This window comes from Scyliorhinus canicula, chromosome 5, assembly GCF_902713615.1.
Source record: "Scyliorhinus canicula chromosome 5, sScyCan1.1, whole genome shotgun sequence".
Lineage (NCBI taxonomy): Eukaryota > Metazoa > Chordata > Chondrichthyes > Carcharhiniformes > Scyliorhinidae > Scyliorhinus > Scyliorhinus canicula.
Genome location: NC_052150.1, coordinates 157,714,495 through 158,275,137, shown reverse-complemented (window position 1 = coordinate 158,275,137; position 560,643 = coordinate 157,714,495). Strand labels below are relative to the sequence as shown.

The 560,643-nt window shown below is 48.5% G+C and overlaps 2 protein-coding genes and 1 long non-coding RNA gene across 8 annotated transcripts; 1 reads left to right on the top strand and 2 right to left on the bottom strand.

Annotated features, from left to right (window-relative positions):
* Positions 1-63,577: 63,577 nt before the first annotated feature.
* dync1li1 (dynein, cytoplasmic 1, light intermediate chain 1) lies at positions 63,578-145,204 on the bottom strand. Of its 4 annotated transcripts, none has more exons than XM_038797887.1 (14): positions 144,794-145,204; positions 144,608-144,681; positions 127,273-127,389; positions 125,967-126,197; positions 112,702-112,868; positions 110,773-110,866; positions 109,039-109,174; positions 107,534-107,645; positions 106,928-106,987; positions 105,507-105,551; positions 103,854-103,974; positions 97,325-97,435; positions 86,291-86,317; positions 63,578-64,843 (listed from the first exon to the last, which is right to left on the bottom strand). In XM_038797887.1, the coding sequence occupies exons 1-13, from the start codon at positions 144,928-144,930 to the stop codon at positions 86,292-86,294; spliced, it is 1,431 nt and encodes a 476-aa protein (XP_038653815.1). In that variant the 5' UTR covers positions 144,931-145,204; the 3' UTR covers positions 63,578-64,843; position 86,291. The 4 variants fall into 4 exon arrangements, with proteins under 4 accessions (XP_038653815.1, XP_038653816.1, XP_038653814.1 ...); XM_038797888.1 differs by having other exon boundaries at positions 97,328-97,435; XM_038797886.1 differs by lacking the exon at positions 86,291-86,317 and having other exon boundaries at positions 97,328-97,435; positions 144,794-145,202.
* LOC119966358 lies at positions 144,206-151,656 on the top strand. The gene is made up of 2 exons (XR_005460737.1): positions 144,206-144,798; positions 151,131-151,656. It is a non-coding gene; the product is annotated as an uncharacterized LOC119966358 (long non-coding RNA).
* A 119,273-nt stretch (positions 151,657-270,929) lies between these two features.
* LOC119966356 (V-type proton ATPase 116 kDa subunit a1-like) lies at positions 270,930-498,981 on the bottom strand. 3 transcript variants are annotated; one of them, XM_038797882.1, is made up of 22 exons: positions 498,876-498,981; positions 498,354-498,549; positions 497,932-498,010; positions 497,691-497,788; positions 489,669-489,797; positions 483,196-483,305; positions 474,130-474,256; positions 472,696-472,778; positions 472,498-472,591; positions 433,490-433,702; positions 390,660-390,810; positions 356,091-356,230; positions 355,565-355,725; positions 341,351-341,444; positions 327,536-327,654; positions 311,040-311,256; positions 304,277-304,384; positions 300,908-301,009; positions 300,397-300,514; positions 287,206-287,377; positions 285,482-285,549; positions 270,930-272,197 (listed from the first exon to the last, which is right to left on the bottom strand). In XM_038797882.1, the coding sequence occupies exons 2-22, from the start codon at positions 498,468-498,470 to the stop codon at positions 272,097-272,099; spliced, it is 2,601 nt and encodes an 866-aa protein (XP_038653810.1). In that variant the 5' UTR covers positions 498,471-498,549; positions 498,876-498,981; the 3' UTR covers positions 270,930-272,096. The 3 variants fall into 3 exon arrangements, with proteins under 3 accessions (XP_038653810.1, XP_038653811.1, XP_038653812.1); XM_038797883.1 differs by lacking the exon at positions 285,482-285,549; XM_038797884.1 differs by lacking the exons at positions 474,130-474,256; positions 483,196-483,305.
* Positions 498,982-560,643: the final 61,662 nt, after the last annotated feature.

The following is a 560,643-nucleotide window of genomic DNA, read 5'->3' as shown; positions in this document are numbered from 1 at the left end:
CTTTACCTGCCGAGTTTAGTTTGGAAAGTCATGTGTGATTGGCTTTTGTAAGGATATTCTGTGGATCGAGGGGACTGAAGCTCAGGTTGGGTGTGAAAATCAGTAGACTAGAAGATACTGACCCTGAGAAAAGTCTGCAAGACATTTTGGTGACAGCACTAAAATCTTGCATCCATTACTGGTAAAAGAGGCCAAAGAATAAATCATCCTCAGAGTAAGGCAGATTGTGCGGACATTTTCTGGAAAATAGGGACGCTTATCTTCAGAAACCAATAACCAATCGACCCTTAACTAAAACAGGAAGATAGTGCCTTGGTCAGCCTTGGATAGGGCCCAGAAAGGGTACTTATCCTTAATTTCAGAGTGTACCTGAAAGGGACAACCAGGAACAGAAATGAAAAATCCGAAAAATGGCAATTAGGGTAATTCTCTTGCCCTGGAATACAGTCAAGAGAGATGTAGCAATGAAACAGGAATGGAAGAAATTAAAAGAGCAAAAGAAATCCTGGAAAAGAGAGATGTATCCAGACGGAGATATCTCCTTCTTTGTTAGAGTGCCTAAAGCCCTGCAATATACAGATCCAGTAGGGATCCTTAAAGCACTTTGTAAGTTTGCATTTGAAAAGCAAGCTGAATCACTAATCTTGTTCGGACACAGACAGAAGCATGCAGCTGCTCAAGTGGGCAAAGTGTGTTCCAAACTGATTAAAATCATTGACGAAGAAAACATGAAAGAAATAATACAGATCCCTAGTGAACACAAAAGTAACTCTGAAGTGGCAAACAAATATATAAAACAACTGCAGAAAAATGAAACATTAGAAATGGAAAATGATGAGGAATCAGTCCTAGAATCAGATAGCACAGTAAAAACAGTAGGGTTTCAAACAAATGTGCCAAGTAAAAGTGCAGATGAATGGGAACAGACGAGACTTATAAAAAAATTATACATAGGAGGAAAGCAGATCCACTTAGTGCAAGGAGACTTTACAAATGCCCAAAAGGACGTACAAGTTAATCCTTCCAATAGAAAAGGGAAATTAGGGGCAGGAATTTCAGGGGTATTGGCTCATAGATACAATCCGGAGTTACAGCTAAAAATGGATAAGGAGGTAGTTCTAAGAGGAGAATTTAAAGAAGGGATAGTTAGAGCCACAACTCTGAGCCATGGGACAATGATTATACATGTGGTATCACTAAACAATTCCGGACAGCAGTATCATGGAGGAGACAGAAGTAAATCAAGCGAACATGGAAGGGATCCTGAGACTTAGTGTAGGGAGAGATATAGATATGACAGTATTAGGAGACGGAATATACAAAAATAACTCAAGGGAATCTCTGAGAGCAATAATAAAGACATGTGCATTGACTTCCGGTTGCGGCTATGACCAGCTAAGTCGCACGTTTGGCTGCTCCTGCGAGGAAGGTGTTTTCGGGCCGATTGGAGGGCCCCTAACGGCGCTGGAACGACGATTCCCGGTGGGGGAAGGTTCCCAGAGGAGAACCCTGCGAAATTTATGGTCGTCACCCGAAGTGGGGCAGAAAAAAAAGCGGCAGCAGTGTTGCACGTTTTGCTATGGGCGCTAAACGCGTTTATTGGGGTGTATTAACTTGCCTGTGTTAAAGGCCGTGTGCTTAACACCACTAGGCTCTGTCTTATGTATTTTTCAGCTCAGGAGTCGCCAGTTGCCATATAGACAACTCACATATATTCCAAGGTCAAGTTCAAAGTAATAAAACGATACACCGATTAGTAAGTTCCAAACGATCAATATTTATTATACAATTATAATAAATACGCATGCACACACTAAGGGACTAAGCTATGACTAAACTAAGCAAACAGAATACTTAACTACACAGGAACAGGCAAGGTCAGGGAGCGAGGCCTTCGTCCCGGTCTTGGGCTGCAACCTTCAGAAAGCGTGCTGGTCACTGGGGGTCTAGCGGGCTTGGTTCGCGTAGCGAGCGTCGTATTGGCACTTACGGTTCGGCGGCTGGTGCTCAACGGCTGGAGTCAGGATACGAGTTGGAGATCGTGGTCAAAGCCGGAGCACGAAACAACAGACAGGACCATGTGTGGGGGTCTATATTTATAGGGGTCCCCAATGTCCTTCCCTCTTTCTGGACGGGCTTTACCTTTAGGTATCGATTGGATAGCTTCCAATCGATATCTTTTGAATTCCTCCAATGTAAGGGTCTTTCTCGATGGTGGGGGCGGTTTCTATAGTGGATACTTCTGGTGCCGCTCTGTCTGGACATCCACTTAAAGTATCTTATTCAAACCCAAATGTTGCCATTGTGTGTGCCTAGATCTGGACTGCCTCATTAGTATGTAGAACGTTCTGCCATTATCACCTTTGGTTGGAGATCTTCCACCTGGCCAGAAACTGGTTTTGCTGCTTGCAAAATGCTAATGAGTGTTTGCAGGCTGTTTGCCTTGGCTAAACTGTTTTTTCCCTACAGTCTTAGCGATTCTCCATTTTGTTTGGTTCAGTGTCCATTTTAGGTGGCTACAGTGGCTACATTCTCTCCTTGTGATCCTCACAATCAAAATATTGTGAAGGATCACCTATGTACGTTGCCTTGAGTGCATCTGGGTTGCCTTCTTTGTGTTCCCTGACCTCGGCAAGCTCCTGAGCGTCTACTCTGTCCTTAAACTATGGGAAGAAATTTTTTTTTAACTGACATCTCTACTTGGCGCTATGTCAAAGGGGACATGCATTACCACAAACTGGAACCTCTACCTATCACAATTATCCTTAACTTAACTTAAACATTTCCTTACAGACTAAACCTCATCCATTCATACCACATCACATAACATTTCCTGACTCGGCAGTCGAGTTCAGGACAATATAATACATGGGTATATATTTCATTTTATTACACAGTACTTTATTCATCATGGGGCAAAGGGGATTGATGAAATCGGAAAATAGGAGATCGAACTCCATAGACGGTTGAGGGGCAGGAACGGGAGGCTCTCCTCTTCCACTTCCTCAACCTGAGGGTCTGTACAAGTATGGCAAGGATCGCAATCACTAGCAGTGATTCAATCACGTATGACATGGAGTACCATGTCATAAATTTTGTGCACCAGGTCTGAACCTCACTGATCAGAGCTGAGCACGGGGGAGTTGCTGTAAGGGAAACATTTACGGTGGCGGTTGTGGGGGAAACGTGTCTTGCTTCCACACAAACAAATATAACATTTAAAAGCAATAGGTGAGCTTCCATCATCTTCAACTTGTTCTTCCTTCTTTCTTCCTCCTGTATGGACAATCCTTGCTGTGGTCCCTGTTTCGTCCTTCGAAAGCTATGGGATCAAGCACAGTATCTGTCAATACAGCTTAATATCCGTACTTGTTAGTGTATCTGTCTTTCAATTCCAATTGACCCTTTAAAATGACTGGCCAAGTCACACCCTGTGACTCCCCTCATTTTTTTTTTCAAAAGCGAATTTAATGAGCACAATACACCTAACAACTCTCCTCCTGCGAGCCGTCTCGCAGGCTTTGCTCATTTACCATCCGAATGTTCCTGGATGTAAATAGCATGTGGGATGGCGGCCTAAGGGCTGCCTAACGAAAAATGAAACTAAATTGGAAATGAAAGGTCGAATGGGTTGCGTATGGGCCGCTACGGGTACGATTTGAATGGGATCCCCGGGTAGGGCGTGCTGTGCCATACCCGAGCTTGGCTGACCAAAGTGGGTTCTCAGACAGGGCGGGTCCTCAGTGCCGTGTGTCCACTGCCTGAGTAACCTGGAGTAAACGGGTAAGAATGTGTTTATCATGGATTTGCAGCCTCTATTCGCCGAATAGAGGGGCACCTAAAAACAAGGGGGCAAGATGCTCCTTTTGGGAAATGAGCTGGGCTTCAGACATTTCAGACGATAAGGTGAGCTGCTCACCATAGAAGTTCTCAGACGTATCTGCAGATAAACTATTGTGTGTGTAAGGCGGTCACAAGCCTTACAACTTGAAAAGATCTCCAATCAAACGGGTTTGGGAACTGAAGTTCTCAAAGGTATTTGCGGACAAGCTAACGGGTGTGTGAGGTGGTCACAATCTTTTCAGCTGAAAAGAAGATGTCCATCCTCCAACTGAACCATTTACATTCCTGAAAGACAAACAAACATAAAACGATAAACAAACATACGTGCAGGTTCCATCAGAAAGGACATCGCTTCCCTCAAGCGGTTCCTATTTTACATCATCTGGACACCTCACTTTTCCTCTGTCTCTGTGAACAGGGTCACAAAGGGGTTGCCGTATCGGGATTCAGACACCGTGTCGTCCTGCTCTCCCGGATCCCACACCCTTGTGTGGATCAGGCATGATATCTTTGAATTGTGTGACCGGGGGTCACTTTCATCGTTGCGGACAAGTCGGTACGAATTGTCCCTGTGCCAGAGTGTTGGGTCCAAAGGTGAATAGGTATTGTCGGGGTCGTCGGGGTCGGGTGGTGGGTCTGGGTTTTTAATGTAAGTGACTTCCATGGGGTCACTGTAGTCGGGGTCATAGTCGCTGCTATGTGGGCTGTAGTGTGGTGTGCTGTGGCTGTCCTCAGAGTCAGTGTCTGCATCGCTGTCTCTGCCGCGGCAGCTTGTGGGCGTTTCGGGGCGTGGTCTGACGTGGTCAGTGGGCGGAGTCGTGGGCGAGTCCGATGAAGAACTGGTCTGTGAGGGGGATGGTGGAAACGTGTCTCTAGTGGGTGGGGTGAGGTGTTCTGCTGCGTCTAGCAGGACATGGTGTGCATGGTTGGCCTGTGTTCCATATGCCTTTAACTGGTTGATATGGAACCACGCGGTCTTACCATTAGGATATTTTATCCTATAAACTGAGGGGCTAATTTTATCCGAAATTGTGTATGGTCCGGAATATTTTGGTGCCAAAAAACTGCTGGGGTTGTATACAGATAACATTACCTGTTACCCAACCTGGAATTCTGTGGGGTGTACGGTCTTATTAAAGAATGCTGTGCGTTGTTTACGGCGTTTCCCTAGCTGAACTGCGGCTGCAATCTGTGCAGACCTCACAGTCTCAACCAAGTCTTTAACCGTCTTTTCGTGTGTGAGGGCCGTCACTTCGGGGCTCGTCATGTCCAGTCCTAAAAGGAATTCTGTACCTTTCATAGGGCGTCCGGTCATGAGTGTGTGTGGTGTGTATCCTGTGGAAGTGGAAACTGTATTTCGGATGAACATTAATGCAAATGGGAGCACTGAATCCCATGTGGAGTTGTTCTCTTGATCCATTTTTCTAAGCGTAGATTTTAGGGTCCGATTCATGCGCTCTACAATCCCGCTGGACTGTGGGTGATACGCAATATGGAAATTTTGTTTTATTCCAAATATTGTCAGGACGTTCTTCATGACCCGTCCTGTAAAGTGAGATCCCTGGTCCGAATCAATGCTACGGGGTAAACCCCATCTCGTGAAGATGTGGTGGGTCAGGATCTTTGCAGCTGTCTTAGCTGTATTCGTTCTAGAGGGGAATGCCTCTACCCATTTGGTAAAGGTATCGATGACCACCAGAACGTATTTATAGCCATTCCTACAAGGGGGCAATGGTCCTATAAAGTCGATCTGGAGGTTTGTCCAGGGGCCATTAACTGGTCGAGTATGCCGAAGTTGTGCCTTTTTAGAATACCTCTCCGGGTTATTCTGGACGCAAATAAGGCAATTCTCGATGTAGTGACCTACATCGGTCCTTAGGTTAGGCCACCAACAGAGCTGCCTGAGGTGCCTCGTGGTTGCGTCGGTCCCTTGGTGACCGTGTCCATCATGGAACAAAGCAATCATTTCATTCCTGTCCTGCTGCGGGACCACATAAAGCTGATCCTTTATGATCACACCCTCATGTGTGGTCAGTGCGTGTCTGAATTTATCATACTGTGGCACAAAGTTGCCTTTGAAAATCTCCCTGAAATCCTCATCCTGCTTTTGTGCCTCTACTAAATCTTTTATATCGGTCTGTGAGATTTGGACTGCGCTCACAGGGGCGCTAGCTGGTGCGCTAGCTGGGGGTGTCCATAAGTGTCCTCGCCTGGAACCTGCCTTAGCCAGTGCGTCGGCTTTTACATTCCCAGGGAGGGATGACCTATGGTGGCTTCTTACTTTTATAATGCTGAAGGTCCTGTCCTTCGCTTTCTCTAAAATGTGCTTGAGTAAAGGGGCTGATGGAAGGGGTTTCCCATCTGCGGAGACAAAACCTCGTGTCCTCCACAGGGGCAGAAAATCGGTTAAACTATTGCAGACATATAGACTGTCCGAATATATGTCCGCTGGGCTGGGGAAAGAATCGGGGTGGTCCACTATATACGCTATGGCCGCGAGCTCTGCTGCCTGCGCGCCTAAGTGTCCCGGTAATTTTAAAGCTATCTCTTCGAGAGCGCGCCCCTGCGCGTCCTCTACATAGATGCCGCATCCTGTGATACGCTCACCTTCTGAAACTGTGGATGAACCGTCTACATAAATCCTCAGTGGTCCACACGTGTCTGTGGGTTGGGGGCTTTGTTTTGGGTTCCCTATCTTCCTGGGGGGTGTCTTTGCTATAAAGGGTCCGGTGTTATGTAAGGGGGCTACAATTTCACATTCGTGGGGCTGTCCTGGGTATTGGAGGTTGTCGGCTAAAAATGTGTGTGTGCGGGTCCGTTTTACTGTAATGTCCCGTCCTTGTAAAAGTAGTGTCCACCTAGCTGCCCTAATCTGGCTAACTGAACCGTCCTTCAGTCGACCGTCTAGGAGTAACTGTGTGGGGGTGTGCTCGGTCAAAATGGTGGTGGGGTTGAGTCCGGTAATGTACGAAAAATATTGCACTGCCCAGAAGACAGCAAGGAGGTGCCTCTCGCAGACTGAAAATCCTTGTTCAACTGGGTCTAACAGTCGGGAGGCATAAGCCACTGGTCGTAGCTGCTCGTGCCGTTCCTGAAGTAACACGGCCGAGAGGGTCAGATCTGTGCTTGCTACCTCTATTGCATAGGGGGAGAGTTGGTCTGGGACTTGTAGCGCGGGTGCTGCGCTAAGGGCTTTCTTTAACTCCTCCACAGCCTCTGTATGCTGCGGAAGCCATTCCCAGGGGGCTCCTTTCTTAAGGAGGTCTGAGAGTGGGGCGGCTTTTGTCGCGAATCCGTCGATGTGGTTCCGACAATAACCAACCAGTCCTAAAAACGACCGGAGGGCTGAAACATTCTGGGGAAGGGGCAATTTGACAATCGAATCAATTCTTTTGAATTCGATCTCGCGTTTGCCGTGTGTGATGACTGTTCCCAAATACATCACTTTACTTTCCAAAATCTGGGCCTTTCTTGGGTTAACTTTACATCCAATCTCGGTTAAAAGTTCCAGGAGTTCGGCCAGAAGCGTAATGTGCTCTGCCTTTGTGTCTGTCTGCAGTAGTAGGTCATCTACATACTGTACCAGACATTCGGGGCGGGAAAACTTTTCTAAGCCATTCGCCAGCTGTCGGTGGAAAATGGAGGGGGAATTGTGGAATCCTTGTGGAAGGCATGTCCACGTATACTGTTGTGTTTTAAAAGTGAAGGCAAATTTGTACTGGCACGCCTTTGCCAATGGGATTGACCAGAAGCCATTGCTAATGTCCAAAACCGTGAAATATTTGGAGTTGAGTCCCTGTTTGAACATGGTCTCGGGACTTGTTGCTACCGTGGGGGCTACTGCTGGGGTTACTTTATTGAGTTCCCGATAATCAATGGTCAGACGCCATGATCCGTCGGGCTTTCTCACTGGCCAAATAGGGGCATTATTGGTCGAGGCTACTGTTCTAAGCACACCTTGCTCCAATAAGCTACCTATCACCTTCTCTATTTCTACCTCTGCTTCTAGGGGAAATCTATATTGTTTTTGTGGTCTGGGGTCAGGTCCGGTAACGTGAATTTGTCCAGCCATTCTGCCGCAGTCATGCCGGTGACTGGCAAATGCTGTCCTGTGTTTGTTCAGTACTGCTTTAACTTGTCTGTCCGTGTTTAGTGTAGTCGGGTCAAATGAATATTCTCCTACTGCACTAATCCTGTTAGCGTACTCTCCTACTGTGAGAGTAGCGGGTGCTCTGTCCGATCTTGCCATTCGCCAGACACATTGGTTCACTGGGTCGAACGACAGGCTATGGGCATTCATAAAATCTATCCCTAGGATGTGTTCTGCTGTCCGGGGAAGATTTACTAGAACAACGGGGTGTTTGGTGGAAATGTTCCCTAGCTGGATTGCTACGGGTGCTGTGATATGTCCCTGCTGCGAGTGTCCGGTGAACCCGCTAAGTGTGATGGTGGAGGTGGTCGGCCACGTGTCTGTGTGTGCCGTGGTGGTGGAGTTAATTGTGGTGCGGGAGCCTCCTGTGTCCCAAAGTAACTCTATGGGCTTCCCTCTTAACTTTGCCGTGACTACCGGTCTTCCTGATGGATCCCATAGTGTGTCACAGACCCAAGTGGGGGAGCCCGAACACCGTCAGTCCGTTGCGTCCACATTGGTCTGTCCTGACTGAATCCCTATACTATGGATCGGTTTTGTTTTATTCCGATTCAGAGTGCCTGTCTGCTGGCCTCTCTGCGATCTCTGGGGTCCATTACATTCTTTTGCCCAATGCCCTAACTGGCCACAGTTGTAGCATTCCTGCGACTTCTGTGGAGGGCTGCTCTTTCCTTCATTTACCCATGCGGGTTTTTGGTGCTCTCTCACTGCCTGTATGTCTGCTGCAGCCTGAGCTTCTTCTGGGGATTGAACTCTACTCTTGCCCTGAACTGATTGCTCCCAAGCGCGGGACAATCTTTTCAGGACCCACTTCTCATTATGGGCTTCCTCTGAGGGGTCATAGCTGTTGCAAGCGCTCTGTCCTGCTTCTGTTGCATGAGAAATTATGGTGCGCGTCCATTTAACCATGTTTTCACGGTTCAAATGGGCTCTATTTAAATCGCCAAATACTGCATTAAAATGGATCCACAGCCTTCCGGCGAATGCTGTGGGGTGCTCGGATTTCTTCTGCCGGCACTTATTCAGTCCTTCTACGGGGTCACCTCGATTATACCCTATGGCATCTAAAATGGAGGTGTGCATTTCCTCTAGGGTGCCTCCGGCAATGTTCTGTGGGTCGGGGAGGGCTGCTACAACCGATTGGTCCAAACTCAGAACTGTGAGTTTGACCTGCTCTCTCTCGTCCAGGCCGTACATGGTAGCCTGTTGCTTTACCTTAGCGAAAAACTGGTGGGGGTCTGCGGTGGGGAGAAACGGAGTGATCTTCTCACACGCGTCCCTTAGTTGGGTTACAGTTAAGGGGGTGGTGTAAGTTATATCGGGTGCGCCGTCTATGGTCGCTTTTCTCTGGGTGGTGACTGGATTCATTGGAATGGTAAGGAGCTGATCTGTAGGGGGTTGGGGTGCTTGCCTTTTCTGCTGCGCTGCTGGCGCACATGTTCCCTGAACATAACGCTGCGCTGTCTCACTTAACTCTTTCCAGTCTGGGGCATTCTCCTCATCTAACTGGGTTCCAAAGGTGCTTTGAAACCCATTTTGCACCGAAAGCAGCGATTGCAGCTCTGCAATCTGCTTCCTGCATTTCGCGTGATCTACTGTACTTTGCCTTTGTTCTGTGGTTGCAGCATGGAGTGCTCTCAAAGCTGCTTTAAGGTCAGAGCATTGCCTCTGCAAAGCCTCTACCTGCTTCTCTGATTCTTCTCTTATCAGGACGGCACGTTGCACGTCCTGATAGGCCTTTTCGTACTGGGTCTGGGAACTGCTGAGATGGGCTAGACAAGACTGATGTGCCCTCTTGGCATCATCCACCTCTCTACCTTTCTCTGCCAACTTCCCTCTTAGATCCATGTTTTCCTTTTCGATGTCCCTGACATCCACTTTACTCATTCTATTCCGTTCTTCTAAATCTGCCCGGAGCGTCTGAACGACCTCCTCTGTGCCTCGCAATTGTGCCAAACAGGACACAATCGCCATCGGCTTACGTGCTTTACTCATGTTCTTTTTGTGAATTTGAGAGAGGTTCTCCCACCAAGTATGTCCTATACTTCCGGGACCTGTCTCCTCATTCAAACAAAACTCTTTCCAAAGGGGCCATCCCTTTCCTTGCAGATATTTGCGGAGTTCCAGCTCCCACATGGGACACTGACCTACCCTGCTACTGCTGCTGGTCGCTGCGACCACAAACCGTTCTGGGTTCATGAGGCGTTCCATTGCCTGCATGGCCATTTTCTCTGACTCACTTTTAAATTTAGGAACAGGGGGTGTTGAGGTTATGTCTCACGAAACGGGTAAGGCTTACGCTATGTTCCGTTCACAAAACTACCGAAAGTTTGTCGCAACAAAAATGCTTTCAGGTTTTCCTTACAACCCTGTTAGTACGCATGCACTAAACACACTTCCGAATTACGCTTATTCCTTTGAACACCTTGAATATTTGTGATTTCTTTCCTTTTTCTTTACCAGATTTCCAATTCAAATTTCAGGGTCCTCGACGGAGTGGGGGTACCACTTGTAACCGTGTCCCGTCAGGATGTCGCCACTAAATGTTGCACGTTTTGCTATGGGCGCTAAACGCGTTTATTGGGGTGTATTAACTTGCCTGTGTTAAAGGCCGTGTGCTTAACACCACTAGGCTCTGTCTTATGTATTTTTCAGCTCAGGAGTCGCCAGTTGCCATATAGACAACTCACATATATTCCAAGGTCAAGTTCAAAGTAATAAAACGATACACCGATTAGTAAGTTCCAAACGATCAATATTTATTATACAATTATAATAAATACGCATGCACACACTAAGGGACTAAGCTATGACTAAACTAAGCAAACAGAATACTTAACTACACAGGAACAGGCAAGGTCAGGGAGCGAGGCCTTCGTCCCGGTCTTGGGCTGCAACCTTCAGAAAGCGTGCTGGTCACTGGGGGTCTAGCGGGCTTGGTTCGCGTAGCGAGCGTCGTATTGGCACTTACGGTTCGGCGGCTGGTGCTCAATGGCTGGAGTCAGGATACGAGTTGGGGGTCGTGGTCAAAGCCGGAGCACGAAACAACAGACAGGACCATGTGTGGGGGTCTATATTTATAGGGGTCCCCAATGTCCTTCCCTCTTTCTGGACGGGCTTTACCTTTAGGTATCGATTGGATAGCTTCCAATCGATATCTTTTGAATTCCTCCAATGTAAGGGTCTTTCTCGATGGTGGGGGCGGTTTCTATAGTGGATACTTCTGGTGCCGCTCTGTCTGGACATCCACTTAAAGTATCTTATTCAAACCCAAATGTTGCCATTGTGTGTGCCTAGATCTGGACTGCCTCATTAGTATGTAGAACGTTCTGCCATTATCACCTTTGGTTGGAGATCTTCCACCTGGCCAGAAACTGGTTTTGCTGCTTGCAAAATGCTAATGAGTGTTTGCAGGCTGTTTGCCTTGGCTAAACTGTTTTTTCCCTACAGTCTTAGCGATTCTCCATTTTGTTTGGTTCAGTGTCCATTTTAGGTGGCTACAGTGGCTACAGCAGCTCCCCGAAAAAAGCGGGGGAAGAAACCCAAAATGGCGGCCGGCGGCGCACCCGAGGACTGGAGGAAATGGGCGGAGGAGCAGCAGGCCGTTCTCCTGCGCTTCTTCACGGAGCTGAAAGTGGAGCTGCTGGAGTCGATGAACGCGACGACCACCAGGCTGATGGGAGCCCAGGCGACCCAAGAGGCGTCAATTCGGGAGCTGCAGCAGGAGATGGCTGTGAGGGAGGAGGAGGCCACGGTCCTCGTGGGAAAGGTGGAGGTGCACGAGGCACTCCACCTGAAATGGCAAAACCGACTGGAGGAGATGGATACCCGCATGAGGCGGAAAAACCTGAGGATCCTGGGCCTGGCAGAAGGGCTGGAGGGGTCGGACCTCCCGAGGTATGTGGCAGAAATGCTGGGCTCACTGATGGGGGCAGGGGCCGTCCCTTTGCCCCTGGAACTGGAGGAGGCCTACAGAGTAATGGCCAGGAAGCCAAGAGCAAACGAACCCCCGAGGGCGGTGCTGGTTCGGTTCCAGCGATTCAGTGACCGGGAGAGGGTGCTGAGGTGGGCCAAGAGAGCGAGGAGCAGCAAATGGGAGAACTCGACGGTGAGGATCTACCAGGACTGGAGTGCGGAGGTGGCAAAGCGGCGGGCCCGGTTCAACCGGACGAAGGCGGTGCTGCATGCCAAGAGAATCAGATTCGGGATGCTGCAGCCAGCGCGCTTGTGGGTGACCTATAAGGACCAGCACCACTATTTCGAGTCCCCGGAGGAGGCGTGGACCTTTGTCCAGGAAGAAAAGCTGGACTCGAACTAGAACCAGGGGATACTTGGCGGTCGTTGCCGCTCTGGTACTTTAAGCTGGACACGTGGCTTTCTTTTGGTTGGATTTTCACTTGGCTGTATTTTTGGACCCTTTTTTTTTTCTCTACCAGTTTTTTTCTTTTTTCTGTTATTTATAATGTTATGTTGGGGGGGCGGGGTGGGGGGGGAGTGCCGGGGGTATGTGTTTCTTGTGGGGTTTTTTTTTTATCGGTGTGGGATCGGGGACGGGGGTGGAACTGAAGATGGAGGGGTGGGGAGTGGCAGGGCGAAAGCGCGGGCTTTCCTCTGGTTTCCCGCGCGCGGGGCAGAGGAGGGAGGAGGGTGGGAGGAAGGGGCGTGGTCAGCAATGGCTCCCTTTCCCGCGCTGGAGCGGGGTCAAGGAGGGGTGGTAAGGGGGGGGATGTCCCCCATGCCGGGAGGAGTTGGATTGTGGCAGGGGCAGCCGGGTCAGCGTAAACCAGCTGACTTACGGAAGTACTATGGAGGGTGCATCGCGGCTAGGAAGGGTCCTAGCCTGGGGGGGGAGGGGGGTGGGGGGGGGGGGAGGGGGAGGGGGGAAGGGGGGGCTACCGGGTTGCCGCTGAAAAGGCCAGGGAGGAGAAGTTGAGGACCGGAGGGGTGGGGGAGGGCGCCATCGCCATGGGGAGCGGGTCAGAAGGGGAGGGCTGACTCGGGGCGAGCAGGTGACAGGATATGGCTAGTCGGCAGGGGAGAGGGGCGGGCTGCCCTTCGACCCGGCTGATCACTTGGAATGTGAGGGGGCTGAATGGGCCGGTCAAGAGAACGAGAGTAATCTCGCATTTGAAGGGACTGAAGGCGGATGTAGCAATGCTACAAGAGACCCATTTGAAGGTGGCGGACCAGGTCCGCCTGAGAAGGGGGTGGGTGGGACAGGTGTTCCACTCAGGACTGGACGCAAAGAACCGGGGGGTGGCGATCCTGGTAGGGAAGAGGGTGTCGTTCGTGGCGGCGGAGGTGGTGGCGGATAAAGAGGGTAGATATGTCATGGTGAAGGGTAGGCTACAGGGGGAGAAAGTGGTGATGGTTAATGTGTATGCCCCGAATTGGGACGACGCTGGCTTCATGAGGCGCCTACTGGGCCTCATTCCGGACCTGGAGGCAGGGGGCCTGATCATGGGGGGGGACTTCAACACAGTGCTGGACCCCGTGCTGGACAGATCGAGTTCAAGGACGAGTAGGAGGCCGGCAGCGGCAGAAGTGTTAAAGGGGTTTATGGAGCAGATGGGAGGGGTAGATCCCTGGAGGTTTGGGAGGCCGAGGGCGAGGGAGTATTCCTTTTTCTCCCATGTCCACAGAGTCTATTCTAGAATTGACTTTTTTGTATTGAGCAGGGGACTGATCCCGAAAGTACGGGAAGTGGAGTACTCGGCCATAGCGGTCTCAGACCATGCGCCACACTGGGTAGATTTGGAAATGGGGGAGGCGCGAGACCAGCGTCCGCTGTGGCGCCTGGATGTGGGGTTGCTGGCGGATGAGGAGGTGTGTAAGAGGGTCCGGAAGAGCATTGAAAGATATCTGGCCACTAATGACACGGGGGAGGTGCAGGTGGGGATGGTCTGGGAGGCCCTGAAGGCGGTGATCCGGGAGGAGCTGATCTCCATACGGGCACATAGGGAAAGGAGGGAGAGACAGGAGAGGGAGAGGCTGGTGGGGGAGCTTTTGGACGTGGATAGGAGATATGCGGAGGCACCAGAGAAGGGGCTGTTGGGGGAACGGCGCAGTTTGCAGGCTAAGTTCGACCTGTTGACCACCAGAAAGGCAGAGACACAGTGGAGAAGGGCGCAGGGCGCGATTTATGAGTATGGGGAGAAGGCGAGTAGGATGTTGGCGCATCAGCTCCGCAAGCGGGATGCGGCTAGAGAAATTGGGGGAGTGAGGGAGAGGGGTGGGAACGTAGTGCAGAAGGGGCCAGAAGTAAATGGGGTCTTCAGAGACTTCTATAAGGAGATGTATCGGTCAGAGCCGCCGACGAGGGGAGGGGGGATGGAGGGCTTCTTGAACAAATTGAGGTTCCCCAAGGTCCAAGAGGAGCTGGTAGAGGGGCTGGGGGCGCCGATAGGGTTAGAGGAGCTAGTCAAGGGGATTGGGCATATGCAGACGGGGAAGGCGCCGGGGCCAGACGGGTTCCCGGTGGAATTTTACAAAAAATATGCGGATTTGGTGGGCCCTGTGCTGGTACGAGCCTTCAACGAGGCATGGGAGGGGGGGGGGGCTCTGCCCCCGACAATGTCGCAGGCACTGATCTCTCTGATCTTGAAGCGGGACAAGGACCCCGTGCAGTGTGGGTCATATAGGCCTATCTCGCTCCTGAATGTGGACGCCAAGTTGCTGGCAAAGATCCTGGCTACCAGGATAGAGGATTGTGTGCCAGGGGTGATACACGAGGACCAGATGGGTTTTGTGAAAGGGCGGCAGCTTAATACGAACGTGCGGAGACTGCTAAACGTCATCATGATGCCGGCAGTGGAGGGTGAGGCGGAGATAGTGGTGGCATTGGACGCGGAGAAAGCATTTGATAGGGTGGAGTGGAAGTACCTGTGGGAGACGCTGGAACGGTTTGGATTTGGGGAGGGATTTATTAAATGGGTGAAGCTGCTCTATTCGGCCCCGACGGCAAGTGTAGTGACGAATGGTAGGAGATCGGAGTATTTTGGGCTCCACCGGGGGACCAGACAGGGGTGCCCCTTGTCCCCCCTGCTCTTCGCACTGGCAATTGAACCGTTGGCGATGGCACTGAGGGGCTCAGGGGGGTGGAGAGGGCTGACAAGGGGCGGGGAGGAGCACCGGGTATCGCTATACGCGGACGACCTGCTGCTATACGTGGCAGACCCAGAAGGGGGAATGCCGGAGGTGATGGAACTGCTAGCAGAATTTGGGGACTTTTCGGGGTACAAGCTAAACTTGGGCAAGAGTGAGGTATTTGTGATACACCCAGGGGACCAGGAAGAGGGAATCGGGAGACTCCCGTTTAAGAGAGCAGGAAAGAGTTTTAGATATTTAGGGGTGCAGGTGGCAAGGAACTGGGGGACTCTCCACAAGCTGAACTTCTCCAGGCTGGTGGAACAAATGGAGGAGGAATTTAAAAGGTGGGATATGGTGCCGCTGTCGCTGGCGGGCAGAGTGCAGTCCGTTAAAATGACGGTCCTCCCGAGGTTTTTGTTTTTATTTCAGTGCTTGCCCATCTTCCTCCCTAGGGCCTTCTTCAAAAAGGTGACGAGTAGCATCATGAGCTACGTGTGGACGCACGGCACCCCAAGGGTGAGGAGGGTCTTCTTGGAGCGGAGTAGGGATAGTGGAGGGCTGGCATTACCCAATCTTTCGGGGTATTACTGGGCGGCAAATGTATCGATGGTGCGCAAGTGGATGATGGAAGGGGAGGGGGCAGCTTGGAAACGAATGGAGAGGGCGTCCTGTGGCAACATAAGCCTGGGGGCCCTAGTAACGGCGCCATAGCTGCTCCCTCCCACGAGGTACACCACGAGCCCGGTGGTGGCGGCCACCCTCAAGATCTGGGGGCAGTGGAGGCGACACAGGGGGGAAGTGGGAGGTCTGATGGAGGCACCGTTAAGAGGGAACCATAGATTCATCCCGGGGAACATGGACGGGGGATTTCAGAGCTGGCACAGGGTGGGCATCAGGCAGCTGAAGGATCTGTTTGTAGATGGGAGGTTTGCGAGCCTGAGAGAGCTGGAGGAGAAATTCGGGCTCCCCCCGGGAAACATGTTTAGACATTTGCAGGTGAAGACATTTGCTAGACGCCAGGTGGAAGGGTTTCCCTTGCTCCCCAGTAGGGGGGCGAGTGATAGGGTGCTCTCGGGGGTCTGGGTCGGAGGGGGGAGGATATCGGACATCTACAAAGTAATGCAGGAGGCGGAGGAGGCATCAGTAGAGGAGCTGAAAGCCAAGTGGGAGGGGGAGCTGGGAGAACAGATAGAGGATGGGACATGGGCTGATGCCCTGGAGAGGGTTAATTCTTCCTCCTCGTGTGCGAGGCTTAGCCTCATTCAATTTAAGGTGCTACATAGAGCCCATATGACGGGGACAAGGATGAGTCGGTTCTTTGGGGGTGAGGACAGATGTGTCAGGTGTTCGGGAAGTCCAGCGAACCATGTCCATATGTTTTGGGCATGTCCGGCACTGGAGGAGTTCTGGAAGGGGGTGGCAAGGACGGTGTCGAGGGTGGTGGGATCCAGGGTCAAACCAGGATGGGGGCTTGCGATCTTTGGGGTTGGGGTGGAGCCGGGGGTACAGGAGGCGAGAGAGGCCGGAGTACTGGCCTTTGCGTCCCTAGTTGCTCGAAGAAGGATACTAATACAGTGGAAGGACGCGAGGCCTCCAAGCGTGGAAACTTTAATTAATGACATGGCAAGCTTTATTCAGTTGGAAAGGGTCAAATTCACCCTGAGAGGGTCGGTACAAGGGTTCTTCAGGCGGTGGCAGCCTTTCCTCGACTTTTTGGCTCAGAGATAGGGTACAGAGGTCGCAGCAGCAGCAACCCGGGGGGGAGGGGAGGGGGGGGGGAGGGGGGGTGGCAACAACGGTTGTGGTGGGTTATTTACGGTTGAAATGCGGGCAAATTTGCTCGCAGTTCATGTTTGATGTTGATTGTTGCTTTGTTTGTTTTTGGGGGAGGGGGGAGGGGGGGAGGAACAACGCGCGCGAGTTCAGGCGGGGGGGGATATTTGTTAAGAGGGAATATTTTGTAATATTTTATAGTTAGTTGGGGTAAATATCTTCATGTAAAAAATTCTTTCAATAAAAATTATTTAAAAAAAAAAGACATGTGCATTAACCCCTCCAGTTAGGGCAGGTCAGATAATTAGGATTTGGCGAGAGCAATGGCCACAATTCCTTTTAGACACAGCAGGAACAAGACAGCAATCTGAATTTCAATTCAACCAAATGCCAGCACCCCTGTTAGAGATAGAAAAAACATGTCCCAGTGCTTCAGATAGCCAAGAGAATTCGGACCCCTTTGAAAATTTCCCAAAGGGATACAATTTTCAATACCCAGATCCAAGTCCGTTTCAGGAAGAAAATTGGCCTCGGCAATCTGCCACACATAAAAAAGGAGCTTTTATCGATTATTTCTTTGAAACACAAGAAAGTGAAGAGGAACAAAGCCTAGTTGGGATTATTGCGCCTCCTGCGCTGGGACAGGAAGAATTATCATCCTCATCAGAGAATGAGGAAATATTAAAACCAAGGAGAAGAATAGGGAATAGAAAAAATTCTAAACCATTAGAAATAGGGGATTATAGTGATTACTGGAAACAACAACAACCTTCCACTTATCGACCAATAAATAAGGATTTACCGTATTATATGTATAATCCAGAAGCAAAAATGGTACACCATAGAGATCAGGAAGGATGGGAAAGAGAGGTTACATCTAGGGGACTTAAAATAGGAGAAATATTAGGAGGAAGTCAACAAATTGATTCTACGAAATTACTGGAATTACCAAACGTTACCCCCAAAGCTAAAATTTGGCAAATGAGCAAAGGGTATGACAGTTTCGGAAGAGCCATGAGTAGAGTAAGGAACAGCACAGAAACACAAGGCCAGATAATAGCAGCATTAAGACCACAAGAAAGGATACAGAATCTTCCAAGACCCCGAATAACTGCTCCTACTCCTATGGATAGGGCAAGTTATGCTCCACGAGATAGCCAAGTACCAATTGCAATGTTTTTTTTTATTATATGACAAATTACAAATTATTAGAGAGAAAAAAAAGAAAACACAAAAATTTAACATGAATATTTACAGGTAAGCATCTTCATAACAACAATTGTCGCCGCCCCCTTTAGCCAGCATACATATTTTACATTCCCCAATATGGCCGAGGCACATGTTTATAGGCATTTATTTATAGTTTGGTTTTGGGCCTTGGCTTGCCATCAAACCCCCATAACGAGCCCGTAACCCCCCCCCCCCCCCCCCCCCCCCCCACCCCACCCCCCCCGGCTACCTTCCCCCGATTCCCGTCCATTTTACCCTGATTCTTGGCCACCCAACTATTCTTCCTCTTGTATGTTGGCCACAAACAGGTCCCGGAACAGTTGCATGAATGGCTCCCACGTTCTGTGGAAGCCGTCGTCCGACCCTCGGATGGCGAATTTGATTTTCTCCATTTGGAGAGATTCCGAGAGGTCGGACAGCCAGTCTGCAGCTCTGGGCGGTGCTGCTGACCGCCAGCCAAACAGGATTCTACGGCGGGCGATCAGGGAGGCAAAAGCAAGGGCGTCCGCCCTCCTCCCCAGGAATAGATCTGGCTGGTCTGAGACCCCGAAGACCGCCACTATCGGGCATGGCTCCACCCTCACCCCCACCACTTTGGACATAGCCTCGAAGAAGGCTGTCCAGTACTCCACAAGTCTGGGGCAAGACCAGAACATGTGGGCGTGGTTGGCCGGGCCTCTTTGGCACCGCTCACATCTGTCCTCCACCTCCGGGAAGAACCTACTCATACGGTTTCTCGTTAAGTGGGCTCTATGTACCACTTTTAGTTGCGTCAGGCTGAGCCTTGCGCACGTGGAGGTGGAGTTGACCCTATGCAGTGCTTCGCTCCAGAGTCCCCACCCTATCTCCATCCCCAGGTCGTCCTCCCATTTCCTTCTTGTTGTGTCCAGTACGGTGTCGTCCCTATCTACCAGTCGGTCATACATGTCACTACAGTTCCCTTTCTCTAGGATACTTGCGTCCAGTAGGTCTTCCAGTAGTGTCTGTCGTGGCGGTTGTGGGTACGTGCTTGTCTCCTTTCGTAGGAAGTTTTTGAGCTGCAGGTACCGTAGCTCGTTCCCCCCAGCTAGCTGAAATTTCTCTGTCAGTTCGTCCAGTGTTGCGATCCTGTCGTCCGTGTATAGGTCCCTGACTGATAGTGTCCCTCTGTCCTGCCTCCACCTTTTGAAGGTGGCGTCAGTCAGTGCTGGTTTGAACCTATGGTTGTTGCAGATGGGAGCCTTGCCCGACATTTTGTATAGGCCAAATTGCTGCCGCAGTTGGTTCCAGGATTGGAGGGTGGCTGTCACCACTGGGCTGCTGGAGTGTTTTTTGGGTGCGGATGGGAGTGCTGCCGTGGCGAGGGCCCGGAGGGAGGTTCCCATGCAGGAGGCCTCCTCCGCACGCACCCACTCGGCTTCTGGCTCCTGGATCCATCCCCTTACTCGCTCGGCTGTTGCCGCCCAGTGGTAGAATTGTAGATTCGGGAGGGCTAGCCCCCCCTGGATTTTGGTTTTTGTAGGACCTTCTTTGGGATCCTAGCATTTTTACCCCCCCCATACGAACGCCATGATAAGTTTGTCCAGCGCTTTGAAAAAGGCCTTGGGGATGTAGATCGGAATGGATCTAAACAGGAAGAGGAACCTGGGCAGTACGTTCATTTTGATCGTCTGGACTCTCCCCGCGAGGGAGAGCAGGAGTGTGTTCCATCTTTGCAGGTCCTTTTTAACTTCCTCCGTCAGGCTGGTGAGGTTCCATTTGTGGATCCCTTTCCAGTCATGGGCTATTTGGATCCCCAGGTAGCGGAATTTATGTCGGGCTTGTTTGAACGGCAGCCCCTTTAGTGCTGCCCCCCCCCCCTTGCGGGTGTACTGGGAAGATCTCACTTTTGCTCATGTTGAGTTTGTAGCCCGAGAAGGCTCCAAACTCTCCAATTGCAATGTTTGAAGAATATATAGAACCGGTGGAAGATTTTGTACAACATGGTACCCCCTATTTTGAGGAAGAACCGGTACAACGACAGATACATTTCTCAGAATATAGGAAACGAGATAGAGGTGCCCCTTTAAGAACACCATGCCCCAGAAGTGAGAAAGTAGTTCAGTCATTTACACCAGGTCCAGAGGAAGGACAGGGAGGTATGGTACCGTATAAAATAGTAGCAGCAGTAATGAAGACAGCAGGCCCAAAGAAACATGGGGAGAGTAGAATTGAGTATTCACAGAGGTTAAAACAGTTAGCGAAGAAAATGGGGGCATCAGGAGAATCCACCAAATTGATTGATTTGCATACATTGGGAGAAATAGTTACAGGCGAAGTCTCAGATTTAATAAATGAGTTAGATTTGGGAAATGAGAGAGCTAACTTAATGAAAGAAATGACAGAGGCAGCATATGCAGGGGAACACCTCACAACATATGTCGACCGAATATATGAGGTTAATAAGGAAGAGGGGGCCGATGTAGTCAGATTCCTGAGGGAATTAGGACCCAAGATTCCAGGAGGAAATAGCCTCTCAACAATACTGTTAACGACCTCCAGAAGAGAAATAGGAAGAGAACTGGTGAAATTTTGTTTGGCAGGCAAAGCATTTAAGGATAAACACACAAAAGGGGAACAAAAAAGAGTAGCAGCTGCCCAAAATAATGTTTCAAAACAAAATGCTCAGATTCGACCACCAAACCGACAGATACCTGACAAATCGGAACAAAATCTAGCCCAACCAGCAATGCCACAACATGGGTATAATCTGCGGTCACAAGGGCCACCTCCACCACTAAATCTAGATTACTTACCAAGGGAACAATTCCTAGCCCTCAGTCGGGAGGAAAGAGACAGATTCATTGAGGATAGAAGAAGAAGAGCAGCTGGTCAGGGGAGGATTGAGCAAGGTAGATATCAACCACCAGAATGGTACTCGGGACCCTCGCGAGGGGGATTCCGAGGAAGAGGCAGAGGAGGCCCCGGTATAAATGGAAAGGATTCGGCTTCTCCCCTTAAACAGGCTATCCAAAATCAAACAACAGAAACAGACAAAGGAGAATTAGTAGTAGTATACAAGGGGGAAAGATTTATAGTGGACACAGGGGCTGAGATATCAATGATAAGGGAAGAAGCTGGAAATCTGACAGGAAAAGAATACATAGTAGAAGGAGCATTAGGGAATAAGGATATTAGACCAGAAATTAGATTGGGAGAATTACTTGCAATATCAGGAACTGAGAATCTGATGGCAGGAAAAGATTTAATAAAAATAGATACTGGAAAAATAAGGATATTAAAACCAATTGATAACATGGAGGAAATAAGGAAACAGAAAGAGAAAAGTATTTTAAATGACGAAGCTTGGAAGAAGATGGAAGAAGTATTAATGGGAGCAAACCTAGCAATAGGTAAGAATGACACAGGTTTAATTAGCAAGCGGTTCCAACACACAATTCACGGTGGACAACACAGACCTCAAAAACAGTATCCTTTGACCAGAGGAGCTAAGAGCGAGCTGGAGATAATAATCAAGGAATTGGAGCAGCAGGGGATTATTCAAGGGGTCACATATGCCTCAACAAATAGTCCACTTCAGGTAGTAAGAAAACCAGATGGTACATTTAGGATGGTAACAAATTACAAAGCTTTAAATAAAGTCACAAAGAAGGACAAGAGATATTTAATAAATCCACAAGCTACCTTAGAGCAAGTCGCGGGAAAAACTTACTTAACTAGTATAGATTTGGCGAATGGATTCTGGAGTGTTCAATTAGACCCAGACAGCAGGGAGAAAACAGCATTCACCTTCGGAACTAAGCATTATGTATATTGTAGACTGCCACAGGGAAATTGTTAATTCTCCGAATCACTTTCAGGCAATAATCAGGGAACTGATTAAAGATGATTTGGCTTTAGTATATATCGATGATATATTAATTGGAGATGACGATCAGGACAAACATGTGGAAAGAGTGGCCAGGATAATTAAGACACTTAGTGAAGCAGGCTTTAAAATAGGGCTAAAGAAATGTCAAATTGGGAGAAGCGAAGTCAACTATTTAGGTTATTCAGTATCGAAGGAAGGTAGAGAGGCCAGTATTGAAATGAAGAAGAAGGTAGCTGAAATTACTGCGCCTGTTTCGAAAAAGGGGTTCAAAAAATAATGGGAATATTGGGATATCTAAGGCCAGTAGTGAAGGACTTTAGTCTTTATGCTAAAGCCATTTATGAAACATTGAAAGGGGATTTTATTTGGACCAGCGAGGCCCAGAGAGGGTTAGATCAGTTAAAGACAGCAATTGCGATATCGGGACCATTAGTTGGGAGACAAGAGGATGAATTAAGCATTAAATTAGACATATATAAAAATGGATATGGTATGGTGCTTGCTAATCATAGCAATCAGACACCTATCAAACATCTGACAGGAAACTGGTCGAGAGCTGAACAAAAGTTTTCAAACATCGAGAAATGTCTAGCAGCTATAACAGAGAGAATAGCAGAGATAGAAAACTTGTCGGGTGGTAAGAAAATTTATGTCACAACTGAGTTTTTGGAATTAAAGGAGCTAACCAAGAGACAGATTTGCCAGCAAGGCGCGAATACAGCTCAATGGGAAAGATGGGAAACCATTCTTCTAAACCCTGACTTAATGTTTATTCATAACATTAAAAAAGGACAGAAACTTGATGAACCAGTTAGTAAAACGGAGTTGGTGAATGCTTGGGTATTATATACTGATGGTAGTAAAGTCAAGAAGGACGAAGAACAAGCAAGATGGGCATTCATTTAAAAAAATTCAGGAAAAATAGTAGTGGAGGAACAGGGAATAATCATTGGATCAGCTCAGACAGCTGAGGGAGAGGGAGTATTGCAAGGGTTAAAGGAGTGTCAGCAGAGAAAGCTGCAGGAAGTAACCGTTGTAACCGACAGCTTTTTCGTGCAGCAAGGATTGGAGAAAGATTTGAAGTTTTGGAAACTAAACGGTTGGACGAACGGTAGAAATAAACTACTGGAACAGAAAGAACAGTGGGAAGAGATAGATAAAATTTTAGCCGATATGGAAATCCAGACAATTCATCAAAAAGCACACACAAAAGGAACTGGGGAACTGTGTAAGGGGAATCAGGAAGTGGATGAATTAGCCAGACTTAGGACGATAATCTTGGGGACTCTTGGGAACACAGCAGCCGACCTTCAAATGGTAATTAAGCAAATACATGAAGCCACAGGACATGGGGGTCATGTTGTAGTCGCAAGGGAGTTGAAAAAGTTGGGAATTAAAATAGCCTATTGGAGACAACATTTAACTGCAGTAAGGAGAAAATGTGAGAGATGTATGGCCTGTGGAGGACAGAGAGGGAATAAAACATATGGGAGCATAAAAACTGAGAAACCAATGCAAGAATGGTCATTAGATTATGCAGGACCACTTTTTCCCAGAAGCAGCAAAGGTAATTTGTATTTTTTAGTCAAAGCTGATAGCTGCACGGGAGAAATTGACCTTAGAGCAACCAGCAAAGCAAATGGAGCCACTACCAAAAGAGTATTGGCAGAAATGATGACCTCCAGAGGTAGACCAGAATCGATCCGAATGGACAATGCGCCGCACTTTAGAAATAATACTGTTATTAACTTTTGTGCTGACAGAGGAATAACAATCAATTGGGTCGTGGAATATGCACCTGAGAGTAATGGAATGGCTGAGAGGTCTGTAAGAAAAGTAAAGAATTGGATCATAAAGAATCAGAATAATAAAGGCTGGGATAAAGACATTGAAAGAATAGTATTTGATCTTAATAGTAATCTCGGAACCTCTGTCTCCCAGGGACAAGGGGACCCAAGTGAATCTGGGAATTATCAAGTAGGAGACGAAGTTTGGGTGAAGCTACCAACTAAGACTGCAGGGAAAATCATTCGTGAGGCTGTAAAATGTAAAGACAAGATTGTTCAGATTCTGGGTACACATACAGTTGAATTAGAGAAGCATGGTGTCTGGAGCAAAAGAAATTGTATCACAATCAAAACACATGACCCAGTGAGCATAAGAGGAGTTTGAGATTCTTCGAATCTCACTCAGGGGTGCAATGACAGAAGGAGGCTTAACAGGCCTTAATTGTATGATGTACATCAAGGATATGGAAAATAAACCAGTTCAAAAAGAAATGGTGGCAAAAGAAATCCGCAAGTCCTGGAGAGGGCATTTCTGGGTTAACCAAATGAAAACAGAAGGTACAAATTAAAGAATAGGGCCCTCTCCACCCTTGATCTGTTCATTTGATTTTCAGATGGAAAAAATAAATAACGAACCAGTTCACAAGAAGGAAGAGAACTACACTCCAGAGAGGAATCTTTTAGACAGGATTGGGGGGGAAACTAATGATACAATTGGCTACATATTTGAGGGAATTAAATGACAGAACCCGGAGGAAAACTTTATGGGTTAGAAACAAATCAAAATATCAAATTATAACTGGACAGTGAAACCTCCGGTCAGACATCTCTAACTGGACATTAGCTGATGGGTGATCTGCGGTCTCCATGGAGTATGTACTACGCGGTGGAATTATTAAGGGTCTCGGCAGATAGCAGCGACTGACGAGGAACCCCAATATGATAAATGACAATAGTTTAAGAATTTTTGTAGCTTGATACCACGGCGGGAAAATTGTTACCAATGCAGCAAAACAATATTGCATTGAAGAGCTGTAATCGTTATTAAAAAAAAAAATTTCATGTAAATTGATAGGGACTGTTTTATATATATATGATAAGGGGGGTATGTGTGTTGTTAAAGAACTTGATCCGCATTTCTAAACTGTGTGAATGTTTTAATAGAGGGGTAGTTTAGTGTGTTTTCTTGATTTAACTATATAGTACATTACAAATAATATTGATGTTGTTTATATGCCATATTTAATATGTAATAACTATTGGTCCCAAAGCCAAGAAGGGATGTTTCGATATTGTACCTTATTTCTGGTATTTAAATTGTGATAACAGTTGAAAATATGTAAAGTTGTAGCACACAGTCTATTTGTGTGGTTAGGTAATGAATAATGTGTTAAGATAAGATTTTTTTTACTATGTATATAACAATAGGGAGAATTTGTTTGAAAAAGAGACGGTTCAATGTGGTTTTGCAAATGCTGTAATGGAAAGTATACACTTTAATGTTGTAAGGGAAATGATGACAGATGAAAGGGATTTGAAGGAAATTTGTCAGAAAGATATTCTCTCATGTAAACCAGGGGTTGGCAGACTTACATGATTCACGACAATGTTAGACATTAATGGGGAAGTTAGGAATACAAGCAGGATCAATTGAACCTTTTAAATTAATGAAACAAGGGGATCGGTGGGTGGTACATGATATCACAATTACCCCATTCCAATCAGAAACGGAAAACAATTTGGACGACGGAAAAATGGGACACGTAACAGCCAGTGATGGACAAAAGATCTGTTTGGTTACTGATGAACTGAGTTGTGTGCTGTTTCTAAGGGACATGAGGAAGCTTATACGGTGCTGCTATCCCAAGGAAGTAAAATTCTTTGGAGGTAGTGGAACACACGGAAAGCTATTGTGTTACCTTCCTGAGCAGCTATGGCTATGGTTCACGGTAATTGGACTGGAACGGAAAACAAGACTCTTATCGACACTGGTCTGAGATATGCATACAAATGACAAAGATCGGGGATATAAGTTAGTTAGTACAATTGGATGGGGGGGGGGACAAATAAACCAAATTATAGATATGTTTCAAATGTCAAGACGGGGTGTTCTGGAAAATACAGAAAAGGTGTCATTTGAAACATTGAAGTCTGGCAATATCTGGTCTGAGAGGGTACAGGGAAAGAATAAACATTTTAAATAAGACACTTTCCCTGCCCTTGGCGCCTGTCTGTCTCCCGCCCCAGTGCTCAGGCCCTCTCCCCACCATGCCCCTTTAAGCCCCGTAGCCCACCATGCCCCTTTAAGCCCTGTAGCCCAACCCCTATCGGAGGTCCCGATCTTTCCCGCCAAAAAGTAGCAAGTGCGGGCTCCTCCTTCCCCCCACCCACGAGGCAGCAGCAATCAGGAGAGCAGAACACGAGGGAGCAGCAGCTGGAGAGGTCAGAACGGAGCACAGAGGAAGGAGGACAGAAAACAGAGAACCAGCATCAGGAGAGAAGAGGAGGAGAGAGAGAGAGAGAGAGAGAACTCGGTCATGGGAAAGGCAAGGCAAGCAGCCGAGTGTAAACTGTAATAGATCTAAAGAAGGCTAGGATTTAAAGTTAAAATGCTAAGGTGGGTCTGAAGGTCCCTACAACCAACCAGACAGCATCCAAAATCACTAATCTTTTTACCTTTCTGTAAAGAAAGTGTTTGCAACTTAAAAAAAAAGTATAATAATAAAATAACTTAACCTGAAAAAGTGGTTATTAGCTTACTTCACTTCCTTAATAACGCAGGACCCAGGACATCGATGCTATTAAGGGGTAAGTAGGTAAAATTCTTCGGTGAAGGTATGGGTTATACCGGGGGATAACTTGAAAAGATAGTTTGACCTGAATAGCACCCACTGAAGCCTGCATCGGAGTCAGGGAGTGAGAATCCCTGTTCACCATTTAGAATATTGGCCCTTTTTGGAATAGGGGGAATTCTAAGAAGAGTGGTGAATTTGCAAAAACAATATCCAACAAATTACAAATTATTAGAAAGAAAACACGCAAAAATTAACATGTAAGCATCTTCATAACAACAACTGTGGCCGCCCCCTTTAACCGGCATACATATTTTACATTCCCCAATATGGCCGAGGCACATGTTTATAGGCATTTATTTACAATTTGGTTTTGGGCCTTAGCTTGCCATCAGACTGTCGCTTGCGGCTTTGTCCTTCTTTTTTTTTAGGAATAATTGTTATTCAAGTTTTCAACAACAAATTTTATCACAACAGAGAAAAACAGTAACCCCTCCCCTCCAATACAAAAACAATAAATTAACAAGAAAAAGAAATAAATGTAAAACCATGAGAACAAACCCCCATAACGAACCCATAGCCCTCCCCCACCCCGGCTACCTTCCCCCGATTCCCGTCCATTTTACCCTGATTCTTGGCCACCCGACTATTCTTCCTCTTGTACGTTGGCCACAAACAGGTCCCGGAACAATTGCATGAATGGCTCCCACGTTCTGTGAAAGCCGTCGTCTGACCCTCGGATGGCGAATTTGATTTTCTCCATTTGGAAAGATTCCGAGAGGTCGGACAGCCAGTCTGCAGCTCTGAGCGGTGCTGCTGACCGCCAGCCAAACAGGATTCTACGGCGGGCGATCAGGGAGGCAAAGGCAAGGGTGTCCGCCCTCCTCCCCAGGAATAGATCTGGCTGGTCTGAGACCCCGAAGACCGCCACTATCGGGCATGGCTCCACCCTCACCCCCACCACTTTGGACATAGCCTCGAAGAAGGCTGTCCAGTACTCCACAAGTCTGGGGCAAGACCAGAACATGTGGGCGTGGTTGGCCGGGCCTCTTTGGCATCGTTCACATCTGTCCTCCACCTCCGGGAAGAACCTACTCATACGGTTTCTTGTTAAGTGGGCTCTATGTACCACTTTTAGTTGCGTCAGGCTGAGCCTTGCGCACATGGAGGTGGAGTTGACCGTATGCAGTGCTTCGCTCCAGAGTCCCCAACCTATCTCAATCCCCAGGTCATCCTCCCATTTCTTTCTTGTTGCGTCCAGTACGGTGTCGTCCCTTTCTATCAGTCGGTCATACATGTCGCTACAGTTCCCTTTATCTAGGATACTTGCGTCCAGTAGGTCTTCCAGTAGTGTCTGTCGTGGCGGTTGTGGGTACGTCCTTGTCTCCTTTCGTAAGAAGTTTTTGAGCTGCAGGTACCGTAGCTCGTTCCCCCTGGCTAGCCGAAATTTCTCTGTCAGTTCGTCCAGTGTTGCGATCTTGCCATCCGTGTATAGGTCCCTGACTGTCAGTGTCCCTCCTTCCTGCCTCCACCTTTTGAAGGTGGCGTCAGTCAGTGCTGGTGTGAACCTATGGTTGTTGCAGATGGGAGCCTTGTCCGACATTTTGGTCAGGCCAAATTGCTGCCGCAGTTGGTTCCAGGATTGGAGGGTGACTGTCACCACTGGGCTGCTGGAGTGTTTTTTGGGTGCGGATGGGAGTGCTGCCGTGGCGAGGGCCCGGAGGGAGGTCCCCATGCAGGAGGCCTCCTCCGCACGCACCCACTCGGCTTCTGGATCCTGGATCCATTCCCTTACTCGCTCGGCTGTTGCCTCCCAGTGGTAGAATTGTAGGTTCAGGAGGGCTAGCCCCCCCCTGGATTTTGTTTTTTGTAGGACCTTCTTTGGGATCCTAGCATTTTTACCCCCCCCCATACGAACGCCATGATAAGTTTGTCCAGCGCTTTGAAAAAGGCCTTGGGGATGTAGATCGGAAAGGATCTAAACAGGAAGAGGAACCTGGGCAGTACGTTCATTTTGATCGTCTGGCCTCTCTCCGCGAGGGAGAGTGGGAGTGTGTTCCATCTTTGCAGGTCCTTTTTTTACTTCCTCCGTCAGGCTGGTGAGGTTCCATTTGTGGATCCCTTTCCAGTCATGGGCTATTTGGATCCCCAGGTAGCAGATGGGGGCCGCCATCTTGGCCATCCTCCCCCACGCGGCCGGCCATGTGCGATCCATGGGGGTGGCCATCTTGGACGTCATCTTCCTCGCCGCCCGCCACGCGCGATCAACGGGGGCCATCATCTTGGCCATCACCCGCTACCCAACTTGAACAGTCATCGCGGGGCCACTCCAGCACCGCCGACCATGCCGCCGTCTACCCTCAACTCAGTGCCGTCACCTTGGACCAGTCGCGGCACAAGCACCTCAACAGCTCCATGATGGCTGTCCGGATCAACGGCCACGAGACACCGTGCATCTTCGACTCCGGGAGCACAGAGAGCTTCGTTCACCTGGACCTGGTAAGGCGCTGTTCGCTCCCGGTATTCCCAACGCGGCAAACAATCTCTCTCGCCTCAGGGTCGCACTCAGTCCAAATACAAGGGCGCACCTCAGCGACTCTAACGATACAAGGCGGCAATTACACAAATTTCAAATTGTACGTGCTCCCAGACCTCTGCGCCCCGCTCCTCCTAGGACTGGATTTCCAGTGTAACCTCAGGAGCCTCATACTCAGCTTTGGCGGGCCCCTGCCCCCAGTCACTATATGCAGCCTAGCAACCCTGAAAGTCGACCACCCCCCCTCACTCTTCGCCAACCTCACTGCCAACCGCAAGCCAGTGGCCACTCGTAGCAGGAGGTATAGTCTGAAGGACTTCAGATTTGAAGTCCGGCGCCTGTTGTGTGAAGGAGTCATAGAGGCAAATAACAGCCCCTGGAGAGCTCAGATGGTGGTCGTCAAAACCGGCGAAAAGCTCCCGATTGTGGTTGATTACAGCCAGACCATTAACCGGTTCACGCACCTTGATGCGTACCCCCTCCCCCGGATTGCGGACATGGTAAACCAGATCACACAGTACCGCGTGTTTTCCACGGTGGATCTGAAGTCTGCATGCCATCAGCTCCCAATCCGCCCGGAGGACCGCCACTACACGGTTTTCAAGGCAGACAGCCGCCTCTTCCATTTCCTCCGGGACCCTTTGGCGTCACAAACGGGGTTTCGGTGTTCCAAGAAGCAATGGACCGAATGGTGGACCAGTACGGGCTGCGGGCCACTTTCCTGTACTTGGATAATGTCACCATCTGCGGCCATGATCAGCAGGACAACGACACCAATCTCCACCGATTTCTCCAGACCGCCCAAAAGCTCAACCTCACCTATATTAAGGAGAAATGCGTTGTCCGCACCACCAGGCCTAGGACCCGACCCTGACCGTATGCCCCCTCTTACAACTCCCTCTCCCTCACTGTCCCAAGGCCCTCAAGAGGTGCCTCGGATTTCTTTCGTACTATGCCCAGTGGGTCCCCCAGTATGCGGACAAAGCCCGCCCACTATTTAAGGCCACCTTCTTCCCACTGCTAGCTGAGGCTGGCCAGGCCTTCGACTGCATCAAGGCGGACATCGCTGAGGCCGCCATGAGTGCAATAGACGAGTCTGTCCCATTCCAGGTGGAGAGCGATGCCTCAGAGGTCGCTCTCGCTGCCACTCTGAACCAGGCAGGCAGGCTGATAGCGTTCTTTTCCCGAATCCTCTCCTGTTCCGAAATTCGACACTCCTCAATCGAAAAAGAAGCCCAAGCCATTGTGGAAGCCGCACGGCACTGGAGGCACTGCCTCGCAGGTAGGAGGTTTACCCTGATCACCGACCAAAGATCGGTATGACAATTCGCAGCGGGGCAAGAACAAAAATGACAAGATCTTGAGGTGGAGGATCAAACTCTCCATCTACAATTACGATATCGTATATCGTCCTGGGAAGCTCAACGAGCCCCCAGAAGCCCTGTCCCGCGGCACATGCGCCAGCGCGCAAGACGACCGTCTTCAGGCGATCCACAATGACCTCTGCCATCCGGTGGTCACCCGGCTCGCCCATTACATCAAGGCCCGCAACCTGCCCTTCTCCACTGAGGAGGTTAAAGCCGTCACCAGGAAATGCTCGATCTGTGCGGAGTGTAAACTGCACTTCTATAGACAAGACAAGGCCCACCTGGTAAAGGCATCCCGGCCCTTTGAACGCCTGAGCATCGATTTCAAAGGGCCCCTCCCTTCAACTAATTGCAACATTTATTTCCTCAACGTTATAGATGAATTCTCGCGTTTCCCATTTGCCATCCCATGCCCCGATATGACCTCCCTTACAGTTATTAGAGCCCTGCACAGTGTCTTCACCCTGTTCGGTTTCCCCAACTATGTTCACAGTGACAGGGGTTCGTCCTTCATGAGCGACGAGCTGCGTCAGTACCTGCTCAGTAAGGGCATCGCCTCGAGCAGGACTATCAGCTATAACCCCAGGGGGAACGGGCAGGTGGAGAGGGAGAACGCGATGGTCTGGAAGACCGTCATACTGGCCCTACGGTCCTAGAATCTCCCAACCTCCCACTGGCAGGAGGTCCTCCCCGATGCACTCCATGCTATTGGGTTCCTCCTTTGTACGGCCACGAATCAGACTCCTCATGATCGCCTATTTGCCTTCCCTAGGGGAACTACTACGGGGGTCTCGCTTCCGCCCTGGTTGAGGACACCGGGCCCTGTCCTCCTCCGAAAGCACATTCGGACACATAAGACCAACCCCCTGGTAGAGAGGGTCCAACTCCTGCACTCGAACCCCCACTACGCCTTTGGTGAACACCCCGATGGCCGACAGGACACCATTTCCCTCCGGGACTTGGCACCCGCAGGCTCTACTACCACTACCGCTGATGTACCTCTCACACTACACCCCACCCGACTTCCCAGGCCCTGCGCCCCTGCGCCTATTTGCTTCCTGCGCTCCCTTCCACCCGACACACCAGTTCGCAGGAAAGAAGCTCAGGATGAACCATCCCCGGAGTCCACCCTTGAACTCACACTGAACATCCTTCCACAGCCATCCGAAACGGCTGCAACACCAGTGCTTCGTCGGTCGCAATGCACGATTCGGGCACCGGACTGACTGAACTTGTAGACCCGTCACCCCCACCGGACTTGATTTTTTAACAGGGGGTGAAGTGGTGAATGTGTAACCACTATAATTCACACTGTACATTACTGTGTCCCTGTGGGCTCCATCTGTGAGCCGTTGCGCTGCTCTGCCCACAGGGGGAGATGAGGAGCATGTATCGGGCTCCGCCCTCGGCTCCGCCCCCTTCAGGAAGTATAAGTGCTGCGGTCCTGCGCGTCTGCCTTCAGTTCAGCACAGTCGCAGGCAGGCTCAGTTGTAAGCTGATTAAAGCCACAGTTTACTCCAACTCGTGTCCACGGCTGGAGGGTGGGTGGGTGCCAGGGGGAGGGGGAAATACCTGAAGAGATGGGCCCCTGCGCCTATTTGCTTCCCGCGCTCCCTACCACCTGACACACCGGTTCGCAGGAACGAAGCTCAGGAAGAACCATCCCCGGAGTCCACCTTCGGACGCGCACTGAACATCCTTCCACAGCCATCCGAAACGGAAAATGACTGAGGCTTTTTAATGGTTATGCACACGGGTGTTTAGTGTGTAATACAATGCCCCACTCTCCCGATGGTGCTGCCCCCCGGCACATGCACAGCCGTGTCGCCCTGTTCTGTGTGCTGATGGTGAAACGGGGCCTCATCAAGGGCTGAAACTCGTGGGAGCTGGTGGCCACCATCCCCACTCCATGGGACGGGTCTGGGTTGACACTCGCGCCCCCCCCCCCCTCCCTCCCGGTCGGGGGCCCTGGTTTCACCACGGGGCGGAGGGGCAGCTGATTCAAGCCCCGGCTACCTCTGCATCATCTGGCTCTACTAGTTCTGGCGGTTCCTCATGGTCTTCACCATGGTGTCGTCGCCGTCAGTGATGCTCCTTAGTGACTGGGCAAGCTCCGCAGCACCTCAGCCATTCCCATCTGAGAGCAGAACATGTCCCGCAGAACCTCATCAAGGTCAGCCAGTAATTGGGTAACATCCCCTAACGAGGTGGGCATTCTGTCGAGACCCTCAGCCATGGCTGCCATGGCAATTCCAGCTCCCTGCAACACTTAGAAATCTTTCCTGAGGATCTCCAAAGGTGCTGCCAGACCTGCTGTTTTTTTCAGCAATTTCTGTTTTTATTTCTTCCATCTCTGCCTTCCTCTCTGCGAATCATTCCCCCACATTCAAATTCCCCGACCTCGATTTCCCCTCCTCTAATTTCTCTCTTTCTCACTCTGAATTTTCTTCCTTCCCACCCATGATTTCCCCAACAATGGGTTCCCGTCTTCGCTGCTCACACACAGATGGTCTCTTTGTTCTTGGAAATTGTTTCACAACAGCTGCTTGTGTGAAACCACAGACAAAGATACTCCATTACAGGAACCAAATCTCGAGAAGGTAAGTGCACTGATATTTGTAGAAATTATGTGATCAGATGTCATGTGATCAGGCATCCCATTGTCAGATGTCATGTGATCTCCAGAAATACCTCCAAACAGAATAGGCAAAATACCCTACTGCTGCAGTTGCTCTTTCAGGTGTTACAGAATTCCAGGTGATTTTTTTGTTGACTCAAAGTCATCATCCTGAGTCAGCAGTGGTGCACTGCATTGCAAATAATGGGGAACGAGCAGGGCTGAGAACACATGGTGTGATTGCAAACCACCATAGCAGGCGCGCTCGAGGAGATAAACAGCCCAAGGTAGATGGGTTGGGAAGCCTAATGTGAGCAGACTACATAAGGGAATGACTGGCAGCAGGGAATCTGAGGCACCCTCAATTACGACGCGAGAGCGAGGTCGGTAATCAAAAGGCTTTAATCTACAAAGAACTGAACAGCATCCGAGAGAAGTGTGCTCACCACATGGAGCCTTATCCTATATACCGTTTCCTGGGGGCGTAGCCAGAGGCGGAGTCCCCCAGGGTTCCAAGCCTCTTAAAGGGGCAAGGCATTAAAGGTCAGGTACTGTTTACGGCAGTTATTAATACCGTTCATCACATTCACCCCCTGTTTTAAAAAAAACACATAGTCCGTCGGGGGGTGAAGTGGAGTTATAAGTTCAATCTTTATGGTGGTCTGATTGTCCCTGCTGACTTTCGCTGCTCCGGTGGTGGCGCCGTGGATGCAGTCGGTTCCGATGGTGGTATATCCGGGAGCACGGTTGACTGAGCCTTTGCCCGCCTTGGAGGGGGGGGGTATCAGGGGTGATTAGGGTGATCGGTGCCGGCGCCGGCTGGGGGGCAGGAGGTGCTATGGGGGGGGGCACTGTCGGAGTCAACGGTCGGTGCGGGGCGGGGAGCATCGGTAGAGGGGGGGTGGTCGGTGGGGAAAACGTCGGGGTCGGTGGAAGAGTCGGTGGGGTCGATGGGAGAGCCAGCGGGTGTCAGGTCTCGCAGGGAGACGGTATCCTGCCTGCCATTGGGGTGCTCGACGTAGGCGTATTGAGGGGTTGTGTGCAGCAGGTGGACCCTCTCGACTATTGGATCCGTTTTATGGCTCCTCACGTGTCTCCGGAGTAGGACTGGACCCGGAGTCGTCAGCCAGGGTGGAAGCGAGACCCCAGAGGTGGACTTCCTGGGGAAGACAAACAAACGATTGTGAGGGGTCTCGTTCGTGGCCGTACAGAGGAGCGACCGAATGGAGTGCAGGGCATTGGGTAGGACCTCCTGCCAGCGGGCGATAGGGAGACTCCTTGACCGTAGGGCTAGGAGGACAGCCTTCCAGACTGTCGCGTTCTCCCTCTCCACTTGCCCGTTTCCCCGCGGGTTATAGCTCGTCGTTCTGCTCGAGGCGATGCCCTTGCTGAGCAGGTACCGACGCAGCTCATCGCTCGTGAACGATGTACCCTGGTCGCTGTGGATATAAGCGGGGAAACCAAACAGTGTGGAGATGCCGCGCAGTGCCTTGATCACGGAGGCCGAGGTCATATCGGGGCAGGGGGCAGCAAAAGGGAAGCGGGAGAACTCATCGATGATGGTGAGGAAATAGATGTTGCGGTTGGTGGACGGGAGGGGCCCTTTGAAGTCCACACTTAGTCGCTCAAAGGGCCCAGAGGCCTTTATCAGGTGGGCCTTGTCTGGTCGATAGAATTGCGGTTTGCATTCCGCACTGATCTGGCATGCCTTAGTCATGGCCTTGACCTCCCCTGTGGAGTAGGGTAGGTTGCGGGACTTGATGAAGTGGGCAAGCCGGGTGACCCCCGGTTGGCAGAGGTCATCGTGGATGGATCTCAGGCGGTCCAATTGCGTGTTGGCGCACGTGCCACGGGACAGGGCATCTGGGGACTCGTTGAGCTTCCCCGGGCGATATTTAATATCGTACGTATAGGTGGAGAGCTCTATTCTCCACCTCAGAATTTTGTCATTCTTTATTTTGCCCCGTTGTGCGTTATCGAACATAAAGGCGACCGACCGTTGGTCGGTGACGAGGGTGAACCTCCTACCGGCTAGGTAGTGCCTCCAGTGCCGCACGGCCTCCACTATGTCTTGTGCTTCCTTCTCGACTGCAGTGCCGGATTTCCGAGGCGTTGAGGGTTCGGGAGAAGAACGCTACTGGCCTGCCCGCCTGGTTGAGGGTAGCAGCCAGGGCGACGACTGATGGGTCGCTTTCTACTTGGAAGGGGATGGCTTCATCCACCGCGTGCATGGCGGCCTTGATGATGCCGGCCTTGATACGGCTGAAAGCCGACTGGGCCTCAGCCGTCAGGGGAAAAAACGGGGTCTTAATGAGTGGTCGGGCTTTGTCCGCATATCTGGGGACCCACTGGGCGTAATAGGAGAAAAGCCCCAAGCGCCGTTTGAGTGCCTTGAGGCTACGGGGAAGGGGAAGTTCCTTAAGGGGACGCATGCGGTCGGGGTCTGGGCCTAGGACCCCATTGTCCATGACGTAGCCGAGGATGGCTAGCCGGGTTGTGTGGAACACGCATTTCTCTTTGTTGTACGTGAGGTTGAGGGCCCGGGCAGTCTGGAGGAACCTCCTCAGTTTTGCGTCGTGGTCCTGCTGATCATGGCCGCAGATGGTGACGTTGTCCAAGTACGGGAAGGTGGCCAGTAAGCCGTACTGGTCCACCATTTGATCCATTGCCCTCTGGAAAACGGAGACTCCGTTTGTGACACCAAAAGGGACCCTGAGGAAGTGAAACAGCCGACCGGCTGCTTCGAAAGCCGTGTAGGGGCGGTCCTGCGGGCGGATGGGGAGTTGACGATAGGCCGATTTAAGGTCGACCGTGGACAATATCCGATACTGGCCGATTTGGGTCACCATTTCTGCTATGCGGGGAAGTGGATACGCATCGAGTTGCGTAAAGCGGTTTATGGTCTGGCTATAATCCACGACCATTCGCTGCTTTTCCCCGGAGCGGAGTACCAATACGTGAGCCCTCCAAGGGCTGTTGCTGGCCTCTATGACCCCCTCTTTTAGTAGCCGCTGAACCTCTGACTTGATGAAAGTCATGTCTTGGGTACTGTACCGACGACTCTTGGTGGCGACGGGCTTACAGTCGGGAGTGAGGTTCGCGAAGAGGGAGGGTGGCTCAACTTTGAGTGTCGCCAGGCTGCAGACCGTGAGTGGGGGCAGGGGCCCACCAAACTTCAGTGTCAGGCTCCGGTGGCTGCACTGAAAGTCCAGACCGAGCAGCAGGGGGGCGCAGAGGTGAGGGAGGATGAAGAGTTTAAATCGGGTGTATTCAGCGCCTTGAATTGCAAGGTCAGCGACACAATACCCGTGATTTGTACCAAGTGGGACCCCGAAGAGAGGGCGATAGTTTGGGAGTCGGGGTTGGTGCGCAGGGAGCAGCGCCTTACCGTGTCTGGATGGATAAAGCTCTCCGTGCTCCCGGAGTCGAATAGGCAGGGAGTGTCGTGACTTGAACCCGCATCATCGAGTTCCGCAGGTGCTTTGGCCGCGATTGATCGAGTGTGATCGCTCCTAGTTGCGGGCCGTCAGAGTCGAACTCACAAAATGGCCACCCGGAGTCACAAGATGGTCGCTGCCGCCGGTCAAACGTGTCAGGTTTCGAAGATGGCCGCCGCCAAGATGGCCACTCCCATGACTCGCACGAGGTTGATGACGCGTCGGAAGTGGGCGTGCCCAGCCGCGTTGCGGGGTCTGTGAGACTGGGGGCTTGATTTCTGGGCCTGGTGAGGGTTTTGTTTGTGGCCTTTGGGCCCAGCCAGGCAGACTTTAGAGAAGTGCCCTTTCTTCCTGCAGCCGTTGTAGATCGCGGAGCGGGTCGGGCAACGGTGACGTAGGTGCTGGCCTTGCCCACAGAAATAGCATGGGGAACCCCCGGAGTGAGCGGATCACCGCGCGGCACAGGCCTGTAGCGTGGCCGAGTCTGGAGGGGATCGAGAGGGATTCGCAGAGGGGTCCGCGGAGTACGTACGGAGGTTACGGTGGGCCGTTTCGAGTGAAGAGGCGAGCGTTACCGTGCCCTGGAGATCCTTTGCCCCGTCTTCCAGGAGCCGCTGCCGGATGTACGAGGACCTGATACCGGACACAAGGGCGTCGCGAATATGCAAGTTCCTGTGGTCTTCTGCCATCACTGCTTTGTGGTCGCTGTTCCTCGCGAGCGCATCGAGTCTTTCCACGAACTCGTCCAGCGTTTCCCCGGAACGCTGGCTGCAGGTTGAGAGCAAATGTCTGGCGTGTACCTCGTTAGTAGGTTTTATGAAGCGTTTCTTCAGTATTCCGACTGCCGCTTCATATGTCGTAGCGTTCTCGATCATGGCGGAGAGTCGGTGGCCCACCCGGCCATGTAGTAAACGCAGCTTGCGAGTGTTGTCGACATCAGTCGTTGAGGAGTCCAGATAGTCCTCGAAACACCGGAGCCAATATTTAAACATTTCTGGGGCTTCCGGCGACCTGGCGTCCAGGTTGAGCTTCTCCGGTTTTAGAGCGCTGTCCATCTTGATGTGTCTGTAGATTAAATTGAGGCACCCTCAATTACGACGCGAGAGCAAGGTCGGTAATCAAAAGGCTTTAATCTACAGAGAACTGAACAGCATCCGAGAGAAGTGTGCTCACCACATGGAGCCTTATCCTAGATACCGTTTCCTGGGGGCGTAGCCAGAGGCGGAGTCCCCCAGGGTACCAAGCCTCTTAAAGAGGCAAGGTATTAAAGGTCAGGTACCGTTTACGGCAGTTATTAATACCGTTCATCACAGAATCCCAGCCGGAAATTTTGGCGGACCCAAATTTGTAACAGCCCAGTTCAACCCAGCCCAATTAGGTTCGAGACTGCTTAATTCCTTCCCTGCAATATTGCTGCCTTTGTTTTTCCACTTTCTGCAACTTTGAGACTCAATTTCCAGCATCTTCCTTTTACTGTCCTCTTCAACATAAACAAACACCAATATATTCAAAATCCACCCATCAACATTCCATCACAAACTAGGTCCTGTACCTGTCACGTCTTTTATAATTGTTGCAGAGTGCACACACTTAGCATAATTTGTGCTAGGTCGGTAACATTGTTACTACGGCTGAGCAGCCATTTTATCCCTGCCTCCTTCAATAGACATACTGCTTCATGAATCCTTTCCCTCTAGTCATAGCTCACCTGTCTGTGGAATGTTTACTGAACTGCAATTCAATACTCTTCCCTTTTCTCCTGATAAAAAGTCAAGAGAGTGCCACTAGGAGGTAGGGTAATCATTGTCCTAATTGTAAGTATCTACTGAAATAGGGCTTTTAATCTTGATGGGAATAGGGCTATTAGTCTTTTTTTCAATTTTAAAGTATACAATTATTTTTTCCGATTAAGGGGCAATTTAGCTTGGCGAATCCACCTACTCTGCACATCTTTGGGTTGTGGGGTTGAGACCCACACAGACACGGGAGAATGTGCAAACTCCACACAGACAGTGACCCAGAGCTGGGATCGAACCTGGGACCTCAGTGCCGTGAGGCAGCAGTGCTAACCACTGCACCACCGTGCTGCCCTTTCCTAGCAGATTTACAACTTTATTTTGAATGTGGTCAAATTATTTATTTATTTATTTTAACAAAAATGTATTTTATTACAGTCATGTATCAAAGCAGGTTACAGCAAATAAACACCCCGGGAAGCATACTTTCCAACATTTAACCATACAGTCTGTACAGATTTTCCCCCTTTTTCACCCCCTCCGCCCACCCCCCACCCTCCTGCAATGAACAGCTCCTCAAACATGGTCACAAACATCCCTCACCTTTTTTGCAAACACACCTGCTGAGCCCCTTAACTCATACTTTATCTTCTCGAACCGCAGGAAGTCGGCAGGTAACCCAACCATGCAAATGCTCGCATTCTAAGCATTGTCTTGCATCTTTGACTTTGTCTATATATATGTTTCTGGAACATGCCTCTTCATTCACCTGAGGAAGGAGCAGTGCTCCAAAAGCTAGTGTTTGAAACAAACATGTTGGACTTTAACCTGGTATTGTAAGACTTCTTATTGTGCTCACCCCAGTTCAACGCATCTCCACATCATGGAATCTGAAACGAAAGAGAAAATGCTGGAAAATCTCAGCAGGTCTGGCAGCATCTGTAGGGAGAGAAAAGAGCTAACGTTTCGAGTCCAACGACTCTGTGTCAAAGCTGTCTATCATCTATCATCTAACCATTTGTCTATCGTCTATTCCTCCTTTACTACCAGGTTATATGTATCCTTATAATTGCTATGTAACTTGAGTTTTCCCAGGTCCATTTCTGTGTATTTTGACTGCTGCTCCAGACCTGACCCCCACTACTTTCACTTCATTTTCCCATTACCACTTCCCAGGCTGCTTTCTCTTCTTGTCATGCCTCCTTTCATTTCTCCCCTTTCAAGTAATAATAATAATAATAATCGCTTATTGTCATAGGTAGGCTTCAATGAAGTTACTGTGAAAAGCCCCCTAGTCGCCACATTCCGGCGCCTGTTCGGGGAGGCTGGTATGGGAATTGAACCTGCGCTGCTAGCATTGTTCTGCATTACAAGCCAGCTGTTTAGCCCACTGTGCGAAACCAGCCCCTACTCTGCCCCGCCAAATCCTTGCCCCCAACCTCCCAGTAGTCTTTGACCGTCTCATTCTCCTGCCCTCATCCAAGCTTGACTCCCTCTGGATAAGTCTGTATCTTCTCTGTGTGCCTCCCTCGGCATCCTTAGAAAGCAAGCATTGTTGTCACCTTAAAAGCAGCAAACCCGGAACTTCCGGTGGTGGCCATGGAGTGAGTGGTCGCACATTTGGTGGTCCTATTCGAGGTGGAATTGTTTGGTCCTTTTCACAAAATTCAGGGGGTGTTTGTTGGTGCAAAATGCATGAACGGTGAGAGATAGGAATTCTCCTCTGGTCGGGCCTGCTTGCGGCTTATCGAACGAGGAATGCAGCAATCAAGTGGCAGCAGTCTGGCCGGGAGGACTTTCAAAGTTCGACAGAGGGAGAGATGGCAGAGGGCCCTGGGACGTTCTTGCCTGCCCAGTGGTCTACCAAGCAATTGGTGGAGTTTTTGAACACCAAGTTCCAACAGCAAAGGAAAGAGGCCTCGGAGGACCTGGCCAAGGTGGCCGAGCCGATCAATGCGATTATTGAGAGAGTGGAGCAGAGGCTGGAGGTGCAGAGTCCGGTACTCCACAAGTTGGAGGAGCAGGTGTGGATCGTCAGGAGGCTGGCCTCATTGGAGGCAGAGGTGGTTCTCATGGCGGAGGGCCAGAAGTGGCTGAGGGAGAAGGTGGAGGACCTGGAGAATTGCAGCAGGAGGCAGAATCTCTGGATTGTGGGTCTGCCTGAAGGGATTGAGAGAACGCAGTCAAAGGATGTTCGAGAAGTTGGTGTGGGAGGATTCTTTGACCGTCCTCCCGAAGTGAATCGAGGGCATAAGACATTGAGAAGGAGGTCAAAGGCGGGAGAGCAGCTGAGGCTGATGGCGGTGTGTTGCATCATTTTCTGGACAAAGAGGAGAATCTGTGGTGGGCAAAGGAGATCAGGGACTGTACCTGGGAAGTAAACGTGGTGCATACCTACCAGGACTTGGGTGAGGAGTTGGTGAATCTGCGGGCTGGGTTCAATAGGGTCAAGGCACCTTCTACAAGGAAGGAGGGAAGTTCATTGTGTTCGATCCTGCTCGCCTGTGGGTCACGCACCAGCATCGGGAATTTTATTTTGATACGCCGGAGGAGGTGAGTAAATTTATGAGAGGCCATGGAGAAGACATTGAACTTTGGAGATGCCAGTATGGGGAATGTGGGTGTATGCCGGACGGATTATTGTATTTACCATGTTTGGGTGTGGATTGTGTAAGTGTGTTTAACTGTTCTTCGGGAATTGCGGTTGAGGGGGAGGGGCAGTAAGCAATTGCCTCGAGTGGGGGCCATCATGCCTGTGGTAGGCTAGTTAACGGGAGTTCACTTGGAGGACGATCCGTGGAGGGACTTGGGGGGGGGGGGGTTGCGGTTGGTTTTCCTTTTTCTTTGCTTATGAGGGGTGGGGTGGTACTGGCGTGGGTGGAGTTGGTGTGGCGCAGTTAGTTAAAGGGAGGTGGCAGCAGACATCTTGGGGAGGCCCAGAGAGTGAGCAAGGGCCCCCCCCCTCCCCAACCCGGGTTGATTAGGTCGAGCATTCGGGGTTGAATGGGCCAATTAAGAGGTCTCAAGTTTTTGCTCATTTAAGTTTGAAGGTGGACGTAGTGTTTCTTCAGGAGATGTATTTGAAGGTGGGGGACCAGGCGAGGTTCAGGATGGGCTGGGTGGAGCAGGTATTCTATTCGGGTTTGGATATGAAGACGAGGGGGGTGATAGTGTTGATTAATAAGAGGTGTAATGATATGTAGACAGATATGTAACTAAGGGGTTAATCAGAACACCCAGCTGTGGCATAACCACTAGAGGGCATTACAGGGCCACGATAAAATCACAGCTACACAAGCTCTCACTCTCACTCCCAGCAGAGACTGGAGGACCAACACCAGTGTAGCAGAGATCTCAGTCAAGCCACCACATGTGGTTTAGGTACAGTTTGTACAGCTAGTCAGGTTTACTGTGTTGCTAGAGTTAGATCAGCAGAGTGTCAAACTCATTTATTAGTTTTGCCATTACTAAATAAATACTTTCAACTTACATTGAGGACTGGAGTATTCTTCATCATCGTCTACAGTTAGCAGTGACTTAGGTTACTCAAATAACATAACATAATAAGAGGGTTGCCTTTGAGGTGGGGAATATAGTGACAGACCCTGGGGGTAGATTTGTGATGCTGAGTGGGAAGTTGGAGTGGGTGCCTGTGGTGCTGGTGAATGTGTACACCCCAAATTGGGATGATGTGGAGTTTTTGAGGCAGGCTTTGGCAAAGATCCCGGACCTGGACATGCACCAGCTGATTATGGAGGGTGGTTTTTAATACGGTGCTGAATCCTAGGTTGGACCAGTTGTGTCCTTGATGGTGTCGCCCATGGCAAAGGAGCTGTTGGGGTTTATGGAACGCATGGGAGGAGCAGACCCATGGTGATTTGCGAGGCCAAGGGCAAAGGGATTTTCTTACTTCTCGCACATCCACCAGCCATACTCCCGGATTGACTTCTTTGTCCTGGACAAGGCACTGTTGGAGGGGTGACTGGGTCAGAGTATTTGGCGATTGTGGTGTCTGGCCACACGCCAAATTGGTGGATTTGTAGGTGGCAAAGGGGAGTCCCTAACGGCCGCAGTAGAGGTTGGATATGGGGTTGTTGGCCGATATGGAGATTTGCAAAAAGGTTGGGGTGGCTATCTGAACTATGTGGAGAGAATAAGATGGGGGAAGTTTCTACCTCCACTTTGTGGAAGGCGCTGAAGGTGGTGGTAAGGGGAGAGTTTATTTTGATCCGGGCACACAAGGAGAGGGTGGAGTGGGCTGAGAGTTTGAGGCCATGCTGAGGGTTGACCAGAGGTACTAGGTGGCGCCTGAGGGGGCGCTGTTGAAGGAGAGACAGAAGCACCAGATGCAATTTGGGCTGGTGTCCATGGGAAAGGCAGTGAGGCAGCTGCGCAGAGCCAGGGGGCTGCAGTATATGAACATGGAGAGAAAGCCAACAGGTTGCTTGCACATCAGTTGAGGAGGCAGGCAGCAAAGGAAATTGGGAGGATGACAGATGACAGGGGTACGGTGGTAACGGAGCCGAAGGAGGTGAATGGGGTGTTTGAAATTGTATAGCTAAGAGCCTCCGGTCGGGGATTAGGGTATGAGAGGGTTTTAGGATGGGATGGTGTTTCCGAGGGTGGCGGACCTTGGGCAAGGCGGGGTGCCGGCAAACCATGTCCATATGTTTTGGGCGTGTCTGTGATTGAGGGGGTTTTGGACAGGAGTTGCAGATGTAACGTCAAAGATTTTGGGGGTAACGGTAGCTCTGGGTCTGGAGGTGGCAATATTTGGAGTGGCGGAGGATCCAGGAAAGCAGGTGGAGAGAGACGCCAATATGTTGGCCTATGCCTCGCTGACAGCCCGGAGACGGATTTTGTGGGCTGGCAGGATTTGAGCCGCCAAGTGCAGGGGTATGGGTGAGAAATTTTACAGAGTTCCTGCATTTAGAGAAAATAAAATTCGCCATCAGGGGTGCAGGGGAGGCGTTCGCCTCAAGGTGGAAGCTGTTCATCGACTTCTTTAAGGAGTATTGAGTCACGGGCAGCACAGTGGTGCACTTCTGTCTCATGGCGACGAAGTCCCAGGTTCAATCCTGGCTCTGGGTCACTCTCTGTGTGGATTTTGCACATTCTCCCCGTGTTTGCCTGGGTTTTGCCCCCACAACCCAAAGATGCGCAGGGTAGGTGGATTGGCCACGCTAAATTGTCCTTTAATTGGAAAAAATGAATTGGGTACTCTAAATTTATTTTTAAAAAGGAGTATTGAGTTGTTTTTGTAAATCCACCACTCTGTCTTAGAATTCCCCCTATACCAAAAAAAAGGCCAATATTCTAAATGGTGAACAGGGATTCTCACTCCCTGACTCCGATGCAGGCTTCAGTGGGTGCCATTCAGGTCAAACTATATTTCCAAGTTATTCCCCGGTATAACCCATACCTTCACCGAAGAATTTTACCTACTTACCCCTTAGTAGCATCGATGTCCTGGGTCCTGCATTGCTAAGGAAGTGAAGTAAGCTAATAACCACTTTTTCAGGTTAAATTATTTTATTATTATCATACTTTTTTTTAATAAGTTGTAAACATTTTCTTTACAGAAAGGTAAACATATTAGTGATTTTGGATGCTGTCTGGTTGGTTGGGGACCTTCGGACTCTCTCTCGTAGTTCTCCTCCCCTTCTCTCTTGTTGCTGTTTCTCTGTCTCTCTCTTTTAGTTCTGTCCTCTGTCCACCCCATTGCTGCTGGTTGCTGCTGCTGGTACAATTCCTTAGATTGGGCCAATTTTATTTCAACCTTGCCCTTCATAGCCTGAGCTTTCTTGGGATCAATAACTCTCCCATCAAGTTTGTGCTCCCCATTCAATACCCTGTCTACTCTTTCAGGATCAATTTTAATTATGCAGTCTACAATCTCTCCACCTCCAGAAAAGCAGTCCCTTAAATCTTTCTTACTTGTTTCCCAGCTGAGTCCACCAACAAACATCTTCCTTCTCATCCTCCTCATTCTTGCTGCCGTTTCTTTGAGCCTTCCACCTCCTTGAGGGGAGCGGAGCTCCCCCGGGCCATCAGCTGTTCTTGCTTCGCGTTCTGCTGCTCCCTTCTTCTTCTGCTCTCTTCTGATGGCTGCTGCCTCGCGTGTGGGGGGAGTGGGAGGAGCGAGGGAAGCCCGCGCTTAGTGATTTTTGGCGGGAGAGATCGGGACCTCCGATAGGGAAAGAACTACGGGGCTTAAAGGGGCAGTCCATTACAATAGAACATAGAACAGTACAGCACAGAACAGGCCCTTCGGCCCTCGATGTTGTGCCGAGCAATGATCACCCTACTTAAACCCACGTAACCCATATACCTGTAACCCAACAATCCCCCCATTAACCTTACACTACGGGCAATTTAGCATGGCCAATCCACCTAAACCGCACATCTTTGGACTGTGGGAGGAAACCGGAGCACCCGGAGGAAACCCACGCACACACGGGGAGGACGTGCAGACTCCACACAGACAGTGACCCAGCCGGGAATCGAACCTGGGACCACTGGAGCTGTGAAGCATGGATGCTAACCACCATGCTACCGTGAGGCCAAATATTTCAACAGCACAAAGAAATCTATGCAAACTCTCTTTTTTCTTTTTCCCTTTCTCCTGCTGCAGGTTGTAATAACAATTCTGACAGACTGAAATTGACTGCATTTTTGACAGAAGAGCTGGCCACAGTTTCTGCTCTTTTCAGCTGCCACCAACCTCTTGTGGGATCTTTCCCTGCACTCTCCCAGACCAGATATTGGCAGACCTCTATGTTTCAAATGACACATTCTGTATTTTCCAGAACAGAGTCGTCAGCGGGGTTGGGGAGGGAGAGCTCTTTCTTCTGTTTTGGCTGAGTTAAAAGTTAAAAAAGGGGAGGTAGGGGCTAGGGGGGGGGGGGGCAGTGGATAGAGTTGGGGTGAGATTGTTGGGTGTGCAAGGATGTTTTGGTTGTTTGCTGTTGCCATGCTTGGTTTTTGTGTTTTTCTTCTTTGTTATGTATATTTGAAAATGTCTCCAGTAAAATGTTTTTCAAAAAAGAAGCAGTAACCTCAAATGTCCCATCCGACTCTCGCTGACCTTCCATCCAGTGTGCCTTCTGGGGGAAAAATCGTGTCAATTTCCTCTCAATCCAAACTCACCCCTCTCGGGGCTGACCCTGTCAATGGATCAGCTATCACTACCCGTCTCAGAATCAGGCCCTTGCCATCTGTGAGCTTATTGTAGATGATTGCATCAATAGCATGGAAAACGTTTTTGAATTTAGAGTGCCCAATTCTTTTTTTTCCCAATTAAGGGGCAAATTAGCGTGGCCAATTCACCTACCCTGCACATCTTTGGGTTGTGGGGGTGAAACCCACGCAGACACGGGGAGAATGTGCAAACTCCACACGGACAGTGACCCGGAGCCGGAATCGAACCCGGGTTTTTGGCGCTGTGAGGCAGCAGTGCTAACCACTTCACCACCGTGCTGCCCTGATATCATGTAAACCTGAGTGAGGTGACAACACTTTCCCCCTAACTGACACCTCCCTATCTGGCTATATCTTCCTCACTTGCCCCTCATTGACGATTGCAATGATGGCGTGACTCAAAATCAAATCACACTTTGGTCTGTCCCCTTACTCCATGAATCATTTTCTTCCTTTGAGCATCTCACCTTGCTCCAATCCTCTCATCTAATTTAAACAACAACAATTTATATTTATAGAATACCTTTAAAATCATGTCCCAAAGTGCTTCACAGGACCGTATAAAATAAAATATCACTGGTAGAAAAACAAAGGTACATTCGTGGGACTTATATTTGCATTCGTAAACATTAGAAATAAGATATAGTTTAAAGTGTGTTTAATTTAATATTTCAGTGCCTGGTGGGGTAAAATTGTAGTTAGATTCATGCTGGACAAAGGTGTTTGTGTGGGTGGGGTTGGTTTCATTTCCAACTGTGATTCTATTGTGCTTAGATTGGATTTATTGTCATGTGAACCAAGGTACAGTGAAAAGCATTGTTCTGTGTACAGTCCAGACAGTTAGTTCAATTTATGAAATCAATTTAGGACATACATAAATACACAATGTAAATACATAGGCACAGGCATTGGGTGAAGTATACAGAGTGCAGTACTACTCAGTAGCGAAGATGTGTGAAGAGATCAGTTCAGTCCATAAGAGGGTCATACAGGAGTTGATGATTTTGAGTTCTTTTTGCCCTCAGTCTGGGCTCAGTAAATTCTGAGTCGGATTTGTAGGTATCAATTATAGTTTATTTCAAACAGCTTGCAAGCTAGATTCACTCTGAGAACAGCAGGAGCAACACAGTTCCTGAGATCCTCAGAGCAAGTGAGGACAAAGGGACAAAGCATCTCATTTCATATACATTCATGTAGCATCAAGTTTCACATACACATAAGCAAATAAGGTAATGGTAACGAATGCAAGATTCTCATAGGTCTTTCTCACACATTCCTTGACTTGGCCATGTAACTTGATCTTCATAATTACTGATCCTGATAGGCCCACTATACATTCCTCAGCCTGCCCTGGCGCGGCGGGGGGACCTGTTGGAATACTTGACCCTTGAGAAGGTTAAGTTCGAACTGAGGGGAAGGATGGAGGGGTTCTAAAAGTCATGGGCACTATTTATTATGCAATTCCAAGAACTGGATAACATCGAACATTAGTTGGGGGGAGATGGGTGGGTGGGTTGGGGGGAGGGGGGCTGTGTATATTAAAGATGGCTATGGGTAATCCCTGATTCCTTTTTTTGTCATTTGTTTATGTTAACATGTGGGCTGATGTTTGGGGGTTGGTGGGAGGATGGGATCGTTGTTGTTGTGGGGTTTGATATATTTGTTGTTGATTATTGTTTGTTGTTGGTGAGTGTAAATTCGGGAGAAAAATTGTGAAAAGGAGGAGAATAAAAATATTTTTTAAAAATACATTCCTCAGCCCGGTGGTCCCTTTCACTCAGCATCCTTTGCAGCATCCTTTGCTCAAAGAACCGGTCCTAATGGCTACCCATCCCCCTCCTGGCCATGCTTTGCCCAGCCCCTTTGTTTATTCACTGCAACCTGGATTAATGCCTTTAAATGCACTATCCTAATCTTCTGGTCTCCTATATTAGGTCCACCTCTACACTATCCTAACTAATTATCCCATTTTATACCATGCTCTTTTGTTCAATTCCTCAGAGTCTGGTAACAGCAAGGAAGAAGCTGTTTTTGAACCTGTTAGTGCGTGTTCTCAGACTTTTGTATCTCCTGCCCAATGGAAGAGGTTGGGAGAGAGAATAACCTGGTGGGAGGGATCTTTGATTATGCTGCCCGCTTTCCCAAGGCAGCGAGAGGTGTAGACAGAGTCAATGGATGGGAGTTGGTTTTGCGTGATGGACTGGGCTGTGTTCACGACTCTCTGTAGTTTCTTAAGGTCTTGGGCCGAGCAGTTGTCATACCAGGCTGTGATGCAGCCAGATAGGATGCTTTCTGTGGTGCATCTGCAAAAATTGGTGAGAGTTAATGTGGGCGTGCCGTATTTCCTTAGTTTCCTGAGGAAGTAAAGGCGCTGTTGTGCTTTCATGGTCATAGCGTTGACATGGGTGGACCAGGACAGATTGTTGGTGATGTGCACACCTAGGAATTTGAAGCTGTCAACCATCTCCACGTCGGCACCATTGATGCAGGTAGGGGGGTGTACGGCAGTTCACTTCCTGAAGTCAATGATCGTTAGTTTTGCTGATGTTGAGGGAGAAATTGTTGTTGTTATACCACATCACTGGGTTCGCTATCATCTCCCTCATACTCTGACTCAACGTTGGTCAAATTCTGACCCACTACAGCCACGTCATCAGCAATTTGTAGATGAAGTTGGAGCCAAATTTTGCTACACAGTCATGTGTGTATAGGGAGTATGGTAGAGGGCTAAGTATGCAGCCTTGCCGTGTCCTGGTATTGAGGACTATCGTGGAGGAGGGGTTGTTGTTTATCCTTACTGATTGTGGTCTATGGGTCAGGATGTCGAGGAACTAGTTGCAGAGTGAGGAGCCGAGTCCTAGGTTTTGGAGTTTTGACATGAGTTTGGCTGGGATTGTGGGATTATGGATTATGGGATTATAGAGAGAACTATTGCTTGAAGAGTAAATAAACTAGCAGTGGTTGCTTACTAACAAGGGGCTTGTAGGATAGAGAAGCTTTTAAGTTTTAGTTTAGCTAATTTTATTGCAGTTGGAGATAGATCGTGAGAGAGAAGGCAGCTCTTACAGCTCTGGTCAAAGCAGTTGGTTTTAGAAGGCTAAAGAGGAAACATCTCTCTCAGCCTTGTGAGAAGAAAAAGCTTACTCTGGAGTGATGGTTAAGAAAACAGATGCTGGAAATCTAAAGTCCAATTAGTTAATGAAACTAGAGAAATTAAGAGAGGTTCCCAATAAATCTGGAGTTAACGGAACAGAGGAAACTGGGAACTAGGACAGATTACTGTTCAGTAAAGTCAAAGAGAGTTGAATAGACATTGGATTATGACAGGCCAGAAATATATCTGCAGTAGTGCTAAGGTCGTAAAACATAACTGTGGTTTGCGAGATATTACTTGAAACAATTGTGGAAATCGTTGGATGGATCTCGGAGTTTGTCTAAAAGCCTTTAAGGTAAAGGAAAACTGAAGGGAGAGATGTAAAACCTGAAAGTGAACCTCGATGGAAGCAGCGGAGGGAAAACATAATTTAGAAAAATATTTGAAAGTGTTTATTTTCAAAGCAGAATTTGAAACCACTGTGTTGAAGCGGGAGTTGAGTGAGAGAAAGTGGCTCATGGTATAAGAATCATCTGGGGGGCATTTGAGGAGAAGCCTAAGGCATTCACTTAGGTTCAGGAGGAGTGTGTCTTACAAAAGTCATAATGTGTGCTTAAAAGGGATTTTGTGTGTTAATTAGACCATTGTATTTTGTAATCCGTGTTAATCCTATAACATGTGTGTAATTGTTAAGATAAAGGGGGAAGGAAACGAGTATGGTGTTATAATCCAATTTTTTCATGTTTAATAATTTTTTTCCTTGTTAAACCAAACACGCGGTCTTCTGACTGTTGCTCCATGTTTTGTACAAAAGAAAATAAAAGTTACGGTCTTTTGAGTCAGGGTTCCATTCTGGGATCTTCCCATCCAGTTATGACATCAACTGGGATCGTCACACAACATGCAGCAGGATGAGGAGATATGAGTCCAGATGACCAAAGCTTTGGCCAAGGAGGTATGTTTCAAGAAGTGGTCGTAAAGGAGTAGAGTAGGTTAGCGAGGTGCAGGAAGGAAATTCTGGAGCTTGGGACCGAGGCACCAATGGTGGAGCAACTATAATTGGGAATGCACAAAAGGCCAGGATTAGAAGAGTAAAAATATCTGAGTGTTGTGTGGTGTTATAGGAAATAACAGAAACGGCAAAACCATGGAGAGATTTGAAACCAAGGAAAGGAATTTTAAAATCAGGGTGTTTCTTTACCAGGAGCCAATCTGGGACAATGAGCTTAGGGATGATAGTGGAATGGGACTCTAGCAAGTTAAGATATGAGTAATAATTTTGGATGACCACAGATTTATGAAGAGTAGAATGTGGGATACCAGCTAGGAATGCACTGGAATAGTCAAGTTGAGCGGAAACAAAGGTATGAATGAGGATGTAGGCAGATGAGTTGAGATAAGTGCAAAGTTGAGTCATGTTGCCAAAATTGAAATCAATGGTCTGGTTGAAAGTGTGAACATGAGTGAGAAGCTCATCTTGAGAAGGTGACATCAGGTTGAGAACAGATTGACAATCTCTTTTTAAAAAACTATGTTTATTGAAATTGTTCCATTATAAACAAAATAATATAAAACAATTAAGAGAGTCGTGAACACAGCCCAGTCCATCACACGAGCCTGCCTCCCATCCATTGACTACACCTCCCGCTGCCTTGGGGAAAGCGGGCAGCATAATCAAAGACTCCTCCCACCCGGCTTACTCGCTCTTCCAACTTCTTCCATTGGGCAGGCGATACAGAAGTCTGAGAACACGCACAAACAGAATCAAAAACAGCTTCTTCCCCGCTGTTACAAGACTCCTAAACGACCCTCTTATGAACTGACCTCATTAACACTACACCCCTGTATGCTTCACCCCATGCTGGTGCTTATGTAGTTACATTGTATACCTTGTGTTGCCCTATTATGCATTTTCTTTTATTTTCATGTACTTAATGATCTATTGAGCTGCTCGCAGAAAAGTACTTTTCACTGTACCTCGGTACACGTGACAATAAACAAAATCCGGATCCAAAGACATGGAACTAAGTTCAAAAAGCTGTCTGAACAGCTTCCAGATTCTCAGTGCGGAAACCATTACCGGATTCAAGGAGAGCCTTACCAGAGAGAATGGCAGTGATGTGGTTACTAATGCACCAAGGCTGGAAATCTTACAATCACTCACCTCCATTTGTCCAAATGAGGACACTAATTTATTAACTTTGATAAAAAAGGAATTGGGGAGAAAAGTGGGGAGACATTGAAAAAAAATTAAAATCTTGAGAGCACATTCATCTAATAGTCTGAACCCTGCCTGTCAAGGACAGGGGGAGGTTGTCCCACTTCAGTAAGTCAAATTTGACACTATTAACCAGACCAGTATAATTTAATTTATGAAACGAGACCCAATTGTGGGCTACCCAGATTCCCAGATTAGGAAAGGTAGATCTAGCAAGGTGAAAAAGTAACATCCGCAGATGGACTCCCCTCCCCGGGGGGTTAACCAGAAAGTAGTCGTTCTTACCCAAATTCAACTTAGACCTAGATAAGGAGCCAAAACTTCCAAGTAGCTTCATTATCTCATCCATAGTGGATACTGCGTCCATAATATAAAGAAGCAGGTAATCTGCATACAAGGGCACCCTATGCTCATCCCCTCCCCGATTTATCCCCCTCCCCTTATTGGAAGATCACAGCACCATGGCAAGTTGTTCTATTGCCAAAGTTAAGAGGAACAGAGACATCCCTGCCACCTACCTCTATTCAGCGTTAAGTAGCCAGAATTCAAAGCATTCATTTTAATAATCTTTATTGTCACAAGTAGGCTTACATTAACACTGCAATGAAGTTACTGTGAAAAGCCCCTAGCCGCCACATTCCGGTGTCTGTTTGGGTACGCAGAGGGAGAATTCAGAATGTCCAAATTACCTAACAGCACGTCTTTTGGGACTTGTGGGGGGAAACCGGAGCACCCGGAGGAAACCCACGCAGACACAGGGAGAACGTGCAGACTCCACATAGACAATGACCCAAGCTGGGAATCAAACCTGGGACCCTGGCGCTGTGAAGCAACATGCTAACCAATGTGTTACCATGCCACCCTCATTGGTGTGAACACTAGCAATGGGGACCTATACAGTAAATGCATCCAGGCTATAAACTTTGGCCCAAATCCAAACCTCACAAGAATCTCAAAAAAATATTCCCACTCCATTCTACCAAACTCCTTTTCAGCGTCTCAGGAAACAGTCTCCAGTTTGGGCACTGATGACCCTTGATGAAGCCTGTCTAGTCTTCCAAGATCACCTCTAGGAGGCAGTGCTCCAATTGTAGTGCCAGCACTTTAGCAAATAACTTAGCTTAGCATCCGCATTTAAAAGTTAAATAGGTCGGCACAACACACACTTTGGGTCCTGACTTTCTTAAGGATCAAGGAAATAGAGGCCTGCGCAATTGGAAAAGGTAACGAACCCCGAGGTAAGGAGTTGTTAAACATATCTGAAATTAGAGGTACCAATTGCTCTGCGAATGTCTTATAAAACTCAATGGGGAAAGCCAGGGCCAGGGGGTTTACCTGTCTGAATCAAATCAATGCATTTCATAATTTCCTCTGGGTCCAACAGGGATTCCAACTCTTCATGCCTCTTTCTCTCCACCACTCTGATGGGTAACATATCAAAAAAAATCAGTCATGGCCGAACTCCGCATCAGGGGCTCCGATCTCCCGTTTCAAAAACCGCATTGATCTGAGGCGGGGCGGAAACCAGGATGCCACTTGAGTCATGTACTTGCAAAATCTCCCAGTAAGCAACTTGTCAACTCAACTCGTGAGCTAAGAGGTCACTAGCCTTCTCCCCGTGTTGATAATTTACAGCCCTCGAAATTTGCAGCTGGCCCACTGCCTTATCCATTGACAATAATTCAAATTGAGTCTGCAACTTTTTCCTACTTGCCAACACCGCCGGGGTTGGGGCAAGTGAGTACTGGTGGTCCACCTCAAGAATGGAGTCCACCAGCCTCTGCCGCACCACCGTTGCAGTCTTTTCCATGTGCTCTTCGTAGGACATTATCTCGCCCCTGATAACCACCTTAAGGACTTCCCACAGCAGAGACGGTGAGATAGATTCACTTTTATTAAATTTTATATATGCCCCAATGACGGTGGACATGTGTCCACAAAATCACTTGTCCGCTAATAATGCCATACCCAATCTCCATGGCAGACGCTGGGAGGGACATGACTCTCATGCCAAATCAACAAAATGTGGGCATGGTCTGGGTCAGAGATTTAGGCCTGGAGGGTTCCATCTGGGACTTTAAGTCACCCCCCCCTCTCCCAAAATAAGCTGATGCAAATTCAAATCAGGGATGGAGACCTGCAGCTTATTGATAAATCCCAGTTTGGAGCACAGACATAACCAGGATCACTGAGGTGCGTGCCAAAGATCGACAGACAATAACATGCCTACCACTGGGTCGGCCAAGATCTTAACATCAAAGGGTGGTATGTGGCGCAGTGTATAGCACTGGGACTGTGGCACTGAGGACCCGGGTTCGAATCCCAGCCTTGGGTCACTGTCTGTGTGGAGTTTGCACATTCTTCCCATGTCTGCATGGGTTTCACCCCCACAACCCAAAGATGTGCAGGTTAGGTGGATTGGCCATGCTAAATTGGCCCTTAATTGTAAAAATAAATAAATTGGGTATTCTAAATTTAAAAAAAAAATCTTAGCATCAAATAACTGAGTCCTTTTATTGATTAAAATTCATGCATCCCAGGCCCTACCATCAAAGGCCGGATGAAAAACTTGTCCCGCTCACCCCTTCCACAACCTTGTCTGGTCTCTGACCCGCAAATGAGTCACTTGTAGAGACACCCCGATAACATTTAAACTCCGAAGGTGAGCAAATTCAACCCCAACAAGAAAAGAAAAATGCAAACATGAACAAGGGACCCCAATAATTCCATATGTCAACATGCCCAACCCCATTATCCAAAAAATCCTCAGTCACTCAGCCCATGCTTCTTTCGAAAGGAATCTGCCTACCTCGGCATATCAAATTACTGCTTGTGGTGGTTCAGCGGGATAAGGCTCTGTCAATATGTCCCGTGGGCTTGGTCCAGCTCGGAAGGGGACGTGAGTCTACCCTCCCCCACCATATTCCAAAACATCTCCGCAAAATACTCTGTGGGAGTTGGGCCTTCCATCTCCTCTAGCAGCCCCACGATTCAGGGCCACCTCCATGCCTTCTGTCATAGAATTTACAGTGCAGAAGGAGGCCCTTTGGCCCATCGAGTCTGCACCGGCCCTTGGAAAGAGCACCCCACTTAAGCCTAGCCCATCCCCACAAAACCTTTTTTGGACACTAAGGACAATTTAGCATGGCCAATCCACCTAACCTGCACATCTTTGGACTGTGGGAGGAAACCCACGCAGACACGGGAGAACGTGCAGACTCCGTACAGACAGTGAACCAAGCCAGGAATCAAACCTGGGACCCTGCAGCTGTGAAGCAACTGTGCTAACCGGGTGTCCCCATGTGCCTTTACCATTTCATTGGTCCTCTCCAATGCCAAACAAATGGGAGCCAAGGCCTCTTCCTTCGATTTGTGGAGGTCCTTTGAAACAACCTGCCAGTATTTGTCAAATTCTGCCACCGAGGTGCAGTGAGCATCTTGGGTGTTAGTGCAGTGGCCGGAGTCCCAGAGGCTGCCTCCACAATTTTTTCCACCGACAGATCTGAGAGGCCTCCAACTCAGTCATAGACATAGACGATGAGCTTCTACTTTCTGCCTTTTTCCCCATTGGTTTTCTGGGCGTTTCACCTAGCCAGGTATCTTATCCCATTAAATATGTGAGGTTTTAAACAAAAATACCCTCTAAAACTAAGTGAAAACTGGCTAAAAGTGCAGTATCCTAGCAGGAACCACCTCATGCACATCTTCCCCCTACATAACACCACTGGAAATCCGCAGACTTACAATTTTAGACTGTTAGGGAGAGTGATGAAGTTGGAAGTTAGTTAATGGAATGGAGATCATTAAAAAATAATGGCTTCTGTCTTCTGAATATTTAAGCAGAGGACATTTCTGTTGGTCCAGTACTGATTGTCAGCTAAGCAATCTGATAATTTAGCAACGGTGGAGGGGGTGGGGTCTTCAGAGGTGGTGATGAATGAAAGTGAATTGTCTTCAGCGTACATGTGAAACTAATTTGGATGATATAACCAAAGGACACATGTAATTCAGAAATAGGAGGGGAGCCATAGATAAATCCTTGAGGGAACATCAGAAGTAATGGTGCGGGATTAGGAAGAGAAACCATTGCAAATGATTCTCTGGATACAATTACATCGAAAAGAACCACATGTGAGCAGTTCCACCCAACAAAACAACAGTAGAGAGGCATTGGAGGACGATATTATGGTCAACCATGTTAAAGGTTGCAGACAGGTTGAGAAGGACGAGGTGGGAAAGTTTACCGTTGTCACAGTGACAAAAGTTGTCATTTTGATAAGAGCTATTTCAGAGGTGAGGGAGGTGGGAGTGGGGAGAGGGGTCTGCAGCAGGTAATTTCCATCACCCACCCAAGTACCATAAACATTTTATCCCCAAGACTTTTTCACTGCTTCCTCCATCAAACTGTGGACTGATTTCTCTTCTTCAGTGATTTCAGCTTCCACCTCAATTCATGTTAGGGGCCTCTGTTAGGGGCCTCTGTTAGGGGCCTCACGGTAGCATGGTGGTTAGCATCAATGCTTCACAGCTCCAGTGGTCCCAGGTTCGATTCCCGGCTGGGTCACTGTCTGTGTGGAGTCTGCACGTCCTCCCCGTGTGTGCGTGGGTTTCCTCCGGGTGCTCCGGTTTCCTCCCACAGTCCAAAGATGTGCGGGTTAGGTGGATTGGCCATGCTAAATTGCCCATAGTGTAAGGTTAATGGGGGGATTGTTGGGTTACGGGTATACGGGTTACGTGGGTTTAAGTAGGGTGATCATTGCTCGGCACAACATCGAGGGCCGAAGGGCCTGTTCTGTGCTGTACTGTTCTATGTTCTATGTTCTTTCTCCTAGCTTGCTATCCTCCCTTAATCTCTTCCCCCACCCCATGTAAACTCTCCAGCCCACATCCATTCCCTTGACCTTGGTATTACATGTGGCCTCGCTATGTCCATTTATCACAGAAAAGGCCTGTGTTGTTCCTTGTGTCTTAATAAAGCTCGTAATCTTAAAGTTGAAGTAGATGCTTTATTGTAAGTTCGTTCTCTCTTCAGTGCTTAACTTAAAGTTACATCGATGCTGCTTGTCTATGTCTTGCTACCAGTTCCCGTTCTGTGAAGTGTTCCCTGACTTCCTGTTTGCCTGTATTTATATCTCTCCCGTGCTCCCTATAGTGCTTGCTCAGTTGTATTGCATCTACACAGATATACCATCACCACAAGGCCAGCTCTGATCACTTCTTTGTATCACTCTCCATCCACATCCCCTTCTATTCCTTCTGTGTCTGTCCCTGAAAAACTTGCCCAATTCACTTGCAACTGCACTTCCAAAATCCCAATTTTCTAATCTTTAGCCCTCCATTTACCATAAGATTTCTACAACTATTGATCTGCTCGGTATGGGCAGCAATGTAGCACAGTGGGTAGCACTGTTGCTTCACAGCTCCAGGGTCCCAGGTTCGATTCCCGGCTTGGTTCACTGTCTGTGCAGAGTCTGCATGTTCTCCCAGTGTCTGTGTGGGTTTCCACTGGGTTCTCCGGTTTCCTCCTGCAAGTCCCGAAAGACACTGCGGTTAGGTAATTTGGACATTCTGAATTCTCCCTCTGTGTACCCGAACAGGCACTGGAATGTGGCGACTGGGGGCTTTTCACAGTAACCTCATTGCAGTGTTATTTTTATTATATTTTATTTTATTATTATTTATTTATCTCGAGATTGAAGAAAGGAGAAAAATAAGAAGTGGTTAAGGGATGCCAAAAACAGCTGTGAAGGGAGGAAACGTGGGTTTGCCGCCAAAGAAGAGGACCAGTAAAAGCGCTGACAAGTTAGCGGATGCCGGACTGCGTAGTGGGGCTGCACTACTTACAGTGGAAAGGATGACTGAGGTGATGGCTGTGGAGCTGGAGAAGCAGTTTGTGAGGCACATGGAGGCGTTGAGGAAGGTGATGGCGGTCGCACTGAGATCATTGGTGGAGGAGGCAATTGCCCCGGTGAGGGTGGAAGTGGCAAAAAAATCGGCTGAGGTGGGAACAGGGTGAAAAGATGAAGGAAGTGGAGGAGGCCATGTCGCAGCACAGCAACCAGATCACCTCAGTGGGAGACGAACTACAGAGGGTGGTGGAGGTCAACAGAGGACTCCGAGCAAAGCTCGAGGACTTGGAGAACCGCTCTAGGTGGCAAAATCTGAGAATTGTGGGCTTGCCTGAAGGGGCAGAGGACTCAAGGCCAACTGAGTACTTTGCTAAAAGGCTGGTGGAGTTGATTGGGGGAGGGTGAAGATCCCTCCCGATATGAACTGGACCGAGCTCATTGGTCGTTAAAACCAAAGTAAATGAGCCGCTGAGAGCAGTAATTACCTGCTTCCATAAATACCACATGAAGGAAGTGGTGTTAAGCTGGGTGAAGCAGAAGCGGGAGGTACAGTGGGATGGTGCTAGAGTTCGGATTTACCAGGACTTGACGGTAGAGTTGGCAAAGAGACGAGTGGCGTTCAGCCGAGTGAAGGCAGTACTGTACAACAAGGGACTGCAATTTGGTATGGTATACCCGGCAAAACTGACGGTGACGTACAACGCCAAAGATTTTTATTTTGAAATGGTGGAGGCGGCTGAGGTGTTCATGAAGGCAGAAGACTTGGCACAGAAGTGAGGAGTGGAGCTGGAAGAGGGATCATGGACTGTGATTAGCGAGCTGGAGAACGTATAAATGTTATAACTTTCTTTTCATTGACCTCTATTGTAACTTACTTGACTTCACATTGTTATAGAGTTTAAGCTATTGTTTGGTTTGATTGGCATTTTTGCTCTTTTTGTTGTTGCAACGCTTATATGTTATTTCATTGAACTGCATGGGTTAGATTGTTTTTCTTTTTGTTCTGGGACTGGCTGGGAAGGGACAGTATGCCTTTTGGGGGGCGGGGGAGGAGGTGAACCACCATGCTAGCTAACTAAAGTCGGCTAGTGCAGGCATTGTCAAAGTCAGGGGCGCGACCTGCAGATGGGTTGCGGGCGGGTGTTGGGAGGGTCGCGGAGCCATCCGTCGCGGCGCTCCCGATTGCGCAAATCTGGGCGCAACGCCGTTAAAAATGCCGGCTGCAAGCAGCCTTCAAAATGGCCACGAACATGTAAAACAAATGCGGCTGTGTGCCAGATCATCGGCCAAAACTATGCGCATGAGTGCCGATGATCGGGCACGCATGCGCAGTGTGGCCCCTTTTTATTTTTAAACGGTCACAGCTTTTTGTTTTACAAGTTTGGGAGGGGGGTTATTCATTTATTTTATTTTTTTCATTTATTTTATTTTATTTTTTACAAGCTCGGGGGAAGTTTATTTGATAAAGGTTTACCGGAAAAAAAATGCAGAACTTTGGTCAGATGGAGACTCCATACATTCCGACACTAGAAGGCTTCACCTTCATCCGACAGGTTCCATTGGAGGAGCGTGTACGAGGGCCAAAGGGACCCAAAACCATTTCCTCCATTTTTGTCAACAGCAAACAAGGTAAGAGTAAATGGTAGGTCGCGAAGGTCGGCCGCGTTGGGTCCCCGGAAAAAAGTTTGAAGAACACTGGGCTAATGAACGGACGTGAGGTCAGAGGATGGCTGTGAAAATTGGAGCCTGGTTAGCAGGTTTCGATGGGCTTATGAGGTGAGCAAGTGCGGGGGGGGGGGGGGGGGGGGGGGGGGGGGGGGGGGGTGGGGTGGGGTGGTCAATACTGGGGTGATTGTTTTGAGGGGAAGGGATTCTGGGAGGGGGTTCGATGTTAATAATGGAAAGGGACGGGTCAGGCTCATGGGGCAGGGCCCACTTATATGATGGTGGATCAGAAGGGAGGGGGTTGAGTGACCTCCAGTTAGGATAGTCACGTGGAATATGAGGGGGTTGGGAGGCCCAGTCAAGAGGTCAAGGGTGCTTGCACATCTTAAAAGTTTGAAGGCCGATGTAGCAATGCTGCAGGAGACTCACCTGAGGGTGAAGGACCAAGTGAGACTTAAAAAGAGCTGGGATAGTTTCTTGTTTCATTCTGGATTTGACAGAAGAGCTTGAGGGGTAGTGGTAATGGTTCCAGATGTGACAGGGGAGGAGAGGCTAGTGGCGCTGGTATGTATATGGTCCCAATTGGGACGACGTGGGATTCGTGAAAGTCTGTTGGGCCATTCCTGACTTGGACACACACGAACTGATAGTGGGGGGAGGGGACTGGAAATTGGTGCAGGCGCCAAAGTTGGACAGGTCACGGCCACGCTGGCTGGTCGGGGGCGAAGGCGCTGGATGTGCTAATGGTGGAAATGGGAGAGGTGGACCCTTGGAGGTTTCTGCACCTGAGGGAGCGAAGTACTTGTTTTTCTCAGCAGTCCATAAGGTGTACTCGCGGATTGACATTTTCATGGTGGGTAAGGCGCTGTACCTGGGGTTAAAGGGTCAGAGTACTTGGCAATTGCAGCATCAGATCATGCTCCGCACTGGGTGGATATGGTACTGGAGAAGGGGATGGTACAGAGACCATGGTGGAAGTTAGATGTGGGACTGTTGGGGGACCGAGGGTTCTGTGACAAAATTGCAAAAGTAATCGAGGAATATGTAGGTTTTAACTGTATGGGTGAGGTGTCGAAGGCGGTTGTCTGGGAAGCTTTAAAAGGCGGTGGTGAGGCGATCTCGTTCAAGGCCAGGGTGGACAAAGAGGAGAGATTGGAACGTCAGAGGGTAATAGATGAGATGCTGGAGGTCGACAGGAGGTATGGAGAAGATAGGGACCCAGCGCAGTTGGAAAAGAGGAAGGAACTCCAGGCGAGCTTTGACCGACTATCTACCATGAAGACGGCATGCCAATTGAGGCGAGCAAGGGGGGCAGTTTTACAAGCAAGGAGAGAAGGCGATCCATATGTTGGCGGGTCAGCTCCGTAGGGAGGCTGCGGCAGGTGCTGGACAGGGCAAGGAAGTTGGTGGTAGCTCCAGATCGGATTAACAAGGTCTTTAAGGAATTCTATGAGAGGTTGTACAGGTCAGAGCCACCTGCCGGAGATGCAGGAATTTCTAGATGGGCTGGAGTACCCGAGGTTAGGGGAGAGGGACAGGGCTACATTAGAGGGGGAGATAGTGGAGCAGGAGTTAAAAGATGCGATTGGGAGGATACAGTTGGGGAAGGTGGTAGGGCTGAATGGGTTCCGGTGGAATATTATAAAAAATTCAAGGATAAGCTGGGACAGCTGATGGTGGGGATGTTTGAGGAGGCGATAGGGAAGGAGGTGTTACCACTGACTTTGGGGCAGGCATCGATTTCCCTGTTGCTTAAGAAAGATAAGGATCCGACAGAGTGTGGGGCGTATAGGCCCATTTCACTTTTAAACGTGGCCGCAAAGATATTGGCAAAGGTATTGGCAGGTAGGCTAGAGGAGTGCCTCCCGAAGGTGATAGGTGAAGATCAGATGGGGTTTGTGAGAGAGAGGCAGCTCTTTTCAAACATTAGGAGGGTATTGAACATGGTTATGGTACCAATAGAGGGGAAGGAAACAGAGGTGTTTGTGGCATTGGATGCGTTTCACCAGGTAGAATGGGGGAATCCTTTTCTCTCCACCGTGTGACTAGGCAGGGATGTCCTATGTCCCCTCTGCTGTTTGCACTTGCGATTGAGCCATTGGCTATCACATTAAGAAGTTTGGGGGTATGGACAGGGATAGTGCGGGGGGGGGGGGGGGGGGGGGGGGGGGGAAATAGAGCATAGTGTGACCTTATGTGCCGATGTCCTTATGTGCTGATGACTTATATGTGCAGGAACCAAGTGTGCCAATAGGGGGAATACCGGAGCTGCTTCGGTCTTTCTCAGGGTACAAATTAAATCTAGACAGGAGTGAATATTTTGTTGTGTCTCGGCCAGGGGTGGGGGAGTGGAGGAGCTGCCATTCCACAAAGCAGGGACTCAGATACCTGGGGGTACAGGTTGCTTGGGATTGGGTGGGGGGGGGGGGATCTCCATAGGTACATTTTTAGTTTGGTGGTGTGGGGGAAAGCTGATCTGGCAAGGTGGCACCCTCTCACTGACAGGGCAGGTACAGGCAGTTAAAATGAATGTGCTTCCGCAATTCCGGTTTATTTTTCAATGCCCGCTGATCGAGAGATTGAAGGGATGATTACCTCGTTCATATGGAGGGAAGCTGGCCAGAATTAGAAAGGTACTACTGCAGAGGGGAAGGCAGGCAGGGGGTTTGGTTCTTCTGAACCTGATGTATTATTACTGGGCGGCGAATGTGGAGAGCTTGGTCAGATGAGTTGACTCCCAATGGGTCAGAATGGAGGAGAGTCTAGGTAAGGGGTTGGATTGAAGACGCCAGTGACAGCGCCGCTCCCGACGGCCCTGGGGAGATACTCAAGGAGTCCGGTACAAAGAAAATTACAGCACAGGAACAGGCCCTTCGGCCCTCCCAACCTGCGCCGATCCAGATCCTTTATCTAAACCTGTCTCCTATTTTCCAAGGTCTACTTCCCTCTGTTCCCGCCCGTTCATATACTTGTCCAGATGCATCTTAAATGATGGTATCATGCCCGCCTCTACCACCTCCGCTGGTAAAGCGTTCCAGGCACCCACCACACTCTGCGTAAAAAACTTTCCACACACATCTCCCTTAAACTTCCCCCTCTCACCTTGAAATCGTGGCCCCTTGTAACTGACACCCCCACTCTTGGGAAAAGCTTGTTGCTATCCACCCTGTCCATACCTCTCATAATTTTGTAGACCTCAATCAGGTCCCCCCTCAACCTCCCTCTTTCCAACGAATCCTAACCTATTCAACCTTTCTTCATAGCTAGCACCCTCCGTACCAGGCAACATCATTGAGAATTTGGAGGCAGTTTTGACAGCACTTCGGGTTGCGGGCAGAGTCAATGGAAATGCTGATTCGGGGGAAGCACAGATTTGAGCCAGAGAAGTGGAATGGAAATTGTCAGAGATGGGAGGAAAAAGGAATTAGGGCACTAAAAGATTTGTTTCTTGGGGTTGTTTTGTGGGATTGAAGGAGCTGGGAGTGAAGTATGGGGCTGGAGCAGGGAGAAATATTTAGATACATTCAGGTCCGAGACTTTGCCAGAAAGGAGATACAGAGCTTCCCAGTACAGCCGGCTTCCACATTGCTGGAGGAGGTGCTGACGAGAGGGGGACTGGAAGAGGGTAAAATCGGTGGTTTACAGGGCTATTATAGAGAAGGTGCCACTAGAAGGGATCAAGGCAAAGTGGGAGGATGAATTGGGAGAGGGTATGGAGGAGGGGTTCTGATGTGAGGTGCTCGGAGGGTGAACGCCTCTACCTCATGTGCGAGGTTGGGGTTGATACAGATGAAGGTGGTGTATAGAGCGCACAAGGGCGAGGATGAGTCGGCTCTTTGACAGGGTAGAAGGTGTGTGTGAACGTTGTGGGGGGGCCTGCAGACCTCATTCATGTTTTGATCCTGTCCAAAGCTGGAGGATTACTGGAAGGTGGTGTTTAGGGCAATCTCTAAAGTGGTGCATGTGAAACTGGACCCAGGCCCTTGGGAGGTCACGTTTAGGGTGTCGGATCATCTGGGGTTGGAAACAGGCACGGAGGCCAATGTTGTAGCCTTCGCCTCGCTGATCGCCCGAAGACGAATCCTGTTCAGGTGGAAATCAATCTCTCCACCCTGTACCCTGGCATGGCGGGGGGACCTGCTGGAATTCTTAGCTCTGAGAAAGTTTGAACTGAAGGGAAGGATGGAGAGGTTCTACAATTCCTGGGAGTTATTCATTATGCACTTTCGAGAATTGGATCACATCAAACACTAGCCCAGGGGAGGGGGGGAAAGAGGAGGAGGGAGGGACTGTATGTGTTAATAGTGATTATGGGTGATTCCTGATTCCTTTTTGTCATTTGTTTATGGTAACATATGGGCTGTCTGGGGCTGGTGGGGGGATGGGATCGTTGTTATTGATATGGGGATTGACGTTACATTCGTCACTGATTCTGGTTTATTGTTGGGTGTAAATTTAGGAGAAAATGTGAAAAAGGAGAATAAAAAATATTTTTAAAAAGTGAATGGTTTTGAAAACTGTTTCCAATGGCAGAAGAGAACAACCAAAATAAGGATTTAAGGTGATAAACAAAGAAATCTGAAACAACAATTTTATTTTCCAGATGCATATGTTATTTCGATCTGGAATACATTGCCTGAAAGGATGGTGGAAGCAGATTCAATTGTATAAATACTGGGGAGATATTTTTAAAAGGGCTATGGGAAAAGAGGAAAGTTGGTGATCCAGCAGAGCCATTATATGCCAAATGGTGTCCTTTTGTGAGGTATCATTCAATGTGTCACAGTAGCTATGAGGAGAGATTGGACAGGTTGGGTTTATTTTCCTTTGAACAAAGAAGGCAGAGGGGTGACTTGATTGAGGTGTACAAAATTATGAGGGGAAATGATAGTGGACAGGATAAAATTATTTTCCTTGGTGGAGAATTCTAGAACCGGGGACATAGATTCAAGATAAGTGCCGGAAGGTGTAGAGGGGACACGAGAAAGAATATTTTGACGCAGAGGGTAGTGGGTGCCTGGAATTCACTGCCCGAGTTGGTGGTGGAGGCAGACACACTAAAAAAGTACCTGGACCTGAAGTGCTCCAAGTTACAGGGCTATGGACCAGGTGTAGGAAGGTGGGATTAGAAAGGGCACCTGGGTGAACAAGATGGGACGAGTGGCCTCCTTCTGTGCTGTAACTTTTCTATGATTCTACTCTACTAGAAAACAGCATTAAAATTAGGATGAAGTTTATCTATATGGGGCTTGTTTCCACACACAAGCAGTGCATTCACCAAATACATGATATATTATCAAGGCAAGTAAGTTCACACTTATGTTGCACAGTGGATACACACCGATTTGGATTAGGCAAGCATTTATTTGAAGTAGTGGGTACATAATTCTCAGTTCTTCTGTCTTCAGTATTGGAAACAGTTATTCAATATTTAGCTCTGCTATTTGGGACTTCAACAGTTAAAAATATTTTAATAGGAGAAAATTTCCATCCTTAAACATAAAAAATTATTACATTCTGCATGAAAAAAAACCTGAATTGTCTTTGTTTGGAGGCCAAGTATTCCTTTCCAGAGGTGAAGGCAGCAAGAGAAAGAGGCCCTCGAAAGGATATCTAAAGCCAGTGCATTCTAACAATGCATTCATGAACATTGTTAGTGAACAACAGTTGGATTTACCAGTACATTTTCTGAATAAACTTCAACATGTTTTAGATCTGTTGCAGAGAATAAATACAACTTTATTGAAGGATTGCAATCCTTACATCTTTCTGTAATTAGAAACAGCACAATACAGAAACCAGGCAGGGTTGAGTAAAGTACTATACTAACAACTAGAATAGGATGAGGTGTTCAAGTTGAAGTAATGTACTGTCCTTGTCGAGTGACCTCTGCCCCCTTCAGTTTTTAACATCACAATTTACAAGTAACATGTTACTGTACAAAGTTAGGCATTGTGCCATTTTGTTCAGCATTTTAAAGTCTGTTGTAAGAGTACTTCAGTTCTGCACAGTTTTTAATTTGGCCACCAAGAATTCGTCTTTGAGGCAATTTTTTCAAGATGCAAGTTTTTGAAAGTTTGTCTCCTGGATTCCTGCTATGCCTCTGGCCAGCAATACATGTTTAGATACTTTGTTTCAGGCACCATATTTACCATCAGTATATGACATTCCCCAAATGAACACCTGGGAAATACAGATAACACATCAACAATGGCTGCAAATTAGCATTATTTGAACAAAGATGCAAGTCCCAATAATTAAGCTCATCTCATTATTTTTCCTCTCAGAAAACACATTACCAGAATCACTTTTGCAGCATTGTATTTTCCTCTCAATACAGTTTCCTTACATACATTGAACAACTCATTAAAGACTCAAAACGTAGTAGTCCAGTATACTTCAAAAACAGCCTTTGATCCTCAGTACACATCCTGAAGGAAAAGGGAGAGGCAAAGCCAACAACAGGGTATTGTATTAAGCATCACGTTGGTAGCTTTTCTTCAGGATGCTTTGTCCTCTGCTATGGATGTATGGGTTGGAGACACAGCTTCTGGTTTACGTGCAATTCTGTCCAGTTCTGCGTGTACATCTGTTAAGACTGGTTTATGACCTACAAATGGGGAAGGAGGAAGATGAATGCTTAATTTGAATCAGCAGGTAAATAAATTAGATATCAATCTGTCTGCATTTTAACAGCATATTAGTCATTTCAATTATGATAACCGGGCACCAATTTTTAAGAATGTTTTGACTGATTTATATGTTGTTTATTTAAAACTTGTCAGAGTGAAGATTATATTGGTTAATGACAGAGCTACTAATTGTTTTCAGGTTCACATTTTGGTATTGAAAAAAGCCAGTTATGAAATTTCTTCTCCATTTCAACATTCTCATACAATGCAGCTTAGTTTAAAGAGCACGTTTCCTTGGTAAAAGCATGTAATTTTACTTTGTCTGTTACTTGCTGCCCTCCCTTAATTGCACACTGACATTGCTCCTTTGCACCAATTTTGATCTGCTGCAACAGAGAGTGGGAACTTAAAAAAAAAGTATTATACAGTGAAAACAAAGTGTGCACAGTATGGTGGAAGAAGAGCGAACAACATTACTCAAAACTAGAACCTCGTTTCTGCACCAAAGTAACACGCGGCCTCGTCCACTAAACTTGTGCTTAGGTCCTCGAAGCATGCATCCTCTTCAGAAGACATAGGGCAGGATTCTCCGACCCACCGCGCCAAAAATCGAGGCGGAGAATTACCGCCCGGGGTGGAGAATTGCCCAAAATGGGCTCCCTCGCCACACGCGATTCTCCAGCGACTGGAGAATCGCCAGTCGTACGTGCGTGATCGATGTGGCGCCGGTTGGGGGCCATTGAAAGCGGCCACCGCGGCGATTCTCTTCGCGTGATGGGCCGAGTGCCTGCCGGCGTGGCACACATGGTCCCACCCGGAGGGACCTCGGCATTCCGGGGGGGGGGGGGGGGGGGGGGGGGGGGGCCAATGTCCCTCCGCGTCGGGCCCCTGTAGGGCTCTGCCATGTTGCGTGGGGGGGCGGCACGAAGATGGCCACTGCGCGTATGAGCAGACCCACCGACGTGCGCAGCTGCGCGGGCGTAGCTGCAGGGCCCCACCGGCAGCCGGAGCTGCGGGACGCACACCGGGGCCCTGCTAGCCCCCTTGAAGACGGAGAATCACTCCGGATAGGAAAAGTCCGGAGTGATTCCCGTCCATTTTTCGGCGGGCGTGGGACTTAGTCCCCAGAAATGACCTGGGACGTCGGCGCCGTGAGGCCACAGTGCTAACCCACTGCGTCACCGTGCTGCCCAATAACATATCTCAACAACTTCAGATTTACAAATCGTTGCTCAGAACTTGGGTATTGCTGGAAAAAAAAGACATGCTGTCGAAGCTTTTAGTCTTGCATTGACCAGGACAAATACAAGAATCACAAATTTCAACAGCAGCAACAATTTATACTGCACGAGAAAAAGGAGCTAATTGCTTGGTATGTTGACTCTGACTGGTCGAGGTATTCCCATGCAGAATGCTTCAGGGAACTATTGTCCCCATACTTTTGTTTAATTCAAAAGAAACAAAACGCCTGGACATACAATACACGGAAAATAGAAGCAGGAGGCCATTTGGCACTTCAAGTCTGCTCCACCATTCATTATGATCAAGCTTGATCATCAAGTTCAATACCCCGATCCAACCTTACCCCCCCAAATCCCTTGCTCCCTTTAGCCACAAGAGTCATACCTAACTCCTTGAAATTACACAATGTTTTGGCCTCAACTACTTTTAGTGGTAGTGAATTCCACAGATTCATCACTCTCTGGGTGAAGAAATTTCTCCTCATCTCAGTTCTAAATGGTTTATCCCTTATCCTCAAACTATAACCCCTAATTCAGGACACCCCACCATCAGGAATATTTTCTCTGAATCTACCCTGTTAGAATTTTACAGGTTTCTATGAGATTGCCTTTCACTCTTCTAAACTCTAATGAGTATAATCCTAACTGAGTTAGTTTCTCCTCATAGGACAGTCCCACCATCCTAGGAATCAGTCTGGTAAACCATCGCTACAATCCCTCCATAGCAAGAACATCCTTCCTCAGACAAGGACACCAAAACTGCACACACTCCAAGATGTGGCCTCACCAATGCCCTATACAATTGCAGTAAAACATCCCTATTCCTATACTCAAATCCTCTTGCTATGAAGGCCATCATAACATTTGCCTTCTTTACTGCCTGCTGTACCTGCGCACTTACTTTCAGCAACTGATGCACGAGGACACCAAGGTCTCGACCTCTCTCAATTTACACCGATTCAAATAATCTGCCTTCCTATTTTTGCTACCGAAGCAGATAACCTCACATTTATCCGTATTATACTGCATCTGCCATGCATATGTCCACTCACTCATCCCATCCAGATCCTTCTGAAGCATCTCTGCATCCTCCTCACAGCTCACCCTCCCACCCAACTTTGAATCATCTGAAAATTTGGAGATAATACATTTAATTCCCTTGTCCAAATAACTAATATATAATGTGAACAGTTGGGGTCCTAGCACAGATCCCTGCGATATCCCATTATTCACTGCCTGCCAATCAGAAAAAGATCCATTTATTTCAACTTTTTGCTTCCTGTTTGCTAATCAGCTTTCTATCCATCTCAAAACACCACCCGCAATCCCATGCACTTTAACTTTACATAATAATCTGCTATGTGTGACCTTGTCGAAAGCCTTCTGAAAGTCTAAATCAACCCCATCCACCGGGTCAACTCTACTAGTTACATCTTCAAAGAATTCTTGTAGATTTGTCAAGCATGATTTCCCTTTCGTAAATCCATGCTGACATTATCTAATGACATCACTGCTTTCCAAATGCCATGCTATGAAATCCTTGAAAATGGACTCTAGCAACTTCCCTACTACCGACATTAGGCTCACTGATCTATAGTTCCCTGTTTTCTCTCTACTTCCATTTTTGAATAGCAGGGTTATATTAGCTAGCCTCCAATCTATAGGAACCATTCCCGAGTCCAAAGAATTTTGGAAAATATCACCAATGTTTCCCCTATTTCTCGGGCCACTTCCTTAAGTACACTGGGGTGAAGACGATCAGGCCCTGGGGATTTATCTGCCTTCAATTCCATTAGTTAGCCCCAAATCATTTCTTTACTGATACTAATTTCCTTCAGGTCAACAAAACTTGTGTTATTCAGAACTTCTGGTACATTATTCATGTCTTCCTTTGTGAAGACAGAAACAGAATATGAATTTAGTTCCTCAGCCATTTTTGTTTCCCATTTTCATGAATTCCCCCATTTCTGACTTTGAGAGGCCTACATTTGTTTTAAAAAAAAATCAATCCTTTTCTCTTTACATACCTATAGAAACTTTTACATGTTCCTTTTTCCTGCAGAGTACAGGTGTATTGTGCATACTTAAGAGTGGACCTAAGAATGCCACATTTGGAGCTGAAGTGCCCAGTCTACCTCAAATGACCCTGGAAAGATATGAATCTCAGAGGATTTGAGCAACAAGTGAAGTTAACAGTTTGATGCTGCTACACACACCAGGGATTGGCCATGCTAAATTGCCCGTTGGTGTTCAAAGGTTAGGTGGGGTTATGGGGATAGGGCGGGGGAGTGAGCCTAGTGAGGGTGCTCTTTTGGAGGGTTGGTTAGATTCGATGGGCTGAATGGCCTCCTTCTACAGTGTAGGGATTTGTTCTATTTTCCACTAACAGGATGTTGCAACCAAGCCAGAAGGACGTTCTGCCAATCACACAAATTATTAATTTGATATACGAATTTCAGTTCAGAACGTATCAAACAGCATCTTCAGTCAGCTGTTCGCAATAGGCAGCGTATACTCAACAATTAATGTCCAATGTTAAAGGTGATTAATGCATAGGACAGCATTTGTTGAATAATCCAGAGTGTGAAGAATATGCTAACAGCCAATTAAAGTTGGGCTTGCAATGCCGCTCACTTATACTTGCTACATATATTTCTTGCTTGCTACAGAAGCTACATCTATTCATATGCAGGGACGGACAAAAAGAACATGTCCAGGCATTGCGCCCTTTTTCAATTAACAAAACCGTGGGGGAAACAACAGTTCCCTGATGCATTCTCCATGGCAATGCCTGGACCAGAATGACATACCAACCACTCCACACCCTTTTCTCATGCAGTATAAACTGCCTGTTCCTTTGAAATTTGGCATTCTTGGTCCTGTTCTGATGAGTGCAGGATCAAAAGCATGTCTCTTTTTTTTCAGTAACACACCACTTCAGATTTGATGCTTTAATCAAACATTGACATTTTCCTGCTGCGTCATTTGAAATTCTGGTGGAGGGACTGTCTTACGAGCAAGATTACACAGGTCGGGACTCTGCTCATTGGAATTTAGAAGAATGAGAGATCATCTCATTGAAACATATAGGATTCTTAAGGGGTTTTGACAGGTAAATGCAGAGAGGACATTTCTCCTCATGGGAGAGTCTAGGACTAGAGGGTATAGTCTCAGAATAAAGGGGTACCAATTTAACACTGAGATGAAGAGGAATTTCTTCTCTTAGGGAGCTGTAAGGGCAGTCAATGTGTATATTTAAGGCTGAGATTGCTAGATTCTTGATCAGTAAGGGACTGGTACAGGCTACACAGAAAGGGCAGGAAGATGGACGTGAGGAATATTGGTCAGCCATGATCCTATTGAGTGGCAACAGGCTTGAGGGGTCAAATGGCCTACACCTGTTCCCATCGCTTATGATCTAAAGCAATTTGAGAGTCTCACCAAGTCTGGATTCATTAGATTTTGTTTGGGGCTTACTGAGATTATCTGAACAAACACACTAAATCGATAATAGATTTATCTAAGGAACCTAGTTTATTCCACGTGGTAAACTGAATTACACTTCAGGTTTTGGAAAGTTTAAAGTGGAAGGGCTGTTTAGCACACTGGGCTAAATCGCTGGCTTTGAAAGCAGACCAAGGCAGGCCAGCAGCACGGTTCGATTCCCGTAACAGCCTCCCCGAACAGGCGCCGGAATGTGGCGACTAGGGGCTTTTCACAGTAACTTCATTGAAGCCTACTCGTGACAATAAGCAATTTTCATTTCATTTCATTACCACGTTTATTCACAGGGAAACCAAAGTAGTAAAAAGGTGACATGTTTGCACATTGAAAACGATTTTCTGAAATAAATGAGAATTTGATTAAAAACGGTAGTTGATGACTTATTGCAGGGGTGGGCAAACTTTTCCGTGCAAGGGCCGCATTCAGAAATTCACAATTCACAAAGGGCCGCATAGTATATTAAGTAAAATAATTACTTCACCCGGTTATGATTCTGGGCGCCTCATATAGAACATAGAACAGTACAGCACAGAACAGGCCCTTCGGCCCTCGATGTTGTGCCAAGCAATGATCACCCTACTCAAGTCAACGTATCCACCCTATACCAGTAAGTAACCCAACAGCCCCCCCACCCATTAACCTTTAAAAAAAAATTAAAAAAAAAAAAAAAAAAAATTTTTTTTAAAAAAATTTTTTTTTTTTTTTTTTTAAATGACTTGGTGGGCCGCAGAAATACCTTTGGCGGGCCGCATGCGGCCCGCGGGCCGTAGTTTGCCCACCCCTGACTTATTGGATTCCAATCTTCTGGACAAAACCATTTGGGATTATACTCAAATTTAAACAATGAATAACAGGTATTAGGAGTCTAATCTCAAACTACCGTTTGATTCTGATTTGCACCGAGTGAAAATGTCCAATTTATTGAGAGAGCCCCAATAGTTGAATTTAGGGAGATAAGAGTTAAATTAGGTAATTTGGACATTCTGAATTCTCCCTCTGTGTACCCGAACAGGCGCCGGAATATTGGGACTAGGGGCTTTTCACAGTAACTGCGGTGTTACTGTAAACCCTGTTTGTGACAATAAAAGATTATTACTCACTCCCAGTGAACCAGCGCACACAGCCAGAGTGAGACACCTCGAAGAGTGAGTTTGGGAGCCGGGAATTCGAAGCTGGGTGGGGAGAAGGTGCTTTTTATCCCTCGATTGTTCCACTCAAATTTCCAGTGAGTGGCCTTGCCCTGCTGCAGGTGACAAGGGAGAGAGCTGATTGATGAGTAGCAGGTAAGCCCTTCATATCGGGAGAAAGCCGAACAGGAGAAATCCGGAGTGCAGTCTGAGAAGGTCAAGTGGTTCTCTATAAATCAGGTGACTCGTGCCCATAGCTCTTTCATTCCGAGGCTCACCGGAGTAGATTCTGAGCTACTCACCGGAATAGATTCTGAGCTACATTTTGTAAGGTAAGAGTTTTGTTTTGTATTTTTTTCTTCTCACTTACTACAGAGTAGCAAGCCAGACTCGGTCTCCTCGACCAGCAAGTAACTAACTGGCTGGTGACTGGCAAGTAGTTTTTCCTTTCAATTTTCTCTTGGCATTGTAGTTGTTGTAAGTTAACTTAAGAGTTGAGAATCTGCTCCTCTACATCTCGGACCCACAAAGCAGCATGGACGGAATCATCGCGCTCCTGAAAGAGTTTGGCGCCTTCTCGGGCTACAAACTCACCATGAGAAAAGCGAGATCCTCCCAGTACACCAGCAAGGGGGGGGGGGGGGGGGGGGGGGGCAGCACTAAAGGGGCTGCCGTTCAAACAAGCCCGACATAAATTCCGCTACCTGGGGATCCAAATAGCCCACGACTGGAAAGGGATCCACAAATGGAACCTCACCAGCCTGGCAGAGGAAGTAAAAAAGGACCTGCAAAGATGGAACACACTCCCACTCTCCCTCGCAGGAAGAGTCCAGACGATCAAAGTGAACGTATTGCCCAGGTTCCTCTTCCTGTTTAGATCCATTCCGATCTACATCCCCAAGGCCTTCTTCAAAGCGCTGGACAAACTTATCATGGCGTTCGTATGGGGGGGGGGGGGGTAAAAATGCTAGGATCCCAAAGAAGGTCCTACAGAAAACAAAATCCAGGGGGGGGCTAGCCCTCCCGAATCTACAATTCTACCACTGGGCGGCAACAGCCGAGCGAGTAAGGGGATGGATCCAGGAGCCAGAAGCCGAGTGGGTGCGTGCGGAGGAGGCCTCCTGCATGGGGACCTCCCTCCGGGCCCTCGCCACGGCAGCACTCCCATCCCCACCCAAAAAACACTCCAGCAGCCCAGTGGTGACAGCCACCCTCCAATCCTGGAACCAACTGCGGCAGCAATTTGGCCTGAACAAAATGTCGGACAAGGCTCCCATCTGCAACAACCATAGGTTCAAACCAGCACTGACTGACGCCACCTTCAAAAGGTGGAGGCAGGACGGGGGGACACTGACAGTCAGGGACCTATACACGGACGACAGGATCGCAACACTGGACGAACGGACAGAGAAATTTCGGCTAGCTGGGGGGAACGAGCTACGGTACCTGCAGCTCAAAACTTCCTACGAAAGGAGACAAGGACTTACCCACAACCGCCACGACAGACACTACTGGAAGACCTACTGGACGCAAGTATCCGAGAGAAAGGGAACTGTAGCGATATGTATGACCGACTGGTAGAAAGGGACGACACCGTACTGGACGCAACAAGAAGGAAATGGGAGGACGACTTGGGGATGGAGATAGGGTGGGGACTCTGGAGCAAGGCACTGCATAGGGTCAACTCCACCTCCACGTGCGCAAGGCTCAGCCTGACGCAACTAAAAGTGGTACATAGAGCCCACTTAACGAGAAACCGTATGAGTAGGTTCTTCCCGGAGGTGGAGGACAGATGTGAACGGTGCCAAAGAGGCCCGGCCAACCACGCCCACATGTTCTGGTCTTGCCCCAGACTTGTGGAGTACTGGACAGCTGCCTTCGAGGCTATGTCCAAAGTGGTGGGGGTGAAGGTGGAGCCATGTCCGATAGTGGCGGTCTTCGGGGTTTCAGAACAGCCAGATCTATTCCTGGGGAGGAGGGCGGACGCCCTTGCCTTTGCCTCCCTGATCGCCCGCCGTAGAATCCTGTTTGGCTGGCGGTCAGCAGCACCGCCCAGAGCTGCAGACTGGCTGTCCGACCTCTCGGATTCTCTCCAAATGGAGAAAATCAAATTCGCCATCCGAGTGTCGGACGATGGCTTCCACAGAACGTGGGAGCCATTCATGCAATTGTTCCGGGACCTGTTTGTGGCAAACGTACAAGAGGAAGAATAGTCGGGGGAAGGTAGCCGGCGGGGGGGGGGGGGGGGGGCTACGGGCTCATTACGGGGGTTTGATGGCTAGCTAAGGTCCAAAACTAAACTAAATAAATGCCAATAAACATGTTGGGGAATGCAAAATATGTATGCCGGCGAAAGGGGGGAGGCCACAGTTATTACTACGAAGATGCTCACCTGTAAATATATATGTTAATTTTTGCGTGTTCTTTTTTTTTCTCTCTCTCTAACAATTTGTAATTTTTTCAATATAAAACATGAAAACTGAATAAAAAACATTTATAAAAAAAAAACTTGAAGAGTTGAGACATGGCAGGAGATCCCAGACCTGTGTCATGCTCCTCGTGTACGATGTGAGATTCAGGGACACGTCCACTGTCCCTGGCTCCTTCACATGGAAGAGGTGTGTCCAGCTGCAGCTCCTGTTAGACCGCTTGATGGCTCTGGAGCTGTGGATGGATTCACTTTGGAGCATCCACGATGCTGAAGAAGTCATGGAAAGCACGTTGAGCGAGTTGGTCACACCACTCCAGGAAGGTATGGTGCCTCCCGGGTGCAAGGGTCCTGGATGTCTCAGTGCAGCTGCAGGACATTCTAAAGGGGGGAGGGTGAACAGCCAGCTGCCGTAATGCATATAGGCACCAACGATGTAGGTAAAAAAAATGGGATGATGTCCTTCATGCTGAATTTAGGGAGTCAGGAGATAAACCAAAAAGTAGGCACTCAAAAGGTAGTAAACTCAGGATTGCTACTAGTGCCACGTGCTAATCAGAGTGGGAATGACAAGATGAATGTGTGGCTTGAGAGTTGGTGCAGGAGGGATTCAGATTTTTGGGACATTAGAACCGGTAAGGAGATTACAAATAGGTGCTGGAAAAATAGGGTGGTAAAAGTAGGGGATTTTAACTTACCCAACAGTTACTGGGACAGCCCCATAGTAAGAGAGGTTTGGATGGAGAGGAATTTGTTGAGTATTCAGGAAGAATTCCTCATTCAATATGTGGATGGCCCGACTAGAAAGGGGGCAAAACTTGACCTCCTCTTGGGGAATAAGGAAGGGCAGGTGACGGAAGTGTTCGTGAGGGATCACTTTGGGACCAGTGACCATAATTCCATTAGTTTTAAGATAGCTATGGAGAAAGATAGTTCGGGGTCAAAAGTTAAAATTCTAAATTGGGGCAAGTCCAATTTTGAGGGTATTAGGCGGGAACTTTCAAAAGTTGACTGAGGGGGCCTATTGCAGGCAAGGGGACAGCTGGTAAGTGGGAGTCTTTCAAAAAGGTGTTAACTAAGGTTCAAGGTGAGCACATTCCTCTGAAGAGTGAAGGTAAGGCTAGTAGAAGGAGGAACCCTGGATAACTTGGGATATTAAGGCCATGGTCAAAAGCAAGAAGGAGGCATATGACATGCGTAGGCAGCTGGAATCAAGTGGATCCCTTGAAGAGTATAGGGCTTATCGGAGTAGAGTTAAGAGAGAAATCAGGAGTGCAAAAAGAGGACATGAGATTGTCTTGGCAGATAAGGCAAAGGAAAATCCAAAGAGCTTTTACCGATACATAAAGGGTAAAAGGGTAACTAGGGAGAGGGTAGGGCCTCTTAAGGATAAACAAGGTCATCTATGTGCAGATCCACAAGGGATGGGAGAGGTCCTAAATGAATATTTCTCGTCTGTTGAGAAAGGCTCGAGTGTTAGGGAAATAAAAAGTGATGTCTTGAGGAGTGTACATATTACAGAGAAGGTGGTGCTGGAGGTATTAAAACGTATCAAAATAGATAAATCCCCAGGACCTGAGGAAATGTATTCCAGGACGTTGTGGGCAGCTCAGAAGGAATTTGCCGACCCCCTAGCTGAGATATTTGAATTATCAACAGCTGCAGGTGAGTTGGCTGAAGATTGGCGAGTAGCAAATGTTGAGCCTTTGTTCAAGAAGGGCTGCAGGGAAAAGCCTGGGAACTACTGTAAGCCGTACTTCTGTAATGGACAAGTTGTTAGAAGGTATTCTGAGAGACACAATCTGCAGGCAGAGAGGCAAGGACTGATTAGGGAGTCAGCATGGCTTTTTGAGTGAAAAATCATGTCTCCCAAATTTGATTTGAGTTTTTTGAAGGGGTAATCAAGAAGGTAGATGAGGGCAGTGCAGTTGGCGTTGTCTACATGGAACTTAGCAAGGCCTTTGAAAAGGTACCGTATGATAGGTTGTTGCATAAGGTTAAATGTCATGGGATCCAGGGTAAGGTAGCCAATTGGATAAAAAATTGGCTTGACGACAGAAGACAAAGGTTGGTTGTAGAGGGTTGTTTTTCAAACTGGAGGCCTGTGATCAGAAGTGTGCCTCAGGGATCAGTGCTGGGCCCATTGTTATTTGTTATATATATTAACGATTTGGATGAAAATTTGGGAGGCATGGTTAGTAAGTTTGCAGATGACACCAAGATTGGTGGCATAGTGGACAGTGAAGAAGTTCATCTAGGATTGCAACAGGATCTTGATCAATTGGGCCAGTGGGCCAATGAATGGCAGATGGAGTTTAATTTAAATAAATGTAAGGTGATGCATTTTGGTAGATCGAATTGGGGCAGGACCTACTCAGTTAATGGGAGGGACTTGGGAGAGCTATAGAACAAAGATCTAGGGGTACAGGTTCATAGCTCCTTGCAAGTGGAGTCACAGGTGGACAGGGTAGTGAAGAAGGCAATCAGCATGTTTGGTTTGATTGGTCAGAACATTGAATGCAGGAGTTGGGATGGCTTGCTGAAATTGTACAAGACTTTAGTAAGGCCAAACTTGGAATACTGTGTACAGTTCTGGTCATCCTATTATAGAAAGGATATTATTAAACTAGAAAGAGTGCAGAAAGGATTTACTAGGATGCCACCGGGACTTGATGGCTTGAGTTACAAGGACAAACTGGATAGACTGGGACTTTTTGCCCTGGAGTGTAGGAGGCTTTGGGGTGATTTTATAGAAGTCTATAAAATAATGAGGGGCATAGATAAGGTAGATAGTCAACATCTTTCCCCAAAAGATAGGTGAGTCTAAAACTAGAGGGCATAAGTCTAAGGTGAGAAGGGAGAGATAAAAAAGGGTCCAGAGGGGCAATTCTTTCACTCAGTGGATGAGGAGTGTCTGGAACGAGCTGCCAGAGGCAGTAGTAGAGGTGGGTACAATTTTGTCTTTAAAAAAGCACTTAAACAGTTATATAGGAAAGTAGAGTATAGAGGGATAGGGGCCAAATGCGGGCAATTGGGACTAGCTTAAGTGGTAAAACTGGCGGCATGGACAAGCTGGAGCAAAGGGCCTGTTTTTATTCTGTAAACTTCTATGACTCCAATTACAAATTCTAACTGGGTTGTATGATGGAAAAAGAGATTTATTAGCCCTCAATTGTTGCATCTATTTCTGTAGTTTGAGTTCATTATGTAGTGAGTTATAATTGGAAACGTACTTAAATCTGAAGAACACGCTGAAATTAAAATGTCTGGTCTTGTGAATGGAAACCAAAGTATTTGAGCTTATGAACTCAGCAACCCATACAGTTGAGTTCAGATTTAATTCAAAAAAGGCACAATGTCAGGACTCGTTCTTTGACCGTAAAGGGCTGGTCCCTGCGAATGATTTTGGAAAACTTCTCGGCAGCAAGCATGAATATTTGAAGCAAGAGTAAGGGAGCCACATTGCGTCTCTGACTGATCTTAAGCCATGTTTGCCCAAATAGATGGTGTTGCCACGGGAACCCCTCTATGCTCAGCTCTTGCAAACATCTTCCATGAGAAACCTGTCTTCAATGGAATGACACCAAACCTCTTCCACCTTGCACATTTCCAATACGTTTGCTATATTTAAATCCGCAGCAGTATGTAATAATTTGCATGTCTTATGGGCTCCAACCTGGCTCAGAGTCACCGTTGAAATGGAGCATTCAAATGAACTCCCTTTCCTTGATGTAGTAGTTGAGAAATCTGCCAGGGTTTCTCTACCACTGTCTACCACAAGCCAACCTTCACCGGTAAATACACGTGTTTGGATTCTCAGTTCCACGCGCTATAAGTTTTCCCTGATCAGCAACTTTGTAAATAGGGTCCAAGCCATTTGCTCGCCATGCAGCCTTGATGCTGAAATAGGGCGCATCAAAGACATCCTGTGTCATAATGACTACTCTGGTCAGATCATTGCACGGTACACAGCGCAAAAACACATGAATGGGCATATGGCAGTCAATTTCAGCCTTGAAAAGTCTACCTCACCATGTCATTCCAGGGTAATATATCTCAAAATTTGAGCAACAAGTGAAGCTAGTTGTTTTACGTTGCTACTATACAGTAGAATCACGAGTGGTATTTGCCACCACCAGGATGCTGCTGTCAAGCCAAAAAGACATTCTGCCGAACACAAATGAGCAATGTGGTATATGAATTTCAGAGGCAGTGTGATGCTAGGTATGTAAGCCATTCATCCCAAAGATGGTGGATCGTATCAAACAACATGTCCCTTCTGCTGTTTGTAACTGGTAAAGTAATCTTGTACCCAACCAGCTCGTGCTTGCAAAACTCGAGTGTCATAAATTAGGTGTGATTGGACAACATTGCTAAATAATTCTGTCCTAAGAATTAGCTGACAACCAATTTAAGATGGTCAGTCGAACTCACCGTATGGCACATTTACTGAAAGCTCCCTATATTAACATGAACAGTGCCCAGTTCCTCAAATTCCCCTAAACCTCCTGCCCTTCATCTTGAACTTGTCTACCCTCGTAACTGACCCTTCAACTAAGGGGAACAGCTGCTCCCTATCCACCATGTCCACACCCCCCAATCTAATACACCACGATCAGCTTACCCCTCAGACTTCCCTGCTTCAGTAAAAACAACCCAAGCCTATCCAATCTCTCTTCATTAACTAAATGTTCCATCCCAGGCAACATTGTGGTGAAACACCTCTGCACCCCCTCCAGTGCAATCACATCTTTCTTATAATGTGGCAACCAGAATTGCACACAGGACTCCAGCTGCGGCCTCCCGTAGTTCTATACAACTCCAACATGACACCCTGGTCATAATAAGTTGGCCATAATAAGTAATAAGATAATAAATTGCCGTTCCATTTTTCCAACCAAAATGGATAACCTCATACTTATCCATGTTAAACTCCATCTGCCAAATTTGGTACAGTTCTCTCCAAATTGTGGAAACGTTTTGGTAGAGTCAGGAGGTGAGTTATCAGTTGCAGAATACCCAGTCTCTGACCTGCTCTTGGACAAATAGTGTTTATATGGCTGGTCCAGTTTAGTTACTGGTCAATGGTAACCCCCCAGGATTCTGTTTTTCTTAGTTTTTCCAACTGAAGGGAAATTTAGCGTGGTCAATCCAGCTACCCGGCACATCATTGGGTTGTGGGGGTGAGACACACGCAGACACGGGGAGAATGTGCAAACACCACATGGACAGTGACCCGGGGTCAGTAAATTGCCTGACATTTGTGTAGCATGAATATTATTTGCAATTTTACCAACCCAAGCCCAAACGTTGTTGCACGTGAGCATGAATTTCTTCATTATTTAAAGAGCTGCAAGGGAATTGACTGTGCTATTGGAATATAGCTAATAGAATGGATAATGGGGAACCACTGGACGCAGCGGGAAGTATATGTCTGTGTGACTGCAAAACTGCAAGGAATTGTGTCGGATCGGTTTTCTAACGTGATCCTTTTGTCAGGGCATTTTACTATAGATCTATAGAACAGTACAGCACAGAACAGGCCCTTCGGCCCTCGATGTTGTGCCGAGCAATGATCACCCTACTTAAACCCACGTAACCTGTATACCCGTAACCCAACAATCCCCCCATTAACCTTACACTACGGGCAATTTAGCATGGCCAATCCACCTAACCCGCACATCTTTGGACTGTGGGAGGAAACCCACGCACACACGGGGAGGACGTGCAGACTCCACACAGACAGTGACCCAGCCGGGAATCGAACCTGGGACCCTGGAGCTGTGAAGCATTGATGCTAACCACCATGCTACCGTGAGGCCCCACATACTGATGCAGGACAGGATGTGTCTTCCCCAAAGAGGCCAACAGCCAGTTTTAACAATAAAGCATCAAATAGGCACCATTAAATAGTGCATTTGACCCAGTGCCGTGTCAGCAGGCCGCCAGCTAAATACAAGATGCTTCCTAGTGGCAGCTCTGTGGAGGAAATTACATGAAACAAAGAGGGGACCATGTGCTTGGAAGGCGGCCCAGTGACCCCAATGATTTCCTCCAGCACTTGGCCATCTAATTTTTTCAAAGGCTCTTTTCAGCAACCTGCTTTAGGCCCGAGGTGTCCTGCTTGCTTTAGCAGTTGCCACCATCTATTCCTCCAATCTCCTTCAATACCGCTCCTCTATTGTTCAGTGCTTGGCTCCACTCTTAACGAATTGTAGCCAGAGAGCCACCTGTACCGGTTTCTCTTTCAACTCCCAAACTGTTGTTTTGACAAAGGGTCAGCTTTGACAAAGGGTCATCTGGGCTCGACCCAACATCAAATGTTGGATGTGCAGAAATTTCTTCCAACTAAATATTGAGACGACAGAAACTGTTGTCTTTGGTCCCAGCTACAAACCCTTTTCCCTGGCCACTATTTCCATTCCTGACAATTATCTGAGGCTGAGCTAGGGGGTTCAACACCATGGGTGTTGCATTTAACCAGAGCTGCACTTGACTATCAACACTATAGCTACAAGAATAGGGGAGCTAAAGCTGGGAATTCTGAAAAAAAAGTGTGTCTTACCTTCCTGACGCCACAATTCCTTTCCACCATCTACAGGGCTAAAATCAGAAGTGTGACGTAATACCTTTTACCTGGAGGAGTGCTGCTGCAATACTCTAAAAGTCTAATACTATATAGAACATTGACATCAACATTCTGTGAACGGTGGCAGAAGTATGTATATTGTAATATACTGCAGCAGGCAAATGCTCCGGGATCACTGGTTCAAATCTCACCACGGTAGCTGGTGGAATTTAAAATGAATGAATAAATGGAGAATATAAAGCAAATGACCATGACAGCGATCATCAATTATTTAAAAACCTATAGGTCATTAATGCTCTTTGGCAAGGAAATCTGCCATCCTTTCTGTCAAGATATTTTGACAGAAATCTTTGGATCCTCACTGTCGATGTTGTGGCGATTTCGGAGACATGGGTAGAGCAGGGACAGGAATGGTTGTTGCAGGTTCCAGGATTTAGATGTTTCTGTAAGAACAGAGAAGATGGTAAAAGAAGGGGGGTGGGGGGGGGGGCATTGTTAATCAAGGAAAGTATTACGGCGGTAGAAAGGACGTTTGAGGACTTGTCTACTGAGGTAGTATGGGCCAAGGTTAGGAACAGGAGGGGAGAGGTCACCCTGTTGGGAGTTGTCTATAGACCTCCGAATAGTTCCAGAGATGTAGAGGAAAGGATAGCAAAGATGATTCTCGACAGGAGCGAGTGTAACAGGGTAGTTGTTATGGGGGACTTTAACTTTCCAAATATTGACTAGAAATACTATAGTTAGAGTACTATAGATGGGTCAGTTTTTGTGCAGTGTGTGCAGGAGGGTTTTCTGACACAGTATGTAGACAGGCCAACAAGGGGCGATGCCACATTGGATTTGGTACTGGGTAATGAACCCGGCCAGGTGTTAGATTTAGATGTAGGTGAGCACTTTGGTGATAGTGATCATAATTCAGTTATGTTTACTTTAGCAATGGGCAGGGATAGGTATGTACCACAAGGCAAGAATTATAGCTGGGGAAAAGGCAATTATGATGCTATTCGGCAAGATGTAGGATGTATAGGATGGGGAAGGAAACTGCAGGGGATGGGTACAATCGAAATGTGGAGCTTTTTCAAGGAACAGCTACTGCGTGTCCTTGATAAGTATGTACCTGTCAGGCAGGGAGGAAGTTGTCGAGCAAGGGAACCGTGGATTACTAAGGAAGTTGAAGCACTTGTCAAGAGGAAGGCGGCGGCTTATGTTAGGATGAGACATGAAGGCTCAGTTAGGGCACTTGAGAGTTACAAGTTAGCCAGGAAGGACCTAAAGGGAGAGTTCAGAATAGCGAGGAGAGGACACAAAAAGTCATTGGCGGATAGGATCAAGGAAAACCCTAAGGCTTTCTATAGGTATATCAGGAACAAAATAATGACTAGAGTAAGATTAGGGCCAATCAAGAATAGTAGTGGAAAGTTGTGTGTGGAATCAGAGGAGATTGGGGAAGCGTTAAATGGATATTTTTCATCAAGTGTTTACACTGGAGAAAGACAATGTTGTCGAGGAGAATACTCAGGTACAGTCGACCAGGCTAGATGGGATTAAGGTTCACAAGGAGGAGGTGTTAGCAATTTTGGAAAGTGTAAAAATAGATAAGTCCCCTGGGCCAGATGGGATTTATCCTAGGATTCTCTGGGAAGCCAAGGAGGAGATTGCAGAGCCTTTGTCCTTGATCTTTATGTCATCTTTGTCGACAGGAATAGTGCCGGAAGACTGGAGGATTGAAAATGTTGTCCCCTTGTTCAAGAAGGGGAGTAGAGACAACCTTGGTAATTATAGACCTGTGAGCCTTACTTCGGTTGTGGGTAAAATGTTGGAAAAGGTTATAAGAGATAGGGTTTATAATCATCTTGAAAAGAACAAGTTGATTAGTGATAGTCAACACGGTTTTGTGAAGGGTAGGTCATGCCTCACAAACCTTATTGAATTTTTTGAGACGGTGACCAAACAGGTGGATGAGGGTAAAGCGGTTGATGTGGTGTATATGGATTTCAGTAAGGCATTTGATAAGGTTCCCCACGGTAGACTATTGCAGAAAATACAGAAGTATGGGATTGAAGGTGATTTAGCGGTTTGGATCAGTAATTGGCTAGCTGAAAGAAAACAGAGGGTGGTGGTTGATGGCAAATGTTCATCCTGGAGTTCAGTTACTAGTGGTGTACCGCAAGGATCTGTTTTGGGGCCACTGCTGTTTGTCATTTTTATAAATGACCTGGAAGAGGGTGTAGAAGGATGGGTTAGTAAATTTGCAGATGACACGAAGGTCGGTGGAGTTGTGGATAGTGCTGAAGGATGTTATAGATTACAGAAGGACATAGATAAGCTGCAGAGCTGGGCTGAGAGGTGGCAGATGGAGTTTAATGCGGAAAAGTGTGAGGTGGTTCACTTTGGAAGGAGTAACAGGAATGCAGAGTACTGGGCTAATGGCAAGATTCTTGGTAGTGTAGATGAACAGAGAGATCTCGGCATCCAGGTACATAAATCCCTGAAAGTTGCCACCCAGGTTAATAGTGCTGTTAGGAAGGCATATGGTGTGCTAGCCTTTATCAGTAGGGGGATTGAGTTTCGGAGCCACAAGGTCATGCTGCAGCTGTACATAACTCTGGTGCGGCCGCTCCTGGAGTACTGCGTGCAGTTCTGGTCACCACATTATAGGAAGGATGTGGAAGCTTTGGAAAGGGTTCAGAGGAGATTTACTAGGATGTTGCCTGGTATGGAGGGAAGGTCTTACGAGGAAAGGCTCAGGGACTTGAGGTTGTTTTCATTAGAGAGGAGAAGGCTGAGAGGTGACTTAATAGAGACATATAAGATAGTCAGAGGGTTAGATAGGGTGGACAGTGAGAGTCTTTTTCCTCGGATGGTGATGACCAACACGAGGGGACATAGCTTTAAATTGAGGGGTGGTAGATATAGGACAGATGGGGCAGCAGGGTAGCATGGTGGTTAGCATAAATGCTTCACAGCTCCAGGGTCCCAGGTTCGATTCCCGGCTGGGTCACTGTCTGTGTGGAGTCTGCACGTCCTCCCCCTGTGTGCGTGGGTTTCCTCCGGGTGCTCCGGTTTCCTCCCACAGTCCAAAGATGTGCGGGTTAGGTGGATTGGCCATGCTAAATTGCCCGTAGTGTTCTAAAAAGTACGGTTAAGGGGGGGGTTGTTGGGTTACGGGTATAGGGTGGATACGTGGGTTTGAGTAGGGTGATCATGGCTCGGCACAACATTGAGGGCCGAAGGGCCTGTTCTGTGTTGTACTGTTCTATGTTCTATGTCAGAGGCAGTTTCTTTACTCAGAATAGTAGGGGTGTGGAACGCCCTGCCTGAAACAGTAGTAGACTTGCCAAATTTAAGGGCATTTAAGTGGTCACTGGATAGACATATGGATGAAAATGGAATAGTGTTGGTCAGATAGGCTTCAGATGGTTTCACGGGTCAGCGCAACATCAAGGGCCGAAGGGCCCGTACTGCGCTGTAATGTTCTATGTCTTCAGATGATGTCCCGGAGGACTGGAGAATAGCCAATGTTGTTCCTTTGTTTAAGAAGGGTAATAAGGATGATCCAGGGAACTATAGGCCAGTGAGCCTTATGTCAGTGGTAGGGAAATTACTGGAGAGAATTCTTCGAGACCGGATCTACTCCCATTTGGAAGCAAGTGGACGTATTAGCGAGGCAGCACGGTTTTGTGAAGGGGAGGTTGTATCTCACTAACTTGATAAGAGTTTTTCGAGGAGATCACAAAGATGATTGATGCAGGTTGGACAGTGGATGTTGTCTATATGGATTTCAGTAAGGCCTTTCACAAGGTCCCTCATGGCAGACTGGTACAAAAGGTGAAGTCACACGGGATCAGAGGCGAGCTGGCAAGATGGATACAGAACTGGCTAGGTCATAGAAGGCAGAGATTAGCAATGGAAAGGTGCTTTTCTGATTGGAGGGCTGTGACTAGTGGTGTTCCGCAGGGATCAGTGCTGGGATCTTTGCTGTTCGTAGTATATAGAAATGATTTGGAGGAAAATGTAACTGGTCGGATTAGTAGGTTTGTGGATGACACAAAGATTGGCGGAATTGCAGATAGCGATGAGGACCGTCAGAGGATACAACAGGATTTAGATCGTTTGGAGACTTGGGCGGAGAGATGGCAGATGCAGTTTAATCCGGACAAATGTGTGGCAATGAATTTTAGAAGGTCTAATACAGGTAAGGAATTTACAGTGAATGGTAGAACCATCAAGAGTATTGACAGTCAGAGAGATCTCTGTGTATAGGTCCACAGGTCACTGAAAGTGGCAGCACAGGTGGAGAAGGTAGTCAAGAAGGCATACGGCATGCTTGCCTTCATTGGCTGGGGCACTGAGTATAAAAATTGGCAAGTCATGTTGCAGCTGTATAGAACCTTAGTTAGGCCACACTTGGAGTATAGTGTACAATTCTGGTCGCCACATTACCAGATGGATGGGGAGGCTTTGGAGAGGGCGCAGAAGAGATTTACCAGGATGTTGCCCAGTAATGAGGGCATTAGCTACGAGGAGAGGTTGAATAAACTCGGTTTGTTCTCACTGGAACGATGGAGGTTGAAGGGCAACCTGATAGAAGTCTACAAAATTATGAGGGGCAGAGACAGAGTGGATAGTTATAGGCTTTTTCCCAGGGTAGAGGGGTCAATTACTAGGGGGCATAGGTTAAAGGTGCAAGGTTTAGAGGAGATGTACGAGGCATGTTTTTTTTTTATACACCGAGGGTAGTGGGTGCCTGGAACTCTCTGCCGGAGGTGGTGGTGGAAGCTGGGCCAATAGTGACGTTTAAGGGGCGTCTTGACAAATACATGAATAGGATGAGAATAGAGGGATACGCACCCCGGAAGTGTAGAAGATTTTTGTTTAGATGGCAGCATGGTCGGCGCAGGCTTGGAGGGATGAAGGGCCTGTCCCTGTGCTGTACTTTTCTTTGTTCTTTGTCATCCTGGTATACATATAATGCTGGGGTAGGCTAAACAGAGGGGATTGGATTTCTGATGGATGATCTGCCTCTTAGAATGTGTTGCACAGGGCAAGGTCAGGGACTAGATAGCAAGGTGCACCTGCTTTCACTTTTTGGTGGAATTTTCATAAAAAAGAGGACAGAAAGAGGGGCAGCAGGGTAGCATGGTGGTTAGCATAAATGCTTCACAGTTCCAGGGTCCCAGGTTCGATTGCCGGCTGGGTCACTCTGTGTGGAGTCTACACGTCCTCCCCCTGTGTGCGTGGGTTTCCTCCGGGTGCTCCGGTTTCCTCCCACAGTCCAAAGATGTGCGGGTTAGGTGGATTGGCCATGCTAAATTGCCCGTAGTGTCCTAATAAAAAAAGTAAGGTTAAGGGGGGGTTGTTGGGTTACGGGTATAGGGTGGATACGTGGGTTTGAGTAGGGTGATCATGGCTCGGCACAACATTGAGGGCCGAAGGGCCTGTTCTGTGCTGTACTGTTCTATGTTCTATGTTCTATCTCAATAATCTGGGTCTTATTCCAACTTCTGGCCAGTTGATGTTCATATTACCTTGATGAACAGGAATTTCAGACGCTCGGAAATGTTTTCCCATAGTTAATGTTTATGCTGTAGAATTTTAGATAGAGGTAACTAGGTAACAATGTTGATCACAGTGACTAGGTGAGTTACATAAATTTCACTTTAGTTGTATGATGCTTTTACTTGAATTAAGTATAATTCTGAAATTTATTCTGTTGATTTGGAGGAATACAAATTCTGGATTTTATTGATAAAAAACAGTCTATGATCGTCTAACCCAGGAACATAATTTTTTTTGATCCAGGAACATAATTAATTGACCAGTGGATTTAGGTATTAGTTTTAGCACAGCACTAATGAGCCAATACTGACACTGTGTATACAGTTAAATGCGCAGGGTCCCTATGATATACGTAGACATACTTATTCAACTCAGTGAATAAAAGCAAAATACCCTGGATGTTGGAAATCTGAAATACAAACAGAAAATGCTGGAAAAAGCTTAGCAGCTCTGGCAGCATCTGTGGCGAGAAAAACAGTTAATGTTGAGTCCTTATGACTCTTCTTCAAAAGAATCACTTTCTCTTTCCACAGATGCTGCAAGACCCAAGTTTTTCCAGCATTTTCCTTTTTTATTTTAGTTGAGTATAATTCAATTTTTAAGGAATTTTCCAAAGATTTCAGGTCTAATTCTTTCACTAATCAAATTTTAACATGCATCTTAAATTGGACACCATTTAGCTGCTTTTTAAAAATGTATGCATCAAGATTACCAGAACTCCAATGTAATTGGTTATTCCTACATCTTTCAGCAATGTTGATATGATTGGCAGACACAGACAAGGCCAATCTACTCGAAATTGATTAAAACATATTTCCTTTATGCAGTGGCTCAAAGCAAGCAAGAATTGTAATTAAAACCTGAAGAAATAGAAAGAAACCAGAAAGTATGGGCATGCTCAGCCACAGTGGGGAAAAAAAATTAATGCGTGCAACCTTCACAATTCCAAAGTTCAAAGCTCAAGCAAAAACACTGACCTTAACGAGGTAAACAACCTGCAGCAACTGGCACCACACATAGATCAAGAAGAACGTTAGAACAAATGTTTAGCAGATATACATTGCCAAATTCTAAAGGTGCAAGTTTAACCATTAAACGGAGGTGTTGGTTATACTCCAACACTGAACAATTTAATTCAGTATGGTACAATACGGTGTCTATTTACAACAAATAATATGGCCATGCAATAAATTATGGGCCAACTATTATTCTTAAGAACAGTTTTGCATTCTTTTATGCAGCATATGGAGACACGTTAGTAAAGTGGTTAATGTGAACTAGGGCCGTTGGCTTTTCGAGGTACCTTCTTTGAGACGAGGCTTTAAATAGTTGTCACGCCTGCTTTCCCGAGTGAATGGAAAGTATCCCTTGACACTATCCTAAGAGGAGCAGTGACTATCTCCCTATGTTCTGGGCATTGTTTATCCCTCAACCAATATTACCAAAACAAGTTTTCTGGTCATGCATCACTTATGTTTGTGGAAACCTCACTTTGTGCAAACCAATCGGTCGGCATTTTCTCCCACTTTTTACAACAGGGGCTACACTTCATAAACATTATTCACTGGCTTGTAAAGCATGTTGAGACTTCCCGAGATTGTGAAAGGTGCTATATAAATACAGGTCTTTTCCTTTCACATATTAATAGTTTTTTGTATAAATTTAGAGTACCCAATTCTTTTTTTCCAAAGGAACAATTTAGTGTGGCCAGTCCACCTACCCGGCACATCTTTTTGGGTTGTGGGGGCGAAACCCACGCAAACACGGGGAGAATGTGCAAACTCCACACGGACGGCAACCCAGAGCCGGGATCGAACCTGGGATCTCGGCGCCGTGAGGCAGCAGGGCTAACCCACTGCTCCGCCCATCATATATTAATAGATGACTGTGGAAATGTATGGGCTACTTTGGGGAAGCAATCATGAATTGGCATTCAGAAAACATTTTCTCTACTCGATTTATCCTAAAAGTCATGTCATTAAAATTTGGCAATGGAAACGCAACATTATTTTCTTTATTTCAATCCCGGGTCACTGTCTGTGTGGAGTTTTCACATTCTCGGTGTCTGCGTGGGTCTCAACCCACAACCCCAAATGATGTGCAGGATAGGTGGATTGGCCATACTAAATTGCCCCTTAATTGGGAAAAAAATAATTGGGTACTCTAAATTTTAAAAAAAAGTATTAACTCGGTTATTTTTAACCACGGAAAAAGACTCATCAGTCCACAAGGCTGTTGTCTACACGATAGGCAAATTATGACAGCTAAAATGGTCGAACTGTGTAAATGGAGATCTTAGTTATACTACTATGCTCTCCTGTTTGTTGTAATATCACTACAATTGCAATGTGAACGCAGTACATTCAATTAATCTGTGTTTCGGGCTGTAGAACAGATTTTTCGATCTTTATTCCAAATTCAAATAAAATTGAAGATGAATTATTAGGGATTTCGCACAGCTAGTCTATTTGGTGCACAGAGATCATTTTATTGAGAAATAGCATTCATTTTAACAGTCAATCCTACACTATCATGAAGGCAGAATATCCTGCAAAGGTAATAATAATAAGAATCTTTATTAATGTCATAAGTAGGCTTACATTAACACTGCAATGGGAGACTTCCAGGGTTGACCATGGAGTGAGTGGTCACATAAAGGGCAGCTCCTGCTTAAGGTCACAGAAAAGAGTTCTTTTTACCCAATACGGGGTGGAATTTTGATGAAAAGACGTAGGCGAATGTTGGAGGAGTACTTTCCCCCGGGAGTGGTATGTCTGCTGGTTACCAGACCCAGCAGAAAACAGTGAGAGATTTAGCTGAAAAGTTGGAGCAGACTTATGCTGCAGAAACAGAAACAGCAACAGCCACTTTAGCCATGCAGGCAGGGGAAGAGCTGATGCAAGCTGGAAGGCTTCAACTTGGACTTGATGGCCTTTATTAAAGCTGAATTCCAGCAGCAGAGGAAACAGAGGATCGCACAAAGGCCATCAAAGAGGCTGTGGCACCCCTGAAGAGTTCTTGGGAACAGGTGGAGAAGTGTTTGGAGGTGCAGGGGTCAAAAGATTCGGGAGACTGAAGGAGTGATCTCGGACCACAGCGATCATGTGGTGGCTCTGGAGGCTGAGGTGGGGCTCCTAAACGTCTGTAAAATGTTGAAGGCAAAGATGGAGGAGCAGGAGAATATCTCGAGAAGGCAGGACCTGCGAATAGTGGGCCTGCCTGAAAGAGTGGAAGTTGCGAGTACCACAAGGTTATGTCTCGAAGATGGTGGCAGGGCAGGTGGCAAAAGGGGTGGTGGATATGGCGACTGAAGTAGACCGAGCGCATAGCTCCCTGAGGCAGAAGCCTAGAGCTGGGGAGCCACCGTGGATGGTGATCGTTAGGCTCCACTAATTTGAAGAGAAAGAGAAGATTCTGTGAAGGGCCAGGGAGAAGCAGACATGCGCCTGGGAGGGGAGTAAACTCCGAATTTATCAGGACATTGGAGCCAAGTTGGCAAAGCGACGGGCAAGCTTCAACAAGGCCAAGGCAGTGCTGTACTGGCGGCAAATCAGGTTTGGGGTGTTCTACCCTGTAAAATTACGGGTGACATTTGGAGGCCGGGAGTATGATTTCTAGACCCCAGGTGCGGCCGAAGACTTAATTAAAGAGCATAAACTAGGGGAGAACTGAGCGGACAATGTTTGGGAACTGGGGTGCTGGCATTTTGTAATGGTTGGGAGCATGTTTGAAGTGGAGGTAGGGATTGGGGAATGTTAATCTTTTTTTGGGGGGGGGGGGGGGGGGGGGGGGGGGGGGGGGGGGGTGCTGTTTACTGTTGGGATTGGAGGGGATGGAAAGTTAATGCGGGGATGGATGCTCCAGACACCCTCCTGTTTTCTGGAACTGTTTATGTTTAACATTTGTTTGTTTGCTTCTGGAGAAGGCTGCCCAGAGTTCAGGAGTCTTTGTTTGGGTGGGGGAGGGCAAGGTCAACAGGGAGCCTTCCTCCTAGGAAGGAATGTGGGGGAGGGGTGTCATTGGTAAGTGCATCTGGGCAGGGGCTGCTGCGCTAGCAGGTTATGCTGGTGAACGGGTGAGGTGGTGGGGAAGAAGGCTGAGAGAGGCGGCCAGGGGGGAGGTTGTTGCAAAAATGGCAGGGGGCGAGACATGACATGGTCATGGGCACAGAAATGGGCCATCTGGGATGGGCTAGGTATAGGGTGGAATTAAAGGGGTGGGAGTTAAGTGGGGATGATGACAGATGGTAGTGGGGATTGGAGGCATAAGCCTCCGGTAAGGCTGGTAATGTGAATGACCGGGGACTGAATCAGCCGGTTAAAAGGTCACGGGTGTTCGCGCACCTCAGGAGCTTGAAAGTGGGGGTAGTCTTTCTGCAGAAGACACACCTCCCCGAGACAGATCAGGTTTGGTAAAGGGGTGGGTCGTGCAGGTTTTTCACTCAGGGTTTGATTCGAGATAGAGGGGAGTGGCAATTTTAATGAGCAAAAAAATGGGATTTGAGAGTGCGAAGGAGGGGAGTGGTCCGGGTGGGAGATATGTGATTGTGAGTGGGGTATTGGAAGGGGTACCGGTAGTGTTGGTAAATGTGTATGCCCCAAATTGGGACGATGAAGTTTTATGAGGGTGTTGCTGGCAGCGAACCCGGATTTGGCCATGCACCAATTGATCACAGGAGGAGATTCTAACTGTGTCCTGGAGCCGAGGGTGGATAGGTCGAGCCCCAAGTCGCTGGGTAGGGTACAAATGGCAAGGGAGCTGGGCAGGGGTTTATGGAGAGGATGGGTATGGTGGATCCATGGCGCTTTCAGAACCCAGGGGGAAGGGAGTATTCCTTCTTTCCACACGTCTATAAGGTGTATTCGAGGATTGATTATTTTGTAGTGAGTCAGGAGATTTTGGTTGGGCTGGAAGGGGCAGAGTATGCGGGGAAAGTTCTCTCGGACCACTGGCTGGAGGTTTGGTTTAAAATGGGACGAGAGCAGAAGCTGGGTGGAGGTTTGACTCGGGGTTGTTGGTGAATGGAGGTTTTTGTGATAAGGTTCGGCCGACGATTAAGGAGTAGGATCAGAATGGGGCGGCGTCGGCGGCTATTTTTTGGGAAGCACTGAAGGCAGTGGCCCGGAGTAAATTATTTGGTTTAAGGCTCGTGCAGAAAGGGAAAGGAGGGAGGAACATGACCGTTTTGTGAGCAAGATAGTAGAGGTGGACAGGGAATATTCGAGGGTGCCCACTGTGGAGGGATTGGCAAGGAGGAAAAAGTTGCAAGGGCAGTTTGACAGGCTGACAATAGGGAGGGCGGTAGGCAACTGCGTAGGGCAAGGGGGTGCAATAAGAGTATGGGGAGAAGGTGAGCCGCATGCTGGCGCACCAACTGTGGAGGCAGGCTGCGTCCAGGGAAATAGTGAAGATCCGGACTGGGGCTGGGGATGTGGTGTCAGAGCCAGGGAAGATGAATGAGGCATTTAGGGAGTATTACCAGGGACTTTATGAGGCAGACCCAGGAGGAGAGGGGTAAATGGGGTGGTTTCTGGACAAGCTGGAATTTCTCCAGGTGGAGGAAGCAAAGAGGCAGGCATTGGAGGAGCCCCTGGGGCTGAGGGAGGTGCTGGATAGCATCAGGGGTATGAAGTCGGGGAAGGCCCCTGGGCTGGATGGGTACCCAGCGGAATGTTGTACGGAATTTGCAATGGACCTGGCATCACATCTGTTGGGGGCGTTTAATGAATCAGTGGAGAAGTGGGAGTTGCCAGAGACGATGACGCAGGCAGTAATTACACTAATCCCGAAAAAGGGGAAGGACCTGGTGGAATGTGGGTCGTTTAGGCCCAAAATACTATCACGGATGTGAAAGTATTGGCTAAGTTGTTGGCGGGAAGGATGGAGGAGAGTGTCCCGGGTGTGGTGGCAGAAGATCAAACAGGCTTCGTGAAGGGCAGGCAGCTCGCGAGTAATATAAGACGACTGTTAAATGTGGTGAAGAATCTGTCGGGGACACTGGTACTGGCGGTGGTGGTGTCCCTGGACCCGGAGAAGGCATTTGATCTGGTGGAGTGGCGGTACTTGTTCGAGGTTTTGGGAAAGTTTGGGTTTGGGCCGAGATTTGTGGCATGGGTACGGGGTTACTGTATGTGGCACCAAGGGCGAGGGCGATGCCGAATGATGGGTACGGTTGCTGTATGTGGCACCAAGGGCGAGGATGAGGACAAATGATAGGAGCTCACAAAGCTTTGACTTACACAGGGGTATGAGGCAGGGGTGCCCGCTATCACCACTGCAGTTTGCGCTGGCCATAGAGCCATTGGCAATGGCTCTCAGGGGGTCGGCAGAGGGTACAGAGGGAGCATCGGGTGTCGCTCTATGCCGGTGACCTCTTGCGGTATGTTTCTGATCTGTTGGAGACTATGGGAACGAATATGGGCCTGCTGGGGAGGTTTGGAGGGTTCTCGGGGTACAAGCTGAATGTAGGGAAAAGTGAGGTATTCCCGGTGAATGAGCTGGCACAGTGGGCTAATTTAGGGGGGGATGCCATTTACAGTAGCGAGGAATAGGTTTAGGTATTTGGGGATTCAGGTAGCAAGGGAACGGACGGGGCTCCAAAAGTGGAACTTAAAAGCTGGTGGAGGAGGCTAGGGAGGATCTTAAGAGGTGGGAAAAATGGCACTTAAAATTTATGGGGAGGGTCCAAGTGGTGAAAACGAATATCTGACGAGGTACTTGTTTATATTTCAAGCTCTTCCGATCCTTATACCAAAGGCCCTTTTTTCCAGAAAGTGGAGCTGATCATTTCGGACATTGTTAGGCGGGGAAGGTGCCAAGGGTGGGGACGACCCTGCTCGAGGCAGAGGCAGCGGGGGGGGGGGGGGGGGGGGGGGGGGGGGGGTTGGCGTTGCCAAACTTGCTTCATTATTATTGGACGGCAAATGTGGACAACGTGCGGCAGTGGTGGGAAGGAGAAGGGGTAGAGTGGGTTAGGATGGAGGAGAAATCTTGTAAGGCATCTAGTTTGAGGGCTATGGTGACGGCAACGTTGCCAATGGCTCAGAGTAAGCATTCAGCGAGCCCGGTGGTGCAGTCCACGGTGAAGATATGGAATCAGTTGAGGAGGCATTTTAGGGTGGAAGGGATGTTGGTGTTAACGCCACTGTGCGAGAATCATGGGATTGAGCCGGCGGCGGGGGGGGGGGGGAAATGGATAGTGTATACAGGCGGTAGAGGGAGTGGGGCTGGTCAAGGTGAGGGATCTGTATTTGGAGGAAGGGCTCGCTAGTCTGGAGGAGCTAAGGGAGAGGGTAGAGCTGCCGAGGGGTGAGAGTTCAGGTATCTGCAGGTTAGGAACTTTGCGCAAAAGGTCTGGAGAGGGTTCCCTCGGTTGCCGGTATATACCCTGCTGGATCGACTGCCGTTTCCGGATGTGGAAGGGGAGGGAAGAATTGTGGATATATACGCAAGTGGCTGGGGGAGCAAGGAGGCGAGCGGGTGGTGAAGATCAAGGAGAAATGGGAAGCGGAGTTGGGAGGGGAGATCAATTGGGGAGTATGGAGTGAGACACTGTGAAAGGTAAACAGGACCTTCTCTTGTGCAAGGATGAGCCTGATACAGTTTAAGGTGGTACACAGGGTGCATATGACTTGGGTGAGAATGAGTGGGTTCTTTCAGTGGGTAGCAGATGGGTGCGAGAGGTGTGGGCGGGAGCCAGCGAATCACACGCACATGTTTTGGGGTTGCGAAAAATTGGGAAGATTCTGGACAGGAGTGTTCGCGGTCTTACCCAGGATAGAGGAGGAGGTGGTCAACCTGGACCGTTTGGTGGCAATATTTGGGGTTTCAGAGAAGCCGGAGCTCATGGAGAGGAGGAAGGCCGATGTCATAGCCTTCGCCTCTCTGACTGCACGGCGGCAAATTTTGCTCGAGTGGCGGTCAGCATTGCCACTGGGGGTAGCGGCTTGGTTGGGTGAAATGTATGACTTCCTGTGATTAGAGAAGATAAAGTATGAGTTGAGGAGCTTAGCAGGGGAGTTTGAGAAAAGCTGGGGGATATTTGTGACCGTGTTTGAGGGGCTGTTCGTCGCAGGGGAGTGGGGGATGAAAAAGGGAAAAAAATCTGTACAGATGGTATACTTGATTGTTGGGAAGTATGTTTCCCGAGGTGTTTTATTTACTGTAACCTGCTTTGATACACGTTTGTAATAAAATACATCTAAAAAAAATTAATGCTACAGTCAAGTTACTGTGAAAAGCGCCTAGTCGCCACATTCCAGCGCCTGTTCGGGTCCACGGAGGGAGAATTCAGAATGTCCAATTTACCTAACAGCACGTATTTCGGGACTTGTGGGAGGAAACCGGCATGCCCGGAGGAAACCCATGGAGACACGGGGTGCACACAGACAGTGACCCAAGCCGGGAATCAAACCTAGGACCCTGGCACTGTGAAGCAAGTGCTAACCACTGTGCTACCGTGCCGCCCACGTGTGGAGTGAACTCATAGCATTTCTATTTACTAAATTTGCAAAATTAAAGGAAACAATTTTTGAATTTACCCAACCATGCAAATCTTACCAACAATGTTAGTGCAAAAAGTGGGATATTACTTCCCATAATTTTCTCAAATTGCCCTGAAAGGTTTTGAAGTGTGGCATGGTGGGCATAGCGGTTAGCATTGTTGCCTCACAGCATTGAAGACCCGGGATCGATCCCGGCCCTGGGTCACTGGCTGTGTTGAGTTTGCACATTCTCCCCGTGTCTGTGTGGGTCTCACCCCCACAACCCAAAGATGTGCAGGTTAGGTGGATTGGCCATGCTAAATTGTCCTTTAATTGGGAAAAAAAAAGAATTGGGTACTCAATTTAAAAAAAAAAAGTTTTGAAGATGAACAGTTCCATGGCATGTTTTGATTATGTGTTGTGTGAATAGCCCTGGTATAGCTGCATCAATAACATTGATTCCAGTATTGGTTGCTTGTCAGGCTTCAGGTTTTTGCCTCCCAGAAGATTGCATTACGATATAGTTATGGTGTACAAACGGAATAACTGTGGTTTAGAAGACCTATAGCCATAACCACTGGAAAACTCAAGTTGACTAGTGCACTTGCTCAAGTCAGAAGATTTTGGGTTCAGGTCCAGCTTCAGCTATTTGAGTACAAAATCTAAGATGACACACTGGAGAAGTGCTGAGAGAGTGCTGCAATGACATAAAAAATAAGATGTGAAACTAAAACCTCTTACAGTGACTGATGTAAAATACCCATGGCACCTTTTTGAAGAACAGCAGGGGAACCATCTCTGGTGCCCTAGCCAAAATGTATCGCTCAATCAACATCACCAAAAAAAGTGACCTGGTCTTCATCACCTTCTGTTTGTGGGAGCTTGTTGTTTACAAACTGGCTTGGGTGGGGTTACTGGGTTATGGGGATAGGGTGGAGGTGTTGACCTTGGGTAGGGTACTCTTTCCAAGAGCTTGTGCAGACTCGATGGGCTGAATGGCCTCCTTCTGCACTGTAAATTCTATGCAATCTATGGCTGTTGTGTTTTCTACATTACAACACTGTCTATACTTCTAATGTAATTCAATGATTGTGAAGTACTTTGGGACAAAAGGCACTATTAGAAATCCAAGTCTTTCTTTTATTTCAATGTTCAAAGTAGACATGGTCCAAGCTTCTGTTGAATTTTACTTGGGATAACTTCAATGTAAAAACAAAATCCAATTAAGGAGCAATTTAGCGTGGCCAATCCATCTCCCCTGCATATCTTTGGATTGTGGGGCGAGACCCATGCAGTCACAGGCAGAATGTGCAAACTCTACACGGACAGTGATCTGGGGCAGGGATTGACTCTGGGTCCTTGGCACCAGTGAAGCAGCAGTGCTAACCACTGCACCACCGTGTCGCCCCTAAAGTATGTAAAAAGTTAATGCGCAGTCTTACTACAATAATTTACATCTAGCTTAGAGGAATAGTTTATATCACAACTAATGCTAATAGTGGGGAAAATGATGGAGGAATATAAAAGGTTTCATTTTTCTATCAAAAGTTAAAACCACAATAGCTTCTTGGCCTTTTGGCTAAGATGAGCGCGAGGTCTGGTGTAATGCCTGGATCTCTCTTGTGGGGATTGATTTTTGGAGCAGGCAAGGAGCTGGAATAGGGGTTTGCCCCTGTCTAGACTCTTGAGCTCTGGCTTTGTAACTCTGATAAAGTAATAAAACCACAAGACTTTCTGGCAATGTTTTCTAGTTGGATCTCTCATTCAGGGCATAAAGCATATTTAGTAAATTGGATTCATTATATGCATCATTAAACAGCATGGGTTTTCTGTTTTTAAAAGGAGGACCCATAATCACAATTCTTTAAACTCAACTGTTGATCTTGTTTGAAAACAAAATACTGCATTTTGAATATATTTGATTAACTGTAATTTAAAGTGTTTAAGTTTTCTGTCAGCATTTTCCTACCAATCTGAAAAAAAAATTACCAGTCAAGTTGCTCAACATGTATTTCTGCAGATGTTCTGAAAGAAATTATTCTCAGAAATATCTTATAATGACAAGTACCCTAATGGACAGAAGTTATTTTGTAAAATTGTGAGACATCTGCATTGTCAAGAACTGCAGCAACATCCATTTTCCACTTTGGCCACCCTTAAAAACTTGGATTATCAACTTGCATACCAAAGACAAACGTTTTGTGATGGCTTTCCCGTTCCCAACCCTTTAGAATCTGTACGAAGGACATTTATAATGAGAAAAGTGATTGGGTTCATTATATCAGGAGAGGGGTTTCACAGAGAGACTTTTATGTCAAATCTAAATGTAAATCAAACCCAGGTGCCAAAGTGGAAAATAGCACTCAATGCCTGGCAATAGTCGCTTTGGGTATCTGATACACTTAGGTTTACGACCCTTAAACAGAGGCTGGAGTAGTTGAAAATTTGGAAGGTATGGTCGAAATAACACTCTCAAGGGTTGAAACAGTAGGAAGTTGGGTTGTGGACAATGAGGGTTGCAAGGAACTGATAAGAGATTGCCTCATGGAAGAAGAGACTCAGATGGTATAGTTGAGTGTGAGATCATTAATATGGTTTGGAGAGTTTAATCAGAAGGAGATAAATTTAGGTAGCACAGGAAGTCACTGAATAACTTAGCAGGATTTCTTCATGTTTGAATTTATTTGGTATAGATTAATGATCCAAAGGAAAATCAGTAAATATCTATTGCTGAACATACATACATATTATATATGGGAAATTATTTGGTGTAACTACGTCGGGTGGGGAGGGGGGGGGGGGGGGGGGGCAGGGCCTGCATCCCAGGTGGGATTGTAAGGTTCAAGAGTAGGAGGTTCAGGAGGAAGAGAGCAAGGAGATAATCAGAAAGGACAGCTAAATGTGACATCAAGGCTTGGGGATGCAGGGGACAATGAAATAAGACAAGATTAGTAGTATTGGAAACTTGTTACACCCAGTAAACTTTCTCCCTTTAGCTGCCATGTTGAAATTTGGCCAGCCAAAGTTTAAAATGAAGATCTGAAGCACATAGATTCATTAAAATGCTTAAAGAGCAACCTACCTCCTGGCTCTCTCCCATTGCAATTAAAACTGGAAATGGGAGAGTTCAAGGCAGGTTTTAAACAACTCATCAATCTAAACCAATCTAGTTTTTTTTTAAAGGGGGTTAGAACTCTCCACTCCAATCAGTTATGTCTCAGCTGTGACTGAGCAATGAAGGAAGCTCAAATGGGAGCATACTTTTCAAAATATCTATTTCCTAAACTCGCTAATTCTTTTAATGTGAAGATTCTGCAATATCAACATGTGAAAAAGCTTTTATTGCATTTAACCAATTTACAACTCCTTTTGGATTCCAATCTCTTGACATTTGTTAAAATACTTTAAAATAATGCAATTCATGTCATTTTTAACTATGAGTTAAAAGAGGCTTCAAAATAATTTGGAATTGCAATATGCAAAGCCCAATCGTTAATCTCCCTTTTAAAGAGAAAATCGATTGCTTACCACCTTTCTTTGCAGAGCCTTGTAAGTTACTAGCAGCTCCTCCAGGAGAGCCAGTCTTTTTGCTGAGAAGACTGTTGAAGAAGTTTGCCAAAACACCTTCACTTGCAGCGCCTGAAAGTGCAAAACACAACGGCATAATTTTTTTGAATAGAATAAAATTGCAAAGAGAAAGTTCATTCCAAAAACTGATAACCTAACAATCATAACTTTATATTTATTCAGAGCCAGGGCGGCATGATGGCGTAGTGGTTAGCACTGCTGCATCACAGCGCTGAGGACCCAGGTTGGATCCCGACCCCAGGTCACTGTTTGCACATTCTCCCAGTATCTGCATGGGTATCACCCCCACAATCCAAAAAGATGTGTAGGGTAGGTGAATTGGCCATACTAAATTGCCATTTAATAGGAAAACAAATAATTGGGCACTTAAAATATACATAGTTATTCAGAGTTGCATAAATTAGCCCACTTAAATGTCAAGCTGGACTTCCAGTGGCGGCTATGAGGGAGTAAGTCACGCATTTGGTGGCTCTCGCTCCGGTCAGACTTTAAGACCTTTTCCCCCGACTTTTTTGAACTTTTGAGCGCTGGAGTGAAAAACAATAGCATTCTAGATCTGAATCCATACAGAGTTGTATGGACTTAAGGAGCAGAAGGGAGCGAAAACAGGCGAAGAAGGGGCTGAACAAAGGTGGTGTGGAAGCTCAAGTGGGAGGAAAGATGGCCGATGAACGGACCACGGCAAGGACGGTCCAGACAGCACTGGACAACATGCTGCAGGTCATGAAAGAGAGCTTCAAAGCACTGAAGCGGATAATTTGGAACCGCTCCAGAAAGTGGTGGAGCGACTTGACCAGAGGCTGGATGCTCAGGACAGGAAGGTCCAGGCACTGGAGAAGACAGTGGAAGAGCAGGCGGATTTCCAAACGGTAGCGGACGAGGAAATTAGTAAGTTGAAGGAGCAGCAATCAAGGCTGATGGACAAGCTGGAGGACCTGGAAAATAGGTCTCGCTGGCAGATTCTGAGAATCATTGGGCTCCCGGAGGGGGCCGAGGGAGTGGATGCCACGGCATTGGGGGGGGGGGGGGGGGGGGGGGGGGGGAGGAGAAGAGAAAAAGAGAGAGGGAGAGAGAAAAAGAGAGAGGGAGAGAGACAAAGAGAGAGAGAAAGAGAGAGAGAGAGAGAGAGAGAAAAAGGAGAGAGAGAAAAGAGAGAGAGAAAAGAGAGAGAGAAAAAGAGAGAGAGAGAAAGAGAGAGAGAGAGAAAGAAAGAGAGAGAGAGCGCGCGCGAGACACAACACGATGGTGGCCAGGTACCATAGGATAGTGGACAAAGAGCGGGTTCTACAGTGGGCCAAGAGCACGAAGAGCTGCTCATGGAACAACAGTGTCCTGCGCATCTTCCGAGCCAGGAGGGTGTGTGAGAGAGTGGGGAAATGCATGCAGGACTACCTGCAGGTCAACGGTACAGAAGCAGTCTCAGCAGCAGTGCTCTGGGAGACGCTGAAGGTGGTGGTGAGAGGGGAACTGATCTCAATCCGAGCCCATAGGGACAGAACGGATAGGGCAGAGATGGACAGACTGGCGCAGGAGTTGACACGGACGGATAGGGAATATGTGGACTCCCCGAGGGCAGAGCTACTTAGGGAACGACGGAGACTGCAGGCGGAGCTGGGAGCGCTATCCACTGGGAAGGCTGTAGAGCAACTCAGAAAGGCCAGGGGCGCGGTGTACGAGTGTGGAGAGAAAGCCAGCAGAATGCTTGCACAGCAACTTAGGAAGAGGGAGGCGGCCAGGAGATAGGGACGGTAGTGGACGGGGCAGGGAACCGGGTGGGAGACCCGGCAGGGTATTCAGGGACTTTTACAGTAAGCTGTATACCTCGGAACTCCCCACGGGGCCAGAGGGGATGAGGCGCTTCTTAGATGGGCTGACCTTCCCAAAGGTGGGAAGGGGGATGGTAGAGGGGCTGGGGGCCCCGATTAGAGCTAAAGTAGTAATGGGGGGCCTGAAGGCCATGCAGTCGGGTAAAGTCTCGGGGTCGGACGGGTATCCAGTGGAGTTCTACAAAACGTTTGCGGGTATACTGGGGCCGGTGCTGCTTAGGGTGTTTAACGAGGCGAGGGACAATGGGGTGCTACCCCCGACGATGTTGCAAGCCACCATCTCGCTGATATTAAAACGGGACAAGGATCCGGAGGTTTGTGGGTCCTATAGGCCAATCTCCCTGATTAATGTAGACGCTAAACTGCTGGCCAAGATCCTGGCGTCCAGAATCGAATACTGCGTACCGGATGTGATTGTGGAGGTCCAAACGTGGTTTGTTAAGGGCAGGCAGCTGATAGCCAATCTAAGAAGGCTACTCAATGTGATTATGATGGCCCCGGAGGGCAGAGAGGTGGAGGTAGTGGTGGCAATGGATGCCGAAAAGGTTTTTGACCGGGTGGAGTAGGACTATTTATGGGAGGTGCCGGGACGGTTTGGGTTTGGAGAAGGCTTTGTGGACTGGGTTAAACTGCTGTATCAGGCCCCGGAGGCTAGTGTAAGGACGAACAGGACGACATCGGAGTATTTTAGACGACACCGCGGGACAAGACAGGGATGCCCCCTCTCTCCACTGCTGTTTGCGTTGGCCATAGAACCGCTGGCAATTGCTCTGAGAGCGGCAAGGGGATGGAAGGGAATGGTCAGGCGGGGGATAGAACACAAGGTCTCGCTCTACGCGGATGACCTGCTTTTGTGTGTGTCAGATCCAGCGGCAGGGATGGACGGGATTATGGAAATGCTAGGGGAATTTGGCCGGTTTTCGGGCTACAAGTTGAACATGGCAAAAAGCGAGATGTTTGTGGTGTAGGCGAGGGGTCAGGAGAATAGGCTGAAGGAGCTACCATTTAGGCTGGTTGGGGAAAGTTTTAGGTATCTAGGGATACAAGTGGCACGCGACTGGGGTAAGATGCACAAGTTGAACTTTCCAGACTGGTGGAGCAAATGAGGAGCTAGTTTCGGAGGTGGGATGCACTCCCGCTGTCACTAGCGGGGAGAGTACAGACGGTGAAGATGACGATCCTCCTGAGATTCCTGCTTATTTTTCAGTGTCTCCCTATTTTCATTCCGCGGTCCTTCTTTAAAAGAATCAATAAAATCATCCTGGGATTTGTTTGGGTGGGGAAGTCCCCGCGGGTAAAGAGGGGGATGCTGGAACGGAACCGTAGCGAGGGGGGGGGGGGGGGGGGGGGGGGGCTGGCGTTGCCGAACCTCAGCAACTACTACTGGGCGGCTAACATAGCCATGATAAGGAAATGGATGGTGGGTGTGGGGTCGGGGGGGTGCTTCGTGCAGGGGCACCAGCTTGGCAGCCCTGGTCACGGCTCCCCTGCTGCCCCTGTACTCCACCGGCCCTATAGTGGTGGCGGCTTTGTGGATTTGGGGCCAATGGAGGAAGCATGCGGGGGAAGTGGGAGCATCAGTCTGGTCCCCAATATGTGACAACCACCGATTTGTCCCGGAGAAGATGGATGGCGGGTTTCGGGTGTGGCGGAGGGCTGGGGTGGGAAGGATGGGCGACTTGTTCCTGGAAGGGAGCTTTGCGAACATGAGGGTGCTGGGGGAGAAGTTTGGGCTGGTGAGGGGGAATGACTTTCGGTACTTGCAGGTGCGGGATTTCGTACGTAGACAGGTCCCGTCCTTTCCACACCTTCCATCAAGGGGGATCCAGGACAAGGTAGTTTCCAGGGGTGAGGTAGGAGAGGGGAGAGTCTCGGATATTTATAAGGAGCCTATGGGAGCGGAGGACACAGGGACCAAGGAACTGAAACTCAAGTGGGAGGAGTTTGGTGGGGAGTTGGAGGGAGGCGTATGGGCAGACGCTCTGAGGAGGGTAAATGCAACCACAACATGTGCCAGGCTCGGCCTGATTCAGTTCAAGGTGGTTCACTGGGCCCACATGACGGTGGCCCGGATGAGCAAATTCTTTGGGCTGGAGGGCAAGTGTGCTAGATGTGGGGGAGGACCAGCGAACCATGTCCACATGTTCTGGGCGTGTCCAAAACTCAGGGGATACTGGCAGGGATTTGCGGACGTCATATCCCGGGTACTGAAAACAAGGGTGGCGATGGGTCCAGATGTGGCGATTTTTGGGGTGTCGGAAGACCCGGGAGTCCAGGAGGGGATAGAGGCCGACGTTGTGGCTTTTGCTTCCCTGATAGCCCGGCGACAAATACTGTTGGCCTGGAGGGACTCAAAGCCCCCAAGGACCGAAGTATGGCTGTCGGACATGGCAAACTTTCTCGGCTTGGAAAAAATCAAGTTCGCCTAACGGGGATCACTATCGGGGTTCGGCCGGAGGTGGCAATCGGGGCACAGGGTTTGGATTTTGTTTATTGTCACGTGTACCAAGGTACAGTGAAAAGTATTTTTCTGCGAGCAGCTCAACAGATCATTAAGTACATGAAAAAAGGAAATAAAAGAAAATACATAATAGGGCAACACAAGGTACACAATGTAACTACATAACACCGGCATCAGGATGCACAGGAGTCCATTCAGCCTATCAAGCTTATGCTGGCACTTTCAATGAGAAATCCAGTTACTTGTTCCCAGTCGTCTGCAACTGTTTCTCCTTAAAGTATTTTCCTTCAAGTATTTATCCAATTCCTTTTTTGAAACCCACTATTTAATCTGTATCCACATCCCATTCCAAATCATAATTACTCAAGTTTAAAAGAAAGTTTGCCCACAATAAAAATACACCTTTCACTATATAATCTTGCTGCTTTGGTCCTATTCGAATTATTTTGCTAAATTCGGTCAGCTTGTCTTCCACTTACATTTCATAAATTCTATTTCATTTGCTACTTCCAATTGGCTTACACACACTTGCCTTTCTGCATGTGCTGTACTTTTCCTGTACGTCTCAGACGTTGCTTTAAGAATTAAATAATTTGAATCTCCTTTTCATACAATTTGTGAATTGTAGGAGTGCAGATTAGGGTTGAGAGGGATAAACCCTCAGAAGCTGGGATATGTGAATTAAGAGAAAATATTGCTAGTGGGTAAAAAGTCCTGTTGCATTTTATTTCTATTTGTTCCTGGGATGTGCCATTGCTGGCAAGGCAAGCATTTACTGCTCATCATTAACTGCCCTCAAGTGAGCTATCATCTTGAAGCACCACAGTCCAAGTGGTGTAGGTAGACCCACAGTGCTGTTAGGGAGGAAGTCTTTTGTCCCAGTGACAGTAAAGGAACAGCGATATAATTCCAAGTCAGAATGGCATACGACTTGGAGAGGAACTTGCAGGTGGTGTGTGCTGCCCTTAATCATCTATGTGGTAGAGGTCACTGGTTTGGAAGGACACTTGGCGAGTTGCAAAACATTACGTTGATACTGGTTATTGAACCAAGTGGGGAGGCATTGGGAATTAAGGGGCGATCTGCCAATGCGGAATTTCTGGAAAATCAGGTGGGTGAATTTCCAGTCAAAGTGGTGGAATGCGAACTATTACAAGCCAGAGAATGCAGCATGGAGCTGGGGAGGTTCCAGGTGGCTCACTGTTATTTTCTTAATGCAACAGGACAAAAACGGTAATAGAATATAAATAAACATGTTGTTGCCAATGTTACCCATTTCCAAATAAATGTACTTCAAAAGTACTTAAATGTCCAAGAACTAAGGGATATCCCTATGACATGAAATTCAAAGGGCAGAATTCTCTATTCCTGATGTTAGGTGCTGGCGTCAACAGAGAATCCATGGGTGATTCACAACGGGAAAATCAGCACGAACTCCTCACTGATTCAGGTAAGGGGCTAACATAGGCGGTGCGCTGAACACCCGTGGATCGTGTGGAAAATGGCCTGGGAATCGGCGGTCTCAGGCTGCGCAAGGCTGATAAGCTGCACCGGTCGAGTTGGAAAACATAGCGCCGGCTGTGCTGGAGCCCTAATCTGCCCAGCCCGACCCCACAGCCCACCCCTCCACCAGGCCCTAGCAGAAGCCTCCAGTCAGCGGCACGGATCCCAGACGAGTATGGCGGCGCTGGACAATGTCCACAGCTGGCACACCAGGTTCCCAACCGCTGGGACCACAGATGGCCTGCGCCGTCGGGAACTCAGCCCATTGGGGCGGAGCATCGCAGGTGAGCCGGCTGCGCACGCACGGATGACGCTGATTTGGAAGGGGTGGAGCATCGCGATCCGCTGTCAAACCGCTGCCGGCCCCGAATTCGGTGTCGCAAGCCATTCTCTGCCCAATTGTCAATCCCGATTTTGGCATCGGCCTACGGAGAATTCCGTCCAATAAATATACAAATATAATTAGATTTGTTATTCTTTACATTTGCCCAAACTTAATTTCATCTACCAGTGTTCTGTCTACTTACATAATTTATTAACTCATTTAGACCCCAGAAAAATAACACTTTTGTTGATGATTGGATGGATTTGCAGTATTATATTTAAAAACAAGCAGTTATACATTCCGAATGATGCAAAGGATGGGACATATTAAAAGGGTTTAAAATCGTTCAAGTACCTTTTATATTGGGATCAATCTTTTTATTTCCTGCTTGAATAGGAGTTACATTAACAACATTGGCACTTCCAGATCGGCTTGGTGTTCTTGGCGAACCTCCAGCAACTCTTGTTGAGGAATCCTGAACAAAAATAAGTGAGTAATCAGGATCTACAACGAACTGCAGAAATGAAAAAATGGTGGCTGATGTATTCCTATGAAATTTGACACTATTTCTGGACATGCAGTCTTTTAAAAGTTCCTCCTTTCTTCTGAAGATCTCGATTGTTCGGCAATGTCAAGTTATAAAAGAACTAGTTGCTTTCTGGTGTCTCAAGCTAGCAGCCATTTGCTTTTGGCATAATGAAATGAAATGAAATGAAAATCGCTTTTTGTCACGAGTAGGCTTCAATGAAGTTACTGTGAAAAGCCCCTAGTCGCCACATTCCGGCGCCTGTTTGGGGAGGCTGTTACGGATGTTGATGTGTTATGTTGCTGTTTCTTAACCAAAGGAGGACATTAAAGTTGAGCCCAGTTCAGTCATCAACTAGCATTTATACCCACACATGTTCAGCATTAAGGACCAGTAATAGTGTGTAATTTTCCTCTCCCTAATTCAGGGGCACTATCAGTTACTGTTTTCCTGGCTGACATAAATTACCTCCATAAAGGATAGGGTACAAACCAGGGACTTTATTGATTTGCACAGTTCAATCGTTAACTGAAGTAATTCACAGAATCATAAGCCGATCCCTAGTCATGTTGACTTTTAACAACTGGACAAACCTTGCTTTAATTCAAACCCAACATTTGAACCAGAGTGTTGCCGCCGGCGCTGATTAGCGTGCGATTCGCATTTCCGATGGGGGCGTTATTCAGTGGCGGCGTTATTCAGTGGCGAGTGAGGACATGGAAATAGCCCAACACTTTGCCGGCATGAATTCAGAGCAATTCCCGATCCAGAAGGAGCTGTAACCATTGAAGCTGGAGTTAGGGCTAAAGAGCCTGTCAGCTGGAGCTGTTTACAAGTGCTCCACTTACCACACACCCACTTCAACCACAGAGATGGCTCACAGAAGACCTGCTTCCCGAGTTCGGGAGTTTGAGGTGGACCCACAACTCACCCTCTTCCCCAGGATGGGCTGCAAACTCAAGCCTGTCCTCCTGAAAAGTGCCTTGGAGGTGGTGGCTGAGGCAGTCAGCAGTGCCAGCCTTACCAGGAGATAGCTGGTGGTCCGGAGGGGTGGGGGCCACCAAACCCTTCCATTTATCCGAGCACCTCAACACTAAGAAGCTGTTCCAAACATTACATGAAATTATGCAATTAAAAAACATATTTTCCTGGTCTTTAACAACCAAATTCAGTAATCAAAATTAGAATAGGCCTGATTAGGTTTAGAATTTTGAACGGCATTTTCGGTGAGCGCGCAAAAAAAAAAAACAACAACAAATGTACAACGCTTTGATCTTTACGTCTCATAGGGACCCATCTTCAAAAAAGAACATTTAGCTAACCTCTATTTGGAAAGAGAGCATTGTTCTTAATTATTTTTTTCTATTGCATGCAAGTAAACTGTAATCTAGTGATAATTGGTGGATGTAGGGTGGGAAGAGGAAATATGTTAGTGTTTGATGAGAAACAACAATGCTTCTTATGGAAAGACATATACTTACCAGTGGTCTTCCTGTTGAGAGAGGTGGCTGTTTTGCTAGAAAAGACTGCAAGTAAAACAATATACACAATTATTACAGTAGGAATTCACAAATCATGGGCGGGATGCTCCGTCCCGCCACATTTCTGCCTCACCACGCCGGCGGGGTTCTCCATGACGCAGGCCAGTCAATGGGGTTTCCCATTGTGTGGCAGCCCCACGCCATCATGAAACCCCCAGGCGCCGGCAAAATGGAGCATCCCGCCGGCAGAGAATTCCACCCCATGTTTCTCCAATTGCCAAAACAATGTCAGAAATATTTTTTAAAGGACACTTTCCTTCATTGAAATTTTTTCAAAAAATGGAAGCAGAAAAAATTATATAGCAAAGGAGGAACAACTTAATGAATCATAAAATTTATATTCATTCTGTAATTAAACATCTTGAAAGTTAATTTTACCCATTCCACATACAGATAAGGTAATTTGCTCCACGCAAGCTCCTTCCATTTTACCTCATCTCACCCTTTTATACACATCCTTCAGTTCTTCATTAAAAAAATAATTTATGGGACATGGGCATCACTGGCAATGCCAGCATTTATTGCCCAACCCTACTTAAGAAGGGGGTGATGATCTGCCTTCTTGAATCATTGCAGTCCACGTGGTGAAGATGCTCCCAGGGTGCCGATTTTGACTCAAGACAATGAAGGAATATATACCTCTTGATTTGGCTTAGTCTCCATACTTTGATATTGTACTTTTGGCTATCAATGAAAAGCAGTTATGCAACTTTGAAATAAACAAATTACTGAGCATATTGGTATCCACATCAGCTTTCATGTAGCAAGATTGGATTGAAAGAATAAATCTCCCTCCAAGGTGTCTCAGTAGTACCTCAACCATAAACCCTGAAGAGCAGCCAATGGTACAACAGTATACCACTAAATCTGTACTTCCCAACTGAGGGACACATGTCATGCTCAACCTTTCCAAACAGCAGAGAGGAAACTTTGTAGGCTGAGATGGACTTGAGCATTGACACCATCAACCCTTTAGTTAGTTCCTTTTGCTTAAAAAAAATCTCTGCCTTGATTTTATTTGACCACAGTCATCTTGTGCGCTTAAACAAGGCTGTGTTCATAAGATCATTGTAGAGCGAGACATACTTGGCAACTCATGTTAATCTTTAATCTGTGTATTTGTTAAACTCTCCAGAGTTTATGGTTGAGGCAATACTGAGAGGGAGATTTATTCCTTCAATCCAATCTTGCTAGATGAAACCAGATGTGGACACCAATATGTCGGAAATAGAAAATGTTGTATTTCCAGCACAAAAAAATCATCGCAATGAGTGCGTGAAGTTATTTAAATAAAGGTAAAGAAACTCTAGTAATTGATACATAAATATCTAAAAATATATCGTATAAATGAAATGTTTTACCTGTTGCTTCATAAGAAAGACTTGATCATCTTCTGATAAAATTTCCTTTTCATGTACAAACTGCAAGAAAAACAGATTGCCAAAATTTCTAGCCTACAACAAAATTCATCTCGATATTTAGATTGCAAAACATTCCACTTGGCAGTGGAAAAACAATAATTTAATATCTGAATAATATTTCAATCTTATTATACTTCCCCTCTGTTCAGCTTTTGTATGTAAAGATGGACACGATCATTTGGAAATGCAATAGCCTGTGTAAAAAGCCATCACTTTTATGGATGGACAAAGCATTTGGTAAAGAATTGCTTCAGTGCAATCTTCTGAAAAGTGAAAATGGAGCTTTAAATTACTGAAAATCTGGGATGTAATTGATCATGGAAAATTGTGAACCAGTATCAGTCAGATATGCAATTTAACGTGAATCACAATACTTTTGATGTATTGGCTCAAAATTGTAAGAATGAACTGTAAGGAGTCTTCTACTTCTCCAGGTTATTGGAACTGTTATTATAGCTTAGTCAGATACCAAATGTTAAGTTAGAATCTCAAATGTTGGTCAGCATGATTTGATACAATTAATATTATCTGAGAAAAATAAATCACCTTTCTTACTGGAGGCTTCATAATGCCATCTTCAAATCTGTCATCAGCTTTTAAAGACTGGAAATTTTCATGCAAAATTCCTATTTTTTTTTCATTGTCCCATCCTGCAGGACTATAAGAGAATATATTTGTTTTCAAAAAAAAGCAAAGCATTAAAACACCAAGAATCCAAAATGTTTACAGCACATCTATTAATAAAGACTAACAAACAGCATCAACTGTAAACTGTGCTTGATTTTTTTACTTCTACAAAAATTGGATCAAATCAACTATTTTGACATTAATTGTATAGCCGAAGTAAATCAATGTGGCCCCACAACTTGATAGACAATGATAAACTGAGAAAATAGAATTTGTGATTGCAATAAAAGCTAGTAATGCCAGGAAACCTAATGCTAACCAACAAGATCACAATTGGATGGCATCAAGGTGTAGAGATATTTCAGATTCTCTTGGTTGCCTCAAAGAAAATGTACTGTCTGCGAAGTCTAGACATGGAAAACTAAGCTCTTCTCATAACATTCAAATGGAGCTGTACATACATCAAGTCAAGGACTGGAGGGTGACATGAAACAAACTAGGGAGAGCAATGCAAATATAAAAATATACAATGGGTTTTTTGGTTAAGAAAAGCTCTTGTTCTCTAGTTAGTGGATGTCATGGTAGTACAGTGGGTCACACTGTTGCTTCACAACTCCAGGGTCCCAAGTTCGATTCCTGGCTTGGGTCAGTGTGTGGAGTCAGCACCTGTGTCTGCAGGTGCTCCGGTTTCCTCCCACAAGTCCCGAAAGACATGCTGTTAGGTAAATTGCATATTCTGAATTCTCCCTCTGTGCACCCGAACAGGTGCTGGATTGTGGTGACTAGGGGCTTTACACGCTAACTTCACTGCAGTGTTACTTGTGACAATAAAGATTATTATAGTATTGAGGAGTTACCTCTGCACTCTTGTACTCCTTGATTTGCAAGTCTGCGTAGGTTTCCTGGCATTCAGCATGAATGCACAGTATTCATTGCTGGAGACGCAACTTATTTTACAGCATCTTTTACAAAAGATGCTTAATGACATGCATTTAAATTTTGTTTTTTTTGTGGGCAGCACACTGATGCAGTGGTTAACACTGCTGCCTTACAGTACCGAGGTCCCAGGTTCGATCCCGGCTCTGGGTCACTGTCAGTGTGCAGTTTGAACATTCTCCCAGTGTTTGAGTGGGTTTCAACCCCCACAACCAAAGATGTGCAGGGTAGGTGGATTGGCCGCGCTAAATTGTCCCTTATTGGATCAAATGAATTGGGTACTCTAAACTAAAAATTTTTTTTTTTTTTTTTACCTCATTTAGGGCAGAATTAAACAGGATAGCTCATGTAAATTACCATAAGAGGTTAAATATTTTTTGAAATTTGGGAAGTAAAAATAAGTTTCAGTTCCAAACAAGTTTTCATTTCAACCCACAATTTTTAATAAGAACATCTGCTACAATTTGAACTCAAAACTTTAAACTTACATAAATACTGCATCTTTTTCCACAACTAGTACTGGCGAATGGAAAGGAAACCCATATAATTTATGGACAAGGTATTTATACATTAAATCAATATTTTTATTTTCCTTTATTGAAGTATAAATAAGTGCTGCACCATCTAAAATGTCTGCATTAAGGAAGATGTCATAAGATATCCATAGACCGAGTATGCAACGATGATTTAACAAAGTGATTAGCATATAGCAAAGCCATTTATCATACAAAGTTACACAAATATCTATCAAGTACAATGAACGTTCCTGGTCCAGTGCAACAATGAGATGAGAGCAGGGCCATGTAGAAAGCCTTCCAGTAGTTGGAATCATACCTGACACAAAGGAAGGTAAATCATGGTTCTTGTGCCTTAATTATTGCAGCTGTGTTACTGCAGGAATTCCACAGGGTAGAGCTCAGCCTATGGCTGCTTCCTTCTCCCCATCATCAGCTTGGGCTGATGTTTATAAAAAATAAAAAAATAAAAAAAAAAGTGTTCTGCACCTCCCATAACCCCATAAGTTAGCCAGCCTATTGTCTGTAGTCAGCAGATATGGGCAATAATTAAAGTTAGACTAACAAGTGGTCAGTAACAGTCACTGCAGCAAGTCACCTAGTTTACTTCAACAGCCCTCCCCTTTCCCACAATAGCTACGTACACAAAGTGCAGAATCTTGGAATATCATAAAACTCCAAGTCACGAACCATTGTAACTTGGGTTTTCCTTCATAGACGTCGAGATAGAATCACATAATTCTCCATCTAATCCAACAAAGCATCAACATCACAAGCCAGTGGCCCAACAACAGCATCAATCTCACTTCCCTTCCCTCATTCGTAATTGCTAAAATAGAGTTGCTTCGTTACATTGACAGAATCTTTATAAATGACAAATAGGTTAAAAATGTGAAGCAGCCAAAGTTTTAATTCAGTATTTTTATGTAGAATGATTAAATCAGGGGTGGGCAAACTACGGCCCGCGGGCCGCATGTGGCCCGCCAAAGGTCTTTATGCGGCCCACCAAGTCATTAAAAAAAAACGTCGAGGGCCGAAGGGCCTGTTCTGTGCTGTACTGTTTTCTGTTCTATATGAGGCGCCCAGAATCATAACCGGGTGAAGTAATTATTTTACTTAATATACTATGCGGCCCTTTAAAATTGTGAATTTCTGAATGTGGCCCTTGCACGGAAAAGTTTGCCCACCCCTGGATTAAATGGAGGGCAGCACAGTGGTTAGCACCGTTGTCTCACGACACCGAGGTCCCAAGTTCAACCCCGGCTCTGGAGTTTGCACATTCTCCCCGTGCTTGCGTGGGTTTCACCCCCACAACGCAAAGGTATGCAGGGTAGGTGGATTGGTGATGCTAAATCGCCTTTAACTGGAAAAAATGAATTGAGTACTCTAAATTTATAATTTAAAAAAACTAATGATTAAATAGAGTTTACAGTTCCATCAATTTTAACATGCACTTTCCTTTTATTGTAGATCATCACTTTCTGCATAATTTGTGCGTTTTGCGCTCCGGAAATAATTTCTTTAATCAGCTAAATTTCTTTTTGACTGGGAAGAATTTTTCAAAATTTTTCATGATACACAATTCTTCTGAATGAAATGAGCATCACAATGTCAGAGCTTTTCACAAGCAACACTTGACATATTTGCCGTTGGAAAGTGTGGCTACGTCTGTATCATTTACCGTATCGAGAAGAGTATAAAGGATACACTGTAGGCAGAACCTACGGATGTGTGATTGAATGAAGTCAAAGTGTTCATCTCTGTAGTCATGTTCCTTTTCCAGTAGGCTAATTGCATCACACTGTAGATAACACATACAGAATAATTGTAAGTTACTTAGAAAGAAATAAACCAAGAAAATGTGGTGTGCTCACCCACTCATCTAGCATTTAAAAGTTAAAGTTAAAAATAAAAAACTTACCTAGTTAAAGCCATAGGTATCAGGTGAACTGGCATTGCAAACTTCTAACACTCAATGGAATCTGTTTTGAATGGTTATGGCAAAGAATGGCAAGGACTCCTTTTGGTGCTGTAAACTTTCAGATGGCAACCCACATAAGGGAGCATTGATTGTCAAGTGTACTGATTACCAATAACATAGCATCTTACTCACTGGGCAGTCATTGAGACTCGCCGTAATCAGACATACTGGTTTTATTAGCAATCAACATTTGGTGTGAGGGCAGCACGATAGCGCAGTGGTTAGCACTGCTGCCTCACGACGACGAGGTCCCAGGTTCGATCCTGGCCCTGTCCGTGTGGAGTTTGTACATTCACCCAGTGTCTGCGTGGGTCTCACCCCAATCCAAAATGATGTGCAGGGAAGGTGGGTTGGTCACACTAAATTGTCCCTTAATTGGAAAAAAAAATTATTGGGTACTCTATATTTATTTTAAAAAGTCAACATTTGGCGTATTGAATTCAATGGAATGTTGAACACTTCTTTTCGGGCTCCATAGCACTTTAAAAAGTAGCACAGGTATCATCTAAACTCTATGTTTATTATGCAGGGAAACCATCTGCTAAATTAAAGATTTGTCCAGGAGAGTTTAAATTGAGATATTGCCAAATACATGGGGAAACACACATTAGAATAAATTTTAAGTGAATTTTCATTTTGGGAGGACTAATAGGGCAAGGGAATATACAATGAATGGTAGGACACTAAGAAGTACAGAGGATCAGAGGGACATTGGTGGGGCATGTCCATAGATCCCCAAAGACAGCAGGACAGGTAGATACGGTAGTTAAGGCACATGGCATACTTGCCTTTATTAACTGAGGCACAGAATACAAGAGCTGTAAGGTTATGCTGGGTCTGTATAAAATGCCAGTTAGGCCACAGCTGGAGTACTAAAGAAGGTGCAGAGGAGATTCACCAGAATGTTGCCTGGGTTGGAGCATTTCAGCTATCAAGAGAGACTGGATCGGCTGGAGATGTTTTCCTTGGAGCTGATAAGGCTGAAGAGGTAACTGATTGAGGTGCATAAAATTGAGGGGTGTAGATAGGGTGGATAGGAAGGAACTTTTCACTCAACGGCGTGGTCAATAACCAAGGGGCATAGATTTAAGCTAAGGGGAAGGAGATTCAGAGGGGATGTGAAGAAAAACTTTTTTCACCCAAAAGGTGGTTGGAATCTGGAACTTTTAGCACAGGGCTAAATCGCTGGCTTTTAAGCAGACCCAGGCAGGCCAGCAGCACGGTTCAATTCCGTACCAGCCTCCCCGAACAGGCGCCGGAATTTGGCGACTAGGGGCTTTTCACAGTAACTTCATTGAAGCCTACTTGTGATAAGAAGCAATTTTCATTCATTTCATTCAAAGAGTGGTAGAGGCAGAAGCCCTCAACATTCAAGTATTTAGATAAGCACTTGAAATGCCATAACTTACAAGTCTCCAGGCCAAGTGCTGGAAAATAGGATCAAAGTCAATAAGTGCTTGATGGCCTTGTGGAAATGATGGGCCGAAAGGCCTCTTTCCGTGCTGTAAAAGCTCTCTGACTAATTTCAAACTTTTGCAGTTATGTATCTGGGTATATATTTCAGAGACCGACAGTCATTACCGGTTAAAAATGGGACAAAATATTCAAGCAAAACTATTTGATGGAGCAAATTTTAAGACTTTTCAAACACAAACCTTAGTGCAAACTATCAGGACTGGAATCCCAAGATTATGTGTAAGTGTATTTGAACCGAGAGGCAAGACCACACTTTCTTCATCTGTTTCTTGTGATACATTTCTTCGTTGTGGTGAAACTGGTATTTCCTTATCTGGCTCTTCATATTCTTGAAACTCTTTCACCACTATATGTAGAAAAAAAAAGTGATACAAAATTGCATTCAGTGGCTTCATGAGCACATTTTCAAAATTTGCATTTTAACGTATGCAATTTAGCTCATGCAGTTTCTCATTCACTTGCTTAGATGAGTTCAGCTCCAAGAACACAAGTTAACATCATTCAGGACAAAGCAGCCCGCTTGATTGCTCCCCCTTCTACAAACATTCAAACCCTCCACCACCAATGACCAGTGGCAGCATGTGTATCATCGACAAGGTGGACTTCAGTAATTCACCAAGATTTCACAGGCAGCACCTTCCAAACTCACGACCACTACCAAGGACAAGAGCAGCAGATACTTGCGAACTCCACCACTTGGAGGTTCCCCTCCAAGTCACTCACCACCCTCAGTATTGCCCTTGTCCATTCCCCCATTGCCCCAAACTTTTCTTCCCCTTCCATCACAGAAGGTGCAATCCCCTGTCTCTTTACCTCTTCCCACCTCACTGTCCAAGGACCAAAACACTTTAAGCAGGAAATCACTCGCACGTCCTTCAACTTAGTCTACTATATTCACTTCTCTCAGTACGGTCCTCTCTACATTAGAGCAACTAAACATAGGATGGCTGAGCACTTTGCGGACACCTTCGCAAGCATGACCACACCTTCCTGTTGCTTGCTATTTCAACTCGGCATCTTGCTCAGGTGCCCACATGTTCATCTTTCGATTAGGCACATCACAGACTCCTGGGCTCAACAGAGTTCAACAACTTAATAGTTTATTTGCTTTTCAGCTCCCTGGCCTGCCCCAGCACAGCCCCACTCCTCCCCTGTTCAGCCACTTGCTGTTAAGTTGCTCCCATTAAGATACTACCTTACCTTTCCGCTATTAGTACTCTCCATTCCTTAATGGCACAATTCACACTCCCCTGTCTTATGTCCACGAGAAATTAGTTTGCCCTCACCTATCTGTGTTATTCTATTCTGCCCCATCTCCTCTGCCCCCTTTCCAACTATATAGTTTGTTCCATTTCTACCGTTCTTCAGTTCAGTAGAAGGGTCATTTAGACCCGAAACATTAACTCTTTCTCTCCATAGATGCTGTCAGACTGGCTGAGTTTATCCAGCATTTTCTGTTTTTAAGTCAGGAATGTGATGGAATATTCTCCACTTGCCTGGCTGAGGGCAGTTTCAACAACACTCAAGCAGCTTGACAACATCCAAAACACTCCATCCACCACCTTAAACATTCACTTCCTCCATCACTGATGCATGGTGGCAGCAGTGGGTAGCATCTACAAGATACACTGTGACAACACACCAAGGCTTCTTCAACGTCATCTTCCAAACCCACAGTCTCTACCACCCAGAAGGACAAGGGCAACAGATGCATGGGAACACCATCACCTGCAAGTTCCACTTCAAGGCACACACCACCCTGGCATAGAACTATATTGCTGTTCCTCCAAAGCCATGCACCATCCTGGCTTGCTGTTTCTCCACTGTTGCTGGGTCAGAATTCTGAAACTGCTTTCCTAACAGCACTATGGACTACAGTGGGTTTACAATGGTTCACCACTACCTTTTGAAGGGCAATTATGGATGACCAATAAATAAATAAATACTGACCTAGCCAGTGACGACCACACCTCGGGAAGGAATAAATCAAAAATGTTACAATGAGTTCCTTTGTCTTGTTCAACTGTGTTATTAAATCATGTGGTTGTTTGGCAAGTGCAAATCTTGAAGAAAACTTTACTCTATCTGTCACCATCAGCAAATGCAACAAAGACTATATCCACTTATCCATGCAAAATTGTCTTGCTTTTTGACATCTATTATTTAACACAGCTTTTACAAACATAAGTATACTTCCTATCCATGTGAGTGAATAACAATTACGATTATTGTGGCCAATTGTATCCAGTTCCTCCTCCTTAACTTCAAGTTAACTTTAATGCTGCCGAGACCCAATGGCCAGCTATTATTGTCACTGTAGTAATTTTTTTTTGACACCTTGTGGCATTGTTCGCAAGATTAAACGGCTTTATTGCAAAGAGCCGAGCTAAAAAAAATGAAATAAAAAATGGTTTAGACAGCCATCAGATAACATGCAATTTTCTCTTTACTATTTGAAGCACTGGGAGAGAAATCAGAATCAGCTACTTTTTAAACTACTATTTTTCTTTTTATTTACCTTCCAAATTCCTCTCTGAAGATGTTAAATCTTGCCGAGGTAAGATCATGAGTGCTTGCAACTTTATATTTAATTTGTCCAAATAGCCATTTTTCACACGTGAACCAGCAAGCTAATTTAGCATGGCTGGTATCAAAGTTAATCTTTTTCTTTCAATAGATAAAAGGTAAGACACAGGCAAAAAAAGACATTGGACCACTGGAAAACGTGGCTGGAGAAGTAATAATAGGAAACACAGAAATGGCAGAGGAACTGAATAGTTACTTTGCATCAGTCTTCATGGTAGAAGACACCAGTGAGATGCCAGAGCTCCAGGAGAATCAGGGAGCAGAGGTGAGTGCAGTGACCATCACAAAGGAGAAGGTTCTGGGGAAACTGAAAGGTCTGAAGGTGGATAAGTCACTTGGACAAGATGGACTGCACCCCAGGGTTCTAAAAGAAATAACTGAGGAGATTGTGGAGGCATTGGTGGTGATATTTCAGGAGTCACTGGAGGCAGGATGGGTCCCAGATGACTGGAAAGTGGCTCATGCGACACCACTGTTTAAGAAGGGAGGGAAGCAGAAGACGGGAAATGAGAGGCCGGTTAGCATGACTTCGGTCATTGCTAAGATTTTGAGTACATTATTAAAGATGAGATTGCAGTATACTTGGAAGTGCATGATAAAATAGGACTGAGTCAGCACGGCTTTGTCAAAGGGAGGTCATGTCTTCCAAATCTGTTAAGAGTTCTTTGAGGTGAGGACTCTCCACAAGCTTAATTTTACCAGGCTTGTGGAGCAGATGGAGGAGGAATTTAAAAGGTGGGACATGGTGCCGCTATCGCTGGTGGGTAGAGTGCAGTCCGTCAAAATGACGGTGCTCCCGAGGTTCTTGTTCCTTTTTCAGTGCCTGCCCATCTTTATCCCTAGGGCCTTTTTTAGGAGGGTGACTAGCAGCATCATGAGCTTTGTTTGGGCGCATGGGGCCCCGAGGGTGAAGAGTGTCTTCTTGGAGCGGGGCAGAGATGGTGGGGGGCTGGCGTTACCCAACCTCTCGGGGTATTATTGGGCGGCCAATGTGTCGATGGTGCGCAAGTAGGTGATGGAGGGGGAGGGGGCAGCATGGAAAAGGTTGGAGATGGCGTCCTGTGGAGGCACAAGACTGGGGGCCCTGGTAACGGCGCCGTTGCCGCTCCCTCCTATGAGGTATACCACGAGTCCGGTGGTGGCGGCTGCCCTCAAGATCTGGGGGCAGCGGAGGCAACATAGGAGGGAAGTGGGGGGGCTCGATGGAGGCCCCGCTGGGGGGGGGGGGGAACCATCGGTTCGTCCCAGGGAACACTGATGGGGGGTTTCAGGGTTGGCACAGAGCGGGCATCAGAAAGCTGAGGGACCTGTTCATTGATGGGAGGTTTGCAGGCCTGGGAGAGTTGGAGGAGAAATTTGAGCTCCCCTCGGGGAACGTGTTCAGGTACCTGCAGGTAAAGGAGTTTGCTTGGCAGCAGGTAGAGGGATTCCCTTTGCTGCCCGCGAGGGGGGTGAGGGACAGGGTGCTTTCGGGGGTCTGGGTCGGACATGGGAAGATATCTGATATCTACAAAGGTAATGCAGGAGGTGGAGGAGGCGTCAGTAGAGGAGCTAAAGGCTAAGTGGGAGGGGGAGCAGATTGAGGATGGGACATGGGCAGATACCCTGGAGGGGGTTAACTCTTCCTCCTCATGTGCGTGGCTTAGCCTCATCCAATTCAAGGTGCTGCACTGGGCTCATATGTCCGGGACTAGGATGAATAGGTTCTTTGGGGTCGAAGACAGGTGTGTCAGGTGTTCGGGGAGTCCAGCGAACCATGCCCTTATGTTCTGGGCATGTCCGGCACTAGAGGAGTTCTGGAAGGGGGTGGCGAGGATGGTGTCGAGGGTGGTAGGATCCAGGGTCAAGCCAGGCTGGGGACTCGCGATTTTTGGGGTTGCGGTGGAGCCGGGAGTGCAGGAGGCGAGAGAGGTGGTGTTTTGGCCTTTGTGTCCCTGGTAGCCCGGCGGAGGATCTTGCTACAGTGGAAGGATGCGAGACCCCCAAGCGTGGAGACATGGCGAGTTTTATTAAGCTGGAGAAGGTCAAATTCGCCCCGAGAGGATCGGTACAAGGGTTCTTTAGGTGGAGGCAGCCTTTCCTCGACTTTCTGGCTCAGCGATAGGGAACTAGGTCAGCAGCAGCAGCAACCCGGGGGGAGGGGCCGTTGACTATGACTATGTTTATTTAATTTAAATTTATTTTCAAGTTCTCTTGTTTACCGGGTTTGGGAGGGTGCTCGATATATGCGTTGCTACGGTCTTGGGGGTGTTATGCTTATTATGTTGTTTTATTGTTGCTTGTTACTGTTTGTTGTTATATATTTTGTAAAAATTTTCAAAAAAAATTATTTTATTAAAAAAAAAGAGTTCTTTGAGGTAACAAGGAAGTTAGACAAAGGAGAACCAGTGGACATGATGTATTTAGATTTCCAGAAGGCATTTGACAAGGTGCCGCATAGAAGATTGTTAAATAAGTTAAGAGCCCATGGTGTTCAGGGTAAGATCCTGGCATGGGTAAAGGATTGGCTGACTGGCAGAAGGCGAGAGTGGGGATAATGGGGTCTTTTTCAGGATAGCAGCCGGTGACTAGTGGTGTGTCTCAGGGGTCTGTGCTGGCACCACAACTTTTCACAATATACATTAATGATCTGGAAGAAGGAACTGAGGGCACTGTTGCCAAGTTTACAGGTGATACAAAGATTCATAGAGGGACAGGTAGTATTGAGGAAGCTCGGGTGCTGCAGAAAGATTTGAACAGGTTAGGACAGTGGGCAATGAAGCAACAGATGAAATACAATGTGGAAAAGTGTGAGGTTATGCACTTTGGAAGGAGGAATTAGGCATAGACTATTTTCGAAATGGGGAAAATCATTCGGAAATCAGAAGCACAAAAGGACTTGGGAGTCCTTGTTCACGATTCTCTTAAGGTTAACATGCAGGTTCAGTCAGCAGTTAGGAAGGCAAATGCAATGTTAGTATTCATGTCGAGAGGGCTAGAATACAAGAGCAGGGATGTACTTCTGAGGCTGTACAAGGCTCTGGTCAGACCCCATTTGGAGCATTGTGAGCAGGTTTTGGGCCCCGTATCCAAGGAAAGATGTGCTGGCCTTGGAAAGGGTCCAGAGGAGGTTCACAAGAATGATCCCTGGAATGAACAGTTTGCTGTATCAGGGTCTGTACTCGTTGGAGTTTAGAAGGATGAGGGGGGGATCTTATTAAAACTTACAAGATTCTGCGAGGCCTGGATAAAGTGGACGTGGAGAGGATGTTTCCACTTGTTGGAAAAACTAGAACCAGAGGACACAATCTCAGACTAAAGGTACGATCCTTTAAAACAGATGAGGAGGAATTTCTTCAGCCTGAGAGTGATGAATCTGTGGAACTCTTTGCTGCTGAAGGTTGTAGAGGCCAAATCACTGAGTGTCTTTAAAACGGAGATAGATAGGATCTTGATTAATAAGGAGATCGGGGTTATGAGGAGAAGGCAATAGAATGTTGATGAGAAAAATATCAGCCATGATTGAATGGCGGAGCACACTCGATGGGCCGAGGGCCTAATTCTTCTTCTATTTCGTATGGTCTTATTTTGCCTGAGCCAATGTTCACAGTTGATACCTTACCCAATATATAATCCAGTTATCCTTGTGGGAAAGTAAAGTGAGGTGGAGACCACAGCATCATTGTGCTTAAAGTGCCCTGCAGTATGTAGTAAGTTCACTTTTGTTGCATGTCATTTTATCATTTTAGGAAACCCTTGGCGAAGGCAACAAAGCACTGTGTTAATGGAGAACACAAAAAACTGGACTTCTGGTGGCAGCCATGAAGTGAGTGGTCAGACACAAGGTGGCTCCTGCTCGTGAATTTGGCTTTTGGCCCTTTTTGCCCGTTTAACGGGTGCTGTGCAGGTGGAAAAGTGTTGTAGTTGGAGAGTTTGTAGTCCTCCTCCGGTGTGGGATGTCTGGAGACTACAATACGAGGATTAAGTGGAGTAAGGAGTCTTCATCTGACTCAACGCCCTTGTGTCACAGGAGGGGAGAAAATGGCGGCGGTCTCTGCGTCATCATTGCCCTCTCTGTGGACAACTGAGAGGCAGGTGGACTCTCTGGCTGAGATGTTTAGGAAGCAGAGGCAGGCGGACATGGACGATCTGGCAAAGGTGACTAAGCCAATTCGGCAGCTCTGGACAGGGTGGATCAATGGCTAGAGGTACTGGACTTGATGATCCAGAAAGTGGTGAAAATGGTCAAGGAGCATGATGTCTGGACTTCCGGTGACGGCGGGCGGCAGGCAGCCACGCAATGGAGGGCTCCCGTTGGGGAACGGCATTTTCGGTGCTTTAAGCCCGTTCCCAGGGTCCATGGACGCAGCAGAAGCAGGGAGAAGGCACAGTAAAGAATAATGTCGAGGGTGAGCAAAAAAACGGCCGTAAAAAAAACAGTTGAAGGTCCGTCGGGGAGTGGAAAGATCACTGCAGGGTCACTAAGGAAAATGGAGGCTGGAGCACCAGGGGAGGCCGCATGCTTACGGCTGAGGAAATAACTACGGTGATGGCTGCAGAATTCGAAAGGCAGTTTATAAAATACATGGAGACAATGAGGAAGGAGATAAGGGAGGTTTTGAGTGTGCTGGTGGAGGAGGCGATTTCCCCGGTGACGACGGCGGTGGCAAGCACAATGGCGGAGGTGCCGGAGCAAGGGGAGGCGCTGAAGGAAGTGGAGGAGACATTATTACAGCACGGTGATCAACTTACCTCGATGGGGAAGGAGATGCGGAAGGTGATGGAGATTAACAAGGATCTGCGAGGAAAAATGGAAGACCTGGAAAACAGACCCAGGTGACAGAATTTGAGGATTGTGGGGCTGCCCGAAGGAGTTGAAGGGCCGAGGCCGACTGAGTATTTTGCCGTGATGCTGGCGAAACTATTGGGGGAGGATCCCTCCCGATATGAACTGGATCTAGCTCATCGGTAGTGGAGGCCTGTACCAAAGGCGAGTGAGCCGCCAAGGGTAGTGACTCTGTGCTTCCGTAGGTACAGTGTGAAGGAGAAAGTCCTGTGCTGGGCCAAGCAGACGCGGCTGGTGCAGTGGGCTGGAGCTGGTATACGTGTATACCAGGACTTTACGGTGGAGCTGGAGAGGAGGCGGGCTGCTTTCAACCGGGTGAAGAGGGCACTGTATATTAGCAAGGTGCGGCATTGTATATCCAGTGAAGCCGAGGGTGACGTACAAACTCAAGTACTTGATTTTGGAACGGCGGAAGCAGCGGAGGAGTTTGCGAAGGCAGAAGGACTGTGGCAGAGCTGAGAAATGGCCATGTGCTGATGTAACCTCATGACTGTATTTTCTTCTTTTTTTTTGTTTGTTTCACTGCGTGCGGGTGTATGGGCTAAAGGAGCCGATGTTGTATATATTTGGACAAGGGAAGTGAAGGGCTCTTTGGGATGTAGGTGGATATGCGGGGTTTGTGTGGTAAAAGGGGATTTCTGGGCTTTCCTAGGGCCAGGCAAGGGACCTGGGCTGGGGCCTCCAAGTTGGCCGGTTTAAGCCGGCCAGTGAACGGGAGTGAGGTGGGGCGTGGGGCTGCGGCCATCGGAGCCTGGCAGAACAGGGTCCGAGTGGTCTAGCCGGGGTGGAAAGTTGGGAGGGAACAGAGGTTGGGGGGGAGAGAAGTTTTACAAGAGGCAGTGGCCGAGAGGAGTTTTGGGGGGGGGGGGGGGGAATGGTGTTTACAACTCTTGGGTATCATGTACGGTACTCTTTGAGCGAGCGGAGTGTGAGTGTGTGTACCCTATGGTGACCATGGTCGGTTCCCGGACTCCTTTTTCTTTTTCTCCTTTGTTTTTTGTTTCCACCATGGGAGGGTTTGTTTTATTGGATGCATATATTGACAGGTGGGCTGTTGTTTGGGGTGGTGGGAAGATGGGATCATTGTTATTGTTTAGGGAATTGATTTTGTATTTGTTACCGTTTACTGTCTGTGGGTGGAGTGTAAATATAGCAGGAAAATGTGAAAATGGATAATAAAAACAATTTATTAAAAAAAGGAGCATGATGACTGGATCGCTTCCTTGGTGGAGGGGCAGAAGGCATTGAAGCACAAGATCGACGACCTGGGGAATCGCCCCAGACGCCAACATTTGAGGATCGTTGGGCTAGTGGAGGGCATAGAAGGTGTGAATGCCATGGATTATATGGCAACGGTGTTCAGGAAGCTATGGGGGAGTTTTTTTTTAAAAGCAGATCCTCCCAAAGTGGGCTGGGCCCACCTGTCGTTGAGTCAGAAGCTAAGATCAGGGGAGCTGCCATGGGCGATCATAGTCTGCCTCCACAGGCATTTGGACAAGGAAAAGATCCTGAGGTGGGCAAAGGAAATGTGAGAATGCAGATGGGAGGGTCACACCATCAGAATTTACCAGGATGTTGGGGCAGAATTGGCGAAAAGGTGAGCGGGGTTCAATAAGGCCAAAGCGACTCTTTATAAGAGCAAAGTAAGGTTTGGATTGGTATACCCAGCTTGTCTGCGGGTTATGTTTGGAGACAGGGATCATTACTTCAATACGCTGAAGGTGGCAATTGACTTTGTTAACATGAAACAAGAAACATGGACAAGGGAACTTTGAAAGATGTAAAGTGTTTCGCCCGAGTGGTGGGGTTTAGTTATTATTCTGGCTTTCTGTATTTTACATGTTTCGTCTTTAATTTGTATTCGGGTTATGGGTTTTTCTCTCAGCATTGTTGAAAATGGGTGGTAATGTTCGAGGGCAAGGGTGTGGGGATGAGTTTGTACAATGTTCAATATTAAACTTGCTTCGGGTACGGGGTGCTGTTTACGGATTTATTGAATGTATAAAACTTGCATTTTTCCCCAGGTGGGGGATGCGAGTTAATGGAAGTGGGGATATGTGATAGTGAGTGTGGTGTTGGCGGGTGCTACGGTGGTCTTGGTGAATGTATACGTGCCGAACTGGGAGGATACAGGTAATACCAAGAGGGTGTTGGCAGGCATCCCTGACCTGGACGAATCAGTTGGTCATGCGGGGGAGGAGGTGACCACTTTAACTGTGTGCTTAATCCCAGACTAGAGAGGTTATGCCCCAAATCCCTTACGGCATCAGGGGTGGTGAAGGAGCTGCTGGTGTTTATGGAGCAGATGTGAAGAGTGGGGTGTGTGCGCGCGGGCTCACCCTAAAAGATCTGAGAGGGGGTCGAGAAGTTTAGAAATTTGTTTGTGGAGTGTAGGTTTGCTGGGCTGGAGGAGTTGGTGGAAAAGTTCCAACTCCCGGGAATTCTTTGGAGCTTCAGTGCGAAAGGAACGCATTTTGTTTCTCGGTTTCAGCAGAGTTAAATCTGTTTGCAGGAATAGCATCAGTCTAGAAAAATGTATTTTTGAAAGATTCAAACAGATGTGATATAAAGAACTAAAGATGCAGCAAAATGAATATGAAGTTCATGAAGGTTTTCTGACAGAGTTAAAAGACCGAGACATGAGCACAAAAATCTCAACTGATGCACCATCAGAGTTGTCTTTTGATTGAGATGTAAATAGAGTCTCTGTCTGTTCCCTCGGAGGGATGCAAAAGGTCTCATAGCACTCAGATGACCAGGGTAATTATTTTTGTTTTCTGCCTCATATTTCTCCCTTAATCAACATCACAAAAACAGATTACCGTCTCATTGCCTTGTTATTATTTTTGGGAACTAGCAGCATGGACGTTGGCTGCAGCATTTCTTATGCTACCACAGTGACTACATTCCAAAACCACTTCATTGGGTGTAGAGCACTTTAGGATATCCTGAGGTCACAAAAGGCACCATACGACACAAGTTTTCTGATGTTCTTGATGTCCTTCATTTTATACAGAAGAACCAGGGTCACAGTGAATGAGCAAGTTAAATTGTGCAGCATACTAGTGTTTTGGACATTATGCCTTGTGTTGTGCAAACAAAAACAGAGACAGCGTCTGTTAAGTCTACTCACTGGGGTTTGAGGGATCCTTGTAACCTGCAGACAATCACAGTGCACATCACCAGCAGCAAGGTTACCTCCTAATCCAGCTCAAGTTCTTCATTCAAACACCCAAGAAACATTCCAATGCAAATGAGTAATATAGCAACTTGAACTGGAAAACACCAAACTATTCAGGTTTCATTCTTGAAAGTTCTCCTCCACTTCCATCCTCTCCGATTTCTCTCATGAAAGAATGTAAAGTGACCGTGCAAAAGCAAACCAAGATAGTTACCCCAACAACCACGGTTACAACACACTGTTTTCTTCTCAAGAAGAGCTGCTAGATTACATGGGTACCACGGTAGCACAGTGGTTAGCACCGTTTCTTCACGGCGCCAAGGACCCCGGTTCAATTCCCGGTTTGGGTCACTGTCTGTGTGGAGTCTACACGTTCTCCCCGTGTCTTCGTAAGTTTTCTCCAGGCGCTCCGGTTTCCTCCCAAAATCCTGAAAGATATGCCTGTTGGGCGAGTTGGACATTCTGAATTCTCCCTCCGTGTACCTTAACAGGCGCCATGGTGTGGCAACTAGGGGATTTTCACAGTAACTTCATTGCAGTGTTAATGTAAGCCTACTTGTGACACTAATAAAAATTACAAAGATTTGTTTAGAAAATGGGGAATAAAATGCTGTGTGCCGCATTCAGGAAGTATGTTTAATGCTGTTGGTTGAAGGGCATTGCCACATGCTTATCTATAATCATCCGAACACAGTTCCTGCTTTTACTCCTGTTAGTTTTTTAAAAATTCATTTACAGAATGTGGGCGTCTCTTGTTAGACCAGCATTTATTGCTCATCCTTAGTTTCCCTTCAGAAGGTGGTGGGGAGTTGCTTTCTTGAACTGCTGCAGACCTTGAGGTGTAGGTACACCCACTGTGCCGTTAGACAGGGAGTTCCAGGATGTGAAAGAGCAGCGATATGTCCAAGTCAGGATGGTGAGTGACTTGGAGGGGAACCTTCAGGTGGTGGGGTTCCCAGCTATCTGTTGCTCTTGTCCTTCTAGATTTTAGTGGGCGTGGGTTTGGAAGGTGTTGTCTATGGAACCCTGCTGAGTTACTGCAGCGCATCTTGTAGATGGTGGGCACAACTGCCATTGTTAGTCGGTGGTGGAGGGTTTGAATGCTGGTGGAAGGAGGAGCAATCAAGCGGGCTGCATTGCCCTGGATGGTGTCGAGCCTCTTGAGTGTTGTACAAGCTGCACTCATCCAGGCAAATGGAGAGTATTCCATTAAACTCCTGACTTGTGCCTTGTAGATGGTGGACAGGCTTTGGGGGAGGGGAGGGGGCATGTCAGGTGGCGAGTTACTTGCCATAGGACTCCTAGCTTTCGACCTGTCCTGGTAGCCATAGTATTACTGTGGCTAGTCCAGTTCAGTTTCTGATCAATGGTAACCCCCAGGATGTTGATTGTGGGGGATTCAGTGATAGAAATGCCATTGAATGTTAAGGAGCGATGGTTAGATTCTCTCTTTTTGGAGATGGTCGTTGCCTGGCATTTGTGTGACATGTTACTTGCCACTTAGAACATAGAACATAGAACAGTACAGCACAGAACAGGCCCTTCGGCCCTCAATGTTGTGCCGAGCCATAATCACCCTACTCAAACCCACGTATCCACCCTATACCCGTAATCCAACAACCCCCCCCTTAACCTTACTTTTATTAGGACACTACGGGCAATTTAGCATGGCCAATCCACCTAACCCGCACATCTTTGGACTGTGGGAGGAAACCGGAGCACCCGGAGGAAACCCACGCACACAGGGGGAGGACGTGCAGACTCCACACAGACAGTGACCCAGCCGGGAATCGAACCTGGGACCCTGGAGCTGTGAAGCATTTATGCTAACCACCATGCTACCCTGCTGCCCCGCTTGTCAGTCTAAGCTTGGATATTGTCCTGGTCTTGCTGCATTTGGATATGCACATTAAATTTCTGTTAAGAAAAAAAGGATTCTAAATTACATATCTAAGTTTTGTATATTAACTCGGCATTTCAACAATCAAACACTTTTAAATTCCTAGTGAAAATTGCTCAATCTCCATTCCAAGACTGATTATTAAAACTGTGTGATAACAATATGTATTGTTATTTTATTATTAATTATTAGAGCTTGAGGAGGCCAGAGTAGTTCCATGCTGATCTGTTGTCTACATTAATAAGTTTGAAAGGATCCCACTACTGAAAAAATGTTGCACAGAAATTGAAGGTATTGAGATACTGAGTTAGTGTTGAGTGTTTATAGAGGAGGTACAATAAAAAGGGTAGACCTCAATTCCAGGAGTTCAAGACTGTGCAGGAGGCAGCCACTTGGCCCATCGAGTCTGCACCAAAACTCCGAAAGAGCACTCTACCTAAACCCACTCCCCCGTCCTGTCCCAGTAATCCCGCACATTGTTCAGGGCCAATCCACCTAACCTGCACATATTTGACAGCGGGAGGAAATCGGAACATCTGGAGGAAACCCAAGCAGACAAGGAGAGATCATGAAAAACTCCACAGTCACCCAAGGCCAGAATCGAACCCGGGATCCTGGCATGGTGAGGCAGCAGTGTTAACAGTTATCTTGCATCAATACCGAAGACAACAGGTAAAATTCATCATGTTAGCATCTGCTAGGTTATGGTCATTTAAACAAGTTGGGATTATAAGGTAGTAATCACACTCCTGAGTTTCCATTGGAACATGATGGGGAAAGGACCAATACAATTTTGTAGAAATTGTCCATGCTTTCACATCATCAGTAATAGCAGCTTAAGTTAACGTAGTGCATCAAATATAATGTAAAAACCTTCTAAGCATCTAAACATCTGCAGTAACTGATTTATCACACACCATAATATTAAATGTCCATTCATCATTGTACTTACAACTCTGTTCCATTTCTTTCATTTCTTCTGGTGGTATTTTTAGTTTGTCAATGTGTTCTTGAACAACATTGGCCCACTTCTGTAATGAATCCATTACCATCCAAGGCCGGGACATGTCCACCACCAGCATAAGTAAAGTGTCTTTTATGTTATCAGACGTAACTGCAAATTTCAGGAGACCTTTATGGTAAGTGTCACCATCCAAGATCCAAACATTACATCGAGTGTGATCTGTTAATACAAGATCACACAAAAAGAAAATGAAACAACCGATTAGCATACACCAATAGCCTGCACCTTCATTTAAAGTTCTCGGAACAAAGTCATGCAATATTCAGGGCTGCTAGGAAATTAATGGGAGAGCGTTAAAGTAAATTAATTCTGCAGTATAGTAACAATTTTCAGATTGTTTTCTGTTTGTGCTTGCAGAGATTTGCTTGGACCTTATAATAATTGCACAAAATGCGTTTAACTTTTTAAGTATGCACATTTTCCATACTTATGTCCATCTGACATGCCTAGAATAGGAAGACCCATGAAGAATGTTCAACATGTCAAGTTACAAGATATGCTCTGTGCCTATCCACCTGTGCCAACACCAAGTAAATTATTCAGCTTTGGCAAATGGTCAATGCATGCGGAGATTCCTATTCCGAGAAGAATCTGAGGCAGCAGACTGCATGTTACAAAGATACATAAATATCTGACTAAATATAAATATCTGACTAAATATAATGTTGGATGCTTGTTTGGAAACACCCCAATGACAATGTCATACAGGTGACACACACACACACAGACACACGAGGTGGTCATGAACTACAAAAAATTACTCTACATCATAAGCATAGCCTGAAACCTCTCCAATAATGGTTGCACACAGGAAAAATGAGTCACGTCATGCTGCATTATCGTCCCTTCAGCAACCAGGAAACTTGGTAGGGAGTGGGCGAATGGTCAGGTCACCAAGGACAGCGAGTTGATGAGGAACAGGGAGGATAAATCTGTTGGGGATTCCAGATGTAAAAATCTGGGCTGATAGAGAAGCCACTCAAGATGCTCTGGTGGATACTGAATAGCTAAGAGTGGCACCAAGGAATGGCAGTTCCACTGAGCTGAGCAATGAAAATTGGGTGGAGGATGAAGATGTGATGGACTGCACAAAACTCTAAATATCCAGTGAATATTTCAGGACACACACTCACCCTTTCTCTGTATGAAAAACGAGAAACCAAGAGAGAGCGCACTGAATACTTGTTGCATTACTAATGAAAAAAAACTTTCCCAACCATGGCATGGTACTCACCATCAATGTCTTCATCATGGACATCGAGGTACAAAAACTCCATTCCTCTACCTTTCTTGTAGTCCTCTACACCTTGTAATTTTGCTATTAAAGTGGTTTTACCAGATCCATCTTCTCCTGGAAAAACAGGAAGGGGTGGAAATAATATAAGCATGTCATTTGAACATCCGTAGAAAGCTATTTGCAGTAAAAACTAACCAAAGGACCTGCAACATGTGACTTTCATATCTTGTTTTGCTACATCAGAAAAGGTTATTTTCTCACCACAAGTGCACTAACAATTCTCTCTTCCCCTTTGTGAAAACATTATGTTGATTCTACTTTTTAAAATAAATTTTAAAAAGTTCAAATTACCATGACAAACTTAAAATCACTGAAATAAGTTAACTTCATAACCCAGAATCACTTCATAACCCAGAATCAGTCTCTTTGTGGCATATTTATCTTGCAGAACCTCATGAAGCAACTCTGCAACAGCAGCTACAGGGTCTAATTGTATTAGAAATTATATTGCATACCATATCAGTGGTTTCTAGAACAGCTAGCATTATTTTAAAACAGCGGTGCACAAGTGTGTCACTACATCTTTTCCAGTGATGAAAGGTCCATACAAGCCAGCAAGCCTGCTTCACTGGTTTGTATGAGTGAGCTAAAGTGTTCAGCTGCAAGCAGCCAGTAAATATGGCCACCTCAGGTTCAGACAGGAGATTAATCACGGGGGTTACCTGTGAAAAACATCGGGTCTCTGTGACTTCATCAATAGTGGCACCGCCTCTTTTATATTGTCAATGTGTTATGCTAATGTAAATATCACATTCCTTGTGGGACAGCTGCACACGCGCACGCACACACGCACGCACACACACACAAACACCACTATTGTCACCAGATACAACCGAAAGAAAATCTAATCAATTGCGGCTGCGCATGAATCCCCCATATGTCAGATTTCAGAGTTCTTACAGAAGCTCAAGTGTTGGTACTTTGTGATCAAGTATGATTTGGAGTCTCATCATCATTGAATTTAAATGAAATGAAAATGGCTTGTCACAAGTAGGCCACATTCCGGCGCCTGTTCGGGGAGGCTGGTATGGGAATTGAACCCATGCTGCTGGCCTTGTTCTGCTTTACAAGCCAACTGTTTAGCCCACTGTGCTAAACTAGCCCTGGGCTCCTGATACAGCTAACTTCAAAACAGAACACTTTTGAGATCAATTCACATTATTCCAGGAAAATAGCCATAAAACAGATAGCCGTGCACTGAAACTGGAATGAACACACAAACACATTAACACTTCACATTATGCTTAGAGCTCCTTCCAAATTTGAATGTACTTAATTTGATATCGTCAAATAGAATCTGAAATATACTGGACATATCAAATTAAGTACATTTTAATGAGGTATTTATGCTTTTTTGACAGAAACAGAAGAAACAGTGTACATACAAATATAAACATAGTGCAAAAGCCGTCTTCCTCCCTCACAGGTCCCACCTTTTCTAACATCCTACTCTAAACTAAACTAAACACCCCCCGGCTGACAGTTAATTTTCCGCAAAGAAGTCGACGAACAGCTGCTGCCTCCGGACGAACCCTAACATTGACCCTCTCATGGTGAACTTGATTTTCTGCAGACAGAAAGCTAGCCACGTCTGACAGCCAGGTCTCTGACTTCGGGGGCTTTGAGTCCCTCAAAGCTAATAATATCCATTTCTGGGCTACCAGGGAGGCAAAGGCCAGAACGCCTGCCTCTTTCTGCTCCTGGATTCCTGGATCTTCCGACACTCCGAAAATCGCCACCTCTGGACTCGGCACCACCCTTGTTTTTAAAAACACCTTGGATATGACATCTGCAAACCTGTACCAGAATCCCCTAAGCTTCGGGCATGCCCAGAACATATGGACATAGTTCGCTGGTCCTCCCGCACACCTTGCGCACCCACCTTCTACTCCAAAGGACCTGCTCATCCGGGCCACAGTCATGTGGGCCTGGTGAACGACCTTAAACTGTATCAGGCTGAGCCTGGCACATGTTGTGGATGCTTTGACTCTATTCAACGCGTCCGCCCAGAGACCATCCTCTATCTCTCCTCCTAACTCCTCCTCCCATTTGTGCTTCAGCTCCTCGGCCTGCATTTCTTCTGACCCCAAGAGTTTCTTGTAAATGTCAGAAACCCTCCCTTCTCCCACCCACATTCTGGAAACTACCCTGTCCTGTATCCCCCTTGGTGGTAGGAGTGGGAAGGTTGAGACCTGCCTTCGTAGGAAGTCATGTGCCTGCAGGTACCTAAACTCATTCCCTCCCGTCAAATCAAATTTCTCTGCCAAATCCCTCAGGCTGGGAAAGCTCCCCTCTATAAACAGATCCCCCATCTTCTCGATCCCTGCTCGCTGCCATCTCCGGAATAAACTGGTGATTATTGCAGATTGGAGACATGACCGACTCTCCCTCTGCTCCCACATGTTTCCTCCATTTCCCCAGACTCTCAGGGCCGCCACCACCACGGGGCTGGCGGAGTACCGTGCCGACGGGAACTGCAGAGGCGCCGTTACCAATGCCCCTAAACTAGTGTCCTTGCATGATGCCATTTCTAGTGTAGCCGTTCCTATTCCCGTGCCATCTGGATGCCTAGGTACTGAAAGCTTCCCCCACCACTCTAAATGGCAGCTCCCCTAATCGCCTCTCCTGCTCCCTTGCCTGGATCGTGAACATCTCACTTTTCCATATGTTCAATTTCTAACCCAAAAACGGCCAAATTCTCCCAGAATCCTCAATTTCTTCCATCCCTTCTAGTGGGTCCGAAACATAGGAGCAGGTCATCTGTGTATACCGAGACTCCGTGTTCCACCCCTTCCCGATCAGCCCCTTCAGGCTCTCAACGAAATTGCCAGCAGTTCTATGGCCAACGCAAACAATAGTGGGGAGAGGGGACATCCCTGCCTTGTCCCCCGGTGCAACCCAAAATATCCCGATGTCAACCTGTTCATCCGTACACTCGCCACGGGAACCTGATACAGTAGTCTAACTCTGCAGTATAACGGCAGCACGGTAGCATTGTGGATAGCACACAGCGCCAGGGTCCCAGGTTCGATTCCGGCTTGGGCCACTGTCTGTGCGGAGTCTGCACATCCTCCCAGTGTGTGCGTGGGTTTCCTCCAGGTGCTCCGGTTTCCTCCCAGAGTCCAAAGATGTGCAGGTTAGGTGGATTGGCCATGATAAATTGCCCTTAGTGTCAAAAATTGCCCTTAGTGTTGGGTGGGGTTACTGAGTTATGGGGATAGGGTGGAGGTGTTGACCTTGGGTAGGGTGCTCTTTCCAAGAGCTGGTGCAGACTCGATGGGCCGAATGGCCTCCTTCTGCACTGTCAATTCTATGTAAATAATCTATGTAAACTCAGTCGATGAAGCCCCGTCCAAATCCAAACCGCCCCAGTACCTCCCACAGATAAGCCCATTCCACACGATCAAATGCCTTCTCTGCGTCCATTGCGACCACTACCTCCACGCCCCTACTCTCTGGCGGCATCATAATCACATTCAGCTACCTTCTTACATTGGCCGCCAACTGCCTACCCTTAACGAATCCCGTCTGGTCCTCCCCAATCACGTCCAGTACGCAGTCTTCAATCCTAGAGGACAAGATTTTGGCCAACAGTTTGCAGTCTACATTTAGTAGGGAGATCGGTCTGTAGGACCCGCACAGCTCCAGTTCCTTATCCCCCTTACGGATCAATGAGATAGTGGCCTGTGGCATCGTTGGGGGAAGCACCTCTCGCTCACTTGCCTCATTAAATATGTTCATCAGCAGCAACCGCAGTATCCCAGAGAAATTTTTATAAAACGCCACTAGGTACCTGTCCGGTCCCGGGGCTTTACCCGACTTCATGGCCTTCAGCCTTTCTGCTATTTATTCCAACCCGATTGGGGCCCCAGCCCTTCGACCAACCCTTCGTCCACCTTTGGGAACCTCAGCCCCCCTAAGAATTGCCTCATCCTCTCCGGCCCAGCTGAGGGTTCCGACTCATACAGCCTGCTGTAAAACTCCTTAAACGCCTTATTAACCCCTGCTGAATCTCCGACCAGGTTCCCATCCCTGTCCTTTTCTTTCCCAATCTCATAGAATTTACAGTGCAGAAGGCGGCTATTTGGCCCATCGAGTCTGTACCGGCTCTTGGAAAGAGCATCCTACCCAAGCCCACACCTCCACCCTATCCCCATAACCCAGTAACCCCACCTAACCCAAGGGCAATTTATCATGGCCAATCCACCTAACCTGCACATCTTTGGACTGTGGGAGGAAACCGGAGCACCCAGAGGAAACCCACGCGCACACGGGAGAACGTGCAGACTCCGCACAGACAGCGACCCAAGCTGGGAATCGAACCTGGAGCTGTGAAGCAATTGTGCTCACCACTATGCTACTGTGCTGCCATCTCGCACCCATAAATTAATCAAGAGGGATGACGCATCAGAAAAAAGTGTTTACCGATTCTATAAACTTAACTTATTTTACCGGAAACTGATGATTGAACACCACAATAGTCTGGTGGTGGAGACCAGGTCCTCTAGGTCGAGACTTGGTGTTAGATATTTTTTAACACAGGTATGCGTTCGACACGCACAATCCTTGACAAAAGGGTAGGTCCAGTTCCAGTGGCAAGAGCACCCTGACGACTGGGAATCTCTCTACTGGGGGGCACGGTAGCAATGTGGGTACACCTCTCCTCCTCCTTTGCTTGGATTGCCACCTTGCCTTGGTGGAGAGTTTTGAACATTCCATTGATCCTGACAGCAATATCGTCGGGAGTCTTAAGCTCCTGGAAGGGTCACCATGATGGAAAGGTCAGAGGGGAGGAACCAGACAAAGTGCAATCCAAAATAAGTCCTCAAGGGTGGATCAGGTGGAAAATACTCATATGGTTTCAATGACCATGATAGCAGATGAAGACTGCAGCAGTAATAATAATCTTTATTATTGCCAAGTAGGCTTACATTAGTACTGCAATGAAGTTACTGTGAAAAGCCCCGAGTTGCCACAGTCTGGTGCCTGTTCATGTACACGGAGGGAGAATTCAGAATGTCCAAATTATCTAACAAGCACGTCTTTTGGGACTTGTGGGAGGAAACCGGTGCACCCGGAGGAAACCCACGCAGACTCGTGGAGAACGTGCAGGCGGCGTACAGACAGTGACCCAAGCTGGGAATCGAACCTGGGACCCTGGCAATGTGAAGTAACAGTGCTAACCACATTGCTACCGTGCCCCCCGTAGAGAGATTCCCAGTCGTCAGGGTGCTCTTGCCACTGGAACTGGACCTACCCTTTTGTCAAGGATTGTGCGTGTCGAACGCATACCTGTGTTAAAAAATATCCAACACCAAGTTTCGACCTAGAGGACCTGGAGCTTTGGACCAGCATGTAGGTGGTGGGGTTTGATTCAATCAACTCGCTCTCGGAAAAGAACAGGAGTGTGTTTCGGCAGCTTCCTTCACGGCCAAGCAGCCTTCTTTACGATCCACTCTGCTCACCCCGTATGGGTAAAGGACTAGAAAGGGTGCCCTAAAAATAGTCGGTTCCGTCCCCAACCAGGTTGGAAAACTGCATCCAGCAGCTCATCTACCTGCGGTCAGAAAATCAAGTTAAATTGACTTTCGGAACCTGAATTTTATTTAAAAACTCATTTAAGGGATGTGGGTTTCACTGGTTAGGCCAGTATTTATTGCCCATCCCTAGTTGCCGTTCAGAAAGTGGTGGCGAGCTGCCTTCTTGAACCGCTGCAGTCCCAGAGGTGTAGGTACACCCACTGTGCTGTTAGGGAGGGAGTTTCAAGATATTGCCCAAGTGACAGCGAAGGAACGGTGGTATATTTCCAAGTCAGCATGGTGATTGACGTGAAGCGGAACCTCCAGATGGTGAGGTTCCTAGGTATCTGCTACTTTTGTCCTTTTAGATGGCAGTAGTCTTGGGTTTGGAAGGTGCTGCCGAAGGAACCTGTCTTAAAATAAATTTAGAGTATCCAATTCTTCTTGTTTTCCAATTAAGGGGCAATTTAGAGTGGTCAATTCACCTACCCTGCAACATACTTTGAGTTGTGGGGATGAGACCCATGCAGGCACTGGGAGAATGTGAAAACGTCATATGGACAACGACCTGGGGCCGGGATTGAACCCGGATCCTCAGTGTCGTGAGGCAGCAGTACTTACCACTGCGCCACCATGCTACTTCTGTCTCAGGAACTGTTGCAAGTTACTTCAGTGCATCTTGCAGATGGTAGACATGGCTGCCACTGTTCGTCGATGGTGGAGGGTTTGAATGTTTGCGGAAGGGCAAGCAGTCAAACAAGCTGCTTTGTCCTGGGTGATGTCGAATTTAGAGTGTTGTTGGAGCTGCACTTATCCAAGCAAGTGGAGGGTATTCCATTACACTCTTGACTTGTGCCTTGTAGATCGTTGAAAGGCTTTGGGGGGGGGTCAGGCGAGTTACTCACTGTAGGATTCCTAGCCGTTGACCTGTCCTGGTAGCCACAGTATTAATGTGGCTTCCCTAAAGCCTTTTTCCAAAACGTAGACAGTCTATTCATGGCGTTTTTGTGGGGGTGTAAGAACCCGAGAATTCCCAAACCGCACTACAAAGAGGAAAAGTCCAAGGAGGCTTGGCTTTACCGAACCTACAATACTACCACTGGGCAGCAATAGCAGAAAAAGTGAGGGGATGGGTACAAGAACCCAACACAGATTGGGTACAAACGGAGGAGGCATCTTGTAATGGAATAACCCTCCGGGCCCTGGCTACAGCAGCATTCCCATCCTCCTCAGCAAGATACACAACGAGCCCAGTGGTAGCGGCAACGTTGAGAACGTGGACCCAGTTGAGACAGCACTTCGGGATAACCAAAATGTCCCCGATGGTCCCCATCTGCAGCAATCATAGATTTCCCCCAGCCATGCTAAATACCACCTTCAAAAGATGGAGGCAGGAGACTGGCGACACTGGACGAACTGACGAGGATGTGGAAACTAGCAAAAGGACAAATAAAACACTTCCTTCGCAAAGACACAGTAGGGTACTCCAGGGCCACAGAAAACACACTTCTAGAAGGCCTGATAGGCACAAGCAGCAAGAAAGGGGGCTATGTGGGAAAATATACGGACAGCTACTGGACAGAGCTCGAACACCACTGGACGAGGCCAGACAAAAAAGGGAGGACATACTGGGGACAGAGGTAGGGTGGGGACTCTGGAGCAAAGCACTGAGCAGGGTGAACTCCACCCCCTCCTGCGCAAGGCTAAGCCTAATGCTGCTAAAAGTGGTGCACAGAGGGCACTAGACCAGAACCTGAATGTCTGAAGGTGGAGGACAAATGTGAGCGGTGCCAGAGGATCCTGGCCAACCACACCCACATGTTTTGGGTTTGCCCCAAGCTTGCTGGGTTCTGGACAGCCTTCTCCGAGGCAATGTCCAAGGTTGTGGGCGTGTGGGTAAGCCATGCCCAATAGTGGCAATCTTCAGGGAATCGGAGCAGCCAGAGTTACACAAGGGGAAGGGGGCCAACGCCCTTGCTTTCGCTTCCCTAATCGCACGCCGGAGAATCCTGCTCGGCTGGCGATCGACAGCACCGCCAAAAGCTGCAGACTGGCTCGCTGACGTCTCGGAATTTCTCCACCCGAGGGTATCACCATGCCCAGAGGGTGCACACCTGGGGACCTCCAACACCCTGGGAGACCCCCACGAGTGCCATTCTGTCCGGTCCCCATTTTTTGAGACCAGCACTGAATGGCATTTGCCAGAGGTCTCCAAGGCAAGGGGGTTAGATCCACGTCTTGGGTAGATCTCGGGAATGCATATTTGAGTAAGACTAGCTGTCTCGCTGTAATATGTGGATTTGCCAGAAAGTGATCCCACTCCAATGGGCAGGATTCATATCGTGACCTCTCACAAAATCACATTAGATCTCGCAGGCATGGCGTGCAGGGTAGATCATGGAAGTGGGAACTCCTGGTTGTGCTGCTTTTTGGGTGCAACATGGCCAGTAGATCCCACCCTACATTTTTATTGGAATGAACTCTCAGCTTACTGTCTATCTAATTAAAAGTAAAAGTCAATGAAGAAACAGTTTTGATCAAGACGTATCTTGCTGCAGTATGAAGTAGTGGTCAGGCACCATCTCAACTTCTTGGTAGAGCTCCAGTCACTAATCATTTCAATAATATTATTGTCCTCAAGGTTACAGAAGCAAAAATCACATCCACAATGCTAAACCATTCAAATATCAGGACAAGTTGAGAATTCTAATTTTAGAGTATGAAGGAAATTAAATACAGGATTTAAAAATACATTGTCGGGAATACCATCAAAAGATTCAAAATAAATGGGATCAACATGCAACTATATCACCTACTTGAAGGAATGGGACATGATGGAGGATGGGTATATTGGACTGAGATCAAAGTGGGACAGATCTGGCAAAATGGTTCTTTGCAATTGTCCAAGAAAAAAAATCCTGCAATTCAGGAAGCTAGAAAGAGGAAGTTGGCATATAGTGCTGCTGCCAAAGAGAAGAAAATATCTCTCATGCATTGGGCAGTCTAGACATGAACAGCATTCATGTATGCACAAATGTTTAGTCCTATATGATACAATAAAAGATATAAAGATCATACAAGAAAAATTTAGCTGCCACAAGATATTTTGATCCAAGTAACACCAGCAGTTCTTTTTAATTCCACTTGGCATTAGCTGATGCCAGTGTCCAGATCCCAATTTTCTTTTTGCCAAAAAATCTTTGCATGCTTTAGGCAGCTTGAAACCTATTTCTAGGTTCTGCCACAAGTTATATTAATCAAAGGACAGATATTTTGCAATGCCATTTTCCTAAATAATCTGTCAAAGTTGAATACCATTTGGATATTGTTTTAATGTATTATATCTTATCTGTAGTGCTCCTTTTGATGTGACTCAAGAGTTAAAAAAAATAGCCAATATGGATTTAGATCCCCAGATGACAATGGACTTGAACTGTTCAATTTTCTTGTTCTTCAATCCCCACCCATCCTTTCCATACAGGGTCAGTCAGGTCGTAAACCTTTTTTTAAGGCAAGCTACAACATGGTCGAAACTTTGGGAAGACGGTGGCAGCGCAATGGGGGATCGTGTAGTGGTAATGTCATTCGACTAGTAATCCAGAGGCCCAGGACAATGTTCTAAGGGCATGGGTTCAAATCCCATTCTGGCAGCTGGTGGGATTAAATTTAATTAATAAATATGGAATATGAAGCTAATATTTGTAACAGTGCCATGAGACTGTCATTGATTGTTGCAAAAATCCATCTAGTTCACAAAAGGTAATTTGCCATCTTTACCTACATGTGACTCCAAACACACAATGTGGTTGACTCTTAATTGCCCTCTGAAATGACTGAGCAAGCCACTCAGTTCTAAGGCAATGAAGGATAGGCAACAAATGCTGGTCTTGCAGGGCACCACATCTCATGAAAGAAATTTTAAATATTGCTTTGCTCAGTGAAACCAGGGGTGAATTTGGCTAAATGGGTCAGAAGTCATCTGTGGAAGTCTGCAAGCTGTACTGTTGACTGCCATTTTGTGACAAATTAATTATTTTGAACTTTCACCGAGGGGAATAAAATCAAGAATTTGATTTTTCATTAAAGTGTCCCATTTAAAATGAGGGTCACAATGATACATCATCATGCTAACATTAGTGATGGACAGCAAGCTTGTGGATCTTTCCGATTCTGCTAGTCTAATCTTTCATCTGCGAGCACCATTTTTCCAGACTCTAACATATTTAATCTTCAATCTATTCCTAGTCTTAGACCTCCTTTAAATTGGTTTGGGTTTTATAGATTAAACACAAACTTCTCATTGGTTGAAGCCATTTGCAACAGCTGTTGACTAAGAAAATGATCGGATCAGACTGAAGCTAATATCTGGCAATATCACCAATATCAAGTGTTACTTCACAGCTACAAAACATTCAGACACATGCAAAGTACAACATGTTAATACAATTTAGTTAAACACATGTTTATGATGTGCTCTTTAAAACAAGTATTCTTCACCAAGTTACTTTAATTGTAGTTAATAATCACTTTTCTGGGTCATGAAAGCACATGGACATTCAGTCTGGTTTGCTATTTAGGTACATTCAGCATCAGAAACTATCATTGGGTGCGATACAGAAAATATGTTTCGAAGGATTAGTTAGGCAGCTGAAGGTATGGCCAGCAATGTCAAACCAATTAATACTGGGAATAGTCAAGAAGCCAGAATTAGAAGAGCGCAGATATATCAAGGGGGTTGTGGAGCTGGAGAAGATTACAGAGATGAGGATGTTTGACCTGCAGCACAAGTGCTTACTGGACAGGATTTGGTGCGAGCAAGGAAATGGACAGCATCATTTTGGATACCCTAAAGTTTATGGAGGGCAGAAGGAGGTCAGCAAGGAGTGTTTTGGAGTAGTCAAGTCTAGAGGTGACAAAAACAGATACGTATGAGTGTTTCAGCAGCAGACGAGGTAAGGGGGACCAAGTTGGGTGTTGCTACCAAGGTAAGTAGGTGACCTCGATGATGGGCACAAAGTTAAGGTTGAAAGATTATCTCAGGGGTTAAATATAATGTCACGGTTCCAAACACTGATTTAGTCCGACAGTTGTCAGGGAGATGATGCAAATAGTAATTAGGGAACAGAATCTGGAGTGGGACTAGACAATAGGTGGGATTTTCCAAGCAACCACTGTGCCATTGACAGGATCTTCTGGTCCTGCTTTTGTCTTTTGACGTGATTGGGGAAGGGAAGATATCAGATATACATGGGCAGATGATGGCAATGGAGAAGGCTTTGCTGGAGGAAGTACAGGGGAATTGGGTTTGGCTTTAGTGGTTGGTGGGGGGGTTTGGAGTGAGGTTCTGCACAGGGTCAATTTTACCTCATGTGCAAAGCTGAGCTTGATTCAGTTTATCACGGACACAGTGCGAACTTGATCAGAGCACATATGAGTGGCTTCTTTCCTCGTGCAGAGGACAATGTGAATGTTGCTAGAGGGGGGTAGCGAACCACTCCTATGTTTTGGTCTTGCCCCAAGTTGATTAAGTTCTGGGCTTCCTCCTTTAAAACAATGTCGGAGATGTTGGGAGTTAGAGTGGAGCCGGGCCTGATGCTGGCAATCTTTGGAGTGTTGGTCTTGCCAGGGCTGCAGGAGGGGAAGACAGCTGATGTCTTTGTCTTCACCTCTCTAATAGCCCAGAGGCTGGTCTTGCTCAGATGGAGGGCATCAGCATCGTCTAAGGCTTTGGCATGGTTGGGGGATTTGTCGGAATTCCTGCATGTGGAAAAAATAAAGCATGCAGTAAAGGGATCGGAGGAGGATGGCTGACGTTCATCACCTTCTTTAAGGAGCTGGTTGTTGGAGGAGGGGCTAGGTGGATTGGTCATGCTAAATTGCTCCTTAATTAGAAGAAAAAAAATAGGTACTCTGAATTTATAGAAAAATAATAATTGAAAGTTTTCTGAATAAAAATATTAACAAAAAACAATCATCTCCCAACATAAGGAAGGGAAACTAGATGGTCAGAAATTCTGACTAAATATTTTCCACACTATTTTTAGTATTACTGAAAGTGGTTTCCTTTCCATAACAACATTGGAGATAATATATAAGCAATGGTAGAATTATTTGATCTCTAGACCATACTATGGAACCACCAGAAGCTGGTGGTCTAGGAATCATGCTTTGGATCTTGGACCAAGCCAGTTATAGAGAGAAAATTATCTTAAAGCCTAAACTCATTCCCCAAATGAACATTTCATGGCTCAAAAATTGGTAATTTACTTTGCACACACGGTATTGTGACATTACTGAGCAAAGGCAGTCAAATCAGGTTTTGGACATGAAAGAATGAACTGATCGCCCAAACCTAAATACAAGATTAAGTGTTGGTATGTGAACATGCCAAACAGAGCTCCCTAATGTAAGTAGTGGGCCCCACAATCAAAGCTTCTAACAATACAAGAGAGACCATAGTGTCAACGTGGTCAACTCATCATTCAACCACCTCTCAACATTGACACCTGCACAACGCAAAAATAAAAAGGCTTCCTTTAAAAATAAAAAAAGCATCACAATGAGACACAAGCAGATTTTATGTGAGATAAGGTACTTCACAAATAATACCAATCTTGATACAAATATAATTGCCGTTCACCAAGTTGTATGAACTTTCTAAACATTATTCTTTCATGGGACATGGGCGTCGCTGGAAAGACTAGTATTTGATACCCATCCCTAATTGCCCTTGAACTGAGTGGCTTGCTTAGTCATTTCAGAGGGCAGTTAAGAGTCAACCACATTACCGTGGGTCTTCCCTAAAGGACATTAGTGGACATAAAGGACAGCCAGGCGGGTTTTTACAACTATAAATCGTAGGCACCATTATTGTGGCTAGATTTACCATTCCAGATTTATTAATGGAATTTAAATTCCACCAGCTGCCATGGTGGGATTTGAACCCTTCTCACTCAGCAATAACTAGCATTACTAATAAAGTGACACTGTATCTCCTGCCCCATCCCTAAAAAGAAAGGAAGTCCAGATGTGTAACAAGCAAATTGGCAAAATCTTCCTGGCTGAACATGGAACAGAATCTCAAGATCAGTTAATGCTAAATGTTTTATACAGTGTGTTAAAGTATGGCTAATTTTTAGACTCAGGACAATGGTAACATGAACTTCAGAAAGGTCTCAGTTTCTGTAGTTAATTACTGCCACTGTACTTTGGGTCCTGGACAGTTCACTCAAATTATTCGGTACAGGTCAATGTATCAGGCCACTTCATTCAATTTAAACAATGTGTGTAACGTCACAGAGGCGGCCATTTGGCCCATCTTGTTCAAGCCAGCTGAAAAAGAGCACTATTAAAACTCCCCACAGCCTCCTCTGTTCTAACGAAAATACACCCTGTCCGTCCAATCTCTCCTCATTGTTAAAATTCTCCAGTCCTGGCAACATCCCCATATATATTTTCTGTACTCTTAAGGTGATTACATTGTTCCTGCAATGAAGTGACCAGCATTGTAAATAGTGCTGTAGTTGCAGCCTAACCAGGATTTTGTACAGTTCTGGCATAACCTCCTCACTCTTATGCTCTGATCCTTGGACCAATAAAAATATGTGTCCCACACTACGTTTTGACTAATGTATCCACGTGTCCTGCTAAGAACAAAGAACAATACAGCACAGGAACATGCCCTTCAGCCCTCCAAGCTGTAACGGTCATGATACCAACCTTTGCCAAAACCCTCAGCACTTCCTTTTGCCGGATCCCTCTATACCTATCCTATCCATGTGTTTGTCAGGATGTCTTTTGTCTTTTAATGTATCTGCTTCCACAACCTCCCCTGGCAACGCGTTCCAATCACTCACCACTCTCTGCGTAAAAAACCTGCCTCGCACAGATCCTCTAAACTTTGCCTCACCTATGAGGTATTAAACATATGCCCCCTGGTGATTGACCCCTCCACCCTTGGAAAGAATGCCTGCCCATCCACTCTATACATGCCCCTCATAATCATGTAGACCTCTTATCAGGTCATCACTCAACCTCAGTCTTTCGAATGAAAACAGTCAACTCTATTCAACCTCTCCACATAGCTAACACCCTCCAGACCAGGCAACATCCTAGTAAACCTCCTCTGCACCTTCTCCAACGCCTCCACATCCTTCTGGTAGTGTGGTGACCAGAATTGTGTGCAATATTCCAAGTGTGGCCCTACCAAGGTTCTATACAACGGTAGCATGACTTGCCACTTTTTATACTCGATGCCCCGTCCAATGAAGGCAAGCATTCCATGTGTTTTCTTGACTATCTTGTCCATTTGTGTTGCCACCTCCAAAGATCTGTGGACATGCATGCCCAGACCTCTGACTCTACATTCCTAAGAGTTTTGCCATTTACAGTATACTTCCCCTCAATGCTAGACCTCCCAAAATGCATTACCTCACATTTGTCCACATTAAACTCCATTTGCTATTTCTCTGCCCAAGTCTCCAATCTATCTATGTCCTGCTGTATCTTCTGAAAATCCTATACACTATCTGCCACTCCACCAACCTTGGTGTCATCTGCGTATTAATCAGACTGGCTACATTTTCTTCCAAATGGTTTATGTACACTACAAACAACAGAGGCCCAAGTACAGATCCCTGTTGAACACCACTAGCCACAACCTTCCAGTCAGAAAAACACCCTTCCGCTACTACCCTTTGCCTTCTGAGACTGAGACAGTTCTTTATTCCTCTTACTACCTCACCTCTGATCCCATGTGACTTCATCTTTTTACAAGTCTACCATGAGGCACCAGTCTGCCATGAGGCTACCTGCAGGGATCTGACTCCAAGGTCCCCCTTTTCTTTCACACGTCTCAGAATTCCGCCATTTATTACACATTTCCCTGCCTGGTTTGTTCTCCCCAAACGTATTATCTCATACTTCTCCAGATTTTCTATTTGCCATTTTGCTCCCCACCTGATATCTTCCTGCAGTCTACAGCATTCTTCCTTGCTATCGACAACACGGTCAATTTTCTTCATTTCCTTTATGTTTAAGTCTAAATCATTGATGTGTACCACAATTACATATTTGTATTTAGCTGGTTTAGCTCAGTGGACTAGAGAACTGGCTTGAGATGCAGAACAAGGCCAGCAGCGTGGGTTCAATTCTGGTACCAGCTTACCTGAACAGGCACCAGAATATGGCGACTAGGGGCTTTGCACAGTAAGTTCATACTTGGGACAATAAAAGATTATTGTTAAATAGCAAAAACTGCAATACTGAGTTGTGTGGAACCCCACTGGAAACACGCTTCTAATCACAAAAACAAAACCATAAACCTTTGATTCCTGTCTCCAATGAACATTTTTGGTCCCCTTCTTTGGAAAGATATACTAGCATTAGAGGCAGCCCAGAGAAGGTTCATTAGGTTGATCCATGGTTATGGAGGGATTTTTTAATGAGGAGAGGTTGAGCATGTTAAGCCTGCACTCATTGGATTTCAACGAATGAGACGCAACCTCATTGAGACATTTAGGGTTTTCAGGGGGCTTGACAGTAGATTCTAGGTAGAGGTTGTTTCTCCTTGCGAGAGTATAAAATCAGAGGGCATAATCTCAGAATAAGAGGCTGCCCATCTAAGATTTAAAAAAAAAAACAGGAATTTCTTCCTGCAGAGGTTAGTGAATCTGTGGTCATCTTTACTTCAGAGAGCTGTAGAGGCTGGGTCGTTAAGTATGTTCAAGACTGAGATAGACGGATTTTTAATCAGTAAGGGCTTCGAGGGTATGGGGTTAAAATAGGAAAGTGGAGATAAAGATTATTATATCAGATCAGTCATGATATCACTGAATGGCAGAGCAGATTCGAGGCGCCAAATGGCCTACTTCTGCTATTGCATCAATGAGTTAATTTTGGATTCTATTTGCCACCCCGTGGGCTTTCATCACTGATCAGTCTGCCATGAAGTCAAAAGCCTGGCAAAAATCCAAATTCAACACACTATACTCATCAACCCTCCTTGTTATCTCAAAGTCAAGTCAACCAGTCACAATTTTCCCTTAACAAATTTATGCGGACTGTCCTTGATTAATCCATGCCTCTCTACTGACGATTTATACCATCTCTGAATTTTCTTCCATGGGTTTTCCAAACTACTTTAGACTGACTAACCTGTAATCACTTCGCTATTCCCTCCTCCCTTTTTAAAAAGCTGCAAAATCCTAGAAATCCTCTCTGCCACATCTGTACCCAGAGAGGATTGGAAAATGATAGCCAGATTTTTAGTCACATCCATTTTCTTTGTGAGAATATTTGTTCTGAACTCTAACTCATCCTGGAATGTCCCAATGCCTTCAATGATTTGTCTTCACATAGCGGTTTCCAGTTTACTTTTGCAAATCACCTCATCTTCCTACACGTGAACTTTTCCCAATTACAAAGACAAACAAATAGAACATTTTAATCCTTTACTATAACAACTCTAAATATAACTGAATTATAATCACCACTAATAAACTGCTCTCACACTGATACCCCATTCATTCCTTAAAATTAAGTCCAGCACTACTGTTTCTTTCATTAGGCTCACAAAGTACTAGTTACTTAAAAGCTCCCAAAATATATTTCAAGAATTCTGTACCTTCTGTATTTTTACATTGAATTTAGCCCAGTTAAATTAGGGTAGTTGAAATTTCCAATTATAGGTAAACTCAAGAGCAGCTGAAATCCTATTCATTCACTCTAGTGATCTTTCATTGTGGAACAAGGTACCATTTCTCCTCTATGGCAAGATAACAATGAATAACATCTGTAGAATGGATCTGTAGAAGGAACTACAATTGTATGGAAGAGCTGGTTGTTCTCAGAGAGGGCCAAAAAAGAGATTTGATAAAGATGACTTAAATCATGAAGGGTTTTAAAACAGTAAATGTTTCCAATGGCTGAATGGTCAACAATCAGAGTAAGAAGTTGTAGTAATACAGGTTGGGAGTGGCACTAAATGGCCTTAGGTGCAGGTTCAATCAATCAAATTGCTTTCTCCTGTTTTATGATTTTTAGTTCTGCCCTTTCTAATCTTAATGAGTTACTGTTTCACAAAATTATTTAAAATTATCTTTTGTCTGTGTTCCATTTTGTGTAACAGCATTTTAGTTTCTTCCCCCCCCAAACACCACCCACAACATTCAGAAGTTTGGAAGGCTAGATACAAAAGAGCAGTTACAAGTAGGTCGAAAACAACAAATATTTCGATCCATGCTCGAGGAATCCAGTTCAAACAATAACACTCATTGACTTCAAAATCATAAGACTCGGAACACGTACCCAAAATAAAATTAAACCTTATGCTTTATTGTCTGAGGCCCTTCTTCGTCAATCGGGTCAAGAGAGTAAAACCCCATAGCTGCTGAATGCAGAAAAACAAGTGCAAGATGCCTGGAGCCGAGGTCCAGCACTTGGCCCATCTGCCTGGTTTCCCATGGCAACGCCAGGCCCGGAGGCGGCGGGATGAACGGGCTCGCTTTACACGGCGGGCGGGCGGCCTCGGGCAAACGGTGGGTGAGGTGAGGTCAGCTCAGCCCCGGTGGAAAGGACAACGCCAGACAAGGCGCCAGGCTTTTGTTGTTGCGAAGGACAACGGCCGCCATTCCAGGGGAGGGTCGGCTCGGCTCCCCCCAGGGAGAAGACACCGCCGACAAAGGGCTGAGAGAAGCAGAATAATAATAAACGATGGCAGCCGCTCCCCGGAGGGGAGACATTTCTTGACTCACCGGTCACCAGCACAGCTTTACCGGACGGCAGCTTGGAGCGGGAGCGGGTGGACACCTCACTCAGGATGGACGACCTGTTAAGAGAGGAGACGGTCAGTACAGCCGGACTGGGCCGGGATCGGACACAGAGCGCGGCTCCGGGAGGCCGCGCCAGGATAAGCCCCCACCAGCAGCAACCGCCCTTACCACAGGTTATTCTCCTCTTCATCCTCCTCCTCTCCGGCCGCCTGCCGCCGCTCACCCTCTCCACCACTCACACACTTGCTGTGCGCCGGCAAGTGTGTGGCCCGTCTCCGCGACTTGTTGGCCTCGATCGGCGCCATCTTCACACACACACACCGAGAGAATGGGAGTCGGCGGCGGGGAGGAGCCGGCGGACAGGGCGGGGCGGGGGAGGTGACTGGCTCAGGTTGGGTAAAGTGGATAGAATGTAGAGCGAGTGGTCTGCTATACGGGACGCTTGCGTCTGACAAAGTGAAAGGTATCGGGTTAAAGGGAAGGGCAGGTTATTGATAAAGGGCTTAACACCAGGTTATAGAACAGCCATGTCCAACCTCTGTCTCTGTGAACTGTACAGTCGCAAACCCGTGAGGGCTGGACACTTAATGTTTAAGACTTATGCTTCAATTAGTTTACGTACAATTCTTGCCAGTCCTGGCAGATCTTGTGCGAAAGGGTGGAGTCATCGGCCAGCAAGGCAACGGCACTAAAATTGACCCTTTTCCAAACCCCCCAGGTCCATACACTGCCAATGGAGCAAATCAGCAGATTGGAAACATACTCAGAAGTGGGGGTCATTTTAGTTTTCATCAGGACTCACAGTCCTTCGTGGCATTGGCACCGGACTTTGGACAAATCCTGTTCGAGATTGGAGATTTGGATATAAATTGGACGGTGTTGTTATTGTCAAAGGGTGTGTTGATAGGTTGTAAAGAAATTCTGATAATAATTTCAGGTGATAGAAATGAAATTTCAAAGGTCATAAAAGAAGAGATAGACGGTTTGTTGGGCAATGCCACCTTGATCACTAATGACGCTATTGGCTAAATCCGAAGATTGTAGATTTAAAGCCCACTCCAGAGCTTGAGCACATAACCTAAAACTGATAGTTGATTACAGAAATTGGAGGGAGTGACATGTGATTGGAAGTGCCACCTTTTGGACGAGAAAGTAATGAGGCCCTGTCTCTATGTTCAGATGGGTGCTCCCATGAAGTAATTGTGAAGAGCTGTCTAGCTATAACATATCCTTCAACTGCCACCAATAAAATATGATCTGATCATTTCATCACATGGCTGTTTGTGTGACCTAATTTGTGTAAACTGGTTATTGTATTTGCCTACAAAACAACAATCACTGCATTGAAAAAACATGTTGGTTAAAAACTCCATTGAGATTTTTTTCTTCAAAGTGCCCTGTGAGAGTACCTTTAAGAAATGGGTGCTTATCAGTGATGTCAGAGTGTGGGTGGAGCTGGGCTGTCTGTCAGCTTTTTACTTTCGTTTTAGGCTGTTTGCTGCAGGGTGTGTTTTAGTTTAGTTTTTCAGAGCTGGATACCTACAGTCACAGCCAGAAGGGGTATTAGTCTCTCTCTGTGTAATCTAAAGAATGTAAATCGATCCTTTGGTGATTTAAAACTAATAACTGCTCTCAGTAGTGACTTTAACATGATGTGCTTCTGTTAAAAGTTATTTTTTAAGTCTTATGGAAGTTGAAAGGACAGTTTAAGGATTCATTAGTGTTGTATTCTTTGGGGGTTGTATTTGAATTAATGGTTGCTAAGCTGTTCACTGTATGTTTTACAAAGGTTAACTTGAATTCATAGAATAAACATTGTTTTGCTTTAAAAAAAACTTTTCAAGTTCTGCTGTTTCACACCTGTAGAGTGGTCTGTGTACTCCCCATACCACAATTTATTAAAAGTTGTGGGTCAGGTGAACTCCATGATACACTTTGGGGTTCTCTAAACCCTGGCCCACAACAAATGGCAGTTGTAATTTAGTTGAATTAATATCCTTTTAAAAATTTATTGAAATGAATAGTGCAGTGCACTGGAAATCACACAAGTGAGATTGCTAGGCAACACAAGACAGGCTCAGTGAGAACAAGTGTGCAAGGTTTTGGGGACATTTGCAAACACCCCTTTTAGCTGACTTTTCCGGTTGACTGGTGGTGCTATAAATGACAAAACCATAATGATAAAAGCAAATTACTGTAGATGCTGGAATCTGAAACCAAAAGAGAAAATGCTGGAAAATCGCAGCAGGTCTGGCAGCATCTGTGGGGAAAGAAAAGAGCTAACATTTCGAGTCCAGATGATGTTTTGTCAAAGATTTGAAAAAACCATAATGATGTTTGGCTCTAACTGATGATTTCCATGCTAGGAAATGATAAATGCAGATGCCACTCGAGAGGTAGTAAATATTGCTACACTTAAAAAAATATATATTTTATTGAGATATTTTTGGTACCACAACAAAACAAATAATGTACATGAATCTATAAACATAGTGCAAAAGCCGTCTCCCTCCCTTATAGGTCCCGCCTCCATCAACCCCCCACTCCAAGCCAAACTAACCCCCTCTTCTGCTGTTGATATAATTTTCCGCAAAGAAGTCGATGAATGGTTGCCAGCTCCGGGCGAACCCTAACAATGACCCTCTCAAGGCGAACTTGATTTTCTCCAAACAGAGAAAGCTAGCCATGTCCGATAGCCAGGTCTCCGACTTCGGGGGCTTTGAGTCCCTCCAAGCTAATAGTATCCATCTCCAGGCCACCAGGGAAGTAAAGGTCAGAATGTCTGCCTCTTTCTCTTCCTGGATTCTGGATTTTCCGACACCCTGAAAATCGCCACCTCTGGACTCGGTGCCACTCTTGTTTTTAACACCGTGTACATGACATCTGCAAACCCCAGCCAAAATTCCCTAAGCTTCGGACATGTCCAGAACATGTGGACATGGTTCGCTAGTCCTCCTGCGCATTTTGCACACCTGTCTTCCACCTCAAAGAATCTTCCCATCCGGGCCGCTGTCAAGTGATCCTGATGAACGATCTTGAATTGTATCAGGCTGAGTCTGGCACATGTTGTGGACGCGTTGACTCTATTCAACGCGTCCACCCATAGACCATCCTCTATCTCTCCTCCCAGCTCCTCCTCCCACTTGCGCTTCAGCTCCTCGGTCTGCGTCTCTTCTGACCCCATAAGTTCCTTGGAAATGTCAGTAATGCTTCCCCCTCCCACCCACCCTCTGGAAACTATCCTGTCCTGAATCCCCCTCAGCGGTAGGAGCAGGAAGGTTGACACCTGTCTACGTAGGAAGTCCTGCACCTGCAGGTATCCAAATTCATTCCCCCTCGCCAACCCAAACTTCTCCTCCAGCGCTCTCATACTCGGAAAGCTCCCCTCTATAAACATATCCCCTATCCTCTCAATCCCTGCTCTCCGCTATATCCGGAACCCCTCATCCATACTTCCCGGGGCAAACCAGTGATTATTACAGATTGGGGACCAAACCGATGCTCCATCTGCTTCCACATGCCTCCTCCGTTGCCCCTAGACTCTCAGGGCCGCCATCACCACGGGGCTGGTGGACTACCGTGCCGGCGTGAACAGCAGAGGCGCAGTTACCAACGCCCCCAGACTGATGCCCTTGCATGAAGCCACCTCTGTACACTCCCATGCCGATCCTCCCCACCCCCCATTTCCTGATCATGGCTATATTCGCCGCCCAGTAATAGTTACTAAAATTTGGCAGCGCCAGCCCGCCCTCTCCCCGACTCTGCTCAAGCATTACCTTCTTTACTCGCGGGGTCTTGCCCGCCCACACAAAGCCAGTGATCACTCTGTTGACATGTTTAAAAAAGGACCGTGGAATAAAAATGGGGAGACACTGAAATACAGATAGGAATCTCGGGGGGACCGTCATCTTCACCGTCTGCACCCTCCCAGCTAGTGACAACGGAAGCGCATCCTAGCTCCGAAAATCGCCCTTCATTTGGTCTACTAGTCGGGCCAGATTAATTTATGGAGCCGGTCCCATTCCTATGCCACTTGGATTCCTGGATACCTAAAGCTTCCCCCTACTAATCTAAATGGCAGCTCCCCCAATCGCCTCTCCTGTCCCCTCACCTGGACCGCAAACATCTCACTGTTCCCCATGTTTAGCTTATACCCAGAAAAGCGGCCGAATTCCCCGCGAATCCTCATGATCTCTTCCATCCCTTTTATTGGGTCCGATACATACAGAAGCAGGTCGTCTGCATAAAGCGAGACTCTGTGCTCCATCATCCCCCCCCCCCCCCCCCCACCCGACTAGCCCCTTGAGGCGTTCAGAGCAATTGCCAGCGGCTCTATAGCTAGTGCGAACAACAGTGGGGAGAGGGGGCATCCCTGTCTTGTCCCCCAGTGCAGTTTACTACACTTTTTAAAGAGCAACATACTCCTGCAGCCTGAAACTGACCAATACATTCTAATCTGTACAGTACATGTATCCTAATAAGAAAAAAACATTAAACTCTGGTTAACCTAAGCATTTGCTTACTTTGCAATTAGAATTTGTAGTTTTACAGGGATGCAAATCCATCTTAACAGAACAGCACCCTGTGTATAACACTTAACATACCACATCTTCCCAATGGGCACCATCATGGAAATTTATATATGTAACCATTTAATAATAATCTTTATTGTCACAAGTAGGCTTACATTAACACTGCAATGAGGTTACCGTGAAAAGCCCCTCGTTGCTACATTACGGTGCCTGTCCGGGTGCACGGAGGGGGAATTCAGAATGTCCAAATTACCTAATAGCACGTCTTTCGGGAGGAAACTGGAGCATCTGGAGGAATCCCACGCAAACACGGAGAGAACGTGCAGACTCTGCACAGCCAGCGACCCAAGTCGGGAATCGAACCTGCGATCCTTAAGCTGTGAAGCAACAATGCTAACCACTGTGCTACCATGCCACCCTACAGTGTCAACTGCAGTTCAGTTGTTCAGAGGGTTACACCAGAAACTTAAGCTCAAAAATCTATAATGAGGCTTCAGTACTGTATTTCGGTTGATAAGTTAAACCATCTGCACTATTTTCAAAAAGAGGAGGCAAATTTTCTCCGATGCCCTGACCAATGTTTATCCCTCAGCCAACATCATTAAAACAGTTTAGATGATGATGATCACATTTCTGTATATAGGAGAACGCCGTGCACAAATTGGCTGTTGTGTTTTGCGGCCATGTAATTTCCTACGTTACAACAGTGAGCAAACGTCAAAAGTACTTAATTGGTTGTAAAGCACTTTGGAACATTCTGAGGTTGTGAAAAGTGATAATCGACAAGTGCATGTGCTTTATTTCTGACTATCATGTTAGACTTTCTGTGGTGCACATGTTGCACTTAAAGGCAAATTTATTTGAGGCAACCTACTTGTGGTTTATTGGCTCACATGCAAAATCCTTCTGTCAGTTTACAAAGAACAGTCACTTGTAATGTAACTAAAAATATCTTATTCGCACAGATAAACAAATGTCTGCGTCCTGTGACTTTGAAAAATTAGCACACAGAAGGGAAAGGCAGACATTTCATCCTGGGTACTACCTGAAGCAGAATTAGACTCTGCTCTCACTGTGCACAATTCCCTCACCAAATATTAAATTTTGGCATGAGTCGTTAATTTAACAATGATTAAACTTTGTAAATGGAGACAGTTCTGCATTGCAGAAAAATAATACATTGCATCTTACATCAACAACATTTATATAACACATTTAATGTAGAGAAATGTCATATGATGCATCAAAAATAATCAAAAATATATTGACCGAGGCAAAGAAATAGACATTGGAAGAAATGACCTCAGGGTGGGTCAAAGCGGCAGAGGTTATTTTGGTCAATGGCTGAAAACGGATACTAAATTGGTACTGTCATAATAAGACATAACTTTTGAAAATCTTGAACTGGTGCGCTATTTTGGCCCTAATCATGGATTACCATAAATATTTGAGAGATGCGAAGCCAGCCACCTTCGGGGTTCGTGCTAAAATGCTGATTGAATGTAATATTCATGAAGCACTATATGTGGGCTCCTGGCACCCATTTCTGCTGAAGATGTGGACCACTATGAATGTCACACTGGCATATTGTAGGATGGCAGAGGTACATAGGTCTCAGATGTGGCATGGTAGATCCAAGTGAAGGAGGTATGTACAGTATAATACTCCGGGATAAGGAGCCCCTCTTGCCCTCCTATCCCTCTCTTGCAGTATCAGGTGCTGCTCCGCCTAGCCTCACGTTCTCCCATTCCCTGTACAGACCAAGAGAAACTCCTAGTAAAATGCCAATGATCAAACTCTCCCTTTCATTTGGTGACTTAGTGGTGCTCTCCTTTTAGTCTGCTCTGCCACTGTACCTTCAGCCAACAATAGGAACTTACCTGCAACATAGTGAAATAGCCCCAAGATTTTATAGTAGTGTAGCCTAATAAAATTTGACATTGAACCACATAGATCTTTTTGTTCTTTCACAGGATGTGGATCAGTGAACATCCCTACTTCTGACATTATGATAGAGGGCTAGTCATCCACGAAGCAGCTGGAGATGGTTAGGCCTAGGACACTACCCTGAGGAACTCCTGCAGTGATGTCCTGGGACTGAAATGGTTGGCCGCCAAAACACACAGCCGTTGTTCTTTGTGCGAGACATGACTGTAACCAATGGACAGTTTTCCGTCTGATTCCCATTGATTCTATTTTTAATTGTATCAATTTAAGTGTCTTTTCTTCTGCCTCCGTTAAAATTTTTACGGCTGTCCTTAACCTCTCCGAAAGACCTGGGCTTGGACACAGTGGATTAGTTTTGAATTAATGTGCAGTCACTGAGAAGAAAAGTTAGGAGAAATGTAAAACCTGTGGCCAATTGTAGTCAACATTTTTTTAGATTATTGCTCAAAATTTAAAATTGTCCTTGATATTTTTGGTCACTGCTGTGGTATTGGGCTGACTTTAGATTGTGCAGTCTGAGAATGTGCATTATACTTAATTTCTCTTGATGCATCATTATTATTCAGTCCATTGCTCTGTTTATTGTCTGTTAGCACGTTCTCCTCACTGAGCTACATGTGAACATAGAACATAGAACACTACAGCGCAGTACGGGCCCTTCGGCCCTCGATGTTGCGCCGACCTGTGAAACCATCTGAAGCCTATCTGACCTACACTATTCCATTTTCATCCATATGTCTATCCAGTGACCACTTAAATGCCCTTAAAGTTGGCGAGTCTACTACTGTTGCAGGCAGGGCGTTCCACACCCCTACAACTCTCTGAGTAAAGAAACTGCCTCTGACATTTGTCCTATATCTACTACCCCTCAATTTAAAGCTATGTCCCCTCGTGTTGGTCATCACCATCCGAGGAAAGAGACTCTCACTGTCCACCCTATCTAACCCTCTGACTATCTTATATGTCTCTATTAAGTCACCTCTCAGCCTTCTCCTCTCTAACGAAAACAACCTCAATTCCCTGAGCCTTTCCTCGTAAGACCTTCCCTCCATACCAGGCAACATCCTAGTAAATCTCCTCTGAACCCTTTCCAAAGCTTCCACATCCTTCCTATAATGTGGTGACCAGAACTGCACGCAGTACTCCAGGAGCGGCCGCACCAGAGTTATGTACAGCTGCAGCATGACCTTGTGGCTCCGAAACTCAATCCCCCTACTGATAAAGGCTAGCACACCATATGCCTTCTTAACAGCCCTATTAACCTGGGTGGCAACTTTCAGAGATTTATGTACCTAGATGCCGAGATCCCTCTGTTCATCTACACTACCAAGAATCTTGCCATTAGCCCAGTACTCTGCATTCCTGTTACTCCTTCCAAAAGTGAACCACCTCACACTTTTCCGCATTAAACTCCATCTGCCACCTCTCAGCCCAGCTCTGCAGCTTATCTATCTCCCTCTGTAACCTATAACATCCTTCAGCACTATACACAACTCCACCGACCTTCGTGTCATCTGCAAATTCACTAACCCATCCTTCTACACCCTCTTCCAGGTATTGACAAACAGCAGTGGCCCCAAAACAGATCCTTGCGGTACACCACTAGTAACTGAACTCCAGGATGAATATTTGCCATCAACCACCACCCTCTGTTTTCTTTCAGCTAGCCAATTACTGATCCAAACCGCTAAATCACCTTCAATCCCATACTTCCGTATTTTCTGCAATAGCCTGCCATGGGGAACCTTATCAAATGCCTTACTGAAATCCATATACACATCAACCGCTTTACCCTCATCCACCTGTTTGGTCACCTTCTCAAAAAACTCAATAAGGTTTGTGAGGCATGACCTACCCTTCACAAAACCGTGTTGACTATCGCTAATCAACTTGTTCTTTTCAAGATGATTATACACCCTATCTCTTATAACCTTTTCCAACATTTTACCCACAACCGAAGTAAGGCTCACAGGTCTATAATTACCAGGGTTGTCTCTACTCCCCTTTTTGAACAAGGGGACAACATTTGCTATCCTCCAGTCTTCCTGCACTATTCCTGTCGACAAAGACGATATAAAGATCAAGGACAAAGGCTCTGCAATCTCCTCCCTGGCTTCCCAGAGAATCCTAGGATCAATCCCATCTGGCCCAGGGGACTTATCTATTTTTACACTTTCCAAAATTGCTAACACCTCCTCCTTGTGAACCTCAATTCCATCTAGCCTGGCCGACTGAACCTGAGTATTCTCCTCGACAACATTGTCTTTCTCCAGTGTAAACACTGACGAAAAATCTCCATTTAACACTTCCCCTATCTCCTCTGATTCCACACACAGCTTTCCACTACTATCCTTGATTGGCCCTAATCTTACTCTAGTCATTATTTTGTTCCTGATATACCTATAGAAAGCCTTAGGGTTTTCCTTGATCCTATCCACCAACGACTTTTCGTGTCCTCTCCTCGCGCTTCTTAACTCTCCCTTTAGGTCCTTCCTGGCTAACTTGTAACTCTCAAGTGCCCTAACTGAGCCTTCATGTCTCATCCTAACATAAGCCTTCTTCTTCCTCTTGACAAGTGCTTCAACTTCCTTAGTAAACCACGGTTCCCTTGCTCGACAACTTCCTCCCTGCCTGACAGGTACATACTTATCAAGGACACGCAGTAGCTGTTCCTTGAAAAAGCTCCACATTTCGATTGTACCCATCCCCTGCAGTTTCCTTCCCCATCCTATACATCCTAAATCTTGCCGAATAGCATCATAATTGCCTTTCCCCCAGCTATAATTCTTGCCTTGCGGTATATACCTATCCCTGCCCATTGCTAAAGTAAACATAACTGAATTGTGATCACTATCACCAAAGTGCTCACCTACATCTAAATCTAACACCTGGCCGGGTTCATTACCCAGTACCAAATCCAATGTGGCCTCGCCCCTTATTGGCCTGTCTACATACTGTGTCAGAAAACCCCCCTGCACACACTGCACAAAAACTGACCCATCTATAGTACTCGAACTATAGTATTTCCAGTCAATATTTGGTTTTCAGATAGGTTCCAAGGATCAATATCTATCAATCCTTGGCCTTCTTTCTTTGTGCTGTCTCTGTAATGCCAGGCCTTGACTTCTCCAAATTTCTACGAGCATCTAGGTGACAGGCGAGTTCTCTTCTGCTGAAGACAATCCCTGCAAATATTCAAGTAGTCTCCTTACTCAAAACCACTTTGAAATTAACTTTGTTTGCCAATAGGGCTACTTCTAGTATTCAAGGGCACCTTTTATAGGGACAATGCACCTCCACAATTTAACATCATGCGACGTATACAATCACGGAGGAAAATGTCACCCAGTCATAGGTTCTTAACAGTGGCCAAAATTCTCCAACCAGTCCCGCTGATTTTAGCGGCCATAGCGGACCTGGATACTCACCAGTTTATATTGGTGGGTGGGGGGGGTGGAGGATTGGAATATGGTGCTGGACCAAAGGATGGACAGGTACTGGCCACGCTCACTGGTCCTTTCGGTGCGGGGGGAGGGGGGTTGCAAAGTTGTTAGCTGGGTTTGTGAAGGAGATGGGAGGGGAGGATTCATGGAGGTTTCTGCACCTGTGACACCGGGAGTATTCGTTCATTTCACCGATGCAAAAGGTGTCTTCAATGATGCACTATCAATTACGAGACGAGAGTAGAATGTAATCGAGGCTTTATGACACAGAGATGTGTGACCTCCTACAGCAGCCGACGAAATGGCTGCTGTATGGAGAGCACACATATTTATACTCCGCCTACTGGGCGGAGCCAGAAGGCAGGGATCTACCCCGTACCTGTAGTACAGGGGCCTTATCGTAAAACCCATATATATGTATACAGTATAATACATCAGTGGTGACTACCACATTCACCCCCTGTTAAAAATGAGTCCAGCGGGGGTGGTGGAGAACTACATATAGACAATTTGCTTTTAAAAATCACAGAGAATATTACAAATTTAGCTGATCCGATGCCTTGATCTGTCATTGGGAGCGCCGCAGTGCTGGTGGCGACTCAGGCGTGGCTTGGTCTTCGGTGACTCCGGGAGCGTGTCAAAATCCTCTTCATCCCCGGGTGGGAGCAAGGGGAGACGGATTGTCCTGGAGCAGGGGCTGCGGTGGGGTGCGCCGGGGGAAGGGAGGGTGGCGCCAGGGCAGAGGGGGGTGCGTGTGCGGAACCAGCTGGTGCCAGGTCCCTGAGGGAGACTGTGTCTTGGAGGCCGTCGGGGGTATGCTACGTAGGCGTACTGCGGGTTGGCGTGGAGTAGCTGTACCCTCTCAACCAACGGGTCCGCTTTGTGGAGTCACACATGTCTACAGAGGAGAACAGGTCCTGGAGCTGCCAGCCACGTTGGGAGCAGAACCCCGGAGGTGGACTTCCTGGGGAAGGCAAAGAGATGTTCATGGGGGTTTTGTTTACCGTGGTGCACAGGAGCGACTGAATGGAGTGGAGTGAGTCGGGGAGGACTTCCTGCCAGCGGGAGGCAGGGAGATTTCTGGACCGTAGGGCCAGCTGGGCGGCCCTCCAGACCGTCCCATTCTCCCGCTCCACCTGCCCGTTTCCCCTGGGGTTGTAGCTGGTCATCCTGCTCGAGGCAATGCCCCTGTTGAGCAGGTACTAGCGCAGCTCATCGCTCATGAATAAGGATCCCCGGTCGCTGTGGACGTAGGCGGGGAAACCGAACAAAGCGAAGATGGTGTTGAGAGCTTTGATGACGGTGGCAGACGTCATATCAGGGCATGGGACGGCAAAGGGGAATCGGGATTATTCGTCGACCACACTGAGGAAGTACGTGTTGCAGTCCGTGGAGGGGAGGGGCCCTTTGAAGTCCATGCTGAGGCGTTCAAAGGGACGGGAGGCCTTCACCAGGCGCGCACGGTCTGGCCGGTAGAAGTGCGGTTTATACTCCGTGCAGACCTGGCAGTCTCTAGTGATTGCTCTGACTTCCTCGATGGAGTAGGGCAGATTGCGGGCCTTAATGAAGTGATAAAAACGGGTGACTCCTGGGTGACAGAAGTTGTCGTGCAGTGTCTGGAGTCGGTCCACTTGTGCGCTGGCACATTTACCTCAGGATAGGGCATCGGGGGGCTCGTTGAGCTTACAACATTGAGCGATACAACATCTTGTAGTTGTAGTGGAGAGCTCGATCCTCCACCTCAAGATTCTATCATTTTTGATCTTGCCCCGCTGTGTGTTACTAAACATGAAGGCAACCGACCATTGGTCAGTGAGGAGAGTGAATCTCCTGCCGGCCAGGTAATGCCTCCAATGCCGCACAGCTTCAACAATGGCTTGGGCCTCCTTTTCGATGGAGGAGTGCCAAATTTCAGAGGCATGGAGAGTGTGGGAAAAGAATGCCACAGGACTGCCTGCCTGCTTGAGGGTGGTGGCCAGAGCGACGTCTGATGCATCACTCTCGACTTGCAAGGGGAACGTCTCGTCGACCGTGTGCATCACTACCATGGCAATGTCAGTCTTGATATGGTTGAAGGTCTGGTGAGCCTCGGCCATCAGTGGGAAAACGGTGGATTGAATGAGTGGGCGGGCCTTGTCCCCATAGTTTGGGACCCACTGGGCGTAATCCGAAAAGAACCCCAGGCATTGTTTGAGGGCCGTGGGGGAGGGGGAGTTCCATGAGGGGGCGCATGCGATCAGGGCCGGACCCCAGAACTCCGTTCTGGACCACATAGCCGAGGATGATTAACCGATTAGTGCTGAACACGGACTTCTTGTTTTTTAAAAAAATAATTTTTATTCAAATTTTTCAACAACAAATTTTCTCCCAACAATAAAATAAACAAGGTATAGAAATAAACAGAAAGAAGGACCCCCCCCCCCCCCCCCACCAATACAAAGCAATAAATTGATAACATTACAAAAAAGAAGAAAGTAGCAAACAAACAGTCGCAACAACAAACCCCCTTTACAGACCCCAAACCACCCCCCCCCCCCCCCCCCCCCCCCCCCCCCCCCCCCCGGTTGCTGCTGAGATTTTTTTTTTGGAATAATTTTTATTCAGGTTTTCAACAACAAATTTTTAACACAACAGAGAAAAACAGAGAAAACCAGTAACCCCTCCCCTCCAATACATAAACAATAAATTAACAAGAAAAAGAAATAAGCGTAAAACCATGCGAACAAACCCCCATAACGAACCCGTAGCCCCCCCCCCCCCCCCCCCCCCCCCCGGCTACATTCCCCCGATTCCCGTCCATTTTCCCCTGATTATTGGCCACCCGACTATTCTTCCTCTTATTCGTTGGCCACAAACAGGTCCCGGAACAATTGCATGAATGGCTCCCACGTTCTGTGGAAGCCGTCGTCTGACCCTCGGATGGCGAATTTGATTTTCTCCATTTGGAGAGATTCCGAGAGGTCGGACAGCCAGTCTGCAGGTCTGGGCGGTGCTGCTGACCGCCAGCCAAACAGGATTCTACGGCGGGCGATCAGGGAGGCAAAGGCAAGGGCGTCCGCCCTCCCCAGGAATAGATCTGGCTGGTCTGAAACCCCGACTGCCACTATCGGGCATGGCTCCACCCTCACCCCCACCACTTTGGACATAGCCTCGAAGAAGGCTGTCCAGTACTCCACAAGTCTGGGGCAAGACCAGAACATGTGGGCGTGGTTGGCCGGGCCTCTTTGGCACCGTTCACATCTGTCCTCCACCTCCGGGAAGAACCTACTCATACGGTTCTTGTTAAGTGGGCTCTATGTACCACTTTTAGTTGCGTCAGGCTGAGCCTTGCGCACCACTTCTCCTTGTTATACGTGAGGTTGAGGAGAGTGGCGGTGTGGAGAAATCTGGAAAGGTTAGCGTCGTGGTCCTGCTGATCGTGGCAGCAGATGGTGACGTTGTCCGGGTACGGAAAAGTGGCCTGCAGTCCGTACCGGTCAACCATTCGGTCCATCTCCCGTTGGAAGACCGAGACCCCGTTGGTGTTCGCCTTCCGGATGGGGAGCTGGTGGTAGGCAGATTTCAGGTCCACTGTTGAGAAGACCTGGTATTGTGCAATGTGATTGACCATATCAGATGTATGTGGGAGGGGGTATGTGAATTGCGCTTTCACATAGCCGTCCGTCAGTCCAGAAGTAAAACACTCAAACACGTGAGTAGCGAATATTCGTTTATTCACGGCCGGGACAAACCTCTAAGTAGTCGGGGAACCACCTTCGAGAAGTGCCAAAGTCCCAGAGTACGGACTGTCCCTTTATACAATCACAGCTTAGAGGTGGTCCCCTTAAATTCCTAGATACACCAATGATTTGGCAAGGATCCAGAACATGTACTTATATGGAATTATTATTCTCGAGGTAGGGAGGTTACTCTGACATAATCATTAGCACGGTTCACTAATACTGCTGCTGCTAACGGTTTTCTTATCCTATCCGTCCATCAGGTCCAACTTCCTTATCTCCTTCCCTCTCATGCTCCTGAGTCAGCTCTTTCACATTCCAATGCCCATTGTCTTAGTTGACAAGGTTTTACACACTCATCTTTGCTGTCTCTGCACTAACAGATACAGAGATCTGTTCTCATTCCATTCCCTCAACCCTTTAACATTCTTTTACCTGATGATCACAGATATATTTCAGAACCTTAATATTACATACAGACAGCAAGGTTAAAACAAGACAATAAATGTAATCCACTTCCACAGGTACGCGACCAGCTGCGAGTACCGGTTGATGGTCTGACTATAGTCAACGACCATCCTGTTTTTCTCCCCGGTTTGCAGCACAACACTTGGGCTCTCCAGGGGCTGTTGCTGGCCTCGATGATACCTTGATACCGAGGCCGCAAACGGTAAGGGGTGGTAAGGGTCCGCCAAATTTCAGGGTTAGGCTCTGGAGGTTGCACTGGAAGTTCAGGCCAAGTAGCAAGGCAGCGCAGAGGTTGGGGAGGACGTAGAGGTGGAAGCCGCTGAACTCCACGCCCTGAGGGTGGTGATGCAGTACCCCCGGATCGCCACGGAGTGGGATGAATCTGGGTGGATGAAGCTCTCAGTGCTCCCGGGGTCCAGAAGGCAGGAGATCTTGTGCCCGTCGACCTTCACCTTTGTTGAAGCGGTTGCGAGGTTGTGTGGTCGAGACTGGTAAATTGTGACCGAGGTGAGACGCGGCTGGTCGTCGGCGGTTGCACGCGATGAGCGGCCTGATGAGGTGCCCGACGGGCAGGGGTCCTGAGGCGGGTACGATGGCGGCACCCACGGGCCACACGTGTCCTGGGGCAGGCAAGACGGCGGCGCCCATTGGTTCTGAGGCAGACAAGATAGCGGCGCCCACGGGCCGCACGTTTTGTGAGTAGAACAAGGTGGTGGCGCCCATGGGCTGGACGTGGTCTGAGGAGGGGAAGATGGCGGCATCCACTGGCCGCACGTGGGGGGGTGCCGGGACAATAGCGGCGATTGAGCTGGCCTGGCACACTGCAATGAAATATCCCTTCTTGCCCCAGGCCTTGCAGAGGCCGCTCCGTGCCAGGCAGCGCTGCAGGGGGTGTTTTGACTGTCCACAGAAGTGGCATTTGGGGGGAGGAGCTGGCGGTGGGGGCGTGGCCTCTACTGGTTTTCTTTCCCGTGCTGAAGCGGTGCCAAGGAGGTGTGGCAAGAGGGGGATGACCCCATGCCGCGAGGGGATGGGTTTTGGCGGGAGCTGCCGGGGGTCAGCAGAAGTCAGCTGACTCACGGAAGTACCATGGAGGGTGCGTCGCGGCTAGGAGGGGTCCTAGCCTGGGGGTGGGGGGGGGATACCGGGTTGCTGCTGGAATGGCCAGGAAGGAGCTAGTGTGGGCCGGGGGGGTAGAGGAGAGGCGTTATCGCCATGGGGAACGGGTCGGGTGGGACGAGCTGGCCTGGGGCGAGCAGTCGATAAGCTATAGCTAGCCGGCGGGGGAGGGGAGCGGGTTGCCCTCTGATCCGGCTGATTACCTGGAACGTGAGAGGGCTGAATGGGCCGGTTAAGAGAACTAGGGTATTTTCTCATCTGAAGGGGTTGAAGGCGGACGTGGCTATGCTCCAGGAGACCCACTTGAAGGTGGCGGACCAGGTTCGTCTGAGGAAGGGGTGGGTGGGGCAGATTTTTCACTCAGGATTAGACGCGAAGAACCGGGGGGGTGGCGATTCTGGTAGGGAAGAGGGTGCCGTTCGAGGCGGCTGAGGTGGTGTCGGACAAGGAGGGCAGATATATTATGGTGAAGGGTAGGCTGCAGGGAGAGAAGGTGGTGCTGGTTAATGTATATGCCCCGAATTGGGATGATGCCGGCTTCATGAGGCGCTTGTTGGGCCGCATTCCGGACCTGGAGGCAGGGGGCCTGATCATGGGGGGAGACTTTAACACAGTGCTGGATCCCCCACTGGACCGGTCCAGTTCAAGGACGGGTAGGAGACCGGCAGCGGCCAAAGTACTGAGGGGATTCATGGACCAGATGGGAGGGGTGGATCCCTGGAGGTTTGGGAGGCCGAGGGCGCGGGAGTATTTCTTTTTCTCTCATGTCCATAGGGTTTATTCACCAATAGATTTTTTCGTCCTGAGCAGGGGATTGATCTCGAGGGTGCAGGATGCCGAGTATTCGGCCATAGCGATTTCAGACCATGCTACGCACTGGGTTGATCTGGAGATGGGGGAGGCGCGGGACCAGCGCCCGCTCTGGCGCCTGTATGTGGGGATGCTGGCTGATGAGGAGGTGTGCAGGAGGGTCTGCAGAAGTATTGAGGGGTATCTTGATACCAATGACACGGGGTAGGTCCGGGTGGGGATGGTCTGGGAGGCTCTGAAAGCGGTGATCCCGGGGGGAGCTGATCTCCATCCGGGCCCACAGGGAAAGGAGGGAGAAGGAGAGGGAGAGACTGGTGGGGGAGCTCCTGGATGTGGACAGGAGATACGCGGAGGCACCGGAGGAGGGGTTGCTGGGGGAACGGCGTAGTTTGCAGGCCAAATTTGACTTGTTGACCACCAAAAAGGCGGAGACACAGTGGAGGAGGACGCAGGGCGCAGTATATGAGTATGGGGAGAAGGCGAGCAGGATGTTGGCGCATCAGCTCCATAGGCGAGATGCTGCTAGGGAAATTGGTGGAGTGACGGATGGGGGTGGGAATGTAGTGCAGAAGGTGACAGAAGTAAATGGGGTCTTTAGGGACTTCTACGAGGAACTGAACCGGTCGGAACCTCCGATGGGGAGAGGGGGGATGGAGAGCTTCATGAACAGGCTATGTTTCCCAAGGGTTCAAGAGGAGCTGGTAGAGGGGCTGGGGGCGCCGATAGAGTTGGAGGAGCTAGTCAGGGGGATTGGACAAATGCAGTCAGGTAAGGCGCCGGGGCCGGACGGGTTCCCGGTGGAATTTTATAAAAAGTATGTGGATCTGGTGGGCCCCCTGTTGGTGCGAGCCTTCAATGAGGCATGGGAGGGGAGGGGGGGGGGGGGCTTTGCCCCCGACGATGTCGCGGGCACTGATCTCTCTGATCCTAAAGCGGGATAAGGACCCCTTGCAGTGTGGATCATACAGGCCTATCTCGCTCCTCAATGTTGACGCCAAGTTGCTGGCGAAGATCCTGGCCACCAGGATAGAGGATTGTGTGCCGGGGTGATACACGAAGATCAGACAGGATTTGTCAAGGGACGGCAGCTCAACACGAATGTGCGGAGACTGCTAAATGTTATCATGATGCCGGCAGTGGAGGGGGAGGCGGAGATAGTGGTGGCGCTGGATGCAGAGAAAGCGTTTGATAGAGTTGAGTGGGGGTACCTGTGGGAGGTGCTGGAGCGGTTAGGATTTGGGGAGGGATTCATCAAATGGGTGAGGCTGCTCTACGCGGCTCTGATGGCGAGTGTAGTTACAAATGGAAGGAGATCGGAGTATGTTAGGCTCTACCGTGGGACCAGGCAGGGGTGCCCCCTGTCCCCCTTGCTCTTTGCACTGGCGATTGAACCTCTGGCTATGGCGTTGAGGGAGTCAGGGAGATGGAGGGGTCTGGTGCAGGGTGGGGAGGAACATCGGGAATCGCTGTATGCGGACGACCTACTGTTGTATGTGGCGGACCCAGAAGGGGGAATGCCGGGGGTGATGGAGCTGTTGGTGGAATTTGGGGGCTTCTCGGGCTATAAGTTAAATTTAGGCAAGAGCAAGGTATTTGTAGTACACCCGGGAGATCAGGAGGAGGGAATTGGGAGGCTCCCGTTTAAGAGGGCAGTGAAGAGTTTCAGATATCTGGGGGTGCAGGTGGCCAGGAGTTGGGGCACTCTCCATAAGCTTAATTTTACCAGGCTGGTGGAGCAGATGGAGGAGAATTTAAAAGGTGGGACATGGTGCCGCTATCGTTGGCGGGTAGAGTGCAGTCCGTCAAAATGACGGTTCTCCCGAGGATCTTGTTCCTCTTCCAGTGTTTGCCCATCTTTATCCCTAGGGCCTTTTTTAGAAGGGTGACTAGCAGCATCATGAGCTTTGTTTGGGCGCATGGGACCCCGAGGGTGAAGAGGGTCTTCTTGGAGCGGGGTAGAGATGGGGGGGGGGCTGGCGTTACCCAATCTCTCGGGGTACTACTGGGCGGCCAATGTGTCGATGGTGCGGAAGTGGGTGATGGAGGAGGAGGGGGCAGCATGGAAACGGATGGAGAGGGCGTCCTGTGGAGATACAAGCCTGGGGGCCCTGGTAACGGCGCTGTGGCCGCTCCCTCCTACGAGGTATACCACGAGTCAGGTGGTGGTGGCTACCCTCAAGATTTGGGGGCAGTGGAGGCGACATAGGGGAGAAGTGGGGGGGCTCGATGGAGGCTCCGTTAAGGGGGAACCATAGGTTCGTCCCGGGGAACATTGATGGGGGATTTCAGGGTTGGTACAGAGCGGGCGTCAGACAGCTGAGGGACCTGTTTATTGATGGGAGGTTTGCGAGCCTGGGGGAGCTGGAGGAGAAATTTGGGCTCCCCCGGGAAACATGTTCAGGTATCTGCAGGTAAAGGCATTTGCTAGACGGCAGGTGGAGGGATTCCCTTCGCTTCCCGCGAGGGGGGTGAGTGACAGGGTGCTTTTGGGGGTCTGGGTCGGAGAGGGGAAGATATCTGGTATCTACAAGGTTATGCAGGAAGTGGAGGAGGCGTCAGTAGAGGAGCTGAAAACTAAGTGGGAGGGGGAACTGGGGGAACAAATCGAAGACGGGACATGGGCTGATGCCCTGGAGAGGGTTAATTCTTCCTCCTCGTGTGCGCGGCTTAGCCTCATCCAATTCAAGGTGCTGCACCGGGCCCACATGACTGGGACGAGGATGAGTAGGTTCTTTGGGGGTGAAGACAGGTGTGTCAGGTGCTCAGGGAGTCCAGCGAACCATGCCCATATGTTCTGGGCATGCCCGGCACTGGAGGAGTTCTGGAAGGGGGTGGCGAGGACGGTGTCGAGGGTGGTAGGATCCAGGGTCAAGCCAGGCTGGGGACTCGCATTTTTGGGGTTGGGGTGGAGCCGGGAGTGCAGGAGGCGAAAGAGGCCGGTGTCCTGGCCTTTGCGTCCCTAGTAGCCCGGCGAAGGATTTTGCTACAATGGAAGGATGCGAGGCCCCCAAGCGTGGAGACCTGGATCAATGACATGGCGGGTTTTATCAAGCTAGAGAAGGTCAAATTTGCCCTGAGAGGATCAGTACAAGGGTTCTTTAGGCGGTGGCTTTCCTCGACTTTCTGGCTCAACGATAGGATACTGGGACAGTAGCAACAGCAACTCGGGGGGAAGGGAGAGGGAAAAGGGGGGACGGGGGGGACGGACGATGACTATGTTTGTTTATTTAATTTTAATTTATTTTTAAGTTCTCTTGTTGGGGTTGGGGGTGTGGGGGGATATGATACATGCGTTGATCCGGTCGGGGGGGTGTTACAGTTGTTATGGGTTATTTTGTTGCATTTCATTGTTTGTTGTTATATTTTATATTTTCTGTAAAAAATTCCAATAAAAATTATTTAAAAAGAAAAGAAGTAGCATTTGGGTCCCCCGGGGTTGGTTGGCTGCCGCGCGGCGCAGGCGTGGGGTTGGCTGGGGGCTGTCGCTGATGTGGTGGCCGTTGGCAGGGTCCACGATGCACGGGGTGGGGGGGGGGGTGGGCCACGCGGTCAGGGGCATAGGCCTGAATGTTGCGTGAGGCGACCGTAAGTGAGAATGCTAGCTTTATGGTCGCCGCGAGGTCAAGCGTGGCCCCTTCTAAGAGGCGCTGGTGAATGTAGTCAGACCCTATGCACGTAACGAACGCGTCTCTCATTAGCAGGTTCGAGTGTTGAGTGGCCAAAATGGCATGGCAGTCATAGTCTCTCACTGGGGCGAGCAGGGCATGCCAGAAATCTTCCACAAACTCACCGGGAAGCTTGCGCAGCATGGGTAGGAGATGGCTGGCGTAGATTTTGTTGGTCCGCTGAGCGCAATTTTCCTTCAGTAGCGCCATGGCTTCTGCGTAGGTCGGCGCGTCCTGGACGAGGGGAAAAACGTTGGAGCTCAGATACGTATACAGAATCTGGAGCTTCTGTGCTTCTGGGATTGGGTATGGCGCAGACCTGATATAAACTTCAAAACAGGCTAGCCAATGTTCAAAATCTTTTTTGTTGTTGTCTGCTTGAGGATGCAGCTGCAGGCGATCCGGCTTGATGCAGAGGTCCATCTCTGAAAAATCTCTGTGTAATAAATTGATGCACTATCAATTACGACGAGATGAGAGTAGAATGTAATCGAGGCTTCATTACGCAGAGGTGTGTGGCCTCCTACAGCAGCTGACGAAATGGCTGCTGTACGGAGAGCACACATATTTATACTCCGCCTACTGGGTGGGGCCAGCAGGCAGGGATCTACCCCTGTATCGGAGCCTTACCGTAAAACCCATATGTATACAGTATAATACATCAGTGGTGACTACCACACTCAAGATCAATGTTTTTGTGGTAGCAAAGGCGCTGCTGGCTGGGATAAAGAAGGCAGAGTATTCAGTGATCATGATATCGTACCATGTTCCGCACTGGGTGGATGTGGTCTTGGAGAAGGGATGGTGTGGAGGCTAGATTGGGCATGTTGGCATCAAGATGGGGACGGTAATTGGATTGGTTTTGATTTATTGTCACGTGTACTGAGGTACAGTGAAAAGTATTGTTTTGTGTACAGTCCAGATATTATTCCATACATGAAAAAATGTAGGACATACATAAATACACAATGTAAATACATAGGCATCAGGTGAGCAAACGGAGTGTGGTAGTACTGAGTAGAGAAGAAATGAAAAAATGAAATGAAAATCGCTTATTGTCACAAGTTTGCTTCAAATTAAGTTACTGTGAAAAGCCCCTAGTCACCACATTCCGGCGCCTGTTCAGGGTGGCTGGTACAGGAAGTGAAGAAATCAGTTCAATCCACAAGAGGGTCATTCAGGAGTCTGGTAATAGTGGGGAACAAGCTATTTTTGAACCTGTTAGTACATGTTCTCAGACTTTTGTATCTCCTAGCCGATGGAAGAAGTTGGAAGCCAGAATAACCCGTGTGGGAGGGGTCTTTGATTATGCTGCCCGCTTTCCCCAGGCAGCAGAAGTGTAGATAGAGTTAATAGATGGGAGGCAGGTTTGTGTGATGCACTGGACTGTATCCATGACTCTCTGTTGTTTCAGTCTCTGTGATGCAGTCAGATAGGATGCTTTCTTTGGTGCATCAGTAAAAATTGGTCAGAGTCAACGTGGACATTCCGAATTCCCTTAGTTTTCGGCACCTTACTTTTAATTAAAGCCACTTTGGCCCCGTTAAACTCCACCTGGTATTTAGACAGGTTGGCTCCAATGTCCTGGTAAATGCGGATTATTTGTCCTTCCCACCTACCCGACTGCATGCCTCTTGCCCAGTTAAGCACCCGCTCTTTATAGAACCTCTACAGTGCAGAAGGAGGCCATTCAGCCTGAGTCTGCACCGACCCTTGGAAAGAGCTCCCTATCTCTCCCATAACCCAGTAACCCCACCTAACCTTTTGGACACTAAGGGGCAGTTTAGCATGGCCAATTCACCTAATCTGCCCATCTTTGGCTCGTCGGAGGAAACTGGAGCACCCGAAGGAAACTCACGCAGACACGGGGAGAAAGTACAAACTACACAAAGTCACCCGAGGCTGGAATTGAATCCGGGTCCCTGGCACTGTGCCACTGTGCTGCCCATCTTGAAACTTGTGCAAATTCGTGATTATAGCCCATGGTGGATCTCTTGGCTTGGGCTTTTGCCGGAGTGACCTTTGGATCCAGTCTACTGTGGGTTTCGGCCTTCCTAGCTGACCAGTTTCTAGGGCATCCTCGTGACGTATTGTGTTGAGTTCCTGCCCTTTGCGCCTTCTGGTAGCCCGACAATTCTCAGTTTTGCCGATGGGACATATTCTCCAAAACACAACTTTCCTCCTCTGCACTTTCTGGGTTGTTACCAACCTTGCTACCTTAGTTTCAAGCAAGCCAATCTGATTGAACGGGTCAGTAGCTGCTTTCTGCAGGCCGTGCACCATCGCTTCCTGCATCTCCAGTCTCTCCTCCATTTCTTCTGTTGCCTCCTTTATGGCAGCCAGTGCAGTTTTTGTAGCAGATCTCATCCGACAGAAGGTCCTCTTTAATTGAGCCCCTGTGTTTCTGGAGTTCTATTGAGAGTTCTATTGGTCTATTGGTGACCCTACTCAGTCTGCCATGCTCCGCTCAGCTTTGCCCTGCATGTTCCCTTGATCTGAGGTTGGGGTCTTCCTGTCTCGACTTTTACTATTTCTTTGGCTCCATGGCTAGTTTGATTTTCGGTTGGTTGGTTGTTAGTTTGGCGGGTCTTTTTGCATTTTTTCCTCCGGTTGATGGGGTAAAAGGGCCTGGTAAAAAGTTCCCAAGGGAGAGTCACCTTTTGTGCGACTGCTCAGCTCATGGCTGCCACTGGAATTCCTTGTGGTCCTTTGTTGCAGTTATACCAGAGTAGCACTTCATTTTTAGATATGCCTCATCTTCTTGTTCCTGTCATACACTTCTGCATCCAGACTGAACCAGGTTTGATGCCCTGACTTGATGGTAATGATTGAATGAAGGATATGCTGGGCCATGAGATTGAATACAGTTCTTCATCATGTCCCATTTGGAGCTGCTAGATCTATTCTGAATCTATCCGATTCAGCACAATGGTAGTGGAGATTGCGTTCAGTGTGAGAACATAATTCCTTCTCCACAAGGATTGTGTTGTGTCAATTCCTACCGATACTGTCATAGAGAGCTATGTTTACAACAATTGTTAATAACAAGATGAAGGAGATTTTCCCCTCATGTTGGTCCTCTCACAACCTTTCAAAAGCCTAGCCTTGTAGCTATTTCCTTCAAAACCACACAATCTTGGTCAATAGTGGTGCTGTCAAGCAACTGTTAGTGATAGACATTGAAGTCCCCCTCCCAGAGTATGTTGTGTTCCTTTGCTGCCCTCAGTGTTTCTCCCAAGTAGTTTCAACATGCAGGAGCACTGATTCATCAGATGAGAGGGCATTAGATGATAATCATTGTTCGCCTTTGGCTGCTGTTGAATAAAGAGTCAAGAGTTCTGCTCCTTTTCCCAAAAATCTTTATTTTCCTTGATCACACCCTATACAAAACTCTATGACAACACACATGCCCCAAAGGTCACTGCATATCAGTGTCAATTATTGTATGCTTAACATCAATGAAACATCTAATTGGAATGTCTCTTAACCCATTCCTTAACAGCCTCCCCTTCCTTGGAGAAAAAAAGTAATTTGGTGAAAACAAAATTACAAGAAACTCAAAACCACATGCAGTGTCCCCCCCTCTTTTTTTTTCATTTTTGAAAGGAACAAAAAACCAAACAGTCACAGAAACAGGCGTCCTTCATTAACATTATGCAAACGTTTCTGTGAATTAGCCCCTCTCTTCGTAAAACAATCAGACAATTGATAGCTCCTGTTGCCCCATTTAATTTTTGCTATCTCCCCTCTGTCCAACATCTGCTTCAAACCTGCGATGTCTATCTTTAACCTTTTCCCATTCACACTTTTTGTAGAGCGCACATTTTCCCACAGGGATTTATTGTCAATGTGACACTCAATGGGTATGTTATCCAAATCCCCTAATCCCAAAATGTCTGTCAATATCGGCGATATATAAAAGGCCATATCCACCGCCTCTACAAAGCTTGACGTCTCAGCTGCCAAAGTGCTTTTGACCTCTCTCCTTATTTTCTTTGTTTCCCACAAAAGAGGGCAACATTGTTCCCCAAAAGGAAAATTATAAAATCTCCTGCGCTTGAAACCCCATCACATATATTTGCACAGGACGCATCACTATAAACCCTGAGTTTCAAGTGCCTATGAACACCTAAAACTGGGAACCTCAAAACACACTCCTGCATTTTTAGTTTGGCCAACGCTTTATTTGCTCTCATTGTGTCTGCCCCTTTAGGATCATTAATTTTTGTACTCAACTCTAAGACATCAGAACTAACATCCAGTCTAGTCTGTCTACCTAACCAACTCAGTTACCCAATTAAACTTTGCAGTTGCTCTTTTTCCATCTTTAAAACCACTGCGTCTTTTTGTGAAACCCGACCGCAACTAATTATTATTGGGCTGATACCCTCCAAATAAGATTGCTGACGTAAAGTTGCCGCTAATTTAGTCTGTCCGATTTCCAGTGCAATATATTTAAATGCACTGGAAGCCTGACTTCCAATCCTGAATTCTTTCCTCAACCCAGAGATTACAATAGCTTTGAAATCACTAGTCCCACACCACAAAAACATCATCGACATGCATCATAAAGATTCCAGAAAGATTTCCTTTGTAGTGCCAGTAAAACATTGCCGGATCTGCTTTCAACTGGCAACAGCTTAACTTTAACAAAACTGACCTTACTGAAAAATACCTTATCCTGTTCCATATCCAGTTTCATGTGTGCTTTCTTCGTCAATGGTCTGCTCAGAAGCAAAGGTATCTCACTTGATACAACATCTGTGCTCATGAAATGATTCACTCACCTTCAGTGTGTTATCATCCCCAAACCTGAAACTTGTGGAACTTTCAAATTCCTTAACCTTGTTACGATTTTCAGCATTCGAAGAGTCCAGGTAACATTTAAAAAATATATATTTTTATTAGGGTATTTGCAAGTTTTTATAATAATAACAACAACAATAGCAGTGACAAAGACATGGTACAATAAACATTTCCATCCCCATCACAATCTTCACACGCCACAACCATAAAACAGTCCGGGCCTCTTCCGCACCGCCCTTTAGAATTCTGCTTCTGCTGACATTTTAATTTTCCCCGAGAAAGTCGACGAACGGCTGCCACCTCCGGGTGAACCCTTGCATTGAACCTCTTAAGGCAAACTTTATTTTCTTGAGACTGAGAAACCCAACCATGTCACTAACCCAGGTCTCTGCACTCGGGGGCTTTGAGTCCCTCCACATTAATAAGATCTGTTTCCGGGCTGCCAGGGAGGCAAAGGCCAAGATGTCAGCCTCTTTCACCCCCTGAACTCCTGGCTCTTTCGACGCTCCAAAGATCGTCACCTCCGGACTCGGCACCACCCATGTTTTGAGTACCGTGGACATTGCCTTAGCAAAACCCTACCAAAACCCTCTAAGCTACGGGCATGCCCAAAACATGTGGACATGATTTGCTGGGCTTCCCGCGCACCTCGCACACATATCCTCTACTCCGAAGAACTTGCTCATCCGGGCCGCTGTCATGTGTGCCCGATGGACTACCTTAAATTGTATCAGGCTAAGCCTGGCACATGATGAGGATGTATTAACCCTGCTTAGGGCATCCGCCCACAGACCCGCCTCTATCTCTCCCCCAGCTCGTCTTCCCACTTGCCCTTAAGCTCCTCCACCGGAGTTTTCTCTGATTCCAAAAGTTCCTGGTCAATATCTGATACCTTCCCTATTCCCACCCAGGTACTGGAAACTACTCTGTCTTGTAACCCCCATGGCGGCAGCAACGGAAAGGCCAGAACCTGCCTTCTCAAGACGTTTCGCGCCTGCAGATACCTAAACCCATTCCCTGCTGGTAATTCAAATTTATCCTCCAAAGCTGTCAAGCTGGGGAAGCTCCCATCTATAAATAGATCCCCTATCCTCCTAATTCCTGCCCTTTGCCATCTCCGGAACCCACCATCCAGCCTACCCGGTACAAACCGATGATTATTAAAAATCGGGGTCCAAACCAATGCTCCCTCCACTCTCTTATATCTCCTCCACTGCACCCAGATTCTCAGAGCTGCCACCACAACCGGACTTGTGGCGTTAACTACCCCACTACCCATTTCCTAATCATGGCTATATTAGCCGCCCAGTAGTAATTGCAAAAGTTTGGCAGCACCAACCCACCCTCTCCCCGACTGCGCTCCAGCAACACTTTCTTCACTCGCGGGGTTTTACCCGCCCACACAAAGCCCAAAATAACCTTATTCACCCGCTTAAAAGTGGCCCTCAGGATGAAGATGGGGAGGCACTGAAAGACAAGCAGAAATCTGGGAGGACCGTTATTTTCAGAGTCTGTACCCTCCCTGCCAGTGATAGCGGGAGCATGTCCCATCTCTTAAAGTCCCTTTCCATTTGTTCTACCAGCCGGGATAGGTTTAACTTGTACAGTGACTCCCATTCCTGGGCCATCTGGATTCCCAGATACCGAAAGCTCCTTCCTACCATTCCAAGCGGCAGCTGTCTCAGTCTCTTCTCCTGCCCTCTTCTCCTGCCCTCTTGCCTGGATAGCGAACATCTCGCTTTTCCCCATGTTTGATTTATACCCTGAAAAATTACCAAATTGCCCAAGGATCTGCATAACTTCCTCATCCCCTCCAACGGGTCTGAAATATACAAGAGCAGGTCATCTACGTAAAGCGAGACCCGGTGCTCCACACCCCCAAGCCAGCCCTTTCCAGTTCCTAGAGGCTCTTAGCGCCATGGCCAATGGCAAATAGTAGCAAGGAGAGGTGGCACCCTTGCCTCGTCGCTCAGTGTAGTTTAAAATACCCCAACCTCAGCCGGTTTGTACCCACACTCGCTACTGGTGCCTGATAGAGCAGCTGCACCCAGTCAATTAACCTCTCACCAAACCCAAAACTTCCCAGCGCCTCCCACAGATAAGCCAACTCCACCCGATCAAAAGCCTTCTCCGCACCACCACCTCCATCTCCCCTCCTTCTGAGGGCATCATAAAAACATTTAAAAGCTGACGGTGCTCCCGAGGTTCTTGTTCCTTTTTCAGTGCCTGCCCATCCTTATCCCTAGGGCCTTTTTTAGGAAGGTGACTAGCAGCATCATTTGTTTTGTTTGTTTGGGCGCATGGGACCCCGAGGGTGAAGAGGGTCTTCTTGGAGCGGGGCAGAGATGGTGGGGGGCTGGCGTTACCCAACCTCTCGGGGTATTATTGGGCGGCCAATGTGTCGATGGTGCGCAAGTGGGTAATGGAGGGGGCAGCATGGAAAAGGTTGGAGATGGCGTCCTGTGGAGGCACAAGCCTGGGGTCCCTGGTAACGGCGCCGTTGCCGCTCCCTCCTACGAGGTATACCACGAGTCCGGTGGTGGCGGCTACCCTCAAGATTTGGGGGCAGTTGAGGCGACATAGCGGGGAAGTGGGGGGCTCGATGGAGGCCCTGCTAAGGGGGAACCATCGGTTTGACCCGGGGAACATTGATGGGGGGGGGTTCCTGGGGTGGCACAGAGCGGACATCAAAAAGCTAAGGGACCTGTTCATTGACGGGAGGTTTGCGAGCCTGGGAGAGTTGGAGGAGAAATTTGAGCTCCCCTCGGGGAACATGTTCAGGTACCTGCAGGTAAAGGCGTTTGCTAAGCGGCAGGTGGAGGGATTCCCTTTGCTGCTCGCGAGGGGGGTGAGGGACAGGGTGCTTTCGGGGGTCTGGGTCAGGCATGGGAAGGTTTCTGATATCTCCTAGGTAATGCAGGAGGTGGAGGAGGTGTCAGTAGAGGAGCTAAAGGCTAAGTGGGAGGGGGAGCTGGGGGAGCAGATTGATGATGGGGCATGGGCTGATGCCCTGGAGAGGGTTAACTCTTCCTCCTCGTGCGCGACTTAGCCTCATCCAATTCAAGGTGCTGCACCGGGCCCATATGTCCGGGACTAGGATGAGTAGGTTCTTTGGGGGCGAAGACAGGTGTGTCAGGTGTTCGGGGAGTCCAGCGAACCATGCCCATATGTTCTGGGCACGCCCGGCACTGGAGGAGTTCTGGAAGGGGGTGGCGAGGACGGTGTCGAGGGTGGTAGGATCCAGGGTCAAGCCAGGCTGGGGACTCGCGATTTTTGGGGTTGCGGTGGAGCCGGGAGTGCAGGAGGTGAGAGAGGCCGGTGTTTTGGCCTTTGCGTCCCTAGTAGCCCGGCGGAGGATCTTGCTACAGTGGAAGGATGCGAGACCCCCAAGCGTGGAGACCTGGATCAATGACATGGCGGGTTTTATTAAGCTGGAGAAGGTCAAATTCGTTTTGAGAGGATCGGTACAAGGGTTCTTTAGGCGTTGGCAACCTTTCCTCGACTTTCTGGCTCAGGGATAGGGAACTAGGTCAGCAGCAGCAGCAACACGGGGGGGGGGGGGGGGGGGGGGGAAAAAGGGGGGGGTGTTAACTATGTTTATTTAATTTAATTTATTTTCAAGTTCTTTTGTTGTTTACCGGGTTTGGGGGGGTGGGGGGGCTCGATATATGCGTTGTTACGGTCTTGGGGGTGTTATGCTTATTATGTTTTTTTTAGAACAGTACAGCACAGAACAGGCTCCTCGGCCCTCAATGTTGTGCCGAGCAATGATCACCCTACCCAAGCCCACGCATCCACCCCACACCAGTAACCCAACAACCCCCATTAACATTATTTTTTAGGACACTAAGGGCAATTTAGCCTGGCCAATCCACCTAACCCGCACATCTTTGGACTGTGGGAGGAAACCGGAGCACCCGGAGGAAACCCACGCACACAGGGGGAGGACGTGCAGACTCCGCACAGACAGTGACCCAGCCGGGAATCGAACCTGGGACCCTGGAGCTGTGAAGCATTGATGCTAACCACCATGCTACCGTGCTGCCCACAAAAAACAAAATGTTGTTTTATTGTTGTTTATTACTGTTTGTTGTTATATATTTTGTAAAAAATGTTCAATAAAAAGTATTTAAAAAAAAGAACAAAAAACATTTAAAAGCCTTCGAACACTGGCCTCAAGTTGCCTGCCCTTTACAAATCCCATCTTTACAAAATCACAATTCCCCTATCACCCCTGGGACACAATCCTCTATCCTTGTGGCCAGTATCTTAGCCAGCAGTTTGGCGTCCACATTCAGTAGAGAAATTGGCCAGTGTGACCCGCATTGCTCTGGATCCTTCTCCCATTTCAGGATCAATGAAATTGAGGCCTGCAATATTGTTGGGGGAGGACTCCCTTCTCTCTTGCTTCATTAAATCTCCTCACCAGCAGTGGGCTCAATATCTCTGAAAACGTCTTAGAGAATTCCACCGAGTAGCCGTCCAGTCCTGGGGCCTTGCCCGACTGCATGCCCTCCAGCCCCTCAACTATTACCTCAATTTCGATTGGGCTCCCAGCCCTTCCATCAGATCCTCATCCACCCTCGGGAACCTCAACTGACCCAAAAACTGCCTCATCCCTTCCACCCCAGCCGGAGTTTCTGACTCATATAATTTGCTGTAAAAATCTTTAAACACCTCATTCACCCCCACTGGGTCCAGGACTGTATTCCCACCTCTACTCTTTACTTTCCCTATTTCCCTGGCTGCCTCCCTTTTTCTGAGCTGGTGTGCTAACATTCTGCTATACTTTGCCCCATACTCATAAATCTCCCGCCCCCCCCCCCCCCCCCCCCCCCCCGCCTTCCTCAGCTGTTCCTCCACTTTCCCTGTAGTCAACAGCCCAAACTCCGGCTGTAACCTCCGCCACTCCCTCAGTAGCTCCGCGTCCGGGGCCTCCGAGTATCTCCTGTCCGCCTGAAGTATCTCCTAAACTAACCTATCCCTCTCAGCCCGTTCCGCCATTTCTCTGTGGGCCCATGTCGAGATTAATTCACCTCTGACCACTGCCTTCTAAGCTTCCCAAACCGTTGCTGCAGGGACCTCACCCGTATAATTTGTTTGCAGGTGGTTTTGGATGGACTTATTCACCCGCCCACAGATCGCTTCGTCCACTAACAACCCCACATCCAGCCTCCATAGCGAGTGTTGTCCTCTCTCCAAACTAACCCGTAGATCTACCCAATGTGGGGCATGATCCGACACTATGATTTCCGAGTACTCAGTATCCACCACCCACAGTATGAGAGCCCTGCTCAGAACAAAAAAAGTCGATGCGAGAAGATACCTTGTGGACATGGGCGAAAAAAGAAAACTCCTTCGCCATTGTCCGTGCAAACCTCCATGGGTCTACTCTCCCCATCTGTTCCATAAACCCCTTCAATTGCTTTGCCCCGGCTGGCACCCTCCCTGTCCTGGATTTTGACCGGTCCAATTCCGGATCAATGACTGTATTAAAATTTCGACCATGATCAAGTTATGTGACTCGAAGTCTGGGATCTTACCTTTTTTTAAATAAATTTAGAATACCCAAATCATTTTCTCCAATTAAGGGGCAATTTAATGTGGCCAATTGACCTACCCTGCACATCTTTGGGTTGTGGGGGCGAAACCCACGCAGACACGGGGAGAATGTGCAAACTCCACATGGACAGTGAACCAGAGCCGGGATCGAACCTGGGATCTCGGCGCTGTGAGGCAGCAGGGCTAACCCCACTGCGCCACCGTGCTGCCCGTCTGGGATCTTACCTAACACCCGCCTCATAAATTCCACACCGTCCCAATTTGGAGCATATATGTTCATGAGTACCACCCGCACCCCCTCCAGCTTCCCACTCACCATTATGTACCTACCCTCCATGTCTGACACAGCCTTGAATGCCACTCGTTTATTGATCAAGATCACTACCCCCTTGGTCTGTGAGTCCAGCCCTGAGTGGAATACTCGGCCAATCCATCTCAATCTAGTCTGGTCTATACCCTTTAGGTATGTTTCTTGTAGCATTGCCATGTCCGCCTTTAGCTCCCTCAAATGAGCAAAGACGCGAGCCCTCTTGACCGGCCCATTCAACCCTCTAATGTTCAGCCTGGTCAGGCGGGCTCTCTCTCTCCCCCCCCCCCCCCCCCCCCCCCCCGGGGCTGCCTGCCGTGCCACCCCCCCCCCCCCCCCACTAGCCATCACCCTTTTTAGGCTAGCCTCCAGCTCGCGACCCCGGCTTCCTCGAGCACCCCCCTCGGGCATTCGCCATCCCCGACCTTCCATTTGTCACCTGGTAACAGTTCCTCCCCTGTCAGCAAAGCAGCCACCCCCCCCCCCACCCCGCTGCCCCGTAACACCATTATAAACCCAACCCCCCAAATCAAGCTCCAGCTTGACACCTGCTCGCCCCCCACTGTGCTTCAGTGAGTCAGCTGACCCAAGCTGACTTAATAGCTCTCACCCATGGCACCAAACAGTCTGCCTCCCCATTGTTCTCTCCTCTCTCCCCTCACTTGGACAAACATATTCAAAACATCACATTCTCTAGTAAACAAACATCAGAAAAAACAGCCACAGGACAAAAACAACCACAGAAACCACTTCCCCTCCAACCAGCTCCCAGTAAGTCAAAGTTAAACTTTAGCCATCGAAACAGCCCCTTATTGCATATAAAACTACTTATTCAAACCAACCCAAAAGCGATTTTCAACAAATCGCTACGACAATACTCTCCAAAGATTCAGTGTCTTTAATACACTTCCAGTCTTTTTTCCTTGATGAAAGTCCATATATCGTCTGGTGTTTCAAAATAAAAATCCGGTTCCTCATATGTGACCCACAGATGAGCTGGGTACAACATCCCGAACTTCACCCCCTTCTTAAAGAGGGCCGTTTTTGCCCGATTAAACCCAGAGCGTTGCCAGCTCTGCGCGCGTCTTCCTTGTAGAACACCAATTCCGCGCCCAGGTCTTGATAAATGCGCAGCTCACAATTCTCCCACTTGCTGCTCCGTTCTTTCTTGGCCCACAGCAGAATGTGTTCCTTGTTCAGGAATCGGTGCAAACGTACCACCATCGCCCTCGGCGGCAAGTTCGCTTGGGGCTCCTTCGCGAGGGCTCTGTGCGCTCTATCCACTTCCAGGGGCCGAGGGAATGCCTCAGCCCCCATCAACTTCTCCAGCATGTTCATCACATAGGCCCTCGCGTCCGATCCCTCACTGCCTTCAGGGAGGCCGACAATTTTCAGATTCTGCCTCCTGGACCTGTTCTCCAGGTCCTCCAGCTTCTCCTGCATTCTTTTCTGGCGGCCATTCATCATCTCCACCTTGGTCTCCAGCACGGTTCGGTATTCCTCGTGCTCGGATACCTTTTTCTCCACCTCCTGGATCGCATGTCCGTGGTTTCTTGATTTTGCACCACCTGATCAATCGAAGCCTTGATCAGGTCCAATGTGTCCTTCTTAAGATTGGTGAAGCAATCTTCAAAAATAAAATGGCACCAGCTGCTCTGTTGACCACTGTGCCATCTCCCCGCGGCCCTGCTGCTCCGCCATGCTTTCCCGCATTGCATCTCTGCTCGCGTCTTCCTTGTAGAACTTTGTCTTCTCACACGGTCATTTCTGGTCCAATTCTCCATAAACTGGAGGGGGATTTCTCCTCGCTGTTTCACTCTTCACTGATTTATCCAATAAAATTCAGAAAAAAACAAGGGAAAAAAAGTCCAAAAGTCCGTCACAGGCGGGAGCTATCAAATGTGCGACCTCCTCCTCCATGGCCGCCACCAGAAGTCCAGTCTAGGTAACATTTTAACCAGTCAATTCCACACACAGTAGGTGTGCAGTCACTGTCCAATACAATTGAAGGATTCTGCAACCAACACCTTCATTACCGGAGTAAAACTGCTTGTTAATAGGACAATGCCTTTCTGGTCACTATCTTTTTCCTCTTCCGACTCTACCATGTCATGTGAGGTTTCAAACACTATTATTACGTGTTGGACAGTTGAAAGCATAATGGTATTGAGAGTCACATCAAAACATCGATTTATCATATCCTGGACATTTCTGGGGTTCATTTTCCTATTTCCATTCTCCAAATCCTTCCTAGGTTTTAAATGGATATCTTTCCTCATAATTTCTGGGTACCGATCTCCTTCTATATTCTCGTAACCGGTTCATAGCCGTACAATCTCACCATCTGTCAGGAGTGCATCTTCCAGAGTCTGTTTTATTGCTGACTGACCCATTTGTGTCATAAGAGCAATAGGAATTGAATGTTTCCCCAGAAACTTCTTTAAGGCCTCTATCAACTGATCGAATAAGGTCTCATTATCTGCAAATTTAACTCCTGTGAAAGCCAGGAGCCCATCCATATAGGGCAGTACGATAGAACAGGGGTTAGCACTGTGGCCTCACAGCTGCCAGGGGTCCCAGGTTCGATTCCCCGCTGGGTCACTGTCTGTGTGGAGTCTGCAAATTGAAAATGAAATGAAATGAAAATCGCTTATTGTCATGAGTAGGCTTCAATGAAGTTACTATGAAAAGCCCCTAGTCGCCACATTCCGGCGCCTGTCCGGGGAGGCTGGTATGGGAATCGAACCGTGCTGCTGGACTGCTTAAAAAGCTTAAAAAGGCGTGCAGGTTAGGTGGATTGGACATGCTAAATTGCCCTTAGTGTCCAAAAAGGTTAGCAGGGGTTATTGGGTACGAGGGTAGGGTGGAAGTGAGGGCTTAAAGTGGGTCGTCGCAGACTCGATGGGCCGAATGGCCTCCTTCTGCACTGTATGTTCTATGTTCTATATTGGTCACTCTAGCACAGTCCAGTAACTTAAATGCCAACACAGACTGCAGAAAATCCAGGTGGTGTTTGTGCAGCCTTCTGTTTAGTCTGCTAAATTCCATTATATAGTCCTCAATTGAGATCATCATAGATCATGAAGATCATAGAATTTACAGTGCAGAAGGAGGCCCAGAGATCGGAGAGCAGTCTTTCCTACCTGGGAGTGGAGCAGATCTATCAGGAACATCATAAATACAGCCTAGGGATTAGCGAGCAGCCTTTCCTACCTGGGAGTGGAGCAGAGGCAGTCAGGAACGTAATAAATACTGCTCTGCTCCCAGGTAGAAAGGCCGTGCTCCAAACCCCAAGCTGTATTTATGGCACTCTTCTGATATCCTCTGTTTTCCGGAATCTATCAAATTCTGACCGAGCTTCATACACACTTAACAAGTATCCTTTTGATAATTTTTATCCATAAACGTAATAGAGTCTCCAGACCTTCTTCTGAGTTTAATTGTTTCAATTCCAGTTCAGAAAACTAATTTTACTCTCATAAGGTAGAGAAAGAGGCAATGCCATACCTTGTTTCCTCTTTCCCAAGGCAGTTACCTTAGTCCACATAAGGGGTGAAATTCTCCGACCCCCAGCAAGGTCGGAGAATCACCTGGGGCCGGCGAAAATCCTGCCCCCGCCGTGGCAGAGATTCTCCGCCACCCGGGAATTGGCGGGGGCGGGAATCACGCCACTCCGATTGGCGAGGCCCCTGCGGTGATTCTCCGGCCCGGATGGGCCGAAGTCCCGCCGCTGGGAGGCCTCGCCCGCCGCTGAGGTTTGAACCACCTCTGGTGGCGGCGGGATCGGCGCCGCGACCGGGCCCCCGGGGTCCTGGGGGGGGGGCGCGGGGCGATCGAACCCGGGGGGTGCCCCCACGGTGGCCAGGCCAGCGATCGGGGCCCCCCACTCAGACTCCAGGCCAGTGCCCTGCGTGCACTCTTTCTCCTCTGCCGCCGCCACGGCCTCCGCCATGGTGGAAGTGGAAGAGAAACCCACATCGCGCATGCGCCGGTGGTGACGTCAGCGGCAGCTGGCCGCTGACGTCACTGCCGGTGCATGCGACGACCGGCGAAAGCCTTTCGGCCAGCCCCGCTGCCGGGCGGCGGGCCTGAAAGGCCACTGGCACCGGTTTTTTGCGCCAGTCTTCTGGTGCCAACCGCTCCGGCGCAGGGCTAGCCCCCAAAGGTGCGGAGAATTCCCTACCTTTGGGGAGGCCCGACCCCGGAGTGGTTGGCGCCACTCCCCTACGTCGGGACCCCCCGTCATGCTGGGTAGGGGAGAATCCCGCCCAAGAACTGCACTTCTCCATTGGTCGGATGATCCCCTTTCAGAAAATAATGGTGGATAGTTATTCCCAGCCATCTTAATCCTAGGTTGAGCCATATTTTTTCTTCTCAGTCACTCCTTGGTTGATGCAGAATTTTTATTCTGGAAATGTTGCATCTTTTAACCCTTTACATTTGCACAGCAACCATCCTCTGCTACCACTGTTCGCCTTTGGCTGCTGTTGAGTAAAGAGTCAAGAGTTCTGCTCCTTTTCCCAAACACCTTTATTTTTCTTAAACACACCCTGTACAAAACTCTATGACAACACACAGACCCCAAAGGCCAACCTGCAGCCTCTTTACATATCAGTGCCAATTATTAGATACTTAACATTAATGAGACATTGAATTGGAATGTCTCTTAACCCATTCCTTAACAATCATCAGCAGGGAGACTTCCGGTGGCGGCGATGACGTAGTAAGCTGCGCATGTGGGAGCTCCCGATTTAAACGGACTTTTCGGCTCTTTTTAGAGCCCAAAACGGAGTTTCTTTGACGTCTCCCGGTGGGAGAAGGTGTTGTGATCAACTTTCTCCACATTTAATGCATCGAACTCGGAGTGGAACGCAGAAAAAAACGGCAGCAGCTCCCCAGAAAAAACGGGGGAAGGATTTCAAAATGGCGGCTGGCGGAGCACCAGAGGAGTGGAGACTGTGGGCGCAGGAGCAGCAAGCTGCTCTCCTGCGCTGTTTTGCAGATTTTAAGGCTGAGCTGCTAAGCTCTCTGCAGGAAACAAACAAAAAGCTTTTGGAGATCCAGTCGACCCAGGGTGCTGCCATCCAGGCGTTGCAGGCGCAGGCCACTGAACGAGAGGAGGACGCCGTGGTCCTCGTGAGTAAGGTGGAGGGGCACGAGGCACTCCATAAGAAGTGGCAAGACCGCTTCGAGGAGCTTGATCTCCGCATGAGGCGGAAGAATCTGAGGATCTTGGGCCTTGCGGAGGGTCTGGAGGGCTCAGATCTGACAACCTACGTGGCCAGGATGCTGAACACGTTGGTGGGGGCAGAGTCTTTCAGTCTGCCCCTGGAGCTGGAGGGAACCCACAGAGTACTGGCCAGGAGGCCTAAGGAGAATGAACCCCCGCGTGCGGTGCTGGTGAGGTTCCACCGGTTCAGCGATCGGGAGTGTGTGCTGCGCTGGGCCAAGAGGGGAAAGAGCAGCAATTGGGAGAATGCGATAGTACGGATCTACCAGGATTGGAGTGCGGAAGTGGCTAAGCGGCGGTCCGGGTTTAATCGGATGAAGGAGGTGCTCCATAAGAAGAAAATAAAATTCGGAATGTTGCAGCCTGCGCGCCTGTGGGTAACTTATTTGGAGCGGCATTGCTATTTTGATTCCCTGGAGGAGGCATGGGCCTTTGTGCAGACGGAGAAGCTGGACTCGAACTAGGGGTTGGGGGTTGCGGGGTCGGTTGTAATGTTTTATTGCTGATTTCTGCTGTTGCTGTGTTTTTTCTGTACTTTTGTCGTTTTGATATGGTTATTTATTTGGGTTTTGTTCTGTTTTCTGTTGGTGGGGCATGGTTTGAGTTTTGTATTTTGCGGGGGGGGGGGTTCGGGGTTTGTTGCGTTCTGTATGGGGTTGGGGGTATGGGGTGGGGCTGGTATTTGGGAGCTGTGTCACTAGGGTGTGGTGGGGCAGTGTGAAAGCGCAGGCTTTCCTCTGGTTTCCCGCGTTGCGGGGCTGGAGGGGTGGAGATGGCGGGGGGGGGGGGGGGGGCAGGGCCTTCACTGGCTCCTTCCCGCGCTGGAGCGGTGCCTTGAGGAGTGACAGGAAGGGTGCCGATCCCACTTTGGGAGGGGTCGGGTTTTGGCGGGGGTTTCCGGGGTCAGCAGAAGTTAGCTGACCCACGGAAGTACAATGGAGGACGGGTCGCGGCTAGGAGGGTTCTTAGCCTGGGGGGGGGGGAGGGAGGGGGGGAAAGGGGAATACCGGGTTGCTGCTGGCAGGGTCAGGAAGGAGCTGGTGTGGGCCGGGGGGACAGAGGTGAGGTTCTGTCACCGTGGGGACTGGGTCGGGTGGGGAGGTGCTGACCTGGGGCGGGCAGTCGACGGGCTATGGCTAGTCGGCGGGGGAGGGGGGGCGAGATGCCCTCTGATCCGGTTGGCCACCTGGAATGTGAGAGGACTGAATGGGCCGGTGAAGCGGTCTAGGGTACTTGCTCATCTGAGGGGGCTAAAGGCAGATGTGGCAATGCTTCAGGGGACCCACCTGAAGGTGGCGGACCAGGTCTGTCTGAGGAAGCGGTGGGTGGGGCAGGTTTTCCACTCCGGGTTGGATGTGAAGAACCAGGGGGGTGGCGATTCTGGTGGGGAAAAATGTGTCGTTTGAGGCATCTGAGGTGGTGGTGGATAAGGGGGTTAGGTTTAAAGAACTTATCGAGTTCTTTGAGTAGGTGACTGAACAGGTAGACGAGGGTAGAGCAGTTGATGTGGTGTATATGGATTTCAGTAAAGCGTTTGATAAGGTTCCCCACGGTCGGCTATTGCAGAAAATACAGAGGCTGGAGATTGAGGGTGATTTAGAGATGTGGATCAGAAATTGGCTAGTTGAAAGAAGACAGAGAGTGGTAGTTGATGGGAAATGTTCAGAATGGAGTTCAGTTACGAGTGGCGTACCACAAGGATCTGTTCTGGGGCCGTTGCTGTTTGTCATTTTTATAAATGACCTCAGAGGAGGGCGCAGAAGGATGGGTGAGTAAATTTGCAGACGACACTAAAGTCGGTGGAGTTGTAGACAGTGCGGAAGGATGTTGCAGGTTACAGAGGGACATAGATAAGCTGCAGAGCTGGGCTGAGAGGTGGCAAATGGAGTTTAATGTGGAGAAGTGTGAGGTGATTCACTTTGGAAAGAATAACAGGAATGCGGAATATTTGGCTAATGGTAAAATTCTTGGTAGTGTGGATGAGCAGAGGGATCTCGGTGTCCATGTACATAGATCCCTGAAAGTTGCCACCCAGGTTGATAGGGTTGTGAAGAAGGCCTATGGTGTGTTGGCCTTTATTGGTAGAGGGATTGAGTTCCGGAGCCATGAGGTCATGTTGCAGTTGTACAAAACTCTAGTACGGCCGCATTTGGAGTATTGCGTACAGTTCTGGTCGCCTCATTATAGGAAGGACGTGGAAGCTTTGGAACGGGTGCAGAGGAGATTTACCAGGATGTTGCCTGGTATGGAGGGAAAATCTTATGAGGAAAGGCTGATGGACTTGAGGTTGTTTTCGTTAGAGAGAAGAAGGTTAAGAGGTGACTTAATAGAGGCATACAAAATGATCAGAGGGTTAGACAGGGTGGACAGCGAGAGCCTTCTCCCGCGGATGGAGGTGGCTAGCACGAGGGGACATAGCCTTAAATTGAGGGGTAATAGATATAGGACAGAGGTCAGAGGTGGGTTTTTTACGCAAAGAGTGGTGAGGCCGTGGAATGCCCTACCTGCAACAGTAGTGAACTCGCCAACATTGAGGGCATTTAAAAGTTTATTGGATAAGCATATGGATGATAAGGGCATAGTGTAGGTTAGATGGCCTTTAGTTTTTTTCCATGTCGGTGCAACATCGAGGGCCGAAGGGCCTGTACTGCGCTGTATCGTTCTATGTTCTATGTTCCATGTTTGTTATGGTAAGGGGCAGGCTACAGGGAGAGAAGGTGGTACTTGTTTTTTTTAAAAATTTAGATTACCCAATTATTTTTTCCAATTAAGGGGCAATTTAGCGTGGCCAATCCACCTACTCTGCACATTTTTTGGGTTGTGGGGGCGAAACCCACGCAGACACGGGGAGAATGTGCAAACTCCACACGGACAGTGACCCAGAGCCGGGATCGAACCTGGGACCTCAGTGCCGTGAGGCGGTTGTGCTAACCACTAGGCCACCGTGCTGCCCTGGAAGGTGGTACTTGTTAATGTGTATGCCCCAAATTGGGATGATGCGGGCTTTATGAGGTGTATGCTGGGACGTGTCCCGGATCTAGAGGCGGGAGGTCTGATTATGGGTGGGGACTTCAATACGGTGTTGGATCCTTCACTGGATCGGTCCAGTTCAAGGACAGGTAGGAGGCCGGCGGCGGCCAAGGTGCTGAGGGGGTTTATGGACCAGATGGGAGGGGTGGATCAATGGAGGTTTGTGAGGCCGAGGGCACGGGAGTATTCCTTTTTCTCCCATAGGGTTTATTCTCGAATAGACTTCTTCGTGGTGAGTAGCGGACTGATTCCGAGAGTGGAGGAGGCCGAGTATTCGGCCATTGCAATCTCCGACCATGCTCCGCATTGGATGGATTTGGAGATGGGGGAAGTGCGGGACCAGCGCCCGTTGTGGCGGTTGGATGTGGGGTTGTTGGTGGAGGAGGAGGTGTGCAGGAGGGTCCGGGCAAGTATTGAGGGGTTCCTCGAGGTGAATGATACGGGGGAGGTCCGGGTGGGGATGGTCTGGGAAGCCCTGAAGGCAGTGATTCGTGGGGAGCTGATATCCATCCGGGCACACAGGGAGAGGAGTGAGAGGAGTGAGAGGGATAGACTGAAGGGGAAGATCCTGGAGGTAGATAGGAGGTACGCGGAGGCACCAGAGGAGGGATTGTTGAGGGAGAGGCGCAGCCTACAGGCTAAATTTGATTTGTTGACCACTAGAAAGGCAGAGGCACAGTGGAGGAAGGCACAAGGGGCAGTGTATGAACATGGTGAAAAGGCGAGTAGGATGCTGGCTCATCAGCTCCGCAAGCGGGATGCAGCTAAGGAAATTGCTGGAGTGAGAGATAAGAGTGGGAATGTGGTGGGGAAGGGGGTAGAGGTGAATGAGGTCTTCAAGGACTTTTACGGGGAACTGTACCGGTCGGAGCCAACAGTGGAGAGGAGGAGAATGGAGAGTTTTCTCGACGGGCTATCTTTCCCGAAGGTGCATGAGGAGAAGGTGGAGGGGTTGGGGGCGCCGATTGAGCTGGAGGAGCTGGTTAAGGGGATTGGGCAGATGCAGTCAGGGAAGGCGCCGGGGCCGGATGGGTTCCCGGTGGAGTTTTATAAAAAGTTTGTGGACCTAGTGGGCCCCCTGTTGGTGCAGACACTTAATGAGGCATGGGAGGGGGGGACTTTGCCCCCGATGATGTCGCGGGCGCTGATTTCTTTAATCTTAAAGAGGGACAAGGACCCCCAGCAGTGTGGTTCGTACAGGCCCATATCTCTCCTTAATGTGGATGCCAAGGTGCTGGCAAAGATCCTGGCCACCAGGGTAGAGGACTGTGGGTGAGGCTACTTAGGTGGGTGAGGCTACTGTATGATGCCCCGATGGCCTCATTTTAAAGAAAACAATCATCAGCAGGAGGTTTCCTTGCCCGTGTTTAACCTGATGCCATGAGACTTTGTGAGGTCCAGGGTCATTGTTGAGGACCCTCAGTACCACACTCTCCTTACTGTGCTGTGGCCTCTGGTGGGTCTGTCTTCTGCTTCTTTGTACTGGTTTGGTAAACTGAGTGACTTGCTCTGCTATTTTGGAAGGCACTTAAGAGTCAACCACATTGCTGTGTGTCTGGAATCACATCTACCTCAAACCAGGTAAGGGCAGCAGATTTCCTTCCTTAAAGAACACTATTGAACCATGTGGATTTCTAAGACGAGCTGGTAGTTTCATGGCCACCATTTCTGATACTAGCTTTATATTCCAAATTACACTGTTGGCATAATGCAGTGCTGAGTTCCCAGCATTGGTGTTTCCTAAGTAGTGCCTCCCACATGATCCTTTTCCTACTTGGGAGCAGAGCAGAGGAAGTCAGGAGTGCCAGAAATACAGCTTGGGGTTTGGAGCACAGCCTTTCTACCTGGGATCAGAGCAGTACTTATTACGTTCCTAACTGCCTCTGCTCTACTCCCAGGTAGGAAAGGCTGCTCTCCAATCCCTCGGCTGTATTTATAATGTTCCTGATAGATCTGCTCCACTCCCAGGTAGGAAAGACTGCTCTCCGATCTCTGGGCTATATTTATGACATTCCGGACTGCCTCTGCTCCATTCCTGTCGTGTTAGGTACACTGGTATAACACTGGCCGCAACTGGATGCAGCATAAATCAAAAAGATACTCCAGACCTTGAAGTTAGTTCAATCAGGTTTATTGAACTAATAGCACAGTTAGCACAGTTCTCTGTGAGTTCGACTCTCTGCTAACTTAAGTGTGGTTACTCTGTCTGACTGAACCAGACTAGCTCTTAGCCATGTGGTGGGGGGGGGGGGGGGGGGGGGGGATTGAGATTGTAACAACACCCTTGACTGACTCTCTAGATGTTCATCAGTGGAAAGAGGCGGAGTGTGAGTGTCTCGTGTCTTTTATAGTCAGATCCCACCTCTCAGTGTCCTGCCTGCTTATTGGTCATGTCCTGTTCTTTGTGTCCATTTGCTGGTTGTCTGTATTTCATTTTGTTTTAATAAATGTTTTTATTCTCCATTTTCACATTTTCCTTCAAAAATTACACCCCACCCACAAACAGCAAACGGTAACAAATACAAAATCAATCCCCTTAACAATAACAACGAACCCATCCTCCCACCACCCCAAACAACGGCCCACCTGTCAATATATGCATCCAATAAAACAAGCCTTCCCACGGTGGAAACAAAAAACAAAGGAGAAAAAGAAATAAGGAGTCCGGGACCACCGATAGTCACCATAGAGTCCACTCCACCCCCCCCCCCCCCCCCCCCCCCGGCCACATTCAACGCCGTCCAACCTCTCAAAGAGTACCGTACATGATACCCAAGAGTTGTAAACACCCCCCCCCCCCCTCCTCTCCAACTCCTCCCGTCCACTGCCTCTTGTAACACTCCTTCCCCCAACCTCGGTTTCTTCCCCCCAACTTTCCACCCCGGCTAGACCACTCGGACCCTGTTCTGCTAGGCTCCGATGGCTGCAGCCCCTTCCCCACCTCACTCCCGTTCACTGGCCGGCTTAAACTGGCCAGCACGGAGGCCCCAGCCCGGGTCCCTTTCCCCCTTGCCCGGCCCTAGGAAAGCCCAGAAATCCCCTTTTAGCACACAAACCCTGCATATCCACCTACACCCCAAGAGCCCTCACTTCGAGTGAAAGTCCCATCACTTCCCTTGTCCAAATATATACAACATTGGCTCCTTTAGCCCATACACCCGCACGCAGTGAAACAAACAAAAAAAAAGAAGAAAATACAGTCATGAGGTTACATCGGCACATGGCCATTTCTCAATTTCTCAGTTCTGCCACAGTCCTTCTGCCTTCGCAAACTCCTCTGCTGCTTCCGCCGTTCCAAAATAAAAGTCCTTGAGTTTGTAAGTCACCCTCAGCTTCGCTGGATATACAGTGCCGCACTGCACCTTGCTAATATACAGTGCCCTCTTCACCCGGTTGAAAGCAGCCCGCCTCCTCGCCAGCTCCACCGTAAAGTCCTGGTATACATGTATACCAGCTCCAGCCCACTGCACCACCCGCTTCTGCTTGGCCCAGGACAGGACCTTCTCCTTCACACTGTACCTACGGAAGAACAGAGTCACTACCCTTGGCGGCTCACTCGCCTTTGGTACAGGCCTCCACGACTGATGAGCCCGATCCAGTTCATATCGGGAGGGATCCTCCCCCTCCCCTAATAGTTTTGCCAGCATCGCAGCAAAATACTCAGTCGGCTTCGGCCCTTCAACTCCTTCGGGCAGCCCCACAATCTTCAAATTCTGTTGCCTGGATCTGTTTTCCAGGTCTTCCATTTTTCCTCACAGATCCTTGTTAATCTCCAACACCTTCCGCATCTCCTTCCCCATCGAGGTAAGTTGATCACCGTGCTGCAATAATGTCTCCTCCGCTTCCTTCAGCGCCTCCCCTTGCTTCCGCACCTCCACCACTGCGCTCGCCACCGCCGTCGTCACCGGGGAAATCGCCTCCTCCACCAGCGCACTCAAAACCTCCCTCATCGCCTTCCTTATTGTCTTCATGTATTTTATAAACTGCCTTTCGAATTCTGCAGCCATCACCTTAGTTATTTCTTCAGCCGTCAGCAATGTGGCCTCCCCTGGTGCTCCAGCCTCCATTTTCCTTAGTGACCCTGCAGTGATCTTTCCACTCCCCGACGAACTTTCAGCTGTTTTCACAGACTTTTTTTATGGGCCTCAACATATCCCTTCCCTGTGCTTTCTCCTGGCCTTCACCGCCTTCGCTGCCCCTAGGACCGGCCGCTTGTCTGTATATTATTATGTGTGTGTCCGCATATCATGACATGTCCCATTTTTTAATGTTTGGACGACATATGTCAACGTATTTACAAGAATAGGCCAATATTAACATATATATATGCAGTACATGTGAAAACAGCTGTCTAATCCGGGAACACAGAACATAGCAAACAGAACAAATGCTCATAAGTCCAGTCTCTGTGGCTTGCGTCTGATCCTGGTCGACCGCCAGAGAGGTGGTGATGGGGACGACAGTACCTTGATGGGCGGGATTGAAGCCTGACTCGTGGCCTCATGAATCGAGGTATCAGGAGGTGGCAAAACAACAGAAGGAAACAAAGAAGAATGTGGTTGCGGGCAAGCAACTTTGCGCAGTGCCCGTTTGTTTCGTCGCACAACTGAATCATCAGCCAGACGCACAACATACGAGCGGGGGCAGCCTGTCGAACAACGACAGCTGGATCTGACCAGCCTCCATCAGGGATCTTGACCCGAACAGTGTCTGACGGGGATAACACGGGCAAATCGGTGGCATGAGCATCATAGCCCTATTTTTGCCGGTCTCGGAGTTGCTGCACTTTCTGCAGCACCGGGAGGTGATCCAGGTTGGGCACGTGTATGGTTGGAAGTGTCGTCCGCAGGTCCCTGTTCATCAGGAGTTGAGCCGGCGACAAGCCAGTGGACAGTGGGGTCGCCCTGTATGCAAGCAGCGCAAGGTGAATATCAGACACAGAATCCGCGGCCTTGCAGATGAGCTGCTTCACTATGTGCACCACTTTCTCAACTTTTCCGTTTGATTGCGGATAGTGTGGGCTGGAAGTGACGTGTTTGAACTGATACGACTGGGGAAACAGAGAATATTCATGGCTGATGAAGCATGGGCCATTGTCACTCATGACAGTCAGTGGGAGCTGGAGATAGCATCCTGTGTGGGTACGAGCCTGGAAGTGCTTGCAACGGCGCCGCTGCCGTCCCTCCGACGAGGTATACCATGAACCCGGTGGTGGCAGCTACCCTCAAGATTTGGGGCCACGGAGGCGGCACAGGGGGGAGGTGGGGGCCTTGATGGGGTCCCCGATACGGGGGAACCACCGGTTTGTTCCGGGGAGAATTGATGGCAAGTTCCTGAGTTGGCACAGGGCAGGTGTCAGGAGGCTGGGGGACGGGAAGTTTGCGAGCCTGGGTGAGCTGGAAGGGAAGTTCAGGCTCCCCCCGGGGAACACCTTTAGGTACATGCAAGTAAGGGCGTTTGTCAGGCGGCAGGTGGCGGGGTTCCCCCTGCTGCCGCCGCGTGGGGTCCAGGACAGGGTGCTCTCGGGGGGTATGGGTTGGAGAGGGGAGGATCTCGGAAGTGTACCAGGTGATGCAGGAGGTAGACGAGGTCTTGGTGGAGGAGCTGAAAGATAAATGGGAGGAAGAGCTGGGTGAGGAGATTGAGGAGGGGACGTGGCGGATGCCCTAGAAAGGGTGAACTCCTCCTCTTTGTATGCGAGGCTTAGCCTCATACAGTTTAAGGTACTGCATAGGGCTCATATGACCGGGACAAGGATGAGCTGGTTTTTTGGGACCGAGGACAGGTGTATTAGGTGCTCAGGGAGCCCAGCAAACCATGTCCACATGTTCTGGGCATGCCCAGCGCTGGGGGAATTTTGGAAGGGTGTAGCAAGGACGGTATCGAGGGTGGTAGGATCCAGGGTCAATCCAGGCTGGGGACTCGCAATATTTGGGGTTGCAGTGGAGCCGGGAGTGCAGGAGGCGAAAGAGGCTGGTGTTCTGGCCTTTGCGTCCCTAGTAGCCCGGCGGAGGATTCTTCTTCAGTGGAAGGATGCGAGGCCCCCAAGCGTGGAGGCCTGGGTTAACGATATGGCGGGGTTTATTAAATTGGAGAGGGTGAAATTTGCCCTAAGGGGGTCAGTGCAGGGGTTTTTCAGGAGATGGCAACCATTCCTAGATCTCCTGGCAGAACGGTAAAAACAAAAGGTCAGCAGCAGCAGCAACCCGGGGGTGGGGGGGGGGGGGGGGGGGGGGGGGGTGTGTGGGGGTGGGGGAGGGGGGTTGTCTCTTTGTTTTTGTTTTGGGTTGAATATCTGTTTTTTCCCAACGACGGACGTTAATTTATTGTTTCTCTTTTGTATTTACGGCGGGGGGGGGGTTCTGTTTTTTTTTTTGTTCTTAGAATTTTCTGTTATTGTTTTCTTTTTTCTGAAAATGTGAAAATTTGAATAAAAATTATTTTTTTAAAAAATGACAGTGAGTGGGATATCATGCGTGAAGAATGTCTAAATGGGCCTATATAATCCGCGTTCCATTTGGTTTTTGTCTTTCTTGGGTAACAGCAATATGGTGGCTTGTGCTAGTGTTGGTGGCAGGGTGCCCCTTGCTAGCAAGTCTGCGAACATCTCCCGCAATGCGGGGCCAGTGCTGTTGCAAATTCTTTGTGGAGGTCCTCCGGGAACCCGCCGGGTCCTGGCTCCTTCCCTGTCTGCATGCAGCTGAAGATCTCTATGACCTTTCTCAGTACTAGTGGTACTTCCAGCCCCCTCCTCCTATCATACCAATAACTGGCATGCCCAGTCCATTGAGGAACCGTTTCATCCCCGAGTCCCCGTCGGGGGGGCTCGAAGTTATACAGCCCCCGGTAGAAGGCCTTGAACGCTTCTTCAACCTTTTCTGGTTCGGCTACCAGTCCGCCGCTCCTATCTTTCACCTGTTCTATTTCCTGAGTGGCTGCCTGCTTTCTCAGATGGTGAGCCAGCAGATGGTTATCCTTGTCTCCATGCTTGAAGAAGGTCCCCTCTGTCTGGCGGATTTAGTGCATTGCCTTTCTGGTGGATAGCAGGTTAAAGTCATTTGTAGTTTTTTCCTCTCCAACAGAAGCTCTACACTTGGGGCTTCAAGAATCTCCTGTTGACCTCCAGAATGAAGTCGATCAGTTGCTGCTTAGCCGCCCTCTCTTCCCTGTCCCTGTGAGCCAGCATTTTCTCTGTCAAGCCTTATAGGCGATACTTTATCCCCTAATCACAGCCTTCAGCACCTCCCACGATGTGGAGGGTGAGACCTCCCCGTTCCAGTCATTAGTAATATACTCATCTATGGCCTGTGAAGTTTTGTTGGTCAGAGGGTCGTGTCTAACCTCCATGTGGGGCGTTAAGTACAGCCCGTCTCCAACTTCACATCAATGTAATGTGGAGTGTAGTCAGAGATTACGGGCGCGATTCTCCGCACTCACGACGGGGCGGAGAATAGCGGGCGGCGCAAATTTTTACGCAACGCTGGTCCGACGCCCTCCCGCTATTCTCCGAACCCCGCAAAATCTCCGAGTCGCCATTCCCGCCAAACGCCTCTATTACGCCCCCGACACGACCAGAATCGCTACTAATTGCCCCTACCGCTATTCGGATGGGCCGAAGTCCCGACTTAATCGCGCACTGTTTACACGGCGTCAAACACACCTGCTTTTTAAGTTCGTCAACCAGTCGTGCTGCCTGACGACTGCTTCCAGGAGGTTGGCGCACCGCTCAGCGCACCGCTCAGCGCACCGCTTGAGTCTGGCCACAACGGGGAAGGCATCCCTGAGAACGGGAGGGGGGGTCCAGAGCAGGGGCAGTGGGGGAGATGGAGGGGGGAGTGGGGGACACGGAGGGGGGGGAGTGGGGAGATGGAGGGGGGAGTGGGGGAGATGGAGGGGGGGAGTGGGGAGATGGAGAGGGCAGTGGGGGAGACGGAGGGGGGGTGGGGGAGACGGAGGGGGGGGTGGGGGAGATGGAGGGGGGAGTGGGGGAGACGGAGAGGGCAGTGGGGGAGACAGAGGGGGGGGAGTGGGGGAGATGGAGGGGGGCAGTGGGGAGATGGGGGGGGGGAGTGGGGGAGATGGAGGGGGGAGTGGGGGAGACGGAGAGGGAGATGGAGGGGGGAGTGGGAGTAGGGGGGGGGGTTAGGTAGAGAGTGAGCGAGTGAGCCGTCCAACCCCGTAACAAAATGTCTGCCACCATGCCATGGCGTGCTGGTCACAAGGACAAGGCCGCAGTTTGCCCTGTGGCTTACGGACACAGGCCGCTGACGCACCCGTGAGGAGGCCATAGTTTACTGGCCGTTGGATGCAGAAAGTGACCAGGGGTTAGGCTGCCCGCGTGTCAGCAGCGCGTCCAGGCCACCGGGACACACAGGTATCCCGTGGCTGGCGGCTGCCGAGTTGTCGACTAACCTCCGTCTAACATGTCCCGTTTCTCTGCCCCCACCACCCTTCTGTAGGTTAGCACAATGTCTGTGAACAGAACGGCTATGTTCTGCGCAGTGGTTGGGGCCGCTGCACTGCATTTGGCGATGCAGCAGCATCCACACCCACAACTCGCAGTGGATGCAGGGCCAGCTGCAGCAGCAGAGTGAAGGGCCGAGGAGTTGCCAGTCGTCGAGCAGCATGGTGAGGAGGAGGAGGAGGAGGAAGAGGAGAGAGTGAGGGTGCAGCCACGGCGCCAGAGGCGACGACCAAGGCCGAGGGCGTACCGTGTCCGGGTCTCTTTCCTAACAATGACGGACATCACCTGCAGGAGGAGACTCCGGCTGCGTAGGCGGACCGTGATACATATCTGTCACCTCGTGGCGCACCTCGCCCCACGTGGAACGGGGGGAGGACACGCGATCCCGGTTGCCATCAAGGTGACGGTCGCTCTTAACTTCTATGCTACCGGCTCCTTCCAGTCTCCGAGCGGGGACCTCTCCGGAATCTCCCAGTCATCGGTGCACAGGTGCATCCGGGATATGACCGACGCCCTCTATGCCATCGCGGACTGCTACATCACCTTTCCTGAGGACCAAGCAAGTCAAGACTCACGAGCTCGTGGATTTGCCCGCGTGGCCGGGATACCGAGGGTGCAGGGGGCAATCGATTGTGTTCACGTCCCCAACACGATACAATGAGGCCCATGCAGCAACCAGGGGTGTGGTGGAGCGCTGCCTTGGACTCCTGAAGATGAGATTCAGGTGCCTGGACCGCTCCGGAGGGGCCCTGCAGTACCAGGCCGACAGGGTCGCTCGCATTGTTGTGGTCTACTGTGCGCTGCACAACATCGCGATGCAGAGGGGAGATGACCTGCTGCAGGAGGCGGAGGGAGAAGCCAGTGGCAGTGGTGCCAGCACAGAGGAGGAGGAGGAGGAGGAGGAGGAGGAGGAGAGGGAGGAGGAGGAGGAGGAGCAGAGGGAGGAGGAGAGGGAGGAGGAGGAGGAGGAGGAGGCTGGCGGAGTGGCAGGCGCAGCACGCAGACACGACCCAGGTGCTGGTGATGTCCAGGAGGCGGCACGACGGACCCGGCGAGGACGGCGGGCACGTGACGCCTTGGTGGCAGCACGGTTCTCGCGCCGCATGTGACGTCCCCGCTGAACACCAAACCACCACCTGCATCGCTAGTCGTGCAGAGGGTCATCACACAACTTCCACCACCACAACCCCCCCCCCAGACCCCCTCTCAACCCCCTGCTCCACTTAGACATCACCCTTACAACTGGGTCCAGACGGTATGGCACAACATTGATGGCTGTGTCAGCGGGTGTGATCAGTGCCATGTGGAATGATGACAGCCCGCTCTGCGAAGAGCTGTGAGCTCAGAATCGCTAGAGAGAGTCTGACCCATGGCAATAGCTGAACCATCCACCTTGGTGGCCGCTGAGATCGTCACGGACACTCTATCACGTGCCCGCGTGGGCTAGCTGTGGGAGGGGGTGGGGGGAGGGGCAGGGACTGCACACCCGGCACCGAAGTTTCACCGCTCGTCAACCCCAGCGACACTCGGTCACCATCACGATTTCTGTGGCTGTGGAACAATCACACGGTATTACAAGTAAGGTGGAACAGTGCGTTTAATGTTAACAATTATTTACAAGTGCCCTAGCCCCTACAACTAAACTGTGCCCTTCACCCGTGCCAACTTACTCAGTGTCTATCTTAGTTGCCTTACGGGCCCTACCACTACGTCTAAGTGATTCCCCAGATGATACAGCAGGAGTGGAGGAGGACTGCTGCGAATCGCCCCCCTCGACTCGTTTCTCCTTGGCTAAGTGTTTCCTGGAGTGACCCGGCCTTGATGGGCCAGGCTGCTCTGCGGGCGTCTCGGGTGACATTGTGCCACCCTGCTCTGCCTGCTGCCCACCCGATGCACCAGGGATGGGACGGGGGAAGGCCGAGAATTCCGGGACGTGCCGTGATGGAGTTAATGGGACGGGCCCCGAAACCTCCTCCTCCCTCGGGGAGCCTGGTGGCCCCCGGGCCTCACTTTGGGACAGAGGTGGTGGTGGTGCCCCATCGTGCCGCCGACACCTGGCGCTGCCAGTCCTGGAGGCCTGCAACGGTATCGACCAGGATCCGAAGGTTTGCAGACACGGAGTCCAGGGAGTTAGACATTCCCGCCAGGGACTGTGCGACCTCAACCTATGAGTGCACGACGCCATCCAGCACATGTGTCAGGCGGTTGATGCTCTCGGCGACTGACTGCTGCGACTGGGCCATGACCTGGTGAGACTGGGCCAAGGCCTGCAGGGCGCCGGCAATGTCGTTTTGCCTCTGGCACATTGCTGCCTGTGAGAGGGCAACCCTGTCCAGGGCCGAGGATGACGCGTGCACATTAACCCCAACGCCTTGCATAACCTGACCCATTGCCTCCACCGCGGATGCCACCCGTGCGGTGTCGGCCTGGGTCTCTGCCATGAGCGGCACCACTCCCTGCTCGTGGACGCGGTTCGACTCCTCTAACAGCGTCTGCAGAGTCTGGAAGACAGCCCTCATCCCGTCATTGTTTCCCAGGGTTTCTTGAGGCATCGGCTGTGCGGGTGGGTTGAGAAACTCCAGGAACTCCGAAAACGTCTGGGAGCCAGCTGCATGCTGGGCCTGGTCTGGCCTCCGCGAGTCCGGGCCCTCGGTTGCTCCGACCTCCACCTGCTGTACCTGCTCAGCTGTGATGTGCGAACCAGACTGTGACCCAGGAGCCTCATCACTAAATAGGCCCGCCGGGGTGAGTGTCTCTGGGATGGTGGATGGTGTGGGAGATAGCAGTGCCGCAAGCCCGATGTTGTCGCAATTTAGCGCCTCCTCTATGGTGTGGGGCCGCTCAGAGTCCGGAGGGTTATCGCTGGCCATTTCCGTGGCTTGTGGTATCGCCACCCTCTGGGCGTCCTGCTCCGCAGATTGGGTTGGGGAGGATGGGACTCCCCGCTGATCGGGCACCCTCTGTCGTTCGGCCCCAGGTGAGGTGGGGGCAGATGCCTGTGTCCGTCTGCAGCCAGACGGCCCTGGTCGTTCGGCATCACGTCCTAGGGAAGAGAATGAGACGGGTTATTTAGATTTGCTCGGCAGGCCGCTGGACGGTCCCAGTGGGCAGCGTGTGAAGGGACAGAGGATGGGGGAGAGTGGCTGGGGACCCCTCACCTCATAAGTTCAAAAGATATAAGGGCAGAATTAGGCCATTCGGCCCATTCGGTCTGCTCCGCTATTCTATCATGGCTGATATGTTCCTCATCTGCTACTGTTATGGGTCAGGGTTTAGAGAACCCCAAAATGTTTCATGGAGTTCACCTGACCCACAACTTTTAATAGATTGTGGTTATGGGGAGCACACGGCCCACTCCACAGGTGTGCTGCAGCATAAAATCTAAAAAGTATTTTTTGAAGCAAAACTATGTTTATTCTATGAATTCAGTTAACCTTTTTAAAACATACAGTGAACATCTTAGCAACCATCAATTCAAATACAACCCTCACAGAATACAACACTCTAAGTAATCCTTAAACTTTCCTTTTAACATTCATAAGACAAAAAACCATTTTTAACACAGAGATCAGGTTTAAATTCTCTACTGAGAGCAGTAATCACTGTTAAATTAGCAAGTGATCTGAAGACATTCCTTTCATACAGAAAGACATCAGAATCACACCTTGTCTTGCTGGAGGCAGCTCCAAGTCTAAAACAAAACCAAACCCACCCTGTAGCAAACAGCCTAAAGTGAAAGTAAAGCAGACAGACAGCCCAGCTCCACCCACACTCTGACATCACTGATAAACACCCATTTCTGTAAGGTATATCCACTACAGATATTTTTATAAATTTCTTAAACACCCATTTCTTAAAGGTACTCTCACATGACACTACCTACAATGCTACAGACCAAGAGCTGGATTGCAAAATCAGTCAGGGCATTTCCTCCTGAGAACACATGACCTAGGAGCGGGAGTAGGCAATTTCACCTCCACAGCCTAACACCCTCAATGTGAACTTATCTTGGCTTCAACTCCCCCGTTCTACCTGTTCTCCATACCCCTTCAACCCATTACCAATTAAAAATATGTCTAACTCCTCAAATTTACTCACTGTCCCTGCATCCACCGCAGTCTGGGGTAGTGAATCCCACAGATTCACAACCCTTTGTGATAAGTAGTTTTTCCTCAAATCTGTTTTAAATTTGCTACTTCTTATTCTAAGATTATGACCTCTCGTTTTAGAATACCTCACTAGAGGAAGCATCAGCTCCATGTCTACTTTATTCATACCTTTTAGCATCTTGTATGCCTCAATTAAATCTCCCCTCATCCCTCATGAAGTCCCAAAATATTGAAACTTGGACTGTTTGAACCTCAGTGTATAATCAATTTGACCAATCAGTAGCAGAAAGAACTGCAGTAGGCCAGTCAGCTCCATCAATCATTTCCACCATTCAGTTAGATCATGCATGGTCTGCACCTCATCTTCCTTTATCTGCCTTAGCTTCGTGTCCCTCAATAATCCTTGCCTACCAAAAATCGATCATTCTCAGGTTGAATGATCTAATTGTCCCAGCCTCTAAATCCATGTTGGAGAGAATTCAAGAATCCGGCCACACTTTGAACAATTTTGCACCAGATATTTTCCATCAGTTAAAATAAAAGCAACATTCAGTAATTGTCCAAAAATTAAGTTTATACAGAGCAATAACCCTCCTCATTTGTTCAGAGAGTGTCATTATAGAACGGTGGTTGCAGAGGAAATTATGAATCTAAATGACAAAACTTTGCAATGGTGACAGGCAATAATTAATCAAAACCTTAAAATGTAAAGCTGCATTTGTTGTGGGAAATAATAGCTGGTTTAGTGGCAATGCAAGTTTAATTTCGTGGTCATGATGAATGATGACATATTGCAAATTTGTAACTCATAACAAACCAGATATTCAATTGATCTATTATCGCAGTGATGCACAAACACCCAATCTTCTAATTATTTGTATTTTTGCTGAAGTAAATAATTGTTCACTGTGTGGACTGAGGACTGACTGACTGGAACAAAAAGCTCTTCTGCATTGCTGCAAGTCTTCACTAGATGGGGATACAGTTCAATTTGTTGAATCAGTTGAGATTTCAGCAGAGTGGGAAACAAGAGTAATGATCTTGAGGTGGTGAAATCATCTCCAGCAGCTGTATCGCTAATATTGTGAAATTATAGCATGTTTTTGATATATCAATATTATTTTGGTGGGCAAAGATCTGAAATTCAGAAGGGACAGGAATCAACCAGAAAATTTCATATGTTCCTGCTAACATTATGAAATAAAGCGATCTGCATGCAATAGAACATAGAACATAGAAAAATACAGCACAGAACAGGCTCTTTGACCCACGATGTTGTGCCGAATCTTTGTCCTAGATTAATCATAGATTATCATAGAATTTACAGTGCAGAAGGAGGCCATTCGGCCCATTAGTCTGCACCAGCTCCTGGAAAGAGCATCCTACCCAAGGTCAACACCTCCACCCTATCCCCATAACCCAGTAACCCCACCCAACACTAAGGATAATTTTGGACACTAAGGGCAATTTATCATGGCCAATCCACCTAACATGTTTCTGCAATACATGGTGTGGCACAGTGGTTAGCACTGCTGCCCCACAGTGTCTGTGTGGAGTTTGCACTTTCTCCCTGTGTCTGCGTGGGTTTCCTGTGGTGCTCTGGTTTCCTCCCACAGTCCAAAGATGTATGGTGTAGGTGGATTGGCCACGATAAAATTGGCCCTTAGTTCAATGGATGTGCCGGTTAGGTTACGGACTTACGGGGGAGTGGGTTGGGTGGAGTGCACTTCGAAGGACCGGTTCAGACTCGATGGGCTGAATAGCCTCCTTCTGCACTGGAGGGATTCTATGAAGTACAGCAATATAACATACCATTGATTATCCACCCTCTGAGTATTTGCGAAACATTTTTTAAAATGTTAATTTAGAGTACCCAATTCTTTTTTTCCCAATTAAGGGGCAATTTACTGTGGCCAATCCACCTAACCTGCACAAATTTGGATTGCAGGTGTGGGACCCATGCAAACACGGGGAGAATGTGCAAACTCCACACAGACAGTGACCCGGGACCGGGATCGAACCCGGGTACTCAGCGTTGTGAGGCAACAGTTCTAACCACTGAGCCACCGTGCCGCCTTATTTGCAAAACATTTAAAGAAGAATTGACTTGCCTCAGTAGGGATTTAAAAATTGACAGCTCTGCTTATCTGAAGCTAGCACAATGGAGACTACTGGAGCTGGGCATTAGTTTTAGAGTTCATTCTTGGGGTTGGGTGGTATCAGCTGAGTGCTTTTGGTCACCTCGCTTGCTTTATGCCCGGATCCTGTAGCCGGAGAAGTAGGTGTGGGAGATCTGCAAGGCAATAGGTCACCTTATTGACCTGCTAATCCTTATAGATGGGAGTAATAGCATAGAAAATGTGTGTAGGTGGATGTGGAGAGGCACAGCAGTTAGCAGTGTGAAATAATTTGATGATTCAGCTATCTATCAATTTCACTGAAGAAAGGGCTCACTTCTTTATGAAAGATCATTGCCCTTCCACTATCTTTGTTGTTCATTGATCGTATTGTTTAAATTGAAGTATGCAATATTGTTGAAATTAAGTTATAGAAATATTGGCACTACAGAAACAATGGAATGTCAGGCTCCCTACTGACTATAGAAAAATAACATTGCATTATATGGAGCAGGTTCAACTGCTGGTCTATACTGAGTTACCTGCCAGAAGGGCTCTGTAATTAGACTCAACACCCTTAGGACAATGAAGGAATGAATATCAGCTCAGTTTCCAATCCTGACTGTTATCATTATTAGAACATGGATGACATTGGAACCAGCTACTTATATAGTACCTTTCACAACCACGAGACAAGCACTTTATAGTGAATTAAGCACTTTTTGAAGTCTGTTTTAGTTCTTTTTATTCTTTCATGGGATATGGGCACCGCTGGCTAGGCTAGTATTTATTGTCCATTCCTAGTTTCCCTTGAAAAAGCAGTGGTGAGCTGTCTTCTTGAACCGCTGCAGTCCTTGAGGTGTAGGTACACCCACAGTGCTATTAGGGAGGGAGGATTTTGACCCAACAACAGTGAAGGAACGGCGCTTTATATTTCCAGGTCAGGATGGTGAAAGACTTGGAGGGGAACCTACAGGTGGCGGTGTTCCCAAGCGTCTACTGTAGTAGGAACAGTGACAGTGAATTTGTGCACAGCAAGCTCCCATAAACAACATAATGATAAGGTCCAGATAATCTGGGTTTATGGCATTGATTGAGAAATATATATTGGCCAAGACACTGGGCTAACTTTCCTGCTCTTCTTCAAAAAGTGCCATGGTATCCTTTACATCCACATCCACAGGGGTTTTCAGTATTAAGGAAGGACAGACAAAAAAAAAGGCAGTGGAGTGGCAGTGCTAGTTAAAGAGATAATTAACGCAATAGCGAGGAAAGATACTAGCTCTGACAATGTGTAATCTGTATGGGTAGAATTGAGAAACACCAAGGGGCAATAAACATTAGTGGGCGTCATATATAGGCGCCCAAACAGCAGTGATGATGTTGGGAATCGCATTAAACAGGAAATCAGAAACGCATGTGATAATTATGGGTGATTTTAATCTGCATATAGATTGGGCAAATCAAATTAACCTTAATACTGCAGAAGAGGAATTCATGAAGTGTATACAGGATGGTTTCTGGACCAATACTTTGAGGAACCAACTAGAGAACAGGCCATCCTAGAATGGGTAATGTGTAATGAGAACAGAATCATTGGCAATCTAGTTGTGCAAGATCCCCTGGGGATGAGCGAACATATATGATAGAATTTTTCATCAAGATGGAGAGTGAAGTAATTCTGATACTAAGGTCTTGAATCTTAATAAAGGAAATTATGATGATATGAGGCGTGAGTTGGCTTTGATTGATTGGGGAATGATACTTAAAGGGATGACAGTGGATCAGCAATGACAAACATTCAAGGAGCGCATGGGGGAACTGCATCAACTGTTTATGCCTGTCTGCCGCAAAAGTAAAACGGGAAAGGTGGCCAATCCATGGCTTACAAGGGAAATTAGAAATAGTATTCGATCCAAGGAAGAAGCATACAAATTGGCCAAGAAAAACAACAGGTCTGAGGATTGAGAGCAGTTTAGAAACCAGCAAAGAAAGACCAAGGGATTGATTAAGAAGTAAATAAATAAAAGTTTGCAGGGAACATAAAATGTTTCTATAGATAAGTGAAGAGAAAAAGATTGGTGAAGACAAATGTAGGTGCCTTACAATCAGAAACAGGGGAATGTACAATAAGGGACCAAGAAATGGCTGAGCAACTAAATACATACTTTGGTTGTGTCTTCACAAATGAGGACACAAATCAGATACCAGAAACATTGGAGAATGCACGATGTAGTGAGAGGGGCGAAATGAAGATCAATATTAGTAGCGAAATGGTGCTGGGAAAATTGATGGGATTGAAGGCTGATAAATCCCCAGGGCCAGATAATCTACCTCCCAGAGTACTTAAGAAAGTGGCTCTAGAAATAGTGGATTCATTGGTGGTCATCTTCCAGGATTCTATAGACTCTGGAACAGTTCCTGCAGATTGGAGGGTAGCTGATGTAACTTCACTATTTAAAAAAGGAGGGAGAGAGAAAACAGGGAATTATAGACCAGTAAGGCTGATGTCGGTAGTGAGGAAAATTTCAGAATCCATTATCAAAGATTGTAGAGCAGAGCACTTAGGATCGGACAGAGTCAGTATGGATTTATGAAGTGGAAATTATGCTTGACAAATCTACTGGAATTCTTTGAGGATGTAACTAGTAGAGCTGATGAAGGAAACAAAGAGTAGGAATTAACACAGCTTTTTCAAATTGGCAGGCAGTGACTAGTGGGGTACGGCAAGGATCAGTGTTAATACCCCTGCTATTCGCAATATATATTAATGATTTAGATGAGGGAACAAAATGGAATATCCATTTATTCCAATTCTATTGTACACAACCCCCAATGGTTTGGACACTCACAGTAAGAGAATAGTTTTATTGCGGGCATCTTTATCGTTAATATTGCATATTGCCAAGAACTCAATCTGATCACGGATGACAAACAAATGTTTGCTAATTACCTCTAATTACAAAAAATGAGGTAGCAGTATAGCTGGTGTATCAACTGTTCAACATCCCAGTGGGAGTTGTTAAACTTTATTATTCACTTCTGTCTGTAGTGAATTCTGATCAACTGATTTCCTTGCAGCTCCCTGTAACCTGGTACAGCTGCGTCACCTTTGCCACAGAAAATACTTCATTAAGATGCTGCTAACATCAATTGATTGAGGCTATTGAGGAATAATGCCAATATTATTTTTTTTAATATATATTTTTATTTGAGTTTTATAATTTTTTTACAGATAATGCAACAAATTTTCGAAACACAAACTGGCACATTACAGATCAATTATTTTTGCAAACATAGGAACAGAGAAAGACAGGATAATTTTAGAACTATGGTCCTTAAGATCTAGTGCCTCTAATTGCATAATGGATCAATCGGAGGATGGGTTTGGGGTGCTGGGGAGGAGAGGATAAAGCTATACAAACATGGCAGTATGACATAATAATAAGTGCATTGTTATGTACAGTGAGATGAAGGTTTGCAACATGGCACACGGAAATCCTTTTCAGAGCAGGTCAGACAGAGTGGAGCCTAGAAATTTGAGATAGGGGTCCCACACTTTATGGAATGTATCCGACTTAGAATGAAGTACAGAAGTCAGGAATTCCATAAGAATACACTCCATAATTATTTTATGTCAATTTTGAATCTAATACTTGACACTAATCTAGGAGTAGAGGATATTTTTCCCAGCTGCCAAAGTTAGGATGTTATACAATCTTTTTCATTAACATCAACAATTCTCCTATCTGGAAGGCCTGTCTAGGAACTGTTTCATTCCCACGTCCCCGGTAGAAGGTCTCAAATGCCTGATTAACCTCCTTGGGCTCTGTTACCAGTCTGCCTCTTCTATTCAACTGGAAAATATAACTTCGCATCTAGAATTATTTGTTTTTGAAATAGAACTCCAAGTTCAAAATCAACCTTTTGTTTGGCCGGCATAGCTTGGCTTAAAATTCCACCCTGTGGAACTTCAGTGGGACTGAAGAAGTTGAAGAATGATTCATTTGACATGGTTCTTGTCGTTGTTCTTGGAGTGCTCCGACCTCTTTACTTTGATTTTGTTTGAATTGTTCGTACTGTTACATTTTTGCTCTCCCTCCAGTCGATTGTGCAGCCTGTGCAGCCAATGATCTACGGCTCATCCACACACGGTTTCAGCGGCCGTGAGTCCAACTAATCCACTGTAGTGATCATCTCATTCATGAAATACTCATTAGGCCCGAATGTAAACTCCAGAGCTTCCCATTCTCTGTCCATTTAACACCCACATCTCGCAGATGCTTTAATACAGGTTCATCATGTTCTTGTATCATTCCATTAAGCCTGTATATGTTCTTCAAGACTGTTAACCAGAATTGCAGAATGCTCGCCGGCAGTTCCGTCCCTTTGTCTGGTTTGTCGTCCTCTACCTGGATTTCTTCTAAATCCTCAAGGGAAAGAGTGCGTCCCTTTGAGACGCCGGCCCGACGATCGGTGGGCACCGATCGCGGGCCAGTCCCCTCCCGAGCACGGTCGTGGTGCTCACTCCCCTCTCTGCCCCCCACAAGCCCCATTCTCACCTTTGGCGCGCTGTTCATGCCGGCAGCGACCAGGTGTCGTTGCCGCTGGCGTCAACCGGTCGGGAACGGCAGGCCGCTTGGCCCATCCGGGTCGGAAAATCACGGGTCACCATGAAAAATGGCAGCCCGCGATTCTCCGAGCGACATTTTCCATGGTGACCCGCGATTTTCCGACCCGGATGGGCCAAGCGGCCTGCCGTTCCCGACCGGTTGACGCCGGCGGCAACGACACCTGGTCGCTGCCGGCAGGAACAGCGCGCCAAAGGTGAGAATGGGGCTTGTGGGGGGCAGAGAGGGGAGTGAGCACCACGACCGTGCTCGGGAGGGGACTGGCTGGGGGGGGAATCACGGGGGTTGCCAGAGCGGCCCTCCCCGTGATTCTCCCACCCGGCGTGGGAGCGGAGAATCGTGCCCTCTATCTTTTTTAGCAATTAGATGAACTTTTTAAATTCATTTGATGACTCTTACTTGATGGCATGTCAGTTGGCAGATGTAACAATCTGGCAAACACATTGCTTAAGGGCTATATACATCTTCCAATCAGAGCGTTGAATTGACACACTTTTCTGGACATGGATGTAAGTTATATCACTGCATTTAACGATGAAAGATAAAGGAAGCAAATGATTCTGGCGCAGGAAAATAAGAAGTGGCCATGATTGCAGGCAGGTAGACAGGAGTCCAGCCCTGTTGTTATTGTGGCTTATAAGGTAAGTGGCCCTTTTATATGCTATTAATATAAAGCCAGCAAGTCACAATGAGACAAAAATATTTAACTTCCCATCAGCAATCACAGTGATTATTATTGCACAACTCTGCGTGCTTTCTTTATGTCAATCCCACACAGAACAGCAGACATTCATGTTGATGCCCAAATTTGAATTCAAATGAAGAATTCACCCATCACTTCAGAACATATCAGGACACAAATCCAATGCATTGCCATCAAATTTTTGCTTCCTCCCAATTATTGTCTGTAATTCCTCCCGTGAATACGTAACTTAGTTTGAATTGATTAAAACAGAAGACAATTAAATACCATCTACTTCAAAAAAAAACAGAAAATGCTGTAAATAGTCGGCAGGCCTGGCAGCAATTCTGGAGAGAGAAACAGTTAATGGGCTGAATCTTCATCCTGAGGTAGAAGGGGGTTTGGTAACAGGCATGCCGGGAAAATTGTGGGACTGAGCAGCATGCCAATTTCCCCAAGAGTTGCTGCCCCCCCCCCCCCCCCCCCCCCCCCGAGCGATTTTGGTGGTGGTGACTTCTTGGGGGCTGTGGCAACTGACCTGAAGGTGGCGGGTAATAAATTGACGTAGTTAATGAGCCACTTGCCAGCTTGTTGCAGCGCTGTGTGAGGTTTTTGAGGTGACACGTTACAAATCTGCGAGGTTAGTAGCAAGCCCAGGAGATGAGCAGCACGGTAGCATGGTGGTTAGCATAAATGCTTCACAGCTCCAGGATCCCAGGTTCGATTCCCGGCTGGATCACTGTCTGTGTGGAGTCTGCACGTCCTCCCCGTGTGTGCATGGGTTTCCTCCGGGTGCTCCGGTTTCCTCCCACAGTCCAAAGATGTCCGGGTTAGGTGGATTGGCCATGCTAAATTGCCCGTAGTGTCCTAAAAAGTAAGGTTAAGTGGGGGGGGGGGTTGTTGGGTTACGGGTATAGGGTGGATACGTGGGTTTGAGTAGGGTGATCATTGCTCGGCACAACATCGAGGGCCGAAGGGTCTGTTCTGTGCTGTACTGTTCTATGTTCTATGAGGCTGCTGCTCAGCAGGAAGGAGGAGCAATTCCTGAGTTGCATAAATGGTGGAAGGAATAGAGAGAATACATTGCCACACAGTGGCTTCAGAGCAAGAACAGAGCTCACAGATTGTTTCGGGTTGAGGCACTTTGGCACTGCAGAATAATGCACCTGCAGATGTCAGTGGGACACGTTGGGAGTGATCAGTGGGTGGAATCAGGCAGCCATTACCGTGTCACTGGTCAAAATGAGGCCACCCCGGGATATGAGACTCAGCTCCTCTGAGGTGGTGGCAAGTAGCAAGGTGAAGCAGCTGTGCCAGCAGCACATGCAGCCCCTTGGTGGGACATGGAGGTGATGCCCAAGGAGCAAGGAAGGCATCATGCTCACCACAAGGTGTATTGCCAAAGACATAGTTTCCTGATGGAGCAACAGTGCCACTGGAGGCTGCATCTATCAAGGCAATTGATTACAGATTTGTGTGTCCTAATGGAGAAGGACCGGAGGCCTCTTCAGTCGTGTGGGCATGGCCTGCCAGTAGCCACAAAAGTGGCAGTCGCCTAAATATCTTTGCCTCTTGGTCATTTCAAGGAGTGCCATCAGAGATGTGGCTCCCATCAAAACACTCGGCCAACCACTGGGTACCTACCTCCAAGCAGTTAAGCTGCCACAAACTGGGGCCGACTGGAAAATCCTCCGTAGCTTCTTTTCACAGCGCTCAACAAGGTTCTTAATGAATTACAGATGCTGCCAGACGAAGTTTTCCACCATCCTCTGTTCTTGTTTCAGATTCCAGCATCTGCAGTATTCTGCTTATTTTCTGAATGAGTCTAGTTGGTTGCCGGCCTCACAGGGGCAGGGAGCTCTCTCACCTCATCAGAAATGCCAAGAATGGGGTCGGGAAACTGGCACACTGCCTGATGGTGGAATCTTCGGGCCCCATCCCCCTCCTTCCCTGACCACGACAGGGCCCAAAGGTTCAGTTTCCTGTTTCTCTCTCCATAGATGTTGTCAGGCCTGCTGAATGTTTCCAGCATTTTCTGTTTTATTTCTGATATCCAAAATATGCAGTATTTTGCTTTTGTAGCTAGTCTGATTCTCCATTTAGAACATGCAACATTGTGAAATGTATCAGCAGGAGCAGGTAAGGAAATATCCAGGAGACATATTTGGGGCCCAGGTTTTTGGGGTCCCGGATAGTCAGAGACTGGATGTAATCCACCCTCATCCCCAAGATGCACCTTGGGACCCCCCAGAAGTCCCAGCACGTTGACTCCATGGGAATTATCCGGGAAGCTTGAACTTCCTATGGGAAATTCCCCTGCCACCCTCTACCTAGCAGAATATGGAATATGCCATCAAAGGGAGCTTGTCTTCTGCACAGATTCTCTCAGCTTCCCTCCGAGGTTTCTTAGGGCAGCACGATAGCATAGTGGTTAGCACAATTGCTTCAGAGCTCCAGGGTCCCAGGTACGATTCCCGGCTGGGTCACTGTGTGGAGTCTGCATGTTCTCCCAGTGTCTGCGCGGGTTTCCTCTGGTTGCTCTAGTTTCCTCCCACAGTCCAAAGATGTGCGGGTTAGGTGGATTGGCCATGCTAAATTGCCCTTAGTGTCCAAAAAGGTTAAGTGGGGGTCACTGGGTTACGGGGATAGGGTAGATAGGCTTGTGTAGGGTGCTCTTCGTAAGGGCCGGTGCAGACCTGATGGGCCAAATGGCCTCCTTCTGCACTGAAAATTCTACGTTTCCTGTGCTGAGTCAGTTTGGAAAGATCCTCCATTGAAAGGTTGCCCAGAGAAACCAGAGGAAAGTAAGTGTGTATTTTGCTGCCTGATCAGGATCTGAAATAGGGGTTTTGACCCGGAGTGGAAGATTTCATAGAATCCCTACATTGCGGAAGGAGGCCATTCAACCCATTGGCTCCACACCGACCCTTCGGAAGATCACCCTATCTAGTCCCAATCCTCCACCCACTCCCACAACCCCACCCAACCTTTGGGGCAATTTAGCATGGCCAATCCACCTAACCTGGACTGTGGGAGGAAACCGCAGTACCTGGAGGAAACCCATGCAGACACGGGACAATGTGCAAACTCCAGACAGACAGTCGGCCAAGATCTGAATCAAACCCGGGTCCCTGTGCTGTGAGGCGACAGTCCTAACCACTCTGCCACCAGGCCACAATTCACAAGAACTCCAACTCATTCCGAGGCCATTCCTTCCATTGGATTTTTTTTCTTTATTCTTTCACGGGATGTGGGCATCACTGAAAACAGCAATTGTTGCCCATTCCTAATTGCCCTTGCAGCTGAGTGGTCCACCAATCAATTTCAGAAGACATTTTTGTTTTGAATATATTTTTATTCATATTTTTACAAACAACACACAGCAAATCATGGAAAAAGAGAAAAATTGGATAGGAATCAATGTAAAGCAGGTACAGCAAATAACAGGAGTCATTACACACATCTCTAACATGTTCCCTTCATGGATACCATACCCATATGCCCCAAAACAGGATACTGTTAACAACAGTTACTTCATACCCATCACTTCAAAGAGGAACAACAGAGGAGAAAATACCACAAGGGCACCAGTGCTGGGGGGTTATTACATTCCATTGATACCCCACAATGCAATCCAATCTCTAACAGGTCCCAGGACAGAACAGATAACCATCATATGACTACAATACCACAAAGAGAGGGCTGGTTACCAGATGCCCCGGTAAAACTCAGACCTCTAAGCTCAGACCCTGGTGTGATGAATGTAGGGATTTCAGATCTGTGGGCAGGGATTCTCTGATCCCGCGCCGTGTTGGAGAATCGGAGGGTGGGGGGGAGGGCGCGAGGTTCGCGCCAAACCACTCCGACGTGGGCCGCCGATTCTCGGCGCCGCGTCGGTCGGGGGCTGTTGAAAGCGCCCCCCCCCAGCGATTCTCCGCACCTCAACAGGCCGAGTCCCACCGGCGTGGGTCACGTATGGTCCTACCCGGCGAGACCTTGGAGTTCTGGCTGCGGGTGCCTTCCCAGTGACCAGGCCCGCGAGCCAGGCTTACTGATCAGTGGGCGGGCTAATTTCGTGGGGGGTATATGTTCCTCCATGCTGGGCCCCTATAGGGCTCTGCCATATTGCCCAGGGGCTGGCGTGCAGATGGCAAACTACGCGCACGCATGCACGGACCCGCGCCGGCCATGGTGCGCCGGCTTTCAAGCGCCGGTGCAGCGGACACCATTCTGGTGCCGTATTAGCCCCCTAGGAAGGGGCGAATGCCTGGACCTGGAGGCCCTTTGATGCTGGAATCGTTCGTGCCGCTTTTGACGCCGGTGTCAGAACTTGGCCACGGGATCGGAGAATCGCGGCCATCATATGTGGTGACTAGTGGCTTTGCACAGTAACTTCATTTCAGTGTCAATGTAAGCCTACTTGTGGCAATAAAGATTATTATTATTATATTATATGTATTTGGTGCAGTAAGGGTTAGCATGTGATTGCTAAGTCATGTTTTTAAAAATTCTGGTTTGAAAGACGGCTAGTCTTTTTAGAGCTAGAGGTGCAATTAAAGCATCATAAAAGTTTGGGTGAATGGACTTTTATTCAGATTAAGAGGGTTCCCTGGGGAATTGATAATTAGAGATATTGGGTGGGATTCTCCTGTACCCGGCGGGGCGGGGGGTCCCGGCGGTACGAAGTGGCGTTAACCACTCTGGCGTCGGCCCGCCCCAAAGGTGCGGAATCCTCCTTTGAAGGCCTTTGGCGCCACACCAGCCGGGGCCGAAGGGACTCTGCCTGCCGGCTGCTGACGTCATTCCCGCGCATGCGCAAGAGGGGGTTCACCTACGCGTCGGCCGACGTGTAGAAAAAGAGTGCCCCCACGGCACAGGCCCGCCCGCGGAACGGTGGGCCCCGATCGCAGGGCAGGCCACCGTGGGGGCACTCCTTGGGGCCAGATCGCCCCATGCCCCCCCCCAGGACCCCGGAGCCCACCCACACCGCCAGGTCCCGACGGTAATGGACCTAGTCTAATCTACGCCGGCGGGACTGGCAAAGAACCAGCGGGACTTCGGCTCATCACAGGCCGGAGAATCTCTGCGAGCGGCCACCGACCGGCGCAGTGTGTTTCCCGTCCCCGCTGAATCTCCGGTGCCGGAGAATTCGGCAGACAGCAGGGGCGGGATTCACGGGGAGTCGGAGAATCCTGCCTATTGTGTTCAGCTTAGTGTTCAGCCAGACGTTGAAGCAATCAGGTGTTGAGGTTTTGAGGGTTGGTTTTTGCCTGGTAGGTAAGCGGATAAGGTTTCTGAAAAATACAACCACAGATTCTGCATTATTCTGACAGGGTGAGAGATCTCTTTCTATCCAGCAGTTTCAAAAGAGCTATCTTTCTAAAAGTGCAGTATCCAACATATCCCTATATAGCAAGTTTTTCTGAGTGCTAACTTTATTTAAAAGTAGATTGGGACCTGAGATGGATTTGCTGTTTGAGTGTAAATAAAGATAGCAGTTTAGGGTTTTTGTGTCACTGTATTGATCAACATTGTTTAAAGGGTAATTGTAAACTATATTCTTGTGTGGTGTTAATAATATTTTAAAACTGCATTAGCAATAAAATTAGTTGTAATATACCATGCCCTATTTTGCGCAAAATCACTCTTGGAACAAGGTATCCTTTCCTCACAGACTTACAAATTTAAATTAAATTTGGGGGTTTCTGTCCACTATCCTGGCCACTGTTGGGTTCCGGTCCGGGATATAATACAAAAAGTCTGCCATAGAGAATCACATAAAGAGCAAGAAGAGAGAAATAAAGACCTGTGTTACCAGACACCTCCCATGGGGTAAAACAGCCAAAGAGGCAGACTCATATCCGGAGAAAGAACTAACTCGACCCAAAGGAAGAGTCAGATAAACCCAGTCCTCATCAAGAAAACATGCAGTCTGCCTGGGCCCAAAAAGGATTAAAGCTCAGATGCACAAAAAAACTAAATTAAAAGAAAAAGATTTTAAAAACCTGAAACTGATTAGCTCTAACTGGGGGAGGAGTTCCTCGATCATGTCAAGGATAAACTAACTCTTCCAACCCCAACCTTCCACCCCTCACCCTGCTCTGAATCTACTCACCTTCCTTTCATACATTTAGGATAAAGACTGTGCACTAATCCCAAATACAACCTTTATGGTATGATATCGTTAAATCAGGATAACCAATGATACAGGCCAACTCACCCACATTATATACTTTCCTTCAAGTAGACAGCAATATGATCAACGGGGAGCAAAGTCTGGGATAACAACTGAGATGCAGGGCAGTCCTCACTGGCGCACAGAGAAAGCACATATCAAGGATGAGGCAGTGTCAGGATCAATGAGTGTTCCTCAGGATCGCCCAAGGGTTCTAACGATCGAAGAAAGAGACATCATTACTTCCACCATGTTGTCTCACCAGAACCTGGGTGGTCACCAACCTCGGGTCCGGCTGGATGGATGATTCGACCATCTCCAAACCTCTCACGACCAACAACCAGAGCAGGACAATACAGGATCACTGGTTGGAAGGCTGAACCGACCCCAGGCTTCAAAGACAGGATTAAATGTTCTCCATCGAATTCAGATGGGCTCCCACCAGGGACAGTGCTCTCTACACTGCATCAACTTCCTTGTGTGCCACCATTGCCTCCATAAAAACACCCCTTAAATCTTTGAACTTGGCCCTGATGAGCAGCATTGCAGGGTTGAGACTTTCTGTAAAAACAGTATTGTTATACCTTTGAGTTTTGCACAAAGAGAAAGAGTATGGGGCCGCCCACAACCTGGATTCTTACAAACATGATGTGAGGTTGTATTAGGAATGTTGCTCATACAATTTGAGATGGAGAACTGAAGCTCATGCAAACACTCACTGCTGATGTCACTACAGATCACATGATGCTCCACTAGCAGGGATGTATTCTCTGAAACACAACATGTATCTTCATTGGCAGCCATCATCCGTCGAGGCACACAGTACTGTCAGGGAGGGAGGCTGCTCAAAAGCAAGTGTACCACTAAAGGCAGGGCCCCACCCCGACTCCTTCCACCCACCATATAAATATCCGCCAACAATTCTCAGGACATAGTTCAAACCATGTACGCCAAGAGCAGACAAAAAAGAAATATGCACAAGGATGTAAAGGCGGATTTAAAATGTGCAGTGCTGGAACTCGCGGAAACACATTGCTTTGGCCTGGAGTCACACGTCGGCCAGCCAGGTAAGGATGGCAGATTTCCTTCCCATAAGAGTCCCACGCTGTCAGAAATTCGGCTGGTCGGAGTCGAGCATGGTGGGGCTCCTCAGACAATGGCATGAGGCAGTGGATACTCGGCGTGGAGTACTCCATGAGTATGCCGATTTTCGGGATGCGGAGAATTTGAAAACCCACTCAGCTCCTGATTTCGGCGCCAAAACGGATTCTCAGCCCTATCGCCGAACGCGATTTTGGCATCGGTGGGAGGAGAATCCGGCCCGTGGAGTAATTCTGTGATCTGAAGTAGGATTGAGGGATTTGACTGATAAGGTACTTTTGGGAAAATGCTGGTCTGATTAATCTATTGAAAATCCAATATGCTTTTCCGTTCTTTTACATAAAAAATCTACCAGTTAACCAAAATGAAAATATTCCACCTTACATATCCTCCGGAGTTTGTCCATTCCTGGATTTATGTTACTTTTCCACCTTCAATACAAGTGAAGGAATGTTCGCCAATTACAAAGTCCACATACGCAAACACATCATAAGCTTATACCTGGGGCCCTTCTTGGATTTTAAGGGCGATGATTTTAAGGGCAGTGTTCTTTTCTTTGCTGTTATTGGCTAATCATTTTTGTTTTCCAAGGTTGACATGTATATTTTGTTATTTAAAAAAACACAATAGGACCAATGATACGTGGGATTTCTAGTAGTATTTAGAAATTTAACTGTTATCCATGAAATTAATATCTTTGATTGCTTCTCCAAAATAATTCCTCTGAACTTTAACAAAGCTGGTGGATGAGTCCAGGGTGGATCTTAAGAGGTGGGATACACTGCACTTAATATTGGCAGGGAGGGTCCAAGTGGTGAAAATGAATTTTCTGCCCAGGTTCTTTTTATCTTTCAGGCTCTCCCGATCATAATACCAAAGGCCTTTTATCGGAAAGTAGACCGGGGGGGGGGGGGGGGGGGGGGGGGTTGGCATTGCCGAACTTGCTTCATTATTATTGGGCAGCGAATGTGGACAAGGTGCGGCAGTGGCGGGAAGGAGAAGGGGTAGAGTGGGTTAGGATGGAGGAGGAATCTTGTAAGGGGTCTAGTTTGAGGGCTATGGTGACGGCAGCATTGCCAATGGTTCCAAGTAGGTATTCAGGGAGCCCAGTGGTGCAGTCCATGGTGAAGATATGGAATCAGCTGCGGAGGCATTTTAGGGTGGAAGGGATGTCGGTGCTAATGCCGCGAGAATCATGTGTTTGTGCCGGGGGGAATGATTAGTGTATACAGGAGGTGGAGGGAAGTGGGGCTGGTCAAGGTGAGGGATTTGTATTTGGAGGAAGGGATCACCAGTCTGGACGAGCTCAGGGAGAGGGTAGAGCTGCCGAGGGGTAGTGAGTTCAGGTATCTGCAGGTTAGGAGTTTTGCACGATAGGTCTGGAAGGGGTTCCCTAGATTGCCGGGATACACCCTGCTGGAGCGACTGCTGCTTCAGGATGTGAAAGGGAGGGAAAAATTGGGGATATGTATAAGTGGCTGGGGGAGCAGGGAGGCAAGCAGGTGGTGAAGATCAAGGAGAAATAGGAAGTGGATTTGGGAATGGAGATCAATTGGGGAGTATGTAGTGAGGCACTGTGAAGGGTAAATGGGACCTCCTCTTGTGCAAGGATGAGCCTGATACAGTTTAAGGTGGTGCACAAGGTGCATATGACATGGGCGAGAATGAGTGGGTTCTTTCAGGGGGTAGCAGATGAGTGTGGGAGGTCTGGGCGGGGGCCAGCGAATCGTGTGCACATGTTTTGGGGTTGTGAAAAATTGGGAAGATTCTGGGCAGGAGTGTTCACGGACTTAGCCAGGATAGTGGAAGAGGAGGTGGACCCAGACCCTTTGGTGGTGATATTTGGGGTTTCAGAGAAGCCGGAGCTCATGGAGAGGAGGAAGGCCGATGTATTGGCCTTCGCCTCTTTGATTGCACGGCGGCAAATTTTGCTGGAGTGGCGGTCGGCATTGCCACCGGTTTGGTTGGGTGATCTGTATGACTTCCTGCGGTTAGAGAAGATAAAGTATGAGTTAAGGGGCTCAGCGGGGAGTTTGATAAAAGGTGTGTATGTTTGTGACCGTGTTTGAGGGGCTGTTTCTTCGCGGAGGGGTGGGTAATGGGGGGGGGGGGGGGGGGGGGGTGAAAAAGGAGAAAAATCTGTACAGTCTGTATAGTTTAAAGAAAATAAATTTGGAGTACCCAACTTATTTTTTCCAATTAAGGGGCAATTTAGCGTGGCCAATCCACCTACCCTGCACATCTTTGGTTTGTGGTGGCAAAACCCATGTAGACACAGGGAGAATGTTCAAACTCCAGTGTAGCCACCTGGGGTGGCCATGTCCCGATTCAAAATGGACACTCGCAAGGAGTGCAGGGAAAAACGGACAACACCAGAGAAAACAAGCAGGTGCAAGGTTTCCTGTGTATTAAGATTTGCAGAACCAACACAGAACTGAAACCAATAGCCATTAACATATTAATGAGCTATCTCCAGGGACAAAAAGAAACATTGAAACAATCAAGACCAAGACAGACTCCCCGGCGCTAGTGGGAGCTAAAACAAAGGCAGGCCAACGGCCACATAGGGCCCGCCCAACGATCAGGGAACAACTCCGGTATTGGAGAAAATCGATAGGAACAATTGGGACATGGTCCAATTAATTGGGACCAAATCCGGGGTCCGCCCAGAAGGGCGCAAAACCCTGGGGACTATAAGATAGCGTCCCCAAGTTCAATTCCCTCTCTTGGCCTTGGCTCTCAGCGAGGAGAGACCTGCCTAGCAGCTGCACCAACCAAGTAATTCTAAGGTCAACGCACGCTACGAGATAGACGCTCCTAGCTACTATTCCGTACCAGCTCGAAGCCAGCAGTATCAGAACCGGACAACGGCCATTGTTCCTCTGACCTGGTGGGCCACTCGAAGCTAAGTATAGGCTTTTAGTAGCAGTTGTAGTTTAGTGAGTAGAGTTTATGCATGAGTAATAATTGACTGTGTGTAAATAAATGTGTAATGATTTCAACTTACTAACTGGTGTATTGAGTTATGATCAGTACTTGGCTTTGAATCCTGTGGTGGTATCAAAAAGATACCTGGCGACTCTTGAGCAAAGGTAATTAAAACAGAGCAAATTAAGGGAAAGCATAATGAGCAACACCAGATGGACAATGACCCAGAGCCGGGATCGAACCTGGGACCTCGGTGCCATGAGGCAGCAGAGCTAACCCACTGCGCCACTGTGCTGCCCATACAGACTGTATAGTTGAATGTTGGGAAGTATGTTTCCCGGGGTGTTTATTTGCTGTAACCTGCTTTGATACAAGTTTGTAATAAAATACATTTTTAAAAACAAAATAGAATTATTCCAAACTTGTACAGTAATAAATACTGCCAATGTGTGCACCTGTGGATGACTGTACAAATCTTGATAACAGCTTCTAATTTTGAAGGTTATTTGGAGTGAGTCAGTTATGTTGGAAGTGGCTGGTGTTCCTGTAGGAATTATTGTAGATGGGTTGTCAAAGCTCAAGTAAATTATTTTTGACTATGTCTCGTAAACCTCTATCTGAAAGGCAATAAAGTGCACTCCTCAGGGTCCAAATAGAGATATAGGAAGGATTGGTTTAATAGCAAAGGCAAAGACTAGTGATATCCTGTGGCTTGTGGGGAAAACAAAAGATGCTCTTTTAATCATACTTGAATTGGCTATTCGGATAGAATTCAGGATCTTTTGTAAGGAAAGTGGATAACTATTACAACTGTGACAAACCTCCACAATAATTACTACAGGAACACCAGCCACTTCCAACATAACTGACTCCTCAAAATAACCTTTAAAATTAGAAACTTGTTATCAGATTGCTACAGTTATCACAGGTGCACTGGCAGTTTTTATTACTGTACAAGTTTGCATGAATTATTTTGGAGAAGCAATCAAAGATATTAATTTCATGGGTAACGGTTAATTTTCAAAAGCCTACGGGAGTTCTACTATTACAATCTTAAGCTGCAAGCAGGAAGCTGAAATTCATATATATTTCTGGAAATTAGGTCAGATAGTTTCTGGTCTTTCTTAGGTGCCATTCAAATAGCAGGCTAAACTTAAGTCTGTAATTGGATCTGTTAATCCAATTCTCAAGTCACAAGCTGTTAAGTATAAATAACGTTGAGAGACATGATTGGCATTGCCAGCTGCCTAAGCACTTTAAATTACATGTTACATATTAGATACAAATCTATAATAAAGCCAGGAAGCATTCCTGGTGAACTCCTAAACGGGCCAGAATGTGGACTTGATCCTGGTTCCACTGGGAATTTACTCCTGTTTGAGGGAGCGCTTTCTTATGTAGAGTTGGAAATGTAATGAACAACCTTCTGCCCTTTCTGCTCAGTGAAGGATCTGTGCTTGGATGATGATGGATCTGTACTTTGTTAATACATTTATGTGTCGCCGCACTATATATTAATCGACAGAAATTGAGACTGAGCTTCTTGGGTGAAGTAAAGTATAGCTTTATTTGTGTCAATTTTTAAAGTCTACCGATCAAGTCAATTAAATGCGAGTACAGAATTTAGAAAGTACGTTTGTCCAACACAAATACATATGGTTGAGTTGAATTCAAAATCCAATTCAGTTTGTGGTAAGATCAAAATGCACAATACAAAAGAAACAAAACAAAATGGCAGTTTTCAAGCTAAAGCAAAAAGAATAGATTTCAAGGTTAGGTTAAAGTGATTACGGAGAGCCGAAAGGTTCTCTCCCGGTCTCTAAGGAAATCATAATCTTTTAAAGTTCTGTCCCCTTTCTGACTGTGATTGGGTTAAAATAATTATAATTCATCTAATTCGGACCGAAATGTCTGTCGATCAAGTTTGTGGGTGGCATGAGAGCATTTCTGCATGTTTCCATAATATGGTGTGATCAAACCACCTGTTTCCCACCATGTTTTCTAGAACTGGGATTTTTGCCCAGTAATTATATATTATTATTATTAATGATAACAATAAGTTTACTTTGCAATGTTCCCTTGTAGTGTATGGTCAGTTTTCAAACTGACTTTCTTATCTGATCCTTTCCCATGCTCTCAGCCTTTTCTGCTGTCATGGCTAATATATGATTTTTAATAGTATAATGTCACTAAATAATTTCTTCCTTTAAACTTTTATTACCTATAAGAAAAGTGGATTTCTATCAGATGACTTTCAGGATTTCTTATGAATTCCATTTAAATATCTCATCATGACTTCGGCTGAGGCCCCGGGTAGCTATTGATGAGGTAATATGAATATCAAGAAATGACGAATGCATTGGACACAGCAAAATCTATGGTCCACGCACAATATTCTGTCTGTGGTGCTGAAGACTTGTGCTCCAGAACTGGCTGCTAGTCAAGCTGTTCCAGTATTGCATCTAACTGGCAATGTAGAAAATTGTCCACATAGGTCTTGCCCACAAAAAAAAAGCAAAAAAAATCTTATCTGGTAAATTACACTTCATCAGTCAACTCTCAATAATTAGCAGGGTAATGGAAGTGTAATTGAAAGCACTATCAAGTGGCACTTACTCCACATTAACCTGCTCACTGATGCTCAATTGGGGTTCTGCCAGGATTATTTAGCTCTAGACCTCATTGCAGCCTTTGTACACAATAAAAGAACAAACTTCCAGAGGAGAGTTGAGAGCCTTTAATATCAAGGTAGCATTTGAATGTCTGGCCTTGAGGAGCCTTAGTAAAATTGAAATGAATGGGAATCAGGGGAAAACTCTTTACTTGCTGGAACCATACCTAATACAAAGGAAGATGGTTGTTGCTATTGGAAGACCATGAATTCAGTCCCAGGATATCACTGCAGGTGTAGCTCAAGGCAGTATTCTGGGCCCAACCATCTTCAAATACCAGGCAATGACCAATTCCAACAAAACAGAATCCAAACATCCTCCCTTGACATCCAATGGCATTACCATTGCTTAATCATCTAGCAAAATCATTCTGGGGTTACCATTGACCAGAAACTTAACCTGATCAGCCACATAAATGTGACAGCTACAAAAAAAGGTCAGATGCTGGGAATTGCGCAGCAAGTTACTTATCTCCTGACTCACCAAAACTTGTCCACAGGGTAGAAGTCAGGAGTGTGATATAATACTGTCCACTTAACTGGATGAGTGTATTACTTCAACAGCAATCAAGAAGCTCGACACAATCCAAGGCAAAGTAGCCCACTTGATTGGTACCCCATGCACCATCATAAATATTCACTCCTGCCACCACTGGCACACAACATCAGCAGTGTATACCATCTACAAGATGCAGTGTAGCAACTTGCCAAAGGTCCTTTGACAGCACCTTCCAGAATCACAAACTCTATTGCCTAGAAAGACAAGAGTAGCAGGAGGTGTAATGTTGCTCTCTCTGCCATGTAAAGCCTATCTCTTGATCATTTGGTGAATTCAGAGGGATTACTGTTCTCAGTAGTGAATTGAAACCTGATGCGCTTCTGTTAAAAGTTTTTTTAAAGTCTTATGGATGTTGTTTGGGAATTTATTAAGGATTACTTAGTGTTGTATTCTTTGGGGGTTGTATTTGCATTGATGGTTGCTAAGATGTTCACTGTATGTTTTAAAAAGGTTAACTTGAGTTCATAGAATAAACATTGTTTTGCTTAAAAAAATACTTCTCGATTTCTGCTCTACCACACCTGTAGAGTGGGCTGTGTGCTCCCCATACCACAATCTAGTAAAAGTTGTGGGTCAAGTGATACACTTGATACACTGCATGATACACTTTGGGGTTCTCTAAACCCTGGCCCATAACAGTGTGGAGGTTGCACATTCTTGCCATGGCTGCGTGGGTTTTCTCCGGATACTCCGGTTTCCTCCCACATTCCAAAGATGTGCAGGTTAGGTGGATTGGCTATACTAAGTTGCCCTTTAGTGTTCAAAGGTTAGGTGGGGTTATGGGGATAGGGCGGGGGATTGGGCCTTGGTGGTGATCGTTCAGAGGTTTGGTGCAGACTTGATGGACCGAATGGCCTCCTTCAGCACTGTAGGAATTCTATGATGTATTCTACGATTCTAGGATGATGTCTGGGCCTCTTCATTCAAAGTCAGTCTGCCTCACCACTTTCATGTAAATGATCCAAGAGAAGGAAGAGAGAGAGGCTTCTAATAAGTACAAGGGAAGCAAACCAACAGAGGCATTAATGGAGTACAGAAAGTGCAGAATGGAGCTTAAGAAAGCAATTAGGAGAGGAAAGGGGGATATGAGAAATCTCTAGCTGGTAAAAGTAGGGAAAATCCCAAGATATTCTGTAAGTATATCAATGGGATAACTAGGGAAAAAGTAGGGACCAAGGGGAGAATCTGTGGGTGGAGCCGGAGGATATTGTTAGGGTGTTAAATGAATATTTTACATCTGTCTTCACCCAAGAGAATGAGGAGGCAGATATGGAGCTCAGGGAGAGAGACTATGAGGTTATTATGCAAGTTGTCATAGGGAGGGACAAGGTATTGGAGATGTTGGCAGGCTTAAAAGTGAATAAATCTTCAGGTCCAGATGAATTGTGTCCCAGGCTGCTGTGGGAGGCGGGGAGGAGATTGCAGGGGCCCTGATCCAAATTTTAATTTTTCTCTGGCCTTGGGAGAGGTGCCAGAGGATTGGAGAACCACAATGTGGTCCCACTATTTAAGAAAGGCTGTAGGGAAAAGCCAGGGAAACTATAGACCAGTGAGTCTCACATCAGTGATGGGGAAACTCTGAAGGAGAGAATCTATCTCCACTTGGAGAGGCAAGGTTTGATCAGGAATAGTCAGCATGGCTTTGTCAGAGGAAGGTTATGCCTAACAAATTTGATTGATTTTGTGAACATGTGACTAAGTGTAGTGCAGTTGATGTAGTTTATATAGATTTCAGCAAAGCATTTGACAGGGTCCCACGTGAGAGACGTATTGTCATGTGAGAGTACCTTTAAGATATGGATGTTTAAGAAATGTACCTTTAAGAAATGAGTGTTTATCAGTGATGTCAGAGTGTGGGTGGAGCTGGGCTGTCTGTCAGCTTTTTACTTTCATTTTAGGCTGTTTGCTGCAGGGTGTGTTTTAGTTTTGTTTTCAGTGTTGGAGCTGAAGCCAGACAAAGCAGCTGTACTGCTGTTCTCTCTGCCACCAAAATACTATCTCTTGATCATTTGGTGAATTCATAATTGTAAATGTTTTCAGTAGTGACTTTATCCTGATATGTTTCTGTTTAAGGTTATGTTTTTTGTAAGTCTGCTGGATGTTAAAAGGACAGTGTAAGCATTACGTAGTGTTGTACTCTTTGGGGGTTGTATTTGAATTAATGGTTGCTAAGATGCTCACTGTTTGTTTTAAGAAGGTTAACCTGAGTTCCTAGAATAAACATTGTTTTGCTTTAAAAAATACTTTTCCATTTCTGCTGTACCACACCTGTAGAGTGGGCCGTGTGCTCCCCATACCACAATCTATTAAAAGTTGTGGGTCAGATGAACTCCATGATACACTTTGGAGTTCTGTAAACCCTGGCCCATAACACTTATAAAGAAGGCAAATGCACCTGGGATACAGGGCAACTTGATAAGGTGGATTCAAAACTGGCTGAGCTGTTGGAAACAGAGGGAGATGACAGACGGCTGCTTTAGTGACTGGAAGCCAGTTACCAGTGGCGTATCACAGGGATCTGTGCTGGATCCCCTATTGTTTGTCATTTATACAAATGAAATAGATGAATATGTGGGGGGTAGGATCAGTAAGTTTGCGGAAGACACACAGATAGGTCAGGTGGTTTAACAGTGAGGCTGAGAGTCTTGGGGTACAGGAAGATATAGACAGGATGGTCAAATGGGCAAAAATGGCAGATGGAATTTAATCCTGGAAAGTGTGAGGTGATACATTTTGGAAGGAGCCATTTGACAAGGAAATATTCAATGAATGTCATCACACTGGAAAGTCCTGAGTAACAAAGAGACCTTGGCATGTTTGTAAATAGATCTCTGAAGGCTAATAGGGTTAATAGGTTAATAGGGTGGTGAATAAGGCATATGGTACACTTGCCTTTAGCAATCGTGGCATAGATTACAAAAGCAAGGAAGCCATGCTGGAATTATATAGAACATTGGTGAGGTCACAGCTGGAGTAGTGTGTGCAATTCTGGTCGCCACATTATAGAAAGGATGTGATTGCACTGGAGGGGGTGTAGAGGCGATTCACCAGGATGTTGCCTGAGATGGAACATTTAAGTTATAAAGAGACGTTAGATAGGCTTGGGTTGTTTTCGTTGGAGCAGCAAAGACTGAGGGGTGACCTCATTGAGGTGTACAAGATTATGAGGGGTATGGACAGAGTGGCTAGGGAACGGCTGTTCCTCTTAGTTGAAGGATTGGTTACGAGGGGACACAAGTTCAAAGTAAGAGGCGGGAGGTTCAGAGGGGATTTGAGGAAAAACATTTTTACCCAGAGGGTGGTGACGTTCCGGAATGCACTGCCTGGCTGGGTGGTAGAGGCAGGTTGCCCACATCCTTTAAAAAGGACCTGGATTAGCATCATAACATTCAAGGCTATGGGCCAAGTGCTGGAAAATGTGATTAGTATTGGCAGTTCAGGTGCCTTTCATGTGGCGTGCAGACTCGATGGGCTGAATGGCCTTTTCTACACTATATTTTCTGTGATTCTGTGAAGCAACTTATGGAAGGGTCATGGCTTTGACATTTTATCAGTTTTTTCCGATGCATTCTCTTTCTTATCCCTTTTGTAAGGAATAATGTATTACTTTTCAGTTGATATGTACATTTGTGTGTTAAGTAAGGGAAAAAAGGTTTCTGTTTAATGTAGGTTTGATGCCTAGAAGCCTGGATGGACCTCTGGCTGAAAGATTAGCATTTTGGGTTTGTTTTCACATATATAGGTGCTTTTAATGCCGTTTTACAATGCCTGAAGTTAAAGAGATTGGTTGAAAAGGGGTTAGAAGTTTCATGATTATGGGGAAAAAGACACAAAATTTAAAAAAAACTGACTGATGCTTAGCAAGAAGTGGCCAAGTGACACAGACACACAAAATGGACAAAGAAGAGTTTAGTCAGTGTCTGTCAGATAGTGAAGATAGGGATTTTAGTCTCTTTGAATCAAGGCTACTGGGAGACTGAATTTAGGGAACTAATTTGTTTGCTCTGCAGTTGAAGCAATAGTGAGTTTAAAGTGTATTACTTTTGGGTATCTTGAGGAGAGATACGAGTTAGGTGGGAGGCATCAAGTAAATGCCCAAGAATTCACCGGAAGAAAACCATTTTCACATGTCCCAAGCAAGGAGCCTTTGTCAAGCCAGTGATAACTCTTCACTAGTTTGTGTGTTTGTAAAGATATTACTGGGTAAAGCAATATTGGGAAATTGAATCACCTTCCTGTGTTTGTGTTGAGATCTTTCCAATGATTTTTCCTGGTGTAACATAACTAATTTTTCTTGTTTTAATAAATATTTTATTCTTTTGTGTTAAAATTTTATCAGGAGATTCCAGTGAATTTGTTCAGTAACTTTCCTCCACTGTTTCAGGTTTCACTCTGCGATCTGACTTGATCAGTTTTAACATCAACAGGGATCGTAACAATCCCATTTGTTGGTTGGTGCTATTTATGTTATCTTCCTGTTTATCTCTCTGCTGATGTCCTGTTTTATGAATGTGTTGTATTTATAAGATGGTTTTGTTTAGGCATTGTATCTTCAAACTTTTACAGATGCACCATAGAAAGCATCCTATTGGGCTGCATCACAGCCTGGTATGGCAACTGCTCGGCCCAGGACCGCAAGGAACTTCAGAGAGTCATGAATACCGCCCAGTCCATCACACAAACCTGCCTCCCATCCATGGACTCCATCTACACCTCACGCTGCCTGGGGAAAGCGGGCAGCATAATCAAGAATCCCTCCCACCCGGCTTACTCACTTTTCCAACTTCTTCCATCGGGCAGGAGATACAGAAGTCTGAGAACACGCATGAACAGACTCAAAAACAGATTCTTCCCCACTGTCACCAGACTCCTAAATGATCCTCTTATTGACTGACCTCATTAACACTACACCCTGTATGCTTCAACCGATGCCAATGCTTATGTAGTTACATTGTATATCTTGTCTTGCCGTATTATGTATTTTCTTGTATTTTCTTGAATTTTGTTTAATTCCCTTTTCTTCCTATGTACTGAATGATCTGTTGAGCTGCTTGCAGAAAAATACTTTTCACTGTACCTCGGTACACGTGACAATAAACAAATCCAATCCAATCCAAAGTAAAATGGAGTAGTGAGGAGGTCATGTGGTTGTCCATGAATTCTGTTCAACAATCAGCCTGTGTGACTTCCAATTACTATGGAGACAGGAAGGCCAAGATTAAGATTTACTAAGCGAGGCGCAATGTTCTTACACCTGAGGCAAGTGCAGCTGGACTAAGATTTTGAAGAGAAAAGAGAAAGCGAGAGGAGCCTCACTCGTGTACTCTGCAGAGAGAAGAATGCTATGAGTTCTATGTGAATTACCAAGCAAAATGTAGGAGGCTGTAGAGATGCATCATATGACAATCTAAAAACTCTGGGATATTTAACCTGGCAAGGCAGGGAGAAGAAATCACCACAGTGGATCTTACTGCTAGTTAGTTGGAAATTCGCCGAAGATATAGGGAAGTGCCTTTGAGTTGTCATTTGATGTTACAACTCCATGAAGAGGGGAGATGTGAACATACTGGAAGCTGGGGATGGCTGTGGACTGTTTCCTATGAAGACTTTAATTCTATGGAGAGCATGTTGTAATGTATATGGCATGGGGCTACCAGTCACATTAAAGCATTAATAAATTCAACTTTTCTGTAGTATTAGTTGCTGACTAGCTGATGATGAGTTTTGTTGGTTGTTTACAGTAAAAGGTTTAAAAAAGTTAATATGGGCGGCATGTGGTGCAGTGGTTAGCATTGGGACTGCGGCGCTGAGGATCCATGTTAGAATCCCGGCCCTGGGTCACCGTCCGTGTGGAGTTTGCACATTCTCTCCATGTCTGTGTGGGTTTTGTGATGATATGCAGACACGTAACCAATGGGTCATCAGAACAGGACACAACCAATGGGTAATCAGAACACCCAGCGGTGACATCACCACAAGAGGGCACCACACGACCACTATAAAAAGGACAAGGCACACAGGCCCTGCCCCTTCCACCGGCAGAAACTTAGAGAACAAGACGTGTGTGGTTAGCAGCACCGTCACACCATAGCACATGGTCTAGAGCAAGTTCATATAGTTAGTAGAGTATACTGTGTTACTAGAGTCAGATTAATAGAGTGTAGGAGCTTTGTTAATCACTCAATAAATACGTTCAACTTACCTCAAGGTCTAGAGTATCCTTGAGCAACGCCTACATCAAGTAGCGGCTTATGTTACTCAAAGTAACATAACAACACAGGTTTCACCCCCACAACCCAATGTTGTTCCGGTTAGGTGGATTGGCCACGCTAAATTGCCCCTTAATTGGAGAAAAAATTATTGGGTACTCTAAAATTTAAAGAAAAGTTAATATACAGGATATGGGGAGTGCTGGTTAGGTGAGCATTTATTGCTCATCTGAATTGCCCTTGAGAAGGTGGTGATGAGCTGCCATCTTGAACCGCTGCAGTCCATATGGTAGAGGTACACCCACAATGCTTTAGGGAGCAAGTTCCAGGATTTTGACCCAATGACAGTGAAGGAACAGTGATGCATTTCCAAGTCAGGATGGTGAATAACTTGCGGGTGGAACTTCCAGATGGTGGTGTTCACAAGGATCTGCTGCCCTTGTACGATGGTAGTGGTCGGAGATTGGAAGGTGCTGCTGAAGGAACCTTGGTGAGTTCCTGCAGTGCATCTTGTAGATGGTATACACAGCTGCCATTGTTCGTCAGTGGAGGAAGGAGTGAATGTTTGTGGAAAGGGAGCCAATCAAGTGGGCTGCTTTGTCCTGGATGGTGTTGAACTTTTTGAGTGTTGTTGAAGCTGCACACGTCCAGGTAATTGGAGAGTATTCCATTACACTGCTGACCTGTGCCTTGTAGATGGTAGAAAGGCTCTGGGGAATCAAGATGCGAGTTACTCGCCGCAGGATTGCTAGCCTCTGACCTAGTCTTGCAGCCACAGTATTAATATGACTAGTCCAGTTCAGTTTTTGGTCAATGGTAACTCCCAGGATGTTGATAGTAGGGGACTCAGCGATGGTAATGCCATTGAGTGTCAAGGGATGATGGTTAGATTCTCTATTTTTGGATATGGTCATTGTCCGTCACTTGTGGTTGGGGAGATCGTGTCTAACAAGTTTGATTGAATCTTTTGAGGAGGTAATAAGTTGTGCAGATTGTGCAATTGATGTAGTGTACATGTACTTCAGTAAGGCTTTTGACAAGGTCCCACATGGGCCACTGATCAAGAAGTTAAGAGCTCATGGGATCCAGGGCAATTTGGCAAATTGGATCCAAAATTGGCTTAGTGGCAGGAGGAAGAGGTTGATGGCCATAGGTTATTTTTGTGACTGCAAGCCTGTGTCCAGTGGTGTAGCTCAGGAATCAGTGCTGTGTCTTGTGCTGTTTGCCATGTACATTACTGACTTAGACGTGAAAGTAGGCAGTATAATCATTAAGTTCGCCGATGACAGGAAAATTGGTGGTGTGGTAAGTAGCGAGAAAGAAAGCTTTAAATTACTGGATGATATGCAGACGGACTGGTCAGATGGGCAGAACAGTGGCAAATGGAATTTAACTCTGAAAAGTGTGAGGTGATGAACAACCTCCTCAGGGTGGCCGGGATGAGTAGGCAGCACTCTACCCCCATCCCCCGGTCCCTTAACCCCACTCCCCCCGCCCCTCCCCAACCCCGCCTCCACACCCAGAAGCCCACAACTGCAGGGAGTGGGATAAGACTGGAGGGGGACCACCGGACTTGCGGCCCCTCGCCGCAGCAGAGCAGAAGGCCCTGGGCGTGTTTGTTGGACCCAAAGAAAGGGCAGTCACCAGGGTGGAGGTCGGCATCGGGCAAGTGAGACCCCGCTGAGTTGTGGCTCACAATGATACCTATGTCACCACCACCTCCCAACACCACCCCCACACCACCCTCACACCCACATCACCGTCACACCCACGCCACCCTCACACCCACGCCACCCTCACACCACCCCCAAACCCCCACTCCACCATCCCCTTCCCAACACACCCACCCAACAACCCCCCGGCCTGCAGTCTAATCATGAGTCTGGTCTTATGTCTTGCAGGAGCTGCTGGTGATGGGGCGGGCCCTTCTGGTGTCCCCTATCCCAGACCCCTGCCACAGCCAGAGATCCAGGTGCCGACCAGCGACGAGGACAATATCGACATGGACGGGAACCATTGACCCGAATCACGGAGCTCGAGCCTGGGGTTGACACCGTCACAGCTGGCACTAACACCCTCTACCATCTCAGAGACACTCACCTCAGTTGGGCATGTTAGTGAAGGGGCTCCTGGTGCGCACCACACACATGCTCCAGTACAGCAGGTGGAGGTAGGAACTCCCGAGGGGGCGGACAGTCGGAGGTGGGCCGACCATAGGGATTAGCTGCCATCCAGACAGCTTTCAGGCTTCTGGATTGGACGGTCCCATCGATTGTGGAGATGCAGTCGCAGAGCCAGGGGCTACATGAGGGGTTGTCAGCGAACATCCAGCACCTGCAGGAGCAGGACATGGCGCTGGCCATGTGTGCCACCCAGGCCAATACTGCCTGGGTGGCATTTGTGGCGGAGGCCTTGGGAGTGAGGGTTTCGACCGTGGATCAGCATGTCCAAGGTCTGGGGTACGCTGTGCAAGTGGGTGCCAATCCCCAGGTCAGGGCTGCCCTCTAACAGGCAGCCATGTGCCAGAGCCACCTGGACATTGCAGTGGAGCTCCTGAGCATGGCCCAGTCACAGCGGGCCATGGCTGAGAGAATTGGCAGCATTGCCCAGGCACTGGCCAATGTGGCACAGACACAGAGGGAGGTGGCACAGTCACTGACTGATGTGGCACAAACCCAGAAGGTGGTGGCACAGTCACAGCATCACCACCTCCACCACCTAAGGGATCCAATGGCACCGTGTGATTGAATTGGCAGCTCGCATGCAGGGATCACCCAGGTGGACGGTGGAAAGTGCTGCCATGGACAGGAGTCAGACATTTTCAAACGATGCGGAGCACCAGAGCTCATCGCAGAGCGGGTTGTCACCATCCTCCAACCCATGGACCATACCCACTGTTCCTGCCAACCCAGGGCCTGCACCACCGTACTGTGACAGGTATGTATCAGAGGGGGTTGCAGGCGATGAGGTGGCGGGGGGCAGTGGCGGTGTGATGCGGTGTCTGTGCCCCTGGTCAGTGCCCTCCCTCCACCCCACCCCAGTCGGTGAACCTGGAGGTGATCAGATAGTCCCGTGCGTGTCAGCCTTGGCGCACACAAGCCTGCCCTGGCCCATGTCTGGGCCTTCCCCCACATCTTCCTCATTGGATGAGGACTGATGTTCAACCTCCTCCTCCAGCATGTCGCACCTCTGCTGCGCGATGTTGTGGCAGACGCAGCAGACCACCACGATGTGATCGACCCTCCCAGTGGTATATTGGAGGGCCCCACCAAAGCGGTCCAGGCACCTGAACAGTATCTTCAGGATGCCGAAGCACCGCTCGATCATGTCCCTGGTCGCTACATGGGTGCCATTGTGGCGGGTCTCCGCGTCGGTCTGTGGCCTCCGGATAGGCATCATCAGCCACGACCACAGCGGATAACCCCTGTCGTGCAGGAGCCAGCCTCCCCAGCCGGGGAGTGTCTCAAAGAGGCCAGAAACCATTGAGTGTGTCAGGATGAAGGCATTGTGAACACTGTCCAGGTATTGGGTGCAGACGTGCATGATGCAGAGCTCATGGTCACACACCAGCTGCACGTTCATCGAGTGGAACCCCATTCGGTTTGTGAAGATTAGCCTGTCATTTGCAGGTTCTCGTAGGGCGACATGCATCCTGTTGATCACCCCCTGGACCCGGTGCATCTCGGCGATGGCGGTCAATCCCGCTGCCCAGGCATCATGGTAGGCTCAGCCCACATTGAAATGGATGTATTGTGCCACTAGGCATATAGGGCATCCGTGACAGCACGGATGACCTGTGCACCGAGGTCTGTGAGATCCCTGACAAGCCCCCACTTGGCACCTGGAAGGACCAATGGTGTAAAAGTTCAGGGTGATCGTTATCTTGCCAGCCACCGGGAGCGGGTGTTTCCTCCATTCCCCCGTAGTGCCAAGTGTGCCATGATCCAGCAAATATGTCATACTGTCTCCCTGCTCAGCCAGAGTCTTCGACGGCATGCCCGGTCCAACAGGTCCTCGAATGACAGGCACTGCAGTTACACGTGAGGCCTCATGCAACGCCTTCTTTGCACCTCCTCCCCCTCCTCCACGGCCTGTTGGGCGGCCGCATCTCCATCCCCAGCGGCCGCCTCCTGTTCCTCTGGGGAATGCTCCACTGTTGCAGCTTCTTTCTTCTCGAGCAACTCCAGTTCGTACAGCCGCAGTGTATCCCTGCAGGGCTGCAGTGACTAGAAGGAAGGCCACTATTGCTGGTTGAATTCCAGTATCCATTGTCTCCAGGGGGCGAAAGGACGACATGTTAGCATGGTGTGTACCCCCGTGTCCAACCAGGATCACTGGACTACATGGCGGCCCCAGTTGGCACTGCAGACTCTGTCCCCACATGACCCCCTCCCCATCTCTGCGCCCCGGGCCCCGTCAATGCCCAGCACCTTGGGGGCCTCAGGCCTTGGCGCCCGTCCCTGCTGCACGCATCCAGCTGGTAGCACTCTGCAGAACCAGGAGCCTGGACACCCCCCAATCCCATGGAGGGTCACCCCAGCCCCACGGGGTGTCAGGACCGGCAGCCCACAAGCGCGTCTCTCCTACCTCCTCTCTCTTCCTTGCCAAGATAATAGGCATTCATTGACATGATGCACTGGACATAGTTACTCACCAATTGCACATTGATAGAAACCTTACAGTTATTATTCTTCTCCTGATAGACATGGGTTACAGTTATATGGGAGACTTACAGAGCCACATGCATACCCTACTATCCCCTGGCCCCTGATGATCTCAGCCCTACTACCCCCCCTGACCATTTGATTCACCTCTTGACACCCGACCTCTGAATGCCCCATGACCCACGATAATCCAACTTGTCCTAACTACCCAACTACGCTCTCTATCTGACCCGACTGTACCCTGACCACCGAACAACCCTACTGATCAGACTTGGCTACCCCACCACTTGACTACCTATAAGGCAGGTCTGACAGTTCAAGTCAAATGCCTAAATAACTTAAGTAATTTGAGGATGCCAGGGGTAAATGAACATTAATTTATTAAACTATTTACAGAATTCTATTCAAAGCAGCATATCGCTTCTAGTACAGTCCTTGCTGGGAGAACTAACCACACCAGGCCCTGCTTTGGGCCAGCTTTTATATTAGTACAGAACAATCCCTATCTGGGGAGCTCATACTCCACGTGTTCCATGGAGAGATCAATGATGGTTTGCCCTGGTCCTCACGGGGGTTATCACAGAAACCAAACACAGAATTTTCCTGCTCTGTCTCTACCAGGATGATCTGATCCTACCCAAATCAGTGGATCTTTGGTCGAGCTGCTGAATCGTCTGTGGCAGTTCCCATTACTGCAGGGTCAGAATACCTCGACCCAAGTCTTAGCTTCTTGCCCAGAACTTTTTTCTTATTGCCTTAAAACTCCCCACCCCTTACACCTTCCCCTGTATACTTTATTGAACAATAAAAGGTTCAAATTAACACATGAGGGGTGTGGGGGAATCCCATGTGGTGGGTGTCATATGCCTTGTCTTGCTCTCCAAAATAGCCAAAGATGGTGTTAACAAAGAACCTAAAACTATGGGCTGTATTCTCCATTAATGGAACTATGGGCGGGATTTTCCGATCCTGGGTATACGGCGCCATAAACGCTGGAGCGTTTTACGATGGCGTCATCTGGCCCCTAGGAGCCGTGATCCTGCACCACACAGGGGTCCAGCATGGCACTGGAGCGCTTCACGCAGCTCCAGCTGCAGATACGGGTGCCAGCATGGCCGGCACGAGTCCACAGATGCGCGCCACGTCCGGTGCGAGTGCGCGCATGTACGTGGGTTGCCATCTCTGTGCCGGCCCTCGGGCAACATGGCAGAGCCCTACAGGGGCCTGGTGCAGAGGAACATAGACCCCACCCCGGGGATAAGCCCGCTCGCCGATTGGTAGGCCCCGATCGCAGGCCTGGTCACCGTGGAGCCCCCCCCCCCCCCCCCCAGAGTCGGATCCCCCTCCCCCACACCAGGGCAGGACACCAGCATGAACGCCGAGGTCCCGCCGGGAAGGACCACACGTGAACGACGCCATCGGAACTCGGCGGAGAATCGCCAGGGGGTGCCGCGTTGAGCGGCCCCCAACCGGCGCTGCGGCAACCGCGCCGGTGCCATTGGTGCCTATTCTCCGGTCACCGGAGAATCGGTTTACCTGCATCATGGCGTGGGACCCGGCGTGGGGTCGGAGAATCCCACCCTATGTCTCCACACGGTGCCAAAACGGTGGAGTTTCACACCAGAAAGACGGGCATGAAAGGGTCATGAATTCCTAGCCCGGCAGGAGGCTAGCAGCCGTGCTCCATGGCGGACTCGGACAGCGGAGTTGGACCCCTCGATCGGCCGCGCGCCCAAACATCAACACCCGCACAAACATTCCCCGGCTGCCTATAAGGCCCCCCCCCCCCCCCCCCCCCCCCAGCTTCCGATCAGCCTGCCCCTGGCCAGGGCGGCCATGGACTGAGTCTGCAACCGCCATGCAAGTATCCCGACCAGCTGGACCATATTAGATCCACGCCGCCGGGACTTCGGCGGTCAGGGGCGCAGAATGGCGGAGCGGGCCACTTTCAATGTGTGGTGAACTACTGTGCACCTGTATTAGGGGATGTACGGTAGGACCTGCACTACAGGTTCGCCAGCAGCCCCTGCCAGCTAGCTCCGCCCACAAGGAGCTGTATAAATATGCGTGTCCTTCTCCTGATCAGCCATTTCCCCAGCTGCAGTAGGAGGCCACGCATCTGACTGTAATAAAGCCACAGTTGTACCAATCTGAGTCTTTTGTCCAATTGATCGTGCATCAATTTATTACAGTCAGATTTTCTACATTATGGACATCAGGATCAAACCAGATCGCCTGCAGCTGGACCCGCACTCGTCAGACGCCAGAAAGGACTTTAATCACTGGCTGGCTTGTTTTGAGGCCTACATCAACGCTGCGACCCCCGCACCGACGGAAGCTCAGAAGATCCAAGTTCTATACTCCAGGTTGAGCTCCAGCGTGTTCCCGTTGATCCAGGACGCCTCAAGTTACGCGGAAGCAATGACACTCCTAAAAGAGAACTACGCTCAGAAGACAAACACACTCTTCGCAAGGCATGTACTCGCCACTCGCGTACAACTACCTGGTGAGTCGATCAAAGACTTCTGGCGGGCTCTTATCCAACTTGTACGGGACTGTGACTGTCAGGCCGTGACGGCCACTGAATATTCCAATCTCCTCGTATTCGTAACGGGGATTGCGTCGGACCCCATCCGACAATGACTGCTGGAAGGGGCCACGCTCGACCTAACGGAGACAAAAGCTTTAGCGCTCTCCATGACAGTTGCATCTCGAAACGTCCAAGCCTACCCCGCTCGCTGCGCGGCCCACCCCTCCTACCCCTCCTGGCTGGGGCCCCTCCTAATCAACATGCCTGCGCCGCCCGCCACGCCACGCACCCTGGGGGTCCCCGCTGCTACTTCTGGGGCCAGCAGAAGCACCCCCTCCAACACTGCCCGGCCTGCACCGCCACTTGCAAATGCTGCGGTAAAAAGGGGCACTTCGCAGGCGGGGTGCCAGGCCCACGCAGTCGCTGCTATCGTGCCCGCAATCACCCCCTACCCCTGGCCGAACGCACAATGGGCACCACAGACGGTACAGCGCCCAGGACAAGGCCTTCATCAGGTCCGAGGTCCAGTGGCTGCTTCGGGAGGGTATTATCGAGGCCAGAAATAGCCCCTGGAGAGCCCAAGTGGTAGTGGTTAAAACTGGGGAGAAACACAGAATGGTCGTGGACTACAGCCAGACCATCAATCGGTACACGCAGCTCGACACGTACCCCCTCCCACGCATATCTGATATGGTCAATCAGATTGCACAGTACCGGGTCTTCTCAACAATTGACCTGAAATCCGCCTACCACCAGCTCTCCATCCGTAAATCAGACCGTCCATACACTGCCTTCGAGGCGGACGGTCGGCTCTATCAATTTAATAGGGTTCCCTTCGGCGTCACTAATGGGGTCTCGGTCTTCCAAAGGGAGATGGACCGAATGGTCGACCGGTACGGTATGCGGGCCACGTTTCCGTACCTGGACAACGTCACCATCTGCGGCCATGACCAGCAGGACCACGATGCCAAGCTCTCTAAATTTCTCCGCACCGCCACTCTCCTCAATCTTACGTACAACAAGGAGAAGTGTGTGTTCCGCACGACCCGTCTAGCCATCCTCGGCTACGTAGTCCAAAACGGACTCCTGGAGCCCGATCCCGACCACATGTGCCCGCTCATGGAGCTCCCCCTCCCCCACTGCCCCAAGGCCCTCAAACGCTGCCTTGGGTTCTTCTCCTACTACGCCCAGTGGGTTCCAAACTACGCGGACAAGGCCCGCCCACTCATACAGTCCACTCAATTCCCCCTTGTGGCTGAGGCACAACATACACATTCGCCCGTATTAGAGCAGACATAGCCAAGGCCGGGATGCACGCAGTAGATGAGACACTGCCCTTTCAAGTAGAAAGCAACGCTTCAGATGTCACCCTTGCCGCCACTCTATACCAGGCAAGCAGACCCGTGGCATTCTTTTCCCACACACTTCATGCCTCTGAAATTCGGCACTCATACGTTGAAAAAGAGGCCTAGGCTATTGTTGAAGCTGTGCGGCATTGGAGGCATTACCTGACCAGCAGGAGATTCACTCTCCTCACTGACCAATGGTCGGTCACTTTCATGTTCAACAACACGCAGCGGGGCAAGATCAAAAATGATAAAATCTTGCAGTGGAGAATCGAGCTCTCCACCTATAATTATGAGATTTTGTATCGCCCCGGCAAGCTCAACAAGCCCCCAGACGCCCTCTCCCGAGGTACATGTGCCAGCGCACAAGTAGACCAACTCCGGGACCTGCACGACAGCCTTTGTCACCCGGGGGTCATTCGATTGTACCACCACGTCAAAGCCCGCAATCTGCCCTACTCCGTCGAGGACGTACGGACAGTCACCAGAGACTGCCAGGTCTGTGCGGAGTGCAAGCCGCACTTCTACCGGCCGGACCGCGCGCGCCTGGTGAAAGCGTCCCGCCCCTTTGAACGCCTCAGCGTGGATTTCCAAGGGCCCTTCCCCTCCACCAACTGCAACACATATATCCTCAGTGTGGTCTATGAATTCTCCAGGTTCCCCTTCACCATCCCATGCCCCGATATGACATCTGCCACCGTCATCAAGGCCCTCAACACCATCTTCACTCTGTTCGGTTTCCCCGACTACATCCACAGTGACAGGGGATCCTCATTAATGAGCGATGAGCTGCGTCAGTTCCTGCTCAGCAGGGGTATTGCCTTTAGCAGGACGACCAGCTACAACTCCCGGGGAAACGGGCAGGTAGAGAGGGAGAACGGGACGGTTTGGAGGGCCGTCCAGCTGGCCCTACGGTCCAGAAACCTCCCAGCCGTTCGCTGGCAGGAGGTCCTCCCTGATGCACTACACTCCATCCGGTCTCTACTGTGCACTGCCACAAATAAAACATCCCATGAACGTGTTTTTACCTTCCCCAGGAAGTCCACATCCGGGGTGTTGCTCCCGAATTGGCTCACAGGTCCAGGACCGGTCTTCTACGTAGGCATGTCCGACTCCACAAGGTGGACCCCTTGGTGGACAGGGTACACTTGCTCCACGCCAACCCCCAGTATGCCTATGTGGAGTTCCCCGACGGCCGCCAGGATACGGTCTCACTCAGGGACCTGGCTCCCTCAGGTTCCACTCCCACACACTTCCCCACCCACATGCCACCCTCCCCTCCCCCGGCACTCCCAACATTAGCCCCACCAGGTCCATCCCTCCTTCCCCTGCCCACACTAGAGGACGAGGAAGATTTCGGCACACTCCCGGAATCATCCGACTACTGGCTAGCACCAACACCGCCAGCACCGACGCCAGCACCGCCACCGCCGCCACCGTTACGTCGCTCCCAGCGAACTGTCAAACCACCGGACCGACTTAACCTCTGACAGGCACCGGACTACCAAAATGGACATATTTGCTTCACCTCCCCACTGTAAATTATTTTCCACGTCACACCCGCCGGACTCATTTTTAACTGGGGGTGAATGTGAAGAACCACTGTGCACCTGAATTAGGGGATGTACGGTAGGACCTGCACTACAGGTTCACCGGTAGCCCATGCCGGCTATCTCTGCCCACAAGGAGCCGTATAAATATGCGTGTCCTTCTGATCACCCATTTCACCAGCTATAGTAGGAGGCCACGCATCTGACTGTATTAAAGCCACAGTTGTACCAATCTGAGTCTTTCGTGCAATTGATCGTGCATCACAATGGCTCCAGGTAGGTCCAAGGCGGAGCTTCTATTTTTAGATTGTTTACTCGCACTGCACATTTTGATTGAATCTTCAGGCATAATGTTTTGTTACTTTTGTAGTCTTTTACACAGGTTTTCATTTCTTTCACAATAATGATCACATTTTTTAATGACTAGTTCAAAGTTACTTTTTTCAGCTTCAATCTCAAAATGGAATGAGTTATACAAAGAACAAAGAAAAGTCCAGCACAGGAACAGGCCCTCCAAGCCCACGCCGACCATGCTACTCGTCTAAACTAAAATCTTCTATGCTTTCTGGGTCTGTATGCCCTCTACTCCCATCCTATTCATGTATTTGTCAAGATGCCCCTTAAACGTCATTATCGTCTCTGCTTCACCACCTCCTCTGGCAGCGAGTTCCAGGCACCCACTACCCTCTGTGTAAAAAACTTGCCTCGTACATCTCCTCTAAACCTTGCCCCTCGCACCTTAAACCTATGCCCCCTAGTAATTGACCCCTCTACCCTGGGGAAAAGCCTCTGACTATCCACTCTGTCTATGCCCCTCATAAGTTTGTAGATCTCTATCAGGTCGCCCCTCAATCTCCGTCGTTCCAGTTAGAACAAACCGAGTATATTCAACCGCTCCGCATAGCTAATGCCTTCCATACCAGGCAACATCCTGGTAAATCTCTTCTTCACCCTCTCTAAAGCCTCCACATCCTTCTGGTAGTGTGGCGATCAGAATTGAACACTATACTCCAAGTGTGGCCTAACTAAGGTTCTATACAGCTGCAACATGACTTGCCAATTCTTATACTCAATGCCCCAGCCAATTAAGGCAAGCATGCCATATGCCTTCTAGACTACTTTCTCCACCTGTGTTGCCCCTTTCAGTGACCTGTGGACTTGTACACCTAGATCTCTCTGACATTCAATACTCTTGAGGGTACATTCACTGTATATTCCCTACCTGCATTAGACCTTCCAAAATGCATTACCACACATTTGTCTGGATTAAACTCCATCTGCCATCTCTCCGCCCAAGATCCAAATGATCTAAATCCTGTTGTATCCTCTGACAGTCCTCATCGCTATCCGCAATTCCACCTACCTTTGTGTCATCTGCAAACTTACTAATCAGACCAGTTATACACTTATATAGCCTGTTGCCCAGCCATTAGTAATAATAAAGCAGTTTTTTGCTGAACACTGGCAGTTTCTAGGTTGGAGGAGGAGAGATTGCTGCTTAAATACTTTCCAGTTTACATCAATTTTACCAGAAATCCTGTTGCTGTTGTAGAGTTTGCTCTTCCTCCATTAGTTCAGGACTTGTCAGTGCATTGAAGTAGCAGGTCTGGAAGCAGTCTTGCCATCAAAGTCTGAGTCACGTGCTAGTTTCCTTTTATTTTTGAGTCTAACTATTTCTAACTAAATTACTCCAATAATACCCTGGTACCATGTTATATTTCCACTACTGGTAGCATGTTATGTTCCGGTCTTGCTCTCCGGGATAGCCAAAAACGTAGTGTTGACAAAGAACATAAAAGTATATGTTTAAATCAAAACAAATTTATTTTACACTACTTAACTTAATTAGGTTTGCACACTTTACTGAGGAACACATAACAAAATAATAGTACCGAATCTGTGATACAGTAATTAATAATCTCTCTCACATATAAACTACACTCTAACTCAACTCTACACTATCCTTCTACATCAAACTCTCCATCAGCTTTCTCCCAGCATGCCTAGCGATGCAGCCTTTTATAAGGTCACTCACTGACGCCATCTAGTGTTGATATACATGTAATCTCTCTTGTTAACCCTTTACTATACTTGGACTATACATACCATTACAGTGGGGTATCGGTCTAGCTCTTTACAATAGTTACCCAGAAGTTAGAAGATACTTTAATTCTTCTAACTTTTTCTGAGTAACTCATGATGTAACCCAATCGGAATCATCTGAAGTTTGCAATTTAAATCGTATTTTGGATGGTTTCCAGCGCAGGACAATTTTTCAGAGGAAGGGGAATAGCTGCTCCCTATCCACCCTGTCCTTGCCCTCATAATTTTGTACACCTTGATCAAGTCGCCCCTCAGTCCTCTCTGCTCCAGCGAAACCAACCCAAGTCTATCCAACCTCTCTTCATAACTTAAATGTTCCATCCCAGGCAACATCCTGGTGAGTACCCTCTACACCCCCTCCAGTGCAATCACATCCTTCTTATAATGGGGCGACCGCTGGACTTCAGACCTGATGAAGGTCCTGTCCTGGGCGCTGTACCGTCTGCTCCTGAAATGAAAATTGAAATGAAAATCGCTTATTGTCACAAGTAGGCTTCAAATGAAGTTACTGTGAAAAGCCCCTAGTCGCCACATTCCGGCGCCTGTTCGGGGAGGCTGGTACGGGAATCGAACCGTGCTGCTGGCCTGCTTTAAAAGTCAGCAATTCTGCCCAGTGAGCTAAATCAGCCCCTATTGCACACAGTACTACAGCTGTGGCCTCACCAATGTTCTACATAACTCCAGCATGACATCCCTGCTTTTGTAATCTATGCAATGATTGATAAAGGCAAGTGTCCCATATGTTTTTTTCACCACCCTATTCACCACCTATTTTCACCACCAGCACGGTAGCACAAGTGGCTAGCACTATGGCTTCACAGCGCCAGGGTCCCAGGTTCGATTCCCTGCTGGGTCACTGTCTGTGCAGAGTCTGCACGTTCTCGCCGTGTCTGCGTGGATTTCCTCCGGGTGCTTCGGTTTCCTCCCACAGTCCAAAGATATGCAGGTTAGGTGGATTGGCCATGCTAAATTGCCCTTTGTGTCCAAAAAAAAAGGTTAGTAGGGGTTATTGGGTTAAGGGGATAGGGTGGAAGTGACGACTTAAGTGGGTCGGTGCAAACTTGATGGGCCGAATGACCTTCTTCTGCACTGTATGTTCTATGTTCTATATATGTTCTATTAACCTGTCCTCTCACCTTCAGATATCCATGGACAAACATGCCAAGGTCTCTTTGCTCCTCGGAACTTCCAAGTTGATGCCATTCATTGAATACTTCCTTGTCAAATTTCTCCTTCCAAAGTGTAAAAGGGTTAAATTCCATCTGCCACTTTTCTGCTCATTTGACCATCCCGTTTACATCTTCCTGTAACCCAAGACACTCAACCTCACTGTTAACCACCTGGCCAATCTTTGTGTCACCCGCAAACTCACTGATCCTACCCCCCACATAGCCATCTGTGTTGTTTATATAAATGACATCTATAAATAGGGGACCCAGCACAGATCCAGTTGTACACCACTGGACACTGGCTTCCAATCGCTAAATGTATTGTTTATAACTATGTTAAGAATTTTCCAACATCTAATGCAGAGGGTGTTATTTCCCCCACGCATTAGTTAATAGTGCCATTTTGCTGATTTGTTTTTGAAAGTATTGTCCTCCAACCTGTTAGAGGTGAAAATATTCACACGAAGGCCTGAGGATGAGTATAAAGAAGCAGTTTATTATTTCAGATCTGGGAGAAAGATTTGGAGACGAGGCAGTCTCACAATACTCTTTCTCACTTGAGCTAATGTTCGCATTGGGTTAATATACTGATTCAAGGGGCGGAATTAGTTGTATTCTCATTTACATACAATCAATCAACTATATTCGCATTCCAATTCATTACATGCAGTCAATCAATTTTTTTAGCATCCCAGTTATCACATATATGGTTAAAGTGGGTGTTGTCTTACCCGCCCCTAACTTCATACAGAAGTCATTCAAAACTAACACAAGGATATGACCTGTCTGCAGCTGTGAACCTTGAGCTTTATCAAGGATACATTGCACTCCTTGTTCTGTGAAGCTGTTATCAATGGCTGTTAAAAGACACCCTGTACATACCCACGCCAGGTTCTCATGAGGTAGCTTAAGTTCAGCAATTTTGTGTCTTTTCTGATATTCACAAGCATTGCGTATACACTATCTATTTCAACAAATTGCCTCTTCTAAACAGGCATCTGAGCCAATGAGTACCTTTTGTCTCATCAGAACTATTCAAAAGTAATATAGGAGCATAAATGTAGTTACAGAGCCACCTATAATTTATATCATAGTCCAGTATCGGAAAATGCCCTCCAACACTTCCCCCTTTTGGTCCTGGAAGAAGTTTACTGAATCCCAGATGACCACAATGATTTGATATGAGGGCAGCAGGGTGCGTTTAATACGGCCTTTGGGGCATGTAACCTCCCAGATGTTCCGTACGTACACCGTGCATGTGATTCAAAGATCACCCCTCAAACGAACCCATGTATGTCACATTTAATGTCTTGATATCAATCATTCCTGCCTCCCTGACTAACTCTGCTGTCTGTCATTAAATGATGTTATTCATAGCAGTTTTCAAGTAAGCTCATCTAACGGTCCCACACTCTCTGCCACTAACTTTCACTCTGAAGTAGTTCCTCTGTGTGTGTGTCTGTGTGCTTTTTGTTTTTCAAAGCATGAATTTTTCATTAACTGGTGGTAAAGCTTAACTGATTGACCGATCTTGAGTTTTCGTTCATTCAGAGTTTCTGCAAGATGTGAGACCATCTCTTGCTATTTATAATTCAAACTCAAATGATCCTTGTTAAGCCTATAGTGGTGGGCCTAAGGGGTGCTAAAGTTATAGTGTTAGGAGGTTACAGTGGCGGAGATGCAGTATTTCCTTTTCTCCATAAACTTAAAATGCATGGGGCGGGTGTAATCGCTAAGACACAACCATGAGTTCTGATTAACCCACATTCGTCCAACTCTCCCTGTCCCACTGGGTGGGGGCAACGTGAGGGAGTTCCCATATATTATCCCTGCGTATAGCAGAGGTCTCAATGAGATAGTACCTGAGGGAGGTGTTAGCCCGTACGATTCCAATGTCCTCCAGTTGGTTGTGAGGGTATGGCCCAGAGTCCGGTGTGATGATAGGGATCATCAGGACCATCTCTACCCCCATTATCTCACCCATTTTGCAGTCGGTGATCGCTGAGTATACTTTGGTATCTTGAGAGTACAGTTGTCCAGCATCCCTTGTCATTTGGCTAGCTTAGCCAGTTGTGGGCTGTCTATTCAATCAGGCACCTCCCCCCTTTAGATCAGATCAATTTTGTGGCCTAGTTGCTCCTATCAGAGTCGTCCGGCTGTCTCCCTTTCTCGGTCGATGAATTTGTTAATTATTGTTGATTGTCTTAGTGTGTGTCCCTAACATTGTTGTCCTATTCAATTGTATACCCAGGCCCTCTTTTCCAAAGCTGCCTAGACCTTTCTCTGCTTTCTCTAATATTCTCTTCCTTATTCCTGTAAGTTGTTCTACCTTTGCATTTAACAAAACTGCATCATTGATTATGTCTCTTCTAACCCTGTGTGGATTGTCATGCCCTCAAAATCTAGTGGCACCTGTGTCATTGGCAGCCTGCTTCATAACAACATTACTTAAAACATGATACATATTCATTTCATATTATAAAAAATACCGGAACGCGCGAGAAGTACAGACACAATTTGTATATGCATCTGCTGTCTTTCCCCGAATGTAGCTGCAGCCACGCATTAAAATAAGTTATATCATTGTTCCAGTCTCTGGCTGCTGGGATGCACATCCCGTCAATAAAATTATATAAAGCACCATAGTTCATATAGCTACATTCATCATGTGTCTGTTGTGAAATCAGTGATGTTCCTGCGCTCTTATGTGCTTGTAATTGTTCTGAGATCTCAAGAGCCATCACGAGTCCCCACAGCTGCTGCTGTCATTCCAGCCTTTCTTGAATGTTTAACCTAAAAATTTAAAGGAAAAGTGGAAAAGTGTCCTCGTCGTCACCAGGTGTTTGATGTTGTTGGATAAAGCTTTTCTTCTATGGGCCGAACACGTGTGTTATTCAGGGGTTAGTAGTTCTCATATATTACAACCTTTTCATATCTATTTTCCTCATGGTTACGTGCCTAATTCTGTTGCGCTTGAACCCAACCCTGACATGCTTTTGCCTGGTTAATTAGCCAGTTTACAATAACTCAACTATCTCAAATTCCTGAAGCTACTGCAAATATTGTTCCACTTGCAGTTACTTGTAACGTAAAACACAAAAGATCCGTTTTGCATGGGACAGAGTGGGTTAACTAATCTGAATATATCTGACAATTTAAAACTTAAGATTTGTAAATTCCAATTAAAAATACACCCTCAGCTTTTTTAAAAATTACTTTATCAGAATTACAAAGCCAGAGCTCAAAGTGTGGACAGGGGCAAACCCCTAATCCAGTTCCTCGCCTGCTCCAAAAACCAATTCAAATTGAATCCAATTCATGGTCCCCACAAAAGAGACAGGCCAAATCCAGGCATTAACAAGCACGGGTCAATTCTCTGCTGGTTTGAAAAGGAGGTGGATTAAGAGTTCTCTACCAGATGTCATTTTGTCACCACCATTCTTTTGTTTAAACAAGAAACATGATCATGGACATATTTTGTTTACCCATCTGTCCTTTACACTTAATTCTGCAATCTCAGAATGAATACATCTGCGTTGTGTCCGGGAAGATTTTAACCCTGAATTGGTGAAACACCAGATTGGTCATATGTATTTCAACTATCCTAACTTCCAATGAACACCATAAAACTAATAATTTCTTATTCTTACATACGTGGTTTTGTACCCTGATTAAAATTCCTCCTGTATCAAAATTACCCAAGAAATGTCAATGGTAACCTTTGAAAAGAAAAGTTTGTTAATTACACTCAAACTACGATCTTTAACTCACAATGTCAGACGATACACAAATATCACCACACTCACAAAGGAAACCTAGCACTTCAGTGCTTTAACATAGAACATAGAACATACAGGGCAGAAGGAGGCCATTCGGCCCATCAAGTCTGCACCGACCCACTTAAGCCCTCACTTCCACCCTATTCCCGTAACCCAATAACCGCTCCTAACCTTTTTGGTCATGAAGGGTAATTTTATCATGGCCAATCCACCTAACCTGCACGTCTTTGGACTGTGGGAGGAAACCGGAGCACCCAGAGGAAACCCACACAGACACGGGGAGAACGTGCAGACTCCGCACAGACAGTGACCCAACGGGGAATCGAACACGGGACCCTGGTGCTGTGAAGTCACAGTGCTACCCACTTGTGCTACCGTGTTGCCCTGACCAAAATAAGCTAGGTAAAAATCCTTCTGGAGCCTATTCTAAAGTTGCAAATTATAAACTCAAGGTTACTTCTCAGAAGATAAATCTTAGCAGAGAGATATTAACATTCACAGACCAAACACACATTCTCACACATGCGCAGGGGGTTTCTTCTCCGCGCCGGCCATGGCGGAGATTTACAGCGGCTGGTGCAGAGGGAAAGAGTGCCCCCATGTCACAGGCCCAGCCGCAGATCGGTGAACCCTATTCGCGGGCCAGGCCACTGAGCCCCCCCCCCGCCACCCCCCGAGCCAGATCCCCCTGTGAACCCCCGAGGACTCCGCAGGCTGCCTGCAGAGTCAAGTCCCGCCGGTAAGGACCTTGTGTAATTTACGCTGGTGGGACTGGCTGTAAACGGGCGGCTGCTCGACCCATCACGGAGCGGAGAACTGCAAGGAGGGGGGGGCGCTGCCAACGGCCTGCCGACCTGCTCGGCGCGATTCCTGCCCCTGCCAAAAACCGGAGAATTCGGCAGCCGGCGTCGGGGTGGGATTCACGCCGCCCCCCGGCGATTCTCCGGCCCGACGGGGACTCAGAGAATCCTGCCCATAGTGTCATTGGGGGCAGTTCAGAGGGAGTTAACTAGGCTGATTCCCGACATGAGGGGTTTGTCGAATGAAGAGTGATTTAACAGTTTAGACCTATACTCTCGAGAGTAATGAGGGGAGATCAAATTAAGGTATATAATATGATAAAAGGTATGGATAAAGTACCCGTGGAGCGGATGCTTCCTCTTGTGGGGCATTCTAAAATAACGGTTAATAGTGTCAGGATAAGAGGTAGCAAGTTTAAAACGGAGGTGAGGAGAAACTACTTCTCCCAAAGAGTTGTGAATCTGTGGAATTTGCTACACCAGAGTGCGATGGATGTTGGGACAGTGAGTAAATTTGAGGAGGAGTTAGACAGACTTTAATTGGTAATGGGTTGAAGAGTAATGGAGAACTGACAGGAATTAAGGCCAGGATGAGAACAGCCATGATTGAATGGCAGAGCAGACTCGAAGGGGCCAAATGGCCTAATTCTGCTCCTTTATCTTATGAATTTATGTAATAGAAAGTGATCAACACCTGGAATGACTTATCAGGAAAAATATTTAGGACCAAGACAGTGGAGTTATTTAAGAAACAATTAGATACTAGAGCGGAAAGATGGTAAGTAAGGATAACATGCTAGAATGAAATCAAACAGGCTGAATGGACATCTCATGCAATTATGTTGTGCGGAGGAAATTGTCACAGTCTGTTTATAAGACAATTCTCAGATCATGGTCACAGAGAAGAGACCATTTTTGGTGACAGAAAACCAAGAAATACAACAAAGCAATAATTGTGTATTCATTTCAGAGCCTCATCCTTCATATGAAGGTGTTAACAAGCTGTCTACAATTCCTAAGAGAGGTGACATTAAAGGCTATTTAATTACCTTTTGTAGCGGGAGCTCATTAGTTTCTTCAAAAGGCTTTTAATTTCCTAGGAGGCGAGTACAGAGAATTTTAGAACTGTACATACAGTAATCAACTTTAAATTACCCTTCATACAAAGAAGATGTATGATTAGATCCCTTCTCTTTACATATTTATACCATAGAAACATAGAGATTTTAAAGTGAGAAAAGACTAAAATCTATCGTGATCACTTTTTACAATCCTGGTGGTTGCAAGATACGATGCTAATGGAGGTGTTGATTACGCGTTGCAATCAATCTCTATCAATGAGTCGATAGCAGACGCAGAACTGACACAAGGAAAATCCCAGTGGTGGGAAGCTTTATGAACCTTAGGTTCAAAGTTACCTTTTCCTCTCAAGCATGTTACACTTGTCAAATGTTATTGCTCAAATGGCACATATACCCTTCTGGCTTGCTGGAGCGGTAGGCGATCTGCCAGTTTGATTGTTGAAGTTGAATTCCTGGTCACATTCCTGGAAGTATTTCCAAGAGAAGTTGACTATTTTAGACAGAAATAAGCCTCCTGGATATACAATACTTAGTCTGAATTTTACTATAATACCTAAAGATTTCATGGCCACATAGAAAATCAGTTGCAGAGAGCTGTCATGTTTATTAACGGATCACACACAATTGCTGCAAAGAGGTCAACAATTGTGCTAGACTACCGCAGAGTAATCAGCAAAGATGTTTTATCAATCAGAGGTTTATTAACTATCAGCACTTAGATTGTTCATGTAACAAAAGCTTGTGGAGAATGAGCATTTATCGTATGTTCTGCTGTGTGGTTGGAATGGAAAAACTGCACCAAGGGAAATATAACGGATGCAAACAAAATAGAGTGGCAACATTTCTGAAAAGCTCAAAAAACATGTCAATTTATTGGCAGCCTTTTCCAAGGCAACGGAGACATCCTTACTCCATCTACCGTGTCGAGCTTTGTATGAATTTTGTATGTTTCAATGAGATGCCCTCCCACTCTTTTAAACTCTAGGCAAATAAGTTAAGGTAAATAGTTGACTGTGATGTTATATTTCAAGTACTGATTTTTGTTTTAAATGTACCAACTTTCCAGAAATGTATGTTCTTACAAGAATGAGATTGATACATATTATTCGGAGAGCATGGATTGAGTTTTATTTAACATTTTTTTTAAGTCACTGTAGTCATAGCTACCAGCCTTTCTGTGTATTTCATTTGTAAGAGTCAACTAGCTCTCCAGGCTGTTGGACATGTTTGTTGAAATTCGCTCTCTAAAATTTAGTTGCTTCTTAGATTAAAATATGTTTGGAATGATTTTAGAACTTCATCAAATTTATCTGAGGAGAGTTAATGCGTCCTCGTTATGCGCCAGGCTCAGCCTGATTCAGTTTAAGGTGATCCACAGGGCAGACATGACTGTGGCCCGGATGAGCAGGTTCTTTGAGGAAGTGGAGGATAGGTGTGGACGCTGTGCGGGGGGTCCAGCGAACCATGTCCATATGTTTTGGGCATGTCTGAGGCTGAAGGGTTTCTGGCAGGGATCTGCTGACATCATGTCAGAGGTATTACAAATGAGGCTGGTGTCGAGTCCAGAGGTGCCGATCTTTGGTGTGTCTGAAGACCCGGGAGCCCAGGCGGTGAGAGAGGCAACCAGAGAGAATAATAATAATACCTTATTGTCACAAGAAGGCTTCAATGAAGTTACTGTAAAAAACCCCTAGTGGCCACATTCCAGCGCCTGTTCGGGGAGGCCGGTACGGGAATTGAACTCATGCTGCTGCCTTCTGCGTTACAAGCCAGCTGTTTAGCCCACTGTGCTAAACCAGCCTCTAGCGAGAATGAAATAGGAGTGCAAGCTAGCTGGTAATATAAAAGAAAAGAGGAAGAGTTTCTTTCAAAGAGTTTCTATAAAAGGTAAGAGAGGGAAAAATAACATTGCACCACTGGAAAAGTGATTGGAGAAGTAATAATAGGAAACAAAAAAATTGCAGACAAACTGAATAGTTACTTTGCATCAGTCTTCACGGTGGAAGACACCAGTGGGATGCCAGAGCTCCAGGAGAATCAGGTGGCAGAGGTGAGTGCAGTGGCCATTACTAAGGAGAAGTTTCTGGGGAAACTGAAGGGTCTGAAGGTGGATAAGTCACCTGGACCGGATGGACTACACCCCAGGGTCCGAAAGAGATAGCTGAGGGGATTGTGGAGGCATTGGTGGTGATCTTTCAGGAATCACCGGAGGCAGGAAGGGTCCCAGAGGACTGGAAAGTGGCTAATGTAACACCGCTGTTTCAGAAGGGAGGGAGGCAGAAGACGGGAAATTATAGGCCGGTTAGCCTGACTTCGGTCACTGGTAAGAATTTAGAGTCCGTTATTAAAGTTGAGAGCACCCGGAGGAAACCCACGCAGACATGGAGAGAATGTGCAGACTTCGCACAGACAGTGACCCAGTGGGGAATTGAAACTGGGACCCTGGTGCTGTGAAGCCACAGTGCTAGCCACTTGTGCTACCGTGCTGCCCTAACGTGCTGTTTCAGTCGGCAGTTAAGAAGGCAAATGCAATGTTAGCATTCACGTCAAGAGGGCTAGAATACAAGACCAGGGATGTACTTCAGAGGCTGTATAAGGCTCTGGTCAGACCCCATTTGGAATATTGTGAGCAGTTTTGGGACCCGTATCTAAGGAAGGATGTGCTGGCCTTGGAAAGAATCCAGAGGAGGTTCACTAGAATGATCCCTGGAATGAAGAGCTTGTTGTATGAGGAACAGCTGAGGACTCGTTGGAATTTAGAAGGATGAGGGGGGGATCCTATTGAAACATGCAGGATACTGCGAGGCCTGGATAGAGTGGACGTGGATAGGATGCTTCCATTTGTCGGAAAAACTAGAACCAGAGGACACCATGTCAGACTAAAGGGACGATCCTTTAAAACAGAGATGAGGAGGAATTTCTTCAGCCAGAGGGTGGTGAATCTGTGGAACACTTTGCTGCAGAAGGTTGTGGAGACCAAATCACTGTCTTTAAGACAGAGATAGATAGGTTCTTGATTAATAAGGGTATCAGGGGTTATGGGGAGAAGGCAGGGGAATGGGGATGAGAAAAATACCAGTCATAATTGAATGGCGGAGAAAACTCGATGGGCCGAGTGGCCTAATTTTGCTCCTGTGTCTTATGGTCTCAATAAAATATTTTCTAAAATAAAATATTATCTGAGGTTGTGTTTATTCCTTGCCTTGTAGTAATACCATTGGCTATCAGACTTACTGAATAAAGTTGCGTATTCACTTGTTCAGTTTCTGTCTTTTTATCTAATTCTGAAGCTACCGCATATGTTAAGAATCTTCTCCACCAAGAACCAGGAATGGAGAGCTCCTGTAAAGGGACAAGCTTCCTGGCACTCGCCATGGCAGTGCTCCCATCCCCATCAGGCAAACACTCAACTAGCCCAGTGGTGGTAGCCACACTCCGAACCTAGAATCAAATGAGACAGCACTCCGGCTTAACCGAAATGTCCACTATGACCCCCCACCTGTGACAAACATAGGTTCGTGCCAGCCATGCTAGATGCTGCCTTTAGGAGGTAGAGATAGGACGGGTCACGCTGACTGTCAGGAACTTCTATACAGAGGACAGGCTAGCGACCTGACAGAAAAATGGCAACTAGCCAGGAACGAACTGCGACACCTACAGGTAAAGAACTTCTTCCGCAAGGGGACGACAACATACACACGGACCCCTAGCCAAACAGTGTTAGAGGAACTATTGGACGCAGGGGGGAACTGTGGGTACTTTTACAGACAATGACTAGAAAGGCATGCTCTCCACTGGATGAAACACAGGAAAATTGGGATAGAAATAGAGTGGGACTCTGGAGCCAGACACTGAACAGGGCCAACTCCACCTCCACTTGCGCATGGCTAAGTCTCATACAATTGAAAGTGGTGCACAGAGCACACCTAACAAGAACCCGAATGAGCAAGTTCTTCCCGGAGGTGGAGGACAATTGTGAATGGTGCCAGAGAGGTCCGGCCAACCACGCCATGTTTTGGGCATGCCCCAGACTTGCCGGGTTCTGGACAGACAGCCTTCTTTGAAGCAATGTCCAAGGCTGTGGGAGTGAGGGTGGAGCCAAGCCCGAAAGTGGCAGTCTTTGGGGTCTTGTACCAGCTAGAGCTATTTATAGGGAAGACCCCCTTGCCTTTGCTTCCCTAATCACTCGCCGAAGAATCCTGCTTGGCTGGCGATCAGCAACACCACCCAAAACTGCAGACTGGCTGGCAGACCTGTAGAAAATCAAATTCACCATCTGAGGGCCAGAGGAAGGCTTCCACAAAATGTGTAGGCCATTCACCAACTTGTTCCAGCACCTGTTTGAAGCCAACAATAGAGCGAGGGGGAAGGTGAGGTGGTGTGGGGGGGGGGGGGGGGGGGGGTTGTCACACAGGAGCCAACCAGGCACCAGAGAACAGGTAGGGGGGAAACCAGGTAGAGATGAGGGAGGGGTTGGGAACAGCAGGAATAGACAGTAGGGGCCAAGAGCAAGGCCACAAAGTAGAAGACCCCAAAGAAACATTTAGAATATGGGGGGCGGGGGATGGGTAAGAGAGAGGGGGCAGGGTCAAACAACAGGGGGAAAGGGGGGAAGAGCTAATAATATGTAAATAGATGACAATCACCTTTTGTAAAATATGTATTACAATAAAATATATTTTAAAAAGCAACAAAAAGGGGTGCGGGGGGCGAAGGGGGGATTATGGGGGGGTCAATTCCAATGTTGAGCTCTTGTAATTGTGTGTGTTTCACAAACCTTTGTTTATTGAGCAGTGTATAAAATGAAAAACTTCAATTAAAACATGTAAAAAAAATGAATCCTCTCCACCAAAGTTCCCATTTTGTATTTGGACTACCCCCTTAGATCAGTCCAAATTGGTCTGGTAATTTTGATTTGCTGACTATGGTTACTTTAAAGTTTAGGTGGCTACAGCTTAAATGCCTTGCAGGTTTTATGGCACTGTTGTCTTTTGGCCGTCTCCCATTGAGTTAGCAGTCCTCACCTATTTGGAGTTCAGTTTTGTCCAGTGATTTACTCAATCAACTATTTTGAGACTTTCTTACCATATGGGAGGATTTCTGGGTGTTTGATTACAATCGTTTCTTGGGTTTAACTGAGGTTTTTAAACTTGCTGCTTCTTTTTTTTCCTTACAATGAGCTCGTCAGTCACATGGTATGGTGGTGATTCTGAACTGTGCTGGCCATAGTTCTTACGGAAATGGGCTGCTCTGACTTTGTTTTCACAGACCTGAAGCTTTCTAAACTAGTCCTGGTTTAGAACTGAATTTTTTGCTCACCCCTGCTGGACGCTTTAATTCTGCATGCTGTGGACATTCACATTGGACCTCAACAAGATCTTGGACGATCTTGTGGAGTCCTCAGCTGCACAGTGGAGTTTTTTTCTTCTCCTTTTCTGCTTCCAATTCTGCAACAGAGCTTCTTTCAGATGACGTCCCTCTCGCGTTTTCACTTCTGGTGATTTTAGTCAGGTCAGAATGCTGCTCCTTTAATTTTCCAGCATTTGAATTTCAGTTCCAGCTTCTCTAAGGTTCTGGGTTTTTCCTGTTAATTGTCACCATGTTGTATGTTCACAAAGTGGTTCTGAGTCTTGAATGGTTGAATACTAAGGGATGGATTTTCTGCCACCCCCTTGGTGTGTTTTACGGCATCGTAGGCGGCCCGCAATTGTCCGGCGACGGAATCTTCCGATTCCACTGCTGTCAATGGAATTTCCCGTTGTTCGCACACTCTGCTGTCTGAGATGGCGGGGCTTCACCATTGGTGGGAGTGGAAGATCCCGTTGGTGGGAATGGCCTAAAAAACCCTTCCTAAGTACTTATTGATAACATATGACTATGTTTAAAAATACAGGGCGTGATTCTCCGTTGCCTACGACGGGTCGGAGAATAGCGGGAGGGCCTTCCCGACATTTTTCCCGACCTCCCGCTATTCTCCCCCCCCCCACGGCCGCCCCACGACACGAATCGCTGCTCGCCGTTTTTTACGGCGAACAGCGATTCTCCCCTGGCCGATGGGCCAAGTTCCCAGGCCTTTACGGCCGTTTTCACGAACGCAAACACACCTGCTCTCACTGTTCGTGAAAATGGCCGCAAAGTGCCGTTTCGGACAACCATGGCACCGATTGGCACGGCCGCACCACGGGCTTGCCAAGGGTGGCATTGGCCCACGATCGGTGGGCACCGATCGCGGGCAGCGGGTCCAAAACCCGCGCACTCTTTGTTCCTCCGCCGCCCCGCAGGATCAGTCCGCGGGGCAGCTGAGGGGCATGATAGCCCACGCATGTGCGGGTTGGAGCCGTCCAATCCGTGCATGCGCGGCTGACGTCATCGTGCGCATCAGCCGCCGTGACCCTTGGCGCGCGGGCTTAGCGACGGTCGCTAAGCCCGTGATGCCGTGCTTCGCGGGGCCGCGCTGCTAGCCCTGCCCGGGGGGGAGAATCGGGTCCCGGGAGGGGTCGCGGAGGCTGCCGTTAAACACGGCCAGTTTCACGGCAGCCTTTACGACTCTCCGCATTTGCGGAGAATCGCGCCCACAGGCTATGAGCTAACTCCATGCTTGCCTCCACACAGGCCTCTGTCCAACCCCCAACGGACTCTAGTCTCAGGTCATGTGTCTCTTTACATCACATTGCGGGTGGTAGTGTTTTCCAGTTTCACATTAACCCTTGCTTTTCCTGATGTAAATTCATGATCTAGATCTTGGTGTGAGGCGACAATTTCAAGGTTTGTGGATGATAGGAAACTTGGAAGTATTGCAAATTGCAAAGAGGACAGTGTAGAACTTCAAAAGGGCATAGACAAGTGGGTGGAATGGGCAGGTAAGTGGCAGATGAAGTTTAATGCAGAGAAGTGTGAGGAGATTCATGTTGGTAGGAAGAGCCTGAAGAGATAAGGGGTAAAATTCATAAGCAGAGGGATCTGGGTGTATATGTCCTTAGATCATTGAATGTAGCAGGACAGGTGGAGAGAGCAGCTAGTAAAGCAAATAGTATTATGGAGTTCATTAATAGTGGCATAGACAAGAGCAAGGAGGTTATGCTGAACATATACAAGACACAAGTTAGACCTCAGCTGGTACATTGTGTACATTTCTGGGCACCACACTATAGGAATGACGTGAACGCATTGGAGAGAGTGCAGAAGAGGTTGACAAGAATGATTGCAGGGATGAGAAATTTCAGTATCAGGGATAGATTCGAGAGGTTGGGACTGTTTGCATTGGAGACAAGAAGGCTAAGAGGAGATTTGATGGAGATATTCAAAATCATGACGGGCTGAACAGAGTAGATAGGGAAACACTAGTCCCCGCTCACAAAAGGATGAACAACGAGAGGGCACAGATATAGAGTAATTTGCAAAAGACGCAAATGTAATGTCAGAAAAAACCAAGGCATCCAAGAAGGCGTTAGATCAGTGTTCTTCAAACTTTTTTCTGGGGACCCATTTTTACCAACCGGCCGACCTTCACGCCACGTGCCGGCCAACCTTCGTGACCCTCGCCGGCCGACCTGTGCGACCCACCATTTTCTCTTACTTTGTTTGCTGCTGACAAAAATGGAGGAAATGGTTTTGGGTCCCTTTGGCCCTCGTACACGCTCCTCCAATGGAACCTGTCGGATGAAGGTGAAGCTTTCCAGTGTCGGAATGTATGGAGTCTCCATCTGTCCAAAGTTCTGCATTTTTTTCCGGTAAACTTTTATCAAATAAACTCCCCCCAAACTTGTAAAAAAATAAATAAAAATAAAATGAATAAAATAAATGAAAAAAATAAAATTAAATGAATAAAATAAATGAATAAAATGAATAACCCCCCCGAACGTGAAAAACAAAAGCTGCGACTGCTTAAAAAAAAATGCGGCCGTACTTCGCATGCGTGCCTGATCATCGGAACTCATGCGCATAGTTTTGCGCATGCACGCCGATGATTTGGCATGCATGCGCAGTGCGGCTGCATTTTTTTACATGTTCGTGGCCATTTTGAAGGCTGCTTGCAGCTGGCGTTTTTAACAGCCATCTGCCGCGGCTGTTGCGCCCAGATTTGCGCGATCGGGAGCGCGGAGACCGACAGCTCCGCGACCCTCCGGACACCCGCCCGCGACCCATCTGCGGGTCGTGCCTCTGTGTTTGACAATGCCTGCGTTCGATGATTATTTGAATAGAAACAATGTGCAAGGGTACACTGAAAAGGCAGTGGAATGGCACTAAGTCGTCATCACCATTTGGAGAGCTGGTGCAGACACGATGGGTCGAATGGCCTCCTTCTGAACCTAGTGCTACCATCTCTCATTTTCAGCAAACAAAACAGATGCAAGAAAAAAGGCCACACAGATACTGACATTTCCCATTTAAATTTAGATAGAGCGCTGGAAAAGCAAAATTAGCAATTATTAAAGTAGTGCCATTTATCAACCTGCAATTAGTTTCATAAATGCATTTTTCTCGACCATTTCAGTGGGCCACAGGCTGCATGGAGCTCAGCAAGGAATACGTCTGATTCATGAACGATACTTTCATAAGGCAGTCTGCAGAAGCTACATGTGTCAATTTATTACAGCAATGTTTCCACTTTGGACCCCTAACTTGCAACATTGTATTTTTGGAAGTGTGTATCGGAATGCCAGGCTTGAAGGGTGATGCAGTTTTTACATGGCCCAATCAGTTTATCTCTATTTTAAGTTAAGAGTTCCTCTGTTACTGGCTTCACCCATTATTTAAACCTATGTCCCAGTATATGACGTTACGGGCCTGAATTCAAAAGTAGGAAATTTACCCTAATGCTTTGGAGCTTGAACTATCACCTTGACCAGGAGTTTCCTGAAGCATTTACAAATAAATTCCTCGCCCTTGTCTATATATCTCTAATATCTCATGGAGCCAAAGGGGAAACAGAACAATTGAGTTCAGTCGTGCAATAGAAGAAAAATGAAGAGAAATGTCCTGTTTAATTAGACCATGTGGACTGCAATTTGCCATTTCTACACAGATGGCTTTCATAAAGGTTTCTTAAACCCACAGCTACTTAATTTTACCAGTGACACAGCCAGCCATATACAGTTTTTATAATGGTTACATTTTATACCCCATGGGAAGCTGCAACAGCTGATCTGTGGCCACACGGGATCTGGACAGGAAATTGCTGCACTGCCATGATTGATTATTTTCTTCAGACCAATTCAAACTGCAGCTTGAACCTGACAGTACGGCATCAATCAGGGTCCCAACTCTGATCTGGCAATAAATCAGAAATTCCCCCACAGCTTTGAGTCTGATGCTGAAACAAAGCAGGAGAATTGGGTAAGGATTGAAATCAGGACTTGCAGGGAAGGAGAAGGCCGAGGAGGTAGAATACGTGTATGACTTGGGGGTGGGGAGGGGGACGGAATTAGAGAAATTAGGTAAATGAAAGAAAAGGAGTTGAAGGGTGATGTACGATTAATTACACAAAGACTAGAGTTGGATGCAATCGAGGCTTTATTACACTAAGATGTGTGGCCTCCTACAGTAGCTGGCGAAATGGCTGCTGTACAGGGAGCATACATACTTATACTCCGCCTACTAGGCGGAGCCAGCAGGCAGGGAACTACCCCCGTACCTGCAGTACAGGGCCTTACCATAAAGCACCTACATTGACATCCTCGATATACAATATATACAGCAGTGGTGACTACCACATACACCCCCTGTTAAAAAATTGAGTCCGGCGGGGTTGGTGGAGAACTATATACAGAAAGATGTGTTTTAAATGTACAGATAATATTACAAATTGAGGCGTCCGGAGCCTTGATCTGTCGTTGAGAGCGCCGCAGTGCTGGTGGCGACTCCGGCGTCGGTTTGGTCTTCGGTGACTCCGGGAGCGTGTCGAAATCCTCTTCGTCCCTGGGTGTGAGCAGGGGGAGGACGGATTGTCCTGGAGCAGGGGCTGTGGTGGGGTGTGCCGGGGGAAGGGAGGGTGGCACAGGGGCAGGGGGGGGGGGTGTGTGTGGAACTAGCTGGTGCCAGGTCCCTAAGGGAGACTGTGTCTTAGCGGCCGTCGGGGTACGCTATGTAGGCGTACTGCGGGTTGGCATGATGTAGCTGTATCCTCTCAACCAACGGGTCCGCCTTGTGGAGTCGAACGTGTCTACGAAGGAGAACTAGTCCTGGAGCTGCCAGCCATGTCGAGAGCAAAACCCCGGAGGTGGATTTCCTAAGGAAGGAAAGAGACATTCATGGGGTGTTTCATTAGTCGCAATGCACAGGAGCGACTGAATGGAGTGGAGTGCGTTGGGGAGGACCTCCTGCCAGTGGGAGGCTGGGAGATTTCTGGACCGTAGGGCCAGTTGGGTGGCTTTCCAGACCGTCCCATTCTCCCTCTCTACCTGCCCGTTTCCCCGGGGTTGTAGCTGGTCGTCCTGCTCAAGGCAATGCCCCTGTTGAGCAGGTACTAGCGCAGCTCATCGCTCATGAATGAGGATCCCCTGTCGCTGTGGATGTATGCGGGGAAGCCGTACAGAGTGAAGATGGTGTTGAGGGCCTTGATGACGGTGTCAGGCATCATATCGGGGCATGGGATGGCGAAGGGGAATCTGGAGTATTCATCGACCACACTGAGAAAGTACGTGTTACGGTCAGTGGAGGGGAGGGGCCCTTTGAAGTCCATGCTGAGGCGTTCAAAGGGGCGGGAGGCCTTCACCAGGCGCGCATGGTCTGGCTGGTAGAAGTGCGGGTTACACTCCGCGCAGACCTGGCAGTCTCTGGTGATCGCCCTGACTTCCTCGATGGAGTAGGGCAGATTGCGGGCCTTGATGAAATGGTAAAAACGGGTGACCCCTGGGTGACAGGTTGTCGTGCAGAGTCCGGAGTCGGTCCACTTGTGCGCTGGCACATGTACCTCGGGATAGGGCATCAGGGGGGTCATTGAGCTTACCGGAGCGATACAAAATCTCGTAGTTGTAGGTGGAGACCTCGATCCTCCATCTCAAGATTTTATCGTTTTTGATCTTGCCTCGCTGTGTGATATTAAACATGAAGGCAACCGACCGTTGGTCAGTGAGAAGAGTGAATCTCCTGCCCTCCAGGTAATGCCTCCAATGCCGCACAGCTTCAACGATGGCCTGGGCCTCTTTTGCGACGGAGGAATGCCGCATTTTGGAGGCATGTAGGGTGCGGGAAAAGAATGCCACGGGCCTGTCTGCCTGGTTGAGGGTGGCGGCCAGAGCAACATCTGATGCATCGCTCTCGACTTGGAATGGTAACATCTCATTGACCACGTGCATCGTGGCCTTGGCGATATCGGCCTTGATACAATTGAAGGCCTGGTGAGCCTCGGCCATCAGGGGAAAAACAGTGGATTGAATGAATGGGCGGGCTTTGTCTGCGTAGTTTGGGACCCACTGGGGTAATAAGAAAAGAACCCCAGACATCGTTTGAGGGCCTAGGAGCAGTGGGGAAGAAGGAGTTCCATGAGAGGGCGCATGCGGTCGGGATCGGGCCCCAGAACTCCGTTCTGGACCACATAGCCGAGGATGGATAAGCAGTTTGTACTGAACTGTAGGTCAGGTTGAGGAGAGTGGCGGTGTGGAGAAATTTGACAAGGTTGGCGTCATGGTACTGCTGATCATGGCCGCAGATGGTGACATTGTCCAGGTACGGGAAAGAGGCCCGCAGTCCGTACCGGTCAACCATTGGGTCCATCTCCCGTTGGAAGACCGAGACCACGTTGGTGATGCCAAAGGGAACCCTAAGAAAGTGGTAAAGGCGGCCATCTGCCTCGAAGGCAGTGTATGGGTGGTCCGCCGTCCGGATGGGGATCTGGTGATAGACAGATTTCAGGTCCACAGTCGAGAAGACCCGGTACTGTGCAACCTGATTGACCATATCAGATATGCGAGTGAGGGGGTACGCGCTGAGCTGCATGTACCGATTGATGATCTGACTGTAGTCAACGACCATCCTGTGTTTCTCCCCAGTTTTCACAACTACCACTTGGGCTCTCCAGGGGCTGCTGCTGGCCTCAATGATGCCTTCCTGCAGCAGCCACTGGACTTCAGACCTGATGAAGGTCCTGTCCTGGGCGCTGTACCGTCTGCTCCTGAAATGAAAATTGAAATGAAAATCGCTTATTGTCACAAGTAGGCTTCAAATGAAGTTACTGTGAAAAGCCCCTAGGCCCCACATTCCCGCGCCTGTTCGGGGAGGCTAGTACGAGAATTGAACCGTGCTGCCCTGGTTGGCGATGGGTTTGCAATCCGGGGTTAGGTTTGCAAATAGGCAAGGTGGGTCGACCTTTAGGGTCGCGAGGCCGAACACAGTAAGGGGTAGTAGCCTGCCGAATTTCAGTGTTAAGCTCTGGAGGTTGCACTGGAAGTCCAGGCCGAGTAGTAGGGCAGCGCAGAGGTTGGGAAGGATGTAGAGGCCGAAGCCGCTGAACTCCATGCCTTGAACAGTGAGAGTGACACTGCAATACCCCCGGATTGCCATGGAGTGGGACCCAGAGGCCAGGGAGATTCTCTGGTTAGCGGGGTGTACCGCGAGGGAGCAGCGCCTTACCGTATCTAGGAGAATGAAGCTCTCGGTGCTCCCGGAGTCCAGCAGGCAGGAGATCTTGTGCCCATCGACCTTCACTTTTGTTGAAGCAGTTGTAAGGTTGTGTGGACGAGTCTGGTTAATTGTGACCAAGGCAAGACCCGGCTGGTCATCGGCAGTTGCAGGCAACGAGCGGCCGGGTGAGGTGCCCGGGGGGCATGCGTCGGGTAAGATGGCAGCGCTCACTACCGCACATTTCGTGTGGAAAACAAGATGGTGGCGCACATTGGTCCTGGGGAGGGACAAGATTGCAGCGCCCACGGGCCGCATGCGTTGCGAGTTGAGCAAGATGGAGGCACCCACAGGCTGCACATGGTCTGAGGAGGGGAAGATGGCAGCGCCCACGGGCTGCACGTGGTCCGAGGAGGGGAAGATGGCGGTGCCCACTGGCCGCACGTGGGGGGAGCCGGAACAATAGCGGCGACTGAGCGGGCCTGGCACACCGCAGCGAAGTGTCTCTTCTTGCCACAGGCCTTGCAAAGGGCGTTCCCAGCTGGGCAGCGCTGTCGGGGGTGTTTGGACTGCGCATAGAAGTAATATTTGGGTCCCCCGGGGTTGGTTGGCTGCTGCGTGGCACAGGCGTGGGGTTGGCTGAGGGTGGTCGCTGATGGGGGCAACGTTGGGGCGGCTGTCTGCGGAGACCACGGTGGAGGGTGGGCCGCGCGGTCGGGGGCGTAGGCCTGGATGTTGCGTGAAGCGACCGTAAGTGAGAGCGCTAGCGTTTTGGTTTCCGCGAGGTCGAGCATGGCTCTTTCTAAGAGGCGCTGGCGGAGGTAATCGTACCCTATGCCCGTAACAAATGCGTATCTCATGAGCAAGTTCGAGTGTTCCGTGGCCGAAACAGGCTGACAGTCCCAGTCTCTAACTAGGGTAACCAGGGCACGCCAGGAATCTTCCATTGACTCACCAGGAAGTTGGTGACGCGTGGAGAGGCGGAGTCTGGCGGAGAGTGTGTTGGGCCGCTGAGCGTAGTTTTCCTAGCGCCATGGCTTCTGCGTAGGTCGGCGCGTCCTGGATAAGTGGAAAGACGTTGGAGCTCAGCCGCGTGTAAAGGATCTGGATCTTCTGTGCTTCTGGAATTGTGCCTGGTGCAGACCCGATGTACGCTTCGAAACAGGCTAGCCAATGTTCAAAGTCCTTTTTGGCGTTGTCTGCTTGTGGATGCAGCTGCAGACGATCCGGCTTGATGCAGAGGTCCATCTTCTGAAAACTTAGTGTAATAATTTGATGCACAATCAATTACACAAAGACGAGAGTTGGATGCAATCGAGGCTTTATTACACTAAAATGTGTGGCCTTCTAGGCACACTGGCTGCTGTACAGGGAGCATACATATTTATACTCCGCCTACTGGGCAGAGTCAGCAGGCAGGGAACTACCCCCGTACCTGTAGTTCAGGGCTTTACCATAAAGCACCTACATCGACATCCTCTATATACAATATATACAGCAGTGGTGACTACCACAAGGGGGAGAACACAGCTATAAACTGGAGGTGAATTGAAGGAGTGAAGTACATCTTAGCACCTTGAATATACGTCTCGTTCTGGTCATTGAGGCGCAAGTAAACTTTCATGTGAGAAGTTCAGAGAAAAATCTCAAGGCTAATCCTATTCCTAAACTGTGAGGAAAAACAAGAGGAACTTAAGTATTTTGTTCTTGAAAGGAGATGTCTGAAGCGATAATTTTATGGAAATAAATAAAGTTTGGAAAGGTCATGGAAAGTGTCCTTATTAACTTATGAGAATAGAGCAAGACACCAAATTAGATAAATTAGAAAAAGCCAGATCACAACAAATTCTTTTTCACACCAACAGTAATCAATATTTTGAAGGGAATGAGTTATATTTGCTTTTGAGTTTTATAACCTAGAAAACTACAGGAGGCCAGACAAATGTGAAAGTAGTTGTTCATGATGTTTATGAGAGGATATACCATAGACAGAAGATTCCAGAATCAGATAAAAGTGAGAAGAATATGAAGTGTGAGCAGAAATAATTCACATTTGATTTGCACCTGACTCATCATAGATCAGTGAAACATAGGCTAGCTCTAAACCTCAAGAAAGAATCATCAGTCTTTGGACAGGTAAAAGGCATAACCCGTTACCTCCCCATCTTTGTTGCCATTGTTAAATCCAAATAAACACTCAATTTGTTCTGCCCATAAATGACTAACTATCTTGATTTCCACACTCTCTTGAATATTCCGTCAAAAAATAACAAAATCAATACAAGAGTACACTGGAGTGTGATTGCTACAATGTACACACTTCTATTGTAGGATCATATACTGTTCAGTTATTAATATGTAGAATCAGACATATAACAACCTAGCCCAGGGTTTTCATAAAATAAAAACTATTGTTGAATGATATAAAGAAGGTATATTTGGTGGATTAGTGTTGGTATTAAAATAGGTAAGGAAGCCTGTGAACCAGCCCAATATATTACATTGATAATTATAAAGGCAGTGTCATGCTTGTGGGCAGAGTCAAACCAAGTGTGTATCCAACAAGTTTATGTACCTGAAGGCTGTTGAACTGGGGATGTATCTGGATGTTAGATGGATTTCGATCTTTGAAGGTTCATGACAAATGACATAAGCAAATACAGTATTAGAATGTGTTGCTTGGATTATTAAATATAAAACATGTTACATACGATCTGTGGAGAGACTGATAACTTTGAGAAAATTATTTGAATTCCCAATGGCTGATTGGGAGGATCACACAAGATTTTAAGCTTTAGTCCTTGACCTACCAGGTCTAAACTGCACAAGTCATGTTTGGGACATCCCACCAGGGAGAATCATATCAGCCTGAAGCAGCTGCACTTTAACATCTGTGCCTACCTCTGTCAACCTCGGATATGCACATTGCAATCTGCCCCCATTACTCACCTCCCTCCTCACCCCTGCATTAAAAAGGTGGTGTTGTGTTCAGGTGAAAGACTTCCAGATCTGGAACCTCTGCTGCTATTTTTGTAATGATGGAGAGACTCTCTGGGCAGGATCCGAGATCGGGTCCGACGCCGATCCCGCGATTCTCCGGTCCCGGTCGGGGGCAGTTGAAAGAGGCTCCCGCGGCAATTCACCGAGTGCAGCTGGCCAAGTTCCCGATGGTGTGGTTCTCTCATGGGTCCACCCATCGGGAACTCGGCTTGGCGGCTGCGGATTCAGTCTGTGGCTGCCCTGGTGGGGTTGGGGAGATCATTCACGGAGGGGGCCTCCAGGATGGCCAGGATACCGATCGAGGGCCACAGATCCATGTGCGATCTGTGGGGGGGCTATGTTTTCGGTGCGGGTCCGCGATGCGGGTAGGCCATGTCGGGCGGGGCGGCCGATGTAGGCCGCCGCTGTGCGCAGGCGCGGGCCCCCGACCAGAAGTGCAGGGCCCCGTATCAGTAGCCAGAGCTGCGAGGACTACTCCAGGTCCCTGCTAGCCCCTTGCAAATTGGAGAATCACCCTGGACTTTCTCCAGGTAAGTCCAGAGTGGTTCGCGCGTGTTTCTTTGTGGGTGTGGGGACATAGCCCCATTGTTGGAGAGTCCCACCCTCTGTCTTTATGAAAATTCAGGCCTTGCAGTCTATCTACCATCGGCATAGCTGCTCAGGTCAGGTCACTGTTTACAGATGTGAAATTCTTGCATCTTCTTCCCAGTGAAATAATCTGGGTGCCCTCTTTAACTTCAATCAAGCCATCCAAGTTGTGGTCAGGCAGAATTCAGAATAAGTCACAAGACCCTCTGAATTTCTCCATTCTACCCTGAATTAAAGACATAGTCACAAAACATAATAATCTGCTAAGCTTTGTATTTATAACAAGCAAAAAGTGCGATACATGGCTGCTGTACAGGGAGCATACATATTTATACTCCGCCTACTAGGCGGAGCCAGCAGGCAGGGAACTACCCCGGTACCTGCAGTACAGGGCCTTACCATAAAGCATCAATATTGACATCCTCGATATACAATATATACAAAGTATTATTTACTTTAAAACCTCAGGCCAATTTCATTTCAGATCATTTTGATTTTTGGATACCTCATATAGGCCTAGGGCTATTTACATTACAATGGCTGAAGTCTAGGCTAGCTATAGTCTAAAGTCAATAAATGGCTTGAAAAATAAGATGTATCACTGAATAATAAATACAGGATACCTGTAATAAGTTCCCATCCATGCCATCATCTGTGATTCTGCTTGTAGGAGAGGGTTCGCATGGACGAACAACTAGACTTCCTATGCTAAAGGTAGTGTGCAGTTGACAAGATACGTGTCGGCTTGAGCCAGAGATTTCCCGTGCTAAATGTCGGATGTGGTTGGTGATGTTTGTGTCGACTCAGGTTGTGTCGGTTCAAGTCAGAGACTTCCTGCGCTAAAGATCGATGAGCTTCAACAAAAGTGCAGTTACAGAATCCCTACAGTGCAGAAGAGGGCCATTCAGCCCATCCAGTTTGCACCAACCCTCTTAAAGAGCACCCTATCTAGGCCCACTGCTCTGCCCTATCCCCGTATCCCCACCTAACTTGCACATCCCTGGACACTAAGGCGCAATTTAATAATAATAATAATATTTATTATTGTCACAGGAGGCTTACATTAACCCTGCGATGAAGTTACTGAGAAAATACACTCGTCACCACACTCCGGCGCCTGTTCAGGTTCACAGAGGGAGAATTCAGAATGTCCAAATCACCAACAGCACGTCTTTCGGGACTTGTGGGAGGAAACTGGAGCACCCGGAGGAAACAACGCAGACACGGGGAGAACGTAAGACTCCGCACGGTGACCCAAGCCGGGAATCGAACCTGGGACCCTGGCGCTGTGAAGCAACAGTGCTAACCACTGTGCTACCATGCCGCACAATCCACCTAACCTGCACATCTTTGGACTGTGGGAGGAAACCGGGGCACTTGGAGGAAATCCACGCAGACACGGGGAGTACCTGCAAACTCCACACAGGCAGTGACCCAAGGTCGGAATTGAACCTGGTTCCTGTCGCTGTGAGGCAGCAGTGCTAACCACTGCCACCATGCCGCTGTTGGATTTGTTCAGTTTTTGGATGTGTTTAATTTTCTGATTTATGGATAAGGATGCTGAACCAGCAATAACATTTTTTAATGAGGCATTGATTAGGCTTTATTCAGAATATTGTGCCCAGTTTTGGTCTTCTGACCTGGTAAGTGATAGAGCACCCTGGAGGTGTCTGTAATACCAAAACTCTGTACTCCCCAGGCTAGAATGTTGGGGGGGGTGAATTTTGAAAAATTAATTTACGGGGTGTGGGCATCGCTGGTCAGGCCAGCAATTGCCCTTCAGAAGGTGGTGGTGAGTTGCCTTCTTGAACCGCTGCAGTCCTTCAAGTGGAGGAACACCCACTGTGCTGATAGGGAGGGAGTTCCAGCATTTTGACCCAGCGACAGTGAAGGAACGGCGATATATTTCCAAGTCAGGGTGGTGAGTGACTTGGAGGGGAACCTCCAGATGGTGGGGTTCCCAGGTATCTGCTGCTCTTATCATTCTAGATGGTAGTGGTTGTGGGTCTGGAAGGTGTTGACTAAGGAACCTTGTGAGTTACTGCAGTGCATCTTGTAAATGGTGCACATGGCTGCCATTGTTCGTTGGCGGTGGAGGGTTTGAATGTTTGTGGAAGGGGGAGCAATCAAGCGGAGGCTGCTTTGTCCTGGAGTTAACCCCGGGAGCAGCATTAATTTCTTGAACGTGAGACTTACTCCCCTATCTCAGTGGAAACCTTGCTGTAGAGAGCTGCCAGCCAATCGAATAGCAAGCAGATCTGTAGTCCCAGCAGTGCCAACTGGAAGGAATGGCCCCAGTGGGAATTACAGACATAATGGGCGTGATTCTCCGAAACCGGGAGAAATCGTGAGGCTGGCGTCAAAAACGGGCGGGTTTGACGCCAGCCTCCGCCCCCCCGACCGGGAACCGATTCTGGTCCCCGGTCGGGGCTAGCATGCCGCGGCCGTGAACTCCGGCATCGCGGGCTTAACGAATTTTGTTAAGCCGCTTGCCAGAGTTTGCGACGGCTGACGCGTCACATGACGTCAGCCGCGCATGCGCGGATTGGAAGACTCCAACCCGCGCATGCGCGGATGACGTCATCACGCATTTGCGTGAAACGCGCGCATGCGCGGGCCGGTATGCCCCTCAGCCACCCCGCGAATGGATACAGTGGGGCGGCGGAAGGATAAAGAGTGCGCGGGGTAAGTACCTGCTGCCCGCGATCGGTGGGCACCGATCGCGGGCCCATGGCACCCTTGGCACGGCCGTGGTACTGCTGTGCCAATCGGTGCCAAGGTTCCCAAGATCGCAACTTTACGGCCGTTTTTACGGACGGTCAGACCAGGTGTGTTTGACGTTCCTAAAAATGGTCGTAAAAGGCTTGGAATTCGGCCCATCGGCCAGCTGAGAATCGCTGCTCGCTGTAAAAAAACGGCGGGCAGCGATTTGTGTCGGGAGGCGGGCGTGGGGGGGGGGGGGGAGAATAGCGGGAGGGCGTCAGACCAGCGTGGCCGTAAAAATTTACGACCCCCGCTATTCTCCGCACCGTCATGAGTGCGTAGAATCGCCCCCAATGTTTTTTTTTTATAAATGTTTTTTATTCAGTTTTCATGTTTTATATTGAACAAATTACAAATTGTTAGAGAGAGAGAAAAAAAAACACGCAAAAATTAACATATATATTTACAGGTAAGCATCTTCGCAATAATAACTGTGGCCTCCCCCCTTTAGCCGGCATACATATTTTACATTCCCCAATATGGCCGAGGCACATGTTTATTGGCATTTATTTACAGTTTGGTTTTGGTCCTTAGCTAGCCGTCAAACCCCCATAACGAACCCGTAGCCCCCCCCCCCCCACAACCTTCCCCCGATTCCCGTCCATTTTCCCCTGATTCTTGGCCACCCGACTATTCTTCCTCTTATTCGCTTATTCGTTGGCCACAAACAGGTCCTGGAACAATTGCATGAATGGCTCCCACGTTCTGTGGAAGCCGTCGTCCGACCCTCGGATGGCGAATTTGATTTTCTCCATTTGGAGAGATTCCGAGAGGTCGGACAGCCAGTCTGCAGGTCTGGGCAGTGCTGCTGACTGCCAGCCAAACAGGATTCTACGGTGGGCGATCAGGGAGGCAAAGGCAAGGGCGTCCGCCCTCCTCCCCAGGAATAGATCTGGCTGGTCTGAAACCCCGAAGACGGCCACTATCGGGCATGGCTCCACCCTCACCCCCACCACTTTGGACATAGCCTCGAAGAAGGCTGTCCAGTACTCCACAAGTCTGGGGCAAGACCAGAACATGTGGGCGTGGTTGGCCGGGCCTCTTTGGCACCGTTCGCATCTGTCCTCCACCTCCAGGAAGAACCTGCTCATACAGTTTCTTGTTAAGTGGGCTCTATGTACCACTTTTAGTTGTGTCAGGCTGAGCCTTGCGCACGTGGAGGTGGAGTTGACCCTATGCAGTGCTTCGCTCCAGAGTCCCCACCCTATCTCCATCCCCAGGTCGTCCTCCCATTTCCTTCTTGTTGCGTCCAGTACGGTGTCGTCCCTTTCTACCAGTCGGTCATACAAGTCGCTACAGTCCCCTTTCTTTAGGATACTTGCATCCAGTACGTCTTCCAGTCGTGTCTGTCATGGCGGTTGTGGGTACGTCCTTGTCTCCTTTTGTAGGAAGTTTTTGAGCTGGAGGTACCGCAGCTCGTTCCCCCCAGCTAGCCGAAATTTCTCTGTCAGTTCGTCCAGTGTTGCGATCCTGTCGTCCATGTATAGGTCCCTGATTGTCAGTGTCCCCCCGTCCTGTCTCCACCTTTTGAAGGTGGCGTCAGTCAGTGCTGGTGTGAACCTATGGTTGTTGCAGATGGGAGCCTTGTCCGACATTTTGGTCAGGCCAAATTGCTGCCGCAGTTGGTTCCAGGATTGGAGGGTGGCTGTCACCACTGGGCTGCTGGAGTGTTTTTTGGGTGGGGATGGGAGTGCTGCCGTGGCGAGGGCCCGGAGGGAGGTCCCCATGCAGGAGGCCTCCTCCGCACGCACCCACTCGGCTTCTGGCTCCTGGACAGACATAATGAGCAAACGTAAGAGTAGATTTGGGGGTTTCGCAAAGAGGAGTGGGGATCTGCATTCCGTGTCGCGTCTTTTCGTCCGACGTCACTTCGTCCAACGACACTTCGTCCACGTCTTTTGGTCCAACGTCTTTTTGTCCGCCCGTCTTTTGCTCCAACGTCACTTCGTCCAATTATCCAATTACAAATTAACTCCGTATAAAACCATTTAATTGATAAAATACAAGTACAATACAGCAAGTGAATTTAATTGCTAAAATGCAAGTAATTGATAAAATGCAAGTAAAATGCAAGTTGAAAAATGCAGTTTAAAAATCTAAAAATGCAGTTAAAAAATCTAAAAGTTTACTAATTACTTAAAATTCCCGAAATTACTTAAAATTGATGTAAATTGTAAGCAACATTCCTCAAGAAATCAATTTTTGTTGTAGAATCATATTCAACGACCAATCTTTTGAGGCGTTCAGTTATTTTCTTATATCGCGTACATGAAGTCGACTGATCTCCCCGAAGAATTTGAGCCTTTTTGCCTATTATGAACCCATCCTTTTCCTTCAGAGTTTTGATTAACCTCCAGATATTCAAATGAGCTCCACCCGCCGAACGCTTTATGGCAGAATGAAACCCCTCAGCAGCATTATTTGTTCTCGGTAGATCTTGTAGAACACGCTGATTAACATTCCATACAGCTGTCGGGAATGTAGGTGTTTCTCTCCTTCGTCTGGCACCACGTCCTCTCACAATGCCTATGTAAGTCAAGTCGAAGTAAACGATGAATTCAGCAGGTATCTCTTCATCGTCTATCAAATCTTCATAAGCCTCTTCGACATCTTCAACGGGGAGGAAAGCTAATGCTGAAAAACATTGAATTTTAAGACAGAATTCAGAGTCTGTATTGTATTTTTCTTTGAGGCCTAAATCGGTAATTTTTCGAAACACAGATTGGCTCAAATGAAACAAACATGCCACGACAGATGAATTAAGGAATGATGAATTAATTGCCTTGTGAACTGCAACTTCGAAATCTGCCATAACATCAATCGGATCTGCATTAGGTTGCATAATTTTCAATTGGTCAAAGAATAATTCGTATGTCTGCTTTCTTTTATTCGGCAGTAATGCAAAGACCCTTGGAAAACTGCTTTCTTTAACTTGTACATGAATGCAGAACAGTTGAAACCACTGTTGTGGCACAATCTTGAATGTCCCATCGCATGCCCAATGACGATATGATGCTAAATCCTGAAGAGCACTTTCTGATGCGAATACTAGTAAGCGCTGTTGATCCTCGGCGCCCGAATCGTATCTCAGAAACTGTTCGCCATTGTCAAGTCTACAATATTTGTCAGGTATTTCAAAACCGTGTCTAGCCGCTGGATTAGCGGGAAATCCAGAATTTTTTTGTCGGCACCTTTGAATAGTCCTTGAGACGACTGGCAACCTAGGGAGTTGAGAGCAGGTATTTCTGATAGCTGCGTAAACTTGGCCGCTAGTATGCTACGCGAACTTGCTGCTATGTTTTCCACTGCTTCATGCTTTATTTCTGCAACTGCTTTTCTAGCATTTAACGAATCAACATCAGCTGGATGAAGGTGCTCATTAGAGAAATAAATAATTTTCGGCTCATTGTTTTCCGTTACCGTGTGAATCCGCACTGAACATAGCCTTCTTTTCTCACATCTCCAGTATTCTTTTCCTAGGTTTGGACTGCTCGAATGAAAATCGTAGATATAGTTATTTCCATCAGCTACTTTCCTTTTACTCTTCGTTGACACAATGAACTTTGCCATTTCAGGATGGCCGAATTAAGAAAGAGAACGATAATATCTATCCTTTAACGAGGCTCGTTAAAGGAAAGAGAACGATAATAACTATCCTTTAACGAGGCTCGTTAAAGGAAAGAGACCGGTAATAAAAATCCTTTATTGCATAAAAAGTTAATGTGGGGAGTGGAGTGGAGTGCTACAAGTTACAAAAAGTCAAGTTACAAAAAGTCTTAGACAAAAAAAATTATTAGTAAACTTTTAGATTTTTTAACTGCATTTTTAGATTTTTAAACTGCATTTTCAACTTGCATTTTACTTGCATTTTATCAATTACTTGCATTTTAGCAATTAAATTCACTTGCTGTATTGTACTTGCATTTTATCAATTAAATGGTTTTATACGGAGTTAATTTGTAATTGGATAATTGGACGAAGTGACGTTGGACCAAAAGACGGGCGGACAAAAAGACGTTGGACCAAAAGATGTGGACGAAGTGTCGTTGGACGAAATGACGTCGGACGAAAAGACATAGCACCCTGCATTCAAGAGGCTGCAGGGAGGTTTAAACGGGTTATGACTTGGTGGGGGATTGTCTCTAATCGGCCCATGGGATGTTGTATGAATTAAGTAATGGCATGATGGGAAAATCGGTCAACTACTTGGTACAATGTAAGAAAGGCTGACTCCGCATAACTTAAAGCATGTATAAGATCAGAGAAGGTCAAGCTATTCCAAAATGCCTGACCTCTGTAACTTAAGATAAGTTTAACTCATCATGACCCAGGCCTGTATGAGTAAGACAAGATAAGGAGCGAAATGGCCGGAATTCTCTGCCACCCGGGAATTGGCGGGGGCGGGAATTGCGCTGTGCCGATTGGTGGGCCCCCCACGTGCCCCCCGCGGTGATTCTCCGGCCCGCGATGGGCCGAAGTGCTGCCGCTGAGAGGCCAATCCCGCCACCATGGTTTCAACCACCTCTGGTGGTGGCGGGATTGGTGGTGTGAGCGGGCCCCCGGGGTCCTGGGGGGGCCACGGGGCGATCGGACCCCGGGGGGTGCATGCGCGAACCGGCAAAGGCCTTTCGGCCAGTCCCGACGCCGGCTGGCGGGCGTCAAAGGCCGTTGGCGCCGGTTTTGGCGCCAGTCGGCATGGCGCCAACCACTCTGGCGCGGCGCCAACTTTCCGGCGCGGGCCTAGCCCCCAAAGGTCCGGAGAATTCCGCACCTTTGGGAGGCCTGATGCCGGAGTGGTTGGCGCCACTCCGCTACGCCGGGACCCCCCGCCCCGCTGGGTAGGGGAGAATCCCGGCCAAGGTCAGGAATTAAGGAGTCACCGATCTTTTAATGTTCTATCAAAGGACAAGATAATGGTATGAGGGATGAGACAAAGAGTCCTAGAAGGTTAGCAGGTCGTGCCTGTTTCATGACATTGCTTATGTTTCCACCTCTGATTGAATTCCTGACTAAGCTGTAGTCACGCAATCTTGATAATGATAATGTATAAATATTGAACTGATTCTCTGTGTAAGCGCGGACTTGAGGAGGAATAAGCAGTGGGTTCCAACTGCTCTCTGAACTCAAGTTGCAGCCAATACTGCATGCAGTCTTTTCATAAATAAAGACTCCTTATTTTGTCGAAACTAACTTTATTGAGTCTTTCCACCACAGTCCAGAAGTAGGAAAAATATTGACTTCTACACCCATAGGCCCCCAAAGTGAATATTTGCCTGAACCAGCCCATCATTTAAAGCTGCTAGGCTTCCCACATGTTGTAGGCTCAGCCTGGTGCTGGTAAATTACAGGCATGGGTGGGATGAGGCCTTTACTTGGCCACTAAGGACCTCAATAGTGTCAAGAGTAAGCATGCTGCTCGATGCCTTTATGCTCCCTGTAAAATGTCACACAGGTTGGGGGTGTGAGTAGGTGGCGGTTAGGCCACCAGCTTGATTTTATGTGCCCCCCTCGCTTGCAGCATAGTTATGCTCCTAAGTGTGCCGTAGTGTGCGTGCAATATTAATGTAAGCCTACTTGTGACATTAATGAAGATTATTATTGTTATGTTTTCATTTTCTGAATGAATTTTGAAATGTCCCCAGAGTGCAGATGTTGGTTTACATATTTGGCATCCTGAAAAACCTGAAGGGAATGCAGAAAATAGATGGTGATGCTTTGTATCATCTGTTGGAACAGGCAATTCTGAACAGGATGAGGTTGGGAAAAGTCTACGATGAAAAAATATTGCATTGCTGCCCAGATGTAACTTGGTGTCGGTTCTTTTCATTCAGTCGTAAGGTGCTGAAAAAAACAACTGCATTTGACAGACACCGGGGGAAGACCTTTCCCTTTGGATCTGGACTGAGATGTCAGGGTAAAATGGGGTTCACAGCCCCACTCTGGGTGAAATTCATGGCCTATCCCGCTGGCAGGACGTTTTGGTTCCGGACAGGTCAATGGGCATTTGAACGGTTCACTGCGCTATGGCGGGACTGTAGAATCCTGTCCACTGTTTGGGGAACAGTCACCTAGCAGTGATTTTCACCGAATTAGCCAATTTGTGGATAGGAGGTGGCGCCTGCTGCTGCCAGTGACAGCCCTCCACCTCAGAAGGAACAGCAACCTACACTTCAGGAAAGACAGATGGAGGCTGCCTCCATCTTGAGGTGTCCTCTCTGCTCATTTAAAAACTTTAAAATTCAAAATTGGTCTTGGCAGCCAAGACACCATCATGAAGGGTGGTGAAGACCCGTTCACTCTGCCTCCAGGCAGTTGGCCTATCCCTGACACCTTGGGGGTCCATGGCTGACCGGAAAAATCAGGGCCGTGTCTTGAGAATTATTTGTGTTTACCTGGAAATTTGTATGAGGGAAGAACCAGGCGACACAATGGAAGCATTAAATTGCTGTGTAAATGGTTTGGATTTCATCTTGTCACCAACCGTTTGAATTTAGAAGACAATTGTTAAATTTCCACTTAGCTTTCTCTTGTTCTTTCATGGATGTGAGTGTCTCTGGCAAGGCCATTTATTGCCCATCCTGAATTATCTGAACCGACTGGCTTGTTTAGCAATTTCAGAGGACAATTAAGAGTCAACCATAATGTTGTGTGTTGAAACTAGGAACTTTCTTAAAAGCTATGATCCAGAACCATTATAAATCAAACCACAAGATTAAAATATTTCTACAGTAGTGAGAACATAAAAATCACAGTTGCGTAAATAAAATAAAATTAAAAATTATAGTTCAATGTAGAGGTTATGGATGATTGTTTTTTCATGAGATGTTGCTGTTATATCACTTATTTGCTTACTAGTTATTTGCCAAAAACTCTGGTTTGCAACTAAACTTAAAAACAAGGGAGCTTAAAAAGGGGGCACAGTGGTTAGCACTGCTGCCTCACAGCGCCAGGGACGCGGGTTCGATTGTAACCTTAGGTGACTATGTGGTGTTTGCACATTCTTCTCGTGTCTGCGTGGGTCTCCTCCGGCTACTCCAGGTTCCTCCCACAGCCTAAGGATTGGCTATGTGAGGTGGAGTTATGGGGATAGGGTGGAGAATTGGGCCTAGGTGGGATGCTCTTTCAGATGGGCCAAACAGCCTCCTTCTTTCTCTTGAAGGTTGCAGCAAAGTGGTTAACATGGTCAGTTTGAACTCTTTAGTGATTTCTTTTTTTTTTCCTTTTGGGCACTGCTTAACGTGTTCACCCTCTCTTCTATTTTATTTATTTAAAAAAATATATTTTCTATTCTCCTTTTTCACATTTTCTCCCAAATTTACACCCAACAATAAACGATAATCAGTTACGAATGCAATGTCAATCCCCATATCAATAACAATGATCCCATCCTCCCACCAAACCCCAAACATTAGCCCGCATGTTAACATAAACAAATGACAAAAAGGAATTAGGAATCATCCATAGTCACCATTAACACATACAGTCCCCTTCCCCCCAACCCTCCCAGCCCACCCACCCCCCCCAATGTTCGATGTAATCCAATTCTCAAAAGTGCACAATGAATAATGCCCACAAATTGTAAAACTCCTCCATCCTTCCCCTCAGTTAAATTTGATCTTTTCAAACGTCAAGAATTCCAGCCGGTCCCCCGCCACGCCAGAGCACAGGGTGGAGAGATTGATCTCCACCCTTACAGCATCCGCCTTTGGGGGATCAACAAGTCGAAGGCTACAACATCTGCCTCCACACCCATTTCCAACCCCGGCTGGTCCGACACCTCGAATATGGCCTCCAGGGTCCAGTTTCATGTGCACCACTTTAGAGATTACCCTAAAAACCTCCTTCCTGTAATCCTCCAGCTTTGGACAGGACCAAAACATATGAACATGGTTTGTGCCCCCCCTCCGCAACATTCTATTACCCCCTCAAAGAGTTGGCTCATCCTCGCCCTTGTAAGGTATGCCCTATACACCACCTTCAGCTGTATCAGCCCCAACCTCGCACATGAGGTGGAGGTGTTCACCCTCCAGAGCACCTCACACCAGGACCACTCCTCCATACCCTCTCCCAGCTCTTCCTCCCACTGTGTCTTGATCCCTTCCAGTGGTGCCTTCTCCTCTTCCAAAATAGCCCCATAAACTGCCGATACTACCCCCGTCTCCAGTCCCCCTGTCGTCAGCACCTCCTCCAGCAATGTGGAAGCCGACGCTACTGGGAAGCTCTGTATCTCCTTTCTGGCAAAGTCTCGAACCTGCATGTATCTAAATATTTCTCGCTTCTATTTTGCTGGCCATTTAAGACAAAGAATTTAAGAATTGCATTCAAATAGTACAGAAGGAACTTTATTTTGAATGTTAAGAAAAGATGCAAAAATAGGAAAATAAACCCCATGAGAGGGCTACACTTATCCAGTTTTAATTCTTCTGTAATTAATACCCTGGCTAGGAGCAGGATCGTCTCTTTAATCAAACATGTGGCTTGCTGGGGAGCAGAAGACTCCTGAAATATGTGTTTTCTTGACACATTTTGAAATACTGATTAAATACAGCAACAAATACTAAGTATTCTCATTAAAAATGAACAAGGATCATAAACTGCAGTGGATTGTAATAACGATGTAACTCAATAAAACCAGCTTACACAGATACAAATATAGTCCTTGTAATATAAATACACAGTCACTGCCGGCTTCAGGGTAGTTATTTTATTGTCAGAGGAGTTGACATAAAACATTGGAGACCTTTTTGGCTTATATCATTATTTTATATGTCTGCCACTAATAATCGCACTTTAAAATATTCTAGAATTGCTCATGTAGCAGCATTTCTATCTGGTCATTACATTTTCTACCACTTACAACCTCTTAGAATGGGATATCACTGCCAGGTTCTCTTCTTCTCACTTGTCCCTCCTGAGCTAATTAGCAAGTACAAAACAGCAGCCCAGTGACAAATCACCACCTTGATGTCAGTTCAGGAGGATTAAGCATTTTACTATTTAAACTTAGAATCAGCGATCTCAATGTGAAAAATTGGCAAACTCAAGACTGGGGAGATTGTTGCTCCAAGCCCAAACAAAGTCCCATTAACAGCAAATGAATTGCCAATTACCCTTGCTTTGGCGTTGACCAAGAGCTGAATGATGACCAGGACATCAGAAGAACACTCTGCTCTCCTTCATAAAGTGCCATGGAACTTTGACAAGTACATGAGCAGACAAACTGCCTAATTGGGAATAAACAGGATAGCCTCCAAAACTGGGCAAGGGGATTGTGATGCACTCACACAGAGTACAACTACTGTTTGGGTTCCATTCACCTCCTGACCTCATTGCAGCCTTGGTCCAAACATAGACATAGCTGAACTCAAGAGGTGAGGTGAGAGTGACTGCCCTTGACATTAAAGGTTAGGGTTAGGCAACATTTGACCAAGTGTGGCTTGAAGGAGCTCTAGCAAAACCAAAGTCAATGGGAATGGGGGGAAAACTCTCCATTGGTTGGAATGATGCCTAGCACAATGGAAGATGATTGTGATGGTTGTAGGTCAATCATCCCAATAATGGGACATTGCTGCAGCAGTTCTTCAGGGTGTGTTTGAGGGTGTTTCATCAACTACCTCCCCTCCATCACAAGGACAGAAGTGGGGATGTCCTCAGATAATTGCATCATTCGCAACTGCTCAAATGCAGAAGCAGCCTGTGTCCATATTCAGCAAGATCTGGACAATATTCAAGCTTGGACTGAGGTGTGGCGTGAACATTACCTGTCATCTAAGTGCCAGGCAGTGACCATCTCCAACAAGAGCGAATCCAACTTTCTTCACCTGACATTTAATGGCATTATTATCACTGAATCCCACCGCTTGCAATTTCCTAGGGGATTACCATTGACCAGAAACTAAACCATAAAAGTCTGTGGTTACAAGGCTTGGAATTCAGTAGTGCGCAACTGACCTCCTGACTCCCCAAAGCCTGTTCGCCAGCTACAAGGCACAAGTGTAATGGAATACTCTCCACTGGCCTGGATCAGTGCAGCGGTAACAACAGTCAAGAAGCTCAACAGCATTCAAGATGAAGCGGCCCACTTGATTGACACCCCATCCAATACTTTTAACACTCACTCCCTTCACCACCGACGCAGTCGGAGCAGTGTGTACCATCTACAAGGTGTACTGCAGCAACACATAAAGGCTCCTTTGACAGCACCTTCCAAACGCAAGACCTCTACTACCTCGGGGGACAGGGGCAGCAGATGCATGGGAATATCACCACCTGCAAGATTCCTTCCAATTCACTCACCGTCCTGATGTGGAAATATATCGCCATTCCTTCACAGTCACTGAGTCAAAGTCCTGGAAAGCACCATAGGTGTTTCGACAACACATGGACTGCAGAATTTCAAGAAGGCAGCTCACCACCACATTATCCAGGACAACTGGGGATGGGTAATAAATGCTAACCTAGCCAGTGACACCCGTATCCCAAGAATGAATAATAAATAAACTCAGGCAGCATACTAACATTTTGCTGCCTACTCTTTGAAATGGTTTCAGCATCCAGCCAGAAAAATTGATTGATTGGATGCCTAAGCAAGGGTCAATATCATGAATGGCTAGCGCCTTTTACTAGCCTGTGGCCTCTTAAAGAGCAGGCGCATTGTGGCTGGTGCAAGTGCTGGCAGTTGAGCAGACTGAACCTGTGGAACATTTAATTGTGAAACAACATGGGAGAGAACAGAATCCAAAAGCCTTGGTGATAGAGGTGGAACAGAAAGATGTTCAGAATCTGGAGGAGGCCCTTGAAACATATATTCAGCAGGCAGTGGGAGCACACAACCAGGGATGTCAATGCCAGGAGCCAAGCTCTGAGAACCTAAATGCTGTACCGCAAGAAATTCAATGACCTCACACAAGTGGTCAAGGTCAGCAAATGCATCTTCAAATGCCATATTGGAATATGCGGCACAGTGGTTAGCTCAGCAATTCATTAAGCTAATCACAAGGGCTGACATTTGCAATTATGCTCACAGTGTTGTACAGGAGACAGATACCTTGGTGAGAATCGCAATAAAAATTTTTTCTGAATACTTTCATTTTAAGATATTTAATTATATTGCATTTACTATCAAGAATAATCTACACTTTTTTTGATAATGCATCAGGTGAATTATGCACTATGAATAATTTTAAATTTGATGCTACTAAACATGCAGTTTGTTATATTTCAATGTTCCTATGTAACAAGAAATATTTGTCAACCTATCTATTAATTGTTGATTTATCTTTTACAAATGTCCGTAAATGAGAAGGGGATGAATTTATAGCCTGCTCCTTTGTAAAATTTGTTTTGAAATTCCACCCTGTAAGAAAGAAAGGAGAAAACAAGTTAAAAATCCAGTAAAACGGTTAACGGAATATCACAGAAGGACACCTCGGAGGGCAATATGGGTAGAGCTCAGGAATAGGAAGGGTGTAGTCACAATGTTGGCCTTCCAAAAGCCAGCGGGAGATAGAGGACCAGATATGGATGCAGATTTTGAAAAGGTGTAAAAGCAACAGGGTTGTTGTGGTGGGTGATTTTAACTTCCTCTATATTGACTGGGAGTCACTTAGTGCTAGGGGCTTGGATGGGGCAGAGTTTGTAAGGAGCATCCAGGAGATCTTCTTGTAACAATATGTAGATAGTTCAACTAGGGAAGGGGCTGTACTGGACCTGATATGGGGGAATGAGCCCAGCCAGGTGGTAGAAGTTTCAATAGGGGTGCATTTCGGGAACAGTGACCATAATTCAGTAAGTTTTAAGGTACTGTTGGACAAAGATAAGTGTAGTTCTCGGGTGAAAGTGCAAAATTTGGGGAAGGAAGGCTAATTATAACAATATTAGGCAGGAACTGAAGAATCTATATTGGGAGTGGATGTTTGACGGCAAATCACCATCTGGCACTGGGGAAGTTTTTAAATGTCAGTTGATAGGAATTCGGGACCGGCATGTTCCTGTGAGGAAGAAGGATAAGTATGGCAAGTTACGGGAACCTTGTATAACGAGGGATATTGTGAGTCTGGTCTAAAAGAAAAAGGAAGCATCTGTGCGGGCTACAAGGCTGGGAACAGGTGAAGCCTATGCAAAATATAAGGAAAGTAGGAAGGAACTAAACAAGGAGTCAGGAGGGCTAAAAGGGGTCACGAAAAGTCATTGGCAAACAGTATTAAGGAAAATCTCAAGGCTTTTTATATGTATATAAAGAGCAAGAGGGTAGCAAGGGAAAGAGTTAGCCCACTCAAGGACTGGGGAGGAAATCTATGCATGGGGCCAGAGGAAATGGGCGAGATACTAAATGAGTACTTTGCATCACTATTCACCAAAGAGAATGACTTGGTGGATGATGAGTCTGGGGAAGGGTGTGTAGATAGTCTGGGTCACATTGAGATCAAAAAGGAGGTGTTGGGCATCTTGGTAAACATTTAGGTAGATAAGTCCCCAGGGCCAGATGGGATCTACCCCAGAATACTGAGAGAGGCAAGGGTGGACATTGCTGGGGCCTTGACAGAAATCATTGTATCCTCATTGGCTATAGGTGAGGTCCCAGAGGACTGGAGAATAGCTAATGTTGTTCCTTCGTTTAAGAAGGGTAGCAAGGATAATCCACAAAATTACAGGTCGGTGAGGCTTACGTCAGTGATAGGGAAATTATTGGAGAGGATTCTTCGAGAAAGGATTTACTCCCATTTGGAAGCAAGTAGACATATTAACTAGAAGCAGCATGGTTTTGTGAAGGGGAGGTCGTGTCTCACCAACTTGCTTGAGTTTTCCGAGGAAGTGATGAAGATGATTGATGAAGATAGGGCAGTGGATGTTGTCTACATGGACTTAAGTAAGGCCTTTGTCAAGGTCCTCATGGCAGACTGATACAGAAGGTGACATCATACGGGATCAGAAGTGAGCTGGCAAGATGGATACAGAACTGGCTCAGTCATAGAAGACAGAGAGTTGCAGTGGGTGCTTTTCTGAATGGATGGCTGTGACTAGTCGCGCTGTGCAGGAATCAATGCTGGGACCTTTGCTGTTTGTCGTATGTATAAATGATTTGGAGGAAAATGTAACTGGCCTGATTCGTAAGTTTGCAGATGACACAAAGTTTGGTGGAATTGTGGATAGCGATGAGGACTGTCAGAGGATACAGCAGGATATAGATTGATTGGCGGCTTGAGCGGAGAGATGGCAGATGAAATTTAATCCGGACAAATGTTAGGTAATGCATTTTAGAAGGTCTAATTCAGGTGGGAAATATACAGTAAATGGCAGAACCCTTCAGAGTATTGACAGGTAGAGGGATCTGGGTATACAGGTCTACAGGTCACTGAGAGTGGCAATGCAGGTAGAGAAGGTAGTCAAGTAAGCAGATGGCATGCTTGCCTTCATCAGCTATAAAACTTGGTGAGTCATCCTGCAGCTGTATAGAACCTTAGTTTGGCCATACTTAGAATGTGGTATTGAATTCTGGTCGGCAACTACCAGAAGGATGCAGGGGCTTTGGAGACGGTACAGAAGAGGTTTACCTGGATGTTGCCTGCTATGGAGCGCATTAGCTATGAGGAGAGGTTGGATAATAATAACCTTTTATTGTCACAAGTATGAAGTTACTGTAAAAAACCCCTCATCGCCACATTCCGACGCCTGTTCGGGGAAGCCGGTACGGGAATTGAACCCGCGCTGCTGGCCTTGTTCTGCATCACAAACCAGCTGTCTAGCCCACTGAGCTAAACCAGCCCCACAATAAAAATAGTCAATGTCAGGCATGGGATTCAAACCAATGCCACCAGAGAAGAGTGCGATGTGAACAGCGCATTAGACCGCTCGGCCATCCTGACCAACTCGGATAAAAATGGTTTATTCTCACTCGGACGATGAAGGTTCAGGGGCGATCTGATAGAAGTCTACAAAATTATGAGGGGCATGGACAGAGTGGATAGTCAGAAGCCTTTTCCCAGGGTGAAACTCAAATAATAGGGGGCATAGGTTTAAGGAGCGAGGGGCAAAGTTTAGAGGAGATGTGTGAGGGAAGTGTTTTACACAGAGGGTGGTTGATGCCTGGAACTCGCTGCCGGAGGAGGTGGTGGAAGCAGATACGATAGTGACGTTTAAGGGACGTCCTGACAAATACATGAATAGGATGGGAAAAGATGTCCAGGATGTGTAGAAGGTTTTAGGTTAGATGGGCAACATGGTTGGCGCAGGCTTGGAGGGCCGAAGGGCCTGTCCCTGTGCTGTACAAAGAGCCAATTATCATCCTGGGGTGTCCTTCGAAGAGGCCGGGGATCTCCAACTGCCGCAGGATGTCGCTATTGTGCACACTCTGGGAAGTATGCACACGTGTGGAAGATCTTGAGGTGGTGGTTGTACATGAGTTGGATGTTCAGGGAGTGGAACCCCTTCCTGTTGATGAACGGCACTCCTGGGCTGCTCGGAGCTCACAACATGCGACATGTGTACCATCTATTATCTCCTAGACCCGGGGCATCCCGATGATGGCAGAGAATCCTGCTGCCTGGGCATCTTGATAGACTTGGTCCAGGCCAAAGTTTATGTATTTGGCTGCCCAGGCAAACAGGGCATCCGTGACTTCATGGAAACACTTGCGGGCTGTAGGTTGGGAAATCCGCACAAGTCCCAGCTCGAGCCCTGGAATGAACCTGAAATGTAAAGGTTCAGGGCTGTGGAGACCCTAATGGCCACTGGGAGTGGGTTTCCTCCTCCTCCACGTGGTGCCAAGTCTGCAAGGACATAACACAGGTGCTGCACTGTCCCCTTGTTGAGGCGGAGCCTCCTGCAGCGCATGCTATTTGACATCTCGAACAACCAGCAATGCCTGTACATCTTGGGCCATCGCTGGGCTCCTCCTCTGAGTCCCTCCCTGGTATGATGGGCAGCCGAGTCCTCAGGATGTGGGGCATGGCCCTGCACATGGGCTGACACGAGAATCCACATGAGAATATTTAGAAAATCGACTATGTAACATTGCACATATCACACCAACCATTAAACAACAAGGAAACGTTACTGTTCCAAAAGAAAGCTATATCAGCTCATTTTCACAAAAAAACCCAAACACATGATATCGCCCCTCAAACGTTCCTCAAAAGAAACGGAGAAGCCAGAGAATGTGGTATCATGTCCAGAACTTTGTTGTAGAAATGATCTGTCCATCAATGTGTGACTTGTTCCATGTATCAGAGCCATTCTCCATCCAGGGACCGCAGCTGGGCAGGCCCTCCCACACTGCCCAATCTCATCGGAACCAAATCCTGACATCCACATATTCCACTGGTGCTCAAGGTGCAGTTGTCTTCCACCATGTTTAACCCACGGTGATGTGCCAGTTACATGCAGGACTCACCACACCAGCAACAGCAACAGCAATCTGCAAAAGCATTTCTTCAACGACGTTAGCAGGTGGCCCATTTGGATCAATGTCACGTACCAGTCTGCAGCGTCTTTTGCTTCAAACCGGATTGCCTTCTGGTCTCATACATACACCTGAGCTGAGAGTTCCAGGACCCAGGTACCTTAGTAAAAATTGTTTTTCTTTCTGTCTACAGAAAATGAAGGAAACAGCAACTGCAGCCTCCAGGTATCTTCAGCCAACAGCAGGAGCAAACAGCAAACACAACCTGCAGAAGTGATGTGCTTATGTAACAAACAAGGCCAATTCCTTAGTAGCAATAGTATTCAGCTGTGCAGCCAGAGGCCCCCACGGTCAGAGGAGCTGACAGTGACCGTCACCATATTACCACGGACACAGTCTGCCCTGGGGGTGTTCGGTGGAACAGACAGGCAGTGATGATCCTCATGTTAAATCACCACCAGTCAGCTCTCTCCCTCAAAGAGAAAGTATTGGATTGGTTTATTGTCATGTGTACCAAGGTACAATGAAAAGTATTGTTCTACGTGCAGCTCAAATAGATCATTCTGTACATGAAAAGAAAATACATAATAGGGCAAACATAAAATACACAATGTAAATACATAGACACAGGCATTGGGTGAAGATGTGTGATCAGGTCAGTCCATAAGAGGGTCGTTTAGGAGTCTGGTGACAGTGGGGAAGAAGCTGTTTTTGAATCTGTTAGTGCGTGTTCTCAAACTTTTGTATCTTCTGCACAATGGAAGAAGTTGGAAGAGTGAATAAGCTGAGTGGGAAGGGTTTTTGATTATGCTGCCCACTTTCCCCAGGCAGCGGGAGGTGTAGACAGAGTCAATGGATGGGAGGTGGCTTTGTATGATGGACTGGGCAGTGTTCTTGACTTTCTGTAGTTTCTTCCGATCTTGGGCCGAGCAGTTGCCATACCAGGCTGCGATGCAGCCAGATAGGATGCTTTCTATGGTGCATCTACAAAAGTTGTAAGTGTCAATGTGGACATGCCGAATTTCCTTAGTTTCCTGAGGAAGTATAGGTCTGTTATGCTTTTTTGGTTGTAGCGTCGATATGGGTGGACCAGGACAGATTTTTGATGATGTGCACACCTAGGAATTTGAAGCTGTCAACCATCTCCACCTCGGTCCTGTTGATGCTGACAGGGGTGTGTACAGTACTTTGCTTCCTGAAGTCAATGACCAGCTCTTCAGTTTTGCTGACATTGAGGGAGAGATTGTTGTCATTACGCCACTCCACTAGGTTCTCTATCTCCCTCCTGTATTCTGACTCATCGTTATTCGAGATCCGGCTCACTATGGTCGTGTCGTCAGCAAACTTGTAGATGGAGTTGGAGCCAAATTTTGCCATAGAGTCATGTGTGTATAAGGAGTATGGCAGGGGACTAAGTATGCAGCCTTGCGGGGCCCCAGTATTGAGCACTATCGTGGAGGAAGCGTTGTTGTTTATTCTTACTGATTGTGGTCTATGGGTCTGGAAGTCAAGGATCCAGTTGCAGAGTGAGGAGCCAAGTCCTAGCTTTTAGAACTTTGATATAAGCTTGGCTGGGATTATGGTGTTGAAGGCAAAGCTATAATCAATAAATAGGATTCTGATGTAGGAGTCCTTGTTGTCTAGATGCTCAAGGGGTGAGTGTAGGGCCAGGAAGATGGCGTCTGCTGTGGACTGGTTGCGGCGGTATGCAAATTGCAGTGGATCTAGGCATTCTGGGAGCATTGAGTTGATGTGCCTCATTGACCAACCTCTCAAAGCCTATGGTCATCTGGGACTATGGCGACTTTACTTTTATTCAAGGTAACAAAGAGGTACCAGGAATTGACTTTTTAACCCAAAAACATGATACCCAAGGCACCGTCATTTAATTATTTTTCTTTCTCGCCTGACAGAATGTGCAAACGTTGTGAGTTGAGGTAAGGGGAAATTAGCTGTTGTCTCTTAGATTTCATGTTTGATATTTGAATTTATCTGTAAACTGAGACACGGATGTAGATCATTGGATTATGCTTTAACATTATTAATGAGTACAATACAAGACATCCAGCAATGTTGTTAAAGTCTTGCTGAAGGCAAGCAATACCTTTTGTGATTTTGGGTAGTAGAAATGTGTCTCTCCATTTAATTGTTATTGTTAGTATCTAATAGGTTCTGTTTGATGGATGTTAAATACCCAATACTTGAAGCTAATAAGATGAACAGGTGCTGGGTATTGATTAGTTAATTCTACTCACATTTCCAAATTAGGAAGAGTTAGCCAGCACTAAGGGCGCGATTCTCCACCCCCCATGCCGGGTGGGAGAATAGCGGGAGGGCCTCCCGAGATTTTTCATGCCCTCCCGCTATTCTCTCCCCCCCCCCCCCCCACGCCCGACCCACGCCACGAATCGCCGCTCGCCGTTTTTTACGGCGAGCGGCAATTCTCCGAGGCCGATGGGCCGAGCGGCCGGGCCTTCACGCCCGTTTCAACACAGCAGCAAACACACCTGCTCGCTGCCGTCGTGAAACGGGCGCCAGATGCCCGTTTGGGGCATCTGGGGGCCCGATTGGCACGGCAGTACCACGGCTGCACTCTTTTCCCTCTGCCGCCCCGCAAGATCAAGCTGCCACGTCTTGCGGGGCGGCTGAGGGAAAAGACGGCAACTGCGCATGCGCGGCTGACGTCATCGGCTGCGTCAGCCGGCGAGACGCTTGACGTGCGGCCTTGACGACCATCGTCAAGGCCGCACCGCCGTGACACACGGGGCCGCGCTCCTAGCCCCGCCCGGGGGGAGAATCGGCCCCGGAAGTGGGCGAAGGCTGCCGTGGGTCACGGCCTGTCCCACGGCAGCCTTTACGATTCTCCACATTTGCTTGCGGAGAATCTCGCCCTAAGTGTCTGGTGTTAGGGTGGAGAGCTAAAGCTCTTTGACAATCAATAAACAATCTCCATCAAAGCATATAATTTAAAGTGCAGAAGGAGGCCATTCAGCCCATTGAGTCTGCGCCAGTCCCACTTAAGCCCACACCTCCACCCTATCCCATAAACCCAACTTAACCTTTTGGACACAAAGGGATAATTTACCATGGCCAATACACCTAACCTGCACATCTTTGCACTGTGGGAGGAAACCCATACAGACACAGGGAGAATGTGCAGACCCCACAGACAGTCACCCGAGGCCGGAATTGAACCAGGACCCTGGAGCTGTGAGGTAACAGTGCTAACCACTGTGACACCGTGCTGTCAAGTCTCAGTGTCTTCTTCATAATCAGACTTAGGAATTCTACTGACGGTCGCAGCCTCAATACTATTTGAAATTGTCAATTTTGTATGCTGCTACGATATTCCCTTTGGAGTGGGAGAAGGAAACCGTGACAGAAATTAATTTAAGATTGTTGCCTTCGCTATAACTAGTAATGCTGCTGCAATTAGAGATAAGATTCAATGTGATTAGTCTGAATCACTGCACACATTGCTGTTTGCTGAAAGTTAAGAGATTTGTCCTTGGCATGAAATCAAGAGTTCTTTCTTTTCCTCTATACTCTCTCTACTGCTTTGTCTGAACTGTGAGGTGTAGCATCAATAGCCAAAGCAAAGTCTTTTCCAAGATTTTTGAACTCACCAATATGTTAAGAATAGCGTATGTCCACTGGGTTCATTTTCTGTTGCTTGTGTCTCAGGACAATGGCACCATAATGGATGTAAACTGTAGTATCCCCTAATGATTTTAGTGCTAGTCCCAAATTGCTAACCTATTGTGGTGAAGATGAAAATGAAATGAAATGAAAATCGCTTATTGTCACGAGTAGGCTTCAATGAAGTTACTGTGAAAAGCCCCTAGTCGCCACATTCCGGCGCCTGTCCGGGGAGGCTGATACGGGAATCGAACCGTGCTGCTGGCCTGCTTGGTCTGCTTTCAAAGCCAGCGATTTAGCCCAATGAGCTAAATCAGCCCCTTAAATCAGATTGTAAAGCAGGTTAGGTTTAAATCTGTAGCATCAGCTTCAGCAGCTTGCCACAAAGAAGTTAATCTTTAGATGCCGCAGCTTTCTGCAAAGAACATATTTAATTGTTCCCAAGCCGCCTTCACAGATGCAACTGTTCTTCCTACAACAACAGCACCAGGATTATCATTAACAACTTTATTTATATAGCATCTTTAATGTATTGCTTGTAATGTGGAAAAATGTTTCATGGCATTTTACAGAGACATGTAGAAGTCATCATCATCGATAAATTAACCACTGAACCAGAGAAGGAGCTATTAGAAGGGGTGAGCAAATGTGTGCTCATAGACGTGGATGCCAAGTATGAGAGGGATGTAAGGAGGCAATGGAGTTTGTGAGGGAACACTAGAATGTGACATCTGGGTAGCTGAAGACACAGCCACTGAAGATAAAACCGAGGGCCGTCTGTGTGGAATTTGCACATTCTCCCTGTGTCTGCGTGGGTCTCACCCCCACAACCCAAAGATGTGCAGGGTAGGTGGATTGGCCATGCTAAATTGCCCTTTAATTGGAAAAAAAATGAATTGGGTACTTTGAATTTATAAAAAAAGATAAGACCAAGGGAGGGGGACAGGATATGCAAGAAGCCAAAGGCAGATGAACAGAGTTTTTGAGGAGGGTGTTTTGCCAGAGAAGGTAATAGAAATAGGGAAAGGTGAGACAATGAAACATTTCTAAACAAGGATGTGAATTTTAAATTTGAGGTGTTAGTCAGTGAGCACAGGGCTGAAAAGAAATGGGGATTTGCTGTAATAGAATGGAATATGTGGAGCAGTGTTTTGGATGAGTTGGACAATAGGAAGCTGGCTAAGAAAGCATTATGGAGTCTGGAGAGGACAAGAATGAGGGTCTCAATGGTGGATTGACTGAGGAAGGGGTAAAGGTGAGTTATGGTGCAGAGGTCAGAATGGGTAGCCTTTGTGATGGCGGAGGTATGGGATTAGAAGCTCAGTTCAGGGTCAAATAACTTGCTATGGCTGCAAACAGTTTGGCTCAGCCTTTGGCAGTAGTCTGGAAGGAGAAATGATGCCAGCTATAACTTTGGTTAATGTTTTGCTGTGGTTGGGGAGACATGGTGACACGGTAGCACAGTGGTTAGCATTGTTACTTCACAGCGCCAGGGTCCCAGGTTCGATTCCTGACTTGGGTCACTGTCTGCGGAGTCTGAACGTTCTCCCTGTGTCCGCATGGGTTTTCTCCGCGTGCTCCGGTTTCCTCCCACAAGTCCCGAAAGACATGCTGTTAGGTGAATTGGATATTCTGAATTCTCCCTCTGTGTACCTGAACAGGCGTCGGAATGTGGTGACTCGGGAATTTCATTGCAGTGTTAACGTAGCCTACTTGTGACAATAATAAAGATTATGTTTATGAAAACCTGATTGGATGAATGAACATAGATCTGGGAAGTGACAACACATTCAAGGAAAGGAAGCTTGAAGCTGCAATATCTGTTTGTGAGAATAGAGAGGTTGATTGAGGGTGTTTTTTTTTGTGAAGCAGGATCATGACTGTGTCTTTGAAATATTAGTTAAACAGTCTCTGAGATGAGGGAACAAATTACAAGACCAATGGGTTGCACATACAAACAATTGAGGAGTATACTTGCAATCTATCAATGGGGTATAATTACATTCTATAATATAGCCAACCAGGGGACTTTCAATATTCATGACATTTTCAGTCAAAACCAGGATATTGATGTTGACATCTGAATTAAAGTGGGGGCCGGTTTCGCTCAGTTTGTTGGACAGCTGTTTGTGATGAAGATCAAGGTAATCTTGGACTATTGTGACATTTACTTACTTTATTAAAGACAGGATGGCAAGGGCCATGTTTGTAGGTGAATGGTTGTACTATGTGGACATGCAGAGAGAGGTGGCAATTGTTTGTTTGACAGCAAAATCCAAAGGGTCAGTGATGTGTGGAGATAAAGGGATGAGATTGAGGTTGGCAAGACTGCCCCCCAATTGGCAAGCTGCCAGGGAAGATGTTGCGATGGGGGGATGTGGCATTTGGGGTTGTTGCTCAAAATGAAGTAGCAATGGGTACCTCGAGTGGCCTTTTAAAGAATGCCAAGCAAAACACAAAGAGTACAGGCAGCACGGTAGCAGAGTGGTTAGCACAATTGCTTCACAGCTTCAGGGTCCCAGGTTCGATTCCCGTCTTGGGTCACTGTCTGTGCGGAGTCTGCACGTTCACCCGTGTGTGCGTGGGTTTCCTCCGGGTGCTCCAGCTTCCTCCCACAGTCCAAAGATGGGCAGATTAGGTGGATTGGTCATGCTAAGTGTCCTAAGTGTCCAAAATTGCCTTTAGTGTTGGGGTGAGGTTACTGGGTTATGGGGATAGGGTGGGGGTGTGGGCTTGGGTAGGGTGCTCTTTCCAAGAGCCGGTGCAGACTCGATGGGCCGAATGGCCTCCTTCTGCACTGTAAATTCTATGAGTAGACATGGGGTTTTCCAGAAGGATTTAAGCCTGTACTGGTGGCAGGGGAGTATGAAGGCAAAGAAGAATGTTAGGTCAGAGTAAGGATTAGCAGGGTAAAGAGCTGATTGATGCCATGGCTGGATGACAGGAAGAGGAGAGAATGGAGTGACAATAACAGATAAAGATTCACATTCATGTGACATCTTTTACAACCACATGATGTCCTGAAGCACTCTGCAGTCACTGTTGAAATGTAGAAAAACACAGCCATCAACTTGCTCACAGGAAGTTCCCATAATCAGCAGTGTAATAATGACCAGATATCTTTGTGATATTGATTGAGGGATTAATATTGGCTCAACACCAGGGATAATTTGCCCACTCTCTTTCAAAGCAGTGCCATGGGATATTTTACATCCACCTGAGAGGGCAAATGGGGTCTCAGTTTGACATCTCATCTGAATGACAACACAGCAGTCCCTCAGCACAGCATTGAAATGTCAGCCGAGGTTTTTGTACTTCAAGTTCCAGAATGAGAAATGAACCAACAATTGTCTGATCCAGAGGCAAAAGTGCTTCCACGAGCCCACAACTGGTGCACACAGAAAGGTCTATGAGGATCTGTATAGGTTTGAGAGCAGAGCAGCAGTGAAAATGCAGACGCCAATGTGCGGACAGAGAATCCAGGTTATGTAACAATGTCAGAGTTAGGATCATGTTCCACCCATCAAGATATGACGTTATTGTAAAGAGAAAACAGCAAGAGATTCTATGAAAAAGTCCAAAGTTAAAGCTAACACTGTGATTTTGTATCACCTGCAAATGTAACTAGCCGAGAAGGAAGAAAACAGTTCGGACCAGTATTCTTATTTCCTGTTTTTCTGATGTCCCATTTTAAAGTATACAAGACCGGTTCAGAGCAGTGTTCTGATTCCCCCATTTTACTGTTTTTACCTTCTGCAAGTGATTAATCTAAATTATAAACAGGAGGGATCTTGATACTGATCCACGGGATATTCCACTCAGCATTTTGCACCATCGTAATGTAACTCCTTTTAACATGAATATGAATAGATTCAGAGCACACTGTCTGAACTGCTGTTTGGATTTTGTAAACGTAGAGCTTGGGTCAGGCCAACAATGTCAGTGGTCAGTGACAGTTAGAAACCTTTGCCCTAAATTGATTCAATCAGCTTGCCGCGGGAAGCTGCCCTTCTGAAGGTCTATTTGGAATAACTGGTGGAATATTGCGATAAGTTAATGTGCAATAGCCATGCCATAGGATTGGAAACTTGGGTAGATTTTCAATTTCCCTGCCTGGGTGGGAAACTGCTGTTGTTGATTTTGTCCATTGTAGAAATCGAGCAATAGTGTTAAAACTTGGGAAGACGTTTCTGGAACGGGTAGGCAGTACAGAATTGGTTAAAATTAGTTTTTGAGCAGAACTGTTCTGACAGTCTCAAACCTTGTGAAATACGAGCATTTTGAAAGTAATGGAAGTGCAGTATTTAAATGAATAGGTTAATTCTGTCACATGAAAATGACTCCCATCTTCATCAAATCTAGATTTTTTAAATATGTAAATACCAGTCAATTTTCTGTGGTGTTGCTTAAGGTGATCTGGACGATACATTGCTTTATGACATGCAATTCAGAATATATTATCAGGATCACCGATTTATGGTGATTGAATAAGTGAAATTGCATTTCATTATGAAGTACTATGGGAGAGTTAATAATATTCCTGGTATAAATTTTGATTGTGCTGACAGTTCCCGAGAAACCATAAATCAGTGGCTTTGATTATTATCTGCTCCTTCAACTTTGTAATGACTTAATAACTTGCGTTTGTTTGAAGTCTAGGAGCCCATTGAAGACTGCAGAGAAGATGCTTGAGTTTGCTGACAGGTAGGAGTACTGAAGAAAGGGGTTGTGATAGGTTATATAGTTTTGGAAAGGGAGGGGTTTAATGAGCAGTGAATGTGATTGTATGGCAGGAGCAGGGGGTTGGAGTGAATGATAATTGAGGGGGAGATCCTGAAGTGCAGGAACAGTGAGAAATGGTTATGACGTTTGCCAGTATTGTGGTGTGTTGGGTATGTGGAAGTCAGGTGCTGTGACGTAACAATGGTATGATAGTATCGGTGAGTGTCGTTGAGGGGTAGCTAGTTGTCTGCTGGAATATTGGGAAGGGGATGCTGATGGGTGTGATGATACTGGAATTGCATATTCCTGCTCCTAATTCTTGTGTTCTTGTGGGCGAGAACAGTTGACTGTGGTTGTGGGGTACAGCTGAGAAACGTGCTGTGGCCACATTCATAGATATGACTGGGGAACTGGGTTTCAGCTCTTTAAAGAATCTCAGGCTGGTTTCTGGGTCATAGTCTGGAAAATGATGGCAGGAGTTTTTCTTGAAGTTGGGTAGGCAGTGAAGATCGAGAATGGGACAGGAAATGGGAGGGACTCTGGCACTCAGGGTAGGGAATAGAACTGCGACACAGCATGGAACAGAGAACGCAAATCATTGCAGCAGTGAAAGCAGTGGCCTCTCAGGTGGCTAGGAGCACGAGTGGTGATTGGTGCGAGGTAGCAGGAAGGAGCAGGTAAAAAACAAGATGAAGGGTTGGTGGATTGAGCGGATACTGAATTGAGTAGACAGGAATTGTAGTGGGAAGGGTGAAAAGTCATGGATTCTTAGAGTTAACTTAGAGGTGGTTCTACCTCAGTATTCCATGATGGATTCACTTGTTACTTAAACTTAACACTGCTGATAATCATGATTGCTGTTAAAGAATAGAGGCTTACCCAGCTGAACTTTGAGGATGCCCATGAAATAATTTCTTCTCCACAGATCAAAAGCTTTGATCTTAGTCCTGATGGCAACGCCATGATAACAAAAGAACAGTAAATGCTTAAGTAATTTAAGCCCATGCCTGGTCAGTGCTGAGAATAAGGCTTTTGCTGTGTGGTGTGAGGCAATCAGATCAGATTGTATTACGGCGCTATGGCAGCACAGAGCAAGGAGGCAGAAAATGACTATCTCAGGAGACTAGGGATGGGAAAATATCAGCTCAGGTTTAGGACAATGGAAGACAGAAACAGTCAATGGTAGGATTCATTGCGGAGGCTCATGTCTTGTTTTAATAGGCCTTACACGGGTGGAGCTACAGAGAACATTACCACAGAACTATCTACCTTGGGAGGCAAGTATGCTTTTAAGAGTGAACAAGGTATTACAGACAACCATGGCATAAAGAGCATGGTTGTAAAGTGTGACTCTTGCAGGAAATATATTTTTAAAAATAAATTTAGAGTGCCCAATTATTTTTTCCAATTAAGGGGCAATTTAGTGTGGCCAATCCATCTATCCTGCACATCTTTGGGTTGTGGGGGTGAAACCCACGCAGACATGGGGAGAATGTGCAAACTCCACACGGACAGTGATCCAGGGTCGGGATTCGAACCCAGGTCCTCAGCGCCGTAGGCAGCAATGCTAACCACTGTGCCACCATGCTGCCCTTTGCAGGAAATATATGGGGCGGGATTCTCCACAGCCCCGTGCTGAAATTGTGTTTGGCGCGGGGGCGGAGAATCAATCTTTACGTGGAAATCGTAGCCGGCGCCGCTCCCGCATTTCTCTGGTCCCGCGCGGCTGGGGGGCCATTGACAGAGGCCCCCCCAGCGATTCTATGGGCAAAACTGGCCGAGTTCCCGACGGCGTGGTTCTAACCACGTATTGGCCGTCGGGAACCTTGGATGGCGGCTGCGGATTCAGTTTGTGACCGCCCTGGTGGGGGGCGGGGGGATTGAGTACCGGGGGTGGGGGGGGGAGCTCATGGGTGGCCAGGGCAGTGTTGAGTGACTCGGATCCACAGGCACACGCCGTCTCGGGGGGCCTACATTCTCGATGTCGGTCCACGGTCCGAGTGCGGCCGCTGCAGGCCGCCGCCGTGCGCATGTGCGGACTCCCGACTGGAAATACAGGGACCTGTATCCGCAGCCAGAGCTGCGAGAAGCACTCTGGGGCCCTGCCAGGCCCCTACAGGTGAGAAAACTGCTCCTGATGTTTTGAAGGAAAGGCAAGAGTGAAACGCCAGCGGTTTTACGCTGGCTTGGGGACATGGCCCCGTTTTTGGAGAATCCAGCCCCACGACATATGCACATCTTAATATATATTAAATTTTAAGAATCGAACACCTGTTCCAGTTAACCTGCTTCTCAAGCTTTTCACAAATTTTAAACAATTGGTTACGTTAGGCAATTGATTGCCTGATATTACAATTATTTCTCCATGTATCCGAATGAAATGATTCAGTCTTTCTTCCAATTAATTTTTAGGGATGAATTATTGCAATAGACATTCATTTTCTTAACAATAAAATTGGATGATTGTTGTTTTTAATCAGTGGACAGAAGTTACATAATGCACTAAAATTGCTTACAATAATAGGAGCAACATTAATTTATTTTCTAGGACAGATCCCTTTTTAATTATTTTTCACACCTCGCAATTGTTCTTATGTACCCACCAGTGTAGACGAAGGGCATGCAGAAATGCAGAAAGTCCTTCCATGACTAGTAGAATGGCCACACTCAGAACAGCAAAAGCAGCAAAGGTGATTGTGAGCCCAATAGAGCTTAAACCTTTCTTTGCCGTGAAGCCATTGTGCAGAACCATGTGCCACAAGACCTCAGAAAGTTCTGTGAAAAAAATAGATTTGGTTAGTGTCTTCTCAATGCACACTGATTTCATGAGGGACTGGTCGAGATTATCTAATTGGTGTAAGCTTGACTGGAAGTTGTTCTGATTGACAGGCAGCCACCAACATTTTGATTCAATGGGCATTTCTTGAGTCAGCCTTATAGAGTCCCCAATCCCCCTCGACACCTTCTGGCCCTCTCGACACTTTCCATCAATTATTCCCATCACTCTCTCCTTTTCAACGGGCAATTCATCTTCTTGGACCCCAAAGCCCTACTTCTCTTTCAGCAACATGTCTGCATATATACAAAGAGCAGTCTCAATAGGAGATCCTGCCATTGGACCAAGGTGGCTTGGATTGCAGAGAGGTGAGCAGCCATGGATGCAGTGACATAAAAGGATGAACAACCTCCTCCAATCAGCCAGGGTAAGTGGTAATGTGGCGAGGCTGGACTAACCAGCCAACAGAGTGGGAATACATCCAACTTGGTGTTGAGATGTTGATAGCGATCGTATGGCTTTGTTCTGCCCAACTCGCAATACAATGAGGCTGTTAAATCTCCTGAGATTTGTGATGCTCGGGACATCTTGCGAGATTTATTGAGATCTTGTGAGCTCTAACGAGATCTCGTGAACTGGATCTCACCCTCACTGGGCAGGATCAGATTTGCATCTTTAAGTAAGCAGTTAGCCTCACTTAAATATGTCTGCAGCAGAGTCTCCCAAGGCTTGGGATTGAACGCCTGCACCTGGGAGACTTCACCCTGACGCCTTTCAGCACTGGCCCACACAAATGTGGACAAGGTGTAATAGCACCTTTAGGGGTCTCTCAGGCCATCGGAGGCCCTGGTGGTTGGGCTCTGGGTAGCGTGGTACCTTGGCACTCCTATGCCACCTGGGAACCTTGGTGCTGCCAATGGGGCACCTTGGCACTGCTGCCCTAGAATTGACTGCTGCTCAGGTGGCACTGCCAGACTAGCAGGGGTACTGCCAGGGTGCCAGGAAAGGATGTCCCGAAGCATGGTACATTAGCGAGACCATACAGACACTGCGACAATGGATGAACGGACATCACGCGACAATCGCCAGGCAGGAATGTTCCCTTCCAGTTGGGGAACACTTCAGCAGTCAAGGGCATTCAGCCTCTGATCGCTGGGTAAGCGTTCCCCAAGGCGCCCTTCAGGATGCGCGACAACGCAGAATCGCTGAGCAGAAACTTATAGCCAAGTTCCGCACACTGGTACAGCCTCAACCGGGACCTTGGATTCATGTTGCATTGCATTCACCCCCCACCATCTGGCCTGGGCTTGAGATATCCTACCAACTGTCCTGGCTAGAGTCAATTCACACCTCTTTAACCTGGGATTACCCCTCCCTCTGGATTTGTAAAGACTTAATTACCTGCAAATGCTCGCATTCAAAGTATCGTCTTGCATCTTTGACTTTGTCTATATATGTGTTTCTAGAACCCACCTCTTCATTCACCTGAGGAAGGAGCAGTGCTCCAAAAGCTAGTGTTTGAAACAAAGCTGTTGGACTATAACCTGGTGTTGTAAGACTTCTTACTGTGCTCACCCCAGTCCAACGCCGGCATCTCCACATCAAGGGTGCCAGGCTGGCAGTGCCTGGGAGGACGTTGGGGATCATGTGATTGCAGAATTCCAGGCCCTGGGTCATAGGTGGTTGAGAGATTGGGTTGGTATTTAAAAATGGCACCCTGATCTCTTCCTATACAGACGAGCTGAGCTTGTCAGTGCAGGAAATGAATGTAAGTGCAGCCTTGGTGGGATGTTCCTCGCCGTGGCCAAAAAAACAGAATCCCTTTTGATACTAGGATCATTCTTGGCACTGCAGTTGCCAAGAAACACCCACTAAGTGTGCCCAAAACAAGACTCTTTTCCCCCTCGTTAAATCACGCCCATTTAATTTTTAAAATATGCATGAAACTGTAGTTTCCTGATCTGATGTGGACCAAGAGCATCCAGATGAAGCACCATCATCTGCCTCTTGCTCACCCTTCACCAGAACAATTATACCCACATGGGTTTTGAAGGGACTCTGTACAGAATCGGAGGCATGTGTTGGTGATCATATCAAGGCCAGATCTGAACAGCTGAGGGAGGCTGTGAGAGCAGGCGGCCCTGACAGTGGGGGGACTGTTGGGGATCATGTGAATGCTGCAAAATGAGACCCACTGAAAATTCACAAAGTGAGCTGTGTGAAGAAGGCTGGCATTGATGTGAACAGTTCTGTTTACCTGGCCTTCATTCCTAGAGTAGCAGCAGTTGACCAATGGGAATAATTAACCCTCCCATGGGCCACACCCAGAACTCCTCTCATTCCACAGTGGCCTCGATCCACAAGAATCTGATTTCCGGACAGTCCTTTCTTAGCAGCCATTTCGATGGAGGTGCATACAATGACTCTACAGCTCCAGCCCGTGCACCTCCACTCACCCTTAGCCACCCAACGTTACCCTGCTCCTTCCCCCAATAATCCTGGAGTGTACCCTTGACCCAGAGTCTGTGATCCTTGACCTTCCACCTCTAACACTGGACTCTTCCGCAACCCCCCCCCCCCCTCCCCACAGTCTTCCTGCATCGTTCTGGAGCCTCCCACCATAATCCTGGTTCAGATATCTGTATCCCGTGGCTCTCCCTTGGAGACCATTGACCTTTCCTCCCTCTAGTTGGACCTGCCTTGCTTCAAGCTTGATATCCCAAGCTTGGATTGCCAACCTACCATGTGTGATACATATGCCTCCCTTGGACTGCTGCAATGATAGACCTCACTCTGTAGGCCAGAGCCTGGCTACCTTTGGGCACCTCCCCCCATCCCCCTCCCCACTGTTCACCCCTTGCCACTTGCTGTACTGCTGTTTGAGGACCCTACCGCCACCACCTTCTTGCCATCTCAACTGATGCACCATTTGAGAACCTGATCACCATCACCTTCTCCCGTCCCACTTCCTTGCCATTACTGGATGATCCAGCTTCTCCTGCTCCCCTTCACTCTGCTGTCAAATTAGATGAAGACAAAGGCCGGAATTCTCTGTCTGTTCACATTAGTGGGATTCTCCAGTCCTGCAGAAGTGAATGGAGTTTTGGCTGGGTGGCAGGGCAAACTCATATCGGAGAATCCTGACAGATTGGAGGGTAGCCCACGTCACTCCGATATTCAAAAAGGGAGGTAGAAAGAAAGCAGGGAATTATAGACCAGTAAGCCCAACATCGGTAGTGGGGAAAATTCTTGAATCCATTATCAAACACTTTATCGCGGAACATTTAGAAAGCAGTGGCAGAATCAGTCAGAGGTAGCATGGATTTATGAAGGGACAATCATGCTTGGCAAATCTGTTGGAATTCTTTGAAGATGTAACCAATACAGTCGACAAGGGGGAGCCAGTCGATGTGGTATATTTGGACTTTCAGAAGGCGTTTGACAAAGTCCCGCATAAGAGATTATTGTGCAAAATTAAAGCGCATGGGATTGGGGGAAATGTATTGAGGTGGATAGAAAACTGGTTGGCAGAGAGGAAACAAAGAATAGGATTAATGGGTTCTTTTCAAATTGGCAGGCAATAATTAGTGGGGTACTACAGGGATCGGTGCTGGGACCCCAGCTATTCACAATATATATTAATGATTTGGATGAGGGAACAAAATGTAACATCTCAAAGTTTGCAGATGATACCAACTTAGGAGGGAGGGTGAATTGTGATGAGGATGCAGGGATCCTACAGCATGATCTGAACAGGTTGGGCGAATGGGCAAATCAATGGCAGATGCAGTTTAATTTGGATAAGTGTAAGGTTATTCACTTTGGAAGCAAAAACAGGAAGGCAGATTACTACTTGAATGGTTGCAAATTGGGAGAGGGGAGTGTGCAACGGGACCTGGGTGTCCTTGTGCACCATTCACTGAAGATAAACATGCAGGTGCAGCAGGCGGTAAAGAAGGCTAATGGTATGCTGGCCTTCATTGCGAGAGGTTTCAAGTATAGAAGCAGGGATGTGTTGCTGAATTGTACAGGGCCTTGGTGAGGCCACACCTGGAGTATTGTGTGCAGTTTTGGTCTCCTCTGAGGAAGGATGTTCTTGCTCTCGAGGTAGTGCAGCAAAGGTTTACCTGTCTGATTCCAGGGATAACGGGACTGTCAATGAGGAAAGATTGACTAGGTTGGGATTGTTCTCACTGGAGTTCAGAAGAATGAGCGGGGATCTCATAGAGACTTATAAAATTCTAACAGGACTAGACAGGGTTGATGCAAGGAAGATGTTACCAATGATGGGTGTGTCCAGAACCAGGGTCACAGTCAGAGGATTCAGGGTAAACCATTTTAGAACATAGAACATAGAACAGTACAGCACAGAACAGGCCCTTCAGCCCTCGATGTTGTGCCGAGCAATGATCACCCTACTTAAACCCACGTAACCCGTATACCCGTAACCCAACAATCTCCCCATTAACCTTACACTACGGGCAATTTAGCATGGCCAATCCACCTAACCCGCACATCTTTGGACTGTGGGAGGAAACCGGAGCACCCGGAGGAAACCCAAATCTTTTGGACAGAGATGAGGAGACATTTCTTCACTCAAAGAGTAGTGAGCCTGTGGAATTCATTACCACAGGAAGTAGTTGAATCTAAAACTTTGAATATATTCAAGAGGCGGCTGGAGAATGGGATCAAAGGCTATGGGGAGAAAGCAGGATTAAGCTATTGAGTTGGATGATCAGCCATGATCGTGATGAATGGCGGAGCAGGCTCAAAGGGCCAAAAGGCCTCCTCATGCTCCTATCATCTATGTATCTATGTAAAACCTCACTTTGGATCCAAAAACTAAACAACCTTGCCTGTGCATGCCACCTTTAAGATGTTGGGTAACATCAGGCACAAGTTTCCTAATCTTGAAGTAGGTTTTAATTTGGTGAAATTCTAATTTAATAAGTAATTCATGATGCAAGGACAAAGTTGCATGCATAATAATTTAAATAAGCTGGAGGATGCATTTCAGCAGTCACTGTATTTTTGCATTGGTGCCCTTTGCACCAGCAATGGAGTACAAAAGCTTCACTTTTTCACACTGGGAATGAAATTTCAGGCCAACGAATTAACAAAATTCCTTAAAGTTGTTTGTATAGCTCCAATTACAAGCAGTCAGATTGCACTAAGGATGGGTTTATATTTGGAATTAATAATTAAGTTGTCTGTTCAGTGAATTTTCAAGGATTTTTGCAGTTTCCATAGCAATTCGTATTGAGTGGGAATATCTATTTGATTACATTGACATTTGATTTATAACTATCCTCAGGTACGTGGGCTGCATTCGGTAACTGGTTCTGTCTGCTCTGTATTTAATTACCCGTCTTCCATTCTTAGTTATGCCTTTTAAGTAATAGAAGTTACGTCAGTAACTTTCCAATCCTCAGGAATATTCATTGAGTTTAGTGAATTTACAAAAACTAAGGTGAAATCTTCCCTTGTTTCCGTCTCCAGCTTCTTTGAGGTTTGTAGATGAAAGATGTCTGGACGAGGTACTTAATTTTTAAGCACCAAACCTTTTGGCAACTATTTTGATCATCATTTTCATTGTGTTAAGCTCCCACAGTATTGAAAATTTGGCAGCTGACTGGCAATTCCTGCCTGTGTCCATAGTAAGAGCTGGGGGGGGTAATCTTGAGTTCAAATCAGAGGAAAGAAATATAATGTTAATTAAAGGCCTTTTAATTAACCTTAAGGCAACCAGGATTGCCTCCTTTGGTCCCATAGAATGATAATTTTCTGGCTTTCCTTCACTTTCAGAAATTCTCAATTTGTTGACTCATTTCATTTTCCTTTAGTGGTTCTCTAATGTGGGAGAATATAAGTGGTTGAGCTGTGGTAAAAGGTCACAAAATGGCAGTCATATTAGATTTTATAGATTAGATTTAGATTTACTGTCATGTGTACCGAGATACAGTGAAAAGTATTGTTCTGCGTACAGTCCAGGCAGAGCCTTCCATACATGAAAAACATAGGAAATACAGCTACATATTTATAAATTGGTATTTTTAAAAATTCATTTACGGGATGTGGGTGTCGTTGGTTAGGCTAGCATTTATTTCCCATCCCATTCCCTAGCTGCTCTTCAGAAGGTATTGGTGAGCTGCCTTCTTCAACCACTGCAGTCCTTGAGGTGTAGGTACACCCACAGTGCTGTTAGGGAGGGAATTCCAGGATTTTGTCCCAGCGACAGTGAAGGAACGGTGATATATTTCCAAGTCAAGATGGTGAGTGACTTGGAGGGGAACCTCCAGGTGGTGGTGATCCCACGTACCTGCTGCTCTTCTTGCCCTTCGAGATGGTACTGGTCGTGGGTTTGGAAGATGCTGTTGATGGAAGCTCGGTGAGTTCCTGAAGTGCATCTTGTAGATGGTACATGCTGCTGCTACTGTGCATTGGTGATGGAGGGATTGAATGTTTGTGGAATTGTGGAAGGGAGAGCAATCAAGCGGGTTGCTTTGTCCTGGATGGTGCCAAGTTTCTCGAGTGTTGTTGGAGCTGCACTCATTCAGGTAAGTGGAGAGTATTCCATTACACTCCTGACCTGTGCCATGTAGATGGCAGATAGGCTTTGGAGAGTCAGGAGATGAGTTACTCGCCGCACGATTCCTACTCGTTGAGTAGAGCATGTAAAGCAGCAGCATGTTTGCAGCTAATTCTAAAATACCTCTGTCAAGGAAACCTCTTCTCCTGGGGTGATTCCCTACTCTGAGTCCTGACTGATCACCCAGGCCAAGTGACCCTTACCCTGCTGTGTGGCCTGAAAGGGACAAACACCACAATTATCCCCCTTTACCTCCTTTATACAATCTTCAATAACTAATTTACTCAGTCCTAAATTCTAACGAAGGATATTAGTCATGATTTAGACAATTATAAATCAAGATTTTGAGGGGGGTTTCCTGTCTTGTCAAGTGGCACAATTCAGCAAACTGGGATGCTTATCCAGGATCGACATCAACTGCAATAATAGGTACCTCTTCTGGTTCATGCTGTTCATCACTAATTGTTGCCAAGGAGATGCCAGTTATGTCTATAACAGGTGAGATACCCTCGATTACGACACGGGAGAGAGGATTGGTAATTCAAAGGCTTTAATCATCAGAGAACTGGACAGCTGCCGAGAAGTGTGCTCACAGCCTGCTGCCCAGTGAGCATCATCTTATATACCATTTCCTGGGGGCGGAGCCAGAGGCGGAGTCCCCCAGAATTGCAAACCCGGTCTTAAAGGGCCAATGTATTAAAGGCAAGGTACAGCTACAGCAGTTACCGATACCATTCATCACAACAGGTTAATCAGACACTTCAGATTTACGGATTTGGAAACACTTCTTGATGGCAACACTGACTGCTGGATCGTCTCTCTACTCCTCAATTGGTCCATGTGTTTATGAATGACCTGTCCCTTGACGTCCACTTGATATGAAAGGCACCTGGTCTTAGAGACAATAATTCTGAGGACCTAACTTGATCCACTACCAAATTTTCTCACACATAAGCTTCATTTACCATAAATGTCCATGCTGTATTTAACTGTGGCTTCCTTTCCGATTACCGTGGCTGGCCTCAATCCTCCCTGGCAAATTCGAAAACACAAGGCTCAACCTCGTTCTGCTCATCTCATCCAGGAAAATGGAGAATATCCCCATTACGCTCCTGGTTTGCAGTGAGTCAGAACAGTGTTCTTTCACACCCTGAGTTTAGGTTTAGCCAGCATTGAATATATGATGACTTTGATAATTTTTTTGGTGAATTCCTAGCATACCTTTGGGATGAATCTGCCAAAATTACCATAAACTTCGGTGGGACCAGATCTGTGCCGGTGTTTCTAGTATGGCTCCTTATTTTTTTTAATAGATTTTGAATCAGTAAGGAAATCAAGGATTATTGCGATAAGGTGGGGAAAGTGGAGTTGAGGATTATCATATCAGAACAGTCTTGATCCAATTGAATGGCGGGGCAGACCCGATGGGCTGAATGGCCTGTTTCTACTCCTATGTCTTATGATCTTATGGACTTGTGGGGCTAGAAAATTTGTTTCCTCTACAGGAGGGTTTCCTGACACAATATGTTGACAGGCCAACAAGAGGCGAGGCCACATTGGATTTGGTTTTGGGTAATGAACCAGGCCAGGTGTTAGATCTGGAGGTAGGTGAGCACTTTGGAAACAGTGACCACAATTCGGTGACCTTTACGTTAGTGATGGAAAGGGATAAGTATACCCCGCAGGGCAAGAGTTATAGCTGGGGGAAGGGCAATTATGATGCCATTAGACATGACTTAGGATGTGTAGGCTGGAGAAGTAGGCTGCAAGGGTTGGGCACACTGGATATGTGGAGCTTGTTCAAGGAACAGCTATTGCATGTTCTTGATAAGTACGTACCAGTCAGGCAGGGAGGAAGGGGTCGAGCGAGGGAACCGTGGTTTACCAAAGAAGTGAAATCTCTTGTTAAGAGGAAGAAGGAGGCCTATGTGAAGATGAGGCGTGAAGTTTCAGTTGGGGCGCTTGATAGTTACAAGGAAGCGAGGAAGGATCTAAAGAGAGAGCTAAGACGAGCAAGGAGGGGACATGAGAAGTCTTTGGCAGGTAGGATCAAGGAAAACCCAAAAGCTTTCTATAGGTATGTCAGGAATAAAAGAATGACTAGGGTAAGAGTAGGGCCAGTCAAGGACAGTGGTGGGAAGTTGTGTGTGGAGGCTGAGGAGATAAGCGAGATACTAAATGAATACTTTTCGTCAGTATTCACTCAGGAAAAAGATAATATTGTGGAGGAGAATGCTGAGACCCAGTCTATTAGAATAGATGGCATTGAGGTGCGTAGGGAAGTGTTGGCAATTCTGGACAAGGTGAAAATAGATAAGTCCCTGGGGCCTGATGGGATTTATCCTAGGATTCTCTGGGAAGCCAGGGAAGAGATTGCTGAGCCTTTGGCTTTGATTTTTAGGTCATCATTGTCTACAGGAATAGTGCCAGAGGACTGGAGGATAGCAAATGTGGTCCCTTTGTTCAAGAAGGGGAGTAGAGATAACCCTGGTAACTATAGGCCGGTGAGCCTAACGTCTGTGGTGGGTAAAGTCTTGGAGAGGATTATAAAATATACGATTTATAATCATCGAGATAGGAATAATATGATTAGGGATAGTCAGCATGGTTTTGTGAAGGGTAGGTCATGCCTCACAAACCTTATCGAGTTCTTTGAGAAGGTGACTGAACAGGTAGACGAGGGTAGAGCAGTTGATGTGGTGTATATGGATTTCAGTAAAGCGTTTGATAAGGTTCCCCATGGTCGGCTATTGCAGAAAATACGGAGGTTGGGGATTGAGGGTGATTTAGAGATGTGGATCAGAAATTGGCTAGTTGAAAGAAGACAGAGAGTGGTAGTTGATGGGAAATGTTCAGAATGGAGTTCAGTTACGAGTGGCGTACCACAAGGATCTGTTCTGGGGCCGTTGCTGTTTGTCATTTTTATAAATGACCTAGAGGAGGGTGCAGAACGATGGGTGAGTAAATTTGCAGACGACACTAAAGTCGGTGGAGTTGTAGACAGTGCGGAAGGATGTTGCAGGTTACAGAGGGACATAGATAAGCTGCAGAGCTGGGCTGAGAGGTGGCAAATGGAGTTTAATGTGGAGAAGTGTGAGGTGATTCACTTTGGAAAGAATAACAGGAATGCGGAATATTTGGCTAATGGTAAAATTCTTGGTAGTGTGGATGAGCAGAGGGATCTCGGTGTCCATGTACATAGATCCCTGAAAGTTGCCACCCAGGTTGATAGGGTTGTGAAGAAGGCCTATGGTGTGTTGGCCTTTATTGGTAGAGGGATTGAGTTCCGGAGCCATGAGGTCATGTTGCAGTTGTACAAAACTCTAGTACGGCCGCATTTGGAGTATTGCGTACAGTTCTGGTCGCCTCATTATAGGAAGGACGTGGAAGCTTTGGAATGGGTGCAGAGGAGATTTACCAGGATGTTGCCTGGTATGGAGGGAAAATCTTATGAGGAAAGGCTGATGGACTTGAGGTTGTTTTCGTTAGAGAGAAGAAGGTTAAGAGGTGACTTCATTGAGGCATACAAAATGATCAGAGGGTTAGATAGGGTGGACAGCGAGAGCCTTCTCCCGCGGATGGAGGTGGCTAGCACGAGGGGACATAGCCTTAAATTGAGGGGTAATAGATATAGGACAGAGGTCAGAGGTGGGTTTTTTACGCAAAGAGTGGTGAGGCCGTGGAATGCCTTACCTGCAACAGTAGTGAACTCGCCAACATTGAGGGCATTTAAAAGTTTATTGGATAAGCATATGGATGATAGGGGGAAATTGTAGGTTAGATAGCCTTTAGTTTTTTTCCATGTCGGTGCAACATCGAGGGCGAAGGGCCTGTACTGCGCTGTATCGTTCTATGTTCTATGTAATGTCACAGCTGTAAGGTTGGTAAATTCCATCCTTACAATGGAATTTACAGTTTTCAGACCTTCCTTCGCACTTAATTGGTGGGCAGTGACCTGTTTGGGGCCTTGGCTTTAATTTCAGCCCAGGCACCAAAATCCTTTTGGTGGGGAAGGCCAAAATAGTCATTTTTAAAAACTCTGCAATTCAGTGAAAGGAAATTATTATTTGGAAGGAAGCCTGACGCATCCTGAGCCAGCTGATGACCATTGGTGTTTCCAAGATAATAATTATCTTGGAAACGCCAAGATCTTCAGCTGAGGTAGAACACAGATGTTTCCTCACTTTATTGATGGCCAATTTCTCCTGTCTCCATTCACTCTTCACTCAGACATCAGGAGGGTATGCGCTGCGGCTGCATATTGGCACTTATACCTGGAAGTGACCTCCGGTGGTTGTTCAGAACTTCCCTTAATTTAGTTTATTTCTATCAGTTTTTGTTTGTGCAGGTCCACAGTACAAATTAGCATTTTATGCAGAAGGCTGCAAGGATAATATTGGCAACAAAACACTACCAGTGCAGTAGGGAGTTGTCTTCTGAATTTGGAACTTCACTGAGTACTGAGCATTTGGCAGCAAGTTTATTTTTCTTTTCATGCCTGGTGAGAATTTATGTAAATAAGCTCCAATGGAGCTTATTGTTGCCCACTTCCCATTTCTTGTATCTCATTCTTATGAATAATGCAGATAATTGTTTATACTGTTGTATTTTTCATCATTTTGCATTCAAAACTTGCTCTGTTAGTGTTGACTTCAGTTATGCTCTCTCCCCGCAATTGGGAACAATGTACGAGTGGTAACTTTCTGATTTTGTTCTCTTTCATAGAATTTACAGTGCAGAAGGAGGCCATTCGGCCCATCGAGTCTGCACCGGCTCTCGGAACGAGCACCCTACCCAAGGTCAACATCTCCACCCTATCCCCATTACCCAGTAACCCCACCCAACACTGAGGACAATTTTGGACACTAAGGGCAATTTATCATGGCCAATCCACCTAACCTGCACATCTTTGGACTGTGGGAGGAAACCGGAGCACCCGGAGGAAACCCACGCACACACGTGGAGGATGTGCAGACTCCGCACAGACAGTGACCCAAGCCGGAATCGAACCTGGGACCCTGGAGCTGTGAAGCATTTGTGCTAACCACTATGCTACCGTGCTGCCCTTAACTCAGATTAGCTTGCTGCTGGTACTGGATCTCGTTATAATGCTCCGCTTCCCAGCCCTGACATCCGTCTGAGCATCAGAACCACACAGATTCCCAACAATTGGCAGTTAAGATGCTAACACCTCAGGTCAAGGAGTTCTTCTAGGAAGAGGTATTTTAGAATAAACATGCTGCTGATCTACATGACTAATAAATCCCTTTTTGTTCACAAATCTGGAGTAGAGTTTTCCAAAAACTTGCAGAGTGCTGGATCAAAAGAGAAAGGCAGTGTGAAACTCGCTGGTTTCACAGCTGCATTTCCTGGCCAGAGCAAACAGTGGTTAGCTCTGCTGCCTCATGGCACCGAGGACCCGGGTTCGATCCCGGCCCCGGGTCACTGTCAGTGTGGGGATTGCACATTCTTCCATGTCTGTGTGTGTCTCACCCCCACAAGAGGTGGATTGGCCAGGCTAAGTTGCCCGTTGATTGGAAAAAAAAACAATACTTGGTGCAATTTCAAAGTGCTGGCGAAGATGACACAGCCAGTTGAGAGGGAGGGGGGAGATAAACTTGCCAGCAACGCATGGGATTCAGAGATGGGGTCACCATATCGAGGGTACCCCAATCTCAACGTTAAGTGAAAGGACCCCCCCCCCATCCCGGCAGACATGGAGAACACCCCAACCCTCTAACAGAACACGAGGCCCATCTGCCTCCACCACTCAATGCTGGGGTCACCCTCCCCCACACCATGCATGCATCAAGATGACCTGAACATCCCATCCTCACCGACGTCGGGGAATTCCCCCATTCGAAGTGCCCGCCCTCTCCCTCCCCACTGCCATGCAGGCACAATGCTTCCCTCTCCATCATCGCTTCCATCCCAATAGGATTTTCTGGAGGCTGGGCCCTTGTTCCTGGAAGTGTCTATCTGACGGCGTCCTGGCACAGTCATGTCCTTCACCACCCCGGGGCTGTACTCACCTCTGAGTCCAAAGCGTGGTCATCATGACTGCCTTCCGTTATTGGAAACCAGAAATGATTCCTGCTGCTGTTCAGTCACGCCGACGGGGTGGGGGTGGTTGTAGTGGTGGGGGGGGGGGGGGGGGGGGGGGGTACAGACAGACATCTGGTGTCTCCGGAAGAAACGGTGATAAGCCATTTATGAATATTAAAATGAATTCAAATTTATATTAGTAAGGTCTCAAATTGAGATCTCACCACTTCAAATCCCGTTATGGCCTTCCCGCGAGAGTTAACAGCTATATGGGATTTGCGACCATGTGAACGGACCCGCAAAATCGAGGCTGAAACCTTTGAAAGTACACCATTACACAGTGACACTACTAGGTAATGGGAAACTTATGCTATCAACACTCACCAGCATGAGCCAAGCTTAAGGCCCATAAGCGAAGGTACGAGGCAGTGTTTGACACACAGCCCAGGCAGTACTCAATAGTGTGGATAGCCTGTTGTACAAAGGTGTCACCAAAGCTGAACTGTTGAGTTAAATGTAACAAATATGCATTCATATCACAACATGAACAATGCAGATCACACTTTAAAACAGTACATTAATATGGAATACTTGTAGAATTTTAGAACTTTACTGTTACATGTGAGTGACCTTTTTGGAAGTTAATGATGTGGTTGCACATTGGGAAATCTAAAATTTAGAATAATGTACTATGTTGCATAGTGGTCTCAGATGTAGAAAAGATTATTTAGAAAGTGAGCTTACTGTGGAAAAAGTGTTACTGCATGATTGACTAAAGTCCAAGCTTTGCACAGAAAAATCTATACTGTGAATATCCAATAATGCTGAGTAAATGCTCAGAAGCTTACCATTGATCTGTATCACCATCTTACCTTACTCTTCCATGAGAATTTACCTTTTCTTCCTCCCAGTGGCTCTTTTCTCTTCCCCCATTAATTTCTGTCTCAGCATGTTCATGTTGGAGGATAGAAACTTCGGAGCTGTCACACATGAGTTCCTTGGTAGGAGAACCATTCAAATTCTCAAAATTGATTAACAATTTGCAAATCTACTCATAAGGCTGCATTAGGATCAAATAATGTAATAACATGAGTAAATCAAAATGAATCAATAAAAGAAGATTACTTTATTGTATCAATGAATTTTGTTCAGAAATTGCTTGGGGATCCCTTAATTGCACAGGGGGATGTTTGTGGGTTCCAATCTCCAAGACAACTATGATCAATCAGAAATGGTGGGTGGTGCAATGGGAAGGTGCTTGACTGAGGGGGTGGGTTCCAATTACCTCAGCAATACTGAGGTGGGACAGTCATGGGGCATAAAACAGAAAATGCTGCTAAATCTCAGCAGGTCCAGCTGCATTTGTGGAGAGAGAAACAGAGGGCGAGATTCTCCCAATCGGCGGCAGAGTGTCCACGCTGTTGGAAACGCCATTGCGTTTCACAACGGCGCGAAAGGGCTGCGGGGGAGTACCGATTCTGGCCCCTACAGGGGCCCGCACAGCGGTTCACGCCGCTCCAGCCTCCTATTCCGGCGTGAACTGTGCGCGCGCCAACCCGCGCATGCACGGTGGCCTCCCTCAACGTGTCGGCCCCAACGCAACATGGCGCAGGAGTTCAGGGGCCGGCGCGTAAGAAAATAGGCCAGGGGAGTGAGAGGCCAGCCCGTCGATCGGTGGGCCCCGATCGTGGGCCAGACCCCATCGGAGGCACTCCCGGGTTCGGAGCCCCCCTCCCCCCACCACAGGCCGCCCCCCCCCCACGATATTGGGCGTAGAGTTCCCGCCGGCTGCAACCAGGTGTGGCCGGCGCCGGCGGGACTCTGCCTTTTTAGAGCGGCCGCGAGAATCGGCAACCCGGCTGCGTAGAGCGGCCCGCGACCGCGCCGCGCCAAATGCGCCGGCGCCAATGACGCCAATTCTCCGCCCCGATGAGAATCGTGTGCCGGCGTCGGGGCGGTGTGGCGTGGTTGCGGGGATTCTCCGGCCTGGCGCGGGCTGTGAGAATCCTGCCCAGAGTTAACATTTCGAGTTAATTGACTTGTCTTTGGAATACATTCTGAAAAGTTTGAAGATGAACCAAATGAACTTGAAATGTTAACTCTGTTTTTCTCTCCACAGATGCTGCCAGACCTGCTGAGATTTACCTGCAGATTCTGTTTTTATCCACGGTAGTTTGCTTTTATTTTAGGGCCACAGGGCACTCCTGACTCCGAAATTCTACTGTTCATTGGAGAGGGCTGGGTTGGGAGTTTGTGACTACTACATTTTGGATCATTGCAGGGTATAGTTAAGTGTGCGTTGAGAAGTTCCTTCCATGGATAAGTGCTCATTGTGGAAGGATGGCCAAGGACTGGTAGTAGAGGGGTGGAGCTGGGATGGGGACACAATGACCCTATCCATTGTAGATTTGTGGTGTGATTCTAGAAGTTTTGCTGAGGGCCAGTTCAGTTTCTTGCTCTTCGGGTTTTGAATTATGGTCAAGTATAGAACATAGAATTTACAGTGCAGAAGGAGGCCATTCGGCTCATCGAGTCTGCACTTGTCCTTGCAAAGAGCACCCTACCCAAGCCCACACCTCCATCCTATCCCTATAACCCAGTAACCCCACCTTACCTTTTTTGGACACTAAGGGCAAGTATGGGCTATGGTGGGGGATGAATGTGCAGAAGACATAACTGCTAATTTGTTCTTTTCATTAATTGCAGAACATTTCAGTTATTCAATACTGAGATCCAAGATTTATTTTTGGCCTTTTCTTATTGCTCACCAGTGACATTTTTAAAGTTACTTTTCTGTTTGGTGACGTTGCAAGTGTAAGTAAACAGTTAATTCTCAATTGTAAGCTTTTGCTTGTTAAATAAGTTTCTGAAGGACAGATTACATTAAAAGGAATTCCAGGCTTTAACTGATAGCAAATTACAACAAATATCACAGAACAAGCAGTGACTATTAAGGTTGAGCAGATTCCAGCAGAGGCAAAAACAGATTTCCTTGGTTAAATGTGATAGCTGTACAATTGAGATCGTTGACAGGTTAATGATACTATCCATTTGAAATTAGGATGACCAACTCCTCCAATAATGTTGCTGAGGAATTTTGTCAAGTGAAAGCCAAAATATTGAGCCCTTGGAACTGTCTCTAGTTGAATGACTTGATTGTCAGCACAGAAAGGTGAATGCATGTGGAGTTATTTTTGTTCAAACTGAAGACTCGTTACTTCGATTAGGTTATATTTTGAAACATGCAGTTTCCCAGGGTGAAGGAAAGGCATAAAATGAGAGGTGTTAGAATGGATAATTCTGAATTCAACCAGGCTTGGCTAACCTTTAAACTCCAGGCTCGAGACTTGTGACATGGTAAATTCTCCAGCACTTTGTACCGCAAGCTAACCATTTCTATGCACAGTACAACCATATTAACAAATATTGTGTAGGTGTAATAATAACTAATTATTGAATGCTTTTTTCCAATGAATGCCAATAAATACCTTTGAACCCTATTATCTTGTTGAATAACATAAATTTATAAGTAGGAACACCTGTTCCCCAACAAAGTTACAAATGAATTTGGCTCTTAAGACACCTACAATTGCTGTGATTAAGAAAAGTCCTGACAGTGCAGAAGGCCATTCGGCCCATCGAGTAGGCAGCATCCCTCCAATAGAGCACTCTACCTAGGCCCATTCCCCCGCCATTTCTCTGTAGCTCCACCCATTGATAGTGGCCAATCCACCTAACCCGCACATTCTGATTTCACATCTTCCATCTATCAATGCTATATAGGAGCTGGCAATCAGACAATCAGGAAACCTGAGGAACTGCCTATTTGAAGCATTTAGATCTTGTGGCTTTAAAAGGACAGGCTAATCGGACACAGTTGCTTACATTTTGTTGTGCCAGCTTATAAAAACCATGGATGATTCATCCAGCTTGGCCCGCCATTCAATCAGATCATGGCTGATCGCTTCCTGGTCTCAAATTCACCTCCCTGCCTGTTCCCTATACCCCTTTAACCCCTTTCTTATTAGAAATATATCTATCTCTTTCTTTGAAACCATTTAATGATTCAGACTCCACTGCACTATGGAGCAGCAAGTTCCACAAATTCACCACCCTCTGCGAGAAATGGTTCCTCCTCATCTCAGTGTTTATGAAGATCAGACAGAGGAAGATCATTTCAATTTATTAAGTATTCATCTGCTAATATTAACAAATGTAACTTCAAAGCTCAAAATGGTGACCAAGTCCTTGTCCACGTTCTTACCTCAAGCTTTGTTCTTTGTTGGTCACTGTACAGCAGGTAGGGCTTAATAAGGAGCATCCATGGAACTGCGAGCAGAGCAATGAGTACCAGAAATATTTGGACACTCCTCTGGCAGGGAGAAAATTTATTTTTAGAAAGCTTCTAGGATGCACAAAAGAGGTTATCACAGAAACATAAGAAAATCAATAGATACATACATTTTAATTTTGCTAATAATGGCTACAGAACTTCATGTGACCCCTGTTTTAAGCAAGGCAGATTTTTAAAAATTAATTGGAACATAGGAATTAGGAGCAGAAGTAGGCAATTCGACCATATGAAGGAGATAATGTCTGATCTCTTCCTGGTTGCAAATTCACCTTCCTGCCTGTTCCCCATAACTCTTCAACCTGTTTATTATCAGAAATATATCTATCTCCTTCTTGAAACCATTTAATGATTCAGACTCCACCACATTATGGACCAGCGAGGGGCAGCATGGTGGCGCAGTGGTTAGCACTGGGATTACGGCGCTGAGGACTTGGGTTCAAATCCTGGCCCTGGGTCACTCTCCCGTTTGGAGTTTGCACATTCTCCCGTGTCTGCGTGGGTTTCACCCCCACGGCCCAAAGATGTGCAGGTTAGGAGGATTGGCCACGCTAAATTGCCCCTTCATTGGAAAAGAAAATAATTGGGTACTCTAAATTTAAAAATAATAATTATGGGCCAGCGAGTTCCACAAATTTACCACCCTCTGCGTGAAGTAGTTCCTCCCCATCTCAGTGTGAAATCTACCGTCTCTCAACCTATATCTGTGACCCCTCGTTCTAGGGATGTAGGCATCACTGGCCAGCATTTATTGCCCATCCCTAACTGCCCTTAAACTGAATGACTTGTTAGGCCATTTCAGAGGGCATTTAAAAGTCAACTACATTACTGTGGATGTGGAGTCACATGTAGGCCAGACCAGGTAAGGGCAGCAGATAGTGAACTCAATGGGCTTTTATGAGAATTGACAATGGTTTCATGGTGATCATTATTCAAATTTTACTATTTGCTGTGGTGGGATTCGAACCTGGATCCCAGAGCTTTACCTTGGGTCTCTGGATTAACATTACACCATCGCCTACACTTGTCTGTGTTGTGGAATAACTGTGGAGCTGTTAGACACCATTGTGTGCAAACCAGTTTTCTTACTAATCACACCCTTTCTTATTGGATTATTCAGAAGTTGATGCAACCCTAGGTGGCACTGTATCAGGGTTCATCATTTTTTCTCTGGCCTCATGGCTCTATTTCCTCCCCATGCATCAAATCTAATTCTATTCACTTTTTATTTCTTTGATTCCATATTCCAAACTCATTACAACTATCATCTAGAAGAACAAGGAGGGCAGGCACATGAAGTTTCCCCTCCATGCTGGCTTGGAAATATATTACTGTTACTTCATCAGCATTGGGATAACATCTTGGAACTCCTTATCTAATAGCATTGTCAGCACCTACACCACACAGGCTGCAAGCAGTTCAAGTAGGCAGCTCGACTTCATCCTCTCGAGGGCATTAGGGATGGGCAATAAACACTTTGCTTTTCCAGCAACACCCACATCCTGCGCCATGAACTAATAATAAAATTCTTTAATAATCATCCTCAAAGCGGGGGTAGGGGGTAGCAGGAGTCAGGGAATTTTCTGGCATCTCCTGAGAAAGTCCCTGGAAAGACATGATTTTCATTGCGTGAGTGCGGGCTGCAGCTTTTGACCTGGTCAGTCCTCAGGACAGGACCAGAATCCAAAGAGTGGGAAGGAATTGGGCATCAAACCAAATCCGAGGTTTTCTGCTATTGTTGTGTGGGGTGGTGGGGGAGGGGCATTCCCAGGAGACCTGCCATGTTCGGAATTTGTGTGCTTTCATTGCAACCAAATGGGGCACATACAAGCACATTGCCACATTTGGGCATATGCAAGCACATTACCACATTTTTAAAAAACAGCAGCAGTCCTCAGCGCTACAGAACATAGTAGGGAAGAGCTCTGAGGAAGACCATGCATTGCATTGGTTGCATGCAGTTCAGTTGAATAACACGGCTCCGATTGACATTGTCTTAAGGATGGATGGTGGACTCCTTGAATTGGAAGTTGACACCAAGGCTTCGGTGATCATAGTGGGTGATCAGACGTTCCAATATCTTTGTGCAGAAGCGCAGTCTTTAAGCTTGAAGAGTACTACAGCCATGCTTTCAACATACACTTGGAGAATTTGAAGCTCCTTGGATAGCCAATATTCCAGTGGCCTACAGAGGGCAGGAGGCCAATCTGCCTTTGGCTGTCTTGGAAGGACATAGACCCAATCTGGAGGAGACAGGCTACAGAAGATTAGGTTCAACTGGCTGGAGATCTTCAAAGTATTTGACTGCGTCCTCCACTATGTCTTAAGGAGGTATGAAGATATCTTCCATAAAGAATTGGGATGGATTAAGGTTATAAATGCCAAGGTGTACGTCAATTTAATTTTGACACCCAAGTTCTTCAGAGCCAGCCCAGTGCCATACGCATTGCATCAGAAGGTTGAAGCAGAGCAAAAGAGATTTTAAGAACTGGCTATAATCAAGCTGGTTCAGTTTTCAGAGTGGGCAGTGCCGATAAGGATTTGTGGAGACTATAAACTGACAATAAATCAAGTTGTCCAGGTCAATCCGGTTCCCTGAACTGAAGACCTCTACACCAAGCTGGCAGTGGGAGGGGTGAGGCCACATATATTCAAATTTGGGCCTCGGTCACACCTACCTGCAACTAGAGTTGATGAGGAGTCTCAAAGGTTTGCTACGAAGGCCTCTTCCAGTATACCATACTCCTGTTCAACATCACTTCAGCCTGCACTATCTTTCAGGGCATGTTGGAAAATCTCCGGGGATTCCCAAGGTGATTGTTTACCTTGATGACATCATGCTAGTCACCAGCACTACACCAGAAGAACACATGACCAGCCTAGAGGTGGTATTAAAGTGACTTTGTGATGCAGGGGTCCCTCTTAAATGTAAAAATGTGTTTTTCAGGCTTCAGAAATGGCAGACCTAGGATTCGCATTGATGCAACAGGATTGCAGTCCATTTGAAGAAAAGGTCAAGCCATTCGAGATTTCCCTGCTCCCTAAAATATCACAGTACGAAGTCTTACAACACCAGGTTAAAGTCCAACAGGTTTGATTCAAACACGAGCTTTCGGAGCGCAGCTCCTTCACCCGAGGAAGGAGCTGCGCTCCGAAAGCTCGTGTTTGAATCAAACCTGTTGGACTTTAACCTGGTGTTGTAAGACTTCTTACTGTGCTCACCCCAGTCCAACACCAGCATCTCCACATCATGCCTAAAATATCAGTGAGCTTACGTCCTTCCTTGGTATGGTCAATTACAATGGAAGGTTACTTCGAATCTAGCCACAGCATTGGCACCATTACACCAGCTATTAAGGAAGACTCAGCGGACGCAATGGAATGAGCTTCAAGAAGAAACCTTCCGAGCCGTGCAGCAAGTGTTCAGAATGCCCAATCGCCTTTGCCTCAAGGACTCTTTCCGGAGCAGACCGAAACTACACCCGGATTGAGAAGGAGGGTTTAGCGATTATATTTGGTGTGAAGAAATTCCACAAGTATAGACACGGTTGACTGTTCGACATAGTGACTGACCGCAAGGAATTACTGGGCCTGCTAAGGGAAGATAAGCCTCATAGCCTTGACAAGGGTGCAGAGTTGGGTGCTGCTGTTGGTGGCTTACAACTATGCTTTTCAGCACCGACCTGGGATGCAAATTGCTGGTGTGGATGCATTAAGTCGCCTGTCACTACCCAAGAGCATTTCACTGGTATCCCAGGAGATCAGTTATGGATGCCTGGTCAGATCCCAACACTGGCTAAGATACTGGACCAGAACCGCAATGTTTTTTTTCTAAATTTTGTAAGACTGCGGAAGATTGATTTGCTCCAGAAGTGATTGCATAAGAAATAGGGCTTGGTTATTTTTACAAACAAAACTTTATTGAAACAAAAGAAACAATATTTAAACTTTTAAACTTCGAACATAACAAGAACAGCTTACCTGTATCTCTTAACCCTAACTCATGATTTCCTCTTAAACAGCACGTAAAATGAACATAGTGCTCTCGACTCCACTTGGCAGGCAGGCAACAATGTTACTTACATTTACAGACTATATTCCTGTTGTTAGTGTAGCTCTTTCAGACCCCTATTCAAAAGCCTGTCTCTGTGGCAGCTTTTCATGACCTCTCCCGTTGGCTTTCCAAATCCTTATGCCCCCCCCCCCCCCCCCCCCACTGTTCGAACAGGATTATTTTCCCTCTTGAACTCCGCCCAGCCCCTCAAACAATGTTCTGTCCAGGCATGTCCAAGCTTGAACTCATCATCGCTCTCTGGGCTTTTTGATTGCCCATTCCTGTTTACTCAAAAGAACAGAGCTATTCTATGAATATGCAACTAACCTCCAGTTTCCGGACAAAAGAAGTCATCAGCTACTGGCTGATCAGATCAGTGTCTCGGAGGACAATGAATTTTGAGCGAATCACTCTGACTGAACAGGGGTATCTTGTTTATTCCCATTAAAAAGTTGAAGTCTGAATGGGACAATGTAGCTCAGGGCAGGTGTGAGCGTATATCTCTGACTCAGTGCAAGCAGTTGTGCCCTCAGTCTGTCAACCCCAAATTGCCAATTACATCTTCAGTTCCATTTCTGGATCCAATTTCTTAACATCTCCCTGTCATGACAGATCATTCTATCCCTAAACTTTCTAGACACCTTGCCAGTGTCCGCGGAACACATCCACAGCTGGACCCAAAGAGACCCTATTCTTTCAGAAAAACAAATGACACAGTCTGGCTGTCTGAACAGCTGAACTCCTACTTCACTCGTCAAGACGAGTTGACATATGAAGACGGTGTGATTCTCTGGGGATCACGGGTGGTCATCCCGCCTCAGGCTAGGGAGCCCCTCCTTCGAAAGTTACACAGTGCCCAACCAGAGCAGCCAAAGATGAAAATGTTGGAGTGCACTTACATCTGGTAGCCAGGCATAGACAAAGCCATTGAAGAACTAGTACAACAGTGCCATTCTTGCCAGGACATTGACTGTGTGGGCCCGATCCTGGGCAAAATATTTTTGGTGCTAGTGGAGGCCCACTCGAAGTGGTTATCAGTTCAAGTGATGGGGACTACTACCACGATGGCCACGATAGATGCTTTGCGCTGAGTGTTTGTTATTCACAGACTTCCCGAGTCAATTGTTTCGGACAATGACACCCCCTTCATCAGCGATGATTTCCAGTGTTTTGTGAAAGCAAATGGCATACGACAGATGAGGACAGCCCCTTACCATCCAACATCGAATGGTCTGGGTGAGAGGACCGTTCAATCTTTCAAGCAATTCTACAAAAAATAAATCTGATAAACCACTTTGCCAGAGGTTGGCTAATTTTTTGTTGTTGTACATCTCAACCCCTCATTCCACCATGGGGGTTACACCAGCTGAGCTGCTCAGGGGACATTGGTTGAGAACCTGATTGGATCCTGTATTTCCAAATTTGGTGGAGAGGGTGGAGACAACCCAGGCCTCCCAGAGAAGTCAATGGTCAAAGCAGAGAGAAGACAGGTCGATCCAGGTGGGAAACCTGGCTTTGGTCCAAAATTTCGCTGCCCGGTTTGCCTTGGTTAGAAGGATAGGTTGTGACCCAGTCTGGGTCGGTGTCTTATGTTGCCGATGTTAACAGGAAGACCGTCAAAAAACATGTCAACGACCTGAGGAGTCGACAGGTCTAGCGAGCATCGTGAATCCTGTGACTCAGTCCAGCCAAGGGGAGGCAGGGACTCCTGTTTCTGTTCCACCTACTGTGTCTGTCGAGGCCAGTGAGGTTAGGTCACCTGTTGTCGAAGTGGGCAGTCCTGAAGTGGCATCGCCCAAAAGAGTGCTGAGCCTGTAGCTGGGCTATGGCCAGGGGACACACGGAGGCCTCCGGACCGCGTGACTATTTGATGGACCCTCTAACCTTGGTTATCCCTGTTAACCATTTTAACTTTTGTACATAGTTTTGGGGAAGTGTGTTAAAGGATTAAAGAGAGGAGAGATGTGGTAGTGCGGCCCCTTTAAGTGGCAGGTTCCACAGACCATGTGATCAGCTCAGGGCCAATTGCATTGTAGTGTGCGAGCCCTGGCCAATGGGAAGTTTGCGCGAGGCCCTAGGAGCACGACACGGGGCAGTGTGGATTAGGGAGTTGATTAATAAAGACCTGTTGTACAGTGTTCTGTTCCTGTTATCTAACTACCTGTGCCTTTTATCCACAAACCCCTTGGGTTGGATTCTCCGCCGTCGGGATGCTCCGTTTTGCCGGCAGCCCGGGGGTTTCCCAACTGCATGGGTCTGCCCCACAATGTGAAACCACATTCACCAGCCGGCGAAACAGAGCAGCCCAACGGCGTGCTGAACCAGGACGGAGGCAGGACGGAGAATCCAGCCCCTTATGTTTGCTACTGGAAGACTCCAGTATATGTCTTGAGCCAATGCTCACACTGAACCCTCAGTAATGACATTGCTGAGAATTATTATTATGAATTCAGAAAGTCTGCTATTATTTCCAAACATTTACCAACCTCCTAAATTGTTAATAATATTAGTAAGAATGACTGTGGTTATTACAAGGTCTAAAAATGCTTTAAGCTCAGTAACAGCAATTATCCAAACAAACCGCAAACCAAATAGCCGCACTCGGATTGTGAAAGTGCCCACCTGCTTACAGTAGAAAGGTGTCACTGCTGGGCCACTGTAGTTGAACATTAACATGTTGATAAAGTGAACCAGGATGCTGGGTGCGATTTCGGACTCTGACACGGTGAAAATGCACCACTTGAAGATTATCAAGAAAACCAAGTAGCCAAACAGAGCAGTCAAGAAAATGACCTCTGGGATAAACTCCAGGAAAATGTTGTTAAGTTCTTTAAAGTAACTGAAAGCAAATGCACAAATTCTTATGTGAGCAAATTTGAATTAGCCAGAATAATCCATTTTATACAAAATCGCCATTATTCTGTTACTATGTGAAATGAATGTCTATGAAGTGGTATCTGTCATCACTGTTAATGTAGAGCTGTAAAAATCTATTTTAAAAATTGTATTTAAGAATTAATAAACAATAAAACACAATTCATTTCCAAACTAAAGGGCAGATTTTCAGTTTTATCACTTGGGCATTAAGCATTGCATAGACAGTGCAGAGGAGAAAATATGGTGGAAGATTGCAAATCCTTACAGAAGCTTCTGGATATTTCTCCCTTCCATGGTTTACAATGAAAGGAAAACTCATATCGCTCAGCTCCTTGCCATCAGATTTTCCTTTCTGTGTTTCACCCACAGGCGGCAGGGTCGCACAGTGGTTAGCACTCTTGCTTCACAGCACCAGTGTCCCAGGTACAATTCCCGGCTTGGATCACTGTCTGTGCGGAATCTTCATGTTTTCCACGTGTCGGCATAGCTTTCCTCCGGGCGCTCCGGTTTCCTTCCACAAGTCCGGAAAGACATGCTGTTAGGTAATTTGGACATTCAGAATTATCCCTCTGTGTACCTGAACAGGCGCTGGAATGTAGCAACTAGGGGCTTTTCACAGTAACTTCACTGCATGCTAATGTAAGCCTACTTGTGACAATAAAGGTTATTATTATGTTTTTTTAATGCCTGTGTGGCAAAGATGAAAACTATGAATGTCCTAATATTGGAACAGAGTTCTGAATTGTATCCCAATGCCGCAGGCTACAGTGGTGGCAATGGTGCTGTTATCATTTGTGCATTAGGCGGCCAGCCACATAAGCAGCACAAGGTGTGGGGGGTGGGGGGGGGGCATTCGACCTCAGGCCTGTGGTGAAACTGAACTGTGGTAGGTGCTGGGACCATTTTTAAAGGGCGACCTTCATTAATTGCTGCATCAACAGAGGACTTTATCCTGCTTCTGCCACTTTTGAATGGTCCTGTTCCTGCTGCCTAGAGTCATTAATGCCACAGAAGGAAGCTGTGCAAACACTGCCTCTTCGCAGAGCCATCCAGTCAGTCCTACCCCCCCGATTGGCCTCTGTAGCTTTGGAAGTTTATTTCCATCATGTGTCCATCCAATTGCCTTGCTGAATCATTGATTGTTTCCCCTTTCACCATCCTCCTGGGCAAAGAGTTCCAGGTCCTTACCACTTGCCTTGTTAAAAAGTTCTTTCTCACATTCCCGCTGCTTACACAAAGTCTTAAACCTGTGTCCCCCTAGACATTGTCGCATTAGCTACTGGGAAGAACTTTCCTCAACTACTTTATCTCAACCTTTCACAATCTTGTTCACGTCTATCAAATATCCCCTCAATTTAATATAAAAGCAAATTTCTGCAGATGCTGGAATCTGAAACAAAAACAGAAAATTCTGGAAAATCTCAGAAGGTTTACAGCATCTATGGCAAGAGAACAGAACTAACGCTTTGAGTCTGGATAACTCTTTGTCAGACCTCTGGGGCGGAATTCTCCGACCCCCCGCAGGGTCAGGGAATCGCCCGGGGCCGGTGTAAATCCCGTCCCCGCCGTGGCCGGAATTCTCCGCCACCCGAGATTCGGCGGGAGCGGGAATCACACCCCGCCGATCGGCATGCCCCCCGTGCCGATAGGCGTGCCCCCCGCGGCGATTCTCCGGCCCGCGATGGGCCGAAGTCCCGCCGTTGACAGGCCAATCCCGCCGACGTGGTTTAAACCACCTCTGGTGCCGGCGGGATTGGCGGGCCCTCGAGGTCCTGGGGGGGGCGCGGGGCGATCAGACCCCAGGGGGTGCCCCCACGGTGGCCTGGCCCGTGATCGGGGCCCACCGATCAGCGGGTGGGCCAGTGCCGTAGGGGCACTCTTTTTCTTCCGCCGCCGCCACGGACTCCACCATGGCGGAGGCGGAAGAGACCCCCCTACCGCGCATGCACCGGTGGTGATGTCAGCGGCCGCTGACGCACCGGCGCATGCGCGGACCGACAAAGGTCTTTCGGCCAGGCCCGACGCCGGGCGGCGTAGCACCAAAGGCCGTTGGCGCCAGTCAGTGCAGCGGAAACCACTCCGGCGCAGGCCTAGCCCCTAAAGGGGCGGAGAATTCCGCACCTTTGGGAGGCCCGACACCAGAGTGGTTGGCGCCACTCCGCTACGCCGGGACCCCCCGCCCCGCTGGGTAGGGGAGAATCCCGGCCCTGATATCCATATGTGTGCAGTCGATTGGGCCCTGCACCCGCATGGTCGATTAGACCCTGTACCCGCCTGGTCGATTGGGCCCTGTACCCGTTCCGTTGATTGGGCCCTGCACCCATGCAGTTGATCAGGCCCTGTACCTGTGCAGTCGATCGGGCCCTGTATCCGTGCGGTCCATCAGACTCTGTACATGTGCGGTCGATCGGGCCTGTACCCATAAGGTCGATCGGGCCCTGTACCCGTGAGGTCTATCATACCCTGTACCCGTGCGGTCGATCAGGCCCTGTACCTGTGCAGTCGATCATACCTTGCATCTTGTGGCATCCAGAATTCGCCCTGAAACAAGTCCCTTTCTCCCTTTGACTGCCTGAATCAGTGTGGTAGTACACACAGTCATTGACCCTCTTCAACCTGACAAACCCCTTGGTGGACTGCAGACTGAGCTCCCACATATATCTCCAGTGGAACCCTGATAAGTCCCAGAGGCGTAGAGATTGAAAGCCATGGTGATATTCAGCACCACTGGCATTGAATATGCACCAACCTCACCACTTGCTGTAGCATTGTACAGAGATCAATGACAGCCACTCCAAAGAGCCGTGGGCAAAATTCTCGGGAATTCGACCGAGTTTCACGACGGCCTCGGAGGCCGCTCCTCGCACCCTATTCACTCCCCCCACCCCCCCCCCCCCCCCCCCCCAGGGGGCTAGGAGCAGCGCTTTGTAAATCTCGGCCACCGGGCCTTGACGCTAGCGACGCGAGAATGACGCGACGGCAGCGCCTAAGTGACATCAGCCGCGCATGCGCGGTTGCCGTCTTCCCCTCCGCTGCCCCGCAAGACGTGGCGGCTTGATCTTGCGGGGCGGTGGAGGGGAAAGAGTGCATCGCTTGGAGACGCCGGCCCGACGATCGGTGGGCACCGATCGCGGGCCAGTCCCCTCCCGAGCACGGCCGTGGTGCGCCCATGTTCACGACGGCAGCGACCAGGTGTGGTTGCCGCCGTCGTGAACCGGTCAGGAACGTCAGGCCACTCGGCACATCCGGGCCGGAGAATCGGCAGTCGCCGTGAAAAATGGCGAGCGGCAATTAATCCGAGCGGGGGGTGGGAGAATCGGGGGGGGGGGGGGGGGGGGGGGGGGGGGAGGGGCGCCAGGGCGGTGTGTCGTGAGTCGCCCGGCCCTCCCGTGATTCTCCCACCCAGCGTGGGTAGCGGAGAATCGCGCCCACAGTCTTTGCTGACAATGCCTGTTGAAAATTTGGAGATAGTTCTGTCTCGAAGGTTACACTCTCTTGTGGTAAATGACTCTTCTGTGTGCACATGGCAGTTGGTGTGCCCCTCTGTACCTTTCTCCCCGTGCTCTAAATTATTGCTCCCATAGGCTGGTTGTGAGTTTGGTGATGTGCTCCTGCCAGAGCCTGGTCCTGCCGCCACATGGGCTGTCTCTTCTCCTCAACAGGGGCCGAGAGGCCTGGGTGAATGAGAGCCATGGCTGCCAGTGCCCCAAACATGTTTCTGCGTCCTCTCCTTGGGGTAAGTGCCACTAGCCCAATGTGACCCTGGCCACAGACCTCCACAGTTCTGGCACCTTCTCCTGCATTTTGCCAAAATCTGCCAGGTTACTTTGCACACTATCATCTTCCCACTTCCTTACCATCCACCGTTTTGGCGCCTTCACGTTTTGCCAGGTGGGACTGCAAAGACCCATGGTCTCCATGCACTACTGATGAAATCCAAATCAATCCAAATGGTCTCCAGATCCCTCGAGCCCCTGAAGCAACCCGTTACTCCCCTCCCAAGCACCAACTCGCTATGAGGGACAATAGTTATGTCCTTGTACAAGAAAACACAAAGAATGGCCCTGGCACTTTTGCTACCATACAAAAGCAAAATAATGTGCAAGTATTCTCAGAATTGGAGATAGAGCATTTGAGCTCATATGAAGCTTTGGATACATTATTAACTTTCATGGATAATAGTTACAAAAAGGATGACTTATCATGTCAGATTTTGACAAATTTAGGAAGCCGGAGGATACCTCCACAGAAGTGTATAAAATGGAATTTAGCAGACTAATGCTGGGCTGCAAAAATTTGGTGTTGCAGTTCCTCAACCCGTGCTGGCTTCCAAGTTATGAGACTGAGCTAAAGTTAGAAATATGGATAGGCTTCTGGTTTTGACGGAGGTTAATTTGCAGAAAGACTCCACACCCTGTTAGAACAAATGTCAGAGGCTCTAAAAAAGCTCTGGGAGCTTTTCACGGTAACTTCATTGCAGTTTTAATGTAAGCCTACTTGTGACAATAATGATGATTATTATTATTCTAAAGTTCCTGGGCAAACATTTCTTCCCGGCAGCATTCATGGCACAAGTGAGCCGAACGGTGATAAGACAGACGATGTTAATGGGGTGCGAGATGGTATGGAAACAGGACACAAGCGTCAATACGAGAGAAGTCTGATAACTAAAAATGAGGATGACTTCCGGTTACGAAAGTCTGCCGCTGACTGTTGTGAGAAGTGCAACAGGAAGAATGATAGCCGGAGAGAGCCCGTTGGGTGGGGCCGCGCCCATCACGGATGACGGAGGTGATGGCTGGGGGTCCGAAAGGCCGTTTCCAAGGCATTTTGAAAAGCATTAGATGGTGATGATGGCCTCGCTTAAGGCATGGGTGGGAGAGACCCTTGTCCGGTGAGAGAGGAATTGGTGAGAACTTCGACAATGGTACAGGAGCAAAGGGGAGAAAATGAAAGGGGTGGAGGAGGCCTTGTCATGGCATGGCGACCGTTTCACTTTAGTGGATAAGGCGATGCGGAGGGTTGTAGACATCAACAGAGGGCTGAGAGCCAAGGTGGAGGACCTGGTAAACCGGTTGCGAAGGCATAACCTGAGGATTGTGCGTGTGCCCAAAGGGGTGGTGGTGGCTCCGGAGCTGGGGAACAGGGTGTTTGAGGACTTTTATAGGGTGCTATATAAAACAGCCGCTGGAGGATGAGTTGTGGATGTTGAAGCGACTGGAATAGCCAGAGCTGTAAAAGACCAGGTTAGAGGAGCTATTAGCGTTGAAGGAAGTGAAGGCAGCATAGGGAAGATGCAGTCAGGTAAGGTGCCGGGGCCGGATGGGCAACATAGGGAAGGTGCAGTCAGGTAAGGTGCCGGGGCCGGATGGGCAACATAGGGAAGATGCAGTCAGGTAAGGTGCCGGGGTCGGATGGGCAACATAGGGAAGATGCAGTCAGGTAAGGCTGGGGGGCCGGATGGGCAGCATAGGGAAGATGCAGTCAGGTAAGGTGCCGGGACCGGATGGGCAGCATAGGGAAGATGCAGTCAGGTAAGGTGCCGGGGCCGGATGGGCAACATAGGGAAGATGCAGTCAGGTAAGGCTGGGGGGCCGAATGGGCAACATAGGGAAGATGCAGTCAGGTAAGATGCCAGGACCAGATGGGCAGCATAGGGAAGATGCAGTCAGGTAAGGTACCAGGACCAGATGGGCAGCATAGGGAAGATGCAGTCAGGTAAGGTGCCGGGGCCGGATGGGCAGCATAGGGAAGATGCAGTCAGGTAAGGCTGGGGGGCCGGATGGGCAACATAGGGAAGATGCAGTCAGGTAAGGCACCGGGACCGGAGGGGCAACATAGGGAAGATGCAGTCAGGTAAGGTGCCGGGGCCGGATGGGCAGCATAGGGAAGATGCAGTCAGGTAAGGTGCCGGGGCCGGATGGGCAGCATAGGGAAGATGCAGTCAGGTAAGGCTGGGGGGCCGGATGGGCAACATAGGGAAGATTCAGTCAGGTAAGGCACCGGGACCGGAGGGGCAACATAGGGAAGATGCAGTCAGGTAAGGTGCCGGGGCCGGATGGGCAGCGTAGGGAAGATGCACTCAGGTAAGGCGCGGGGGCCGGAATGGCAGCATAGGGAAGATGCAGTCAGGTAAGGCGCCTCGGGCCGAATGGGCAGCATAGGGAAGATGCAGTCAGGTAAGGCTGGGGGGCTGGATGGGCAGCATAGGGAAGATGCAGTCAGGTAAGGTGCCTCGGGCCGAATGGGCAGCATAGGGAAGATGCAGTCAGGTAAGGCTGGGGGGCCGGATGGGCAGCATAGGGAAGATGCAGTCAGGTAAGGTGCTTCGGGCCGGATGGGCAGCATAGGGAAGATGCAGTCAGGTAAGGCTGGGGGGCTGGATGGGCAGCATAGGGAAGATGCAGTCAGGTAAGGTGCCGGGGCCGATGGGCAGCATAGGGAAGATGCAGTCAGGTAAGGCTGGGGGGCTGGATGGGCAGCATAGGGATGATGCAGTCAGGTAAGGTGCCGGGACCGGATGGGCAGCATAGGGAAGATGCAGTCAGGTAAGGTGCCAGGACCGGATGGGCAGCATAGGGAAGATGCAGTCAGGTAAGGCTGGGGGGCCGGAGGGGCAGCATAGGTAAGATGCAGTCAGATAAGGCTGGGGGGCCGGATGGGCAACATAGGGAAGATGCAGTCAGGTAAGGTGCCAGGGCCGGATGGGCAGCGTACTGAAGATGCAGTCAGGTAAGGTGCCGGGGCCGGATGGGCAGCATAGGGAAGATGCAGTCAGGTAAGGCTGGGGGGCCGGATGGGCAACATAGGGAAGATGCAGTCAGGTAAGGCTGGGGGGACGGATGGGCAACATAGGGAAGATGCAGTCAGGTAAGGCGCCGGGACCAGATGGGCAGCATAGGGAAGATGCAGTCAGGTAAGGTGCCGGGGGCCGGATGGGCAGCATAGGGAAGATGCAGTCAGGTAAGGCGCCGGGACCGGATGGGCAGCATAGGGAAGATGCAGTCAGGTAAGGCGCCGGGACCGGAGGAGCAGCATAGGGAAGATGCAGTCAGGTAAGGTGCCGGGACCGGATGGGCAGCATAGGGAAGATGCAGTCAGGTAAGGCTGGGGGGCTGGATGGGCAGCATAGGGAAGATGCAGTCAGGTAAGGTGCCGGGTCCGGATGGGCAGCATAGGGAAGATGCAGTCAGGTAAGGTGCCGGGTCCGGATGGGCAGCATAGGGAAGATGCAGTCAGGTAAGGCGCCGGGACCGGAGGAGCAGCATAGGGAAGATGCAGTCAGGTAAGGTGCCGGGACCGGAGGAGCAGCGTACTGAAGATGCAGTCAGGTAAGGCTGGGGGGCTGGATGGGCAGCATAGGGAAGATGCAGTCAGGTAAGGTGCCGGGACCGGATGAGCAACATAGGGAAGATGCAGTCAGGTAAGGCTGGGGGGCCGGATGGGCAGCATAGGGATGATGCAGTCAGGTAAGGTGCCGGGTCCGGATGGGCAGCGTAGGGAAGATGCAGTCAGGTAAGGTGCCGGGACCGGATGGGCAGCATAGGGAAGATGCAGTCAGGTAAGGTGCCGGGTCTGGATGGGCAGCGTAGGGAAGATGCAGTCAGGTAAGGCTGGGTGGCCGGATGGGCAGCATAGGTAAGATGCAGTCAGGTAAGGTGCCGGGGCCGGATGGGCAGCATAGGGAAGATGCAGTCAGGTAAGGTGCCGGGTCCGGATGGGCAGCGTAGGGAAGATGCAGTCAGGTAAGGTGCCGGGGCCAGATGGGCAGCATAGGGAAGATGCAGTCAGGTAAGGCTGGGGGGCCGGATGGGCAGCATAGGGAAGATGCAGTCAGGTAAGGCTGGGGGGCCGGATGGGCAGCGTAGGGAAGATGCAGTCAGGTAAGGCGCCGGGGCCGGATGGGCAGCATAGGGAAGATGCAGTCAGGTAAGGTGCCGGGGCCGGATGGGCAACATAGGGAAGGTGCAGTCAGGTAAGGCTGGGGGGCCGGATGGGCAGCATAGGGAAGATGCAGTCAGGTAAGTTGCCGGGACCGGATGGGCAGCATAGGGATGATGCAGTCAGGTAAGGTGCCGGGGCCGGATTGGCAGCATAGGGAAGATGCAGTCAGGTAAGGTGCCAGGACCGGATGGACAACATAGGGAAGATGCAGTCAGGTAAGGTGCCAGGACCGGATGGACAACATAGGGAAGATGCAGTCAGGTAAGGCGCGGGGGCCAGATGGGTTCCTGGTGGAGTTTTATAAAAGGATAGGAAGGGCGGCACGGGGCACAGTGTTTAGCACAGCAGCCCATGGCACTGAGGACCCGGCACTGGATCACTGTCCGTGTGGAGGTTGCACATTCCCCACGTGTCTACGTGGGTTTCACCCCCACAACCCAAAGATGTGTAGGTTAGGTGGATTGGCCATGCTAAATTGCCGCTTATTTGGAAAAAAAATAATTGGGTGCTCTAAATTATTTTTAAAAATGAAAAAAAAAGAAAGGATGCGAATTTTAAATTGGACATTTAAGACAAAAAGTTTAAGGACAGATTGGCACCACTGATGGTGGAAATCTTTGAGGATGCAATGGCAAAGATGGGGGGGCGGGAGGTTACCTGAGACTGAGGCTGGCATCTATGTCATTGCTTCTGAAAATGTATAAGGATCCGGTGGAGTGTGGGTCAGTTAAGTCATTTCTCTACTGAACGTGGATGCCAAGATGTTGGTGAAGGTGCTGGCAGTGAGGCGGGAGGGGTGTCTTCCGAAGGTGGTGGGGGAGGATCAGACGGAGTTCGTCAAGAGAGGCAGCTGTCGTCGAACATGCGACAGCTGCAGTATGTGGTGCTTTCTCCAGCAGAGGGTTAGAGATGGTGGTGGCATTGGATGTGGAGAAAGCATTTGACAGAGTGGAGTGGAGGTATCTGTTTGTTGTACTGGAGAAGTTTGGGATTGGGCCTAAGTTTGTGGCTAGGGTAAAATTGCTATATAAGGATCCAATGTGGACGAATGAGATGCAGTTGGAGCACTTCCCACTAATGTTTAAGATATGGTTTTTTGGAGCAGCTTGTGGTAGAGCCCACGAGGGAACAGGCAATTCTGGATTTGGTGATGTGTAATGAGGCAGACTTGATTAGGGAACTTAAGGTGAAGGAACCCTTAGGGAGCAGTGACCACAATATTATAGAATTTATCCTGCAGTTTGAGAGGGAGAAGCTGCAATCAGATGTAACGGTATTACAATTAAATAAGGGTAACTACAAAGACATGAGGGAGGAGCTGGCCAGAGTTGATTTGACAAGGAGCCTAGCATTTCATTTCATTTTCAGGGAAGACAGTGGAACAGCAATGGCAGGAGTTTTTGGGGGTTATTCAGGAGGCACAGCAGAAATTCATCCCAAGGAGGAGGAAACATGCTAAGGGCAGGACAAGGCATCTATGGTTGACGAGGGAAGTCAAGGACAGCATAAAAGCCAAAAAAAAAAGCATACAAAGTGGTGAGGATTAGTGGGAATCTAGAGGATTGGGAAGCCTTTAAAAGTGAGCAGAGGACTACTAAAAAAAAGCAATAAGGGGGGGGGGGAGAAGATGAAATATGACTGCAAGCTAGCTAGTAATATAAAATAAGATAGGAAGAGTTTTTTCAATATATAAAAGGTGAGAGGCAAAAATAGACATTGGACCACTGGAAAACGTGGCTGGAGAAGTAATAATAGGAAACAAAGAAATGGCAGACAAACTGAATACAGTAGTTACTTTGCATCAGTCTTCACGGTGGAAGACACCAGTGGGATACCAGAGCTCCAGGAGAATCATAGGGCAGAGGTGAGTGCAGTGACCATTACTAAGGAGAAGTTTCTGGGGAAACTGAAGGGTCTGAAGGTGGATAAGTCACCTGGACCGGATGGACTACACCCCAGGGTCCGAAAGAGATAGCTGAGGAGATAGTGGAGGCATTGGTGGTGATCTTTCAGGAATCACCGGAGGTAGGAAGGGTCCCAGAGGACTGGAAAGTATCTAATGTAACACCACTGTTTAAGAAGGGAGGGAGGCAGAAGACAGGAAATTATAGGCCGGTTAGCCTGACTTGGTAAGATTTTAGAATCTGTTATTAAAGATGAGATTGCGGAGTACTTGGAAGTGCATGGTAAAATAGGACTGAGACAGCACGGCTTTGTCAAAAGGAGGTCATGTCTGACAAATCTGTTAGAGGTCTTTGAGGAGGTAACAAGGATGTTAAACAAAGGAAAACCAGTGGACGTGATTTATTTAGATTTTCAGAAGGCCTTTGACAAGGTGACTCACAGGAGATTGTTAAATAAGTTAAAAGCCCATGGTGTTCAGGGTAAGATTCTGGCATGGATTGAGGATTGGCTGACTGGCAGAAGGCAGAGAGTGGGAATAAAGGGGTCTTTTTCAGGATGGCAGCCGGTGACTAGTGGTGTGCTTCGGGGGTCAGTGCTGGGACCACAACTTTTCACAATATACATGAATGATCTGGAAGAAGGAACTGAAGGCACTTTTGCTAAGTTTGCAGATGATACAAAGCTCTGTAGAGGGACAGATAGTATTGAGGAAGCAAGGGGACTGTAGAAGGAATTGGACAGTTTAGGAGAGTGGGCAATGAAGTGGCAAATGAAATACAATGTGGAAAAGTGTGAGGTCATGCACTTTGGAAGGAGAAATTTAGGCTGAGACTATTTTCTAAATGAGGAAATGCTTAGGAAATCAGAAGCACACAGATGGCGTTGTTCATTCTGCACTTTGGAGACCTGGTTGTTGCCAATGGGTGGGGGCACGGTGGCGTCGAGTACTGTTTGTGTTATGAATAAAAATATTTTTTTTAAACACAAGAACAGAAACACCTAACGATTATGGCAGGAGGAATGAATTAGGAAATTTCAACAGAAAATGAAACCCAGAAATGCCCAGGGTGTAGCCAATCAGAGTTTTAGTTGTGATTAGAAATTCCATTATGCAATAAACTGTTCTAAGAGATATAATAGGATGTTTGAAACCAAAGGTGAGACAGAAGACTATGAGGGAGATATTGACCAAAGAGAAGGCATTATCGTAGCAACAAGAAGTTTCATCCAGTGATGAATGTGCTGGCGGCAGAGTCCTTCAATTGTACTGTATTAGACAGCAGATGGAGATCTACGGTATATTGATCTGTTACCTGGTTGAAATGTTACCTGGACTCTAAGTGACAAAGATCGGAACAACGTTAAGGAATTTGGATGTTCCGCGAGTTTCAGATTTGGGGATAATACCCTTAAATCACTGAAAAGAGTAGTGATTCCTTGTTGCCGGAAGGAATCGTTTTATCGGCACAGATGTTATATCGAGCGAAATATTGTTACTATTGATCTGACCACTGACGAAGAAAGCACATATGAAAATTGTCATGGAAAACTGTGAACTTGCAATTTACTCAATCTGGACACTTCCATTATTGAATCCTAATGTTTCAGTAAAGAAATTATGGAAGTACTATTAGCATCAGACTACCGGAGTTTAGAAGACAAAATGTTGATTTTGTGAAAGTTACGTCAGAAATTTGCCCATTCATCTTCCCAAAAGATTAAAATTTATTCTCAGGGATGCGGGTATAAGAGATGACAAATGCTCCAAACTTACAGAACAGATTAACGAGAGATGTGGGGCTGGATTCTCCGTTGCCCAACGCAGATATTGTAATTGGCAATCAGGCGGAGAATCCACACCTGTAGTGATCTCTGTATGTGCATATATAAGGGGTTAATGTGTAATCAGTAGAATCAGATGATCACTAGAGGGCAGTGCTAACAGGCGTATAAAAGCAAGCTCGTGCTGTTCCCCGCTCTCTTTTGGGTGTACTGTGATGAGAGGACATGACTGTAGATTAGCTCAGTGTTAGTGTAGTTAAACATAGTTACTGTATTTAGATCTTGTTAACCTTATTGCCAGTTTTAATATTAAAGTAAAGAACTCACAAAATTATTGTTTTAGTTACTCAATAAATCTTTTGTTACTACTGGACACTTTGAGTCTTTTTCATCAAAATGCCTTCTCGGAAGTGGCGTAATCGCATTGTGCGCCATGCGCCTTTGCAACCGAGTCTGCAGCCGCGACCCGAGTTTCCCAAACGGCAGGACCACATTAGAAATACGCTGTCGGGAATTCGGCTGGTCGGGGATGGAGAATAGTGGGGCAGGCCTCAGGCAATGGCCTAGGGTGGTGATGCGGAGAATCAGACCCCTGTAGTTCGAGATAGCATAATTTAATGTAGTAACCTTATACTTCAGGAATACATACAAATCTTATTTAGTAGTGTTAATAAATTAGTTTTGTTAGTTAACAAGCTTGTTGTTCTTTGTTCAACACTACAATTCCAAGCCATCCAGGTAAAGCAAAACGGGAAACAACACAGCACTCACCCACCCTCCGGCTGTGGATATGTCCCTGGAGCTGTGTCCCATCTCCTGGGTGTTCGGGAGTTACGTGTGTGGTGTTGCCTCCCAGATGCTAAGTCGCCCACCCACCCATGGGGATCCACTTGGCATGTGTAAAGTGCTCACTTAACCATGATTGCCAATTCCCTATCAGCAATATCCTTCAGTCGCATGGCCAGAAGCCTCGGCAGTCGGTGTGGGTTATGGCTGGTTGTTGGGTCAGACGGGCAGGGACAAGGGTTGCCCCCGGAATGGGTACACATAATCGAGGGGTTGGCATGGTGGTGCCATGGACGGTTGCCTGCTGGTTGCCACCCAACAACCCCCCCACCTCCTATGGAGGCCCACCCCTGTGAAGGGTCCCCCACCCCAGCCGACGGTCCCTCATCCCCCCACCCCCACCCCCCACCCCCCACCGAGCACTGGGGTGGCAAGCCCAGCACCCCCGGGGTCTTTGTCTGTGAACAAAGATTTTAAAAAAAATTTAGAGTACCTAATTATTTTTTCAAATTAAGGGGTAATTTAGTGTGGCCAATCCACCTACCCTGCACATCTTTGGGTTGTGGAGGTGAAACCCACGCAGACACGGGAAGAATCTGCAAACTCCACACGGACGGTGACCCAGGGCCGGGATTCGAACCCAGGTCCTCAGCGCTGTAGGCAGCAATGCAAACCACTGTGCCACCGTGCTGCCCTCCTGTGAACAAAGATGGCTGCTCACCTCCTCGGCTTCCCACAGAAGCCCTTCTGCCAGGTATATGTTTTTCAAAAGGGCCACTACTCGGCGCCGGTGTGAGCACTTGCTGGGGAGCCATTCAATGACACGAGGCAGTTGGATATGGGGTTTCTCCCTTTAATTGTATGGAAATTGGGCTTTGTGGTGATAATTGGTTTCTTGCCACACCACGGCGAAATTCCAAATTTGCCTATGGGAGCGGGCGGTTGCATCGCAAACTAGTTGCCGGCTGGCATGGTTCTTGTTTATGGCCTCTCCCGATGTTCGGAAGCCTTGTTTCGCTTCAGCGAGAGCGTAATGAGGCCGGAGAATTGTTCCTTACAGGGGGTGGCATGGTGGCACAGTGGTTAGCACTCCTGCCTTACAGCGCCAGGGACCTGTGTCCATTCCGACCATGTTGACTGTGTGATGTTTGCAAGATCTCCCCGTGTCTGCGTGGGTTTCCTCCGGGTGCTCAGATTTCCTTCCACAGTCCAAAGATGTGCAGGTTAGTTGAACTGGCCATGCTAAATTGCCAGTGTCCAAAACTGATGGACTGGATTCTCCATTTCTGCGGCTAAGTGCCGGCACCAGCAGACCCTGTGTGGTCTTTAACAACCAAAATATCGGTGTGATTCCAGGACCGGTGAGGGGCTAGCACCGACGCCGAGATTCTCCCGCCTCCTGTGCCGAAAACGGCTGGAGATTGTCTGGAATCTGGGCCGCGCATGTGAACGGCTGATGGCCTACAACGAGCGTGCCGTACATCATGGCGCTGGTCGTGCACGACCCCAAACCGCCAACTGTAACTCCAAACCCCATGCCCGGGACACCCCCTGACCACCTCCCACCAGTCCCCTCAGCCCTCGTAAAAGCCCGCCCAGCCAGCGGCACGGATCCCGGCCAAGTGTGGCAGTGTTGGACACAGTCCGCAGACACCATGCCAGCTTCACGATTTGTGTGATCTGTCATGGCCCGCACCGTTGGGAACTTGGCCCATGAAATGAAATGAAATGAAAATGAAATGAAATGAATGAAAATGAAATGAAAATGAAATGAAAATCGCTTATTGTCACGAGTAGGCTTCAATTAAGTTACTGTGAAAGGCCCCTAGTCGCCAAATTCCGGCGCCTGTCCGGGGAGGCTGGTACGGGAATCGAACCGTGCTGCTGGCCTGCTTGGTCTGCTTTAAAAGCCAGCGATTTAGCCCAGTGAACTAAACCATCGGGGGGCAGAGCATCACGGGTGGGCCGGCCGGTGACACGGCAACGTTGTTGCAATAGCATGTGGCACGCGTCATGATGACGCCAGTTTGGAGGGGTCGGAGCATGGCTGACTTGCGTCAAACCGGCGCCCGCCCCGATTTCGGCGTCGGAGCCCATTCTCTGCCCGATCGCCGGCTGAACACAATTTTGGCATCAGGCAACGGAGAATCGTGCGCGATGTGTCGGTTAGATTAAGGGGCTATTAGGATAGGGCAGGGGACTAAACTTGGGTGGAATGCTCTTTCAGAGAGTCGGTGCAGACTCGATGGGCCGAATGCACGGTAAGGATGCTATGATTCTATGATCTGTACTTTGGTGAAACTATAAAAATCAGGATGGGAGAGAAATTTCTGTGTGGTGGAGTGGAAAGTGGAAACTCCTGGTGTAGGTATGCCCCTTCAATGGCTCAGCTGTCATTAAGGGGTGAGTGGAAGACCACTCCATAAAAATCATGACGGAAAAAGAATTCAGAGATAGAATAAAAGCTGTATTAGTATTAATTTGAATGATATTAATTCTGAGCAATCTTTGCTATTGTTGCATGTGTAATACTAAATCCTATAGGCATGTGGATTATGTGGAATTAACATTTGTATGTGAAACAAATGTTTACTTATATACTAATTGCTCAATGTGGACACTACGACACATGAATTAAACAAATTAATTACAGCACAAACTGATGAAACAGAATCAGCATGTGATGCCAGAGCCTTTGATTGGAATGGCAAACAAGGAAAGGAAACTTTTGAAAAATCTGCCTCCTCAACACTAGGTGGAAACCATGCACTGCAAGTTCACATCAAGTTTTAACTTGATAATAACAGCACTATTTTCTCATGGAGAATTTGTAGTGATCAAAGTCAAAAAGGTCAATGGGGGTGGGGAATGAAAAATTTTCCCACAATTGTTACTCAAGTCAGTTTTAGGTAGTAGATATTAAGGGCGCGAACTCCCTGAATGGGAAGTCTTGTTGCACGCAATGAGGCGGGTGTTTCTCGGCACTCAGAGTCCCGAGATAAACCACACTATCAAACAGCTGTTTAGGTAGATTGGGGGCCTTAGCGGGGAACGTATGGCCAATGCTCCACTTAGCCCCATTTCCTGCTGTGAGGAGCTCCGCTCTCAGGAACTTCTCAGTGCAGGATGGCATCCCGACTTTGCGACTTCCCGACACGATCCGCAAACCCCAAATCACCGATAAGCGGGGTACTCAACTCCCACCACACATCCCCAATCTGCAGGGTGGGAAATTGCCAGCTTGGTACTCTGGCAGTGCCCCATGGCACCTTGGCAGTGCCAGGCTTGCATCCAGGAGCCACTCCCAGGGTCCCAGCCTGGCATCAGCAGTACCAGGATGCCACCCTGCCCAGAGGGTATGCCCTTGGGGGCCTCCAATCTTCTGGGAGACCCCCACAAGTGCCATTCTGTCTTGTCACCATTTGTGGAAACTGGAACTGAATGGCGCAGAGATTTCCACGGCGAGGGAGTCAGATCCGACGCCTTTGGTAGATCGTGGAGAGCATATTAGAGTGAGACTAGCTGTGCCACTCTAATATGCAGATTTACTAAAAGATGAGGCATAATGGGCGGGATTCACATCGCGACGCCTTGTGAGACCGTGTGAGTGCGTTAATGAAAGTGTTAATGAAAGTAAGCAATCTCTTTACAGCTGAAAGATCTCAGATGCTTTTGACAAAGAAGCAAGGACCACTGAAAAGTCAGAATTTAAGTTCTTTTTAAATGCAACAGAGTAATTGGACAACTGAAGCCATGAGATTCTTAAGCAATCTCTTCATTTTCTATCTGCTGTTTACAAGTTGCAGCCAGGGCTCTGTACTTACATGTGGTTCAGTAAACTTAGCGTGACTCCAAAAAGCATGTGAATGACCCCCAGGATGACTGACATCTTCATCTTGTAGGAGTTCAGGAACGTTAGCTTATTTACAGCAATGTTCCATATCTGAGAATAAATAACAATGAAGCTTAACATCTGTATTGAGAGCATCATTAGTTTTGGGTCTTAAAGAATTTTTGGATGATGAAAATATTTTATAAATGGATGGGAGTAGCAGTTTTTAAGAGTCAGATCCAAATTACAAGACACTATCAGAATCAAAAGCAGTTGAGGAAACTAAAGTGGCGCTGTTTAGGTGACACCAAAGTTTGGTTTTAAAAGATGCTGAAGGAATGAGATATGTTAAGTAATGAAATTAAAAATGCTCGGAAAATGCTGGCTGTGTGAGGGCGGTCTGGCTGTGTGAGGGTGGTCAGCCTGTGTGAGGGCTGTCTGGCTGTGTGAGGGCGGCCAGCCTGTGTGAGGGCGGGCTGGCTGTGTGAGGGGGGTCTGGCTGTGTGAGGGCGGGCTGGCTGTGTGAGGGGGGCCTGGCTGTGTGAGGGCGGTCTGGCTGTGTGAGGGCGGTCTGGCTGTGTGAGGGGGGCCTGGCTGTGTGAGGGCGGGCTGGCTGTGTGAGGGGGGTCTGGCTGTGTGAGGGCGGGCTGGCTGTGAGGGCAGTCTGGCTGTGTGAGGGCGGCCAGCCTGTGTGAGGGCAGTCTGGCTGTGTGAGGGCGGTCTGGCTGTGTGAGGGGGGTCTGGCTGTGTGAGGGCGGCCTGGCTGTGAGGGGGGTCTGGCTGTGTGAGGGCGGCCTGGCTGTGTGAGGGCGGTCTGGCTGTGTGAGGGCGGGCTGTGTGAGGGCGGTCTGGCTGTGTGAGGGGGGTCTGGCTGTGTGAGGGCGGCCAGCCTGTGTGAGGGCAGTCTGGCTGTGTGAGGGTGGGTCTGGCTGTGTGAGGGGGGTCTGGCTGTGTGAGGGCGGCCAGCCTGTGTGAGGGCAGTCTGGCTGTGTGAGGGCGGTCTGGCTGTGTGAGGGGGGTCTGGCTGTGTGAGGGCGGCCTGGCTGTGTGAGGGGGGTCTGGCTGTGTGAGGGGGGTCTGGCTGTGTGAGGGCGGCCAGCCTGTGTGAGGGCAGTCTGGCTGTGTGAGGGTGGGTCTGGCTGTGTGAGGGCGGCCTGGCTGTGTGAGGGCGGTCTGGCTGTGTGAGGGCGGCCTGGCTGTGTGAGGGCGGCCTGGCTGTGTGAGGGCGGCCTGGCTGTGTGAGGGGGGTCTGGCTGTGTGAGGGCGGTCTGGCTGTGTGAGGGCGGCCTGGCTGTGTGAGGGCGGCCTGGCTGTGTGAGGGGGGTCTGGCTGTGTGAGGGCGGCCTGGCTGTATGAGGGGGGTCTGGCTGTGTGTGGGCGGCCTGGCTGTGTGAGGGCGGCCAGGCTGTGTGAGGGGGGCCTGGCTGTGTGAGGGGGGTCTGGCTGTGTGAGGGCGGTCTGGCTGTGTGAGGGTGGGTCTGGCTGTGAGGGGGGTCTGGCTGTGTGAGGGCGGGCGGGCTGTGTGAGGGCGGTCTGGCTGTGAGAGGGCGGCCTGGCTGTGTGAGGGCGGCCTGGCTGTGTGAGGGGGGTCTGGCTGTGTGAGGGGGGTCTGGCTGTGTGAGGGCGGGCTGGCTGTGAGGGGGGTCTGGCTGTGTGAGGGCGGTCTGGCTGTGTGAGGGGGGTCTGGCTGTGTGAGGGCGGCCTGGCTGTGTGAGGGCGGCCTGGCTGTGTGAGGGGGGTCTGGCTGTGTGAGGGCGGTCTGGCTGTGTGAGGGCGGCCTGGCTGTGAGGGCGGGCTCTGGCTGTGTGAGGGGGGTCTGGCTGTGTGAGGGCGGTCTGGCTGTGTGAGGGCGGGCTGGCTGTGTGAGGGCGGGCTGGCTGTGTGAGGGCGGCCTGGCTGTGTGAGGGTGGGTCTGGCTGTGTGAGGGCGGGCTGGCTGTGAGGGGGGTCTGGCTGTGTGAGGGCGGGCGGGCTGTGTGAGGGCGGTCTGGCTGTGTGAGGGGGGCATGGCTGTGTGAGGGGGGTCTGGCTGTGTGAGGGGGTTCTGGCTGTGTGAGGGGGGCCTGGCTGTGGGAGGGCGGCCTGGCTGTGTGAGGGCGGCCTGGCTGTGTGAGGGGGGTCTGGCTGTGTGAGGGGGGTCTGGCTGTGTGAGGGCGGGCTGGCTGTGAGGGGGGTCTGGCTGTGTGAGGGCGGCCTGGCTGTGTGAGGGCGGGCTGGCTGTGAGAGGGCGGCCTGGCTGTGTGAGGGCGGCCTGGCTGTGTGAGGGCGGGCTGGCTGTGTGAGGGCGGGCTGGCTGTGTGAGGGGGGTCTGGCTGTGTGAGGGCGGTCTGGCTGTGTGAGGGGGGTCTGGCTGTGTGAGGGGGGTCTGGCTGTGTGAGGGCGGTCTGGCTGTGTGAGGGGGGTCTGGCTGTGTGAGGGGGGTCTGGCTGTGTGAGGGCGGTCTGGCTGTGTGAGGGCGGTCTGGCTGTGTGAGGGCGGCTAGGCTGTGTGAGGGGGGTCTGGCTGTGTGAGGGGGGTCTGGCTGTGTGAGGGGGGTCTGGCTGTGTGAGGGGGGCCTGGCTGTGTGAGGGGGGTCTGGCTGTGTGAGGGGGGCCTGGCTGTGTGAGGGGGGTCTGGCTGTGTGAGGGGGGTCTGGCTGTGTGAGGGCGGCCTGGCTGTGTGAGGGCGGTCTGGCTGTGTGAGGGGGGTCTGGCTGTGTGAGGGGGGTCTGGCTGTGTGAGGGGGGCCTGGCTGTGTGAGGGGGGTCTGGCTGTGTGAGGGGGGCCTGGCTGTGTGAGGGGGGTCTGGCTGTGTGAGGGCGGTCTGGCTGTGTGAGGGCGGCCTGGCTGTGTGAGGGGGGTCTGGCTGTGAGGGCGGCCTGGCTGTGTGAGGGGGGTCTGGCTGTGTGAGGGCGGTCTGGCTGTGAGAGGGCGGCCTGGCTGTGTGAGGGCGGTCTGGCTGTGTGAGGGCGGCCTGGCTGTGTGAGGGGGGTCTGGCTGTGTGAGGGGGGTCTGGCTGTGTGATGGGGGTCTGGCTGTGTGAGGGCAGCCTGGCTGTGTGAGGGTGGGTCTGGCTGTGTGAGGGGGGCCTGGCTGTGTGAGGGTGGGTCTGACTGTGTGAGGGGGGTCTGGCTGTGTGAGGGCGGCCAGGCTGTGAGAGGGGGGTCTGGCTGTGTGAGGGGGGTCTGGCTGTGTGAGGGCGGCCTGGCTGTGTGAGGGCGGCCTGGCTGTGTGAGGGCGGCCTGGCTGTGTGAGGGCGGTCTGGCTGTGTGAGGGCGGCCTGGCTGTGTGAGGGCGGCCTGGCTGTGTGAGGGCGGCCTGGCTGTGTGAGGGCGGCCTGGCTGTGTGAGGGCGGCCTGGCTGTGTGAGGGCGGTCTGGCTGTGTGAGGGGGGTCTGGCTGTGTGAGGGGGGTCTGGCTGTGTGAGGGGGGTCTGCCTGTGTGAGGGCGGCCTGGCTGTGAGGGCGGCCTGGCTGTGTGAGGGCGGCCTGGCTGTGTGTGGGCGGTCTGGCTGTGTGAGGTCAGTCTGGCTGTGTGAGGGCGGCCTGGCTGTGTGAGGGGGGTCTGGCTGTGTGAGGGGGGCCTGGCTGTGTGAGGGGGGTCAGCCTGTGTGAGGGCAGTCTGGCTGTGTGAGGGGGGTCTGGCTGTGTGAGGGGGGTCTGGCTGTGTGAGGGGGGTCTGTCTGTGTGACGGCGGCCTGGCTGTGTGAGGGCGGCCTGGCTGTGTGGGGGGGGGCCTGGCTGTGAGGGCGGGCTGGCTGTGTGAGGGGGGTCTGGCTGTGTGAGGGCGGTCTGGCTGTGTGAGGGTGGGTCTGGCTGTGTGAGGGCAGTCTGGCTGTGTGAGGGGGGCCTGGCTGTGTGAGGGGGGTCTGGCTGTGTGAGGGCGGCCTGGCTGTGTGAGGGGGGTCTGGCTGTGTGAGGGGGGTCTGGCTGTGAGAGGGCGGCCTGGCTGTGAGAGGGCGGCCTGGCTGTGAGGGCGGTCTGGCTGTGTGAGGGGGGTCTGGCTGTGTGAGGGCGGCCTGGCTGTGTGAGGGCGGCCAGCCTGTGTGAGGGCGGCCTGGCTGTGAGGGCGGTCTGGCTGTGTGAGGGGGGTCTGGCTGTGTGAGGGCGGTCTGGCTGTGTGAGGGGGGTCTGGCTGTGTGAGGGCGGTCTGGCTGTGTGAGGGCGGCCTGGCTGTGTGAGGGCGGTCTGGCTGTGTGAGGGCGGTCTGGCTGTGTGAGGGCGGTCTGGCTGTGTGAGGGGGGTCTGGCTGTGTGAGGGCGGTCTGGCTGTGTGAGGGGGGTCTGGCTGTGTGAGGGCGGCCTGGCTGTGTGAGGGGGGTCTGGCTGTGAGGGCGGCCTGGCTGTGTGAGGGGGGTCTGGCTGTGTGGGGGGGGGACCTGACTGTGTGAGGGGGGTCTGGCTGTGAGGGCGGCCTGGCTGTGTGAGGGGGGTCTGGCTGTGTGAGGGCGGCCTGGCTGTGTGAGGGCGGTCTGGCTGTGAGAGGGCGGCCTGGCTGTGAGAGGGCGGCCTGGCTGTGTGAGGGCGGCCAGGCTGTGTGAGGGGGGCCTGGCTGTGTGAGGGCGGCCTGGCTGTGTGAGGGCGGTCTGGCTGTGTGAGGGTGGGTCTGGCTGTGAGGGCGGCCTGGCTGTGTGAGGGCGGCCAGCCTGTGTGAGGGCGGCCTGGCTGTGTGAGGGCGGCCTGGCTGTGTGAGGGGGGTCTGGCTGTGTGAGGGGGGTCTGGCTGTGTGAGGGGGGCCTGGCTGTGTGAGGGGGGGTCAGCCTGTGTGAGGGCAGTCTGGCTGTGTGAGGGGGGTCTGGCTGTGTGAGGGGGGTCCGTCTGTGTGAGGGTGGGTCTGGCTGTGTGAGAATGGTCTGGCTGTGTGAGGGGGGTCTGGCTGTGTGAGGGGGGTCTGGCTGTGTGATGGGGCCCTGGCTGTGTGAGGGCGGCCAGCCTGTGTGAGGGCGGCCAGCCTGTGTGAGGGCGGTCTGGCTGTGTGAGGGGGGTCTGGCTGTGTGAGGGGGGTCTGGCTGTGTGAGGGCGGCCTGGCTGTGTGAGGGCGGCCTGGCTGTGTGAGGGGGGTCTGGCTGTGTGAGGGCGGTCTGGCTGTGTGAGGGCGGCCTGGCTGTGTGAGGGCGGTCTGGCTGTGTGAGGGCGGTCTGGCTGTGTGAGGGGGGTCTGGCTGTGTGAGGGCGGCCTGGCTGTGTGAGGGTGGTCTGGCTGTGTGAGGGCGGCCTGGCTGTGTGAGGGGGGTCTGGCTGTGTGAGGGGGGTCTGGCTGTGTGAGGGGGGTCTGGCTGTGTGAGGGCGGCCTGGCTGTGTGAGGGGGGTCTGGCTGTGTGAGGGGGGTCTGGCTGTGTGAGGGCGGGCTGGCTGTGTGAGGGGGGCCTGGCTGTGTGAGGGGGGTCTGGCTGTGTGAGGGGGGTCTGGCTGTGTGAGGGGGGCCTGGCTGTGTGAGGGCGGCCTGGCTGTGTGAGGGGGTTTATGGCTGTGTGAGGGCGGTCTGGCTGTGTGAGGGCGGCCTGGCTGTGTGAGGGCGGGCTGGCTGTGTGAGGGGGGTCTGGCTGTGTGAGGGGGGCCTGGCTGTGTGAGGGCGGTCTGGCTGTGTGAGGGGGGTCTGGCTGTGTGATGGGGGTCTGGCTGTGTGAGGGCGGTCTGGCTGTGTGAGGGCGGCCTGGCTGTGTGAGGGCGGTCTGGCTGTGTGAGGGGGGTCTGGCTGTGTGATGGGGGTCTGGCTGTGTGAGGGCGGGCGGGCTGTGTGAGGGCGGTCTGGCTGTGTGAGGGGGGCCTGGCTGTGTGAGGGCGGTCTGGCTGTGTGAGGGGGGCCTGGCTGTGAGAGGGCGGGCTGGCTGTGTGAGAGCGGCCTGGCTGTGTGAGGGGGGTCTGGCTGTGAGGGCGGGCTGGCTGTGTGAGGGGGGCCTGGCTGTGTGAGGGGGGTCTGGCTGTGTGAGGGCGGCCTGGCTGTGTGAGGGCGGTCTGGCTGTGTGAGGGCGGCCTGGCTGTGTGAGGGCGGTCTGGCTGTGTGAGGGGGGTCTGGCTGTGTGAGGGTGGGTCTGGCTGTGTGAGAGCGGCCTGGCTGTGTGAGGGCGGCCTGGCTGTGTGGGGGGGGCCTGGCTGTGAGGGCGGCCTGGCTGTGTGAGGGGGGTCTGGCTGTGAGGGCGGGCTGGCTGTGTGAGGGCGGTCTGGCTGTGAGAGGGCGGCCTGGCTGTGAGAGGGCGGCCTGGCTGTGAGGGCGGCCTGGCTGTGTGAGGGCGGTCTGGCTGTGTGAGGGCGGCCTGGCTGTGTGAGGGCGGCCAGCCTGTGTGAGGGCGGTCTGGCTGTGTGAGGGCGGGCTGGCTGTGTGAGGGCGGCCTGGCTGTGTGAGGGGGGTCTGGCTGTGTGAGGGGGGTCTGGCTGTGTGATGGGGGCCTGGCTGTGTGATGGGGGCCTGGCTGTGTGAGGGCGGCCAGCCTGTGTGAGGGCGGCCAGCCTGTGTGAGGGCGGTCTGGCTGTGTGAGGGGGTCTGGCTGTGAGGGGGGTCTGGCTGTGTGAGGGGGGTCTGGCTGTGTGAGGGGGGCCTGGCTGTGTGAGGGTGGGTCTGACTGTGTGAGGGGGGCCTGGCTGTGTGAGGGCGGCTTGGCTGTGTGAGGGGGGTCTGGCTGTGTGAGGGCGGTCTGGCTGTGTGAGGGCGGTCTGGCTGTGTGAGGGCGGCCTGGCTGTGTGAGGGGGGTCTGGCTGTGTGAGGGCGGCCTGGCTGTGTGAGGGCGGTCTGGCTGTGTGAGGGGGGTCTGGCTGTGAGGGCGGCCTGGCTGTGTGAGGGGGGCCTGGCTGTGTGAGGGGGGTCTGGCTGTGTGAGGGGGGTCTGGCTGTGTGAGGGCGGTCTGGCTGTGTGAGGGCGGCCTGGCTGTGTGAGGGCGGTCTGGCTGTGTGAGGGGGGTCTGGCTGTGTGAGGGGGGTCTGGCTGTGTGAGGGCGGTCTGGCTTTGAGGGCGGTCTGGCTGTGTGAGGGGGGTCTGGCTGTGTGAGGGCGGCCTGGCTGTGTGAGGGGGGCCTGGCTGTGTGAGGGGGGTCTGGCTGTGTGAGGGGGGTCTGGCTGTGTGAGGGGGGTCTGGCTGTGTGAGGGGGGTCTGGCTGTGTGAGGGTGGGTCTGGCTGTGAGGGCGGCCTGGCTGTGTGAGGGCGGCCTGGCTGTGAGAGGGCGGTCTGGCTGTGTGAGGGGGGTCTGGCTGTGTGAGGGCGGCCTGGCTGTGTGAGGGGGGTCTGGCTGTGAGGGCGGCCTGGCTGTGTGAGGGGGGTCTGGCTGTGTGGGGGGGGGGCCTGACTGTGTGAGGGGGGTCTGGCTGTGAGGGCGGCCTGGCTGTGTGAGGGGGGTCTGGCTGTGTGAGGGCGGCCTGGCTGTGTGAGGGCGGTCTGGCTGTGAGAGGGCGGCCTGGCTGTGAGAGGGCGGCCTGGCTGTGAGGGCGGCCTGGCTGTGTGAGGGGGGTCTGTCTGTGTGAGGGGGGCCAGCCTGTGTGAGGGCGGCCTGGCTGTGTGAGGGCGGCCTGGCTGTGTGAGGGCGGCCTGGCTGTGTGAGGGGGGTCTGGCTGTGTGAGGGGGGTCTAGCTGTGTGAGGGGGGCCTGGCTGTGTGAGGGGGGTCAGCCTGTGTGAGGGCAGTCTGGCTGTGTGAGGGGGGTCTGGCTGTGTGAGGGGGGTCTGGCTGTGTGAGGGGGGTCTGGCTGTGTGAGGGGGGTCTGGCTGTGTGAGGGCGGTCTGGCTGTGTGAGGGGGGTCTGGCTGTGTGAGGGCGGCCTGGCTGTGTGAGGGGGGCCTGGCTGTGTGAGGGGGGCCTGGCTGTGTGAGGGGGGTCTGGCTGTGTGAGGGCGGTCTGGCTGTGTGAGGGCGGCCTGGCTGTGTGAGGGGGGCCTGGCTTTGTGAGGGCGGTCTGGCTGTGTGAGGGGGGCCTGGCTGTGTGAGGGCGGCCTGGCTGTGTGAGGGGGGTCTGGCTGTGTGAGGGCGGCCTGGCTGTGTGAGGGGGGGTCTGGCTGTGTGAGGGCGGGCTGGCTGTGAGGGGGGTCTGGCTGTGTGAGGGCGGTCTGGCTGTGTGAGGGCGGCCTGGCTGTGTGAGGGCGGCCTGGCTGTGAGAGGGGGGCCTGGCTGTGTGAGGGCGGCCTGGCTGTGAGGGGGGCCTGGCTGTGTGAGGGCGGGCTGGCTGTGAGGGGGGTCTGGCTGTGTGAGGGCGGTCTGGCTGTGTGAGGGCGGCCTGGCTGTGTGAGGGCGGCCTGGCTGTGAGAGGGGGGCCTGGCTGTGTGAGGGCGGCCTGGCTGTGAGGGCGGCCTGGCTGTGAGGGCGGTCTGGCTGTGAGGGGGGCCTGGCTGTGTGAGGGCGGCCTGGCTGTGTGAGGGGGGCCTGGCTGTGAGGGGGGTCTGGCTGTGTGAGGGGGGCCTGGCTGTGTGAGGGCGGGCTGGCTGTGTGAGAGCGGCCTGGCTGTGTGAGGGCGGGCTGGCTGTGTGAGGGCGGCCTGGCTGTGTGAGAGCGGCCTGGCTGTGTGAGGGGGGTCTGGCTGTGAGGGCGGGCTGGCTGTGTGAGGGGGGCCTGGCTGTGTGAGGGGGGTCTGGCTGTGAGGGCGGCCTGGCTGTGAGGGCGGTCTGGCTGTGTGAGGGCGGCCTGGCTGTGTGAGGGCGGGCAGCCTGTGTGAGGGCGGTCTGGCTGTGTGATGGCGGCCTGGCTGTGTGAGGGTGGGTCTGGCTGTGTGAGGGCGGTCTGGCTGTGTGAGGGCGGCCAGCCTGTGTGAGGGCGGCCTGGCTGTGTGAGGGGGGTCTGGCTGTGTGATGGGGGCCTGGCTGTGTGAGGGCGGCCAGCCTGTGTGAGGGCGGTCTGGCTGTGTGAGGGCGGTCTGGCTGTGTGAGGGCGGCCTGGCTGTGTGAGGGCGGTCTGGCTGTGTGAGGGTGGGTCTGGCTGTGTGAGGGGGGTCTGGCTGTGTGAGGGGGGTCTGGCTGTGTGAGGGCGGTCTGGCTGTGTGAGGGGGGCCTGGCTGTGTGAGGGCGGTCTGGCTGTGTGAGGGTGGGTCTGGCTGTGTGAGGGGGGTCTGGCTGTGTGAGGGGGGTCTGGCTGTGTGAGGGCGGTCTGGCTGTGTGAGGGGGGTCTGGCTGTGTGAGGGGGGTCTGGCTGTGTGAGGGCGGTCTGGCTGTGTGAGGGCGGCCAGCCTGTGTGAGGGCGGCCTGGCTGTGTGAGGGGGGTCTGGCTGTGTGAGGGCGGTCTGGCTGTGTGAGGGGGGTCTGGCTGTGTGAGGGCGGCCTGGCTGTGTGAGGGGGGTCTGGCTGTGTGAGGGCGGCCTGGCTGTGTGAGGGCGGCCTGGCTGTGTGAGGGGGGTCTGGCTGTGTGAGGGGGGTCTGGCTGTGTGAGGGGGGCCTGGCTGTGTGAGGGGGGTCAGCCTGTGTGAGGGCAGTCTGGCTGTGTGAGGGGGGTCTGGCTGTGTGAGGGGGGTCTGTCTGTGTGAGGGTGGGTCTGGCTGTGTGAGGGGGGTCTGGCTGTGTGAGGGGGGTCTGGCTGTGTGAGGGGGGTCTGGCTGTGTGATGGGGACCTGGCTGTGTGAGGGCGGCCAGCCTGTGTGAGGGCGGCCAGCCTGTGTGAGGGCGGTCTGGCTGTGTGAGGGGGGTCTGGCTGTGTGAGGGGGGTCTGGCTGTGTGAGGGGGGTCTGGCTGTGTGAGGGGGGCCTGGCTGTGTGAGGGGGGTCTGGCTGTGTGAGGGTGGGTCTGGCTGTGTGAGGGCGGGTCTGGCTGTGTGAGGGCGGTCTGGCTGTGTGCGGGGGGTCTGGCTGTGTGAGGGGGGTCTGGCTGTGTGAGGGGGGTCTGGCTGTGAGGGGGGTCTGGCTGTGTGAGGGCGGCCTGGCTGTGTGAGGGGGGTCTGGCTGTGTGAGGGTGGGTCTGGCTGTGTGAGGGCGGTCTGGTTGTGTGAGGGGGGTCTGGCTGTGTGAGGGTGGGTCTGGCTGTGTGAGGGGGGTCTGGCTGTGTGAGGGCGGTCTGGCTGTGTGAGGGGGGCCTGGCTGTGAGGGCGGCCTGGCTGTGTGAGGGGGGTCTGGCTGTGTGACGGCGGCCTGGCTGTGTGAGGGTGGGTCTGGCTGTGTGAGGGCGGTCTGGCTGTGTGAGGGCGGCCTGGCTGTGTGAGGGGGGCATGGCTGTGTGAGGGCGGCCTGGCTGTGTGAGGGCGGCCTGGCTGTGTGAGGGGGGTCTGGCTGTGTGAGGGCGGTCTGGCTGTGTGAGGGGGGTCTGGCTGTGTGAGGGGGGTCTGGCTGTGTGAGGGCGGTCTGGCTTTGAGGGCGGTCTGGCTGTGTGAGGGGGGTCTGGCTGTGTGAGGGCGGCCTGGCTGTGTGTGGGGGGTCTGGCTGTGTGAGGGCGGCCTGGCTGTGTGAGGGCGGCCTGGCTGTGAGGGGGGTCTGGCTGTGTGAGGGCGGTCTGGCTGTGTGAGGGTGGGTCTGGCTGTGTGACGGCGGCCTGGTTGTGTGAGGGCGGTCTGGCTGTGTGAGGGCGGTCTGGCTGTGTGAGGGCGGTCTGGCTGTGTGAGGGCGGTCTGGCTGTGTGAGGGCGGGCTGGCTGTGTGAGGGCGGTCTGGCTGTGTGAGGGTGGGTCTGGCTGTGTGAGGGCGGCCTGGCTGTGTGAGGGGGGCCTGGCTGTGTGAGGGCGGTCTGGCTGTGAGGGGGGTCTGGCTGTGTGAGGGCGGTCTGGCTGTGTGAGGGTGGGTCTGGCTGTGTGACGGCGGCCTGGCTGTGTGAGGGTGGGTCTGGCTGTGTGAGGGCGGTCTGGCTGTGTGAGGGCGGCCTGGCTGTGTGAGGGCGGCCTGGCTGTGTGAAGGCGGTCTGGCTGTGAGAGGGGGGTCTGGCTGTGTGAGGGCGGTCTGGCTGTGTGAGGGCGGTCTGGCTGTGAGAGGGCGGCCTGGCTGTGTGAGGGCGGTCTGGCTGTGTGAGGGGGGTCTGGCTGTGTGAGGGGGGTCTGGCTGTGTGAGGGCGGTCTGGCTGTGTGAGGGGGGTCTGGCTGTGTGAGGGCGGCCTGGCTGTGTGAGGGAGGCCTGGCTGTGTGAGGGGGGTCTGGCTGTGTGAGGGGGGTCTGGCTGTGTGAGGGCGGCCTGGCTGTGTGAGGGCGGCCTGGCTGTGTGAGGGGGGCCTGGCTGTGTGAGGGGGGCATGGCTGTGTGAGGGGGGCCTGGCTGTGTGAGGGCGGGCTGGCTGTGTGAGGGCGGTCTGGCTGTGTGAGGGCGGCCTGGCTGTGTGAGGGCGGTCTGGCTGTGTGAGGGCGGTCTGGCTGTGTGAGGGCGGCCTGGCTGTGTGAGGGGGGTCTGGCTGTGTGAGGGGGGCCTGGCTGTGTGAGGAAGGTCTGGCTGTGTGAGGGCGGCCTGGCTGTGTGAGGGGGGTCTGGCTGTGTGAGGGCGGCCTGGCTGTGAGAGGGCGGCCTGGCTGTGTGAGGGCGGGCTGGCTGTGTGAGGGAGGTCTGGCTGTGTGAGGGCGGCCTGGCTGTGTGAGGGGGGTCTGGCTGTGTGAGGGGGGCCTGGCTGTGTGAGGGCGGTCTGGCTGTGTGAGGGCGGTCTGGCTGTGTGAGGGGGGTCTGGCTGTGTGAGGGCGGCCTGGCTGTGTGAGGGCGGTCTGGCTGTGAGAGGGCGGCCTGGCTGTGTGAGGGCGGTCTGGCTGTGTGAGGGCGGCCTGGCTGTGTGAGGGCGGCCTGGCTGTGTGAGGGGTGTCTGGCTGTGAGGGCGGGCTGGCTGTGTGAGGGGGGTCTGGCTGTGTGAGGGGGGTCTGGCTGTGTGAGGGCGGTCTGGCTGTGTGAGGGGGGTCTGGCTGTGTGAGGGGGCTCTGGCTGTGTGAGGGGGGGTCTGGCTGTGTGAGGGGGGTCTGGCTTTGTGAGGGCGGCCTGGCTGTGTGAGGGGGGTCTGGCTGTGTGAGGGCAGTCTGGCTGTGTGAGGGGGGCCTGGCTGTGTGAGGGGGGTCTGGCTGTGAGGGCGGGCTGGCTGTGTGAGGGTGGCCTGGCTGTGTGAGGGGGGTCTGGCTGTGAGGGCGGGCTGGCTGTGTGAGGGCGGCCTGGCTGTGTGAGGGGGGTCTGGGTGTGAGGGCGGGCTGGCTGTGTGAGGGGGGTCTGGCTGTGTGAGGGTGGTCTGGTTGCGACATCTGTCACTCCATTGATCGCAAGGGTTGATTAAGCTGATCTGGCTGGCTAGGTGGGTGTCACCCTTCCCTCACAGCTCCATGTGCGCCCCTCCCGAAGCTCAGCGCAGAGGATAGGCCCTGAGAAGAGGACCGCTCTGCTGGTCTAGGCTATATTGGGGTGGTATGGTGGCACAGTGGTTAGCACTGATGCCTCAGAGAGACAGGGACGTGGGTTAAATTCCGGCCTCAGATGACTGTCTGTGTGGAGTTTGTACGTTCTCTCCCTGTCTGCTTTAGTTTCCTGCATGTGCTCCGGTTTCCTCCCACAGTCCAAAGATGTGCAGGTTAGGTGGATTGCTCATGCTAAATTGTCCACAGTGTCCAAAGATTAGGTGGGGTTATGGGGTTGCAGGGTCCCGCTGGCGTAGATTGGTGCAAGTCCTGAGAAACGGAAACCTGACAGCTTGCAGTTCAAGGGTTGGCAAGGGGGTGAGTACCCTCATTACAAATGCCTCCAGGGTGCCGATGGAGGGCCTGTGGTGGGCTGAAGCAGCTCAGCTTGAGGGTCTTTCCTGGGATGGGGGTCATTTGGCTGCTCTTCCTATCTGCAGCCTTTAAATCCTGTCTGCCAGTATCTCAAAAATATAGTTCTGTAATAATAAAGTGAAGTTTTCCTCCCACAGTCCAAGGATCTGCGGGTTAGGGGGATTGGTTATGCTAATGTGTCCTTGGTGTCCAAAAAGATTAGGTGAGGTTACTGGGTTATGGGGATGGGGTGAATGTTTGGGCTTTGGTGGGTGCTCTTTCCTAGGGCCAGTGCAGACTTGATGGGCTGAATGGCCTCCTTCTGCACTGTAAATTCTATGATTCGATGAATTTCATGCACTATTGCAATTTGCAAGCTTTCTGATTGAAGGGTCCAGGCAGTTTCAAAGGGAGGATTAAGATTGGTTATTTATATCGCTTTACAGGGATCCATTAATTCAGAGGAGCGACTGGTTTTCTAACCACAGTACTTTTTTGAAAGAGACTGTCGCTTTATTCTCAAGTGCTGATCAGGGGTGCTGAGGGGGGGGGTGGGGGGGGGGGAACTGAGGAAGTGCTGCAGCAATACTCTGAGATCGCTGTTCATTTTAAATAGAGTTCAGGTCCCGCCCCTCACTGGTCCAGCGAGAACCCCTATGCTGCATTGAATAGCAGTGAAAGCCCGATTAAGGGTAACATTTTTTCCATGTGCCATTAAATGGCCACCAATGGGAAGCACTCCGGTTTTCCTGCTGGCAGGGCACTTAATCACTGGTGGGGTGAATTGCGCCCATTGTGTTCCTGGGCAAACAATGCTCCAGGTGCATAAAACTAGTCCCCGAGTACTCTAACTTTTAATTTAATTTATTGTGTTGGAATTTGTCGAATGCATAATTGAGGTAAAATGCAGAGTACCGTGGATAAGATATCTGTTAAGTGTCTAAATAATAATAAATGTACAAAACTGTCAAATGCCTTTTAGTAGTGTAGCATTACATTTCTGACAATTATTTGGAAGGTTAATCCTAATTTCCAGACTGCGAGGTTGTAAGGTAGGGTGAGGGTGGGGGGGGGGGGGGGGGGGGGGGGGAGAGAAAGGGCATAAAGAACAGCATTCTTTGATCTCTGAATTGTTCTCTCATTTTTTCTCTCATTTTTTCTGAGATCTAAATAGTAATGTCAGAATAGAATGATACAGAAATCTTTTTATGGAGGAAAAGAAATTGGAAGCTTAATACCACTTACTGGGTCAATGCCAAATGGATAGGGTCGTCCTGAAAACACTCCTCGCACTGCAGGATTCAACTGGAGTGTGGCTGAATTATGTAATGTTTCATTGCTGTAAATAATTTATAAACACAAACACCATCAAAACCTGACATTATAATGACATTAACAAAGGCACTAGACTAGTAATCCAGATGGTTGGCCTAAGGATCCAGACATGGCATTCAAATTCTGCCATGGCAGCTGGGGAATTTAAACTCAATTAATGAAATAAATCAGGTCTAGAAAGCTAATATTATTGATCGTGACCATGGATCTACTAGATTGTCATAAGAACCCATCTGGTTAATTAATGTACTTCAGAGCAGGAAATCTGCTGTCCTATTCTGGCCAGGCCTACATGAGACTCCAGACCCACAGCCAGATGGTTGACGCTTAACCGCCCCCTTAAATGGCTTAATAAATCAAGTCAGCTGGAACAGATTGCTGTGGAAATGTCACTGTGGCAGTAAATTCACTACACAGACTGCAATAGTTCAAGAATGTAGCTCACCACCAGCTGCTCAAAGGCAATATGCGATGGACAATAATCGCTGGCCTTGTCAGCAACACCACTCCCCACATGTATAAAACAAAACTCAGTCAATTTATTTTCACAATATGATACTTTCACATTTGAATTTTACAAAGGCATATAAAAAAGGTCTTTAAAATATTTATGATAACTGGTAGAGCCAGAGAACCATGGGATGTTAAAGCACAGGATTGTATTCAGCTCATGTGGTTATGTTAAAGCAAATACATGTGTGTGTATATATATATATATACAGAGAGAGAGAGAGACAGAGAGAAAGACCATACAACTTCCTTTTTGCCTGTATTGCCTGAACTGGGTTTTTTGTTTTATAATATTTCTAGGATGTGAAATTCAACTGGCTGTTCAGCAGTGTCAAGCTAATAGAGTTGAAACCAGACTGGTTGCCATGGTAATCTGAAGTGGTATTTAGCTACCCCAAGAGGGAGTCACTTCTGGGACAAACCAGCATCGAAACTACTGTTTGCGCATGTTTTTGTAGCTTTGGAACAAAGGAAGGATATCAGTAATTTGAAATGGCCAGAAATGAACAGGCTCAATACACTATCAGTAAGGTCGAGGGTGGTCAGCTTAAAAGCCAGTTATTTTCTTCATTAGTCAAATATTGAGAGATATGTTGCTTGCTCAGTATTCTAAGGGTTAGCTCAACAAAGAGCCCTTGGTAAGTGACAGCTTATCAGACTGAGCCTCTGACTTAAGTCAGGGCACAGAAAATATTCTCCCTCTGTCCTGCTCTTTTCTTCCAGATATAAAATAAACTGTGAAGTTAGCAAAAAGTTTGCATTTGCAAGGTGTGAATCAGCTGACTTTAGAACAATTGATATCGAAAGTCAGCCTGTGCCTAATGTGTTAAGTAAGGTTGCATCTTTGTTAGGATCATTGGAAATGGACTGATTTCACTGTGAGAAATGTTTTCTATTTGCTTGGGTACCCAACAAAATAAATTTACAGACCCACACTCCTCACATCTGCCTGTATCTTCCTTACAACCCACTCTACACCAAGCCCCAACACATGTATTGCCCTCTTTGGCCAGGAACCTCGGGGACGATTATCTGATATGGAGGCCAAGTGTTCGCGCCGTCGTGAACGCCGTAGTGTTTCACGACGGCGCGAACAGGGCCCGGGTACGACCTATTCTGGCCCCCACAGGGAGGGGGCTGGAGGGGTTCACGCCGCTCCAGCCTCCTTACCGCCGCGTCAACCTGCGCATGCGCAGTTGGGCCGCGTCAACATGCGCATGCGCGAGGGACTTCCTCCGAGCGCCGCCCCTGACCCAACATGGGGTCGGTGTTCAAGGGCCAGACGTGCCAGGAAGTAGGCCCGGGGGGAGGGGGAGAGGCCGGCCCGCCGATTGGTGGGCCAGACCCCATGGAGGCCCCCCCCCCCCCGGTGAAGGAACCTCCTTCCCTCTCCACAGGCTACCCCCTGACCATTCCTGCAGAGTTCCCGCCAGCAGCGACCAGGGGTGAACGGCGCTGGCGGGACTCTGTCGTGTCGGAACAGTCGCTCGGCCGGAGAATCGGTGGCCCCGCCGATACCAGCGGCCGGTGCCGTGCCAAACGTGCTGAATCTCTGCACCTCGGAGAATCACGCACTGGCGTCGGGGCGTCGTGGTGCGGTTGTTCCGATTCTCCAGCCCGACGTGGGGCTCGGAGAATCGTCCCCCCTTGTACACAAATGCCACCAGCTACAGACCCCCCATAGAACCTGCCTCCCAGCATCTCACTGTGTCCTTTCAGTGCGCCAAGAATAAGGCAGACCATAATTGGCACGAGCGCCAGAAGACTGGAGAAGGAATGCCAGATATTTGGGTCCAGACCCCTCAGAGGAGAAGTCCCTGCCACTCACAGGGGAGGCCGAGGTGAGGGTGGTGACTGTGCTGGAGACCAGCATGCGGCAAACAAGTGAGAGCCCAATGCAACACAAATGTTCCAATAGCAAGTGAGTCACCCCTCTCCCACAGACTAATCCTTCCCAAGATTTCACCCCAGGTGTTTTGTCTTGTCGGATCTTCAGCAGACGGTGCCATACGGCCAGGGTTGCTGTCCCCCAGCCAGGTCCTGAGCACACCCTGGAGCACCAATCCGGGGAAGACACCGACTTCTCGGCACTGCTTTCACCAGCACCACCCACCGTCACAGAGCCGATCACCTCAGTGAGTAATGTTAGCGATCAGGCTCCTGGGTCACATTCTGGTGAGGACAAATGCTGCAGCACATCATATGGAGATAATGACTCTTGAGGGAGCAGACGGTCAGAGGGCTGCCTAATCCCCAGGACCAGCTGTCCAGATGGTGTTCTTCTGGAAGACATTATCCCATCACTGGTCCAGATGCAAAAGTACAGCCTGAATCTTCAGGAGAGTGTGTCAGCAACTTTCCAGTGTCAGCAAGTACAGCTGGAAGAGTCCAATCACCTTCAGGTGCAGGAGATGCTGCCGACAATGCCTGGCACGCGGGCCAATACTGAAAGGGTGGCATCCACGGTGGAAGCCTTGCGGCAAGACGTCAGCCATTGTCAGGATGTCCAAGGCTTGGGGCACCCTGTGCTGTCCATTGCTGAGGCACAGAATAGGAGAGCCCAGTCACAGGCAGACAAGTCTTGGGCGCACATGGACATTGCTGCTGTCATAATATACACCAGTATATCATGGTGCAGACACACACACTGATGGACACACACAGGGACCAATCAACATGTACAAACACCGCAGCCAATCACCAGTTAGAATACACACACTATAAAGGCAGAGGGCACCACGGTTCCCGCTCATTCTGGGTGCCGCCTCTGAGTGCAACAAGAACTCATCCAGTCCAGCACAGACTCACAACACGTGCTGAGAGAATCAACTGTTCGGACAAGGCTTAGGTCTCTAGTTTAAGTTAGCATCATTTAGACCCACAGTCATCGTGTGTTAGTTAGTTAGAAATAGTTAATAAAATTGAGTTGAACCTTCATCTGTGTTGGAAGTGTCTGTTCATCTCTCAAGTCTACACTAGCCAACACTTCATAGTACCAGAAGTTGAGGGATGCTCGCACTTCTGAGACCTACCTTTCAGTGATCTGCCTTCCACCAGTCTCGTGCCATCCTACAGAATGGACTCCGTTCGCCCGCCGCCGCCTCTCCGCATTGCAGGGAATCTGGGCTCCAACTGGAAACTTTTCAAACAGTCCTTCCAGCTGTACCTCGAAGCCAGGGACCTGGAAGCTGCCTCGGACGCACGGAAGATTTCTCTCTTCCCCTTCACAGCCGGTGACCATGCTCTGCACATTTACAACTCGCTCACCTTCGATGAGGGGGAGGACAAATCGAAGTTCAAGACCATAATTCTGAAGTTTGACAGCTACTGCGCGGTCGAGGTCAATGAGAGCTTCGAGAGAAACATGTTTCAGCAGCGAATTCAGGGTAAGGACGAGCCTTTATTACCCACCTCCGCAGTCCTTGCGCAGTCCTGCAACTATGGGTTAACCTCTGACTCCATGTTCCATGACCAGATTGTTTTTGGTGTTCAATCTGAGCCCCTGCGCCAGCAGCTACTAAAAGTAAAGCAGCTCACTCTCTCTACGGCCATTGAGACCTGTGTGCTTCATGAGCATGCCTCCACGCGCTACTCATGCATCCAGGCTGCTGAAACAGCACGGCAAGCCCCTTACGAGGCAGAACGGGTCTAAATTATTAAATCTTTTCAGGCTCTGGATCTGAACGATGGCGGCCATTTTGCACGCTTTTCGCAGAGTCCCGCGCTTACACGCAGCGAGCGTGCCGACATCACCGACCGCTTCGCGCAGGTGCGCGCTACGCTGGATTGCCCCACGCATGTGCCGTGGCGCGACGAACGTCCGACGCTCCGGCGTGCGGCAACTGTGGCTCCGCCCACTTAAAACGGCAATGTCCCGCGAAGTCCCGACGTTGGCAAGCGAGGCCACTACGCTGCAATGTGCAGACCTTCCATGCCTGCTGCTTTTAGGAGGTTCACCCAGCCCCACAGGGACGTCAGGGCTATGCAGCCTGCCATCAATGAACCTACTCGAGACCTTGATTCCAACAATGACCCACAGGTCCCGTTCCAAATCGGCGTTGTTACTACGAACAGGATGTCCCCCAAGGGTGGCACTGAACCTGTCCACGTCCACAGCGTCAGCCAGGATGATGAGTGGTGTGCCACCATTATGGTCAACCGGTCCCCTGTCAGGTTCCGCCTGGACACTGGCGCTTCTGCCAATCTCATCGCGTTGTCAGATTTTCGCAAGCTCTGCGTACAGCCTGCTGTCCTGCCTCATGCGTGTCAATTGCTGGACTACAATGGCAATGCCATCGCCGCCAGCGGCTCCTGCCGCCTTGAGGTGACACATCGTGCTCACACAGTCATTCTCCCATTCGAGATTGTTGCTGCCTCAAAAGCCTCCTTGCTTGGTGCACAGGCATGCAAGCTGCTCCACTTAGTGCAGAGAGTACACTCTCTCTCTTCAAGCGATGTGTCTGCATCCTCTGACACAGACTTCAAGGCGCAACTCGACTCCATCATCCAGCAATACCATGATGTTCTCGAAGGCATGGGCACGCTCTCGTACACGTATAAAATCTTACTCAAGCCCCACGCCACGCCTGTCATTCACGCACCTCGCAGAGTCCCAGCGGCCCTCAGGGACCGCCTCAAGCAACAGCTCCAGGACCTCCAGGACCAAGGAGTCATTTCTAGGGTCACGGAACCCACAGACTGGGTAAGCTCCATGGTCTGTGTCAAGAAGCTGTCCGGCGAGCTGCGGATCTGTATTGATCCTAAAGATCTGAATCAGAATACCATGCGGGAGTACTACCCGATTCCGAAACGTGAGGAGCTCACGTCCGAGATGTCCCATGCCAAACTATTCTCAAACTGGATGCCTCGAAGGGTTTCTGGCAGATCCAACTCGATGAGTCCAGCAGGAAGCTGTGTACGTTCAACACACCCTTTGGCAGGTTCTGCTACAACCGGATGCCATTCGGCATCATCTCTGCGTCCAAAGTTTTCCACCGGATCATGGAGCAGATGATGAAGGGGATCGACGGCATCCGGGTATATGTCGACGACATTATTATCTGGTCAACCACCCCGCAGGAACACATTGCCCGCCTTTAGCGTGTCCTCAGGCGCATCCATGAACACGGCCTCCGCCTCAATAGGGCCAAATGCTCCTTCGGCCAGTCGAGTATCAAGTTTCTGGGGGATCACATCTCCCACCAGAAGGTGCGTCCGGACGAGGACAAGGTTGCAGCAATCACGTCCATGAAGACGCCCGAGGACAAGAAAGCGGTCCTCCAGTTCCTGGGTATAGTGAATTTCCTCGGGAAGTTCATCCTGAATCTCGCCTCACACACCACGGCCCTCAGAGACATGATTCGCAAAACCACAGATTTCCGATGGCTCCCTGCTCACGAGCGCGAATGGCAGGAGCTGAAGGCCAAGCTTTCCACAGCCCCAGTGTTGGCCTTTTTCGACCCGACCAAAGAGACCAAAATCTCTACTGATGCCAGTCAGTCGGGGATTGGTGCCACGCTCCTGCAACGAGACGAGGCCTCGTCATGGGCCCCCGTTGCGTATGCGTCGCGGGCGATGACTCCCACAGAGCAGCGCTATGCGCAAATTGAGAAAGTGTGTCTCGGCCTTCTCACTGGAGTCGTGAAGTTCCACGACTACGTCTATGGACTTCCGCAGTTCACGGTTGAAACTGACCACAGCCCCCTTGTAAATTTGATCAAAAAGGACTTGAACAACATGACGCCTCGCCTCCAGCTTATCCTACTCAAGCTGCGCAGGTACGACTTTCAACTGATCTATACCCCTGTCAAGGACCTTGCCATTGCCGATGCCCTCTCAAGGTCAATCACAACTCCGTGTGATCATGACGGCTTCATTTGCCAAATAGACGCTCACGTTCAGTTTGCAGCCTCCCATTTGCCAGCTACGGATGCACGACTGATGCAAATTTGACGCAAGGCAGCAGCTGATCCACTTCTGCAGCGGGTGATGCGCCTAATGTCGGACGGGTGGCTCAAGGGCCAATGCCCGCAATTTTACAACGTCAGCGATGACCTGCCGGTTGTCGATGGGGTGCTCCTGAAATTGGATCGCATTGTCATCCCACAAAGCATGCGCCAGCTGGTGTTAGAGCAACTCCATGAAGGCCATTTAGGAATCAAGAAGTGCCGCTGCAGGGCCAGAGAAGCCGTCTACTGGCCGGGCATCAATGATGACATCGCCAATGTGGTGCTCAACTGCTCTACCTGCCAGCGTTTTCAGCCCACCCAACCACGGGAGACCCTGATGCCCCATGAGCTTGTCACATCGCCTTGGACCAAAGTGGGCATCGACTTGTTCCATGCATTGGGCAGGGACTACGTCATCATCATCGACTACTTCTCCAGTTACCTGGAAGTCATCAGGCTGCACGATCTCACATCCTCGGCTGTGATCAGGGCTTGTAAGGAGACATTTGCCCGACATGGCATTCCGCTGACAGTCATGTCGGACAATGGCCCCTGTTTTGCGAGCCAGGAATGGGCCGGCTTCGCCCGACTCTACAACTTCAAGCACGTTACGTCCAGTCCCCTATACCCCCAATCCAATGGGAAGGCGGAAAAGGGGGTCCACATCGTTAAGCGGCTCCTCAGCAAGGCCGCCGACGCCGGTTCAGATTTCCATCTTGCTCTGCTGGCATATCGCTCCGCCCCGCTCTCCACCGGCCTGTCGCCTGCTCAGCTACTAATGAACCACACCCTCAGAACGACGGTGCCATCAATTCTCACTTCCAACCTCAATTATGTCCCTGTGCTCCACCGCATGCACATGTCTCAACTGCAGCAGAAAACTTCTTACGATTCACGGGCTGTTGACCTTCCCGACCTCCATCCATGCAACAAGGTTCGCATCCACCTCCCGGATGGTGGCTGGTCTGCGCCTGCTGTCGTTCTAAGGCAGGTGGCCCCCCCGCTCCTTCCTGGTCCGCTTACCGGATGGATCCATTCGGCGCCACAACAGGTGTGCTCTTTGCCTGGTTCCAGGGTCGTCACGGGATCCTCCGACCAGCTCTTCTACTGATCCCGCCGTGGACTGTACGGTGCTTCCGGTCGCTCTGCCTGCCCCTGGCAGAGGCTCCTGAGCCGCCAGCCATTGCCCACCCTTGAAGCGGTCAACCAGAGTTCGTCGCCCACCTCAGAGACTGAACTTATGAACTCTGTACACATGTGGACTCTCTGAAATGATCTTTTTTCCTATATCCTTTATTGTTGCATTCGTTATCCAGTGATTTGTAAATAGATTCGTTGGTTGTTCCAGTTCATGGTAGTCATCTGCACCAGGCACCTTCCTCTGTAAATAGTCTTGTTCCCTGTATAAAGCCTTGTACATATGTCTTCACACCTTACACGTAGCTAGGTACATTCTCCACACACCCACACTATTTATTATCACATGCTTATATCAACTTTTTGTTTTATAAGAGGGAGGATGTCATAATATATACCAATATATCATGGTGCAGACACACACTGATGGACACACACAGGGACCAATCAACATTTACAAACACCGCAGCCAATCACCAGTTAGAATACACACACTATAAAGGCAGAGGGCACCACGGTTTCCACTCATTCTGGGTGCTGCCTCTGAGTGTAATAAGAACTCATCCAGTCCAGCACAGACTCACAACACGTGCTGAGAGAATCAACTGGTTCGGACAAGGCTTAGGTCTCTAGTTTGTTAGCATCATTTAGATCCACAGTCATCGTGTGTTAGTTAGTTAGAAATAGTTAATAAAATTGAGTTGAACCTTCATCAGTGTTGGAAGTGTCTGTTCATCTCTCAAGTCTACACCTGCCAACACTTCAGCTGTGGCGCTCCAGAGCTTGGCCCATTCGTAAATGGTCATGGCCAAGCGCATCGAGAGCATTGGCCGAGCGCTAACTGACCTTGGCCAGTCACAGAAGGACATGTCACAGGTGCAGAGGGACATGACCAAGACAATGAGGGAATGTCTCACTCACTGAGGGACATGTCCCAGTCTCATGGCTGAGGGCATCGAGACCATGGCTCAGACCAGGGCGGGCCTCCTACATTGGCAGCGGCAGGTGATTTTGGCGCCTTCGGAGCTCAATGTACCCTCACCTCCATCCCATGGAATAGTTCGGGGCCAGCGAGACTCCGAGGATAGGAGGAAGCAATGGGGCCCATTGTGGCACCTCCCATGGGAGGCGCCAAAACACCTCAGCGCTTCCAATCCCACCCCCCCCCCCCCCTCCCCCCACCTGTCATTGGCGCATCTCATAGGCAGCGGGCAGAACAGGGTGAAATGTCATCACCTTTACATCCAAAGGTTATCAGGGCCCATCCAGGCGTAGAACCTCCAAGGGCATCATAGGGTAGAGGGCAAGACAAGCAGCAGGCCACCTCTACTGCTGATGTGCTATCTGGGGTAACACCTGGAAGAAGTGGGAGGCCACCTAAGATAAGGAGGGTAGATAACACTTAATTTGGCATGGGTGTAGTAGGTAGAAGGTAGTTAGGGGTTAGGGCTCACCATTGATCACTTTTGCACCACCAATCCGACTTGCCTATAGCTCTGTCTGACTGATGTGAAGAATGGGCTGGGGCTGGGTGTTGTGTGTCTGCTGGGTAGGAAGTGGGATGGTAGAGGTTAGGACTGGATAGGGCCCCCATGAAAATGAACATCCCATATGGTGACACTCTCACTGAGAAGTGGCAGGGCATGGTGGCAACAGTGTGAGCCCTCCTTGTATGGCAGCATCCCTAGTGAGTGAATCCTAATCATTCACCATCTCCTGCAACCCCCACCAGCCCTTTCCAAGATATATGGGCCCATGAGAAGGATTTTCCAGTGTACATGCCGGGATCACCCGGGTGGACAGTGGTATATTATCCTAAAGACAGGAGTCAGACTATGTCAGATAATGTGGTGCAGCAGAGCTCATCTCACAGCGAGTTGTCATCATCCTAAGTCCATGGACAGGATTCACTGATACTGCCAACCCCAGCCAACACCCTGTGGTGATGCTGGTAGGACATTTGGAGGGGGGAGGGGGAGCTGTGGTAGTGGGAAGGAGTGGGAGTCTTGGGAAAGGTGGAGTGAAAGACAGTGGGAGAGGGAAGGGTTGAAAGGACTGAAGGACCTGCGTGCTCCTGCAGCACAATGTTGTGCAGGATGCAGCAGACCACCATGATGTTCCAGACCCTCCTGGGGTTATAATGGAGAGCTCCACCAGAGCAGTCCAGGCATGGAACCACATCTTGAACAAGATGATGCACTACTCAATAACGCTCCTGGTTGTTGAGTGAGCGTCATTATAAAGATTCTCTGCCTTGGTCCTGGCCTCCATACAGTCATCATTAGACATGACCTGAGCAGGCGAGCCTTGTCGCCCAATAGCCAACCCAACTCCCGAGGGACCGCTTCAGAAGTGCCTGGGGCGGCACGGTGGCACAGTGTTAGCACTGCTGCCTCACAGCGCCAGGGATCCGGGTTCAAATCTGGCCTCGGGTGACTGTGCGGTGTCTGAACTTTCTCCCCGTGTCAGCGTGGGTTTCCTCCGGGTGCTCCAGTTTCCTCCCACAGTCCAAAGATGTGTAAATTAGGTGGATTGGCCATGATAAAACTGTAGTCCAGGGATTTGCAGGTTAGGTGGCGTTACAGGGATTGTGTGAGGGAGTGGGCCCATGTGGGGTGCGCTTTCAGAGGACCAGTGCAGACTCAATTGGCAGAATGGCCTCCTATAGGGATTCTATGGTACCAGTCCCTGTCAGCAGGGGTACTGGTGGCTGCTGCAACCCTGTTGCGATAGACTGCGTGGCCCCAGTTCTGTTTCTACTGTGGGTCTCCACACTTTGTGGACCATGTGTTATCCTGCAGCGGGGTGGCAACTGGTTGTGGGATAGAGACGGTCAACTTGTGCTGCCAGTCGCCTCAATGCCAAGGACAGCTCCTACAAATGGGGTTGAGCAAGAGATGTGCGCATGTGTTGGGAGATTAGCTGCAGTGTTATGTGGAGCCTGGGTTTAACACACAGGTTGTGACAGGGAGCTGGTCAGATTTCCTGGCCGGGGGCAGGGTGGGTGGGATCAGGGGTGGGGTGGATAGGTAGGGCATGGAGACATCTTGTGATCCTCAGGGGTGGGCTAGCTGATAGTGTCATTGGTGAGGTTTCTACCCTGAGAGGGGGCAGTGTGCCAGGGAGGGTTCCAATGGCCATGGTACATATATGCCCTTTGTTTGAGGTGAGCTCTGCTAATCTCCAGCACCCTCTGCTGTGGGCCTGCATTTCTGAGGAGTGGCAGCACCTGCTGGGCTGGTGATGGAGCTTGGCCACGCCTATCCGCTGGGGTTCGGGGGTATCCAGAGGGGCATGCTGGGTAGGTTTACACATGACCAGAAGCCCTCTGGGCATGTCCAGGATACAGTGAGCAGTCTCAACATCCAGGAGCCTGAAATTTGCAGCTAAGGGGTGGGTTTAAATCAAATAATGCAGCAAAGCCAGACCATCCCAATCCCGAGGAGGACGCCCCGAGTGCAAGCATTTGTCACCAAGTTGTTCCCCACTACTCCGATGTCCAGGCATAACCCCCCAGCCTGACCCCCCCCCCAGCCCGACACGCCCCTTAGCCAGCCTCCCCAGCCAGCCCGACCCCACCCCCAGCCAGTCCAAAACCCCCCGCAGCCCGACACCCCCCCCAGCCCGACACGCCCCTTAGCCAGCCCCCCCAGCCAGCCCGACACCCCACCCCCAGCCAGTCCAAAACCCCCCCCAGCCCGACACCCCCCCAGTCAGCCCGACACTCCCCCCCCCAGCCAGCCCGAAACCCCCCCAGCCAGCCCCCCCAGCCAGCCTGACCCCCCAGTCAGCCTAAAACCCCCCCCAGCCCGACACCCCAGCCCCAGCCAGCCCGACACCCCCCAGATCAACACCCACCCCAGCTCAAAACCCCCCCCAGCCAGCCCAACACCCACCCAGCCCGACACCCCAGCCCCAGCCAGCCCGACACCCCCCAGATCAACACCCCCCCAGCCCGACACGCCCCTTAGCCAGCCCCCCCAGCCAGCCCGACACCCCACCCCCAGCCAGTCCAAAACCCCCCCCAGCCCGATACCCCCCAGCCAGCCCAACACTCCCCCCCAGCCCGACACGCCCCTTAGCCAGCCCCCCCAGCCAGCCCGACACCCCCCCCCCAGCCTGACACCCCCCCCCCAGCCCGACACGTCCCTTAGCCAGCCCCCCCCAGCCAGCCCGACACCCCACCCCCAGCCAGTCCAAAACCCCTCCCAGCCCGACACCCCAGCCCCAGCCAGCCCGACACCCCACAGATCAACACCCACCCCAGCTCAAAACCCCCCCAGCCAGCCCAACACCCACCCAGCCCGACACCCCAGCCCCAGCCAGCCCGACACCCCCAGATCAACACCCACCCCAGCCCAAAACCCCCCCAGCCAGCCCAACACCCCCCCCCCAGCCCAACACCCCCCCCAGCCCGACACCCCACCCCAGCCTGACACCCCCAGCCCAACAACCCCCCAGCCAGCCCGACACTCCCCCCCAGCCAGCCCGACCCCCCCAGCCCGACACCCCCCCAGCCAGCCCAACAGCCCCCCCCAGCCAGCCCGACACCCCCCCCAGCCAGCCCGACACCCCCTCTAGCCCCACACCCCCCCAGCCCGACACCCCCCCAGCCAGCCCAACACCCCCCCCAGCCAGCCCAACAGCCCCCCCAGCCCGACACCCCCCCAGCCCTACACCCCCCAGCCCGACACCCCCCCAGCCAGCCCCCCCAGCCCAACATCCCCCCAGCCCGACACCCCCCCAGCAAGCCCAACACCCCCCCAGCCTGACACCCCCCCAGCCCGACACCCCCCCAGCCCAACATCCCCCCAGCCCAACACCCCCCCCAGCCAGCCCAACAGCCCCCCCCAGCCCGACACCCCCCCAGCCAGCCCAACACCCTCTCAACCAGCCCAAAACCCCCTCCAGCCAGCCCAACACCCCCCCCCCAGCCAGACACCCCCCACCCCGACACCCCCCCCAAGCCCAACACCCCCCTCCAGCCAGCCCGACACCCCCTCAGCCCGACACCCCCCCCAGCCTGACACCCCCCCAGCCTGACATCCCCCCAGCCCAACACCCCTCCAGCCCAACACCCCCCCAGCCCAACATCCCCCCAGCCCAACACCCCCCCAGCCCAACATCCCCCCAGCCCAACACCCCCCCAGCCAGCCCAACAGCCCCCCCAGCCCGACACCCCCCCAGCCAGCCCAACACCCTCTCAACCAGCCCAAAACCCCCTCCAGCCAGCCCAACACCCCCCTCCAGCCAGACACCCCCCACCCCGACACCCCCCCCCAAGCCCAACACCCCCCCCAGCCAGCCCGACACCCCCCCAGCCCGACACCCCCCCCAGCCTGACACCCCCCCAGCCTGACATCCCCCCAGCCCAACACCCCTCCAGCCCAACACCCCCCCAGCCCAACACCCCCTCAACCAGCCCAACATCCCCTCCAGCCAGCCCAACACCCCCTCAATCAGCCCAACACCCCCTCCAGCCAGCCCAACACCCCCTCAACCAGCCCAACACCCCCTCCAGCCAGCCCAACACCCCCCTCCAGCCAGACACCCCCCACCCCGACACCCCCCCAAGCCCAACACCCCCCCTCCAGCCCGACCCCCCCAGGCCGTATATTATTGAGAGTATATTATTGGGATAGTGTATGATGGGTTTCAAATCCAAGGGAGATAGATATGTTTAAGATACAGCTATTATCCAGTTGAATGGCAGATAGGCCCAAGTGGTTACAGCCTACCCCTGTTCATGTGTTCCTTTTCTCAGTATACATTTTTCAGTATGCTTTCCCTGAATAGAGAAAAACGTATGTGGTGTAACATTTTTGCAGTTGGGTCGACAGATCAAGGGTTGCATTTGGGTTATCTCATTGTTAGCAAAATATATTCTCATAAAGGTTGCAGGGGATGTAGGTGCCCTTGCAGGACTGATTGTTGAGGCTGCACCTTACAGAATAACGAACTGATGTCCAAAATTTGTGACCCCGGCTGTAGTTATTCTTGACTGACTTTGTAATAGAATATAGAACATAGAACATAGAACAGTACAGCACAGAACAGGCCCTTCGGTCCTCAATGTTGTGCCGAGCATTGTCTGAAACCAAGATCAAGCTGTCCCACTCTCTGTCATTCTGGTTTGCTCCATGTGCCTATCCAATAACTGCTTGAAAGTTCCTAAAGGGTCCGACTCCACTGTCACAGCAGGCAGTCCATTCCACACCCTAACCATTCTCTGAGTAAAGAACCTACCTCGGACACCCTTCCTATATCTCCCACCCTGAATCTTATAGTTATGCCCCCTTTTAACAGCTATATCCACCCGAGGAAATAGTCTCTGAACATCCACTCTATCTATCCCCCTCATCATCTTATAAACCTCTATTAAGTCGCCTCTCATCCTCCTCCGCTCAAAAGAGAAAAGCCCTAGCTCCCTCAACCTAGATCAGTTTGTTGATCTATGAGTAGGTTTCACATTACTGTGCAAGAATACAGTTACTTATACAGTTCAAGGACATTCTTGTGCCATTCTTACATCCAAGGTCCATTTGGCTGGAACATAGCTCTGACATTCCAGGCTGATCCAAAGAGATTGAAAGTTTTTGAGAAGCAGTCATTGTATATTAGACCAGTGTAGATCGAGAAGAGTCCCATTAGCAGGATGATGTAACGTCCATGACACAAAATGCTTAGAATCTAAAAGCAAAGTAAGAATTATTTCAATCTAATTGATGTGATACAAATAATGAAATGATTGAGCGCACTATTACAAATGTGAACAGATTAATTTTACTTTTTTTCTAAAACAAAGTTACTTTAAAATATTGTACTTTATTACGAATTAATATATTTTGGATCGCTTTAATCAACATTTAGCAAATGTTCATAAATTAAATATTTGAGAAATGTGAAATTAAAATGAATTACAAATAAAAAATATAAATACTTTAGATTCTAATTTCCTATAATAATGTGACAAGGTGGATGTTGGTTATTCAGTTGTGGAGATTTCCTTATTTCACATTTGTCAGGACAATTATTTGGTGAAAGAAAACACTTACCTCATTATTCATATCTATGTTTCTATGGTGTTTTTCATACATGATCAGCCCCAGAGCCATTATTGCCATCACTAGTCCATGTCCACAGTCACCAAACATGATAGCGAAAATGAAAGGGAACGTGATGATGCTATAAGGGGCTTCATAGGGAATAAAGAGCAATTTCAGTACATGGCCACTGTTAGTCAGCATTGCTTGAAGAACAATTTTTGAAATCTGTGTGATGAGAAAAAGTTATTTATCTTGCATCTTTCTCATCGTCAGAATATCCTACAGTGCCTTACAGCTGTGAATTGCTTTTAAAGTGTAGTCATTTGCTTTGTAGGTGAAGTGGCAGCCAATTTTCACAAAGCGAAGATGAATAACCATTCATCTGTTTTTTGTGGTATTGGTTGAGTGATAAATGTTGGTCAAGGGAAACTTCCCTGCTTTTCTTCAAATCATAGAATCCCTAAAGTGCAGAAGGAGGCTATTCGGCCCATCAAGCCTGCATTGACCCTCTGGAAGAGCACCGCACTGACCTACCTAGGCTCATTCCCCCACCCTATCCCCATAACCCCACCTAACCTGTACATCCCTGGACACTAAGGGGCAATTTAGCGTGGCCAATCCACCTAACTTGCACATCTTTGGACTGTGGGATGAAACCCCAGAGGAAACCCACGCAGACACTGGGCGAATGTGCAAACTCCACACAGACAGTGACCCATGGCTGGCATTGAACCCGGGTCCCTGGCGCTGTGAAGCAGCAGTGCTAACCGCTGTGCCACCGAGTTGCCCTATGGTGCCGTGGGTTCTTTTAATCCATCTGAGAGAACAGATGGGACTTTGACTCCAAGAAGACACAACCAAAAATATAATAATGATTCAGCAGCAGCCTAAATTATGTGATCAAATTCTGGAGTAGAGGTGGAAACCATGACCTTCTGACTCAACTGATACAAAATAACCATATGACATCTGCCAGACACGCTGTATGTGGTGTTTTCATCAAGCTGACATGTGCAAAATGTATAACCTAGAAGTTATTGTTGTTGGGTGAATGACACTCCTTTGTCCATAATTTAATTTTGATACAAATTTTCTTATTTCAAATGGTTTCATGTCTTCGCTGGAATAGCAGGAAAAGGAATGTTGTGCTCGCTCATTAAGTATTTGTCAACTAATCTCAACAATGGTAGGTAATATATATGGTATTAGAAATAACCCACAGTCATTTATTGATCAGAGAAGATTGTTGTAAAACAAATGTCATTTATATACCGCCTTTTATCAAAATAATGTCTCAAGGTATTTCATAGATAGATGTAAGTAATACAGATGCTGAGATAGTAAGGAAGATGTTCTCGGGGTGACTGTTTAACATATCAGTCTTGGCTCAGTGGTTGTAGTCTCACGCCTGAGACAATAGTTTGACTCAAATCCTGAGCCAACACCTCAGCATAGTATTGAGGGAAAATTGGAGGTGATATTAGAAATGCGAGTTCTTCTCTTCTTTCTTTGACCCTTGCTTATGGACCTTTCCAAATTATTTTTTTAAAGGCTACCTTAATCAAATTATCTCATGTGAATCTAGGGGAGCTAAGAGCTGTTCACAAACCTATTGCTCTACTGTGAGCCACTGTCGGCCAATGCTGGCTCCCCTCCCATTCTCCTTTCCTTTGGCTCAAATTGGTCCTGGGACTATCTACGAGCCAGCCTCTGGATGTACGATGGGATGAGGGATCAAGGCAGATAAATGGAGTTAAGATGCAGATCAACCATGGTTTAATTGAATGGCAGAACATTCTGGAAGGATAGATGGCCTATGCCTCATCCTGTGTTCCCATCTCTTCTGTCCATTTGAACTTGCTGATTCAGCGACTGGTGTTACTGAGCACTTTTCTTAATTTTTTTCCTGCTGATTTTAGGATTTCCTGCCCCAGAGTGGAATTTTAGAGCCCCTAAATGGACAGTTCTGATCAGATGGGGCATAAAATTGCTTTTTAAAAAAAGAAATCACAAACCTGAAACGAATCCACTTTGAACGCAGACACTTTTGATTTTAATGGAGGCAAGGAACCAACCTGCTCTCAGGAACCAAATGGTTCATTTATACATTTTATTGAGACTGCCTGTTTCAAATTTTTTCACCAGTTTAGGTTTAACCCTGACACGGGTTCCCATGCTTTAGCAAAATGGAGGGTCAAGGTAGGGAAGGGAAAGGGGCCAGGAAAGAGCAGGAGTGCTCGTCCTCTGGTCCCAAAGTCTAAGCCAGTGATTTTTACTGCTTTCGATATCTAAACTTTTTGTTTACACCATGGTATCTTCTGAAGCCACAATTTCCCGTGAAGATCAGACTGTGGGGATAGCTGATGGGAGGGAGGGGGTGGTGGTGATGTTGCAGCATTTCAAAAGTTAAATGAAATGAAATAAAATGAAAATCACTTATTGTCACAAGTAGGCTTCAAATTAAGTTACTGTGAAAAGCCCCTAGTCATCACATTCTGGCGCCTGTTCGGTGAGGCTGGTACGGGAATTGAACTGTGCTGCTGGCCTACCTTGGTCTGCTTTCAAAGCCAGCTCTTTAGCCCTGTGCTAAACCAGCCCCTCTAACGTGATTAAAGCAGTGAAAATTATTTCTAGGAATTATATTACTGAACTGACCTGCTTGACTTGTGATCGTCTGTCACTGAGGATTGATGACCACTGGATGACTAACTCTTAAATTACGGATTATTTTAAGTGATTACTATTGGTGATCATTTAATTTGCTGATGAGTTGCCCATGTTGTACTGCAGATTGCATCTGGTAACATTCCCATTGACCAGTTGCTAAAATGGTGGAGTCCATGTAAATAGCGATAGGGGCAGCCATTTGATTGCTATTGACGCCGCTTTTCTACGAGATACACCCAAACCACCTTTCCCAATGGCAGGGACTAATTTTTACCTGACAGCATTTTCTCTGGTGCACGCTTGCCATCTGCAGCAATCATCTGCAGTGTAAAAGGGTGTGACTTGGGTGCTGAAACCAGCAGATGATGTACTGATGATGATCCTGCCTGACATTACAACTGCTCCAGCTCTCCATCCAGTGACTGGAATAGCTAAATTGTGTAAGACGGTCTCTAACCACACATTTTTCTGCAGCTGTTAATCATTTCTTTTTTGAACTGTTTGGAATTGACACATTTCATTAGCTATTTGGGAAAGTAAAGCTTTTTCAAATATGATGTGAAAATAACCAAAAACCTTTTGAAAGAGAAGAGGATTATATTTAAACATCTCCTGCTGAAAAGCCTGTGAACAACTTATTCACTGCAGCTATTAATTTAAATCTGTTTCAGTCAGTTACTTAATTACAAATCTAGCAATTGACTGATTCAGTTCAGTCACATACAATTTGGCTAATGTGTGTTTTTATGACTGGTGGCATCATTCAGAGAAGCTAGTTAAAATTCTTTGATTTATAACGAAAGTGCTTTTGCATAATACTTGCTAACTCATCTCCATAGTACAAGAAAGACAAATAAACACTTATATGTTCCCATTTACCATTTTCCTACAAATGGCAAATCAGCCCTTAGTCAATTTGTGACCAGGGTGTTGTGATTATTAGTAAGCTGTCGTGAAGTATAACAACTGTAATTATATACTACAATGTACCATATAATCCAAATTCTCTGCCTTGCTGCTGATTATGTAGGTTCATTTGAAATACTTTTTGGCCTTGTTCGTGTTTCTCACACAGAATTTAGCAGTTTACAATTTTTTTCTGATTCGTTCTTTGGGTGTATGGGGCAGGATTCTTGCAGCCCAGGGCCGGGCCGGAGAATCCTCGCAACCGGGCCATGCCGCCCAGACGCCGGCACGCAATGCTCTGCGGAGCGGAGAATCGGCGCCATTGGCGCCGGTGCGTTTGCCGTGGCTCCAGTCGCGGGCCGCTGTACCCTGTCGGGCTGCCAATTCTTGGCCTGGGTTGGGCCGAGTGGCCGCTCTAAAAAGGCAGTGTCCTGCCGGCACCGTCCACACCTGGTTGCAGCCGGCGGGAACTCTGCATGCAGGGTTGGGGGGGTGGCCTGTGGGGGGGGGGTGGAGGGGGGCTCCGACCCCGGGGGGGCCTCCGATGGGGCCTGGCCCGCGATCGGAGCCCACCGATCGGCAGGCCAGCCTTTCGCTCCCCGGGCCTATTTTCTTCCCCACCGGCCCCTGAACTGCGCCAAGTTGTGTCGGGGCCGGGGCGTTGAGAGAGGCCACCGTGCATGCGCGGATCCCGCAGTGCACAGTTCGTGCCGGGATGGGAGGCTGGAGCGGCACAAACCACTCCAGCGCTGTGCTGGCCCCCTGTAGGGGCCAGAATCAGTACACCCAGTGGCCCGTTCATGCCGCGGACACTGCCGCCAAATGGGAGAATCCCGCCCATAATGTCAGACGTAAAAAATAAAGAGCTGGCTGCAGTCTACAATTTTGCACTGCTTTCTTGACTTTCTATTATTGTACTATAGAACGTATTTTCAAATAAATTAAATCGGGGGTGGATTTCCTGCGCCCCCCGCAGTGTGTTTCTCAGTGACGGGAGGCAGCCCATCATTGGCCAGTGGTGGGATCTTCTCGTCCCGCCGCCGTCAATGGGGTTTATCATTGAATCCGTTCCCCGCCAATGGGAAACTCATGGAGGGGGTTCGCCGTCAGCTGGACCTGGAGATCCCACTGGCGAGAACGACCAGAAACCGCCCCTCCCCCAGAATGAATACCCCCTGGGGAAATATTTCAAGGGTCTCACAATCGCATAGTCACAGTGAAAATGGGAAAATCAGGAAGCTTGAGACCGTTGTCTCAATCAGTGGAAGATGAATACAGGGGTGCACTTGGACTCACTGATTTTTGTTGCACCCTAAGTGGTGCTGGGTACAGACCCAGGTAAATCTTCCCTTTTATCTGCATAATCTGGCTTGGCAGAATGATAGAACACCTTCATTCCACTTAACCATTCAGTGTTGAGATCATAGACCAATTTGTCACTTCACCTGATGTGAACGAGGCAGTCAAGGCCCAGTGGTGCATTCACTGCCCTATTCCTGCTCTGTACCTGAAACGTAGGTCGGAGCAATGCCCACCACCACTTTCAGGGCAAAATGTGGACATAAAGGTCATTGCCTGATGCATATAGTACTGATGGGCAGTGCCGGCATAAGATTTTCTTAAAGGTTTGTGCCTTGGAAATACCTATATTTCTGTTTTAAAAGCCCCTCCCCCCAAACATAGTATAGAATCAAAATGGAAGGCATAGAACATAGAACATAGAACAGTACAGCACAGAACAGGCCCTTCGGCCCTCAATGTTGTGCCGAGCCATGATCACCCTACTCAAACCCACGTATCCACCCTATACCTGTAACCCAACCCTTAACCTTACTTTTATTAACACACTACGGGCAATTTATCATGGCCAATCCACCTAACCCGCACATCTTTGGACTGTGGGAGGAAACCGGAGCATCCGGAGGAAACCCACGCACACAGGGGGAGGACGTGCAGACTCCACACAGACAGTGACCCAGCCGGGAATCGAACCTGGGACCCTGGAGCTGTGAAGCATTTATGCTAACCACCATGCTACCCTGCTGCCCTATAAATGGCATCATGGCCACTCCACTCCGGTTCAGCTTGGAGGAGGAAGAACCACAGAGGCAGATTGGGAAACTTCAGGGGGTTGCAGTTATGGCTAGAAAAAGACCACAAAAGGAAGAGGAACCTTTGCCCATACGGTCCCCACAGGCCGAGTCACTAGCCTCCAGCTATACAAAAAACAGTACATCACGAGACAGAACTTCTGCAGAGAAACCTCTCAGATCTGTGCAGTGATAGTGAAAACTGCAAACAAGTATCCCAGCTTCTGAATTAACAAATGACCCTTAATTCCATTTCACCTTGAGGTCTCCCCAGATTGCAGCAGGTACCAGGAAACCTTTTCTTTTGGAGGTTTGGTTCCCAAAATCATCTCCATCTTTGGCAGCAGAGCTAGAAGTCCAGGTTACCCTCTAATGAGCCATCGCCTGGTCTGCCCCTTTCACTAGATCATTGTTTACTTGTGCTTTGTGGTACACATAGCACAGGCTTCTCTGATTCACTATCTATCCCACTCAGGATGTGCTCGGATTCTGTGCTGGGTTTTGGATGGATTGGGCAAGTGCCAATGTTCCTACGGGAGAATTTCCTCCTTTGAGTCATGTTCTGCAGGCTCCAGGCTTTCAGAGTACCTAGAAAATGGGAGATGGACAAGGGTCAGCATGGCATGATAAGTTCTAATCAGGTGCGGCATAAAATTGGCAAAACTATACGGCACCTGATTGCCATGCTGACTGTATCTGTGATATCTTGAGAAAGAAAATAGGTACAAGTAAAAGGCAAGAAGTTGCTGAGTGAAGCTTCTGTTGTGATGTGATGACATGCACCTTTAAGGGGACAAACATATCTTAAACTACAATCAGCCATTACCCACCCCGACAGAATGTGATGTATTAGTCCCATGACTTGTGTCCACTCTATCAGCAGCAGTGGTAGAAATTAGATGTATTATCTTTAGCTACCGAGTAAATTTTATCTGTAAATAGTCTTATGTTTAAATTAAAAAATCAATTGTTTCACCAATTTTTCTGTATGATTGGTATATTTACAGTGAAGAGAAGAAGGTAACCGCTTCCAGCATCATCATTGCCAGAGCCAGAGTTAAACCATCTGCTTGCAACAATGATCCCTATGGATTCCTTCTCCATCTGATTGGCCACATGGATGGAGGCTGACCACAGATCTCTTCCCCGGTTGTTGTGAGTCAACTACTTTTGCAAAGAGAGAGGGAGTGAGTTAGCACCTGGATGATATAAAGGGTTGTGCAGAGGCGTGACAATTCTTCCTATTGTGTGAATACTGCAAAGGAGAAAGAGCAAGTTGAAGGCACAATGGAATGATTGTCGTACAGTAGAAAATGTCCCCAATGTGAAATGTGACAAAACGCAGCTAAGGAGTGAACTATGTCCAAGCTCATGCCCAATATGAGTAAAGTACTGTTGTGTGTGTTGTGGAGTCAGCAGCATCAGGTGAATATGTCACTGTAAGGAGAAGGAGAGTTGGTAAAATATCATATTATGTTTGAAGTGTTAGGGAGGGGAAGGGCGTTAGTCAGGAAGAGTGCCATGACTCAGGTCTCATCCTGAAAACTGAGATAGCAAAACATTTTCTCACTCTTGCCGTTCAGTCGGTCAGGTTCTTGAAGTGTTTGAGACACTGAGATAATGTGATAATAACATGAACATTAACAACATTCAGACACTAAATTCACTGACACTACTTCACTGATCTCTTAAAGTAAGTGAGGTTTCAACATGGAAATAAAAACAGGACTTATTTTTTTCTTCTGTTCGTAGAGTATAGCACATTAAAATCCATTTACAGAATGATGGTAAGAGACATTGCCATAGCACAGTGAGGCAGCACGGTAGCACAGTGGGGGCAGCACTGTGACTTCACAGCACTAGGGTCCCAGGTTCGATTCCCAGCTTCGGTCACTGTCTGTGTGGAATCTGCACATTCTCCCTGTGTCTGCGTGGGTTTCCTCCGGGTGCTCCAGTTTCCTCACACAGTCCAAGGAAATGAAATGAAAATCGCTTATTGTCACGAGTAGGCTTCAATGAAGTTACTGTGAAAAGCCCCTAGTCGCCACATTCCGGCGCCTGTCTGGGGAGGCTGGTACGGGAATCGAACCATGATGCTGACCTGCTTGGTCTGCTTTAAAAGCCAGCGATTTAGCCAAGTGAGCTAAACCAGTCCCTATATGCAGCTTAGGTGGATTGGCCATGCTAAATTGCCCTTAGTGTACAAAAAGTTGGATATAAAAGTTCGTCTTCATCGATCGACAGTTCCAACGTGCCACAGCAAATAAACGCACCGACCTCCTCAGAAGACAAACACGGACACAACCGACAGAGTACCCTTCGTCGTCCAGTACTTCCCCGGAGCGGAGAAACTACGACATCTTCTTCGCAGCCTTAAACATGTCACAGATGAAGATGGACATCTTGCCAAGGTCATCCCCCCACCCCCACTACTTGCCTTCAAACAACCGCACAACATCAAACAGACCATTGTTTGCAGCAAATTACCCAGCCTTCCGAACAGCGACCACAACACCACACAACCCTTCCATGGCAATCTCTGCAAGACGTGCCAGATCATCGACATGGGTACCACCATTACACGTGAGAACACCACCCACCAGGTACGTGGTACATACCTGTGCGACTCGGCCAACGTTGTCTACATCATACGCTGCAGGAAAAGATATCCTGAAGCGTGGTACATTGAAATGAAATGAAAAATGAAAATCGCTTATTGTCACAAGTAGGCTTCAATGAAGTTACTGTGAAAAGCCCCTAGTTGCCACATTCCGGCGCCTGTCCGGGGAGGCTGGTACGGGAATCGAACCGTGCTGCTGACCTGCTTTAAAAGCCATCGATTTAGCCGAGTGAGCTAAACCAGCACCTGGTTGGCGAGACCATACAGATGCTGCGACAATGGGTGAATGGACATCGCACAACAATTGCCAGGCAGGAATGTTACCTTCCAGTCAGAGAACACTTCAGCAGTCAAGGGCATTCAGCCTCCGATCTTTGGGTAAGCGTTCTCCAAGGCGGCCTTCAGGATGCGCGACAACGCAGAATCGGCGACCAGAAACTTATAGCCAAGTTCCGCACACATGAGTACGGCCTCAACCGGGACCTTGGATTCATGTCGCATTAGATTCACCCCCCCACCAGCTGGTCTGGGCTTGCAAAATCCTACCAACTGTCCTGGCTTGAGACAATTCTCACCTCTTTAACCTGTGATTATCCCTCTCGCATTCAAAGTATCGTCTTGCATTTTTGACTTTATGTATATATATGTTTCTGGAACCTACCTCTTCATTCACCTGAGGAAGGAGCAGTGTTCTGAAAACTACTGATTGGAAACAAACCTGTTGGACTTTAACCTGGTGTTATAAGACTTCTTACTGTGCCCATCCCATCAGTGATAGGCAGCATGGTTTTGTGCAGGGAAGGTCATGTCATACAAACCTAATAGAATTCTTTGAGGAAGTGACAAAGTTAATTGATGAGGGAAGGGCTGTAGATGTCGTATACATGGACTTTAGTAAGGCGTTTGATAAGGTTTCCCATGGCAGGTTGATGGAAAAAGTGAAGTTGTATGGGGTTCAGGGTGTACTAGCTAGATGGATAAAGAACTGGCTGGGCAACAGGAGACAGAGAGTAGTGGTGGAAGGGAGTGTCTCAAAATGGAGAAGGGTGACTAGTGGTGTTCCACAGGGATCCGTGCTCGGACCACTGTTGTTTGTGATCTACATAAATGACCTGGAGGAAGGTATAGGTGGTCTGATTAGCAAGTTTGCAGATCATACTAAGATTGGTGGAGTTGCAGATAGCGAGGAGGACTGTCAGAGAATACAACAAAATATAGATAGATTGGAGAGTTAGGCAGAGAAATGGCAGATGGAGTTCAATCCAAGCAAATGCGAGGTGATACATTTTGGAAGATCAAATTCAAGAGCGGACTATATGGTCAATGGAAGGGTCTTGGGGAAAATTGATGTGCAGAGAGATCTGGGAGTTCAGGTCCATTGTACCCTGAAGGTGGCAACGCAGGTTGATAGAGTGGTCAAGAAGGCATACAGCATGTTTGCCTTCATCGGACGGGGTATTGAGTACAAGAGTTGGCAGGTCATGTTACAGTTGTATAGGACATTGGTTCGGCCAAATTTGGAATACTGCGTGCAGTTCTGGTTGCCACATTACCAGAAGGATGTGGATGCCTTGGAGAGGGTGCAGAGGAGGTTCACCAGGATGTTGCCTGGAATGGAGGGTGCTAGCTATGAAGAAAGGTTGAGTAGATTAGGATTGTTTTTGTTGGAAAGACGGAGGTTGAGGGGGGACCTGATTGAGGTCTACAAAATTATGAGAGGTATGGACAGGGTGGATAGCAACAAGCTTTTCCCAAGAGTGGGGGTGTCAGTTACAAGGGGTCACGATTTCAAGGTGAGAGGGGGAACGTTTAAGGGAGATGTGCGTGGAAAGTTTTTTACGCAGAGTGTGGTGGGTGCCTCGAACGCTTTACCAGCGGAGGTGGTAGAGGCGGGCACGATAGCATCATTTAAGAAGCATCTCGACAGGTATATGAATGGGCGGGAACAGAGGGAAGTAGACTTTGGAAAATAGGAGACAGGTTTAGATAAAGGATCTGGATCGGCGCAGGCTGGGAGGGCCGAAGGGCCTGCTCCTGTGCTGGAATTTTCTTTGTTCTTTGTTCTTTGTTCTATCCCAGTCCAACGCCAGCATCATTACAAAAAAGTTAGGAGGTGTTATTGGGTTAAGGGAATACAGTGGAAGTGAGGGCTTAAGTGGGTTGGTGCCTACTCGATGGGCAAAATGGCCTCCTTCTGCACTGTATGTTCTAAAATAAATTGTTTGGCCCTATCAAGTACATGCTCTGTTCCAGTTTCTGCTGGTGGTTCAGCCAAAGATCAGCCCAAAAGTATGTCCTTATTTATTTATGTGGTTTCAGGTCGGGCAGGAATGCACCTGGGCTGCACAAAATTCCCATGGGCCATTACTGCAAAGGGTTCCTCCCCAAATGAACAGCCTCCCCTCTCCATTCTCTAGACTGGTCTTGGCGCAGCCCTGGTTTGTTCGATATTTTTTATATTCTTTCATAGGATGTAGGTGTCATTGGTAAGGCCAACATTTGTTGCCCATCCCCAGTTGTCCCTGAGAAGGTGGTGGTGACCCACCTTTTTGAACTGCAATCCATATGGTGTGGGCCCACCTCCAATGCTATTAGGAAGGGAATTCTGGACTTTTAATCCAGCAACAGTGAAGAACGGTGGCATAATTTGAAGTCGGAATGGTGTACGGCCTGGACGAGCACTTGCAGTTGGTGATGTTCCCATGCATCTGCTGTCTTTGTCCTTCTGTGGTCTTTGTCCAGCTTTGAAGGAGCTGTCGAAGGAACATTGATGATTTGATGCAGTGCATCTTGTATACACTACACACTTCTACTACTTTTATTTGCTGATGAAGGGAGTGAATGTTTAAATCAGTGGATGAGGTGATGGAGGGAGGGAATGTTTAAGTTGGTGGATGGGGTGATGGAGGGAGGGAATGTTTAAGTCGGTGGATGAGGTGATGGAGGGAGGGAATGTTTAAGTTGGTGGATGAGGTGATGGAGGGAGGGAATGTTTAAGTCAGTGGATGGGGTGATGGAGGGAGTGAATGTTTAAGTTGGTGGATGGGGTATGGAGGGAGGGAATGTTTAAGTCAGTGGATGGGGTGATGGAGGGAGGGAATGTTTAAGTCAGTGGATGGGGTGATGGAGGGAGTGAATGTTTAAGTTGGTGGATGGGGTGATGGAGGGAGTGAATTTTTAAGTTGGTGGATGGGGTGATGGAGGGAGGAAATGTTTAAGTTGGTGGATGAGGCGATGGAGGGAGGGAATGTTTAAGTTGGTGGATGAGGTGATGGAGGGAGGGAATGTTTAAGTCGGTGGATGGGGTGATGGAGGGAGGGAATGTTTAAATCAGTGGACGGTGTGATGGAGAGAGTGAATGTTTAAGTTGGTGGATGGGGTAATGGAGGGAGGGAATGTTTAAGTCAGTGGATGGGGTGATGGAGAGAGTGAATGTTTAAATCAGTGGACGGTGTGATGGAGGGAGTGAATGTTTAAGTTGGTGGATGGGGTGATGGAGGGAGGGAATGTTTAACTCGGTGGATGAGGTGATGGAGGGAGGGAATGTTTAAGTCAGTGTAGGGGTGATGGAGGGAGGGAATGTTGAAGTTGGTGGATGAGGTGATGGAGGGAGGGAATGTTTAAGTTGGTGGATGAGGTGATGGAGGGAGGGAATGTTTAAGTCGGTGGATGAGGTGATGGAGGGAGGGAATGTTTAAGTTGGTGGATGGGGTGATGGAGGGAGGGAATGTTTAAGTTGGTGGATGGTGTGATGGAGGGAGTGAATGTTTAAGTCAGTGGATGAGGTGATGGAGGGAGGGAATGTTTAAGTCGGTGGATGAGGTGATGGAGGGAGGGAATGTTTATGTCGGTGGATGAGGTGATGGAGGGAGGGAATGTTTAAGTCGGTGGATGGTGTGATGGAGGGAGTGAATGTTTAAGTCAGTGGATGAGGTGATGGAGGGAGTGAATGTTTAAATCAGTGGACGGTGTGATGGAGAGAATGACTGTTTAAGTTGGTGGATGAGGTGATGGAGGGAGGGAATGTTTAAGTTGGTGGATGGGGTGATGAAGGGAGTGAATGTTTAAATCAGTGGACGGTGTGATGGAGAGAATGACTGTTTAAGTTGGTGGATGGGGTGATGGAGGGAGGGAATGTTTAAGTCAGTGGATGGGGTGATGGAGGGAGTGAATGTTTAAGTTGGTGGATGGGGTGATGGAGGGAGTGAATGTTTAAGTTGGTGGATGGGGTGATGGAGGGAGGGAATGTTTAAGTTGGTGGATGGAGTGATGGAGGGAGTGAATGTTTAAGTCGGTGGATGGGGTGTGGCTGCTTTGTCCTGGATGATGTTGAGCTTCTGGAGTGTTGTTGGAACTGTACTCAGCCAGGCAAATGGAATGCATTCCATCACACTCCTGATTTGTGCCTGGAACTGTTGGACAGGTTTTAGGGAGTTAGGAACAGAGTTACTCTCCTTAGAATTCCCAGTCTCTATGGCAGCACGGTGGCGCAGTGGGTTAGCCCTGCCGCCACACGGCGCCGAGGTCCCAGGTTCGATCCCGGCTCTGGGTCACTGTCCATGTGGAGTTAGCACATTCTCCCCGTGTTTGTGTGTGTTTCGCCCCCACAACCTAAAGATATGCAAGGTAGGTGGTTTGAACATGCTAAATTACCTTTTAATTGGAAAAAATAAATTGGGTACACTAAATTTACTTTAAAAAAAGAATTCCCAGTCTCTGACCTGCTCTTGTAGCCATAGTATCTATATGGCTGGTCCAGTTCAGTTTCTTTTTTTTTTTTGTTTTTATAAATTTAGATTAGCCAATTATTTTTTCCAATTAAGGGGCAATTTAGTGTGGCCAATCCACCTACTCTGCACATTTTTGGGTTGTGGGGGCGAAACCCACGCAGCCACGGGGAGAATGTGCAAACTCCACACAGACAGTGACCCAGAGCCGGGATCGAACCTGGGACCTCAGCGCCGTGAGGCGGTTGTGCTAACCACTAGGCCACCGTGCTGCCCACCAGTTCAGTTTCTTGCCAGCATGTTGTTAGAGGGGGATTTGAAAGAGGGGGAATTCAGCGATAGTAAAGCCACCGAGTATCAAGGAGAGGTGGTTAGATTGTCTTTGTTGAAGATATTTATTGCCTGGCATTTGTGTGGCATGAATGTTACTTGCCGCTCATTATCTCAAGCCTGAATGTGGCCCAAGCTTTGCTGCAAGTGGGTGTGGACTGTTTCAATAACTGAGGAGTTGCTGTAATGATGCTGAACACTGCAATCATCAGCGAACATAGATTTCATAGAATTTACAGTGCAGAAGGAGGCCATTCGGCCCATCAAGTCTGCACCGGCTCTTGGAAAGAGCACCCTAGCTCCACCCTATCCCCATAACCCAGTAACCCCACCTAGCACTAAGGGCAATTTGGACCCTAAAGGCAATTTAGCATGGCCAATCCACCTAACCTGCACATCTTTGGACTGTGGGAGGAAACCGGAGCACCCGGAGGAAACCCACGCACACACGGGGAGAATGTGCAGACTCCACACAGACAGTGACCCAAGCTGGGAATCGAACCTGGGACCCTGGAGCTGTGAAGCATTTATGCTAACCACTATGCTACCGTGCTGCCACTATCTTGACCATCTTGACCATCTTGACCTTATGATGAAGGAAGGTCATTGGTGAAGAAGCTAAAGATGGACACTGCTCGAACGAACTCCTGCAGTGATAGAGTATAAACAAGTATATTTTCAAGAACAGCGATATATAGGCTCATGTTGTTTATGTATTCATTGTAAGGGGGTCATAGAGTCATAATGTTTTACAGCACAAAAAGAGGCCCTTCGGCTCATCATGTCAATGCTGGGCATCAAGCAGCATTCCTAATCCCATTTTCCAGCATTAGGTCCTTCGCCTTGCCAGGGAGTTTCAAGTGCTTATCTAAATGCTTTTTAAATGTGAGGATTTCCACCTCTATCACCCTGTCTAGCAGTGAATTCCAGATTCTCACCATCCTCTCCGTGAAAAGGTTTTTCCATCAATTCCCTCTAAATCTCCTGTCCGTTACCTTAAAATCTATGCCCCTGGATATTGACCCCTCCGCTAAGGAGAAATGATCTTTCCTATCTATCCTGTCTTTTTCCTCATAATTATGTGCACCTGAATCATGCCCCCTAAACTTTCTCTGCCCAAAGGAAAACAATCCCAGTCTTCCAGACTTTCTTTATAGCTGAAACGCTCCAGCCCGCCAACATCCTGGTGAATTTCCTCTACACCCTCTCTCGTTCAATCATTTCCTTCCTATAGTGTGGTGACCAGAATTGCACACAATACTCCAGCTGTGGTGTAACCAGCTTTTTATACAGCTCCATCATAGCCTCTTGTATTCAATGGGCATGGTCGGTATAGCGTGCCCAATGCCTTGGTTAATAGAGGTAAGTATCCAATAGGTCTTTTTAACCACCTTACCTACCTATCGTGCTACATTCAGGATTCTATGGACATTCACCCCAAGGTCCCTCTGGTCCTTTGTACTTCATAGCGTTCCTCCATTCATTGTGTATTTCCTTGTCTTGTTAGTCGTCCGAGAGTGCATCACCTCATACGTTTAGTAAGTCTCTTAATAATCCATCAATGAGATTGAGGTGCTGAAGGTGAGCGGGTCTTCTTTGGAAAGCAGGGATGAACGTTCAGGCATTACATGCAGCAGATAGACAGTGGGAGGAACAATCACATTGCCTGACCAATGTCTTCTTTTCAGTGTGATCGGTGATCTGCTGGAGATGAATAATTGCTGACAGGAAGCTCACCCATCATGAGGATTTGGGGATCTGGCAGCTCCACTGTGGACCTTGGCTAGAAGCTATTGTTTCAATGAGATTGTGGGGGGCGGGGGAACTGTTGTGGTTGCCATGGGGCAGGGCAGCAGCAATCTCTTCCTTCATGATAACATGAAAATGAGGACGACAGATACTTCTTTAACATTTATGGGATGGCCTTCAGTTGTCCCCGCAAGACTCACTTCAGCAACTTAACATGAATTTCCTCTGGGCAAAGTCTGCACATCCCCCTGTGGAATACAACAACTGGTGGAGGACCTCAATTGATCATTTTAATAAGGTTCCCGCATGTTTTGGGACTTCTGATCATACCAGGCTGAGCCCTGCTTGAAAATCTAGTCGGGTAGACTTTCCGCAATTCATATTTAACAAAAACCCGTCTTTCAGCTTGAAGGGAGCAGCAGGAAGACACTCCTGGTAATATTTGGCAGAACAATACGATTAAGTTAGTGCATGAAGGATGTTAAAAAGACAAATAAACTGCAAGATACTCAGAGTAATCTGAGTATCAGAGCAGCTGGGAAAATATTCATGATAGACTGAATACACCAAACTGGAAAGTGAGATTATTGCTTTGAACAGAAGGGATGTCAGCTGCTGCACTCAAAATGTATTCTAAGGGACGCATTCACAGTTTTAATTAAGTTGTCATGTTTTATTGATTGATGGCGATTTTTAGAAATCTATCATGTACTTTGATGCTTACGAACACCTAAACTATTCTCCCAACAGAGGTGTAACTAGAATACTTTCCTCGTTGCTGACACGGTGGCTCGTACCCTTTTAAAATAGCTTAACCACACTTTCTGAGAACGCAGCAAAACACAGCTTGCCAACGTTGGCAGCTGGGAACTATAGTCCCCCAGATTGTCACTCCTGATCAAATGTTATGAGACTTAGCAGTAAATTTGCTGACATCCTCCGAGCCCGCGCTGGGTCAGAGAATCGGCAGTGATGTGGGAAATTCCCGCCACGCTGCTCTGACGCAATTAATTCTCCAGCGACCGGAGAATTGGCACCAATCGCGCCCGAGCGGTCGATGCGGCGCCAGTCGATTCTCCGCGGTTGACTGGCCAAGTCCCGCTGGCGTGTTTCCAACCTGGTACCACCTGGCGGGTGCTCGGACCCGCGGCCACAGTGGCCGTCCTGGTTGTGGGGGGGGGGGGGGGGGGGGGAGGGAGATTTGACTCCTGGGGGGCCTTCACAGCGTCCATGATCGGGGCTACAGGTCGGTGGGCTCCTGCGATCTGGAGAGGGCCTACCTCCTTCCACGCAGACCCGCTGTAGGTCTCCGCCATGTTTTGCGATGCCGGTGCAAAGACGGCCTACACGCGCATGCGCGGTGTGGAGACGGCCGTCGTGGGCATGTGCCGGTGCCAGAGCAGCGCGCAGCACTCTGGCGGCGTGCTGGCCCCCTGAGGATCGCTGAATCACTGGGCCTGGAGGCCCGTTGATGCCGGCGTACACCACTCCGGTGTTTACACCAGCGTCAACACTTGGCCGGGAATTTGGAGAAACCCGATCCAGATCTGTCCAGAGGTGCCTGCACGATACCAAAGCAGAAGCCCATGTTCATAAACACTCACAATAATGTCATACAGAGACACAAATTACTGCTTCAAATGAAGATGCCCGACCATCTGTCCCACTCCAAATATACCCTCTGAGTCCGAGGTAGTTTCCCTGCCCATATAAAGTTCGAGATCATCCTGTTCATCCTCATGAAAAAAGAATTCGGCGAGAAGATTCGGATGGTCTGGAAGGCAGAGAAACTTCAGGAGGACCTTCACGGTCCTGATCCGTCCCGCCAATGACAGTGGGAGAACATCCCACCTCTTAAAGTCTTCCCTCATCCTACCTACCAGACTGGTCAGTTTAATTTATGTCTCTGTGCCCAGTTATGTATCACCCGGATTCCTAGATGCCGAAAGCTCGTTCTAACCAGCCGAAAAGGTAGCCTCTCCAAATCCCTCTCCTGTATCTGTGCATCGACCGGGAATTCCTCGTTCATTCCCACATTAAGCTTATATCCCGAGAACAAGCTGAATTTCGGCAGTATCTCCTCAATCCGATCTATACGGAGATTGAGTCTGTGACATATAACAGCAGGTTATCTGCATACAGGGAGACCCGATGCTCCACCCCTCCCCTCTCAGTTCCCCTCCACTCCATCAATGCCCTAAACACCATTGCCAGTGGCACAATCTGCAGTGCGAAGAGCATCGGGGACAATGGACACCCCTGCCTTGTTCCTCGCTGCAAGCTAAAATTAACCAAACTGATAGTATTGTACGCCCACTAGCTGTGGGGGTTCTATATAACACTCTAATGCAGCCAACAAACCCTGGCCCAAGGCCAAATCGTCCTAGTATTTCGAAAAGATACTCCTACTCAACCCAATCAAAAGCCTCTTCCATATCCACAGATATTATTACCTCCGTTTCCTAGCTTGCTGGGGGTATCATAACCACATTTAACAATTTCCTAATATTTTTGACGATAACTGCAGCCCCTTTGCAAACCCTGTCTGGTCCTGCACTATCACCCCTGGTAACTGATCTTTCAGGGGTATTGGTAAGATATTGGCCAACAACTTTGCATCCAATTTAGAAGTGATATTGGTCGATAGGACCCACGGTCCTCCGGATCGTTATTTTTCTATAGAATAAGTGAAATGGAGGCCTGTGCTAATATGAATTGAAGCTTCCCCTTATTCACCGAGTCTTTGAACAGTTCAATCAGGAATGGCCCAAAATCGTGGCAATCCTTTATAGAATTCCAATGGGAATCCACCTGGAGTCTTCCCAGTTTGTATCAGCCTAATGCCTCCCATTACCTCCTCCAGTCAAAGTGGGCTCCCAACCGTTGCATTATACCTTCTTCCACCACCGGGAAGTTTAAGCCATTAAGAACCTGCTTCATACCCAAGTCTCTTCCCAGAGGTTCTAACATGTATAAGCCCCTGATAGAAGGCCTTGAACGCTCCGTTCACCTTCCGTGGGTCAGTGACCACCCTGCCCCCAGAGCCTTTATCCACCCAATTTCCCTCGCCGCCGCCTGTCGCCTCAACTGGTGTGCAAGCAGCCTACTGGCCTTTTCTTCATGTTCTTGGAACTCCTGGCCCAGCACAGTTGTCCCTCCGCTTTCCTCGTTGATATCAGATCTAACTTCATCTGGAGCTTCTTTCTCTCCTTTTATAGATCCCCATCAGGAGACTTCCAGTACCTTCTATCAACTGCTAAGATAGTTTCTACCAGCCTCAGTCTTTCCATCCATTACATTTTGTCTTTATGAGCCTTAATCAAGATCAGCACACCTCTGCCTACAGTCTTCAACGCCTCCCAAAGTTTGAAAGGTGAGGCCTCCTCATTTTTATTGATTTCAATGTAGGAGCCCATAGAATAATAGAATCCCTCCAGTTCAGAAGAAGTCTGCATCAACCCTGCGAAAGAGCACCCTACCTAGGCCCAATCCCCACTCTAACCTCACCCGACCTTTGGACACGAAGGGGCAATTTAGCATGGCCAATCCACCTAACCTGCACATCTTTGGACTGTGGGAGGAAACCGGAGCATCTGGAGGAAACCCACGCAGTCACGGGGAGAAAGTGCAAACCCCACAAAGACAATCACCCGAGGTCAGGATCGAACCCAGGTCCCTGCCTCTGTGAAGCAGCAGTGTTACCCACTGTGCCACCCAGCTGTCCCAGAGCCGCTTCAATCTTTGCACAAACCCCCTTGTCTGCCAGCAAGCCTAAATCTAACCTCCATTTCGGTCATTGAGAAACCCCCTTCTCCACGCACAGATCCAGAATGTATGGTACATGATCTGATACGACAATCACCGAATATTCAAACCTACCAACCATGCCAGCAACAATTTATCTATAATAAAAAAATCGATATGGGAGTACACTGATGTACATGTGAGAAAAAAGAAAACTCTTTCGCTGTTGGGTGTACAAACTGCTATGGGGCCACACCTCCCCAACTTCTCCATGAACCTGAATACTTCTTTCTGGGATTAGGAATACGATCGGTCCAGCACAGGATTGAGAACCCTATTGAAATCTCCATCCGTGATCAACGGATGTGTATCCGAGTCCGGGATCTTAGCCAGCAGCTTCTTCACGAAGTCAGTGTCATCCCAATTGGGGCATAAACATTCATTAAAACCATGGGTGTGCCTTCCAATCCACCATTCAACATTGCGTACCTACACACTGCATATCCCACAATGTTGCTGCCTGCGAACCCCATCCTTTTGCTAATGAGGACTGCCGTCCCTCTCATCTTCAAGTCCAAACCCGAGTGGAGCACTTATCCCATCCCATCCTTCCTCAACCTCGTTTTGTCTTTGATCTTAAGGTGCGTATCTTCTATAAACACCATGGGCGGGATTCTCCATTGGCCGATGCTGAAATCAGGAAACGCAATTGGGCGGAGAATCTGTTCCGATGCCGAGGACGTGACGAGCGGTGATTCAACGCTAAATCAGAATTCTCCATCACCTCGACAATGGCGTCATTGCATTCCGGAACAAATGTAAGTAGACGCCGTTTGCATATCATCAGCGGGTCCGACATTCTCCGAGGCCTCCGTGATTTTCCGCCTCCATTGGGCCGAATTCCCGATGGCGCGGTTCACTTGTGCTTTCAAAAATCGTGAAACCGCAACTTCCGGTGGCTGCCATGGAGTGAGTGGTCGCACATTTGGTGGCTCCCGCTCAAGGCTGATTTTTTCAGTCTTTTTTCTGCCCAAAGGGCGAAGCATTTGAGGGCAAGAGGTGCAGGAGTGCCTGGGGAAGGCTTTACTCCTCTGGTGTGGCTAGTGGATGTGATGTGTTGGGTAGGCTGGGTCTATGTGGACTTCGTTTGATGCAGTGTAGAGAGAGACAGGCTTCCAACACTTGATGAGATGCAACACGATTTTATTTAACATTTAACTATTTTCACATGCTTAACTGTGGGTTGACACTATGCTGACTTGACTGGAGACCTGAGGGTAGCCTGACCAGACTTACTGACTACCACATGGTGTTTGCACTGGCTGCTGCTCAAGAGCTCAGACTGTCTCAGTGGCTGGGTCCCGAGAGAGCGGGAAAACTATTGCCTTCTGTATCCACCTGGGGTGACCACTGCCCAACACAAAATGGAAGATTGCAAGGAATGCAGGGAAATTGGACATGTTGCAAAGCGCTTGTATATTCAGACTACTGCAGAAACCAGTTTTGACTGCTGCAGAAACCAGACAGCACTATGAAAAGAAAACAGTTAGCATACTAATGAGGCGATACCGGGCGATCCCCAGGTACAATGGAAACAAGTTAACACAAATCGATACATTAAATGGAAGGCCAGACTTTTCGGCGCCAAAAGAAGTCCAAAACAGTAAGTCCCAAGAACCGCCCAGGGATCGAGGTACTGCCCCGTTATTGGGGAATTTAAATCAATCGATTGGGAAGAGACCCAATCGATTGCGAGAGTATAGAGGGTCCGCCCAGGTGGGCGCAAGACCCTGAGAGGAGTATAAGACAGAGACCGCGACCCCAGCTCTCTCTCTCTGCCAGCCTCTCCTTGACCAGCCAGCCCTCCCAGCAGAACACCGTTGCATCAGAAGACCCTTGAGGAGGAGAGGTCTGGACAGCAGCCACCAACAAGTAAGTCACAACGCACGCTATGAGAGTAGACACTCCTGACCCCCTGTAGTCCATAACTACTGGAAGCCTGCGGACCCAGGACAAAGCTAGAAGCCGTTGTTCCCTGATCCGGCAGTCCCCTTATCCAGATAAGTATTTGGCCTATTAGTGGTAGTATTAGCCTAGTCTTATAGTTATATGCATGATTAGTAGATTATTGTAATATAATAAACGTGTCTTGTTTGAACTTACTAATTGGTGTATGGTTTTATTGCTTTGAACTTGACCTTGAAACTTGTGGCGGTATCTTAACGATACCTGGCGACTCCAAAGCTAAGTAATGAAACAGAGCCAAATTGAGTGTTAAGCACACTCACCCAGAACGAGCAACACCTCTGGCTTTATAGTGGTTGTGTCCTGTCTGGTGATTGGCTGCTGTGTTCTGTGTGTTCATTGGTCATCCTGTGTGTCAATCACTGCCTGTCTGCCCTCCATCATATACATGGATGTATATTATGACAGGATGGATCCACAAACTAGGAGTGGGGCAAGAAGGAAATTGCTGCTGGAACAGGTGTGCCTTTGTGGTGCATCACAGGATAAGATGGCGGAGGGCAAGGGGGTTGCGCTGCCTGTCCAGTGGTAGACGGAGCCGTTAATAGAATTCCAAAATGGAAAGTTCGGTCAGCAGAGGAAAGAGGCTCTGGAGGACCTGGCCAAGGTGGTGGAACAGATTAAGCCGGGGATTGCGAGAGTGGTGCAGAGGTAGGAGCACCAAGGTCGAGCGATCCAGAAAGTGGAGGAGGTGGTGGGGGAGCACGAGGAACAGGTCGCCTTGTCGGTCCGAGGTGGAGATGATGCGGGAGACCCAAAAGAGGCTAAAGGAGAAGGTGGAGGGTCTGGAGAATCACTCCAGAAGACAGATTCTTGGGATTGTGGGGATATCCGAAGGCATCGAAGGTGCGGAGGCCGGCATGTACGTGGCCAAGATGCTGGAGAAGTTGATGGGGGAGGGGGTCTTTGACCGGCCCCTGTAGGTCGACTGAGCTCACATGGGCACTGATGAGGATGCCGTAGGCGGCTGAGCCACCAAGGGCGATGGTGATGCGGTGCTCCGCTTTATGTACAAGGAGAAGATTCTCCGATGGGCAAGATAGACCCGGAAATGCTCCTGGGAAGGGAATGAGCTGCAAGTGTACCAAGAGCTGAGAGCAGAGCTGGCAGAGAACGGCTGTTTAACGGGGTCAAGGCTGCCCTCTTTAAGAGAGGGTGCGGTTCAGAGTGCTGTACCCAGCCCGCCACACACCCATCTCAACCCTGTAACCCCACCAAACCTTTTTGGACACTAAGGGGCAATTTAGCATGGTCAATCCAACGAACCTGCACGTCTTTGGACTGTGGGAGGAAGCCGGAGCACCCGGAGAAAACCCGGAAGTTTGAGTGGCCGAGAGTGAAGCAATTTTCATACTTCTCTCACATGCACCGGATGTACTCTCAGATTGATATTTTCGTGTCAGACATGGCGTTGTTGGCGGGGATGGTTGATCACATGCCACATTGGGTGGATTTGCATGTGTCTGGGAGCGGGGGTAATGGGCTGCGGCCACAGTGGAGACTGGATGTGGTGTTGTTGGTGGAGGAGGAGGTGTGCAAGCGGGTAAGGGCTTCCATTCGGGGGTATGTGCAGCTAAATAACACCGGGGAGGTCACAGCCGCCACGCTGTGGGAGGCATTTAAGGCAGTGGTTAGGGGGGAGTTTACCTCAATTATGACGCACAGGGAGAAAGCGGAAGGGGTGGAGATAGCAAGGCTGGTAGATGAGTTCCTGAGGGTGGAGAGGAGGTATTCGGACGCTTTGGAGGCAGGTCTGTTGAAGGAGAGGCAGACGCTCCAGAATGAGTTTGAGCTGCTGTCTACAGGGAAGACGGTGGTGCAGCTACTGAGGGCCAGAGGGGAAGTATATGAGTACGGGCAGAAGGCGAGTAGGATGCTGTCCCACCAGTTGAGGAAGCAAGAGGCGGCGAGGGAGATTGGCAGAGTGAGGGATAATAAGTAGATGGTGTTGTTGGATCAGGAGGGGGTGAATGGTATGTTTGAGGCTATCTACAGAAGGCTATACGAGTAGGAGCTCCTAGCCTGGGGGGATGGGATGTAGCAGTGTTTGGACAGACTGGAGTTTCCCAAGGTAGAGGAGGAGCTGGTTCAGGGATTGGGGGCCCCAATTGGGTTGAGGGAGGTGTTGGGACAGTCTGGGGGCGATGCAGACAGGGCAGGCCCCGGGTCCGGAGAGGTTCTCAGAGGGGTTTTTAAAAAGGTTTGGGGTGGACCTGGGGCTGCTGCCGGTGAGGGCGTTTAACAAAGTAAGGGAGAGGGGGGATCTCCCCCCTACACTGTCGCAGGCCTCCATCTCCCTGATATTAAAAAAGGACAAGGATCCAGAGCAGCGTGGGCCGTACTGCCCAATATCATTACTGAATGTATACGCCAGGTTGTTGGCAAAGGTATTGGCCTCACAAATCGAGGACAGCATCCTGGGTGGTGTTAAGCGAAGACCAAACGGGGTTTGTGAAGGGGAGGCAGCTGATGGCGAAAGTGAGAAGACTGCTTAATGTAATCATAATGCCTCCGGAGGGGCAGAAGGTGGAGGTACTGGTGGCGTTGGCGGTGGAGAAGGGATTTGATCGGGTGGAGTGGGAGTATCGTGCTGGAGGTGCTCAGGCAGGGGTTTATGAACTGGGTCCGGTTGCTGTACACGCCGCCGGTTGCAAGTGTGCGGAAGAATCAAGTGAGTTTGGGATATTTTGGGCTGCATCGGGAGTCGAGGCAGGGGTGCCCGCTCTGCCCATTGCTCTTCACCCTGGTAATAGAGCCACTGACAATGCCGCTTAGAGCATTGTGAGATTGGAGAGTAATTATGCAGGGGGTGGTGGTGTGCCGAGCACAGGGTCTTATTGTATGCGAATGACCTGTTATTATGCATCTCAAAGACATTGGGCAGTGTGAGGAACATTATGGGGATTTTGGAGGAATTTGGCCGGTTTTTCATGTACAAGTTGAATATGGGAAAGAGCGAGGCGTTCCTGATTGAGACCAGAGGGCAGGAGAGGAGTTTAGGAGAGTTGCCTTTTAAGGTGGTGGGGGTGAGCTTTAGGTACTTAGGCATCCAGGTGACTTGGGGTTGGGCACAACAATGACCATCTCCTACAAGAAAGGATCTAACCACCACCTCTTGACATTAAATGGCATTACCATCGCTGAATCCTCCACAATCAACATCAGCTCTGCACTCGAAACGTTAGCTCTTTTCTCTCCTTACAGATGCTGCCAGGTCTGCTGAGATTTTCCAACATTTTCTCTTTTGGATCCTGGGGGTTACCATTGATGAGAAACTGAACTGGACTAGACACATTAATACTGTGGCTACCAGCGTAGTCAAAGGCTAAGAATCCTACAGCGAGTAACTCACCTCCTGACCCCCCAGAACCTGTCCACAATCTACAAGGCACAAGTCAGGGGGTGTAGTGGAATATTATCTACGTGCCTGGATGAGTGCAGCTCCAACAACACTTAAGAAGCTCAACACCATCCAGGACAAAGCAGTCCGCTTGATTGTTCCTCCTTCCACAAACATTCAATCCCTCCATCACCGTCGAAAAGTAGCAGCCATGTGTACCATCTACAAGATGCACTGCAGTAACTCACCAAGTTTCCTTAGATAACACCTTTCAAACACACGCTTACTACCATCTAGAAGGACAAGAGCAGCAGATATCTGGGAACCCCACCACCTGGAGATTTCCCTTCAAGTCACTCCCCACACTGACTTGGAAATATTTCACTGTTCCTTCACTGGCACTGGGTCAAAATCCTGGAACTCCCTCCCTAACAGCACAGTGGGTTTACCTACACTTCAAGGATTGCAGCAGTTCAAGAAGGCAACTCACCACCACGTTCTGAAGGGCAACTAGGGATGGACAATAAATGCTGGTGTAATCAGCAGCGCCCATATACCGTAAATGAATGAAAAGATAAAGCTGCACAAGTTGAACCTGGCTTGGCTACTGGAGCAGACAAAAGTGGATTTTAAGACATGGGATGTGCTGCCGCTGTAGCTGGCTGGTGGGTGCAGACAGTACAATGACGGTGCTGACGAGGTTCCAGAACCTCCCAATCTTCGTCCCCAAGTCATTTTCATGTAGTTTAATGCATTGATCTCTGGGTTTGGGTGGGCGGGGAAAGCCCCACGGGTCAGGAGGGCTTTCCTGGAGCAGGGTGGTGGGAGCGTGAGGTGGCACTGATGCTGCCGAACATGAAGAATTATGACTGGATGGCGAATATCGCTATGTTAGGAAATGGGTCATGGGGGAGGTGTCGGATGGAGGCGGCATCATTTCGGGGAAAGCGTTTAATGTCTTTGTTGTCAGTGCCTCTGCTGTTCCTGCTAGCCAGGTACTCTGTGAGCCCAGTGGTGGTGTCGGCTCTAAGGGTGTGGGGGCAGTGGAGGCAGCTCTTTGGGCTGGAGGGTGCCTCGGTGTGGGCACCGATCTGCGACAACCATAGGTTTGCGCTGGGGGGTGGGGGTGGGGGGGGGGGGGGGGGGTGGCAGGCAGGGATTGAGTGATTTGGTGATCTGTTCATAGGAGGCAAATTTACGAAGTTGGAGGCACTGGAGAAAGAGTACGAGCTGCCCAGGGATTGGGAGGGGTCTTGGTAGGAGATATAAAATGTAAGTGGAGGAGGAGCTGGGAGGGGAAGCCAGGACGTGGGCAGAGGTCCTGTTGAGGATGAATGCATTCTTGTGGTGTGCGAGGCAAACTAAACCTCATCCAGTTTAAAGTACTTTGCAGTGCACACATGATAATAGCAAGGATGAGCAGGCCCATGAATCACGTCCACATGTTTTGGACATGTCCGAAGCTGAAGGGCTTCTGGCAGGGGTTCGTGGACATAATGTCCGAGATACTGGAGGTGGTGGTGGTCCTGAGGTGCCGATATTTTGGGTGTTGGAAGATTTGGGGGTCCGGGGGTGAGGGAGGCCGATGTTTTGGCCTTTGCCTCTCTGATAGCCTGGAGACGGATTTTGCTTGGGTGGCAGGACTCGAAGCCGCTGAAAGCGGGGGTGTGGGTGAGCGATCTGGTGGAATTCCTGAGGCTGGAGAAAGTCAACTTCGTCTGGGAGGGTCAATGGATGGGTTCACTCGGGGTCGGATGCCGTTTATTGATTTCTTTAAGGCGGATTGAGGAGTCAGCAAAGGGGCGGGGTTGTGGGGTGTTAAGGGGGTTGGGATGGCAGAATGGGATAAGCGGGTGGTATCAGGGGAGCGGGGAAGAGTGGGTGTTGGTTGTTTATAATGTTGTTTGGTTGTTCTTCTGCTTTTGTTTGTTTATATGAAAATGTCTTGAATAAAATATTATTTAAAAATCGTGAAACCGGCGTCATGGCTGATGAGGGAGAGAGAGGGGAGGTAGGACACAGAGAGGCGTGTCCATGGGCTACCGGTCCTGAAACTAGCCGGGCTGGCTGGGATAGTTGTGGGGGGAGGGATGAATGGGCCATGGGGCTGGGGTGACCCTCCCACGGGACTGGTGAGGTGCACGGGCACGGACCACCATTTCCGTGATCTGCAGCCATCTTGCTGCACACCCACTGACCACCCACCTTGGCTCCTGCTTCTGCAGAATGACAGCGGCCATATGGGTGCCCCCATTCCCCACCCTCTGCCATACCCCCACCACCCAACTGTATGGGTCAGTCACCAGGGGGCATAGCTTTAAGGTCCGTGGGGCAAAGTTTAGAGGTGATGTACGAGGCAGGCTTCTTTACGCAGGGGGTGGTGAGTGCCTGGAACGCATTGCCAGGGTAGGTTGTGGAAACAGATACATTAATGCAGGGGTGGGCAAACTACGGCCCGTGGGCCGCATGCGGCCCGCCAAAGGTCTTTATGCGGCCCACCAAGATCAAGTCATAAAAAATTTTTTTTTTTAAATGTTTTTTTAAAAAAATGTTTTATTTTTTTTATTTTTTATAAGGTTAATTGGGGGGGGGGGCTGTTGGGTTACTGGTATAGGGTGGATATATTGACTTGAGTAGGGTGATCATTGCTCGGCACAACATCGAGGGCCGAAGGGCCTGTTCTGTGCTGTACTGTTATGTTCTATGTTCTATATGAGGCGCCCAGAATCATAACCGGGTGAAGCGCCATTTTTGAAAAGTAGAGAAAAAGAGGGCTAAAGGCAGGATGGCGCCGGGGGAAGCGCTGAGGTATATGCCGCACGCTAATTGGTTACAACCGGGACTATTAATTAATATACTATGCGGCCCTTTAAAATTGTGAATTTCTGAATGTGGCCCTTGCACGGAAAAGTTTGCCCACCCCTGCATTAATGGCTTTCAAAAGGCATCTTGACAAACACATGGATAGGATGGGGATAGGATGGGTACAGAGGGATATGACACAAGGAAGTGCTGAGAGTTTTGGAAAAGGTTGGTATCATGACCGGTACAGGCTTGGAGGGCCGAAGGGCCTGTTCCCATGCTGTAGTGCTCTTTGTTCTTTGACTGTGGGAGGGCACAGGTGCTCTCAGAGGCTAGGCAGGGTGCCAGGCCGATGATCAGGACTGAACATCACGCTGCCTTCTTCCTGTTAAGCTGCAACACTCCAAACAGAAGGGCAGCCACTGAACTATTTTAATAATGGTTTGCAGCCCTAACCTAGAGCATGTGGCTATATCTTAAGAAGCTGAAGTGAAGCCAATGTCTAAAGAAAATAGTTATAGAGGGATGTGTGCCTTTACTGGGAGGTTTGCAGCAATGTTTAAAACAGTGGGTATGTCAGAAAGGGTCAGCTCTCCTGGGCGGGTCCCAAATTCATCACATAATACTGTGTGATACAAATGGGGCAAGACAGACCCATGAGGCCGGGAGAAATTGCCTTAAGAGAGGGTTAGCTGATTATATCAACACTGAAGTCTTTACTCTGATGGCTGTGTGCCAAAGGTGGCAGCTTCTGGTGCATCTGTTCCATGTGTGAACCAGGCTATGCTGATTCCCTTCTTCGTCTGCTGTGGAGCTATGGATCAAAGGCGGGAGGTGTTCCAACATCTGGTGACCTGAAATTAACCATATCCATGCCCATTTTTAAAAATGAAGTGCTGATACAACTATGAGGGTTTCCAGATGGGCAGGCTGCATTGAAGTCTAAACCTCACAGCACTTCATGAAACTGACTGCATTCAGCATTATTACTGGTCAGGTGCCTGAAAGTAACATCTAAGGAGTGAGTTACTCATCTTTAACCACAGCATAAGGACATTCAGCCAAGGCACTCCCATCCCAGGGAGGCCTTCCCACCCCGGGTTCAAGCCCCTCCTGAAGAGCAAGCCCTCCTACCCCTGGTCAGCAGGCAAACCTCCCTCCACAACCCAGAATACTTTTGGAAGGGAACTTACCTCCTTGCTCCTTCTCACAGTGCATGAGGCCAGGTCCCTGTTTTTGAGGACTTGCACCAAACTATGGCCAGGCTGGGGGGTGGGAGTATCACACAAGACTGTTGAATTGGGCTTCCAATCCGATAATGCCCGGTGTGAAACCTGTGTTTTGTCTGCCCTGATTCATTGGACCATCACAAATCCCACTGCTAACTAGTCGACCAGGAGAATCCCAGCCCCTATCTCTGTTACATTTGGAATCCATCACAGAGATAGGAACCATTGAAAGGAACATCAGTGCAAAGTTATTAACTTTTGAAAAAGATGGATTAAGTTTTAAATTACTGTCTATATCGGCCTCAACGCCACTGGAATTTATACCACCATGAAAGATATCTGCTTCAGCCACAGATACCAGGGAAGAACTCATAAACAGTGAACTCTCTATTTTTGTAACCTTTTAGCATTGAATTTTAATTCGACCAAAAAATAAACTCCTACTGTAGGACTTGCAATTTTGCATGTTTGTGTACGTGTGTTGTGAAGGTCAGGATGTGGATATATCTTTTTAAATATGTTTATATCCTTATATGAGTGGATTGATAGAACAGTAAAGTCTAACTCCTTTGTATTTAAACTCGGGAAAGTCTGTCAGACTGAATTCTTTGCAATCAGCAAATAAATGGTTAAGTACAGACACTGAATTAGTATCTTTATCCTTATAAATTACAAAACACCATGTCACGATCAATCGAGGAGTGGGAAGGAAAAGCATTATCCTGACACTTAACAATATAGAGTTCTGGTCATAACAATATAAATATATATCCACACTTGTAAAATAAGCAAGAAAATAGATATGCACCCATAACTTGACATGGTGATCTATTTGAGGATGTTTTGTCTATAAGTAGACTGATGAGTATAATGAAAGCTTTCCAAGTGTTGCAGCCTTGGTAACAGTAACTCCAGTTATGAAATACTAAGACATGACCAAGCAGATAGTGCTTACAATTGATTCCTCTAGTTCAAGAATGATGTAATATTAGGACAGGATGATCAATGCATTCGTCCATTCATAATAATTTAAAATGCAAGCTGCAACCAAAGAAGCTAAAACTTTCAGGTATAGATTTCAGCCAAGAATACATATAAGGCTTGGCTGAGAGCCCAAATATCCATTAGCCTGTCGAAACAACTGAGCCCTAGGGAAAATGTGCTTGATTGACTGCTCTGATTCTCTGATCTATGCTGTCAATTTCACAATGTTTATTTACATGAGATAGAGAAGCTTTAAGTGATTGCCTTTTCCACTATTGATACTTTAAATGGTCTGGATGACTAACACTTTATTAGGCTACAGCAGAAACAACGTTTTTTTTCACAAAGTGGAAAGTTATTCATGAATTATTTTTTTTTTCAAAGCTGTTTTTAAATGTCCTACCATCACTATTGGGTTCATTGGTTCTATACAATGTATAGTGGGCAAATAAGGATGGATATAGCTTGACATGGGGATATCAGGGTTGTTTGGGGTGGCATAGATTGGCATGGGGACAAGATGAAGCACAGGAGCGTTTGGGGCCATACTTTGGTGTGGGAGCTTGAGGGGCAATAGGAAGTACTTGGGGGCATGAGGTGGATGGATGGGACATGGGGAGTGTGTGGGAGTTGTGGCAGTGTAGGAATCGCCAGTGGCCATTCCCTGCAAAATAGATAACCCGCTTTCGATAAGTTGGGGAGAATGGCCTCTGAGAGAAAAGCAGCAATTGCCAAATTCATTGCACCATGGTTGGCTCTGCTGCACAGGGGAGGAGTAAGTAGTTGGAAATGTAATAATAATAGTGGATTCAATTGTAACGGGAATAGATAGGTGTTTCCGTGCCCACAAATGAGACTCCAGAATGGTATGTTGCCTCCCTGGTGCTAGGGTTAAGGATGTCTCAGAGCAACTACTGGACTTTTTGGAGGGGAGGGTGAACAGCCAGAGGTTGTGGTACACATCGGTACAAACGACATAGGTAAAAACAAAGGGATGAGGTCCCATAAGACCATGAGACATAGGAGTAGAATTAGGCCACTCGGCCCATTGAGTCTGCTCCACCATTCAATCATGGCTGATATTTTTCTCATCCCCATTCATCTGCCTTCTCCCCATAACCCCGATCCCCATATTAATCAAAAGCAGAATGTAGAAAGTTAGGAAGTAACTATTTCCTAGCGGCACATTGGCACAGTGATTAGCACTGGTGTCTCACAGTGCCAAGGACCTGCGTTTAATTCCGGCCTTGGGTGTCTGTGTGGAGTTGCGATTTCTCCTCATGTCTGCATGGATTTCCTCCGGGTGCTCCGGTTCTTCCCACCGTCCTAAAATGGTTAGGTGAATTAGCCATGCTAAGATTTCTCCTTAGTGTCTAACAATGTGCAGGTTAGATGGGGTTATAAGGTTACGGGGATACGGCGGGGGAGTGGATATGGGTGGGGTGTCCTTTCAGAAGGTTGGTGCAGACTTGATGGGCCATGTGGCCTCCTCCTAGGAATTTCATGGTTCGAAGATAAAAAGTCGGACCTCAAAGGTAGTGATCTAAGGATTACTACCAGTGCCACATGCTAGTCAGAGCAGAAATAGCAGGATATATCAGATGAATATGTAGCTGAAGAGGTGGTGTGTGGGGGAGGAATTCAGATTCCTGGGGCATTGGGACTGGTTCTGGAGGAGATGGGACCACTACAACTGGACAGGTTACACCTGTGCAGGACTGCGTCTGGTGGGGAGGGGAGTGGTGGGGGTGGTATGAGGGTGGTGTGGGGGTGAGGGTGATGTTGGGGGAAGTGTTGACAAACATGGCGCAGGGAACTATAACTCTGCGGGGTCTCACTTCCTCGCCCCAGGCCGATCTCCACCCTGGCAACTGCCCTTTCCTTGGGACCGCCGACCGCGTCCAGGGCCCGCTGATCTGCCGTGATGAAGGGCGCCGAACGGCGGAGGCTGGCAGCCTCCTTCCCCGGCTGGGGTACAGGGTGGCTCTCCTCTCCTCCATGGCACCCAGGAGGGTGTCAAGCTTGGCATTGGTGAATCATGGGGCTGCTCTCCTTGCTGCCATCTTGTTGGCTGGGATAGTGTGTGTGGGGGAGTTCAGTGTGTTTATCCGCTGTAGCTTGCCAGCCTCCTGAGTGTCAATTGTAAATCCGACAAATCCTGCACCGTTTCTCATTGGAATCGATTGTGTTCCATGTGGTGCCGGTACTAGCCCCTTGACAGTCACTGAATCGGCCCAGGTGTGGCGGCAGTTTTGCTGTCATGAAAGTCCACAAATCCTGCCCCGGCGTCAACACTTAGTCTCAGGAACAGAGAATCCAGCTGCTTGTCCTTGAAATCACTGCTATCAGGAAATATAGTGAGTATGTAATTGAGTAAAATCAAGCAAAACCAAGAACTGTTTGGGATAAGTGTTGAGCAGATATTCAGAAAAATCTGAAAGTTGGAGTCAGTGACAGAGATTGAAAAACCAAAAGGCTGGAACATTAAACAAAAACTGAGATTAGGAAGAGTGAGTTGGAATGTGGATACTCGAGCAGACTGCGAAAGCAGTCACATCGACTGAATTAACACTGGGACAATTAAAATACATTAATGCTTTGTTCAAGGGCTATTTGGGCATTGAGTTGGTTGGTTAAAAAAAATGCCTGGCTCTCTTGGCAGACTCCCGCCATGGGCTGGATTCTCCGTTTCAAGGACCATGTCCCCACGCCGTTGTGAAAACTGTGGCCCTTCACACCAGTAAAACTGATGTTAAAAGGCTACATATTCACAGCCCTGCAGAGGGTTAGCAGGGATCCATTGTGAAGCTCGCAGCTCCAGCTGCAGATACGAGCCCCCGTACTCCGGGTCAGAGGCCGCGCATGCGCACGGCGGCCGTCTCCAGCGACCGGGCCGTGCTCCATGGTGGACTCAGACCGCGGAGAGGGCTGCATAAGTAGTGCCCCCGATCCGCTGCATGCCTGATCCGGACAGTCCGCTAATAGTACCCAGTCACCGTATGAGGCCCCCCCAGCCCTCCGATCGGCCCACCCCCGATCATGGTGGCCGCGGACTGAGTTCGCAGCTGCCACTCGAGTTTCCAGAATGGCTGGGACCATATTAGATCCACGCCATAGGGCGTTTGGCCGGTTGGGGGGGGGGGGGGGGGGGGGGGGGGGCGGAGAATAGCAGGGCACACGTCTGGCAATGGCCACAGGTGAAGGTATGCGGCGCGGCATACTTTCCTGGGTATGCTGCTTTTCGGGGGCTGGAGAATCGAGGAACTGGTACCGGTCCCGATTCCATGCGTGGAAATGGATTCTCTGCCCCAGCGCCAGACGCGATTTCGCTGTCGGGGTGCGGAGACTCCAGCCCGATAACTCCAGCTAGGGTGCAGTGGATGCACCACAAATCATACCAGGATCTGGAGATGCAGAAGCGGGTGAGGTGAACTGTGACCTACTTACATCAGATGAGGGACATGGCCTGGACTCCATGATGATGAGAGTCCAGTATAGGCAGCAGTGTCACCCATTGTTTATGTTCTTCTAATCCGCTGGGGCATTCGTTTTATGATACAAAGAAGAGAAATTCGGTGATAACTTCCCACCTCTTTTCCTTACAGTTTTAGCTTTGATTAAAAATATAGAGCGTGATTGCAACAATCTATGTCCTGTTTAAATAGATAAGTATATTCAATCATAATTTCAGTTTTGGCTGATTTGCTTCTGAATACTTGGGTTAGATTTTGACTTGGCAAGCTATTGTAAAATGAGTGAGAGTTAGTCGATAGTGCGAACTTATAACTGCTCTGCTTTCCCTTGTACTTCGCTGGAAATTAACCTCAGCGAATGAAAATCAAAATTGGGAAAGAAGTATTGAATGGGCTCCTGATTTGTTTTAATCTGCCTTACACTGCTGTGCAGTCAACATCTACCTCATTGATGATCTGCTGGTCTTTACATAGAATATATAGAATATACAGCACAGAAAAAATATATTTGGCTCAACTAGCTTGTGCTGGTGGTTCTATCCCACACAAGTCTCTTCCCATTCTGTCTACCTCATCTCAGCCTTTCACGGAAAATTTCGATTCCCCTTTCTCTCACGTACTCATCTAGTTTTATTTTGAAAGCATCTAAACTGTTTTACATAAGAACATAAGAACTAGGAGCAGGGGTAGGCCATCTGGCCCCTCGAGCCTGCTCCACCATTCAATGAGATCATAGCTGATCTTTTGTGGACTCAGCTCCACATTCCGGCCCGAACACCATAACCCTTAATCCCTTAATTCTTCAAAAAACTATCTATCTTTACCTTAAAAACATTTGATGAAGGAGCTTCAACTGCTTCACTGGGCAAGGAATTCCGTAGATTCACAACCGTTTGGGTGAAGAAGTTCCTCCTAAACTCAGTCCTAAATCTGCTTCCCCTTATTTTGAGGCTACGTCCCCTAGTTCTGCTTTCACCTGCCAATGGAAACAACCTGCCGCATCTATCCTATCTATTCCCTTCATACTTTTATATGTTTCTATAAGATCCCCCCTCATCCTTCTAAATTCCAACGAGTACAGTCCCAGTCTACTCAACCTCTCCTCGTAATCCAACCCCTTCAGCTCTGGGATTAACCTACTGAATCTCCTCTGCACACCCTCCAGCGCCAGTACGTCCTTTTCCTCAACCATGTCCTGTGGCAGCCAGTTCCAGCCATTGTTTGAGTAAAGACATTTCTCCCTATTTCTGTTTTGGATTTATTAGTAGATTTATAACCCCTTGTTTTGAAATTTCCCACAAGTGGAAATCTCTCCACCACTGCCCTGTCCAACCCATTTATAATTTTAAGGGCCTCTATTTATTTCAGAGAAATTTCAGGTGATACTTTTATTGCAGATATATCGAGCAGACCAGACGTATTCTGTAGACTACTAATCAGGTGATACCCAAAGTACACACTGAGGTGGGGGGTGGGGAGGTGGGGGGGGGGGGGGGGGGGGGGGTACAACATCTTTGAATCAATGAGAATAGAGGCCAGCATTATTTTTAAAAAGTGAGGGATTAACATCTCTTCAGTTAGGAAATAATAGCTGTCACATTAAGTAGACATCAACCCTCAAGGCTGGATATTAAACTGATTGACTGATGGATAATGGATTGGAATGTAGCAGGTGGCAGCTTTACATCGTGTACAGTAGTTTACTTACAAAAAGATGACAGCTAAAGTGTAACCTTGAATAGAAATTCCAATGTTTAATTGGATTTAAGCACCTGGTTATTTTAAACTGGACTGCCATGAACTGAGATGCAACAGGTTTGACATCTGCTAAAGCACACGTGGATTAAATTGACCAATCCGTTGAATAAAAGCAGAAATATCAAACACTTTACCTGGATTGACTTCTCGATAGTTTCCTACACCATATGCATCAACAATGTTCTGAAATCCTGCAGTAAATGTGTTTGTCTTGTTAAATGTTGGAGGAGTTTTCTTTGTTCCTATTCTGTTCAAAATAGGAGGCATGATGGAACTGTTCTGGACCTAGACCAACAAAAAAAAATATTCCTGGTACCGTCAGTAATCCTTTCCAAAGTCTTGAATATAAATGCAAATAAATGTGGGATTTCTCTGCTACAATATGAAATTAGCATGTGATTTTTAGCTAGATGTTGCTTATACTTGGGTTTGAAAGAAATTGTCTGAAATTTGACCCACAAGAATGTGGTTGGGGAAGGATACTCATCAAACACATATAACATAAGTTAACAGGTGACATGCATGGGAGGCGGGATGGGGTAAGTGGGGAATTGATGGTGGTTAACGGTAACATGTGGGGAAGTAAGTACAGTATGTCTACCAATGACTTTAATGTAGCCATGACATTCGCATCTCAGTTACATTTCTTGACCAGTTGGCATAAGTGGGCACGTCGACTGGCATGGGTCAACTTGAACAAATCTTCCTACACCAGCTTACTTTGCATATATACAATTGTTCTCTGTTAATGCACATCCTCACATTCTCACTTTTCCATCCACCATTAACACTCACCTTATAGCCACCCTCAACAAATGTTGGACACAATTTAACAGAAATGAAACAGAGTCCCATGTGGAGCGTGTTCAGCGGGGCGCCGAGCTTGTAGCGCTGAGGAAGACTCCGCTGCCTAACAGGGCTCTGTTTCATTTTGGTTCCCATTTGCGCAGACAAATACTAACCGCTGCTTGTTCGGTGTCTCCTAGGCGGGGGTTAGATCGTGTACCTTGTATAACTCTGGTGAGTGCAATCAAAGTGCTGTTTACTGCAGCATTTTAATATGTAGATTAGCCAGATCCATTGTGGACAACATCTCGCGAGATCCCATTAGATCCTGTGAGGTATGGCGAGCTGGGTAAATCCCGCAAGAGTCCTGCCATGAGATTTACTGGATACTTTGCACCCCGGTTCGGGCAAGTGCGGCCATCAGATTTTATAATAATAATAATCTTTATTAGTGTCACAAGTAGGCTTACATTAACACTGCAAAGAGGTTATTGTGAAAAGCACCCAGTCACTACACTTGGCGCCTGTTCGGGTACATGGAGGGAGAATTTAGAATGTTCAATTCACCTAACAGCTCGTCTTTCAGGATTTGTGGGAGGAAACCGGAGCACCCAGAGGAAACCCACGCAGACACGGGGAGAACGTGCAGACTCCACACAAACAGTGACCCAAGCCAGGAAGCAAACCTGGGACCCTGGCGCTGTGAAGCAACAGTGCTAACCACTTTGCTACCATGCTGCCCATGATTGAGCCCCTTGTCCATTCATCCTTTCAACACATTCCATTACTCTCACTCAGAGGTTTCATCTTTCCACCTTTATAGAAGTAAAGATCACAGAACAGGAGGGATATTGGGCCAGAGAACTGGAATTGGCCCTCCAATCATCCTGATTCAGCCAGTAGAAGAAAAATAAGCACTGGAGGTAAGTGGATTCTTGGTATGGCAGGTCATGGAGATGAGATAGAACAAAGAACAAAGAACAAAGAAATTTACAGCTCAGGAACAGGCACCTCGGCACTCAAACCTGCACCAACCATGTTGCCCTTCTGAACTAAAACCCCCTACCCTTCAAGGTACCATGGCCGAGATTCTTCAAAATGACGGCTAAGTGTTGCCGCCGGCGAAAACACCGGAGTGTTTCATGCCGGCGTCAACGAGCCTCTTGGCCCAGCGATTCCGTGATTCTGTGGCCCACAGGGGGCCAGCACAGCGCTGGAGTGATCCACGCAGCTCCAGCTGCCGATACGCTGCCGGCTGCGGGTACGCGCATACGTGTGGTGGCCGACTGTGGCACCGGCCCTATGCAACACGGCGGACCCACACAGCTGGGTGTCAGCAAAGAAATAGGCCCCCCCCAGACCGCACGCGCACGCCGATCGGTGTCCCCGATCGCGATCCTGGCCATCCTGGAGGTCCTCAAAGGTGACGGGCCCCCACCAGGGCGGCCACCACAGCTGCGACTCCAAGTGCCCGCCTGGTGTAACCATGTTAGAACCACGCCGGCGAAAACTCGGCCAGTTGCCGGCACAGAATCGCTGCGAGGGCCTCTTTCAATGACCCTCGACGGCACTGCGTCGACCGTACGTGCGCGACTGACGGCGATTCTCTGGTCGCTGGAGGTTCACGTCCCAGCATCGGACTGGTATTGCAGGTCGTCTCGGCATGAACGCCAATTCTCCGAGCGCAGCTCCTTCATCAGGAGCAACGTTCCAAAAGCTAGTGATTCCGAATAAACCTGTTGGACTTTAACCTGGTATTGTAAGACTTATTACTGTGCCCATTCTATTCATGTATTGGCCAAGACGTCCCTTAAAAGTTGTATCTGTTGTATCTGGTTCCACTACCTCCACCAGCAGCGAGTTCCAGGCTCCCACCACCCTCTGTGCAAAAAAAACATGCCTCATCCATCTCCTTCAAACTTTGCCCCTCACACCTTAAACCTAGTAATTGACTTTTCCACCCTGGAAAAAGCTTCTGACTATCCACTCTGTCCATGCGTTCATAATCTTGAAGACTTCTACCAGGTTGCCCCTCACCCTCCGTCATTCCAGTGAGAATAAACCAAGTTTCTCCAGCCTCTTCTCATAGCTAATGCCCTCCATACCAGGCAACATCCTGGTAAACCTCTTCTGTATTCCCTCCAAAGCCTCCATATCCTTCTGGTAGTGTTGCGACCAGCGTTAAACACTATATTCCAAGCATAGCCGAACTATGGTTCTATAAAGCTGCAACATGACTGCCAATTGTTAAACTCCATGCCTTCGTGACTACCTTCTCCACCTGCGTTGCCACTTTCAGTGACCTGTGGACCTGTACACCTAGATCCCTCTGCCTATCAATACTCTTAACGGTTCCGCCATTTACTGTATATTTCCCATCTGTATTAGACCTTCCAAATGCATTACCTCACATTTGTCTGGATTAAACGCCATCTGCCATCTCTCTGCCCAAGTCTCCAACCGATCTAAATCCTGCTGTATCCTCTGACGATCCTCATAGCTATCCGCAATTCCACCAACTTTGATGTCATCCACAAACTTATTAATCGAACCAGTTACATTTTCCTCCAAATCATTTATATATATTACAAACAGCAAGGGTCCCAGCACTGATCCCTGAGGAATGCTACTAGTCACAGTCCGCCATTCAGAAATGCCCTTTTACGACCGAGCCAGTTCTGTATCCACTTGCCAGCTCACCTCTGATCCCATGCAACTTCACCTTCTGTACCAGTCTGCCTTGACAAAGGCTTTACTGAAGTCCATGTAGACAACATCCACTGCCCTACCCTCATTAATCATACTCGTCAGTTCCTGAATAAACTCAATCAAATTAGTGAGACACCACCTCCCCTTAACAAAACCTCTCGCTAATATGTCGGCTTGTTTCCAATTGGGAGTAAATCCTGTCTCGAAGAATTCTCTCTAATAATTTCCCTACCACTGACATAAGGCTCATGGGTAATTACCTTTATTATACTCGCTACCCTTCTTAAACGAAGGAACAATATTGGCTACTCTCCAATCCTATGGGACCTCCCCTGGAGCCAGTTATGATACAACGATTTCTGTCAAGGTCCCAGCAATCTCTCAGTATTCTGGAGTATATCCCATCAGGCCTTGGGGACTTGTCTACCTTAATGTTTTTCAAGACCTCCAATTGCACCTCCATTTTGATCTCAACATGACCCAAACTCTCTACACTCCCTTCCCCAGACTCATCATCCACCAAGTCCTTCTCTTCGGTGAATCCTGACGCAAAGTATTAATTTAATTCCTCGCCGATTTACATAAGAACATAAGAACTAGGAGCAGGAGTAGGCCATCTGGCCCCTCGAGCCTGCTCCGCCATTCAGTGAGATCACGGCTGATCTTTTGTGGACTCAGTTCCACTTTCCGGCCCGAACACCATAACCCTTAATCCCTTTTTTCTTCAAAAAACTATCTATCTTTACCTTAAAAACATGTAATGAAGGAGCCTCAACTGCTTCACTGGGCAAGGAATTCCATAGATTCACAACCCTTTGGGTGAAGAAGTTTCTCCTAAACTCAGTCCTAAATCTACTTCCCCTTATTTTGAGGCTATGACCCCTAGTTCTGCTTTCACCCGCCAGTGTAAACAACCTGCCCGCATCTATCCTATCTATTCCCTTCATAATATTACATGTTTCGATAAGATCCCCCCTCAACCTTCTAAATTCCAATGAGTACAGTCCCAGTCTACTCAACCTCTCCTCGTAATCCAACCCCTTCAGCTCTGGGATTAACCTCGTGAATCTCCTCTGCACACCCTCCAGTGCCAGTACGTCCTTTCTCAAGTAAGGAGACCAAAACTGAACACAATACTCCAGGTGTGGCCTCACTAACACCTTATACAATTGCAGCATAACCTCCCTAGTCTTAAATTCCATCCCTCTAGCAATGAAGGACAAAATCCCATTTGCCTTCTTAATCACCTGTTGCACCTGTAAACCAACTTTCTGTGACTCATGCACTAGCACACCCAGGTCTCTCTGCACAGCAGCATGCTTTAATATTTTATTGTTTAAATAATAATCCCGTTTGCTGTTATTCCTACCAAAATGGATAACCTCACATTTGTCAACATTGTATTCCATTTGCCAGACCCTAGCCCATTCACTTAACCTATCTAAATCCCTCTGCAGACTTCCAGTTTTCTCTGCGCTTTTCGCTTTACCACTCATCTTAGAGTCATCTGCAAACTTGGACACATTGCCCTTGGTCCCCAACTCCAAATTATCTATTTAGATTGTGAACAATTGTGGGCCCAACACGGATCCCTGAGGGACACCACTAGCTACTGATCGCCAACCAGAGAAGCACCCATTAATCCCCACTCTTTGCTTTCTATTAATTAACCAATCCTCTATCCATGCTACTACTTTACCCATAATGCCATGCATCTTCATCTTACGCAGCAGCCTTTTGTGTGACACCTTGTCAAAATCTTTCTGGAAATCCAGATATACCACATCCATTGGCTCCCCGTTATCCACTGCACTGGTAATGTTCTCAAAAAATTCCACTAAATTAGTTAGGCACGACTTGCCCTTTATGAACCCATGCTGCGTCTGCCCAATGGGACAATTTCTATCCAGGTGCCTCGCTATTTCTTCCTTGATGATAGATTCCAGGATCTTCCCTACTACCGACGTTAAGCTCACTGGCCTATAATTTCCTGCTCTCTGCCTACCTCCTTTTTTAAACAGTGGTGTCATGTTTGCTAATTTCCAATCCGCCGGGACCACCCCAGAGTCTAGTGAATTTTGGTAAATTATCACTAGTGCATTTGCAATTTCCCGAGCCATCTCTTTTAGCACACTGGGATGCATTCCATCAGGACCAGGAGACTTGTCTACCTTTAGCCCCATTAGCTTGCCCATCACTACCTCCTTAGTGATAAGGTCATCACCTGTCATAACCTCATTTCTATCAGTCACTGGCCTGTTATTTGTGTCTTCCACTGTGAAGACCGACCCAAAAAACCTGTTCAGTTCCTCAGCCATTTCCTCATCTCCCATTATTAAAACTCCCTTCTCATCCTCTAAAGGACCAATATTTACCTTAGCCACTCTTTTTTGCTTTATATATTTGTAAAAACTTTTGCTGTCTGTTTTTATATTCTGAGCAAGTTTACTCTCATACTCTATCTTACTCTTCTTTATAGCTTTTTTTAGTAGCTTTCTGTTGCCCCTTAAATATTTCCCAGTACTCTAGTCTCCCACCAATCTTTGCCACTTTGTATGCTCTTTCCTTCAATTTGATACTCTCCCTTATATCCTTAGATATCCATGGTCGATTTTCCCACTTTCTACCGTTCTTCCTTTTTGTGGGTATAAACCTTTGCTGAGAACTGTGAAAAATTGCTTGGAAGGTTCTCCACTGTTCCTCAACTGTTTCACCATAAAGTCTTTGCTCCCAGTCTACCTTAGCTAGTTCTTCTCTCATCCCATTGTAATCTCCTTTGTTTAAACACAAAACACTAGTATTTGATTTTACCTTCTCACTCTCCATCTGTATTTTAAATTCCACCATATTGTGATCGCTCCTTCCGAGAGGATCCCTAACTATGAGATCATGAATCAATCCTGTCTCATTACACAGGACAAGATCTAGGACCGCTTGTTCCCTCGTAGGTTCCATTACATACTGTTCTAGGAAACTATCGCGGATACATTCTATAAATTCCTCCTCAAGGCTGCCTTGACCGACCTCGTTAAACCAATCGACATGTAGATTTAAATCCCCCATGATAACTGCTGTACCATTTCTACATGCATCAGTTATCTCTTTGTTTATTGCCTGCCCCACCATAACGTTACTATTTGGTGGCCGATAGACTACTCCTATCAGTGACTTTTTCGCCTTACTATTCCTGATTTCCACCCAAATGGATTCAACCTTATCCTCCATAGCACTGATATCATCCCTAACTATTGCCCGGATGGCATCCTTAAATAACAGAGCTACACCACCTCCCTTACCATCCACTCTGTCCTTCCGAATAGTTTGATACCCTCGGATATTTAACTCCCAGTCGTGACCATCCTTTAACCATTTTTCAGTAATGGCCACTAAATCATAGTCATTCACGATGATTTGCGTCATCAACTCATTTACTTTCTTCCGAACACTACGAGCATTCAGGTAAAGGACACTTATGTTGGGTTTTTTTTACCTCTGTTTTGAATCAGAACATCTCCAGTTTTACTCATTTTACTATTACTGGGCCTATTCACTAAGCTCCCCTCAGTCACTGTATCTTGTACTGTCGCCCTTTTTGATTTTTGACTATGTCTTCTCTGTCTTGCACTTTCCCCCTTACTTCCTTTTGCTTCTGTCCTTGTTTTGCTACTTCCAACTTCCTGCATCAGTTCCCATCCCCCTGCCACATTAGTTTAAACCCTCCCCAACAGCTCTAGCTATTTCATTAACGAGATTTCCTCTGACTCCACGCATAGATTCCCTCCCTTGTCCCTGAGTGGGCCAACCCTCTCCCTGGTTACCCTCTTGCTCTTTATATATGTATAACAAAACCTTGGGATTTTCCTTAATCCTGCTGGTCAGTGACTTTACATGACCCCTTTTAGCCCGCTTGACTCCTTGCTTCCGTTTCTTTCTACTTTCCCTTGTATTCCACACTTGCTTTGAGTGTTCCCAGCCTCCAAGCCATGACAAATGTTTCCTTTTTCTGATGGGGGCCTGCCAGTTGTCTGGTGACAGAATCCACATGACATACAATACTCGTGCCAATTTAATGTCAGCAGCCAGTGAAATGTGACCGTGTGCACACATATTCTGAGCTGAACAGTTCTAATTCATGTCTTCAGTCTCCCTTAGGTGCTTCAAATATCCCGCAGGAGTTGGTATGAGATGATGAGGACTGCTCAGAGGAGATCACAAATTCTGAGGGTGCACCATCACAGGAGTTGTACAGACCACACACCAGCTCAGATACTTACACATCAATTGGGAACACTGAGATATATAGTTAGGGTTTTACCTGGTGACTCACACATCACAAGCGAAAAAGGTGCAAATTATGGAGATGGGGATAGCAACGGAGAGTCCATGTGGGAGGCTTTAGGATGCTTCATGCTCTGCTCAGTTGGATGCAGATTCTGAACCTTGGGGGTGTTGTTGATAAAGAAGAGTATTTGCAGCAGCAGCAGCAAAGAATGTGTGATGTACTGACCAGCATTTTACTGCTCTGTGCACACCTACAGAGAGATTGAATTAGCTGTGAGGACCATGAATGGCATGATGCCGTCAGACTTGGCGATGATGTCTTCGACTGTGGATAAAGTAGCCAACTGCATGGAACATCAATCACACTCTGCATGCCACCCTAAATGGGATTGATGAAACCCTAAACTTTTATTATTATCATAGAATTTACAGTCCAGAAGGAGGCCATTCGGCCCATCGAGTCTGCACCGGTTCTTGGAAAGAGCACCCTATCCAAGGTCAACACGTCCACCCTATCCCCATAACCCAGCAACCCCACCCAACACTAAGGGCAATTTGGGACTCTAAGGGCAATTTATCATGGCCAATTCACCTAACCTGCACATCTTTGGACTGTGGGAGGAAACCGGAGCACCCGGAGGAAACCCACACACACACGGGGAGGATGTGCAAACTCCGCACAGACAGTGACCCAAGCCGGAATCGAACCTGGGACCCTGGAGCTGTGAAGCAATTGTGCTATCCACAATGCTACTGTGCTGCCCTAATTATCCCATTGATGTGCCGAAAAATGCTCTGTCGCTCATTGCTAGAAGGAAGTTCGGGTGAGCCATGAGAGGGAAGGTGGTGGAAAAGGAACACACAAGTGGGCAGTCTGCTGGAAGTATTTCCAGTTGTCATCTGTTGCTCTCCCCGCTCTTCAGTCAGTGTCCCAAAAGCTGCCTCCTGCCCGCTACAGCTGCAAGTGGATCAGTCTTTGGTGAGATTCTCACAGCCTCCAAAACCCAAAGGAGGTCAGAAAAGAGCATCTGAGTAGAAAGAGCAGGGAACTGAGTAGCCTTCCTCTGCCTCGACTGAAGTCACAAGGTTGCACCACACAGAAGTAGCAGGAAAAGGAAAAGATTTATAGTTGCTCCAGGGTATGAACATGCATGTGTTATACAATGTTAGATTTGTAAGTTTCTATTTCATTAACGAGCCCCATAAATATTATTTGTTTCCCATCTTAGACACTTTCTGCCTGCTGCCTAGCAAATGGGACTAAATTCTCCCAAAATGGGGCAATGTCCCCACGCTGGTGTAAAAACGCTGGCATTTCACTCCCGAATTTCCTCAAAAAAAAAGCTAATTCACTCACCTTCAGGGGGCTAGTAGGGAGCCAGAGTGATTCATGCAGCTTTAGCTGCAGATACGAGCCGCCGCACTTCCGATCTGGAGTCCGCGCATGCGCATGGCGACGACCTCCAGCGGCCGCAGTGAGCGCCATGACTCTGACTGCGGAGACTGCTGGAAAATGTAGGCCCCCATAGTTGGCCACGCGCCCGAAGATCCATCCGGCCCGATCAGTCCACGGGCTGCCCCTTGAGGATGATGTATATATGGGCAAAATTCTTCCCCACACGTGCCGGTAGCGGGGTTCCAAATATGGCGGAGAATTGGGTGCCAGAGAAAAATCGGGATCGGCAGGTTCTCATCCGCCGCCAGTTGGAGGATGCAAATTTATCTGCAGGTAAAGCCGGGGGCATTACGTGGCACGGCTGCTAGCCCCCCCACGGGGCAGAGCATCAGTGTGGGGCAATGCCGACTTTCTGGTCATAAGACTAGACACATGCTCCGGACATAGCCTCAAAATCAGAGAATCCAGCCCATAATGTCCCATACAGAGAATGTCGCTGCCTCCAGACTGTAGAGGCACCTGAAATGCACCTTTCAGATGCTGATTGCCTGCGTAATGACCCATCTTATTGTCATATGGTTGTGATTGCTGTATTCATGAGCCCCATGGATTGGATTCTTCACAGACGTCGTTAATCCAATTTTAACATGGAAGCCCTTGTCTCCAAGCAGCCAGATGGCAAACCTGTTCCAAGGTGTAAAGACCTCAGGGAGGATGGGCTGTCACAGGACAAAAGTACCATGGCAGCTGTCTGTGAAACTTACGCACAGTTGCGCACTCATCTTTTTGTGTTTCAACACCAGGTGTACATTGTTCGAGTGGGAGCCTTTCCGATTCACAAACACTTCCGGTTGCCCAATGAATACCTTGATTGTCACATGTGTGACATCCTTTCAGTCTGATTAGCATCACTGATGATGAAATGTATATAATTATCCCACCAGAAATTGTGGACAGCCAACTAAAAAATGCTGAAACTATCTCTTCCAGATTCCTGGCAGGAGTCTGAGGCAAAGATATGATGGTCACTTTGACAATCCTGTTGGCAAAGCAAGGCCACAAGGTTCACTCAGCAGCATATCTTCTTATCCCATGCTGCAAATATTGGTCCTGACAAGGCACAATGTTGGAACACTGGTGTAAAGGCATATTAAGAAAACTGAGGCGGGATTCTCCGACCCCCTACCGGGTCGGAGAATCGCCGGGGGTCGGCGTGCATCCCGCCCCCGCCGTCCTCCAAAATCTCCGGCCCCCCAAAAATCGCCCCTCGTGAATCGCACCACCTGCCTTGGAGAATGGCGGGGACAGGCGCGACTCAATGGGCCCTGGGGCCGCCCGAATTCTCCGGGCCGTGATGGGCCTAAGTCCCGCCTGTTTAACGAGGGTCCCGCCCTGTAAATCAAGGTTGGTCCCTACCGGCGGGGCCCAGACCCGTGGACTGCCTTGGGGGGGGGCACGGGGCAATCTGGCCCTGGGGAGTGCCCCCACAGTGGCCTGTCCCGCAATCGGGGCACCCCAATCCGTGGGCGGGCCTGTGCCGTGGGGGCACTCTATTCCTCCCGGTCAGCCTTGTACCGATCCGTGATGGCCGATGCGGAGATGAACCCCCCCCCCCCCCGTGCATGCGCGGGGACGATGCCAGCAGAAGCTGGCACTCCCGCGCATGTGCCAACTCGCGCCGGCCGGCAGAGGCCCTTTGGTGGCGATTGGCGTGGCACCAAGCCCCTTCCCACCGGCCGGTGCAGCGCGGCGCAAACCACTCTGGTGCCGTCCTAGCCCCCGAAGGTGCGGAGGATTCCGCACCTTTGGGCCGGGATTCTGTGCAAATCATCGGGTCGGGAAAAAAAGGTGCAAACCCTGGCGGGAACCACTCCGGCATCGAGCCGTCCCAAAGGTGCGGAATCCTCTGAGGGACTTAACGAGGGACCCTCGTTAAATGGGCGGGACTTCGGCACATCGCGGCCCGGAGAATTCGGGCGGCCCCGGGGCCCATTGAGCCGCGCCGGTCCCCGCCATTCTATGAGGTGGGCGGCGCGATTCACGCCGGGGTGATTTTTTGGGGGCCGGAGAATTCAGAGGACGGCGGGGGCGGGATGCCTGCTGACCCCCGGCGATTCTCCAACCCGGTGGGGGGTCGGAGAATCCCACCCTTGGGGCGGCTCGACGCCGGAGTGGTTCCCGCCAGGGTTTGCGCCGTTTTTTCCCACCCCGGCGATTTGCGCAGAATCCCGCCACTGATTCTCTGTCTGGATGCCCTCTGTTGTGAATGTTGCCACCTGTGACCTGTACCTCTGTGCTTTTTTGTGGAGCTGCTGTGGCACCTGCTGTACTGCTCTTGCTCCCCCTGCTGCTGTCTCTTTGTTGCTAGTCCCCCTGCAGCTTGTCCCCCTACTGCTGCCCCCCTGTAGCTGTTTCCTCTGCTGGTCTCCCTGCTGCCGGTCCCCCAGCTGCTGGCCCCCCTGCTGCTGGTCTCCATGCTGCTGGTCTCCATGCAGCTGGCCCCCCTGCTGCTGGTCTCCCTGCTGCCGGTCTCCATGTTGCTGGTCTCCTTGCTGCTGGTCTCCCTGCTGCTGGCCCCCCTGCTGCTGGCCCCCCTGCTGCTGGCCCCCCTGCTGCTGGTCTCCCTGCTGCTGGCCCCCCTGCTGCTGCCCCCCCTGTTGCTGGTCTCCCTCCTGCCGGCCCCCCTGCTGCTGGTCTCCTTGCTGCTGGTCTCCATGCTGCTGGCCCCCCTGCTGCTGGCCCCCCTGCTGCTGGTCTCCCTGCTGCTGGCCCCCCTGCTGCTGCCCCCCCTGTTGCTGGTCTCCCTCCTGCTGGTCTCCCTGCTGCCGGTCCCCCAGCTGCTGGCCCCCCTGCTGCTGGTCTCCATGCTGCTGGTCTCCCTGCTGCTGGTCTCCATGCTGCTGGTCTCCCTGCTGCTGGTCTCCTTGCTGCTGGTCTCCATGCTGCTGGCCCCCCTGCTGCAGGTCCCCCTGCTGCTGGCCCCCCTGCTGCTGGCCTCCCTGCTGCTGGTCTCCATGCTGCTGGTCTCCCTGCTGCTGGCCCCCCTGCTGCTGGTCTCCCTGCTGCTGGTCTCCATGCTGCAGGTCCCCCTGCTGCTGGCCTCCCTGCTGCTGGCCCCCCTGCTGCTGGTCTCCATGCTGCTGGCCCCCCTGCTGCTGGCCCCCCTGCTGCAGGTCCCCCTGCTGCTGGCCTCCCTGCTGCTGGTCTCCATGCTGCTGGTCTCCCTGCTGCTGGTCTCCCTGCTGCTGGCCTCCCTGCTGCTGGTCTCCCTGCTGCTGGTCTCCCTGCTGCTGGTCTCCATGCTGCTGGTCTCCATGCTGCCGGTCCCCCAGCTGCTGGCCCCCCTGCTGCTGGCCCCCCTGCTGCTGGTCTCCATGCTGCTGGTCTCCCTGCTGCTGGTCTCCATGCTGCTGGTCTCCATGTTGCTGGCCTCCCTGCTGCTGGTCTCCCTGCTGCTGGTCTCCCCTGCTGCTGGCCCCCCTGCTGCTGGCTCCCCTGCTGCTGCCCCCCCCTGCTGCTGCCCCCCCCTGCTGCTGGCCCCCCCTGCTGCTGGCCCCCCTGCTGCTGGCCCCCCCTGCTGCTGCCCCCCCCCTGCTGCTGGTCTCCCTGCTGCTGGCCCCCCTGCTGCTGGCTCCCCTGCTGCTGCCCCCCTGCTGCTGGCCCCCCTGCTGCTGGTCTCCCTGCTGCTGGCCCCCCTGCTGCTGGTCTCCCTGCTGCTGGCCCCCCTGCTGCTGGCTCCCCTGCTGCTGCCCCCCTGCTGCTGGCCCCCCTGCTGCTGGTCTCCATGCTGCTGGTCTCCCTGCTGCTGGCCCCCCTGCTGCTGGTCTCCCAGCTGCTGGTCTCCATGCTGCTGGCCCCCATGCTGCTGGTCCCCCAGCTGCTGGTCTCCATGCTGCTGGCCCCCCAGCTGCTGGTCTCCATGCTGCTGGCCCCCCTGCTGCTGGCCCCCCAGCTGCTGGTCTCCATGCTGCTGGCCCCCCTGCTGCTGGCCCCCCTGCTGCTGGTCTCCCTGCTGCTGGCCTCCCTGCTGCTGGTCTCCCTGCTGCTGGTCTCCCTGCTGCTGGTCTCCATGCTGCTGGTCTCCCTGCTGCTGGTCTCCATGCTGCTGGTCTCCATGCTGCTGGTCTCCCTGCTGCTGGTCTCCATGCTGCTGGTCTCCCTGCTGCTGGTCTCCATGCTGCTGGTCTCCCTGCTGCTGGTCTCCATGCTGCTGGCCCCCCTGCTGCTGGCCCCCCAGCTGCTGGTCTCCATGCTGCTGGCCCCCCTGCTGCTGGTCCCCCAGCTGCTGGTCTCCATGCTGCTGGCCCCCCTGCTGCTGGCCCCCCTGCTGCTGGTCTCCATGCTGCTGGTCCCCCAGCTGCTGGTCTCCCTGCTGCAGGTCTCCATGCTGCTGGCCCCCCTGCTGCTGGTCTCCCTGCTGCTGGTCTCCCTGCTGCTGGTCTCCCTGCTGCCGGCCCCCCTGCTGCCGGCCCCCCTGCTGCTGGTCTCCCTGCTGCTGGCCCCCTGCTGCTGGCCCCCCTGCTGCTGGCACCCCTGCTGCTGGCCCCCCTGCTGCTGGTCTCCCTGCTGCTGGTCTCCCTGCTGCTGGTCTCCCTGCTGCTGGTCTCCCTGCTGCTGGTCTCCCTGCTGCCGGTCCCCCTGCTGCTGGCCCCCCTGCTGCTGGTCTCCCTGCTGCTGGTCTCCCTGCTGCTGGCCTCCCTGCTGCTGGTCTCCCTGCTGCTGGTCTCCCTGCTGCTGGTCCCCCAGCTGCTGGTCTCCCTGCTGCTGGTCTCCCTGCTGCTGGCCCCCCTGCTGCTGGCCCCCCTGCTGCTGGCCTCCCTGCTGCTGGCCCCCTGCTGCTGGCCTCCCTGCTGCTGGCCCCCTGCTGCTGGTCTCCATGCTGCTGGCCCCCCTGCTGCTGGTCTCCCTGCTGCTGGCCCCCCTGCTGCTGGTCTCCCTGCTGCTGGTCCCCCTGCTGCTGGCCCCCCTGCTGCTGGTCTCCCTGCTGCTGGCCCCCCTGCTGCTGGTATCCCTGCTGCTGGCCCCCTGCTGCTGGTCTCCCTGCTGCTGGTCTCCCTGCTGCTGGCCCCCCTGCTGCTGGCCTCCCTGCTGCTGGTCCCCCAGCTGCTGGTCTCCCTGCTGCTGGTCCCCCAGCTGCTGGTCTCCCTGCTGCTGGCCCCCCTGCTGCTGGTCCCCCAGCTGCTGGTCTCCCTGCTGCTGGTCCCCCAGCTGCTGGTCTCCCTGCTGCTGGCCCCCCTGCTGCTGGTCTCCATGCTGCTGGCCCTCCTGCTGCTGGTCTCCCTGCTGGGTCTCCCTGCTGCTGGCCCCCTGCTGCTGGTCTCCTGCTGCTGGTCTCCCTGCTGCTGGTCTCCCTGCTGCTGGCCCCCTGCTGCTGGTCTCCCTGCTGCTGGTCTCCCTGCTGCTGGTCTCCCTGCTGCTGGCCCCCCTGCTGCTGGCCCCCTGCTGCTGGCCTCCCTGCTGCTGGCCCCCCTGCTGCTGGCCTCCCTGCTGCTGGCCCCCCTGCTGCTGGTCTCCATGCTGCTGGTCTCCCTGCTGCTGGCCCCCCTGCTGCTGGTCCCTGCTGCTGGTCTCCCTGCTGCTGGCCTCCCTGCTGCTGGTCCCCCTGCTGCTGGCCCCCCTGCTGCTGGTCTCCCTGCTGCTGGCCCCCCTGCTGCTGGTCTCCTGCTGCTGGTCCCCTGCTGCTGGCCCCCCTGCTGCTGGTCTCCCTGCTGCTGGCCCCCCTGCTGCTGGTCTCCCTGCTGCTGGTCTCCATGTTGCTGGTCTCCCTGCTGCTGGTCTCCATGCTGCTGGTCTCCATGCTGCTGGTCTCCCTGCTGCTGGCCTCCCTGCTGCTGGCCTCCCTGCTGCTGGTCCCCCTGCTGCTGGTCTCCATGCTGCTGGTCTCCCTGCTGCTGGCCTCCCTGCTGCTGGCCTCCCTGCTGCTGGTCCCCCTGCTGCTGGTCTCCATGCTGCTGGTCTCCCTGCTGCTGGTCTCCCTGCTGCTGGTCTCCCTGCTGCTGGTCTCCCTGCTGCTGGTGCTCCTCCAGGTGCTGTTGCTGCTGCAGGTCTCCTTGATCCTTATCGGAGGTCCAAACTAAAACCTTGCTGACTTTCATATATTGCTGGTTTAGCACAGTGGGCTAAGACAGCTGGCTTGTAATGCAGAACAAGACCAGCAGCGCGGGTTCTATTCCCGTTCCAGCCTCCCCGAACAGGCGGTGGAACATGGCGACTAGGGGCTTTTCACTGTAACTTCATTGAAGCCTACTTGTGACAATAAGTGATTATTATTAAGTGACGATCAGAAGCCTACACCTTCAAATTAATAAGTCACCTTCAATGCAATCAAAGCAAACTCTTAGACCAAGTACTTTGAGCAATAGCCCTTCACACAATAACAGGAATAAGTAGATGTGAGGCCTCAGTACTTACGGGAATCTTTAGTATCATTTCTTTCTTCCTCAGTTGATACTATGCTCTCTTTTTGCTTTCAATGGTGAAGTTCAGGAAGTCCAGGGAAGATGTGTACTCACACTTACAGCTGGAAACGCTAAATAAACTTCTAATTATCAATTAATGCCTTTAAACCTGCAAGATGCCTCTCACAAGGCGGTTTCTCAAACGCAGCCGAATTCATTGCATTTAAATGCAGAAGTTGGTCAAATGGAACCGGGTCTTTGACATACTGTCACTTTCAGCACCTTTAACCCTGATTCCTCCCAATCCCACTCTTAGTAGTTATAATCCAGCCCATACAGTGGACTGTACATTCTTATCATCCTATCGAGACTTTACCTTTAGAATACCAGCAATCTAACGTATACGTCACTGTCAGAATAATATTGGACTTACATCAGCAAGAAATAAAACCAATTGGTCAAAAGGTCAATAGTGCTGCAGTTTTGTCATTAACATCAGAAGGTGGGGGCAGGGGAGGATGATGCCTGTGATTAATTCATCCATTCTCCCAGCATCAGGAGGATGAATTGATACTGATGGAATGGGAAACAAAGGAAACCAAGAAAAGTCTAATGTAATAGAAAAAGCACCATCACATAGTAGTCTATATAGAAAAATATAGAAAGAGAACCCAGAAGTTAAATGTTAAACAGAACAAAATGCTCATCGATTGCAAGTTATTTTGCACATAGCAACACCGACATTGTCCTCTTAAAAGATCAATAATTCCAAAACAAAAAGGCCGATTCTGCCTTTCTCTTTTAACTGTATTGGCTATCCATTTTTCATGAGCTGCTGTTCACATATGTGACTAGAATATACACAGGTATAGCTGACAATATAATATTGCCTCTGAATCTCAGGCTGAGAATTTTATTACATTTCATACAGAACTGAGCATAACCTACTCTTTCTAATATAAGCACGCTCCATTGTTTTTAATGATTATTTTTTATGTTGAATTCATTTCCCATCTATTGGGTGAGTTGACAATGGCTGTAAATGTGGGCTAAAGAATGACTATGTAATTAACCCTATGTCAAATGATCAATAATTACCCAGCTCTCATTCATTGCAGAATAATTGTTGACAATTATCCCCGTTTCACACTATACAGAGGACTGGGGAGCAGCATTTAAGCTCACGTACACAGCAGGATGAATGTTTATCACCATTCTGGAAGCATACATGATAGGGTGATTTTATTCTATGATCTCTCCCACCCTCTACAATGCAGAATAACTATACCTCATTATCCTAAACCTCATATATTACAGAATGACTGTTGTCCTTTATATAAGCCCTCATACATCACAGAATGACTGTAGTCATTGAAATTGATCCTCATACATTACAGAATGACTGTAGTTATTTTTATCAACCCATTTACATTTCAAATTAACTTTAGACCTTTATATTAGCTTTCATACATTACAGAATTACAGTAGTCTGTTATATCAGCCTTCATACATTACAGAATGACTGTAGTTATTTATATCAACCCATTCACATTTCAAATTAACTTTAGACTTTTTATCTGCTTTTATACATTACAGAATTACAATAGTCTGTTATACATCACAGAAGGACTGTAGACCTTTAGATCAGTCCTCACACATCATTGAATGACTGTAGTGCTTTATATCAACCTTCATACGTTATAGAATGACTATAGTCCTTTAGATCAGTCCTCACACATCATTGAATGACTGTAGTGCTTTATATCAACCTTCATACGTTATAGAATGACTATAGTCCTTTAGATCAGTCCTCACACATCACAGAATGACTGTAATGCTTTATATCAACCTTCATACATTACAGAATGACTTGTCCTTTATATCAGCCCTCTCGAACACCACAACAACAAGGACACCTACGTAAGACTGCTGTTCATAGACTACAGCTCCGCCTTCAACACCATTATCCCGACAAGACTAATAACCAAACTCTGCAATCTTGGACTTGACCCCTCCCTGTGCAGCTGGATCCTTGACAGGGAGTGGGATAGCTTGATCTTGGTTTCGGACAAAGCTCGACACAACATCGAGGGCCGAAGGGCCTGTTCTGTGCTGTACTGTTCTATGTTCACACATCACAAATGACTGTAATGCTTTATATCAACCTTCATATATTACAGAATGACTGTAGTCCTTTAGATCAGTCCTCACACATCAACTGTAGTCATTTACAGCAACCCTCATTCATTATAGAATGACTGTAATAATTCATATCATCCCTCACACATCACAGAATAACTAGTACTTTATATCAACCATCATGCATTACAAAATGACTAGAGCTTTATATCAACCCATATACATTACAGAATGACTGTATAAAGCAAATTACTGCAGATGCTGGAATCTGAAACCAAAAGAGAAAATGATGGAAAATCTCAGCAGGTCTGACAGCATCTGTACGGAGAGAAAAGAGTTAACGTTTTGAGTCCAGGTGACCCTTTGTGAAAGGTCATCTGGACAAAGGGTAATCTGGACTCGAAACGTTAGCTCTTTTCACTCCTTACAGATGCGGCCAGACTTGCTGAGATTTTACAGCATTTTCTCTTTTATCACATAATGCCTGTAGCCCTTTACATCAACCCTTATTTAATACAGAATGACTGTAGTCCTTTATATCAATCCTCATCCATTACAAAATGACTGTAATGCTTTATATCAACCATCATACATTACAGAATGACCGGAGTCCTTTATATCAGCCCTCATTCATCACAGAATAACGGTAATTCTTTATATCTGCCCTCATACAATACAGGACGACTGCGTTCCTTTATATCAGGCCTCATATTACAAAATGACTGTAGTCTTTTATATCAACTCTCATACATTACAAAACTACTGTAGTCCTTTCTATGAACCCCTATACATTACAGAATGACTGTAGTTCTTTATATCTGCCCTCATACAATACAGAATGACTGGAGCCTTTATATCAACCCTCACATATCACAGAATAATGGTATTTCTTTTTATCTGCCTTCATACAATACAGAACGATTGTATTCCTTTATATCAACCCTCACTCATCACAGAATAACTGTAGTACTTTATATCAACACTCTTACAGTACAAAATGATTAGTGCTTTACATCAACCCATATACATTACAGAATGACTGTAGCACTTTATATCAACCCTCATTTAATACAGAATTATTGTAGTCATTTATATCAATCATCATACATTACAACATGACTGTAATGCTTTATATCAACTCATATCCATTGCAGAATCACTGGAGTCATTTATATCAGCCCTCATTTAATACAGAGTGACTAGTCCTTTATATCAGGCCTCACATTGCAGAATGACTGTAGTCTTTTATACCAACTCTCATACATTACAAATCTACTGTCGTCCTTTATATGAACCCTAATACATTACAGAATGACTGTAGTTCTTTATATCAGCCCTCACACATCACAGAATAAGTATAGTACTTTTATATCAACCCTCTTACATTGCAAAATGACTAGTACTTTATATTGACCCTCATACATTATGGAATGACTGTAGTACTTTATGTCACCCCTTGTTAATTACAGAATGACTGAAGTACTTTATGTCAGCCCTCACACATCACATAACTAGTAATTTATATCAATCCTCATACATTCCAAATGACTGTAGTGCTTTATATCAACTCGTATACATTGCAGGATGACTAGTCGTTTATATCAACCCTTGTACATTACAGAATGTGTTTAGTTCTTTATATCAGCCCTCACACATGACAGAATATCTATAGTCCTTTACATCAACCCTCATGCATTACATAATTACTGTAGTGATTTATACCAACCTTCCTACATTCCAGAATGACTGTTGTCCTTCATATAAATGCTCCAACATCACACAATGATTGTGCTGAATCATTCAGCCTTCCATTTTCAGAATCGTAGATGAACACTATCTGACATTAAAGTGAATCAAACTTCTTCCTACCAAAAATTAACACTTATCTATCTTTGAAATTCATTTTCTAATTATACAGACATTCTGTCAATTTATTAATATCTTGTAGTATATTGTCATGGTCTTTCTTTGTTTTATCTGTATTTTCTAATTTGGTGTCCTAAAATGTCTGAATAGTACTTTTGATTCTTGAGTCCAAATCTACCATGAACAAATCTCAGGGACCATTGCTTTGAAATGAAACTGAAAAAAACCTTTGAACAATCCAAAAGAGCTCTTACTCAAATACACTTTATACTGAAAAACAAACACTCATTCATAAAACCCATTCAAAAATCAAATCCAAACAAATGGTCAATGTGTTGTAAAAACAAACAAGCATCTATTTCAGTAACCAAATCAAAGACAGATAATCCTTTAATAACCTTCTAAAATTGTCAATCAAAATGTGAACTCACTCTCCCGGTGAGATAAGAGGCGAGATCTTTCAGTTGTTCCTGCTGGCGGGATCTTCCGGTCTCGCTGACAGTGCACCCCGCCAGCTTGGAAACACGATGGAGTGGGGTGGATTCAATGAGAAATCCCATTGGCACCGCTGGGACCAGAAATTCTGCCATCGGCCAATGGCAGGCTGTTGCCTGGCACCAAGAAACACGGCACAAGAAGATCGAGGATGACACCCAAGTTGTTTTGGAGCTTTTGAAACTCAGTCAATCATTTATAACGGGCTTAGGTATAATAACAAACCCTGGGAAATGTAAACAATGGCGTCTATATTGAAACAATAGCCTTGTTGTTCTAAGATACTCCAGATATGCTGCCAATCAAAGCTTTCCATGAGAAGGTTTATTTTGCTAGGTGAAAGCTGTTGAGGTTTCATTTCATTTTAAAATGATCCGGGCATTTAAATCACTTCAAATAATTATACTAGATATCACAAGCAGTGGTTTATTCAGTTTTCAATGCATCGGAGCACTTTTCTTGTTAGAAGTATTCTAATGTATCTCAACCTCTTACACAACAATAATCACTCTAATGGTCAACCTTGCAGGAGAGAGCCCTATAATCAATCTCTGCAGTAAAAATGCATCAAACATACAATACCACGTCTAGCTATTGAAATTGAAAATACAATTTTTTTTTGTATTCCAAAGCCTATCAGTGGAAGAATTCTAGGATCATATGACTTTTTTTGGTTCCCCCCTTGGGACAGTGATTCCCTTGTGTTCACTCCCCCTCTGAGAGGTTGTGAACCCGTTTACTGACTGCCTGAAAGGGCCTGATGCCCCCACTAAAATTGCAGGGAGGTTTAAACTGCCCACCCCTATAATGGAGCTGGCAAAGGCTGGAGTCCTGTGTAATGGCTGGCCATTGGCACCTTTAGCCTATGCCAAGGAAAAGAGCCAGAAGCAGGAGTGGAGTGGGAAACCCGGAAAAGGATCTTGTCTGCCATTTTAAAGGGCTCCTGAGCTGTCTCGATTAAACAAAAAAAAAGGCTTTATTTGTAAACACTTGGATCCCATCTGCTTTTTATCCACCTATTCAACCTTTCCTGCCAAATTGTGTACATTTTGTGTATTTAAACTTCCCCACATTGTAGTATTGACTAGTTTGGTTCATCTATTTTTGATCATGTTAGTCTGGTAACTAACATTGTACACTTGCTTGATCGCTTAAGCCAGGGGGTGGAGTTGGTGAGTTAAATACTGGCACCACAGTGAGAATGTTCCAGAAAAGTTCTGGGGTGGGATTCTCCGCCGGCGTGATTCTCCATTTTGCTAGCGCCCAGGGGTTTTCCAACGGCGTAGGGCTGCCCCAGAGCGGGAAACCCCATTGACTGGCTGGCGTAACGGAGAATCCTGCCGGCGGGGTGGAGAATCCAGCCCCTGGGCTCTAAGTGGTGAACATCTATGAGCGTGATTTAATGGGAAAAAGACAGATTTCCTGTTATGGGCACATTCAGCTGGGTGTTTCTCAATGCTACAGCGCCGAGAACGACTCCGCTATCAAAGGGGAGTGCTTTTTTTCTGGTCCTAGCCTCTTAAGGACAGGGCACCCCGGGACCAAACCCCAGCACGGGCAACCTGCCACTTGGTCATCTTAATACTGCCAGCCTGGCGTCCAGGCAGTGCCTAAGCCAGCCTAGCAGTACTGGGTTGTGCTGCCATGGTGTCCAGCTCACAGTGCCAAAGTGCCAGTCTGGCAGCGGGACTGCCAAGGTACCACCCTACCCAGATCCTGGCAGTCTGGGGACCTCCGATGGCCCAGGAAACCCTCAGTTTCAGTGCACCAGTGCTAAACGGCACCACGGCGACGTTTCCCAGGCGTTGCATTCGATCCTGAGTCTTGGGAAATCCGACACAGACATATTTAAGTGAGGCTAATTGCTTACTTAATTATGCAAATCTGGGTCCCACCCAGTGATAAAGCTCGGCCGGGATTCTCCCTTCTGGGGACTAAGTCCACATGCCGGCGGGAGAACTGGCGCCAGCCACTCTGGCGTTAACAGCCCCCAAAAGTGCGGAATTCTCCGTATTTTCGGGGGCTAGGTGGACGGCGGAGGGATGGCGCGAGTTCGCGCATGCGGCGAAGGGCCGGCATGCTCTTGCGCACGTGCGGAACCACCGGCGTGATTCCGCGCATGCGCAGATCGGCCGGCGTATCTTGGCGCATGTGCGGGGCGTTCTCTTCACGCCGGTCATGGCGGAGCCATAGAGGGGCTGGTGCGGAAGAAAGAAGAGCCCCCAAGGAACAAGCCCGCCTGCAGATCGGTGGGCCACGATCGCGGGACAGGCCACCTTGGGGGCTCCCCCGGGGTCGGATCCCCCTGCGGACTGAGGACTGAGGACTACCCACACATGCTCACCTGCCAGGTCCCGCCGTGTGGGACCTGAGTAACCCAAGCTGGCGGGACTGGCCAAAAATGGATGGCTACTCGGCCCATCAGGGCCTGGAGTATTGCAGGGGGGGGGGGGGGGCTGCTGTCAACGGCCTCCGACCGGCCTGGCAGGAATCCCGCCCCGAACAGCGCCGGAGGATATGGCAGCTGGCGTTGGGGTGGAGGGATGGGAATCGCGCCGTCCCCTGGGGATTCTCCGACCTGGTGGGAGAAATCCGCCCCATTTGTGAGATTTAACCACCTCGCACGTGACAATGCCTGACAGTGACGTGCCATGTGTTGAAAATCTATGTTCTGCGATATTTTGAAGCTCTGTAAATAAACTGCTTGGATTTAGAACTAGATTCATCTCTGCATTGCACGGAGATAAACAAGATATACAGCAGACCAGTCAATACACAATGCCCGCAGGTCTCCCTCCTTTAACATTATTCCCTTTATTTTATAGAGCCTTTCCTCATTCTTCCCATCAAGATGTATTGATTCACTTTTCCCTGCATTACATGGCACCTGTCACCTGCCTGCCTATTTCACTGCCTTGTCTCTCTTCTCTGGGGCAAGATTTTCTCTCCAGGTTTGGGAGCCAACCAGATGACCTCTGGTTTCCGACTCCTCAGCTGAGCTGTGTTCCTTGTGACACTATTTTAAGTTTAAATGGCCTAATTGTTCAGTGGCAAAGGCAGGGGACAGCCATGTTGGGGGTTGTCTCTGCCTTGGGATTTGAACAGGCCACTCTTGAGAAGGCAGGAGGTCAAAGGCAGCCATGTACAAACAGCAATGTTTGGTGCAGTGTCCCTCACCTCTCAGATTTCAACTCAAAGCAGCCACAGAGAAAATTACTATCTATCCACAGGGTACCTGACAACTGTGCAATGATGCACAGATCGGTTCGGGACCAAATTTCAAAATTATTAACTCTAAGGTTAATACCCCTTAACAAGCTCCTTAAGGGGCCATTATTTGGCAGCGAGAACTGTCCCATTTCCTCCCCACCTCTGGCCCTTTGAAAATTCAAAACCATCCTGGAGGTGCTGGCATTCACCCAAACCACCTTGTTCAACTTGTAAAGCAATACCTTTATTGGTTCCCTCTCTTCCCAGTTCTTTTTTTTTAAAGACAATTTTATTGAAGTATTTTTGGCTTATAAAGCAATGACATTGTATAATACTGTACAAAAGGAAAAGCAAGTAACGCATAGTACAAACCACAACTCTGTTCTCGCAAGGGCGTGCCTAAACCACCCCCTATTCTACAATACCCTAGCCCCCCCTCCCGACCCACCCCTGCCCGCTGACGATTAATTCTCTGCAAAGAAGTCAATGAATGGCTGCCACCTCCAGGCGAACCCCAATAGTGAACCTCTCAAGGCGAACTTCATCTTTTCTAGGCCAAGAAAGCTCGCCATGTCCGATAGCCATGCTTCAGTCTTCGGGAGCTTTGAGTCCCTCTGATGAGAGCATCAATTCACGCGACACGTGGTTAGAAGTGAACAGTAGTTTTAATCGTCTCACAACAGAGCCTGCCTGTGACGAGATGAACTCCAGATGAACTGGCAGGCAGGCTCACAACATCAATCTTTATACTTCCGGTTAAGGGGAGGAGCCATGGGTGGAGCCATGGGCGGAGCCAAGGGTGGAGCCCAGTACAAGCTCCTCATCTCCTCCTATGGGTAGAGCCGCGCAACTACACATCATCTAATACGAGGTACAGGCTCAACACATGTTGTACAATACAGTGTGAATTATTAGTATTTATAATTCACCACATTCACCCCCTGTGAAAAAAATCAAGTCCGGCGGGGGTGATGGTTTACAAAGTGAGTCTGTCCGGTGGTCGAGTTGTCCGTTGTGATCGGCGGAGCACTGGGGTTGCAGCCCCTTCTGGTGGCTGGATGATCACGATCGGTTGGGGTACGATGGAGGACTCCGGGGGTGATTCTGTCCGAGCTTTGTACCCGTCTGGTTCGACTGGGGAGTGGGGGTGCTGGAAGCTTGTGGGTGTGGGTGCGCGGGACATGTGTAGTGAACTGGTAGGTGCGGGGGCGTGGGGCGTGGCGAGTTGTGTGGGGTGTAGTGTGAGGGGTAACTTGGCGGTGGTAGTGGTAGGGTTTGATCCTGCAGGCGCTAGGTCCCGGAGGGATACGGTGTCCTGAAGGCCTTCAGGGTACTCTATGAAGTCGTTTTGGGGTTTGAGTGTAGTAGAAGCACTTTTTCCACGAGTGGGTCAGTTTTGTGTGCCCTGACGTGCTTCCGGAGGAGCACTGGGCCCGGTGTCTTCAACAATGCTGGGAGCGAAGACCCCGTGGTAGTGCCCCTGGAAATAACAAAGAGCCGCACGTCAGGGGTCTGGTTGGTGGCGGTATATAGGAGGGACCTGATAGCGTGGGGCGCATCTGGGAGGACTTCCTGCCAATGGGCGGTCGGGGGATTCCTGGACCGGAGGGTCAGTAGGACGGTCTTCCAGACCATCGCATTCTCCCTCTTCACCTGCCCGTTCCCCCTGGGGTTATAGCTGGTAGTCCTGCTCGAGGCGATGCCCTTGTCGAGCAGGTACTGACGCAGCTCGTCGCTCATAAAGGACGAACCCCGGTCGCTGTGTACGTAGCTGGGGAAACCAAACAGGGTGAAGATACTGATGACTGTGTGGGAGGTCATATCGGGGCACGGGATAGCAAAAGGGAAGCGGGAGAACTCGTTGATGACGTTCAGGAAGTACACATTCCGGTTAGTCGAGGGGAGTGGCCCTTTGAAATCGATAGCGAGGCATTCAAAGGGCCGGGAAGCCTTTACCAGGTGGGCCCTGTCTGGTCTATAGAAGTGCGGTTTGCACTCCACGCAGATCGGACATTCCCTGGTGATTGCTTTTACCTCCTCAGTGGAGAAAGGTAGATTTTGGGCTTCAACGTAGTGGGCGAGCCGGGTGAGCCCCGGGTGGCAGAGGTCATTGTGGATGGCTTTTAAGCGGTCGCTCTGCGTGCTGGCACACGTGCTGCGGGACAGGGCATCTGGGGGCTCGTTGAGCTTCCCCGGTCGATACATAATGTATTTGTAGGTGCAGAGCTCGATCCTCCACCTCAGGATTTTATCATTTTTAATTTTGCCCCTTTGCGAGTTGTCAAACATGAAGGCAACCGATCTTTGGTCGGTGATGAGGGTGAATCTTCTACCTGCGGGGTAGTGCCTCCAGTGACGTATAGCCTCCACAATGGCTTGTGCTTCCTTTTCGACCGAGGAATGTCAAAGTTCCGAAGCGGAGAGGGTTCGGGAGAAAAATGCGACTGGTCTCCCTGCCTGATTTAATGTGGCTGCAAGAGCGACCTCTGAGGCATCGCTCTCAACCTGAAAGGGGACGGATTCATCCACCGCCCGCATAGCCGCTTTGGCGATGTCCTCCTTGATGCAGTTGAAGGCCTGGCGAGCCTCAGTTGACAGAGGAAAAAGTGTTGCCTTAAACGCGCTTTGTCCGCATATTGAGGGACCCACTGGGCAAAATATGAAAATAATCCCAGGCACCGTTTGAGGGCTCTGGGACAATGAGGGAGAGGACATTCTAAGAGGGGCCCAGGACTCCGTTTTCCACGACATAGCCGAGTATGGCTAGCCTGGGTGTGCGGAAAACGCATTTCTCCTTGTTGTAAGTGAGCTTGTTTCTGGGCCGTCTGGAGAAATCGATGGAGGTTGGCATCGTGGTCCTGCTGGTCATAGCCGCAGATGGTGACGTTATCCAAGTACGGAAATGTGGCCCGCAGTCCGTACTGGTCCACCATTCGGTCCATTGCTCATTGGAACACCGAGACCCCGTTCGTGACCCGGACCCAAAGGGGACCCGGAGGAAATGGAAGAGGCGGCCATCAGCCTCGAATGCCGTGTAGTGGTGGTCCTCTGGGCGGATTGAGAGCTGGTGGTATGTAGACTTCAGATCCACCGTGGAGAAAATACGATACTGAGTGATCTGATTCTGATTCTGATCTGATTCACAATGTCTGCAATCCTGGGGAGGGGGTACGCGTCGAGGAGCGTAAACCTATTAATGGTCTGACTGTAATCTACTACCATGCGGAATTTTTCCCCGGTCTTGACGACCACCACCTGAGCTCTCCAGGGGCTGTTACTGGCCTCTATGATCCCCTCACGTAGGAGCCTCCGGACCTCGGTTCTGATAAACACCCTGTCCTGCAGGCTGTACCGCCTGCTGCGAGTGGCTACGGGTTTGCAGTCTGGAGTGAGGTTAGCAAAGAGTGGAGGGGGGGAGATTCACAGCGTGGCTAGGCTGCAGATGGTGAGTGGGGGTAGGGGTCCGCCGAAGCTGAGGGTGAGACTCTTGAGGTTGCACTGGAAATCGAGTCCCAGTAAGATTGGGGCACAGAGTTCAGGCAGGACGTATAGTTGAAAATTAGAGTAGCTAGCGCCTTGGATCGTTAGGGTCGCGGTGGTGCGCCCTTGGAGGTGAACAGAGTGGGAGCCCGAAGCGAGGGAGATAGTTTGCCGTGCAGGAAAAACGGGGAGCGAACAGCGCCTTACCAGATCTGGGTGTACGAAGCTCTCGGTGCTCCCGGAGTCGAAGAGGCACGGTGTCCTGTACCCGTTGACTTGAACGGTCATCATTGAGTTGCAGAGGTGTTTCGGACGTGACTGGTCCAACGTGACTGCGCCAAGTTGCGGGTAGTCGGCGGCTCGGTCAGCTGTGCTGGGGTGGCCCCGTGATGAATGCCCGCTGAGGTCGCAGTCTTCGATCAGAGTTTCTGAGTTTGGAGAGGATGGAGCCAAGATGGCCACCCCCGTGGATCGCACGTGGCGGGCGGCGAGGAAGATGGCGTCCAAGATGGCGGCCCCCATGAGTCGCACGTGGTTCGACCGCGTGGTGGGGGTCCGCCAAGATGGCTGCCCCCATGGGTTGCACGTGGTGGGTGGGGGCGGAGCCGAGGTATAGGCCGCAGCGTTACGGGGCCTGCGGGCCTGCAAATTCAGGGAACGAGTGTTCTGAGCTGCGGGAGGCTTAGAGGCTGGGGCTTTCTTCGCCAGACACACTCTGGCATAGTGTCCTTTACGACCGCAGCTTCTGCAGGTCGCATTGCGGGCCGGGCAGTGCTGCCACGGGTGCTGGGGCTGGCCACAAAAGTGGCAGGCTGGAGCAGCATTGTGGCTGGGTGGCCGTGCCGCGCAGGCTTGGGGCAGTCGCTGGTCGGGGGCCCATGACGGGGTCGTGGAGTCCGCAGGGAACGAGGTGAGGCTGCGAAATGATACCTCCATAGTAGTAACGGGTTTAACAGTGTCTTCTAAATTTTGGGCCCCTTTCTCAAGCAGTCGCTGGCGCACATAATTGGATCTGAGGCCTGTAACAAAGACATCGCGGACAGCAAGTTCCCTATGTTCAGCAGCATTTACAGCTTGGTAATTACAGTCCCGGGATAAGGTTTGTAAGTCTCTTAGAAATTCTTCTAGCGATTCTGTGGGGCACTGGCGGCGAGTAGTAAAAACGTGGCGGCGTAGACCTCATTGATGGGCCTCGCGTACATTCTGTCGAGTAGGGCCAGGGCCTCTGTATATGAGCCGGTACAATTAAGCTGAGTAGATATACGATGGCTCACCCTTGCATGCAGTAGGCTGAGTTTCTGCTCCTCCGTAGTTTCCGTGGTGCTTGCTTCAGCCAGGTAGGCCTTAAAACATTGGAGCCAGTGTGAAAAGATTTATTTCGCCTCTGCATCCTGTGGGTCGAGTTCCAGTCGATCAGGTTTGAGTGCTGATTCCATAGTCGATCCTTACTGTTTCTTAAGACGATTAAATTGATGAGACCATCAATTCACGCGACACGTGGTTAGAAGTGAACAGTGGTTTTAATCGTCTTACAACAGAGCCTGCCTGTGATGAGATGAACTTCAGATGAACTGGCAGACAGGCTCACAACATCAACCTTTATACTTCCGGTTAAGGGGAGGAGCCATGGGTGGAGCCATGGGCGGAGCCAAGGGTGGAGCCCAGTACAAGCTCCTCATCTCCCCCTATGGGTAGAGCCGCGCAACTACATGTGATCTAATACGAGGTACAGGCTCAACACATGTTGTACAATACAGTGTGGATTATTAGTATTTATAATTCACCACATCCTCCATGCCAACAGTATTCGTCGCCGGGCTACCAGGGAAGCAAAGGCCAAGACGTCGGCCTCCTTCTCCTCTTGCACTCCCAGGTCCTCCGACACCCCAAAGATTGCCACCTTAGGGCTCATTACCACCCCAGTTTTCAAAACCCGGGACATGATGTCCGCGAATCCCTGCCAGTACCCCCTGAGACTAGCGCACGACCAGAACATGTGCACGTGATTAGCCGGCCCACCGACGCATCTGCCACACTTGTCCTCCAGCCCGAAGAATTTACTCATCCAGGCCACCGTCATGTGGGCCCGGTGCACGACCTTAAACTGGATTAGACTGAGCCTGGCACATGTTGCGGTCGTGTTTACTCTGCCCAGAGCTTCTGCCCAAATACCGTCCTCCATCTCCCCCCCTGAGCTGCTCCTCCCACTTAAGCTTCAGATTCTCAGTCTGTGTATCCTCTGCTCCCATTAGCTCTTTGTAAATATCTGAGACTCTGTCCTCACCTACCTCTCCCCTAGAAACTACCCTGTCCTGCCTCCCCGATGGCGGGAGACTGGGAAGGACGGCACTAGTCTGCGCACAAAATCCCGCACCTGTAAGTATCTAAAGTCATTCCCTCCCGCCAGTGGCGTGCAAAGGGGGGGGCCGCCGGTGCGCTGGCCCCGGGCATCGATTGGATGGGGGCAGCAGCGTGAAGAGAACGGAGCGCGCACCGCGGTCGGCCAGAGCGCGCCTGCGCACCGCGGTCGGCCGGAGCGCGCCTGCGCACCGCGTTCGGCCGGAGCGCGCCTGCGCACCGCGGTCAGCCGGAGCACGCCTGCGCACCGCGGTCGGCCGGAGCGCGCCTGCGCACCGCGTTCGGCCGGAGCGCGCCTGCGCACCGCGGTCGCCGCTGGTGAAGAAGCGGCTTTGCACTCGGCGGCTGGAGCGTGAACAAAAAGAGCGCAAATTCTCCCGAATCGACGGCAATCAATGCCACCATGGGTGAGTTTTATTTATTCTTTATCTTTATCTTTTGATCCATTTTTAAACTCTTCTCTGCACCCTCTCTATAGTTGTCAACTTACTAAACTGTCGTGCCCAGAATTTGACATTTGGGCCAGGGGCACCCATTTGGGACAGAATCAGTATTTTATGAAGATTCACCATGGCCTCTTAACTTTTGCCCTCTTACCCTTTATACTTAAAGCCCAGGGTCCTATAAATGGGAGATTCTCAGAGACAGGGGCAGCACAGTAGCATGGTGGTTAGCATAAATGCTTCACAGCTCCAGGGTCCCAGGTTCGGTTCCCGGCTGGGTCACTGTCTGTGCGGAGTCTGCACGTCCTCCCCGTGTGTGCTCCGGTTTCCTCCGGGTGCTCCGGTTTCCTCCCACAGTCCAAAGATGTGCGGGTTAGGTGGATTGGCCATGCTAAATTGCCCATAGTGTCCTAAAAAGTAAAGTTGGGGGGGGGGGGGGGGGGGGTTGTTGGATTACGGGTATAGGGTGGATACGTGGGTTTGAGTAGGGTGATCATTGCTCGGCACAACATCGAGGGCTGAAGGGCCTGTTCTGTGCTGTACTGGTCTATGTTCTGTGCTGTACTGGGGGAAGGGCAATTATGATGCCATTAGACATGACTTAGGATGTGTTGGTTGGAGAAGTAGGCTGCAAGGGTTGGGCACACTGGATATGTGGAGCTTGTTCAAGGAACAGCTATTGCATGTTCTTGATAAGTACGTACCAGTCAGGCAGGGAGGAAGGGGTCGAGCGAGGGAACCGTGGTTTACCAAAGAAGTGGAATCTCATGTTAAGAGGAAGAAGGAGGCCTATGTGAAGATGAGGCGTGAAGTTTCAGTTGGGGCGCTTGATAGTTACAAGGAAGCGAGGAAGGATCTAAAGAGAGAGCTGAGACGAGCAAGGAGGGGACATGAGAAGTCTTTGGCAGGTAGGATCAAGGAAAACCCAAAAGCTTTCTATAGGTATGTCAGGAATAAAAGAATGACTAGGGTAAGAGTAGGGCCAGTCAAGGACAGTGGTGGGAAGTTGTGTGTGGAGGCTGAGGAGATAAGCGAGATACTAAATGAATACTTTTCGTCAGTATTCACTCAAGAAAAAGATAATATTGTGGAGGAGAATGCTGAGACCCAGGCTATTAGAATAGATGGCATTGAGGTGCGTAGGGAAGAAGTGTTGGCAATTCTGGACAAGGTGAAAATAGATAAGTCCCCGGGGCCGGATGGGATTTATCCTAGGATTCTCTGGGAAGCCAGGGAAGAGATTGCTGAGCCTTTGGCTTTGATTTTTAGGTCATCATTAGCTACACGAATAGTGCCAGAGGACTGGAGGATAGCAAATGTGGTCCCTTTGTTCAAGAAGGGGAGTAGAGATAACCCCGGTAACTATAGGCCGGTGAGCCTAACGTCTGTGGTGGGTAAAGTCTTGGAGAGGATTATAAAAGATACGATTTATAATCATCTAGATAGGAATAATATGATTAGGGATAGTCAGCATGGTTTTGTGAAGGGTAGGTCATGCCTCACAAACCTTATCGAGTTCTTTGAGAAGGTGACTGAACAGGTAGACGAGGGTAGAGCAGTTGATGTGGTGTATATGGATTTCAGTAAAGCGTTTGATAAGGTTCCCCACGGTCGGCTATTGCAGAAAATACGGAGGCTGGGGATTGAGGGTGATTTAGAGATGTGGATCAGAAATTGGCTAGTTGAAAGAAGACAGAGAGTGGTAGTTGATGGGAAATGTTCAGAATGGAGTTCAGTTACGAGTGGCGTACCACAAGGATCTGTTCTGGGGCCGTTGCTGTTTGTCATTTTTATAAATGACCTAGAGGAGGGCGCAGAAGGATGGGTGAGAAAATTTGCAGACGACACTAAAGTCGGTGGAGTTGTAGACAGTGCGGAAGGATGTTGCAGGTTACAGAGGGACATAGATAAGCTGCAGAACTGGGCTGAGAGGTGGCAAATGGAGTTTAATGTGGAGAAGTGTGAGGTGATTCACTTTGGAAAGAATAACAGGAATGCGGAATATTTGGCTAATGGTAAAATTCTTGGTAGTGTGGATGAGCAGAGGGATCTCGGTGTCCATGTACATAGATCCCTGAAAGTTGCCACCCAGGTTGATAGGGTTGTGAAGAAGGCCTATGGTGTGTTGGCCTTTATTGGTCGAGGGATTGAGTTCCGGAGCCATGAGGTCATGATGCAGCTGTACCAAACTCTGGTACGGCCGCATTTGGAGTATTGCGTACAGTTCTGGTCGCCTCATTATAGGAAGGACGTGGAAGCTTTGGAACGGGTGCAGAGGAGATTTACCAGGATGTTGCCTGGTATGGAGGGAAAATCTTATGAGGAAAGGCTGATGGACTTGAGGTTGTTTTCGTTAGAGAGAAGAAGGTTAAGAGGTGACTTAATAGAGGCATACAAAATGATCAGAGGGTTAGATAGGGTGGACAGCGAGAGCCTTCTCCCGCGGATGGAGGTGGCTAGCACGAGGGGACATAGCCTTAAATTGAGGGGTAATAGATATAGGACAGAGGTCAGAGGTGGGTTTTTTACGCAAAGAGTGGTGAGGCCGTGGAATGCCCTACCTGCAACAGTAGTGAACTCGCCGACATTGAGGGCATTAAAAAATTTATTGGATAAGCATATGGATGATAAGGGCATAGTGTAGGTTAGATGGCCTTTAGTTTTTTTTTTCCATGTCGGTGCAACATCGAGGGCCGAAGGGCCTGTACTGCGCTGTATCGTTCTATGTTCTATGTTCTATGTTCTACTTGACTGCAAGCTGCTGGAGCTCGGATCTTGAACAGAGCTTTATATCTGGATTTGGGGACCCTTTATGCACTGGCATAGTGCACAAACAGGCCCCACATGACCAGGGTTTTGTGAAGAAGAAGGGATCTGGAAATGTGTCGACTGTGAAAATTATATTTGTGGAAATTGGGTGAAGTAATGCCGGTGTTTGATGAGACTTGGTGCTAAAGCTTTAGAAATGAAGATGGAATTTGATTTGAAGAAGTTTAACGTTTTGAAGGATATTGTGGCTGAAATGAATGCGATAAGTGCTGAATGGGCTGACTGAGAAATGTGTGAGATATGTCTTTGTATCTGCTATGTGTAATTTATCGGTCATATTATTGCAATTTTCCTGTTAATTCATGTTTAATTTACGTTGATTTTGGTGTGATTGCTAATATAAAAGTGAAGTCTTGTATATTGGTCTTAGTTGGGTTGTTTGTAGTTTGTTTCCACAAGGGTCATAACAGTATTTCCATGGCGTTGCTGCTCTTATCCTTCTCCATGGGGGTTGCAGAGGAGGGAGGCACAACTTTCGAGACATAACATCTCACCCATTGCTGCAAAGCAAAATGACTGAAGAAGAGAACAATATCCCTAGAATCCCAGCGCTAAGGGGAAATTGACTAACTCTTACAGCGCAATTTAACCTCAGGCAGCCATCCTATACCTTAGAGATGACCTAGAGGCAGCTTGGGGCCTGTCGTGAAGGTGAGTGAGTGCCTTTAAATTTGCTTACCTTTCACCGGGAGCAGGGTTTGAGGGAATATCAGGTAAGCTCTTCGTTTCTTTTTCTTCTTCTTGTTTTTTTTAAAATCTAGAGGTGATGTCAGGGAAGGCAGTACAATGCTCCTCCTGCAGAATGTTTGAGGTGAGGGACGCTGTCAGTGTCCCTGCTGATTTCATCTGTGGGAAGTGCACCCAACTCCAGCTCCTCAAAAACCGTGTTAGGGACCTGGAGCCTGAGCTGGATGAACTTCGGATCATTCGGGAGGCAGAGGGGGTCATAGATACGAGCTTCAGGGAAGTAGTTACACCAAAGACTGGAGATAGATGGGTAACTGTAAGAGGGACTGGGAAGAAGCAGTCAGTGCAGGGACCCCCTGCGGTCGTTCCCCTGAGTAACAAGTATACCGTTTTGGATACTTGTGGGGGGGACGACTTACCAGGGGTAAGCCATGGGGTACGGGCCTCTGGCACGGAGTCTGTCCCTGTTGCTCAGAAGGGAAGGGGGGAAAGGAGTAGAACATTAGTAATTGGGGACTCAATAGTCAGGGGCACAGATAGGAGATTTTGTGGGAGCGAGAGAGACTCACGTTTGGTATGTTGCCTCCCAGGTGCAAGGGTACGTGATGTCTCGGATCGTGTTTTCCGGGTCCTTAAGGGGGAGGGGGAGCAGCCCCAAGTCGTAGTCCACATTGGCACGAACGACATAGGTAGGAAAGGGGACAAGGATGTCACGCAGGCCTTTAGGGAGCTAGGATGGAAGCTCAGAGCGAGAACAAACAGAGTTGTTATCTCTGGGTTGTTGCCCGTGCCACGTGATAGTGAGATGAGGAATAGGGAGAGAGAGCAATTAAACACATGGCTACAGGGATGGTGCAGGCGGGAGGGATTCAGATTTCTGGATAACTGGGGCTCTTTCTGGGGAAGGTGGGACCTCTATAGACAGGATGGTCTACATCTGAACCTGAGGGGCACCAATATCCTGGGGGGGAGATTTGTTAGTGCTCTTTGGGGGGGTTTAAACTAATTCAGCAGGGGCATGGGAACCTGGATTGTAATTTTGGGGTACGGGAGATTGAGAGTATAGAGGTCAGGAGCACAGATTTGACTTCGCAGGAGGGCGGCAGTGTTCAGGTCGGTGGTTTGAAGTGTGTCTACTTCAATGCCAGGAGTATACGAAATAAGGTAGGGGAACTGGCAGCATGGGTTGGTACCTGGGACTTCGATGTTGTGGCCATTTCAGAGACATGGATAGAGCAGGGACAGGAATGGTTGTTGCAGGTTCCGGGGTTTAGGTGTTTTAGTAAGGTCAGAGAAGGGGGCAAAAGAGGGGGAGGTGTGGCGCTGCTTGTCAAGGACAGTATTACAGTGGCGGAAAGGATGCTAGATGGGGACTCTTCTTCCGAGGTAATATGGGCTGAGGTTAGAAACAGGAAAGGAGAGGTCACCCTGTTGGGAGTTTTCTATAGGCCACCTAATAGTTCTAGGGATGTAGAGGAAAGGATGGCGAAGATGATTCTGGAAAAGAGCGAAAGTAACAGGGTAGTTGTTATGGGAGACTTTAACTTTCCAAATATTGACTGGAAAAGATATAGTTCGAGTACATTAGATGGGTCGTTCTTTGTACAATGTGTGCAGGAGGGTTTCCTGACACAATATGCTGACAGGCCAACAAGAGGCGAGGCCACATTGGATTTGGTTTTGGGTAATGAACCAGGCCAGGTGTTAGATCTGGAGGTAGGTGAGCACTTTGGAAACAGTGACCACAATTCGGTGACCTTTACATTAGTGATGGAAAGGGATAAGTATACCCCGCAGGGCAAGAGTTATAGCTGGGGGAAGGGCAATTATGATGCCATTAGACATGACTTAGGATGTGTAGGTTGGAGAAGTAGGCTGCAAGGGTTGGGCACACTGGATATGTGGAGCTTGTTCAAGGAACAGCTATTGCATGTTCTTGATAAGTACGTACCAGTCAGGCAGGGAGGAAGGGGTCGAGCGAGGGAACCGTGGTTTACCAAAGAAGTGGAATCTCTTGTTAAGAGGAAGAAGGAGGCCTATGTGAAGATGAGGCGTGAAGTTTCAGTTGGGGCGCTTGATAGTTACAAGGAAGCGAGGAAGGATCTAAAGAGAGAGCTAAGACGAGCAAGGAGGGGACATGAGAAATCTTTGGCAGGTAGGATCAAGGAAAACCCAAAAGCTTTCTATAGGTATGTCAGGAATAAAAGAATGACTAGGGTAAGAGTAGGGCCAGTCAAGGACAGTGGTGGGAAGTTGTGTGTGGAGGCTGAGGAGATAAGCGAGATACTAAATGAATACTTTTCGTCAGTATTCACTCAGGAAAAAGATAATATTGTGGAGGAGAATGCTGAGACCCAGGCTATTAGAATAGATGGCATTGAGGTGCGTAGGGAAGAAGTGTTGGCAATTCTGGACAAGGTGAAAATAGATAAGTCCCCGGGGCCTGATGGGATTTATCCTAGGATTCTCTGGGAAGCCAGGGAAGAGATTGCTGAGCCTTTGGCTTTGATTTTTAGGTCATCATTGGCTACAGGAATAGTGCCAGAGGACTGGAGGATAGCAAATGTGGTCCCTTTGTTCAAGAAGGGGAGTAGAGATAACCCCGGTAACTATAGGCCGGTGAGCCTAACGTCTGTGGTGGGTAAAGTCTTGGAGAGGATTATAAAAGATACAATTTATAATCATCTAGATAGGAATAATATGATTAGGGATAGTCAGCATGGTTTTGTGAAGGGTAGGTCATGCCTCACAAACCTTATCGAGTTCTTTGAGAAGGTGACTGAACAGGTAGACGAGGGTAGAGCAGTTGATGTGGTGTATATGGATTTCAGTAAAGCGTTTGATAAGGTTCCCCACGGTCGGCTATTGCAGAAAATACGGAGGCTGGGGATTGAGGGTGATTTAGAGATGTGGATCAGAAATTGGCTAGTTGAAAGAAGACAGAGAGTGGTAGTTGATGGGAAATGTTCAGAATGGAGTTCAGTTACGAGTGGCGTACCACAAGGATCTGTTCTGGGGCCGTTGCTGTTTGTCATTTTTATAAATGACCTAGAGGAGGGCGCAGAAGGATGGGTGAGTAAATTTGCAGACGACACTAAAGTCGGTGGAGTTGTAGACAGTGCGGAAGGATGTTGCAGGTTACAGAGGGACATAGACAAGCTACAGAGCTGGGCTGAGAGGTGGCAAATGGAGTTTAATGTGGAGAAGTGTGAGGTGATTCACTTTGGAAAGAATAACAGGAATGCGGAATATTTGGCTAATGGTAAAATTCTTGGTAGTGTGGATGAGCAGAGGGATCTCGGTGTCCATGTACATAGATCCCTGAAAGTTGCCACCCAGGTTGATAGGGTTGTGAAGAAGGCCTATGGTGTGTTGGCCTTTATTGGTAGAGGGATTGAGTTCCGGAGCCATGAGGTCATGTTGCAGTTGTACAAAACTCTAGTACGGCCGCATTTGGAGTATTGCGCACAGTTCTGGTCGCCTCATTATAGGAAGGACGTGGAAGCTTTGGAACGGGTGCAGAGGAAATTTACCAGGATGTTGCCTGGTATGGAGGGAAAATCTTATGAGGAAAGGCTGATGGACTTGAGGTTGTTTTCATTAGAGAGAAGAAGGTTAAGAGGTGACTTAATAGAGGCATACAAAATGATCAGAGGGTTAGATAGGGTGGACAGCGAGAGCCTTCTCCCGCGGATGGAGGTGGCTAGCACGAGGGGACATAGCCTTAAATTGAGGGGTAATAGATATAGGACAGAGGTCAGAGGTGGGTTTTTTACGCAAAGAGTGGTGAGGCCGTGGAATGCCCTACCTGCAACAGTAGTGAACTCGCCAACATTGAGGGCATTTAAAAGTTTATTGGATAAGCATATGGATGAAAAGGGCATAGTGTAGGTTAGATGGCCTTTAGTTTTTTTCCAAGTCGGCGCAACATCGAGGGCCGAAGGGCCTGTACTGTGCTGTATCGTTCTATGTTCTAAAGATAAAGAGGTCAGTGAATAGCTCTAGAACGGGTGCAACTACGTTTTCTATAGGTTTTTTGGTGATATTTAATGAAATATTTACGTGGGGCTTTGGGACATACAATCAAGATTTGCCCCAGGCATCACCAGACCTCTGCACGCCACTGCCTCCCGCCAGCCCAAACTTCTCCTCCAACGCCCTCATGCTCGGAAAGCTCACTTCCAGGAACAGATCACCCACCCTCGCAATCCCCGCCGTCTGCCACAGTCGATACCCACCGTCCATGTTCCCCGGGGCAAATCGGTGATTTCCACAGATTGGGGTCCACACCGATGCTCTCACTTCCCCTATATGCCTCCTCCATTGGCCCCAAATCCGCAGAGCCGCCACCACTACAGGGCTGGTGGAGTACCGCGCTGGCGGGAGCGGCAGGGGTGCCGTAACCAGGGCTGCCAAACTGGTGCCCCTGCACAAAGCAGCCTCCATCCGCTCCCAAACCGACCCGGTACCCATCATCCATTTCCTTACCATCACTATGTTGGCCGCCCAGTAGTAGTTCGGCAACGCTAGCCCCCCTCCCCTCTGTTCCTTTCAAGCATCACCTTCCTCACCCGCGGGGACTTTCCCGCCCAGACAAATCCCAGGATAATTTTATTCAGCTTCTTAAAGAAGGACCATGGGATGAAAATGGGGAGACACTGAAACATGAACAAGAATCTCGGGAGAATCGTCATCTTAACAATCTGCACCCTCCCTGCTAGTGACAGCGGGAGCGCATCCCAACTCAGAATCTCCTCCCTCACTTGTTCCACCAATTGGGACGGGTTGAGCTTATGCAACCTGCCCCAATCCCGTGCCACCCGTATCCCCAAGTATCTAAAGCTTTCTCCTACCAGCCAGAAAGGCAACCCCTTCAGCCTACTCTCCTGCCCCCTCGCCTGAATTACGAACATCTCGCTCTTAGCCATGTTCAATTTATATCCTGAAAACCGGCCAAATTCCCTCAGAATTTCCATGATACCGTCCATCCCCGCCATTGGGTCTGACACGTATAACAGCAGGTCATCTGCGTATAACGAGACTTTATGTTCCACTCCCTCCCCGGACCAGCCCTTTCCAGTCCCTTGAAGCTCTCAGAGCAATTGCCAGCGGCTCTATGGCCAGCATGTCCTGTTCGTCCTTACACTAGCCTCTGGGGCCTGATATAACAGCCTAACTCAGTCAATGAACCCCTCCCCGAACCCAAACCTTCCCAGCTAATCCCACAGATAGTCCCACTCGACCCGTTCAAAAGCCTTTTCCGCATCCATAGCTACCACTATCTCTGCCTCCCTGCTCTCCGGGGGCATCATGATCACATTAAGCAGCCTTCTTAGATTGGCCGCCAGTTACCTACCCTTTATGAACCCAGTTTGGTCCTCCGCAATTACGTTCGGTACACAGTCCTCAATTTTAGTCGCCAAGATCGTGGCCAGTAACTTAGCGCATGCATTGATCAATCCGATCAGCCTGTAAGACCCACAAGCCTCCGGGTCTTTATCCCGTTTCAGAACAAGCAAAATAGTGGCCTGCGACATCGTCTGGGGTAGAACCCCTCTGTCTCTTGCCTCATTGAAAACCCTGACCAGCACCGGCCCCACTATCTCGGCAAACTTTTTATAAAACTCCACCAGATACCCATCCGGCCCCGGTGCTTTACCGGACTGCATGACCTTCAGGCCCCCCAATACCTCTTTCATCATAACCAGGGCCCCCAGTCCGTCTACCAACCCCCTACCTACTCTTGGGAAGGTCAGTCCGACCAGAAATCGCCTCATCCCCTCCGGTTCCCTGGGGGGGTTCCGAAATGTACAGCTTACTATAACAGTCCCTGAACACCTTGTTCAGCCCTGCCGGGTCCCCCACCAAATTTCCCTCCCCATCCGCTATCCTTCCTATCTCCCTCACCGCTTCTCTCTTCCTTAGTTGTTGCGCGAGCATTCTGCTGGCCTTCTCTCCATGCTCATATAAATCGCTCCTTTTGCCTTCCTAAGCTGCTCTACAGCCTTGCCTGTAGTCAGCACCCCGAACTCTGCCTGCAGCCTCTGTCGTTTCCTGAGTAACTCTGGCCTTGGGGACTCCGCGTAGCTCCTGTCCGTCCGTAGAATTTCCTGAACCTGTCGGTCCATTTCTGCCCTATCTGTCCTGTACCTATGGGCCCAGATTGAGATCAGCTCCCCTCTCACCACTGCCTTCAGTGCCTCCCAGAGCACCGCTGCTGAGACTTCTCCGGTATCATTTACCTGCAGGTAATTCTGCATGCATTTCCCCAAGTCTCTCACACACCACCTCGTCTGAAAGCAATCCCACTTCCAACCTCCATTGTGGGCACTGAAAGCTGTCCTTACAAATCCGTAGGTCCACCCAGTACGGAGCATGGTCTGATATGGTAATTGCTGAATATTCTGCCCCCACCATCCCTGCCAGTAAGTCCCTACTCATGACAAAGAAATCAATTCGGGAATACATCTTATGGACGTGGGAGTAATACGAAAACTCCCTCGCTGACGGCCGGCTAAATCTCCACGGATCAGCTCCCCCCATTTGCTCCATGAACCCTCTCAGTTCCTTTGCCATCGCTGGCAGCCTGCCCGTTTTTGAAGACGACCGATCCAGGCTCAGGTCCAGGACTGTGTTAAAGTCCCCACCCACAATCGGTTGGGATCTTCCCTAGAAACCTCCTGATAAAATCCACATCATCCCAATTAGGGGCATACACACTGACCAAGACTCTCTCACCCCTTTGAGCTTACCCTTAACCATAACAAATCTGCTGCCCCCATCCGTAACTGTACGCTCCGCCTCAAATTGAGCCCTTTTATTAATCAGGATCGCAAACCCCCTAGTCTTAGTGTCAAGCCCCAAATGAAGAACTGACTAACCCAGCCCTTCCATAACCTAACCTGGTCTGCTACTTTCAGGTGCGTCTCCTGCAGCATGACTACGTCCGCATTCAGAGCCCGCAAATGCGTGAACACACGCATTCTTCACTGGTCCGTTTAGCTCTCTAACATTCCAGGTGATCAGCCTGGTTGGGGGGCACTTCGCCCTCCCCCTTTGCCGATCAGCCATCCCCTATCCTTGGCCAGCCCTCCAGCCATGTGTCACGCTTCCTCTGGCCCGCCTCCTGGCCGGCTCCACCCATGACCTCCCCACTGCCATGTCCAGTTTCCATCCTAGTCAGCGGATCAACAAACCCCCCCAGTAACACCATCCTACTACATAACCCCTGCTCTAGTCTAACTAAATGAACCCCTCTCCCCACACCTGGCTTCCGTTGACTAGCCCACCCAGCTAGCCTGGTGGCTCCCAGCTTCAGCGCCAGTGCGTCTCTCACCTATTGTTCCCTGGCTCCCCTCCCCGCGGCCCATCCATACCACTTCCCCAAACCAGCCCTGCTTAAGCACACACTCTGTACAAGTCAAAGACATCCCCAAAAATAGTGCAATTTAAATCAAACAGATAGAGATAAGAAGTACCTGGCACTCTCAGCCCTTCCCCTCCACAAACAGAAGAAGATTGTAAGAAAGATTCCCCGGAAACCCCCATCATAACCACACCTTTTAAACTATTTTCTTTTTTACTCTCCCCCTACCAAACCTCCAACCACACAAGAAGCCCAAAAAGGAAACATTCAGGGAAACCACGAAAAAGAACAAGAAAAACATATCGCAACAAAATACATCAACCTAGAAAGGTCAAAAAAATGAAAAGAACGGACCCAAACATGCAAATATCTCTCAAAGCGAGAGAGAGACAAAATAAACTTAAAAGTTCTACCATGAGTCCAAGAGTCCTCAGCTCAGAGCCAGCCCTTGCTTCTTAACAAAGTCCATCGCCTCCTCGGGTTCCTCAAAATAGTGGTGCTGGCTCTCATACGTAACCCACAGTCACGCCGGAAAAAGCAGCCCAAATTTCACCTTGTTCTTGTACAAAATCTCCTTCACCTGCCTGTAGCCTCCCCTCCTCCTGGCCACCTCAGTGCTCATGTCTTGGTAAACACGCAGGGTGCTATTGTCCCAGGTACAGCTTTGTGTGTTCTTGGCCCATTGCAGAACCCGCTGCTTGTCCAGGTACCTGTGGAATCGGACCACCATCGCTTGTGCGGGGCCTGCTCGTCGCGGCTGCCTCACCTGCACTCTGTGTGCCCTGTCCACCTCCGGCGGGTGAGAGAGCACCTTGTTCCCCAGCAGCGTCTGGAACATATCTGCCACATACGCGGCAGCATCCAGCCCCTCAGCCCCCTCCGGGAGGCCAACAATTCTTACATTCTGCTATCGAGATCTGTTGTCCAGGTCCTCCAGCCTTTCCAGGGGTATTTTTTGCTGATCCCTCAGCCTCCGAATCTCCACATCCGCCACAGTTTGAAAGTCGGCCTGCTCTTCCATCGTCTTCTCCAGCTTCTGGAGCTTCTCAGTCTGATCATCCAGTCTTTTTTCCAATCGCTCCATCGACTTCTGGAGTGGCTCCAAATTATCGTGCTTCAGAGCGAAAAAGCCCTCCTGCGTGGCCTGTAGCAGCTGCTCCATTGTAGGCTGGGCAGTCGGCGCCTTGCTCTGCACACCGGCCATATTGGTCTCTCTCACAGCCACCCCCGTGCCCTTGTTTGACCACTTCTTTTGCTGTTTACCGTGCCTCTGGCTTCTTATGTCCACACAACTCTGTATGGGTTCAGTGCCTGAGTACTTTGCTTTCCAGTTCCGGGCTCAAAAGCGCATAACAGTCGGGGGAAAAGGTCCAAAAGGTCTTCCCAGTTCTGCCAAGACAATAGAACACAGAATTTACAGTGCAGAAGGAGGCTACTCAGCCCATTGAGTCTGCACCGACCCTTGGAAATAGCACCCCACTTAAGCCCACACCTCTGCCCCATACCCATAACCCAGCACCCTCACCCAACCCCTTTAGACACTTAGGGCAATTTATCATGGCCAAACCACCTAACCTGCACATCTTTGGACTGTGGGAGGAATCCGGAGCACCCGGAGGAAACCCACACAGACACGGGGAGAATGTGCAGACTCCATACAGACAGTGACCCAAGAATCGAACCTGGGACCCTGGAGCTGTGAAGCGACAGTGCTAACCACTGTGCTACCGTGCCGCCCTGAAAACTGAAATTCTCCAAGCTTCTCAAAAGCTAGTTACTCCCCGTTTCCATCTTCCAGAAACTACAGATCATTCAGAATGCTGCTGCCATATCCTTATCTGCTCGAGCCTTTAAATTGTATCTGCAATGCTCCATTAACTCCCCATGTCCTTTAAATCAATATGAAAGTCTTTGCCCTTAACTTAAAAAGCCTTGTGGCCTACCACCAAAGCCGGTTTCAAAATGAAAAGCACACTTTGTTCCTGAAGCATAGAATTACTGCTTATACTCTGCTCGCTCCACCATTTGTGGTCATTTTTTCAAGCATTGCTCATTTGCACTCCAAAGTTCCCCCTCAAATTCCCTATTCTCTTTTCCTTTCCTTCTTTTGGAAACATTTCTCAAATACTGGTCTTTTGACCACCATCCCTTCCCGCCTGTGCAACATATATCCTTTTCCACTCTGTGAAGCATGTTGAGCTTTTGTTTTGCAAATATGAGGAATTCTTATTGTCCCTTCCTGGAGCCTCATGCACTGCACAATGACTATCGGCCATCATTCAACCATCACAAGGGAACCAAGGGTTATGGGGGATAAGAAGGGAAAGTGGAGTTGAGGATTATCACGTCATATCATTCATGATCTAACTGAATGGTGAAGCAGACACGATGGGCTGAATGGTCTACTTCTGATCCTATGCCTTATGGCCTTATGCAGCTCAATTGAAAATACACAAGGGGGTTCGCTGTCACACTTATATTCAGCACACATAGATTCTTTTGGATCATTTGAGGTACTTACTGATTCTTTTGTTAATGTGTAGTGGACTTTTTTAAGGTCTGTAACAGGACACCAGATTTCAGCAATTAAACACTTCTGGGTGATATCTATGTTGCAAAGATTTAGCGTGTAGTAAATTGCCTTCATCTTCTTGACTTTAACATTCCACTTGTGAACATCCTTAGCAGCAGAGAGCAGCAAATCCTTACGATGCTTTTCTGTCTGGTCAAGAACCTGTTAGAAACATGAAAGAACTAGTTTTAGTATAATTAAAGATCAGTTTTGATGCACATGACTTTACCAGTGTAAATTAAAAAAAGGTTCACATTTACATAATGAACTCTAGATTACACCACGCAAAGACTCATCAAAGACACTTTCTTAATGCTCAAACAAATCGCAGTTTAAGAAACCGGAGCAATCATTGTGTAATGCGCTGAAGAATATGTAGCAACTGGCCAAATCCCAATTACAGCACAAGACCTGTGTATGTAGTGATAATTACCAGATTTGTTTATCTTTTACGTAAAACTGAAATTAAATCAAAAGTACAGAAAAATAAACAAGACTAGCAGGAGGTGAGCTTAAATATTTGATAGTCTAAAGAAAAACAGCTGCACAATATTTTCACTTTAGCCACCTTTAATATTGTTGAAAAACTGTGCGAATTAGTAGGATTTATTGTCACGGTGATCGTTCTTGAAAAATGAAAAAATGAAAATTGCTTATTGTCATGAGTAGGCTTCAATGAAGTTACTGTGAAAAGCCCCTAGTCGCCACATTCCGGCGCCTGTCCGGGGAGGCTGGTACTTGCGTTCTTATTGAATTGTTACATTGGTAGTCAGAATTCTCTGCTTAATAATTGATCAATCAGCTATCAATCAAACCGAATGACACAATAAAATAAGAGGAGGCACATTTTACGAGTTTTGCTTTCAATTACAGAAATGATTTATTTAAATCGAAAAATGCAATGGACTTCAACGGGAAATTAAAGATTTGTAATAAAGCAATTACAAATACCCAGTCAAAATCAAATGGCAATCCTTCAATTTTTTTTGCTAAAACAAACTTTGTGTAAAGAAGAAGTGTAAAGCAGTAAATTACATATTCTAGAAATTTAGATGGTTAACATCCAAGCTGGTATCGTCAAAGGATACTGAATGTTTTTGGTTAAAACTTAATTGTAGAAGAGCAATACAAACTGAAGCTACAGAAATAAAAGAGAGCATGGTGGAACCTTATGATAGGCCATTTGGCATTTGAAAAGGAACAGTAGATCTTTACAGTGAGACCATACTAGAACCTAACGAAAGGTTCCATGCAAAACATCTTTCTCTTTTAAATCTTAATCAATTTACTATGCGTTCAGAACTTGCGTTTTCATTACAACCACTGGGGTGTAAGTCTTCTCTTTTATAGCTGTTATCCAATTTGCTTTCCTGCTTTCATTGTCCAGCATACCAAGACGCGCTTTTTGTAAATATCGATAAAATATGTTTGTTCAAAGTAATATTTTTATGTTGTTTCTTGAGAAGGATAATTTCTTTTTTAACTGTGTGGGATAGATAGCACAACATAAACTGACACTAATCCAGAAGGTACTCAATGCAGATCAGTTCTTAAACTAAACAAAATATCATGGCGACAGGGTTTAGCACATGAACAATTTATTGGCTTCTGTATGGGAGTTGGGTAGATTATTGATGAGATATATTAATGTAGGTTAACAAGGGCACTTATTAGAGCACAGCGTCATAGGCAGGAGTTTACTTTCAGAGCAAAGTACTTGCGTTTTTTAAATTAAAAATACATACTTTGTGAAAATTTAGGCATTAGGGGAACACTTTTGCTCCTGATATTTCTCTCAGTTGGATTCAGAGACTTGGTTGCTGTTACAGATGAGCTAAATCCGTGATTGGTAAATATGAAACAAAAGATCACTACTTTATTCCTTCATCATAGAACCGTACAAATTTACAGCATAAAAAAAGTAAACATTTTGCCCGTCTGTGAATGATTGGCTAGGATTTTCTGGCCCCTCTGCAGTGGGTTTCCTCACGACTGATGCTGCAAGCCATTCCAATGTCCCTTGACTGGAGGATCCCGCTGCTGGGTGGGGCCAGAAAATTCCGGGCTATGTCTCGAAAATGTCGAGAACAATCAGAAATTACTTCACTGACCCAATCTCTCCCCAGATCCTTGCAACCTGAATGGATGATAATTTCTTGACTCAGTGTCAGCTACCTCTGTTCTCCATTCCTCCTGGAATCTACAGGTTTTAAAACCTCTACAATGGCCAGAATTTTTGCCAAGACCGAAGGACTCCATGCCCGCGCCAAAATGGCGCCGGAGCCCGAATTGATGAAGTCCCGTTCCCAGACTTGACACCATGACTTTTGCAGGGTGGCAGGGTGTAAATGGAGTGAGAGATACTTCACGAGTATGCAGTTCACAGAGGCAGCTGCACATTTAAAGTACAGCTATCTTCAATCAGAAGTAATTTCATTACCAGGATCACCAAACCTCAACATGTTGTATTTATGAATTGGAGGAAAAGATATAAACATGTTGGAATTCTTCAAAGAGATCAGGTACCCTTTTAGAGATCTACAGGTACCCTGTCGGGATTTTTAAGAGTAGCCATGCATGTGTGTAAAAAATGGATAAGGTCTGTGGAACTGTAATAATGCCAAGACATTTAAATCCACCTCTCTTTATCACGGTGAGGGCCTGTACGTCACAATTTGTTTGACAGCTCCAAATGGTTATACAAGGATTAGCTGTCTTTAGTGTGGGGCTATGAATACAAATGTTTGTTTTTAAATGGGATTAGGTACTTGAAGTGATTTAAATGTATTGAATAGGATGTTGTATCAGGTTCAGACTTTATTTTATTTCATCTGAACATAGCTCCTGAGGACTGCCTATGGTGGAAACCTGGTGAATTGGCATGGGTGAAGCAAGAGCAAAGGGTAGCTACTGGGAGCATGAGTCAGAATTAATTGGCAATAAGTTGGCATGGGGCCATAACAACTCATGGGGAATGAATGGGGGATTATGGGTTGGATGGGTTATCACAAATTTGGCATGGAGGCTTTAAAGGGCCCTGGATATGAGTGGGCATGGAGGATATGAGGGGCCAAGGCAAGTCTTGGAATGGATGGGACATGATATCGCTGTAGGAGTGAGGCTAGTGAGGGCTAGAGTGTTTTGTTTTAGTTTGTTTTAGTTTTTATTACAATTGTGGCTGCCGCTGCATTGTTTCTTGGGTCTGACAAATCTGACTTCAGTTATCATCCACCTCCAGAATAAAAATCGGGCTATGTGATTGGTAAAAGGAACATGGACTGACAAAATGAAAGAAGTAGTACACTTCTTTAGGGATGCAGAAGCAGAGGGACCGGAGTGTACATGTGCATCGATCATTGAAGGTGGCATAACAAGTGGAGACAGCAGTTAACAATATCCTGGGCTTTATTAATAGTGGCATAGAATACAAGAACAAGGAGGTTATGCTGAACTTAAAAATGTATCAGTTAGACCGCAACTGGAATATGGTGTATAGTTCTGTGCGTCACACTATAGGAAGGGTGTGAACACATTGGAGAGAGTGCAGAAGAGGTTTACAGAATGAGAAATTTCAGTTATGAGAATAGATTTGAGAAAGTAGGCTGTTGGAGAGAAGAAGGCTAAGAGAAGATTTGATAGAGATGTCAATATCATGAGGGATTGGACAGAGTAGATAAGCGGAAACTGTTCCTGCTCATAAAGGATAAAGAACAAGAGGGCACAGATTTAAAGTGATTTGCAAAAGAAGCAAATGTGATGTGTGAAAAAACTTTCTCTCACGAGTGCCTCGGGTCTGGAATGCCCTGTCAGGAAGTGTTGTGGAGGCAAATTCAAACGAGGCATTCAAGAGGGCATTAGATAATTATTTGAATATAAGTAACATGCAGGAGTACGGGGAAAAGGCAGCAGAAGAGACACCGAATCATAATACTCATGTGGAGAGCTGGTGCAGACATGATGGGTTCGAATGGTGTCCTCTGCACCATAACAATTCTGTGATTCTGTTATTCCTTTAAAGAAAGAACGGTTTGTATTTATTTTGTGCCTTCCATCACCAGGGGACATTGCAAATCACTTTCCATCCAATGATGAACCTTTGAATTGTTGGAATCTGGGAAAGACAGCAGGCAATCTGCATCAAATAAACTGTCACAGTCTTTTGACAATGATCAGAGACTGTCTGGACTTCTCCGGCCGTTGGGATTTACTGCTCTTGCTGGCAGTGCACATCCGCCCACGAGCTTTGCAGTGACATAGAGCATAGAACATAGAACAGTACAGCACAGAACAGGCCGTTCGGCCCTCGATGTTGTGCCGAGCAATGATCACCCTACTCAAACCCACGTATCCACCCTATACCCGTAACCCAACAACCCCCCCCCTTAACCTTACTTTTTAGGACACTACGGGCAATTTAGCATGGCCAATCCACCTAACCCGCACATGTTTTGGACTGTGGGAGGAAACCGGAGCACCCAGAGGAAACCCACGCACACACGGGGAGGACGTGCAGACTCCGCACAGACAGTGACCCAGCCGGGAATCGAACCTGGGACCCTGGAGCTGTGAAGCATTTATGCCACATGGGGTGGCTTCAATGGGAAATCCCATTGACAAGCATCAGGAGTAGAGAATCCCGCTGACAGTGAACGGCACGCTGCCGAGAAACACGCGACTGGGGGGCCGGAGAGTCGAGCCCACTCTGTTTTTGTGACGTTGATTAAGGGACAAATATTGGCTGGAACATCAGAAATAGCTGCTTTTCCTTGAAATCGTGCCACAGCATCTTTTACACCCTCCTCCCTCAGGGCTCCCCTGATTGCTGGCTTAATGTTTATGCTCAACTCCTGGAATGGGACCGGAACCCATAGCCTCTTAACCCAAGAGGTGAGCGTACTAACAATTGAGCCAACACTGACACCTCTGAAGACTACAATTACACAACAACATGGGAGATTGACTAATAATCAAATTAGATGCTTGGAGAATGAATTGTCAAGAAAGGAGAAAGACAGCAGATGGTGCTGGACAAACATAAACATTTCATCTTACAGTTAGATGATTAAAAAAAAATGTTCATATTGAGTTACGTATTTAAAAAAAATGCTATACTAGGATTACTGACCTATAATATGTCTTGGCCAACAGATGCCAAATATATGAATTAAAAAGACAGTTTATATACAAAAATAAAGCAGTTTTGTACTGTAAGTGTGAGATTTCTTACTGAAGAAAAAAAATATTGCTTTCTGACTAGTTTTTGAAACTCAGTTGCTGAATGAAAGAGTAAGAAAGGTGAAAGAAGATTATTGGATTTATTTTAATCAGGATGATGTTGAATTTGTTTTTCCTCACTATCTCATTACTGACAACAGCAGCTTGAAATTATTTTCGGATTACCGCATCTCAAACTCAAAAGATCTCTTTCTGATTACTCTATTATGTTCAAGCAGCCCCTTAAAATTAATAAAGAATTTTTTTCCTTGTTCATATACAAATAGCGTTATCTTTTTGTAGCACGTCACACTGCTAAATTTCTTTGTGTTCCTCTTTTATACACCGTTCATGGCCGATCGCACAATATCATAAATACACATTAGTTTATTTTAAGTGGAATAAATTCTACAATTCAAGTCTTACCAAAAACAGAATAATATTCTGACATGTATGCCAGTGCTCAGTGGAACCAAGCACCAGCTGTAACCATAGCAACTTGCACCTAATAACTCTTTTTGAGCTTTATGCAGTGTCAGTATAACAAACAAGATACACTTCTTGTACAGTCAATGTAACAGTCAAGGACCCCTCCCGCTGACTCTTAAGAGTTTCTGAGGCAGTCTATCTGTAACCATGGTAACTATGATGCCACTTTACTGCACTCCATACAAAAAATGTTATACAATACCTTCCAGAAACTTCACTATTTTTTTATCCTTCTGGACCAAATGGCATGAGACTAAAATATGTGGCATATGGAGATAAAAGATAGGAATTTATGAATAACAAGCAACTTTGTATACCTTTGTATACCTCCTCGTGACTTCATGGTTGACTTTTTTCCATGCAATACACAGAATGGACAAAAAGACATTGTGACTTTTGTTTCACTGCTGCTTCGTGTAAAACAAAATCAGGAATGGTGCAACATAAAGATTAAATTTTAAAAAAGACTCCTCACTTGCTGTTTGAGGTACCCCTGATTGGATTTTTGTGTGGACATCAGATTAAGCAATCACAGGGGCCTATTTGACCCTGTTTCATTTTGGTGTTCTGATGGGTCCTGTCCACCCGTTTATACTGAAGATAGAGTACCTAAACTAGCCATAATGGGAAGTGCCAGAGGCAGCATGGAAACCAGTCAAGGTAGAATTGATTTTTGTGGGGTCAGCAGAGCATGGCTGTTCCTTCTGGCCTCATAAAAACTGTCCCATCCATAGCTCTTCCTTTCTTAGTTCCCATCGCTATCACTTAACCCCCACTGCCATTGCGTTCCTGCTGCCTATGCTCTATGGAGGTGGCCTGATTTCTTAGCATGCACTCCACCCCACCATTTGGCAAGTTGCCTTCAGCACTAGCAGCTCACTGACTTTATTATGATGAAGACTGTCCAAAAGAAATCAGGTTGATTGCCTTGCCTTAGCAAAAGCATAAAAAAATATGCTAGACCCGAGGCAGTTCACAGTAAGAATAATCTTTCTACGAGATACATCTCCACCATTCGCTTTTGCTCTCTCTCCCTCATGCTGTCTTGCTTGCCCGGATCTATTTCCTTAACCTTCTCTGCCAAGAATTGTACATTTCAGTAATCCTGCAAACATTACACCATTTGAAAATGCATAATTTAAAAATATAGGCCTTCAATTAATTCTTCAATTTTAAATGGTTGGAATTAATATGGCCTGATGTGTATAAATTATATGTTGTTGTCCTCCACCATTATCCTGCTAGATGCCATTCGAGATTTCCTCCTGTATGGGCAGTTTACTGATGAGGGTTTCTGAATATTAACTGATGATATCATTGTGACATTCTTGTGACAGTTGTTCCCAAGAGCATAGGACTGCAATTAAATCTTTTGTTACAATCCTGGCTGGAATTGTAACTGGATAGGAAGATCCCAGAATGGAACACTGACTCAAAACTTTAACTTTTTTCTCACAAAACATGGAGGAACAGAGTGACAGGACTATTAATTAGTTTTAACAAAAGAAAAAAACATTTATTAGACATGGAAATTTTGGATTATAACAATATTCTGGTTGGGGCTGGTTTAGCTCACTCAGCTAAATTGCTGACTTTTAAAGCAGACCAAGCAGGCCAGCAGCACGGTTCGATTCCCGTACCAGCCTCCCCGAACAGGCGCCGGAATGTGGCGACTAGGGACTTTTCACAGTAACTTCATTGAAGCCTACTCGTGACAATAAGCGATTTTCATTTCATATTCCTTCAATCCCCCTTATCTTAACGAATACACACAGATTTTAACATTAACATGGATTATGAAGTATATCTTGAGGTGCAATGGTCTCAGAAATACAACTTCTTTTTAACCACACAAGATGGCTGTGGCCAAATACACTCTCCACCCTGAACTATTTCTCCTCAAAATTTCCCCAGATGATTGTCATGTGAGTTTCCAAACTCCACTCACAAAAAACATGCTTTGAAATCTTTGTTCATAATAATGCTTTCCATTAGCGGTTTGTGTTCCAAATTCCAGACCAGGTTTTCCAAATGACAGTTTTGAACAAAGTTTCAGCTCCCCTTTTAACAGTGAATCCAACATAGGATTTTACATCAACTCCTTTAGGATTTCTTTGTCTTGACTGCTGTATAAACTGTTCACAATTGCTTTAACTCTCAATTCCCAGACACTTCATTTCATAGAATTTACAGTGCAGAAGGAGGCCATTCAGCCCATCGGGTCTGCACCGGCTCTTGGAAAGAGCACCATACCCAAGCCCATACCTCCACCCCATCCCCATAACCAGTAACCCCACCCAACACTCAGGGCAATTTTGGACAATAAGGGCAATTTATCATGGCCAAACCACCTAACCTGCACATCTTTGGACTGTGGGAGGAAACCGGAGCACCCGGAGGAAACCCACGCAGACACGGGGAGAACGTGCAGACTCCGCACAGACAGTGACCCAAGCCGGGAATCGAACCTGGGACCCTGGAGCTGTGAAGCCATTGTGCTAACCACAATGCTACCGTGCTGCCCGTGAAATGGTGCTTATGAATTATGAATGCTTCATAAAATGGTATCAAATGTTTTATTCACCTCTGAAGTCTGTTAAATCTAGTTACTGCAATTTTCTCATTAACTCAGAACACTTTGTTTACTCTTCCTTGAATTCTTCTGATAAATACCTTAGTCTCTGTTCTCTTAACTCCAATAGTCCTAAATGTTCTTCTTGTCCCAGTCCCTGGTTTTCCAGACTGTACCTTGTTCCTTAGGAAATTTGCATCTTTGCAACTCCCTTGTCCAATTCAGATTCTCCTGGCAGAGTTGAGGAGGATTCATTCCCCAGTGTCCTGTCTTTAAATGCAATCTATCGAGCTAAAATTTTAAAACTGGTTTTATCCTTTCAAGGGTCCTTCAGTTGCTAAGCAACCCCTGCTAGTTCTATTTGATCTTCATGGCGTAACCCTCCCTTGGCGTAATAGAATCACAGTTGGAATTGAAATCAACCCCCACACATACAAACATCTTTGTCCAACATGAATCTAACTATAGGTTTCCCCTGCCAGGTACAGAAACATGAAAGTAAACCCACTTTAAACTATACGTTATATCTAACTTGGCAGTTCTCAGCCAAGGTGACTGGAATATCTGAGTGATTGGTGACCACCAGTTTTGAACAGCAAACTATTTATTAGAATAACTATGGCTGTATACAGAGTGCTGGGATGTGTTACTGACTTCAACAGATCCTGGATCGATTCTGGCGGGAAAGCTCGGGCTCGACTGGCCAATTGGGTCACATGACCCTTTGAAACCGCACCCCTTTAAGGTGCCCACCACCATTAAAAATTTTGAGTCTGCCTTAGATATTTTCCAGGGCACAGCTGGATCCTCCTTTTGGGTGTTCCCACCAGAACTGAATTGCAAGCAATTCACATTTCTATTGGGGGCACGGTTTTTAAAAAATTCAGGAGCTGCAAATGGGTCAGCACTCTGCCCACCTGAATTGTAAGCAATTCCCAGCTTCGCTGCCAGTTGATTAGATGGGGGCGGTATTTGTATCAAAGAGCCTGGCAAGCTGGAGCTGCTTATAAGCGCTCCACTCACCACATATTCTCTTTTCAGCGAGAAAGGTGGCTGCGCGGAGACCTGCCCACCCGATTTTGGTAGTCCAAAGTTGACCGAATGCTCAATGTCTTTGAGGAGAGGAGGGACACTCTCTTCCCCAGGGTGGGGCACAGGCTAAAGCCTTCTGTTCTGAACAGCACCTGGGAAGAGATGGCAGAGGCAGTCAGTGCAGCGAGCCTCATCAAGAGGATTGGCAGAAGATGAATGCCCCACTTAAAGCAGCTGAGGACACCTCTGGTCCCCTGGCATCACTCCCATTTCTCACTCCTCACATCTGCCCTCAATCCCTTAGAGGCCATCAACACTCCACCTGCCTGCATTTCCCCTAGAACCCACCCTCCACAAAACCCCATCACATGTATTGTCCTCATTGACCAGGAGCCTTGTACACACATGCCACCAGCTACAGACCCCCCCATAGAACTCGCTTCCCAGTGTCTCACTATGTCCTTACTGTGTCCCCGAGGATAAGGTGGCCCATAATAGGCACGAGCACTAAAAGACTGGAGGGGGCATCCCAGACCTTTAGGTCCACATCCAAGCTGAGGAGAGGGCCCTGCAACTCACGGTCCATGCCAAGGAGAGGGCAGAGACTGAGATGGAGGTCACCATGCACCAAACAAGTGAGAACCCAATGCCATGCTGATATCCCGATAGCAAATAAATTACCCCTCTCCCACAGACAAGCCCTTACTAAGATCTCACCTCATGTGCAAGATTCTCCGCTTGCCGACGCCAATTTCATAATCGTCGATTGGGCAGAGAATCCCTTTTTACGAACGAATTAGGGCGGTGCCTGTTTTCGGATGCTCCGCCCTTTCCAAAACGGCGCCATCAGGGACCACACCACACGCCATTGAGACGGCCTCAGGACATTACATGAAAGCCCTCCCCAATGCTCCGCCCCCGATGGGCCGAGTTCACGACGGCGCGGTTCACTTGTACTCTCAGTGTTTGTGAACCGCTCGTGACAGCTGCACACTGTGTGGGTTGGTTCCCACATGACCAGAGGCTCTCTGAGCGTTTCCAGGATACAGTGAGTAGTCAGCAGAGTGAACAGCTAGCAGATTGTAAGTAGCACCAAAGGGGTCCATTTAGATAACATACTGCAGAAATGGCGGTTTGAGCTAGGCCACCCCAATCCTGAGGGGAACACACAGTATTGGCACTAAGTCACTCTTGCCCCCGGCCCAGGCAACCATCCCCCAGGCAAGCCCGTCAAATTTAGAGTTTTGTTATTCTCTCACTCTCTCTCAGCAGCCATGGCACCCAGGCCCTGCTTGTCAATACATGCACCAATTTGGGCCCACGTGACTCCTGCCTGAGAGGGGTGGAGCATCGCAGCAGATCGACCATACGGTGTCCAACCTGCTAATTGCATTCAAATCCATACAAATGCTGGGCCTCATTTCTGCTGCTCGTTCGGGACCAGAATATCACGCTCGAATCGGCGCTGGGCGCAAATTCCAATTTTTCCTTCACCTGATATTCTCCGCCCAATCACGATTCTTGCTGCTGGCGTCGGGCAGTGGAGAATCCAGCCCATAATTATAAAATCATGTAATCAATGGGTACCACAATAGAGTTAATTGGGACATAATCTGGATATTATGCCTTCCTTGTGTGCCTCTCCAATCTTTCTGTAAGTAGAGTGCAAAACATTTTGGCAAAACAAGGCTTGCTGTGAATTGTTAAGCTGCTTTTATTTTATACACAGCAAGTGAGCATACACAGGAATGGTTCCTAAAAAAAACAAACATCTTCCTAGTTCAGTCACACATCTCTTCAATTTAAAAAAAGGAAAAATATGTCATATGCCAGTCCTTTTTGAAGGTGGAATTGCACATTTTTGGCTTTCTTTCTAGACAATTTCTCCCATCAAAATGACACCTTCAGGTTCTGGTCTGTGCGTTACTGTGTGCTGCTTAAACAATGACAGACTTCCCTTTTCTGTTAGGTTACCAGTCTGTGGGAAATCTCTGCCTCCAATTCTTTCCTCATTCTGAGATATGGAGTTGGGAAATTTAAGCCCGCTCCCAAGAATGTTTTCTCAGTGTACTTCATAAACTAGGAGTAGGAGTAGGCAATTCAGCCTCTTGAGCCGGCTCCACCATTCAATATGATCATGGTTGATCTCCACTCAGCTTCAATTCCACTTTCCTGCCCGTTCTCCATAACTCTTGAACCATTACTAATGAAAAACCTGTCTGTCTCTTCCTTAAATTTACTTAATGTCCCCGCATCCACTGCACTCTGGGGCAGTGAATTCAACAGATTCCCGAACCCTTTGAGAGAAGTAATTTCTCCTCATCTCTGTTTTAAATCTACTATCCCTTATCTTAAAACTCATTCTAGATTTCCCCACAAGAGGATGTATCTGCTCTATGTCTATATTGGCAATATTGTTTGATAGAGTATTGATTTATTCATAGTTTAATCATATGGGTGGTAGTTGAATGCAGGTAGCTGAAACGTAAACTTATTAGAAGTGTCTTGACTGTGGGAATCCAGTCATTGTTTCACATAATGAATTGACCATTGTTTTCCAGTGTATTCAGCATTAAGAATGTATTGTTCTCGGTCTAATCAACTAATCAGTTACAGCAAGGTCTCCGCTGAGCTCTGTCACATGGCAAGCGTGAGAAACATATCCAGTAATTTTCCTAAGATATCACACACAGATGCTGAGCTAGTTTTGATAGTTACCAGTCAATCTGAAGTTATGTCCAATGTTTGATTAACAAATCATCCTCTAAGTAACAGATATTCATTTGAACAAACCAGAAAGTCTCAGTTGAGAATTAGAAGCCAATGAAAGTAAATGAGGGGTTAAACCAGAGATAAAAATTCCCTTATAAATAGGATCTTGTGGTCGAAGTCTTTATTCCTGAATTCTTGAGTTCCTGAATTCTTGAATCATCTGTCCGTTTGTTTGTGTTAAAGTGATTTATTTAATGTGCTAAAGTTTTTATGTATTGCTTAATATTTCATTTCTAAGTTTTGATTCAGTTCTTATTCAAGTGTATTCAAGTGAGTAATTAGTAATAAAGCCGTATTTTGGACACCTCCAACCAACCAGACTACCGGCTCTTAGCAGAAGGTAAAATAAGAGTCACAACACCTTTTATCATCTCATATATCTCAATTAGATTTCCCCTCATTCTTCTAAACTCTAAAGTTTATAGGCCTAAACTGCTCAATCACTTTTCATAAAAGAAACCTCAGGAATTAATCTAGTGAACCTCCTCTGAACTGCCTCCAATCCAACTACATCCCTCCTTAAATAAGTATTCCAGGTCTGGGGCAAAATTCTCCGACCCCCAGCAGGATGGGCCGAAGTCCCGCTGCTGGGAGGCCTCTCCCGCCGCCAAGGTTTAAACCACCTCTGGAACGGCGGGCTCAGCGGCGCGAGCAGGCCCCCGGGGTCTTGGGGGGGGGGGGGCGGGGGGCGATCGAACCCCACGGGGTGCCCCCACGGTGGCCTGGCCCGCGATCAGGGCCTCCCGCTCAGACTGCGGGCCAGTGCCCTGGCTGCACTCTTTCTCCTTCCGTGCCGCCACGGCCTCCGCCATGGCGGAAGCGGAAGAGAACCCCGCATCGTGCATGCGCCGGCAGTGACGTCAGTGGCCAGCTGCCGCTGACGTCACTGCCGGCGCATGCGCGGACTGGCGAAAGCCTTTCGGCCAGCCCCGCACCGGGGGCGCCGGTTTTTTGCGCCAGTCTTCTGGTGCTAACCGCTCTGGCGCGGGGCTGGCCCCCAAAGGTGGGGAGAACCCCACCTTTGGGGAGGCGCGACCCCTGAGTGGTTGGCGCCACTCCCCTACTCCGGGACCCTCCGTCACGCCGGGTAGGGGAGCATGCCGCCCCAGGTCTCACCAATGCCTTGTACAGCTGCAGCAACACTTCCCTGCTTTTGTACTCTATCCCTTTGCTATCGTTATGGGCCAGGATTTAGAGAACATCAAAGTATATCATGGAGTTCACCTGACCGACAACTTTTGATAGATTTTGGTTATGGGGAGCACAAGGGCCCACTTCCAGGTATTATGCAACAGCGATCTTAAGTATTTTTAAACAAAACAATGTTTATTCTATGAATCCAGCTAACATTTTATAAACACACAGTAAACATCTTATCAACTACCAACACAAATACCCCTCCAAAGATACAGTACTCTATAGACAACCCTTAGTAACTTTCCTCACAACATCCATAAACCAAACACCCTTTTTTTCTACAAAACAGTAGGTTTGAATTCCTAACAGAAAACAAGTATTACTTTGAAAGTTATCAAGTGGTCTGGAGACATTCTTTAGCATGCAGAGAGAGAGAACAAAAATACACCTTCTTTGTTTGAATGCAGCTCCCGACTGAAAATGAAACAAAAAAACTCAGAGCCACAAAGCCGCTTCCAGCTCAAAACAAAAGTAAAAGAAAGAATCACAGCCCAGCTCCACCCACACAATGACATCACTGCAACCATTTGATAAACCCCACTTTTCTTAAAGGGACCCTCACATGATACTATTAAGGTCAAAACTCCTTTTGCCTTCCTTGTTCCCTGCTGTACCTGAATACAGCTGAATAGCCCATACTAAAATATGAAATAGAATTGATCTGTAAGCTTTCGGAGTTGGGAACTATCAGGCTTCATAAACATTTGGGGCAGATTTGATTCATTGGTATATTGCACATATTTCCATTCATTACATGGCAGGCCAAGCATTGAGGCAATTTTGGAAAGCATTGTCAGCCTCAAAATTTTGACATGGCTTCAACACTGCAGTAAACGGTTTCTGGTGATGAACTTAAAATACAGATTGAGCCAATTACTGACGACATTTGCAATTAACAGAGGTTATTTCAACAAATAGTTGAATTAACATTAGGATCAAGTTTTGACAATGGCAGAAAACTAAAGAGTAATTGTTTTGGGATACAGTGTAACTGATCTATATTTATTCATTTATTCAGAGGATGGTGACATCAATGGAAAGATTTCCATTATTGCCCTGGCGAAGATAGTGATTGCTAGGTCTGTAGGCAGGCAGTTAAGAGTCAACCATATTGAAGTAGCATTGAGGTAAGGACCAGAGCAGATAAACATAGCTAAAAGAGCACCTGCAAATTAGTTGGATTCTTTTCAACAATCTAAAAGCTTCATGGTGACCATTACTGATACTGATGCCTGAATTTTCTGTCATTATGAAAATGGCTCTAGAAGCGCAAACCATTTTTGCAGAGGGGGGAATGGGGGGGGCCTCTAATGTGCACATTCATGGTTTACAGAGGCATCTACACATGTTAAAGTGCAGCTTGATTCAGACTGATCTGAATTTTACTGGTCAGATGTCCAAACCATGACTTGAGCACTTTAGACCTGGTAAGATAAATTAAAAAGCTGCTGGAATCCTTCAGAGTTGTGGGGTACCCGTATGGAGATGTAAGATACCTTTTTGGATAATACTGGGGCACATTTGGGAGAGGTCTGCTTGGGACAGGTAAGGTGACTTTTCGGATTGTTAAAGCAGAAATGAATGTGCATTAAATGTACTTACACTCATTGGAACTTCCAAAAAGGGCCTGTCAAAAAGAGGCATTAAGTTTTCCAGGCATTTTAAATTCTCTCCCTTTAAAACTTTCAAAAAACAACTCTCTGCAGCATTTTAAAAAAAAAATCAATGCTTGCTATTTCACTCGGTATGTTCACATAAACCTGAGGGCTTTCACTATAGGATTAATGTTGCACAACTGATTTCACAACCTTGCATTTAGACAGTGGGTACATGCCATTTTGCAGTTTGATTGACATTTTGAGCTTGTAAACTCCTTGAGGCGGAATCATCATTTCCGGTGCTTGGTTTTGTAAATGATCGAAGGCCGTTTAATGTAGTGAATGGGTTTTGTTGGGGAAGAATTCTATTTAAAAAAAAATCAAATTTCAGCATGGATCCTGAGGTCTGCCAATGGTGGAGATTTGTTGAGTTGACATGGTGCGTTTAAAGGCAAAGAATGGTAGCTATCTGGCATAGGTTTGCACTAAGTTGGCATTGTGGCTGTAAAGGGCCATGGGGTGAGTGGGGGACACAAGTTGTCATTGGTGATATGGGGGCCATTGTTGGGCATAGTGGGCCTTAGGTGAGGTATGGGGAGTGCGTGTGTCCGTGGGGGGGGGGGGGGGGGGGGGGAGTTTGAGTATATGAAGGTTCTGGAGTTGGTTTATATTTGACTGTTTTTTGTAAGACTTCGGCACAGTGCTGGGTGTACCAGTGCATGTCTTTTGCTCAACCTCAATTTGCACCAAGCAGTCTCTGACCACTCTCCGGGGCAGCCAGCAGGTCTCCCATATTCACCCACCGGCAGCACCCCCTCAAATGAAAATCTGACACTCCGGGACATTTTCTCTTGGATCGGGTTTTGCGGAGTTTGTAATCATCCTGAATCTGCGTCCGTGACCAAGGAGTGAAAATTCAGGCCTAAGTCATTATTCCTGATGTATTTAGTTAACTGAACACAATTCACAAATTGACATAATTGGATTTAAACTGAATTTCCTGTTATTAGCCCAGGCCAGGCCTCTGGATTATACTTCCAGTAACATAACCACTATACTGCCGTAATCTTACCCAAATGGTTCGAGCCGTGGGAACCCTAGTGACCTCCCACGTGTAGCAGAAAACTACAATCATTCTCATAATGTTGATGTCCCTTTTTTGCCACGAAATAGGTGCAAACATGGAAATTAAACATAAACAAGTCCTCCTAGCTATATTTATGCACATATTAGGAATTAGTAAGAGGCACACAATCACAAATACAATCACCAGCTACAGGGTCCCCTCAAATTAACCCCTGTCAGGCCACCCTCCCAGGTCCCCTTAACATTAACCACTGAAAGTAGAAACATGTTAGGAGTGGGCAATCTCAAAAGTTCTCTTATTAAAAGAAAAGCCGAGTCTTACCTTTTGTAATGGGAGGAGTGATGCTGGAAAGCTGATTCTCATATCGAACACACACACCTCTTTCTCCTTCACACTCACCTCTCCCTCTCACATAAACATACACTCACCTCTCACACACAAACACACACCCACCTTTCTCTCTCTCACACACTCACCTCTCTCTCACACACACACTCATCTCTCTCTCACACACACTCATCTCTCTAACACACATTTGCCTCTCTCACAAACACACACACACTCACCTCTCTCTCACACACACACACTCATCTCTCTCTCACACACACTCATCTCTCTAACACACATTTGCCTCTCTCACAAACACACACACACTCACCTCTCTCTCACACACACACTCACCTCTCTCTCACAAACACACACACACTCACCTCTCTCTCACACACACACTCACCTCTCTCTCACAAACACACACACACTCACCTCTCTCACACAAATACACACACAATCACCTCTCTCTCTCACACACACAAACTCACTCACCTCTCTTTCTCACGCAAACACGCTCACCTCTCTCACACAAACATACACTCACTCCCCTCCCTCCCACACACTCAGCCCTCTTTCTCACATTCCAAGGCCCGCTCCGAGGCCCCCCTCTCTGAGGCCTGTTCTTGAAGCTCAGAGAAGGACAACCATTGTGAAAAGAAAACGCTGAACTCAGAGCTGAAAGAAGAAGACATCCTTATCGAGTAACTGAAACCTGACCAGTGCCCTCACTAGCAAGGGTAATACTTAGATCTCAGTAGTGAGTCTGAGATGTCTCTGTGCCATGTTTGCAGAAACCGCAATTAAACTTTTGAATAAAGTAGAGTTGTACTAAATTCAGGTGTCTTTATTGTGATTACTGAAGCCAATCAAGCAGGCGTCCCTGGATGGACTCGATTAAAGTGATTGCCTTAAAGACACAGTCGAGCAGGAACCCCCAAAAGTTTGGTAGACACAATGGCGCACTCCGGCAATGCCTGGTATGAGTTACTTCAGAAATACCTGCAGGGAAAATGGCCAGTGTGCACAAAGTTACTTGAACTCCCTCTAGAGGGTCCGGGATCCGCTAGCAGTCAGTTCAGGGAGGAAACTAAGAAACAGCTAGACAGGAGGGCCACTGAGATTTAAAAGTCCTTGGCAATTGCTTGCTCGATCAGGTCTCGCCATGAAGTTGAAAAGGAAACTAAAGCTCTCCGGGCAGGGAAAGGTGACCTTGAAAGATGAGCTGCTGAATTAAGAAAGCGACTGAAAGAGGAAATAAAGAGGGATGAGGTATATGTGATACACGTGACTTAGCGGGGAGGCAGCGGCGTAGTGATATTGTCACTGGACTAGTAATTCAGAGACCCAGGATAATGCTCTGGTGATCATTAAGTGTGTGTTCAAATCCAGCCATGGCAGATTGTGAAAAATCTGGAATTAAAAGTCAAATGATGAAACCATGAAACCATTGTCAATTGTCGTAAAACCCATCTGATTCACCAATGCCCTTTGTGGAAGGAAATCTGTCACCCTTGCCTGGTCCTGCCTACATGTGACTCCAGACCAACGGCAATGTGGTTGACTTGTAAGTGCCCTCAGGAATGGGCAATAAATGCGGGACCAGTCAGTGAAACCCATTTTTTAAAAAGTTCCAAAGTGATGTGAACGCATTTGCCAAGAAAAGGAACAGGCAATGAGAGAAAAAGATGTGGCGGAATCAGAGGTCTGCCAGTTAAACTGTGAAAATACAGATCTTAAAGTGGCAGTTAAGGTCCTGCATCAGAACATAGAACATAGAACATAGAACATAGAACGATACAGCGCAGTACAGGCCCTTCGGCCCACGATGTTGCACCGATATGGGAAGTCAAAAACTAAAGGCCATCTAACCTACACTATGCCATTATCATCCATATGCTTATCCAATAAACTTTTAAATGCCCTCAATGTTGGCGAGTGCACTAGTGTTGCAGGTAGGGCATTCCACGGCCTCACCACTCTTTGCGTAAAAAACCTACCTCTGACCTCTGTCCTATATCTATTACCCCTCAATTTAAGGCTATGTCCCCTCGTGCTAGCCACCTCCATCCGGAGAAGGCTCTCACTGTCCACCCTATCTAACCCTCTGATCATTTTGTATGCCTCTATTAAGAACAATCAAGGTTGTCATCCAGTGTCTCTGCTATTGTCCAAAGATGTACAAGTTGGGGGGGTACGGGGTAACGGGGATAGGGCGGGGAATGGGCCTGAGTAGGGGGATCATTCAGAGGGTCGGTGCAAACTCAATGGGCCAAATAACCTTTATCTGCTTTGTAGAAATTCTATGGTTCTAAGGTTCACATGATTTATTCCTGGGATGAACGGCTTATCCCATGAAGAAAGGTCGAACAGGTTGGGTTTATTTCTGTTGGGAAAACAATGAGAGTCGATCTTATTAAATCATATAATATCCTGACGGGATCTGATAGGGTGGATACCTGGAGGAAATTTGAACTTGTGGGAGAGACTGGAACCGGGGGACACCGTGTAAGAATCAGAGGCCTACCGTTAAATACGGAAAGAAGGAGAAAACTTTTCTCTCAAAGAATTGTTAGTTTGTGGAATTCTCTTCCTCAGTGACCAGTGGAGGTCTGGTCATTAAATTTATTCAGGGCCGTATTAGGCAGATTTTTGTCAAGGGTTATGGCGGACAGACAGCAAAGTGGGGTTGAGACAACCAGATACCAGATCAGCTGTGATCTTATTGTATCGTGGAACAGATGCGAAAGGCTGAATGACTTATTCCTGTTGCTAAGACCTTTGTTTCTATATCATCATTGTTTGCTGCACCCTGCACAACCTTAATATAAAAGCTAGTAGATTACAGGCAAAGCAAGCTGCCGATACTTATCATTTACTATTTGTTTTTCATTCCTCTGCTGACTGGCAGACCGTGAGTGCTTATTTGTAACACACATTATAGTTTTCTCTCATATGCCTTGACAGCTGAATTAAATTACACTACTTAACGCCAGCCCTGATGGTGGTGTGATCCTTCGCATGCGCTAATATACAGACCCCTTGCATCAAATGCACACATCAGAACCTGCACAGAACTTAACTCTCCTGTGACCTCGGGCACTTGGAAGTGGAAATGAATTTTTTCCCATGCCCTCACAAAGTCCATGTGCATGTTACTTTAAAAGCAACATGACTTCTTACGTGGGCAGGGATGCCCTCATGCCACCCTCATACCTGCTCCCGATGGGAGGCAGACCTTGCAAAGAGCTCTTTCTTGCAGAACCAGAAACATGAGTGCACACAGCATGAATAGACCATTTGGCACTTTGAGATCACTCTTCCATGCAGCTTGTTCAGGGACGTTCTTGTGGTACTGGTAGTACTGTTACTGGACCCCATTCGCCACTCACCCACAGTAACCCCATATCCCTTGACATCTTTATCATCATGAAAAGTATCAAAATAATTTTAGAATCCAGTCAGTGATGGTGCCTCGCCTGAACAATGGGGGGTTGTGACCAACCACTCACGAACTTCCAATTGCAGAGACTCCTAAAAATCTTAGTCCTTTTCTATTACTGCAAGACTGTGTTCTGTCATTCTGGACATCCTACCCTAGTTAAACATCTTTCCTGGATGGACCATGCAGAGCCCTGTTAGAGCTCTTGATGCTTCACATGGACAGTCTCACAGTCCTCTGCACGGTCCGGCACAGAGGCTCAATCTGATGGGATAATACCCCAGTCCTTTAATGAAGCCCCGTGCACTTTGGTAGCATTCCCTTTGTGAGAGATCTACTCCTACTCTTGGTGAGGAGAGACAGGCTAAACAATTCTCCATGTGAGGTCGCACCAAGGCTGCAGTTAATGGCACACCCACACACCTCTTTAATCCTACATTCAATCCCTGTTGCAGTCAAGGCCAACTCGCACATTGCCTCCTTGCTTGTAGCCTTCCCCTGCATAATAGCTCAATCCTACTTTTGAACAAAGACAGGCAGGAATGATAGGAGGTGCACACCTTGTCAATTTCCTAACGTCTCGGGAGCTTTTCTACTCTTCTGACCACTGTGGAGAGCTTTATTCATTTAACCCTCAAATTGCATCTCGAGTTCTTCTTGCCACTCACAAGCCTGTTTAACTGCTCCTGGAGGACTCTGCATCCACCTCACCTCTCACATCAGGGCAGTAGCATCAGCAGCCGCAGGAGAAGCAATGATTTTACTGTACATTCTGTGCAGACATCATTCTCAGAGCTCTGAACTTGGTGAGCTGCAAGTAACAGATTGTATAATGCATGCCAGGCTGCACACTCACAAATGATGGCTGGTGCTCAAGTCAGAATACTCAGTTACAGAATGCACCAGACAGAAGCTGACAGTTAAATTGATTAGTGCATAGCCATTTATATCTCTGTATCAAGCCATGAATATCTATTCTATGCACTCAATACTTTTCATTATGGAAAAAGAATTGATCAGAGGAAGTGAAAAGCTGTATATGTGGCCAATGAAATGTTATTTGACAGACTGGATATCAGTTAGGGAGAATTGATGATTGTATGGGTGGGATTTTACGATCACCCCGCCGCGTGCTTTTCGGAGCAGAGGCAGCCCGCCAGCAGGATCTACCAATTCCACCGTTGTCAATGGGATTTTCCATTTACAACACCCCTCGTTGCTGGGAAACCCGTGCGCCGACGTGGGACCCGAATTTCCCGCCAGCGTGATCAGCCAGTAAATCCCACCCAGTGTCTCCAAAATGAGAGGGTCTCAAGTTGTTTTTGCTGGCTTCTCCCTTTGGGGGTGTTCCATGTGATTTTTCTTAGAAACAGATTTTTGTATAGAACAATTTGGGTTTATTTTCTTGGCTACCCCGTTGCATATTGGTAAATTAGAAAGCAACATTAATAGCATAATGTCACTACTGAAATACTGAATACACTTAAACAGAAATGTGCACTTTCTTACACACCTCTGTCTCAGTGAGTAAGTTGTGCCTATTTACTGCATACTTTTGGAGAGTTTCATCTTCAAATCAGTCTCTATATCCAAGAGACTTTCTTAAATAAAGAAATAGGTGAATTGGTCACGTTAAATTGGCCCTTAAATTGGAAAAAACAAGAATTGGGTACTCTAAATTTATATTAAACACAATTCCCAATTAAGGGGCAATTTAGCATGGCCAGTCCACATACCCTGCACAACTTTGGGTTATGAGGGTGAGTCCTACACAGACATGGACAGAGTGTGCAAAGTCCACACGGACAGTGACCCGCGGCCGGGATTGAACCTGGGACCTCAACGCCGTGAGGCAACAGTGCTAACATTTACTCAACCGTGCCACCCACCTGTGTCATGTTGAAGGTATTTTTGGGAGTGGAGCTTGGGATCTTATGTGATAATCATCTGGGGGGATTCTGAGGAGAAATCCATAGACACTACTTGAGTTTAGAGTGGAGTGTGTGTTTGACCACAGCGAATACAAAAGGACTTTGTGCGTTAATGAGATCGCTGTAGTTACAAATTTACTGTGACATCCATGTTAATCTTACAATCTGTGTGTAATTGTTAACCGAAGGGGGAGTAAAGCAGTATTGTATGATAATCCATTTTTATGTTAAAACTAATTAGTGGTCCTGTGACTCTGCTCTTCCTCATTTGATAAAAAAAATAAAAGCTCTGGGGCGGTATTCTCCATTGGCCGACACCAAAATTGGGAAAGGCGAGTGGGCGGAGAATCTGTTTCGAAACCGAAATAGTGGCAGGCGCTGAGTTCACGCCAAATCGCAATTCTCCGGTGCCTCGACAGCGGCATCAATGCGTTCCACTCTGCACGCACAGTAAACGCCGTTTGTATATTATTAGTGGGCCTGACCTGTTATTCTCCAAGGTCTCCACGATGCTCTACCTCCACTGGGCGACATCCTGTTGGCGAGATTCACTTGTGCTTTTAAAATTTGAGGAACAGGCACCATGGCTAATGAGGGACAGAGGGGGTAGGGCACACAGAGGCATGACAGTGTGCTACCGGTCTTGACAGTTGCCGAGCTGGGTGGGGTGAGGGTTGCGGGGTGGGGGGGGTGGGGGTTGGCTGGGGTGGGCGGGTGATGGGGGGACTTAGCGTGATCTGGAGTGTCTCCCCATGGGACTGGGGCAGTGCCTGGGCATAGACTGCCATTGTCGCTGCCTGCTGCACACCCCACTAACCACCTACCTTGTCCCCTGGTTCTGCCACCAGCCCTATGGGTGCTCCCACACCCCACCCTCCACGATGCCATCCCGCACACAGGCCGCCACTTGCCAGGGGGCATCACGTGGCCCACCCAAGGGCAAAGGCCACAGTAGGCCCTACAGGGGGGTGCCGGACGGGGGGCCCCGGTACATACTGTTGGTATGTGAAGCATGAGCCAACGGTACCAGAGGCCCCCATGGTGTCAGGCACCAAAAGGACCAGAGGTGCGGGGATGGAGGAGGAGGACTGGGGACATATGGGGGGGGGGGGCAGAGTCCGCAGTGCCAACTGGGCCACTTGTAGCCTGTTGGTCCTGGTTGGGCACGGAGATATGCACCATGCCAACATGTCGGTCTTTCACTCCCTGAAGACAATGGATCTGGAATACATCCAGCAATGGTAGCCTTCCTCCTAGTTGCTGGAGCTCTAAGGAATGCACTGTGATTGTACGAGTTGGAGTTGCTTGAGGAGGAGGAAGTTGCAGCAGAAGAGCTTCTCCCAGAGGAACAGAAAACATTTGCTGAGGCTGGAGAGCCAGCCGCTCAACAGGCCGAGGAAGAGGAGGTGCAAAGGAGGCGCTGCATGTGGTATCGTGTGTACCGGCAGCACCTGTCATTTGAGGACCTGCCAGACCAGGTATGCCGCCAAGATTCCGGCTGAGCAGAGAGACAGTACGACATATCTGCCAGATCTGGCACACCTGGTGGCTGTCATGGTGACTGCCATCCTAAACCTTTACGCCATGGGGTCCTTCCAGGCGCCGAGTGGGGATCTGTCTGGGATCTCACAGACCTCAGTACACAGGTGCAGTAGGGTTCGCTGCCATCACCGGCGTGCCCCGGGTCAAGCGGGTGATCGATGGGCTGCATGTCGCCCTACGAACACCTGCAGATGACAAGATGCTGTACATAAACCGAAAGGTGTTACACTCGATGAATGTGCAGCTGCTGCGTGACCATCAGATGCTCATCATCCACGTCTATGCCCGATATCCGGGCAGTGTGCACAACGTCTTCATCCTTTCATCCTGACACACTCAATGGTCCCTGGCCTCTTCAAGGCCCTCCCCCTGGGTGACAGGGGCAATCCATTAAGGTTGTGGCTGATGACGCCTATCCGGAGGCCACAGACCGATGCAGAGACCCGATACAATGGTGCCCTTGCAGCGACCAGAGGCATGATTGGGAGATGCTTTGGCATCCTGAAGATGCGGTTCAGGTGCCTGGACCGTTCTGGATGTTCTAGTATAGCGCTGGGAGGGTTTCCCACATCGTTATGGCCTGCTGCGTCTGGCACAACATTTTGCAGCAGAGGGGCGACATGCTAGAGGGGAAAGATGAATGCCAGGCCTCACACGAAGAGGAGGATGCAGCAGAGGGCAACGATGGGCAGGACATGGGAGGCACGGTAGGCTGCAAGACATGTGTGCCAGGGCCAATGTGCACGGGACTCTTTGATCACCTCCAGGTTCACCGACTGTGGTGGGGGGGGGGCATTCTGGGATCTTCCCATCCAGTTATACCATCTCGGATTATACCAATATCTATTGCATATGAACATGCGAATTAGGAGCAGCAGTAGGCCATTCGGCCCCTCGAGCCTGATCTGTCATTCAATAAGATCATGGCTGATCTGATTATAACTTCAAATCCACATTCCTACTTACCTGTGATAACTTTACATCCCCTTGCTTATCAGGAATCTATCTTAGCCCGAAAAACATTCAAAGACTCTGCTTCCATTGGTTTTTGAGGAACAGCGTGCCAAAGATTTATGACACTCTGAGTGGAAAGATATCCCTTTTATTCAATTCAGTCATGGGATGTGGGTTAGGGCAACATTTATTGGAATCCTTCATTACCCTTGAAAAAGTTGATGGCAAGCTGCCTTCCTGAACCGCTGCAGTCCATGTAGTGTAGGTACACCCACAGTGCTGTTACGGAGGGAGTTCCAGCATTTTGACTCAGTGACAGTGAAGGAACGGTGATATATTTCCAAGTCAGGGTGGTGAGTGACTTGGAGGGGAACTTCCAGGTGGTAGTGTTCCCAGGTATCCGCTGTACTTCTAGATGGTAGTAGTCATGCCTTAAATGAGAGACCCCTTATTTTTAAACAGTGACCCCTAGTCCAAGATTCACCCACAACAGGAAACATCCTTTCCTCATCCACCATGTCAAGTCGCCTCAGGATCTTGTATGTTTTAATCATGTCACCTCTTACTATTCTAATAGCAATTGTTTTATGGCAAAAAGCTCTGTACTTTTTAATGTACAATAAAAATGCTACGATTCTTACTTTGCAACAAAGAGTACATTGAGCTTGTAGTGATCCTCGCCTGAGTGTATACAGAAGGGGCTGATGGGAAATGGAAGTACCACAGCGGCATAAGTCATCAAGGCCTGCAAAGAAACCTTCTCCAGGCATGGCATCCCATGGACGGTCATGTCCGACAATGGTCCTTGCTTTCCCAGCTGGGAATGGATGGACTTCGCCAAGCACTACAATTTCAAGCATGTGACGTCGAGTCCACACTTTCCGCAATCGAATGGCAGGGTGGAGAAAGGTGTCCACATTATCAAACAACTAATCAGCAAGGCTGTGGTCTCAAAGTCCTACATACACTTGGCCCTCTTGTCATACCGTTCGTCACCTTTGAGCTCTGGACTATCACCGGCTCAAATGCTCTTCAACAGAGATGTGCGGACAACATTACCGGCACTACAATCCACCAATCCCGATCACTCGCCTGTCCTGGATAAGATGCGTCACCAACGTCAGGTGCAGAAGCAGCACTAAGACCAGCAGGCAAAAGTACTGCATCCGTTGGCAATCAACGATACGGTGAGGTTGCGACACCCGGCTGGGGGCTGGTCTAAAATGGCGACGGTTCTCCGCCAAATATCGCCACGAGCCTACGTTGTGCAGTCTGACGATGGAACACTGTTTCGGCGAAATCGCTGAGACCTTCTAAAAGTTACACCCCGTCGACAGGTATTTCCAACACTAGATCTGCAGGACGCTGTCATGCAACATCCTGGAACTCCAGCAGCAGGTGTCCAAATGGACGTAAAAGACTCTGGATCTCCATGCCCACTCAGGAGGTCTACCCGGATCAGACGTGCACCCAACCGTCTGAACTTATGAACATGGACTGGCAATATTATTGCTCTGCCTTGTCTTTGTATATAAACCTAACTGTGTTTGAATTTGTGTTTAGTTACAGCTCTGCAACCAAAATAAAAGTGAAAAAGGGGGATGCAGTGATCCTCGCCTGAGTGTGTACAGAAGGGGCTGATGGGAAATGGAAGTACCACCAGGGGGCAGCACGGGGACATATAAGAGTGACACCAAAGGCCCGCCCTCGCTCACTTTGGCTGGAGAGACAGGGGAGCAGGACAGGGACGGAAGTTGAGCTCTGGGCTGCAAGTGTAGTTAGGCCTAGTTGCAGAGCATATAAAAGCAGTATCTTTACAAGTGCCATTCTGTAAGTAAAAGCTAATGAAGTCATTTATTGTGGAGCACAATAAACCATCCTTCAACTGCTGAACGACTTCTAGCATTCATTTAAGAAACATAACAGAGCTCATCAAACATGTCAGCCAAATAGCCTTGTACAACTTTGAGAACAAAGCATTTGCAATTCATTTTGCAAGAGCAAAGTGGGGTTTCTACTGAATACTCACCAAGGTTACGATGGAGGAGTGAAAGGAGCCTGTAGGAAATTGCTGACCTTGATTTAGACACTGTAAGATTGATAGAATATTTGAAAAAACTTCTGTACAAGTTTTAGATTAGCTTTTGCCCCTTAAGACTAGTATTAAAGTATAATAGTTTCTCTGCTCCACTATAATGTAAACATACTGTCATATTTCCCTGTAAATGATTTGTTTACTGGATTCATAAACTCCCATTTCTCTGACCACTGATTTTAATTGCTTGGTGATCTTTGCATACAAATTTCTACATTTTGCCATCAGTTGGAATAGCTTATTCTGCCCCATGGAGTGAACAATGGAATGCCTGTTAGTGTGAATAAGCAATAAAGCTATCTCGTGAACAGTATAATCTAATAATAAAATACTGATGATATATTAATGATTACAAAGAAGCCAACACATTTTGGAGTTCAGATGATTGTTACAAACCACTTGGGGGTTATATTGCTACGTGTTCTGCAATCTGAGTTTCTTATAGACATTCTTGCTTTGTAACTATTGCCAAGAACCTCCAACTTGTTGTGCAATTACTACACAACTGCCAAGTTATTTCTTTTTGACACTTTGATGAGTTCAGATTGGGAATTGGGGTAAGGAAAATGTGTATCTTTTTTTCAAAGGTCTGCAATGGTTTCAAGAATGTTTGTAAAGGACGTTTTTAAAGAGCTTGCACCAATTGTAAAGAGATAAATTGAAATTTCCTTGTATAAAAATAAATACTGGTCGATATGACCGAGCAACCCTTGGCCCGGGAGTAGCAGAAACAAGAAGAAAATTGAGACCAGAAACCCTAGCTGGTTCTGGCAGGAACAAAGGTGAGATACAGATGCAAAGGAGAGCTAGAGGCAGAAGGTAATCATCACACAGACGTAGACACAAAGAAGTGAAGAAATAGGACATAGTTATCAAATTTTAGGAGTAAGTTACACTCTGTACATAAAGTTAGGTTTTCTGCTTGACAGTAAGAAGAAAAGTAGAATTCCAGAAGCTCTTGGGGAAGCGATTTATGACCAACCTAAAAGGGAGTGAATCTTAAACGTGGTGTGAATAGTGCAGGTAGGCGAAAGTACTGAGAGTTTGTATCCGAGGACCGGATCATGAATGGGTATTGTTGGTTGGTCAGTTCAAAAGGAATTCTGGAAAGCTCCACCACCAGGACTGAGTCAGAGAGTGTTTGCAGATGTGCACCTTATTGGTTTTAACCATATCGGGGGCCTTGGATGGAATACAGCTTCCGGTCAACATGACTCAAGAACCAAATTGACTAGGTGGGAAAGTGAAAGACCCTATGTACTGGAGGCCAAGTTGGAAAGACTGAGATTGCACACGGTGTCACATTTGTACGGGGAGTGATATAGTTGTTCTGATTGCATAAGGCATATTATTGTTGCATTGACTATTTAATATGAAATTTACTTTTTCATCTCCAATATCTTTTGGCTTTTAATTCATGTACAATTGATTTGTGTTCATGTAAAAGCTACAAAAAACAGAATCTTGTTGCTAACCACTTAATTTGCCTGTCATTCAGCAAATTTGCTTATGATCCCTCCATGGAGATCATCAGAAACATCATGGGTGCGATTCTGCAGACACAAGTTAAAGTCCTATTTTGGGCACATGAGGCAGGGAGTATCGCAACGGTAGCGTTAGTGAGATTGCGGCACGTATTCAAAGGTATTTAGTGCAAAAATGAGGCCCCACGAGATTCTCAATATTACTGACTCTCTCGTCATCTCGTCTCGCTCAACTCGCACCCCAGCTTCTCGCCACTAACCAGGAGAGCTGCTTTTAAGTACCCCCTCACCACTCACTCCAAGTCAACACACAAGCAATGCAGTGCGCAGACCTGCTCCTTGCTTTGGGATGTTGACCTGGCTAGGCTTCATGGCGGTGTGGATGAGAGGCGGGGTACCATGTTCTCCAAGGGGGTCGGAGGACCAGCAGCAGGCTCAGCAATGCCGCTTGAGAGGCAGTGGCAGCGGCAGCAGCTGTCAGTGTGGGCAGCATGACACCGAGGACCGCTGTCCAATGTTGGAAGATCTTTGACCACCAAAGGTCTGCTAGGGTGAGTCACCACCTCTCTCCTATCAACTGTTCCGCCTGCCAACCCTCAAGTTCCCAAAACCCTCCTCCTCCTCCTCCCAATCGACTAGCTGACACCTCAGACACACCCCACATCTGATCTTCATGCTTGTTCCTCAGAACACCCTGGCACCCACCAGCACAACCCCTTCATGCCCAGGAGCAGTGCCCACACATGCCAGCTGCTTTAGAACACCTGATTCATCAAGCACGTGGCCCACAATGTCCTCTCTTTGTCCCCGTGGGAGAAGTAGCCAGAAAAAATGGGAAAGGGCCAAGGTGGTGGGGTGAGGGCGGGCTGGTGGGGAGAGGAATTTCAGAGATTTGAGTCCTCACTCCTACGAGGAATGGGCCCTGGAAATCACGGGGTTATTTCAGGAGAGTGCAGTCATTTGGTTTTTTTAAAAACGCATTTTATTCAAACTTGTATCAAAGCAGGTTACAGCAAATAAACACCCTGGGAAACATTATTCCCAACAATCAACTATACAGTTTGTACATATTTTCCTCCTCCCCCCCCCCTCCCCATCACCCCCCCCCCCCCCCCCCCCCCCCCCCCCCCGCGACGAACAGCTCCTCAAACACGGTCACAAACATCCCCCCACCTTTTCTCAAACTCCCCTGCTGAGCCCCTTAACTCATACTTTGTCTTTTCTAACTGCAGCAAGCCGTACAGGCCACCCAACCATGCTGCTACCCCCGGTGGCGATGCCGACCGCCACGCCAGCAAAATTTGTCGCTCTGCAATCAGAGAGGCGAAGGCCAAGACATCGGCCTTCCTCCCCTCCATGAGCTCCAGCTTCTCTGAAACCCCAAATATCGGCACCAAAGGGTCTGGGTCCACTCTCTCCTCCAGCATCCTGGCTAAGACCGCAAACACTCCCGCCCAGAATCTTCCCAGTTTTTCACAACCCCAAAACATGTGCACACGATTCGCTGGCCCCTGCCCAGACCTCCCACACTCATCTGCTACCTCCTGAAAGAACCCACTCATTCTCGCCTGAGTCATATGCACCCTGTGCACCACCTTAAACGGTATCAGGCTCATCCTTGCACAAGAGGACGTCCCGTTTATCCTTCACAGTGCCTCACTCCATACTTCCTAATCGATCTCCATTCCCAACTCCGCTTCCCATTTCTCCTAGATATTCACCACCCGCTCGCCTCCCTGCTCCCCCAGCCACTTATATATATCCCCAATTCTTCCCTCCCCTTCCACATCCGGAAGCAGCATTCGCTCCAGCAGGGTGTATCCCGGCAATCTAGGGAACCTTTTCCAGACCTTTCGTGCAAAGTCCCTAACCTGCAGATACCTGAACTCACTAACCCTCGGCAGCTCTACCCTCTCCCTTAGCTCCTACAGACTGGCGAACCCTTCCTCCAAATACAAATCCCTCACCTTGACCAGCCCCTCTTCCCTCCACCTCCTGTATACACTATCCATCCCCTTCCCTGGCTCAAACCCATGATTCTCGCATAGCGGCATTAGCACCGACATCCCTTCCACCCTAAAATGCCTCCTCAGCTGATTCCATATCTTCACCGTGGACTGCACCACTTGGATCCCTGAATACCTACTCGGAGCCATTGGCAATGCTGCTGTCACCATAGCCCTCAAACTAGACCCCTCACAAGATTCCTCCTCCATCCTAACTCACTCTAACCCTTCCCCTTCCCACCGCCGCACCTTGTCCACATTCGCCACCCAATAATAATGAAGAAAGTTTGGCAATGCCAACCCCCCCTGCTGCCTCTGCCTCTGTAGCAGGGTCCTCCCCACCCTTGGCATGTTCGCTGCCCATACAATGTCAGAGATGATTGTGTCCATTTTCCAAAAAAATGCCTTTGGCATAAAGATCGGGAGAGCCTGAAAGATAAACAAGAACCTCGGCAGAATATTCATTTTCGCCACGTGGACCCTCCCCACCAACGTTAAGTGCCATGTATCCCACCTCTTAAGATCCTCCCTGGCCTCCTCCACCAGCTTTGTTAAGTTCCACTTATGGAGCCCATCCATTCCCTCGCTACCTGAATTCCCAAGTACCTAAACCTATCCCTCGCTACCGTAAATGGCATCCCCCCTAAATTAGCTCGCTGTGCCAGCTCATTCACCGGGAATACCTCTCTTTTTCCTACTTTCAGCTTGTATCCCGAGAACCCTCCAAACCTCCCCAACAGGCCCATAATCCTTCCCATACTCTCCAACGGTTCCGAACATACAGCAGGAGGTCATCGGCATAGAGCGACACCTGGTGCTCCCTCTGTCCCCTCATTATCCCCTGCCACTCTGCCGACCCCCTGAGAGCCATGCCAATGGCTCTATGGCCAGCGCAAACAGCAGCGGCGACAGCGGGCACCCCTGCCTCGAACCCCTGTGTAAGTCAAAGCTTCGTGAGCTCATATAATTCGTCCTCACCCTCGCTCTTGGCGCCACATACAGCAACCACACCCATGCCACAAATCCCGACCCAAACCCAAACCTTCCCAAAACTTCGAACAAGCCACTCCACCCGATCAAATGCTTTCTCCGCGTCCATGGACACCACCACCTCCGGTACCAGAGCTCTCAATGGATTCATCACCACATTCAATAGCCGTCTTATACTCCTCGCGAGCTGCCTGCCCTTCACGAAGCCTGTTGAATCTTCTGCAACCACCTCTGGGACACAATTCTCCATCCTCCCCGCCAACAACTTAGCCAATACTTTCACATCCGTGTTCAATAGTGATGTTGGTCTATATGACCCATATTCCACCGGATCATTCCCTTTTTTTGGGATCAGTGTGATTACTGCCTGCTTCATCGTCTCTGGCAACTCCCTCTTCTCCAGTGCTTCATTAAACGCCCCTAACAGAAGTGGTGCCAGGTCCGCTGCAAATTCCTTATAAAATTCTGCCGGGTACCCATCCGGCCCAGGGGCCTTCCCCGACTTCATAGCCCTGATACTATCCAGCACCTCCCTCAGCCCCAGGGGCTCCTCCAACACCTGCCTCTTTGCTTCCTCCACATGGGGAAATTCCAGCTCGTCCAGAAACCACCCCATGTCCCCCTCCTCTCCTCCTGGGTCTGCCTCATAAAGTCCCTGGTAGTACTCTCTGAATGCCTCATTCATCTTCCCTGGCTCTGACACCACATCCCCAGCCCCAGTCTGGATCTTCAATATTTCCCTGGACGCAGCCTGCCTCCGCAGCTGGTGTGCCAGTATGCGGTTTGCCTTCTCCCCATACTCATATTGCACCCCTCTTGCCCTACGCAGTTGCCCTACCGCCCTCCCCGTTGTCAGCCTGTCAAATTGCCCCTGCAACTTTTTCCTCCTCACCAATCCCTCCACGGTGGGCACCCTCGAATATTCCCTGTCCACCTCCACTATCTCGCTCACTAGACGGTCATGTTCCACCCTCCTTTCCTTATTCGCACGAACTGTAAATTAGATCATTTCTCCCCGGACCACTGCCTTCAGTGCTTCCCAAAAAATGCCCACCACCACCTCCCTATTCTGATTGAACTCCACATGATCCCTAATTGCCAACCGCACCTTATCACAAAAACCTCCATCCGCCAACAACCCCGAGTCAAGCCTCCACCCCGGCCTCTGCTCTCGTCCCGTACTGAACCGAATATCCAACCAGTGGGGTGCATGGTCCGAGATAACTATCCCCGCATACTCTGCCCCCTCCCCCAACCAAAATCTCCCGACTCACTACAAAGTAATCAATACTTGAATACACCTTATAGATTGTGAAAAGAAGGAATACTCTCTTCCCCCTGGGTTCTGAAAGCGCCATGGATCCACCATACCCATCCTCTCCATAAACCCCCCAGCTCCCTTGCCATTCGTACCCTCGGAGAGAGCAGTCATTACAGTGAGATTGGCCTATGCCAGAGAGGTGACGATCCACTGTCCCTTCACTGACCTGTTTCAAGTGAGTTGTGTATGTGAGACAAAATGATCGTTCCCCCCCCCCGACTGACTAAATGTGCACTGTCTTACAGGATCTCCACCTGATGTGGCTTGGCCAACCGGAGTTGATCCCCTAACACCCAAAAGACCACCTCGGAGCAGAGCTCCAAGGAGACCATCTGCGATGCGTCACAGCTATCACCTGCACCTTCCACCAGTGCAGAGACACACACCTCGGTGGGCGACATTAGTGGACAGGCTTCCGGGGCACAATCTGGTGGGCACCACACAGTTTTTGATGCACAGCAGATGGAGACAGGAACATCCAAGGGAGACAGCAGTCAGAAGTCCGCTGGATCCCAGGACCCAGCTGGGTCCCAGCCAGATGCCAACCCTCTGGACAAGGGTCTTACAGAGCTGATACAGATGATAGGACATAGCCTTGAGATACAGGAGGGGGTGCCAGTGACATTCCAGTAACTGCAAGACCGATCGAAGGAGTCCCAAGGGCTGCAGGCGCAGGATATGGTGCCAACAATGCCTGGCACCGGGGACAACATTGCTGGAGTGGCGACTGCAATGGAAAACCTGGAGGATGACGTCTATCTCTTGAGTGGTGGTGACCAAGACATGGTTCAGCCTGTGACAGACGTGGCTGAGGGCCCTGACCTCCTTTCCCATTTGCTGAGGGACATTTCCGAGGTGGATGTTGGTGAGGTATTGCAGAGCATGGCCCAGTCACTGAGGAGCATCGCTGAGGATGTTGACACCATGGAGCAGACAATGGGGAGCCTCCAGGACTGGCAGCTCCAGATGATTCCGAGGCCTCTGGAACTCACTCCAGCTGCCACTTCATCCCATGGAGCCCCCCAGGGACTTGTGGGCACCGTCAGGGAGGAGGAAGCGCTGAAGGCAAACCCAGGGCCTGCCACAAAGGAGACAGGGCAGTCACCATTTCTTCCAAATCCCCCCCCCCCCCCCGACACTGGTGCATCTCAAGGGCAGCAGGCAGAACAGGGTGGCACGGTGATGCCAGTGCCACCATTAAGTCGGCCAGACGCCCCCTGCTCCAGTTCCGCTAAAAGACTTCCGCGAAGGGCATCAAAGGCCACAGGGCACGGAAAGCAGTAGGCTGTCTTCAACTATGATGTGCGTCCTGGGGACACACCCAGATGAAGCACTGGACCACGGAAGATCAAGAAGATTGAGGAGCACTGGATGGGCACAAGGTTGGTCACTATCGGTGGCTAAGGGGAATGGAAATCTGCCACAGTAAAATGTTCATTATTTTTAAAAAAATGTAACACCACATACATGCCAAGCCTCTGTTATGTTAACCTTCACAGCAGACCTGTCTGCACCTCCACCCTCTGGTGCCCCCCGCCCTCCCCCCAGGCACAGTGGTCCAAGATCACAAGCCCCTGATGCAGACCCCGTTCAGAGGATGGGTGTGAGCGTACTGCCTGCAAGACAGAGTCAGACTTTAGCAGAAACTGAGGAGCACCAGAGCGTCCCACACAGCGAGTAATCATCACTCTCCTGCCGCTGACAACACAGGCCCATCACACTGGAATGATGTTTCACAGACCCTTGGAGGGGGGAAAAGGGTGGTCGGGGTGCGGGTGGTGCGCTGGGGTGATGCAGGAACTAAGGGAGTGACTCTGGTTGGAAAGGAATTGGGGAGGAGGGAGGGAAATGGGGTGGATTGGGGGAGGGGAATGGCAAGCGAGGGAAGGAAATGCGTGATCAAGAAAATGGGAGGGGGGTGGAGTTCAGGTGACGGACACAACCTCGTCCTAGGAGAATGTGGAAATGACGAGAGCCTTCCTGGTCCTCCTGGCATGTCAGATCATTGCCTCTGCCTGTCCTCCATCATCCAGCTCCTCCCCGGACTCGTCCTCCAGGAGGAAACACTCATACACAGGGAGAATGTGCAGACACCGCACAGTGATGCAAGCAGGGAATTGAACCTGGGATCCTGTGAAGCAACAGTGCTAACCACTGTGCTACCATGCTGCCAGTCTCCTGTCCTTCCTAAATGCCACATACCCTTCAATATTTAGGTCCCAGTCTCTTACATCCTGCAGCCATATATCTGTGATGGCTAGCAGAATATATTTTCAAATTTATTTCATTACATTTCTGTTGTAATTGAGTGGTCATGAGGAGGTAGTCGATCTGACTCTGGATCATGCTCTTCATGGGCTGCCTTCTTTCAGTGCTAATAGCTATTCACAGAATCACAGAAAATGCAGCAGAGAAGAGGCCCTTTAGTCTAGCGAGTCTATACTGACACATGATAAATACCTGACTTACCTACCTACCTAATCCCATTTGCCAGAATTTGCCACACAGCCTTGAATGTTATGAGGTGTCAAGTGCTCATCCAGGTATTTTTTAAAGGATGTGAGGTAACCCGCCTTGACCACTCTCTCAAGCAGTGTATTCCAGACTGTCACCACCCTCTGGGTAAAAAGGCTTTTAATCACATCCCCCCTGAACCTCCTGCCCCTCGCCTTGAACTTGTGTCCCCTCGTAACTGACCCTTTAGCAAAGGGGAACAGCTGTTCCCTAACCACCTTGCCCATGCCCCTCCATAATCCTGTATACCTTGATCAGGTCACTCCTCAGTCTTCTCTGCTCCAATGTAAACAACCCAAGCCTATCCAACCTCACTTCATAACTTAAATGTTCCATCCTAGGCAACATCCTGGTGAATTGCCTCTGCAACCCCTCCAGTGCAATCACATCCTTCCTATAATGTGGTGACCAGAATTGCACTCCAGCTGTGACCTCACCAATGTTCTATATAACTCCAACATGACCTCCCTGCTTTTGGAATCTATCCCTCAATTGATAAAGGCAAGTGTCCCGAATGCCTTTTTCACCACCCTATTAACCTGCCCTTCTGCCTTCAGAGATCTATGAGCAAATACCAAGGCCCCTTTGTTCCTCGGAACTTCCCAGTTCATGCCATTCATTGAATACTTCCTTTCAAATTACTCCTTCCAAAGTGTATTACCTCACACTTTTCAGGGTTAAATTCCATCTGCCACTTATCTGTCCATTTGACCATCCCTTTTACATCGTCCTGTAACCCAAGACACTCAACCTCACTGTTAACCACCTGGGCAATCCTTGTGTCATTACCAAACTCACTGATCCTAACCCCCACTGATTCTATGTCATTTATATAAATGATAAACAATAGGGGATCCAGCACAGATCCCTGTGGTACGCCACTGGACACTGACTTCCAGTTACTAAAGCAGCCAGCTAGCATCACCCTCTTGTCTCCTACAACTAAGCCAATTTTGAATCCACCCTTATCAAGTTACCCTGTATCCCATTGCCTTCTTTATTAGTCTCCCATGTCAAAGGGACCTTGTCAAAGGCTTTGCTAAAATCCGTATAAACTACTTCGGGGCAGCACGGTAGCATGGTGGTTAGCATAAATGCTTCACAGCTCCAGGGTCCCAGGTTCGATTCCCGGCTGGGTCACTGTCTGTGTGGAGTCTGCACGTCCTCCCCCTGTGTGCGTGGTTTCCTCCGGGTGCTCCGGTTTCCTCCCACAGTCCAAAGATGTGCGGGTTAGGTGGATTGGCCATGCTAAATTGCCCGTAGTGTCCTAATAAAAAGTAAGGTTAAGGGGGGGGTTGTTGGGTTACGGGTATAGGGTGGATACGTGGGTTTGAGTAGGGTGATCATGGCTCGGCACAACATTGAGGGCCGAAGGGCCTGTTCTGTGCTGTACTGTTCTATGTTCTATGCTCTATCGACTGCACGATCCTAACCTACATGCCTGTTCACCTCTTCCAAAAATGTAATCAAATTTGTCAAACATGATCTCCCTCTGACAAAGCCAAAATGTTGACTATTCCTGATCAAACCTTGCCTCTTCAAGTGGAGATAGATTCTCTCCTTCAGAATGTTCTCCAATATTTTCATCCCACTGGCATGAGACTCACAGTCTGTAGTTCCTTGGTTTATCTCTACAATCCTTCTTACATAGTGGGACAACATGAGCTGTTCTCCAGTCCTCTGGCACTTCCTCTGTGGCCAGAGAAGAATTAAACATTTGGATCAGAGAGCCGCTGCAATCTTCTCCCTCACCTCCCACAGCAGCCGAGGACACAATTCATCAGGGCCGGAGATTGGTACACTTTTAAACCTGCCAACATCTCCAATACCTTATCACTTTCTCTGACAATGTTCTCAAGAACCTCACAATCTCTCTCCCTGAGCTCCATATCTACCTCCTCATTCTCTTGGGTGAACACGGATGTGAAGTATTCATTGAATACCCAACCAATGTCCTCTGGCTCCACCCACATATTGCCCCCTTGGTCCCTAATGGCCCCTACTCTTTCCCTGATTATCCTCTTCCACTGATATACTTATAGTCTATGGGCGGGATTCTCTGACCCTCCGTGTCAGAATCGCGCCCGGCGTGGGGTCGGAGAATAGCCATTCACGCCGGAAATCTGGTGCGATGGCGCTTCCGCGATTCTCCACGGACCTGCCAGGCGCACACGCGTGGGTGACGCGGCGCCGGTCAACGGCCCCTGCTGGGATTCTCCACTCTCAACGGGCTGAGTGCTCACCAAGTCCTGCCGGCGTGGTTCACATATGGTCCCACCCGGCGGGACCTCGGCATTCTGGTGGCGGGGGGGGCCTAACTCTGGGGGGGGCCTCCATGTTGGCCAGGCCCGTGATCGGGGGCTACTGATCGGCGAGCGCATTCATTCCAGGGGGGGGGGGGGGCGTATGTTCCCCTGAGCCAGGTCTCTGCAGGGCTCCACCATGTTGCACGGGGGCCGGCACAAAGATGGCCACTGTGCACATGTGCGGCTGGGCGGCACTGCAGGGCTCTGCCGGCAGCCGGAGCTGCGGGATGTACGCTGGGGCCCTGGTAGCCCCCTTGAAAACAGAGAATCACCTCAGACCTTCGAGGTAAAAGTCTGGAGTGATTCTCGCCTCTTTTCCGACTTAGTCCCCAGAAGGGAGAATCCCGCCCTATATCTTTGGATTTTCCCTACTTTTACCAGCTAGAGATTTCTCATATCCCCTCTTTGCTCTCCTAATTGCTTTTTTAAGCTCCACCCTGCACTTTCTGTACTCCGCTAATGCCTCTGTTGATTTTCTCCCCTCAAACTTGCCAAAGGCCTCTATTTTCCTTCTCATCATATCCTGAATATGTCTGGTCATCAATGGTTCTCTGGGCTTGTTATTCCTTCCTATCACCCTAGAAGGAACATGTTGGGACTGCAGCAGCCTCATTCCCTTCCCCCCCCCCCCCCCCCCACCCCCCTCCCCCCCCCCCGCCCCCACACTGCTCTTCTGTAAATTCCCCCACGTGTAACCCTTTCCAGTTTAGCTTGGCCAGGTCTTGCCTTATTTTACTAAAATCTCCCCCAATCCAAATTTCTTTTTGAAGCTTGTCTATGTATTTATCAATAACAGGCTTAAATTGTACCATGTTGTGATTGCTGTCATTAAATGCACCTACCCCACCAACCACCAACCACTTTCATTCCCCAGAATTAGGTCCAGCATTTCATCATCCCTTGTTGGACCCTCTACATATTGACCTAAAAAGTTCTCTTGTATACATTTTAAGAACTCCACACCATCTTAGCCCTTAACACTATGACTATCCCAATTAATGTTGGGAAAGTTGAAATCACCTAATTGCTATTATTTTTACACACATCCGCGAATTGCGCACATATTTACTCCTTAATTTCCCAATGACTATCTGAAGATCTATAATAAACACCTAGCAATGTGGCTGTCGCTTTTTTATTCCTAAACTTTACCCACAATGCTTCATTTGATGCCCCTTCCAAGATATCATCTCTCCTTACTGCAGTAACTGACTTCTTACCTGAGAATACAATGCTTCCTCGTCTGTCTCGCCTGAAGATTCTATATCCCAGGATGTTGAGCTGACAAACATGCTCCTCCCTCAACCACATCTCCATGATGGCTACTATAATTCAATTTCACGTGTCAATCCTCATCCTTAACTCATCCATTTTACCTGTATTACTCCTGGCATTAAAGTAGAGACCATCCAGCCTGGACTTACTCCATTGAAACATAATACAGCTGCATTCCGTCTGACTTGATAGCTTTACTGTATTATGCTGTATTCCACTAACAGTTTGTGTCCCCTCCTCATGCCAAATTAGTTTAAACTCCTTCCAGCAGCACTAGCAAACCCGTCCTGCTCTGGTTCAGACTAGGCCGTCTTGCTTGTACAGGTCCCACCTTCCCCATAAATGGTTCTAGTGATCCAGGAATCTAAAACCCTCTCTCCTGCATCAACTCTTAAGCCATGCATTCATCTGTGCTATTCTCCTATTCTGTGCTCGCTAGCACATGGCACCAAGAGGTCCTACTTTCTAGTTTACTGCCTAACTCCCTGAATTCTTGATGCAAGACCTCATCCCTCTTTCTACCTATGTCATTGATCCCAACATGTACCATGATCTCTGCCTTATCACTCTCCCCCTTCAGGATGATCTCATTTGATGCATTCCAGATTGATTTTCAGATTCCAGCTTCATCCATGGGTCTGTCCAGGTATTGCACCCCGAGACAAATGGTCCTTGACAAGAAAATTACACAAGTCTCTTTGATGACAGATGCCGTATAGTTGATATTTCTTATACCTGTTGCATGCCAAGGGCTGTCCAGAGAAGAAACTCTACCTTTTTACTTTGAGATAAAATCCTTCAGAACATACCATGTATATATCCGCAATTCGCAAGTTTACACCAACACTCATCTCCATTCGTTCATGCAAGGTTTCTGGGCAAGGATACACTGTGGCATGGAACCTGGAAAAGAAAGACAATAAGGAGGTTTAAACCTAGTCCAGAGTCAACTATATTGGGCCATTTACGCTTAATTTATCTGCTAACCAAGCTCACTGGATACTTACCCATCGCATATCTTCCTCACTTTGCTTTTAAACAGTTCTCCTTGGTAGAAAATTATGAACACATCTTTACTGACAAACTCATCCTGAGGATAAAGCAAAAAAGGAATTGGGAAAGTAATTTTATATCAATGGTATAAATCTGTCAGGGAAAAAAATATTTATTCATCTGATTAATTGGGAATGACATAGAGGGTAACGGCAACCTAACTACCACCTGGGAAATTGATAGGCTTAGTTACCATGTGGGTTTTACTGTCTATCCAATATTACTCTATACTCACTTTAATAAAGAGCAAAATCTGACAGGGTGCAAAACCAGAGTTACATCCAATCTCAACTGTTTCTGAATAGATGGGCTCGATCAATTTTGCTCCCACAGTCTCAGATTAGTGTATATATATATATATATATATATATATGATACGTTCATAGTTCAGAACACTGACAAACCTGTACTTCAATTCCTTTGCACAATAATCAGAAAAACAAGGAATTTGCCTCAGGGACTATGTTGAATCAGGTGTATTGTTTCAGTGTTCATCACTAGCATTCAAATGCCTTTTAAAAATAGTTCTGCCAACTTGTCACAGAATGTGTAAATCCGGGGGCTCACACCACTGCCGGTGCTTTGCACAAATTTGTTGAGGAATTTGACAGATTTATCTATCACAAGTCCATGGATAGGACAGTTTCTGACAGCAGTAAAATGTCTCAAATGCTCTGTTAATGCGCCTTCCATGCTCAGAGAATGTATATTTAAATGAATGGTGTAAACTGGTCCTCTTTTCCTGTTTCCATGAAGAAAGTTTATAAAATACACTGTACAGGAGGAGGCCATTCAGCGCATTGTACCTGTCCCAGTGTGAGCCTCACTTGAAGTTGTCGATACTAATTCCTTTTCCCCACCATTTCTCAATATGCTTTTAATTCTTTATCAAATACTTATCCAGTTCAGTTTTGAATAACGTTTTGAAACACTCCAAAATTTAATAACTGCCTTGGTAGAATTTCAACTGACTCCACCTGAGAAAAAACTATAAGAAGACAAATTCTAACACCACAATCCAAGAAGTGCACTTATTGCTCTTTCATTTTTTCTTGGGAGCTCTGGTGTCCACCTGATTCAAGCAGGAGCCCAATTAATATATAAAAAGTTGGGTCCAATCTGTAATGGAAACCCAAAGCCATTTTAACCTTCTAATGAGAGGAGTATTCCCTGTGGATTCGCAGCAAAACCTAAGATGCAACAGAAGTCCTTTAGGTAATGTGCTTCTCTGGGATCCATGAAGAATGCTTGAACGAGGTGCCATCTCTGTATCCTCTCGACTGACGAAATCCTCTCTGCGTGACTTACATAACATTGACTTAAACGGATGCTGAATCAAGAAATCACCTGAAATTAGTAATATTTCAAGTGCAAAATGTTATGCTTACAGCCATACGATCCTCTGCTGGGACATTAATTTCTTCGTGACGTAAGACAATGTTTCCATGGCATATTCTCCATAGTAATCTTTCAAAAGCAGGGAATCGTTCTCGTTTGATCACTCCAGCCACAAAACTGCATGAAAGATATAGAGAAAACCTATGAGATGGACAGCATCGTGGCGAAGTGGATAGCACTGTTGCCTCACGGCGCCGAGGTCCCAGGTTCGATCCCGGCTCTGGGTCACTGTCCATGTGGAGTTTGCACATTCTCCCCGTGTTTGCGTGGGTTTCGCCCCCACGACCCAAAGATGTGCAGGTTATGTGGATTGGCCAAGCTAAATTGCCCCTTAATTGGAAAAAAATAATTGGGTACTCTAAATTTATTTTAAAAAAGAGAAAACTTATGAGATTAGCTGACACTTATGCATTCCATTCCATTGGTAATTCAATGCTCTCCATCTCCCCTGATAGTTTTGTTAATAAATGCACTACATGGTGCAGTGATGGACTATACAGGGAGGAGGTTATTTCCAGACCAATAAGTTAACTGATCTCAGCCAGGGCAGATGATTTCAATGTCTTTGGGCTACGTGGTAAAAATCAGCAATATTGATGGTATTTACTGATTTTTCCTAGAAAATGTGAAGATGCAGATGTTTTGGCAGTGATATTTACTATTGCGAAAGGCACGAATGTAAGGGAAATTGGGGAAATAAAAAGTGATGTCTTGAGGAGTGTACATATTACAGAGAAGGCAGTGCATTAAGATAGATAAATCCCCGGGACCTGATGAAACGTATCCCAGGACATTGTGGGAGACTAGGGAGGAAATTTCAGGCTCCCTAGCTGAGATATTTGAATTATCGACAACCACAGGAGAGGTGCCTGAAGATTGGAGGGGAGCAAATGTTGTGCCCTTGTTTAAGAACGGCTGTAGGGATAAGCCAGGGAATTACAGACCAGTGAGCCTTACTTCTGTAGTGGATAAGTTGTTGGAAGGTATTCTGAGGGACAGGATCTACAGGGATTTAGACGGGCAAGGGCTAATTAGTGAAAGTCAGCATGGTTTAGTATGGGGAAAGTCATGTCTCACGAATTTGATTGAGTTTTTTGATGGGGTAATCAAGAGGGTAAATGAGGGCATTGCGGTCGACGTTGTCTCCATGGACTTTAGCAAGGCCTTTGACAAGGTACCGCATGGTACGTTTTTGCAAAAGGTTAAATCTCACGGAATCCAGGGTGACATAGCCAATTGAATACAAAATTGGCGTAGCGACCAAAGCCAAAGGGTGGTTGTGGAGGGATGTTTTTCAAACTGGGGGCTTGTGACCAGCCGTGTGCCTCAGGGATCGGTGCTGGGTCCACTGTTATTTGTTATATATATTAATGATTTGGATGAGAATGTAGGAGGCATGGTTCGTAAGTTTGCAGATGACACCCTGTAGTGTAGTGTAGGTGGCTTAAAGAGGTCTATAAATAATGAGGAGCATAGACAAGGTAGATAGTCAACATCTTTCCCCAAAGGTAGAGGAGTCTAGAACTAGAGGGCATAGGTTTAAGGTGAGAGGGGAGAGATGCAAAAGAGACCAAAGGGGAAATTTCTTCACACAGTGGGTGGTGAGCATCTGGAGAGGGCTGGCAGTGGTAGAGGCGGGTACAATTGTGTCTTTTAAAAGTGGTGACAATGAACAAAATCAACTGATCTATTGAGAACTTGTTCTTTTCCACTCTCATATCAAGTTAAACTGTGGCAGCACGGTAGCATGGTGGTTAGCATAAATGCTTCACTGTCTGTGCGGAGTCTGCACGTCCTCCCCATGTGTGCGTGGGTTTCCTCCGGGTGCTCCGGTTTCCTCCCACAGTCCAAAGATGTGCGGGTTAGGTGGATTGGCCATGATAAATTGCCCGTAGTGTCCTAAAAAATAAGGTTGGGGGGGTTGTTGGGTTACGGGTATAGGGTGGATACATGGGTTTGAGTAGGGTGATCATTGCTCGGCACAACATCGAGGGCCGAAGGGCCTGTTCTGTGCTGTACTGTTCTATGTTTCTCTGTTTCTATAAACCTTGTTCAATATGGCGTACCTGGACTTTTAGTGGCTAACTGAGAATAACTATTGCTGAATAACTGGTCCCGCCCTGAAAAAATGTGCTGAATGTTGTTCATTGTCTCCAATATGATTTATTACTAGATTTTTCTGTAAAGTATGAGCTGGATTCTCCGTTTGGGATACCATGCTCGCCCACTGGAGTTGAATTGCTTCTGGTTTGCACTGGTTCTGGGAGTGGTACCAGAAGCAATTCATTCTCCCTTGCCATGCAAATTTCAGCATAGCGGGGTTCTGTTCTGAATCCCTCTATCGGGCTGCTATTTTGAGCAGGCAGCCTGAGAGCGAGGACCCCATCAGATGCTCCCCACCAGAGACCCCCCCATATTTGTGACCCTACCCCATATCAGAGACCCTTCCATCAGAGAACCCCCATATAAGAGACCCCCCCCCCCCCCCCCCCCCCCCCCCCCCCCCCCCCCCCCCCCCCCCTTTCAGTCATCCCTGCCTGGAAACTAAAGAGCAGACCAGGCAGAAACAGTTAAAAATCACTGCCTTGTCACTCTTTAGCTTCCAGGCAGATGTGACTGATTGTGGGGGGGGATCTCTGATATGGGGAGTCTCTGATGGGACGGTCTCTGAATTGGGGTATCTCATATGGGGGGGTGGTGGTCTTTGACATGGGGCAGACACTGATGGGGGGGGGGTCTCTGATATGCAGCCGCGTGCAGTCCCCTAGGTACCTGAAACTGTCCCCTACCAATCTAAATGGCAGTTCCCCCAATCGCCTCTCCTGACCCCCCTCGCCTGGACAGCAAACATCTCGCTCTTCCCCATATTAAGTTTATACCCCGAGAACCAGCCAAATTCCCATAAAATTCCCATGATTTCTTCCATGCCCTCAGTTGGATCTGAAACATACAGGAGCAGGTCATCCGCATAAAGCGAGACTCTGTGCTCCATAAGCCCCCCCCCCCCCCCCCCCCCCTCCTCCCCTCCGGACCAGCCCCTTCCAGCCCCTTGAGGCTCTCAGAGCAATTGCCAGCGGCTCTATAGCCAGCGCAAACAGCAGCGGGGAGAGGGGGCATCCTTGCCTCGTCCTCTGGTGCAGTCTAAAATTGTCCGACATCGTCCTGTTCATCCGTACACTTGCCACAGGAGCCTGGTACAGCAACCTGACCCAGTCAATAAAGCCCCTCCCAAATCCGATCCGCCCCAGAACCTCCCATAAATAATCCCATTCAACCCGGTCAAAAACGTTTTTCACATTCATTGCGATCGCTACCTCCAACTCCCTACTTTCAGGGGGCATCATGATCACATTTAACAGCCTTCTTACATTGGCCCCCAGCTGCCTGTCCTTAACGAACTCCATCTGATCCTCCACAATAACATCCGGTCCACAATCCTCAAAGCTGGAGGACAGAATTTTGGCCAACAGTTTGGCGTCTACATTCAACAGGGCTATCGGCCTGTAGGACCCACATAGCTCCGGGTTCTTTTCCCGCTTCAGAATCAGCGAAATCGTGGTCTGTGACATCGTCTGGGGCAGAACCCCTCTTTCCCTTGCCTCATTAAACACCTTCATCAGCACCGGTCCCAATATCCCGGAGAACTTTTTATAGAACTCCGCAGGGCACCCGTCCGGTCCCGGGGCCTTACCCGACAGCATGGCCTTCGAACCCTTCACTATCTCTTCCAACCCGATCAGGGTTGGCCACTGGGGGGGTCCTTCTACCAGCTCCCCGTCCACCTTTGGGAAATTCAGCCATCCAGGAAGTGCTTCATCCCCTCCGGCCCCATAGGGAGTTCTGACCTGTACAGCCTGCTGTAGAAATCCCTAAACGCCTTGCTCACCCCTGCAGAGTCCCCAACTAAGTTCCCATCCCCGTCAATAACTTTCCCTATTTCTCTAGCTGCTCCCTCATTCTGAGCTGCTGTGCAAGCATCCTGCTGGCCTTCCATGCTCGTAGATCCCCCCCTTGCCTCTCTGAGGTGTTCCACTTCCCTCCCTGTGGTTAACAAGCCGAACTCCGCCTGTAGCCTCCGCCGTTCCCTTAAAAGCCCTATGTCTGGAGTCTCCGTGTACCTCCTGTCGACTTGTACAATCTCTTTTACCAGTCGATCTGCCTCTGCTCTGTCCGTCCTGTCTCTGTGAGCCCGGATCGAGATCAGCTCTCCTCTCACCACTGCCTTCAGTGTTTCCCAGACCACCGTTGCTGAGACTTCCCCCGTATCATTTACCTGCAGTTAATTTTGTATGCATTTCCTCAGCCTCTCGCACACCGCTTCGTCCGTCAACAGCCCTCCATTTAACCTCCATTGCGGGCGCTGATTACTATCTTTACTAACCTGCAGGTCAACCCAGTGTGGAGCATGGTCTGAGATTGTAATCGTCGAGCACCCCGTGTCCACCACCATTGCTGGCACCCTGCCCGTTTTGGAGCATGACTGATCCAGGCCGGGATCAGTAACTGTATTAAAGTCTCCTCCCATGATCAGTTTGTGCGAGTCCAGGTCCGGTATCCTCCCTAACATCCTCTTTATGAACTCCATGTCATGCCAATTTGGCACATACACATTAACCAGCACTACCTTCATCCCCTCTAGCTTACCACTCACCATAATATTTCGACCTCCCACATCCAAACTATTCTGCCCACCTCAAATATCACCCGCTTATTAATCAAGATTGCAACCCCTCTAGTCTTTGTGGCCAGCCCTGAGTGGAAGACCTGACTAACCCAGTCTTTCGTCAATCTAACCTGGTCCACTACTCTAAGGTGCATCTTTGCGACATTACCACGTCCGCCTTTAGTCCCCTCAGGTGCGTGAACACACGTGCCCTCTTAACCGGCCCAGTTAACCCTCAAACATTCCAAGTGATCAGCCTAGTTGGGGGGGCAGAGTGCCCCCCCCTCTGCCGATCAGCCATCCCCTTTCTTGGGCCTGCATCCAGCCCATGCACCGCCCGCCACCCAGCAGTCCCCACCACCGACCTCCTCTCTGTCCCTCAACCAAAGTCCCTCCCTCATCAGCAGAACAACTACCCCCACTCCACCCCCCCCCCCAGCAACACCACTCTGAAACCTAACCCATACAATAAATTAAACATATGCACCCCCCCCACTGCGCTTCCATGAGCTAGCTCACCCAGCTAGCTTGGTAGCCCCCACCCCCGGCGCCAGATAGTGTCCCACCTATTGTTTCCTCACTCCCCTACCCCCGCTCATACAAACAAATTCCCTCATCTAACGATCCCCACACAACCACCCAACTGAAAGAAAAACACCGAAATTCAAACAAGCACATCTCCATCCCACAAAAGTGCACATCAAGGCAAAAGGCAGTACGAACATTCACCAAAAAGAAAAACCGAAAAAGAAAACCAAATAAGCCAAAAATTTGCATCAAAGTTCAAAAGTTCTCAGTCCACCACGAGTCCTTTTCTTTTTGCGAAGTCCAGCACGTCTTCGGGCGACTCAAAATAATGATGCTGGTCCTCATATGTGACCCAGAGACGAGCTGGATACAGCAGTCTAAACTTCACCTGTTTCTTGAAAAAGATGGACTTAATTTGGTTGAAGCCTGCCCTTTTCCTAGCCACCTCCACACTCAGGTCCTGGTACACCTGCAGGATACTGTTGTCCCACTTACAGCTCCGCTTTCACTTGGCGCACTGAAGAATACATTCCTTGTCCAGGAACCTGTGGAATCTCACCACCATTGCCCTTGGAGGTCCCCCATTCGTGGCTTCTTCGCTCGCTACGCCCTGTCCATCACCAAAGGTCGGGAGAATGTCCCCTCCCCCAGCAGCTTCTCAAACATACTCGCTATGTATGCCCCAGCATCGGGCAGCACGGCGGCCTAGTGGTTAGCACAGCTGCCTCATGGCACTGAGGTCCCAGGTTCGATCCCGTCTCTGGGTCACTGTCCGTGTGGAGTTTGCACATTCTCCCCGTGTCTGCGTGGGTTTCACCCCCACAACCCAAAAAATGTGCAGAGTAGGCGGATTGGCCACACTAAATTGCCCCTTAGTTGGAAAAAATAATTGGGTAATCTAAATTTATTTGAAAAAAATGTATGCCCCAGCATCAGCTCCCTCAGACCCCTCGAGGAGCCTGACAATTCTTCAGTTCTGCGGGCGGGATCTATTCTCTAGGTACTCCACTTTCTCCAGAAGCCTTTTCTGCTGGTCCCTCAACATCCCCACCTCCAGCTCCATCTCAGTTTGATGTTCCTCCTGCTCAGCCAACGCCTTCTCAACCTTCTGGATTGCCCGATCCTGGGCATCCAATCTGTGCTCCAGCCGATCAATCGACTCTTTTATCGGGTCCAGGCAGTCCCGTTTCTGCTTGGCAAAGCCGTCCTGGATGACCTGCATCAACTGCTCCATTGATCATTGGGCCGATACACCAGGGGTCCGATCCTCGGCCATGCTGTCTCCTGCTGCAGCTTCAGCCCAGCGCTTGCCTGTCTTTTTATTTCTGCCTTTTCGTGCACTTCTAGTTCTTTGCTCCATATACTGATACGTGGAAACGGTGCCCAATTGCCTCAGCCTTCGAATTTACAGTTTAAAACCAGAAAAAAGTCAGGTGGAAAGGTCCAAACGTCCGACTCTCTTGTTCTGCTCTTGGCGTAGCATAAGCGGCTTCCTTGATGTGCACTCTGACAAAGGAAGGTTCAGACATGGTGATAACTTCAACATGTTTATTAAACTATTTACAATTCTCCTACTCGGGTTCGCCACTACTGTTAATCCTTCTGTAGCTACTCAGACTGACAAACCAGTCTGCTACAATCCACGTGATGGGAGTGATCAACCCTGTGTCTGTACTCACTGAGTGTCTCCATTGGAAAGAGGAAGATCATGTGTGCTGTGTCCTTTATATATGGGTTGGTGTAATGCCCCCCGTGGTAGTGTCATCTCTGTGTGTATCATGAATGCCCATTGGTCGTGTCCTATCTTACTGACCTATTGGTTGAGTGTCTGTGTGTCATGTCTCTGATGCTCCCTCTAGTGTCTAGCTAGTCTACATGGACTTACATTAACCCCTTGTGTATAAATAGTGATGCATATCACCACACCGACCAGAGCGGGAGCCACCAAATGTGCGACTTACTCCTTCATAGCCGCCACTGGAAGTCCCTGTTTCACGATTTTTAAAAGCACAAGTGAACCGCACCATTGGGAACTCAGCCCATCGGAGGTGGGGAATCGTGGCAGCCCCGGAGAATGCCAGGTCAGGCCCACTAATGATATACAAATGGTGTTTACTATATGTGCATTCCGGAACGCATTGACACCGCTGTCAAGGTGACGGAAAATTGTGTTTCGGCATCAGATCGGCTCCTGCTGCGATTTTGGTGTCGGAATCTATTCTCCACCCAACTGTGATTCCCGATTTCGGCATCAGTCAACAGAGAATCCGGAGCGGGATTCTCTCCTACCCGGCGGGGTGGGCTGTACCGGCGTGGAGGAGTGGCATGAACCACTCCGGCATTGGGCCTCCCTGAATGTGTGGAATACTCTGCACCTTCATGGGCTAGGCCAGCGCCGGTGGGTTTGGCGTCGCGCCAGGAGGCGCGGAAGGGCTTGGCGCCACGCCAACCGGCGTCGAAGGGTCTCCGCCAGTTGGCGCGAGTTGGCGCATACGCGGGCGCACCAGCGTATGCTGGTGTCATCCCAGCGCATGTGCAGGGGGGTTCTTCCCCGCGCTGGCCATGGCAGAGGTTGACAGCAGCCGACTTGGCGGGGCGGTCGGAAAACCCCGCCCCTAGTTTCTCACCACGCTACAGCGAGATCCCAATTTCGTCTCGGGGAGCGGGTTGGTTGCTTTGCAAACTGTTTGGTGCTTGGCGCGGTTCTCGCTTTCTGCCTCTCCCACTATTCATTGGCCTCGTTTAGCTTGAGTGAGAGCGTAACGAGGATGGAGAATCGCGCTCTTAGTGTAGGCTAAACCGGTGAGAAATTTCCCAGGGTCCAGAAAAGTGATGAAGTGTCATTTAATAGCGGTGGGGAACTCTCCGGCAGAACTGGCGGGAAACTTCCAAAAAACCTGCCACAAATGAACTTTGAAATGTTTGGGGAGAATCGCGCCCATGAATACCCATTGCAGAAACTCACAACCATGACTCGATTGTTGTGTGTTTGGTCCCTTACACCTAAAGATGAATTCACCAAACACTTTGATCTGTCCAAACAAGATCCTTTTATTATGTCACGTGCTGCAGGATGGCAATCTGATACAGAGCACGTTATCATGAAGTCTTTGCTACTCTGCTGGAACTTACAACTTCTCTGACTTGTTACATGTACGTCTTATCACCCTCTACCTCGTGTTCTTCTGGAGATGTCCGGATGAGCCTCTTTATATACAGGTCCCCAGGTCCCATAACCTTGTTCTTGAGACCGCCACCTGCTGGTTGGAGGTCTCATACCATCCATCTGTGATATGGTCCATAGGCATATCACCACATCGACGACATCCTCAAATCAAAGGATAGCCAACAATGGTGACTAACTACCAGCTGTGGCAGACTGACCTCATTGACAGAGTGCTCGTCACCAACATCTCCCTGGCATCATCTCACAAACAACTGCTGTGGGAAAAGGTCAAGCCCAAGCTGCCAGCAGACAGGCACAAAGATTTTCTCATAAAGACTTTGGAGTTGAAAAGAAACCCAAGGGCATAGAGTACAACCAGATATTTATCTCAGACCTTCAAAATACTGACAGCTCTCCCCAAAGAGATCACAGAAGCCACTTTTAATTCATAACAATATGAGCTGCCTATAAATTCATAATACAAAACATATCTATAATGTAGAGATTCTTACTGTCTGAAATAGGATGAAGAGGTGTCTCACAGTGACTTTCCATAGGAGAAGAAGGAAATCAATTGTGAATTTTATGTTGTTATGTCACCTTTTGAGATGTTTCTGTCTGTTATCTGCTTTGGAGTGTATTTCTGTGCTAATATAACCTACTTTACAATGGCAGATGGAATACACATACTAGATTTACCCCAGTTTCAGACGTCCTCCTCCACTGGTACTGCTGTGCCTCCTTGAAAACCCTGTTACAGGGACAGACTCTTCAGAGGGGAGCTCAGAGCCTGACAGCTGGGATTCTGCCTGAAGAAGACAAAACCCAACACACATTAAAAGCTACAGGCTGCAAAGTGCTTTTATTTTTCAATTACTGCCGGCTGAAAGCTTGTTTTCCATGAAGGGAAAATCGTTTTTCAATTATGTAAATACAGAGCAGCCTAGATAGAAGAATTCTAATTTACAAAACCATTATAGAAGAGTCTAATTTATTTCTCCTTATGAGAGCAAACTGATAAAATGTAAACAAGCTGACAGCAAGACCAAAAATCTACCATCCTAACTGTGATGTCCTCAGTGGTGGTCTCTGACGATGACCCTGAGAATAACTGCAGGTCGCTTTGTTTGAATACCAGTGGGCACTGGTGCCAGTAGCTGCACGTTCTGGGGGGCCCTGCCATGGTGGTGAGGCTCCAAACTGTGACATAGGCTGAGATTTTACCTCCCCCACTACCTCATATACTGGATGGAATACACATACTCGATTTACCCCAGCTTCAGACATCCTCCTCCATTGGTACTGCTGTGCCTCCTTGAAAACCCTGTTACTATCAGTGTCCCGGAGGAGCCCCGGAGGAGGGGCTGGTTTAGCACACTGGGCTAAATTGCTGGCTTTGAAAGCAGACTAAGGCAGGCCAGCAGCACGGTTCAATTCCCGTACCAGACTCCCCGAACAGACGCCGGAATGTGGCGACTAGGGGCTTTTCACAGTAACTTCATTTGAAGCCTACTTGTGACAATAACCAATTTTCATATACATTACAGAACACTGACCAATGATAAGGGGGATAAACAACATTAATACTAAAAGAATCTTTGATGAAGGTTGTCATGTGAGAGTACCTTTAAGAAATGGGTGTTTAAGAAATGTACCTTGCAGAAATGGGTGTTTATCAGTGATGTCAGGGTGTGGGTGGAGCTGGACTCTCTGTCAGCGTTTTACTTTCATTTTAGGCTGTTTGCTGCAGGGTGTGTTTTAGTTTCGTTTTCAGTGTTGGAGCTGAACCCAGACAAAGCAGGTGTACTGCTGTTCTCTCTGTCATGAAAAGACTATCTCTTGATCATTTGGTGAATTCAGAATTATAAATGTTCTCAGTAGTGAATGTAAACTCTGTTAAAAGGTGTTTCTTGTGTCTTCTGGATATTGTTTGGGAAGTTATTAAGGATTACTTAGTGTTGTATTCTTTGGGGGTTGTATTTGAATTGATGGTTGCTAAGATGCTCACTGTATGTTTTAAAAAGATTAACTTGAGTTCGTAGAATAAACATCGTTTTGCTTTAAAAAATACTTTTCCATTTCTGCTGTACCACACCTATAGAGTGGGCCGTGTGCTCCCCATACCACAATCTATTAAAAGTTGTAGATCAGGTGAACTCCATGATACACTTTGGGGTTCTCTAAACCCTGGCCATAACAAGGTGAAGATTCAGGTTACCTCCCAGATCCAGAAATCAATGACAACTCAATTTTCTGGAACATTTTTTCTCAATGGATGTATCAATAGCTAATCTTGCTGACTGAAAGACCAGGACACAGCAAGTGTATGGTTGGGGGTTGCTGCCCTGACCCCTCCCTCGCTCTTGGATGCCACTTATGACACAGTGACAAGACAGACCCCATTGTGCTTGGTTCCTAATCTAGTTTTTGTTTTTCTGAGGTACTTCCACCAGAGTTGACGCAGGAATGCAATACATGGGCCAAAGACTTTCAGCACGCAATGTTTAAAGCATTGTAAATAAAATGGTAATGTCTACACTTGGTATTAATCACTACATCAGCCCACTGACAAACTGCATTTGTGAAGTTGTGAGCAATGTTACAGTTTGGGCTTTCTTCCAGCGGAGAGAGGCTAAATTGTCATCTATACCTTTACCAATGTCATGCGGATTTGTTTGTCATTATTCTTGAATCATGATATATTACACTAGGCAGCATATACTGAACTTCTCAAAAAGCAGGACATATCACATTGGTGGACCAAAAAAAAAATTCAAGCTAGAAGGTAGCAAGATAATGCAAGATAGCAGTGGGATAGTACTTAAGAATAAAGTTAGAATCAGGTTACCTAAGGTTAAAACATTCTCTTTAGAATGTATTAGACCATAAGATGTAAGAGCAGAATTAGGCCATTCGGCCCATTGAGTCTGCTCCACCTATTGATCATTGCTGATATATTTCTCATCCCCATTCTCCTTCCTTCTCCCTGTAACCCCTGATCCCCTTATTAATCAAGAATCTATCTATCTCTATCTTAAAGACAGTCAGTTATTTGGCCTCCACAAACTTCTGTGGCAAAGAGTTCCACAGATTCACCACTGGGGCTGGTTTTGCACAGTGGGCTAAACAGCTGGCTTATAATGCAGAACAATGCCAGCAGCGCGGGTTCAATTCCTGTACCGGCTTCCCCGAACAGGTGCCGGAATGTGGCGACTAGGGGCTTTTCACAGTAGCTTCATTGAAGCCTACTTGTGACAATAAGCGATTATTATTATTACGCTCTGAAAAATTCCTCCTCATCTCAGTTTTAAAGGATCGTTCCTTCAGTCTGAGGCTGTTCCCTTGGGTTCTAGTCTCTCCTCCTAGTGGAAACATCTTCTCCACTCCCACTCTATCTATTTCATACACAATCTGAAAGCCTTTTGTAGACTTTTGGCACAGTGGTTAGCACTGCTGCCTCACAGCACCAGGGACCTGGGTTCAATACATCTTTATGGAGTTTGCACATTCTCCCCGTGTCTGCGTGGACTTCCTCTGGGTGCTCCGGCTTCTTCCCAACAGTCCAGAAAAATCCAGATTAGGTGGATTGGCCATGTTAAATTGCCCCTTAGTGTCCAAAGATGTGCAGGTTCGGTGGTGTTACAGGAATAGTGCGGGGGAATGGGCCTGGGCAGGGTATTCTTTCAGAGGGTCAGTGCAGAATCGATTGGCCGAATGGCCTTCTTCTGCACTTATGGATTCTATGAATATCAGATATAAGTAATGTGGTTATTATGTTGAAATTATAGAGTTTAATTTCATAAGCAAACTGGACTGTTGTACTGTGAAGATATTATAAGTTTGTACTCTTGGAGAATAAATAGCTGTTCATCAATCAAGTTTCTTGTCCATAGAATGACTTGATGGGCAATGGTTGCACGTTGTGTTACATATTAATAATTTCACCATTTATAGGGCAGCACGGTAGCATGGTGGTTAGCATAAATGCTTCACAGCTCCAGGGTCCCAGGTTCGATTCCCGGCTGGGTCACTGTCTGTGTGGAGTCTGCACGTCCTCCCCCTGTGTGCGTGGGTTTCCTCCGGGTGCTCCGGTTTCCTCCCACAGTCCAAAGATGTGCGGGTTAGGTGGATTGGCCATGCTAAATTGCCCGTAGTGTCCTAAAAAGTAAGGTTAAGGGGGGGGTTGTTGGGTTACGGGTATAGGGTGGATATGTGGGTTTGAGTAGGGTGATCATTGCTTGGCACAACATCGAGGGCTGAAGGGCCTGTTCTGTGCTGTACTGTTCTATTCTATGTCTTCTATAATTTGACTAGGATAAAGTCTTTGTGTTGCAGCTCTAATTTCTAGATGAAGTGAGCCTCCAGTCAATTGGCCACTATTTGTCTCCAATATGAAATTTTGAGGCTTACATTAGCTTCTAGTTTAATGCCTCCAGTTGCAAGATAATTGGATAACCTAACATACATAAATTCTTCCTATTTTATGCAGGATGAAAACACTGCATTCATCAGTTGTGTATCTGGAATTATTTGCTGCTGGCCCTTATAAAACCAGTCTGTTGTACGGTTCATACAAACAGCCCTTGAACAGTGTCAACAAATCTTTGCAGTTAAATTGATCTATCTGACATTGGAGACCTTTTTGACAAATGTGTTTCACTGCAACTATCACTTATTGTACGTTCCACTTCCTACAGTCTTGTTCACCATGGAGTAATTTGAAGAGGCTGTGCTGCCAGAGGGTTGCTGCTCCTAACTGCTATGTTTGCCTGTGTGGAAGCTGAATAAGGGCACTGTGAAGATTGGTTGCAGTGTCTGAAATGATAAACCTGTTGTCACAAAATGCTAGATTTTTCATTGGCTTTGCCCATTATTGCAGTTGAAATTGGTTGGCAGGGAGCTGAAATTAACTGGTAATAGGTTGAAATAAATTAGAGGCTCGTCACAGGTTTTCACAAAACAATTTCTGCTCCATCATCAATGTGCTGCCCTTCACCTGTCCTTATTTCTATTATTTCGGATGTGTGGGTCTTGGTGAGGCCAGCATTTGTTGCCTATCCCTTACTGCCCTTGAAAAGGTGGTGGTGTAGGTACACCCAGAGTGCTGTTAGAAAGGGAATCTCCTTACCTGCTGTTAGGATAAGGGGTCCTCCCCACATTCCCCCCCTCCAAAGGACCACCCAGCAGTGCCAGGAGACAGTGCCATGGGAAATGCCAGGGTATCAGGGAGCAGTGCCTTGGGCAGTGGCAGGGTGCCAGGGACAGTGCCAGGGAGCAGCAGTGCCATGGGACAATGCTGTGGCATTGCCTGGGGATAGTGCCTGGAGCAGTGCCAGGGTAATGCACGGGCATGTCCCTCACGACCAGCAACCCCCCCCTGGGGGTGGGGGGAGGGGGGCGGTGGCTATACATAGTCGCCTGGTTCACATTTTGCAAAAGCAGTTGCAACCCTTGGCAAAGTGACTTCATGCTGGCGACGGGGAATTCGTAATGTGGGGGGAACAGATGTGTGGAAGTCCTTTAGTTCGATGATAATTCATGGAAATGGGGTGGGAACCTCATTATGTCACCAACGAGGGACTGGGAAAATCAGAAAATTATGGAAATCCCAGCCTGGGTCTCTACTATATTGCAATTCTCCAGGATTAGCTCGGAGTCTGCATGAATTATAGATTAATCTCCAAGACACTACACTGAGCATCTTAGAAAAACAACCATAGGGTCATTAATTAAAAAAAAAATTATCTTTGATTTATTTATTAATTATTAAAATATAGGACACCAAAGAAGACGATTATTTCACTAATTGTCTAGGATCATGCAATTAGATAATGAGATTGTTTGCGTTCCAATTTGATAGGCAAGGCAGTGTGCCACAAGTATGGTTAAGTTGGGCAGCCATTGGCAGGGGTGGTTGGATGGAGGAGTCCATGTTGTGATACTTCCAGGACATGTCCAAACGGAGTTGGGAACCCTCATCTCAAGAAGCATTATTAGTTTTATTGTACAATTAGGCTCAAAATATGCACCAGTAACAGAGACAGGATTGATTGGAAATGATTCACATTCAACTTTCTCAGCTGCAAGAAACATTGAAAATTATTTCAAACATAAATTGCTGCCATTGTTGCACTGCAACAGATCCCAAAAGGGTTTTATTCGACCAGCTGCGAACGCTTTAGAAAAGCTTTAAAGCACTTTTCTTGAACAAACTATCAGTTGAACTTTGTGATAGCAAAGGACAGCATATCCATTTGCATTATTCAATGACGGTTACTGATCTCAGTATGCAAGGAAAGGAACAAACTGCTTTTATTAAACACGACAGCCCTATGACAATTATAATTTTTACCTCCTTGAATTTTATTATTTATATAATTATATTAAATAATTGCAAGGGGGTTCCGAAATCATCATGATGGCTTTGTTTCTGCATTAAAGATATTTTAAAAAATTATGGTTTTGTTGGTCAGTGCGCAGACACACAATATTATATGAATGAATGTCAGTAAAGCTGTATAATGCACGAATCTGTTTGTAAGTGTGTGGGAGTGAAGTGGAAAATAGAGGATAGAGTTGTGGCTCAGACACCTCTTCCTAGTACCCAAAATTTTAAATCCCACAGCTACCTTTTAAGAATTCACAAGTATAAATTCAAATATTCACAAGTATCAGACATCTTTTTCTAATTTTTCAAATTAAGGAGAAATTTAGCGTGGCCAATCCACCTACTCTGCACATCTTTGGGTTTTGGGATTGAGACCCATGCAGACATATGTGCAAACTCCACACGGACAGTGACCTGGGGCCGGGATTGAACGCCGTGGGACATCAGTGCTAACCACTATGCTGCCCCTAAAATGCAGGAGGCGGGATTCTCCATCCCACCACACCAGATTTCTGGTGCGGCGCGCCCCCAGGATTCTCCGTCTCACCAGTCGGCCAATGGGATTTCCCATTGTGGGCAGCCTCACGCCGTCGGGAAATCCCAGGGCTGCCGGCCCAACGGAGAATCCCGACAGCGGAGAATCCAGTCCAAGATATCTTGATGTATTTTCCTCAACTGGAGGACACTTTAATATTTGTGCTGATGGAATTAGAAACACTTGTTATTCCATGATGGTGCAGTAACATAAATGTATTCAATAAATATATGGCGATAACTGACATACCTCTTCAAAGAAATCCTCCGTTATCTGAAGAAGGAACTTTAGCTCTGTCAGCTCCAGGCAATTATTTTTCAAAGCTTCTTGGTTTGTGTTGATCTCTTTCAACTCTTTTTCTAGCTTTTCAAAAGCAGCCTAAATGAGAAAACATGGAAATTTTACTGCCTCAATTCCCTACAGTTCTGCAAAGAGCACTTATGAAGGGCAGATAAACCTAATTAAAATTGACTTGCTGAGAGGACAATAGATTGAAATGTTAATACATCATTTTTAAAGGAGCCCTAAAATATCCAATTTTGACTGAAATGGCGAATAAAATATGAAACTTGCTACTTGTTTGCTGTTTTAAATCAGAGACAAATTACTATAATGACATCCACAGAAATTATTTGTGTTATTTATCTAAAGGCAAATCTTTTACTCATTTTTACTCATTTTCCCATAACGTTGAGTAAACCCATAATCTGGTTATTTTTTGTTCAGGAATAATTTTAAGGTTTAACGTTTTCCAAAAGTAATTCTGTACCGTCATAACAAATGATGCATTTCTTATTCTTTGATCACAAGCCAAATGAAGACGCGTTCTACATGCTTCATTATGATCTGTAACTCCCATCACTCAGATTCTGAGGTAAATATTTGGGAAGAAGAATTAGGAAGCTATTTTTCTAAACACTGTGTGATGCACCATCAATTGGACTCGAGTCGTAGTGAAGTTCCAAACAACAGGCTTTAATACGCTAGATGTGAGCCAGGCAGTGGTCGTACAGAGAAAGGCCGACTGCCAGCCAACACGAGCTCTTATACCCCGCCTTGTAGGCGGAGCTACCAACCTCTCAGCCAATCGGTGGGGAATCACATGACCAGCCACACACAATTGGCAGAGAGGCACATGACTTGCCTGGGCCAATGGGCAGCGAGGCTGCTGTACCAATGGCAGCCTGGTTCTCCGGTAATATGATCTCTCTAGCCATACTACCACACTGTGAAAAGCCCCTTTGGTCCTGGAAGAAGAAAAACAGTAAAGAGCCCACTCTTGCTGGATGAAGGAAGACCACAGTCCATCTGGTTGGCATTCCACCATTCTGGCAGTCACATGATGCAATGATAAGTGATGGAAGTGGCAATAACTTATTCCAGCATAATGTAATGTAATTTTAGATTTTTCACCTTAATGTTTAGTCCACAGATGCCATGATACTTGATGCATTGCTAGAATGTTTTACCAGCCCAGGATGATAATATTAGTATTGTCACAATATACTGATGACACAGAGAATCACTCTTCTTTCTCTGTGAAGTCCTAAGCTAAATGGAAATGCCCTGAAATGGTATGACAGGATTGACAGTGGGGTGGGACAGCAATCTACAAAGAGAAAGCTGTAATGTCGTAATTGATGGAAATTGGCTACGATTAAATTATTGACTCCCAATCAGAGGACTGACCTCTAACCTTTATTGCTCTTTTAACTAACCGCACCTAATTGAACACAGTTTGCCAGATCCTGACTCGGAGCATTGGACAGAATAAGAGGAGGAAGAAGTGACAGAACAACCACATTGCCCACAGCCTCATCATGTGCAGAAGTGAAAGGCAGAAGAGTTGGACGGTGGGATTATCTGTTTCAAAGACTAACTGTTGATGCCAACACAGAATTTGTGGACTTTCAGGACAGCAAAACTGGTGCTGCACCTGGATCAATTCCGCCACTGTTAAGGGGCTAGCACCGGCGCCATGTGGAATACAATTGATTCTAATGAGAACCGGTGTGGATTCTCCGGTTACGCGACTGAAACTCAGGAGGCTGACACGCTGTCGCCGCATATACACACCTCACTCCCCACGCACACCATCCCAGCCAACAAGATGGCAGCAAGGAGAGTGGCCCCGAGATTCACTGATGTCGAGTTGGAGACCCTCCTGGATGCGGTGGAGAAGAGGAGGATGACTCTGTACCCCCATCTGGGAAGAAGGCTGCCTTCGTTCGTTGTGGCTGGGTGCAGGTGGCAGAGGCGGTCAGCGCCACCAGCAACACCGTCCGGACCGGCCAGTAGTGCCAGAGGAAACTGTACAAACTCCTCAGGGTGGTCAGGGTGAGCAGGTAGGCCTGTGCCCCTGGCACTCACCCACACACCCAAAACCGGATTCCCCCCCCCCCCTCAACCCGGACGGCGGCCGAACCCTCACTTTGCCCCACATGCCGGTACCCATACTGGCCGCCATGGCCGGGTGCCCTAGCCATTGTGGCCACCAGCTACCAACCTCTTGGGCTGCATGAATCTGACTGCCTAACACTGTCATTTTCTGTTTCTCCCCTGGGAGGAGGCCACACACAACCGCCAGGAGTGGGAGAAGAGAGGAGGGAGGGGGACTGTCGGAACTGCAGCCCCTCACCGTGGCCGAGCAGAGGGCGCTGGAGGTGGTCAGTGGCCCAGAGGGACAGGAGGTCACCGAGGCGGAGCTCAGCTGCGGGCAAAGAAGTGAGACCCCGTTTAGTTGCGGTTCCCCATGATACGTCTGCCAATTCCCCTAACACTCACTCCACACCACCCTCACCCCATACCACCCTCACCCCCCCAACACTCACCCCACAACACCCTCACCTCCACACCACCCTCACCTCTACACCACCCTTACCCCAACACCACCCTCACCTCAACACCACCCTCACCCCAAAACACCCTCATCCTACATCAACCTCACCCCCCCCCCCCCCCCCCACCCCCGCGGTCTAACCATGCGTCTTGTCTTGTGCCTGAAAGGAAGTGTTGGGGATGGTGTGTGTGTGGGGAGTGCAGTGTGTCTATGTGGCTGCAGCTTGTCAGCCGCCCCCCGCCCCCAGACAGTGCCGCAGCCGGGAGCCCCCCCCCCCCATGAGCTGGGCACCAACACTAAGAGCAGCTCAGACACCAGCCCTCTGTCAAGGCTTAGGAGACCCCGGAGCTCAGGTCGGAGGATGCCAGTGATTTCCCATCACAGCTGTCTCCAACACCCTCCACTATCCCAGAGACACTCTCCTCGGGTTGGGCATGTTAGTGAAGAGGCTCCTGGGACACTATCTGGTGCTCCTCATACAGATGATCCACTACAGCAGGTGGAGGTAGAAGCGGCTGAGGGGGCGGATGGTCAGAGGGCAGGCCAACCCCAGGAACTAGCTACCATTCAGACTGGTTTTGTGCTTCTGGAACAGGCAGTCTCAGCTATAGTGGAGATGCAGTCACAGAGCCAGGGACTATATGAGGGGTCGCCGGTGAACATCTAGCACCTGCAGGTGCAATTGGAGGAGGCCAACCACGTGCAACAGCAGGAGCTGGTACCTACAATGCGTGCCACCCAGGCCAACACTGAACGGGTGGCGTCCATGGTGTAGGCACTGGGAGCGGCGGTTCCGGCTATTGATCGGCATGTCCAAGGCCTGGGGCATTCTGCACAGGCGCTGCATGGGGCCAAGGACAAGGTTGGCGCCTCACATGCAACCATGTACCAGAGCCACCTGGAAATCGCAGCGGCGCTCCTGAGCATGGCCCAGTCCCAGCCGGCCATGGCTGGAAATGTCGGCAGCATTGCTGAGACGCAGGCCGACGTGGCACACTCTGAAGGAGGTGGCCCAGTTACAGAGGGAGATGGGGCAGTCACTGGCTGATGTGACACAAATCCAGAAGGTGGTGGCACAATCACAGCATAATGTGGCGCAGTCCCAGATTGAGATGGGCCACTCCCTGTACTCCATGCTGCAAGCGTGCAGACCCGGTTGAGACCAGAGTGGGCCTCCAGGACTGGCAGTGCCAGGTGGCGGAGAAGCTTCAGGGGACAGCTCCCCTCGCACGCCCATCCCATGGAGTAGCCCGAGGGAGGAGGAAGTGATAGGACCTGTGCCGGTGACTCCCGTAGGGGAGCTGCTGGAACACCGCAGCACCTCAGATTCCCCCCTGGCATATCTAGAATCATAGAATTTACAGTGCAGAAGGCAGCCATTCAGCCCATCGAGTCTGCACCGCCCTTGGAAAGAGCACTCTGCTTAAGCCCACATCTCCACCTTATCTCCATAACCCAGTAACTCCACCTAACCTTTTGAACACGAGGGGGCAATTGATCGTGGCCAATCTACCTAACCTGCACATCTTTGGACTGTGGGAGCAAAGTAGAGTACCCGGAGGAAACCCACACAGACACGGGGAGAAAGTGCAAATGCCACACAGACAGTGACCAAAGGCCAGAGTTAAGCCTGGGACCCTGGAACTGTGAGGAAGCAGTGCTAACCACTGTGCTGCCATGCTGCCCCGTGGGCATCAGGCAGAACGGGGCGACACCATGCCACCTGGGACACCCAAGCAGCAGCTGGTACCATCTAGATCTGGCTTCCCCAGAAGACGCCCACCAAAGGGGTCCCAAGTCACAGGGCAGGGTTCAGAGCAGGCCGCCTCCTCTCCCGCTGCACCACCTAGAGAACCACCTTGGCGTAGTGTTAGGGCCCGTAAGGATAGTAAGTTAAACACTAGTTAAGTTGGCACGGGTGCAGGGCACAATTTATTTATAGGGGCTTGGGCACAAGTCTGTAAATATTCATTCACATTAAACACCTGTTACCACTGTTACAAGCTGCCTCAGTGCTCTGTCTGATGGGTGTGAAGGGTGGGATGGTCTGGGCTGTCCGGGAATGGGCGAACATTGGGGGTGGGGGGGGGGAATAGATGGACACTGTAGGTGGCCCATGCTCCCCCCCCCCCCCCGACCTTCCCCACCACTGCCACCCCAGAGTTTCAATGGGACCGTGTAATGGAATTGCCAGGTCGCATGCAGGGATCACCCAGGTGGAATGTGCTACCATGGGCAGGAGTCAGACATTGTCAAACGATACGGAGCAGCAGAGATCACGGCAGAGCGGGTTGTCACCATCCTTCATACCATCTACCAGACCCACTGTTAATGCCAACCCAGAGCCCCAACCCCGCAGTGTGACAGGTATGTATCATGGGAGGTGGCCTGGGTGGTGGGAGGGGGGGGGGGGGTGTAGGAATGTGGGGGTGGGATGCAGTGTCCATACCCCTGGCCAGTGCACCCCTCCCCACCCCACCGCAGTCAGTGAACCCTGAGGTGATCAGAGTGCCCCATGCGCGTTGGCCCTTGCGCACACATCGTGCAGCCTCCCGTGCCTGGTTAGGACCCATGTCCCACTCATCTTCGCCCTCCTCCGCATCCTGCTCGGTGGACGATGCCTGATGTTCCTCCTCCTCCCCCAGCACGCTGCCCCTCTGCTGCGCAATGTTGTGGAGGACGCTGAACGTCGCCATGATGCGGGCGACATTCTTAGCATCATACTGGAGGGCCCCTCCAGAGCAGTCCTGGCATCTGAACTGCAGCACTGCTCAATCACACCCTGGTCGCTGCATGGGCTTCGTTGAAGCGGGTGTCCGTCTCGGTCTGTGACCTCCAGATAGGCACCATCAGCACGACCACAGTGGATAACTCGTCGTGCACACTGTGCCGTGCACACTGACCGGGTATCGGGCGCAGATGTGTATGATGCGCAGCTGATGGTCACATATCAGCTGCATGTTCATCGAGTGGAACCCCTTTTGGCTTGTGCAGAGTGGCCTGCCATCTCCAGGTGCCCGTAGCGGGACATGCATCCTCTTGATAATCCCCTGGATGATGGCGGCGAACCCGGGCATCCCGATGGACTCAGTCCACATTGAAATGGATGTACTGAGCTGCCTGGGCATATAGGGCCTCCCTGATGGCGCGTATGCACCTGTGCATGGAGGTTTGCGGGATTCCGGACAGGTACCCACACGGCGCCTGGAAGGACCCCGTTGTGTAAGAGTTCAGGGCGACTGTCACCTTGTTGGCCACAGGGACCGGGTATCCTCCCCCATACCCCCACAATGCCAGATGTGTCATTATCCGGCAGATATGTTGCATTGTCTCTTTGCTCAGCTGGAGTCTTCGACAACATGCCCTGTCCAGCAGGTCCTTGAATGACAGTGATGCCGGTACACATGAGGCCTCAGGAAACGCTTCCTTGGCACCTCTTCCCTCTCAGCCTCTTGGGTGGCCGGATCTCCAACCTGGGTGGCTGTGGTGGTATGAATGTGAGCACTGCCATTGGTGCAGAGCATGGGTTTCCCATTGGCTCTGGCTGGTCATGTGCCTCTCGTCCGATTGGCTGGGACTAGTCTTGTGACTGCTCACCAATTGGTCGAGAGGCAAGTAGATCCCGCCTCCGAGGCGGGGTATAAGTACCCAGAGTTCCCGGCGGTCATTCTCTGTAGTCGACCACCGGGCTAACAACTAGCTGATTAAATCCACAGTGTCTCGAGTCCAATTGATGGTACATCAGTGGCTGCCACCTGTCCCTCTGCGGCACTCCGCTGATGCAGCTTCCTCCTCCTCCTCGAGCAGTGCCCGCTCATATAGCCGCACGGCATCCCCAGGGCTACGGTGACTAGCAGGAAGGCCATCATTGCTGGTTGAATTCCAATATCCATTGTCACCAAGGACTGAAAGGCCGACATGTTAGCATGGTGCGTATCCATGTGCCTAACCAGGTCCACCGGGCTACATGTTGGCTCCAGTTAGCACTGCGAGCTCATCTCCCTCATCCCCGCACACCTGGCCCCATTGGTGGCTGGAACCAATCAGCTGGCACTGTCCTCGCCAGGAATGGAAATGGAAATGGAATTCGCTTATTGTCACGAGTAGGCTTCAATGAAGTTACTGTGAAAAGCCCCTAGTCCCCACATTCCGGCGCCTGTCCGGTGAGGCTTGTACGGGAATTGAACCGTGCTGCTGGCCTGCCTTGGTCTGCTTTAAAAGCCAGCGATTTAGCCCGGTGTGCTAAACCAGCCCCTGAAAGTATGCACCATGGCCGCTGTGGGCGCTACTGTGAGTGTTGCCCTGGGTGGGTTGCCGGTGGGTGGCAACTGGGTTGGGGGTGGGGGGGGGGGGTGTGGCAGGGGGTGTTGTGGGATGCGGGGCTGGAAGCAGCCAATAGGCCGATGTCACTGTGCTGAACCAGGGGCCAAGGTGGGTGGTCAGTGGGTGCGGAGTAAGATGGCCACGGTAATGGCAGTCTCTGCCTGGGCACAAGTCCCATGGGGGGGGGTCACCCTGGCCACTTAGCTCGTTCCCCTGTCACGCCCCCCTTCCCCAGCCCTGGCAGGGCTCCCCCCCCCCCCCCCCCCCCCCCCCCCACCTCAGGCAGCCTGGCAAGTGTCCGGCCTAGCACTCCACAGTTGCTCCTCTCTGTGTCCTACCTCCCCTCTCTCTCCTTCATCAGCCACCACGCCCGTTTCATGATTTTTAAAAGCGTAAAGTGAACTGCGCCGTCGGGAACATGGCCCATCGGAGGCGGAGAATCGCGGAGGCCCCAGAGAATACCGGGTTGGGCCCGCTAATGATTTGCAAATGATGTTTACTGTTTGTGTGTTCCATACGCTTTGATGCCGCTGCCGAGGTGACGGAGAATTGCAATTTAGCATCAAATCAGCGCCTGCCGCGATTCTGGCGTCGGAACCTATTCTTCGCCCAATCGTGGTTCGCGATTCCGGTGTCGCCAAACGGAGAATCCCGCCCGGAAAATGTGAACAAGGAAGGTGGGTTGGAGAAAATTGGTAAAGTATAATCAAAGCTGGATCACTGATTCTTTCAGCATGATAGAGTTGATATAAATAATCTCATAACCATAGCAGAAGGAATTGATTAGTTTAAAATCATTCTTAGTGAAACTTAGGAAAATCTTATTTACTTTTTGCTGAGCACAATTACCTTACATTACAAAAAGCTTCCTTAGAGCACACCAAATTATATTACATTTTAATTTCTAAAACAATCCCATATTCTATTCTTTATCGGCATATGTATGTGCACTTTTTAGAATTACTCCAAAACAGACTGCGATTTTTGTTTAGAATGGATTTTATGTAAGATAGAAGGAAATCTATATTGAATCACAGAGGAAGAAGACAGTGGTTTTCTGCAGGATCAGTGAATTGGGATAGGCGGTAGTTTCAGAAATCGATGCTTACCTCCAATTCAATTACATCCCTTGGGCAAGGGGCCTTATCATTTCCCATACTTTCAACGATTGGAATGTTAGCTTTTGTAATTTCTTTTTCTAAAAAGCCTGAAAGAAAGAAAAAAATGGACTATGAGACACAGCACTCAACTTTAAGCGTTTGTCGTTTTTTTTTAATGATGATGAATTCTGTTTTAAAAATAAATTTCATGAGGAAAATTTAAATGATCCACCAGGGATATAAAACCTACGCAGAATTCTCTCCATTTCTTCACATCGTCTGACCTCATTCACAAATTTCCTCTGGAAAGCAATGATTCCTGGGTTCAACTACATGAGTGTGAGAAGAATCAGATGCGAGATGCTGTTATTAATGTCAAAGCGATACAGATCACAAAGGTTTCTTTGGTATTCAAATTACTAATTTTCTATTGACGTTTGTAATCGCTTACTCAAAATGTACTCAATGAATAAAGAGGATATATGACAAGCTGTCTGGTTTGTGGAGGGAAAATAACCACTCGAGCTTGGCATCATTTTCATCGCGTAAGCATTTTGACAATGCAAGTTAAATGCGCTTGAATACAAATTGTAGCACTGGATCTCATTTTCGTAAACAAAATAAAAATAGGTCTGTTATCAAAATATATTTTTTAATGTAGAAGATACTCACATCTCTGAATTGTACAAGTCCCAGCTCTCCTAATTCATTAACATAACAGTATGCTGTCTCTGTCTGAAAGAAAAGTTGAACCAAACACATCTCTTCACTCCTGAAGATTGAACCCATTCTCAATTGCGATGAATCTCTTGGAAGTCAAAGTGAGGGGCTTTGCTTTGTTGTATTTGATCTCAGAGTTCATTCCTGCCTGGAGAACAATTAGTTGCACATATCATATAATTTCAAATATTAATGCTTAGCCTTTTGCTTTCTTTATTGATTGAAGAAGATAAAAGGCGCTTGAGTATTTTGTAACAATTCGGCAAATAATCTGAACAATTTAGCTAATTTCTGTAGAAATCAAACCTCCATATAGTTAAAAAAAATGGAGCAAAGCCAAAATATAGGCTTTGATTCCTTTGGACATCTAAGCTGGCTGTTCAATTAACATATTTGTCAAACAAGGCTTCATGATACGATTAAGCTTACAGTATAACAGCATTTATTTACATTTTCTGATAAAACCAAACATACCTTGCAAGCAAAAGTTCAACAAAGGAGACACACGCCAACACATGTGTTCTGGTAATGCACAAAAATGAACTATAAGTAATGTGGGTTTTGTACCCTACTTTATTGATACCAAAAGTCAATTAGTGCCATGCCCAGCGGTTGTATTAGTAAAACTTTTTCCAGCGCTCTTCTGTCACAGATCAATATAATTAATGTGACAGATTTATCAATATGACCCCTCAACCCATTTAAATTCATTCTCATCTGGTGTCAAATCATGGAAGAAATGTGCCGTAAAGCAATACCATGGGTTTGTTCATATTCATTTTTGCCTTCAGTGATCCAGTGAATAGAAATACAGAGGTAAAGCAAGCCCACTTGCAGGCAACTAATTAAATCAACAAATCTCATTTGAATGCAACTTTCACAAATTTCCAAACTTATCAAACCACTTGCATTTCAATTTTGGGCATTTGGAAGCAATTTGCTACATGTAGGTCTCATCTCTGAATTCTCTGCATTCCTATTTCAGTTTGCAGCTGAAACCCTCAATTTTCCCTCCAATCTGTTGTCAAGGTTACTTGGCCACAAACATTATTTGCTGGTGTTAGGTGCAATGCTGCTGTTTTTTTTCCCAAGAAGAACAACAATTGCTTGTATTTATATCATTCAGGCAAGTGGAGAGTGATGTGTTGGGTAACCTGGGTCTGCGAGGACTGCGTTTACTATAGCAGTGAGAGAGACAGGCTTCCAACACTTGGAGAAATGCAACTCTATTTGAAATGAAATGAAATGAAATGAAAATCGCTTATTGTCATGAGTAGGCTTCAATGAAGTTACTGTGAAAAGTCCCTAGTCGCCACATTCCGGCGCCTGTCCGGGGAGGCTGGTACGGGAATCGAACCGTGCTGCTGGCCTGCTTGGTCTGCTTTAAAAGCCAGCGATTTAGCTCAGTGAGCTAAACCAGCCCCTCAATATTTTATTGAACTCTTAACTATTATACATACTTTAACTGTGGGTTGACACTATGCTGAGTTTACTGGAGACCTGAGGCTAACCTGACCAGACTATCTTACTACCACATGGTGTATGTTCTAGTTGTTGCTCACAGGCTCTGACTGTCTCAGAGGCTGCATCGCAAGAGAGTGGGAAAACTAGTGCCCTCTGGCTTTATAGTGGCCGTGTTCTGTCTGGTGATTGGCTGCTGTGTTCTGTGTGTTCATTGGTCATCCTGTGTGTCAATCAATGCCTGTCTGTGCACTATCATATACTTGTGTGTATATTATGAGATCGAGTATTCCATTACACTGGATAAAAGCAAATTACTGCGGACGCTGGAATCTGAAACCAAAGAGAAAATGCTGGAAAATCACAGCAGGTCTGGCAGCATCTGCAGGGAGAGAAAAGAGCGAATGTTGCGAGTCCAGATGACCCTTTGTCAAAGCCATTACACTCCTGACTTGTGCCTTGTAGATGGTGGACAGGCTTTGGAGGGTCAAGAGTTGAATTACTCACCATAGGATTCCTAGCCTTTTGACCTGTTCTGGTAGCCACATTATTAATATGGCTAGTCCAGTTCAGTTTCTGATCAATGGTAAACCCCAGGATGTTGATTGTGGGAGATTTAGCGATGGTTATGTCATTGAATGTCAAGGGGCAATGGTTAGATCCTCTCTTGTGGGAGATGGTTATTGCCTGGTACTTGTGTGGCATGAATGTAACTTGCCCTTTGTTAGCCCAAGCCTGGATATTGTCTGGGTCTTGCTGCATTTGGACATGGACTGCTTCAGTATCTGAGGAGTCGCAAATAGTGCTGAACATTGTGCAGTCATCCCAAACATCCCCACTTCTGACCTTATGATGAAATTGATGAAGTAGCTGAAGCAGCTGAATATGCTTGGGCCTAGGACACTGCCCTGAGGGCCTCCTGCAGGAGTGTTGTTGAACTGAGATGATTGACCTCCATCCACCACAACCATTTTCCTTTGTGCCAGGAGAGTTCCCCCCTGATTCCCATTTACTCCAGTTTAGCTAGGGATCCTTGACGCCATACTTGGTCAAATGCTGCCTTGATGTCAAGGATAATCACTCTCACCTCACCTCTGGCATTCAGCTCTTTTGTCTATCTTTAACCAAGGCTGTAATGAGGTCTGGAGCTGAGTGACCCTGGCAAAACCCAAACTGAGCATCCATGATCAGGTTATTGCTGAGTAAATGCCGCTTCTTCCCCACTGTTACCAGACTCCTAAACAACCCTCTTATGGACTGACCTGATTAACACTACACCCCTGTATGCTTCACCCATGCCAGTGTTCTGTAGTTACATTGTGTACCTTGTGTTGCCCTATTATGTATTTTCTTTTATTTCCTTTTCTTTTCATGTACTTAATGATCTGTTGAGTTGCTCGCAGAAAAAGACTTTTCACTGCACCTCGATACACATGACAATAAACAAATCCAATCCAATCCAATCCAAGTGACTGCCGCACAGTCCTTGTAGAGTCAAAATCCCGTCTTCACACTCCATCATGTTGTGTGACACTACTACCACAAAAAATGGTATAGACTTCGAACAGGTCTAGCAGCTCAAGACTGGGCTTCCATGAGGCCCTCTGGGTCATCAGCAGCAGCAGAATTGTACTCGACTGCAATCTGCAACCTCATGGCCTGGAATATCCCCCACTCTACCATTACCACCGAGCCAGGGAATCAACTCTGGTTCAATAAACAGTGCAGGAGAGCATTGCTGAGTAAACGCTATTTGATAGCCCTGGTGATGACATCTATCATTGCTTTGCTGATGATTGAGAGCAGACTTAATTGGGCTACTGATTTGATATGTCTCCCTTTTTGTAGACAGGCTACACCTGGGCGATGTTCCACATTGTTGGGTAGATGCTAGTGTTGTAGCTCTTTAGAACAGCATGGCTAGTCCTGGAGTACAAGATTTCAACATTGGAATTAAGATGCTGTTGGGATCCTTGTGCTTTTGTTCTACGCAATGTTGTTTGCCATTTCTTGGCATCAACTGGACTGAATCTAATTGTCTGAAGTCTGGCTTCTGAGCTGATGGGACCTTAGGGATTGGCCAAGATGGATCATTCATTTGGCACTTCTGGCTGAAGATGGTTGCAAACTCTTCATTGCTATCTGTTGAACTCTACTTGCTAGGCTCCTCTAACATTGAAGATGTGAACAGTCATGGAAGCTCCTATTCCTGTTAGATATTTAATTGTCCATCGCCATTCATGACTGGATGTGGAAGAACTGCAGAATTTCTATCTGATCTATTAGTTGCAGGATTTGTAGCCTTGTCTATAGCATGCTGCATCTGCTGTTGACAACTTTAGAAATGGAGGAAAAATTAAAGGAATAGTCAGAGTGACAGTGGGGCCAAGGACATGCTTTCTATGAAGAGGAATGACTACAGCTTTGAAGGGGGAAGGTGTAAGGTTTTACCAGCAAACTGAAATGGGCAGCCAGAGCGTTTATCGGGATAAAGCACCAAAATGGAAGTAAGACCAGATAAAAGGGAGTTAAGGAAAAGGAAACAGAGAGAAAAACTGAGCCCACCCTGTTTGATTGTAGGAAGGAACTACAGAGTCAGGCAGCCCAATTCCATCCTCCTCTCAGACTATTTACTTATGTTCAACCTGAAGATGTGTAACCTCAATGTCGAAGTTAACTGAGAGCTGTAACTAAAATTCCACCTATTATCTGGATGACCTATTTTTACCTGTTGTGACAATATCACAAATGTAAAGAACTGTAAGGGTTAATGTTATGACCATATCAACCACTAGAGGGAGCTAGATGTACAACTATATAAGGCATCAAGGCGAAGCCTTGTGGGTGAGAGGTTGAGGAGAAAGCTAGAGTACAGACTGAAGGAAAGCTAGTGTGAGTGAGAGCAGATCATAGTTACTGTATTAGTGAAGAGATTAGTAGTAGATGAGTGTAGATTGTATGTTTATTATCAACTGTTTGTTGTATAGGAGTAAGTGTTGAATCCAATTAAATGGTGCTAATAAACCTATAGCTTTATTCAATACAAAATCTATTTGTGGTCTTTGTGAACACTACTTCAACCATCCTAGAATTAGCAACATAAAGAACACCACACCTATATGTGCCTACATTTTTACCTCATCCCACATAAGGTTGCACCTTCCAGGTTTGACTTCTCCAACATTCTTTTAGCTGGTGTCCACATCTTCACTTTAAATTCTGGTGCCTGGGTTGTACTTTGCACTGCCCTGCTCATCAGTCATTCCTCTCCTTGCCAACTCCAGTGCATTCATTTCAAAATATTTGTCCTTGTTCACCAGCCTTCAGTGCAGCTCCAGGTCCCTCTGAAATTCTTGCTCATGGTATGCAACGTCATTCAGTTTGTCAGAGCAGCATAAAGGTGACAACAGTAATATGGGAGGAGGTGCCAGCAGGAAATTGGAGTGCGGTGGTGAGTAGTTCAGAAACACACTGGAATAAAGAGGAAGAGGGAGCAATGTAATATTAGAGCTCAGGGTGGACAGACAGAAATAGCACAGTAGCAGAAAGAAAATGTTGGTCAAAGCAGAATTAGCAGCAAGGGCAGCATTTATAATCTTTTTGTATACATCCCAAGAGTTCAAAAACCAGTTTGGCCCATGTCACTTACTGTCACGTGACTGTTACATTGGACAATTTGTGCATAGGGCGGCACGGAGGCACAGTGGTTAGCACTGCTGCCTCACAGCACCGCGTTCAATTCTGGCCTTAGATGACTGTGTGGAGTTTGCACATTCTTCTTGTGTCTGTGCGGGTTTCCTCTGGGTGCTCCGGTTTCCTCCCACAATCCAAGGATGTGCAAGTTAGGTGGATTGGGCACGCTAAATTGCCTCTTTATGTCCAAATATGCGTAGGTTAGGTGGGGTTATCAGGTTACGGGGTTGGGACAGGTGAGTGGGCCTAAGCTGGATGCTCTTTCAGAGAGTCGGTGCAGAGTCGATGGGCTGAATGGCCTTCTTCTGCAATGTAGGAGTTTTATGGTTCTATGGAATATTTTAGTAATTTTGCTAATGAATGTTACTGCAGCAGAATACTCATTAATCATTGTGACCCATTAGACACAACTTTTCAGATGCAAGATTAATTTAATAAGCAAGTTACGGAAGCCAGTAACATGCAAATTCAAGAAAACGCTAGCACTAAAATATCCATAATTTCATGATGCAGGCTTGAGCTGGCTGAGAGAGGACTGGCCTCACCAGAAATTCTGAGACCACCACTGCTTAGTTTCAGATAAATCTGACCTTGAACATAGGCAGTGGGAGCAAGGTTGGAAGCACAATTTTCTGGGGTAAAATCTTCAGTGAGGTAGCTACTCTTAAAAGCCTTTTGCACATTGTTCAAGAGGAGTGTGCCGCTTTTTGAATTTAGCAAAGTGAATGGATAACATATGTAGAATTGTTCCCTCCCAGGGAGGGGTTTTGAAATTACAATCCAGGACATTAGCAAAGAAGGCAAAGATGTCAGCTACACAGAGAGAGTGAGTAAAGTCTCCAAGGTCTATAAATAACAATAAAATTAATAGGATCAGATGTAGTGCAATGATAAGTATGCATTTTTGAGTACTTTTTGTAGTGTAGACACTCATTTTGTTAATATGTGTTTCAGCATGTACAGAATGTAATCATTCAATAAATATACTCTTGTGAACTGGCATGTGTTGCTCTTTATTTGTACCATGAAATATACAATATATATATGAGGAGGATGGAATGTGCTGAAGCCACCATGTCCAGGGTCGACCTGACAGCTGTAAAGTTACATTAGTAGATACATTTTTGCACTTTGCAAGAAAATGGCTGGTTCAGTGTGGACCAATTGGAGTCGCACTAAAGCCGCAAAGTTGCTGAATTGTGACATTTATCCGGCACCTTGCAGACTGTGGTAGAACGCATTGCAGGTCAGAGTAGAGAGAGGTCCCCAAAGCACTAACAGAACCCTTCAGCAGATTGCTGAATGTGGGGGATGGGACAAATAAAAACAGGAAAAGAACACAGCTCAATACCGATGAGAATTTTCCAAGACTGTGGTGTGGAATTACTGTAAAGTTTGCATGTGTGTTCATAGCAATAAGAATCTGGAACTCTCTCCTCAGTGGAATTGGCTGCCACAGGGCCCTGATCGCCAAAATCTCTTTTCTAGTTAAGAGGACATTTTCAGTCCCTGCACTGATTTTGGACAACAGCAATTGATATTGTTGAAATTACAGAAGGGACAATATGCTTGTGGCCCTGGTATGCATTGGGGCTAGGAAGATATGAGAGGGCTCAAGAACCATTCAGCAGAGTATATTGAAATATTGGGCAAGCTTTACATAGCTCCTAACTTTTTGAAACTGGAGGTTGATATTGAAGAAGATTTAGCACAGAATACATTTGTCGTTGAGTGCAAGGTATCAACTTTGCGAACAGAAATTTGCCCAGATGTGTGTGGCCCACTAACAAATCTTGCTCCCAGCGAGGCAAATGGTGTGCCTTTCAAAACAATCTTCAGCAAGTGGGAGGAACATTTCAATCTTAAGCCACAAAGGTAGTGTAACAATTGGTGAGTACATTGTGACACTGAAGAAGTCCGTTGCAACTTGGGCACATTTTTAGGTTGTGTATTAAGAGACAGATTTGTGTGTGTATTTGTGAATTTAAGAGTATTAAGAATGAAAGATATCAAGCACAGAAAATATTACATTTGAGTTATTGCGTAAGGTTGTTCTGTCTGTGTGGATGGCTCAGGGACCCCAGCCTATTCCAGTGATTAGTCCAGCTCCTGTCCACTATCAGAAGGTGCCTGTCAGGTCGAAAGAGGGGAGACCTAGTCATGTGCTGGTGTTAGTGGCTCAATGATTTATTGTTGCTGTAGTGGCAGGCACATGGTACAGTACAGAAAAGCCAACTGTTTTCAATTGTCAAGAGAAAAGCCATATCACAACTGCGTGTCGAAAGAAGGCCAAACCAGTGCAAAGAACTCCTACTCTCACGATAAACATACACATGAGAATATGCTGCGACATGACAAAGCTAGATGGTGTTGAAGATTTTCTCCCGAAACCTTCCAAGCTACAGTGGTTAAGATTTTACAAGGAGAGCCTGCATTGGCTGAAAATTAAAAGAGGTTACAGCCGGTGACAAATAAGATAGAGGCTTTAATCAATGTTCCAATGCCCAAAGATATGCCGAAGTTTCGACTGGACCTTTTGGCTGACAAAGACAATCAAGGTGGCTGACCCCAGGTTTTTGAGTTATTTTCTGTGACTCACCAGAACAAAAGAAGCCACTTCGTAATGTCGGAAATTATACACCTCGTTATATCTATTATAATAATCTTATTGTCACAAGTAGGCTTACATTAACACTGTAATAAGTTACTGTGAAAGCTACTCTGAGGAGCTACTACAACTCACCTGGGGACTGTGCAGCTTAAATTCAAAGGGAGCTATAGGAAAGTATTTGGAGACAGATAGTCTACTAAGATGGTGTCCTCGCAAACATTCCTTCAACCCATGATGGCAGGGATGTGGAATTTCACACACTGATAAACATGCTCTGTTGAAGACTTTGTGGAGAGGAATGGCCACATGACCTAAGACTGGCTGCTGAACAAGTTAATTATAATAATAATAATCTTTATTATTGTTACAAGTAAGTTTACATTAACACTGCAATGAAGTTACTGTGAAAATCCCCTAGTCGCCACACTCCGGCACCTGCTCAGGTACACAGAGGGAGAATTCATAATGTCCAATTCACCTAACAAGCACTTCTTTTGGGACTTTTGGGAGGAAACCAGAGAACCTGGAGGAAACCCACACAGAAACAGGGGAGAACGTGCAGACTCCGCACAGCCAGTGACCGAAGCGGGAATCGAACCTGGGACCCTGCCGCCGAGAAGTAACAGTGCTAATCACTGTGCCACCGTTAGTATTGCCTTCCTGAGCTGCAAACCAATTTGCTGCTTTAACATCTGACTAGTAGGCCACACAGAAGGAACTCTGGCTGAATGGACAACTAGCCTCATCTATCCTGCCTCTGCTGGAGGTTCTGATCCATCGCCTACAAAAACTGTTTCTTCTCCGTGCACCTATTTCATCTTGCGCAGTCAACAACAGTGGAAGAGCACATTTTACAACATTGGTTTTTAGCCTGTCAACTTTTGTGAAGGAAAACCTCATTGGACTTTGCTTCTGGATTCTGGACATAAAAACAATATTTATTTACTCTGTGGTCTCTGTACTATAAAACCTTCTTTTCTCCATTCCTCTCTTCATTGTATGTGTGTAGATGGGGAGTTTCTGCACTCTCCTTTTTGTGCTTTTTGAATGTGTGCAATAAACAAACCTCTCATGAGTTCATCTTTGCTGTGGGGTTATTAGTAGGAATTAAATCACACAAAGACCAAGGGATTGGGATAAATGCCATTGTTTATTACAATGGGAAACAAATCAAAACACCTTTCTGTTACAGATGGGCAATGTAATGACTTAGGCCAGGCCTTTGAGATTGGCAAATTTGAATACGAGTTCCCTGATTAGTGGCCCAATCAGGGAACTCCTTTCTGTGTATATAACAGGGAGTGTCAGATCCTCTGCACTCCTGGTGTAGACATCAGACTGAATGGTCATGGTTGTTTAGCTGTTGGGTTTGTAAATAAAAGGAATTCTGGTGACGGGACTTCTGCCTTCCTGGACTTATTACAGTGGCGACGAGGAAAATGGAATGACCCGAAGAAACCTGCTGGTCAGCAGCTGCTGCATATTGAGGATAAGCCACTGACAGGCAAAATGCCTTTATTCGGAAAGTTGGACTCTTTTGACCCTGCAGTGGAAGACTGGGCCCAATATGCAGAGCGGATGAAGTACTTCTTTGGAGCTAATGATATAATTCCAGATGAAAAGCAACGTATCATTCTGCTGACCGCGTGTGGGCCAGCAGCCTTTGCCATTATGCGCAGTCTCACTTTTCCGGAGGCACCGGATATGAAAACGTTCCAGGAGTTGATGGACATAGCAAAAGAGTACTATGACCCCAAGCCACCTCTGACCTTGCAAAGATACCGGTTTTACTCAGCATTCTGAGAAACTGGGGAGTCAGTTACAAACTTTTTGACAAGATTAAGGCGGTTAGCAGAAGCTTGCGAATTCGGCCTGACACTAAATGAGATGCTCTGAGACCGTTTGGTATGTGGAATAAATAATTTAGCAATACAGAAACGTCTGTTAGCAGAGGCCGAGCTGGATTGCAAACAAGCATTGCAGCTGGCTTTGTCCTTAGAAAAAGCGGCAAGCGGAGCGCATGAGTTACAGGGTACTCCGATAGAGGTAGACACCCATACCAGTAAAACTGAGTTAAGGGACTACCGCTGGGGGATAGGCAACTGCACCCTCAGGAACAACGCGGATACTAAGTTAACCAGGCCCACTCGCAGAAGCCCTCCCAAGCAAGGGAAAATTAGGTCCAGACAGACGGCAGCCCCTGCAGCCTTTCACCCGGCAAAATATTGTAGTTGTTGCCAGAGATCGGAGCCGGAAAGGAGAAATATAAGCCCAAAACCATCATCTTGCAGAAGGTCACATAGGCCAAAGTACTGGAGAATGCATACGCTAGAAGCCCCACCTACCTCCGACGAGGAACAACTAAATTGTGTAACGATGGTGAAATCAAAACCCATTAAATTATCCATAAGCTTGAATGGACGTCCCACACTGATGGAAGTCGACACTGGAGCAGCCGTATCAGTGATTGGGGAAACAATATTCAATAAAATTCACACTGGACTCCAACCCTTTTTCCTAACCAGGACCTCAGCAAAACTGAGGACATACACAGGGGAACCACTGAGAGTGTTGGGCACAACGCGTGTAACTGTGGCTTATGGAGAGCAACTGGTTAGGCTGCCTTTAATGGTAGTGAAAGGTGTGGGGCCAAGCTTATTGGGACAAAACTGGCTAAAAGAGATCCAGCTGGATTGGGTAAACATTTTCCAGCTGGAAAATGGTCGCCTGAACGAACTCCTGTGCAAATACCCAGAGGTTTTCCGAGAAGGGCTCGGAACAATAAAGGGAGCAAAGGCGACATTGCATGTAGATCCAGAAGCAGACCCAAAATCCTACAAGGCCCAACCAGTACCCTTCGCATTAAGGCAGAAAATCGACATGGAAATAAAACGATGAAAGCGCGAGGGAATAATAAAACCGGTCCAGTTTGCAGAGTGGGTGGCACCTGTGGTGCCTATCCTTAAGCCTGACGTCTCGGTCCGTCTTTGTGGAGATTTCAACAAACGATTAAGCGCTAATCAGAACTGGACAAATGCCCAATTCCCCGGATTGAGGATTTGTATGCAAAGCTGGCTGGAGGACTCCTATACGCAAAGCTGGATATTAGCCATGCATATCTACAGCCGAAGCTGGATGAAAAATCCCAAAAATCCTCAACAATAAACACCCCGAAGGGCCTTTTTCAGTATACAAGATTACCCTTCCGGGTATCGTCAGCTTGTGCAATATTCCAGAGGACAATGGAGAATATATTGCAAGGGCTACCACAAGTTGCCATTTACCTGAACGACATCCTCATTACAGGAAAATCAAAGGCTGAACACCTGCAAAACCTGGAGGAAATCCTTAGGAGGTTTTCAGCAGCAGGCATGTGCCTTCCAGAGGGAGAAATGTGTTTTCCTAGCACCTCAAGTAACCTATCTGGGGTACAAGTTTGACAAATCAGGGCTACACCCTTTGGAGGATTGGGTGAGGGTGATTAAAGATGCCCCGGCCCCCACCACAATCCAGCAGTTAAGGTCTTTTTTAGGACTGGTGACATATTATGGAAAGTTCATACAGAACAGAACTTCCATATTGGATGCCCTACACCAATTACTAAAAAAGGGGCAAGCCTGGGAGTGGTCTGCCCACCAAGACAGGGCTTTCAATAAGATAAAGGAACAGCTTTCCTCAGAGAATGTCTTGGCACACTATGACCCCAGGAAAGAGTTGGTGCTCACGTGCGACACATCTCCATATGGCATTGGTGCAGTTTTGGCACACAGGGCAAAACGGATAGGAACGACCTGTAGCGTTTGCTTCCAGGATGCTGGCAGCAGCAGAACGAAAGTATGCCCAAATCGAAAAGGAAGGACTGGCTGTGATCTTCGCGGTGAAGAAATGTCACCAGTACTTGTACGGGTGGAAATTCACTACAATTACAGACCACAAGCCATTGCTGGGTTTGTTGAAAGAAGACAAAGCGATACCACCAATAGCTTTGGCCCGGATCCAATGCTGGGTCCTACTACTGGCGGCGTACCAGTATCAACTGGAGCATCGGCCAGGAACCCGGGTGGCGAACGCTGATGCACTAAGCAGGCTGGCATTACCGGGCGCCCCGCCATTAGTACACAAAATAGAGGGAACGGTAAAGACGTTACATTTCCTGGACACTCCTCCAGTGGCTGCACAAAACATTTGTTTATGGACCTAAAGGGGCCCGGTTTTATCAAAAATAAAATGCATGGTGCTAACTGAGGAGATGGAAAGAGAGAGACAATCACCATGGAAGACCGGATCCTGCTATGGGGGGCTCGAGTAATAGTTCCAAGTCAAGGCCGTCGAGCCATACTGGCTAAACTACATCATGGGCACCCTGGAGTCTCAAAAATGAAGATGCTGGCCAGGAGTATGTCTGGTGGCCGGGCCTGGACACAGACATAGCGGCATTGGTAGGTCGGTGCCAAGAATGTCAACAAGGGCAGTAGGTGCCCGCTGCACCCATGAGAATGGTCAGCTAGACCATGATCAAGAGTTCATGTTTATTTTTGCAGGCCCGTTTATGGGTTCAATGTTTGTTATAATAGTAAACGCCCATTCCAAATAGCCGGACGTCTACAAAATGAACTCTGCAAATTCAACAATTACCATTGAAAAACTCTGCACCTCGTTCGCAACTCATGGTATCCTGGAGGTGTTAGTTTTGGATCATGGATCGGTTTTCACCAGCCAGGCCTTCACAAAATTTATGAAGTCGAATGGCCTTTGGCACATAGGATGGCACCACATCACCCGGCATCGAATGGTTTGGCAGAGAGTGCCATCCAGACTTTAAAAGTCGGGTTGAAGAAACAGTCAGCAGCATCATTCGACACCAAACTGTCGCACTGGCTATTTGACAATAAAACAACCTCACACGTCACAACGGCAATAGCACCGGCGGAGCTACTAATGGGCAGACGACTCCGAACCCGGCTGTCTACTATTCCCAAATTTAGATGGTAGAATTGGTGGCAGAATAGAGCGGATTCAAGAGGCCCAATGCAGGGGCCACAGCAACACTCGCCGAGAAAGGCAGTTCAACACGGGTGAAAATGTATGGGGCAGAAATTATGCAAATGGCCCCACATGTGTAGCAGGAACAATCAAGGCAACGACAGGACCTGTGTCGTATGAGACATGTGGGAAAACATGTAATAAAGAAACACCTAGACCAGGTGCGGGCCTCAGATTCGATTCCTCCTCCGGAGCTGACTCAGACCAGCATACTAAGGACCGTGGAGAGTCCTCCCCGACAAACTATTCACGCCCCTCTGACACCACTCGGATATGAACACCGTGGGTGACGCCACAGCTGTACCCCTGCTGCTGGAGGAAAGGGGCAAACCACCCCTCAGGCGCTTACATCGGAAAAGACGGGCGCCTAGCCATTATACCCCCCCCCCCCCCACGTCAGAGGCTGAAGTGGAGGAGCCGGAGCCGACGCAAAAACCATGCAGGAGACCCATGAGGCACGAGGACCATGGGGCTCCTCAGGCTTTGCGGGGGAGGGGTATAATGACTTGGGCCAGGCCTTTGAGATTGGCCAATTAGAATACAAGTTCCCTGATCAGTGGCCCAATCAGGGAACCCCTTTCTGTGTATATAACAGGGAGTGTCAGATCCTCTGCACTCCTGGTGTAGACATCAGACTGAATGGTCATGGTTGTTTAGCTGTTGGGTTTGTAAATAAAAGGAATTCTGGTGACGGGACTTCTGCCTTCCTGGACTTATTACAGTGGCGACGAGGAAAATGGAATGACCCGAAGAAACCTGCTGGTCAGCAGCTGCTGCATATTGAGGATAAGCCACTGACAGGCAAAATGCCTTTATTCGGAAAGTTGGACTCTTTTGACCCTGCAGTGGAAGACTGGGCCCAATATGCAGAGCGGATGAAGTACTTCTTTGGAGCTAATGATATAATTCCAGATGAAAAGCAACGTATCATTCTGCTGACCGCGTGTGGGCCAGCAGCCTTTGCCATTATGCGCAGTCTCACTTTTCCGGAGGCACCGGATATGAAAACGTTCCAGGAGTTGATGGACATAGCAAAAGAGTACTATGACCCCAAGCCACCTCTGACCTTGCAAAGATACCGGTTTTACTCAGCATTCTGAGAAACTGGGGAGTCAGTTACAAACTTTTTGACAAGATTAAGGCGGTTAGCAGAAGCTTGCGAATTCGGCCTGACACTAAATGAGATGCTCTGAGACCGTTTGGTATGTGGAATAAATAATTTAGCAATACAGAAACGTCTGTTAGCAGAGGCCGAGCTGGATTGCAAACAAGCATTGCAGCTGGCTTTGTCCTTAGAAAAAGCGGCAAGCGGAGCGCATGAGTTACAGGGTACTCCGATAGAGGTAGACACCCATACCAGTAAAACTGAGTTAAGGGACTACCGCTGGGGGATAGGCAACTGCACCCTCAGGAACAACGCGGATACTAAGTTAACCAGGCCCACTCGCAGAAGCCCTCCCAAGCAAGGGAAAATTAGGTCCAGACAGACGGCAGCCCCTGCAGCCTTTCACCCGGCAAAATATTGTAGTTGTTGCCAGAGATCGGAGCCGGAAAGGAGAAATATAAGCCCAAAACCATCATCTTGCAGAAGGTCACATAGGCCAAAGTACTGGAGAATGCATACGCTAGAAGCCCCACCTACCTCCGACGAGGAACAACTAAATTGTGTAACGATGGTGAAATCAAAACCCATTAAATTATCCATAAGCTTGAATGGACGTCCCACACTGATGGAAGTCGACACTGGAGCAGCCGTATCAGTGATTGGGGAAACAATATTCAATAAAATTCACACTGGACTCCAACCCTTTTTCCTAACCAGGACCTCAGCAAAACTGAGGACATACACAGGGGAACCACTGAGAGTGTTGGGCACAACGCGTGTAACTGTGGCTTATGGAGAGCAACTGGTTAGGCTGCCTTTAATGGTAGTGAAAGGTGTGGGGCCAAGCTTATTGGGACAAAACTGGCTAAAAGAGATCCAGCTGGATTGGGTAAACATTTTCCAGCTGGAAAATGGTCGCCTGAACGAACTCCTGTGCAAATACCCAGAGGTTTTCCGAGAAGGGCTCGGAACAATAAAGGGAGCAAAGGCGACATTGCATGTAGATCCAGAAGCAGACCCAAAATCCTACAAGGCCCAACCAGTACCCTTCGCATTAAGGCAGAAAATCGACATGGAAATAAAACGATGAAAGCGCGAGGGAATAATAAAACCGGTCCAGTTTGCAGAGTGGGTGGCACCTGTGGTGCCTATCCTTAAGCCTGACGTCTCGGTCCGTCTTTGTGGAGATTTCAACAAACGATTAAGCGCTAATCAGAACTGGACAAATGCCCAATTCCCCGGATTGAGGATTTGTATGCAAAGCTGGCTGGAGGACTCCTATACGCAAAGCTGGATATTAGCCATGCATATCTACAGCCGAAGCTGGATGAAAAATCCCAAAAATCCTCAACAATAAACACCCCGAAGGGCCTTTTTCAGTATACAAGATTACCCTTCCGGGTATCGTCAGCTTGTGCAATATTCCAGAGGACAATGGAGAATATATTGCAAGGGCTACCACAAGTTGCCATTTACCTGAACGACATCCTCATTACAGGAAAATCAAAGGCTGAACACCTGCAAAACCTGGAGGAAATCCTTAGGAGGTTTTCAGCAGCAGGCATGTGCCTTCCAGAGGGAGAAATGTGTTTTCCTAGCACCTCAAGTAACCTATCTGGGGTACAAGTTTGACAAATCAGGGCTACACCCTTTGGAGGATTGGGTGAGGGTGATTAAAGATGCCCCGGCCCCCACCACAATCCAGCAGTTAAGGTCTTTTTTAGGACTGGTGACATATTATGGAAAGTTCATACAGAACAGAACTTCCATATTGGATGCCCTACACCAATTACTAAAAAAGGGGCAAGCCTGGGAGTGGTCTGCCCACCAAGACAGGGCTTTCAATAAGATAAAGGAACAGCTTTCCTCAGAGAATGTCTTGGCACACTATGACCCCAGGAAAGAGTTGGTGCTCACGTGCGACACATCTCCATATGGCATTGGTGCAGTTTTGGCACACAGGGCAAAACGGATAGGAACGACCTGTAGCGTTTGCTTCCAGGATGCTGGCAGCAGCAGAACGAAAGTATGCCCAAATCGAAAAGGAAGGACTGGCTGTGATCTTCGCGGTGAAGAAATGTCACCAGTACTTGTACGGGTGGAAATTCACTACAATTACAGACCACAAGCCATTGCTGGGTTTGTTGAAAGAAGACAAAGCGATACCACCAATAGCTTTGGCCCGGATCCAATGCTGGGTCCTACTACTGGCGGCGTACCAGTATCAACTGGAGCATCGGCCAGGAACCCGGGTGGCGAACGCTGATGCACTAAGCAGGCTGGCATTACCGGGCGCCCCGCCATTAGTACACAAAATAGAGGGAACGGTAAAGACGTTACATTTCCTGGACACTCCTCCAGTGGCTGCACAAAACATTTGTTTATGGACCTAAAGGGGCCCGGTTTTATCAAAAATAAAATGCATGGTGCTAACTGAGGAGATGGAAAGAGAGAGACAATCACCATGGAAGACCGGATCCTGCTATGGGGGGCTCGAGTAATAGTTCCAAGTCAAGGCCGTCGAGCCATACTGGCTAAACTACATCATGGGCACCCTGGAGTCTCAAAATGAAGATGCTGGCCAGGAGTATGTCTGGTGGCCGGGCCTGGACACAGACATAGCGGCATTGGTAGGTCGGTGCCAAGAATGTCAACAAGGGCAGTAGGTGCCCGCTGCACCCATGAGAATGGTCAGCTAGACCATGATCAAGAGTTCATGTTTATTTTTGCAGGCCCGTTTATGGGTTCAATGTTTGTTATAATAGTAAACGCCCATTCCAAATAGCCGGACGTCTACAAAATGAACTCTGCAAATTCAACAATTACCATTGAAAAACTCTGCACCTCGTTCGCAACTCATGGTATCCTGGAGGTGTTAGTTTTGGATCATGGATCGGTTTTCACCAGCCAGGCCTTCACAAAATTTATGAAGTCGAATGGCCTTTGGCACATAGGATGGCACCACATCACCCGGCATCGAATGGTTTGGCAGAGAGTGCCATCCAGACTTTAAAAGTCGGGTTGAAGAAACAGTCAGCAGCATCATTCGACACCAAACTGTCGCACTGGCTATTTGACAATAAAACAACCTCACACGTCACAACGGCAATAGCACCGGCGGAGCTACTAATGGGCAGACGACTCCGAACCCGGCTGTCTACTATTCCCAAATTTAGATGGTAGAATTGGTGGCAGAATAGAGCGGATTCAAGAGGCCCAATGCAGGGGCCACAGCAACACTCGCCGAGAAAGGCAGTTCAACACGGGTGAAAATGTATGGGGCAGAAATTATGCAAATGGCCCCACATGTGTAGCAGGAACAATCAAGGCAACGACAGGACCTGTGTCGTATGAGACATGTGGGAAAACATGTAATAAAGAAACACCTAGACCAGGTGCGGGCCTCAGATTCGATTCCTCCTCCGGAGCTGACTCAGACCAGCATACTAAGGACCGTGGAGAGTCCTCCCCGACAAACTATTCACGCCCCTCTGACACCACTCGGATATGAACACCGTGGGTGACGCCACAGCTGTACCCCTGCTGCTGGAGGAAAGGGGCAAACCACCCCTCAGGCGCTTACATCGGAAAAGACGGGCGCCTAGCCATTATACCCCCCCCCCCCCACGTCAGAGGCTGAAGTGGAGGAGCCGGAGCCGACGCAAAAACCATGCAGGAGACCCATGAGGCACGAGGACCATGGGGCTCCTCAGGCTTTGCGGGGGAGGGGTATAATGACTTGGGCCAGGCCTTTGAGATTGGCCAATTAGAATACAAGTTCCCTGATCAGTGGCCCAATCAGGGAACCCCTTTCTGTGTATATAACAGGGAGTGTCAGATCCTCTGCACTCCCAGTGCAGACGGCAGACTGAATGGTCATGGTTGTTCAGCTGTTGGGTTTGTAAATTAAAGGAATTCTGGTGAAGGGACTTCTGCCTCCGTGGACTTATTACAGGCAGTGAGAGGCAAAAACTAGTGTTGTTTGAACAGACCTCCCTCCTGTCTGTAACAGAAATTGGGATCTCAAATCCAAGATCACCCACCTGAATTTGGCCAGGGTCCAAATCTGATATAAACGAGCCAAATGGAAGCCAAAAGAATTGTGCGTACCATTCATCTCCCTTCACAGTGAGTGACTTTGAAGTGGTCAGCTGTGAAAGTAACAGCATTTTACCCTGTTTAAAGTGATCCAGGAGTTGTCAGTCAAAACGTGATGTTTATAAATATTGTGGTTAAGGGATAACTGTGAAGGGAGATGAAAGGAGCAATGCTGACAGCTGTGGGTGTGTGGAAGCTGTCAATCACAGCCTAGCAAAATCAATATCAAAGAGAAATAAATAAATGGCTTGTAGAGCAAGGATCTGAGGGGGTTTAAACCCGACTGATCGGCTTTCTCTTTCCAGCAATATACAGGTGCTGTTTCCTCTGTCTGAGCCAGCAGGTGTTGCGAAAAGGTGAGTTTTAAAGCAGTGATATTTTCACAGCCTCTGTCTAGACTGCTGTCTAGCTTCCAGAGGGAGGTCTCTCTACTGGGGGACTTGCTGACAGGGCTCTGTCTGTGACAGCTGGCATTTCCCTGTGTATAGCCCAGAGCATTTTGACCATCACTCACCCCCTGAGGGCTAACCATCCTGAAAATCTCACAGACCCATTAGAGGGCACTTAGCCACAAGTTTGTCAGGCAGAGTTTGACATCAACTTTTCACAGAAGACAGATTTTGAACCTTTCCAGATCAACACACCCATTCACATCCCAGGACAGGCGAGCGTCCTTGCTGATGCCCCAATCAGATTTAAACCTTAAAAAGGAAACGGCAGCACGGAACTGCCATTGTCCCTGTTAGCTGTGTTTCCGACGTGCCAGTATGAATGAGAGAATGAATGCATGTTTCTTCACTCCCTGTCCTTTCTTCATAAGACCACATAAATAAAAAAGTGAAATAGAATTAGTTTTTTCTCCATAATGTAAACATTTATTTAATCAAAACAAAAAAATAAACTTAAAGACACAAAATTGCAATTCCACAGTTAATAGTACTTTTCAAAACATTTCTCAAAATTGCTACTTCATTAACTTAGAATTAACATCTATTTTAGGCAACAGTCCTCATCAGTTGTAATCTATAAAATTCCAAAAATGTTACTACAAATCCATTGTTGCTATTGGGGAAACCTTGCCCAGGCATTTCTTTCTTTCTCAGCCAATACTGGGAGCCAAAACTTGTATCAAAACCTTGTCGACACAGAAACTTTTCTAATAATAATAATCGCTTAATGTCACAAGTCGGCTTCAATGAAGTTACTGTGAAAAGCCCCTAGTCGCCACATTCCGGTGCCTGTTCGGGGAGGCCGGTATGGGAATTGATCCCGCGCTGCTGGCATTGTTCTCGATTACAAGCCAGCTGTTTAGCCCACTGTGCTAAACCAGCCCCAGTATTTTAATAATTGCTTACTGTCACAAGTAGACTTCAATGACGTTACTATGAAAAGCCCTTAGTTGTCACTCCTTCTCACTTTGGTGTCTCCCTCCCGCCTCTCCCCAAGGACTTGCAGGTGTTCATTACAGACTGCATTAGTGCAGAGGGGCAGGTTTAGCTCACTGGGCTAAATCGCTGGCTTTTAAAGCAGGCTAGAAGCACGGTTCGATTCCCGTACCAGCCTCCCCGTCAGGCGCCGGAATGTGGCGACTAGGGGCTTTTCACAGTAACTTCATTGAAGCCTACTCGTGACAATAAGCGATTTTTCATTTTTCATTTCATAAAAGAAAAATAAAAAAGAGAAAAAGAACATTGTTAGTGATCCATTTGTGTCCATTATTGCTGTTGTCCCAACCTGTTTTTCCATATATAGTTAAGTGTCCTTGGGGTGTAGATTCTAAACATTTTGGCAGGGTTAGGTTGTCTGGTTTCTTGGATATGGTCAGATGTAGAATGAGATGCAGTTATTACAGAAGATACAGTGTTTAAAACAGTGAGAGGAGAGCCAGGAGTTTCAGTGTTTAAAACAGCAAGAGGAGAGCCGGGAGTTTCAGTGTTTAAACAGTGACAGGAGAGCCAGCAGTTTCAGAGTTTAAAACAGTGAGAGCAGAGCCAGGAGTTTCAGTGTTTAAAAAAGCGAGAGGAGAGCCGGCAGTTTCAGTGTTTAAACAGCGAGAGGAGAGCCGGGAGTTTCAGTGTTTAAAACAGTGAGAGGGGAGCCGGGAGTTTCAGTGTTTAAAACAGGGAGAGGAGAGCCGGGAGTTTCAGTGTTTAAAACAGCGAGAGGAGAGCCGGGAGTTTCAGTGTTTAAAACAGCGAGAGGGGAGCCGGGAGTTTCAGTGTTTAAAACAGTGAGAGGAGAGCCGGGAGTTTCAGTGTTTAAAACAGCGAGAGGGGAGCCGGGAGTTTCAGTGTTTAAAACAGCGAGAGGAGAGCCGGGAGTTTCAGTGTTTAAACAGAGAGAGGAGAGCCGGCAGTTTCAGTGTTTAAAACAGTGAGAGGGGAGCCGGGAGTTTCAGTGTTTAAAACAACGAGAGGAGAGCCGGGAGTTTCAGTGTTTAAAACAGCGAGAGGGGAGCCGGGAGTTTCAGTGTTTAAAACAGTGAGAGGAGAGCCGGGAGTTTCAGTGTTTAAAACAGCGAGAGGGGAGCCGGGAGTTTCAGTGTTTAAAACAGCGAGAGGAGAGCCGGGAGTTTCAGTGTTTAAAACAGCGAGAGGAGAGCCGGGAGTTTCAGTCTTTAAAACAGTGAGAGAAGAGCCGGGAGTTTCAGTGTTTAAACAGAGAGAGGAGAGCCGGGAGTTTCAGTGTTTAAACAGCGAGAGGAGAGCAGGGAGTTTCAGTGTTTAAACAGAGAGAGGGGAGCCGGGGGTTTCAGTGTTTAAACAGCGAGAGGAGAGCAGGGAGTTTCAGTGTTTAAACAGCGAGAGGAGAGCAGGGAGTTTCAGTGTTTAAACAGAGAGAGGGGAGCCGGGGGTTTCAGTGTTTAAACAGCGAGAGGAGAGCCGGAAGTTTCAGTGTTTATAACAGCGAGAGGAGAGCCGGGAGTTTCAGTCTTTAAAACAGCAAGAGGAGAGCCGGGAGTTTCAGTGTTTAAAACAGCGAGAGGAGAGCCGGGAGTTTCAGTGTTTAAACAGTGAGAGGGGAGCCGGGAGTTTCTGTGTTTAAAACAGCGAGAGGAGAGCCGGGAGTTTAAGTGTTTAAACAGTGAGAGGAGAGCCGGGAGTTTCTGTGTTTAAAATAGAGAGAGGAGAGCCGGGAGTTTCACAGTTTAAAACAGCGAGAGGAGAGCCGGGAGTTTCAGTGTTTAAAACAGGGAGAGGAGAGCCGGGAGTTTCAGTGTTTAAAACAGCGAGAGAAGAGCCGGGAGTTTCAGTGTTTAAAACTGCGAGAGGAGAGCCGGGAGTTTCAGTGTTTAAAACAGCGAGAGGAGAGCCGGGAGTTTCAGTGTTTAAACAGCGAGAGGAGAGCCGGGAGTTTCAGTGTTTAAACAGAGAGAGGAGAGCCGGGAGTTTCAGTGTTTGAACAGAGAGAGGAGAGCCGGGATTTTCGGTGTTTAAAACAGTGAGTGGGGAGCCGGGAGTTTCACAGTTTAAAACAGTGAGAGGAGAGCCGGGAGTTTCAGCGTTTAAAACAGCGAGAGGGGAGCCGGGAGTTTCACAGTTTAAAACAGTGAGAGGAGAGCCGGGAGTTTCAGCGTTTAAAACAGCGAGAGGAGAGCCGGCAGTTTCAGTGTTTAAAACAGGGAGAGGAGAGCCGGGAATTTCAGTGCTTAAAACAGCGAGAGGAGAGCCGGCAGTTTCAGTGTTTAAAACAGGGAGAGGAGAGCCGGGAATTTCAGTGCTTAAGACAGCGAGAGGAGAGCTGGGAGTTTCAGTGTTTAAAATAGTGAGTGTGTGGTGATAACCACTGTAGATATGCATACTTGTAGTAGGGGGATGTATGGCTGTACCTGTAATACAGGTTCCTCCGGTAAGCCCCTGCTGTCTAGCTCCGCCCACAGGGAGCTTGTGTATAAATATGCGTGGGAGTCACTCAGACTCTAGTCTTCAGTTGCGGCCGGAGGAATAGCATCACACAGCAATAAAGCCTCGATTGAACTTGTCTCTTGTCATCTTTGACTATAATTGTTAGCGCCACAATTTATTGCTGTGTGATTTTCCGTACACCATTGTGGTGAATGTAACTCCGTAATTCACACTGTACTGTATATACATGAGACCATGCATTGATAAGTGCAGTTGCGTTGCCCGACCATTAGGGGGAGTACCACTGGGAATGCTTAGGAGTTTGTACAGGGCGCCACCCTTGGCTCCGCCCATGACTCCTCCCCTAGACTGCTGTATAAATACCAATGCTCAGAGCCAGTCGTTCAGTTCATCGAGAGTTCAACGTGGAACAGGCTGGCTCTGTTGTAAGTAGATTAAAACCACTGTTCATATCTTAAAGCACGTGTCTAGTGAATTGATGGTTCCATCAATTTAATCTACTTAAGAAACAGTCAGGATCAATCATGGAATAAGCCCTCAAGCCTGAGCGACTGGAACTCGACCCGCAGGATGCAGAGGCAAAATAAATGGTTTCTCATTGGCTGTAGTGTTTTAAAGCCTACCTGGCGGAAGCAAGCGCAGCTGAAACAACAGAGGAGCAGAAACTGAGCCTACTGCACGCGAGGGTGAGCCACAGAATCTCTACTCAACTAAACTGCGCTTGTTCGTATACTGAAGCCCTAGCGCTAATCGACAAAATGTATGTAAGGCCTGTAAATGAGGTCTACGCGCGACACGTGTTCACTACTTGCCGCCAGTGGCCTACGGAATCGCTCGCACAATTCCTGAGAGAGCTTAAAACTTTATATAGTGACTGTAATTACCAGGCGGTTACCGCGGCAGAACATAGAGAACTTGCTGTACACGATGCCTTTGTTGCGGGCCTTAGGTCAAATTACGTGCGCCAACGACTGCTGGAAAAGGGGGCCCTAAATCTTGAAGCGACTGTTGAACTTGCTACCACTATGGAGGTCTCCTTCCGCAGCCTCACCTCGTTCCCCGCGGACCCCGCGACCCCGTCATGGGCCCCCGACCAGCGACTCCCCCTGGCCTGCGCCACACGGCCGCCCAGCCACAATGCTGCCCCAGCCTGCCACTTTTGCGGCCAGGATCAGCACTCGCGGCAGCAGTGCCCGGCCCGCAACGCGACCTGCAGCAGCTGCGGGCGAAAAGGACACTATGCCAGAGTGTGTCTGGCGAAGAAAGCCCCAGCCTCTAACTCTCCCATGGCTCAAAGCACTCGTTCCCTGAATTCACAGGCCCACAGGCCCCGAAATGCTGCAGCCTGTATGCCGACTCCGCCCCCACCCGACATGTGCGACTCATGGGGGCGGCCATCTTGGCAATCCTCCTCCATGCGGCCGGCCATGTGCGACTTATGGGGGCAGCCATCTTGGCAATCCTCCTCCATGCGTCCGGTCATGTGCGACTCATGGGGGTGGCCATCTTGTGATCCATCCCATTCAAACTCTGAAACTCACCTCGACGACTACGAACTCAGAGGGCAGTCATCAGGGGGCCACTCCAGCACAGCTGATCGAGCCGCCGACGACCCTCAACTCAGCGCAGTCACTCTGGACCAATCGCACCCGAAGCATCTGCGAAACTCGATGGCGACAGTCCAAATTAACGGGTACAGCACGCCGTGCCTTTTCGACTCCGGGAGCACTGAGAGCTTCATACACCCAGATCTGGTAAGATGCTGTTCGCTCTCCGTTTTCCCCGCACGGCAAACTATCTCCCTCGCTTCGGGCTCCCACTCTGTCCAGATCCAAGGGCGCACCGCCGCGACGCTCACAATCCAAGGCACTAGCTATGCCAAATTCTAGCTCTACGTCCTGCCCGAACTCTGCGCCCCACTCTTATTAGGCCTTGAATTCCAGTGTAATCTCAAGAGTCTCACCCTCAGTTTCGGCGGACCCCTACCCCCACTCACTATCTGCAGCCTAGTCACGTTTGGAATCTCCCCCCCTCCTCTCTTTGCCAACCTCACCCCGGACTGTAAACCCGTAGCCACTCGCAGCAGGCGGTACAGCCTGCAGGATAGGGTGTTCATCCGATCGGAGGTCCGAAGGATTCTCAGTGAGGGGATCATAGAGGCCAGCAACAGCCCTGGAGAGCTCAGGTGGTGGTCGTCAAGACCGGGGGAAAATTCCGTATGGTTGTCGACTATAGTCAGACCATAAATAGATTTACGCTCCTTGACGCGTATCCCCTCCCCAGAATTGCAGACATGGTTAACCAGATCGCCCAGTATCGGCTATTTTCCACGGTGGATCTGAAGTCTGCATACCACCAGCTCCCAATCCGCCCGGAGGACCGCCACTACACGGCATTCGAGGACGATGGCCGCCTCTTCCATTTCCTCCGGGTCCCTTTCGGCGTCACTAACGGGGTTTCGGTGTTCCAACAGAACAATGGACCGAATGGTGAACCAGTACGGGCTGCGGGCCACGTTTCCGTATCTGGACAATATCACCATCTGTGGCTATGACCAGCAGGACCACGACGCCAACCTCTACCGTTTTCTCCAGACGGCTCAGAAATTAACCTCACTTATAACAAGGAGAAATGCGTTTTCCGCACAACCAGACTAGCCATCCTCGGCTATGTCATGGAAAACGGAGTCCTGGGCCCAGACCCGGACCGTATGCGCCCCCGCTTAGAACTCCCTCTCCCTCATTGTCCCAAGGCCCTCAAATGGTGCTTGGGTTTCTTTTCCTACTACGCCCAGTGGGTCCCTCAATATGCGGACAAAGCCCGCCCACTCTTTAAGGTCACACTATTTCCCCTGTCAGCTGAGGCCCGCCAGGCCTTCAGCTGCATCAAGGAGGACATTGCCAAGGCGGCCATGCGGGTGGTGGATGAATCCACTCCATTTCAGGTTGAGAGCGACGCCTCAGAGGTAGCTCTCGCAGCCACCTTAAATCAGGCAGGAAGGCCAGTTGCATTTTTCTCCGGAACCCTCTCCGCTTCGGAACTCCAACACTCGGCAGTCGAAAAAGAAGCACAAGCCATTGTGGAGGCTATTCGTCACTGGAGGCACTACCTCACAGGTAGGAGATTCACCCTCATCACCGACCAACGTTCGGTTGCCTTTATGGTTGACAACTCGCAAAGGGGGAAAATTAAAAACGATAAAATCCTGCGGTGGAGGATCGAACTCTCCACCTATAGCTACGATATTAAGTATCGACCGGGGAAGCTCAACGAGCCCTCAGATGCCCTAGATGCGCCAGCGTGCAGACCGACCGCCTGAAAGTCATCCACAACAACCTCTGTCACCTGGGGCTCACCCGGCTTGCCCACTTCATCAAAGCCCGAAATCTGCCTTTCGCCACTGAGGAGGTAAAAGTCGTCACCAGAGACTGCCCGATCTGTGTGGAGTGCAAACTGCACATCTATAGACCAGACAGGGCCCACCTGGTCAAGGCTTCTAGGCACTTTGAACGCCTCACGATCGATTTCAAAAGGCCACTCCCCTCAACTAACAGGAACGTTTACTTCTTAAACGTCATAGATGATTTCTCCCGCTTCCCATTTGCTATCCCGTGCCCTGATATGACCTCCCACACAGTCATTAGGGCCCTGCATAGTGTCTTCACCCTGTTTGGTTTCCCCAGCTACGGCACAGCGACCGGGGTTCGTCCTTCATGAGCAACGAGCTGCGTCAGTACCTGCTCGACATCGCCTCGAGCAGGACTACCAGCTACAACCCCAGGGGGAACGAGCAGGTGGAGAGGGAGAATGCGACGGAAGACCGTCCTACTGACCCTCCGGTCCAGGAATCTCCAAGTCTCCCATTGGCAGGAAGTCCTCCCAGACGCGCTCCACGCTATCAGGTCCCTCTTATGCACAGCGACCAATCACTCCCCTCACGAGCGGCTCTTTAGTTTTTCCAGGGGCACCACCACGGGAGTCTCTGTCCCGGCATGGCTGAAGACAACGGGCCCTGTACTCCTCAGGAAGCACGTCAGGGCGCATAAAACCGACCCCCTTGTAGAGAAGGTGCGCCTGCTTCACTCTAACCCCCAGTACGCCTTCTCCGAGTTCCCTGACGGCCGTCAGGACACCGTATCCCACCGGGACCTTGCACCCGCCGGATCCAGCATCCCCTCTATCACTATAGATGCACCCCTCACCCTACACCCCACCCAGCCTCCCCCTCGGGCTCCCGAGCCCACTGGCTCGCTGCATTGGTTCCACGCAACCAGCCGCCCCCTCGCGCTCCTGAGCCCACTAGCTCGCTCCACCTTTTCTGCGCGCCCGCACCGACTAACCCCCAGCGCCCTCAGTCGCCAGTCGAACCAGATGGGTATGGAGCTCGGACGAGATCTTCCTTGGAGTCCGCCATCGTACCCCAACCCACAACAACCATCCAGCCACCGCAAGAGGCTGCAACCCCGGTGCTCCGCAGATCACAGCGGACAGTTCGACCACCGGACAGACTCAATTTATGAACCACCACCCAGGCCAGACTTGATTTTTTTGTAGGGGGTGAATGTGGTGAATGTAACTCCGTAATTCACACTGTATTGTATATACATGAGACCATGCATTGATAAGCGCAGTTGTGTTGCCCGACCACTAGGGGGAGTACCACTGGGAATGCTTAGGAGTTTGTACAGGGCTCCACCCTTGGCTCCGTCCACGTCTCCTACCCCTGGACTGCTGTATAAATACCAATGCTCAGAGCCAGTCGTTCAGTTCATCGAGAGTTCAACGTGGAACAGGCTGGCTCTGTTGTAAGTAGGTTAAAACCACTGTTCATATCTTAAAGCACGTGTCTAGTGAATTGATGGTTCCATCAACCATGGACATCAGAATCAAGCCTGACCGTCTGCAGCTGGATCCGCAGTCGCCTCACGCCAGGAAAGATGTTGTTCACTGGCTTGCAGTTTTCGAGGCCTACATCTCTTCAGGGGACCCTCCCCCGACAGAGGCTCAGAAAAAGCAACTCCTGTACTCGAGACTTAGCTCCAGTGTCTTTCCGCTAATTCGAGATGTGACTGACTACACCAGAGCTATGGAACTGCTCAAGGAGAACTACGCACAGTCGACGAACACCCTGTTTGCGAGGCATCAACTCTCTACTCGCGTCCAGCAGCCGGGTGAATCGATTGAGGACTTCTGGAGGGCCCTTATACCTCTGGTACGAGACTGCGACTGCCGGGCCCTCACAGCCACGGAACATTCTGATTTACTCATGCGCGATGCCTTTGTTACAGGCATTGCATCGGACCCCATCCGGCAACGATTGCTGGAAGGGGCCGCCCTCGACCTTGCGGCCACAAAGACTCTGGCGCTTTCCATGACGGCCGCCTCCCGTAGTGCGCGAACTTACTCCGCTTGCCGCTTGGCCCACCCGTGGACCCCGCAAACGGCCCCCCAGGCCCAACCTGTCCTACCCCTCGTGGACCCCACAAATCGGCCCCCCCCCTAGCAGCCGCCCCTGTGCAGTATGCCTGCGCTGCCCGCCGCACCGCACCCCCTGGGGGTCCCCACTGTTACTTCTGCAGTCAGCAGAAGCACCCCCGCCAACGCTGCCCGGCCTGCACCGCAACCTGCAAAGCTTGTGGCAAGAAAGGCCACTTTGCAGCGGTGTGTCAGTCCCGGATGGTTGCCGCTATCGTGCCCCCGTTCCCCTCGCCTCAGCCGATCGCACAATGGGCCCTGTCGTCCGCTTCCCCCGACCCCACGTGCGATCAGTGGACGCCGCCATCTTTTGCCGCACCCGCCACGTGCGCTCCATGGGTGCCAACATCATCATCCCCCACCGCCATGTGCGTTCCATGGGTGCCGCCATTTTGTCCCGACCCCACAACGTGCGCTCCATGGGTGCCGCCATTTTGTCCGTCGCCATCTTCTCCCACACAGGTACTCAAGACGCCGCCATTTTGTCCTCCCGGGACGAGGCCATGGGACACGGGTCACTACCGCTCCTCGTCGGACTCATCTGACTCGACTGCTGATCGCCCGCTACTCGCTTCCGTTACGCTCGACCAGTCGCGTCCTCGCAACCTGGCACCCTCTTCCACATCGGTGCTGGTCAACAGCCACGTGACCTCCTGCCTCATCGACTCCAGGAGCACCGAGAGCTTCGTCCACCCGGACACGGTAAGGCGGTCCATCCCGCCAACCGGCAGATCTCTCTCGCCTCCGGTTCCCACTCTGTCCCGATCCGGAGTTTCTGCCTGGGTAAACTTACTGTACAGGGGGTGGAATTCGACCGTTTCCGTCTGTACATTCTCCCCAACCTCTGCGCGTCACTCTTACTAGGCCTGGATTTCCAGTGCAATCTCCAGAGCCTCACCCTCAAATTTGGCAGACCCCTACCTCCCCTCACCGTTTGCGGCCTCACGACCCTCAAGGTTGAGCCTCCCTCACTCTTTGCCAATCTGACCGCAGATTGCAAGCCCGTCGCCACCAGGAGCAGACGGTACAGCACCCAGGCCAAGGCCTTCATCAGGTCCGAAGTCCAGCGGCTGCTGCGGGAGGGTATCATCGAGGCCAGCAACAGTCCCTTGGAGAGCCCAGGTGGTAGTGGTTAAGACCGGGGAGAAGCACAGGATGGTCGTGGACTACAGCCAGACCATCAACCGGTACTTCACGTACAACCGGCAGCTCGACACGTACCCCCTCCCCCGCATTTCTGATATGGTCAATCAGATTGCACAGTACCGGGTCTTCTCTACTATTGACCTGAAATCCGCCTACCACCAGCTCCCCATCCGTAAATTGGACCGTCCCTACACTGCCTTCGAGGCAGACGGTCGCCTGTACCAATTTCTTAGGGTCCCCTTCGGCGTCACGAATGGAGTCTCGGTATTTCAACGAGAAATGAACCGAATGGTTGACCGGTACGGACTGCAGGCCACCTTCCCGTACCTCGACAATGGCACCATCTGCGGCCATGACCAGCAGGACCATGACGCCAACCTTTAAATTCCTCCACAACGCATCTCTCCTTAATCTCACGTACAACAAGGAGATGGCATTCCAGTGGCATTCTTTTCACGCACCCTCCATGCCTCCGAAATTCGACATTCCTCTGTTGAAAAGGAGGCCCAGGCAATTGTTGAAGCGGTGTGTCACTGGAGGCATTACCTGGCCGGCAGGAGATTCACTCTCCTCACTGACCAACGGTCGGTAGCCTTCATGTTCAACAACACGCAGCGGGGCAAGATCAAGAATGACAAAATCTTGCGGTGGAGAATCGAGCTCTCCACCTTTAACTACAAGATCTTGTATCGCCCCGGCAAGCTCAACGAGCCCTCAGACGTCCTTTCCCGAGGTACATGTACCAGCGCACAAGTGAACGAGCTCCGTGCCTTGCACGATAGCCTTTGCCATCCGGGGGTCACTCGCTTGTACCATCTAATCAAAGCCCGCAATCTGCCCTACTCCATCGAGGAAGTACAGACAGTCACCAGAGACTGCCAGGTCTGTGCCGAGTGCAAGCCACACTTCTACTGGCCAGACCGCGCGCGCCTGGTGAAAGCGTCCCGCCCCTTTGAACACCTCAGCGTGGACTTCAAAGGGCCCCTCCCCTCCACCGACCGCAACACCTACATCCTGAGTGTGGTCGATGAATTTTTTAGGTTCCACTTCGCCATCCCATGCCCGGATATCTGCCACCGTCATCAAGGCCCTGGATTCCATTTTCGCTCTGTTCGGTTTCACCGACTACACCCACAGTGACAGGGGATCCTCGTTCATGAGCGATGAGCTGCGTCAGTTCCTGCTCAGCAGGGGTATCGCCTCCAGCAGGACGACCAGCTACAACCCCTGGGGTAACGGGCAGGTAGAGAGGGAGAACGGGACGGTATGGAGGGCCGTCCAGCTGGCCCTACGGTCCAGGAACCTCCCAGCCGCTCGCTGGCAGCAGGTCCTCCCTGACGCGCTCCATTCCATTCGGTCACTACTGTGTACCGCAACTAACAGTACACCCCATGAACGTGTTTTTGCCTTCCCTAGGAAGTCCACATCCGGGGTGTCGCTCCCGACGTGGCTCACGACTCCGGGCCCAGTCCTTCTCCGTAGGCATGTCCGGCACCACAAGGCAGAACCCCTGGTGGACAAAGTACGCCTTCTCCACGCCAACCCTCAGTATGCCTACGTGGAGTTCCCCGACGGCCACCACGACATAATCTCGCTCCGGGACCTGGCTCCCTCAGGTGCCGATCCCATGCCCACGGCCGTTTTTCCCTCCGCGCCACCCTCCTTTTCCCCGGTGCTCCCCTATTCGTCCCTACCAGGTCCATCCCTCATCCCCCTGCCCACACTGGAGGACACGGAATATTTTGGCTCGCTCTCAGAGTCATCTCGCCAGCAGCCAGCACTAACACCGCCAGCATCTGCACCGACGTCGCCACCACAGCTACGCCGATCACAGCGGAACATTCGACCGCTGGTTCGGCTCAACCTGTAACCTGCTGACCGGATGGACTCTTGGTTTTCTGTGTTGGACCATTTTGTAAATATTTCATCCTTTGTATCATAGTTATACGTCACCCCCGCCGGACTCATTTTTACAGGGGGTGAATGTGGTGATAACCACTGTAGATATGCATACTTGCAGTAGGGGGATGTATGGCTGTACCTGTAATACAGGTTCCTCCAGTAAGCCGCTGCCGACTAGCTCCGCCCACAGGGAGTTTGTGTATAAATATGCGTGTGAGTCACTCAGACTCTAGTCTTCAGTTGCAGCCGGAGGAATAGCATCACACAGCAATAAAGCCTCGATTGAACTTGTCTCTCGTCTTTGACTATAATTGTTAGCGCCACAATTTGAGCCGGGAGTTTCAGTGTTTAAACCGGCAAGAGGGGAGCCGGGAGTTTCAGTGTTTAAAACAATGAGAGGAGAGCCGGGAGTTTCAGTGTTTAAAACAGTGAGAGGGGAGCCGGGAGTTTCAGTGTTTAAAACAGAGAGAGGGGAGCCGGGAGTTTCAGTGTTTAAAACAGCGAGAGGAGAGCCGGGAGTTTCAGTGTTTAAACCAGCGAGAGGAGAGCCGGGAGTTTCAGTGTTTAAAACAGCGAGAGGAGAGCCGGGAGTTTCAGTGTTTAAAACAGTGAGAGGAGAGCCAGGAGTTTCAGTGTTTAAAACAGGGAGAGGAGAGCCGGGAGTTTCAGTGTTTAAACAGTGAGAGGAGAGCCGGGAGTTTCAGTGTTTAAAACAGCGAGAGGAGAGCCGGGAGTTTCAGTGTTTAAAACAGCGAGAGGAGAGCCGGGAGTTTCAGTGTTTAAAACAGGGAGAGGAGAGCCGGGAGTTTCAGTGTTTAAAACAGTGAGAGGGGAGCCGGGAGTTTCAGTGTTTAAAACAGTGAGAGGGGAGCCGGGAGTTTCAGTGTTTAAAACAGCGAGAGGAGAGCCGGGAGTTTCAGTGTTTAAAACAGTGAGAGGGGAGCCGGGAGTTTCAGTGTTTAAAACAGAGAGAGGTGAGCCGGGAGTTTCAGTGTTTAAAACAGTGAGAGGGGAGCCGGGAGTTTCAGTGTTTAAAACAGCGAGAGGAGAGCCGGGAGTTTCAGTGTTTAAAACAGTGAGAGGAGAGCCGGGAGTTTCAGTGTTTAAAACAGAGAGAGGGGAGCCGGGAGTTTCAGTGTTTAAAACAGTGAGAGGAGAGCCGGGAGTTTCAGTGTTTAAAACAGAGAGAGGGGAGCCGGGAGTTTCACAGTTTAAAACAGTGAGAGGGCAGCCGGGAGTTTCAGTGTTTAAAACAGTGAGAGGAGAGCTGGGTGTTTGTGTTTAAGACAGTGAGAGGAGAGCTGGGAGTAGAGAGGAGCAGACCTGCGCGGGATACTGCATTGCGTGTAGGACAGCTGCCTGTCTGTTTGTTTATTTCAAATCAAAAAAAACCCGGTAAAATGACGTCACATGAGACTGTGACCTGATTGGCTGAATGGCAGACTGGGCGAAATTTGAATATTTGTGGAGTTAGTAGTTTTAATTTGATTTAACTTACTATTTTTAAATTGATTTGAATTACTATTTTTTCAATTTGACTTAAATGACTATTTTAAAGTTGATTTGAATTACTATTTTTTAATTTTTTAATCTCACTGAAATAACTATTGTGGGTTGATTTAAATTACTATTTTTAAGTTGATTCAATAACTTTTAAAATTTTAATTAAATACATTTTTAATTTCAATGAAATAACTATTTAATTTGTTGTCAGATCAAGCAAGATAAATACTCAGGGATAAAGCTAATTAAATAGTATACAGGAGATTGGATATAATTTGACACAAAAACATCTTTTTAAATTTTAATTTTATAAGTTTAATTTAAAGGAATAAGTCATGGTAGGACAGCTCCAAGGCATGGTCTGCTCCTTTTGCTCCATGTGGCAGGCTGGGGACAGTTCCACTCCTCAGGGTCAGCATGTGTGCAGGAAGTGTCTCCGGTTACAGCTCCTGGAATCTCGAGTTTCAGAGCTGGAGCGGCAGCTGGAGATACTGTGGAGCATCCGCGGGTTGGAGAGCATCGTGGATAGCACGTATCGAGAGGTCGTCACACCGCAGGCTCAGATTCCGCAGGCAGGAAGGGAATGGGTGACCACCAGACAGAGCAAGAGAGTGAGGCAGGTAGTGCTGGAATCTCCAGTGGCCATTCCCCTGCAGAACAGATATTCCGTTTTGGATACTGTTGAGGGGAATGGCCTCTCAGGGGAAAACAGCAACAGCCAAACCCATGGCACCACGGTTCTGCTGCAGAGGGGAGAGGTGATAAGTGTGACAGTGCAATAGTTATAGGAGATTCAATTGTAAGGGAAATAGACAGGTGTTTTTGTGGCCGCAAACGAGACTCCAGGATGGTATGTTGCCTCCCTGGTGCTAGGGTCAAGGATGTCTCGGAGCGGGTACAGGACATTCTGGAAGGGGAGGGTGAACAGCCAGTGGTCGTGGTACACATTGGTACAAATGGCTTAGGTAAAAAAGGGATGAGGTCCTAAAAGCAGAATACAGGGAGCTAGGAAGGAAGTTAAGAAATCGGACCTTGAAGGTAGTGATCTCAGGATTACTACCGGTGCCATGTGCTAGTCAGAGTAGAAATGACAGGATATATAGGATGAATATGTGGCCGAAGGGATGGTGTCAGGGGGAGGGTTTCAGATTCCTGGCTTAAACAAAGGAGATTACAATGGGATGAGAGAAGAGCTAGCTAAGGTAGACTGAGAGCAAAGACTTTCGGGTGAAACAGTTGAGGAACAGTGGAGAACCTTCCAAGCGATTTTTCACCATGCTCAGCAAAGGTTTATACCAACAAATAGGAAGGACGGTAGAAAGAGGGAAAATCGACCGTGGATATCAAACGAAATAAGGAAGAGTATCAAATTGAAGGAAAAAGCATACAAAGTGACAAAGATTAGTGGGAGACTGGAGGACTGGGAAATCTTTAGGGGGCAACAGAAAGCTACTAAAAAAGCCAGAAAGAAGAATAAGATAGATTATGAGAGTAAACTTGCTCAGAATATAAAAACAGACAGTAAAAGTTTCTACAAATATATAAAACAAAAAAGAGTGGCTAAGGCAAATATTGGTCCTTTAGAGGATGAGAAGGGAGTTTTAATAATGGGAGATGAGGAAATGGCTGAGGAACAGAACAGGTTTTTTGGGTTGGTCTTCACAGTGGAAAACACAAATAACATGCCAGTGACTGATGGAAATGAGGCTATGACAGGTGAGGACCTTGAGATGATTGTTATCACTAAGGAAGTAGTGATGGGCAAGCTAATGGGGCTAAAGGTAGACAAGTCTCCTGCCCCTGATGGAATGCATCCCAGAGTGCTAAAAGAGATGGCTAGGGAAATTGCAAATGCACTAGTAATAATTTACCAAAATTCACGAGACTCTGGGGTGGTCCTGGCTCATTGGAAATGAGCAAACATGACACCAATGTTTAAAAAAGGAGGTAGGCAGAAAGCGGGTAATTATAGGCCAGTTAGCTTACATTCGGTAGTAGGGAAGATGCAGGAATCTATCATCAAGGAAGAAATAGCAAGGCACCTGGATGGAAATTGTCCCATTGGGCAGATGCAGCATGGGTTCATAAAGGGCAGGTCGTGCCTAACTAATATAGTGGAATATTTTGAGAACATTACCAGTGCGGTAGATAACGGGGAACCAATGGATGTGGTATATCTGGATTTCCAGAAAGCTTTTGACAAGGTGCCACACAAAATGTTGCTGCATAAGGTAAAGATGCATGGCATTAAGGATAAAGTAGTAGCATGGACAGAGGATTGGTTAATTAATAGAAAGCAAAGAGTGGGTATTGATGAGTGTTTCTCTAGTTGGCAATCAGTAGCTACTGGTGTCCCTCAAGGATCAGTGTTGGGCACACAATTGTTCACAATTTACATAGATGATTTGGAGTTGGGAACCAATTTATTAAGAAGGCAAATGGAGTTTTGTCCTTCATTGCTAGAGGGGTGGAGTTTAAGACTAGGGAGATTATGCTGCAAATGTATACGGTCACACCTGGAGTATTGTGTTCAGTTTTGGTCTCCTTACCTGAGAAAGGATGTACTGGCACTGGAGGGTATGCAGAGGAGATTCACTAGATTAATCCCAGAGCTGAAGGGGTTGGATTATGAGGAGAGGTTGAGTAGACTGGGACTGTACTCATTGAAATTTAGAAGGATGAGGGGGGATCTTATCGAAACATGTAAAATTATGAAGGGAATAGATAGGATAGATGCGGGCAGGTTGTTTACACTGGCGGGTGAAAGCAGAACTAGGGAGCATAGCCTCAAAATAAGGGGAAGTAGATTTAGGACTGAGTTTAAGAGGAACTTCTTCACCCAAAGGGTTGTGAATCTATGGAATTCCTTGCCCACTGAAGTAGTTGAGGCTCTTTCATTAAATTTTTGAAGATAAAGATAGATCGTTTTTTGAAGAATAAAGGGATTCAGGGTTATGGTGTTCAGGCCGGAAAGTGGAGCTGAGTCCACAAAAGGTTAGCCATGATCTCATTGCATGGTGGAGCAGGCTCGACGGGCATGATGGCCTACTCCTGCTCCTAGTTCTTATGTTCTTATTTCAGGATATCTGTTCACTGGTAAGCTTTGACTTCTCGAACTGGTGGCACACACTTTTTCCAAAACAGGGAATGGGAGAGAGTGTTGCTTTTTCGCTTATTTCCCCTTCTGAGAACCTTCTTGACATTTCCTGTATCACTTTCAATCCCTCTGCAGTAACTGCCAGTCTTGTAGGTTATACTTCACCCATTGTGTATTTCCAAGTGGTTTTGGGTGGGGCTATCTGTGGCAGCCATTATTTCAACATTTAACACTTTGCACTTTAACGTCTTTTCCTTAAACAGTGATGATTTTCAAGGGATCTTTAATGGAAATATCCTGTAAGGGCCCTTCCTGTGTGTCCCTGTTTATTCCATTTAAAAAAATTTTTGTCATTGCATTTTTGATCCTTGGATGATTTGTGGACATGTTTCTTTAAGGCAGCCCGTGTCTTTATTTCAAATAAAGGGATTCAGAAGTCTGTGCTGTTTTAGACTGACTCTAACTGACATCAGCGATGACTCAATTTTATTGATTCTGTTGGCCAATGAATTGGCCCAAAAGGTTGCGCTCTGCTGGGTAATGTGTAGTGATTGGATGTGATCCCACTGGAATGTGTCAGAGCTTCAATGGTTTGACTCCTGGCTGCTCAGAGGAAGGACTGCTGTCATCTCCCTCTCTGTTTTCGCCAGAAAGATGTGTTTCCGAATTGGTAGGGAGCCTAGTTTATGTACAGCAGAGCCATTACATGTAGTGCCGGCGGAGTCCAGAACCAACCAACTCTCTGCTAAAAAGGCAATGAACCTGGAAATAAACCACAGACTGAAAACAGAGTTTAATGTGACACCTCTCCTGGAAAAGCTGTGAGTATTCAATTTCTAAATGACAACAAAGACAGTTACAGGCTGCAAATCAAGGACTTCACCAATCAGCATGCTGCGAGCAAAACATGCTAACGAACCACTGTTGGAAGCAATGGCTCTTTTCTTTTGGATCTTCATTTTTATTATTTTTACCCCTTTCCCACCTCCCTTGTTTGTCTGTTGGGTAGATGGATGAACAGTTAAAGGGGATAATTTGTTGTTATCCAGTTGTATATACTACATATTTCATCATTATTCCTGTTATGAACAGTAATTGTGTTTCAACTTACAAACCTGGTGACAATAATAATAATAATCTTTATTGTCACAAGTATACTTACATTAACACTGCAATGAAGTTACTGTGAAAAGCCCCTGGTCGCCACATTCCGCGCCTGTTCGGGTATACTGAGGGAGAATTCAGAATATCCAAATTACCTAACCAACGTCTTTTGGGACTTGTGAGAAGAAACCGGAGGACACGAAGCAAATCCACATAGAGACATGGAAGAACATACAGACTCCGCACAGACAGTGACCCAAGCCGGGAATCGAACCTGAGACCCTGGCGCTGTGAAGCCAGAGTACCAACCACTACGCTACAATTATTGGGCAGTTAAGGGCCAAACACTTTGGATATTTTTATAAGAATTATTTAATAATTCACTTGTGTTGTGATTCCAGGGCACATGGGACTGGAATTGACTGCACACTTGCTCAGGATGGTGTAACAGCCCCTCTCTTCCTACCCCACTGAAGGCATCTTGTTTGCTTTTTCACTTTCACCTTTGATGTTACCTTGCATTTTTAAGTAGTTTGCTTTATCTCATTTCAAACTGCAAATTGAATTGTAAATCCAATTTGGAATTTGCCAGAACTGACAATACCAGATGGCAGGTGACTTGTGGCACCCATCTATAGTCAGTATACTCTATTGTTTTAAAAATATCCTTTTTTAAACAGTTCAGCATATAATAATTGGTCAGCTAGTGAAATTAGAGATTTATCACTCATGCCCAAGTCATATTATCGTGACGGGTTAAACAGGGTGGGCCTATGCCCATTGGAGTTTAGAAGATTGAGGCGTGACCTTATTGAAACATATGGGATTCTGAAGTGATTTGGTGGGGTAGGTACCAGGAGGATGTTTGCACTTGTGGGAGAGATTAGAATGTAGGGTCACAGTTTAAAACTAATAGCTACATTTTAAGACAGAGACAAGGAGAAATTATTTATATGTGGAATTCCTTTCCCCAGAATGCAGAGGAGGCTGAGTCATTAAATTTTTCAAGGCAGAGTTAGACAGATTTTTGACAGAGAAGGGAGTCAAATGTTATGCAAGGTAGGTGACAAAGTGGAGTTCAGATGCACCCAGATCAGCCATGATCATTTTGAATGTCAGAGCAGGTTTGAAGGGCTGAATGGCCTACTTTTGCTTCTAAGTCCTACGTTCTTCAGCTTCTAACTTTAATAGGCACAGAGCACGTATGTTAATAATGCTGAAGCCTAGGGAGATAGAATAGCTATGCACAGAAGGCACAATAATCAAAAGATCGCCACTACCAAGATCATACAGGATTGAGACAACCCAGGATGCCATAAGGAGAAACAACAGTGTCTTAATATCTTTGGAAAGAAAGCCATTAGAAACTTGAGCTTCCTACTCAGATCCTTCCTGCAGAGAAAGAAGAAGTCAAACAAAGCTCTGTAGCCACCCAGGAGATGAACACTCACACCGACAGGAGGGAGAATATAGAATATTCTCCATCTTAGAAAGAGATCAGAACAGGATTAGAGAGATTGGTCAAGGCTAACCCTGTGAAGTCAGAGACTTTGGGGGAAGCTATAGGATGCAGTAAATATGATAGGAATAAAGACAGGGGGAGGGGATGTAGAGTAAAGAGTTAACATCAGAAGTACTTGATGTTGATCTAAAAATGACATAACACATGGTTGAGTAACAGAGATCTGCAACCTAGTACAGAGGTCCCAATGTGTATATAGTAGCTGTAAATAAAGAGTAATAGTTTTAGCAAGCTCCAGTATCGAGCAGCCTACGTTAGGAGAATAGACAAGTCCCCAAAGAACCCCGTCTATACCTCAAACACACAACAAAACATTCGCTACTGTTGAACCGCCTTTCCTGCCACCAGATTGGGAGGATATTGTGAAAGCAGCACTGGTGGTACTTCGAGGTGAACATCTAGACCACGCTTCTGCAGTGGACATCTGTCCACTTCTGTCCAGAATCCATCGCAATTATTTGTTTTTCTTCTTGCCTGATCTGCAACCTGTGGAAAAGCATGCCTCTTGCCATCAAGAAGACATTTTCTACTCTGGGCAACACTGGCTTTACTGTAAGATCTACATTCTGGCTGGAATTCTCCAGTCATTGTGATTCATTTTTCCTGCCAGCAGTGCACTCCAGTCAGTGACTGTTCCGGCGGTATGGATGGTTATAATGGGAAACCCCATTGACAGGTGGCTGGAAGATAGAGTCCCACCGCCAGAGAATGGCATGCCGTGCTGCGTGAATCACATGGCTGGCGGACTGGAGAATTCCATCCTCCCTCTTTGCCTTTCTGATCGTCTATGACATTTAAAATAACTTTGGTCAGTCTACTGTGCTCCCCCACTGCTGCAATTGGTCAATTATCTTAATATTATAATGTTAGACACACCTACCCAGGATGAGGTCCACTGAATTTTGAATTAAAATAACGCAGCAAGTATTGAACCTTTGACTTGAAACTGGCCCTTACACACTAGCCATTTTAATTACGTCTTGCTTGTCTGGTTTAACAATCTGATTAAGATATTCTTTTATGTTGCTGTTACCAGGGGTTCTTAATTGGATCATGGCGATAAACTAATTGACTAGATCAGAAGTACCTTCCCAAAATAGTAAATTAAGATAGACCCACGGTCAGCATGGTTAAACAGCAATTATGTGCAGGAAGAAAGTGCGATGTGCGAAGATAACAGTAAAAAGGAATTGAACTGATCTTGTTAACTGAACTGTAGAAAGATGTATGTTTGGTAGTTAGAAATTCATCCAGATAATTGATTTATTTTTAAGAAAACAATTAATTTATGAGTTTTGCTGACTAAGTGATGGAGATTGATTGCTATGACAAGTCAACAAATCCATTATCAATGCATCAGCATGGGAGAAGGTGGATTAGACAGACAATCGTCATCTTTTATCAGCTGGGTCCTACGTTCCCATGATTTAGAATTATTTTCAACTGTTTTGGGATAATAATTAATTGGCAGATGTATCAGGAGTCAGGTACATCTGGATCCTTTGGGGTTTAAAAAAGAGAAACTCCAATAACTGCATGAGAATGTGCTAGAATCATGCACAATCGAAGAGGCAAAGATTAGCAACAATTAGAGTCTCATTAGATCGGTAATCTGTGGTATGTTTATGCCCATCTAATAAAATTTATACTATGACCTTGGGTGCTGGAATGTCTCATTGAGGATTCATGGCCCGGAACTATGGGGTAAGTTTTTAAAAAAGGCTGTAACACTCAAATTTAATAGCCTAGTACATTACTGTGATGAATGAGATTCACACGGTATTATAAGTTACCAATGTCACTCTGTTCCCATTGTGTATATGTACCGATATTGTAAGTGCAGTTGCACTACCTGACCACCAGGGGGAGTAGCTCTGGGAGTACTCGAGAGTTTGTACTGGGCTCCCCCCTTGGCTCCGCCCAGAACCCCTCCCCCTGGTGCTGCTGTATAAAGATCAGTGCCACAGAGCCAGCCGGCCAGTTCATCGAAAGTTCAATGCCAAACAGGCTGGCTCTGTTGTAAGTATATTAAAACCGCTATTCTAATCCTACAAGCACGTGTCCGTAGAATTGATGGTTCCATCAATTTAATATACTTACGAAACAGTCGAAGTAAATCATGGAAGCAGCCCTCAAGCCCGGACGCCTCGAACTCGACCCGCAGGATGCAGAGGCTAAAGAAATTTTCTCCCACTGGCTGAGATGTTTTAAGGCCTACCTGGCAGAAGCCAGCACCACTGGAACAACGGAGGAACAAAAACTCAGCTTACTGCACGCGAGGGTAAGCCACAGAATCTCCACACAGCTAAATCTGGCCGGTTCTTATTGGACAAAATGTACGTTAGGCCCATTAACGAGGTTTATACATGCCACGTGTTTACGACTCGCCATCAGCGGCCTACAGAAATGCTAGCCGAGTTTGTACGGGAACTGAACAATCTTTCTAATGACTGTAATTATCAGGCCATTACCTCGGCTGAACATAGGCAGCTTGCTCTGCGGGACGTTTTCGTAGCGGGCCTTAGATCGAACTATAAGCGCCAAAGACTGCTAGAAAAGGAGGCCCAGGACTTAGATACTACTGTAGAGGCTGCTACCACTATGGAAGTCTCCTTCCGCAGCCTCACCTCGTTTCCCGCGGACCCCGCGACCTCACCGTGGGCCCCCGACCAACAACTCCCCCAGGCCTGTGCCGCACGGCCCCCCAGCTATGCGCTGCCAAAGCCAGTTACTCTGCGGCCCCAGCCAGTCACTCTGCTGCCCCAGCCAGCTACTCAGCTGCCGCAGCCTGCCATTTCTGTGGCCAAAGCCAGCACCCGCGGCAGCACTGCCCAGCCCGATCCGCGACCTGCAGTAGATGCGGGAAGAAAGACCACTATGCCAGAGTGTGCCTTGCGAAAAGGGCCCCAGTTTCTAACTCCCCAGTAGAGAGAACAAATCGCTCCCAGCACCAGCGGGCCCGCGGGGCCCAAAACGCTGCGACCGACGCCCCGACTCCGCCCCCTCCCGCCAAGTGCGATCCATGGGGGACGCCATCTTGGCAAACCCCCACCATTCGGCCGGCCACGTGCGACTCATGGGGGCCGCCATCTTGGACCCCATCTTCCTCACCGCTCACCACGTGCGATCCACGGGCCCCATCTGCATCTCCATGCTCAGATAGCTCATCAGAAGACTACGACTTCCCCGGGCCCTCATCACGCGGCCCGCAACTCAGCGCAGCGATCCTGCATCAAGCTCGCCAGAACGTACCGGCATCTACTCGACCGGACGCCCACTCGGAAGACTACGACTTCCTCGGGCACCCATCACGCGACCCGCAACTCAACGAGGTCACCCTCAATCAATCCCGCCCCACGCACCTACGAAGTTCGATGGCGGAGGTCCAGATCAACGGGTACAGCACGCCATGCCTCTTTGACTCCGGGAGCACTGAGAGCTTCATACACCCAGAGCTGGTAAGACGCTGTTCGCTTCCTATTTTTTCTGTGAGCCAAACTATCGCCCTCGCTTCGGGCTCCCACTCAGTCCAAATCCAAGGACGCACCGTCGCTACGCTCACAATTCGAGGCGCTAGTTATTCTAAATTTAAACTTTATGTCCTGCCCAACCTCTGCGTGCCACTCTTATTAGACCTGGATTTCCAGTGCAACCTCAAGAGCCTCACCCTCAGCTTCGGCGGGCCCCTGCCCCCACTCACTATCTGCAGCCTAGCCACGCTGCGCATCTCCCCCCCTCCTCTCTTCGCCAATCTCACTCCAGATTGCAAACCAGTAGCTACTCGCAGCAGGTGATACAGCCTACAGGATAGGGTCTTTATCCGATCGGAGGTCCGACGGCTGCTCAGTGAGGGGATCATAGTGGCCGGTAATAGTCCCTGGAGAGCTCAGGTGGTGGTCGTCAAGACCGGGGAAAAATTTCACATGGTCGTCGACTATAGTCAGACCATAGATCGCTTTCCGCTCCTAGGCGCGTATCCCCTCCCCTAGAATTGCAGACATGGTTAACCAGATCGCCCAATATCGGCTATTTTCCACGGTGGATCTGAAGTCTGCATACCACCAGCTCCCAATCCGCCCGGAGGACTGCCACTACACGGCGTTCGAGGCCGATGGCCGCCTCTTCCATTTCCTCCGGGTTCCCTTCGGCGTCACTAACGGGGTTTCGGTGTTCCAACGAGCAATAGACCGAATGGTAGACCAGTACGGGCTGCGGGCCACGTTTCCGTATCTGGACAATGTTACCATCTGCGGCTATGACCAGCAGGACCACGACGCCAACCTCCACCGTTTTCTCCAAACGGCACAGAAATTAAACCTCACTTATAACAAGGCGAAATGCGTTTTCCGCACAAACAGACTGGCCATCCTCGGCTACGTCATGGAGAATGGAGTCCTGGGCCCAGACCTGAACCGTATGCGCCCCCTCTTAGAACTCCCCCTCCCCCATTGCCCCAAGGCCCTCAAACGGTGCTTGGGGTTCTTTTCATACTACGCCCAGTGGGTCCCTCAATATGCGGACAAAGCCCGCCCACTCTTTAAGGCCACATGATTTCCCCTGTCTGCTGAGGCACACCAGGCCTTCAGCTGCATCAAGGAGGACATCGCCAAAGCAGCCATGCGGGCGGTGGATGAATCCACTCCCTTTCAGGTTGAGAGCGACGCCTCAGAGGTAGCTCTAGCAGCCACTTTAAATCAGGCAGGGAGGCCCGTTGCATTTTTCTCCCGTACCCTATCCGCTTCAGAACTCCGACACTCCTCAGTCGAGAAGGAAGCACAAGCCATCGTGGAGGCTGTTCGTCACTGGAGGCACTACCTCGCAGGTAGAAGGTTCACCCTCATCACCGACCAACGATCGGTAGCCTTTATGTTTGACAACTCGCAAAGGGGCAAAATAAAAAACGATAAAATCCTTCGGTGGAGGATCGAACTCTCCACCTATAGTTACGATATTAAATATCGACCGGGGAAGCTCAACGAGCCCTCGGATGCCCTATCCCGCGGGAAATGCGCCAGCGCGCCGAGCAGCCGTCTGAAAGCCATCCACGATGACCTCTGTCATCCAGGGGTCACCCGGCTCGCCCACTACACCAGAGCCCGAAACCTGCCTTTCTCCAACGAGGAGGTAAAAGCGGTCACCAGGGACTGCCCGATCTGTGCAGAGTGCAAACCGCACTTCTATAGACCAGGCAGGGCCCACCTGGTCAAGGCTTCTAGGCCCTTTGAACGTCTTGCGATCGATTTCAAAGGGCCACTCCCCTCCACTAACAAGAACATTTATTTCCTCAACATCATAGACGAGTTCTCCCGATTCCCTTTTGCCATCCCGTGCCCCGACATGACCTCCCACACAGTTATTAGGGCCCTGCATAGTGTCTTCACCCTGTTTAGTTTCCCCAGCTACGTGCACAGCGACTGGGGTTCGTCCTTTATGAGTGACGAGCTGCGTCAGTACCTGCTCGACAAGGGCATCGCCTCGAGCAGGACAACCAGCTACAACCCCAAGGGGAACGGGCAGGTGGAGAGGGAGAACGCGACGGTCTGGAAGACCGTCCTACTGACCCTCCTGCTAAAAAGGTGCGCCTCCTCCATTCCAACCCCCAGTACGCATTCGTGGAGTTCCCGGACGGTCGCCAGGACACAGTATCCCTTCGGGACCTGGCACCCGCTGGATCCAGCCCCCCTCCACCCCCACTGAGGAACCCCTTACCCCATTCCCTATGCTGCTGCCCCCTCGTGCCCTCGATCCCGCATGCTCGCCCACCTGTTCCACGCGCTAGCACCAGCCCGCCCCCAGTGCCCCCAGTCTCCTGTCGAGCCAGAGGTGTATGAAGTTTGGACGAGACCCACCCCAGAGTCTGCCATCGTACCCCAGCTCTCAACACCCACCCAGCCACCGCAAGAGACTGCAACCCCGGTGCTCCGCAGATCGCAACGAACAATTCGTCCACCGGACAGACTAACTCTGTGAGCCACCAGCCCCGCCGGACTTGATTCTTTTCACAGGGGGTGAATGTGGTGAATGAGATTCACACGGTATTATAAGTTACCAATGTCACTCTGTTCCCATTGTATATATGTACCGATATTGTAAGTGCAGTTGCACTACCTGACCACCAGGGGGAGTAGCTCTGGGAGTACTCGAGCTCCCCCCTTGGCTCCGCCCAGAACTCCTCCCCCTGGAGCTGCTGTATAAAGATCCATGCCACAGAGCCAGCCGGCCAGTTCATCGAAAGTTCAACGCCGAACAGGCTGGCTCTGTTTTAAGTGTATTAAAACCGCTATTCTAATCCTACAAGCACGTGTCCGTAGAATTGGTGGTTCCATCAATTACATTCACACAAAAAGTATGGAGACGGCTTACAAGGATTCTTCACGAGGTTTGTTTCCAATCAACCGTGTCCCGACGCCGGCATTGTCCAAGGTGCGGAGAATCGCCGCCATTTGGCGCGGCGCTGGCTGCGGGCCGTTGGAATCGGCAGGGCTGCCGATTCTCCGGCCCATATGGGCCGAGCGGCCGTGAGGATCAACAGAGTCCCACCGGCGCCGTTCACCACTGGTCGCGGGGGTGTGGGCGGCCTGTGGTGGAATGGGTCTCCTTCACCGGGGGCGGCCTCCCATGGGGTCTGGCCCGCGATCGGTGGACTGGTGCTCCCCCCGGGCCTACTTTCTGGCACAGCCGGCCCCTGAACACTGACGCAATGTTGAGTCGGGGCCGGCGCGCTAAAGAAGACCCCCGCGCATGCGCAGGTTGGCCCGGCCCAACTGCACATGCGCGGGTTGGCGCAGCACCCATTTGGCGCTGGGATAGGAGGCTGGAGTGGCATGAACTGCTCGAGGCCGTGCTGGTCCCCTGTGGGGGCCAGAATCGGTTGTAACCGGGCCCGGTTCGCGCCGTCGTGAAACGCGACGGCGTTCACGACAGCGCAAACACTTGGGCTCCATATTGGAGAATCGCCCCCCTTATCTATTCCCTTAGAGCAGCCACCTACAGGAAATGTATACTGTCAGCAGAGTGTCACAGTTGAAGCAGATAATAGACCTTGGAATATTTTGGAAAGAGAGAGACCGAAGGATTGCTAACCTTGTGCATCCTTACAACACCCTGTGCTACTGCCCTGTCGATTACAGCCCCACAGACCCAGGGGCAGTATTCTCCGCTAAGGCCAAAAATCGCGGAGGCCGTCGTGAACTTGGCCGTGGTTCACGACAGCCTCGGGGCCCGCTCCCCGCACCTAATTCACCCCCACCCGGGGGGCTAGGAGCAGGCCCCCGTCGTTCCCGGCAGCGACCTCGGCCGTCAGAAATGATGCGCGAACAGCACTTTTCATGATGTCATCCGCGCATGCGCGGGTTGCCGGTTCCAACCCTCGAATGCGCGGATGACATCACCACACAGACAGCACGAATCCGCACATGCGCTGTGCCGTCTTTCTCCACCGCCGCCGAGCAAGATCAAACCGCCACGTAGGGGAAAGAGTGCGTCCGTTTTGGACGATGGCCCGACGATCGGTGGGCACCGATCGCAGGCCTGTTCTCTCCGGAGCACAGTCGCGGTGCTCCCGTCTAAATTGGGCCCCTAGATGCCCCAAACGGGCATCTGGCGCCCGTATCATGAATGCAGCGACCAGGTGTGGTTGCTGCCATGGTGAAACGGGCGTGAAGGGCCGGCCGCTCGGCCCATCGGGCTTGGAGAATCGCCGTTCGCCGTGAAAAACGGCGAGCGGCGATTTTTCCGAGAGAGGGGGGGGGAGAATCGCGGGGGCGCCAGGGGGACGTAAAAAATGTCGAGAGGCCCTCCCGCGATTCTCCCAGGCCATGTGGGGAGTGGAGAATTCTGCCCCAGGGCCCCAACACCAGTGAATTAACCAATAATTTGTTTAAAGTTTCTGAGATTTTTGGTCCTTGAGTGCCCCAGTGGCACCAGATTTTTAAATGAAACACAACAACTGTTTATTTATGACAAAAATAGAAATAGGATATGCAATAATTATGATAGAACAATGGCCACCTAATCTACTACTCCCCCCTTTTACTGTCCCACCCTCTCCCCAAGCACACACTAGTCAGACAGAGGGAGGGGGAGGAGAAAATAACAGCAATTAAAAAATTAATTGAAAGAGGAATGTCCTTGCACCCAATATTGAAGTAGTTTTTTTCAGCAAGCTGTCCTTCCAGGACACGCAGTGATTCAAACCACCAGTTACATTGCTAATGAGGATCTTATAGCAGCAGCATTCAGTCAGAACTTCCAAACTGTAGGATTCCCTCTGGGGAGTCACTTTATCTTGCATTAACTTGGGCCTTCACGTGGATGATTTACCCCCCACCACTCCCCCCAGCCTTGCAGAAGCCCCCAGGCCAGTGCCACGGATCTCAGTTGAGTGTGGCGGCTCTGGACACTGTCCACAGCCGGAACACCAGGTTCACGACTGCTGGGACCAACATGTCCCACGCCATCAGGAACTCGGCCCATCGGAGGCGGAGCATCACTGGTGGACCAGCTGATGACACGCCAATGGCAGTGCGGCTGCATGTGGCCCGTGGCCTGATTGCGCCGATTTGGAGGGGGCCGAGCATTGGGAACCGACGTTGAACTGGCGCCTGGCCCGATTCACCATTCCCAATTTCAGCATCAGGCCACGGAGAATCTCATCCCTTTACTTTGGATCTTTAGACATAATCCATCAGGTGAGAGAGATAAATCTAGCTTCCGGTCAAAACAAAACTGAAAGCTAGATAAACCCTCCTTGCCCTGCAGAACATTCCAGAATGATCAGCAGCAATCACTGCCTGTCCTCAAGAATAATCTGGTTTATGAGACAGCTTAGTCACCACCAGCCAAGTACATCAAGATGTTTCACTACAGATGTCTGACCAAACAGCACAAGGGGCTGGTTTAGCTCACTGAGCTAAATCGCTGGCTTTTAAAGCAGACCAAGCAGGCCAGCAGCACTGTTCGATTCCTGTACCAGCCTCCCCGGACAGGCGCCGGAATGTGGCGACTAGGGGCTTTTCACAGTAACTTCATTGAAGCCTACTTGTGACAATAAGCGATTTTCAATTTTCATTTTCAATCTGTCGGAGTTTTCTGCTCTAAAATTAAAGATGCAGTTCATCTTATAGGCATTGGTCCCATTAATTGTCCACGCACAAAAATTGAAATAGCAGAATAACACCCTTGTTTCCAGGTGTTTCATCCTGAAACCTTTGTAATACTTCTTTCTTGTTTTCATAGAATTCCTATAATGCAGAAGGAGGCCATTGGGCCCATCGTGTATGTACCGACTCTCTGAAAGAGCACCCTTATCAGGCTCCCGCCATATCCCTGCATGTAACCGTGACTAATACGCACATCCCTAGACACTAATGGTCAATTTAGCATAGGTCAATCCACCTAACCTGCACATCTGTGACTGTGGGAAGAAACCAGAACAGCAGAGAAAACCTAGGCACACATGGAGAGAATGTGCAAATCGTACTGTAACGTGTTCTACAGGTTGCGTTCAAGCTGAGATAGAACCATCTAGGATTAACTGTGGACAGCATCATAGAAGTTTGCATGAAACATTTCATCTGACAAAAGGATTATGACTGATCCAAGTACCTTTGCCATTTAAACAGTGGATGGCATTTTACTGAAAGGGGTGGACAACTACCACCCCACCCCAGCACCCTCCAGCCTGGGTAGGAAAGGTGGCTGGAAGCTGACTTGCTCTGTGGAAGCTGGCCTGTTAGCCAAAGTACGCTGTAGACAGGCGAAAGTGTCTGACAGTGAGACGGCCACCCACCGGGGGGATGGGGTGCAGGTAGCAGGGTGTTAGATATTGGAGAGTAGGGTAATAGGACGAAAAGGGTGCCATTTGTTCTTTAAAAATCTTTCTTCATAAAACAGGTTTCTCACATCTGCATTATAACAGGGGCAGTGTATTATTGAGGGTCAATTGGTTTGTCAGTAAGCTTAACTGACCTTTAATTATCTATTTACATATGGTGGATGGGCTGCCGGTTTCTGTCATTCCCCCTGCTGAAAACATGCCTGGTGGGGGCACACAAAACCGAACCCAGTGAGTTTCAGGTGGGAGAATCAAAGGCAACACTGATCACAAATGAGGCCAAGCCAAGTGTGGATAGTCTTTGAGAAACAGCTAGTGACAGTGTTCCTCAGCTGAACAGAGAAGGGATGGTGTCTTCTCCCAGGGGAAGAGAATTAGACAATTAAGGACCAAAAGGTCTTCCTGACATAATTTGCGACAGCACTGAACACACTGCAGGGGCTGTGGGGGTATGTGCAGGAGGGGACCTCTGTTCTTGAATGGACTTGAATAGACAGTAACCATGTCACTCACAGCTTCTCTTGCTATGACAGGGACCTTGGAAAACATGGGCTCATGCACAGAGGGCCAAAAAACTGCAGGGGCTCTGGCAAAAGATAATCAAAACCCTCCCTGTAAGGAATGGGATGTCTGTCTACATTTAGAAAGTAAACGTCATTCGTGGGATAGAGCTTGGGTTCAGAGTCTTCAACCAGGGATTTCCCACTATCCTGGCTCAATTGAGAACTGAGGCTAATATCTTGAGCATGCTAATGTTGCCAGCCGTCATATGGTGAAACATTTATCCCATCATAGTGGCTAGGACACCTGGAGTATGGGCTAAAATGTTTTAACAGGAAACAAAATGGCTCTTTAAAATAAAAGCTATGCAGGAAATGTCATCAGTGGGGGTTGGGATGGGTAATGGAAGCTGAACAATCATATCCCTAATGGCAAACGTAAGTGTATTCTACTCGGGATCACTTAGCTGTCGCTGTAAATTAGACATTAGAGGAAGCATATTTTAGGATTACCAAGGAGAGGCAGCTCCCAAATCCATGACTTCTACCACCTACAAGGACAAGGGTGATGTGCAGATGGGACAATATTTTCTCCAAGACACACAAACCATCCTGACTTGGAAATATAATCATAATTCTTTCAACATTGGTGTGTAAAAATCTTAGAAATATCTACTTAAAGGCATGTGGGGTTACCTTCACAATATGGACTGCAGCATTTCAAGAAAGTGGCTAATCATCATCTTCTCAAGGGCAATTTAGATGCACAATGAATACCAGTGATGCTCATATGATATGAATGAAGGACAAAAGGAGTTCATAGTTATTCAACTATCATCCCACAAATCTGTTGGCTGCTTCTGTTGAAAAGCTTGCAAAAGACAGTAGAATGACATAGGTAACATGTAATCCATAGTATAATAATATTTATTATTGTCACAAGTAGGCTTACATTAACACTGCAATGAAGTTACTGTGAAAAACCCCTAGTCGCCACATTCTGGCCCCAGTTCGGGTACACAGAGAGAATTCAGAATGTCCAATTCACCTAACAAGCAAGTCTTTCGGGACATATGGGAGGAAACTAGAGTGCCCGGAGGAAACCCACACACACACAGGGAGAACATGCAGACTCTGCACAGACGGTGACCGAAGCTGGGAATCGAACCTGGGTCTCTGGAGTTGTGAAGCAACAATTCTAACCACTGTGCTACTGTGCCGCCCGATGATATGATATATCATCTCTTGTGAGCAACACCTGTACAGGGTTCTGATCTATGAGTGCCTGTTGCATTAATATTCTACGCTGCGACTTTGTTCCCTGATTCCTTACTCCACCTCTTCTTGGATCTGCTCTTCATTCTGCTATCTTTTGAGTGGTGAAGTTACACAGCATGCAACAGATGGTGACTCTTTAGACACCTTTGCTGTAGGGCTGCACAGAAGCAGCCCACTTGAGGGAATCAAACAGTGGGATCAATGCTTGAACATGCCAAAGGGGTGCCCCATGTTAATTCTCAATAAGATATATGCCTCACTGAGTTTCTATTCTGCTGCTCTTCTCAAATTTCTCAATAGGATTTTTAACCTCGGCTGCAGAGGATGCCCTGATCACCTAGTAGCCATCTGCTCTGTCTATGTAAACTGTTAATAATGCAGGTACCATGGATTGCTGTATAATGAAGACATCATGGGCATTTACTTTACATTCTGGTGCTTCTATAGTTAGTAACCTCTTGAATATTAATTGAATAGAGATTATTTCTGTTAATTTTTGCTGTAAGATTGATTTATGAATCCTGATAAACTCATGAATGTCGTTCTTGGGAAACCTGTCACCAAATGAAACTGCTCAGCTAAAGCTACCTTTTCACAGGGAATGTGAATAAAATGATATATCTATAAAATATAGCACCTATCACTTGTGATACACACCTTACCAAACCTTCTCGCCGACAAGGCGTTCTGTGAGATAATGTCACAAGCCATCGACGGATATGTAACCTGCAACCAGAATGGGGAAGTCACACGTTCCACATTCTGGGAGGCACTGAAGGCAGTGATAAGGGGAGATATAATAATGTACAGGGCACGCAGGGTCAGGAAGAATGGTTCTAATGGTGTTTCCAGGCCCTGCCTCTTTTCCTCACGACTGGTATGTCCAACCCGACGAGGAACTGCCTCATCTTCAAGTCCCCCTCTGGGGGCTCAGAGGTGGACAGTTTTCAGTAAAATATCAGAAAGACCTCATTGATCTCGTCTGGTGCTGCAACTAATTTGCCATTCCTATCCTTCACCTGTGCTAGTTCCCTCATGGCTGCCTGCTTTCTCAGCTGGTGTGCCAGTAAGTGGCTGGCACTTGTCCCCATGCTCATAAACGCTCCCCCCATGTCTAACAGAGCTGGTTCACTGCTTTCTCTTTTTTTTTTATAAATTTAGTGTACCCAATCATTTTTCCAATTAAGGGGCAATTTAGCGTGGCCAATCCACCTACTCTGCACATTTTTGGGTTGTGGGGGCGAAACCCACGCAGACACGGGGAGAATGTGCAAACTCCACACAGACAGTGACCCAGAGCCGGGATCGAACCTGGGACCTCAGCGCCGTGAGGCCGCAGTGCTAACCCACTGCGCCACCGTGCTGCCCTGTTCACTGCTTTCTCAATGGACAGCAGGTCAAATTCCATTTGTAATTTTTTTCCTCTCTGCCAAGGTCGGGGCCATGGAGTACCACCAATCCACCTGCAATATGGAGTCAACCAGCTGCTGCCTAGCTGTTCTCTTCTTCCTGTCCCTGTGTGCCCTGTACATTATTATATCCGAACCTCCAATTCTGCTACTGGGCTGCTGCCACAGAAAGGGTACGGGGATGGGTCAAGGGGTCGGGGGCAGAATGGATTAAAATGGAGGAGAGTTCCTGTATTGGGACATCCCTTGGAGCACTGGCCATGGCTGCACTCCCATCCCCCTCAGTCAGATACTCAAAAGGCCCAACGCCATGCTGAGGATGTGAACAATCTGCGACATCACTTCGCTCTGACCGCGATGTCCATCATGGTCCCATCTGCAAAAACCACAGATTCATCCCCACGATGATGGACACCTCCTTCAAAAGATGGAGACAGGACAAAGGGACACTGATGGTCGGGGACTTAAACGTGGACGGCAGATTTGCGACCCTGGGGGAACTCATGGACAAGCTCCAGCTCCCGAAAGGGAACGAGCTGAGATACAGGTAAATTAGAAACTTCTTCCAAAAAGAGGCGAGACTATGTTACCACAGATACCAGGACACTCACTACTGGAAAGACGTCTGACTGCAGGTGAACTAGGGGATGGTAACTGTGCTGACATGTACGGATGGATACTAGAAGAGGTACGAATACCCCTTGCCGAGTCATAGGAAACATGGGAGGAGGAACTGGGCATGGAGATGGAGGGAGATCACTCGATTGAAGCACTGCATAGGGCAAACTCCACATCCACATGCGCAGGTCTGAGCCTAACGCAGCTAAAGGTGGTGCACAGGGCGCACTTAATCAGAACAAGAATGAGTGGGTTCTTCCTGGAGGTGGACAAATGTGAACAGTGCCAGCTAGGCCCGGCCAAGCACATAAATGTTCTGGTCTTGCCCCCGGATTGTCGGGACGACCTTCTTTGAGGTGATGGCAAAGGTTGTTGGGGTGAGGGTGGAGCCATACCCACTAGTGGTGGTCTTCGAGGTATCCAAGTAGCCACAGCTCTTTATGGGCGAGGGGCAGACACCATAGCCTTTGGTTCCCTGATTGCCTGCCGAAGACTCCTGCTCATTTGGTGATTGGCAGCCCCACCCATGGCCACAGACTGTCTGTCTGGTCCAGCAGAGTTTCTCAAATTGGAGACAATAAAATACACCATCCGGGGTTCAGAGGAAGACTTCCACAATGCGTGGCGACTATCCACCAGCCTGTTCTAAGACCTGTTTGTGACCCGCAACCAATAGCAAAGTGGGGGGTGGGGGGAGGGGGGGGGGGAAGCAAAGCAGGCAACGGAAGAAAGGGAGGAAGGGAGGGGAGGGGGAAGGGGATAGACAGGAGGGAGAGATGGGGTAGGAAGCAGGGGGATGGCATGGGGTGGAAGATGCCAAGGGAAAAATAGAGAAAGTAGAAAGGGGAGAAAGGGGGAACTGGAAGGAACAAAGGGGAGGGCACAGGCGGAAGCGACTACAACGGCGGGACTAAACCGCGCCCGGCTGACACCAAACAAGCCCCCCCCCCCGGTATGCTTCAGTACCAGGGGACAACGAAGACAGCCGGGAGGGGGGGGGGGGGGGGGGGGTGAAGGGCTGGTGGCAAAGCTATACGGTGGAGGTAGCTGAAAAGTAGAGGCTCACAAACAGCGGCACCTGAACATAGGCACTATCTCAAGGGGACAAAACTAGATATCTGCCCCACAGGAGATCATGGGTGTCCCTTTGGTATCTGTTCCATCTTTGCTCTCTGTTGTCTTTTTTTTCCAATACTGCATTCTGTAACATCCCTTTTCCATGTTGATATTTTACACTCTGTTATAAGTTAAATTCTCTATAATAAAAATACAAAAAAATATATGTGCCCTTTACTTTACATTTCTTCTAGGTTTGAAATACTTCATATAGAGACCAAAGTTTAAAGGTGTGGGTTGAAGGACTGCTGTAGAAGATTCTGCACTACGCTGTGATGAAAGATATTGAAGCTTAGCATTTATTCTGGCTGTTGACAGACACTTACATTTGGCTTTGCTTCAAATTTGAAGGCATATGGCATTGAGAAGGCAGCCTTTGGTATTTCACAGTGTGTGTGGAGCTCCAATTGATCACATCATTTGGCTAAAAGTTCTTCCTTCTGCTCTTTCTGACTTAGTGCAGATGTCTGCTGTCACTTGTGCAGTGTTGAGTTTTCACCAAGTCACTACCTAAACTATCTTTTGCTCTGTAAATAGGCTGTGTAACAGGAGTTCTTCATGGCCTGTTAACCTGCTGCTTGGTAAGCACTTCATTCAACTGCAGTACATCTCAGTGGACCAATGATTTATTAATGTTCACAGCATAGATATAGTTTAGAAAGTTGGATCAGAATGCCTGACAGTTTTTAAAAATGTATTAAAATAGCTCCTTCCATGCTTCCTAATTTTATATAATTTTTTTCTTTAATAAATAACTTCTGATCATTTTAATGGATTCATACTCTTGACTAATCTAATAATTTAGTTAGTCTGTCAGAATAGTAGTTTATAATGAAAGCTGCTTAATCCAATTATCTTTAAAAATGTATCATCAGGAGAGTTGATTTGATGTTGTAGAATTCTGAGAAGGTTTCAAAATAGGAGGTTTGGGCAGTAGAAAAGTTAATCCTCCAGATGTTTCTATTCATGCAGTCCAAAGTATCAGCAGCATTGACAAGACAGTTGAAACAAGAGGAACGATTCACGCAAAGACTGACCAAGGGCATGATCCATCAGCCAGGTTCTGCTGGAACCAGGGCACGACACGGCCGGCAGAATCCGCGAGAGGCATCCCCTAGGATACCCGACGGCTATTCCACCTCGCAAAATCTAACCACAATGGGCGGGATTTCAGTGGCTAAGTGAGTTTAAGAACGCACTTAACCATGCTCACAGTGGACCTAACGGCCACCCATAAGACCATAAGACATAGAAGCAGAATTAGGTCACTCGACCCATCGACTCTGCTCCGCCGTTCAATCATGACCAATATTTTTCTCAACCCATTCTCCTGCCTTCTCCCCATAACCCGTGATCCCCTTATTGATCAAAAACCTATCTATTTCTGTCTTAAAGACACTCAGTGATTTGGCCTCAACAGCCTTCTGCGGCAAAGAGTTCCACAAATTCACCACCCTGTGGTTGAAGCAATTCCTCCTCATCTCTGTTTTAAAGGATCGACCCTTTAGTCTGAGATTGTGTCCTCTGGTTCTAGATTTTCCAACAAGTGGAAACATCCTCTTCACGTCCACTCTATCTAGGCCTCGCAGTATCCTGTAAGTTTCAATAAGAGTCCCCCCTCATCCTTCTAAACTCCAACGAGTACAGACCCAGAGTCCTCATCCGTTCCTCATACGACAAGTTTTTCATTCCAGGCATCATTCTTGTGAACCTCCTCTGGACCCTTTCCAAGGCCAGCACATCCTTCCTTAGATACGGGGCCCAAAACAGCTCACAATACTCCAAATGGGGTCTGACCAGAGCCATATACAACCTCAGAAGTATATCTCTGGTCTTGCATTCGAGCCCTCCTGACATGAAAGCTAACATTACATTTGCCTTCTTAACTGCCAACTGAACCTGCACGTTTACCTTAAGAGAATCGGGAACAAGGACACCCAAGTCCCTTTGTGCTTCTGATTTCCTAAGCATTTCCCCATTTAGAAAATAGTTCAAAGCTAAATCTCTCTTTCCAAAGTGCATAACCTCACACTTTTCCACATTGTATTCCATCTGCCACTTCTTTGCCCACTCTCCTAGCCTGTCCAAATCCTACTGCAGCCCCCCTGCTTCCTCAATACTACCTGTCCCTCTACAGATCTTTGTATCATCTGCAAACTTAGCGACAGTGCCTTCAGTACCTTCTTCCAGATCATTAATGTATTTTATGAAAAGTTGTGGTCCCAGCACAGACCCCTGAAGCACATCACTAGTCACTGACTGCCATCCTGAAAAGGACCCCTTTATCCCCACTCTCTGCCTTCTGCCAGTCAGCTAATCCTCTATCCATGCCAGGAAATTACCCTTAACACCATGGGTATTAACTTATTTATCAGCCTCCTCCCACAAAACCCGGCATCTACTGGCCTCACTGAGACCCAGACCGCAGCCTGGTGCCGTTCAGTACTGGTCCCCAGAAAAGAGGACCAGGCGGAACGGTACCTATAGGGGGGGGGGGGGGGGGGGCTTTCCCAGGCGACCAGGGTGGTCGGCCTCCAGGTAGGGTGGCACCTTGGCATGCTGGCAGTGCCACCTGGACACCCTAGAAGTGTCATCTGGGTGCCAGTCTGGCACTGTCAGTGTGTCCAGGTAGCACTGTCAGAGTGCCAGGCTGACAGTGGCAAAATGCCAAGCTGGCATTTTGCTTGTGCGGGATGGGGCCTGAGGATGCCCTGCCCATGTGAGGTGGAGTGCGGTCAGCTAGAGGACCCCTTTCGGATGCCCCAGATCACTATGAGGGGGTCCCTGGATCCCTCCCTCCTGCACTTCCCAACATACACACAGGGCACCCCTGGCCAGATCACTACCGTATTAATATGGAAGCTTGGCATCTTAGCAGTCCTTGGCTGGAATCCAGGCAGCACTGCCAGGGTGGGAGGCTGGCACTGGCAAAGTGCCTATGTGGCACCAGCAATTCCTGGGTGCCACCCTATCCAAAGGACATGCACCTGGATGATTCAAGTCCCTGAGAGACCGCCGCGAGTGCCATTCCGTGTGGTCCCTGTTTGTGGAGACCAGTACTGACTGGCGCTTGCCCGTGATTTCCCTGATGAAGGGGATAGATCCCAATGTCACGGGAAACCAGTTTTGATTCGAGGACGGCCGTGGTAGTATTACAGTCAGGCCAGCTGTCTTGCTTGAATACGCAGATTTTCGGAAAATGGGCGAGATTTACATTACAACATCTTGCGAGATCATATTAAGTCTTGCGAGGCATTGCGATCCAGGTGGATCCCGAGAGTGGGGTCTCCTGGTTTCTATCGGCCATGTTGTGGTGCGCTGCACTGCCTTTTGGGCGCAGCGTGGCTGTTCGACCACATCCAGAAACTTTTCCATTACATTGCGCCCATTTAGTCATTTTCTTTGGAGATTTGGGGAGTTTCTCACTGGTAAATCTGTTTCTTTTTCTGCAGTGGAGAAGTAAACCCGCCGACAAGACCACCTTCTCAGAGATTGGGGTGCCATTTTGAAAGCGCGCCGCAATCTCAAAGTGCTGTTGAGGATCCCCCCCACACACAATTCTACCCTTCTGCCGCCCCCCCCCCCCCCCCCACCCCTTTGCAGGCATGGGAAAAACCTACAATCTTTAACCCCTGAAGGACAACCTCCTCCGCATCACTAAAAGTTAGAGTGAGCCCCACACCCATCCATCCTGCCCAAGTCAGCATACCCTACTTTGGGGTCGCTCAGGGCCACCCCACCTTTAGAGCCACCCCTTTCAGTTCCCCCTTTCAGGCCATGCCTTTTCAGGATGCCCCGCTTCAACCCCCCTTACACCCACCACCCTTCAAACTCCCCCCTTTACCCCACCCATTTCATGGGCATGGCCCCCTCAGGCCCTGCCCTATGGTTATGCCAATCTGGCACCATGGCACTGCCCTGGAACTCTGGCAGCACCAACCTGGCACCCTGGCACTGTCCTATCCTATCCCGACCACCTGGGAGCTCCAGTGGCATGGCCATCATGTCTGGTCTCCGTTTGTGGAGACTAGTACTAACCTCTTCCCAGTGAGGCCTCGCTGGTGCAACCGGTGACCCCCGGGGGCTGGAAGAATGTAGCCTCAAATGGGGCGCACATATTTCATTGAGCCTAATGGCTCATTGAATTATGATTATCTGGATCAGGCCCAGTGAGGATGTGAGCCAGGTTGCGCTGGAAGTAGCCAGTCGGGTGACTCGCGATCATTTTGGCGCCCGCCGGGCACAACGAGGTGGGAAATCATGTCCAAGGCATTTTTATAGACAGCTGGATAACAATGCGCCACTTTTTTTAAATATAAATTGAGTGTACCCAATTCATTTTTTCCAATTAAGGGACAATTTAGCATGGCCAATGCACCGAGCCTGCACATCTTTGGGTTGTGGGGGTGAAACTCACGCAAACACGGGGAGAATGTGCAAACTCCACACAGACAGTGACCCAGAGCTTGGATTCGAACCTAGGACTCGGTGCCATGAGGCAGCAGGGCTAACCCACTGCGCCATCGTAGTGCCCTCAATGCGCCTCTTTTAAATTCATTCGTTGCATATGGGGGTCACTAGCTGAGCCTAATTGCACGTCAACTAAATGGCTGACTTGCCCATTTAGGTGTCAACGACATTAATGTGGATCCGGTGTCACATGTAGGTCAGACCAGGTAAGGACAGTAGACTTCCTTCTCGAAAGGACATTTGTGAATCAGATGGGTTTTTATGACAATCAACAATGGTTTCATGGTCAGCCTTTTAATTCCAAGCAACCTCACCAACTGCAGTGGTGGGATTCGAACCCAAGTCCTCAGTGCTTTGCCCTGGGTCCCTGGATCACTAGTCCAGTGGCAATATGACTATGCAACCACCTCTCCTCAAATCCGCCTTTCTTATGTCTGTTGTCCAGTACTAAGTGCAGCTGTTTTTGGGAACCATCAATCATGACTCTTGGGGATGCCCCTGGTCTCCAATCAACCACCTCAAGACTTTGTTTTAGCTCCCCAAAGCAGGTATGGTTGATTTGTCGATCAGAGTGCTACAGCAGTTATCTATGTAGTGTTCACTGACATGTAGCATCAAGTGTCTTCAAATAAATGAACATGAATGGAATGTTTGTATATACTTTGATTAGATTATGTTGGCTTGCAAAATCATGATTCTCCTTCATCTGTCAGAACACAGGCAGTCTGTAATTGTTGACTGTTTATCTCTGTGTGCAATTGGGCCATAGAGACAAAAACAATAATTAATAGTCCACCTAAACAGAACATAAGTGGTCTTCTTTATATATAATGTGGAGCTGTTACATAGGATAAGTGAGGCTGCCTGGAAGGAAATCAATAACAAAAAACAAAGATTACAGATAGTATTGTACTCCTTTGTGATATGGGCTACTGGTCCAACCTTTGGGGAACGTAAATAACATACTAATAGGTTTACTAGTTGAGAAATGTAAGTAGAAAAACATAGGTATTAAGCGCTGTGGAATGGGTAGCTATGAATTGGATTCTGATGTATTCAGTAATTGCTCAATTCCTCCATTCTTACTTCTTCTCCGCTGGGATTTTCCACTCCCATTAATGTCGGGCAAGTTCAGCGATGGGAGCGGAAAATATCATGAGAAAGCCAAAGTCTTGTTTTACATTGGAGTAAAAGCTTACCGTGATCGTCAGCTCTCCCCTTCAGTGGTGGGCTGTGTTTCCCACCGTTTAGTGTCTGGAACATCGTTAGAATACATTTGCATCTCATTATCACATCAATACGCTGGAATCATGCTCATCCCATCCAATAATCCACCGATGGCGGCGTGATGTGAGAATGGCACGAATCATGACTGGCTTCAAAAGGCTTGCACACCTCCAAGGGGAGCTCGGGGGTGAGTGCATGGCTCGTGGAGCGGCTCTGCGTATTAAGGTGGTTGACGCAAGGGTGACCAGTCGTTGACTCGGGGGTGACCAGACTCTGACTGGGGGTTTACCAGCCTTTAACTCAGAGGTGACCAGCCTTTGACTCTGGGGGTGACCGACCTTTGACTCAGGGTTTACCAGCCTTTGACTAAGGATTTGCCAGCCTTTGACTGAGGGTTTACCAGCCTTTGACTAAGGGTTTACCAACCTTTGACTGAGGGTTTACCAGCCTTTGACTTAGGGTTTACCAGCCTTTGACTAAGGGTTTACCAACCTTTGACTGAGGGTTTACCAGCCTTTGACTCGAGGGTTACCAGCCTTTGACTAAGGGTTTACCAACCTTTGACTGAGGGTTTACCAGCCTTTGACTCTGAGGGTAACCGGCCTTTGACTCTGAGGGTGACCGACCTTTGACTCTGAGGGTGACTGGCCTTTGACTCTGGGGTGACCGGCCTTTGACTCTGGGGTGACCGGCCTTTGACTCTGGGGGTGACCGACCGTTGACTCTGGGGGTGACCAGACTTTGACTCTGGGGTGACCGGCCTTTGACTCTGGGGGTGACCAGCCTTTGACTCAGGAGTACAGGGTGCTGGGGGGAGGGGGGTTGGAAAGTCCAGGGTACCAGGGAGGAAGACCTATTTGGGGCTGAATTGGGGTATTTGGGGCTTAGTTGCGGAATACTGGAGGTGGGGGTGGGTGGGGTGAGGAAGGAAGACTCCAGGGTATGGGGGGGTACACTCTCAATTATAAAAAGCACCATTCCAGAGGATGACTTGTTTTCCTGGCCCATCAGCCTCTTGGGAGGGCCTTACAGAGAGAAGGGAAGCCTGGGGCAGTGTAGTTGGAGAGTGCTCATGGACTGACAGTTCCACTCAAATTTGGGGAGAGCAGAGGTTTCTGGAAGTGGGATGTTGATAAGCGCAAGGATTGTGGTGGTATGATTAGCATAGCTGCCTGCCATTGGTGCAGAACACCGGCTTACCATTGGCCCTGGTCGGTCATGTGCCTCTCGACCGGTTGGTTGAGACCAGTCATGTGATGGCTCCCCGATTGGTCGAGAGGCTGAGTTAACCCCGCCTCCAGGGCGGGGTATAAATACCCAGTACTCCCGGCGGTCGTCCTTCTACTGTAAACGACCGCAGGGCTAACATCTAGCAGATTAAAGCCATACTTTTGTTCAGCAACTCGTCTCGCGTTCAATTGATGGTACATCAAGGATAATGCAAAGATATGCCAGTAATCATATGCCAGTACCCCATTGCAGCTGAGACCATTCAGCTGTAACTCAATTGACATGCCTGGAGTCAAACCAGTCATGCAATTATGCCGACTCTAGCACCACTGATGTGTGTGAGTGCTGCTGATTGCTGCTCTGCATTAACCCTTGGTGCACTGACTTTCAAAATCTCTGACTGCCATGATGTGTCTGTACCATTGACCGACAGGACGAGCAAGTGGATTCCCTTAGCGAGTTGGCAATGGCAGACTGCCCGAGGAAAACAATCCTAACCCTTGACTGTGCGTTCACATTCCTATTGACAAGTGCCCTCCATAGATCAGGTTGAGTGCAAAGCCTTGGAGTGAAACTTTAGACAATTCCCTACGGATGAGATGAAACCCTGGGATGTAGTAGTATGGTCAAAGCTGTGACCACTCAGTCGTATGAATGGGGCAAGTGTGGTGTGACATTTTCCCAAAGCAGAGTGTGAAGTAAGGACTGGGCATGAATGTGGTCGCCAGGACATAAGTCAGTGGGCTTTGAGAGATAGTTTCTGACTATGAACAGGCAAAGAGTGGTCCTTTGAAGACAATTGCTAACCATTAAGTCTCTATCTTTGAGGAGAATGTATGAGATGTGGAGCTGGTAATCTCCCGATCATTCCTCTAGCACATAGGCAGGAGAAAAGAGGAAGACATCAACGGAGGCGGATGGCTTGCCAAAGACAGGAGCAGAACCATGAATGGGAAGGGGTGGCAGGGCATTCTCTGCATGCAGAGGATGAACCCAAGAGAATCTGTCGCTCAGAGGTGCCTCCTCCGAACATACCTGCAGATGTCTGAGAAACAGTGTTGCCAAAAACTGTGCCTGTAGTCACATATGCCACCTTCCTCGGGATTTGTCGCCATGGGGATTTGGAAAATATCCATGGCGGTGTGGCTGAAAGTTACAGCAGCGCTCAATGTTTACACCAATTGCTCCTTCCAGGGCTCCACAGGTGACCTCTGTGAGGTTTGACGAGCCTTTTAACACAAGTACAGCCAGGAGGTGACAGTCACTATCTTCACAAGAGCTCACAACTTTGTCCATTTAAAAAAATCAATTCATGGGATGCGGGCATCGCTAGCTGGGCTAGAATTTGTTGCCCATCCCTAACTGTCCTCCATTTCAGAGGGCATTTGAGAGTCAACCACATTAATGTGGATCTAGAATCATATGTAGGCCAGATCAGCGAATAATGGCAGATTTCCTTTCCTCAAGGGCATTAGTGAACCAGATGGGTTTTTACAACAATTGACAATGTCACCATTAGACTTTATAGTTCCAGATTTTTTATTGAATTCAAAATTCACCATTTGCCGTGGTGGGATTTGAACCCAGGTCTTCAGAGCACTACCCTGGGTCTCTGGATTACTAGTCTGGTGATAATACTGTGCGCCATAGCTTCCTTGATTGGTATCAGTCAAACCATGAAGCAAGAGCAATGACTTTGCACAAATCTCTGGCTTTCCACAGATGCAGGGTGCCATCTACTGCACTCATGTGGCACTCAGATCTCTGGGGCATCAATCATTGAACTATGTAAACTCCAAGGGTTTCCACTCACTGAATGTCCAGCTGATCTGTGACCACATTAAATGTATCTTTCAGGTGTGCTTGATTTCTAGGGAATGTGCATAACCCCTACATTCTGAGCCACTCTCAGGTCCCTGACATGTTTCAGAGTCCACAGAGACAACAGGGTTGATTCCTCGGGGACAAGGGCTACCTACTGAAGAGGTGGGTGATAACACATCTGCAGAGGCCACAGGGTGTAGCGGAGCAAGGTACAGCGAGGATCATGCTGCCACTCACACTTTGGCGGAGCAGGTACCATAGAGATGCTAAAGATGAGGTTATGGTGCCTGGACTGATCTCATGGAGCCCTGCAATACAATCCACAGAGGGTGTCACGCATCATGGTCGCTTGCTGCAACTGGGAGATGAACTGCCTGAGGGAGATATGGAGGAGTGGCACATTTTCTCCGATGTGGAGGACGTCAAAGGGGATGAGACTGAAGAGATCCTTGATGGAGAGGATGTCAGCCCTGAGGCAATGGGATGTCCAGATGAGGCAGACGAGCTTGGGATGTGCTCATTGCTGCTAAATTCACGGAGGGTGATGAGGACATTCGGTGAGGACATCCCATTATCTTCACATGGCTTCTGTGAGCATCGCTCTCTTGTTTGACTGATGGCAGTGCGCAATCTCACGATAAGGTTCCTGTCATGGGGAGGGAGCGGTTGCCCACAATCCCGATATTCCACAGGATTGATGACGACTTGCAGTCGGGACAGTGCTTTGCTCCTCCCAGAGCTTCTGTGAACATCTGACTTGTCTGGCTGATGGCAGTTTGCTTGCTCTCAGTGACGAGGGTCCTATCATGGTGAGGCAGCACGGAAAGTTTGACTTCTCCTGACCTTACTTCATCCTTCGTGAGCTGCACTCTTTGAGCTTCTGTGTCACTGGAAGCTGAGGCAGATGGGTTGGGGAGTCCAGCTCTACATGAAAGGTTCAGCGAGCGCACATTGATAATGACAGGAATGGGTGTTACTAGCCCTGTACGCTGTGGGAGACATCCTCATTCCATACGAGATACAAGCATGACTGATGCCACCAATGAAATGAAATGAAATGAAAATCGCTTATGTGTTGGGAAACTTGCACAAAGCACATGGAGGAAGCC

Bases quoted from the DNA above. Each gene is read 5' to 3' on its own strand.
- dync1li1 (XM_038797885.1), bottom strand. From the start codon at position 144,930: ATGGCGCCGATCGAGGCCAACAAGTCGCGGAGACGGGCCACACACTTG. The intron at 106,988-107,533 runs GTGATTTATTTT...TTTTTCTTGCAG, and splicing joins TGAAGCCTCCAGTAAGAAAG to TTTGTACATGAAAAGGAAAT. The intron at 103,975-105,506 runs GTAAGTATATGT...ATTTTTGTTCAG, and splicing joins TCTCAACAGGAAGACCACTG to GATTCCTCAACAAGAGTTGC.
- LOC119966356 (XM_038797882.1), bottom strand. From the start codon at position 498,470: ATGGGTTCAATCTTCAGGAGTGAAGAGATGTGTTTGGTTCAACTTTTC. The intron at 489,798-497,690 runs GTAAGCATCGAT...TTTCTCATTTAG, and splicing joins GGGATGTAATTGAATTGGAG to GCTGCTTTTGAAAAGCTAGA. The intron at 483,306-489,668 runs GTATGTCAGTTA...TGTCTTCTTCAG, and splicing joins CGGAGGATTTCTTTGAAGAG to GCAGAATCCCAGCTGTCAGG.